Source organism: Notamacropus eugenii, chromosome X (assembly GCF_028372415.1).
Source record: "Notamacropus eugenii isolate mMacEug1 chromosome X, mMacEug1.pri_v2, whole genome shotgun sequence".
NCBI classification, from domain to species: domain Eukaryota; kingdom Metazoa; phylum Chordata; class Mammalia; order Diprotodontia; family Macropodidae; genus Notamacropus; species Notamacropus eugenii.
In genome coordinates, this window is record NC_092879.1 from 32,084,133 (window position 1) to 32,660,848 (window position 576,716).

Genomic DNA, 576,716 nt, shown 5'->3' on the forward strand with positions numbered 1-576,716 from the left:
ATAAAACATGCAAATTCTTGGACAAAATGATTTGGTCAAAAATCTTTCAGAGGCTCGTAGTTTAATCTAAATTATGAGTGCACTCTCTGGATTTTTGGTTGTGTGAATAAATGGATGCTGCTAGCAAGGGAAATGTTTGTTTCTTATCTTGTTTGTGAGTTTGTGCTGATATCTGTTCAGTATGAAAGGTGCTCAGTCCATAAATTGAACTGAGGGTCATTTAAAAGATTTTCCTTCAATGATTCCAAAAACAGCATGGAAAAAGGAAAGAATTTAAAAGGAAATTAGATACAGTTTCCAATGTCATAGTGTAGACCTGAAGCTCAATTTAAAGGCAATGATAAGCTATAAGGGGCTCTCAAAAATAGGAAATGCTAAACATACAACTCTGTGTACAGTTACTACTTCATCTAGAACGCCAATGAGTGACTTCAATTCCTGATTCCCCAAAAGCAAGAAAATAGAAGAGTGATTTTTCACTTAGGGACCATGAAGGGCCCTCATTTTTGCCAGCTATCAAAATCTCTTTCAGGGGTTAACTTGGAAAAAAAAGTCATGCTTTTGGAAACTATTGTATAAAATTTTTTTTATAATACTGTAGTGTGATTACTTTGCAACATTTGGAGGTTAGGTCCTCCTTGATCAGAATTCCCTGACTGTTCCTCTGAGCAAGAATGAGTCTGCTCAATACTATCTAAAGTATTCAAATATATCTATTCTAGCATATGAAAGCATCAATTTGCATTTAGTATACTATGCTGCTAACCTTGGAAATGCTTATCAATAGAGGTTGCATTGGACTTGAAGATAACCTCAGGGACTTGAAGATATCATTCTGGGACATGACATACTGTGAAGGTTCCTCCATAAATGAGGGGCAAGCTATTCCCAGGAACTTAGGGTTCAAGAGAGTTTTAAAAAAAAAGTTCAATACGAAAATTCAGGCCATAACCAAACTGGTTTTCGTTTTATAAAGTACATGAAGCCTTTACAGAGAGATTTTCATTCTAATAATGGCTGGCCATGCAATTTAAAGAAAGGAGATCTAGGCTGGCAGGACAATTATGATTTAATTTTGTCACTGCTGTAGTACAGAATTTTGGAGGGGTTAAAAAAAGAGATGGGCCAAAAATCTGTCTTTAATAGCTCAACAATATACTTGTAAAAATCATAACTATCTCATCCAGCAGCTAGGTAATACAGCCCTAGAGTCAGGAAGACCTGAGTTCAGCTCCCACCTTTGATACACTACCTTTGACAGCTCTGAGGCATATCATTCAACCTGGGCGAATCATTCAACCTTTATTTGCCTCTGTGTCTTCATCTACAAATGGGGATAATAACAGCACCTGACTACCAAGGTTGTTGTAAGGATAAAATGAGGTGTGTGCAAAGTGCTTTGCAAACTTTAAAGCATTTTATACATGTTAGCTTTGGTTATTCTTATTTCTCCAAACACATAATTTTGGAAACTAGACCATGACCAAGAACTGGCTACTTGGTTCAGGAGATGGCTTGTAGAGTCAGGGAGACCTGAGTTCTTCCATGGATTCTTGCAAGCTGTGTGGCCCTGGTCAAATTACCTAGTTGACCTCAGCCTCAGTTTTCTTATTGGTGAAATAGCATCTACTTCACAGTGTGGTTGTGAGATTCAAGTGCCTTGCAGATCTTAAAGTGCTCCAGAAAGGCTCACTAGTAAGTCAAAAAGAATGGCACACAGAATTTGGGGCATTTTCTTTTGTTATCATGGAAGCTGATTCCAATAAAATGACAAAATGCTATAATATCTAACATGTATACAGTGCTCTAAGGTTTGCAAAACACTTTACAAATTATCTCATTTGATCCTCACAACAACCCTGCGAGGTAGGTGCTGTTATTATCCCCATTTTACAGATGGGGATGCTGAGGCTGAGAGTGGTTTAATGACTTTCTAAGAGTCATACAGCCAGTCTGAGGTACATACTGTGTCTGAGTTAAGATTTGAAGTCAAGACTTCCTGACTCCAGACCCACAAGTCTATTTGCTGTGTAGTATGTATGTTTTTAGGATGAATTGAAATTAATCCTGCTAATAAAGTAGACTCCAAGGCAGTTGGGAATGGGAAATAGAAGGCCTTTTAGAAACAGATTACTGTTAATGCCCAAAAAGGCTGCTAAAAGTCAGGACCATCAATATCAACCTCATGTATTCCACTCTAAATAAGCCTTTGCCTTATTAAGGGCTAATAAGGGTTAATGGGTTAATAGTTTAAGATGTGTACATGGTGTAACTGCATAACTGTGACTGATTTTGTATGAATGGGAAGCAGCTCTGTTGCTCATTACCCAGTTTAGATGACAGTCATGGTGGACTAAGGAAAGGACCTCTGCCTAGGAGTGGTGTTGCAGGGTCAGGAGGAATCACAGGCCCCAGACTGTGTATTGAGCAAGGAGCAAATTTAGAAGTAGGTGACAGTTGTGTGGCTCTGGTGGGGTCTCAGTTCCAACTTCTAGCCCAATCTGAACCAGAAATCCCAAACCAAAGCAGAGTTTTCATTTCTGTCACTCTGAATTAGCAGAAGTATCCAGTTGGCTAATAGTGGTTGAGTTGAGAAGCAATCTGCTGGAACTCCAGTGAGGAGCAACTTGATATGTATGTTGCTCAGACCCAACCTCAGATCAGTAACATGCAAAGATCAGTTCAAGACAGCTGAGATCATATTTTGTCCTGGATCAGACCCCTTTGGAAGCATTGAAATTTGTAGATTTCCAGCCTAAGCTGTCTCTGACATTCTGGGATAACATTTAATTCCTCAAAAAGCAGCAGCAGCCCCAGCCCAGATATTCTTTCCAGAAGTGCATAGACCCTGACCCTAACATAATGTTTGAAGTTAGGAAGCAAGCTTGGAAAAAATGACCAAACCAAAAAAGAATCCCACCACAGTCTGTTGCCTCCTAGTGTTCTTATTGTTTTAAGACAACAGCTGTGTGGTTAAGACAACTTGACTGCACCTGACTAGCACCTGGGTGTCCTTACTGTCTGGGAGAGATGACAAAATAAACAAACTGATAGGCAAACAAAGCCGACTGGGATTGTTGGTACCTCCATTGGAAGAGAACTGAATCTTCCAGACCAACTGGGTTTGTTGGTCTCTAGAACCTTCTATAGCCTGTGAGAAGAAAAACATTTTTGGTGTGCCTATGTTTTCTTCTGTTGCTTTCTGTGTTTTGGGATGGAGAAACCAAGGGGAATCACAGATTTTGTGCCTGCTTTGTTGTGGGAAGGGTTCTGCAGTTGACTGGACAAAGCCCAGTACCATGCTCTCTGAAGAGTTGATTGGGGATTGCCATGTACTGTTTGAGAGACAGAAACTTCTCAGAGCCCCAGAGCAGATCTGAGGGACTTGTCCATTTTCTGGTTTAAGGAAACTGCTTTTCAACAAAAGAACGTAACACTTTCTCAGTGTCCTGCTAAGGGTGGTTGTGTGTTAAAAGAATCTGTCATTTTTTTTTAGCAGCAGAGAGCAGACAGAAAGTGGCTTTGCCCAGCAAGTCACTCCTGTTGCTGGCTGTTCTCTGAAAAGACCGAGGGCATCAAGACCTACCACCCAGACTTGTGAGCTGCCCTAAGCATTTGGGTTTCCTCATTCACTTACCTACCTGTTGGATTTCTCTAAGGGTAGTCATCCCCACAGACACTGCTGTATGCATTGGTGGGAGTGTTTGACTCATTTAAGCATCATACCCTCCTTGCTCTTGCTTTCTATTGAGTAAATGCTATTAAGTTATGATTATTTTTTGCTTTTGCCTTCTTAAGGGTTAATAAAGGTTACAGGGTTAGTGGTGTAAGGGCTATGTGGCATAACTGTGACTGATTTTTGTATGAATGGGAAGCAATGTATATATACACACACCCATACCCAAGGTTGGTCTGGGCTGTGACAGGATCCCTAACATCCTTGGAAACCGACCCCAGCAGGTGAGCTGAGTGAGCCAGCTCAGACAGCAAAGCGCTATGGGGGCCAAGTCCATATGGGTATGGCATAGCTATATGTGGTCTATGTGGGTGCATCACTCTAGAGCTAGAAGGGAATTCGGAGGCCACCAAGTCCAACTTCCTCATTTTACGGCAGAAGAAACTCAGGAGACCAAGTGCCTTGCCTTACCTAAGATCACACTGCTAGAAAAAGCCAAAATCCGGATTTGAACCCACACCCTCTGACTCCAGAGCCAAGGCTGGAATCTTTGTACACTGTTCATTTATTTTGCGTAATTATTTTAACCTATTACTTGTGGGGAGGGGAGAGTTAGTGAGTAGTGCTAAAGATACAAAAGAAGGGAAGAAAAGAGCAGAGACAATACATTAGCCAAACTGGAAGGTTTCCTTACCCTCCAGCTGGGGCCCCGGGATTTTGTGACGTGGCCTCTAGCTTCGCCCGGAGGTCTCCTGCAGTGAGGAAGCGCTCAGGCAGTACTGCGCACGCACCAGCTCTCACGCCGCAGTGGGCCCCGCCTCCCTGGGCTCTTAGACTTCGCGGGGCATTATGGGCATTGCAGTCCGCAGCCGTCGGGATACAGCGCACACCGGCGGCGTCGGCTCTAGGAGCGACATGAAGAGGTGAGGGCTCCCGGGGCTGGGGCCGCGGGAGCGGGGCCCGGGGCCCAGCTTCGCTTCCTCGCGTTCCAGGGGGTGACCCTTGGGCTCCCAGGTCCTTCCCGCACTGGGTCCTTCCTGCTTGTGGGAGAGGCGGCTTCCCAGGGAGCGGGGGTGGGGCGCCTGGGGATGGGGATGCGGGGAAGTGAGGGGCAGCACTAGTTCCCCTTATCCGGGCCCGACGCGGCTTATATGGGACAGCTACGAGGGTAGTAGACCTCCTGCCCCCTCTGTTTTCCGTCTTCTTTCGTTATAAAGGGAGATGGGGGGCGGAGAAAAAGGAGGCAGGTTTGAATTCCCCAATAACCTCAGATGAGAAAGGGGGGTGCCCCAGGTGCTGAAACGGAGGCGCCCCCTGTAGGCTTGCAGTGCACGCAGCCTGCCTCCGCTAAGGACTGTGGCTAGGGGCTCCCCGCTTTCATTAGCCTTCATTGGATTCCCCCCAACATCCTAGCCCCGGCACCCCACGGCCACCCCAGCCCAACCCGGCACGGGGCTGCCCATTTCCGGCTAAGTTGCATAATCGCGGCTCCGCTCGGTGAGTTGGGTATTCGGGTGAATTGCAACGGTTTCCAAATCCTCGTGGGTTTGTTGGTGGAAGAAAGACTGTCAATGAGAAGGAAAATAGCCAGAAAGCCAGGCAGGGTGGTTGGTTAGTCCTTGAAATTGGAGGGTGAAGGGGGCGGAAGGGACTCCTTGCCCTAACCATTTGCCATGGCCCCTCGGGCGACGACACTACTACTCTCACTATCTGTCCGTCCGTCTGTCTGCCCCCATGCCCAGATTGCTTGCTCCTCCCTCCCCTCTCAAACTGCCAGCTCCCCCGGAATGTACTACGCTGGCAAGGGCACGAAGTCGGCTGGCTCGCGATCGTCAATCGGTGTCTACAGTCTCTTTGCACCGATAGCTTTTGTTTTTACATTCCCCCCTGCATCTCTCCTCCTCCTTCTCTCCCTCCCCCTGAGCCATCCCTTATAACAAAGAATTTTTTTTAAAGGGGGAGGGAGGGAAAGGGCGAAGAGAAAAAGATTCGGTAAAACTGATCGAAAAAATCTGACTCGATATGTATGCTAGGGTCCACACCTGTGGCCCCCTCCCCCTTCTGCAGAGAAGAGGGGAGGGGACGTGTATTCATTCTCCTGGCTCTTCCTTGGGGCCAAGCTTGTTCTTTTCATTTCATAGCATTCATTTTCGATTATTCTGTAGAGATTCTTTCCATAAATTGTTTTCCTGGCTCTGCTGCCTTGATTCTGCATCAGCTCATCCAAGTCTTTCATGCTTCTCTGTATTCATCATGTTTGCCATTTGTTTTTTTTTTTAACAGCACAGTAGTATTCCATTACCTTCGTGTACCCCAATTTGTTTAGCCATTCTCCAGTCGATGGGCATTCACTTTGTTCTTTGCTGTCACAGACAGTGCTGTTCTAAATATTTTGGTGTATATGGAGCCCTTCTTTTTGTCTTTGACCTCCTTGGGGATATATGCCTAGCAGTTGAATCTTTGGGTCCAAGAGTATTTGATTTGCATAATTCCACATTGCTTTTCAGAATGGTTATACTAATTTCCAGCCCCATTGACAGTGCATTAGAGTGCCTCTCTTTCCACAGCCCCTCTGACTTTTTACTATTCCGATCTTTGGCCTCGGGGTTATTTTGATTTGCATTTTTCTTATTATTAGTGATTTGGAGCATTCTTTCATATAAGGTTGTTGATGGGTTTGCGATTTTTCTTTTGAGGACTGGTTTTTCATATCCTTCCGAGTCAATCTGGCAACACGAGTTTAAGTGCCTACTATGTGCCAAGCACTGTGCTAAATTTTTGGGGATAGAAAGACAAAAAATATAGGATTTTGTTCAGTATTACTAATTATTAGTAGGATTGACAGCGTGTCTACACAGTGCTTGGCTGTAGTAAGTGCTTAATAAATGTTATCATCAAATTGTTTACCATGTGCCAGTAACAGTGCTAGGAGATTTACTTCAAGGCACTTCATCTGATAGATTTAGAGCCAGAAGGGACCTCCAAAGTCATCTAACCTAACTTCCTTGTTTTATAAAGGAGGAAACTGAGGCCCAGGGAAGAGAATTGGCTTGCCCAAGATCACACTTAGGATCATACTTGTAGAGCTAGAAGGGACCTCAGAAGAAGTGGATGCTGGGTAGGGGCAATCCAAGGTAGGGCTTGACTTAAGTATGAGGGAAATATGCCATGTTGACAAGGGATTTGGGAACAAGGGGTAAAGTTGAACTTTTGGAGCCCGAGCTAGAGTGGCGGCCTGGCCTAGCACAGAGGAGCAGAGGTACAAGGGGAATGAAACATAGGGAGACAGGAAATGATAGGAGGTTATGGTCCTAGGAATTGCATACTTCTTAGTTATGGAAGTGGACCCTTGTGGGTGATGGTGAGATCACAGGTGTGACTCTTTGTGTCCCTTTGTGTTCCTGAGAAGGACTGAAAAATCTTGGTCTTAGAGAAATTTCCAAACCAAGGTATCTAAAAAGAAATTAAGTTAATGTGTTCTGTCTTGCTGCTTCTCTAACTTAAAGTCATTTGAAGTTAAATGCGATTTTTAAAAATGAAATTGAAATGTTGCATAAAATTTAAAAACAAATTCTTTGGGGATTATTTAACATTTTTCAAATATAAACCCAAATCCCTGAAAAGCTTTAGTGATTTTGCTTGCTTATGGAAAATATTTTTTCCCTAGCTTTCCTACAACCCTAATGGTAAAGGGCTATTGATGATTTCAGTTTGCTTGCTATGTTGGTTTTTTAAAAATGAATTTAAGGAAAATACTCAACCACATTAAACTCTTTTTATCTTTCCAAATTCTCTTCCACTCTTACTGTAACAGTCGTAATGAATGTACTCAGTTTAATAGTGTAATCTAGCCTGTATTTTCATTTTTCACTTAACACTATCCTGCACACACATCTTTATGCATTACTGTGGTGTACAGGGTCTATTTGAGTTCCTTCTCATTCTTATAGCAGAATTTTCTTGACCGTTTTTCCCCAGTTTGGGTTGCTTCCAGATCTTCATTTGTATACATAATACTACTGTGGACATCTTTCTACATTTTTTTAAGTTATTTCCTTTGGAGTACATCCCTTAAAGAGGAATTACTCAGTCTGAATGGTGTTCTAGCTCAGCTTACAGTTTGCCAGAATGTTCTCTAAGAAGACTGCACCAATTTTACAGTGCCACCAGCAATGTTTGCTTCCATGTTTTATGCGTATCAGGCTCTTGATAAAAGCTTGTTGAATAAATGCATGGATTTTTATGATTTTAATAAGCAAATAATGTGCATTTCTTTCATTGTCAGCAAATCTGGGTGGTGATGAATTACTGGTTATATTTTCTAAATCTCCTTTAACCATTTATTTAATGAAGTCTATGTCTTGACCTTGTATCAATTTGTGATATACTTTGGGTCATAAGCTTTTATTAATTACATTTATTATATAACAGTTTTTCCAATTCCCTTGCCTGTTAAAGCGTTGCATTTGGTTTTCCCCATGTAGTAAATCTATAGTATTCATTCAACAGCTATTTCATAGCTTTTGAGTATCTGTGCAGATAGATATAGATACATAGATATCGAATGAAACTATTCATCATGCACCAACCTCTGTACTAGTCCCAAGGGGAAGAGAGGAAGGGGAGTGGTAGAGATAAGGATAGAAGAGGAATAAAACAGAATTCATACTCTCAAGGAATTAATAGAGGGATTGAGATACATATACATATAACTATTACAGATGGCAGAATATGGCAGATGGCACAAGACAAGTACACCCCATGCTATTGGAGTTTTATGGAGGGAGAGGTCACCTTTGGTTAAAGGGATCAGGGAAAAGTGTTCATGAAATAACATAAAGATTGGGTACAATTTCAGCAGGTAGAGGTGACACTCATAGGTGGAGTGGACTACTAGACAACTAAAGATGTGGAGATTAGGAACCGTTGGACATATTGGTGGCTCACAGGTCTAGAGAGTAGGGTAAGGAGAATAATTGGAGTTTAGGCTGGCAAGTTTGACTGAGGCCAGAGCATGGAGGGCCTTGAATGCCAGGCTAAGGAATTTGGATTTAATCCATAGATAATGTTTTTGAGCATTATGAAAACATCAAAGCTGTACATTAGGAAGAATAATCTGACAGCTGTGTAGCATGAGTTAGAGAAGGAGTGAGACTAAAGATGAGACCTGTTGAGAAGCTATTGCACATATGCTAACAAAACACAATTTAATGGAAATGGATGATTACCTACAAAAATACAAAATCATAAAATGGGAAATAGAGATTGTAAACAACTCAGTCTCAGAAAGAAAAACTGAACAAACCATAAAGGAACTACCAAAGGCGAAAGGGGGACAAAACCCTAATCCAAACATGGAAATAAATTTGTGTTTAAAATAGAAGCTTTTATTAATATCTTTTTGGTATCACCAAAATTGCCACCAGTGCCCTTCCTTCTTACCCCTTCCAGAGAGCCATGCCATCTAACAAGTAACATTTTTAAAAGAAACAAATGAAAAAGAAGAGGGAAAAAATCAGCAAAACTGATCAGTGTATCAAAAAAGTCTAAAAACGTGTGCAAGGTACCATGACCATAGATACCCCCCACCTCTGCAAAGGGTTACAAAAGATACCTCTGTATTCGACTTTGCTGTTCCCCAATTAATGGGTGCATCTACTTTGTTTTCAATTCTTTGTTCTTGCAAAAAAGTGATACCATGAATATTTTGTATTTATGGGGACTTTCTTCTTATGCGTGGCCTCCTTGGAGTACATGCCTAGTAATGGAATCTCTGGGTGAAAAGATATGGACATTTTAATCACTTTGCATAATTCCAAATTGCTTTCCAAAATGGTTGTACTGTTTCACAGCTTCACGAAGATTGCGCTAGTGTGCTGATCTTTCCAGTCCCTCCAACACTATTGTCATCTTTTATCATCTTTGCCAATTTGCTGGGTATAAGGTAAAACTTCAAAGTTATTTTACATTTCTTTTATTATCCTTGGTGATTTGGGACATTCTTTTAAATATATATATATATTTATACATATATATACACATGTAAATATATACATATGTGTGTGTATATATGTATATATAGTTATTAACTGTTCACACTTCTCTTGACAATTTTTTATATCCTTGGCTCATTTATCTATTAGAGAATGACTTTTGGTCTTCTATCTTAATTGTTTATATATTTTGGATACCAAAGCCTTATCAGAGAAATTTAATACAAAGATTTTTTTCTACCTTTTTGATCACTTCCTTTCCTATCTTGGTGCATTAATTTTTTCTTGCAGAAACTTTTCAGTTTCATTTAATCACAGTTATTTGTTTTATGTTAAAATTGTTTGGTTAATCATGTTTGGTTAAAAATGCATCTCCTACCTATAGCTGTGAAAGGTAAATGAGCTGCTCTTCTAATTTTTTTTTATGGTATGATCTTTAATATTAAAGTCAGGTATCTGTTTTGAGCTTATTATGGAATATGGCATGAGGTATTGGCCTAAGCCTAAATATCTGCCAGACTGCTTTCCAGTTTTCCCAGCAGTTTTTAATAAATGGGGAATTCTGTTCTATGCCATATACATTTTCTGGTTTATTGAATATTGAGTTCTATTGTTTAATTCTCCCTTGTCTAGTTTTTTCAGTTATCTATTTCTCTGTTTTTTAACCAAGACCAGCCAGTTTTGATGACTTCTGTAGTGGACAGTGAGCTAAGCTTTGAGTCAGAAAATGGGAATTTGAATCCTCCCTCAGATACCGGGTGTCCCTTGGCAAGACACTTACCTGTTTTGTGCATTAGTTTCCTCATCTATGAAATGGAGTTCAGAATAGTACTTTCTTTACAGAGTTGTGAGGGTTGAGACAAATGTGTTAATCTGTGGAGCATTTTACAGAACTGAAATTGCACTATAAATTTACAAGTAAATTTTATCAAATATTTAAAGAGGAATTGAAACCTATTTTACCCAGATTATCCTCAGTAATCAAGAGGGGATAGACTAACTGGATAGCCAATTAGGAGGCTTTCGCAGTAGTTCAGAGGACAGATGATAAGGGCCTGAACAGGGTGATGACCATGTGAACAGAGAGAAGGGTGTGGATGGGCTCTCACCATGTTGAAATGATAGTTGTTGGCTGGGGGGGAAAGTTTGGAAAAGGGGAGATTCAAAAGTGGCCTTCAAGACTCCAGATCTGACTAATTAGAATGATGGTGATATTCTCAGCAAAAATGGGAAAATTTGGAGGCAAGGTGGGAAGATTGTAAGTTTTGTTTTCAACCTAGTAATAACTAATATTTCTGTAGTACTTTACCATTTGCACATCACTTTGTGTAAATTCTCTTTTGAACCTCACAACAACACTGTGGGATAAGTACTATTAATATTTCCAACTTAGAGATGAGACAGCTGAGACTGAGAGAGGTTAAGTGACTTTCCCAGAGTCAAATAGGTAGCAAGTGTCTGAGGCAAGATTTGAACTCAGATGTTCCAAATTCCTAAGTCTAGTTCCCTATCCACTGTGTCTAACTGCCTAGGATATGATGAATTTGAGATGTCTAAAGGACATCCATTTGGAAATGTCTAATAGATCTATCTGTCCTATGAGACTGGGACTTAGGAGAGAGTTTAGGGCTGGTATATGGATCTGGGAGTCATTTGCATAGATATCATTGAACTCAGGAATTGAGGAGTTTGCTGAGAGAGTGTAGAAAGAATAAAGAAGGTATGGGGATAGTCACACAGTTGTTCAGTTGATTTTCAGTTGTGTACAAATCTTTGCGATCCAATTTGGGGTTTTCTTGACAAAGATACTGGAGTAGACAGACAGGGATAAGTGACTTGCCCAGGGTCACACAGATAGTAAGTATCAGAGGCCAGATTTGAACCCATGAAAATGAGTCTTCCTGATTCCAAGTTCAGTGCTCTATCCACTGCAGTACCACCTAGGTGCCCTATATTCACACATAGCAGGTGGGATATGGATGATAATTTACCAGAAGAAACCGAAAAGGAGTAGATATCCAGGTGGATATGTATAATTGGAGCTTGGGGAAGGGATTAATCAAGCAACAAAATGTCTTATTCCCTTCCCTCAAAGAATTTACAATGCAGTCTTCTGCTGGAATGTGATTTGTTCATGGATAAGTAAATTGAAGCTCTCCATAAAATAAATTTATAGGAAAAAATCTATGATATATGGAAGTGATTGTGAAAAACTGAAAACAAATAAATTACTTAATTAAAAAAATTAGCTGGGCAAAGTGAGGCATCTGACTCTTGAATGAGGTACCATCCAAGCTGAGCCTTGAAGGGAACTAGAGGTTTTCAAGAAGAGAAGAGGAGGAGAGAGGGCATTCCAGGTATGGGAGACAACCTGTGTGAAGACATGTAAGTGGGAGATAAAACGTCATTGTCAAACTCTAGGAGAAGCACAGTTAGACCATTTTGTCTAGAATTAGTGAGGGGGAAGATGAGTTAGTACCAAATTAAGGAGGCTTTTAAATTCCCAACAGAAGAGGAATTTGTATTATATCCTAGACACAAAAGCACTTAAGGCAGGGCAATAACATGGTCAAATGTATGCTTTGGGAATACCAGTTTCACAAATAGGTGGAAGATGGGACATTGGAAAAACTGGAGCCAACGAGACCAGGTTGGAGGCCATTTAGCTTAGTTGGGTTGAAATGGGATGTTCGATACAGGGGACTGCAGCAGATGCTTTTGGGTAGTGCCTTGGTGATTCTTCCAAGGTGATTCTCCACTCTGCCTGCCATCTGACCAATTCATTACTCCTTGACAGTTTTTCCTCGAACAACGTACAGATTTTGGGAGTCATTTGAATTTAGCAAACATCTATTAAGCCTGGGTCCAAAGCCTTCTCATCAAGGGGATCATTGAGAAAGTGAGAATCTGAGCAAGTAGTACAGAAAGAAGAGGTTGAAGAAGGGAGCCTCAGGGGACTCTGGGAGGAAGAGGAACCAGTGAAAGGGAGAGCTGAAGAGAAGGGTAGTGTGAATTCCTGTTTCTCCACCCTAGTCCAGCCCTCCTCATGTCCTGTCTGGACTATTTCAGGATTATGGTAACTAATCTCCCAGAGTGACAGAGGGATAGAGGGACGAAGGGATGGAGAGACAGAGGGATGAAGGGACACATGGTTTCCCGGACTAATCTTCCTTCTGCATTGCATTGGGCATGACTTGGATTGGTCACTTCCTTTTCCACAAATCTTTCATGGCTTTCTGTGCTGGTGTGGAGAGAGTACTCAGAATTGGTTGAGGCTTGGGGGTGAAGTCTACCTCAGACACTCACGGCTTCTTTGTGACCCTGACCAAGACACTTAGCCTGTCTCAACCCTAGGTTTCTTCATCTAGAAAATAAGGATTATAATACCTCTATTACCTACCTCATAGTTGTGTAAGAATCAGATCTTACTAACTTGTCTGTCAAAGGTACTACCATTCTTCTGTCAACCAGGCTCCCAGTCTTTTTTTTTCCTTGGAGAGGGGAAGGCAAGGCAATTGGGGGTAAGTGACTTGCCCAACATCACATGTCAAGCGTCTGAGGCTGGATTTGCACTCAGGTCCTCCTGACTCCAGGGTTGGTGTTCTATTTACTGTGCCGCGTAGTTGCCCCAAGGCTCCCAGTCTTGAAGTCATCTTTGCCTGCTTACTCACTCTCATTCTCCACAGCCAATCAGTTGCAACATTTTGTTAGTTTTGCTTCCTCGATATAGCTTGTTATCCATTCCCTTCTTTCTCTTTATATGCCTTCTGATTCAGACCCTAATTACTTCGACTTAACTGTCAAAAGAGTCTCCTGATATTTGTTTCTGTGATCCCAGTTTCTTCACTATCCTCTCCATCTGCCACACAGTTGTCAAATTTGGTGTTCCTAAAGCATAAATCTCATCCCCACACCACTCCCTTCCTTGAAAAGTCTTTTGCCTCTAGAATAAAATACCAGCTCCCTCTCTGACCTTTACAAATCCTCAATTTGGCACTGACCTCTCTTTCCAGACTGATTTCATGATACTCCCCCTCACTCATTCTACAAGAGACCAAGGTGATCTCTTATACTTCCCCTATACCAAATTTCCTCTTCTGTCTCCATGCTATTTTTGCAAGGTTATCCCTCATGCCTGGAATAGTTTGATATGCATTGCTGCTAGGGTACCTTTCTTTCCATTTTTTCCCCATTAATTTCCCTGAGATTCTTGACCTTTTATTCCTCCAGATGAATTTCATTACCATTTTTTCTAGATCCAATAAAATAATACTTTGGTAATTTGATGGGTATGGCACTGAATAATCAAATTTGTTTGAGTAATGCCGTTTTTATTATATTGACTCAGCCTACCTATGAGCAATTAATATTTCTCCAATCATTTAAGTCTGTCTTTATTAATGTAAAGAGTATGGTTTTATAAAAAAATTTCATATAATTGCTGTGTGTGTTTTGACAGGTAGACTCCCAAGTATAAGTGGAATTTCTTTCTGGCTCTTGCTGCTAGCTTTGTTGGTAATATACAGAAATGCTGATGGATTTATGTGGATTTATTTTATATCTTGCAGTTTTGCCAAAGTTATTGGTTCAATTAATTTTTTAGTAGACTCTAGGATTCTCTAAGTAAACCATCATACGATCTGCAAAAAAGCAGTAATTTTGCTTCTTGTCTACCTATGCTTAGTCCCTCAATTTCTTTTTCTTGTCTTATTGCTATAACTAGCATTTCTAGCACTGTATCAAATAGTAGTGGTCATAATGGCCACCCTTGCATTATCCCTGATCTCGTTGGAAAGGTCCATTTGACCCTTTGTTTTCTAGCGTTTTTAGCACAAATGACTGAAAGTCCAAACTTCTTAGTTTAGCCTATGATGCCCTCTAAAATCTTCCAACAACCACGTTCTCTAACCTTATCACCTACAACTCTTGTTACATGTATACTCTGCTCAGACTGATCAGTTCATTTGAAACACTCCATGAAAATTCCCACTTCTTTGCCTTTTATGATACTGTTTTCCCTTCATACCATGCCTTATCCCTCATCTTTGATTACCATCATAATATCAAAACTCATCTCTTCTGGAAAGTCTTCCCTAATAACCTTGGCCCAAAGCATTCTCTCTCTCCTCTGATTTCTTACAGCACTTATTGTCTATACCATATGCTGTCCTATGTAGTTAATTATCTTCTTATGTGAAAATCCTGTCTCACCCACCTAGATTGTAAGCTCCTTGGAGCTTGGCAGCAGGGACGGGCTATGTCTTAAGACAACTTTCTAACCCTGCCATGCTGGAGAGATTGATAAAAGGCAGTGAGTTTACAATTATACCATCCTGAATGTCCCCATCTCATCTGATAAAATGTATAGGAAAGGACAGACCCTTTAAAGCAAGAGATTGAAGAAGGGAACAGTGCTCAGATACTGGCTCATTTCATTTTGGTATTATTTTGCTCTTTCCATCCCAGGATAAACAGCAGCCTTTCCAGTGATGACCTTATTCTGGAGGACTTGGAAACAGAAGGAGAGAGGCAGCTGAGGAGCCTCCTTCACCATCAGCTTGACACTTCTGTTTCTGTTGAGGAGTAAGTATTGATTTAGCTAACAAGGTGAGACAGCCCAGGTGGTACTGGGCAGACTCCTCTCTGGTTTCATCAGCTCTAGGTGAGCTGGTGATTCCTGGGGTCTCAACCCACTGCACTGGAGACTCAGCCTAGAAGTAGGCTATGAGATCGAGCTGAAGTGGTCGGTCCTGCTCACATCATAATGCCTAGCACCCTGTTTCTTTGTACTTTAATAAGTCATGACTTTTGTTAATTGTTTGACAGGTGTGTATCCAAGAAACAATGCTTTGCCCCTGCTGCAGTGTATAAGCCCTTTGGGGAGGAGGCAGCTGGGACTTTGAGCTTGTCCCAGTTTCAAGCACTACAGAAGAGTGATCAGGAAATCGCATCTCTGAGGGACTTGGGGCTTAATGATAGAGAGATTGTGCTGTGGAAGAACCGGGCTTCATCCAGCAGGGTCAGTGGGTTGCATTTTTCGAAATTTGGTTTTATTTTGAACTCAACAAACACTAAATAAACAAAATGGGCATTTCCATGTATGTAATAAAACAGAAAAAAGAGGCTTATGCATGCAACTGCCAATGCCTGTTACATACAGTTTACTTTTCTAAGAGGCACATTTTTCTAGAGATTAAGGAGAGAGAGAATTTTCCATTTGACATTTAGAATCTTCACATTTTTGAGCCTTCAGAAGACACATCCTTAAGTCTGAATCTTCATGTATTTCTAGGCCAGAGACATTGGTAACAAGGAAATAAAGGAGCTCCATAATTAGCTTGGATAAAATTCCTTCCTTCCTTCTTTGGGCAGCTAGATAGAATATCATACCTGAAGTCAGGAGGACTCCTCATCCTGAGTTCAAATCTGGTTTCAGACATTTACTAGTTGTGTAAATCTGGGCAAGTCACTTAACCCTGTTTGCCTCAGTTTCCTCTTCTATAAAGTATGGATAAGGGCAGCTAGGCAGTGCAGTGCATAGAGAGATGGGTCTGGAATCACGAAGACTTCAGTTCAAACCTAGCCTCAGACACTTACTAACTGTGTGACCCTGGGCAAATTACTTCACTCTGCCTCAACTCTTTATCTGTAAAATGAGCTGGAGAAGGAAATGGCAAACCACTCCACTGTCTTTGCCAAGAAAACCCAAATGGGGTCATGAAGAGTCAGATGTGACAGAAATGACTGAACAACGAACAATATCACTGCTTCTTATATATCACATCATGATGCTTCCTGTACCCTCTGTCATCACTGTCTGTAATACCCTTTCTCTGGTTTTAGGGTACAGGGCTGGGAGCAGCCCCTGAAGCAACACAGGACCGTCTTCGAGATATTGAGGAGAAGATCTCAGAGCATCAGCGAATTCTGGCCTTGCCACAGAGGTTTGCAGGGAGTAAACAGCTGAGCCGGCGAGAGATGGAAATAGAAAAGGCTTTGTTTCAGGGGAATGATCGCCATTCCTTCCTGAGGGCTCTCTATTACCAAGGTGTGTAGTCCCTGCTGATTTTGAAATGGCTTTCTACTGAGAAAATGATCAGAACATTAGAGTGAGGGTCAGGGTGTCACCAGTGAAGGAGTGAGAGATGCCAGTGATCTTATGCAGCCTATTGTGAACAAAACTGCTCTTCCATAGGTAGCTCTCCTAAGAGAGAGTAATATGAAATACATTTCATTTGTTTGTTTGTTTGTTTTTTGGTGACAATCAGGATTAAGTGACTTACCCAAGGTCACACAGCTAGTAAGTGGTAGTTATATTTCATACATATTATAAAATTAATCTTAATTGGGTTGGCTAATACAGTCTTGTTGAAAATGAAAACATACCTGCCTGTTTGCCAGGGCACTCACCTGGCATCAGAAGTGGGAATTGGGTTTCCAGTTATCACCTTTAACACAGATAACTCCTTGGTCACCATCTCCTAGCCCAGTGTCACAGTAACACTTTCCTATTCATCATCATGGCCATCAGCAGACTTTTATTGAGTACTTTTTGAGTACAGCAGACTTTTTATTGAGTATCGGTGCTGTGCTGGACTCTGGAGGCACCAGTGATAAAACATGGCCTTGCCTTAGTGGTTTTTAGAATCTTTATTTGGGGTGATAAAGACTATGCACATATAAACACATATACCCACTCACCCACTCACACACACAAACACGTATATCACAATATATGATGGCATGTTAAATGAATTATACAGAGAATCAGTGCCTTAGGAGTTTAGAGAAATGACTGATTGCTCAGGACTGAGGCAGGTGGGGAAGGATTCACAGAAGAGGCAAGATTTTAGAGGGCCCTTAAAAGGAAAAGTGGGCAGCTAGGTGGTGCTGCAGTGAATAGAGCACTGGGCCTGGAATCAAGAAGATTCATCTTCTTGAGGTCAAATCTGGCCCCAGACACTTACAAGCTGTGTGACCCTGGGCAAGTCAGTGCACCTTGTTTGCTTCAGTTTCCTCATCCATTAAATGACCTGGAGAAGGAAATGGTAAACCACTCCAGTATCTCTGCCAAGAATACCCCAAATGGGGTTAAGAAAGAGTCACCCACAACTTAAAAACAGCTGAACAATAAAGGAAAACTAGGAATTAGAAAACCAGAAAGTAACAGGAGGGTATTGTCAAGCAAGGATGATGCTGGAAGCAAAGGCCAGAGGAACATCCTCCCAATGAATAGACTAGTTGGGCTGGAGCAGAGGGTTTGCATTGACCAGAGGTTCTTAACCCTTTGTGAGTTTGTCAGGGGCCAGCCTCTTAATCCCTTCTCTGAATAACATTTTTAAATTCATCAAATAAACGACATAATATTATAAAGAAAATCAGTTTTTTCAAAATATTTTCTTAAAACTCAAGTTCGTGTACCCTAGTAAGCACTCCCAGCAGAGGAACAATAGGAGATTAAGTCAGAGAGATAGGTAAGGGCCCTATCGTGAAAGCAATCGAATGCCATGTTAAGGAAATTGAATTTTAGAGTTTATTTTATTGGTGAGGGGGGAGCCATTGAAGGATTGTGTGTAGGTTAGAGGGTTATGAATGGACAGATCCAACAACTATTTTGAAGGCAGAAAGAATAGAACGGGAGGGCTGTCACTCTTAGGTGTGCAGTTTGGTTAGAGTAGTGAGGATAGAAGCCAGATTTCAAGAGAGTAAAGAAGAAATAGAAGCAACAGGTAGAAACCCCCTCATTGGAGATCATTGAGCAGTGTAAAGAGCAATGGGTTACTGAGGAAGGGGCACTCCAAGCTATTCTCAGGCTTTGAGGTTCTTTTTTTTTTTAAAGTCTTTGTGGCCACCATGGTTTGGAGGATAGAAAGGGAAGTGTCAGGATCTTATTGAACAGATGAGATAAATTGAGGCAATTAGGCAAGGAAACTATTTTTTGACAATTAGTGTTGGACAATGGACAATTAGAACATGGAACCAAGTGCCCTGATTCCTGATAAATCTGAGAGTTGGAAGGCCCATCCAGGTCTGGACTTTTTAACCTGAGGTTCACGAACTCCTATCATGTTTGTGGATAGATTTTTGGGGGGAGGCAATCTGCATATTTGATATTACATCTTTGTTTTCACTAAAGTTCTAATAATTTCATTATTATGCAAAGGAGTTGATAGGCCTTGCCAGACTACCATAAGGGGAAGGAAAGGGAATAAGCATTTGCTAAGTGCCTACTATATTCCAGGCACTGTTCAGATAATAACCCTTTACAGATAATATTTCATAACACAAAAGAGTTTAAGAATCCCTAGATCGGCCAAACCATAGCTAAAGAAAAATTTCTCTTGAAGAGTTCTAGTGTGGAGGTGCCCATTACCTCCTGAGACAACCCATTACACTCTGGGATAGCTCAAAGGTGGTTTTTCCTTGTCAAGCCTCAGTTTGCCTGCAGGAGCCTTCCAGGCCGACCAGACAGTGCTCTGCTTTGAATTTAGAGATGCAAAAAGTAACTGCATGATAGGAGCAAATGATACCATACTGCAGATGGTCTTGTTCCTGTTTTGCAGATGAGAAAACTGAGGCTCAGAGAGGTCAAACTAGCCTAGTCCCAGGATACATTGTTGAAAGAGAACTTCGAAGTCATCTATTCCCAACCCTTCCTTTTAGAGAGGAGGAAACTAGGGCTCAGAAATGGTAAATACCTTTGCTCATGACCACACATCTAATAAGTGTCAAAGGTGGACTTTGAGCCTAGGTATTTCTGCCTCCTGAGGCTGGCATTCTTTCTGCTGTGCACTGCTACTGCTCACAGCATCCAAAGCTGCTGAGAGATCCAGGAGGAAGAGGACTGAGATAGGGCCCTTGGATTTAGCAGCTGATTATTGGATTATTGTAGATGTTCAGTTGAGTAGTAGGGTCAGAAGCCAGATTGCAAGAGACTGGGAAATGGGTGGTGAGGAAGTGAGGGAAGTTCTTTGCAAGAGTTTGACTGTGAAAGGGAAGAGAGGACAATAGCTTGAAGGGTTGGCAGAGTCAGATGAAGGCATTTTATACTCGCCATATTTGTAACTTGCAACTAGGGAGAGGTTGCAGTTGAGGGAGAGGGGGGATGAATGGTGGGCCAGGCTTCTGGAGGAGATGGAGTGGGGAGTGTGCTTGAGGGCACATTTAAAATGGTTGGTCCTAACAAGGAGAAGGGTGACTTCTCTTGAGACTAGAGTAAAGAGAGGATGGGTGAAGATATGGAGGGGAGTTTGAAGGATTGAGTAGGAGAGTTGAAGGAATTCACCATTGATGACCTTTATTTTCTCCATAAAGTAGGAGGTTGAGACATTTACTTGAGAGTAAGGGGACTGAGGAGAAGGTATTAGGCCCAAAGGAGGAACAGCTCCTTAAGGGAATGGAGTGGAGAATCAAGGAAGAAGAGTTGCTATACAGCAGTGAGGGTCCAGTTGAAATTCGATAACATGAGTTTGTAATGGACTCTGTCAGTCAGTGGGATGACTTCAATTCCATCCAGCAGCTTAGGAGTATGAGTGAATGAGGCAGGTGGTAGAGGGTGATCCAAGGTCAAGGACTGGTCAGGAGTGAATGACAATGGGATCTGGGGTCATGAGAATTCAGGGTGAAGGATGATATGTAGTTGAATGGGTTGATTGTAAGTTGGAAACTGAAGGGAAGAAAATGAGGACAGAACTAGGGTGATGGACTGGGAGGACAGAAAGGGATGGCAATAACTAGATGTTACAGGGAAGATGAAGTAGAGGTTTAGGCACAGGGAAAGATGGAAGAACAAGAGATTGTGATCAGAGAGAGGAATTTGAGAATTTGAAAACCTACAGGTAGCAAAGTTAGGGGAGATGGTGAGACGTAAGGTATGACTATACCCTTCATTGGGGTAGAGTGAAACTGTAGGCTATGGGAGTCATTGAGAAGGTTGTTGAGTTTGGAAGCCAGCGGAGTTGATAGAACACTGATATGTTTATTGAAGGCACCAGGGAGGAGGGTATGGCTTGGGCTGGAGAAACTATGAACTCCCCCAAAAAAAGAGTGAGACTGAGCTGGAGATTGACAGATGGTAACAACAAGAATCTGAATGGGATACTGTAGACAGGATGAACCTTGAAGAGCAAGAAATAGCTGAGTTATAGTAGGGTCTGAAAGTGGCAGCAGGGAGCAATGAGTACCTTGGTGCCCTCTCCTGGCTTATTGCAGGGGAGATGTGAGTCAAGATACAATCAGCACTGCCTAGGGGGACCAGGAGGATGATGATAACACATTTACCTAGGGCTTTAAAGTTTGCAGAGTGCTTATCTGCCTTATGTCATTTGATACTCACAACAACCCTGTGAGTATCCGCATTTTACTGATGAGAAAATGGAGGCATGTAGTGTTGAAGTGACTTTCCCCAGTTACACAGCTAGTTAATGTTAAAGGCAGGATTTGAGCCTAGGTCTTCTTGACTTTCAATTGATTATTCCTTGCAGTGTCTTCTGGAGAGTTGCCATGAAAGCAGGATGGATCAAGTGTGAAAAGGAGAGATCAGGGGTGAAAGGGACATTTGCTATGATCCAAGTGCGGTTTCCAGAGGGATTAAGGAATTATGGCATAGCTTGGGAAGGTTTTTGTTGTGTTGTTTTTTCGTCTCAGGAGACAGTCATTATGAATCACTGGGATTAGGGAATCAAGAGGAACAAATTTACTAGTCATTATACTGTGGAAGTACCAATTGATTGATGTATTTACTTTCCAGAGTCTTGTGAGGATGGAAGGTAGTGTTGGTACATGTGCTCTCTTTATAGATACTGGAGAGCTGGGGCAGGAATTTGGGGCTAGATGTTTGGGTCCATAGAGACTGGCCTGAAATCACATGTGACATGAGCTCATCAGTTACATTCCAAGATGGCAGAAAATGAGACATATCTGGACACTGTATCTACCATGGACTGACCATTCCTTGGCAGTGATACTTTTGACATTTAGTCTGATGTGGTACAAATCAATCAATAAACATTTATTAAAGTGTCAGGCATTGTGCCAAAGGCTAGGGATACAAGAAGAGGCAAAAGACAGTCTCTGCCCTTAAAGAGCTTATAATCTGAGGGGGGAGATAACATGCAGATAACTTATACAAAGCAAGCTCCATACAGGATAAATAGGAGATAATTAATAGAAGGAAGGCACTGGAATGAGGAGGGGTTGGGGAAAGCTCCCTGTAGAAGGTGGGCTTTTAGTTGGGACTTAAAGGAAGCCAGAGAGGTCAGTAGTCAGATGAGAGGAGGGAGAGCATTCCAGGGATAGGGGACAGCTGGAGAAAATGCCTGGAGGAAAGATGGAGTGCCCTGTTGTTGGAAGAGCCAGGTTAGCCATAGGCTTTCACCTGAAGTCCCAGGCATGACCAGGCTTGAGATCTCAGGTGGGACAGTTCTAGCCTAGTAAGCTGCTGGTCCCTATCTTTAAACTTTTCAACAAAACATAAAGAATATTTTAAAGTTATATTTTACTGGACTTGGAGAGAGAAAACTTGGGTTCAAATTTTGACTTTGCGCACTACTTGGACAAGTAATGCAACCTCTCTGAGCCTCAAATCCTTCATCTACAAAATGGGGATGATGAAATATCTGTTACAACACTCATAAGGTTATTGAGGAAATCAAATGAGATACTGTAAGTAAAGTGCTTTATGTCCCCAAAGTACTATATATATATTTGTAAACCGCTATTGTTTTGTGAGAAAATAATCACTTTTCCTTTAAATATTTCTTCAAATACTTGAATGACCCCATGATCTAATTAAGGTAGGTACTTCTTCCACTGGATTAGATTATAACCCATCTACACTTTCTCATCTCAAGCAACTCCCACCTATGTCCTCCTGATACAGAGTAGCTACTTGTGTAGCCAATGGGCTAATCATTGGTCAGGCCAAGCTTTTGCCCCATGCCAGCCTACTTCCTTTTTGGGTCATCCATTCATCTCTTTGGTTAGATCTTCTTATGATACTCCCTAGCACAGTTTGTTGTTCATAATATTCTTTTAAAGCATGTGCCTTCCAAATATTTTAAATTAGAATTAAATGAAAGTTTCTTTAAACATTTTGAATTTTGACTGCATTGCTAATGCTAATTGCTACTATTATCTTGGGGCCATCATTTTTTCTTGAGGAACATACTTCCCATTATATAATCCTAAATAAGTAGAAAAATAGAATTTGTATATATATATATCTCTTGACTTAAATCTACTCTAGCCAAATCATCTATAAAGTAAATATATACATATGTATTGTCAAATGACAAGATATATGGAAGAAGTGCTTTGCCAACCTTAAAGCAATATATAAATCTTAGTTGTTATTATTACACGTGTGTTTATCCGTGCACTTGCACATAGGGGGAGAAGGGAGGAGGTGTCCCAAAAGTCTTAGTGCAATGGTAAGTTTTGATAGGTTGAAACTGCACTAAGACTTTTGGGACATCCTGTATCTATCCTTAATTTCCTGCTGACTTCCATTTTGAAAAAAATGATGGGATGGCATGTGCCATTTGGAAGTGAAAGTCAGCGGGCAAAGGATGGTGTTCTGTCATATCCAAGAAGCTTCCATATGGAGCTGGCCAGGGGCCTGGGGCCAGGAAGCCCTGTGCCCAGCTACCTGGTTCCAGTGCTTGGGACAAGAAAGATCTCTCCCTTAGGGAGTTAAGTCAGGAAATTGCCTTATTGCCTGACATCTCAAAGTTTGACTCTAGGCCCTTTTAGGCTGAGCTTATTTTCAGTTTCATAATCTGAAATCTCACCATATGGAAAGACCCGTAAATAATTTTGCTTTAAACCTAACACATCTGTTTCGTATAGCAAAGATACTGGTATAACCAAATATGTTTTCAAAATGATGCACATAACAATTTTCCTAATTGTCTGCTAGCACCAGTTACAACAGGCTTTAAAGAGCTGCCCCTCAGCAGAACATCTCCCGAGACTCAGGGTCTGGGCTCATTGGTTGATTTTTGTCATGGGCTGTAATGGATTTTAAATAACTTTTCTTCCTCTTTGCCTTGATCCAGGTGAATCCCATAAGAGACTAGAGGCTGAGAATGACCCCATTAATAATCTGGAGACTGTTTACCAAGAGATGCTGGCCAAACCACATCCCGAAGAGGCTCTGCTTATGAGAGGTGAACCCTTTGCTTCCCCCTCACTGGACCCAGATGCCTTAGTGGACACTAGTATCACAACTAAGAACCTGTCAGTACTGCAGGATCAGGGAAACCAGGCAGCACAGGCTGAAGGGCCTAGCCTCCATGTGGTGAAAGCTATTGAATCTGAATCCCAGCAATGTCTTACGGGGCGCAAGGTGACAGAACTAGTGGAGTTTATCTCAGAAGATGAGATCAAGAGAAATCGTCTGTCAGAGGAGGACATCCGCAAAATTCCTATGTTTGCTACATACAGTCCTGGAGAGCCGAACAAGGTATAGGCCAAAGCAAGCTTGGCACACATAGGCTGCTTTCCTTTTTTCTTTACTGAAACAGGACTGTAGATTAGGCCTTGTAATGGGAAGGCAGAGTCATGAGATCATCGTGGCAACTGGGTTTGCCCTTCAGCTTGAGGAGTCATAGATTGATCTCTCTGAGAGGGCTGCAAGAGATCACCTAACCTAGCCTCCTGGTCCTGGATGAATTCCCCTTGAGCACCCCCATGAATAATAGCCTTTGCAAGAGCAGCTGGCTGCCTTAGGCTCTGTTCACCACTCATTCTTGCTCCTTGGCTTGCTTGGCATTCTCAAGTGTAACCCTCTTGATGAGAATCACTGTCTCACTCTGCGTCAGAAGCCCTGAGCTTAGGAAATGTCCCTCTGGAACAAGGGCAACCACATGATGGGCAGTTGGCTTTAAAGTGCTAGGTGAATGAGTTACTTGTACTAGAAACTATCCCATCTAGTGGCCATTGGGATGACTCTGGACATTGTCAATGTTCAGATACTGGCTAGTGCTGCCCAATGGCTCTAATCTCTTCAGCATGGCCTTAACCAAGCTTCCTGAGGATAGTGAAGCATTGCTTCTTTAGGCATCTTTGTTGCTGTCCAAGGTAGCTGACAACTTGAACTGCTAGTATTTAATAACAAGGCTATCAGCCAGTCAACCACCAAGCATTTATTAGAGCCTTCGATGTTTCGGGCACCTTGCTAGGTGCTGGGGATGCAGACAAAAGGGAAACATCTCCTGCCCCCAGAGTTTACCTTCTGTTAGAGGAGACAATATCTACACATACGAGTGGACACAAAATAAATACAAGGTAGTTGGGGAGGGGGGAGACATACTGCCTGGGGGGGATCAGGAAAGACCTCATGTAGGAGGTGCTGTTTGAATTGTACTTCGAAGGATAAAAGATTCTGAGAGGCTGAACTGAGGATACTATTACTAATCCATATCTATATTGGGCTTTAAAATGTACAAAGCATCATAGACTTTCATCACAGTAACCCTATGAAGTATGGGTAATACAAGTGTTATTTCCATTTTACAGATGAGGAAACTGAGGTTCCAAGAATTTCAGAGTTGGAAGACACCTTAGATATGCCAGCCTGTACCTGAAAAGTGGTGTCTTTATCATGCCCAATAGGTGGACATCTAGACCTTGTCTAATTAAAGATATCCAGTGCGGGAAGGATTTCCCTGCTTCCTAAGACCAACCCAGTCTATCTTTGGAGAGCTCTTAGAAATTTTTCCTAATGTCATGTCTAAATTTGTCCTTTTGCAACTTCTCCTGGTCATTCCTCATTCTGTCCTCTGGGGCCAAGCAGAGCAAGGCTAATTTCTTTTTCATATGACAGGTCTTCAGATACTTAAAGCTGTCATAGTCTTGCTAAGTCATCTGTTCTCCAGGATAAACATCCCCATCCAAATGATATGAATTCATGGACCTTTACAGTCCCAGTTGCTCTCCTCTGGATGCATTCCAGCTTATCAGTCGGTGTCCTTCCTAAAATACGGTGCCCAAGACTTTTCATGTATCCCTCTTAAATCTCTTCTTCTATTTGGCTCCATGTTTTGTTCTAACTTTCCAGACCTTATTGGATCCTGAGTGTCACCTAGTGTTTGCTAGCCCTTCCAGCTTGGTGTCATCTGCAGATTCAATAAGCATGCCATTTAGGCCTTTCTTCATGGCATGGTTAAAGGGTATAAGGCCAGCCACTGATTTCTGGGGCACTGCCCTGGAGATCTTCCTCAAAGTTAACATTACGCATGAATGAGTACAACACTCTTTGAGTTCTGCCAGTTCAGCCAGTTCCATGTCCATTTCATTGGATTCTCATCTAGCCCCCATCTCTACTAGTGATATGATTTTGCATTAATGGAGTATGACCTAAGTAGAATGGAAAGTTCTCTCTGGGCCCGTCACTCCCAAAGGTGCCCCAAGCCCCTGGAGCATGTACTTTCTGGGGTCTGATTTCACTTACACGGACAACTCAGTGATTCTGACAATCCTTGGGTATCCTAGAAGGAGCATCAGAGGTGAGGGGTATTAACACAACATTTTTTCAGTGACTTCATTTCTAAAATATTTTTGCTGTTCATTCTTGCTTATGACTTGAAGGCTTTGGGACAGATCAAAGAAGTAAAACTCAATATGGACCTTTCCTAAAGAGTAAGAACATTGGTCCAGCTTTATTCACTTCTTTTTCCTAAAAAACAAACCAACAAGCAAAAACCAGAATTATTTTGACTTAATGATGTTTCGTGCTGAGTATTTGGAAAGCTCAGATCCCTTTATTCTTCTCCAGAAACTACTTTAATTAATTCACAGGGTTACATTCTTCCTTTAAGAGCTGACCACACTTAAATCATTTCACACAAATGACTCTTGTTTCTATCAGAGAACTAGCTGGCTTAGTAGATAGAACACTGACCTTGGAATCAGGAAGGCCTGAGTTTGAATCCTGCCTTGGACACTTAGTAGCTGTGTGATCTCAGGCCAATCACTTAACCTCTCAGTTTCCTCATCTGTAAAATGGGGGTAGCAATAACACCTGCCTCACAGGGTTGTTGTGAAGCTCAAATGAGGTAACGAAGGTAAAGTGCTTAGTTGTTATTATTCGTAAAGATGTACAAATTGAGAGTACAACCTGTCACAGCATGAAACAATACTTACTTTCAGTATAGTCTTAGCTATGAATTCTTTGTTCTGCAGTGTGCTAAATTTTTTGTTTATGTGAAAAATAGAGAACCACATGAGCTGTATGCGAATCCTTTATTATACTGGAAGTCAATTTTTTGGTTACCCCAAAGCCTTCAGTTCATTTCAGCAAGCGTGTATTAATTACCGCGTGTGCTCAGAGTATTGTATTAAGCTCTGGTAATGCAAAGCAAAACATATAGTCGTTTGCCCTTCAACATTCCCCTTCGGGAGATACAACATAGATACAGATTAGGAAATGGCCACTGACAAGAGTATGCATGGAGCAGGAGTGGGGAGCAGGCTTACTTTCTATGGAAGGTGGGGAGTGGACCCTACAGTGAACCTCCAAAAGGATAGAGGTAATTCTAAGAAGCAGAGATGAGCAGGGGGTGTATTCTTGTGCGACCCTATGCAAAGGTGTGAATTAGGTTCCATTCAATAAGCATTTCTTAATTGTCTACTTTGTGTCAAACTCTATGCCAGGCACTGGAAATGCAAAGACAAATAGGTAACACTCCCTGCCCTCCAAGAGCTCATAGTTTATTGGGTGAAAACAATATGTACCTAGATGAGTAAATGCAAAATATAGAGAGAATGACTTGGGGGAGGTTGGGGAGAGCATTAACAAGCAAAGGTCAAAGGAAGGGTCTTGTGCAGAAAGTGGCATTGAGCTGAGGTTGTTATGGGCATTTTAAATGCTCCAGTGAAGAACTTTTATTTATCCTACAGGCCAAAGGAAGAAGCCACTGAAGCTTTTTGGTGAGGGGAGTGACATGGTCAGGCATGTGCTTTAACACAGTGGAGTAGCATCTTACATAGGGTGCAGTTTTCCAGGTAGTATGTATAGAGCAAAAACTGTGGTCAGAATGTTTTAAAATCCCCTAAATCATCCATAAAGTACAGTGGAGGATCTTTAAGTACTTGGAGCTACAAAGGGGCTAGGTCTCTTTTTAAAAAGACAATCTATATAAGGATATGGTTCCCTGAAAAGGCTTTACCATGGCTTGGAATTTTCCCTGTACCCAGCTAATCTGGTGATGAGGGACAGAACGGCAACTAGACTTTTACTCAAATAGAAGGAAATACAAACAGGTAAAGACTTAGCTGGTAGGAAAAGTAAGGATTAGGGAACAGTGCTCTTAAAAATACTTTGTTTATGTAGGTGTGATTATATTAAATCACATGACCTCAATTCTGTGTCTTCTGTGACAAGAGAGGAAGCATTGAAATTAAAGGAAGCACAGTAGGGGCCAGGAAGTCTGAGGAGAAATGTCTCCTTCATCCTCACCAACCTGTGCAGAATGAAGAGCCTGTGGGGCTGATGAGGAGACTCTGGAGTTGTGCTTATGCTCTGAGTACCCCACAGCAACTGAGGCCAACTGGAGGAAGAGTAGGGATGTGGATGGGGTGAGGACTAGCCTCATTGAGTGGAATAAGGAAAGGAATTGATTGTGCTATTTGAGTGATTTTATTTTTCCTTTTGATTTTGACAAAGTTAGATGCACATGTGATGGGACTCCATTGGGATTACCTTTTGATAAAAGGATTTGTAATGTGAAGTTTGGATACAGTCAAAGGGCCACAGATTCCCCTCCCTTGCCCTAGCCCCTCCATTGAACCATGAGCTCCTTGAGGGCAGATCTTGTCTTTGCCACTTTTTTTGAATCCCTATAGCTTAGCACAATGTCTGACACATAGTAAGTGCTTAATAAATACTTATTGACTTGGCTTGGGAGTCATCTGGGTAGAGGTGATAATGAAACCCCATGGGAGGTGATGTATGTGGTCACCAAGAGAGAAGACAAGAAAGAAAGAACCCTGGTCTACAGCTAGGGCTAGGGATTAGGAGTTCTATGGAGATCCTGCAAAAGAGAGACTGAAAAGAATGAGTCAGATAGGTAGGAGGAGAAATAGGAAAGAGCAGTGTCATGAAAACTCAGAGAAGAGAGAGAGGAAGTCATTTTGGGGGAAGTTAGCAGGCTAATTTAGCAGAAATGTAGTTTAAGCCTGTAATTATTAGTAGGAGCCAGACTGGGGAGGGCTTTAAAATGGCAGCTTATATTTTATCCTAGAGATAATAATAATGAGTAACCAAAGGTGTTAGAGCAGGAGAATGGGAGAGTCAGACCTGTGACTTAGAAATAGAAATTGCCAGGTGGTGCAGAGAATACTTTGGAGAGGGGAGAAACTGGAGGCAGAGACAGCAATAAGGAGGCTTGACAATAGTCCAGGTGAGGAATGATAAGGGCATGTGCCAAAGTAGTGATGATGTAAGTGAAAAAAAGAGGGAAGACATGAGAGATGTTGTAAAGGAAAAATTAACAAGACTTGACAACTGATTAGGATCCAAGTTGGCAAGCTTGGATGCCCTCAATTCAAATGAGGGAAATTGGAGGAGGAATGGGTTTAGGGGAGACACCTGAATATCATTTTGAACATGTTAAGTTTGAGATATCCATTGGACATGCAGGTAGAGATGTCTAACAGGGCAAGTGATAGTAATGGAAGTGGAGTTCAGGAGAGTGAGTGGCAAGGGCTGGATATATAGATTTGGTAGTTCTCTGCATAGAGATGACTGAGAAATGAAAGAGGGGCTTTGGAGTGTAGCTATGCTTAAGGGGACAGGAGATGAATGATGATCTAGTAAAGGGGCAGCTAGGTGGCCCAGTGGATACAGTGCCAGGCCTGGAGTCAGGAATACTAATCTTCGTGAGTTCAAATTTGGCCTCAGATACTTACTAACTGTATGACTCTGGACAAGTCACTTAACCCTATTTGTCTCAGTTTCCTCATCTGTAAAATGAGCTAGAGAAGGAAATGGCAAACCATTCCAGTATCCCTGCCAAAAAAATCCCAAATGTAGTTACGAAGAGTCGGAAACTTACCAATGACAAAAAGAGCCGTCAAGACAGGAAGAGAATCCAGAAAGAAGATGTGAAAGAAGCTACAGAGAGTTATCATGGTGACTGAGAAGTGGCCATTTGATTTTGAAGTTGAGATCTTTGGTAGCCTTGGAGAAGGCAGTTTCAAAAGAATGGTGGGGTCAGAAGCCCAGTTCCAAGAGTTTTAGAAATGAGTGGGTGCTCAGGAAGTGAAGTCACAGATGATTATCATAGATAATCATAGATGATTGATCATTTTCAGGAATTTGGCTGTGGAAGGGAGAAGAAATGCAGGACAGTTTGAAGGAAGGCCACGATCTTTAAGGATCAAGGAAACCTGTAGGCCTCAGAAAGGGCCAGTGGTTAAGGGGAGTCTCTGAAGATGAAAGAGGGAATGGTCAAGGAGGCAGTTCTAGGAGAAGATGGGAGGGAATGAGCTCAAGAACACAAGTAAGAGGGGCAAACTTGCTAAGGAGAAGGGTCACCTCTTCAAGACTAGAGCAAAGGAAGAGAAAATGAGGGATTTCCTTGATATTGTAAAGGAGAGAAGACAGGATGTGCCTTGGAGAGGCACTTTAGACAGCAGCTTTTTTAACTGGGTCACAACCCAATATGGGGTTTAGATGAGAAACAATCATTCCATCAGTTGGGGCCAAATAAAAGGTCTGTAATGTAGCTATGAGGGTCCAGTTGAAATTAGATAACATACACCTTCGTAATGGCCTCAGTTGGCATAGTTATATGACAAATTCTTTTTTCTTTATAGCTGTCTTATTGCTCTTTATTAACATCTTTTAAAAATATCACTTCCCAGCAGAACCATCTCTTGTAACAAGTACAGTCAGGCAAACAAATCGGCACATTGGTTGTGTCTGGAAACTTATGCCTATAGTTTACCACCTCTGTCAAGACATGGGAGGCATATTTCACCATCAGCTCTCCCTTTACAACCTGTCGTGTTATATGACTCTTTCCAGCTACACCCCCCCAACTAAGAATGGAGAAGAAACAATCTCAATTTCCCAGCCTTTTAAGTCTTTTTATAGCTGCTGCTCCTTTTTCTACTAGGCTCTTCTTATCAAGTTGAGCCTAGAACACTAGGAAAGATCTGGCTAGTGCTAAGTATAATGACTAAGTTACCTTGTACTTCCTTCTTGTAATATTCCTATTGAACCTGAATTTGATTTAGGTACTGTATTTGAAGAACCTCAGTCCTCGGGTGACTGAGAAGGAACTTGTCTCCTTGTTTGCCCGGTTCCAGGAGAAAAAAGGACCCCCGATTCAATTCCGAGTGTTGACTGGCCGAATGAAGGGCCAGGCCTTCATCAACTTCCCCAGTAAGTAGCTTCACTCAGTTATCACTAAGATAACCACTAAATTATAACATTTTTTTTTGTTACCAAAAACTACCTTCCACCTCTTAGTTTACTTGGAAAACCAATAGACTTTACATCGATAAAACCCATTAAACAGATCTTACAAATATTTACATTTGAATACTTGAATTTCACCATATAAAATGCCCACAACCACTACTTAGTTATCCCCTCTGAATATCCTGTACCTTCCCTTTCTGGCCATTCACTCCCACATTGCCACTTAGATGTAGTTGGCCTGTGCCTCTTCTGGTGCTTTTTCCTGCACTCCATTTACCTCCTAGCTCTCCCCAGATCTCTTTGAACAGTTTATGCAGCTATTCCCTCACTGTTCAACATTTTATTAATTCCAATTTTTGGCAGTAAAAATGATGCTATAAAAGTCTTTGAATGCACAGTTTGTTTTTTTTTAAACAAAAGATTTCAGTCCTGGTATATTTCTCAATATGGGTAAAGGAGTATGATTATTTTAGTGATTTTTAGTAAAGTTTTAGTTGAATAATATTTTAGGTTCACTGCCAGATTGCTCTCCAAAAAGATCTCACCATTTTGCAAAACCACCAGCCCAATGTCCCTGCCAGCCATGGCACAGCTTCTTTTGAACTTTTTGATGAGTATAAAGTGATGCCTCAAAGTTCTTTTAACTTTCAAGTGATTTTTTTTTCGAAAATAATTTTTGTTTCTCCTGACTGTAAATTGTTTGTATTCTTTTTAAATTTTCTTTTTCAACTTATTACTTATTTTTAATGTTCATTAAAAATTATTTTTGATTTCTAAATTCCTTCCCTTCAACCCCTCCCCCACTCATTGAGAAGGCAAGCAACATGATATCAATTGCACACGTGAAATCAGTTCATAGTCTTTGAACATTCATTGGGGATTAGCTTTTGTTCTTTGATATTATTTTTATCAGTTCTTAATAAATTTTAGAGGTTTACTTTGTCATCCTGGGCAAGTCACTTAATCTCTTAATGCCCCAGTCAACTCATAGATTTGTTTGTCATAGAGCAGGTGCTGACTTGCATTGGTAGAGAGATTGTCCTTACCTGGAAGTTCTTAATACCTAATGAAATCACAGGTCCAATAGTAACCTAATCCCCCTATATTTGCCATATTTTCTTTAGCTTTGTGGAAGTGTTTTACAGTCAGTTGCATCTACCTTGTTCCAAATACTTTCCTCTATTTAGTTAGTGGATGAAAAACATACTTCCCCATCACAAATAAGGTTAATATATTACTTAATTTTCTTCCATCATTTTTTGTTTTAAGTGACTATAATTCAGTGTTGCGGAGTGTGAACTGTGGATAGAATTTTGTTATTTTCCACATCATCTTTTTCATTTTTATACATCACTGTCACTTATAATAAATAGCTCATATGTTGACTGACAATATATGCAGCTCTCCGCCCCCATAGTCCACCACTTCTCTAGTAGAGAAGAGGGAAATATGGTTCATCGGGAATCAAGATTGGTCATTACATTAATCTATTAATGTTGTTTTCCTTTATGATCATTGTTTTATATATATATATATATATATATATATATATATATATATATATATATATATGTGTGTGTGTGTGTGTGTGTGTGTGTGTGTGTGTATATATATATATATATATATATATATATATATATATGATCACTGTATATATTGCTCTTCGATATGTTGTCTTCACATTGTATCAGTTCATTTAAGTTCCATTCTAGTTTCTCTGAATTTCTCTTATATATCATTTTTAGTTGTTCAATAATATTCCTTTCTATTTATATGTCATCATTTCTTCAGCCATTTCTCAATCGATTGACATCCACTTTGTTTCAACTTTTTTGCTATCACAAAAAGTGCTACTGTGAATATTTTGGTATATATGAAACTTTCCCTTTTTTCCTTGTCCTCCTTGAGAAGTATATCCTAATTATGGCACTTGGGTCAAAGAGTATAAATAGTTTAATCACTTTTCTCAAATAATTCCAAACTATTTTCCAGAATAGAGATGTCAATTTCTGACCATTTCCCCTTACTACATTGAATAATGAATCTTTTCCAAATTTCTTATTTGTGTATATGCATATGTATCAAGCACTAATTTTTTAATACACATTTGGATTAATATCTTGAATCTGCATTCTGTTCCATTGATCTATTTTTTGCCCATTTTTGGATGATTTTGAAGCTAACCCCTTTATAATGTTTTTTTTCCTTTTTGTTTAATGTTTATTTATTTTAGTTTTCAACATTAATTTCCACAAAATTTTGAGTTCCCGATTTTCTCCCCATCTCTCCCCTCCCCCACCCCATAACGCCATGCATTGTGATTACCCCTTCCCCCAATCTGCCCTTCCTTCTGTCACACCCCTCCCTTCCCTGATCCCCATCTTCTCTCTTTTCTTGTAGGGCAAGATAGATTTCTGTACCCCATTACCTGTATTTCTTATTTCCCAGTTGCATGCAAAAACAGTTCTCAACATTCGTTCCTAAATCTTTGAGCTCCAACTTCTCTCCCTTCCTCCCTCCCCACCCATCCCCACTGAGAAGGCAAGCAATTCAATATAGCCTATATATGTGTAGTTTTGCAAAAGACTTCCATGATAGTCATGTTGTATAAGACTTAACTATATTTCCCTCCATCCTATCCTGCCCCTCCATTTGTTCTGTTCTCTCTTTTGACCTTGTCCATCCCCAAAAGTGTTTACTTGTAATTACTCCCTTCTCCCATTTGCCCTCCCTTCTGTCATTCTCCCCACCCCACTTATCCTCTTCTCCCCTACTTTCCTGTAGCATAAAATAGATTTTCATACCAAATTGAGTGTGCATGTTATTCCCTCCTTAAGCCAAATGTGATAAGAGTTAAGTCTCACTTTTTCCCCTCTCACCTCCTCCCTTTTAACCTCCATTGAAAAAGCTTTTTCTTGCCTCTTTTATGAAAGATAATTTGCCCCATTCCATTTCTCCCTTTCTCCTCCCAATATATTTCCCTCTCATCCCTTAATTTTATTTTTTTAGATATCATCCCTTCCTATTCCACTCACCCTGTGCCCTCTGTCTATATGTGTATAATCCCTCCAACTACCCAAATACTGAGAAAAGTTTCAAGAGTTACAAATATTTTCTTTCCATGTAGAAATGTAAATAGTTCAACTTTAGTCAGTCCCTTATGATTTCTCTTTACTGTTTACCCTTTCATGTTTCTCTTGAGTCTTGTGTTTGAAAGTCAAATTTTCTATTCAGCTCTGATCTTTTCATCAAGAATGCTTGAAAGTCCTCTATTTCATTGAAAGACCATTTTTTCCCTTGAAGTATTATACTCAGTTTTTCTGGGTAGGTGATTCTTTGTTTTAATCCTAGTTCCTTTGACTTCTGGAATATCACATTCCAAGCCCTTTGATTCCTTAATGTAGAAGCTGCTAGGTCTTGTGTTATCCTGATTGTATTTCCACAATACTTGAATTGTTTCTTTCTAGCTGCTTGCAATATTTTCTCCTTGACCTGGGAACTCTGGAATTTGGCTACAATATTCCTAGGAGTTTCTCTTTTTGGATCTCTTTCAGGAGGTGATCAGTGGATTCTCCAATATTTATTTTATCCTCTGGTTCCAGAATATCAGGGCAGTTTTCCTTGATAATTTCATGAAAGATGATGTCTAGGCTCTTTTTTTGATCATGGCTCTCAGGTAGTCCTATAATTTTTAAATTATCTCTCCTGGATCTATTTTCCAGGTCAGTTGTTTTTCTAATGAGATATTTCACATTATCTTCTATTTTTTCATTCTTTTGGTTTCGTTTTATAATTTCTTAGTTTCTCATAAAGTCATTATCTTCCATCTGCTCCATTCTAATTTTTAAAGAACTATTTTCTTCAGTGAGCTTTACAACCTCCTTTTCCATTTGGCTAATTCTGTTTTTTGAAGCATTCTTCTCCTCATTGGCTTTTTGGACCTCTTTTGTCAATTGAGTTAGTCTATTTTTAAAGGTATTATTTTCTTCAGCATTTTTTTGAGTCTCCTTTAGCAAACTGTTGACTTGCTTTTCATTATTTTCTTGCATCTCATTTCTCTTCCCAATTTTTGCTCTACCTCTCTTACTTGATTTTCAAAATTCCCTTTGAGCTCTTCCATGGCCTGAGACCTTTGCATATTTATTTTGGAGGTTTTCAACGCAGAAGCCTTGACTTTTAGGTCTTCCTCTGATGGTATGCATTATTCTTCCTCATCTGAAAGGACGGAAGAAAATACCTGTTCACCAAGAAAGTAGCCTTCTATAGTCTTATTTTTTTCCCTTTTTTGGGCATTTTCCCAGCCAGTTACTTGACTTTTGAGTCCTTTGTCGAGAGGAGGGTATACTTTGGGAACCTGTAAGTTCTCAGTTCCTCCAAGGTGGCACAATCAAGGGAGGAGTTTACTCATCTCCTGGCCTGTGCTCTGGTCTGGGAGCAACCACAAGCACTCTTTTCTGCTCAGGTTCTGTGAATAGAATTCCCTCTCCAGAGCCTCCACCAGCTCCACCAGGCCAGCCACAGCTCCTTTTCACCCCAGGGCTGAGATCAAGAGCAGACGTGTGATTCCCCCAGGGGCTTTAGACTGAGGGCTCCTAAAATGGATGCTGTGCAGCAGCAACTGCTGCTGCCCTGGGGCTGTCTGGGTCAGACTACATTCCTTACTCCCATAGGTGAAAGAGCTTTCTTACTGACCTTGGAAGCTGCCTTTGGCATTTGGATTGAGGGATCTGGGAACCTGTAGCTGCTGCCAGGGATTCTGTGTGTGCTCTGAGGCCTGCTCTGGTTCTGTCCCTGCCGTGCAGCAGCCAAGGCTGGGCTGTGCTCCACTTTGTACCCGGGGCAATAGACCTTTCCTGTCGGCCTTCGGGCTGGAAATCTCTTTCACTCTGTTGTTTTGTGGCTTCTGCTGCTCTGGAATTTGTTTAGAATCATTTTTTACAGTTATTTTATGGGCTGTGGGAGAACTTCTAGAGGTGCCTCCTTCTATTCTGCCATCTTGGCTCTGCCCCCCTATAATGTTTTAAAATCTGTAAGGACAAATCTACCTTTAGCAAGTATTTTTCTCCAGAGTTCCCTTTCATATTTTAGCTTGCTTTCCCTTATTAATTTTCTTATTATTTTATCTAATTCCATAAAGAATTCTTTGGGTATCTTCATCTTCATGGGTATTACATTAAATTTGTAAACTAATTTAGGCAGTATTGACATTTTTACTAAGTTAATCTGACCCATCTGTAAACATGGAATGTCCCTCTTATTATTTAGGTCTTCTTTTGTTTTTCAGTAGTCTTCTCATGCCCTTTATAAAGGTCATGTGTATATCTAGATTAGTTAATTCCTAAGCCCTTAATTTTTGTTGTAAATTGGGCTTCTTTTTTAATGATGTTTTCTTAACTTTATTTTTAGTATATAAGGGTACAAATTATCTTTGTGGATTTATCTTGTATCCTGCTGACTTGTCTAAGTCTGTTATTGGTTCAGTTAATTTTTTGTTTGGATGATTGGCTTTTCTAGATATAGTATGATGTTGTTTGCAAATAACAATGTTTTAATCTCTTCATTGCAACGTTAATTCCCTAATATCTTTTCCTGTCTTATTGCAATTGCTGTCATTTCCTAGAATATACCAAATAGAAACAGTGGAACGTGAGCACTAGTGTTTTGTACCTGCTTTTAATGGAAATATTTCAAACATTTCTCAGTTACTAAAAGAACCAGCATTATGTACATCAGCTTCATCTTTTGTTATCATGTTGAAGAAAATACATTTTCTATTCTTATTTTAAATTTTTTTTAAAAATTGTGATTGAGTTTTGGGATGATCTCAGAAGGATTTTTCGACATTTGGTGATAAGATCACATTTTTAAAATTTTTTTTGAATGTATCAGATCAATTCTTCCGTGTATGATCTGTGATCTCATCATTGTAGATTGTACCCTGTTTTGATGCCGATCACTAGTCACCCACGCCTTCTCATTCTGGGTGGTTCTTGTCCATATTTACCCATAACTGCAGCAGAGAGGAGCCACCCTGTTTGTGGGCAGCCTTTCTCTAGATCTCTTTCCATTTTGTGAGTGCACTTGCAGCACCCCTGCTATCCATTTGCTTATCTGGAATAAATCTTGCTCTGTTACAATGAATCATTTGGAATATTTTACTACACGATGTTTGCTGATGTATTAGTTAGTTTTTTGGTATCTGTACTCATTAGGGACATTGGTCTATAAATTTTATTTTGGTTTTGGTTTTCATATTTCATATAGAAGGAATTGGGTAATCTTTCATCTCTCTCTATATTTGGAAATAGTCTACATAATAAAGGGATTATTCATTCTTTGAAGGTTCATCTAAGAACCCTTCTGAACCAGATATGTTTCTTCTGGGTAATTCATATTGCTTGCTTTGAGACTGCTCTTTTTAAGTTATAAATTTCCTGATGTGTAAGTGTTAGCAATTTATATTTTTGCAAATAATCGCCATTTCATTAAAGGTCTGTCATTTGTCAGTAGTAACTGCACAAATTTTGGTGATTTGTGCTTTCTCTCTTCTTTTTTAATTGTTTGCAAGTGGCTTGTCAGTTTTTGTTTTAGTTTTTTGATCTTAAAAAACAGCTCTTGGTTTTATTAATATCCACTTGATCTTGGGCAAGTCACTTAAATTCTCTTGGCCTCAGTTTCCTTATTTGTCAAATAAAGGGGTTAAATGAGATGACCTCCAAGATCCTTTCCAGCTCTAAATCTATTTTCTTACTGTGTTTTTCATTTTCTGTTTTATGTATTTCTGCTGAATAGTTTATTTCTAACGTCATTGAGCTCTGGGTTCTTAATTCGTATGCTTAGATATGAAGCAACACTCATTGGCCTTTAGAAGAGATCCTTCTTTTATTTTTCTTTCTGTGTTTCCCTCCTTCTCTTCCCTTCCCTTCCTTGGGTCATCCCACTATTGTGCTCCTCCTTACACACACATACACACATACACACACACACATCATCACCGCTGTGACTTCTTTCTGGCTCATTCCTCACTATCTACAAACATTGAAGTGTCACTTGAGCCTGCTGGTCCCTCTCTGTCCTTGAATTCACCTTTTAACCTCTTACAATCTGGTCTCCAATCTCATCACTTAATAGAAACTCCTCTTTTTAAAGTTACTAGTGATCTCTTGAATGCCAAATCTGATGGTCTCTTCTCAGTCCTTCTTGGCCCAGAGCTCAGCAGCATTGGATACTTTTGATCACCCCCTCCTCCTAGATATACTTGTGTCTTCTCTAGGTTTTTATGATACCACATCTCCTACTTGTCTGACCATTCTTTCTCAGACTCTTCTGCTGGATCATCATCCATATCCTATCCTTTAACTGTGGGTATAGCCTGTGTACCCTCTTCTCTCTAATTTTCTCTCTTGGTGACCTCATTGATTTCCATGGATTTAATTATCATCTCTATGCAGATGACTCCCAGATCCAGCTGATCCACCTCACCAGTTATCTGTTGGACATTTTGTACTGTGTGTCTTCTAGGTATCTCAAGCTCATTATCTTTCCTCCCAAACCCAGCCCTCTTTTGAACTCTACCCACCTTCCTCCTAGTTGCCCAGATGTGCAGCCTCATTGCTACTCTTGACTTCTTACTCCCATTCAACCCTGCATCCAGTTGTAAAGTGCTACTGATTCTGCCTCCATAATATCTGTTTTCCCCTTTGTCTTTGCTCATAATGCCACCACCCTAGTCCAGGTCCTCATTACCTCTTGCCTGGACTTTTGTAAGAACTGGCTTATTGATCTTCCTGCCTCAGGTCTCTACTCTCCCCATTCCATCCTCCTGAAGTATAGGTCTGACCACATCATTCTTCTCTGCCCCATGAGCTTGGTGGCACTCTCACCTCTGGGATCAAATGCTAACTCCTTTGGTCAGTATTGAAAGCCTTTCACAATCTGGCTTTTATATACCTATTCAGCCTTCTTATATAGCCTATGCCTCTTGGAATCCCTAGTGTCCTTCCAGGCTCAACCTAAACACCACTTCCTTCAAGAGGCCTCCACTTTCCCCTAGGACCTTGGATTCATTTGGGATATATTTAGTTTACATTTAGTTGTGTACTACATGGTGTTTCTCTCAATAGAATGTAAGCTCCTTGGGGGCAGGGACTATTTGTTTTTTGTCTCCATATCCCTTGTGCCTAGCTTAATAACTGCTTGATGGATTGATTTCTGTGTCTTTTGTTTTGTTGATTTTGATGAACGTCTATGGCTCTAAAGTCCGGTTAGCTGGGGAAGAAAGAAACACACAAAAAGCAAGGTCTTTGTGAGTGATGAGGGAATGGAAGATTACTAACAAGCTAGGTATGTGGTTGTGATGGCTGACAAAGTTTCCAGCTTCCAAGGTCCCCGTCATCCCTTCAAACCTCCTTTGGTTTGAGGAACACTCTAGGAAATGCAAATGCATGTCAGATACTTTTTTTTGGCTTTGTTGTATTTTCTTAAATAACCAGTTTCTATACAGAATTAGTTCTTAGATTTCTCCGTGAACCATCCACATCTGTTTCTTGTTCTTTTATGCTTGAATGCATCTGTGATCTCATCGATGTGGATATTCCCTCCAACAGTACAGATTGCAACCCATCTATGCCTGCCTGTCCATGTCTTTGCAGAAGTTCATTGAAGGAGGTCCATCCACTGTGTGCTGGGAGCCTTCCTCATCTCTCTTGACATTGCGAAGATGCTAATGGAACACACGGGCTGTTTGTGTTTCCTTTCACCACATGATGGGCCCATCTTTTCCTCTGATGCCTTTCTTTGACTCCTTTTGTACTGACAGAAAAATCGGAGAGGACCTCAACCTTCCAATTACATGGAGATTCTGGGGAACTTCATTATCAGAAGGGGCCAGCTAGCCTTGAGGCCTGACATTTAACCCTAAGATAAAATCCCCCAATCCAGTTCAGTTCATGGAATCAAGTTGTCAAGCCCTTGGTAAATTCATTTTTATTTTCTCTTTTAGATATGGAGATAGCCCAGCAGGCATTGCTGCTGGTGAATGGATACAACCTACTGGGGAAAACACTGGTGATAGAATTTGGAAAGAACAAAACGCAGATGTCGGGGCTTCAGTCAGCCTCTCCCATCCCATATGCAACAGATAGCATGACAGAACAGGATGGGAGCTAAAAGAGAAATGGACCAGAATCCTTATGTGTACTCGCTTGTATTTGCAACTCACTTCTAGGGTCTGTATATAAAGAACCATCTCATAGGAGAAAATGATTAGTAAGCACCTAAGACAGTCCTTTTCAAGTGTTCATTATGGGTAACTTTTGGAAACATTTCCCTCAGTGAGAGACCATATGGGATAGAGAAGATACTGAGAATAAAGTTTGCCCTTCCTCTCCCCCCTTCCTAGGGTAAGATAGAATCGTTAGCAAGTTGTCTCTGTTTGGTCTTCATATATTTCCCGCTACCTTACAGAGACTTGAAAAACTTCCTAGCCTGTCTCGTATTAATCCCAAGGGAAGGACATCAGTCTCAGTCTCGCTACGCTCCACCTCCTCTAACCCCTACCCCCACCCCACCCCCAACCAGTCATCTAGGATTGCAGGAGAGTGGCCAGCTCCAAAGCGTATTTAATTTGTGTATCTTGTCTTCCCAGCTAAACCGTATGCTCCTGGAGGGCAGGGGCCTTGTCTTCTGTTTCTTTGTCTCCCCCTTTAGTGTCTAGCATAGTGCCCTGTACATAGTAGATGGGTAATGAACATTTGTGGGTGATTGGATTGATTCCATAAAACATAAGAGGCCATTTTTGAGCATCACCCTGGAAACCTTTTCCCTTTGCAGACCTAAGCTCTTTGGGACCCTGTTCCCCAGAAGTTTCTTTCTCCTTCAGCTTTGTCCTGTGGCCTGGCTTTTCTCTTAGGTTTGCCTAGCCTGCTTGGAGGGAGTTAACTGGAGATATGGATACCCAGGGCAGATTTCTTTGATATCCTGCTGACCTGGACACAGGTCTCCCAACTGCTGTCCTTCCAGACTAGAATAACTTCTCTCCATAAGGCAGGCCTTCTTCCAGTCTGCATTCAGACAGGTTGCCTCCTTTGTTCCAAGTAAACCTTTGCTTATGATACATTCCACATCCAGGGCCTGGACTAGCAATTCTGGTCAGATTGTATCCCGTAGGCCCTTGTCCAGACCAAGATCAGCTCTCCCCACAGCAAAAGCAGATTTCAAACCAACCCTTGGGGACTAAGGAAAGGGCAAGAGTAGTGTTGGTGGCCATGGTCAGTCCAGAGAACTCTAGCAGATCAAACAGCAGATGGTCCTGCCCCGAGTCTTGCAGTTAGTTTTTGTGGGACCCATCTTTCCCTGAGATCCCACTCACTCTGTCCTCCTGCTAGAACACTTGTCCGCTTAGATGAACTAACTGTTCCTCTAGGACCAAACAGTCCCCCACACCCTAACATATCCTGTTCCCCCAAGACAACCCTAATCCAAGGATTTCTTCCTCCCTCAGTGTCCTGGGAACAGCTAATCAGGAGCCAAAATGCAAAGCACCCTGGGGAAGGTGAGAAAAGGGAATTTGTGGCCAAAAGAATTTGGGAAGCAAAGAAAATTTTCATAAATGATGGGCACAGTTGAGACCCATCAAATCATGGCTGTGTGTATACTATTTTGTGATGTACCGACACAATTTTAGTGTGGTGTGGGCAGATACCTGTTTGTGTATTAGGCTTGGTACATGATGTGAATGTGTGTCCATGAGTGTTTGTGTATCTGTGGAGGGGTGTTAGGGGGTGTGTATTTTGTTTCTTTCTTTCCCCAGCTGGGATGCAAGGGCCCCTGCTTGCTTTTCTCTTGGAAGCATCTGTGATTTAGCAGGTGCTGTTCCATGTTCAGGGGGACCCTTCCTGGAGGGGTGCTTTCTAGTGTTTCCCCATTTTCTTCTGTTCAGAGAGCAGCCCTTAGCTAGTTACTCCTCTCTTCCCTCCTTCACTGTCTCGGCAATGTCCTGTGTGTCACAGATATTAGAACATGTTAGAGAAATAGGGATATGTAGAGAAAACAGCTTGCTTGAAACTTAGTTACAATGCAAATATGGTTCAAATGATCAGTAGTTGGGTCCAACCATCAGAGGGGCCCCACCACAGTGAGCAAGATGTTGTTACCTTTGTGTTGGACTTCTGTTCTCTGACAGGCTTATGGAGATGTGACTAGACAGCAGTTCACATGAAAAAGATCTTGGCTGGATTCGTTCAGTGAGTGACCAATGGTGACAACAGAGGCCTGACAATAAAGCACACCTCCCACCTCTCTGCAGGGAGGTGGTGGCCTCTGGGTGTGGAATGAGGCGTTCGCTTGCAGACATGGCCAATATGTTGATTTGTTTTGCTTGACTGTACTTATTTGTTACAAGGGAAGGTTCCATTGGGGGGCGTGGGTGGGGGGAGTCATTGAGAAGTGACAATGATGTTAAAAAATAAAGAGCTTCAATAAAGCATTTAAAAAGAAAAAAGAACCCGATTTTGATGTTTTAGTGAGCCACAAGCTCAGTGTGAGTTGTGTGTGACATGGCTACCCAAAATGTGACTATTACCTTGGGCTCCATTGAAAGAGATGTAGTGTCACTGGGGGAAAATGATCATCCTTTTGTACCCTGCCCCAGTGAAACCATATCCAGAACAATGTCCAGTTGTGGGTGACACCCCTCAAGAAGGACAGGGACAAACTGGAGGGAGGCCACCATGCTGTACGGGGCTCAGTTGAAGAAAGTCAGGATATTGGCTTTGGTGAAGAAAAAGTTTAGGAGGGAGGGGTATGATAGTTGTGTGTTTGAAGGAGGAAGAGAATCAAGACCTCTTTCTCAAGCCCAGGGAAGGATGGAAGCTGTGGAAATGCAGATTTTTGGTTTAATATAAGGATAGTGGAGTGAGATTAAAAGGAGATTAGTTAAAAACCACCACTTTAAAAACCTCTTCAGTGTATGTCATCAGGGATGACTGAGAAGCATCACGTGTTGTGGCTAGCCAGCTGGCCTCCTGGGTTCAAACCTTGCTTCTGACATCCTGCCTGGGTGAATCTGATCAAGTCACTTAAGCCGGCTTCTTGACCTGGGGTCTGTGAGCTTGTTGAATATTTTGATGACTATATTTCAATGTAGTTGGGGTCCTTTGTGATCCGAGGTATTTTATGCATTTCCAAACATGATTCCAAAGAGAGATCCATGACACACAAAAAGGTCAAGAACCCCAGTTTCTGGGCTGTAAGTTGCAAAGGTGTTGGGTTTGCACTGGTAGAGAGTTTCCTTTTGTAAAGTTCCCTATGCTAATGAAATCACTTGTCTAGTCTCTACCCCTAGAAGAAGGGACTTCCTCCTAGCTGTTGTAAGAGGGAATCATGGAGTGAATGCCTCGGTACTAGGCCCTCTGGCGTTGGCCAGACAAGCGCGAGGCAGGCATGCTAGAGAGAGGATTCCCCCCGTTAGGGGGAATGGTGGAGCTAGGTGGTAGGTATTTGAGATCCCTTCCGGGCATGGGGCCCAGAGTTTAGGTGCCTTTCCAAATACCATGCAAATTAGGAGCAGAGGTAGAATCAGAACTTTGGCTTTCTGATGTTGCTTCGGTTTTAGAAACGACTCGAGGTGGTTCCGCTGACCTAGAAGATCGTATTCTCGACTACGAATGTACGACTGATAACTATCGAACAAACCTACTGTAGTCAGTTGGGAGGGTTTACACTATGGAGCCTGGGAGTTAGCATAAACAAATGACCACATGTGGAAGGAGTTTGGGCAATTTACTTGCTCAGCAACGACTTGCATGGAGGAGGTATCCCTGCAAAATCTTGCTCAAGTAGCTGTGGGACCGAGATTAAGTCACTTAACCTCTCTAGAGAGTACTTTACTACCTGAAAATGGGGCTTGGGTGTTGGACCTCCTGACTTCTAACAACGCGATGCCCCTCCTGAATGGGGGGGTGGGGGAAGGATTTGAACACAGTACTCTTTCCCTTGTAGCCTTCTCCCACGCCCCCGTCCCTCATTTTGGGGTGAGAAACTGAGGTTCGGAGTGGTGGGGGAGGGGAGGGATTTGGAGCTAGGGCTCACAGTATCACTTACCCCGAGTTGGCTCCTCCCTTCCCTCTCTCTCTCTCTCTCTCTCTCTCTCTCTCTCCTTCCTTCCTTCCTCCCTCCCTCCTTCCTTCCTTCCTCCCTCCCTTCTCTTCTTCCTTCCTTCCTTCCTTCCTTCCTCCTTTTTTCCAGCCTGCCTTCCTTCCATCCTTCTCTGCTCCGTTCGGGGCCCCGCAGCCCCCAGGCACACACTCAGCTGCGGGCAGCGGGGACGTGTAGCCCCGGCTGGCTCGGCCCGAGCCGAGCTCCTCCTTCCTGCCTTTCCCAGCTGGGAGCCAGAAGGAGGCAAGGCGAGGCCCCGCCCCCTGCCCCGCCCCCGACGGCCTTGGCCTTGCCCCTGAGCGCGGTAGGGGGGGGGGAGGGAAGGTTTTCAGCGGGAGGGAGGAAGGGAAAGAGAGAGAAAGAGAGAGAGAGAGGGGGAGACAGAGGGGGAGAGAGGGAGAGCGAGAGGGAGCGAGAGGCGAGCCCGGGAGGGCGGGCAGGGCGGCAGGTGGGCTCGGGCCGCCTCACGGGCACAGGTGAGCCCCGGGGACCTGCACAGCACCGCCCTCGGTCCCACGTGGCCCCCTTCGGTGCCCTCGCCAAGCTACCAGGTGAGCGCCCTGCCAGGTAGGTGAGCGAGGAGCGGGAGCCAGGGTCCCCGGCCAGGCCGGCCGGCCGCCGGGCTAGCCCAGTTCCCCCCCACCCCCAACAGCGGGCGCGGGCGCGGGCGCGGGGGCCCCGGGCGGGCCGGGGCGGGGCGGGGCGGCGCGGCGCCCGGGCCGCCTCTAGGTGTACAGGGCACTTCGGAATAGGCTGGCTGCAGGCCCGCAGACGAGGCGAGAAAAGCACATAACGGGCATAGAGCGGGCGGCAGCCCAGCGGTGCCAATGTAAACTGAAGCCTGGCGCTGGGGGAGGGAGAGCCCGACTGAGACCTGGAGAGAGAGACCGGGAGAGACGGGGGAGGGGGAGGGGCTGGGGGTGGGGGAGGAGCGGGCCGGGGGGGGGGGGGGCGGGGAGGCGGAGAGGAGCGAGGGGAGGAGGGGGCTGGGAGCAGGAAAGAGCTGGGAGCGTGGAGCGCCCAACTGTTTGAACAAGAGGCCTGGCCTGCCAGGTGAACCTGCGCAGCTCTCATGCCTGGGGGCTGGGGCCCCGAGAGGCCAGGGAGAGGGGCACGAAGGCCCAGCTCCTGGCCCTCCCCAAGCATCTTCCCGTGAAGTCAATCAACTAGCGTTTAGGAAGCGCCCACTAATAGCCAGGCCTTGGAAAGAACTCCAAAGATATAAAGAAAATAGCCTCTGCCGCCCAGGAGTTTCTGTTCTGGGGGAGGGACGACTTAAATATAGGCGAGAGCATTTATTAAGCTCCTACTGTGTGCCAGGCCCTGCCCCAAGCTCTGGATGGAAAGGCTAAAGACCGGCCTTGCTCTTGGGCAACTTCACAGTCCAATGGGACTGACAGCATGCTTAACAACTATGAACAAGCTCTAGGCAGGATCAATTAGAGAAAATAGACAGCAGTAAGAAAGCTCTAGAATTAAGGGGGACTGGGAGAGGCCTCTTGTACAAGGTGGAATTTGTAATACACATAGATCAGCACGCAAATGATAATTGTCAGGGTAAAAACAAGGTCTACAAGTAGAATATGCCATATAAGAACAAGGTGATTTGGGTGGGGCAAGGCACCAGGCAGCAGGACATGAGGAAAGACTTCCTCTAGATCAGCAATCCTTAAAGTGTGATACAAGGATGCCTGGGCATCCCTAGAACCTTTCCAGAGTAAAGGAGGTCCAAACTGTTTTCATAATTATCTAGAACGTTTTAATTTCTCATATGGTAAATGCCAATGGATATAACCACATACACAAAAGCTCTTTGGTGGTGGGGGAGATCCTTAGTCATTTTTAGGAGTCGAAAGGGGTTCTGAATCCCCCAAATTTGAGATCCACTGCTTTAGTAGGTGGCCTTGGGACTGAGAATGAATGGAAAGGAGGGATTCATAGAGGTTTAGGGTTAGGGTTGGGGGGAAAATAAGGGAAGAGTGCTCTCCACTCACAGGAGACAACCTGGGCAGTAGCTCACAGATAGGAGATGAAATGTCACATGTGAGGGATAACAAGGCCATTTTGGCCTGACTGTCAAGTATATGGAGGGAGTAATATGATGGTTCCCAAACTCCTGGGGCAGGAGTGGGGAAACTGCAGCCTCCAGGCCACATGTGGCCCCCTGGGTACTCCAGTGTGGCTCCTTGACTGAATCCTTAATAAGATTTGTTCTGTAAAAGTTGGACTCAGTCACTCCTGCCCTGGGGGGTGTGGGGGATAGGGTGGGGCTAAATGATAGTCCAAGTGCTTTGTAGTAACTATTCTATAAAAGTAAGGAATTGCCTGATTGTGTTACAAATATATCTGTACAGACACCCCCCACCCCCAGGGATCCACAACACATTTTTTTTCCTTATTGTTGAAATTGATTCAAAGGACCAAAAAAGTTCAGGATCACTGTATGATGAGGCTGAAAAGGTAGGCCAGCTTGATTCAGGTAGTGAAGGGCTGTAAACGCCAGAGGAGTCTAAATTTGATCCTGGAGGTAATAAGGAGCCCCTGAAGTTTGTTGAGGAGGGGAATAACATGGTCAGACCTGTGCTTTTTTCCTACTTTTCAATGCAGCCACTAGTGACTTAGACCCACTCTCAGGTTTTGATAGATCCTGAACATACACAGAGGTCTCAAAATTTCCTCTGCTCAAGAAACTTAAAACTCTGATTGGTTGTTCCTGTCCACAAGTGCAGTAAACTATGACATAACCAATTCCCAAATTGTGTATGTCCATTTGGAATGTATTTTTGTACTTTTCGGGTTGTCCGGTGGTCCGAGAGGTCCTATTTAAGAGGTAAGTCCTTTGTTGAAACCTGCCTTGGAAGTTATACAACACTCCGGGCTCCTCCTCCTGTTTTTGGAATAGATGACCTCACTCCTCAGATTAATGCAAGGACCAGACCTAAAAAGAGATGTGCTCTCTCTTTCTAACCTGGGTTGCTGTCTTTCTTAGGGTCAGGAGAGGCAATTAAATTTAAAGGAATGAATCTCAAACCTCCTGGCCCAGCTCCTCCTAGGCTATGAGTAGAGCTGATGATATTAACAAAGATTTTGTTTAAGCAGAAGAAACAACCATTTTCTTCTTGAAGACAAGATTCTTCTAAGGTAAAATAAACAATATAGAATTGATTGTGGCCACATTGTTTTACTTTTTCTCACCAGCATCCTTTTCCTAAAGGTGCATCAGTGAGATGGCTGAGTCAGGCAGTAAGAGGGAGAAAAAATCCAGAGGTCTTGGCCTTAGGAAAATGACTACCCCAACCCCACAATGCATTTTACAGGGAGGGAGCAGGCCTGGTGACTGCCTGGTGACTAAATGAAATGCAGAAGTGGGTTTCATAGCTGCCCTGTCACCTGACCACACACAGTCCATTCAGTCTTCTTGGGTTCTCTTGGCTGCTACCGCCTTCCCCCTTCTCTTGTCCCTCTCCACATCTGTCCTTTAGACAGCTCATTTCCCAACTTTCCATGGGCCCCAGATCGGAAGCTATGCCAGCAAATGATGAGCCACAACCTAGTTAGGGCAAAGAATAATCAAGGACTGACAAAACACAAGATGATGAAGAGGGTTAAGAGACCCACAGTGGAGAGATTAATTCAGCTGAGTTTGTCAAGTAGCACTTAGGTATCAGAAAAGAAATCTATGGAAAGAGCAAGTGAGAAGACTGCTGATAATGAAGGGACTTGAAAATCCTTGGAGTGGTGGAATAAATGAGGTCACTCAAGAACAAAGGATAGAGCAGATGAAGGAAATCAAGGCCAGGGAGCCATGAGATAAGAGTTGGCCATGATTCTTTTCTCTTAGGACAGACCTTCTTTGGTCTCTGTACCCTTTGCTTTTCAACAAACTTTCCCATACGTTCTATTCGGTATGAAATATGTCATAAAATATAAATTCTAGAGTTTCCCATGAATGTGCACTAAAATATAAAATAAACGAATTGATTAATCTCAGTGGGATAATATAACTATTTGCCCATCATTCCCCCTGTAAATACACATTCTTCCAGTTGGGAATCCCCCATCATAGAAGGAGCAAATCTTGTTCAACTGAGGGGAATACTGAATAGTAAATAGCCAGTCAATAACATTTATCAAGTGCCTGCTGTGTTCCAGGCACTGTGCTAAGCACTGGTTCAGATATCTGCTTCCTTTAGCAACCCCTGTATCCCGCATGCACCCAGTGATTTAGGCAAATGCCAGGAAGCAGTCCGAACGAATGCATGAAGGGACAGCTGAGATTGGCCTCTTGTCTCAGAGTTTCCCATCTTTTGCAGACAATGCCACAGATGCCAGGGGATCAGCTCGTATGCTCTGCATAGAAATTGAGGGGGTCGAGAATGAACTTTGACCTTTCCTGATAATGGTGGTGGAATGACACCTCAGAACTTGTACCGAATGCTCAGGTAACAAAGCATTTCTTTTCTACCTCCTCTCTTGGCATATTTATGGGTTCTGGTTGAAGCTTTAACATTTCACCCTTCTTTGTCATGTTGGAGCGGGGGTGGTAGGGTAACAGAGGAGCTGACCTCAGATTTAAAGCTGGAAGGGTCCAACCTCGCATTTTACAAAGAAAGAAAAATTGAGGCCCAGATCTAGCTGAGGGATGAGCCTTTAAGTACAAAAATAACTGGGTCAAGGGTACAAGGGGAAGGGTTGGCCTTGGTTAGGAGGAGGCCAGTTCAGCCTTTGAGACTAAATGTTCCAAGATTTTCAGAGTGCTTTCTCAATATCAAATTATTCTTTCTGGCATCCCTCTAGGATAGCTAAAGGAGAGGTATTTTGCTTGCTTTAAAAAATACTGAGAAACTAAGGTATAAAAATTAAATGATTCTCAAAAAACAAAGCACTGTTGGAGCTGAAACTAGAAACCTGTGTTCTGTCCCTGCTTCCTTTATCATAGCACCATGACTGAACTGGAAGGGCCCTCAGGCCCACCTCCTCATTTTACAGAGAAAGAAACTGAGGCACAGGGAAGAGAAGGGACTCACTCAGGGTCACACAGGTAGTGTCACAGGTAGGACTTGAGCCTAGGCCCTCCGACTCCAGAGCCAGTGGTCATTTTTGCTGTTGCACAATTATCCTTTCTCTTAGAAGCAGTAAAGCTCATTCACCAATAGACTGTTTAGAACTTGTTCCTTCCAGGGTCCATGTGACCAGTGCTGGACCTGGGGTCTGGATGTTCTGATCTCCCATCTGGCCTCAGACACTTCCTAGCTGGGTGGTCTGAGGCAAGGGTCTTTGCCTTTCAGCCTCCATTTCCTCATCTGTGAAATGGGCATGATGGTAAAAATATCACCTCCTTTACCTTACCTTAGTTGAGGATTAAATAATATTTGTAAATGCTTCATGAACCTTAAAGTGCTTCATAAATGCTAGTTTCTATTATTGTTATTAACTTGAATCCATGATGACTCTTATCACATGGGTTTGGGGCCCATTTCGAGAAGCTGTGAAGTCAATTGTCCTCAGCCCTCCCCCAGCACAGCCACATATGGATACTCTGTCAAAAAAACCAAACCAAATTGAAATAAAGTCTTGGAGGTCTCATTCCAAAAAGACATTTCTTTTTCAGCAGGCTAGTGAGTTCGGAGGGTGGGAGGTGGAGGGGGTCTGGGGAGGCCTATTCTTTAATTAGAACACTAGAAATGTTCCCTGGGACCTTGACAGGAGTAGATGAAGATGGACAGCCACCTTGCTCTCTACCTTCCGCTCAGAGCCCATACCCACCAGAGGTCGGAATAGGGTCTAGCCCCTCTGACACACTCAGGGGTGTGGGCAGTCTCATATCCTTGGCCCCCATGATGCTCTTCTGGGAGCTTGGAAAAAAATGGATTAATGCCTTTCATTTTTGAATATGTTCCCTACCTTTCCCAGACTCAGGGAGACATCCCTTATAACAAAGAATAACAAAGTTAAGAGAAAAAAACTGCCCAGTGTGGCCATTGTGTCTGATGGCGTATACAGTGTTTGGCACCCATAGGCCCCCAGCTCTGCGTAGACACAAGGGCCAGGCAGGTTCAGTCACTTGTTTGACAAGGATTGCCTGTGGACCAGATACTGTGCTGGGCCTAGGAATGCAGAGGCACTAGTGAAACAGTCTGCAAGCAGCTTCTGTTGTGAGGGAAGCCGGGGTGGGGGGAAGGGTTGGTGGGGGGAGGCCCCCTATTTTGGTGGACATCTTTCATTTGTGTTCTCATACTTATTGTGTGTATTCTCCTGGTAACTTGTAAATTTGAAAATAAAAATCAAAATGCTCACTATAACTTTTAAATAAAAATTATCTCTTTCCCCCCTCTTATCCTCCCTTTCCCCACTCTGTTTCCTTTCTCTCCCTCTCTTACTCTTTTTCTCTCCTCTTTCCCCCTTTCCCCTCTTCCTTCCCCTCCCTCTCTTTTCCCTTCCCCCCTTCTCTCTTCTTTCATCATCTTCCCCTTCCTTTCTTCCTCCCTTCTCTTCTCCCCTTCCTTCCTCTTTCCCTCTTTTCCCCATTCTTCCCCCTTTGCCCCCTCTTCCCCCATTCTTCTGCCCCCATTTCCCCCTTTCCCCTTCATTCCCCTCTCCCTTTCCTCTCTCATCCCCCTTCTCTTCCTCCTTGTTCTCTTCCCTCCTTCCCCTCTTCCTCTTCCCTTTTCCCCATGTCCCTCCTCTTTTCCTCTTCCTTGTCCCCCTTCTCTTCCTCCTCCCTCTTCCCCTCCCCCCCAATCAGGAGGCTTCAGCTACCCTGTTTCTCACAACAAACAAGGCAGGGTTCTGCCCTGCTCCTCTCAGATCCACTGGAGTGCTAGATGGAATGGGCACATACCCCCGGACCACACGCCTCCCAAGCAGAAAATCTGGGCCTAATACGAGGCTGCCTAAAGGTTATGTCTCTGGAGCTCTCAGAATCTAGGAAGACTTTTCCCTCTTCCAGCTGCTGCTTAGCTTGTCATGCCAAGGGCTCCCCTTGCTAAGTACCCTGCATGCCGTTTGCCACTTAAAAAAAAAAAAAAAAGCTTTAAATTTGGAATCTAAGCACCAAAAAGGAGCATATCTATATGCCGGGCAGCACCGCGAAAGAGGCCATCCCGTGAGACTGCGCATCTCCATTTCTTCTCGCTTGCTTTTTCCGAAAAAGGATATAATAAATTCCACACGTCACTTTCAAAACTGTCCTGCTGGTCTTTGCTTCCTTCTGAACTTCCTTCTGTTCTGTCTGTCAGTCAACAAGCATGTGTAAGCACTTGCTGGGGGCCAGCTCCCATTCTAAGGATCCAAAGAAAGGCAAAAGCCTGGGAGCCGTCCCTGAGGAGCTCACATCCCGATGGGGCACACAGCTTGCAGACAGCCCTCCACAGACCGGATGTATGTCCACGGTGCACATGGGAGGTGACCTCAGAGGGGTGGCTCTAGCAGGGTCTCCCAACAGCCCCAAGAAAGGTCTCCTGCATCAGCTGGGATTTGAGCCAAGTCCCAAGGGAGGCTGAGGTGAGGAGGGACAGTATTCCAGGCTGGGGGGATGGCCAGGGAATATGCCTGGAGTGAGTCGTTCACAGACCAGCCAGAACACCAGTGTCACAGGATCAGAGTATATGGGAGGGAGTCAGGTGGAAAGATAGGAGGGGGCCAGGTTGGGAAGAGCTGTAAATGTCAAATAGAGGATTTTCTCTTTGATCCTGGAGATAATAGGGAGCCACTAGAGTATGTTGAGTAGGAAGGATACCACGGTCAGATGTGCCCTTTATGAAGATCCCTTTGGGAGTTGAGTATAGAACATGAACTGGATTGGGGAGAGACTTGAGGCAGAGAGTTCAAAGAAGGGCACCTGCACTAGATTAGGGGCAAGGCCAGTGGAGAGAATGGGATGTCGACAGGAGGTGCCGTTAAGGTAGAAATGGGTGGCCGCAGATTGGACATGGGAGGTAAGAGAGTGTGAGGAGTCAAGGAGGATAGTGAGATGGTGAGCCCTGGCTGGCCAGGAGGATGGCGTCATGTTAGAGAACAATTGGGAGATGGTGGCGGCTATTTTAGACATGTTGAGTTTGAGATTTGTGGGGTCTGGCCATTCTTTTAGCTGAGAGATTGGGACTGGATTTAGCCATCTGAGAATCATCTGCAGAGAGATGATGTTTGGACACTTGGGAGCTCATAATATCACCAAGAGAAATGGTTTAGAGGAAGAAGAGCACCCTGGACAGCACCTTGGGGGATACCCACATTTGGTGGCTATGACCTAGACAAAGATCCAGCAATGGAGACTGAGGAGCATTTTTCTAAAACTTTCAATGGTCTTCTTTTGTTTAGCATCGCTATTGCTAACCCTCTCTGCTTCTCCCCATACCCCCTCCCCATTAAAAATTGAGAGAAAGGGGGGGAAAAAGCATCCATTAGTCAAGAAACAGAGCCAAGCAAAACAAATCCATCCATTCACTGGGTCCAAAAATAGGAGTCTGCACCTTGTGTCCATGAGCTCTGTGTCAGGAGGCTGATAAGATGTTCTTGAGAGACGTGACTGATCACCACTTCAATCCAAGTTCTTGGGTCTCTAAGAGCTGTTGTTCATTACAATGTTACTGTCCTTGTAGAAATTGTTCCCCTGGTTCCATTCGCTTTTGTGTCAGCTCATACCACCCACAGACTTTCTCAGAAAGTGTGTCTTTCATTATTCGTAATGGAGCAATATTATTCCATTATATTCACATGCCAGGCTCTGCTCCCTTGCTGGACTTCAAGATGGAGTGATCAGCCCTTCTGGCCCTGCTCTGGGCCCCCTGGTTTTTTATGCTGATTTCCACCATCTGAGGTTGACCCCCTTTGGATCATTGAGGTTCAGAGCACTAGATCTTCGACACCTTCTGTGGCATCTTAGGACTGTGCTCTTCTCCCTCTATATTATTTCTCATGGCCATCTCAGCAGCTCCCATGGATTCAATTATCTTATTATTCTCAGATCTACTTGTCCAGCCCTAACCTGTCTTCCAAGCTCAGGTCTTACATCTCCAAACACCTCGAAGACATCTCAAACTGAATGTCTGGTAGACATCTGAAACTCAACATGTCCAAAACTGAACTCAGTATCTTTCCCTACCAAACCTCCCTGCTCCCAAATGTCCCTGTTACTGTTTAGTATACCACCATCCTCCCATGTCCCAGGCTTGGGACCCAACCTATGTAGCAACCTCAATCCCTCACTCTTTCATCTCCCCATATCTAGGCTGTTGCCAAATCCTGTTGATTTTACCTTCACAACATCTTTTGAATGTATTCCCTTCTTTCCTCTGACATTGTCACCACTCTGGTATAGACCCTTATTACCCCACATACAGCTGCTAGTAAACCTGCCTTCCTCAGTCTTTCTCCTCACTCCTTCCATCTTCCATTTAGCCTCTAAAACGATCTCTAAAAGGGTCAATCTGACCATATCACCTCCCCCTATTCCAATATCCACTCAACTTCTAAAACAGTCTCTAAAAGGGCTGATCTGACCATATCACGTCCCCTCATCCCAACATCCATTCAAACTCGAATGACTCCCGTAGAATGCTGTTTGACACTCAGAGCCCTTGATGACTCAGCCCCCTCTTACCTTTCCATTCTCCTTCCACCTGACTCCCCCTACCCCACATACTCTTTTTTCCATTGACAATGGCTTCCTGGCTGATCCTTCCACATGATACTTCATCTTCTGATTCTGGGTATTTTCCCTGGTAGACCCCATGCCTGGAAAGCTCTCTCTCCTCATTCCTGCCTCCTGGCTTCCCTGGATTTCTTCAAGGCCCATCCCAAATCTCACCTCTTACAGGAAGCCCACCCCACCCCCTTTAAGTTCTAGTACCTTCCCTTTGGTGACAATTTCCACTTGATCCCCTTGTTCTGTGCACAGTTATCTGCATGCTGTCTCCCGAATCAGACCCAGAGCTCCTCTAGGGAAGGGCCTTGCTTTTCCCTTTGCATCACTAATGCTTAGCACAATGCCTGGCACATAGGAGCTTACTAACTGTCTATTGACTGCTTGGATTCTATGGTAGAAGTTGCTCACTGTAGTTTCTGATTGGATTTCTTGATCATTTTTCAGTCTTGGGTGAATCTCAGCTTTTTGCTAGAGTAGGTGTTTGGGAGTGGGTAGCCATCTTGGCCAGAAACATGATTGACCATGAAAACACTTCTCCCTCCCACCCCATGAGCAATAAGAGAACATATTATGAGGCAGTAGAAAGGGGATTGGCTTTGAACCTAAAGGACCCAGGTTCACATTCTTAACACTTGCTACTGTGTGACCCTAGGCAAGGTACTTCTCCCTGGGTCTCAGTTTCCTCCTCTGTAAAATGAGAGGGGTAGACTAGATGGCCTCTGAGGGTCTTTCCAGCTCTAGATCTAGGAGCCCATGTGTGAACTTGGACAAATCTCTTCCCCTCCTAGGGCCTCAGTTTCCCCATCTGTAAAATGAGGGGGTTGGACTAAGTAGCCTCTGAGGTTGCTTCTAGACCTAGATCCAGGATCCTATGTGTCTCCTTGAGCAGATCCCTCCCCTGGTCCTCAGTTTCCCCATATGTAAAATGAGAGGATCGGCCTCAGTGGCTTTTAGGTCCCTGCCAGCTCTAGATCTCTGAGCCAATGAGCGGTTTCTTTCTTTTTCTTTTTCTTCAGCCAAGCCCTCAGTATCACGTCCTCTTTGAAGCATCTGCAACATCTTTGCTAGTTTGTATAGCACATGTTCCCCAACTGTAGGGTGGGGGTAAAAGGTTAGAGAGGGATGACTGATGGGGGTAGAGGTTGGAGGAGGGAGGGAGAACCATCATCCTCAGGTGGTTCAGTTCCTCCATTGCTGCCATTGGGGAAATGAGAAATATTAAAAACCAGTGCCTTTTTCTCAGTAAATTTCTGGTATTTCACACACAGCAAGCACATTTATCCAGTGTTTAAGTTATTTCCTGAATATTAAATGTGTTGTCCTTCATGCACAAGAACATTTTAATAACTCTGATTTTATTTTTGGTTTAATTTTAAGTTCTAATTTATCTTTTGTTTTTATAGCACCTTCGCTGTCAAAAATATCTCTTTCTACTGGAAAACATCACTTATAATAAAAAAAAATTAAAACAGAGGAGGGAGAAAGACAATTCTATAAAACTTAACCCATATGTCAGTGGAACCTGTGTATGCAATGTTCCATGCCCATAAGTCCCCCCTTCCCCCCCCTTTGCAAAGTCTTGCATTTACTAGTATCTTCTTTGAGAACAAACTTGGCTATTGTAATCATGCCATGGTCCTCTTCTTTTTCTCTCATTTTTTTTACTATGAAGGAACCCATTTTTAACTTTGTGTCAATAGGACATACGCTTTGTGTTTCTTTTTCCAGTAGAGGGGACAGGCTAGTTGCCACCATCTCAACCTCTTGGCTGAGCCCCTCCAGACCGGGGGCATGCGTGTGTGCCAGGTGGTGGTTAGGGCTGTGGGCTCCAACCTTCACATCAAACAGAGCGCCGTCTGGTGGCTGCTTCTGGAGCATGGAAAGAATGGTCAGCTCCTTGTTAAAGGGATGCCCACGCCATGAGACCACTAGGGGGCTGAAGCAACCAGGCCATGTTCCTGAAGAACTAGCATAACTTTGACAAGCTTCTCCTCTTTCCCTAGGGAGTAGCCTATTTACTGGGAAAATTCTGAGGTGGGACAGCACTTCCTGTTCTGGCATCTGTGGCGTCAGACAAGACTGAGCCAAGCACAGGCCTTTACACATAGTAAGCGATTAATTAATAAGTCTTTGTGAAATTCCTCCTATTGGCCATCTTGATTGATGCTTTGTTTTTTGCTGAAATGCTTTTTTTTTCCTTTTCTTTCTTCTCTAGTACTTGTTACTGGGAACAGTGACTGGCTGGGTAGGTTGAGAGGGAGAGGGCAGGCCTCTGTGGGCCAAGGGTAATAAAGCTGTAAATTATGATTATATGAATTTCCCTCTAAGCTTGATAAATAGGCTGGCAGGAGCCTTTAGTCACCTTACCTGCCATAGTTATGGTGACATTCCCTGAGCAAAGGGCCTTCCATGTTTCTAGGGAGCTGATTCTCCATTTCTGTGGAAGACATTCTGGTCAGGTGCCTAAAATCAATCAACAAACATTTTTCTGATCACCTACTACCAAGAACTGGAGAGACCAAGACCAAAAGGAAATAAATGGTCTTTGTTTTCAAGAAGTTTATGTTATGGAAATAGCATGTGTTCCTATAGGTATAATACAAGGACATTTGGAGTAGAAACCTTAGGAGCTGGAGGGAGCATAGGGCCAGAGATCTAGAGCTAACAGGACCTCAGAGGCCAGCTAGTCCAACCCCCTCATTATACAGATCAGGAAACTGAGGTTCAAGAAAGATTATACAGGTTAGAAGCATTGAGGACAAATCCCTTCCCCTCCCTGGGTCTCATAAGGGAATTGGATTCTCTGACCTTTGAGGTCCCTGGCAGCTCTAGGTCTGGGAGCCTATTAGTAAAGCAATTCCCTGGTTCTGTTTCCTCCTGTGTACAGTAAGAAGGTTAGACTTGAGGTCCCTTCCAGCTTGAGAGCTAGGATCCCTAGAACCACACCTTCACAGGCACACCCTGACTGAAATGAATAATCATTACTGATAATAACAATAATTATTATTACTGATTTACAAACCAAGCAATTGAGTTAATGGACCTTAAAGATAGGGGCCCTGATGGTGGCTTAAAAAGCCTTGGCTGGATTGCCTTGTGCAGAGTTCACAGGGTTGAGAGAATCTTCTAGGAATGGGGAGGCTCTCCAGCTGCTCCCATTTTCACATGATTACACATGTTAATTGCATTAAGCCCCACCAGGCCTTAGGCCAGAAGCTGCCCTCAGTGAGATCCATGGCCACTCAAAAGAGATCGACGTGGAGAGACATAAAGGAAAAAGTCCAGTGGACGAAAAATGCAAGGTGCCCAGACTCCATCATCCAGTTAGTCCATCATTGGCATCTCTTTTGGGTTTGGATGGGATTTGTTGGAAATGTTCAGTGATCTCAACTTGCTCTGTTGTTTTTCATGCTTGTGAAGCTCTAGGGATGTGAATCGTTCAATATCTCCATCACCAAAGACTTTGAATGGTGTTTGACTCTACTTGGTGTGGAGAGGTGGGGGCAGCCAATTCCCTATGAGGAATTTTTGTAGAAAATACCTCCAAAGACATACATGACCAGGAAGGAATAATATGGACCGTAATAATTGAACTCAGGGAAACGAGTGAAGTCAGAGGACAGAAAAGAGAGGCTGGCCCAGGACACATCCTTGCATGATTCTTCATACATGATGATGGATGAGCCAGCACAGGAGGCTGAGAAGACATGGTATTATGGTACAGACCTCATAGGGGAATTAGCGTCAAGGAAAATGAGGCAGCAGAGTGGCTGGGAAAGGTGAGAGAGACCCCCATATCGGAAGCCACAGAGCATCGGGGAGGAGGTCAGGACTGAGACAAGGCTCCCCTTGAGCTCATGAAGGGTAACTGGAGAGAACACTTGTGGTGAAGTGCTGGGGTCAGAAGCCAGATCACAAGAGTGATCAGGAAGTGGGTGGGGAGGAAAGAGGCCAACAGGGGCTGTTCTTTCTAGGGGCTTAGCAGTCAAAGAGAAGACAGGCCTAGCTTGGTAGCTTGGAGGGTTGATAGCATTGAGGCAATGCTTTTGTTGAAATATAGGGAGGACCTGAGCGGATAGTCAAAGGCCCCAACCTTGCCTTCTGCTGTACCCCAAGGGAGTATAGGGTAAGGAGAAAAGGTGGGGATTTGAGCAGGGTCAGAGCCACTAATCTGGGGAGTGTGCCTGGGGACTGGGAGACAGCCACCAGCTGGAGGCCTAGAGTACATGTCAATTGTGGGTGGAAATGTTTGGGGAGGGGGAGGGGATATCCACACCTGTCATTTCCTTTGTGAGAGGCTTGGCCACCTGAAGTCTTCCACCTGCTCTGTAACTCAATGACAGCTGAAGGGACTAACCCAGAGTCACCCAGCTGGGAGGTGTGTCAGAGGCTGGACTTGAACCCAGGGCTTCATGACTCCTAGAGCACCTCTCTTGGTGTGAAAAAGGAAATCCCTTGTTTACACTTAGGTCCTCTGCCAGGAAAAAGCTTTCTGAGGTCCTTTAGGGGCAGCTTAGAACATTTGTCCTGGAGTCAGGAAGCCTCAAGTTGAAGGCTTTTACTAGCCTTGTGACCTCACTTAACTGCTGCCAGCCTCAGTTTCCTCATCTGTAAAATGGGCATCATAACAGCACCTACCTCTCAGGGTTGTTGTGAAGATCAAATGAGACAACCCGTCCAGTGCTTTGCAAACCTTAAAGCATTATAGAAGAACTAACTGTCATGATCTGCAGTGTCCATAGTGACAAGCTGAGGCAGAGAAATGTATCATAGAATCATTGCTTAAGAGCTGGAAGAGACCTTGCAGGTTGAGTTCCATCCCTTCTTTTTCTAGATCAGGAACTAGAGTAAGGTCAAGAGGTTCAAGTAACTTGCCCAGGGTTACACAACCAGTGAGTATCTGCAGCAGGATTTGAGCTGGGATCATTGGACCACAGATTCCCATTTTAATGGGAGCTCAAAGGAAGTGGCTTAGAGGCCACTGAGTCTGAGGCCTTCATTTTACAAATGAGGAAACTGAGGCCCAGAATGGTTAAATGAATTGCCCAGATAGTGCTTTTCTAAAGTAGAATTTGAACTCAAGTCATCCTGACTTCAAGGTCCAGCACTCTTCACTGTGCCACTTAGCTACCAGCAGAGAAGGGGGTATGTGTCTTGATAGGACAAGCAGACTTCTGAATAAGTGCTATTTTCTATAGGTACTTATGGGTATGAAGAAAACTCTCAATCATTTTGGACCTTGGATTTACTGCCAGTTAGTCACTGGCCTTGTGGGCAGTTTGTTGTCTCTGTGTTCCAGAGACGTTCTAATATCTCAGCTTGTCACTGACCTTGGGCTTCTGAGACAGGGTTGTCTATGTCTTTTGGTTGGCCTTGCCTGTGATCTGTCTGGGTTTGTAAAGGAAGGTGAAATCCAGGGATTAGATGTGACTTACACAGAAATGGAGGCCGTTTTGAAATGGCATTACTCACGGAAAGCAAGGGAAAATACTGTGGGCCCTCCCCCTTCTCCCCCCTCTCCCCCCCCCCCCCCCCCCATTGACTCAGCCACGTTGCACAGGCCCTAAATAATCCTGGGTCTAAACCTTTTCTTATAGCATGACTTGGCCTGGGGGTGGGGGTCTACTGCTGTTCATGAGCCTTGTGGACGGTGCAGGGGGAGGGGCCAATCAAGCACCAGTCCTGGAGGTGAGCCGTTGCTGTCTTGCTGGGTGCACCTTTTGGGTCAGGGGTGGGGAAGACTCTGGGCACAGAAAAATCCTGCTCAATTTCTAGGCTGGACTGAAGAAATCAGAAATCTGCCCTATTGATCATTCGTCCTGGTAACTTGATCATTGTCAACCCCTCACAGCAGGGCCTGGACAGCCTCTTAACTTCCCGTGAGCCTGCTGACCAGCCCCACCCTGCAACTTGAGCTGGCTTTATTCGAGCCTCTGTCAACGCTATTCCTTGAATCTTTTTCACAAATGGCTCCACAAGGCCTGAGAAACTGCCTGGCGTGGTGGTGCCAGGACCGTGAACTCTTTTGAACTTCCACCTGAAATCGATTTCCAATATTGCCTTTCCCATCCTGTGTGTGACTGGAGAAGGCCATAGGCCCCTGTCTTGGGTCTGCTTAAAATAGCTTCGTTGTCACCTCTGTTAACGCACCAGAGAGGCAGGCACCTGTCCCTGAGCTGGGTAATTATGGCCAGACCTTGAAATCCCTCTCTCTCCTCTCTCTTCTTTCTCTTTCTGTTTGCTTTTTTTCTTCAGGTTGACTCGAGCTGCCTTTGGCCAGAAACTCAGTGCTTGTTGGAAGGAGAAGGCATCCCAGAAAAATGTTCCCAACTCAGCTGCAGCCAGACCAATAGTGTGAGTCAGATGGGCCGCACCCACAGATGGGAGGGGGGAGGAGGGAGCGTGGCAGGGAAGGCTCTGGAGACCACGAGCACGCAAAATGACAGGGCGGGACTACATGACCTCTGAGTGCTTTTCAACTCTCAAATTATAATGGCCACCCAGAATCCTTTCAACTTGACTTCTTTTTTGGTCCATCAATTAACAAAGATTTATTAAGAGCCTACTATGTGCTGGGCAATATGCTAGGTGTTAGAGATGCAGAAACAAAATAGCCCTTGGCACCAAGGCCCTTGCATTCCATAGGGGGAGACATAGAAATCAACAAGCTTTTATTAATTACCTACTATGTGCCAGATACTGTGCTAGTCCCTGGGGACATGACCACATAAATGAAATGACCTCCGTCCTCAAATAACTTAATGGGGGAGACATCAATCAACAAGCATTTATTAAATGCTTACTATGTACCAGGCACTATCCTAAGTCCTAGGCATACAAAGGAGCAAGGGGCAAAATTCCTGCCCCTAGGAGGAAATGTGTGTGCATGTGCACATATGTAGACATGTACATGTACCATCAATATCTATGCTTTAGGAATGTCACTTTAGTAGCTGGGTAGAGATGGTCTGGTATGGGAAGAGAGGAATAAGCATTTATATAGCACCTACTGTGGCACTGTGCTAAGAACTTTACAAACATCATCTCATTTGATCTCTACAACAACCCTTCAAGGTAGGTGCTACTATGATCCCCATTTTACAGATGAGGAAACTGAGACAAGCAGAGGTAAAGCGACTTGCCCAGGGTCACACAGCTAGTTAGTGTCTGAGGTGAGATTTGAACTCAAATCTTCCCCAGCCTAGCAAAGCCTAGCAAAGAAAAGAGACTGGATAGCAGATTGGAGGTTACCAATGGATTGAGCTCAATCCCACCCTGGCTTGGAAGTCAAATGTAAACCCAACAGGAACTGATTGAGCTGTTTAGGTTTAAATGCCTAGTAATAGATTAAGGAATTCAGTAAATCAGGGTGGCAGAAGAGAACAGCTGAAGTTCCCAGAAGCCTCCAGGAGAGGACATTGGGAATGGGCAAGAGCAGGCATTCTGATGCACACACATATCCCAGGACCAGTAGAGGGACGCTGGTGTGTGTATGTGTGTGTGTATATATATATATATATATATATATATATATATATATATATATATATATATATATATAGGAACCTAACTGATTTTTATAATGAATGTCATTTCAAAAAAATAGACAGTTTTTTGCCCTACAACTTAGTCTTTTTAAGAAGCCAACTCTTAAAATCTACCCCGCCACCCTTCATTGCAGAGGTGGGGAACTATGCAGATACGGTTGGTGTGTCTGGCTTTGTTTAGCTTCCTTTTCTCCCTTTTTGTTTTTTGCTACGAGAGATGCTGGGCTGGATAGGGGAGAGAGGAAGGTGGTAATTGAAAATGAAGGTGATTTTAAAACAAAAGATATTAATATCATTTTAAAAAGAAAAGACATCTCTTTTGCAAAGGATGCCTATATTTCCATAGAACAATTTTTTTCCCCCTGAGGACACAGGCCCTCGAAACAGACATCACGTTTATAAGGACACTTGCCACTTCTCACCTTGTTTGAGACCTATAAGAGCCCTGTAGAGAGACCCCAGGGAAAAAATGCCAGAAGATCTCAACCTACAACTAGGACTTTATGTGGTATCCTTGGGCAAGCTATGTTTCCTGCTTGAGCCTGGCCTGTTTCCTCCTGTGTAAAATGAAGGATTTGACTTAGAGACCTTCTGAGGTCCTCCTTTATGCCTCTAAATCCTGAATCCTCCACGTAACCTAGGCCAACTGACTTTCCCACCCTGAGTCTCAGTTTCCTCCTGTGTAAAATAAAGGATTTGGACTAGAGAACTTCTGAGTTCCCCCTTTCTGCCTCTGAATCTAGGATCCTGTGACCCCATGATTTTACGACAACACTCCCATAAAACCTGAGGGGTGGATGATGTTTCTTTAAGAAAAAAGGGCTTGGCATAAGGCCTGTATTTGTGAGTGAGTGTGTGTGTGTGTGTGTGTGTGTGTGTGTGTATGTGTGTGTGTGTGTGTGTGTGTGTGTGTGTGTGTGTGTGTGTGTGTGTGTGTGTGTGTGTGTGTGGTGGGGGGAGAGAGTGGGGTGGGGGATACTGCTCTGGTGACTCCTGTAAATGTATTTTTAGCCTGGCCAAGTGTCAGGCAAATTGACACCGTGGGCCTGGGCCTTGCCGAGCTTGTCACTGCAGGGGTGGGGCGGAGGGAGCTTGGGCCGATTTGGTTCCTTCTTTGTACTTTTGGGAAATTCAGTGTGGCCTGTTTGCTTTAGGTAAGGCATTCTTGTTTCACTGACTGAAGAGCAGGGTTCTTATCTTGTCATGTTCGTATAATCCTCATGGTCTTTTTCATTATTGAAGTAGCAGAGAGCCGCTGGGTGGGAACTTGTAACCTCCTCGGGAGTGAACTGAGGCCTTTCAGAGTTGTTCACGATATGTCTGACTCTGTAATTTAGATATATTATTATATATACATTGGTAAATATATGTGTACATACTGTACTGTATATGTATATATAATATGTATTAATCTGTCACATATAAATATATGTAAATATTCATGTGGGTAAATATATATGTGTATGTGGTATGCATATATACATGTATACACACACCCACACCCCCACACACCCCCCCCACACACACACCCCCGATCAAGCTGATGGGTATAGGATGTTTTCCATACAGAGGCAAAGTCCTTTTATATGATTGGCAATAGGAAAGTAAGTTAAGGCACACAGCTGGGATGTGACTCACTCTCCCACTCCTTCACACAGTGGGGCTCCTGACCAGATCCAGGGACAGTGGGAGGAGTGTCTCAATGGATGCAGCTTCCTGACCAGGTTGATCTGTCTCGTTTACCTGAGAAGTGTTTCTCTTGCCTTAATCCCCATCCAAGGTCCAGGTAAGAACTACTCCATCATCCCACTTAGCAGCTGGCAGTGTGCTCTCTCAGCCTGCCTGCCTGCCTGCCAGTGTCTATGAACCAATCCAAAGTCTCCTGAAGCCTGCCCTTCAAGACTTTATTGTCTGCCATCTGGTTCCATTAGACCTTGTCAATCTTCTCATTACTCTTGGGGAAGAAAGTGACTTTTTACGATGCCTTTTGTCTTTCTAGTATAGTTTAGTTCCCACCCACCCCCTCTAAACCAAAAACTCCCCAGTGACAAAAAAATCAAATCAAGCCAACACTTATCTGAGAATGTATTGTAGGATCCAAGGCCTAGATCCAGAATGCATTTCAGAGACTATTAAGTCTAAACCCTTGTCCTTTTAACCGAGGAGTAAACTGAGGCCCTGAGAGGGAAAATGACTTGCTTGGGGTCACACAGCTCATCAGTGTGAGGTATGATTTGAATCCATGTCATTCTGACTCCAAGTCTAAAACAGTAGGCTGCCTGACTCCATTCTGTCTGAGAAATGCTAAGGAGCTAAGAGAATAAATAGGTCATTTCCTCATGTTGAATATTATCTGACAAGGTATACTGTATTCTGTCCTAGTGATAAGAGCTAGCATTTTCTCATCTCTCTTTGCCATAATTCTCCTTCAGTTCATACAAATCTCCCTATGTTTCTCTGAATCCTTCATCTTTCTCATTTCCCATAAGGCATAGTAATATTCTATTATATTCTTGTAGCACAATTGGATTAACCATTCTCGAATCTGATCCCAGTTCTTTGCTGCCACAAAAGGTGCTATTATAAATGTGTCGGTGTATGTGGTTCCTCTATTTCTCTCCCTGATCTCCGTGAGGTATTTGCCCAGCAGTCTGCTGGTTGGCCAAGAGGGGTTGGCCATTTTACTCACCCTTCTTAGCATAATTCCAGATTTGCTTTTCACAATGTTTGGACCACTTCCCAACTCCACCAACAGTGTGTGCCTGTCTTCCCATAGTGCCTCCAACATCAATCCTTCCCACCTTTTCTCATGAAATGTGAGGTGAAACCTTTCCTTTATTGCGCACTTATGCATCACCATTAGTGATTTGGAACATGTTTTCCTGAGGTCATTTACAGTTTACAATTCCTTTAAGAACTGTTTATATTCTTTGACAGTTTATCTACTGGAGAATTGCTCTCAGTGTTATACATTTGTGTTAATTCCCTATGTAGCGGGGGGAATCAGACTTTCAACAGTGCCATTTGATACAAATATTTTGTCCTACTCAATTACTTTCCTTTTAATCCTATCTTCATTGATTTTCATTATCCATTTTTAGACTTTGTGTAGTCAGAGCATTTCTTGTTTAGTTAAGAATTCTCTGCCAGCTCTAGTTGTAAGAGGTACCACGCGATCTCATTCTTTTCTAATACAGATCCTCTGCTCTCACCAGGTCAGTCTAACATTCCCCCACACATGACAGGATCATTTCTACTTTCACAACTTTACCTGGAATACATTCTGCTTTCTTCTGCCTATCCAAATCCCACCCACCCTCCGGGGCCCAGCTCAAGACTAGATTCCTCAGGAAAGGCTTCTCTGATGACTCCAGCTGAGATTAATCTCTTTTTTAGTCTTTCTGAAATATTTATTTCTTATATCACATATTTTAGAATTTGATCATATGCTATCTTGAATTGGTTTATGTATCTACAACTCTAAAAGAGATTATAAGCACCTTTGTGGTTGTTCAGTCATTCAGTCATGTCCGACTCTTTATGGCCCCATGCACAATAGCACCTCCTCTAGAATTCTGTCCATGGGGTTTTTTGGCAAAGATACTAGAATGGTTTCTCATTTCCTTCTCCAGCAGATCACCTCTCTTCAGAGCTCTCCACTATTACCTGTCGGTCTTGGGTAACCCTTCACAGCCTAGCTCATGGTTTAATTGAGCTGTGTAGACCTCTCTGCCATGACAAGGAAGTGCTCTAGGAGACAGGAAGCACCTTTAGAACATGGCTAACTCTTCTGCTTGTCCTCACAGTGATAGACACCCCCCAAATACTTGTTGAATGGAAATGACTCTAATTGCCTGCTTTCTATAATCCTCTGAAGCTTTATTGCAGAGCCTGAAAATAAGGGTGAAGGGTAGTAGTTTGTTTTGTTTTGTTTTGTCATTTTATTGTTTCTTTGTTTTGTGGAGAGGAAGGTATTGAAATGTTGGAAGTATTCTAGAGGAAGAATAATCTCCGTGACAAAAAAAATAGACAAATGAATCATGTTCAGTTTTAGTTTGGGAAAAACAGAGCCAAGCTAAAGGTCATCCAGAGGAGGGTGACCAGGACAATGAAATGACGAGGGACCACACCATGCAAAGATTGTTTAGAGGAGCTGGAAAAGAGATGGTTCTTGCCTGGGGAGGGAGGATTAAAGTAGGACATCATACCAGTCCTCAAATATGAAAAGAATCCTATGTGGAAAAGGGAGTTTGTTTTTTTCCATTTTTCTGGAGGACCAAGAGGACAGAACTAGGAATGAAGGGTAGAAATTGTAGAGAAGCAAGTTTTATGTAAGAAAAGTCCGCCTAATGGTTAAAGCCTAGACACCACTCATCAGGAAGGGCTTAAGAGGGATTTCTGTTCAAGTCTGGGCTGAACTGGATGACTTTGGAGAGAGAGCACTTAGAGCCCTAAGATTCTGGGATTCTATACTGTACAAGCCTTCCCCATATTATCTAAGTCATTTTCTGCTGGACTTTTTTTCCCTTCTGCTGTCATTTACCAGTATACCCTGGGGCAGCTAGGTGGTGCAGTGGATAGAGCACTAGTGCAGGAGTCAGGAGGATCTGAGTTCAAATCTCACCTCAGACACTTGACACTCACTAGCTGTGTGACCTTGGGCAACTCACTTAACCCCACTTGCCTCATCCTGGGTCCTCTCCAGTCATCCTGATGAATATCTGGTCACTGGATTCAGATGACTCTGGAGGAGAAATGAGGCTGGTGACCTGCACAGCCCTCCTTCACTCAAAACAAAGTCAAGTGCAAGTCATGTCACTATTTCTCTGATGGCATGGCCTTCTTCGGCAACAAAGGATGAACACACACCAGTATACCCCTCCCCCCACCCCATAGTGGAAGCCTTTCTTGTAGTAAAAAAGTACCATTAAGTGAACCAAACCAATTCGTTGACCATGTCTGACAGTATGTGTCTCACTGTGCTCCTGCAGTCCACTACCTCGGTTTAGAGGAGAATTGTGAGTTCATTGAAATAAAGAGCTCTCAAATAAGGAAACTCCCCTTACCAGTTTCTCTGCAGCATATAATCTTAGCTGCCTAGAGTCCTAGAGAAGAAACATTGCTTGCCTTGGGTCAGGCAATCAGTGTTGATCAGAGTCAGGACCTGAACTTGGGTCTTCCTGGCTCCAAGGTTAGCTCCCTTGCCTGTATACTATGTTGCCTTTCAGTTTAAACTTTTATCCAAGATTATTTGGATTTTTCTGTAATTCCTGTAAATTGAGTTTCCCTTATCCTAGCTGCTACATTTATTTTGTCCTTGCAAAAGCTGTTACGTACGCAGAATTTTCTCTTTTGTATCACTCATTTGGTGAAAAACTACTTTCCTTTTTTTGTTGAATTAATTAACAAAGAAACAGTTACTAGATTGTGAAGGGGAAGAATAGATTCAGAAACTAATGTGACACAGAAACAAAAGACATAAATAAAAATAAGACAAATATTTTTAAAAGCCCCTCAGACCAAAATTGTGAATGGTACACCCATTCATTTTCCTCTAATGGTTGTTTTTTAAAATAATGTGACCTTTCATATTTAGGTTGCATGTTCATTTGGCACTTTTTATGGCATAAGATGGTCATATAAACTTAATTTCTGCCAAACCACTTTACAGTTTGCCCAGCTGTGCTCAATGAGTAGGGGATCCTTCCCCTACTGGTTTATGTTCTTAGGTTTAATGAACACTAAGTTATTGTGCTCTGTTGCTTTTGGGTCTTACTTAACTGTTCCAATCTACTTTTCCATCAAATAGTTGGGATGATTACTCCTTTATAATATATTAGGCTTCCTTTATTCCTGCTTTTTCTTCATTATTTCTCTCATGATTTTTAACCATTCCCCTTAAATTAATTTTGTTGTTATTTAGTGTAGTTTTGCAAAACTAGCTGGTTATTTGGCATTGCACTAATTTTGTAGATTAATTTCACTGGTAATATTATTTTTATTATATTGGCATGGCCTAACCAAGAACAGTGAATAGCTCTCTAATTACTTAAGTGTTCCTTTATTTCTGGAGAGTGCTTTGTAGTTGTGTTTCCATGAAGCCCAAGCATGCCTTGGGACGTTAAGTCCCAGATATTTTATGGATTTTGAAGTAATTTTAAATGGAATTTCTCTCTCTCCCCCTCCTACTAGGTTTTGTTAGTAATACAGAGTCTCCCAAAATTCTTGGTGCAGTTTTAAGCTTTAATAGCTTTACTAGCTTAAAGCTACACTAAGACATTGAGGGCAACTTGTGTGTGGGAAGGCTGGTGCTTTTTGTGAGTTTATTTTCATCCTATTTTACTGAAGTTAGTCACTTTTCCCTTTTTTTTCATTGTTTCTCTAAATACACCAGCATATTGTCTGTAAATTGAGACAGTTTTATTCTTGACCTATGTTTATTCTCCAAGAGTCATTCTTCAGGCCAAGCAGTGAGCCTGGAAGGGTTTCACTCAGTTTTTGAGTCTCAGCATTACTGTCATACATGGTCCAGGAAGAACTGCCTTCCTGCCGTTTGTACTGATGTGAAATGAAGTTACTAAACTCAAGAAGCAGGAAACTGCCTCAAGGGAGGTTTGTAAAGGGTCAGCAAGGGTGAGAGGCTACAGGATTCCTGCTTTTTTTTTTTTCTTTATAGGATTTTCTTTGATCATTGAACAATTCAGTTCCAAAATGGAGATGTTTTTCCCTCTTCACATTTTCCTGGGGAACTTTACCAAGGTATCTCCTCTGATATTAAAGCCCCATGTAACAGCAAGGACCCTGGCATACACAGGAGGGTCTTCTGTACAGGTTCTTAGATCTGCTTCTCTAAAAGGAAAACAATTTTCAAGGGGTCACTTTAATCAAGCACATATATCTTTCACTTAGTTCAGGGGAAAAAGTCAGCACCCTGAACTTCAGAGAAAATATAAACAGAGAAATAAAGACCTACAGACAAATCCAACTATCTGACCATAAGCAATACATACATCTCAAATCCACAGACAGATCCAACTGTCTGAACGTTACATATGTAGTTATCAGAGAGAGAAGCACCAACTTCTGGGTTTTCAAAGGGAGTGGGGGTGCTCCATAGCAGCTGCCCAGGGTCTCATCTGGCTAAACAAACACTTCCAATGAGTAAGCCCCAAAACAAAACCTCACCTGAGAGTATATATACATTCTTCAGAGTCAGGGCATCACAAGTGAGAACCAGTGCCTCATTAGAAATGTACAAAAAGTGTGGGCCTTCCTACAAAACAAATCTCCTCTAATCAAGCTTCCTTTAATGGGCAGGCCCATTAATGGATGGGGGGAAGATCTTTAACTCTCATTAACATATTTGACTAATGCCCCCCACCCCATGGCTCGGGGTTTGATATCATGCTTTTCTGTGGCCATGTTGTATCGCCCTATCAGGAGAGTGCAAGCACCCTCTCAGGGAGCAGGGACTATATACTTTTTCATCTTCATGCCCCCAGCACCTAACATAAGGTCTCGTGCCTAGTGGACCCTTCTTCAATATTTGTTGACTTGAACTTGGCATCTCACTCTCCCCTCTTCCAAGGCTCCATGGTAAGCTAGCTTTGTTTTGAAATATCTCTATCCTCTTCCCTTTCATCCTTCACCCACCCACAAATATCTGCCTGTCTCATTGGAAATGACTGTTGTTGATCCTGATGCCTTCTTTCTGGAGAAAGATCTTAGGCTCCTATGTTTTGAGATGAAAAGGACCTTCTGAGACCATCTAATTCAACCCCCTCATTTTACAGAGGAGGAAACTGAGGCCCAAGGAGGGGAAGGGGCTTGCCACTTGCCCCTTACATGTTGTAAGTATGAGAGACAGGAGTTAAATCCAAGGGCTGTATCTTCCAAAGGAAAACTTTCTCCATTGGTAATTTCTTTCCTTCCTCTTATTTCTTACTCTAAAGAATAATGAGATACAGCTAATGAAGTTCTTAAAAATAAGAGAAAAGGCCAGAGCTGAACAACATGCAGGAAACAGTAAGCAAGTATCTGGGCTCCGTGGAGTCTGAGGCCCTCGCCTCCCACGCAACCTCTAGGAGCCGGGCCTATGTGTGTCAGTATAATCCCAGCCCCTGCCCATAGCCCCCAGTGCTTTCCCCTCCGCGAGTCCGTGGCTATTCTTCATCTCCCCAGGCCAGCACACTCTGAATGCCAAATAATCATCAAATAGTCACTTAGTGTTCCCAAGCAAAGGAAAATAAATCTGGTAAATTACAGGCATTTGAAATTTTGAAAAAACTGTCAGCACAGCATGTACAAGTATACACACTCCCCCAGCAGTCCATCAGTTCAAAGTGTTACTACTCCTGAACACTGCTAGTCCTTTGGGGAAATGGAGGCCATGACAGATGGCCTTTGCTGACCCCTGTCCTGGGGGGAAGTGTTGGTTTTACTTGGAAATGCTGCTGCCAAGGACCTTTGTTCAGGGCACCAAATAAATATCAGAGTGAAAGCCCTTAAGAATTAAATACTGATTGTGGAGAAATAGGAACATCGTATTCACTATGATGGAACTCAGGGACATGCTTCTCCAAGAGAGGGAGAATGGTCAGTCAGTCAGTCAATGAGCATTTATTAAATGCCTACTGTGTGCCAGACCCTGTGCTAAGCACTGGGGGGTACAAAGGTCAGAGATAGTCCCTGCCCTCAAAGAGCTCACAATCTAATGAGGGAATTGATATGCACACTGCTATGTACAAACAAGCCATAGACAAGATAAATTAGAAATGATTGATAGAAGGGAAGCATTAGCTTTCAGGGGATTGATGGGAAAGGCTTCTTGCAAAAGGTAAAATTCTAGCTGGGACTTGAAGGAATCCAGGGATGTCAAGAAGGGGAGGTGAGAAAAGAGAAATGCAGGCATAGGGGCCAGCCAGGGAAAATGCCCAGAATCAGAAGATTGAGTGTCCTGTGTGAGGAGCCACAGGGAGGCCAAGTATGTGGAGCAGCTGGGGGGAGGTGGTGCAAGGTGTCAGAAAACTGGAAAGGTGATAGGGGATGTTGAGGGCTTTTAAAAAAGACCAACAGAGATTTTATATTTGATCTTAGAGGGGCTAGGGAGCCACTGGAGTTTATTGATTGGAGGCAATGACATGATCAGACCTGTGCTTCAGAAGGATCACATCAAGTGGGGCTGAATGGATCAAGTGAGGATTTTTTTCCCCACTTAATAGTATTTTTTCCCAATTACATGTAAAGATAATTTTCAACCTCTGAGTTCCAAATTTTTCTTCCTCTCCCCTCCCCAAGACAGCAAGCAATCTGACATAGGTTATACATGTGCAATCATGTTAAGCATATTTCCACATGAGTCATGTTGTGAAAGAAGAATCAGAACAAAAGGGAAAAATCACAAGAAAGAAAAAAAACAAAAAAAGGGAAAATAGTCAGCTTTGTTCTGCATTCAGACTCCATACTTCTTTCTCTGTATGTGGATAGCATTTTCCATCATAAGTCTTTTGGAACTGGCTTGGGTCTTCAATCCTGGGTGACTTGGAGGATGATGATACCCTCCACAGTAACAGGTGAGTAAAGAAGAGAGGGTCCTTGTATTGCTGAGAAGAGCTAAGTGTGTCATTGATCATCATACAAATATTGCTGTTAGTGTGCAAAAAGTTCTCCTGGTTCTGCTCACTTCACTCAGTATCAGTTCTTGTAAGTCTTTCCAGGATTTTCTGAAATCTGCCTGCTCATCATTTCTTTTTTTTTTTAATTAATTTATTTAACTTTTAACTTCATTTTCACAAAATTTTGGGTTCCAAATTTTCTCCCCTTTTGTCCCCTCCCCCCACCCCAAAACACCGAGCATTCTAATTGCCCCTATCACCAATCTGCCCTATCTATCATCCCTCTTTGCCCTTGTCTCCATCTTCTCTTTTGTCCTGTAGGGCCAAATAACTTTCTATACCCCTTTACCTGTATTTCTTATTTCCTAGTAGCAAGAACAGTACTCAACAGTTGTTCCTAAAACTTTGAGTTCCAACTTCTCTTCCTCCCTCCCTCCCCACCCCTTCCCTTTGGAAGGCAAGCAATTCAATATAGGCCATATCTGTGTAGTTTTGCAAATGACTTCCATAATAGTTGTGTTGTATAAGACTAACTATATTTCCCTCCATCCTATCCTGCCCCCATTACTTCTATTCTCTCTTTTGATCCTGTCCCTCCCCATGAGTGTAAATTGCTCGCTACTCCCATGCCCTCCCTTCTGTCATCCCCCCCACCCTGCCTATCCCCTTCTCCCCCACTTTCCTGTATTGTAAGATAGGTTTTCATACCAAAATGAGTGTGCATTTTATTCCTTCCTTTAGTGGAATGTAATGAGAGTGAACTTCATGTTTTTCTCTCACCTCCCCTCTTTTCCCCTCCACTAAAAAGTCTTTTGCTTGCCTCTTTTATGAGAGATAATTTACCCCATTCCATTTCTCCCTTTCTCCTCCCAATATATTTCTCTCTCACTGCTTAATTTCATTTTTTCAAGATATGATCCCATCCTCTTCGATTCACTCTGTGCATTCTGTCTCTGTGTGTGTGTGCATGTGTGTGTGTATGTGTGTGTAATCCCACCCACTACCCAGATACTGAAAAGTTTCAAGAGCTACAAATATTGTCATTCCATGTAGGAATGTAAACAGTTCAACTTTAGTAAGTCCCTTATGACTTCTCTTTGCTGTTTACCTTTTCATGCTTCTTTTCATTCTTGTGTTTGAAAGTCAAATTTTCTTTTCAGCTCTGGTCTTTTCATCAAGAATGCTTGAAAGTCCTCTATTTCATTGAAAGACCATTTTTTCCCCTGAAGTATTATAGTCAGTTTTGCTGGGTAGGTGATTCTTGGTTTTAGTCCTAGTTCCTTTGACTTCTGGAATATCCTATTCCATGCCCTTCGATCCCTTAATGTAGAAGCTGCTAGATCTTGTGTTATCCTGATTGTGTTTCCACAATACTTGAATTGTTTCTTTCTAGCTGCTTGCAATATTTTCTCCTTGACCTGGGAACTCTGGAATTTGGCCACAATGTTCCTAGGAGTTTCTCTTTTTGGATCTCTTTCAGGAGGGGATCTGTGGATTCTTTCAATATTTATTTTGCCCTCTGGTTCTAGAATATCAGGGCAGTTTTCCTTGATAATTTCATGAAAGATAATGTCTAGGCTCTTTTTTTGATCATGGCTTTCAGGTAGACCCATAATTTTTAAATTGTCTCTCCTGGATCTATTTTCCAGGTCAGTTGTTTTTCCAATGAGATATTTCACATTATCTTCCATTTTTTCATTCTTTTGGTTTTGTTTTGTGATTTCTTGGTTTCTCATAAAGTCATTAGCCTCCATGTGTTCCATTCTAATTTTGAAAGAACTATTTTCTTCAGTGAGCTTTTGAACCTCCTTTTCCATTTGGCTAATTCTGCTTTTTAAAGCATTCTTCTCCTCATTGGCTTTTTGAACCTCTTTTGCCAATTGAGTTAGCCTATTTTTCAAGGTGTTATTTTCTTCAGCATTTTTTTTTGGGTCTCCTTTAGCAAGATGTTGACCTGCTTTTCATGCTTTTCTTGCATCTCTCTCATTTCTCTTCCCAGTTTTTCCTCCCCCTCTCTAACTTGATTTTCAAAATCCTTTTTGAGCTCTTCCATGGCCTGAGCCCATGGTATATTTATTTTGGATGTGTGGGATACAGAAGCCTTGACTTCTGTGTCTTTCCCTGATGGTAAGCCTTGTTCTTCCTCATCAGAAAGGAAGGGAGGAGATATCTGTTCACCAAGAAAGTAGTCTTCTAGTCTTATTTTTTTTTCCTTTTCTGGGCATTTTCTCAGCCAGTGACTTGACTTCTGAGTTTTCTTTCCACACCCACCTCGCCTCCAGATCTGCCCAGCAAGCACTTGGGGTCTGAAATTCAAATGCTGCTTCCCAGCCTCAGGGCTTTGGGTGGGGGCGGGGCTGCTATTCAGTGTGAGATTCAGTTCAGGTGCTCAGGTGGGAAGCAGGGCCGCCACTGGGAGCTCAGTTCCCTCAGGGGGTTTATGCAGAGACCTTCAACAATGAATCTGAGCTCCAGCCTGCTTTGGGAGCCCTTGTCTGCTGCCGCCCCCGCTGCTGCCTCCCGAGGGGGCCCAAGCCACGGGGACACCCCACTCCCCTGTTGGCCACCCAAAAAGACTCTCTCACCAACCCTTGTCACCTGTGGGTGGAGGGACCTGCGCGGCCGCTGGAGATTACGTCCCTGAAGCCTGCTTGGATCTGCTCCTCTCGGTGCCACGCGGCCAAGGCAGGGCTGGGCTGGGCTCTGGTCCGGGGCACAACGGACTTTTCGTCGGTTTTTCAAGGCTCTCTGAAACAGAAATCTCCTCTCTGTTGTTCTGTGGCTTCTGCTGCTCCGGAATTTGTTGGGAGTTCTTCTTTACAGATATTTTATGGGCTGTGGGTTTGGAGCTAGCATATGTGTGTCTTTCTACTCCGCCATCTTGGCTCCTCCCCCCTGCTCATCATTTCTTATAGCACAGTAGTATTCCGTCACAACCATGTACCACAGCTTGTTCAGCCATTCCCCAATGATGGTATCCCCTCAATATCCAATTCTTTTTCCACTACAAAAAGAGCTGCTATAAATATTTTTGTACCTGTGGGTCCCAAGTGAGGGATTTTTGAGGATAGAGGAGACCTGGGCATTTTTGTAGAAAGCAAGGAAGCAGCCAGCAGACAGGGAAAGATGGAAATTAAGAGTTAAATGCTGGGGTGGGAAGTAGTCTGCTAGAGGAGACTGAATGGAGTTGGATCACTTGTGAGGTATCTGGGTGCTATGAGATGATGAGAGAGCTCACAGCAAATGGCCTCAATTTTTTTCTATAAAATATGAGGTAGAGTTCTTGTGTGAGAGGGTGAAGGAGGAAAAGCCTTTGGAGGTTTGAAAAGATTTGGAAGAGCTGTTTTGGAAAGTGAGATAGGAAGTTGCTAAGGCAGATAGAGAAGGGTTGCCTGGCAGCAGCGAGGGCCCAGACAGGATCGCATAGCATAACTTTGTGGTGAATCCAGTCAGTGTGGTTTGGTAGATTTCCCACCCCCCAGCTTTATTTAGCAGCACATGATGGTGGGAGCGGTCCAGGACTTGGGCCTGGCAAGACAAGATTGGAAATAGAATAAAGGGGCAAGGGACAGAGAGAAGAGAACAGTGGCACTTATGAGCTGTTCCATTCTGGGCAAGTCACCTAACCTCTCTAGACCTCAGTTTCCTCCGCTGTAAATTGGCGGAGGTTGGACTAAATGGCTTCTGAGGTCTCTTGCAATTGTAGATTGAGAATCTCTTGAGAGAAATATCTATGACTTAATCCCTCTAGGCCCCTCTGGGGTTAAACTTGACTTCTGAGGTCCCTACTGGCTACAGAGCCAGGACACCTTCAAGGGTACAATGATTGGCTAATCTTCCCAAGACCTTCTCTTCCCATTGTCCACCCCAGTGCTGTGTACCTTCTTCGCCCAGCTTTGTCATTCTGTATACATCCTTCCCACCACGCTTATTCCCACAGAGATCTGCTCATTACATGTTGAGGTCATCTTCTATTTGCTCTGTCAGGGAAGGTCAAACTTGGGGGAAAGGTCAAAAGGGAACTTCCCTCTTTTACAATTAATTGCTCATCTAAGATCATGCTAATTATTATACACATAGGTAGCACATTAGATGTTCAGCCCTACTGTCTTGGCTTGAAGGTCTGGATCACAGATGGGGTACTTCTGTGGGATTGCCCCATCTTCCCTCCAGTTAATTTCTGTTTTGTTTACCTTTGTTTTCATCTTTCAAACTCTAGATCTCTGATCCTATGGGAAAGTCATAAGGAGTCCTTCCCAGCGAGTCCCCCATATTCCACCCCATCACCACACACACTTTGTCTTTGGGTATATGTGTTCAGAAAAATTGCTGTGAGTTTGTACCTTGCATATGTTCCTGTGAAACCAGCATAAAAAGTTTTATCTACATTGTCTTCCTTCAAATGAACCCCCACTGCGGATCTGCAAGGTCTGGAAGCCCTGCCCTCCTACTGTGGCAGAACTGGACAATGATTAAGAATTCTGGGTCCATTTCCTGGGTGGGAGAGCTTTGGGAGCCAATAACCAAATGAGGAGGAGGTTGGCTCTTGGTGAGCAGCTGATAAGAGTGATGACTGGGCTTGCCTGGGGTCAGTGGCCCAGCGTGTTTCACTGTGCTCTGTTTATCTTATATGGGAATGACTTGGTTGTGATTTGGCTAGCTCATCTTTTACCCCCAGCCAACAGCAGCTTCCTTTAGGAAACTGGGCCTTTCTAAACTTTGTCTCTCTTTGCCAGGTACTTAACTGCTCCACTGAAGTCCATTCCTATGCAGGCTAGAACCGAACTGGAGGACCTCAGGGAAGTGAGGGGTGATGGAGCTGGTGGCTCTCACGCACCTCTGCTTCTGGCAGAAGAACGCCCGGCTCCCTGTCTTCTCCCCAGGCCTCCGGAGCCGATGTACCTCCACTTATCCAGGTGGGTAAGAAACAATAGCCCTTCCTTTTAGCAGTCAGCAGCAGCCACCTCTATCAAGATGTGGGCTTTTGTCTGGGCTTTTGTTCTACACAAGCACAGAGCTCAGCAGGATCAGCGGCACTTTTAGCTAATAGTATGGTTTGTGTGTATGTGTCTGTATATGTATGTACATATATATGTGTCTGTATACGTGTACTATGTCTGTACATGTGTATATATGTGTGGGTGTATATGTATATGTACACATGCATGCGTGTGTGTGTGTGTACTCTGGAAGATTTTCCAAAATTTTCAATGACCTGTAATTTCATGGGTTTCTTTTCCTTTGCTTGGGAACAGTAAGAGACTGTTTGTGAATTATTATTTGGCATGGCTGATGTGTTGACACTGTACTGGCCCAGGGAGCCTCATGGATGGGAAAGCAGTGGGCAGGAGCCCGTGGGCCCTGTGGGCTGGCAGGGGCAGGGGAGGCAGGCAGTATGATGCTTTGGTTGGCACCAGACAGCCCTGGATGTTCACAGTCTTAGAGGCTTCACCACCTTACCAGTATTACCTCGTCGGCCTTCACAACAAGGTGGAGAGGAAGGAAGGGGGTTATTGAGATAGCTGTTTCAGGGATGGCCTGGGAGAAGAGCTCCATTGTCTGAAGCTTTGGAGTCAGCTTTTTCACGCACATGTGTGCAGGTGCGCACACACACATGCATACGACCATGCACATGCATGTGCATATATACACATACACACCCCTGCTTTGCTGTAGCTGCTTCTAGAGTAGTGTTGCTCTCACACATATGAAATGCCAGAGGCTTCATGGAATTGTAGGATCGTAGATTTCCAGCTGGAAGGGATCTCAGTAGCCATCTTATCCTGCTTTGTTTTACTTATTGAGTTAAATTATTTTTTTTAGTTAACAAAATCTATTTTCTCTCCCTTTTATATACCATCTACCCTATTGGAGAAAAGGAAAAAAGATCCTTGAAACATAGGCATAGTCAAACAAAACAAATCACCCCTCTGTCAGGAGGTCATCCTATTATTTTACAAAGGGGGAAACTGAGACCCAGGAAGGGTGAGGTGTTTTCCACAGGCTCATTTAATCCAGGGGAAACTAAGGCCCAGGGAAGGCAAAGGACTTTACCAAGGTCATACATAGACTTCTATGGGGCTAGAAGGGACCTTAGAGGGCCCTCAGTCCAACTTCCTCATTCTACAAAGGAGGAAACTGAGGCCTAAGGAGGGTAAGTGAGTTTAAGGGACTGGAGTGTGATTTGAACAAAGCTCTTTTCATTGCAAATCCAGTGCTCTTTCCACAGTATGATGTTACTTCCAATCACCATCAGCCTCTGAACTTTGTGTTTGTTTTCTTTTAGAAAATGATGTGCACCTGGGCACATGCTGACTTTGGTTTCCACTTTGGCTACTTACTGCCTGTGGGATACTGGGGAGTGGGGGCACTTCCTCTCCCTGGGCCTCATGTCCTGGAAAATGAGAGAGTTGGACTTGAAGGCCCTGCCACCCCTGCACTCAAGTCTGATGCTCTGTCTTTGTTATCCTCACTAGGGCTAAAAGCCATGCCTGTGTGTCCCTAAGCCTATGTGTTTGGCCACGTCTTGGATTGGAACATAATATATCACGATCATTGGTGTGGCTAATTTCTTGCTTCTTGGAACATAGACTTTCCTCCTTCCTTCCCTTTCTCTTTCACTCCTTCTTTCCTTCCTTCTATCCCTGCTCTCTTTTACTCATTCCCTTCTTTTCCTCTCCTTTCTTCCTCCTTCCCTCCTTTCTTTCTGTCCCTCCTTTCCTCTTTTCCTCCCTCCTTCATTCCATTCTTTTCCTCTCCCATTCCTCCCTTCCCTTCTTTTCTCCTTCCTTTTTTCTTCCTTATTTATTGCTTTCTTTCCTTCTCTCCTTCCCCTTTTCTTCCTTCTTTCCTTCCTTTTCTTTCTTTCCCCTCTTTTTCTTTCAGTCCTTTTGTTTTTCTTTTCTCTTTCTCTCTATCTCTCTTCTTGTGTCCTTCCTCTGTCCCTCCTTTTTTCTCTCCCTCCCTCTCTATCTTTGGCTTCTGTAACTTCTAAAGGGGAGTGTCTGGGCTCTGAGGCAAGGAGGGAATTGTGGGTATATGTGTTATAGGTGCAGTATAGCTTTTGCCAGTGGGTGGTGCACTTCAACAGTTTCTCTCTCTCTCTCTCTCTCTCTCTCTCTCTCTCTCTCTCTCTCTCTCTCTCTCTCTCTCTCTGTCTCTCTTCTCTCTCTCTGTCTCTCTCCCTCTCCCTCTCTCCCTCTCTCTCCCTCTTTCTCTCTCTGTCTCTCTCTTCTCTCTCTCTGTCTCTCTCCCTCTCCCCCTCCCTCTCTCTCTCCCTCTCTCTCTGTCTCTGTTTCTCTCTCCCTCCCTCTCTCCCCCCTTCTCCCTTTCTCTCTCTCTCCCTCTCCCTCCCCCTCTCTCTCCCTCCCCTTCCCCTCTCTCCCTTCCTCCCCTTCTCTCTCTCTCTCTCTCTCTCTCTCTCTCTCTCTCTCTCTCGTTAAACTGTTCTTTTGGATGAGCGGTCCTGCTCCAGGCGGCAGTGGGGCCTTGGCCTGTGGGGGTGGGGGTGCCCAGCCCATTCATTTGTGCCTTACAGCCTGTTGAGAACAATTGTTCTCTTCAGAAGAAGAGGTAGGTGGCCGTTGATGATAATAATTCATTCCACTCATGTTGTGTGGGCCTGCTAAATGATATCGTACCCTCGGGCTGCTGGTCTACAGGGCTCAAACCACCTCAGGGACTAGGGGGATTGTGGACCCTCCATCTTGAGGGGGTGATTTGTTTGGGCTCAGGGACTCCTTGTAAAATGGGGGCTCAGATGATGAAAACCTTTTGGTTAAGGCTGGGTGTCACTAGACCAGCAGGGTCAAACTCACATAGAAACAATCTCTGTGCTTCACAGACTGACTTAGAAAAGCACAAGTGAACATTCCCTGATGCTGTATTGTATTTGTATTTATTTTGTTAAACATTTCCCAATGACATTTGAATCCGGTTCCTGTACTCAAGAAGTCTTGTGGACTGTGTGTGACCTGTAGGCCAGGAGTGTGACACCTCTAGACTAGACCAATGAGATTCCAAAATGGTGAGTTCAGCCTGTCAGTGATAGAAACCAACCATATTGGGGAAGGGGGGCCAACCAGTGAGCAAGGCCAGCAGCCCCAGGAGTCCTAGATCACATAGCAACAAAGAAACATTTTATTGATAAGTTCAGGAGAACCAGTTACTTTGTGTTGTGGCTACGGTTTAACTGGAAGGTAACTAATTTTCTTTCAGCATAAAAAATGTATCCAGTTCTGAAAATGAATATTTGTATAGTACTTTGTTTACAAAATATGATCTCATTCAATCCTCCCAACAACTCTTCAAGATAGATGCTGTTATTATCCCCACTTTACAGACAAGGAAACCAAGGCTGCAAAAGCTTACATGACTTGCCTAGGGTCACACAGCTGGTAAGCATCAGAAACTAGATTTGAACCCAGATCTTGCTGACCCCCAGCTCCCATTTTCTATCCATTGTACCACCTGACCACCCAAGGTTAAAGTTCAAGCTTTGAGTTCAAATGACAAAGTATATTCTTAGGCTTTGATCACATTAGCCAGGAAACGACTAGGGGTAGTAGAGCAGGGGGTTTCTTTTTGGCATCCACAACTCTCCTTAAAGAAAAAACAAATTGTTGTTGAATTTTTTTGTTTCTTATATCACCATAGTAATCCCAAGAACCCCTTCTCTTCACCCTCCCTGAAAGCCATCCCGCATAACAAATAGTACTTTTGGAGGGAACAAAAAGTACCTCTGGCGTTCCTACCTCCCCAAAGGGCCAGCGTGGGGGGCAGGAGCCTCTCTCTCTCCCTCCACCCAAGTCCTACCAGAGCCCTGTAATTTGGGTACATTTCCTTCAAATTCAGGATATGTGATTGTTCTCCCCCGACATCATCCTGGGTGTTGCTTTTCCTCCACTTACCTCACCCTGCTTCGTTTTCTGTATATCTTACCAGGCTTCCCTGTATCCACCATACATGCATGATTTCTTCTAACACAAGAGTATCTCATTACACCCATGGACCACCATGTATTTAGCCAGTCCCCAATCCCTGGTTGCTTTAAAGGGAAATCATACCTTACTCATTGAGAACAATTTGTTTATTTTCTCATTCAACAAAGCTGTTGTAAGCACTTTGCTAACTTGTATGTGTGTGCATGTGTGTATGTACTCACTTACACATGTACATATGCAAAATGAGAAAACATCTGGTTCTCGAAGAGAAGATCAGCCACCTATCAGTGTTTGTGAGAAATGTTTCTCTAACTGCTGTAGGACAAATGGAAGTAAGCAGTGACCAGCACATGGAGTTTATTTAGATCTCCCCCAAAGTTATGCAATGCAAGAAAAAGCCCCCAAACCCAAACCCAAACCAAATACTTATTGAGCACCTGGTGTATGCAAGACACCATGCCAGCCACATGAGAATACCAAGATAACACAAAAAATCCTTCCCCCAGAAACTGATACCATTGCCAAGGCTCTGTACTAAAAGCTTGTATTTATTTTAAAGAGGGGCCAAAGCACTCCCCAAAGCCCCTAAGATGGTATTAGATGCAGTCACAGTCTGATTTGAACCTTACAGTCTTATGGGTTAAGTATTTGTTCTGGGCCCAGACCTCTGATTTCATTGGTTCAGGGAACCTCCAATGTGGAATCGCCCTCCAGGAATGCAAATCGACTCTGGTTCTGAACAGAGAAGTTAATTGCCTTGCCCAGGCTCTCAAAGTTCTGAGGCTTATATGAGGTGGTTACTGGAACCCATCATTCTCCAGACTTCCAACCAAACACATCTTTCCATTAGCCTATCATTAGAATTCGACCATTTTGGGGGCATTTATGATTCTCGGACACCATTTTTTTCCTTTGGATCACATAACCCATCTTCCACCCTTTGCAGTGTTTCCATAACCTTCTTAACATGTAACAATCTGACTCCTTCAGTCTCTTGCACTCTGCCAACACCTTCCTTTGTATCCTATGAAAGCTTAGAATGGCACTGAAACTTTTGGTACACCCAGTATGCCTTGGCTTTGAGCCTGCTTTCCCCTTTGAGCTGCTGTTCTGGTTTCAGATTTGTCTGGCTACCTTAATGGCCATCTTTTACCATTGTACCCAGTGTCCTCCAACGGAGATCCCTGCCACTCAAGTCCATCTCTGCCTCTGAAGTTCATGTAGATTAACTCTGAGGTCCCTTAGTGCTAAGATTTTATCAGTTTTATTTCTTTGGAAACCGAGTTCAAATGCTACCCTGTCTTCATGAAGCTTTCTCTACCCTCTTCCAAAGATTGAACACCTTCCTCTAAACTCCTGAAGGACTTACTTTGTGCCATCCAACTTTGTTTACCAGCTACAAGCATTCACTAGTGACAGGGGAGAGAATGCAGGTGGTGGAGTCAGGAAGAGCTGAGTTCAGATCCTGCCTCAGAAAGTCACTTAAGCTCTCTCAGCCTCAGTTTTATCATCTGCAAAATGGGGATAATCCTAAGTACCTCCCAAAGTTGTTGTGAGGAGCCAATAAAATGATATTTGTAAAGTGCTTTGCAAATCTTAAAGCACCATATAAATGCTTGTTATCATCATCATCATCATCATTAGTGTTCACTTCAGAACAAAACCTTGTAGGATATGCCTCAGTTTACCCTTCCTTTCAGGTTGACCCCAAACCATTGATGATTATATTTTGGATGTGGCCCTCCTGCCAGTTTTGGGACAGCGTTATTCATATCAATTCATTCCTAGTTTTTTTCACTAGGACTACGTGGGGCTGAATCCAAGGCTTTTCTGAAATTCTAATCTGGCATTTTTGTTTCTTCATAGAGATAATTGCTACCTAGGATTATGTGCCTTCCCAGATGTTTGCAGATCAGTGAGTTGGTCTGCTATCATCAATCAGCTGAGTAGCATTCATGAAATGCCTACTGTGTGCCAATCACTGTGCTAGACCCTGGAGATGACAAAGTCAAAAGTCAAATTGTCCCCACCCTCAGATACCTTAACATTCTACTGGGGAGACTAAGTTCTATAAGAGTAGGCATACTAGTCAACCAAGAAGCATTTCTTAAGTACCTACTCTGTTCCAAGCACTGCATTTGAGTACTTGGGGGGGGGGATGTAAAGACAGAAAGGAACAGTCCCCATCCCCAAAAAGCTTATTTTCAATTGAGAGAGTCCTCGACCAATCCACAGAGTTTGTGAATTTCCTATTATGTGTTTGGCAGTGTGCTAGACCTTGGATAAAAATCAAATCACATCTGCCCTCAAGGAGCTTCTATCCTGAATACACCAGCTAAGTGAACTGATCCCACATGTCAGACCTAGAAAACTGGCCAGTGAACTTGAAGATCAGCAGGGAATTGCTGAGAAGCTAAGGCTTTGGAAGGGTCTCACTGTAGGGCTCTATCCAGATGTGGCACCGATGTGGACTTTAGCCCTGTGGTGGGGGATGGAGTGGGAGGCAGTGTGGTGATTATCCATGGCCTTTGCATTCTCAGACTAGCACAGTGCCTGGCATGTTTGGGCAGGAAGTGGTTATTCATAAATGCTTGTTGATTGGTTTTCTTTTATTGGAAAGTTGGAAGTCACATTTGTAGTTTAAATTGGGGAAGGGGGCGCGAGCTAAAGGTAAGGCAGGCTGGGCATGAGTCTTGTTGCCTGATTCAGACTCATTGAGCCATCCAGGGCTAGAGATCTCCTTGCCTTCGGTGTGTGTGTGTGACAACCAAAGAGTCAAGGTCACAGCTCGATCCCCTGAGTCCTCCTGAAGGACCCAAGGAGCATGGCCTTGGTCTCAACCAGGCGGTAGTTGGCCAGCGGCTTGAATCAGCTTAGGTTGGGCTGATTTGGCTTCTTTGTTTCTGGCGAGGACCCTGTGTTTTAATTAACTTTTACAAGTGAATAATGGGTCATAGCCACAATCCAGGCGGCTGGCAAAGGGATCCAATGGTGTTCCATTGCAATATAACAACGTGTGCCTAAGACTGAAACTGGCTGGTTTTGTGACACTTTACAAAGAACAGGCTGGCTCTGCTCGCCTCCACATACCCCACCAGGCCTTTTTGTAACCTTACTTTTTTTCCATCTTCACATTAGGGGGTTGTTTTATGTGTTTATTTTTTGTTTTTTTTTCTCCCTCTCTTTGCATTTGAGAAACTTCAAAGCTGGGCTGATTTCACTGCCTGTGTCCAAAATTCCTGTAAAGGTCAGGTCGTTCCTGCCTGAGACAGGCTCCCTCTCCCTCTCCGCCCCTTCCCCAAATGTGTCTGGGCAGGCTTCTACTAAGCAAAGGGAATTGGGGGAGGGGGCTTGAATTTAGAGGGTAGAGTTGCATCCAGAAGCTCTCCCAAGCTGTGATTTGTAACTGATGAGGATTTGAATGTGGGGAATTAAAGAGCTGGGGGACAGCAGCAAAAGGTGGGCTTTCCCATAGCCTGAACTTTGGCAGGGTCCACACTAATCTCTTGCTTTTTATTCTTGCAGCAAGCACAAAATGTTCCTAGATGAGGAGCCACTGGTAAAACGGAAACGGTCCCAGAAGCCAGTGATGGCCTCTGACTCTTACAAGAGGTCAGAGTTGACTGCCCTCCGCCAAGAAATGGAGAGCAACAGAGGTGAACCTGACCTTGAGAGAGGCCTTCTCCCAGAGGCAGGCCAGAGTAGTGATGAGGCTTGGGTGGCACCTGCTGGAGACCAAGGCCCAGGCCAAGCATCCCTGGTGAGTGTCCGAGAGGACGGGATGCCCGGGAAGCACCCCGAGGAGCTCGGAAATCAGCGGTCATCCTTGATGACTGATGCGGCCAAAGGTTGGCCACCCTTGAGCCGAAGCTCTTTGGTGGCAGAGCAGAGCAGAGCGCCACCACCGGAAGTGGCCAAAGGCCCCTTTGTGGCTATGGTTGGGATCACCGAAGCCGTCATGGATGGCGGTGCTCCCATACAGCTGATTCCATTTGGTCGAGAGGAGAGAGCTGAGCACAGACGGGGGATAGAGGACCGGAGCCAGACCCGTGCCATGCCCAGCAGTGAGAAGGGGGACTCTGGGGATAATGGAGCTCTGAGTCAGCCCAGGGCCAAGGAACAGAAGACTGAGAGACGACTGGAAACCATCTTGTCAGAGAGGAATCTGCTGCAACAGAAGGTCAGGGGCGCTGGTGTTGGGAATCAAAAGTGGCGACCAAGGGGAAGGTGATGGTGGTATGGATGTTCCATATAAATGAACCTCCCAGGATCCTAGGATCCCGGGTCTAGAGTTGGAATGGACCTTAGAGGTCACTGAAGCCAGACCTCTCCTTTTTACCAATAAGGGAACTGAGGCAAGCCCAGGGAGGCTGTGACCTGCCCAAATAAGTTGACAGGTCTAGAATTTGAACCCAGCTTCTCTCCCAAGCTTGTGCCCAAGCTGGCATTGAGATACTTAATAGTAATTCATAAATGGAGTGAACCCCAGGAAGTGTCTGTACAAAATAGGCCAGGGTAGGGTCTAAGTAATGGAACAAAGTGTAGAGTGGCAGTGGAGACATGGTCTCCATATATGCTTGTGTCCCTGTTCTTTGGACCACAGGTTCAAGAGCTAGAAGAAGAGAAGAGCCATTGGCAGACCGAGTTTGAGAGAACCCAACATGAACTGATGACCCTCCGGGCTCGTGAGAGCGAGAGCTTGTACTGGAGCAAGAAGCACATGGGCTACCGCCAGGCTGAGCTGCAGGTGCTGAAGTCTGAGCTGGAGAGAAGCCTGGAGGAGAAGACGGAGCTCAAGGAGCAGCTCAAGGCCACAGAGATGCGAGTGGAGGTCCTGCGAGAGGCTCAGGGCTCCTACCAGAGCCCGGAGGGAGAAGACAGGAGGTTGTTACCAGGCTTTGTTGGTCTTTGGTGGGGAATGTGCCAGGCCCTTGGCCTAGAGTCTCCAGCTCCCATACTTGAATTCCCTCCAGCTTTTTTGGGGGAGTTGGGGTGATGCAGTAGCTAGGGAACTGACCAGGAAGACCTGGGGATAAGTCCAGCCTCCCACACACTAGGCAGGTCATTCAAGGCTCTTGGGGTCGGAGGCCACACCTTAAGATTCTGAAATTGTGCAGAAGGAGCCAACCTTCCTTGGGAAAGGAAGCTTTCCCATCTGGGAACTCCCACATCATTGTAACTACCAGTCTTTCCCCTATAGCTCACCTTCCATATTGAGTCTTTATGCACCTACATTTCCCAATATATGCTTCCTCTTATAACATAGAGGAAAAACAGAACTAGTTTGCTCAATCCTGGCACCTACAATGTGCCAGGCCCTGTGCTAAGTCTGGAGAAAGAGTAACCAAAACAAAATAGTCCTCCACTCAAGGAGCTGCAATTCTTACATTCAATCAAGTCCCACAACATATGCCCTGTTTCACACCCATAGTCCCCTACATCTGCAAAGAAGGGGGTGAGGTCCAGTCTCATATTTTTCCTTTGGTCACTAAAATTTCACAGCAAATTAAATTTCTAAATCTGGGATTGAGAGAGGAAGAGAAGAGACTCCTCTCTATTCTTCTGTAATTAGCTTGTCTCCCCTCCATAATCTCCAGCCCCACTAGTGAAGCCAGAGTCCCAGTTGGAAAAGTAGCCCCTTAGCAGTCCATGAATCACATGATGAGGGCTGGTAAGGCCTTCATTGCTGGCTCCAGAGGTAACTGGAGTAGGCGTTAGCCCCTCTGGACAGATTGGGGAAACAGACTGCTGCTAGCTCAGTGTTGTGTGGCCAGGTAGGGGTGTGACAGGTCTTGAACCCACTGTACTGAGAAGGAAGAAGGAACCAGCTCCCGGCCCATTAACTGGAATTGGCTGAACCTTTTCTTGTGCCAACTCCCTGCTGCCAGTAACTCGTGTTTGGATACCTCAGATTACCTAGTTGATTATGGTCTCATTCAAGCATAGAAAGGATCCATGAAGAACTCCTTTAAGATTGAGTTTTTTAAAACAGGGCAGCTATTGGGGGGGTGGGGTGAGCCCAGCCTTTTGGCTCCCAGAAGTTCCAGTATCTGCTGGGAAGCTTTGGGGGTGGGACTAGAGGTGGGCGGTAGGTGGTCTGTTCCTTCCTGGTTCTGCCTGGTGGAGGATGGGGGTCAGGAATTTTGAGCGAGGGGAGAGAGCCCACTTCTGACCAGCTGTTTTGATTTTCCCCTTTTGTTCCTGAACCCCTCACCATTGTCCTTTCTCTTCCTTCATCTCAGCACCCTGGAGAAGCTGAAAAGCCTCCGGGTGAATGTCAGCCGCCTGCTGGCCTCCATTCTTCCTCACCTGGAGCTGGAGGAAGTCAACTTTGAGTCTGATCAGGTGGATGAAATCCTGCAAACTGTGTTAGAGACCAACCACATCCTGGAATGATCAGCGATGGCTCCCTGGCTTTTGACTGGAAGGAGTCACCTCCCCCATGTTGGTGGCCTTCATGCCTTATATGTATAGAATCAATTAATAAACGATGGCTGGCAATCTCACTGCTTCTCTCCCTGCCTTTTGGGATAGAGAGGGTGGGGTGGGGTGAGAGGCCACTCAGTACCCTCAGAAGTCATTGCATTTCAGAGTTGGAAGGGGCTTGGGCACCATCTAATCCAGCCCACATCCCAAAAGCATGCCTCCTGCCATATACTTGACAAGCAGCCATCCCATGTCTGCTTGGAGATGTCCAGTAAGGAGATCCCAGTATGAGAGGCAGCTTACTACAGTGGAAATTGCATTGACCATGGAGTCAGAGGACCGGGGCTCAGTTCCTACTGTGAACACGCTGCTGGTGTGACCCTGGGCAAGTTACTCTTCCCTGTCAATTGAGGTATTGGACTCAAGGGCCTCTGAAGGCCTTTCTGGCTAGAGATAGAGGAACCTGTGGGTGGTCTTGGGTAAATCTCCTCGGGACTCTTTCTTCATCTGAAAAATGGTGAGCTTAGACCAGATATCTTTTGGGTCCTCTCATTCTACTTTGGGTCAGCTCTGAGTGTGAGGAAGTTTTTCCTGACAACCAACCTCAGTTTACCTCTCTGAAAATTCTTCCCATTACTTTTAATTCTGTTCTCTGGGGCAAAATGGAACAAGTCTCATCCATGTTTCAGGTGCTCAATCTTCAGGTACTTCAAGACAGTTATCCTGAGCCTACTTTCCTTCAGACTAACTAGGCCTAGTTCATTCACTTGATCCTCTTCTCTGGACACTTTCCAGCTTATCAATGCCCTCCCTAAAATGTACCCAGAACTGAGCCCAGTACTTCTAATTAAATCCAACCAGTACAGTGGGAGCATCCCTTTGTTCCTAGGCCCTAGGTGGCACTGCAGTGGATAGAGTGCTGAGCCTGGAGTCAGGAAGACCTAAGTTCAAATCTAGCCTTGGACTCTTACTAGCTATGTGACCCCGAGCAAGTCCCTTAACCTCTGTTTGCCTCAGTTTCCTTATCTGTAAAATGAGGATAATAATAGCACCTTCCTCTTAGGATTGCTGTGGGGATTAAATGAGATACTAATTGGCAAGCACTTAGCACAGTGTCTGTACATAATAAGTGCTGTATAAGAGGTAGCTGTTCACATTATCAGCTATGCCTTTTACGTTATCTAGGATTGTATTAGGTTGGCCCTTTTTTGGGTCTACTTGTCTAACCATGCCTCCCCACCATGGACTTGTGTGGTTGATTCTTTGAACTCAAGCATAAAACTTTACATTCATCCCTCCTTCCATGACATTTTATTAGATTTGTTCTGACATTCTGGCATGTTCAAATGTCTCTGGATTCTGATTCTTAGCTCTCCCTCCCAAATTTGTATCATCTGCATACTTACTAAATAAGGATGCCAACTAGACCTCTGTCTAGGCTATTGATTAGGATGTTTAATAGCACAGGCCCAAGCACAGATCCCTGGGGCACTCCATTGAAGACACTAGAAGTTGGCCAAACCATCCATGGCTTTCTTTGGATCTGGCCATCCAAACTGGTCCATACTATCTTCCAGTCTTGTGTCTACTCCATCTTTTCTAGTCCTTGAAATGGAGTCAGAGCCACAAACTGCTTCTGTATCCCAAGAATCTCTGCTAGTCCTTTTACTTTCCAAACACATTTGTTGCTCTTGGTTTAATCATCTCATAAATCTGAATTGAGCACCTGCTGCGTGCAAAGCAGCATACTAGGCCCTAGAGGGGTGGGGAAGCTGTAGTCTCGGGGCCACATGTCCTTTAGGTCCTGAAGTGCAGCCTTTTGACTGAATCCAAACTTCACAGAACAAATCCCCTTTAGGCCCTCAAGTGTGGCCTTTTTACTGAATCCCAACTTCCCAGAACAAATTCCCTCTAGGTCCTCGAGTGTGGCCGTTTGATTCCAAACTTCACAGAACATATTCCCTTAATAAAAAGATTTGTTCTGTAAAACTTGAACTCACTCAAAAAGCTACACTTGAGGACTTGGAGAGCCACATGTGACCTTGAGGCCACAGGTTCCCTGCTACTGTGGAGGCTGCAAAGAAGTATAAGACAAGTCCCTTCATGTGCATCAGACTAGTGGATAAGCACCAGATGCTACAGGAAGTTGGTATAGGTTGAGTCGGCCAAGGAAAGCATAATGGATGGATTTGAACTTGACCTTGAAGAATAGATAGGGATCATAGATTGTCAAGCTGAAAAGGGACTCCAGAGGCCATCTAGTCCAACCCCTTCATTTTACAAATAAGGAAACTGAGGCCCAAGGAGAGGAAAGGACTTACTCAAGATCCCACAAGCAGGAAGTGGTAGAGTCAGGATTTGAACCCTGGTCTTCTGACTCAGATTCCAGTGTTCTTCCCACTTCATGACACAGCCTCCAAGATGGGCATAAAGAGAGGGCATTCCAGGTTGGGTGATAGGGAATAGGCATGTACAAAGAAGGCAGAAATGGGCCAAGTGTGTTGAGATCAGGTGGCAGGGAGGGAGAGGAGTAAAGAGGCCAATCTGGCTTAAGGATGTAGCAGGTTGGGTCCAGCTTGGTGAGGGCCTATGCCAAGGTTGGAGATAAATTGAGGCTGACCCTTTGGAAGTCTTCCTATGTATCCATACCTGTCATAACCAAACACTTCCTCAACATTGGGAAACAGGTATTGTTTGGAGTGGGTACCCATCTTCCTCCCAGCCCTGCCAGTTCACATTCAGACTTCCCCAGCTTTGTTTCTTTGCTAATAACCTATCAAAAGCATGGAGGTACCTTCTCAGTTGGTGAGAGACCTCTGGAAGGAAAGGCTCTGATGACTTGCTTTATTTCCCCAGGGCAAATCATTGTGCTCGTATTCTATGATCAGTGATCCTTTATTTCATGCCTACCGTGGGCTGTTGGAAAGGATACAAAAGGAGATAAGACATGGTCCCTGACTTCTCCATTTTGGCAATGGAACACCACAGTTAAATTCCATCTTTTTAATGTAGCTACAAGCCCCCCCAAGTAGCCTCTATTCCTTCTCCCTCGCTTCTCATGGTTAATCAGTCATCAAATTGTTGGCAATGCTATGACATTCTCTCCATCTCTCTTCCACTCTTGCTGCTACCACTCTAGTTTGGGACCCCACTTAGAGCATTGCAATATTCTCCCCACATTTGGTGTTGTCCCATTCTCCACTCCCAGGTTACTCTCCCTCCTGCACAGCTGGGATCATGTAACTCTCCCACTCTACACCCTGCAATGACTCCCAATTGTGTGCTGAATAAAGCCCAGACTTCTTAGCTTGGCATTCAGGACCCTTTATAGCCTGACTCCAACTTATTTTTCCAACCTGATCTCCCATGACTCCCCTACTCAAACCTGCTTTAGTCCAACTGGACTATTTGACTTCCCTATGCCCTGTGCTTCTCACCTCTGTGTGTATTTTTGGTGTACCTTCAATTTGACACCATGCCAATGTATGTCCTTCCTTTTGGTGTGAGCTGGTGAAACCTGGACTGATTGTGATGGTGCCAGCCTTAGCCCCACAGGTTACATGTGTGCTAAACCTTAATGGACCAGGCATTACCCCCCTCTCCAGCCTCTTTCTTGCTATGGCATACCTAGATTAAGTCACACGGGTCCCTGTCCCTCATTTTTTATTCTTTATTAATTCAGAGGATACCCTGATTTCAGAACTCCATGCTCCCTCTCCCCAACTGCCTTGCCTTCGTGGTGATGAGACAGTCTCCTATTAATGCCACCTTAACTCTCTGTCTAAAACTCAATAGAAATTTGAACCCAAAGAAGCTTTGGGGGGGCCTTGCATGCTGTCATTTCTTTCTTCCTATCTAAACCATCAGCCATCCCAGGCAGCTGGAGGCCATGGAGGCCCCACATCTATGCTCTTCCCATTGGTATCTGTTCTCTCATAAAAACCATCTCTGTGTGGTAATGTCACTCTTCCAAAAGAGCTCCCTCCCCTTTTACACTGAGCCTGGAATGCCCTCTGCCCATCTCTGCCTCTTTGAAGATATGGATTATCTTCGAGGTCCCTTCATGCTAAGATTTTATCAGTTTTATTTCTTTTAAAACTGACCTCAAATGTTTCCTTCTCCATGAAGCTTTCTCTGCCCTTCCCCAACACCTTGCCAAGACATTGAACACCTTCCTCTCAACTCCTGAAGGACTTACTTTATGCCAGACAGAAGACACTTCCCACATACCCACACATGATAGTTATTTATTCATTCAATAAGCATTTCTTAAAGTGCCTTGTATTCTACAACTTCGGTGTCAGACTCAAATGAAAAGGATCCTTGCAATGCATGGTGACTTAGAAACCCACAAATCAACATTATCTATGTTGTATTGCATTTTTTATTTATTTTATCAAACATTTTTCCCAATTACATTTTAATCTGCTTTGGTTGTATTCCGGAGTTTTGAAACCACATACAGTCATGAGTTTAATGCCTATGGTCTATGGGGTATTATATAACTCAAAGCCCTTGAGGACAGGAACAATTCATTACCCTAGTAGTTACTCAGTACGTGTTCACTGAAAGAGTTCCAGTTACATTCCAAAATGACCCATACTGAATAAAGAGAGGTACAGGAGGTAGAGAGACAGAGACAGATAACTATAACCTGGGGATGGTTGGAAAGACTTTCTGGAGAAGCTGGCTTGGAGCTAAGAGGTGAAGGTAGACTTGACAGGAGAGGGGAAGAAATTTTAGGCATGCGACCTTGGAGGCCAGCTAGGCTGACTTTGAGGAGACAGTGAGGCTGACGACGTTGTGCAACTCTGCCTCAATTCAATCCAGTTCATGTGCAAGTCAAGACATCATTGGTCCTCTTCCAGAACTAAGGACAAACAGCAAACAACAACAGCACCAATCACCTCATTGTAAGTAGGAGGAAGCTGAGACCTTCAGAAGGCAAGTGACTTGTCTAAAGTCACACATAGTCTCCTAGAACTAAAGCTAGAAGGGGCCTTAGAGACCTCTAATTTAGCTCCCTCATTCTACAAGAGGAAGTAAACTGAGTCCTGATGGGCGGCAGCATGGAATTCTCAAGGGAAGAGGAGGAGACTGGCCTAATGGGAGGAGGGAAGCCTTGGTTGTATAGTGTGAGACTAAGTCTCATCGGGTTGGATCATAGAGTGTTAGGCTCTCTATCCCCAGACCTGCTGGTGCTGTTTACTCCTAGTACTCCTTAGGCCTGCCTGGAATTCCTTCTCCTTTCTTCTTCCTTTTCCTTTTTTCTTAAGAGCAAGAAAATGAAGGCCATAACTATTTACATTCTTTGATTGCTTTGTAGACCCATTTGGGAGGAAATTGCTGCCACCCATCTTCTTTTGTAAAGCACTATTGTTTGGTTCTGTGACTGTCTGTCTCACCCTCATAACCTGCATAAGAGTAGAGAATGTCCTCAGGGGCAGATCTTGGATGCAAGTTGGAGGGCATCCATCATCATTTTGTTACTTTTTAAAAAGTCTTATTGAGATTTCGGAGAGGGGGATTTGAATCAAAGTCATTCCTCAATTTACTCTTTCCCCCATAATCATAGCACCTTCCTATGTTGTTGTGAGGATCCAATGATGAGCAAAGTGTCTGGCATATAGTAGTTCATGGACATACTAACTATTATTATTAGCTATTATTTGACCCTCCTCTGTACCAAAGAAAAATAATGAAGCAAAACTCAATGACTAAACAACGAACAGAATGACTAACAAAATGACTAACATATATTCTTCACCCACAATCCCTCCACACCTTTACCAAGAGAAAAGAGATAAGTTGTATCACCTAGTCCAGGACCAAGATGGGTCATTTTTTAATTTGTTTCAATTAACAATCATTTGCTTTCTCTTCCTCACACCCCTCCTCACCCCACATTTGGTTATTGCTAATCTGAGATCTATTGCCTTTTCATTTATGTCATCATAATGATGCAAAAATTAATTATTCTTTTTAAAAGTAATTTTTTAAATGAATAAACATTTAGTTTCTAGAAATATGTTTAACATGATTGCACATGTATAGCCTATATCAGGTTGCTTGCTCTCTTGGGGAGGAGGGAGGGAAAAGAGAGAAGGAGAAAAATTTGGAACTCAAAATCTTACAAAAATGAATGTTGAAAACTATCTTTATGTGCAATTGGAAAAAATAAAATACTATTAAATATTTTTTAAAAATTTAGTTTCTCTCCCTTCGTTTCAGTTGTTTTTCAGTCATGTCCAACTCTTTGTGACCTTGTTTGGGGTTTTCTTGGCAAAGATACTGGTGTGGTTTGCCATTTTCTTCTGCAGATGAGGAAACTGAGGGAAACAGGATCTAGTGATTTGCTGAAGGTCACACAGCTAGTAAGTGTCTGAAATCAGATTTGAACTCAGGAAGATGAGTCTTCCTGATTCCAGGTGCAGTGCAGCTGTCTATTCTCCTCCCCCTCCCCCAAATGAAAAATAAAGAAAAATAAAACTCTTGTAAGAAATATGTATGGTCAAGGGAAATATTTCCGCACTGTCCATGTATGATCATTCTATATTTTGGTTTTGTTGCCCCCATCAATAGGAGGGAAATAATTTCATCATGGTTGGTCAGGAATCAGATCAGAGTTTTTCAAAATTGACAAATAACTTTTTACAATATTGTTGCTATTTTATAAATTGTTCTGATTCTGCTCACTTCACTTTGCATCAGTTCATACAAATCTTCCCGGGTTTTCCTAAAACCATCCCTTTCATGATTTCTTATAGTGCAATAGTATTCCATCATATTCATATACCACAACTTGTTCAACCATTACCCAATTGACGGGCATACTTACCCTCAGCTTCCATTTCTTTGCCCCCTCCAAAAGGGCTACTATAATTATTTTTGTAGAGATGATAGGAACTAGCATTTATATAACACTTTGAGGTTAGCAAAGTGCTATACAAATACAATCTCATTTGATCCTGACAATAGCCCTGGGAGGTAGGTGCTGTTATGATGTCCATTTTACAGATGAGGAAACTGAAGCAGATAGAGGTTAAGTGACTTGCTCAGAGTCACACAGCTAGTAAGAATCTGAGGCCTTATGAACAGGGAAATTTCAGAGGAAGAAATTAAAGCTATCTAGTCATATGAAAAAATGCTCTAAATCACTATTGATTAGAGAGATGCAAATCAGAACAACTCTGAGGTTCCACATCACACCTATCAGATTGGCTAACATGGCAGAACAGGAAGATGATAAATGTTGGAGAAGATATGGGAGAGTTGGAACACTAATTCATTGTTAGTGGAACTGCGAGCTGAGCCAACCATTCTGGAGAGCAATTTGGAACTATGCCCAAAGGGCCACAAAAACGTGCATACCCTTTGACCCAGCAATATCGCTTCTAGGACTGTATGCCAAAGAGATCATAAAAATGGGAAAGTGTCCCACATGTACAAAAATATTTATAACAGCTCTCTTTGTGGTGGCCAAAACCTGGAAATCAAGGGGATGCCCATCGATTAGGGAATGGCTGAACAAGTTGTGTTATATGAATGTAAAGGAGTACTATTGTGCTATGAGAAACGATGAACAGGAAAACTCCAGAGAATCCTGGAAAGACTTCTATGCAACATGCATAACAGGAATGTACGTGTAGAACCTATTTAAGATTGTACGCCATCTCAGAGAGGGAATGGGGAGGGAGTGGGAAAAAATCTAAGATATATGGAAGTAATTGTTGAACATTGAAAACAAATAAAATAATTCAATAAAAAATAAATAAAATTAGAAAAAAAATCTGAGACTTGATTTGAATTGGGGTCTTCCTGACTCCTGAGTGCCCTTGATCTCTCTGTCTGTCTCCATCTCTGCACTAAGTAGGCCATGTACTAGTATCTTTGAGTCAAAAGGTTTAACAGCTTTTGAGGCCTGGTTCCAAAGATGCAAATGTGGTTCTCCTGGTTCTGTTTACTTAATCAGTTCATATGCCTACCTACACTTCTCTGAATTCTTCATGATTGTTAGTTCTTACAGAATAATCAGAGTAGCTAGTGTTCATAGCGTTTAAAGTTTGCAAAGCACTTTACAGATATTATTTCTTTCTATCCTCACAACATCCCTGGGAGGTAGATGCTATTATTATCCCTATCTTACAGATGAGGAAACTGAAGCACAAGTTAAATGACTTGCTCAGGGTCACACAGATAGAAAGTGTCTAAGGCTTAATTCAAGCTTGTCTTCCTGACACCAAGTCCAGCGCTCTGACCACTGTACTCTCTAGCTATGTAACAATATTCCATTATCTTCATATGCCAGTCCCAACCAATCACTATTTTTTTTTTGAAGCTACTGCTTTTCAACTAGCCCCTAATGCAACCACTTAGGTTTGGAGGGGAAGGTCCTTCAGAAAGTATCTAAGAAATGACCACCATCCAGTTCTAAAGCTTGAAGAGAACTTAGAGGTCATTGAGTACAATTGTCTCTTTTTACAGAGAAGGAAACTGAGGACCAGGGAAGGGAAAGGGAAGTGACTTGCCCAAAGTCTCCCAGATAGTAAGAGGGAAGACTTGAACTCAGGTTCTCTGATTCCAGATCTAGTGCTCTTTTCCATCATGCCCCTGTGAAGATAGATATAAAGGGTTTGGGGGGGGGGGGTCATAGGACCTGGGTTCAATTTCTGCTTTTTACTACCAGGGAAACTTTGTACAAGTCCCTTCTCCTCCATGGGCTTCAGTTTCTTCCTCTGTAAAATGAGGGGATTGGGCTCAATGGCCTCCGAGGGCCCTTAAAACTCCATATCTAGGCTCCTATATGTGATTATCGCCTCCAATTCTGCAAGTGAAATCTTGGGGGAATTTTTTCTTGAGTTAAATCCCTAATTTCAGACATAGATTTCAATCTGGACTGAGAAATATATGTAGCCCCTTACCTCCCCAGATGGGCACATAAATAATTTGGGGTACCTTCCATTCAAGATCAGTCTTAGGCAATGGCCTTCAGCCTCTGATTAGAGCAATAAGAGGAGAGGAATGGAACTCTCACTCTGAAAGGGCCCTGAGAAGCCATGTCCAAGCCCCTCATTTTGCAGAGTGGGAAACTGAGGCCCAGGGAGAGGAAAGGACTGGATTTCAGGTAGAGCTGGATGGGCTCTCAGAGGCCATTGACTCCAACCCCCTCATTTTACAGAGGGGGAAATTGAGGCTCAGGGACGTGAGATGATGTCCCCAAGGTCACATAGGTAGTAACTGACAAAGGTGGGATTTGCCTCTTTCCACTGTCCCCCTTCTCTGGTTATGTAGCAGCCCCAAGAAAGGAAGTTCCACAATCCAGTCCAATGTTTAACCACTCTCATGGTCAGGACATTCTTCTCCTCACTTATATAACCCAAAGCCTACAGCTTGAGTGGGAGCCATTTCCTCTTGGCTGCCCTCAGGGGTGTCGTCTGGCAGCTTTCTCACCATCACAATGGTTCCCAAGACCCCATTCTCACACTCCAGGAGGTCTTGGACTCACTGGCCTCTCTGCCTGTGCCCTCCCACCTGCAGATTGCTGACTCAGGTAGCTCTCATGGGTACCAGCAAGCCAACGCCTAAGAACATGTTGGTTTATCATTACAGACAGATTAACAGTAACATTAACCATGAAAACCGTTAAACATGAAGGGCCTCTTGCATTCCCAAAGCAAGTGTGACACCCCTACACCCCCTGGCCCCAGTACTGTTGCCTTCCTCCCTCCACAGGCCAATGATGGGCTCTACTTTTCTTCTTTATTTCTCCGAGTCCAGGTCAGAATCCACAAAAGAGACACATTCCCCAAAGTTCTCCTTGGAACCTTCCTTGGTCCAACCATTCAGTGCTATGCCAGAGATGGTTCTTTTGTGTGGAAGATCTCCGAAAGAGCACAAGAAGAAATTCTGGAAGTTACAGAGTTTGTAAGGGCCTGGGGATGAGGAAAGCTAAAGCCTAAGTCTGGCTCTCCCACCAACATGCTGTGTGATCTTGGGAAAATCATTTCCCTTCACTGTTTCCTCAACCAGAAAATGTGGGTAACAGAAAAGGTGAGTGATGCACCACTTACATCACAGAGTTGTTATAAGGAAAGAACTTTGTAAAACTTAGATAAACTAGAAAAATGGAAGCTATCAATATTATCATTTTTCTCCTCATTACTAGTAATACCATCTCATTTTTTCATCTTTTTTTCAATTGAGTTTGGATGGAAACATTCTTTTATATTTAGTGTACCCTGTGAATAAAAAGATTGCTTTTAGTAACTGAATAAAAATATGGAGGGAAGCAATGAGGCCTAGTGGAGAAATCACTACATGTGGAGTCAGGAAAGGCCTGGATTTCAATCTCACTACAGATATTTACTAGCTGTTTAGCCCAAAACAAATCACTTCCCTTCACTGGGACTCACTTTTCCCCTCTGTAAAATGAAGAGGTTGGGTTTTTTAAACTTTTTCCATTCTCAAGCCCTTCAGCACTTTTTAAACCATGGGTCATGACCTCATATAGAGGTTGTGACCTCATATGGGGTCATGACCCACAGTTTAAGAAATACTGGATGGCCTCCAAGGGCCCTACCAGCTCTAAGGTGATGATCTTACTATCATTGTAAGAGCAAGATGATTTTGGCAGTGTGTCAGAACCACATCAGGTTTCTGAACAAATATTTTCTGAACAAATAACCTGTTTCTGACCACTCCCTCCTCCTTGTTTTATAGACTTCTACACTTGTATCCCTTCCCATTTCTGTGAAATAATTTTCCCCATTCTTCCTCTCCCTCCACAAGAGGAGATGTTCTTCTTTCCATTCTTATAAAACCATCAAAACATAACAGAATCAAACCCTCTATCTAATTAGATTCCCTCTCTGACCTTTGATGATATCAGAGTTCTGAGGAGCTATGTGTATCATCTCCCCATATAATAATGTAAACACTTTAACTCTATTAAGTTTTGATTGCTTTTTTACTTTTCTAATGCTTCTCTTGACTCCTGTGTTTGGGTGTCAGATTTTCTACTAGCTTTGGTCTTTTCATCAGGAATACTTGGAAGTCCTTTATTTCATTAAAGATCCATTTCTCTCCCCCCACCCCATAGGATTATCAGTCAGTTTTTTCTGGGTCAGTTATTCTCAATTGACAGCCTAGAACTTTTGGCCTGTGGAATGACACATATCAAGTACCCTCACTATGGCTCCTTGGCATTTGAATTCTTTCTTTCTGGCTTCTTGAGTATTTTTTTGACTTGGGAACTCTAGATTTTGGCTAGACTATTTCTGACTTTTCATTTTGAGGTTTCCTTCAGGAGGTAACTAGTGGATTCTTTTAATTAATGCTTTGTCCTCTGGTTCTAAGAGATCTGGGAAGTTTTGTTTTTATGATTTCTTGAAATATTATGTCTCTAGGCTCTCTTTTTTGGTTCTTTCAGATAGTCCAATGATTTTTAAATTGTCCCTCCTTGATCTGTTTTCCAAGGTTATTTTTGCAGTGGAATATCTCATATTTTCTTCTATTTTTTCAGTATTTTGATTTTGCTTTAATATTTCTTGATGCTTCAGGGAGTCATTAACTTCTATGTGGTTGATTCTGAGACCTCAAGTGAAGACTTCAATAGGCAGTTATTCAGACGTTTTCTCCCTATGTGGGCACCCAGAGTCAAATGACCTTCTCAGGAGGCTAAGGAAGGTTCAGTAAGTACCCAAGACACCCCCTGAAGCGTCCTAAGCCCCAGGCCATGCTGTAGCTGATTTGGGTACAGACAAGGTAGTTATTATCTGTCTTCATTTTGGATACAATGAATACCTATTGAGGAAAGGCTTTTAGAGATCAGAGGGTATCAGTCACCCACCAAAGATCTAGAGGACTCACCATAAGGTCAATATGGGTCAACAGAGTGAGCCAAGAAAGTTCATGCAAACTTAGGCTGCACCAAGAGAAGCGTGATATCCAGGAATAGGGAGGTGGAATAGTCCCATATTATTCTGCTCTGGTCAAATTATATCTAGAACATCACATTCAGTTCTGGACAGCACATTTTAGGAAGGGTGTGGATAAGATGGATAAGGATTGGAGCATCCAGAACAGGGCAGCCGGGATAGTGAAGAACCTTGAGTCAATGTCATAAAAGGACCAGTGGAAGGGATTGGGAATGTTTAGTCAAGGGTGACATGGGTCATCTTCAGGTGCTTTAAGGGCTCACATGTGGGAGAAGACAGAGTTTCATTCTGCTTAGGCCCAGAGAGCAGAAACAGGTACTCTAGGGGGAAGCTATATGGAGTCTAATTTCATTTGGATATCAGGGAAAAACAATTCCGAACAGTCAGAGCTTTCCAAGAGTCGAACGATACCCTTTGTAGGTAGGCTTCTTCAAGACAAGACTGGATGGCCTTTTGTCAGGTGTATTATAGAGAAGACTTTTTACAGGTGTGGTTTAGACTAGGTGGTCCCTGAGGTCCTTGGGAGACTCTGTGACTCCTCCAATAGGCCACTGTCCCTGGAACATCCATCTTGTAGTGCTTTTCAGGGCTTACTGCAAGAGGACTAGACCCCTTCCCTCAGGTTAGCCTTTGGGGCAGGGCCTTGACAGATCGTGCTTTCCTGGAGGGAAGGACAATCGGGGCTCTCTTGAAGTGGGACCTAAGAGGGCCTTAACTAATGATATCATCCCCCATTTGTCAAGGGAGTTTATGGGCCAGGGAGAGTTATTTCCTCCCATTTCATAGATGGAAAGACTGAAGCCTAGAGAAGGGAAAAGACTGACTAGATGTCCCATAATTGAAGGATGGGGAACCAGGGCTCCTTCCTCTGAGGACATAGTAGGGTAGATAGTCTCAAAGGCAGTGGGGGATTGCCAAGTGCTACCACTGGTGAGGGGGTTGGAGACAATTGTTTCCTTATCATCAGAGTCACTGTTTTATCAGTGGGCACAGCACAGCCTGGTCTGGCCACCACTTGGGGCAAAAGAAGATAACCCAGCCTACTTCTTGATCGAGTGTTTTTTTTTTCCTCTCAAGATAGCAGTTGTGTTCATTAGGAACAGCAACCACAAGAGCCAGGGGCTAGGTTGGGCTGAGGGGGAGGGGGCAGATTGGGAAAAAGAAAGGAATTGGACGGGGAAGGCTGCAACCAGCAGAGCTGGAAAGAATAGACTATTCTCAGCCTTAGGTTTCTGTGTCCTGGGGATGGCAGGCCAGGCTAACAGATGGACCGAAAAAGAGCTCAGGGCCAAAGAGGACAGGAGAATCAGAGCTTGAAGTCACCTAGGAAACCAAGCCCCTCATTTTACAGAGAAGGAAATTGAGGCGCAGGAAGGGGAAGTGATTTGTCCGAGGACACCCAGATAACAAGTATCAAAGATGAGATTTGAACCCAGACCCTCTGATTTCAGAGGAAATGCTCTTTCCATGTGGCCTTGTGGGAGCAGTCACACCCTCTGGAGGCAAAGAGGGGGTAGACAAATAGACCTGCCTTGTACAAGGGTTAGAGCAGCAAGCCTGAGCTTTGGCTCCAGACACAAAGGCCTCACTATCCCCCCAGGCCTCTCTCTTGGCCCAGCGCTAATCTAAATTACTTTATGGCACAGAGTGAACTAGAGAACTGAGAGTTATTCAACTTGGACCCAGACCTGGGAGACTTTTCTAAGAAACTGAAGGACTCTTGCTCAATGGCCAGGTGTTGGGTTCTGCCCTGGTCTGTCCAGTGTCTGGGCATCAGGTTGCCAATGAACTTGTCCTGGGGAGGGGGGCGGAGAGAAGGGGCTCTGGATCCAGGGAGAAAGCCTGCTCTCCCTCTGGCTGGCTCAGGCTCTACTTCGCTCTGTCTCTATTTCTCTGTCTCTGTCTCTATTTCCCTGTCTGTCTTTCTAACTCTCTTTCTGCCTATTTCCCTGTCTCTCTCTTTTTCTCTCTCTGTCTCTCTGTTTCTCCATTTCTGTCTCTCTCTCTATTTCTGTCTCTGTTTCCCTGTCTCTCTCTCTTTCTATTTCCCTATATCTGTCTCTCTATTTCCTTGTCTCTCTGTTTCCATCATCATTTTTCTCTCTTTATTTCCTTGTCTCTGTTTCCATATGTATTCCTCTGTCTCTCATTGTCTCTCTATTTCCCTGTCTCTGTCTCTCTGTTTCTATCTCTATTTCTCTCTGAGTCTCTGGATGCCATTGTCTCTTTGTTTCTCTGTCTCTGTGTTCCTCAGAGAGCCCTACTTCTCTCATAGGTCTGTGGCAGCCCTGCCAAAGGATGTGGGTCAGGAGATCTTGGAGGTATAGAAACAGTGTCTCCCATCTGTCTTTGTATGATCTTATCACCCTCTCCCAAATCACTACACGTAGATCATGGGACTAGGATGGCTGAGAGGCCTGAGATATGATGTTACATTGCACCTCCTCCAGGGCCGCAATTTTTGCATCTGTAAATGGGAATAAATGATGCTTACCAGATAAAGTGAGATTGTAGGGTTGTAGTTCTAGAACTCAAAGGGTCCTCAGAGGTTCTCTAGTCTAGCTATCCTCATTTTACACAGGAAGAAACTGAGGCCCAAGAGGACGTGTCTTCTAATTCCAAATCCATCACTCTTTTCATTGTATATGGGGACACACAGTCAAGGAAGCCACACTGAAATGTCCGATAATCTTATTTACTAGAGGACTTCTCATTCTCCACTGCACCCTAGCACATTCTGTCTACCACAACCTTCCACTTACACTCTCAGGAAGAAACAGTTGTGTTTTCCCTGGGGGACCTGGCATTAGGCTCAGTTGGAGACGACTCCATTTTCCATAGATAAATATTGGTGGGGTGGAGGGAGGGTGAGTGCATGGGGCAACTGTCCTGGAAAGCCCATTCTTGGAATGAGGAGGTGGTATCTGATAGATCCTTCCTAGGATGGTGGAGTTGGGCAGGGTGTCCAGATTTGTGTTTCTATTTCTCTGTCTCTGTTTCTGCCTCTGTTTCCCTCCCCTTTCTATCTCTCTCTCTATTTCTCCATCTCTGTCTCTCTCTCTCTGTCTCTATTTCCCTGTCCCTGTCTCTCTATTTTTCTGTCTGTCTTTATTTCCCTTTATATCTCTCTCTTTCTCTGTCTCTATTTCCCTGTCTCTTTTTCTATCTCTATTTCGCTATATCTGTCTCTCTGTTTCCATCTTTATTTTTCTTTCTCTTTGCCCTCTCTCTTTCCCATCTTTCCTGTCTCTGTTTCTGTCTGTATTTCTCTCCCTCTCATTGTCTCTCTGTCTCTCTTTGTTTCTGTTTGTGTGTATTTCTGTCTCTCTATTTCCCTGTCTCTGCCTCTTAGCTTCTGTCTATAATTCTCTCTGTCTCTCTGTGTCTCCGTACTTATCTCTTCCTTTCTTTCCTGCATGGGGGGGCTCTATTCTCCTCCCCAATGAGCTGAGTCAGGGCTGGTGGTCCCCTGACCTCCATGCCCAGGAGACATTCATTACTTCCAAACTTGTCCTGCTGCCTTAGCCAGCATTGGTTGGCTCAACTAATGAGTCTTCCTTTAATTGGGGATGGGGACCCCCCCAAAATCTTTAGCCTTCCCCCATACTGATGTGGGTAATGAAGGTGCCCAGACCACCAGATTATGGCCTGGGCCTGCTTACCAGAGGCAGCTAGGCCACAGACCTGGGTGTAGTATTGGGGAGAGTCAGCTGTCTGCTCCCTAGCTTGGGTGAAAAGGGTTCACACATCCCAGCTCGAGAGCCAGAAGGAACCTCAAAGGTCAAGCCCTTCATTTTACAGATGAGAAAACTGAGGCCCAGAAAATGACTTTCCTAAGATGACACAGGGAATGTGTCAGAGGCAAGACTTGAACCTAGGCCTTCTCACTCCAGTCCAGTGTTATCTATGCCGTATCACAATGGAATTGGGAGATTATCAAGCAATTAGGACCTCAGAAATCATAAGACCTCCTTTTATGGACCGTATAACAGATACCAAGAGAGGCAATGACACTTGATCAAGGTCAATGCCTGGTTTGTAACCTAGATCCTCTGAACTCCAGTTCCTTGCTCTCATGAGACTAGGTTGGGTTCAGGTCATTGCTCCATCATTAATTTTCTATGAGATTTTAGTCCCCTCATCTGGAAAATGGGAATAATCAGAAAAGACTTCAGTACTGGCTCTGACACCAGGGTGACCCTGGGAAATTTGTGTTCACTCTTTGAGCCTCAGTTTCCTTCTTTGTAAAATGGGGCAACAGTACCCTACCTCACAGTGCTACTTGAAGGTTCACATAAGGAAATGGATGGCCACGCCCCTTTGAACTCTAATCTGCCACCTCGCTGCTGTTGTCATTGTAGATTAGCCTTGATTAGAGGGCTTACTGCGTCAGGTAATGCACTATTATCATATGATTATCAGATCTGCCCTGCCTACCTCACAGGAGAGTCAGGAGGCTATGGTGCCATCACAGATAGGGAAGACCTTTGACAAGTTAAAAGTCTAAGAGGTTGTCTTTCTTAAGGGTAGATTCTCCTCTACTTTTTAGGAAATCTTGGAGATTTCAGTTAAGTAATCTCCAGAATAGAGATAGTGTGGGGTAGTGAGTGGAGCCCTGGGCTAGGAGTCAGGACGGGTGCAAATTCCAATTTAGGGACTCGCAGCTTGTGTGACAGTGTCAAGTCCCATAACCTCAGTTTCCTCATCTTTAAAATTAAGATAATAAAAACACCTGCTTCCCAGAGTCATTGTGAGGATTGAATGAGAGGATGCGTGTTAAGTTACACAAAATTGAAGTCAGGACATCACAGTGCTTCAGAGGCTATCTGAGCTGCCCCTCTCATTTGGAGAAACTGAGGCCCAGGGAGGGGAAAGGACTTGTGCAAAGTCACACAGAGGATCTTGGATCTAGAACTGAAAAGAATCTCAGAGGCCATTTGGTCCAGCAGCCCTTGTTCTACAGAACAAGGAACTGAATCCCATAAGGGGAAGTGACTCATCCAAGGTTATACAGGCAGTAAGCAGAAGCTAGTTTGGAAACAAATTTTTCATACTCCAGAACTAGTGATCTTTCTCAGTGTGTGATATTGCCACCTTAAGGCATTAAATATATATGTATATACATGTGTATAATACATGCATGCATGTGTATGTATATGTACATGTGTGTATGAATATATAGGTATATAATATATGGATGTATATGACTATGAATGTGTACATGTGTATATGCTGTGTATATGAATGTGTTTATGTTCATGTATGTACATGTATATTTGTACATATACGTGGATGTGCAATGCATACATACATGTATGTGTATATGTCATATACACATACATGTATGTGTGTGTACATGATATGGATGTGTGTGTGTGTATATTTAGAGAGAGGAGCCCAGGGTCCCACAGTCAGTATGTGTCAGAAACTAGACCAAAGCCAGTTCTCTATCTCCTAGGGGTGGGGAACCTATGACCTGGAAGCCACATGTGGCCCTCTAGGCCCTCAAGTGCAGCCCTTTGACTGAATCCAAACTTCACATAACAAATCCCCTTAATAAAAGGATTTGTTCTGTGAAACTTGGACTCAGTCCAAAGGCTGCACCCAAGGACCTAGAAGGCCACATGTGACCTCGAGGCCGCAGGTTCCTCACCCCTATAAACTAAACCATAGTCTCTCCCTCTCTATGTCTCTCTCTCTCTCATGTACACACACACACACACAGACACACACACACACACACACACACGTGCGCGCGTGCGTGCGTGCACTTCTCTGATAGTGTGTCTTAGTGGACAGAGATCTAGCCTGAAGCCAGGAAGACTTGAGTTCCACTTTCCCTTTGCACCCATACTTACTGTATGACTGAATAAGTCATTTCTCTTCTCTGCCCTCCAAGCTACATTGGTGGAGGGAGTTTGGGTTTGTTCATTTTTTTTTTGCTGGGAGTTCCCTATACCCATGAAAACACTATATAAACGTCAGCTATGGCTACTATGTACCACTCTGCCTAAGAATGGGAATTTCCCTGTTAGTCCCAAAGAACAGGCAGGCTAGGTGTGGGTCTGGCTCTCTCACAGGGAAAAAGAAATATTTACCTGTTGTCTTCCCAAGACTGCTAAGTGGTCCAGTGGGACCCCTCAATCACCACAACTCTCTGCCCTGCCTGTCCTCCAGACACCACCCCATAGGTCCATCCTCTGCCCTCCCCATTTTGTGAGGACATTCCCAAGCTGGAGACTCAAGCTGGGCTTGATCCTAAAGCCTGAGGACCTTTGAGCCCTCCCAAGACCTCAGTGGGGCTGATCAGAGGTACCAGCAGCCACCCCACTTTCTTGACTTCCTCATACCCTGAGGTACGGAGTCCCAGGGCCGGCCTCCACCCATAGAAGGCAGCTGAGCACCCAATGCCTAGCCCCTGCCATATATCTAGGCATACCCTGCTTGGTAACCATTCAATAACCAAGCAAGCAACCATTTAGTCAACTCAAAAGTCTTTATTGAGTACTCATTAAGAACCACCACTAGGCTTAGTGTGGTGGGGCAGATGGTGCAGTCTAAGGCCTGTCCACAGGGAACTTGCAGTAAAGTATGCAACCAGGGACAGAGAACTAACATTGCAAAGCGACTGGGCCATGGGGCCCAATAGTTAAGACCTCAGAGGTGAGGTGGAGAGGGACAGGGGGCCATGTGCTGGAGTGATGGAGACCAGGGCCTTACAGGAGGGACAGGCAGAGTTCTGGGGTTAGAGGGCAGGGGCCCATGTGGCAAAGCTGGGCAGGGGGCTATTGGAAAGATGTGGCTCTCGGGCTGGAGCTGGGGACTGAACGACTTGTCAGAGGCTGACCATGCTCAGAATGGGGAAGGTGCCAACAGGGCCCTCCCTACTTTGAAGTGGTGGGATGGGGTGGTGGGATAGGGTGTGAGGGGTGAGGATATTCCCAGTTCTCCCCACTGGTCTGGGCTTTCCCTAGGGGGTCACCACTGGGTATCCAGGGCTCTTAACAGTTCTCTCTTTGAGGCTTGTCTACCTGAGGCTTGTGTTACCCCCTCCCTGCAAGGGACTGGGAGCTTCCCTGGCTCTGTGAGAGAAATCTAAGAGCCTGGGGACAGCCTGCTCTAGCATAGCTCATTTCCTTTATGGACCCATAAACTGGGTCCTTGGAGGGGCTCCTTTGAGGCCTTTAAACACACTCATACACACACATGCATGCACAAGCATGCACAGCACACACATGCATACACACACACTCCTTCTTTTGGCTTGGTATTTTTATTTTTAAAATTTGACTATTTCTCATGAAGCACAGGGAGATGCCAGGGTATTCCTTAGCCCCCACACGCTGCTACCCTAGCCAAAGAGCATCTCTAGAAAAACCGGTTTCCTTTGCTCGCTTTTTCATCTAGGGTATTTGGCAGCAGGTGACCTCCAGGACGCTCAGGCTCTCAGATTCTATGCCGCTACTCTAATAGCAGAGGAAAGCTTCTCGGTGGAGGGTGGGCAATGAATTTGACCCCCTCTCAGCCAGAAGCCCCTTGGGAACTGGACCTTCCTCCTTCTTTGCTTCTAAGAATGGGAACAAAGAAGTGACTCTGGGTCCAGCACTTGACCAGTCTGGCCACTGCCTTGGGAGGAGTCTTGGGGGGACAGTTCAAGTAGTGAATCTTCAGTCCATTGAGCTGAGAAAGCTTTGGGGAAGGGTGGGGAGGCTAGGGAGTTCCCAGACCCATAAGGCAGATCTGGGCCTATAGACTGGAAAAGGGGGTCAGGATGGAGGGAGGGAGTGAGTTGCTGGCTGGGGAAGGAAGCCCGTGGGAAGGCCAGCGCCCCCCCCCCCCACCTCAGTCAGACCCAAGGGACCCCCGATGTCCATCCCATCTTCAGCATTGCCTTTTGACTTGATCAGATGGAAATGTCTCTCCCCAGTGTCAGTGGAGAGCCATGAACTGGCCCTCCCTCTGTGGCCCGCTCCCTCCCAAGCTGCTCCTTACACATACCCTGTCAGGCTGTAGGAGTTGAATTCGCTTTTGCCCTTTACGGTCTGGCCCGGCCGAGGGGAGGCCCTGGTGGCTAAGGGCTGAGCTTGGTAGCCGCTATAGTAGGCAGAGCGGTCTCCCCCCCGGGCTGGGCAGGAGAAGCAGAGGATGGTGCCAGCCACCATGGAGAAGAGGGAGGAGATGATACCAAGATAGAGGGCCTCTCCGATCTCAAACTTCATGCTGTCGGGCACAAGTGGTGAGTGGAAGTCTCGAAGGATCCCGTGGAGATTCCAGACGACAGGGATGAAACCTAGGAGGCCTCCAAGGAGGAAGAAGACTCCGCCCACCACTGCCACCCTGTCTTTGGCTGGGGAGTCCTTGCAGAAGACAGTGCACCTCATGCCCACCACAGAGATGATGCAAGCCAGGGAGGAGATGGTGCTTGAAGCTACCATCATGCCCTGAGCAGCCTGGATGTCTGCAGGCAGCCCCAGCAGGGTGCTGTAGATGTCACACTGAGTGATGCCAGTGCTTTGGGTAGCACACTCCATCCAGAGACCCTTGGAGAAGCCAACGGCTGTGACGATACTGGCCCCCACGTAAGAGCCTGTTCTCCAGCTTGGGAGCAGCATGGCTACCAAGGTGCCCACCAGCCCCATAAGGCCCAGGATGTAACCCAGTAGCTGGAGGCCGAGAGATGCCATGACGATTAGAGCCCCTTAACTGTTGCCCCGATGTTGGCTCTTATTCCCTGGGCCACTGGTTCCTAGCTCCTCATCGCAGGACTCCCTGGAAAGCAAGGCTGTCTTTGTACCCTCCTCTGGCACGTCTGAGGGTGGCTACAAGTTGGCTAGAGAAGCCACCTAGAAGACAAAAAAAAAAAAACATAAACCAGATTAAATATTGACCAGAAGCTTATGAGAAACCAGAAAATGCTGGCGCCTTTTGACCTTTGTTATCTTTAGAAACAACACACGCAAAAACTTCCCGACTAACTTTGAAAATTGAGCCAAAATGTCATCACCTCCTGCGTAGACCTAAGCCCCAGGGTGGCAGCTAGACAAAGGATGGGGGCGGGGCAAGCTGGTGGGGGGGGAAACAAAGACACATATCCCCTGTGGCAGACGCTGGTCCAGCTGTCTCTGCTTTCCTAGCCAGCAGTCTGACCCCACCTGACCATAGGAGCCGACCTGCGTCAACTATTATGGGCTGAGGGGTGTCTAGAGAAGGAGTCTGGGAGGTAGTAGCCTCAGAGGGCACGAGCTGGGACCTGAGTCAGTCACTGTGGGGCCAAAGGCCTTAGTCTGGGTATCGGGGGACAACCAAGGAATACACAGTTATCCATACTCTCTATTCAGGTACTTGGCATGCCCACGTGTGTGAATAGCTGGCTTTCCCCTCAGAGTTCCCAGTTGCCTCAGGGCATAAGTTGGCCCAGGTCCTGAGGCTGCCAGACAGGGGTAACAGCCCTGCCATGGTTAAGTACTTAGAACTTAGAAAAGGAACTCTCCAGTGTTCAAATCCCAACCAATTCTTGTGGAGGGAGGTTCACAAATAAGTTAATGACAGGCAGGTGTCCTGTGCCTGGGCCACTAGACCACATGGACTCCTTGACCACTTCAGGGGTCATCTTGTTCAAACCCTCCATTTTACAGATGAGGAAACTGAGGCTCGGGAAGGCAAAGAGTCAGATTCAAACCCAAGTCCTCTGACTCCAAAGCCACTTACTCATGCTGTTGGCCTTGGAAGGAAGGAGCAGAGGGTGGAAAGCAGTCTGCTGTAGTGGAGAGAATGCTGGATTTGGATCAGAGACCTTGAAGCCAATCCCAACTCTTCCATTTACTACTTGTGTGGCCTTGAGCAAGTCACACCCCATCCCCTCTGCCCCTCCACCCCACCCCAGGCCTCAATCTCCTCCTCTGTAAAATGGGAGAGTCATTTGATGTTGATAACCTTGAAGCCACTTACGAGTTTGAGATCTAGGTTCCTTAGGCATAGAATGCGGGATAAAAGTATAAGAGGAAGAAAGACATATATCCCATCTTTCCAATTAGAGCTAAAGCATGCTGAGGGCAGAAACATCACCTCTTCCTTCATTCCCCACTCCCCCCTCAGCAAACCTTAGGCACATCCATCCTGCCTTCAAAGAAAAAACCAGAAATCAAGGGGTGGGAGGAGGGTTCAGGTGGGACCAGAACAAGCTGAGGGAGGGGAATAGAAAGGGAAAGATTTTCCCCACCTTGGAAAATGATGACAATGATGATGGTGGAGGAATATAGGGGAGACTGGTTTAGTTTTTTTAGTATCCCAATCAATTTTTATTGTATTTTTAAAAAAATTTTAATTAATTAATGTTTTCAGTTTTCTACAATCACTTCCATAAGTCTTAGATTTTCTCCCCCTCCCTCCTCCCTCCCTCCCCAAGATGGCATGTGATTTTTTATGGGTTCTACACATACATTCTTATTAAACACATTTTCACATTAGTCATATTGCATAGAGGAATTAAAATGAATGAGAAAAACAAAACAAAATGTAACACAAAAGAAAATAGTCTGCTTCATTCTGCGTTCCAACTCCACAGTTCTTTCTCTGGATGTGGATGGAATTTTGCATCATGAGTCCTTTGGGAATGTTTTAGATCCTTGCATTGCTGTGAAGGGCTAAGTTGATCAGAAACAGTCCTTGCACCCTGTGGCTGTTGCTGTGTACAATGTTCTCCTGGTTCTGCTCCTTTCACTCAGCATCAGTTCATATAAGTCCTTCCAGGCCACTCTGAAGTCTTCCTGTTCATTATTTCTTATAGCACAGTCGTATTCCATTACATTCATATACCATAACTTGTTCAGGTATTCCTCAATTGATGGGCATTCCCTCAATTTCCAGTTCTTGGCCACCACAAAGAGAGCTGCTACAAATATTTTTGTACATATGGGACCTTTTCCCATTTTTTTGATCTCTTTGGGATACAGTCCTAGAAGCGGTATTGCTGGGTCAAAGGGTAGCCTTTTTGGGCATAGTTCCAAATTGCTCTCCAGAATGGCTGGATCAGCTCATAGCTCCACCAACAATGAATTAGTGTTCCAACTCTCCCACATCTTCTCCAATATTTGTCATCTCCCTGTTTCGTCATGTTAGCCAATCTAACAACCTCAGGGTTGTTTTGATTTGCATCTCTCTAATCAATAGTGATATAGAGCATTTTTTCATATGACTATAGGTAGCTTTAATTTCTTCCTCTGAGAACTGCCTGTTCATATCCTTTGACCACTTATCAATTGGGGAGGGAGACTGGTTTTGCTGGTGTCCCCAACTTGCTGCACACTAGTTAAGCTTTCTGTTGGAGTGGAAGTTCTCCCCAAGTGTGATAGGGACAGAGTATCTGCTGGAGAAGCAGATCCTGACAGAATGCAAAGAGAGAGGCCAGCCCTGTCCTCTGCCCTAAGCAGACCACATGCTGGCTTCACATCTGGGTGGCACAGTCCAAGCTATGGAACATCCAGAGGAAAGAAGCTAGGATAGCAATGTGTAGTATTCCACAAAGATACATTGAAGGAAGCAAGACTGTAGAACCCTGAGAAGAAAAACTGGGGGAGAGGAGAATGCGTGAGCTGTGTTCAAGAACTGAAAAAGCCAATGAGCAGGATGGCTTCAGAAAAACCTGGAAAGACTTACATGAACTGATGCAAAGTGAAGCGAGCAGGACCAAAAGAACACTGTACACAGTAAGAGAAATGTTGCACGATGATCCATTTTGATAGACTTATCTGCAACACAATAGTCCAAGACAATTCCAAAAGACTCATGATGATGAAAAATACCATCCACCTCCAGAGAGGGAACTGACAGCGTCTGAATGCAGATCAAAGCAGCCTTTTTTTATTTCATTTTTTCCATCGGTTTTAGTTTTGATCTGTTTTCTTTCATAATATGACTAATATAGAAAAATGTTTTGCATGATTTCTCTTGTATAACTGATATCAAATTGTTTGCCTTCTCAATGAGTGAAGGAGGGAATTTGAAACTCTAAATTTTAAAGAATGAATGTTAAAAATGGTTTTTACATGTAATTGGGAAAAACATTATTAAAAAAAGAAGAATTGGAAGGGCTGTCATGTGGTGGACATATTAGGTTTGTTCTGTTAGTCCAGAGGGCAGAACGGGGAACCATGGGGAGAAGGTTCAAAGAGATTGATTTAGGCTTGATGACAGGAAACAGAAGTTCATACCAATTAGAGGTGGGATGGGCTGCCTAGGAAGGGAGTGGATTCCACCTCACTGAAGATCTTAAAGCAAAGGCTGGTCGACTACTGGTTGGGGGTACCTTTAGGAAGGGACAAGGATGAGAGGGGGTGGCATGGTGAGGAAGGCAGTGAATTTGGAATCAAAGAACCTGGGTTCAAACACTGGCTCTGTGACTTACTACACATCTAATCTGAGGCTGACCGGAGTAGAATGGGCTGCTTTGGGAGGAGGTGGGTTGCCTTTATTTGGAGGAATTCAAGGACAGGTTGGATGACCCCTTGTCAGGTATGTGACAGCAAGGTGGACAGAGCAGGTGGCCACTAAACTCCATTCCAACTCTCTGATTCTGTAATGTCCTCTGTAAAATAGGACTGGATGATTCCTTCATGTCCCTTTTAAGCCCACAATCCTATGAGGAGTGGAGAGAGAGGCAGGACCTGGAAGGTTTGTGGCAGAGTAGAAGGGGTTTGGGCAGAGTTCCCTCCTCTTCTCTCCTCTTCCTCCTATCACTCCAATGCCTTCTGTCTCTATCTCCTTCTTCACCCTCAGTCCTGACCAAACCAAACCTCTCCACCTGCACAATCAATCCCATTCCATCCTCTTGCCCCCAACAGATTGACCCCTCTGTCATAAGTTTTTGGGATACCATTCTCTTGTGGTTCTCCTCCTACCTATCAGACCATTCTTCCTCTGCCTCCTTCCCTGGATTCTCTCCAGATCACACCCTCTAACCATAGCTATTCCATAGGGTTCTATCCTGGGGCCTCTTCTCTTCTCCCTCTATACCACTTCACTTGGGGATTTTATCAGCTCCCATGGCTTTAATGACTATCTCACATCTACCTCTCCTGTCCCAATTTCTCTGCTGACCTCCAGTCTCACATCTCTGATTGCCTTCCCAACACCTCCAACTGGATGTCCAAAACTGAACTCATCTTTCCCCCTAAACCAAAGGTGGGGAACCTGTGACCTTGAGGCCACATATGACTCTCTTGGTCCTTGAGTGCAGCCCTTTAACTGAATCCAAACTTCACAAAACAAATCCATAATAAAAAGATTTGGTCTGCCAAACTTGAGCTCCATCGAAAGGGCACACCCAAGGACCTAGAAGGCCACATGTGGCCTCAAGGCTGCAGGGTCCCCACCCCTGCCTAAACCCTCCCCACCTCTGAACTTCTCTATTACTGTACAGGGTACTACCATCCTCCCAGTCCCTCAGACTCCTGAACCTAGACGTCATCCTGGACTCCTCTTTTTCTCTCACCAAGCTGTTGCCAAGGCCTGCCAATGTCACCTTTGTACCACCCCCCCCAACATGCCACCTTCTCTCCTCTGACCCTGCACCCACCCTGGTGCAGGCCCTCATCACCTCCCTTCTGGCCTACTGCAATAGCTGCTGGTAGGTCTGCCAGCCACAAGGCTCTCCCCTCTCCAGTCTGTCCTCCATTCAGCCACCAAAGTGATGAAAAGTGATTTTCCTAAAGTGCAGGTCCAATCATGTCTCCTCCCCCTTACCCCCTACTCAGTCAACTCAGTGGCTCCTTATCACCTCCAGAACCAAACACAAAATTCTCAATTTGGCATTCAAAGCTCTTTATAATCTAGTCCTCCACCCCTACCTTTCAAGTCTTCTTATTCCCTGCCATGTACTCTTCGATCCAGTGACTCTAGCCTCCTGGCTATCCCAAGAACAAAATGCTTAATCAGGGACAGTGAATCTGCTTTGAAGGTGCAGAGAAGGCTGAACTCAGCTAGTTCAGTCAGCTGTGGCTTCCCCACCTCCTACCTCAGGCTCCTAAGGCCTCCCACGTTGACCACACCATTAGAGTTGGGGAGCAGGGCCAGGCAAGAGTGGTAGCTTCTTTCCTATCCTTTAACAGAGAGTCTGGCTCCTTTTTGTGGGGGAAGGAGTCAGGGACTCATTTGTCAGCCAGGGGTTGGACCTAGGCCCAAGGAAGGACTCTTGGGTGACAGCTGTTGGAGCGGTCAGGAGGAGGCTGCTATGGATGGATAGGGGCCTCACAGGCCATCTAGTCTAACCATCTCATTTTACAAAGAGGGAAACTGAGGTCCAGGGAGGGAAGGGACTTGGCTGAGCTCACATATGGGCACCTAGATTTTAAAGTCCCTAGAAGGGACTTTAGAGGTCATATAGTCCAACCTCCTTCATTTTAAAGATGGGGAAACTGAGGCCTAGAAAGTTAAGCAACTTTTTCAAGGTCACACATAGGAACATAGACATAAAGTTGGAATGAACTTCAAAGGCCATCCAGTCTTACCTTCTCATTTTTACAGAGGAGGAAACAGACCCAGAGAAATAAAGTGACTTTTCCAAGGTCATACAGCTAAGTGATGGTCAGAGCTTGAACCCAAACCCCCGATTTGATACGGCCCTTTTTCTATTATTCCATTCTGCCTCCCAAATGAAATGATAATAATTTTTATTATATATAGATATAACATTACTAATCAATAAATAATAAATATAAAATATAATTATATACTATATAATAATGATAATGATAACTAATATTAATAATAAAAACTGAGGCCCAGAGAGTAGGCCTAAAGTCCCTTTTAGATTAAGATCCCCTGTGTGAGCTTAGATAAGTCACTAAAGTGACTTGACCAAGGCTACATAAGTAGTAAGTAGCAGATCTGGATTTGAACTCAGGTCCTCTGACTCTAAGGTCAGCTGCACCCTCTTCATTCCCTGTGAAGGGCCCTGTGGAGGCTACAAAAAGGACCCTCAACAAGCTGATATTCTAGTAGGGGAGATCAGAAAGCTATAGGAACAAAAAGATGAAAGAGTAAGTGACCCAGGCATGAGAAAGGGCCAGGAGGGAGTCCAGCTCCACCACTTCCCTCAAAAGCAAATCTTGGGCAAGTCACCTAGACTCTCTTTAATCTTAGTTTTCTCTTCCAGAAAATGAGAATAACCTTTGCCCTCTCTTCTAGGGCCATGGCAAAGAAAGCATTTTCAAGCCTGGGAACTAGATTATTCCAAGGAAAGAGATCTCATGCTTGGCTAAGGTCAATGGGGAAGGAACATTTGAGCTGGGCCTTGAAGGATGGGCAGCATCTCAACCCATTGAGACCTTGAAGAGGCAATTCTAAGGCATGAGCCTTGGAGATGACAGGAACAAATGCACAGAGGTAGGAGAATGGGTTTGGGGAATGGTGAGTGGTCCAATTTTAAAGCAAAGATTGCCAGGAGACTGACTGTGGGTAACTTTTCAGGAAGTCTGAAAATTTTGTCTCTAAAGCCCTGGGTCTTCATGGGTCTCTCCCAGCCTCCTAAGGGGCTGCCCTGGTCTCCAACTCTCCCCCCACCCCAATCACATAGATCTCAGTCAGCTTTCCTTGGAATCTCTGAGAACCATAGACCATAGATCATCAAAGGTGGAAGGGCCTCCAGAGGTCCTCACCTCCTTTATTAGTCATTTTTAACTCTTCTCTTTCCCCCAAACCCCACAGTCAATAATTTTCTAAATCCTATTCATTTTCTCCTATGTGCCCTCATCATGTCCTCTCCACAAGTTTTCTTGGAACAGTAAATAAAACCTTTAGACTTTGAAGCAAGAGATTTGGGTTCAAATCCTGCCTCAGACACTTAGTAGCTGTATGACCTCTATGCCCCAATTTTCTTCTCTGTAAAATGAAGGATTGGATTTGATGACTCCCCCACTTAGTTCAGGCTGTCATCACTCTTGGTCTGTACTATTATAGTAACTTCTTTTTCTTGTTTTCCCCTCTCTATTACATGTAAACACAATTTTAAACATTCATTTAATATTTTTTTGAGTTCCAAATTCCCTTCCTGAGGCAATAAACAATTTGATATGAGTTATACATGTGTGATCATGCAAAACATTTCCATATTAGTCATGTTGTGAAAGAAAACACAGATTAAAAAAAAACAAGAAAAAATATAGTAAAAAAAAAAGAGTCTGCCCCAATTTACATTCAGATTCCATCAGTTCTTTCTCTGGAGGTGGATAACATTTTTCATCATGAATCCATTGGAACTGTCTTGGATCCTTGCATTGCTGGGGATAGTTAAGTCATTCACAATCGATTATCATGCAATATTTGTAGTAACTTCTTAATTGGTCTCTCTGGTTACTCCAGTCCATTCTCTAATCAGTTGGGTACAGTTCTGACCAGGTCACTCCTGTGCTCAATAACATGCAATGGCTCCCTATTCCATCCAGGATCAAATATAAACTCCTGCATTAGACACTTAGAGCCTTTCATGACCTGGCTCCAACCTACTTTTCCAGGCTTATTATATATGTTATTTCCCTCCCACAGTCAAACTGGACTTTTTGTTGCTCCTCACATATGACATGTCATCCCCCATCTCTGGGTCTTTGCACAAGCTGTACCTCCTGTCTAGAACATACTCCCTTCTCTGTCTTGAATATCTAGTTTGCTTCAAAGTTCAGCTCTAGCATCATGAAACATAAAATAATATGAGGTTTTTTTCTGATTCCCTCTCTTCTCTATACACTCACAGACACACAGACACAGACACAGACACACAGACACACACACATACATACACACACAAACATTCCCCAGTGCCTTCCTTCAACTATTTCTGGAGGGTAGGCATGGAAATTAGGCCTATGACTTGTGATTGTACTTAGAAAAGCATCACAGTATCGTGGATACTTGGGAGGTACCTGGGGTTTTGATAATCATGGTTTAAATCCCACTTAATACATGTCCTGTTTATGTGACCTTGAACCTCTTCCCCTTTCTGGGCCTCAGTTTCCTCATCTGTAAAATGAGTGGTGGGACTTGATGCCTTCTATGGTCCCTCTTAGCTCTAATTCTATGATCCAGTGATCCCATTTTATTGTTATAGGAATCCCCAGTGAGGAAACTTTGTTCACCAATGTAGATCATGACCAGTTCCAGAAATCACACATAGTCTTGGAGTTACCTTGGGCACTGAGACGTTAATACTCACTCCTTCAGGATAGAGAATGTTGCCGTTTGTGTGTGTGTCCCAGGGGACTAGTACAGCGCTGGTCGCATAGGAAGAATTTACTAGATACTTGTTGATTCATTGACAGAGGAAGAAATTAAGTCCTAGAGAGGATATGGTCACATAGCAAGTTAATGTCAGAGCTAGGAGGAGATCCCTGGGCTCCTGAGCACAGGCCAGAGCTCTTTCTTTCCAGTGTCCCTAGGTGCCCCCATCTCCCAGGTGCAAACACACAATGTGAGGCATTCCAGCAGCATCTACCTTCCTAACCACCTGCTCTGCCTAGGAACTACCAGTGTTCTCAATCTAGAGCTGGAGATGTCCTCCAAGACCTTTTAGAACAAACCCTCCTGAGGAGAATGAAGACCAGAGTGGGCAAGACAGTTGCCTAAGGTAACAGAGCCAGTAAACAGTGAAGCCAGGACTCCAGTCCAGCTTTGAGGATTCCAAATCCTATGCACCGAACTGGCTCCCTAAGGGTCTTTAAGGCCCAAATCACTTGGGTCTGTTCTCTGGGTCTCTCTGCAAAGTCAATACTCCCAGTCTGAACCACTAGATATCCCCCATGCTCCCAGATGGCTTCTAGCCACACTTCAATGGAGAAGGAAAGTGAAAGGGAAGGGGAAGAGAAGGAGGAAAGGGAAGGGGAGGTGAAGGGAAGAGAGGAATAAAAGAAGAAAGTAATGAAGGGAGGGAAGGAGAAAGAGAGAAGGAAAAAGGAGTAAGAAAAGGAAGAAAGATAAGAAAAATAGAGTCTTCTCTGAAAGGGAATGGGAAAGAAAGGAAGAAAGGAGAGAAGGAAGGAAGGAGGAAGGGAATTATGGAAAGAAGGAAGGAGGGAGGGAAGGAAGGAAGAAAAGAAGGAAAGAGGAAAGGAAAAGGGAAAGAAAAAAGAAGAAAGAAAAGGAGAAGACTTGTAAAGTCAAAAATATACAGAATTTAGAGATATCAGGGAGGGAAGGAAGGGAGAGAGAGAGGGAAAGAAGGAAGGGAGAGGAAATAAAAGAGGGAGGAAAGGAGATAGGAAGCGAGACAGAAGGTCAGCTCTGAAGGAAGGAGGTCAGCCAGGGCCCAGGGAGCCCGCTCAGAGGAGGGCCAGGCTAGGGGTACTTACTGAGCTGGCCCAGGGTAGTTGTGGGGCCCAGTTGGCCGGGGAGGCTTCCTCAAGTTCCTGAGGTGTTCTTTGGGCTTCCTGCTCCTCAGAGGAAGGGGCCAGAGCTGGGATGTGAGATTTCCAAATGTTAGCCAAAGCTCTGCAAATGCGTGTGTTAATCTTCACCTTGGGTCAGAGACTTGTTCCACCTCCGAATTAAAGCCCAGGGGGCCGGGCCAAGTTGGGGCATTTAGCCAACTTCCCCAAACAATGAGGTTTTGGGGAAGGTTAGTTGGTTAGGAAAGTTCCAGCGGGACTTTTGTTTGGCGAGGAGGGAGTTGGAGGAGAGGCAGGGTCATGGGGACCAAACTGGGAATGTTCTCACTTTGGGGGGCAGTGGGAAGCTGAAGATGATCCAGGTTGCAGCCAAGGGTGGGGTGCCTACTCTGGAGCCCATGGAGGGACCAGGTGTCCAGGGGTCCCTCTCCCATGCCTTAGCCTTCTATCCTTGGAGGCGATGCACACAAGGAAAAGGGCATTGACTACAAGGAACAGGTATTTATTAAGTACCCACTGTGTGCCAGACACTGGGCCTTAGTCCAGTGAGGATACAAATAAAAGCAAAAAGCAAGCCAGTCCCTGCCCTCAAGGACCTTATATTTTAATGGGGGAACATCATACATAAAAGGGGCCTGAAAAGGAGGGGGCATGGTAGTGAAATCAGGAGTCAGAAGCACAAATAGGAGAATGATGAGTGACCTAGACTTCTCCTCCAAATGGAGCCCCATTTCTCCCCCCAAGGAACTCACCAGTTACATAGTGGATAGAGCTATGGGCCTGGAGTCAGGAAGGCCTGAATTCAAATCCTGCTGCAGACTAGGTGACCTTGATCGGTTCACTTAACTTCTCTGTCTGCCTCGGTTTCCTCAACTATAAAATGGGAATAATAGCACCTACCTCCCAGGTTTGTTGTGACAATCAAATGAGGTATTTGTAAAGCACTTAGCACACAGTGCCTGTCACATAGTAGGAGTTTAAAAACTACTTGTTGCCTAAAAGCAATATAGCCAACATTAGAAAGAAAGCAGAAAACTGGGGAAAACATTTTAAATAGTTTTTTGGATAAAGGCTTTGAGTCAAATTTATAACAATACAAGTCATTCTCCGTTAAATAGCTGTTCAAAGGATGTGAACAGGCAGTTTTCAGATGAAGAAATCAAAGCTATTTATAGTCACATGAAAAAATGCTTTAAATCATCATTGATTATCTGAGATATCATTTTACACCTATCAGATTGGCTAAAATGATAGGAGAAAATAACACATATTAGAGGGATGTGGAAAAATTGGGATACTACTGGAATTATGAAATGATCCAACCATTTTGGAGAACAACCTGGAATTATGCCCAAAGAGTTATAAAAAGAGTTAGGTTGGTTTCCCAAGGTGATCAGGGAAAAAGGAAAAGAACCTACATAGGCTAAAGCAGGGCTTCTTAAACTTTTTCCATTCATGACCCCTTCAGTGCTTATTAATAGCAGCTCTTTTGGTGGTGACAAAGAACTGGAAATTAAGGGGATGCTTGTTAATTGGGGAATGACTAAACAAATTGTGGTATATGATCAAGATAGAATACTATTGTGCTATAAGAAATGATGAGCTCAGTAATTTTAGAAAAACATGGAAAGACTTGGATGAAATAATAAGTGAAATGAGCTGAGCCAAGAGAATGTTGTATGCAGCAACAGCAATATTGTTCTAAGAATAACTGTGAACAATTAAGTTATTCTGAATATTAGAAATACTCAAATCAACTACAAAAGACCTATGAAGGAAGATGCCATCCACCTCCAGGGAAAGAGCTGATAAATAGAAGTATATATAGTATGGTTTTACATACATGTGTATATGTACATATACATACACACATATGTGTGTGTGTTAAATTGTGGCCTTCTCTAGTGAGGGGTGGGAAGGGAGAGAGAGAGAGAGAGAGAGAGAGTTCAGAATTTAAAATGTAACAAAAAAATCAAATAAAAATAAACAAATATTTGTTGCCTCCTTCCTTCTTCTCCGTCAGGTTTCCTGTAAAAGGAAGGGTTTGGACTGGATAGCTTCTGAGATTTCTCCCAACTCTAGAGCCTTTGTGTGACCTGGGGTGAGTCACTTCCCAATCCTGAACCTCAGTTTCCTCCTTTGTCAAATGAATGCATTGGACTGGGGGGCCTCTCAGGTCCCTTGTGGCTCTAGATGAATGAACGAATGAATGAATGAATGAATTAAAAAGCAGTTATTACATGCCTGCTATGTGTCAGACCCAGTGCTAAGTGCTGGGGACACAATTACAAACATGAGACAATCCTTGTTCTTGGAGAACTTACATTCTCCAAGAAATAGTAAGAGGTAGTACAGTAAGAGATAGTACACACAAGGAAAGCAGGTCTAGGGAAGGACATTACAGTTGGGAAGTTACCAAAAGGCTCTCCAGAGCCATAGGAAAAGCTGACTTTTCCAAAAGCAATGAGACTGTCATTTGATTCCTGTGTGTAGAGCCGGAAGCAGAAAGCTTTGGTAGGGAGAACACTTGAGGGGAGGGGCATTACAGGTTTTCATGGCTGTACGACATCTGAAGAATGGTCTTTGACCAGCTCTATATCTGTGTCTGTGTCTGTGTCTGTGTCTATGTCTATCTAACCATCTATAGGCTTAGGTGAGTTTGTACTCCAGTCCAGTCATTTTTTCAGTCATGTCCAACTCTTAGTGACTCCATTTGGCGTTTTCTTGGCAAAGATATTGGACTGGTTTGCCATTTCCTTCTCCAGCTCATTTGACAGATGAGGAAACTGAGACAAACAGGATGAAGTGACTTGCCCAGGGTCACACAGCTACTAAGTGTCTGGATTTGAACTCAGGTCTTTCTGACTCCAGGCCCACCACCTAGCTTTCCTGAGTTTGTATTCTTTCCCTCATCAATCAAGGCAGCCCAGCCTCAGTATTTAAGGGCCATTCTAGGCATCAAATGAACTCTGAGGCTAGTAACTGATAGCTAAACAAGGTGCTACTCTGGCATTTGGGGCCCCAGAGGACCTGGGTTGGAGTCCCAGCTGTTTGACTTCTGGGAAGACCCCATTCCTGGGTTTCTTGCTCTGTCATAGGAAAAGGGGAAGGGATTGGGTTAGATGGTTACCAGGGTCCTTCTCTCTTCAGAAAAAGTCACAGGCAGGATCATAGACCGAGAGCTAGGAGGTATCTTAAAGGTCATCAAGACCAGGCCTCACCTTTCTCAGAAGAGGAAACTGAAGCACAGAGAGATGAATTGACTTGCCCAGGGTCAAATTGCTAGTAAGCATCTGAGGTAGGATTTGAACCCAGATCTTCCTGCCTCTCAAATCTAAGCTGAATGGCCCCAATCAATAGTCAGAGTGAGTTCAGGTCGTCTCCTGGGATCTGACAGGGCTATGGCTCAGGAGTTAGCCTCTTAGAGAGAGCAGAGTTCATTGGTAGGTTGGGAAGAATTGAAAGGGCTGCCCAGACTAACACAGTCAGCTGAGGGGAACCTTTGGGTTTGGAGTTGTACAGGAGGAGATAGGCAAGATCTGGGCCTACTGCCAGCTCCTACCTAGCTATGTGACCTCCAGGGAGTCATTTCCCTTCCCTCCCCAAGCCCCAGTTTATTTATCAGCCCTACCCACCTACTTGCTGAGCTATTGAGAGGCTCAAATGAGATAAGGGACCTGAAAAGAGCTTTGACAAGTAGGAAGGAATGAGAAGTGTTAGCATTCGAAGCAGCCTCCAGATTGCCAGAACAGACCATCACCCCTCACTGACCCCGTGCACTTTAGACTAGGAAAAGGCAGAATCCTAGCGGGAAGTGCCAGGACGGATGAGGGCATTGCGTTGGCAGGATGTGATTACCAAGGTTTGGCAAGTCTTCAAGATCTGGACTTTATCCTGTGGGTCGGCACTGTCAGATCCTGGTGCTAGAAGGCCAAGGCTTCCCAGCTTTGCACTTGGATGGTTCATTCACCCTGAGAACCTCCCAAATGAACCTTCTCCAACACAGGGACCAAGGAGAACCTAGAGATGGGCAGATGGAGGAGAGGACAACAAACCCCTCTGAGACCTTCTTGGAACATCTTATCCAGTCTGAGAAATGGGCTGTGGTGGGGGAAGGGGGGAGAGAAATGGAAAGCTGGGAAGTGAGAAAAATCTCTGAGAATAATAGATTGTCTAAAGCCCTTCCCCCACCCCTTAAGTTGAGGGAAGCCAAAGAATATTGTCATTCCATCTTCTACACTCTCTCTATTTCCTCCCCTACCTCCATGCTCTTAGTTGTACCAAGGCCATGGTGGTAAATTTTGCAGGCATCCCTCTGCTCCATTCCCAGGGTTCGACCAGACTCTAGAAAACACTCCCTCAAAGTAATATCTTGTCTTCACCTTGAAATTCACTGTAGTTCTTATGGAATGAGGAAGACCTCCATCATGCTGGATGAACTCTCTGGGGTGAACTTATGGGAATGACTGGACTAGAGTTGGGAGCAGTACAGGATAGAAAGAGATGAATAGATTGAGATCTGCATCATTGGAAGGAACATCTGCATTGATGATATCAGAGATCAGAGATCCGTTGGGATGTGAGCATTTGAATATTGAGGGGTCTAGGGTACTCAGCTTGTGTAAAGAATGGACATGATTGAACTTTAGGGTACTTGTGAGTTGAAATGACTCCAATTTTGAGGGGATGGAACTAGTCTATTTCTATGTTTGTATTTTTGGGTTTACCCCATGGGGCAATGGGAAGTTAGATTTCTGCTTGACTTTGTTGTTATTCTTGTTCATTCATTTCACTCATGTCCAACTCTCTGTGACCCCATCTGGGGTTTTCTTGGCAGAGATACTAGAGTGGCTTGCTATTTCCTTTTTCAGCTCATTTTGTAGACGAGGAACTGAGGCGAACAGGGTGACTTGTGGAGGGTCACATGGCTAGGAAGTGTCTGAGGCCAGATTTGAACTCAGTAAGATGAGTTTTCCTGATTCCAAGCCCAGCGAACCACTAGTCTGCTTGACTAATTCCTTAGTATTATGAGATCGTCATCAAAGAAATTCCCTATTGGCTGAGAGATAGCCAGGATTGGAAAAATGAACCAATGAACTTGGTTCAGAGAGCCAGGTTGATGAATTTCAAATTGAATTTGTATGCGTTGGGAATGGAGAGACCTCATTCTTGATAGAGTTGACTACCATTCTGGCCCAGGGGGAACTGAGATGGTCAGGCTAGGCTGGGGACTCTTTAGGTGAGTTTAGGAAGTTTAGACCGGATATATTTCTCTGGATATAAATAATTTAAAGACTTTCCTAGGGTATGATATTGGGTATGATATTTCTGAATTTGTAGATTCTCCTTTTTCTTTTTAATTCACTCTAGAAAATTTACCGTTGTGGTCTGTAGTGTGCGAAGACAAAGAAGAGAGAAATGGGTGCTAGGAAAGGGTCCTTTGAGATATAACGATGGAATAGGAGGTGAGGGAGAAGAAGGAAGGCAAGAGCCTGGGATGAATTGTTCCAAGTAACTATGGAAGCCTAGTGCTGATTTCTGCCTTTTAAAAAAACTCAAATATTCAAATAGATCTGTGATCATATCAATTTGGGAATTTCCTCCAATTATTCCTTTTTGGAAGGAATTTTTAAACATCGTTTTTTAAATTAAAAAAATTATAACAGAATTTGATGGAGGGAAAAAAACCCCAACATGAATGGGAACTCTTCAGCTTGCAAATAGGGATTGAGGACAGCCACAGTCTATTGGATTTTCAGCCACGGATTGAAGTTATGTTGCCCAGACCCAAACCTGGATCAGAAGCTTACAAAGCTAGACCAGGAAGTCAGCGATCATACTTTACCCTAGATTAGACTTCTTAGGACATTGAAAGTCTGTAGGTCACCAGCCTGCTTCTGAGATCCTTGAGGAACATAGCACTTAGTGCTTAAAGAAAGTAGCAGAACTCCAGAGAATAAAAAGCAGTACTAATCAAAGTACAGACATCCTTCCCAAAGTGTGCAGAGTCTGCCCTTAACACAAAGTCTCAATTTGGGAAATGAGGCTGGCATAATGAGAACAAAAAAGCTCACAATAAAGAGCTATTATGGTGCCAAGGATACCCAAGACAGAAGCCCAGAAGAATAGAATAACCCCAAAATTTCTACAAGCAAATTCCCAAAGAAAAGCACAGTTTTGGAACACGGAAAATTAGAATTCCTAAAAGAAATGAAGCAAGAGTTGAAAAAGATGTCATAAGTAAAATGAGAAAGCTAGAGAAAAGAATTGGACAATAAATGAAAATTTTGGAGGAAACAGAGAATGAACAGTTTGGTAAAGGTGCAAAGCCAAGTAAAAGACTCCTTGAATATTAGAATGGACCAAAAAGGAAGTTAATGCTCCCTGGGACAACAAGCAATATTAAAACAAAGTCAAAAGACTGAAAAATAGAAGAAAATGCAACATGTTTTACATCAAAATATCAAACATATTTTATATAAAAAACGACTGACCAGGAAAATAGATCAAGGAGACAGAATTTAAGAATCAATGGACTACTTGAAAATTGTGATCAATAAAAAGATACTGGCTATCCTATTTCAAGAAATCATGAAAGAACTCTGTCCAAATCTGTAGGAACAAGAAGAGAAAGTGAAAATTAAAAGAATTTACTCATCACTTCCTGAAAGAAACCCCAAAACGAAAGCTCCTAGGATCATCATAATAAAAATCCAGAGCTCCTATGTCAAAAAAGAATATATGTATTAGCCACAAAAAAAGAGTTCAGGAACTAAGGAGCCACAGTCAGGATCACACTTGGTTTACTAGCTACAACTTTAAAGGAGCAAAGAGTTTGGAATACAATTTTCCAAGAAACAAAAGATACAGCACGTGAGTCAAAAGGACAAAGTGAGTCTGCAGAATTTTTCTGGCTGCCTAAATGAGTGGGGCTGTCATGGCCATAGTCTATGAAAGCTAAAAGAGCATTATTCCTTTTTTTTTTTTTTTTTTTTTGAATTCTTTTTTTTTTTTTATTAAATTTATTTATTTAACTTTTAACATTCATTTTCACAAAATTTTGGGTTACAAATTTTCTCCCCTTTTGTCCCCTCCCCCCCCAAACACCAAGCATTCTAATAGCCCCTATGACCAATCTGCTCTCTCTTCTATCATCCCTCTCTGCCCTTGTCTCCATCTTCTCTTTTGTCCTGTAGGGCCAGATAGCTTTCTATACCCCTTTACCTGTTTTTCTTATTTCCTAGTGGCAAGAACATTACTCGACAGTTGATCCTAACACTTTGAGTTCCAACTTCTCTTCCTCCCTCCCTCCCCACCCCTTCCCTTTGGAAGGCAAGCAATTCAATATAGGCCATATCTGTGTAGTTTTGCAAATGACTTCCATAATAGTTGTGTTGTATAGGACTAACTATATTTCCCTCCATCCTGTCCTGTCCCCCATTACTTCTATTCTCTTTTGATCCTATCCCTCCCCATGAGTGTCGACCTCGAATTGCACTCTCCTCCTCATGCCCTCCCTTCTATCATCCCCCCCACCCTGCTTGTCCCCTTAACCCCCACTTTCCTGTATTGTGAGATAGGTTTTCCTACCAAAATGAGTGTGCACTTTATTCTTTTCTTTAGTGGAATGTGATGAGAGTAGACTTCATGTTTTTCTCTCACCTCCCCTCTTTATCCCTCCACTAATGAGTCTTTTGATTGCCTCTTTTATGAGAGATAACCTGCCCCATTCAATTTCTCCCTTTCTCCTCCCAATATATTTCTCTCTCACTGCTTGATTTCATTTTGTTTTAAAGATATGATCCCATCCTATTCAATTCACTCTGTGCACTCTGTCTCTATGTATGTGAGCGTGTGTGCATGTGTAATCCCACCCAGTACCCAGATACTGAAATGTTTCAAGAGTTACAAATATTGTCTTTCCATGTAGGAATGTAAACAGTTCAGCTTTAGTAAGTCCCTTATGACTTCACTTTGCTGTTCACCTTTTCATGGTTCTCTTCATTCTTGTGTTTGAAAGTCAAATTTTCTTTTCAGCTCTGGTCTTTTCATCAAGAATACTTGAAAATCCTCTATTTCATTGAAAGACCATTTTTTCCCCTGAAGTATTATAGTCAGTTTTGCTGGGTAGGTGATTCTTGGTTTTAGTCCTAGTTCCTTTGACTTCTGGAATATACTGTTCCATGCCCTTCGATCCCTTAATGTAGAGGCTGCTAGATCTTGTGTTATCCTGATTGTATTTCCACAATACTTGAATTGTTTCTTTCTAGCTGCCTGCAGTATTTTCTCCTTGACCTGGGAACTCTGGAATTTGGCCACAATGTTCCTAGGAGTTTCTCTTTTTGGATCTCTTTCAGGCGGTGTTCTGTGGATTCCTTGAATATTTATTTTGCCCTCTGGTTCTAGAATCTCAGGGCAGTTTTCCTTGATAATTTCATGAAAGATGGTGTCTAGGCTCTTCTTTTGATCATGGCTTTCAGGTAGTCCCATAATTTTTAAATTGTCTCTCCTGGATCTATTTTCCAGGTCTGTTGTTTTTCCAATGAGATATTTCACATTATCTTCCATTTTTCCGTTCTTCTCTCTTTGTTCTGTGATTTCTTGGTTTTGCGTAAAGTCATTAGCTTCCATCTGTGCCATTCTAATTTTGAAAGAACTATTTTCTTCAGTGAGCTTTTGAATCTCCTTTTCCATCTGGCTAATTCTGCTTTTGAAAGCATTCTTCTCCTCATTGGCTTTTTGAACCTCTTTTGCCAATTGAGTTAGGCTAGTTTTCAAGGTGTTAATTTCTTCAACACTTTTTTGGGTCTCCCTTAGCAGGGAGCTGATCTGCTGTTCATGCTTTGACTTCATGTCTCTCATTTCTCTTCCCAGCTTTTCCTCCACCTCTCTAACTTGATTTTCAAAATTCTTTTTGAGCTCTTCCATGGCCTGAGCCCATTGGGTGGGCTGGGACACAGAAGCCTTGATTTCTGTGTCTTTGCCTGATGGTAAGCATTGTTCTTCCTCATCAGAAAGGAAGGGAGGAAATGCCTGTTCGCCAAGAAAGTAACCTTCTATAGTCTTATTTCTTTTCCCTTTTCTGGGCATTTTCCCAGCCAGTGACTTGACCTCTGAATATTTTCCTCACACCCACCTCACCTCCTGATCCTCCCAGCCCGTGTTTGTGGTCTGAGATTCAAATGCTGCTTCCAGCCTCAGGGCTTTTGGCGGGGGCAGGGCTGCTATTCAGTATGAGATTATGTTCTGGTGCTGAGGTCGGGGCAGGGCCACCTCTCAGGCTCAGTTCCCTCAGGGGGTTTATGCACAGACCTTCCGCAATGGATTCGGGCTCCCGCCCGCTTGGGGAGCCCCTGTCTGCAGCCGCCTCTCAGCTTCTACCTCCCGGGGGGGGGCCTGAATTATGGGGGCACCCCACTCCCCTCTCGACCCGCCAAAGAGACTCTCTCACCCACCCCTGTCACCTGTGGGTGGAGGGACTTGTGCGGCCGCTGGAGATCCCGTCCCTGAAGCCTGCTCGGATCTGTTTCTCTCGGTGCCACAGCTGTGGCCGCAGCAGGTCTGGGCTGGGTTTTGTGTCTGCAGCGCGACGGACCTTTTGCGAGAGGTTTGCAGATCCCTCTGTGGGTGGAGGGACCCGCGTGGCCGCTGGAGATCCTGTCTGTGAAGCCTGCTCGGATCTTTTCCTCTCGGTGCCGCGGCCGCGCCAGGGCTGCACTCAGCTCCCAGTCCTGGCGCCCAGTCCGCAGCGCGAAGGACCCCACCGCGAGAGGTTTGCAGGTCTCTCTGGAACAGAAATCTCCCACGCTCCAATGTTCCGTGGCCTCTGGGTGCGGAATTCGCCGTGAGTTACTTCCCTGTAGCCATTCTATGGGTTGTGGGTTCAGAGCTATGTGTATGTGCGTCTTTCTACTCCGCCATCTTGGCTCCGCCCCCATTATTCCTTTTTTTTAAAACAACAGAGAGGCTTATTAAACACAGCATCCCAGAGTATAGTAGTAGTAAGCCCAAAGAAGTTGAAAAGCTAAAGATCAGCAGATGGTAACAGAGAGCAGCCCAGCAAATATAAGATAAGACAAAAAAACACTATGGAGAAATCCAAGGGTGGGGAATCTGTGGCCTAGAGGCCACATTGAGGCCATAGGTTCCCCACTCCTGCGCTACACCCAGCAGGGAGGAAGAAGTTGTGTGGTATGGTGGAAAGAAAACTATCTTTGGAGTTAGAGGATCTGGATTCAAATCCTGTCTCTACATACTGCCTGTGAGACCTAGGGCAAATCATCTAACCCCTCTGGATGTCAGTTTCTTTATTTGTAAAATGAGGACATTGGAATAGATGGCCTCTAAAGTCTTTTCCATCCCTTAGTTTATAGTCTGAGACCAACAGAATAGCACAATGACATTACCAGAGGATACTGGTGGTTCTGTAGCATCAGAAGTCTAAGTTGTCCCAGTCATACATAGTCCACACATATATATTTCCTGATCACATGTACTTTTTGAATATGTTACCTGTGCAAGAGTGTATGCCTATGGGTATAGTGGGATCTTTTCTTTTTCACTTGCAACTCTTGTTGATTAAGTATCTTTTCCTTGATAATTTCTTGAAATATGCTGTCCAGGTCTTCCTTTTGATTATGACTTTCAGGTAGTCCAATGATTCTGATATTGTCTCTCCTGGCTCTATTTTCCAGGTCAGTTGTTTTTCCTATGAGGTATTTTTCATTTTCTTCCATTTTTTCATTCTTTTGAATTTGTTTCATTGATTCTTGATGTCTCATAGTCATTAGTTTCCACTTGTCCAATTCTAACTTTTAAGGTGCTGTTTATCAGTTAGCTTTTGTACTTTCTTTTCCATCTGGCCAATTGTACCCTTTAAGGAGTTGTTTTCTTCAGTAGATTTTTGTATCTCCTTTTCCATTTGGTCAATTCTACTTTTTAAGCAGTTCTCCAAGCTATTGAGTCTTTTTTTCATAATTCTCTTGCATCACTCCCATTTCTTTTGCCGGTTTTTCTTCTATCTCTCTTCTATGATTTTTAAGCTCCTTTTTGAGCTCTTCTATGAGTTCTTTCTGGGCTTGAGACCACTTCCTGTTTTTCTTTGGGGTTTTGCCCATAAGTATTTTTACATTGTTGTCCTCTTCTGAGTTTATGTCTTGGTCTTCTTCCCTGTCACCATTATAATTTTCTATGATCAGATTCTTTTTTTGATGTTTTTGCTTATCTTTTTTTGGCCTTTTTGTTTTCTTTTAAATTTGATCTTTGCTCCCAGGCTGGAAGGGGCTCTGTCTCAGGTTTCTTGTACCAGTGACTACAGGCTCTGGTTGTTTACCTGGTGCTGTGTTGATGTTGCCCTGAAGCTCCCAAGGGATGTTTGTGTCCGGTGCTGGGTTGACAGGGTGGGGTGGGGGGTGGCTGGCACTGCTGGAGGCTGTAGGGGTCTGGCAGCTTACCTGTTGCTGACCTGGTGTCTAGCATGTGCTGAGGCCAGGTGGGGTTTTTCTGAATTTCCTTGGGCTACACTGAAGCATTTGGAGATCTGCTGGAGAATGCCCTGCTCCAAATGGTGGTGCACCATGCATGTGGAGGTCCAGCCACCACAGGACACCTGTCTGTCCATTGCTGCACCAAAGCACATCACGGTTCTCAGAGCTGGGAGTCTGCTGGTTCCCCTGGCTATGCTAAGGTACATGAGGAGCCCTGGTGCTGGCATTTGCCTGCTCCACCACACTGGGGCTCAGAATCTCCCACTGACTTGCTAAGGTGGGACTTGCTGTTGGCTTGCAGAAATGCTTCCTGTCTTGAAATGTGCTCCTCTTTTAACTGAATGAGATGGACCTTTCTTGCTGATCCTTCAAGTCTCCTGGGTTAAAAGACTGCTCCACCCTGTCTTTCCTCTGGCTCTCCTGTTCCAGGATTTGATCTAGGGAGCTATTTTATGGTTGTTTGGTTGTTAGAAGGTGAATATGGGAGAGCTACAGCAATTTACTGCTTAGTCTGCCATCTTGGCTCCTGGAAGTAATGAAATATCTTTTGCTTCATAGTGATGTACCTTTTCTTATTGGCTTAGTTAAAATAAACACATCAGTAGGGGCTTATGAGTCACAGTCTTGCATCATATTGACCCACAGAGTACCCCAAACCTATGATACTTTTCTAGGGGCCCATACTTCCTACAAAGTATATCTACTTTTAGCCTTTTATGGTACTTTTGCAAAAAGTAATCATGTACTAAAAATTATAAATAACTTACAGGAAGACAATATTAAAAACATCTTTACAGACCATAATGCAATAAACACCATAATCAATAAGCAAAATATGAAGGAAGGGCATAGACTTCACAACAGAACTACAGAATTTTAGATAAGAACATGCCTGAAAGAGCATTTCTTCTACAAGATACCCAACAAATGGTCATTCTTGAAGCCTTTGCTGTAAGACTTCCAATAAGGGGAAACAGACCACTTCCTCAGGCAGCCCACTACACTTTGGACCAGCCTGTTCTCAGGGATCTTACAGTTTAGTTGAGGCACTAACAGATGACAGTTGCCAAAGACACAGGACGTAGTGTAGAGAGAGAGCTAACCTCTGAGCCAAGAAGATTTGATTCAAGGTAGTGATCTGTACTGTATGTACTGTACTGTAAGTTTCCTTACTTGGACTTCCCCATAACCAGTGAAATCTTTGGTCTGATTAAATTTGTATGTGTACATGTTTTCTTAATATTTTCTGGAAAATTTTCTGGACATTAAACCTAAAGTTGCCTCTTCTTGATTTCCACCATAAGACAAGTATTTGGACTTATATATAAGTATAAGGACGCTTCAAATACTTGAAGACAGCTATCACCCCTGACTGTTCTCCAGGTTAAACATCCCCATCAACCTTTGAACCATCCTCAATATAGCAGAGTCATGAGGCCATTCATTCTGACTGCTTTCACCAATACTGGATATTTTCTAGCTGATCACTCACTGTCCTTGTTAAAATGTGGAGCTGATAATAAACAACAACTGCTGGTTTCTGTAGCACTTTAAGTTTGAAAAAGTGTGCATTTCTGTAGCACGCTAAGATTTGTAAAAATCTTAAAGCCTCAGAACAATCCTGCAAGATGAGAACTCCAACAGTAACCTTGTGTAGAAAGATCCCAATGCTCCTGCGGTGCTGTGACCACCACGGAAGAGTACAAGGGGATAATTGTCTCCTTCATTTTGAAGGATGTGCTTTTCTTTATGCATCCCAACTTTTTGGACTGCTCTATGATCCAAAGGCATTGCTGGCTGGCCAGATTTCCCCTATCTTGCACTTGTGAAGGTGATTTTTTCAAGCTAAATGTAAAATTTTATGGTTATATCTATTCAATTTAATCTTCTTCCACTTAGCCTAACCTTATTGAGATCCTTTTGGATCTTGCCTCTATCATCCTATATATTTGCCCCTCCCCATCCTACTATCCACACTCCCACACCCAGCCTTGTGTCATTTTTAGATTTGGCATGATATTGTGGGGTAGATGGGCTTCATCAGGAGAGCCTGATTAACTGGATGTGGTCATGGAGAGATGCCCTTTGTTACATCTGGCCTTATACTTCCCCATGGAGGGTGTGAATATTGCCAATTAACACCTCCCTGAGAGGACTAGGCACTTGACAACCCATCATAGGGAATGAATGAAAAATCTTCCAATTAGGGGATTTGTTTAGGCTCTTGAGGTCTAGAGCCATTCTTTTGTACTGAGCCAGTACATGGGCCATGCCAGTCGTTGGGAGAGAAAAAGAATATATGATCCCACAGCTGGAGGAGCAGAAAGAGACTTTTGCTCTACTGCTGCCATATGTCATTAGGCAGTGTTCATCCAGTGGGAAAAGGGCATCACTTTTCTAGTCACCTCAATTTAATTTCCTTTCCAAAAGAAGTTCAAATCTTTAGGGTAATGCTATAAAGTTAGAGATCTGTATAGGTCCCTGTGATGGAAGGTGGGAATCACCAAAAAGGGAAGAAGAATTATATTAATTGTTAATGGACTCTCATGATTTCTTTGTATTGGTTTTGCATTTTCCCTGGGAGCAAAATAAAGGCTGTCCTATGTGTGAAATGAATTCTTACCTTGAGTGCTTACATTGGAACTGGGGACATCTTAGAGAGATGAATATATTTTCAAGTTCCCAGAAGAATCTCTGGATGGGAGCAAAACCTGCCAAAGAGATATGATTTGGGGAGCAACCCGCAAAATTGAAATGGTGGGTGTAAGCCAAGAACTTGGGGTGCTGTTCCATAAGGTATGGCTAAAAATGTTAACCAGATACTGATCTAAATAAGACTAGTGTCTTATTTCCAAGCTGACGTGTCATTGTTAAGGACTGCTCTTTGGTTTGGATCATTCAATCAGTTCCAAATTCCCCTAAATGTACAATTGTCTAGCCCAGTGGTGTCAAACTCAAGTAGAAATAGGGCCACTAAACCGGAATAAGGATCCCTGTGGACTGCATATTAACATTATCTGTATTCTATTGTAGTTTTATTTATTTTGTCAAATATTTCCCAGTAACATTTTAATCTGGTTCAGTTGCACTTGGGAATAGTGTGAGTCACATGCTGCCCTCCGGCTTTGACGTTTCTGATCTAGCCCACACTTTTGTTTCTTGTTCGCCAGAATAACATGAAAGGCTTTATAGAAACTTGGTTAGAATCTAGTTATGAGATCTCATCTCTGGACAGATGAGTTCTCACTCTCTCAGACAGTCCTTGACTAGAGAAGGCCTCTCCTGATGAAGCATCCAACCTGAACACCAGCTTGCCCATCTCTGGGGCAACAGTCAGCTTTGGAGTAGATAGGATTCAAGATCAGGCATCACCCAAGCCAGTGCTCAGGGGCTGAATGACTTCCTGGGCTCAGAGAGAAGCTGAATTTTTATATATCTTCTGAAGGTCAGGGTAACACCTGCTTGATCCTTACAAACAGTGTGTTTGATCCATTTGTTGACACAACTCTGCCTGTTAATAGTCTTATCTACTCAAAGTCAATCAGCCAGCAGAGCGAGCTCCCGGAGTGGGGCCCTGGCCAATAAATGGGGGATGAGGTCCAGTGGTGGGGGAGGGAACGGAATGCTCAAATAGAGATTTCCTATTGACAAAGCCAAACGTTTAAATGTTATAAGCAATGTTACAAGTACTCCATCAGTAGAATGTATGGGATTAACGTTGAGTATATTTCAAGGAAATCAGTGTAATACTGTGGATAGAGTAGTGGACCTGGAGTCAAGAAAGGCTGTTTGCAAAATCTGCCTTAGATACATACATTCTGTGTGACTGTAGTCAAGTCTTTTGACCTGCGCAGACACACTTTTAATCTTCCTCACTTTCTTAAGTTTAGAGATCAATTGAACAATAAATCAAACGCTGATTTGAAGTGGTTGCCATTTTCTGTGGTGTAAATGCTCACTCTGATAATTTAATAATTGGTTCACCCCCAGCCAATTTGAACTGGCTCCAGCACACCCCTGCCTTTAACCTCTCTGAGCCTTAGTCTCTCCATTGGTAAAACAAAGAGATTGTTGTTGTTCAGTTGTTTTCAGTCCCGTCCCACTCTCTGTGACCCCATTTTGGGGGTTTTCTTGGCAAAGATACTGGAGTGGTTCATTGCTTACTTCTTCAGCTCATGTTACAGATGAGGAAACTGAGGCAGACAGGGTGAAGTGACTTGCCTAGGGTTACCCAACTAGTAAGATGATTCTTCCTGATTCCAGACTCAGTGCTCTAGCCACCTAGCTGCCCTAAATGAAGGAATTATGGTCACTCCATGACCTCTAAGATCTCGTCTAGCTTTAAATCTACTTTTGCCTGCCCTGTACAAGGATTAAAGAAACCTCTTTAAATGATGAACAAGAAGACTTCAGAGAGGCCTGGAAGGACTTATATGAACTGAATGCATGATGCTGAATGAAATGAAATGAGCAGAACCAGGAGGACATTGTACACAGTAACAGCCACAGTGTGTGAGGACTGTTTCTGACAGACTTAGCCCTTCACAGCAATTCAAGGACCTAAAACATTCCCAAAGGACTCTTGAGGCAAAAAGCCATCCACATCCAGAGAAAGATCTATGGAATCCGAGCACAGAATGAAGCGGACTATTTTTTCTTGTGTTGTGGTTTGGTTTGGTTTGGTTTCTGTCATGGTTTCTCTCATTCTTTTTAATTCTTCTACACAACATGACTAATGTGAAAATGTGTTTAATAAGAATGTATGTGTAGAGCCCATATAAGATTGCATGCTGTCTCAGGGAGGGAGGTGGGAGGGAGGGGGAGAAAATTTAAGACTTATGGAAGTGACTGTAGAAAACTGAAAGGAAATAAATTAATTTACTAAAAAAAAAGAGAAAGAAACCTCTTTAGTATTCATAGGCTCAGACGCAAGTTCTTTCAGTAACCTTTATTATGTAAATAAAACCTGCTCTTTTGAAAATAAACTAAAATCAAGATAAACAGTGTCTCCAAATATTGGCCTCATCTACAAATCTAGTTACCTGCTTGGAAAAAGGAAATGGGATTAGTCTGGCATGACGTCTTGATGAAGCCAGGCTGGTTCTTTGTAATCACCACTTCCCGTTCTCGACTTTTCCTAGTCATTCCTTTCATAATAAATCCGAGAATTTTTGCCAGGAGAAACCAAGCTCACTGGCCTAGAGGTTGCAGACTCCCTTTGGGGGGAACAGGAATATTTGCCCTGCTCCAGCCCTTGCCCCAAATCCTTCGAACCTCATTTCCCATGGCTCAACAAAGCACACACATCTGCCTATTTTTTCAGCTTGCAATTCTGTTATTTCCGAATTATGTAGGTATTCATTTGGGTTCCAGGACTTGAACTGGGCAAGAGAGGTAGGCATGCTCTGACTTATCCTTATCTCGATTACGTTGTCCTTATTAACCACTCCTGTTTTGTCCATTTCGGCCCCAAAATCATTCTTGGCAGAGACTCAGAAACAAAATGATTTGGGCCATTCTGTTAGCAGCTTCTGAGAGGTAGCATGATGTAGGAGAGAGAATGTTAGATTTGGGGGCCTCTTTGAATCCTAACTCCTAGGTATCCTTTCATTTCTCTGGGCCTCAGTTTCTCCTTCTGTAAAATGAGGGGTTTGGACTGAATGACCTCTAAGGACCCTCACAGCACTTGATGCTAGGATCATCATCTCATCTGTTCAAGGCAATGGTTCTATCCCTTCTTTGATCCTTCTCCAATGTAGCCAAAACCAAAAGGCACATCTTCGTCCTTGTCTTTAGCTTTCTGGCCTCCCTCAGCTCATCTTTAGTACTACTGACACCATTTTTACAAGATTGTGCCATGCTCTATTTATCCTTACCTGCCCTTGTTTCCCTCTTCCATACATTTCTTGGCTACTGATCCTTTCAGTTCATCTGAAGAAGAAATTTCTGACTTATATACTCATACTACTATCATAATGGCAGCTGTTTTTTTTTATGTTGATGGACTTGAAAATGCTTTATTTAAAACACTCTACAGAATCACTCATAATTTGAAAAATGCTTGTACAATCTACTTATCAACAGAGAAAAGACTAAACTTCATGGGTAGACATTTGGACATTACATGTGAAGTTTACAATCATTTTTGATTTTCCCTAAATGATCTAGAGAAACTCAGAGATGGCAAAATGAAATTTATTGTAGAGCCAACTGAAGCGACTTGTTTGTGAACACAAACGTTGGAACTCTGGAAGATTATTGCTACACCAATAAGTTGATCTCTCATGTGAACAAGGCAGAAAACATTGCCATAAGTCAGTTTCCTACAGTTCTTTCTATACTGTATTTTCAATAAAATCAAAATTTACCGAAAAAGAAAAAGACAAAAAGAAAATCTGAATTGGTTAGTAAGTTTCTTGTACAACCACATAGGTCTTTAGAGACTTCCTTGTTTTCCTTCTAGTTGAAATTGGTTTTCTTTGTAACCTTAGAAGTTCATTCCTGAGGGCTCCATCTCTCCTAGGTTGACTTCCTGTAGATTTGTAGCTCATTGTAATCTACTGGTCCTTTCTATGAACCCTGAAAACTCTTATTTCCAAACTTAAGCTACATATTTTTGTGACTGGCTTTCGCCTCTTCTATCACAGATTTTCTGATGGTGTGGTCACTTTCTGTCCAAGTTCCCATCGTTCCCACCAACCTATCTTTTTCTTGATCTGAGAATCACCTCTCAAGGAAAATCTCACTACGAGGTTAAATTTGCCTCTGTGGGTTAGGTCCTCTCCTTACTGCATTGTGCCTGCACTTTGAGCATGTGATAAACACATTTGGAGAAGTGTCTACCTTGCCCTGCCATTGCCTGACAGCCAGATATGTTACATTTCCTCCTTCCTCCAGGGTACTCCAGTACCCTTAAAGGGTTGGGGGAAGGGAATAGGGTTGCTCTATTCTCTGCCATTGACTTAAGCCTCCATTGATTATATTTCCCCAACTTTAAAGCATCCCCAACAGCCCAGTTCCATTTAACCATTTAACAATCAAGTTAGCTTTACAAAGGAATATTTACTTCAATATAGCCAGAACATTCCATCCCAACATCTGGAGGGCATAATCTCCCCTATACCATCTCAATCGGGGGAGTAGTTAGGATCAGCTTTAGACTCAGCTCCTATATTCCTATACAGTCCCACCAAGTTTCAAAGTCCAAAACCCACCTTGAGTTCCAGGTACCCTGACTTCTCAGAAATTCCCTGACAGGCTGGTAGCATGATCTGACCTGGAATCGTGACTCCAAGGTTATCATAGCTCAAGCTCCCAAGTCTAGAGACTCCACTGACTGAACCTAGAACTGAAAAGGACAAATGAAACAGTCCAACACCCCAAGTCCATTTCTTGGAGCCACAGAGTCTACAGAGAGAGGGGGAAGGTAGCCTTTTCTCACCTAGCTTAGGGCATGATGCCCATGCCTTAGGTGAACACGACCGTAAATTCTTGGTAGTTTTAAAGACACAGCCAGTTTTGACTATGGAGCCAATGGAAAGAGAATGCTCCCATCATATGATTGGGGCACACAGAATGTCTTCAGCCAGAAGCAGGCCCCAGCATCTTCCATATGGGCGCCTTCATCTTGGATGATCTGGGCTTGAACAAAGCCCCATGATGCATTTAAGGCCTTGAATTTTATTTACTATTTTCTCTTTTCTTAGGTTCTGCCTCCTATAAACTTCTGGATATCTCAACTGCCTTTGTACACTGTAGGTACTCCTCTCTCTTCATCTCCTTCAAAAAGAATTCTCCAAATTCCCTTCACCTTTCTTCTGAGGAGAGAGGAAAGCCGGCACTTGGAGCATCACTATTATTCATGATGACTCTTTGGTTTGGGCCAGGGGTGGGGAACTTGCAGCCTCAAAGCCACATATGACCCTCTAGGTCCTCAAGTGTGGCCCTTTGACTGAATCCAAACTTCACAAAACAAATCCCCTTAACAAAAGAATTTGTTCCGTAAAATCTGAACTCAGTCGAAAGGCCGTACCCTGGTTTGGGCCATTCAACCAGTTCTGAATCTATTTAGTTATCCCATCAGTCAACCCACTTCTCTCCATCTTTTTCAAAAATGGCTTTCTCCAACAATCCGGGCAAAACATATTGGCAGCCTTCTCTATCCTACCAGCTTCCTTATGCTGTAAAGGGAAATGAGATGAATCTGGCCCAAGTTGTTCTTAAGGAAGCCATGTTGGCTCTTCGTGAGCTCAGCTACCTTTTCTACACACCCACTAACTATCTCATTAGTGATCCATTCTAGATTTTCTCAGGAACTGAAGCCCCACTCACTAGCTGCTATGTGGTCTATACACTCGAATCTCTTCCCTTCTTTGAGACAATGGTTGCTCTTTCTCAGTTCTCTCCTGTTCTCTGTGAGTTTTCAGATATCAGATGCACCACTCTGTCAGGTTGTTCAGGACCCAAGGATGCTGTGCATCTGGTAACTTGAATTCACCAAGAGAATCTAGGTACTGTCTTATTCTTCTCTTTATTTATCTTGGGGATCAACTCTTAGGTAGTCAATTCTATTCTGTCCTTTCCAACCCAAAGGTCAATCTCCTTGGAAGAAAACAAAAACAACTTTGCCTTGTCTGGCTTGTCAGTTCTTTCCCCAAGAGCCAACCTGTCTCCATTTTGATCTTCTCTACTCCAACATAATTTTAAAAGAAAACAAAACCAACTTCTTTTTAAGCTGTCCTTAGCTTTCTTTACTAGTCTGAGTTCATTCTGAGGTAAAGCACTTCTTTCACTTTTCTTTTGGTACCCACTGATGGTGAATATGGGTGAAATGAAGGGCTGATTGTATGAGCCTCAGGCAGTTTCTAGTTGGCTGACCACCTCCATGGCTGGGCTCAGGGTTGCCTCTTTCAGTCATTGCCCCCTCATTTCAATCATTTCAATCAGGCAGGGTGGTGCTAAGATGGAGGTGGGGAACCTGCAGCCTCAAGAACTTCTGTGAAGTTTTGTTTCAATCAGAGGGAAGCAGTTGAGGACCTAGAGGGTCACATGTTGTCTTGAGGCCACAGGTTCCCCACCTTTGGGCTAAGATTTGCCCACTCACACTGGCTTTAAGACAATTCTGGTCTGGGCAGGGAGTGTCATGCTCAGAAGCTGGTGGGCACTTCTAAGGTGTCCAAGGTCAAAGCAAAGTGAACCTGATATCAACATCAGATGATCTAGCTCCAGGTCAACAGCTGCTCAGGCTACTCCCCTGCCTGAGAGACCAGGTGGGATTGGGGGCTACTCTGTTATCTTGTTCCATGATGAGCCTCGGACCATGCCAACCCTGTAGACCTCTGAGTAGCCTCTTGAGCCCCAAACATCTTTCTAAGACAGTACTTCTCAAAATATTGGGGCCCAATTTTGCCCGTTGAGCCACAAATTGTAGGGAACATACACGTGCACAAATTTTCCAACTCTTCTGTAATGATGCCAGGGCCTTCAGTGTGCCCTGATTCCTTGTGGCAAGAATAGTACTATGTTGTAAGAGAAAAAAAGGTTGATTGGCTTATAGTTATAGTCAGGGAACCTCACAGTGCTCCTGAACCTAGAACCAACCTCCCAGCCCAGTGGCTTATGGGGGTTCAGATGATGGGGGATGGGTACTAGTAAGCCTTTTGTTGCCTAAGGGGACAGTAAGGCTAGGACAGCTAAGGATATAAACTTTGATAAGAAGGACAGCAAATTGAAGAGGGACCTCTCAATCACCTCCAAGGATGGGGTCTTGGATTGGGTATCTGGAAACTGGGCTGCCTATACAATGAATAGGAGTATGAGGGGTGATGATGAGGGACCGGAATTGGGACAGAGGGAAGTGATCAGAGCTCAGGTAGGAGGTGAGGACCTGTGGCTGCAGCATTGTCTTTGCTGAGTGCCAAGTTGCTCCAAAGCCCCCACTCTTTAAAAAAGTCCTACTAATAAGTTAACATTGCTGGAAATATGTTTTACAAGATATCACATGTAATAATGGGTATCATATGGCTTGCCTTCTCAAAAGGTGGGGAAGGGAGAGAATTTGGAACTCAAAAACCAGATGTTAAAACAAAATAAGAAATAAAAACAAAAGGAAGAAAGTTAACATGGAATGACATGTCACAGTTCCAAAGAACTCATGTTGAAACATGCTATCCACCTCCAGTTAATGAACTGGGCGACTCAGAGTTCAGACGGAAGCATATTTTCTTCTCTTTCTTTCTCTTGCTTTTTGTTTTTTGTAGAACACAGTTAATGCAGAAATTTGTTTTGCATGACGATCCATATTTGTAACAGGGTTCATTGTTTTCAATGGGTGGAGAAGGGAAAGGGAGAGAATTTGAAACTGAAATTTTTACAAAATTAAATAAAAAGGAAAAAACCCAGACAGTTCATCTCCAACGTCAATATATAAAACTAAACTTGCTTGGTAACTCTTTGCATTTACTTTTTTGGACCTTCCCCTCTAAGTCTCCAACAGGATTCTTTACTCATTCCTTCTCATTCATTTTCCTTTATATTCTGTGATCCTAGTTGGCATAGATCTCATTCTCCTGACTCTGCTTTTTCCATCTTGCATTATGTCTTAAGGTCTTTCCTGATCTCCTTGTCTTTTCTCAGACTTGACATTTTCAAGTGAACCTCTGGATTCCTTTAAGAATCAGCTCAGCGCCCAGAGCCTATCCTGGTGCTAGCTGCACACCCTTCCCAAACTAGGAAGAAAGGAAGGAAACAAACGTTTATTAAATGCCTACTATGTGCCATGCACTGGACTAAGCTAAGGATATTTTTATTTTTGTAATTTTAACTGAACTGTTAGACTACTCCATAAAGATCCTACAAGCTTGTAATCTACCAGCACTGAATAGTGTACCTGTTTCTCCACAACCCCACCAGCATTGTACTGCTTTATTCTGTTTGCCAATTGTTATTTTTCTTTTCTAAAAGTTTCAATTTGTGTATCTTTGATTATTAGTGAGGCTGAACATTTTTCAACTGTTTATTAATAATTACTTACTTTGAAAGTTGTCTTTTAACTGGGTACACTTGTTATCCCTGCTACTGGAGGAAGACCAAGGAGGGTGGACTGCCTGAATTTGGGAGTTCTGAGCTGCTGGCAAATAATATGATGAGCCTTTAGGAGTTTAGGGCCCCCTACAGCAGGCTGTTCAAGGAAGGGGCAAACTAGTCCAAGTTGGAAAAATGGAGTGAATTACAGTTTCCGAACTGATCAGCAGTGAGGTCAAGTCTGTGAGTGGCCACTGTACTTCCAGCCTGACTAAGATAAAGAAGACATCTCAAAATTTAAAAAAAAAAGGTTTTTGTTCATATACTTTGATCATTTTTCTGTTGTAGACTTGGAGTTACTACTGTTACTTTTTAAGCAATTCTTTGTTAAATTTTTAGCAACTTTTTGAATGTCAGGTTTTTATGTTTGCCATAAATATTTCCCCAGTTTATTACTTTTCTATTGTGCAGAAGTTTTTTTCCTAAATGTAATCGAGCCCTTCTTTTCCCACCAATTCCTTCCATTTGTTGGACTGAAAAAATTATCTCCCTTCTGCAGTTGAAATAAATATGTCAATCAATCACATAACCAATAATGAAACATTTATTAAGCACTATAGGTGCTGGGCACACACACATATAGACAGATCTATAGATAGACAGATATAGATATATAGATACGAAATAAATTTAGAAATAACAAAGACAAAAATGAAAATCATTGCTCTAAAGAAACATATTCTATCAGAGGATATTCTGTTACATTCTATTAATATAAACGAATTATATACAAAATATATACTAAATAAATGCAAGATAATTTTTTTCTTTTGTGAGGGAAGTCGCATGTAGGAGGCGCTGTTTAAGCTGAACTCTGAAGGAGAGGTGAGAGAGGGGTGCACTCTTGATAGACAGGGCAGACAATGAAAAAGCATCAAGGCGGGGGATGGAAGGTCTCCTGGAAGGTCTCATGACAAGACTACGTCGTTTGTTCTAGCCCATCTCCTATCCCCATCCTTGAAAAGAAAAAGATGAGAGTAACTGGGGAGACAGAGACAGAGAGAAGCAGACAGAGATAGAAAGATAAAGAAAAAAGAATGAGTTCCCACTTATAATTATGCTTATTTGTAATAACTACCCATATGTAGACACATACACATAATATACATGCATACATATACATATACACGTATACATATAGAGATGTATACATACAGAGACAGAAATAGATAAACAGAGACAGAGACAGAAAGATAGAGAAACAGAGTGAGTTCCCACTTATAATTATGCTTATTTGTAATAACTACCCATATGTAGACACATACACATAATATACATGCATACATATACATATACACGTATACATATAGAGATGTATACATACAGAGACAGAAATAGATAAACAGAGACAGAGACAGAAAGACAGAGAAACAGAGTGAGTTCCCACTTATAATTATGCTTATTTTCAATAATTGCCCCAGGGGTGGTAAATTATATGTATACATGATATACATACACACATATGTATACATACACACATGTGTATACATATGCATACATGCATATATACATCTATACTACCTATACTTGTCATGTACACACATATGTATTGTAAGTGTGTGTGTGTGTGTGTGTGTGTGTGTGACCTCAATGGTTTCTTTTGCTAGTCTAGACTAGTCAAATTCAAATAGAAACACAAGGATCCCTGTGGGAAGCAGCTAGGGGGCATCATAGTGCCAAGAACACTGGCCAAGAGTCAGGAAGACCTGCATTCAAATATGGTCTCAGATACTATGTGACCCTGGCCAAGTCACTTCACTGCTGTCTGAGCACCTACCTCCCATAATTGTCATGAGGGTTGAATGAGATAATATTTGTAAAGCACTTAGCATAGTGCTTGACATGTACATAGTAAGCACCATATAAATATTACACATAATTATTATTTAGTTCTAAAATATAATGTTACTCATGTTTAATTGTATTTTTATTTATTGTGTTAAATATTTCACAATTACATTTTTAATTTGATTTAGGCTGCACTCAGGAGTGTTGTGGGCTGCATGTGGTCCAGGCTGAATGTTTGCTACCTTCTAGGGGATGAGCATTGGCTCTATTGGGGGGATGTAGGGGTCTCCTCCACATCCCCATTTTGGCTCATGCTGATAAAGACAAGCATCTCTTGCTTCTCCCTCTTCCACCTTAGGTCTGCCTCTCTTAGGCTCTCTCCATTGTCATCATTAATCATACAAATTAGGGTTGGTGGCCATTATGTTTCCATTTATATTATCATGGATGGAAAATAAATTTATAAATAACAAACAAGCCCAGTAAACAATTGAAAGAAAAGCTGCTTGCTTGATTTGCTTCTCCCAAATTACTTCTCCCTTCCTGCAGGGAACTGGAAAATCCTTTGAGAGTTGGGGGATGGGAGTTTGGAGTTAAGCCCCCTCCAACAGGCAAGACTCCCATCATGCTCTTCTGTAGTCTCACCCTAGCATTTTCAGCAGTTCTCAGTAGGGAAGTCACTCCTCAGCATCCAGTCATAGTCATTCACAGAACAGCCTGTAATAGTTCCAGAGAGAGGCAGGAGAGGGGGCCCCAGCCTGCTACCTCCTCTTCATGGCTTGCCAAGATGAATTCACTTTCTTTCTCTTTCCTAGAGTTCTCAACTCCAAGTTCAAGTGTTACTGTTTCTGTGACCTTAGGGTTAAAGTCTGCTGCTTACACACATATATGTATACATAGGGTTAAAGCCATAGGTACTTATGGCATCTGTAGTTCTCTCCGGCAAACTGGGACGCAAAGGGCTATACACTTTTAAAAAATGTGATGCAATAAATTCTGAATCGTAAAATAACCTAAAAGAGAAAAATCCTTCAGAAGTACAAGCTGAAATATCAGTGAGTGGGAAAGAAGAAATTCCAAATGATAAATTAAGTCAGATAATAAATATATTAAAGGAATTAAATGGAGGCAACAAATCAGTAAAATGATGGCAATGACACAGAGACACATACAAAAAGAAATGAAAGAACAATTAATAAAACTATAAAGGATTAAAAACATAAATGGAAGTAGCAAATCACAGAATAAAGAAAATTGAGCAAAGATCAATAGATAATAAAAACAAAATTGAAAATGTGTCCAGGCTATAAAGAATAATTGAAAAAGCAACTAATGGATATGTAGAACAAAGTACTAAATTTGGAAGATAAAGCAGGACATCTTAAATAGCAGATTAATTGGGATCCCAGGAAACACTAAAAAAGAACAGAAAGGTTAGGCGTTGTATTCAAAGATGATCAGAGAAAACTTTCCAGAGTGGAAAAGCACAGAGGATGCTCCAAAGTGGGGTGAAACTATGGAAGATGTCAGCACAACAGAATCTGAAGTTTGATTCACTATGATATGTAGTTGTAAGACTAAGATGTGTAGTTATAGACAAAAATTTTTCAAAACATATAAAGAAATCACCTTTAAAAATACTATTTAGCATAACATCAGACAAAAAAAATAACATCTGAAAAATAAAACCTTACAAAAACATTTTGTTATTTAGTTGTTTTCAGTTGTGTCCAACTCTTTGAGACCCCATTTGGGATTTCCTTGGCAAAGATACTGGAGTGATCTGCCATTTCTTTCTCCAACTCATTTTACAGATGAGGAAACTGAGGGAAACAGGGTGCAGTGATTTGCCATGGTCCCATAGCCAGTAAGCATCTGAGGCTGGATTTGAACTCATGAAAATGAGTCTTCCTGACTTCAGGCATGATGCTCGATCCACTTCAGCACCACCTATTTGCTCTCTCATATACTTACTAGCTGTATATCTTGGGCAAGTCACCTCCTCTCTATGCAAAATGAGGAGGTTGGACTCAGTGGCCTTTGAGGTCCTTTCCTACTCTAGATTTAGGATTCTATGGTGACCTTGGGAAAATCACTTCATTACCCTGGACTTCAGTTTCCTCTAATGTAAAATGAGGGGCTTAGACAAGATGGTGTCTGAGGTCTCTCTCAGCTCCAGAGCCAGAACTCTATGGTTTGCCTTCCTCTGGATACTCTGGACACTTGTCATTGTCCTCAGATCCTCATAAGGACTTGATAATTCCTAGTTTCTGAGGATCAATATGTGTATTTGGGGTGAGAGTAGTGGGGAGGGAATCTCTTCCCAGAAGCCCTGAACAACTGGGCCTGTGAAGTCTGAGGGAGTCAACAGCCTCCCTCGCATCCCTAAGCCTTTGTGGCTTGGTTGCCATGACTTTTCTTTATATTTCCAAGTCTTCCCCAAATAATAGGTTTGCCCTGAGAACTCTCCCAGAGGACAAGACTCCCTGCCACCATGCTCCATTCCACAGAGGTCAGTGTGGTTGGGGGAGTGGGGAGAAGAGGAGGAGTAGAGGACCTGTAGTCATGGCATGGCACAGGAAAGGCGCATTCTCATTGGCTGCACTTTGGCCTAGCAGGGAGCAGATTAATGCAGTTGCCCTTTTGATTATGCAGAATGAGCTTGTCCAAAACCATCTGAGTGGAGAGGGATTTAGGAATGTTAGTTTCTTTCATGGACTCACAGAATGTCAGAGTTGGAAGGGGGCCTCGCTGGCCAGCTAGTGAAATTCATACCTGAAAAAGAAACCCCACGACCATGCAATCAATCATTAAACCCAAAAGTATTTACCTGCTACCAAACACTGTGCTAGGCACAGAGAAACAAAAAAAAAAGAAAAGAAAAGACACTCTGCTGCCAGGGAATTTACATTTCATCAAGGGAAGAAGAATATATAAATAATATACAAAAGGTAATTCTGAGGAGCAGAGGACTAAGTTAGAAGGACCTGGAAAATTCATGTGGAAGATGGCACTGAGGGAGCTGTGAAGGAAAGTAGAGATTCTGAGAGACAGAGATGAGGAGGGAGAGCATTCCAGGCATGGGAGACAGGAGGTGGGAGAGAGACGGTAGAATGTCATGTTCAAGGAACAGCAAGGAGACCAATTCTGTTTGGCCTGGAGTGCACAGAAAGTAGAATGATGTATAATAAGGCTGGAGAGATAGATCAGAGCCAGATTGTGACTTTTAATGCTAAGCAGAGGTTTGCTTTCGATCCTAGAAATAAAAGGGAGTCAGAGGAGTTTATAGAACAGGGTAGGGATGCAGACAGGTCTTTGGCTGCTGTGTGCATGGAAGATGGACTGGAGAAGGGAAAGGGTGGGTGCAGGAGGACCAATTAGGAGGCTATGCCCTTAGTCCAGGTGAGAGGTAATGAGCTAGGGTGGGGACCATGTGAGTGAGGGGGACAAAGATGCTATGAAGGTAGAGTTGATAAGACTTGTCAACTGATTATATACTGAGGGGTGGAATGGTGAATGAGGGATCGAGGATGACTCCAAGGCTGGCAGATTTGGGTGAAGGATGAGTGGAGGTGGGGGATGAATAATGAGTTCTGTTTCAGGTATGTTGAGTTTGAGATGCTGTAATGTTAATATAATGTTAATGGTGGTGGTGGTGGGGAAGAGTTAAAGATCTTTCCTGCCCATTAATAGCCCCCAGATACCTTTTGTCAATTTCTAATGAGATACAAGTCATGAGAGGTAGTGCCCTCTGACTCTGAAAAGAATATATGTACTCTGAGGTGAGGTTTTGCTTTGGGTCTTTATTTTGGGACAAGGTCCATGTGCCAGACTAGACTCTGGGCGGCCCTTTTAAGAAGCCCCCAGCTTTGAAACCCCAGATATTAGTGCTCCTCTCTCTGGTAATGATGTATATATTGTTTATGGTCAGACAGTTGGAAGCCCTGTCTGTTGGTCTTTTTGTTTGTAATTTCTGTTTGTATTTTCTCTGAAGCTCAAAATGCTAACCTTTTCCCCTGAAATAAGTGATACATGTACTTGATTAAAGTAGATTGTTGACCCCTCAAAAGTTGCTTCCTTTTAAGAAAAGCAGATCTAAGAACCTGTACAGCAGACCTTCCTGTGTATGCCGAGGTCCTTGCTGTTACAGATGCCTATGCGATATCCAGCTTGAAATGTGTGATAAGAAGTTGGTGATGAGGTACTGGACTTCAGGAGAGGGATTAAGGATAGATCTATAGATCTGGGAGCCATGTGTGGAGAGAAGATGATTGAACTTAAGGGAGATGATGCAGTCACCGAGAGAGTATACAGGCACCTTGGAGGACCCCCACAGTGAAGGGGAGCACTATAGCTGAGAAATCATTAAAGGAGACCAAGAAGGAAAAGTCAATGAGGCAGAAAGAGACCCCTGATGAGAACACTGGGGCAGAGAGTGTTCAGGAGGTGCTCAGCAGCGTCCAATGCGGGGGGTGGGGTGTCAAGCAATCCTTCACCTGCTATTTGAAGACCTCCAAAGAGGGAAGGTCTGAAGGGGGGAAATCCCACAACCTCTCCACGTGACTCCACTTTTGGATAGTTTTTCTCATCAGGAGGTTTTTCCTGACTTGACCTCCAACCTCTACTTACCTTCCTGCTCCTCCCACCCCATGATCTGGTTCTGCCCTCTGGCTCTAAACAGGACAAGTGTGATCCCTTCTCCATATGACAGACAGCCTTTCAGATACTTGAAGACAGCTACCACATCTCCCATTAGTCTTGTTCTGCCAGTTCCTTCAGCTGATGCTTATATGGCCTTTTATGAGAAGCAACCTAGCCTAAGTTCTTGGAGTCGAGAAGACCTAGGTTTGAAACCTACCTTAGATACCTATCAGCTGTGTGACCCTGGGTAAGTCACTTCACCTTGATGGGCCTCAGTTTCATCCTCTGTAAAGAGGGAGGAGGGTTGGACTCGGTGACCTCTAAGGTTTCTTCCAGCTTTAGAGGTATGGCTCTTCTTTGCTGGATATTCTCCCATGACCTTCCTAGACTGCAGCACCCAACACTGAATACTATATTCCAGAAGAAGTCTGACCAGGACAGAGACTTTGGGACCCCTGTGTCTCTCTTACCATGACCCTAAATCACATTAGGTCTTTTGGTGGACATTCTACCGTATTGAACTAGCAGTCCACTAAGACTCACCCAACTCCCAGATCTTTTTCAGACAAACTGCTAACCATGCCTTTTCCAGTGTTGAAAGAAAGGTCAGCACAAACATTCTCATGGCACAAATAGTGGAGACAAAGACAGAAAGCAACCGTCTCAAGGTCCACTAGTGATAGAGCCGGGATTATATTCAGCAGCTCCTAAATACCTTGTCTGCTGTCAAGCTCCATTGGGCAGCATCCTAGAGATGTTCTAGCTGGGCTGTCCTGGAATGTCCTCATGGATTAGGGAGATTATACACAGAGTCCAAGTTCCTAAAGGGAGCTGACTCACAAATGCCTAGTTACCCAAGGGACCTGCCCAGAGGAGGAGGCTGTGATCTGTGCCAGGCCTGTCGTTTAAAGGCCTGGAGCTAAGAAAATTCCACAGCACAAGGAGAGACCTATAAAGAGTGGAGTCTGAGGATCTTGGTTCACCTACTGCTTTGGGTAAGTTGTTTTAGCCTTCTCAGCCTGTTGCCTTAACTGTAAAATTAAAATGAAAACCTTAGTTTCCTTCTAGTTCTGAAGTTAGGACCTTAAAAGTCACCTCCCTGGGGGCAGGGACATATGGTCTGGACCCAGATCCGTCACTTTGGACCCCACTGAATCTTTTTGAACATGTGGTTCCCCACATTCCTCCAGTAATCTGCCACCTTCTAGATACTGGCCACCATTGTGGTATGATCTTCTCTGGTCACTGTCTCCAGGGAGCCGGTTACTGTAACTGACGGTCCAAAACCCTGCATTTCATTTCATCCTAAGAGCTTGGATTAGTCATTCCATAAAAGCAGCTGCCCACATCCGCACTCACATTGGCCCCATTTCTGCCCATTTGGACAGACTTGAAAGTGAGCCCTGCAGTCAGCCTATCCTAACAACTTGGCTTTATTCCCCAGTAACCTGGGCCAAAGTATTTCTTCTCACAATGTCTCCATTTTTCCCTATGGATATATTTGTTGTTGTTTTTCAGTCTTTTCAGTCATGTTCGACTCTTCGTGACCCCATTGGGGGTTTTCTTGGCAAAAGTACTGGAGTGGTTTGCCATTTCCCTCTCCAGTTCATTTTACAGATGAGGAAACCAAGGCAAACAGGGCGAAGTGACTTGCCCAGGGTCACCCAGCTAGTATATGAGGCTGAATTTGAACTCAGATCTTCCTGACTCTAGGCCTGGTGCTTTATCCATCGCAGTGTCATCTACCTGCCCCATGGATATATTAGGGATGCTTACATTTGACTATTTTTCCCCCCTGTGAGCACTGAGAATCTTCTGATCTGCCTCTGCTGTCTGCTTTCTACCCTTTGAAACATATTCACAACCATGATCTCAGTGGCTCCTCCAAATGCCTCAGCAGCATGACAGATGAGGAAACTGAGGTCAGAAAAAGAAAGTAAATTGCTCAAAGTCACGCAATGAATTAGTAGCAAAGTCAGGTTACAATTTTTATTAAGAGTCTCCAATTCTGGGCTAGCTCCAAAGGGTCCTCACCGAGGTTCCTCTCCCAAGCTCAATGTCCTTTCTTTTGCTGAGATGACCGAGATCTCATTGATGGAAAAAGTACAAGTTAGGGAAATCTACATACATATGACACAAACTAGGATAAGACCCCTAAGACAACCATGCCTGCAAAACGCAGGCCTCCTTTGAGTATGACTGCTCCTTTTAGGGCATGTTGAGCTCAGGCTCACTCAGCTCTACTGAGAAGGAAGCCTGCTGCATGGTCACTGGAATGATGAACTCTGAATTCTAGTATCAAGGCCCAGCTAAACTTCTCACTTGTTGGGTCATCATGGCAAACAAAGGGTAAGTGTGATATTAATATTAAGCCCTCACTCAAGTTATACATCCCAGTAGCAAGTGAGAGGGCCTCCAAGGTGGTATAAATGTGCACCATCCCCATCCCGAAACCATGGGCCTCCAGGTTCCCCCCTGGAACCACAGTGATGTAGGGCAGCAGAAAGAGCACTATATTTGGAGTCCAAAGACCTGGGTCTCAATCCCTACTTCTGTTCTTGACTCCTGGTATGACTTTGGGCAAATCATATCACCTCTTATGGCCTCAATTTCCCTAAAACTGTAAAATGATTATTAAATTCTATGACCAGAATTTTATTTCCACCTTTATTCTTTTGCTTTGACCTCTGATTTCACTGGTATAGGAACTCCCAGTGAGGGAACTCCTTCTATCAGTGTAGATTGTTACTGTTCTTTCAATTTATAGTCTTGGAGAGTTGCCTAAGGCACTGAGAGTAGAATGACTTGCCCAAGGTAACACAGTCTGAATGAGTCATAGGCCACCTTTGGTTCCAAGGCCAGACCACACTGCCTCATATCCCTATGTGCTTTATTAAGCTAAGCACACACTTGCCCTGAGTCTCACAGGCTCAGCAGGATTCCAAGATAGGGCTGGACAAAGGATCTAAGATCAACAGCTAGAAAGAACCTTACAGCACATCTAATCCAATCTCCTCATTTTACAGAGGAGGAAAATGAGGCCCAGGGAGAGGGGAATAGCCCAAGGTCATACATAGTCTCCTAGATCTAGAGCTGGCAGGGTCTTCAGAGGCCAGCTAAGGCCTGAGAGTAAGAAAAATGTGAGTTCAAGTCCCACTTTTGACACATGCTGGGAAGCATCTCAGAGTCCATCTAGTTCAACTCCCTCATTTGCAGATGGGGAAACTGAGGCTCAGGGAGGGAAGGGACTTAATCAAAGTCTTTCTCTCTCTCAAACACACACACACATATGCACACACATTAAGCTCCTAGATCTAGAGCTGGGAGGCATCTCAGAGCTCCTCTAGTCCAGCCCCCTCATTTACTGATGGGGAAACTGAGGCCTGGGAAGGAATAGTGACTCACAGGGTCACTAGGTTCCTAGATCTAGAGCTGAAAGGGACCTTAGAGGCCATCCAGTCTAGTCCCCTCATTTTACAGAGGAGGAAACTCAGGTCCTGAGAGGGGAAGGAACTTGGCCAAAGTCTCTCTCTCTCTCTCTCTCTCTCTCTCTCTCTCTCTCTCTCACTCACACACACACACACACACACACACACACACACACACACAGCTCCTAGATCTAGAGGTGCAGTAACTGTCAGAAACCCTCTAGTCCAGCTCCCTTCTTGGGTTACCATGGCAACCTGAGGGTGCATGTGGCATTAATACTGAGCCTTAAGCCAAGGTACACATCCCAGTAACAAGTGGGAAGGCCTCCAAAGGTAATATAACAGGGCACCAGATCCAACCCTGGTCCCTCTGCTGCGTTCCAGTCCCACATCGCCAATTGCCTTCTAGAGATCTTAAGCTAGTTGTCCTGTAGGCATCTCAAACTCAACAAGTCTGAAACAGAACTCATTACCTTTCCGCTATAACCTTCCTCTTTTCCTAACTTGCCTCTTACTCAGACTTATACTCTTGGTGTTCTCCTTGGCTCCTCACTATCTCTCACCACCCATCCTCCATTTCTAATCTGTTGCCAAATCTTGTAATTTTTTTCTCCATATTTGTTCCATATGTTCCCTCCTCTACACATACAACCACAACCCTAGTGTAGGCCCTCACTGCCTGCTTGGACAATTGTAATAGCCTCCAGGTTGGTATCTGTGACTCAAGTCTCTCCCTACTCCAACCCAAAGTGATTTTCTGAAAGTGTAGTTCTGTTCATGTTACCCTTGCCTCCCTACCCTCCTACCAAATAAGCTCCAATTGCTCCTCATTACCTCCAGGATCAAACACAAAGTCCTCTGTTTGGCGTTTGAAGTTCTTCACAACCTGAACCTTCTTACCTTTTCAGTCTTCTTTGACTCCCCTCTAGGCATTAATTCACATGATACAATTTGTTTTACCATTCCCCAAATGGACACTTACTTTGCTTGTTTTTTTTGATATCACAAATAGTGCTGCAATGACTGTTTTGATGTATGTGGGGTTTTTCTTTCTGTTTTTGACCTTGATGTATACATCTAGTAGTGGGATCAAAGGTCTAGACCTTTTAATTCCAAATTGCTTTCTAAAAGGGTTGGACTAACTCACAGTTCCACCAAACAATTAGTGTGCCTGTCTTTCCACAGCCCCTCCAACATTGACTATTCTTATCTTTTATTATCTTTGCCAGTTTGCTAGGTATGAGGTGAAACCTTGTTGTTTTGATTTGCCTTGTTCTTATTGATTTGGAACACTTTGATGTGGTTGTCAAACTTCGCAATACTTTTGAGAACTGTTTGCATATGTCCTTTGATCACTTATCCTCTGGGGAATTGTGTTGGTAATTAATAATTGCTTTATAATTTGAGATTTGGAAGTGCTATTCCCCTGTCATTCCTGCTTTTTTCATTATTTCCCTTGATATCCTTGACCTTTCATTCTTCCAAATGAATTTTGTTATTACTTTGTCTAGCTCTATGAAGCAGGGGTTGGTAAACTAGGGCTCTAGGGTAAAATTCAGCTCACTACTGGTTTACATATGGTCAGAGCTAAGAATGGTTTTTACATTTTAAGTATAATAAAACTTTTTAAAAAAATATAACAACCATTTTTAGCTTGTGGGCTGAATAAAAACAAGCAGAGGCCAGATTTGGCCCATGGACTGGAGTTTGCTGATCCCTGCTAGGACATGCTTGGTAACTTGACTGATAAAATATCAAATCCATAAATTAATTTGTTGTAGGTAATATTTTTATTATAATGGTTAGACTCAACTCAACTGTTCAGCTACTGAACTTATTCCTCAAAGAATATTTTGTAATTGTATTTATATCATTCTTGAGTGTCTTGTTGAATGAGATCTCAGATATTTTATGCATTTTGTAGCGATTTTGAAAGAGGTTTCCTTTTTTGTTATTTCCTCCTGGGTTTTATTGATATATAGAAGTGCTAATATTTTTGTCAATTTATTTCATACTCTGCTAGTTTACTGAAGCTAGTAGCTATCCCAGTTTCTTTGCTGATTTATTATTCTAAGCAAACCATTATGCTATCCTCTTCCCTACCTTTACATCACTCACCACTCCTATATAGCTTATCCCATCTCTGATTCCACCTACCACCCTGGGTGCTGGTTGCCCTTGGAGACTCATAGATGCTCTCTCCTGAGATGAGGTGTAGTCCTAAAAAAGACTTTCCTAGAAGAAGGTAGTGTCCTACTATCCAAGTTCCTTCTTGACCAAAACCTATTATAATCCTGTACCTTAATATAGATATGAAACTCCTCCCCTCCTTCACTATGGGAACATTCTTTAGTAGCATCCTTTTCATCCCCCCTCCACTCCTCATCTGAGTCCCTCCCCTCCATTGCTTTCATTCTAGTCTTCCCACAGCACTGTTTCCCACCCCCTCCCTTGTTGTTGAGAGATTAAATTACTATCTCTTCTCTTAGCTATGGCTTGGGGTAGGGGTACATCTCTAGTTCCCTTCTCTTTCATCTCTCTTCTCTCTTTTTGTGTAGTTTCCCACTGTTATCCCTCCTACACAAGATTTTGATTCCAGAAGACTGGCTACTTTAGTGTACTACCAAGGGGATCGATTGCAACAACTGATCCCATGCAGGATCTGGTTTCTGCCACAGAGGGACCCCTGTAAATACCTGGCCCATAACTTTGACTGAGTGAGGATCCCATTGCAAACCATGGGATGGGAGTATGAGCTAGTGGGTACTGGGGATTAGGAGGAGGAATGCTGTGGGCAGAGCAGCATCCCAGGCACAAGAATCTGTAATAGAAAAGTTGGATAACCATAACTGGAAATACAAGTACCAGTCTCAAAGCGTAAATCTTTTACATTAGATCCTCAAAGGACCTAAGATGTCCCTGATAGACACATGTGGTGAGTGTTCCCGCAAATACCTCACATAAATCCAGTGTTGGGTAGTTCTTCGGGAATGGTCTTTAACCTTCAAAAGGATCAATAAAATTATATTCAGATGAAAAGCTGAATAATTTGAGAACTAAACAAAGAATACAGGATAAAAGATTGAGGAACTGGGATTACCTAGACAGAATGATGTGAAAATAATTTAAACCAATGAAATGGTGGAAATGGTTGTAGCTCCACACCACTGAAATCCAAACACACATTTACACAAGAGTAGAAAATGAGTTTCTTACGTATTCAATAGGAAAGTATGCGTAGATCCTATATAGAATTGTACGCTGTCTTGGGGAGGGAGGGGGGTGGTGGGGGGTAGGTATGGGGAAAAAAATCTAAGTTTTATGGTAGTTATTGTAGAGCATTAAAAATAAAAATAAAAAAATGAGTTTCTTAAAAGACCCTCTTAATTCTTAAAGCAGTCCTATTTCAATCTACAGTAATGAAAGGGAAGACAAAATAATGATCAGGGGAATGGGAAGGAGGAGATCAAGAGTAGGGAACTTCACTTCTCACTTCTCCCCCGATTTCCACTGCAGGTCTATGATCCAACCTAGCTCTTCACTAGAGCATCAGCCAAATCCAGAAAGAGAAAGAGATGACTTAGCCTCCAGGCATTATGTATCACCTGCAAATTATGAGCACAAAGGAAAGCAGGCAATCACCACCAAATATCACTGGGAGAGTCCTTCCTTTTCTGGGGCAATGGTGAGGGGAAATGTCTTACCCTAATGAAATTGGGAAATTTGGGACTCGATTAAGCATTTAACCTAGAGGGGAAGTAGTTGCTAAAATCCTGGGTAATCAAAAATGATCTGCAAAAGCTGTTAGTCTAGCCTGCCTCCTTTTCTGAGTTTGTATAACATCTCTTGGGCAATTCTAAAGTTGGTAATACGTCGCAATGCTTTTCATACCTGCCTTGTCATGACAGCAAGTATTTCAAAGATTCTCACTTGGAAGAGGAATTAGGCATGTTCTGCTTTGCCACAGCAGGCAAAGTGAACAATCAGAAATTGCGAAGAGACAGATTTAAGCTTGATATAAGGAAAAACTTTGTAACAATGAACCACCCTAAGTTGAAATGAAAAGTAATAGACTCTTCCTCACTCTCAGGTACCCTAGAGGGCCTTCATCAAAGAGTAGATGACCCCGCACAGGTTGGACCACATGGTCCATGAGATCTCTTCCAAATCTAAGAGTCTGTGATTCTGAAAACTGATGTTAAAAACAAAAGGAAACAAAACCTACTTACACCCTGATCACAGGGTCATGGATTTAGAGTTGGAAGGGGCCTCTAAGGCCACCTAGTTCAACTCCCTCATTTTAGAGGAGGAAATTTAGATCCATAGTGCTCTATTAGTCTTTTAAAGGCCTCCATACCTTGATCCCCTTCCTAGATTTCCAATCTTCCTATCCTTTTCTCCCTCCAGATAATCCATGATGTGGTGACATTCATTGGTCCCTGTTGTTCTTCACACATGACACTACTTCTCAACTCTATGCTCTCTCTCTTCATCTCTGCCTCTCAGATTCCATGGTGTCTTTCAAGTCTCAGTTCAAATCCCACCTGCAGGTGACTTTTCCTGGTTCCTATCCTTCCCTCACTCCCTTCCAAACTGCCTTCTCTCAGAGACTGTTATTGTTGTTCAGCTGTGTCCGACTCTTTGTGACTTTATTTGGGGTTTTCTTGGCAGAGATACTGGAGTGGTTTACCATTTTGTTCGCCAACTCATTTTATGGATGAGGAAACTGAGGCAAACAGGGTGATGTGACTTGTCCAGGGTCACACAGATAGGAAGTATCTGAGGCCTGATTGGAAATCAGGAAGATGAGTCATCCTGATTCCAGGTCCAGCACTCTATACACTGCACCACCACCTAGCTACCCTGCTCTTTCTGAGATTACCTTCCATCTACTCTTTATACAAGGTGTTACCCAAATCTACTAAAGCTTAAAACTGCACTAAGACTCTTGGGACACCCTATATAGCTTCTATGTATAAAATTATTTGCCTGTGGTCTCCCTCATTAGAATGTGAGTCCTTGATGGAGTGGAGCCAAGATGGCAGAGAAAAGGCAGGTATTTACCTGACCTCTCCCAAATTATCCTCCAAACAACTTTAAATAATGCCTCAAAACAAATTCTGGAGCAGCAGAACCCACAAAAGGATGAGGTAAAACAATTTTTCTGCCCAAGACAATTTAGAAGGTTGGTAGGAAAGGTCTGTTGCACTGTGGTAAAAGCAGAGTGTGATCCAGTGCAGGCTGTGACAGCTCAGACTAGGCCCCAATAAACTAGCAGTAGGTCTTGGGGATGACTGAGTGGTGACACAGCTTCCAGAGCTCTCAGCCCATAGATGGTAAGGGGGTCAGAGATTACAGGGATCCCTTTGCTGGCACTGGGGGGGCAGGCCTCTGTTGTACTGCCCATATGCTGATAAAGGTAGCATCTTGAATTGCAGTTCTGAGTTGCAGTCCCAGGATATTTAGGGTATATGGGGAGGAGCACTGGCATACCAGAGCTTTTGGTCACAGAAGGGGAGTGGGGACCCTGGTCAGGTTCCACGTTCCAGGGTGGAAAAGAGCACTTGTAGTCACTCACAGACCAGAAGAGCAGTGACTATACCTGTCCTTAGATGATATCATCTTGGAAGAACAGAAAAGAAACTGAAAAGAAACAGAAAAGAGCTGCACAAAAAGCCTGAAGCTTGGTATAGCACCCCCTCCACCCCAGGAGCAGACTCTAAATTCAATATAAAGTTAAAAGTCAAGAAATGGGCTAGAAAACGAGCAAACAACAACAAAAGAAACTGACCATAAAAAATAGCTATGATGAGGGGGAAGATCAAGACACAGACTCAGAAGATGACAACGTGAAAACAGCTACAAGCAAAGTCTCAAAGAAAAAATGTGAAGTCTAACACTAATAATTCCTGGAAGAGCTCAAAAAGGATTTTGAAAACAAAATAAGAGAGGTAGAGGAAAAATTGGGCAAATAAATTAGTATGACACATGAAAGTCACATAAAAAGAGTCAACAGCTTGGTAAAGCAGGTACAAAAAAAATCCTAAAGAAAACAAAGACTAGTCAAATGATAAAAAGGCACAAATATCCAAGGAAGAGAACTATTTAAAAAGCAGAACTGGCCAAATGGAAAAGGAGATACAAAAGCTCACTGAAGAAAGTAATTTGTAAAAATTAGAGTTGGGCAAGTGGAAGCTAATGACTCCATGAGAAATCAAGAAACAATCAAACAAAATGAAAAGAATGAAAAAAATATGAGAAAATGTGAACTATCTCAGCAGGAAAACAACTGACCTGGAAAATAGATCTAGGACAGGCAATTTAAGAATTACTGAACTACCTGAAAGCCATGATCAAAGAGTCTAGACATCATCTTTCAAGAAGTTATCAAGTAAAACTGCCCTAATAATCTAGAATCAGAGGACAAAATAGAAATTGAAGGAATCTACCAATCACCTCCTGAAAGAGATTCCAATAAGAAAACTCCCAGGAATATGATAGCCAAATTCCAGGGCTCCCAGGTCAAGGAGAAAATATTGCAGGCAAGAAAGAAACAATTCAAAAATCATGGAGCCAGAGTTAAGATCAGAGGGCAAAGGAGCTAAAGTTACGACCAAGAATTATCTACTCAGCAAAACTGAGTATACTCCTCCTTTAGGGGAAAAAATGGACATTCAATGAAATAGAGAACTTTCAAGCATTCCTGATGAAAAGAGACCAGAACTGAATAGAAAATTTGACTTCCAAATACAAGACTCAAGCATAAAAGCATAAACAGGAAAGAGAAACCATGAGGGATTCAATAAGGTTAAACTGTTTACATTCCTACATGGGAAGATGATACTTGTAATTCCTAAAACTTTCTTATTAGGGCACTTAGAAAGACTATGCATAGAGGGCACAGGATGGAGGAAAATACATAGTAATCATAACTGTGAAAAAAATTTTTATAGCAAGTTTCTCTGATAAAGGCCTCATTTCTCAAATACATAGAGAACTGGGTCAAATTTATAAAAATAAGAGCCATTTCCCAACTGATAGATGGTCAAAGAGATAACCAGGCAAATTTCAGATGAAGTAACCAAAGGTATCTATAGTCATATGAAAAAGTGTTCTAAATTACCATAGATTAGAGAAATGAAAATTAAAACAACTGAGGTACCAACTCACACCTATCAGATTGGCTAATATGACAGAAAATGAAAATGACAAACGTTGGAGGAGATGTGGGAAAATTGAGACACTAAGGCATTGTTGGTGGAGTTGTGAACCAATTCAACCATTCTAGAGAGCAATTTGAAACTATGCCCAAAGGGCAATCAAACTTTTAAGAAATGAATGTTAAAAATTGTTTTGACATGTACCTGGGGAAAAAGTTAAATATTAATTTTTCTTTAAAAAAACAAGAAATATGAAATGAAGATATATGGTTTCACATAGAATTCTCTTTCTGTGTTCTGCTGTGTACATTGAAATGCTGTTTTTGGTGTTTAAACTCAGAATTTTACAAAGAAATAAATGACGTATTTTTCTGTTTAAAAAGAACTCTATGGGACAGTGGCAATGAGGATTGAAAGAGCAGGGAAAAAGAAAAACAAAACAATTGAAATCTAAAGGGGTGCCTTAGATCAGCATTTCACAACCCACAGTTTAAGAAGCGCTGAAAGGGTCGCAAGTGGAAAAAGTTGAAGAAGCCCTGCCTTAGGTTGCCTCTTAGACAATCGCAAAATGGCTGAACAAACTGCGGCATGTGGACATAACAATGTTATTACACCTTAAGAAATGATGAAGGAGACAGTTGCAGAGAATTTTGGGAAGTAAGAACTGAAGCAAAGTGAAGTGAGCTGAATGAGGATAATTTACATGATAAAAACAACATTATGAAGACACATAACTTTAAAAGACTTTAGAACTCCAAACACTGAAATGGCAAATCATGGTTCCAGAGAAACCCAAAAGGAAGCCAAAGGGGTAATTGACTTAAAATGCAAAATAACATATATGTTTCTGGGAAGGAGGATGGGATTTGGAGATCTAGACTTGAACACCCTGATTGCCCATGCCTCCAGTTCCAAAGTTTGCAGAAAGACAGAGGAAGATGACGGCAGAGAGCACAGAAGGTCACACTGGAATGACACCACTAGGATGCTCACTGAACTTGCCACCGCAGGGTAGATGCAGACAAGTATGATTTCAGAAACCTTCCGATGTTCAAGGAATAGAAGGATCACTTGAGGAAGAAACATACAAATACTGAGTGACGAAAGCGTCTCCTACCACTGGGCTTTGGGACTCAGGTATATACAGTTTTATATTTAGATAAAAACAAAAAATCCGTGGAGAGAGGATGAGAGGTGCCAAGATCTACGTTTTTGGACTTCGACTAGGTGGATTGTTTTGCATGATTCTTCTAATTTGGTATGAAATTTTTCTTTCTCTAGGTTTTTAATTGGGAGAGATTCCAAGGGGAGTCAGCAAAACTGATGAGGAAAAAAAGAGGGTCATTGAAACATTTAGAATTAATGGAAGGAAAATCAGAAGGAAGCACAGACAAGGAGGACAGTTCTGAAAGCAATTATGAAGAATTAATCTTATACTTAAAAAAAAATAATATGTCCTTGATGGCAGTGACATTGTTTTTACCTCTCTTTGTATTCCTAGTGTTAACACAGGGCTTTTTGCATAGTAGGTGCTTCATTAAGGCTTGTTGATTTCAGGCTTCTATATATTGACTTTGGAAGAAAGTCATTGATTGACCCATCTCTTTTCCCTCTCCAGGTGAGGCCCTGAGAAAACTGATGTTAAAAAAAAACAAAACCAAACAATCTGCATACTAATCATAGGATCATGGATAGGCTGGAAGGAGCCTCCAAGGCTCTCTAATTCATCCCACTCATTTTAAATGAGGAAACTGAGGGCCAGGGAGGGGAAATGACTTGGCTAACACTACACAGGTAATAAGCATCAGAGGTAAGATTCAAACTCAGTTCCTCTAACTCTAGACCCAATGCTCTTTTTACTGTACCCAAACTAAAAATTATATATAATGTGTACACATACCCAGTGACCACAGGGAAGAACACCATTTTTTCTGTTTTTAAATTGCTTAAGAGTCAGTGCATATCGAGTCTAATAAAGACAGCTAATGGCATTTTAAATAATGTATTTAATAAGGTTTTCTGCATAAGTTTAGTTTTGATGCTCCAAGTTTCCCCTATGGCATTTTGTTCAACATATTTCTCACACAAACTCCAAAAATATATCACTTGTCCCTTAAACTTGTATTTATAATCTCTTCCCTCCTAGAATATCTTCAAGTATTCAATTCCAAAGAATCTAGGCTAAAAGATAATACACAGCAATCTTTCATAAGGCTTATCATCATAACAACTCTGAATAGATGCTCTTTTAGCTTTGGATTTTTTGTTTGTTTGTTTTTACAAAGACAATTAACAAAAAAAATCACTGAAGATGTATACAGTCGGGCCTAGTATGTCACAGATACCTACAGCACTGTGGGAATCAGACAAGGCCAGTTTTACACCCATTGTGAAATCCTGGGTAAGGATTCTGAAAATCGGGAATGTTTCAACAAACCTTACTTGTGCAAGAAGGCAAAGCCAGTTGTACCCTGATCGCTTGTCTCTAAGCTGCAAAACTGCTTTGGTAAACCAGTGTTGAGTGTGTTTGAAAGGTGGTACCACAGGGAGTGTTCTTTCAAATTAAACTAAGAGGATTTTCAGTAGACCAGATACTTATTCTAGAGTTCAATCAAGAATAAGTAGGTCTGAATGCTACTTATTCAGAAATTAAACCTTCATGAAAAGGAGTCATTTTACCATTAAAAAAGATTCTAGATTTAAGGCCCCATGCACTGAGAGTTGACTTGACCCACACCTAATTAGACTCTAATTAGAAAACCATATATGGTGGTAGATGACATAGTGGACTGCACACTGGGATAGGGGGGAAGACCCACGTGACCATGGGGGCAAATCTCTGAGTCTCAATCTTGTCATCTGAAAAATGGGGATGATACCTGCAATACCAGCCTTCCAGAGATTCTTCTGAGGTCTAACTAAAAACATCTACAGAAAGCATTTGGCAAACCTTAAAGCACTATAGAAATACCAGTTATTATAAGTAGCATTTTTTTTTTTTACCCTTTGAATGTGTGAAATGGCTAAGACCAAAGCTCTTCAAGGAGAAATCATTCTAATGACTGATTAGGAACGAATGAGTCTGGTCAGAATCAAGAAGCGAGGAAGACAGGATGAACATAGCTTTGATCTTTCAAATTTCAAAGGGTTTTCATTCTCCTAACTCGAAGCAGCCTAATCTAAGGCTGTCTTAAGTTCATCTGGTAAGAATTCAATGTTTGAAGTGGATGCTAATAATTTTGTATACAAACTAGCTATTTTATGTGGATTCATTTTGTGGAACGGTTTTTTTCTTTATTATAAGGGATGGCTCTTTCTGAGGGGAGAGGCAAGTCATCAGGAAATGTAGAGGAAGTAAAAAGAAAACGCAGAAAACACAATTTGTGGGGGAAAAAGGAAATTCTTCATCTTCATTAGCAGCAGAGAGAGAATTCTAGAATCTCAGAGCTCAAAGGGCCTATAAAAATAATTTAGTCCAATTCCTTTACTGTATGGAAAAGGCAACAAAGGGAAGATAAGAGACTTGCCCAAAGTCACACAGCTAATGTGGTCGATCTTGGTTTAGAGAACTGATGTGGAAGATCATATGTCCCATTAGATAACATCTGTTGATAACTTTTGTTCCCTGGTGTACATAAAAGCAGGAAAATAAAACTCTTACAAGCTCCCCTTTATAATCAGCGAAGTATAGACTCTTCTAAGGGGCTGCACGCACAGATGCTTTCCGAGACAACCTTAGATCAGCTCTTAGATCAAAGAAACCAGTCTCTTCCTCCTCTGGATTTCATCCTGCTAATGGGAAATTAATGCTGGGCTTTAAGATCTGAAGCAGACTGTGAGGGAAGGGGCACGGGACAGGGACTGTACCTGTTATTTCCCTGGTACAGGTAACTCCCAAACAAGGAAAAGCCCTCTGCCAATGAAGGTCAGCATCTCCACTGCATCTTAGAGACTTAGAGCTACCTAGAACACTGAGGGGTTAAGTAACTTGTCCAGGGTCACACAGCCAGTATGTGTCTGAGGAAGACTTGAACCCAGGTCTTCCTGGCTCCTAGGCCATCATGTCATTATGTCCATTATGCCACATGGCTGTAAGGGAGGAGAAGGATGCAGAAAGGGAGATGGCTTCTGTACCTGGACTGATGTTGGAAGTCCCTCCAGGGCCAATCATTAGAAGATAATATTGAAGACATAATAAACTAAAGAAGATAATAAACTTAAAAAAAATGAATTAATTGTAGTCACTTATTTAAGACTTGAACACAAAACCTCCAAATGGCAATACTCCTTGGACAATTAAGGCTCAAAAGGCTCTATTCTCTAAAGCTTTAACATCTACACAAGACTGAGGCACAAACACATATAGAATTCAAAATAAGGAGCTGTCAGTTTGACAAAGCAGCATTACTGGTATCCAAACACAACAGCAAACTTGAAGATTCCAACACTATTTCATAGGTAACTACTAGTAAGTCATTTTCTTTTAAAACTGAGTGGTTTGGTAGTGCCCTCTAGGGGCGACATGAACAAGGTTTCTTAAGATAGTGCAGATGAAATAAAATGTTATATAAAAAGTGCTTGTCATCATGAATATTAAAAGTTAAGACTATTATAAAGAAGATGGAATTGTGCTTTGGGGTTCCTTGGTTTCCTTCAAATAGCTCTGTGCCACAGAAAGCTAAATCCCTGAGGTTTGCTCCCAGGGATCATAAGGAATGAGCTAAATGGACCCTGGTAAACTTCAGGCAATCCTTGGTAAAAGTGGATTCCATGCTGGTAAATTACATCCTGGTTCTAGAACTCAGCTGGGAGGCTTTTGCATCTGCTAACTTGGCTTGGACATCTACTGGTTTTTCAAAAAACCTCACTATGACAGGCTCATTTAACAACGATGCAAGAATCTGCTCAAAAGCAAAAGACCACTGGTGTTCCTCTTTGAGTGGGGAGGGCTCCTTTGCTGCCTCAGTGGTCTGAGAGGTGGCGCTGTTAGCAGGGTCCGCTGTGGTGGCGGAGCCACTGGCCTTCTCTCTGGCAGGTGACATTGTGCCATGCAACCTTCTCCCCACTTCTTCCATCCGCAGCAAGAGGTTGGTCACCACTGCAATGGCCTGGTATAACTCTTCCTCTTCAGGATGCCCATGGAACAAGTTGTAAAAGGTCTTCGACAACTGAATGAATTGTACCTAGGAGACACAAAATAGACATGACAACAGAATATCCCACCCTTATTTGGTAAAGTGCATTTATGATAAATGAACTTTGTAAAACATGGATCTCTACTCCAGCACAACTGTGGATCTAGACATGTCTCATCATCATGGCAAAAATGGAAATAAATAATAGTAACATGAGCACTAAACAAGCAGTCAGTTTTGGATTAATTGCAACCATCAATCTTGGTTTTGGAGAACAGATGGCCAAACCCATTTCCCTACTCTTGGTAGGGAGGTAAGAGAACACAGATGTGGATTACAGTATATACACTGTCAGACAGACTTATTTAGGTGGTTGGTTTTAATGACTTTTCTTTATTATAAAGGAGGCCTTGAATTGGGAAGGGAGTGGTGGTGTATGTTGAGAAACGATGATGGTGTCAAAAACACCTGAGTCACACAAATCAGGCTAGACAATTTCAGAAAAGTCTATCCACTAAGGGGCAGAAATTTCTATCTCTCAGATACTTTCCTACCACTACCCCATGGCTAGTTATCAGCTGGTTCTTCTGATCTGGCATACTTATGAAATAGCAGACATGTTGGGTACTGCTCTAGGCACAGGAGATACAAAGACAAAAATGAAATGGTCTCCACCCACAAGGAGCTAATATTCAGGGGGGAAGGGGAGAAGTACATTAGGTCCAACCACTACTCATCAATGAAACTACCTACTACATACCACTTTGTGAGACTCCATGGAAATCATCAGGTAACAGCTAGCAAAAGGACAAAATTCTTTCTCTGACTTCCCCAAATGCCCAGCCCAGACATGCTGTGATCAACCAGCATGTTTAAAAGAATAAATGACTTTATGAACCACCACTCTTAAAAATGTTGTGTTTAATCAACTTAGCAATAAAAAAAATACCTCTAAATGTTCACAACAGCAACTTATCAGTAACTAACACTTCAACCTCCACCCCAGCCTTCTGCTTGTAAATCCGAATACATGTATACAAGTTTACAGCCTCTGCATAGTTTCACTGGGCGTGTTCTGCTCTTTTCAGGCCACAATATTTTTGTATAGACATTTCCAGATGTCTTTACCCTCTGTGCATTTGTTATTGTTCGTGATGATATAGTCTCCATAGCAGTGACGTGCCAGAGTTGGCTTGGCCTTTCCCCAGTGGGGGGGTGTTGGGCTTTCTTCCAATTTCTCCCTATTCCATATAGCTATAAATACCTTTGCGCAAATAAGCACCCTTTTTATGAAGGTTGTGGGTGGAGTGTAATAAAGTTGAGACATTAGGAGGCATGAAGAAAGGAGATGAGCTGTAGGCACTTTTATACCATTTGTGAATGTTAACTAATGATTCTAATCAGAGAATTTCTGCAGAAGTTTATTTGTCAAAAGGCAACTCATAAAACTACCCTAATGAATTTGGGGTAAAAAAAAAAAGGCAACTGTTTCCTTAAGAGCTCCCACTTGTCTTACTCTGTGGTGTTTCCCATTCAGAACGTGGCAATGATTACAGAATGTAACAAGACTCTCCCAACACTTGTCCAAATATAGAACTACTACCCACTTCTGGTGAGTCTTGTGGGTACAAATGGCCACTTTTCAGAAGACGTCAAGGCTTTTGCCGCAGGGGTATTTTCTGTACTACTACTTACTGAAGGCATAGGCAAGAAGGGAAAAAAAAAACATATTTGGAAAGGGAACAATTGGTTTGGAAGGCAGTGTCTTGAGAATGGAGCCAGGGCAACATAGGCATGACAGGCTCCTGGTTAGAAGGATCAGGCTGGTAAGAATGTATTTTCTACCCTGGAAAAGCTTGGATGAACTGAGGCAGTCAAGTGAATACAACCAGGAGGACACGTTACACAATAACACCACCACTAAAAAAAATGGAAAGACTGAAGAACTCTGATCAAAGTAATGACCAATCAGATTCTGGGGGCCCAATGATGAGACATGCTACTCACTCCCTGGGTACAGAATGAGACATACATTTTTGGCCACGGCCAATGTGGAAATGTGTTTTGCCTGACTATGCCTATTTGTTACAGGGATTGTGTTTTTTTCTTTTTTTATTTGAGGACAGGGTTGGGAGGAAGAAATCACTAGTAATAACACTGTTGCCAAAAAAAAAAAAAAAAAGAGGGCCACTGAGGCATCTTAAAAATGGACAGAAAAGGAGAAAAAAGTTGAGGGGGAAACACAGATAAGCAGAGAAGTTCTGAAAGTAATACATTTATTATCTGCTTTAAAAAAAAGCAAGTTGTGATAGATTCATGGCTTCATATATAATCCTCTTTTTCTATTTCATTTTGTATGTGGAAAGTTCACGGGCTTTTTTTTGTATTTATTTAATTCAGAATTTAAAAAAATGTTTAAAAAAAAGAATGCATTTGTCTGGAGTCTTACAAAATCTACTCAAATGGGATTTAAACTACAAAGAAAGAAGGAGGGAGAAGAGTGTCTGCATCCACCCACTAAGCCAAAAATACTGGAGGGTTTGCAATCCTTGTGTCCTCAAGAGCCACAGCTCCTGAGGACTCCAGAAAGCAGGTTCTGGGTGACATCAAATGGAAGCCGACTGGGTTTGTAATCAATGGAAATGGCACAAAAGATATATCACCATCTGCTTCACTGCTGCACAGTAAGGGGCCTTGGGCCTTGCCACCTGTACTGCAGCTGCTTCCTCCTTTGTGTGTTGGCCCCTCCAATTAGGCCATAAGCTCCTTGGGATCAGAGACTGTTTTGCATTTCTATTTGTGGCCTCAGCACTTGGCACTGAGTATGTAATGAAATCATTGCTTTTCTCATTGGTTCATTTATGCAAGGTAGGAAAAAGAAAAGTTGGTGAGACATCCAGAAATTTATAGGAGACAAATCCAAGAAAGAAACAAGTAATTAAACCCAAGGTCCAGATTGCCTTTAGACAAAGGCCTCAAGTACAGCAACAAACAAGAGCAACTCAAGTGGACTAAACCAAAGAGGCATATCTGACCTCGGAGCTGACACCAAGACTTGGTGAGATGAAAACCATGACTAGACCATGGCTCAGGAAAGGTATGCCCAATACAGAAATTACAGGGTAGGGAAAGGGCCAGTGGGTACTATATGTGTATACTCATATGAAACTCCTCTATCAATGAGGGTTGGCACCTTTTCTACAACTTAGAGACCTGCCTAGGGTACTGAGAACTTAAGTGACTTAACCAGGGCCATACAGTCAGTGTGTGTCAGAGATAAGGCAGGATTCCTATCCATTACACCACACGGTCTTGTATATGTGCATATCAATCAATCAAATAGCATTTCGTCAGGCACTGTGCTAAGTGCTGGGGATAAAAAAAGGCAAAAACAGTCTCTGCTTTCAAGGAACTCACATCCTAATGGAGGAGATCAATGTAAATAACTACATATGCATATGTGTACATACACACATAAAATGAGAAGTTTTATTTTGATATCAATCATTCTGCCCCAGGAGGAGGGATGGAAGTTGCAAAAATGCAAATTTAGGCTCTATGTAAAGAAAGCCCTCCTAATAATTAGCACCATTCAAAAAGGGAATGACTGTATTAGGAGGCAGTGGGTTTCCCCTCACTGTGGAAAAAGCTTACAAAAAGTTGGCAAAAGCTTGCCATGTTTGTTATAGATGGCATGGCCTTCTTCAGCAACGAAGGACAAACACAAGAAGGAACTGCTTTTCAGTACTAGATAGATAAAGTCTTCCCATTCTGACATTGTGTGACTCTGGGCCATCAGACACATGGGGTTTGGTTCCTCTCAAAGCACACAGATCAGGCTTCAAATCACCTGACCTGGAGGAAAGAACTCAAAATTCGACGACCCTCCATATTTTGGTGAAAGTTGAACTGTCCCCATGTAGAGCTGCCAGATTTTAGTTTAGTTTGCAGAAAATGGTAATGCTACTCATGTATATGTGAAGGGGAGGCTTCAGAACCATATCTAGCATGACAGTCATCAATACAGTAAGACCAGAATTAAACACATGAGCTTGACACATCTGAAAACAGAAGAAGGTGCTGAGACATCTATGACTAAGAGCTAACACGCTACCACCATCACCATTTTGCTGCCATAACAAATCACTGAGAGACACTATCTGAAAGTTAATATGACCAACTTGTAATTGAGTCTAATATTTGGAAAGATGACCACCAACTAAGTATGTCATAAATGGTGCCTGAGAGGAACACCTAGGGTCGAGGCAACAGTCTAGAACCTAGCAACAGTTTGAATTTGTTCGACCAGTAATCTAGGAGAAAATTCCATTTCTAGACACAGCTGAGTGTCTAGAGATGAAATCATTGGCAAAACTCATCAGCTCCCACTCCTTTAGCCTCATTTGGTGTTTGTGGAAACATAATACACAGCATGTTATATACGTTTATAACTCAGGCTAACACACACCCACACTCACACAAAAATAAGGGTTTTGAAACTACTCTACCTGATTCATTCTGGGTAAATCCTTAATGTTTTCTTCTTTTTTGAGAAGTTCATCTTGCCATTGTTTTAGATACTCTTGAACATCGAGTTTCCCCCTCCCTGAAAGAGAACAGAAATACTTCATTAGCAACAACCTACCACTACACATTTGCCCAAGTAAGACAAAGAACTACCGTTGCTACTGCTACAGTTTAAAATCATCTATCGCTGAACCAGGTCCCTGAGTTTTCATTTTTCTTTAGAATTTGAAAAGTGCATTGCCAATATCTTCAACCAAGTCATTGATAAAGAGCTTGACCAAAATAGGGTAAAAAACCTGTGGTACTCCACTACAGACCTTGCTCCAAGCCCATATTGATTCGCTAAGTAACCCTCTTTGTGTCTGTTCAATGAGTTCTAAAGCTACCTAATATTAAGGTCATATTTCTCCATCTTGTCTACCAGGACATCAGTAAAACCATCCAAATTGTCAAATGGTGTGTTCAAATTCAGACGCATTATATCTACAGCACTGTTGATCTACCAGGCTAGAAATCTTATCAAAGAAAGAAATTGCATTCTTGGTGAACTCATGCTGGCTCACAGGAAATACTACTTTGATTTCAGAGAGTTGGCAAAGTTTTGTAATACTTAGTTATAAAGCTTGGGGTGTGATTAAAGTCAAGTTTGCTGGTAGTTTGCAGAATTTCCCTTCTTCCCCTTTTTAAGAATTGGGATGAGAGCCCTGTGTTCTTCAGAAAACCACAAAGATGATCAATAATGGTTTCATATCTACATGCTCCTTCAGCATTTGTGGGGACACTTTTTCTAGGCCAGGGGGCCTGACCTCAATGACACTTGGTAGGTACTCTCCTATTGGCTCTGATTCCCTCAGCCCTTTCCAGCTTGCAGATTAATCTCCTTGACAAGAGGAATTGGAGGCAAAGAGCAGTTGCATAGCTCTCCTTTCTCTTCATTGTCCATCATCCCCTCTACTTCGAGGAGTGGACCTCCTTCTTCCTTGTCCTTCCTTCTGTAAAGGGAGACTGGCCAACGAGGGTTCAGTCCTGGGAGAATGTACATTTGGTGGAAGGGCCCAGCGTTTCACTTCAGAACATATGTGATTATTCTGTGGTTGTTTCCAGTTCATTAACCATGTAGCGAAGAAACAGTCATTTGATTGGCTTCTGAGACAGAACTGAACATGTATTTAAAAGGTACGAACCAGTCAAAGCAAACTCTCTTCTCCTTTTCTGCCTGGCTTCATTCTAGTAAGGAGGCAAGGATTGTTGTAAGTCTCCAGGTGGGATGGAGGGAGAGAGGGAGGAAGAGAAAAGGAGGAAGAGAAAGGGGGAGAGAGATGAGAGGGGAGGGAAGGAGATAGGAAGGAGAGGAGAGGGGAGGAGAGTAGAGGGAGGAGAAAGGAGAAGGGAGGGGAGGGGAAGGAGAAGAAAAGAGAGGAGAGGGGAAGGAAGGGGAAGGGAAGAAGAGGAGAGGGGAGAAGGAGAAGAAAGGAGAAGAGAGTAGAGAGGAGGGGAAGGAAAGGGAAGAGGAGGAGAAGAGGAGAGGAATGAGAGGAGACAGGTGAACAATGTCTTACTCTCCACATTCAGGTCACCATCAAGTCATGGGCATGTAGCCTGGCCATTGCTTCTACCCCCGACATTTTTCTTCTTTCCTACCTTAGTTGAAAGAATATTGGACCCCATATGGACTAGTATACAACCCTATGAGCTTCAAAAGGTCAGAAGAGGAAACTCTGAGGACACTGACAGGAGTACATTCTAGAGGATTCAGATAGTCAAACCTGGTAAGCAAAGCCCTGAGCAGCTTATGAGAGTCAGGCTCAGCAATGACTTGAATGCAGCAGCTAAGATACTGATTTCTAGATCAACTTTGTTGACTATGGTGCATTTGGAAGTCATCTTGGTGAGGAAAATTCTTCGTAGCAAATGCTTTCAGTTTGAGCCTACTCTACTCAGGGACGAGTAGAGGGGAGAATGTGGTCCCCCCCCACTTAGGGAAGGGGTTGTTGTACTTCTGGTTTCTGCCATATCTTCTCATTAAATATCTCTTTGGAAAAGCTAATTAATGTTAACTGGGTAAATGATACTGGGCCACTAATGATTGAGGTCAATCAATGATATAAAAGAGATACTAAATGTAAGTGGTCACTGATATTAGGGAAAACACACTGGAATGGGGCTCAAACCAATAGCATTTGAAGACCCCTACTAACCTCATGGAGATTTCCCTAGAAACCTGAGAGGGAGGTAGCCAGCAATCTTGCTCTGGGGGAACAGACATGAGTGGGAGTGAGAGTCGTGATAAGGCCCTCCAGAGCTTAAAAAAAAAAGCTACTCATCTTTCCCAGAATATAATGAAGCATAAAACCCCCCAAAACAGAAGACCTGATTTGACTGGCCCTGGCATGGTTTAAAGCCTTTAGCTTACTTCCTAACAGGTCTAGCCATTCTTTTGCAGTCATGAGTTTTTAATTGCTGCTTCCATTAGTCATGTCTATCCCTTTTGAACTGAAGGTTTTAAGAAAGGGACCTGTGACAGACTTTAGTCAAGCATCATGTTTCTAATATCATATCTCTCAGGTTTGGACAGCTAGATTTTCTTTTGTTGAGACTTGGGCATCTTCACTGGCAGAGAATCTGTCCAATGGGATCTTAGAGATCTTTTCTCTGAATTTTCAAATAATCTCCTTATTCTTGGCTACTAAGCTGATTTCACTCATTTCATTAAAGTCAATAAGCAATTAATTAATATCTACTATGTGCAAGGAATTCTGCTGGGTGATATAGATACCAAGAAAAAAATAACCTTCCCTCAAGGAGTTTATATTCTCCCAGGGGATAAGAGATGTTCTGAAATAAGCACATGGTGGGACCACAGTACTTGAATGCAATGGAAGATCGTCCGATAAGACAAAATGACAAGTATGAGTATTGCAGGGAAACACAGGAGAACTCATTTGAACTGAGATAGTGAAGGGGACAGAAGCAGATGAACAAAACAAGGACAATAACAACAACATTGATGAAAAGATCAGTAAAAGGAGTAACTAAAAAACTAATCATGATTCTAGGGAACAGAAAACGAAATATACCTTTTTCCTCTCAGCAGAGAGGTGGAAGAATACTAGGACAGAGTTCTGTACACAACTCAGATGTCAAACAAACAGCCCATAGATCACACAACTCTACATGTATTATTGATATAACTGGAAATATTTAACAAAACAAACAAAAAGATAATACAACATAGATAACATTACATTTTAAACTAAATCAGGGATCTTTATGTACTAATTAGTGGGCCTCATTTCTACTCAAGTGGGACATCTCTGGGTTAGAACATCAGATGAGTTCATAATATTGAGTATTTTTCCTTAAATATTTTTGTTCATTACAAGGGAGGGTTCAATCCCGTGGGAGGCTGGGGGAGCCATTTTCACAAATGAATGTGATGTAAAAACAAACAGTAACCAGACTGCAAGGGATTGAGAAATAAGTAGGAGGAGAAGTGAAGAAAAGAGTTTTACTACAAGTTTCATTGGTAAAGGTAAGAACAGCATAGGAGAAACCTTATCATTTTAACTACTTTTCCTAACTAGGTACTAGCTAGGCATGCATGCTACCTAGGAGGGCAGGTTGGGGATGGAAGGATCAACTTCTTTTTCTACCCACCTGACTCTCTCCTCTATCATCACCATTCCTGTCAGTATGCTCTTATGACCCTGGGCACCCACCTTTTCCTCTTTATGGCGATAGATGGTGTTGGCATGGTGATATATGTGTGTGTATGTGTGTGTGCATGTGCGTGCGTGAACTATGAGAGCCAAATGTAGATTCTCCCCTACCCCAGTGCCTGTACACAGCTCCAGGCACCTAGCTCCTCCTGCTGGCCTTAGGGAAGTCTATCTACCAGGAGAATGGACTTGTACCCATGGGGAAGGCACTCTTTGACAAATCATGTCAAACAGAGGAGCTCAAAGCATTGGCTGTCCTATCCTTTCCTCCCATTTCATCCCCTCAAGCCTCATAATCATTCTGCTCTAGCCACTTCTGATATCAATTTGACAGTCTCTAAAATTAGTCATGCCTGGATAAAGTTCCATCTGTCCTAGCCTAGGTATGGTTTTGGGTGGGAACAAGATTGTGCAGGACCTGATGTAAGAAGTTTGTATTTTAATCCTAGAAGCAATAGGGAACCTATGAGAAGGGGATGACATGCACAGAGCTATATCTTAGGAAGGTTCTTTTGGCAACTGTGGATGGGATGGAGGGAGATCAGAAAGGCTAGAAACAGGCAGATTAGTTGGGAGACTATTATCATATAGAGCCTAAACTAGGCTGGTATTCATGTGATCTGAGAGAGGTTGCAATCTGACTACATAAGAGGGATAGACAACACTGGGGTCCAAACTTGGATGACTAGGGAGTGGTAGTGTCCTCCATGGAAATAGGACAGTCAGTGAAAGGAGCAGGTTTAGTGGGGGAAGCTCTCAAGTTCCATTTTGCTCAGACTGAGCTTGAGATGTTTACAGGACAACATCTAGAAGGAAGTATCCAGACATTAATAGATTAGATGAGGCTGAAGTTTAGAAGTTAAGAATTGAGAAGTTAGGGTTGGGATATCTAATGTCTGGAGTCATTTGCAAAGAAAAAGACACTTTGAATTTGAGCTGCTCAGATTGCCAAGAGAGTATGGAGACAGAAGAGAAAAAAACTCCAGACAAAGGTCTGAGGTGGGTAGGAGGTGAATGATGATGCAGCAAAGGGGATTACGAAGAGCACACAAGGAGAAGAATGAGGAGACAAAAGTATCACTGAATCCAAGTGTAGCAGACACAATATTTGCCATAGAGGATAGGTCTGTTATTCTTTAAAAGGTACTGAAAATCTCCAGACTTAGTTGGTTCAGCAGACTCATGCTTGGCCACCCATTGTGGTTGACTGCCACTGGCCTAGGTCCAGGAACCAGGTTGTGAGGAGTCAGTCCTCCCTGGGGCTTTTGACCACAAGACCAGCATGGCCAACACAGAAGCAAGGAAGCTGTGCTCAGCTGAAGTGATGATGTGTCCTTCAGTTTTCTTTTTATGTTATGGCTACATAAACCTTTTTTTGTTGCTAATTGTTAGATAGTTTACGAGTCTCATTTCATTTCAGTTCTAAAACATAAAGCACCAGACTGGCCCAAATCAGTCTTGGCTATAACATTGAGTGTGGAAAACAAAGGAAAGTTTTATTTCCACAAGGTCCAAATTTCCAGTGGGGAAAGATAATCTGTGACCTAACAGAGTCAGAGTCAGGTGAAGAAGGTCAGAAACTTGTGCACAAGATTGACAAGATGTTTAAGACAAGCCTATCAGAAAGGAGAAAATCCAACTGTACTTGTTAATGACATACAGTGGGCCTGTCAAAAGATTGTAACCCAAAAGAGGACAGACCAATCTGTTCTCTGATGGGAGGATATGCCCTGCACGAACTTTATAAAATGTCCTCACTTCTGTATTTCACTCTCCCTCTCTCTCTCTTCCATTCTGAAGAAGGATGGAGTTCATCTTGGCCAAGGCATTCAATTCCTCTGAACTCTATTTTAATAAATTTTCCTTGATACCTTTTTGTGTGTCGAGCTTGTCTCTTAACAATTTGGCGCCCAATGTGGGGCTTGACTTGCTAACTTGGGAGAGTGAGATAAAACACAGGAGGAGTGCTCCTGTAAAAAAAATTGTTTTACAATCCTTGTAAGTCAAATCTACTCTGTCAAACATTCAACTTCAAACTATATTTTGGGGAGTTCAAAGGAATTGGGGGAAGAAACTTGCCAGCTGACCAGGTAAGTCGATTAATTGTGTGAAGATCAGGCCACCCTAGGAATTTGCATTCTGGGTCAGTTGGAGTGAAGTTTGGTGTGGTAATCTCTTTGTTGGTCATATCCCTGTCCAGGAGTTTCCTGGTTGGCCCTAAGTTAACAAGTGAACTTGTACAGAGTCTCGGGAATTCAAGCAATAGGGGGAAGGAATTCTAAACTTAATCTCCAAGAAAACCTACCTCCAGAGAGCCCACTGGGGAACTTGCTAACATATTGGGAGTATGTTCCTAGGATCAAAGGAAAGATAAGGAAAAGATGATAGAATATTATTGTCAGGAGTGGACCAAAGAACCTATCCTAACACCTTCAGTATTTTGACCAAAATTTGGATCAGATGAGAACTGGATCTGCCAGTTATTGAATTTACAAGTAAACAACTGAAAGGAGGCATCAGAAGAAGAAAAGGACCATGTTGGTTGCTGGGACGTAGGGACTTTAGTCTCAGCAGTGGCCAGCATTTTCCTAAGTTGAACAAGAAGGAAGAATCCCCCAAAATTTTTAGAAAGGAGGAGAGAAAGTTTTGGGAAATACTCCGGATTAGATCTGCAAGAACCCCTTGCAGAAGGAATGTTTAAGGCACACTTTGTGACCAATTCCTGGACCGATACAAACCAGAAACTCCAAAAATTAGAACAATGGAGTACTAAATCTCTACAGGAGTTATTGAGAGAAGTCCAAAAAGTATATGCCAGAAGGGAAGATGAGAAACAAAAGCAGAAGACCAGGATCATGGTTCAGACTGTTAAAGAAGTGGTAAAATCAGAAGGGACTAAGAAGGAACCAAGATGGGGAGAGAGACACCAAAGAGAGAGGAGAAGAAAGGCTAACAAGAATGGAGGGAAAAGTTGGCTAGGACAAAAGATATGCTTTTAATGTGGAAAGTCAGGACATTTCAGGGGAGACTACCCTGAAGGGAAAAAGGAGGAGTGAATGGCACTCCTCATGAGGCATCACTTGAAGAAGATAGGGATTAGGGAGGAATTTAAGCCTTAAAATTGGCTAGAAACCACAAGTTTTTGACCTTTCTAAATTCAAATTCAAAATTTATGTGCACTCTATAATGCTTTGTTAAATGTCTTGTCTGTGTGTATTTGTAAAGTGTTTCACAATGGTGTTAATAGAAAGCTGAAAATCTTTTTAAAAAATCTTTCTTTCAACATTCTAAACTCTAGCCAAGTTTTTGAATGTGAAAAGAACAATAAAAGAAGGGAATATCTCTTTCCCTCAGATTGTTCTTTGCAGAGTATTCAACTTAAAAAAATGTGGCTCTCTTGATATGTGAATTGTTAAACTTTTAACTTCTAAAGTTTCTTTTTTTTGAAGGAGCAGGGAAGGCTGGAAGAGATTGGCGAGTATTTGGTTTATTTGAAATGTAAAGGGTGGGACAGCAGAGAGTCCACGTGCTTGGCCCTTGTGCATGGGGTGGGAGTGGGTAAAGTTGCTCCCTTCCTCCTCCCCCCAATGGTGAGCCTCAGAGGGGAGGAGGGTAGATGGAAAATTGTGTTTCAGCTCTTTAAAAAGCTATTCAGAGCTGAGAATGGCCACCACGTGTTCCTTCAAGGGATTAATTATGTGAAGTTATGAATAAAGTTTTCTTTTAAGTAGCAAGAGTATTTGACTTTAAGGAAAAAGGAAGGATAAATGTTTATGATTAGTGATTATAAATCCAGTTTTGATATCATTCAAGTCAAAATCTCTCCTGAAGGAAAAAAGAACAGCATCTGAAAGTGCTCTTCCTGTCAGGATTTAGCAGAAAAGATATTGTTATTTGACATTTATGATTGTAAAGTGCTTGACACAAGGATGAGCATATGTTAGATGCAACATTAATCTAATGTAACTGTTACACGATTTTTAAATTTGGATTTTGTTATACATAGATTAGAGTTTTAAAAGGATGTGACAGAAATTGGATAATCTGAAATTTATATTTGGTTATAAATAAGCAGTGAAAATGTTGATGTTTGCTGTATAATGGTAGATTTTCCATTTGAAATCTTAGCTGAAAAGATTTAATTTCTGAAGTATCTTATTCTTCCACTGAGTATAATTAGGGCAGAATGAACAAGCTTGTGAAACATTAGCCTATAAGGTTAGCCATTAACCGCTTTGCTTTTTAAAGCTGGAATAGGATTCTAGTACAGAAGGTTGTTAGTATCTTGCCTTACGGTTGGAATGTAAAGGAAAGCTGGATAATCTGAGTAATGGGATTGAGAGAATTGGAAAGTTAAATAAGGATTTGGTTGAAAATATGAAAGGTAGATAGGAAGGTTGGAATAATTGTTCTAGATGTGTCAGTTTTGGATGGTTTTAGTAAGTCGAGAAGGTATGAGGAAGTATTTTAAGACAGAAAATTATCAGGTGGTAGTGTGTGCCCACGTGGTGGTAAGGAGATGAATTTCTGTGCAAGGTGATGTGGAAATGCATTCACCTGAATGGATAATGGGTTGCTTCAAGTTTTAAATATATATTGTATGTTGTCAAAAAAGTAATTTATCTAAATGTTGTTGTATTAGGAATTGCATTAATGATGAATTGGTTAAGAAACTGTTATGAATTCTCTGTAAATTTCTGTGTTGTAGAATTCCTATTGAGAAAATGAGAATCCCTGAAAATATGTGTGTGATTTTCAAGCCTATTTCATCTAAGGATGCATTAATTTAATTTAATTTAATTATTAATTAAAAAGTTTATTTCTGCTATTAAGAAGAAAGTTTTAGCTAAAATTGTTTTTGCTATAAATCAAGCATTTACAAAAGCATGTTTGTGAAAGGAAACTTGGTAATTATGCAAAGACCTTGGTTTTAGATCTTTTCTTGTAATTTTTGTCAGTTAGGTTCAAGAATATTTTGTGATAAATTGTAAACTGTTTTTAAGAGAGGAAAATATTTGGTGTATGAAGAATTGTTTTGTAAAATCTTTTGTATGATTTTTGGAAGGCCTACCAAATTTATATTTGTAAGTTGATTTATTATATAAAGGTTTTATGGGAGTTGGAAGAAAACGGACAAGATAAAGGAGACTAGGAATTTTATGGGTCCAGGAAGCTCTGTGATAAATTTAAGATAGCCTCATGGTGGTCTCCTCATTCACCTTTAAAGTCCAGTCATTATTGCAGAAGGACTCTTAAGATCTAATCTGAACTCAGAGCTGCTCAGAGAAAAGATGTTAACTCTCCTATTGACAAAGGAAAGGAGGGGTACCAGCCCCACACTGGACCTCTAAGGCTGGAAAAGCCTGAAAGCATCACCCAAGTGGCTATGGTATCTGAGCCTAGCAAGCAGTGGTGCCTCAGATTCCGGTGAACTCTCTTTGTACTTGTTTTTGTGATAAATGATCTGTAGTGATTGGCTTTCAGGACAAATTTAAGATCGAAGATGTAAGTCCTGGTAAAATTTTTGATTAGTGAAACCTGCCATCTGATGTGAAAAACTCTGGGACCATTACTAATTGTGTTCTTCTACTCAGAGAAGAATGTGACTGTTACAGGCAGAAGTTGGCCTCAGGGGACAATCCTGTCCTCAGCCTGGGATGGGATCCTTCTGGCTCAGTTTCCCCATTGTGTTCCTCTGAAAAGGAATGTTTTCCCACTTGACTATTTCTGAGTCTGGCTATAAGGTGGAGATGATATGTAATTAAGGCCTTGCTTTTTATCTTCATGGCATCTTCCAATAATCAAAGTAGATAGTTTAAGATGTAAGCACAATGAAAATGGTGGAATCTTGTTGTTTTCAATTAATTGGGTAAATGAGTACTCTGGTATAGTCTTGTGAAAATAAAATCCCTGAAATAGAACATTCTTTCTGAATATTATGGGAATAATTAAAGGAAACCAAAGTATAAATGTGATGTTGAATCATTGTTCCACAGAACAAGACTGGGATTTAAAGTTAACTGTAATGGTATGGAATTGTTGAGATTAGGGGTGTTTGGAACCCAAAAATAGTGACACGCTGGGTCCTGCTCAAATGAATTCAACCTAAGCCTTCTTTCAGCTAAAGGTCAAAGTTTGTTAAGGTTTCTCAATATTGGGTGCGCTTTTAGGGAATCTGAGCATGTGTGGCTAATGTAAGTGGGCTGGATGGAGTCTGAGCATGTTAATGGATCTGATTTACAGGAGGACTGGGGAAGGAGTTTGGGGGTGACCTCAGGTGGTCTAGGGGTTCCAAGGATGGTCTGGATGGGAGTGGCTAGTAACTTGGAGAATTGGATTGATATGGCATGGTGATAGGGAAAAGCTTACGGGCCTCAGGAGAGCCGGCTCAAGTGAGGAAATCCAAGGAGCTTTCAAGGGCCCTGTTAGACAAATGGAACTAAAATTCTTTTGGGGTAAGGGACAAAGGTCCTGACTTGGAATAAGGTCTTTACATGTTACAAAGACCAATTGGGTAAATACAATTGACTGAATCAAATTACTGAGACTAAATCAGAGACATCTTCAGTTTGGGAAAAATAAGAATTTCAGGTTAGTTTCTTAGAGACAGGTAATCTCTGGTAATATTTTGCATTGATGGAAGAGTTAAATGTTTCTGTTTTGATTTGACTTCATTTCATGAACATAAGTTGAAGTTAGTGTTCGAACTTATATGTATAACTCATTCTTTTAGACTGAGCATGGTTAGAAAGGGATAGAGAGGCTTGGGAAGCAGATGTGAATCTATTAGAATAAGAACTTATGGTTTTAATGGTAAATTTGATTTTATGATTATTATTTAATCAGGAATTAGAACAAGTATAGAAAGGCATGCAAGCTACTTAAGACTTGCTTTAGATGTGCCTTAGCCAATGTGAAATTATAGTCATATCTGAAACTGATTATAGGAGCTTGCTATGTTAAGATTTTATTAACTGACTGTTCTTCTGAGTCTAACTCCAGGGGTAGATAATAATAAAGGCTGTCTGAGCCACTGATCAATGTTGCCAGTGAACCTGTGAGATACTGGTATGAACTGCAAAAAGGTGATCTCATGGGAAGGTTGGGAGAACTACTTGTCCACCTGAGTTGAGGTAGGATTCTCCTGATTCAATTTCCTCACTGACACCTGGAAGACTTTAAACTTGGCTAAATGCCAGTTGACAATCTACTCCTGCCTTGGAATTGACATGAAGTTAGGGAGATGTTGTTTCCCTGAAACGTCCCTACTCTTAAAGGCAATTTCCTATAATCAAAAGTTTTGTAAGCATAATACCAGATCTATTAAATAATAGACTTGGTAGGGGAACATCTGAGGTTAGGTCCAAAAGTTAAGCTATTAGGTTTAGAATTTTAGACCAACAACAATAAGTTAGGGTCCTTTAATTCTTAGTAATAGCATGGAGACAGATCGAGGGCCTGTGAGGTTAGTATACTTAGTTAATATTATTTTGGTCTCAGTTGGTTAATGTTAAAAGAATAATGGTATGTGGTCTATCTTGTAAAATGCTTTAAAAGAAGCATCACATGACCATAATTGAAATTGTTTTATGACATGATATGTACTGCGTTAAAAAAGATTATATACTGTATTTATGTATGTACTGGAGCCTCTTATTAATTCCTAAGTGAAAATCTCATCCTCCTGATGGAGGAAATGAATAGTGAATTAATGTAAAATGTAAAAACTGGGTTCTAATGTGAATTTCTTAAACATAACAATTGGTCAAAGTTCCAATTTTTATTTTGTAAGAGTGATAAGAGTAAGGTCAGTTTTGTAGGAAAGAGGACATCTGGATTTCTACAAGAAGATATAGGAAAGAAGGTGCCGAGATGCAGTGCTGAAGACAGCTTGAATGAACATCCAGAACAAAAAACTGCATCAGATGATATTCCTCCCCAGACTGCTGTATGAGACGGAACTTCCAAAAGGACAATTTGCTGATTTGCCTTTTTCTTCTGAGTCTCTGTATCTGTACTTATGAAAGGGGACTGCCCCCTTGTAATTTGTTAATGTGTTGGCCAACTTTGCTCCCTTCCCATATTCATATAAAGGGGAAACAGATGAAGGGAAGAATTCATAGGAGAAAGAAAGTGAGGAAGTATTGACTGTATTTAGGTGTGGAAACAGAAATTTAAAAAAAAGTGGAAGGAGTTTGTGGGAAACAAAGGAAAGTTTCATTTCCACAAGATCAAAACTTCCAGTTGGGAAAGTTAATCTGTGACCTAGCAGAGTCAGGTGAAGAAGGTCAGAAACTTGTGTTCAGGACTGACAAACAGAAAGGAGAAAACCCAACTGCGCTTGTTAATGACATGCAGTGGGTGTGTCAAAGATTGTGACCCGAAAGAGAACATCAATCTGTTCTCTGATGGGATGATCTGTCCCACACGGACTTTATAAAATGCCCTCACTAGGGGGCAGAGCCAAGATGGAGGAGTAGAAGGACAGATCTTGTCTAGCTCCGCCCCCCCCACAGGCCATAAAATACCTATTAAAATGACTATAAACAAATTCTAGAGCAGCAGAAGCCAAAAACCATCAGAGTGAAAGAGATTTCCAGCACAAGACAGCCTAGAAGGCCAACAGGAAAGGTCTATTGCACTGGGCTCAGGGCAGACCACGGCCCAGCCTTGGCTGCAGCACTGCATGGACAGGACAGGAGCAGGTTTCAGAGTGCAGAATCACAGGTAGCACCTGTGTTTCCCGGATTTCTCTACCCATAAATGCCAAAGACAGCTTCAAAGGTCAGCAAGAAAGCTCTTTCACCTGGGTGAGAGGGGAGCACAGTCCAGCCCCACCCCTGGCTCCAGGGTGGCAGCAGCATCTAATTTTGTAGTGCTCGGCCTAAAGACCCTGGGATAATCAAGCAGCTGATCTGGGTCTCAGTCCTGAGTGGCAGTCCTGGAGTGAGGAAGAGCACTGACATGGTGAAGCTGGTGCCACCACCAGCTGTGGAGAGGGAATCCTGCTCGCAGTTCCAGGGCAGAAAAGAGTGCTTGTGGTTGCTCACAAACCAGAGCACAGGCCAGGAGAGGAGTAAACTCCTCTCCCCTGATTGTGCCACTTTGGAGGAACTGAGAACTTACAGGTCCCTAGAGTATATCCTTCCTCCACTTAACAAAGGACTCAAAAGTCAGGTAACTGGCACGGAAAATGCCCCCCAAAAGGGAAAAAAATAATAATGATAGAAACAAAGCATATGATCAGAGGAAGACATAAAAGTCAAGACTTCTACATCCAAAACCTCCAAAATAAATATGCAAAGATCTCAGGACATGGAAGAGCTCAAAAAAGATTTTGAAAATCAAGTAAGAGAGGTGGAGGAAAAAGTGGGAAGAGAAATGAGAGTGATTGAAGAAAATCATGAAAAGCGAGTCAACAGCTTGCTAAAGGAGACCCCAAAAAATGCTGAAGAAAATAACACCTTTAAAAATAGGCTAACCCAAATGGCAAAAGAGGTCCAAAAAGCCAATGAGGAGAAGAATGCTTTGAAAAGCAGAATTTGTCAAATGGAAAAAGAGGTTCAAAAGCTCACTGAAGAAAACAGTTCTTTAAAAATTAGAATGGAGCAGATGGAAGCTAATGACTTTATGAGAAACCAAGAAATTATAAAACAAAACAAAAGGAATGAAAAAATAGAGGACAATGGGAAATATCTCACTGGAAAAACAAATGACCTGGAAAACAGATCCAAGAGAGACAATTTAAATTATTGGTTTATGTGTAAACCATGATCAAAAAAAGAGCCAGCCATCACCTTCCAAGAAATTATCAAAGAAAACTGTCCTGACATTCTAGACCAGAGGGTAAAATAGAAATGGAAAGTATTCACTGATCACCTCCTGAAAGAAATCTCCAAAGGAAAACTCCTAGGAATATTGTAGCCAAATTCCAGAGTTCCCAGCTCAAGGAGAAAATATTACAAGTAGCCAGAAAGATACAATTCAAGTACTATGAAAATACAATCAGGATAACACAGGATTTAGCAGCTTCTACACTAAGGGACTGAAGGGCTTTGAATATGATATTCCAGAGGTCAAAGGGGATAGGATTAAAACCAAGAATCATCTACCCAGCAAAACTGAGTATAATACTTCAGGGGAAAAATGAAATTTCAGTGAAATAGAGCACTTCCAAGCATTCTTGTTGAAAAGACCAGAGTTGAATAGAAAATTTGACTTTCAAATACAAGAATCAAGAGAAACATGAAAAGGTAAACAGGAAAGAGAAGTCTTAAGGAACTCATTAAAGTTGAACTGTTTACATTCCTATATGGAAAGATGTTATTTGTAACTCATGAGACCTTTTTCAGTATTAGGGTAGTTAGAGGGAATATATATATATATATTTATACGTAGGTGTGTATGAGTATGTATGTATGTATATATTATATATGTGTAGGTATGCATATGTACATGGGTGTATGTATGTATATATGTGTGAGTGTATACACACACACACACACACACACACACACACACACACTCGGACAGAGGGCATAGGGTGACCAGAATTTGAAGGGAGAATACCTAAAAGAAATAAAATTTACTGTTGAATGGAACGTACTAGGAGTAAGAGAAAGGGAGAGGTAGAATGTAGCAAATCATCTTACATAAAAGAAGGAAGAAAGAGCTTTCACAATGGAGGGGAAGAGGGGGAAATGAAAGGATATAATTGAGCCTTACTCTCATGGAATATGGCTTAAGGAGGAAATAACACACACTCCATTGGATATGGAAATCTATTTCACCCTGCAGGAAGGCAAGAGGGAATGGGATAGGAGAGGGAGGATAATAGAAGGGGCAGCAAATTGGGGAAAGAGATAATCAGAAGCAAACACTACTGTGGGAGGACAGGTCAAGGGAAAGAATGGAAAAAATGGAGGGCAGGATAGGACAGAGAGAAATGTGGTTAGTCTTTTATAACATAACTATTATGGAAGTGCTCTGTATTGTTACATATGTATGACCTATATGGAATTGCTTGTTTTCTCAATTAGGATGGATGGGGAGGGAGGGAGAGAATATGGAACTCAAAGCTTTAAGAATGAATGTTAAAAACTGTTTTAGCATGCAACTGGAAATTAAGATATATAGGCAATGGAGTATAGAAATCTATTATGCCCTACAAGAAAATAGAGGAGAAGGGGGATAGAAGAAGTGTGGGTAACAGAAGGGAGGACAGACTGGAGGAAGGGGTGGATGGGGTGCATGCTGTCCTAGGGTAGGAAGAGATGGGGAGAAAATTATTAATTCAAATTCTTGAAGTGAATGTTGAGAACTGAAAAATAAATAAATTATATATATATAAAAATAAAATGCCATCACTTCAGTATTTAGCTCTCTCTCCCCTTGTGAAGAAGGGTGGAGTTCACCTTGGCCAAGACATTCAATTCCTCTGAACTCTACTTTAACAAATTTTCCTTGATACCTTTTTGTGTGTCAAGCCCGTCTCTAATATTGAGGGAGAAGAGAGTGCCTAGTGAAGGCGATGATCAACAGTATCTAAACTGAAAAAGAAATCAAAGAGAAAGACTGAGAAAAGAGCACAGGATTTGGTGTTCAAGAGATAACCTTGGAGAGAATTGTTCCAAGTTGAGGGGTGGGACTGGAAGCCAATGATTGCAAAGGGGTGGAGAAATGAGTGGGCAGTGAGGAAGGAGAGGCAGTGAGTATAGACAATCTTTCTAGAAGTCTGGGAGTGACAAGGTGGAAAAAGAAAGAGCATGAGAGGGAGAGCAGGGGTAAGTGCAGGTGCAGTTCCAGGCTGCCTCCCTCTGTAGCCCTTCCTCTATTTCAATTCAGACCAACTCTGGGGTATGAGAGAGATGAAACTGACAGTGATACATGCCTGCTTCATGACAAGTTGTTTCATGCAAAATTTCTCCAGATGTTTTCAATACACAAACATTACAGTGGCCTAGAGTGCTTTACCAAATACAGTGCAATGCATTTGCTCTTAAAATAGATTGATCAGGATATTACTTGTGTGAATTTAATAACAAATATTCAGATTCTTTTAGGCAAGTGAGTAAGAAGTCCAAGATGCATTTCAGAAATCTGTAAGACTTAAATAACCCCCACCACTTTATTATTACTTGGCCAGAAAACACCCAGAATTTGCATTTTAAAATAATGTGGGTCTCCATATATTTTCTCCCACCAAGAAACTCTAATATTTAAGCAAAGCAGTCAAATAAAGCAAAATATATACAAGAAGTTCTAGAATTTAAGGACTGTCTGAAAACAAATGAGCAGCATTGACTTTTTTCTTGCATGTCCATGAAATACCAAAAGGGCAAGAAGATGACTTGTAGCTTGTATAAGAGACTGCAGAGGCTAGTTAGTTCAATTCCATCATTCTGTGGCTGAGAAAATGGAAGCCGAAGAAGGGGAAACGCTTTGTCCCAGGTCATCTAGAGGGCAAGTATCAGAGGTAAGATCTGACCCTCCATCCCAGGCCTCCCTTATCAATATATTCTCTCCACGGAAACGGAGAAGTCTTGCATAAAGAGATAACATGGAGGGATTATAGTCTGTGCCAGTTGATTGAGGCCCCGCATTGACTAGTAACAGATGCACTGGAATAGGTGGTAGTGGTTGTTGCTGCTGTGACTTCTGGACACAGCATCATAACTAAGTGAACACCAAAGACTTGTTTGTTACCTTTCTCTGGGCTGCCTCTCGCTGATCCTACTTCCTGTCCACGTGCAGATAAGGAAACTAGAGGAAGAGAACACATGACATCCTTCAAACTCCTTGGTTTAACCAAATCCTTTTGGAAGGAACCCCAGCTGTGTCGCATGCAAAGCAATCAGCATGGCTCACTTCCTTCCACTGGTGGTCCAATCTTAGCTGAAATGGCCTGATATTGTGACAGAAAAACCATGCCAAAGCTTTGGCATTTCATTGTAATGTCATTGGTTAACTGGGTCTACAGCCCCATCTCACTGGGTGCCTAGATTTTGGGAGAGTAAACCAAAGGAGAAGGTGAAAAGTTTCTATCAGTGTTTAATTAAAAAGCAAACCAAAAAGTCCAGACTTTAAGGGGACTCCTGGGGCCATGACATATTCAGTGCAGTCTCATCTACCATTTTATTTTGGATCAGACTTGGGATCTCATTAGTGTAGGGAACTACCAGGAAGGAAATCCCCTCCATCACTTCAGATGCGGTACCTGCTCTTAAGAGTTTCCTGGGAAGCTCAGAAGTGAGGTAAATTTCCCAGGGTCACAAAGCCAGGATGTGGCTGAGAATGGACTAGAACCTGGGTCTTCTAGGCTTCAAGGCCAGAACTCTTATCCACTCCACTATGCTGCCTTTTCAATCAGTACAATGAAAATTCAGATTCACAATGACCTATCTGAGACACACAAAGATGAGATGGTGAGCTCCTTGAGGGCAGAGAGACTGTCTTTTTACTTTTCATTCTATCCTTAGCCCTTAGTACAGTGCCTGGCACAGAGGTGCTTAATAAATGTTTGTTGACTAACTGATCCTCGAACATTCCATGTCCTAGATAGTCTACTAAAATTGAAAAAGGCAACAGACACATTTTTAAAATAATTTTTTTTCAATTAACCAAAGTCTACCTTCTCTCTGCTTGGTCACTGAAAATGAAAGAAAAACGAAACCCTTACAACAAGTATGTACAGTCAAGCCAAACAAATGATAAATGTGTTTTTACAAAAAGCATTTTCGGCCTAATCTTCCACAGAAGTCAGTTTACCAGACAAAGCCTTGTATTTCAGGAAACCAGTCAAAGATTTAGTGAGTACTCAGGTGCCTAGAACTGTGGGCTACGTATGAAACAGAAGATCACTGATAACAAAGGTTGCTCCCCCAGGGGTAGAGCACGGGAGCTGAGATGGCTTCCGAGCCTGATGGACTGCCATTAGCAGGAATAAACTTTGGAATACCCATTTACCATGGAACTGGCTGAATCGGAGAAGCTCATCCTTGGAAAGTTGGTCTCCTTTTGAAGGGCTCACAGACTCCACTTCAGTAAAAGCTGGAAAGACACAACCCAAGTCATACGAGATTCATGTTGCGAAGCAGAAGCAGAATCAGAATCAGAATCAGAAGGCTGGGAGTATGAGAGGAGAGAGCTAATGCTCTACACCTGGGGGGCAAATAAAGGCTCCCAGCTCTAGAGCTGGAAGGAAGGATCTCCGAGGTCAGTTGGTCCAGCCTCCTCCTCAAATGGAGGAGGAGACTCAGCCTCAGGGAAGGGAAATTACAGAGGATTCTAGGTGGATCTAGAACTGAAAAGGTCCTCATAGGCTGACCTGTCCAACCCCCTCCTGTTACAGAGAAGGAAAATGGAGCCCAGAGAGAGGAAATCACCTATAGGATCCTAGATCAATCCAGAGCTATAAGGGACCAGTTTTACACAGGAGAAATCCAGAGATGTGGTGATTTGTCCATATTTACTCACAGAATCCTTGATCTAGAAGTGAGAGAGACCTTGGGAGGTCATCTGGTCCAGCTTCCCCCTATACAGGCAAAGAAACTGAGGCCCAGAGAAGATCAGGCCACTTGCCCAAGGTCATTACCACTACCACTCGTCTCTGCCAAGGCAATGGCAGAGCTAGTTCATTTTAGAAGGAAAAAAGAGATATCATGAGGAAATGCAGAAGTGCCCAAATGCCAGTAGGAACCAGGTTACATTCAGTCTCACAGAGCCCAAAGCAAAGCAGGGACTGTCGTTGCAAGTGCCCATGAAATAGCACCAGCTGAAGTACATGACAAATATGGTGTTTCAATGGAGGTCTCTGAAAACACCACCTTAGACGAAGTCACTCACAAAGTCTCCCTCAATAACTAAACTGAGGAACACAATATTGGCCTAATATTGAAAAAGAAAAGCATTACAGCGGGCAGAGTGGAATCTGAGGTGGCTGCTATTGTTCAGTCGTTTTTCAGTCCTGTCCAACTCTTTGTGACCACATTTGGAGTTTTGTTGGCAGAGATACTGGAGTGGTTTGCCATTTCCTTCTTCAGTTCATTTTCCAGATGAGGAAACTGAGGCAAACAGGGTGAAGTGACTTGGCCAAGGTCACACAGTCTGAGGCCAGATTTGAACTCAGGAAGATGACTCTTCCTGACTTCAGGCCTGGCACTCTATCCCCTGCAGTGCCACCTTGCTGCCCAGAGTCAGAGGACCTGGGTTCAAATTCTATTTCTAATATTTATATAGCTGGATAACCTTGGATAAGTCCCTTCCCCTCCCTGGGCCTCAGTTCCCTTCTCTAAAATGAGAGGGTTTCTCTAGATGGCTTCTGGGATCAATTCTAGCTCTAGATCTAGGATCCTCTTGGTGAGTCCCTTCCCCTTGCCAGGCCTAGGTTTTCCCTTATCTGTAAAATGCCTTGGTTCCATTAGATGGCCTCCACAGTCCCTTCTGACACTCTATCAATGGCTCTTCTGAAATAAAGCTGAGTAAAGTAAGCCTCTGAAAGTGACAATGAATGCTGAGAGTATTCAGGCTGCGCCTTTACACAGCAGGTCTTTTTATATAAAAAGAAAAGATTGGGAAGTATAACCATACCACCAGGCACTAAGGTTAAGAAAACTAATTATCCAGATGGAAGCTTTTTGGAAGTGGTTTGTCAGGAGGCTGGAGTTTCTAGGGGGCACTGTTTTTGATCACTCCCACAAAAGTCCATCACCGAGGTTGTGAGCACCATGGGACACAGAGGGGGCTTTCTTCTTTTGGATTTGTTCAAGTGTTTTCAAAGAGCACCTAACATGGCACTGAGTGTCTCACACAATGCTGTTCATAAACCCAGCATGCCAAATGGATATCATCTTCTGTTCTGGTTGAATTCCAATGCAACTCAGTGTTCAAATTAAGAGATGACTAAAATGGGTTGGGTTTGGTTTTGTTTAAATGCTGGTGTGGGTAGTAGAGTTAAAAAGGCCTAAATTCATATCGTGGCTCCACTGCTTGCTGGTTGTATGACCTTAGACCGAACCATTAACTTTTTCAAGCCTCAGTTGGTTCATCTGTACAATGGGGACAATAACCACACTTCCCTGCCAGGGCTGTCTCAGAGATCAACTGCAATAACATACATGTATAGGGCTATATGAATACAAGCTATTATTATTCAACAGAATTCACAGTATTGATAATATCAGCAAAACAGTGTTAATGTGAACTTTAAGCCACTAGATGGAAATAGCTTTTTTATATTCAACTGCTCATTCTAATGGTACCTATTCAAACTGAACTTTTCCTGTAAGCATCAAGAGACAATGTGGCCTTAGAGGCAGGAAGCCCTGTATTCAGATCCTCCACATGAGATATTAGCTATCTGATCTCAGGTCTTCCCTGGGTTTTCATTTGCTCCTCTGAAAATAAGGACAATTAGACCAAATAGATGGATGGCCTCAGAGATCCCTTCCAGCTCTCCATCTATGTGTGTGTGCCCTTGGGCAAGTCACTGAACTTCCTCTGGCCTCAGTTTCCTCCTCCATGAAATGAGGGGCTTGGATCAGAAGACCCTAATATTCTTTCCAGCTTGGATCTATAGCCCTAGGATCTCAGTGTCCCAGGCAACTCTCTCAAAGACTCCAGGTCACTGGCATTGGAGGAGAGCATTTCCACTGAGGAGTGCCCCCTACTGAGTGCCCCAAATTGTGAAAATGGGATCAGTCCTACTCCCACAGCACTTGGCATTATCCAAGTCTTACCTGGTGGAACATGCAACTTGAAAAGCAGCTTAAGCTTCTCAGTAAAACTTCCATTATACAGGATATCTGTCAAATAAAAAAAAAATACAAAAAGGAGCAATTAAAAAGGCCTGAAGCATTCACTTCAATGGCACGTGCCCCCAGAAAACAATTCGCCAATGCTAATAGCCCAGAAAATTAATTAAAATTCAAATATTAGCCAGTAGCCATAATTCAGAAGTGCTGAAGCTAAGAAATAAACTCTCTGTGAGTTTCCTCAGACTCTCTTAGCTTCCCTCCCCAAACTGGATTTCATTAGAGCAAGGCCTTATACCGTGTTAAAAAGGAGAACTGCCCTCTGAGAGCCTGCCCAGTCCCTGGCAGAGAGCTACCACAGCAGGGCAGTACAGCAAGGGCCCAGCACAGTGAGAGATGAGCAGGTAGCCTGTGCAACCATTTTCTGCCCCTCTCTCCACTTGTTCGGTTTATGCAGTTTCTAAGCAGGTCACTGAAATGCAACAGTACATGTCACTATGGGAATATGGTAAAAGTCTCTTCCCCCGCAAGCATACAAGTCATGGTACATAAATGAGACGGAACACTACTGTGCTGAACTCTTATCAGTGTAATGACCAACCATGATGCCAGAGGACTCGAGATGAAATTGATCTTCCACCTCCTGGTAGAGAGGTGAAGGACTCAGCAGCACAGAATGAGATGAAGTATTTGTGGACATGGCCAACATAAAAAGTCACTTTGATAGACTATATGTGTGTGTAGTGGGTTTTGTTTTACTTATGTTCTCGATGGAAGGCAATGAGGAGGGAATGTGGATCTTGGTTGATCAAAATAAGTAAAATATTTATTTTTTAAAAGTAGTTCATTGTGTATCTCCCCCTACAGGAAAGTAGGAAGGGAAGAGGATAAGAGAAGGGGAGAAGTGGTGATAGAAACGAGGGCAGATTGGGGGAGGGGGTAGTCAGAAGCAAAACACTTTTGAGGAAGGACAAAATGAAAGAAAAGAGAACAGAATAAACCACCAGGGTGGGGAGGAATAGGATGGAGGGAAATATAGTTAGTGATAGTAACTGTGAAAAAAAAATTTTGAAGTAAGTTTCTTTGATAAAGGCCTCATTTCTCAAACATATAGAGAACTGAGTCAAATTTATAAAAATAAGAGCCACTCCTCAATTGGTAAATGATTGAAAGATATGATCAGTTTTCAGATGAAGTAATCAAAGCTATCTACAGCCATATTAAAAAAAAATACTCTAAGTCACTACTGAGTGAAGAAATGAAAATTAAAACAATCCTGAGGTACTACCTCATGCCTATTAGACTAGCGAACAGGACAGAAGAGGCAAATTACAAACATTAGAGGGGATGTGGAAAAAGGAGACATTAATGTATTGTTGGTGGAGTTGTAAACTGATTCAACTATTCTGTAGAGCAATTTGGAACTGCCCAAAAGGCTATAAAACCATGTATACCCTTTGACCTAGCAATACCACTACTAGGTCTGTATCCCAAAAGAGAGAAAAAAACAAAAAGGAAAAGGATCTATATGCACAAAAATGTTTACAGCAACTCTTTTCTGGGGGCAAAGAATGAGAAATTGAGGGGATGCTCATCAACTGGGGAATGACTGAACAAGTTGTGGTATGTGAGATGAGCAGGATGCTCTCAGAGAAACCTGGAAAGACTTGCAAGGGCTGATACAAAATGAAATGTACTACGTACAAAGTAACTGCATTATTGTAAGATGTTCAGTTATGAATGACTTAGCTCTTCTCAGCAATACAAAATCCAAGACGGTTCTGAAGGACTTAGGGTGAAAAATGCTATCTATTGCCAGAGAAACAACTGATGGTGACTGATTGAAACTTACCTTTTTTTACTTTCTTTTTCTTGAGTTTTTTTGGTCTATGTTTTCCTTCACAACATGACTATTATGGAAGTGTTTTGCATGACTACACATATAGAATCTATAACGAATTGCTTGCCTTGTCAATGGGGGTGGAGTGGGGAGGGAGGGAGAGAAGTTGGAACTCAAGCTTTAAAAATGAATGTTAAAAACTGTTTTTACATGTAATTGGGGAAAAATAAAATACTAAAATTTTTTTAAAACGTAGTTCATAAAAAAGACCTCAGGGTTTTAGTGGATTGTAGTTATTTTAAGAAGAAAAGTTGTCAATTGTGTGTATGTGTGTGTGTGTGTGTGTGTGTGTGTAATCTTTGCTTCAAAAGATGTTTAGGGAACTGACACAAATATATGCACATATATATTACTTACATATACATACACACATACACACATACACACACAGAGACATTAGATATCTAAATGGTCAATTAACGTATGAAAAAATGCTTAAAATCACTAATAAGTGAAATAGCAAATGAAAACAACTGAGATTTCACCTTACATCTATCAAATTGGTAAAGTCATAAAAGATGGAATGATGAAATCCCATAAGGATAAATGTGAAGTATTAAGTTTGCTCCTCCAAAATCAACTTTCCAAGTACAGATAAGCTGAGGCAGACATAGCTAGACAAAAAATTCATCTGAAAAAGATCCGGAGGTCGTAGTGGCCAGCAAGCTCAATGTAAGTAAGTGGTGTGAGGCAGTAGCTAATATGATCTTGGGCAGCATAGAGAGGCAGAGGTCTTCAGTTAAGGAAGGATGCTGATAAGTTGGGGAGTGTCCAGAGGAGGGCAACCAGACTAGGGAAGGGCCTGGAATCTATGCCATATGAGGATCATATGATAGAAGTAGAGACGTTTAACACAGGGGAGAAGAGACTCAGAAGGGACATGAAGGGCTTTCTTTAAGTATTTGAAAGTTTGTCATGGAAGATGGATTAGATTTTTTTTTTTCTGTTTGGCCCTAGAGTGAAAAACTAGTAGTGGATGAACATTAGAGGGAAGCAGATTTCAGCTCAATCTAAGGAAGAGCTTTCTAATAATTAGTTACCTTCAAAATAGAATGGGTTTTCCCAAGAAAAAGTGAGTTACTCATCAATAAGTCTTCAAGTAGTGGCTGTGTAACTACTTGTTGGGATTTATGCTTTGGGCAGGGATTGGACTATGTAATTATCGCCTGAGGCATCACCTCCCAACTCTAGGTGAACACTGAGGACCTTCCAACCCTGGGACTCTATGGCTTCTAAATGTGGCTCTGAGAATCCAGAAGCAATAGTCAAGAGATATTAAAACTGGAAGGAATGTAGCCACAGTGTTCAGATCAAATGAAACTTTCGTAAAGCACTTTGCCAACCTTGGGGCCCTAGAGACACGTTAGCTATGATTACTATGGTTATTGTCGTCGTCGTCGTCGTCGTCATCATCATCATCATCATCATCAGTTGCCAGGGCTAGCCTACAAATCTAGGATTCATTTAGTTTTTTCTATAGAAAGAGAATCAGCTTTGATGTTCTCCTACCAAATGCACAGGAGAATTCTTTGAAGTTGATAAGGCAGTCGGAGTTTTCATCCAGCAATCTGAAGGTCCAGAGTGCCAAGCAGTCCCGGTTGGCAGAATATGCCCAGGGGCTCAAGAGATGATACAGTATTCGGAACTGCTGGCAGTCAATCTGATACTGTTCCAAGTATGGCAGGCTGGGGTCGTGGTGTCTCAGAGAAGTGCTGGTCAAATTCCAATAACAAGACAAAAAGTGCTCTCTCTGTCAAGACAATGGAAGGTATTAAAGCAGAAAACATGGTGAGTAAACTCGATCTTATTAAAAATATCATATTAAAGCAGATACAACTTGTGACATTGATAAAATTTGCCTAAGAGAGCATTAGTTTTCAATGAGAGAGCTAACATTACCTTGAAGATGTCATAAAGCTCTTCTAATTCACGAAGGCCTAATTTGACATCCTGTGATACAACCCGGAGCTTAAAAGAGATGGAGGTAAATTAGTGACGAAGGAGGCCAGCAGCTCAGAAGCCAGTGGTGCTGGTTACTGGCAACACGTACTTCTCTCTTACAAACAGTGGCCATTTTTAAAGTCATCAAGGAGGCCTGTCATCAAACACTTCAAAGGCCATAGGAGATCTGGGCTGGCAAACAGAACCTTCCAGGAAGCAGGTTAGAAACGGTGTAATTGTATCTTACTTCATGAAGGCTAGGGGGCACAAAGCTAATGGAGTCAGTGAATTATTTATCTGTATGTTGAGCCTGGGACCTGTGGAAATGTGCCCTAATGTCTCTAGGGACTCAGTCTTGAAGCAAGTTAAGTCTTGGCAATAGCATAAACTGACCCTATCTTCAGAACATTTTTTCTTGATTTTAAATTATTAAATGGAGAATAAAGGATACATTTAAAAATACTTGACCATAAGGCCCCTTCTCATCAGTATGGCAGAGTGAACAGAGGCCCAGACTGGGAGTTAGGGACATCTGGGTTCAAATTCTGCCCTGGGCAAGACAACTTCTCTGAGCCTTGGTTTTCTCGTTGGTAAAAATGGGGATATGACAACACCTGTAGCACTGACATCTCTAGGTTTGATGGGAGGCCCAAAGGAAACCATAGAGGAAAAGTATTTTACTAACTTTAAGGCACTATCTATAGGTCAGTTAGTAGGAGGAGTTGCACCACCAAGAAAAACTACTGTTGCTTTCTCTTCTCTTTTTGGTGTGGGTTTAATTAACTAATGATTTTAAAAGAAAAACTTTTATTGTTATCTTTTTTTAATATCACATATATTTCCAACGTATCTCTCTTCCCACCTCCTCCTAGAAAAGCATCTCTTATTAAGAGTAAAAAAGGAGGGAAAAATGGTTTCTCAAAACTAACCAACATTCTGAAAAAGTCTGACATTATATGCAGTGTTCATTGGTCCTCTTTAAAAATGAAGGGCGAACCACCACCACCACCACCACCATACCCTCAGTCTCCTACTTCTCCTATCTCTTCTTTGGGGTCAAGTCTGGTCATTATAATTTCAAAGCATTTAGGGGTTTTTTTTGGTTGTTGTTGTGTGGTTGTTTTTTAAAGAATGGGTCTCCCCTAACTGGTCCAGGCTGGAAGTATAGTGGGTACTTATGGGCCTGATTCCACTACTGATTAGCATCAGAACTTTGACATTCTGTATTTCCAACCTGCCATGACTCACCTCTACTTAGGCAATCCGGTCCGCCTCCTCCTTCCACCCTGGGGCTCACCATATTGATGCCAGACTGGCTACCAGATTGGCTTAGTCCACTGCCGCCTTGTGTGCTCCACCATGCCCAGCTCACCACGTTGAATTCTGAGACAATGGCATTTCTTTTCCAGCAAGACTAAGTCAGGATCTCACTGAAGAGCCCACCATACAAATGTCATCCCTGAATGCTTACATTATAGCATTCCTGAGCTCCAGCTATGCTGGCCAGATCATACACAAAGGGTTGCTAATAACCTGTGCTATATCCAGATGGGGACAAATAGTTCATTTTCTCTAAAATCATTTCTTAAGACAGTTTCTGAAGCCCCAGTAAGTCTCTGGGCTCTTCTTGTCTTTTTCATTTTTCCTCCCACAGAATGACTGTCTTCAAAAGATGCCCAAAGAGAAAGAGCCACATTATGTGGCTTCATTTCCTCCACCCACTTACCACATTCTGCTTTGTGGTTTCTTCAAGCACCTGGATCACATAGAGCCGACTTCTCCGCCGCATGCTATACACATCTTCGTAGCGAATGTCACCGTATTTCTGTAAGGAGAATGGCATCATTTCTATGAGCAGCCTTTTACAAAGGACTGAATATCAAGATAAATGGTTTTGAAGCCTTAGCTCAAGTCCTGAAGAAGTTTCAACTTCCCCAGGTTCCAGTATTCTCTCCAGAGCATAGCTTAACTAGGAATTCTGGTACCTGGGGCAGGTGACAGAGCAAGAGGAGGCCAAACTGGAGTGTTGAGGTATGAGCTCTCGTGTAAGGTTGAGGCAGACTGCAGTTGTGGAGTTGTGGAGGTTAAGGAAATGGGAGATCAGGAACCAGAGGGAGAATGACCTCAGGAGCCAGAGATGGCAGCAACATGGATCTGGAGAGACTAGAATGAGCTTTAAAGGACAGGTGGCTACAGAGTAATGGAGCTGGAAGAGGCCATGGGGACCAAAGGGTATGCTAATGGCTCCTCCTGGTCCTGTGAGTCAGGAGCGACAGAGGAGGATGGTACCATGAAAGGTGATGTCACTGGGAGAAAGTCAGGTTTCAAAGAGCACCAAAAGATGGCAGGAATGTGAGAAGAACTGATCCAGGGTCACAGATTGGGAGCTGGAAGGGGCCCTTAGAGGGCACCCCTTCAGACCCCCTCCACTCAAATGGGTGGCTCGACCTCACACAGGTGGGAAGTGGCAGAGCCAAGGGCTGCATTAGGTTCCTCTGCCTCAAAATCCAGTGAGGAAGCACAGAGGGAAGGACATTCTAGAAGGGGAGGTTTTCTTCCTTTTTGTGTGTCCTGGTCCCCTTTGGCAGTAGCTGGTGAAGCCTCTGGATGGACTCTCCCTCCAGAACAATATTTTTAAGTGCATAAAATAAACTAAATAGGATTATAAAGGAAACCAATTCTATTAAAAAAGTTATTAAATTAGTTTTTAAAAACACAAGTTAATGGGCTCTGGGTTAAGAACGCCTCATCTACAGGGTATGCTGTAGAAAGAGAGGGAGGGCGAAAGGCTTTGACTACTACTTAGATGGGAGGCTTGTGCAACTGATCCCAGGCATACAAGGGCCTATGACCAAGGGAATGGGGTGTGTATACTCCTTTCCATGGGTGTTTACCCCAGGAGAGAGAGCAGTGGATTTTGATATATGGCCTGGGTCAGGGGGAAGTCTAGTGAACAGACCTGTAAGGTAGGTGGTGCTGGGGAGCTGCAAGAGGCATGTGGAAAGCATGTTCCTGGGATATTGCCATGTAGGGGCACATCCCTGGCTTCTCATTTCTAGTTCTTGCTTTGCTGCATATAATTACTGGTGAGAATTCTGCTTATTACTCATCTAAAATTAAGTATAAGGATATTTATGAAATGCATGGAGTCTCTTAGAAGAAAGGTGTAATTTATTACCTACTTTTACAGTAACTTAATATGGTTTAAATGCATTAACTTAATTGACTTTGTACAAAAAGAAATAGATAAATAACTTCATTTTAAAGAAAAGGGAACTTCATCAGAGGGATAATAGGACCTGCTCCTAGTTTGTCGAGATCATTTTTAAAAATGAAATTGGGTTGGAAATGTTCTCCATCATTGTATTATGATTTTCCTTACCTGGCCTCTGGGCTAGCCACCATGATTACCAGGCACCATTTAGTTAACGAAAAAGGGAATAAACTGTATAAATGCTGTCACCATGTGAGAACTTGCCTCATTTGCTTCTCTAATCAAATCTGTAATGTCCACTTTAGCCTGATGGCTTTTGGCATCACTTGCAGATGAGCCCTGTTGAACAGTCGAAGGCAACGGGCTGTCCTTGTTAGTGACATTGTCGAAGAACCTGGTCAAAAGGAACATCAGTGTCAAAGTTTATGGGACCACAAATTATTAGAATAGAGCAAATGGTACCTGGTTGTTGCCCTCTTCTGGGACAGCTTTGTCCTGCTTGCAGTTGACCTTCATGGAGAATGGATGTTCTTTCTTACCTATAGGACATTGCTTGAGTTGTTGTTCTTGCCTGGGGTGCTCTATGCTCTCTTCTCGGCCTCTACATGTACTCCTCATTCTTCAAAACCCAGCTTAAGGCCTATCTTATCCAGGACATCTTCCCTGGCCACTCTAACCCACACTATTCCTCCTTGTCTCCAAGTCTGCATTCTGCTGCTAGTATGTACCACTCAATTTTAGGTCAACATGGGTTTACGAAGTCCCACCTAGGGGCCAGGCACCTGGCTAAAGGCTGGGGATACAAAGAAAGGCAAAAATCAGGGGGAGACAACATGCAAACAACTCTGCCCAAACAAGCTATAGATTAAACTGGAGCCAATCTCAAAGAAAAGGCATGAAGATGAAGAAGGACCAGGAAAGGCTTCTTACAGAAGGTGAGAGACTTGAAGGAAAGCAGGGAAGTCAGAAGGCAGAGACCTGGAGGGCTTCAGGCATAGGAGATCATCAGTGAAAATGTCCAGAGTTTAGAGATGGAGTGTCTTATGGGAAGAACAGTGAGGAGGTCAGTGTCATTAGATCTGAGTACCAACGGAGAGGAGTAAGACATAAGACTGGAAAGAGGCTGGGAGTAGGGATGGGGGGGAGGCAGATGATGAAGGGCTTTAAAAGTAGCAATTATTTGTTGTTCTTGTTGTTGTTGAGTTGTTTTCAGTCATGTTCACCTCTTTGTGACCCCGTTTGGGGTTTTCTTGGCAGAGGTACTGGATTGGTTTTCCCTTACCTTCCTGAATTTATTTTACAGATGAGGAAACTGAGGCAAATGGAGTGAAGTGACTTGCCCAGGGTTCACACAACTAGGAAGTAACTGAGGCAATGGGATTTGAACTCAGGAAAATGAGTCAGACTCCAGGAACAGCACTCTATGCACTATGGCGCCATCTAGCTGCAACAGTAACAATAACATCAACTATTTCTTCTATTACAAGCTCCCAGAGAACAGGATCTGTGTCTTCTGTCAACATCATCCGGGAAAGTGTTGAGCATATTATAGTAAGTGTGTCATCAATACTTAAGACGATCCCAATGACTTTGGAGGCAAGTGGTAGAGTTGTACCTGGAGGCAGGAAGACCTGAGCTCAAATTCAACCTCTGATACTAATTAGGCATGTGACCCTGGACAAGCCACTTAATCTCTCTTTGGTTCAGTTTCCTCAACTGTAAAATGGGGATAATAATAGCACTTATTTCCTAGGGTTTTGTGAAAGTTAAAGAAGATACTATTTGTAAAGTGCTTTGTAAACCTTTAAGCACTACAGAAATGCTGGTTCTTATTGTTTAAAATAAGGGAGTTGGGCTAGATGATTTCACAGATTCCTAGAGAGCCTTGACAATTCCAGCAGTACCTGTTTAACACTGTGACAGCTTCAGCATCATCTTTACAGGTTAGCAATTGTTCCATGTTATAGTCAAGCACCGCCAATCCCAGCTGTAAGATGGCCTTTATCCCGTCGTAGAAGAAACAGTCCACAACATTCACGGCACTTTCGATAGGAAGAACACTGATAAAGAGGGTAAGGAACCATGAGAGGGAGATTGAGGAAAAGAAGGTCATGTCAGTCATGTGACCCGTCAGCTGAGGGAGGTGCTCTCTGATCAGTTCCTCAAAGACTGCCTGATCCACCAAGGCACCTGTGGAGGAACCAAGAGATTTCAGCCTGAGTGCTGTTGGTATTTATAAGACTTTCTTTCCTTCATTTGACACAAGGATTATCGAAGTGTTCTACATGATCCCAGGAGCCACAGTGAGACCTTAAGACCCTCTCAGCTTTCTTCTGATCTGTTACTAGATATGGGACTACCTTGTCTCTCCCCATGGATTTTAAGCTTCTTGAGGTCAAGGTTCAGTAAAACCCAACAAGAGCAAACAAGTACAACGCCACACACACTTAATAGAGATGGACCATCCATGAATAATTTAAGCAAAGAAATAGATCTTCCTCTTTGTTTTGACTACTATAGGCTGACCATCTTTTGGGAAAAAGTATTGCCAAACAATGATCATTTTCAAAAGACACTTATGGATATCTACACAGTTCCACTTAAATATGGGATTTTTGAGTTCACTGATTATAAGCACTCCCCATACTCCCTCCAAAAAAATAAAAGAAAATTCCCAACAGCTCTGAAAATTTCATGTTGATGCTGCACTAGACAGCTGGGAATGGGCTTAGGACTTCCATTTTATTAAGAAACAGATCAGGTTAGCGCTTTTTAAAATTAAGGCAATATATTAAAGAAAAGATAAAATGAACACTAAAAGTCTCTCTCCTGAAAAGTCTAGTTCATGTGGTATTTTAAAACTGTTTGATTTTCTTTTCCATCTTCCGCAATTTAAGTCAGTAGTTTTATTTCCCTGGTCATTTGGTCTGAGTTTATTACTTGAGAAGAGGCAGATATTCACTCTAAACATGTTTTTACCAATAATTCGGTGATTAAAATAATCAGGCAGCATCCGTTCACACACAGCAACCAGAAGCCAAAAAGCTGCTTCTTCTTTTGCATACAGAAGCAACACCGAGGTCAAAATGTTCATTGCCTAAAATTGAAGAAAAAATATATATGAAAACCAACAGTTTCAAGTTATATTCCCAGCAATGTAATGACTGGATCAGGGGTGGACAGTGGGGGCATTTGATTGTTTTTATATCTCTGACATCACGTTGCTGGATTGAGTTCCAAAAAGATTTGATTAGTTTACAATTTTAGTAGCAATGAATGTGTGTAACCTGTTTTTCTACAACTTCACCAGCAATGGGTTTAATGAACAGGGCCAATTTGATAAGTGCAAAGGAACATCTCAAAGTTGTTTTAATTTATATAAACAGTAAGAAATGAGATACAAGGAATTCAGAGAAACATGGGAAGATTATTAGCGAGTTTGGACATTTTCTCAAGGTTTTTGTTCTGTTTAGTTTTTTACAGTTTGTGTTTCAATCCTATGAAAACAAAAATTTAAAGATAGAAAACAAAGTCAGGTAGATCTGGAAAGGAAAACAAAAATAATTTTTGCATTTAATAAACACAATTCATTCCAGTTTCCTCTTCTGTAAAATGTCTGTTCAAATCCTCTGGACATGTTGTAGCACAGGCAGGTAGAGATGCCCAGCAGGCAGATGTTGGTGGGGGACTGGAGTACAGGGAAGAGATAAGGGCTAGATCTATAGATAGGGAAGTCATTTGCATAGCCAATGTAGATGAAAATTCCTTGGGGGTGAGCTGGCAAGCAGGGAAAACAATTCAATAACCCAGTAGAAAAAGTAGAGAAAAAGTTCAATAAACAGCTGATGATTCATGCTCAAGTTCTCCTTTAAGAGAGCTATTAATGAATAGCTAGGACTAATTCATTTCATAGGAAAAGAAGCTGGGGATCAGAGCTAAAATATCTCCTCTTTGGATGCCTAAGTACACTTCTCTCCTGAAGTATGGCCCCTATAACACAACCTTCCAACATGCACTATTAACTCCTACCTGGCTCCCATCCACCAATTTCAGATTAATGGAGTTGGATTGAATGAGGTTTAATCTTTCAGAATATTAACAGAGTTGGTCTCTCTTTGTGGCCCTACCTGGCAGTAGCCAATTCTTGGGTTGCGGTATGCATATGCAGTGAGTACCCGCCTCAATGCAGATATGCCAGTGTCACTCTGAAAGGCTGGGTGCTCAGGTAGGGAGCGACGTAAATCACGTTCGATTTCATCGGTAGCTACCGTATAAGTCCCTAAGGATCGCTCGACCATGTCAGCATAATAACCAGGATTGGCAGCCATATCATTAATAGCACCTGGGAAAAATTATTATATTAGCATACAGAAGAAGAAGATAATAAAGTTTCTTTCTTTCTTTTTTTCAAATTAAACACAAAGAACTGAATTTCATCAACTTAAGTTTCTCTTTTGTAAGCAAGTAATTTTTCTTTTAGTGGGGATGGGGGGAAAGGTTTGGACTCAAGGAGTTCTCACGTAACAGGATTCCCTCCACCAATTCAGATCAGCAACTGATCTGCAGTGTAGAGTCTTACAGAGTTACCTGGGGTCCTGAGAGTCAAGTGACCCAAAAAAGGCCCGCAAAACCAATACAGGTCAGAGGCAAGACTTGAACCCAGCTCTTCCGCCCTCATAAAATGGTGTCTCTCCCTCCCCCCTCCCCCAGAATGTAAACTTTTTAAATGATGGGATTATTTCATTCATTGCTTCTGTATCGCTGATTAACTGATTGCCCCAGACTCCAAGGCCAGCTCTTTAGCAGTAATATTTAAGCAATGGAGTAGCAACAACAGAAAACAACCCATGGGTTTATTTTGTTTGAGGGGTATGGACTTCAACCAATAAGATGATGTTTCCATGAAATGGACCTGACTTGCTTTGGACACTAAAGGTATTTTTATTTAGTTGCTACATATTCTACCTACAATATTAACTTGCTCAGGAATTGGCAAAGGATGTGTGGATGTGTGTGTGTGGGTGTGTGTGTGTATGGGTGTGTGTGTGTGTATGTGATACCTGAAAAAAGCAACCACAGTTCTCCTCTTAAAGTCTCAGGAATACCCCTTACAACCAAGTCTCGAGTCTTTTTTGTCCGGAACATGCTAACGCCACGGCCATATTCCACAAAGAGTATATTCCATGATTGTTCCTTCATCTTTTCTTTCAGCTATAAGAGAAAACTCAAAGCAACTCACCATGACAAGGAAGAGACAGCCCAAGCACCTTTACTGTACTCCTCGACGTTAAACTGTGATTAAAACCTTGGATGGAGCAAGGTCAGTGTAAGACCTCCTCTTAGCAAAGGTCAAAGACTCACTGGAAACAAATTCACTGGGTCTGATCTTGCCTCCCTGATGTATTCTTTGTTCCTTGGGTAGGTCATTAAGAAACAAATGAATGGGGAAAGCATGCTATGAAGTGATATAAAAATGCAATTACTATTATTTGATTTAGGCAAAACACATCCTGAATCCTTTGGTTCTCCCTTATCATCTCAACCACTAGGCAGATAACTATTCATTTCTGTGGGTGAGCAGTTATTATTCCACAGCTGGCTTTCATTGCTATTCCTCAGTACCTCGGTCAGATAGGAGGGAATTTTAGCTCTCCAAAGGAAGACTTTTTTCTATTGTGTATCAGCTTTCTCTTCATTTTCAGACAACTATCTCTACTCTTAGATTTTCAAGGTCTGTTCTCTTACCATTTTGGAATCAAGATTCTCCAGATCTTGAGGGTGAAATTCTGTCATTAAAGCTTGTGTGTTCACAGTCTTGCTGCAATCTTTCTGTCCCATCAGAGAGGGCCCTTTAGAAGACCGCCCTGAGCTCTCAGGGTCAGGACTGGGGATGGGCTACAAAGGAGAGTTCAAATGTTACCAGGATGACCTGAGTGCATTCCAATCTCTATGAGAGAAACGCTTCTCAAAATTCAAGTGTCGACTGCAAACCACAATACACAAAATATCTTTCTAATAATAAATAAGCTATAATCAGAGATTGTCTCCTCCTCCTCTGGGCTATCAGGCCATGATGGTATCTATCTAATTAATTTCAGGGCACAGTGAAATTTAATTAGCAAACAGGCTTTTTACCAGCTGAGAGGCTCAGGACCAAACAAAAGTCACTTCGGTATTAGGAAGTGTTACGTTTCCTAGCAGCAGGCAGGGGGGGTCTGCTGGGACAAAGCAGAATGCAAGATGAGGCAGAAAGGACAATTCTAACCAAAAGCTAGATATGTCGCTAAGTTTGTGACACTGTCATAAAGATCAGTGAGGAAAAGCTAAGCTGGTTGATTTTTTAAAATGTTTCATGGATGTCAGCGGTGGGAGACCCTTTTCCTCACCCCAGAGTGAAACCTTCCTCACGACAAAGAAAACCATTCAAGCCATGGTGTAACAACATATACACCATCCTGCCCTGGGAGCTCCCCATCTCTCAGCCATGGATTTCATTGACTCTCCTCTGGGACTCACACTGGTTTTTCACTTATTCCGAGTTTAGCTTCCTTGTAGAGATCTTTTCAATTACATTGCTGTAATTGCTGAGTATATTATGCCTTAGGCTCTGGGTATCTCCCTCTGCATCAGTTTGTACAGACTTTCTCATATCCCTCCAAATTCCTCAAATTCATAATTTCTTACTACAGAATCATACTGTTACATTTTTATTAACCATAGAGTTGGGTTTTTTAAGTTATTTCTCAATGGATGTGCACCCACTTTCTTTGGGAGAAGAGTGATATCCCTCTCTAGCTGTTCTCTGCTTCTGTCTCTGATTTCCCCCTAGGATAAATCATGCAGTGGGATTGCAAAGTAAAGGGTATAACATGATTTAATCACATTTCTTGCATGATTCCAAAATGCCATTCATACCCAGTTTATTTTTTTTTAACATATCACTCGGTAACAATTATCAACTTAACTGGTAAATGGTGTTAAAGTCTAGTTATTTTAGCATGGAATACTACTTTTGTAAATAAGAGCCAAAAATTCAAGGTTGTCATCCAGCTTTTAGCCAAAACATACGACTTCCTTAGCATGTGGGCCACCTGGGGGCAGTGTTTCCTAAATGGAGAAATTATGGTAGGGCACCCCCAGTTTTCCCAAGTGCTGTCCTGAAATTGCAAACCTAAATTAAATTGAACTCAACAAACATTTCACCAAAGGTTTTGGTGCCTGACTCAGTTCCTCCTTCTTTATTTCTTGCCCTCAAACTAAGGGACTTCAGCATTCATATGAATGCCCCCTCAGATGCTCCAACTCCAGTTTTCTCATTATTCATATTTCCTCTGACCTACTCCTCAACTACCCTGAGAGCAGGCCACATCCTAGATCCTTGCCACCAACTATAAGTGGTCCATTCCCATGCTCATCAACTCTGAAGTTCCTTAATCTTTTATTAGTCCATCTTTTTGCTAGGGCTTACAATGTGTAATCCTGTTCTTCAGTCTCACAGTGACCTCTGTTCCTCCAACCCTAGATTCTTTACCAGGCCACATCACCCCTGGGACTGGCTAGTCTGTCCTCCCTTCCCTATCTTGACCCCTGCACCCCAAGTAAACCAACTCAGCTCTGGACCACCCTCCACCCATGACTCCTTTGTCCTCTCACTGTCCATGTCTTGACAAGTTCCTGTCCTGAATTATTCCCACATCTGCCACCTTTGCTCCTATTCATGTGTTGCTGAACAGAGATGGAGAAAAATCACGACACTGGATTGACTGTGTCCACTCCAAATTATGTCATACTGTCATCTCAACTGGAATCTTGCTTTAATAAGGCAAATACCCGATTCCTCCCTGATTTGCTATCCCATTCTCTACAGCAGCTATTCCAAATCTTGTCTCTTGTCCAGGCCTTGTCAAGCTTCTGGACTTCTCAGCTGAAGACCTCATTTCATATTTCACTGAAAAAATTCAGCCTATTTGCTGAGAGCTCCCTCCTCTCCCCTCTTCATTTCACATTAAATCTAACATCTCCCTCCACTATCTGCTCCACTCCAGTCTCAAATGAAGATGAAGTTCTTCCTTTCCAAGAAAAGCGCACTGAGTGCCATCCACTCCCAGCTTCTCCAGCAAATTGCCCCCCTCCTTTCATCTCCATTCTTTCTTTTAACTTCCATTCCTCCCAGTCTATTGGCCCTTCAAATGCTGCCTGTAGACATGCCTAAGTCAAGTCAACAAGCACTTAGTAAGTTCCTACTACAATAATAATGATGATGATGATGATAAATATTTATATAATATTGTTCACAGTGTGCCAGGTGCCGGAGAGTCAAATACAAGCAGAAATAAAGCCAATCCCTGCTCTCAAGGAACTTATATTTCAAAGGAGGGAAACATCACATAAAAAGGAGCTGAAGGAGGTAAACAAGTCAGCAGTGCAGCCTGTAGAGGGACCAATACGTGGTTGGCCTGGGCCTTCTCCTTAAATTGGAGGATTGGGGAGGAACCAACCAACCAGAGAAAGAGGCCTCAGGGCTGGAGGGTACTGCCAATGTCAGACTTAGTCCTGGGGTGGGAATGAGCTTCCAGGGTGCAAAGGTTTCTATGGCATGGCAGAAAATGTTCTGTGGTGGTGAACAAACCGTGCATCCAGGAGAGGAATGTTCCTTGCTTGGTCCAAATGTGCCCACTAGCTATCATCCTATTTCTTTCCTCCCCTTCCTGGATAAACATCTTGAGTTTAAAATTGGTGCTGCTGCTTTCTTTCCTCTCACTCCCCTCTAAACCCTCCCCGGTCTGGCTTTTGCTCAAACTTCTTATCACTCCACTCAAACAGCTCTCTCTGAAGTTCCCAGCACCAAATCTCAAGTTGTCCAATCCAGTGGCCTTTTCTCCATCGTCATCCTTCTTGCCCTCTCCATAGCCTTTGATGCTGCTGCTTTCTTTCTCCTGATTCTTCTGACTGCTCCTTCACAGTATCATCTGCTTGTTCCTCATCCAGGTCAAGCCATCTAATTGTGGGCACCCCCAAGGCTCTGGCCTTGGCCCTCTTCTTTTCTACCAGGGGCTCCATCTTTTCTGGGTCACGGACAGTCTGGTGAAGCCTATTCTCAGAATAATGTTTTTAAATGAATCGAATAAAATATATTAAGTTACAAAAGAAAACCAATTATACTGAACACGGCTATCAAATGATTCAAAAACCAACACAAGTTCACAGATCCCAGGTGAAAAATCATTGCTCTGTATTATCTCCGTCAGTGATCTCATTGGCTCCCATGGGTTCCATTATCATCTCTATGAAGATGATACAGGATTGGCACAGAGATTCATATATCTGTCCCTAGACCCTCTGCTGAGATATAGCTGTGTTTTCTCTAAGAAAACTGAATGTCCTATAGACATCTCAAACTCAGCATGTGAAAAACAGAATTCATTATCTCTGCTCCCTCCCTGTCCCCTTTCCCCCATCCCTTCTATCTTCTGGACTTCCCAATTCCTTGACAGAATTGGTGGAGAGAATGGCAGGAAGCTAGCTGTAGAACTTCTAGTCCTATGTGTGGACCCCCTGGGGAAGGATGGAGCCCAGAAGAAGAGCAGCCCAGGATGGGAAGGGCATACAAGATTTTTTTTAACTATCTTTATATATCTGGAAAGTTCCTAGCACATAGTAGATGCCTAATATGTGTTTTGGTGACTGATTATGTGCTAGGCACTTTGCAAGGTTCCAGAGATATAAAGACTTCTACCATTACCACCAGCACTTCCACCACTACCACTTCTACTACCACTACCACCACCACCACCACCACCATCATCATTACTTTTGGAAGGATGAAATACCATCCAACAGAGCCCTGAGAAGGATGATAGTTGCCATGTCATTACCTCTGTGCTAACTTCCTGCTGCGGAATGGAAGCTGCTCCACATATAAGTTTCAGTCTTGCCACAAGCTGCTCAAAGTCTCTGACGTCAGAGAATCGAAAGGCTTTCTTTCCTTTGATGCTAATGACGACTGATTGGCTAGAGTCATCCACCTTGTCTACAGCAAGTACCTGAAGAGAAAAGGACAAACATGAGGCATTTTTCTGCCCCCTTATTTTCCATACAAAGCCTCGTAAGGAGTGGTCTCCTGGGCCCTGGCACTGAAACCTCAATACTGATTCATATAACCTTGGGCCAAGCCATTTTATTTCTTGAGGAGGAATTTTTCCTGGTCTACAGAATATGGTGACAAAAGATGTCATTTGGAGGGATCCCTGAATTCACTTCCTCCTTCCCTCTGTCTCTTAGAGCCTGCTGGGGGCTTCCCTCTCCAACTGTCTCTTCTACATACACTTGTATGGGGACATGTTCCCCTCTGAAAGAATGAACTTCCTGAAATCATTAATTGCTTCATTTTTTGAGTCACTATGTCCCCATGCCTAGCACAGTGCCCAAGACTTCAGAAATGCTTGGAGACTGATTTTGGCAAGACTCACCAAGATCTGCTTTTCTGTTCTAGACTCCCTCTCCTTGAATTGCACAAACCAGGTAGGATAGTGACTTGTGGCTGCTGGGCACTGGGCCTGCCTCTTGCCATCCAGAGTGTCTAAATACGTGATCAGGCTGGCCCAAGCTCACAACTTGGACTAGTCAATCTCAGGACCTCACCTTTCTCACTATGGAGGTTCTTGTTGCAGTACACAGGGAAGGGAATAAACATGAATTGAGCACCTATTATGTGCCAGGCATTAGGCTAAATGCTTTACAAATATAATCTCAAGTCATTGAATTTCTAATTGGTAAACAGAGTTATTCTGCAGCACAATGATGAACTTAAACACAGAAATTAGGGTAGAAAGGGAAGCTATTCCCCAATTTTGAACAAAAAGAAAAAACATTTGTTGGTCCATAAAAGGCCTCTATTATCTTACCTCTCTTAGTGGAAGGACTACACTGCAAAGACTGATATCCTGACTGGCAAAGCAGATGTAGTTTTCAAAAACACACATTCTCCCATGAGCACTCAAGTGGCTAGATGGTACCCGTAAGAAACATTCGTGCACTTCTTTCAGGTTCTCTTCTTTAGGGAGTCTAAAAAATGAACTAAACTGCTCACTGCGTGCCAGGTTCTCCATCGTTCTGTGGGAAAAGAATAAAGGGTGGGCAGGGATTCAGCAGATGGGAGATGGGTGAGGATGGACTCAAAAGCAGCTCAGTGGAGAAAGCGCTGGGTCTGGAGTTAGGCAAGCCTGAGTTCAAATCCAGCCTCACATGCTTCCTTTGTAAACTTGGGCAAGTCACATCACTGCTGTCTGTCTCAGTTTCCTCAGCTGTAAAATGGGGATAATAACAGCACCTATCTCCCAGGGTTGTTGTGAAGATCAAATGAGATAATAATTGCAAAGCTCCGAGCACAGTGCCTGGCACTTAGTAGGTGCTTAATAAAGGCTAGCAATTATTATTACTTTAAAAAAACAGAGAACAGAGTGAATAAAGGTGTGAAAAACGTGGAATGGCTAAGGAATGGGGGGAGAGAAGCAAGCTGATCTCAAAGGGTTAGCTATGCAGGTTGACAGGAATGGCTCGTGCAGGGTTTCTGATGCTCTGTTTACATGGTCTTCATCCAAAAAGAACTTATCCAGCCCCACTCCGCTTGGACCACTGAATGACACACGAAAAGAGCTTTCAGTGCAAGAGACTACACTTGCAGGAAACAGTAAGATAGCAAAGGGCTGCATTATAAGAGTTAGGATCACAGAACTCCAAAGGTAGAAAGTCCCTTAGAAGCCATCAAATCTATCCCTTCATTCAATAGAGGGGGAAATTGAGGTCCAGCTAAAAGTAAAGGACCTACCTAAGGGCATGTAGTCATGTTAGTGTCAGAGTCAGAAGTAGAACTCAGCTCTAATAAACCTCAGTTTATTAATGTTTAGTCATAGAGAGTAAAAAGTGATGGCTTAGGAACAAAAAATAAAATAAAGAATAGCTAGCATTATTGTTGCTACTGTAAAGTCGTTTTCAGTCATGTCCAACTCTTCAAGACCCCATTTAGGGCTTTCTTTGCAGAGATACTAGAGTGCCATTTCCTTCTCCATTCAGCTCATTTTACAGATGAGGAAACTGAGGCAAACAGGGGTTAAGTGACTCGCCCAAGGTCACACAGCTGGTAAGCGTCTGAGGCCAACATTTGATCTCAGGTCTTTGTGATTCCAGGTCCAGTGCTCTGTACACTGTGGCACTCCCTATATGCCAATAAAGAAATACTTCTTTCAGGGAAGAAGTGTTAATAGGGATAAGAATTGTCTTAACAATGAATTCTATATTCACTAAGTGCCTAACCAAAAGTAACATGGTGTAGAGGATAGGACATAGGATGCTACAGTTGGAGTCAGAAGGACTTAGGTTTGAACTCAGTTTCTCTGGCATTACTCCTGACTCTGGCAGACTGTGGCAGGGGAAGGATCAGGGAACAACTACCCACATTAAGAAGAAAACATATTAAAAACCAGAATGGCCTATTCTTCCCTTGGTCTGGCTCATGCTTCCTTCCAACAAAATCTCTCCCCATTGTAGCTCACAGAGGAAACATTTCAAAAGTGTTATATATGTGTGTGTATATATGTATATATACACGTGTGTATATATATATATATATATATATGTGTGTGTGTGTATGTGTGGATATATGTGTATATGTGTGGATATATGTGTATGTATATGTGTGTATGCGTGTGTGTGTATGTGTGTGTGTGTGTGTGTGTGTGTGTGTGTGTGTGTGTGTGTATGGTTGGGTTTGTTTTGAAACCTGTTAAGGGGTGAATTATTAGAAGTCTATATTCCTTTGCTTAAAGACATGATCTTCACTGAACATTTTAACACTCACTTTTACATTACTACAAATACTTTATAATAAAAAAAATCAGCTGTTATAAAAGGGGGACATTTTTCTGGATTTATCATCATATAGTTTAAGCAAAAGAATATGATATCTAAATATGAAAGTCATTCTCCAAGTATTAAAGCAGAATACTTATGGACTCATAGAAGTCTATACTCCTAATATGGGAATATGGCCCAACGTACCTTCTAAACAGTATTTTTTATTTTTGGCTATCAAAAATCTTTCACATCTGCTTATCAAAAATTGAAGGTAAAACCTAATATATACAAAAGAGAATGCATTCTTGAAGGAGGAACAGGTGCTCAATAAACACGGTCATTTGATTAATTTATAAAGAGCTCTACAAACAAGGTGAAAAACAAATGGTTGCTTCGGGGCCCCTGGAAACCTGGCAAACAGCAATACCATTTAGGTGGGGTAGTATGGATATGAAACAATGACTCATACTTGCATGGGGGAGCTATGTCAGAACAACAAAAAGGCCAGTTTTAGGGTCAGAGCCGTAAAGACCAGGGTTGGAGCCTTCTGGCTGGAACAGTCTAGGCTTGGTATTTCATTTCTCATCATCCCCAGGCAATTAAGACTCCAACGCGGCAGATACAATGCCAGTCAGCAGCGGTATCACTGAACTCGTAGGCCCGACAAACAGACAGAATACACACTTAGTGAAGTAAAGGCTAAACTCCCTTTTTCCTTTCTCATCTTCCTGGCACAAGTAGAGAAAGAATTTGATAAGATGTTCCAAAAGTATACCGATGCACATTAAGAAGAAATTATATTAATTTTTACCTTCATTTGAAATGTCATTTGGGTATGTCTTTTCAATAAGTTTGCATTCTCATAAATGAACTTAAAAGCATGTAATTTTGAAAAGACGATCTTGAGAAATTATGCAGAGCAAAAAACTCATTTGCTACATTCCTTTTAAACAAAGACTAAGGAGCTAAGTAAATTTCTGACAGATTCCTTTTGAAATGGAAAAAAGGAAAAGAAAGAACCGAAGAAGACCTTGAAGAGTACCTTTTAACGGCTAAACAAGACATAAGTAGTGAAGAAGACAACAGTCAAATGGAAAGCAAACACAAATAGAGATTTCAATTCCCCCACTTGGGGTACAGCACTTACCTCTTATTAACAAGCATGCAACACTAATGTTTGTGTACGGTACAAAATGTCTCATCCCCATGACTAATTCTTTAAAGGCATATAGAAAATTAACACAGGTAGGTTCACAATTAAATTCTATGCCGCATTTCAGGCCTATCTTAGCAGTGAGAGAAAAGGGCAAATGTACCAAGCCTAGTCTATGCTGAGCCACAGACTACTGAGATCATTTGTTCTGGCCTAGCCAGCACTGTCAAGCAGCGGGCTACTTACTGCTTGTGTGATTTTGGACAAGTCACTCCCTCTCCCTCAGCCTCAGTTTCTTACTCTGTAAAATAAGAGGCTTTGACTAAATGGTTTCTGAGGTTCCTTCCAGACTATGAACAACATTGATCAAGTGCCTTCCCCTCTCTGGGCCTCAGTTTCCTCCTCTGTAAAATGAGAAGGTTTGACTATATAGCCTCTGGGATCTCTTCTAGTTTTAAAACTCTGATATTGAGTACCTTGGACAGGTCCCTTCCCCTCCCTGGCCCTCAGTTTTCCTCCTAGGCAAGATGAGCCTTTCAAGGTTCTTTCTATCTCTCCTCCTCCTTTCATATGTACAACCTTCACCTTTCACCTTCATTGTAAGAAGTTCCTTCCAACAGCTACTTCTGGCTGTTTTTCTCTCCTTCCTGCGTAATCAAGCTAGATGTTAAGCCTTGGAATAAGCCAAAGTTGGAGGACGAGATGGACAGCCCGGATAAAATCCACTTGAAAAGGTACAATCCACACATATTTCAAGAATGAATTGCAGATTTAGCCAAGTTAAATATGCAAAGCCTCTTGGGAGAAAACCTCTAAGTAACTGCAGCTAAAAGTCATGCAGTGATAAATAACCAACAGCTGCCCAAATGCCTATAAGGTGTTGGAGGGCAGATCCTGTCTCAATCTACAGAGAGATCCTTCCCTAGCCATAGTGTTTCAGAAATCTTATCTAACCACAGTGGCATTTCAAGAGAAAAATTATCCAAGAATAAAGACACAACTCTGATAGAAGTATACATGAATAAGCATGTCAATGTATACTGGTGAAATGAAGCCAACAGTGAACACTGGTACCATAATAGCACAAACCAGTTAACTTGTGTCAGTCAGTGCCAGAGAAGGCAGTGTGGCACAATGGCTAGAATGCAGAATCAGAAGGGCAAAATGACCTGGATTTGTATTTCATAAGGGACACACATTCCATCATTATGAGCAAGTCACTTAAGAAATGTGCCCAAGCTTCAGAATGATAAGGTCTCTAGCCATTTATTTACCACATAGGATGGTTATAAAAACCAAATCACATCAGTTATTATTGGAGTTGAGAGGGATTTTAGGGGTCACCTACCCTAACCCACTCACACTGAAGATGAGGTAACTCAGACCTAGAGAGGATAAACCCAGGGGCACACACAAATCCCACAGAGGTGAGACCTGAACCCACTTCAAAAGGCGCAGACAAAAAGGCAACCAATCGCCATGGGACTGTTACTACCTTTTGGTGATTTTAAGAGGATCGTTGAGGACTAGGTCATTTTCAAATGTCTCCTTGTCAAAAAGTCTTCTTACTGCATAGTTGGCCAGCTGCTCCATGAGAAGGAATGTTTCATTAATGTGCAAAAACATTGAAAAGTAGTAATCTTCCCCCCGGGAACACACATGGATACTCTCGGTGAGAAGGACATTGGATGTTTTTTCAAGTTTGGAGATGGCATCCCAGGAGATAACAAGTTTGACTGCAAAGATGAGTTAAGCAAAGATGTGATTAATTTCTCACAATTCACTTATATTTATTAGTTAATCAAATTTTTCAGGATAGCCATTAGCTGTGTAGAGAAAATGCTGCTTAGATTCGCGGATGTAACATTAGTTAAAACATTATAAATACATCATCAGGGTAATCAGAGAAAAATGGAAATAGAACCTTAAAAACATGTGTATATAGCCATCTGTTTTGTTATTTAGCCTCTAACAGAATTTTTTTCTCATTAATTTTTATCTTATTTATAAGTAGCACCTGCTGCTGTGAGGGAGCATGAAGCTGAGGAATGGGAGACAGCCTTTTAGTCAGAGTCTGAGTTGGGAAGACCTTGGTTCAAGTCCTATCTCTGATATCGTCTCAGGGCAATGCCCTCAGACCAGCCCTTGGCGAGTAGATACAGATTTGCAATGGGCTTTTTTACTCTGGCTCTTACACACTGGCCAAAAATAGGTCCCAGCCCAAGCCTCACTTGCTCATGGTTTGGTTACTGATAACTGTGAATGTAAATAGCAACTGTTTCTGTTTGGGCCAGGGACCCTTCTCAGATAGATTCCTTTTTTTAAAATTAATTTATTTATTTTCAGTTTTCTACAATCACTTTCGTAAGTCTTAGATTTTCTTCCCCCCCCTCCCCATTCTCTCCCTGAGATGGCATGTAATCTTATATTGGTACACATACATTCTTATTACGCACATTTTCACATTAATCATGTTGCATAGAAGAATTAAAATGAATGGGGGAAGCCATAAGAAAAAACAAACCAAAACAAAACATAAGAAGAGAAAATATTCTGCTTCATTCTGTGTTCCAATTCCATAGTTCTTTCTCTGGATGTGGATGGCATTTTGCCTCAAGAGTCCTTTGGGAATGTTTTAAGTCCTTGCATTCCTGCAAAGGGCTCAAAACCAGGTGAACACTGTACACAGTAACAACCACAGCATGTGAAGAATTTTTTCTGCCAGACAGATTCTTTTGTGAAGGCAAACAGTCTTCTTTTGTCTCAATTCTTACCTAGCCTTTAACTTCTGAGTGGGTGTTGCCTCAGTCAGACTGAGACCTGGGAAAGATCTTAGCTTAAAAAGACCAAAGTCTCCCTCTTTATCCAAGGCATCGCCAGTCATCCTGACCTATGTCTTGCCACTGGACCCTGATGACTCTGGAGGAGAGAGCAAGGTCGATGACTCTGAAGAGCCCAGTCTCACTTAAATCCAATTCACTTGTAAGTCAAGACATCACCCACCTAATGTCATTGATCCCCTTCAAGAATGGAGGTTCAACAACAACTGATCTGTAATGGCTGCTTGGCATAGTAGGGAAATAACCAGATTAGAGAGTTGGGAAGATCCAAGCTTGAATCCCACCTCCTCAGTCACTTCTTAGCTGTGTGACCCTGGAGGAGTCACATTTCTCAAATGGGAATAATAATAGCACATCCCTTACAGGATTAGTGTGAGGATCAAAAGAGACAGTATATGGCAACAGCTTGACAAATCTTAAAGCACTATAGAAATAGCAGCCATTAACAACAACATCATCATCATCATCATCATCATCATCATCATCATCATCATCATCATCATCATCATCATCATCATCATTGTTGGCAAAGGGAGTTTCTTCACCAGGAGTTCCCTATACTGAGGAAATCACTGGTCTGCACCAAAAACAATCCTACTCTATAACACTTTCCTGTCTTGTTTCTCTGAGGCTGTAAGACGTGAAGCTGTTGGACTAAGTGGGCTGGTGACATTATCTTTGCAAAACAGGCATAGCCAGCTTGTAATTTTAGAGCCTCTACAGACTAATATGCTGGCCTCGAGCATCATCCTGCTAATATTTACCAAATCCCCTGCAAGGTTCAGGCCACTCTCTGAGTCTGTGTAAGCCTTGAGTGCTAGTGCTTTAGGCTTGGTGCTGGCCAAGCTCTACCTTTGTACTTCTTCACTTGTCTTTCCCCTGGTTACTTCTCAGCTGCCCCACTGTCAACCAACTAATCAAGAAGCCAGCCAGCATTTATTAAGCACCTACTTCTGCTACTAAGCCTACAGACTATTTATGTCCCATGCCTGAGAATGCAGCTCCTCTACCATATCTTTGTGTCTTGTAGACCCCTGGCTCCCTTCCAGGATCAATTCGTGTGCTGCCTCTAGATCTTTCCAGCTGTTAGTGCTCTCTCCCACCTTAAACCAACATGCATTTCCTCATCTGTGCATATGCTGCATTCCCCCAGAAGAAGGTAAGAATGTGGAAGCCTGGAATAGTTGTTTACTTTTGGCTTTGTGTACCTAGAAGCCAGTGATGTCATACATATAGTAGGTGCTTCATAAATGTCGCCTGGACTGGATGCAATCCAAATTGCCTATCTGATCTTTTATCTCTATCCCCTGATTAAGAATTCTCCCTAAATCAGAGACCTGAAAGGTTCTTCCTTCTGTTCTCAAAGTTTCAATGATGTGACCTTTTATAAAGTTTAAAAATCTTTAAGCACATCATTTACATAGTTTTTCTAGGCAGCTAGGTGGTGCAATGAATGGATGGAGCACTGGGCCAGGAGTCAGGCAAAACTGAGTTCAAATCCAACCACAGATACTTATTGGCTGTGTGATACTGAGCAAGTCACTTAACCTCTGCCTGCCTCAGTTTCCTCAATCATAAAATGGGGATATTAATAGCAACTACTCCCAGGGTTGTTGTTAAGATCAAATGAGAGGTCTGTAAAAGCACTTAGTGTAGTGTTTGGCACATAGTAGCTACTTGATAAATGCTTATTCTCTTCTCCCCTTCCCTTCATATTGAACTTAGGAAGTGGTGAAAAAACTATGGAAACAAAATGGCGATGTTTTCTTTAGTAATTTGTTATCATTACCTTTAAGCCAGTTACCCACACAGACTGATCCAATTGCCTTGCACACATATTAAAAAAACCCAAGGAGTCTATCAGTCCCAAAGCCCAAAGTCATGGTAGAGAACCAAAAAACCACTTACTTTCTGATCCCAACAAAAAAGAATAAAAACTGAGAAAGTTGGAGCTAAGATAGAGCCAGCCCTGGCAAGGAACCCGTCCTCTCCAATAACTGCATGAATAGTAGGTCACCAACTTCTCTTGTTTGGCTAAACCAAAGCATTTCTCAAATTTCATGAGAGCTTCTCGAAATTTCTCTGGATCGTCACCTTTTACAAGAGAATCTTTTCCCTCTTCGGCAATCAGGCCCTAAAGGAAAGAAAAAGAGCTTCTGAAAATGCATTTAATCTAATTGCTTCCTGGAAGGTAATAAATAAAGCTACAGTTTTACTGTATTTTCTCCCTTGGCAAGTGTATTATTCACTTTCACAGCCCCATGGAGAAAGCCTCCCAAAGCCAGCCCTGACCTCTCTTCTAAGCTCTAGACACGGTCACTTCCACGCCCCACAACGGAGCAGCAGAGGATCATGGACCACCAAACTTCTCAGTTTTCCCTCTTAAAACTGCTTCTTCTCCCACCTTCCTTATTTCCAACAGCATTAACATCATCCACCCAATTTCCCACGTTCAAAATCCTGGTGTTTGTCAGCACTGACTTTGTTGGGTATAATCAGTCAGCAAATCATGGGACTGTTCCAGCTCTCATATCTAATCTCTACCTCCTTATTCCCAGAGAATATTACCTCATTCCCACCCACCTGGACTGTGGCAAGAGTCTCCTAACAAGTCCTCTCCTCTGATCCATCTTTCATACAAGCGCTGAGCTAATTTCTCCTACCTACCATGATCTCTGGTCACATCACCTCTCTGCTCAAAAATTGTTTGGGTTCCCTCTTCCCCACTTAATCAATTTTTAACTCCTTTGTCTGGAGTTGAAGGATCCCTACAATCTGATGCTTCCCTTTCTTCCAGCTTTATGTCATCATTCCCTCTTCATCCCCCATAGCCCAGTTACTTGTGTCCTGAACATGACTTAAGCACTTCATGTTTTCATTAGCTCATACCTACACCTGAAATACCCCCCCTCCCCTGCTGAATTCCTACCTTCACTCACACTTGTTCAGGAAGTTTTTCCAGATCCCCTTCAGTCTATAATGCATTACATTCCCTCTCTGTGACTTCACCCAGTAATCAGTTTGCACCTTCTTATATATACTTGTGCATTATAGCAGAGTGTTTTGGGTATGTGTTAGAGTTTCCTACCACACTTTCATAAATGCAGGGACCAGGTTTTATCTAAACTTTGCATCTTCATTAATGCCTACCACTGTGTTTTGCACACAGTAGGGTCTTAAAAAATGTTTGCCTGGACAGGTGGTTGGCAATCTTACCAAAGTGGTGTTCCAAGTCATCAGTAGTTGAGAGTCTGAATAATTTAATGATCTCACCACTATCTTTACTAGTCCAGAGCAAAAACGGTTTGTACTGTTTCATCCCATACAATAAAGAGACAGCAGCATTTGACAAACAATGACTTTTGTGTGAGAAGCATTGTAAAGGATATCACTGAGGGCATACATGATTAGAAAAGGAGGTAGTAAGAGATGGACACCATAAATAATGTCCACAAAATATCATGAGAAGAGTGGAAGATCCCTAGAGCACTGAGTGGATATTTCATGGATGATTTATTGGAAAACATGAACAAGAAGTCACAAGAGTCCTCTTTTAAAATAAAAATACTCCTCAGAAGGGTCAAGTTCTGGTGTTCACACATGTCTCTTTGCAACCTATTAATAATGAGTTGACCCATTATTTATCATCCCATTAACATTAAGCACCTACTGTGTGCAACAAATGATGTCAGGCACTGGAATACAAAAGTATGTAACACAGGCTCTGCTCTGAAGAAGGTGACAGTTTGATAGTGGGGAAAATATATGCAAAGAACTAGAACACAAGGTAGAGTGAGATAGGTACACCAGGGAGAACCAGACAAAGCACTACAAGATATTTGAAGAGGGAAAAGGGGGTGATCACTTTTACACATGGAGGTGGGATATATCTGTGTGTGTACACATGCATGTGCACATTGTTCAAGAGGGAAGTGGTTTGGCTACAGCATCAGGTGTGTGAAGATGAGATTGGAGTAGGAGGCTGGAACAAACCCAGGAGTTGCCTGGGACAACAGGACTGGGAGTGAACACTTTATCAAGGGGTAAATGGGTTTGTGAGTAGAGGAATAACATGACCAAGGTTGTGGGTTAGGAAGATTTCTTGGGCACTGTTGAGAAGGACGGCTGCAAGGCAGGAACAGACCAATGACAATGGTCTAGACAGGAAAGAAGTGGAGAGAAAGGGTATAGGTATGGGTATGGGTGTGTGTGTGTGTGTGTGTGTGTGCGTGCGTGCGTGTGTGTGTGTGTGTATGACAGAAACAGAGAGAGAAATAGAGACAGAAAAACAGACAGACAGAGACAGAGACAGAGAGAAAGATCATGAAAACACAATGAACAAAACTTAGCCACTGAAGGAGGTGCCTTGAAAAATCATAGTCAAGGCTACCTGGAAACCCCATTCAGCACTAGGATTGTAGCCTTTCTGCTATTAGAAGGATTCCACGGCACTTACTCTTATCTTTCCATGCACAAAACTAGTAATATCTTCATTTGAGTCAAACACAGATAAGGTCTTCATGACATTTTGTTCCAACCATTCCCAGTGCTTGTAGATTTCTTCTCTGCTGGCTCCTGATTGAAAACACGAGAGAGTGACAAAGACATAAAACCCCACATCATTATTCCTTTACACTTTTGCCATATAGTGCATAGTGTTTGACTGCATCCAGCTGAATTCTGATTACCTTTAAGTACCTTCAAAAGGTGACAGTAACAATAAGCATGGAAGGTTAAGAGTACCCAGCTTAGCATCCATTCCATCTGGGTGCATATGCAGGTGGTTTTTACCATCATCAATACTTTTCTAGTAGAAATATAAAGTACTATAGTATGGAAAAGCAAAAAAAAAAAAATCAAGAGTTTGTAAGCAAGACTATTAGAAAATTCTGGGGGCGGAGCCAAGATGGCGGAGTAGAAAGACGCACATACACATAGCTCCGAATCCACAACCCATAAAACATCTACAAAAAAGTAACTCACGGCGAATTCTGCACCCAGAGGCCACAGAACATTGGAGTGAGGGAGATTTCTGTTCCAGAGAGACCTGCAAACCTCTTGCAAAAGGTCCTTCACGCCGCGGACTGGGCGCCGGGACTGGGAGCTGAGTACAGCCCTGCCGCGGCCGCGGCACCAAGAGGAAAAGATCCGAGCAGGCTTCAGGGACGGGATCTCCAGCAGCCACGCGGGTCCCTCCACCCACAGGTGACAGGGGTCAGTGAGAGGGTCTCTTTGGCGGGTCGAGAGGGGAGTGGGGTGCCCCCATAACTCAGGCCCCCTCGGGAGGCAACAGCGGAGACGGGAGCAGACCGGGGCTCCCCAAGCAGGCAGGAGCCTGGATCCATTGTTGAAGGTCTCTGCATAAACCCCCTGAGGGACCTGAGCCTGTGAGGCAGCCCTGCCCCCACCTGAGCACCTGAACTTAATCTCACACTGAATAGCAGCCCTGCCCCCACCAAAAGCCCTGAGGCTGGAAGCAGCATTTGAATCTAAAACCCCAAGCTGTGGCTGGGAGGATCCAGAGGCGAAGTGGGTGTGAAGAGAATATTCAGAAGTCAAATCACTGGCTGGGAAAATGCCCAGAAAAGGGAAAAGAAATAAGACTATAGAAGGTTACTTTCTTGGGGAACAGGCATTTCCTCCCTTCCTTTCTGATGAGGAAGAACAATGCTTACCATCAGGCAAAGACACAGAAGTCAAGGCCTCTATATCCCAGCCCACTCAATGGGCTCAGGCCATAGAAGGGCTCATAGAAAATCAAGTTAGAGAGGTGGAAGAAAAGCTGGGAAGAGAAATGAGAGACATGCAGTCAAAGCATGAACAGCAGATCAGCTCCCTGCTAAAGGAGACCCAAAAAAATGCTGACGAAAATAACACCTTGAAAAATAGGCTAACTCAATTGGCAAAAGAGGTTCAAGAAGCCAATGAGGAGAAGAATGCTTTCAAAAGCAGAATTAGCCAGATGGAAAAGGAGATTCAAAAGCTCACTGAAGAAAATAATTCTCTCAAAATTAGAATGGAACAGATGGAGGCTAATGACTTTATGAGAAACCAAGAAATCACAAAACAAAACCAAAAGAATGAAAAAATGGAAGATAATGTGAAATATCTCATTGGAAAAACAACTGACCTGGAGAATAGATCCAGGAGAGACAATTTAAAATTATGGGCCTACCTGAAAGCCAGGATCAAAAAAAGAGCCTAGACATCATCTTTCATGAAATTATCAAGGAAAACTGCCCTGAGATTAGAACCAGAGGGCAAAATAAGTATTCAAAGAATCCACAGATCACCGCCTGAAAGAGATCCAAAAAGAGAAACTCCTAGGAACATTGTGGCCAAATTCCAGAGTTCCCAGGTCAAGGAGAAAATATTGCAAACAGCTAGAAAGAAACAATTCAAGTATTGTGGAAATACAATCAGGATAACACAAGATCTAGCAGCTTCCACATTAAGGGATCGAAGGGCGTGGAACAGGATATTCCAGAAGTCAAAGGAACTAGGACTAAAACCAAGAATCACCTACCCAGCAAAACTGAGTATAATACTTCAGGGGAAATATTGGTCTTTCAATGAAATAGAGGACTTTCAAGCATTCTTGATGAAAAGACCAGAGCTGAAAAGAAAATTTGACTTTCAAACACAAGAATGAAGAGAAGCATGAAAAAGTAAATAGCAAAAAGTCATAAGGGACTTTACAAAAGTTGAACTGTTTACATTCCTACATGGAAAGACAATATTTGTAACTCTTGAAACTATTCAGCATCTGGGTACAGGGTGGGATAACACACACACACACATGCACACGCACACGCATACACACATAGAGACAGAGTGCATAGAGTGAACTGAAGAGGAGAGGATCATATCTTTAAAAAAAAATGAAATCAAGCAGTGAGAGAGAAATATTGGGAGGAGAAAGGGAGAAAGGGAATGGGGTAAACTATGTCTCATAAAAGAGGCAAGCAAAAGACTTTTTAGTGAAGGGAAAAAGAGGGGAGGTGAGAGAAAAACATGAAGTTTACTCTCATCACATTCTACTAAAGGAAGGAATAAGGATAAGGGGATAAGCAGGGTGGGGGGTATGATGGAAGGAGAGCATGGGGAGGAGGGAGCAATTTGAGGTCAACACTCATGGGGAGGGTCAGGATCAAAAGAGAGAACAGAAGTAATGGGGGACAGGATAGGATGGAGGGAAATATAATTAGTTCTTACACAACACTACTATTATGGAAGTCATTTGCAAAACTACACAGATCTGGCCTATATTGAATTGCTTGCCTTCCAAAGGGAAGGGGTGGGGAGGGAGGGAGGGCAGATTGGCAGACAGGGGCAATTAGAATGCTCGGTGTTTTGGGGTGGGGGGAGGGGACAACAGGGGAGAAAATGTGGAACCCAAAATTTTGTGAAAATGAATGTTAAAAGTTAAATAAATTAATAAAAAAAAAGAAAATTCTGGAAATCATAATGTCAGTGGTAATAATAATGAGAGCTAGCATTTATAAAGCACATTAAGGTTTGCCATATGCTTTACAGATTTTATCTCATTTCATCTTCACAACAACCCTGGGAGATAGGTGCTATTATCCCCATTTTACAGTTGAGGAAACCAAGGCAAACAGTTCGCCCAGGGTCAGTTTGTTTGAGGTTGCACTGAAATTCAGAACTTCCTGACTCCAGACCTGATGCTCCTTGGGATTCAGTACCTACTATCATTAGTATCTATTTTAGGGAGTTGTTGTGTTTGTCCTTCATTGCCAAAGAAGACTGTGCCATCAGAGAAATAATGACATGACTTGCACTTGACTTTGTTTTGAGTGAGGGACAGCTGTGCAGGTCACCAGCCTCACTTCTCCTCCAAAGCCATCTGAATCCAGTGACCAGATATTCATCAGGATGACTGGAGATGACCCAGGATGAGGCAGTTGGGGTTAAGTGACTTGCCCAAGGTCACACAGCTAGTGAGTGTCAAGTGTCTGAGGTGAGATTTGAACTCTGGTCCTTCTGACTCCTGCACTGGTGCTCTATCCACTGCACCACCTAGCTACCCCATTTTAGGGAGTGAGAAGGAGGTCAGGACACAAATACATATTACTATCCTTTATTTTCAAAGATAACATTACTTGAACTGATTCAAATTGAAGGGAGCAGAACTAGAAGAACATCGTCCATAGTAACAGCAATATTGTACGACAATCAATGGGGAATGACTTAGCTATTCTCAGCAACACAATGATCCAAGATTATTCCAATGGACCCATCATGAAAAATCCCATCTGCCTCCAAAGAAAGAACTAATGAAGTCTGAATATAGATTGAAGCATATTTTTTTTTCACTTTCTATGGGGTTTGTTGGTCAATGTTTTCTTTCACAACGTGACTAAAACGGAAGTATATTTTGTATGATTGCACATGTCTAATCTATATCAAATTGCTTGCCTTCTCAATTTGGGGGGGAAGAGGGAGAAAATTTGGATATCTAAATTTAAAAAAAGAATGTTAAAAATTGTTTTCATATGTAATTGGAAAAATGAGGTATTTTAAACAGATAACATTACTAATAATGTATTCTAATGCCTCATTAGAAAATAAATTCCTGTTTCATTCTCTCTTGGTATTCTCAGCACCTTACATAGTGCCTGGTGCCAGTTATCCTGATGAGTATCTGGCCACTGGACCCAAATGGCTCAGGAGAAGAAAGTGAGGCTGGTGACCTTGCACAGCCTTCCCTCACTCAAATCAAAGTCAACTGCAAGTCATGTCATCATCATCTTGATGTCATGGTCGTCTTCGAGAATGAAGGACAAACACAGCAACGACATAGTACCTGGTATATAGTAGGCACTTAATAAATGCTTGTTGATTCATAATGGCTATGTGTGCTAAGGTGGGGAAAAGATCAATACAATCAACAGTGAATACTTGGGCACTTTAAAAAAAATGTGCAGTGGTGGGTGGTCTGCAAATTTTAAGAACCTACTAATCTTTGCAACCCCTGGAATCTTAGAGCCAGAGGGACCTCAGAGGCGGCCCAGTTCACTTTTGGATAGCTGTTGTGGGTAGGAAGTTCTTTATGCTGAGTGGCCATTGGGTTGATGCTAATTGTTTCCATTAGTCTGCCCTCTAGAGACTCTCCCACCGGACAGTCTTTCTAGTACTAGAAAGGAGTTGCTAAGCCCCACTTGATCTCCTCTCCAGTCTAACCCTCTCCGGTCCCTTTATTCAGGCCTCAGAGGGTAATGGCCTTTCGTCCTCACTGGCTGCCCTGTTCTGAGCACGCTCTACTTCGTCTATACCTTTTCTAAGGTGTACAATCTAGAACTGAACATGGTACTCCCAGATAGAGTCCAGCCAAGGGAAAAGAAAGTGAAACTGGTGCCCCTCTCATTTGGGGCACTATGCTGCTTTTAATGTAGACCAGGAGAGCATCAGCACCATCTCTGGCTAAAAGTACAATGCCAAGGGTGAACTCCTGAAGTTTTCCATCAGAGACCACCTTCCAAGAAGCCATCAACCCATTAGTGATTATTCTTTGGGTCTGGCCATCCAACCAGTTTCAAATACACCCTGTCCATAAGCATTGAACAACAGGCTGTCAAACATTTTGCCGAAATCCAGAAACTCTAGGAATTCTCTATTTAAAGAGTTCCCTTGACCTATGAGCTCAAAAAAGAAAGGAGATTTAGTCTAGCATGACTTGCTCTTGATGAACCCAGGAGGATTTTTAGTAATGACAGCTTCCTTTTCTAAATGCTCACAACCAGCCATTAATAAGACATTTTAGAGTTTCATCAGGAACTGAAGCTCACTAGCCTGTAGCCTGTAGGCCCCTCTTCTGAAAATCAGGACACTTACCTATCTCAAATGCTAAGGCACCTCTCCCATTTCCTTCCATCTTTTAAAGATCAGTAAGAATAACAGGGATCATGTGTCAGTTCTTTGAGTATCAGAGGACTTTCTATCAAGGCCTACATACCCTTTAATCACGGCCAAATCAATCAGAATATTATTGGAGAGAAGAGTGATGTAATCAATGACACAGGGGGAGATAGTAACTGAGTCTTTCCACTGTGGGTCAAAGGTCAGGCCCAGTGTAAAGGGTGACAGGTTTGGAGGACGTGGGGATATTGGGGGAAGAGAGAAAGGAAAAGTATTCAGTCCCATGGTTCTCAAGAATCTTCCCAGCTCTGGTTGAATGAGGTTTCTTTTCTTTTTCAGAAAGAGTGTTTTTTTTTAAAAAAAGTGTTTTTCCTCCCATCCCTCATCTTGGTTCTTTAAGGGGGGTTGGGAGGGAGGAGGTGTGGCTGTCATCATTTCTAAAGCCATGGGTGGTAACTGTTACAGGAATCAATGTGCTCCCTCCAGACAGACAGAGAGAGAGATTTAATGCAGTGCAAAGCACAGGCAAGAGTCATTATCAGTCTCAGCACCCAGACTGCCTCAGAGTAGCTCTGGTGGGAGCATGATACTTTGGGAGTACACAGGAGCCAGATGGAATCCTCTTGGAAGATGATGGCTCCTGCAAGCCATCTCTCCAGGATGCAGACACCCCTGACTTTAACGTGGGGTTTAGTTCTAATTGTTTTTCTGATGCTTGTGGTTTAGAGCTGGGGGTTGTTTTTGGTTTGTTTTTGGCTGATAGAGCCATACTAAATTTTCACAGGCATAAAATCCATAGGAAGTCCTATCTACCCACAAAAGGGAAAATTATTAGACACAGCTGTCCCTCTGAGTCTGGAGAAAGCTTCCTGCCTCCTAAAAGATAATCCTGAAAGGCCCTGGAGATGAGTTGATGCTGTCCAGAGTCCCTTCCTTGGTATCTTCAGATTCAGATGTGATATTGGGGTGAGGGGAGAACAAGGAGGAAGGAAAACGTAAGGGGATGACTCGGGTGGGACAGGGTGAGCCAGTAACAGCCCAACATGCACATTCCAGCTAGTGTCCACAGGTCACCTCCAGTTCCACCTGGGCTGAAGGCCAGAGGGACACTCACTGCAGGGCTGAGATCACTCAGACTAGGGTCCCTGCCCCTGACCACTAGGGTAGGGGGCACTGGTGTAGGCTCAGTACTCAATGATCCAGGCAACTTGATCTCATGGAGAGGACTCTTAGCATCTCCCCATTTATCTCCTGTTTTAACTCCTTATTAACCATTTTTATCCCATCCTTCCCAAACAGCTGTTCTGCTAAAACCTGGATGCATAGAAAAGCGTGCCTAACTTCCTTGCCTTTTCTACCATGAAATTTGGCCCCCTAATGTACCTGTTATTTCTACTCCAACAAACATTCCCTCCATATTGGTCTACTTGAGCTCAGAAAAGCTATTCCTCCTTGACACAACTTGGACTTTTAAAGGACAAAAGCATCCATCATTAAATCATGAATTTACTAGATACTGTGCTTTGGACAGGAGAGTTCCAGCAGATGTCCCCATTACTGCAGCATCATGCCTTCATATCAGAGTTGTGAGGTTGTGAGTCTCAAATGCCTTGTGTAATTCTGCCTTCTTTTCACGTGGTCTACTGTCTACCATGAACATCTTGTTCCTATTCTCTTCACTTTCTGATCCCACCCAAGTCCCCTCTACCTTGTTCTCTTTCAGCTTGGGTTCCTGGACCCCTCACATGAATCTATCTCCTCACAACACCACCTTCCTCCCCATTACCCATTCTGCTCGTTTTGGATGAAGCATACCCTTCCAGAAGGTACCTTAGAGGCATGGCACAATGGACAGAGAACTGGCCTTGGAGTCAGTTAGACCCAGACCCAGCCATGTCCCACCTCCTACATCCCCATCCTGATGGTGTGACCCTGGCCAAGTCATTTAACCTCCAAGCAGCTCTTTCAGACAACAGGGGGCAGAGAAGGTACCAGTTTGCACTGGTAGAGAGGGTTCTCTCACCTGGGAGTTCCCTAGGCCAATGAAGTCATGCATCCAGCCCCTATCCCTCTCCCCTTCCAGAGTCCTATTTCCAAACCATGAGTCTCACCAAGTCTCAATGACACAAATCAAGTCAAAGGTGCTTCCTTGCATTGAACTTTCTAGTTCTTCCTGGTTATTGCCCATACTTTGCATATCTGTACATAGACATATGAAGCCACAGGTTTTATTACCAATATATAGTGGCAGTTTTCTTCCTCCCCTTTCCTTTTCAGTTGAAAACCTTCTCAATCAGATTCACGAGACTCTAGGCATATTGGCTTTTAATAAGCCTTTGCAAAGTATACTCTATCTGCCTGGCCAAGAGCCTATCATACCTTTATTTTAGGTTGTGGTCCAGAAACCTTAATCTAATTCTCAGACACCTTCACTTGCCAAATCTGCTTCTCCCTTCTGACTCCCTTCCCTTCAATCAGCAGTAGGAATGAAAACACTATCTGTCCCCTATGGTCTTCAATTTGGTGCCCAGCACGCTGTAAACCTTTGCAAGGCTTTTTTGGTTCCTTCTCACTTGAACATTTGTTCCCATATGAATCGCCCAGAGTGGGGAGCTGTCATCGGGTTCGAATTCTGCCTACATTAGTCAGCCTCTGCTCAGAGAGTCACCCCTTCCCTTACCAGAAAATGTGGAAAGCAGAGGATGAATTGGAAAAGGGAGAGAGCTCTGGAGGATGATTTTCAGAAGCATTGGCTGAATCTGTTTCATTTTTTCAAAAATTAAGAAACTGTATTTCAGTTACTATTGACAAGGAAAGGCATTCACATAAGAAATTAAGAACAAGAGAAAAGAAAAAGAAAAACCTACAAAAAAGAAAGTTCTAAATGATTAGAAAAGCTTTTACAGAGTAGCGCAGGGGCTACGAAACTGGCCTTGACTCACCTCGGAGGCCCCTGGGAAGGCTGCCTTCTTCCTACCACCTCCCCTACCCACCCAGGTGCTAGGGCCCTTCCCCATTACTTTGTATACCTCATGTATTGACTTTTCTGTATTCATGTTGTCTGCATCCCCTCCCCTCTTCCTCTCAACTTCTTACCCTTCAGGAGAATGGAAGCTCAAATTACACAGACTATCTTGGATTTGTCCTGCTGTGGACCTAGTGCCTAGTGCAAGAACTTAACAAATTCCTGAGTTAAAAAAAAAAGAGGAGGAGGAAGAGGGAGAGAGGGAAGGAAGAAAGGAAGGAAAAGAAAGGAATTAGGGAGAGGATGGAAGGAGGGAGGAAGGAATAAAGAGAAAGAAATGAAAGGAAAGGAGGGAAGAAGAAAGAAAGAAAAAGAAAAAAAGGAAGAGAGGGAGGGAAGGAGAGGGAGAGGGGAAGAGAAAGAGGAAGAGAAAGGAAGGAGGAAGGAAAAAAGGAAGGAAGGAAGACTGATTGGCTTTGTAGTCAGGAAGACCTGGGTCTGAACCCTGCTACTGTCCCATATACTGGCTGGAGGAAGCTGTACAAGTTATTTAATTTCTCAGTGCTCTCTACGACTCTACAATTATAAACTGCAGCCAGCTGCTGATCTGCCCTTGTGTCTAAGATTTCCTTGCGGGTACAGTGAAATCACAGGCCTGGCCACCTCTTACTACCACCCCTCCCAAATCCCTATACCTAAAATTCTCCTTTATTTACAGATGATTCACACAAAACAGAGTGAAACCATGCTGCATCTGTACTGCTCCAATCGGATGAGGTGTTATTTGTCACATGATGGCTGAGCAGTAGATGGGTGCTTCGATTTTCACATGGAGTTCTGGGTTCAAATTCCATATATGACATATAATCTACAGCATGGCTTCATCAAGGACAAGGGATTCCTTTTTTGACAGGTACTGGACTGATAGGTCTGGGGAATACCACACCTATAGTTTAACTGGACTTCAGCAATGTATTATCCAGTCCCTTGATCAGTAAGCATTTAACAGGTGCTGACTAGATGCCAAGCACTGGGCAAAGTACTAGGGGTTCAGAGACAAAAGCGAAATAATTCTTGCCTCAGAGAGCATACATTCCAATGGAAGAGACAATAGCTCTTTCAGGCTATCCTTGTGGTAAGGAGAGATATGGGCTAGACTAGAGCTCCTTAAACTTTTTCCACTCATGACCTCTTCAGGCACTTCTTAAACTGGGTTGCGACTCACAGCAGACCATGGTATAATTTAAGCTGATTCATTAGGGCTAGCCTTTGCAAGGAAGAAGAGTTGTGAGGTGGGCAGAGGAGTGTCACCCTCAGGCCTCTTATCATAGTGCCTATGTTCAGTCAAGCCTCAGCCTTGGATTCACTCCCACCATTCGCTGCCTTCACTTTTACACCTATGCTGCTGAATGAAGAAAATCACACAACCCTTCTGATTGACTTCACTACCAATTTACGTTACACAACCTCAACTGGGCTCTCACTGCTGCTAGGCAATCCTACTCTATCTCCCATATCACCTCATTCCTTCCAAACCATCTCATCCCTCCTCAAACCTCCCATGGCTCACCCAACTCTCTCAGCTGAGAACCTTGTCTCATATTTTACTGATAAAATTGAGGCCCTTCAGCTATGAGCCCCCTCTTTTTCCCTATTCCTCATCTCCTATCACTCAGGTACCTTCTGCCCCTCTCTCCTCCTTCACCCAACTCACATGATGAAGTGACCTTATTCCTTACCAAAGCCCCTCTACTTGTTCAAGTGATCCCATTCCATTCTATCTCCTCCAGCAGATTGCCCCCTCTGTCATCCCCACTCTCACTTATCCTCAATCTCTCCTTCTCTACTGGCTCATTTCCTACTGTCTATCTGCTCCTTCCATCCTCACTCTCGTCCTATATCTCTTCTGCCCTTTGTAGCTAAACTCCTCAAGAAAATTGTCTACAATAGGAACCTCCACTTTCTCTCCTCTCACTCTTTTCTTAACCCCTTAAACTCAGCTTCCAATATTACCACTCCACCAAAACTGCTCTCTCCAAAGTTACTAATGATCTCTTAGTTGCCAAATGCAATGGACTTGGATTCTCCTTGACCTCTCTGCAGCCTTGGACACTGTGGCTCACTTTCTCCTCCTAGGCACTCACTTCCCTCTTCCCCCTCTTCTGGTTTTTTTTTTTACTACCTATCTGGGTGCTCCTTCTCTTCTTTCCTTTATTGAATACTCTTTCAGATCATACCTTCTAACTATAGATGTCCCTCAGGATTCTATCTTGGGTCCTCTTCTCCCTCTATACTACTTCATTTGGTGAACTCATCAGCTCCTATAGATTTAATTACTATCTCTATGCTGACGATTCTCAATCCTACCTATCCTGCCCCAAACTCTCTGCTGACCTCCAATCTCACACCTCCAAATGCATTGCAGACAGCCCCAACTGGATGTCCAGAAGATATCTTAAGCTTAATATGTCCAAAACTGAACTCATCTTTTCCCCTAGACTCTCCCCCAACTCCAACCTTCCCTATTACTTTAAAGGGCAACCCCATCCTCCCAGTCCCTCAGCTGTGCAATCTAAGAGTTTTCCTTGATTCTCCACTATCTCTTACCTCTCATACCTAAGCTCTGTAACACCTCTCAGATACACTTCCTTCTCTATTCTGACACTGCCCCTATCCTGGTGCTGGCCTTCATTGCAGTAGCCTGTTTTGGCGCAGGGGGCTGCCTGCCTCAAGTCTCTCCCTGACCCAATCCATCCTCTATTCAGTCACCAAAATTATTTTTTACAGCTCGGGTCTGATCAGTCACCCTCCCCCCAACTCAGTAAACTCCAGTGGCTCCCTTTTACTCCAGTGTCAAATACAAAATGCTGTTTGGTATTCAAAGCCCTTCAAAACTTGTCTCCCTCTTCCATTCCAGTCTTTTTACTTCTTACTCCTCACCATGTACTCTTTGATCCAGGGGCACTGGTCTCTTGGCAGCTCCACAAACAGCTCTGAGTATTCTCTCTGGCTGTTTCCCATACCTGGAATACTCTCCCTCCTCCATTCTGACTACTGATCTCTGTCAGTTATTTCCTATTTATCCAGTATATAGCTTGTTTGTATATATCTGCTTTTGTAGTCTCTCCCATTAAATTGTAAGCTCTTTGAGGGCAGGGGCTATCTTTTGCCTCTTTTGTATACCTAGAGCTTAGCACAATACTTGGCACAGAGGTTAATAAATGTTTATTGATTGACTGACCCAAACAATAGTCATTAATGACTCAGTCAACTTGGAAAGAGATTTCTAGTCCCAGGGATGAGCCCTTGGCCCTAGGTATTAAACTATTTTTACTGACGACTTTGATGGAGGCATAGATGGCATAAAGCTGGGAGGGATAGCCAACACAGTGGAAGAGAGTCAGACTCCAAAATAATTTCAACAAGTGAAAGCTGAGCAAAATCTAGGATGTCATCACACAGAAAGTTCGACCTTTGGGTTAAAAAAATTAGCTTCATCCACACAAGAAAGGGACAGCACGGCTCTAGGGTGGTGGTTCTTATTTCAGTATTCTTTGTCATGAGGAAGAGCAGCACGGTGAACACTTGAATTTCAGCACTATGGGAAGAGTTAGGAGATGCATGCCTCCAAAAACAGCACCTGGTTTTGTGGAGTTCTTCATGAGTGTGAGATTGAACATGTTTGGAGTTAGGAAAATTGTGCTTATTTTGGCAATACTATACCTAATGCAGTGCAGCATATGCTAGGTAAGTAATATTGATATTAAACAATTGGCAAGTTTTCTTTTATTCGCAAAAACATCCAAAATGTCATGCAGCAATAGCAATTAATTAGGGGTTTTAGAGGATGGTAAGCTGAATGCGTGAACCATGTGATAGAGTACCTGCAAAAACGAATACAACTTTAGGATGTATTAAGACAAGGCATGGTGCTCAGGCGTAGAAAGGCCAGGAAAAGAAAATCGTACTGCATCCTGCCCTGCTCAGGACACACCTGAAGGACTGTGGGCAGTTCTGGACACCAGACTTTAGGAGGGACACTAACAAGCTGGAGAATTCCAGAGGAAAACAACCAGTATCTTTAAAAAGGAAATAAACTTATTCATTCATTTTACATGCATTTAAAATGTCACTCCTACTCCCACCCCAAAAGAACAAAAAAAACCCTCATTATGAACATGCAGAGTCCTGCAAAACAAATCCCATACTGACTATAGTAAAAAAAAATGTATGTTACTCTCTGCATTTTACATTTATCACCTCTCTGGCGAGAGACATGTTTCTTTAGTCTTCTGGATGTTATCTCTGCAGTGATCAGAAGCCTAAAGCCTTTCTTTTTAAATAAGATTTTATTTTTCCCCAATTAAACATAAAAACAATTTTTAGCATTCATTTTCAAAAATTCTGAGTCCAAATTCTCTTCCTCCCTCTCCTCCTCTTTCCCTGAGAAAGTAAGCAATTTGACACGGGTTATATATGTGCAATCATGCAAAACATATTTCTACACTAGTCATGTTGTAAAAGAAAACACAGGCCAAAAAAGAAACATGAAAAAGCTAAAGAAAGTGAAAAATAGTTTACTTCGATCTGCATTCAGATTCCATCAGTTCTTTCTCTGGAGGCAGACAGCATTTTTCATCCTAAGTCTTTCAGAATTGTCTTGGATCATTGCATTGCTGAGAGTAGCTAATTCATTCAGAGCTGAGCATCATACAATAGTGCTATTACTGGGTATAATGTTCTCCTGGCTATGCTCACTTCATTTTGCATCAGTTCATATACATCTTTCTAGGTGTTTCTGAAATCATCCTGCTCATCATTTCTTATGGCGCAACAGTATTCCATTACAATCATGTATCACAATATGTTCAGCCACTCCCCAATGGATGGGCACCCCCTCAATTTCCACAGAATCCTAAAATCTTTCAAAGTCAACAAGATCTTAAGGGGCTTTGAGACCAGGCCATGTGATGACCTGTTGAATGAGCTAGTGACTTTTAACTGTCAGAAGAGATAATGGGAAGGGGAAGGAGGATCATAATAATCTTCAAGCACCTGAAAGGTTGCCACATGGAAGAGGAATGTATTAAACTACAGAGAGATACAGGGATTAAACTTTAGGAAGAAGTTGTAAAGAGGTTTAATGTAAGGAAAGTCTTCTTAGAGCTCTGCAAAGTGGAATAGGCTGCCTCAGAGGCAGGTTCCCCGACTTGGAGTTTTCAAGGGAAGGCCAGACAATTACTTCCTGGTGTATTCTTGGTCAAGTAGGGGTTGGTTCTCAAGTAGATTCAATTAACATTATGAAGCATCTACTACAGCATAAAGCACTCTGGTGCTCAGGATATAAAAGACAAAACTGAAACACGTTGCTCTCAAGGAGCTAACAACTACTTAGGGATACAATATCTATGCAGATAAGTCAATGGAGATAATTTGGAGAGAGCACAAAAAACTGACAAAATTTGGGGAAAATGATAATAGCTAGCATTTATAAAATACTCAAAGGGATTTATAAGTATTATCTCATTTTATCCTCACAACAAGTCTGTTAGGTAGGTTCTATTATTATTCTCATTCTATAGATGTGGAAACTGAGGTAGAAGTTTAGTGACTTGCCCAGGATCACACAAGTTAGTCTAAGGCTAGATTTGAATTCAGGACTTGCTGATTCCAAGTCCAGGATCTATCCACTGTACTACTTGTGAAAACTTCAGAGGAGATGGTACCTGGGACTTAAGTGAGACCTTTAAAAGAAGAAAAGGACTCTGGCAGTGGGACTAAGAAGGAATGCACTCCAGGTATGGGGGGCAGCTTATACAAAAACACAGAGATGGGAAATGGAATACTAAATTTAGGGTCCCTTCCCTGTCCAAGATTGCTACTGTTTGATCTGACTTGTTAGGATTTGCATTTCTCTGAGTAACTGACACTGATAGAAGCAACAGGTAGAAGGTACAGGGGAGGAGTTATCAATTAAGTATATGGAAAAACTTCCTAAGAATTAAGGGCTGTTCCAAAGTGGAGAGAGCTGCCTCAAGAGTTAGTGGGCTACTTCTCAGTGGAGGCCATCCAGGAAAGACTTGACTACATGTCAGAGTGAGGTGGGAAGGAGAGAAGGGGAGAGAGAGAGAATTCTTGTTTGTTTAGCTATAGGTTGGGCTAGGTGGCTGTAAGGTTCTTATGATTATTAGAGAATTTGAATCATGTGGTTACTGATAACTTTTCCTCTTTTGAGAACTGTCTGTTCTTATCTTTTGGTCATTGATGTATTAGAGAATGTTTTGTATTTTTATATACTTGAGTCAATTACTTACAGATTTCAGTTGTTAGGCTTTCTAAAGTGACATCACTGCAAAGATTTTTTTCCCTACTCTATTTCTTTCCTTTTTACTCTGGTTGCATTTCTTTTTGTTGCATAGAAGCTTAATTTTATGCAACTCAATTCATCTCTTTTCCTGTATAATTCACTCTAAATCATAAATGTCTATTTTTTAACTTCTCCACAGTTAAAAGGTATAACATTCCATTATCCTGTCATTTTAAGATGATTTCTTAAACATTGAAATCATGGAGCTATTTAAAATTTATTATGGGGTACGAGATGTGGGTCTACTTCTATTTTTGCCAAACTGTTTTCCTATGTTGCCACTAGGTTTTGTCAAATCACATTTCATTTCCCAGTGTTTTGCGACCTTAGCTAAACGCTAAAACGCTAGTCCATTGTGTATATTTGGTTCTTGATCATGATTACCCCATCTGTTCCACTGATGTTTTTAAAAATTCTTACCCTGTACAACAGTTTTTGTGATTACTGATTTGTAAATAATTTGAGAGATCAGTACCAGTTCCTCTTCCTTTTCCTCCCTCAACTTCCCCTGACAGTCTTGTCCTTTTGCTCTTCTCCCATGAGCTTTATTATCTTTTCTAATGCTATAACTTATCTAAATACCAATGTATTGTGACTGACAGGGCATGAAATCATTTATTTGGGAGAGTTGTCATCTTTATTATATTAACAACCATTCACTTCAGATCTCTCTCTGAGTCTTCCCTCTCCCCATGCTTCTCCAAACTCCATTCATTTGTTAAGTCCTTTTGGAGCAATAACATTCCAGCCATGGCGCATAATTTGTTTAGGAATTCTCCCTTAATGGGCACACATTTTGTTTCTAGATCTTTATTACCTAGAGTATGAAATGATACAAAGGGATTTCAGCAGAAACAGGAAAACAATGTACACAATGACTATGACTATATAAACATATAAACAAAAAGAACAAAAAATGAGTACCAGGCTATTAAAATGACAAATCTTGCCTCAGGAGAAGAGGGAATGAATGCACCTGCCTCCTTTCAAGGACAGGAAGAGGACGGGGCTGTGAATGTTGTTGAATGTGCTTTCAGACACCTCACTCTGCATGGGGGTTGGCTTAATTGTTTTCCCCCCTTTTATAAAGGGGGACTCATCTGGATTCAAATCCTGCTTCTGACACCACCTGTGTAACCCTGGGCAAGTCATTTAAACTCTCTAAACCTCAGCCTCTACATGTGTAAAACAAGGGGCTTGGATTAGATGGTTTTTAAGGCCCTTCCAGCTCCAAATCAGGATTTTCTGTGTGGTTTGAAGTAAGTCCCTTCCCTTCTCTGAGCCTCAGTTTCCTCCCCAATAAAATGAAGAGGTTGGACTTGATGACTCCCAATCCTAGATCTATTGTCTTACATGTAGGTTAAAACAACAGTAATATAAGGCAGCTAGTTGACACAGTAGGATTCAGGAAAACCTGAGTTCAAATCCTGATGCAGATACTTTTTTAAAAAAATTACTAAAAGCTGTTTGGCCCTGGGAAAGTCACTTAACTTCTCACAACCTGAGTTTCTTCAACTAAAAAATGGGGATAATAATGGCTAGCTATGTGTGATCATGAGTAAGTCCCTTCAGCTCCCTAGGTCTCAGTTTCCTTCAGTAGGAGGAGGGGGTTAGACTGCACAGATAACCCTGTCATCTATGAATCTGGAATCCTAGGAATTATGTCACCCTAGTCCCTTTAGCTCCCTGGCCTCCATCTCCTCCCTCATAACAGGAGGTTGGATTCCACAGTCTCTGATGACCTTGTAGGTTATGGATCCAGGAGCCTATGGGTAATCTCCTATCGGTCCCTTCAACTCACTAGCCCTCCTTTTTCTCCTCGGTAACAGGAGGGGATGGATTCCAGGGCCTTTAAGGGCCCAGCTACTTCAAATTCTGGGTACCTAAGAGGGAATCTCACAGCAATCAACTAGGCTTCAGTAATAGGAAGGGGAATGGGTTTAGATGGCACAGTCTTTGAGGGCTTCCTTCTCAGTTATGAATCTAGGGGCCTATAGGAGATCTCACACCAGCCCCTTCAGTCAACTCTCTGGCTTCTCTCACCTCCCCAGGAACAGGAGGAGGCTAGATTCCACAGTCTCTGATGGCCTTGTAGGTTATGAATCTAGAAGCCTATAAGTAATCTCAAATCAGTTGCTTCAGATCTCTAAGCCTCAGTTCCCTCATTTGTAAAATTAGGTGGTTGGATCTGATGACCATTAAGGTCCCTTCTAGGTCTAAATGTACAATCTATGACTCGTTTCAGCAAGAGAGAGAGTAAGAGTAGTGAGAGAAGGAAAAACTCTTGAGCAGGGCAATGGATATTTCAACAAGAGTGAACAAGGGCTCTATGAACTTATTGTGACAATAAGGAAGTTGTTACAATATCGCTATACATATACATAAGTGTGTGCCTAGGTGTCAGTTCATTTACAACGTGCTTATGTGTGCCTCTGTATTTATAATGCAAACATGTGCATCTAGTCATGTCAACAATCATTTATGAAGCACCTATTATGCGTCAGGACTGTGCTAAGCACTAGGAATACCAAAAAAAAGGCCCAAATCAGTCCTTGCCCTCAAGAAGCTCACAGTCTGATGTGTGCTTGGCCTTAGGGGGACTCTTTCCAGGGTGTCAGACTACTGGATATTGCTGGAAAGGGGGAAGGGGAACTTGTGCAATGGCAAGGAAACTACTGTGTGTGAGCACAAGGGTGTGTATATTTACAACATGCCTATGTGTGTACTTAGAATGTACACATTTTAAGTGTGCCACACCTCATTCACTTAATGTTCTCATCAGCTCCCATGGATGTAATTATCATCTCAAGGCAGATGATTCTCAAATCTAGTTATCCAGCCCCTAACTTCTCTGTTGACCTCCAGTCTCCCATCTCCAACTACCTTTATGGGCATTTTGACCTGGATGTCCTTTAAACTCAAAATGTCAAAAACTGAACTCGGTATCTTTCTCCACAGACCTATTCCTCTTCCTAACTTCTTTATTACCATCAGGCCTCCATCCTCCCAGTCTCCCAACCTAGGTGTCACCTTTGACCCCTTCTTCTCTTGCATGCCCCACCCCCATATCCAATCTATTGCCAAGTTCCATCAATTCACCTTCACATCATCTTTTGAATATGCCTCCTTCTCTTCTGTGACACTGCCACTACCTGGTATAAGTCTCATGTTTGTACTATTACAATAGCCTGCTGGCTGGTCTCCCTTTCTCAAGTCTCTCCCCACTCCAGTCCATCCCTCATTCAGCTACCAAAGTGATCTTCCTAAAGCACAGATGTGATCATGTCACTTTCTCCCCTACTCAATCCAGGATCAAATATAAAAATTCTCTTTTTTAAAGTCCTTTATAACTTGGTCCCTTCCTTGGTCCCTTTCCAGGAACCTAGGACCTAGTAAAACTGGCCTCCTTGTTGATCACAGCACAAAACACTCTGTTGCCCTACTCCATGCATTTTCAATGGCTGTCTTCCATGTCTGGAATGCTCTCGGTCTTTGTCTCTGGTTCCTAGCCTCCCTAGCTTCCTTCAAGTCTCAGCCCTTCCCTGTCCTTTTTAGTGCTAGCTGCTGCCCTCTGTGATTATCCCATTTATCCTGTCTATATCTTGTTTATATATAATTGTTTGCATGTTATCTTCTCCATGAGGCTGGGAGCTCTTTGAGGGTAGGGATTGTTTTTGCCTTTCTTTGTAGTCCCATGCTCAGAACATGCCTGGTACATAGTAAATAAGCTGGCTGATCGACTGCACAAGTAGGTACATATTTGTTGCTGTTTAGTTGTTTTCAGTCGTGTCTAACTCTTCGTGACTCCATTTGGGGTTTTCTTGGCAGAGATACTGGAGTGATTTGTCATTTCCTTCTTCAGCTCATTTTACAGATGAGAAAACAGAGGCAAACAGGGTGAAATGACTTGCCCAGGGTCACACAGCTAGGAAGTGTCTGAGACCACATTTGAACTCAGGAAGAGTCTTTCTGACTCCAGGCCCAGCACTCTATCCACGAGCAGCACCACTTAGTTGCTCCCCATAGGTATATATTTACAATGTGCCTATGAGTGCCTACGTATTTAAAACATCCACAAGTTAGTTTGTATGTTTAAATATGCACAAGTATGCCCATGTGCTTATTTACATGCATAAGTGTGCCTGTATATTTCCACTATTCCTATATTCCCATATGTTTACAACATACCTATGTATACCCACATTTATAACACACCCAAGTGAGCCCATAAGCTTATAGCATGTACAAGTGTGCCTGTATGTTCACAATGTACACAAATATATATACATATATACATACACACACATATATGTCAATGTCTATGTAAGTGTGTGCGCAAATTTACACTATGTTATATGTGCCTATATATTTACAATATGCCCATGTGTGTGCATTTACAATATGCCTGTGGATCTGTACATTTATAACATGACTGTGTGTGTCTATTTATAATGGTGCCTGAGTGTGTACATATTTACAATATGCATAAGATACACACTTCATATATCTCTGAGACATGCTATCTCTTAAAGTAAGCTAGGTACCTGGATAGAATAGGTTAATCCGGCATGTTCATACAGCAACTTTAACATACACCCACACACCCAGCCTCCCACACACCCACCCACAGCCAAACACATGGTTTCTACCTAATACAGCTGCCAAGCTCTGATGTCCCTATTATATTTTCGAAAAGCAATTACTGGAGTCTTGTATAGCTCAGCTCCTTGATGGCAAGGGTTTGGTTGGGTTTGTTTTTTCCTCTCTGCTAAGTAGGTGTCTTTGGATGAAACAGTTTCTCAGGCAGAAGTGGGAGAGCAGTGAGAGCTGGAGATCTGAACAAAACAAGGGGGGGGGGGACTGTGAAGCACTCCCTCCCTAAGAAGTCTGTGTTTATTATGAAAGGGAAAGCATCAAATGTAGCTACATCAACTGAGAATGTCAGCTCACATTTCTAATGTGAGTAGTAACTGATCAGAAGTAATATTTGGGGGAAGGCTTCTTCCTCTATCGATTCCAGATTAGAGCTATGCAAACATAGACTTCTTCAAAGAACAGTGAAAATGTGGCAAACAATAATAGCTGTATGCAATTTGATGAGATAGTTGTTTCTTATGCTGACACGAGGTCTGTCTCCCCACAGATGGAGGGGATTCCTGTTTGCATTACTCAACGGTGGGAAAGGGACCCATGATACACACACACAAACAGGAACCAGCTGTTGCAATCAGATTCTAAATAAAGCTGTCCATTAAGCAACAAGGCCTATCTATCACCTTTCTCCATCAGTATAGTGCTATAGCCCCTGGTTCTCCTAGTCCAGTTTTTGAGCATTTTGACGCATTTGGAAATCAATCTTGGCAAGTATCATTTTTTTTCCTTAACGAATCTTGCATTTTTGAAATGGGTTGAGTACACACATAATAGAGATCCATAAAAAGCACTTCCCAAACCTGTTAGGACAGTCTGTTATGGGTGTCATTTAAAAGCTGAAAGGGGCTTCCTGTACATGTTCATTTCTGGCTCTTTAGAAAGAAGGATAATACCGCTCAGCCAATGGGCCCTATTCCTCTTTGACTCCAGTTTATTCAGAGTAGGTAATGTACATGTTTCTTTTTCAGAAAAAATGGACAAAGAAGATAGATTTCTATATGGACAGATGCTAAACTTTTGTTACCATTCATCCATTAGGCTGGAAATGACACGCACCCTTCACGTCAGCAGGCTCGTGACCACAGAGGCCAGATGCAGTATTGGGTTTAAAAGAGTCAGAAAGGAAGCAATCTGCTAGTCACACTGAAGAATATAACAGCAGGCCCCAAAGCAAGGGGCATATTTGTCTCTATGTAACTTATACATTCTTTATCTGCATATATGAACTGCAGAAATTCATAGGTCATGTACAGATTGAGAAAGAACACCTACTCACAAAAGAAAACAAAGGAATCTCACGTTCAGTTTTTAAAAGGGAAGGTAGAAATCTCAGAATCTAATTAGGCCAATATTACAATGGCATAAAAAACTAAGCAACAAGCAGTCATTGTGGTTTGAATTTCAAAGAAAACTTCTGAATACTGTTCGCTAAAAACCTTGGTGAACATTTTCCCCTGCTATACAGTTCATCACATATCTCCAGGGCATCTCACATTCACACACGTGCGCACACGCACACTCACTCACTCACTCACACACTCTAAAGTTAAGTGAGCATGTAAAAGAGGTTCATCTGGCAGGTTCACACGTTAACTGAAATTCCAGCACCTTCCTTCTACTGATTACTTCTTATTGATCCTGTATATAGCCTGTTTGTACAGAATTTGTTTGCTTGTTGTCTCTACCATTAGATTGAGAGCACCTTGAGGGTAGGAACTGTCTTTTGCCTTTTTTTATATCCCCAGTGCTCAGCACATGGCCTGCCACACAGTGGGTGTTTAATAAAGGTTTACTGACTGATAGAGTCAATGTTGGATTGTCAGTGTGTAGATTACTGGGGCGGGGAAGGAGGAAGAACTTCTGGGTTAGGATCTTTGTCTGCAGGGCTACACCCAGAAAGGTACAGAAGGATGAGCAGCAGGAAGTAATAAGGGCAGTAGGACTGACTTCCCTGGTTCCCTGCAAGTCCCAAGTAAAATCCCACCTTTTACAGAAAGCTTTTCCAACCCCTCTTCATTATTTCCTATCTCTCCTATCTATAGCTTATTTGTACGTAGTTGTTTGCACGTGGTCTCCCTTATTAGACTGGGTGCTCCTTCAGGACAGGCACTGTCTTTTGCCTCTTTTTGTATCCCCGGTGCTTAGTACAATATCTGACATATAGAAGGGGCTTAATAATGAGTAATAGTAAGTTACTAGGTTTGAAAGAGGGGCTAGCATGGCATGGCTAGAATCTATACTGCTAATGGACTGCCCTCCACACCAGATGGGAATTTGGGGTGAGGGGTAAAAAAAGAGAAAAGTATTATGTCATTTTTGTCAAAAATACAATAACAGAAAATCTTACTATTCTATCCCAGCATGGTAACAGATGGGTTTTCATAGCATGAGCCAGACAACTAGAAGACAGAAATGATGGGCCCAAACAGACAAATTCTTAGTCTTCTTCATTTAAAATGGAAAAATAGATTCTCAAAGCCCCACTTACCACATGCGATGGACCAATAAACCTGAGAACCTGGTGTCTGATGGAGGATGCGAAATGGAGCCACTTTAGCAGATGAGTCTAACACTGAATCAAGTGTCCCAACCAGAAGGCCTGTGGCAATGGAAAGATGAGTGAAATTAGGATTTATAAAAAGTGGATAAAATAAAAATCACTTCCTATGAGAAGAACGAGAGAAGCCACGTGGAATAGATGATAGAGAGCCGGCCTCTGAGGCAGACAGATCAGGACTCTGCTATCCACTAGTTGTGTGACTCTGGACAGCTTTTCTAAGACTAAAATGTACAGGCCAGGTGATGGATGATCTCTGAGGTCAGAGGGGGCCTCCCCAGACCAATAAAATCATAGGTAGAGTCTAAAAAACAAAACAAAAACAAAAAATGTAACAATGTCATTTTTAAGTCAAGCATTTCCATTTCAAGCCCAGAGAGTCCTCATCAAAAGAAATCAAGTCTACTACATTTCTACTATAATACCATAGTAGTATTATGAGTGGAGCTCTTGAGGAAATCACATTTCAGCAGGAGTAACTCAGGCTCAATTACCCAAATCTCACAATATCATACCAGTTACAAGCTTATTTTGTAATCACTGACACACCTAAGTGATTGTCTAAAGGTGGTAAAATCTTGACTAAGAAGAATGGTACAGAATTGGGGGCATGAAGAGAGGGGAGTCTGTTTAACAGTTAAGTCCCAATTCCTCAGCCAAGAATCCAAGACTCTCAGTCCACTGGCTCAGCCCTACCAATACAATCTTATCTTCTATCCAACAAAAATAAACTATGCTAGTATGCTAGTCAGGCTAGTCTCTTTGATAATCACTAACATAACTCCCAGGTTATGCCTGCCTTTTTCCTCAGTGGATTGGTTTTTTTTCATATTATGATCAAGCTCAAATCTCCCCAGACCCCACACCATCCAAATCTTATGCTTTTTTTCCAATGCCACCTTCCCTCTGAACACCCATATGATTCTAACAATCTGAAATCCAGAGCTTGAAGGGACCTTAGAGGTCATCTCACTCAACCAACCCATTTTACAGAGAAGGAGTGACTTGCCCCAGGGCATCTCATCCATCAGAAACAGGCTTTGAATGCAGCTCCAGATTCAGAATTCTTTGCCCACTTCATCAATAAGATGATGCAAATCCAACAAGGCTAGACAAATGTATCCTTTTCTGCTGGCATTTTTTGAGTGTTTTACTTTGTTGGGTCCAAGCTCTTCACTCAGAGTAGGCATTCTAGACCAAACTTTACAAGAGTAATCCATTTTAAAGCAGGTTTTTCACAGGTTTTCAATTTTCACCTACCAAAGAGGTTTCTTGGAAAAAGTGATATTTCAAGCAAGCTTTGAAAAAGGATAAAGACAACAGCTGAGAGATTATAGTAGGGAACAGGAACAAACAAAGAACAAGGGAACTGATGTCAAATGTGAGTGGCAATCTCACTTACCTGTCCATTACATAAAAAAATCCACCATATTATTGATACCTTGCATTTTTAACATCAGGGTCATTTTGGGATATGTGCCGCCCTCGCCACCCTGGGGACTGAATCTTCCCTTATAACAAAGAAAAGGAGATAAACTAAGACAACTGATACTGTGACTATGTCTGATAACGTTATGTGCATGCGACATTCTGCCCTTGAAGTCTCAGCCTCGCTCTTCAAAGGAAGGTAATAGGTTTCATTATCTGTTCTCTGGGACCATTATTGGCTTTTCAATTACTCCCAGGCCAGCTTCCTTTGGGGGCTCTTTTCATTCCTACTGTTGGAGTGATTGTAGATATTGTTCTTCTCGACAACTTGGCAGGAAGTCTCCAGAAGAATTCTCTAAGGAGCCATGTTTGACCTTGGGCTAATGTTTAAATACTTTGAACAGTGACTTGAATCAAGGCATTGATGGCATACTCATTAATGGTGGAGATCAGAGGATCATAGATATCAATCTGAAAGAGACCTTAGAAGTCCACGTCCACTGAATCCAATACTTCTTATTTTATGAATGAGGAAACTGAAGCCTAGAGAGAAGAAATGACTTATCCAAGACCACAAGGAGTGGCAATGTGAGGATTTGAACTCAGGTTCCCTAACTCTGAATTCAGAGCTCTAACCACTGCACCATACAGCTAATACAATGGATGACAAAGTCAGGATCCAAAATGGATCCTGACAGGCTAGAGCATTAGGCTAAATCTACTTGGGTGAAATTCAATAGGGATAAACATGGTCTTTTTGTTGTTGTTGTTGTTGAGTCATTTTTCAGTCATGTCCAACTCTTAGTGATTCCATTTGGAGTTTTCTTGACCACTGAAGTGGCTGTCATTTTCTTCTCCAGTTCATTTTACAGATGAGGAAACTGAGGTAAACAGAATGAAATGACTTGCCCAGGGTCACACAGCTACGAAATATCGGAGGCCAGATTTGAACTTACAAAGATGAGTCTTACTGACTCTAGGCCCAGAACTCTATCCATATGCCACCTAGTTGCTTATAAAGTCTTATGCTTGGGTTAAAAAAATTCAATTTTGCAAGAATCAGACAAGGGAAGACAATCTGTACAATAATTTTTCTGAAAAAGATCTGGGGGGGTTAGTAGACTAAAAATATGAACCAGTAGTGTGATGTGGCAGCCCAAAATGCAAAGGTAAACTTGGGCTGCATTAAGAAGTATAGCCTCCGGGAATAAGGACTGGGTATATATACCTTATATAAGGTATAGGAATAAGATATAGCTTCCAGGAATAATTCCTCTATACTTGACCCTGATCAGACCATATGTGGAGTACTGTGAGCACCCCAATTTAACACAGACATTGGTAAGCTGGAGCACTTACCAATCAGAGGAGAGCAACCAAGATGGTGAGGGGGCCTTGAATCCATGTCATATGAGGATCAGCGAAAGGCACTAGAAATGTTTAAAATGGAAGAAGAGGAAACAGAGCCAGGATGGTGAAGCAGCAGTAAGAAAGTGAGCTCCCCCCAAAAAATCACCCTCTTCTTAACAGATCTAGGAAACACATTAGACTAAATCTTGATCAAGAAATCAAATTAAAGATCACAGTGAGTCATTCTTCCAACACAGGTGGGCATAGGAACACAGTCAGAGATCATGGGGGACAGTGTCTGGCCAAGAAGATGCACTCAGGGACTGAAAGACAACGGAGGTTGTGCACTGAGACAAAATGGGTCCTACACTCATGCAGGAGCACCATGACCTCATGCAGGCTGTGAAGACCAGTGCTAAATGGACATCTTTGTTACTCATTGATCAGTTCCAGGTCACAGATCCAGGGAGGTCTGAGGAAGGAAACGCTGCCTAGGGGTGGCATTTTAGGGTAAGGAGTGGTCATAAGCCCTACTCTATGTAGTGAGTGAGTGAGAGGAGCAAGTTCAGAAGCGAGAAGACTCAAATGCCCAGGAGCAAAGGAAGGTCTCAGTTCCAATTCAGTTCTAGCCCAGGCTGAAGCTTGCAGAGGAATAACCAGAGCAGTAATCCCAGACCAAAGGGGAGCCTGTAGATCTTTCTGGATCAGCAGAGCTTTCCCACTGGCTGATAGGGGCTGAGTCCAACCTACTGAAACTCCAAAGGTGACAAACCCACAGGTCTGTTGCTCAGACTCAAATCCAGGTCAAGAACTTGAACAGCTCAGACCAAAGAGGCAGCCATCAAATTATGCTCTGGATCAGACCACTCTGGGAGCATATCAGTCTGAACTGTCCCTAAAAGCCGGGAATAATCTAACACTCAATACCCCAAGAAAACAGCAGCAGAACTAACCTAGTCATTCCCTCCAGAAGTTCCTGCAGGCAGTAGGCAAAAGAAAGAATAATACTGTAAAAAAATACACTATTATGGTGACATAGAAGCTTAAGACACAAACCCAGAAGAAGAAAATAATTCGAAAATAGCTACAAGCAAACTCTCAAAGAAAAACACAGTTTGGGCACAAATTCACAGAATTCCTAGAAGATGTGAAACAAGAGGGCTTTTTTTAAAAAGTTAAAAAATGTGTTCATAGCACAAAAGGGGAAAAAATGGAAAAGAAAAGAGAAATATGAAAGAAAGAACTGAAATGAGAAGTAATAGCTTGGCACAAGACATAAAAAACTTTGCCCAAGCAAAACTCCCTAAAAATCTAATGGACCAAATAGATGCCACACTCCATGAGATAACCCAAAATATATTAAAACAGGATCAAAAGACTGAATTTAAAGTAGAATTTAAAATAAAAATAGGATAAGAAAATAAAAATAGAAAATGTAAGGTAGCATAGCAAAAACAGCTGATATGGAAAACACATCAAGGAGAGACTATCTAGAGATCATTTGACTACCTGAAAGTCATGACCAAAAAAAGGACCTAGACATCATATTTCAAAAAATTATTAAAGAAAACTGCCTAACTATCTTAGAAACGGAGGGTGAAAGAGAAATAGAAAGAATCTATCAGTCATCTTCTGAAAGACACCCCAATGAAAACCCTCTGGAACATTACAGACAAAATCCAGAGTACCCAGGTAAAAGAAAAAAAATATTGCAAGCAAAAGTAAAGAAAGAATTCAAGTACTGAGGAACCACAATAAGCACCATACATGATTTAGCAGCTACCACCCTACCTATAGGTGCCAAGAGTTTGGAAAACATTTCAGAAGGCAAAGAATATGGAGTTATAACCAAGAATAACTTACTGACAACAAATTAAAGCAACCCTGAGGTTCCACCTCATTGTCAGGCTGGCAAAGCTGACCAAAAAAAAGACCATTGCCAGAGAGGCTACAGGAAAATGGGCACAGGAATGCATTGTTGGTGGAGTTATGAATATAGCCATTTAAAAAAAAACAAAAAATATGCCCCCAAAGTTACTAAACTGTGTGTATCCTTTGATCTGGTGATGGCGGTGGTGATGATGATGATGATGATGGTGGTGGTGGTGGTGGTGATAGTGATAAAACAGTAACAGCAGCAACTACTACTACCACTACCACTACCACTACCACTACTACTACTACTACTACTACTACTACTACTACTACTACTACTACTACTACTACTACTACTACTACTATGACCACCACTACTACTAGGCCTTACCCCAAAAACATCAAAGAAAGAAGAAAAGGACCCATATGTACAAAAATCGTACCAGCACATTTTCTTTTTTATAGTGGCAAAGAACTGGAAAATGAGGAGATGCCTATCACTTCGGGAATGGCTGAAAAAATTATGGTATATGAATGTATAGAACACTATTCTATTGTAAGCAATGATGAAAGGGATGGTTTAAAAGAAATCTGGGAAGACTTGTATGAATTTATGCAAAGTGAAGTGCACAAAAAAACGAGAGAATAATTTATATAATAAGAGGGACATTGTAAAGACAAACAACTTTGATCAATGTAATGACCAACCAAAGGACCCATGATGAAACATACTGCTTACCGCATGACAGAGAAGTGGTGGACTCAAGGTGCACATTGAGATATATGTCTGGACATAGCCAGTGCAGGATTTTATTTCCCTTCACTCGATATTTTTGTTACTTGACTAGGTATTTTTTGTTACCATTTTTTTTTCCAATGAGAGGAGAGGGAGAGTAAAAAGATTTTTGTTAATTGGAAAAAAAATTTAACTGTTTTTAAAAGGAAAGAGAGGAAAGCTAGGAGGAAAATAACAAGCTCTGCATTTGAAATGCCTATGGGACATCCAGTTTGAGATGTGCAAAAGGGTAAAAATTAGTAATGAGAGACTAGAGCTCAGGAGAGATGAGGGATGCCAACAGAGATCTGGGAATCATTTGAATAGACATGGCTGAAGCAACAGGAGCTGAGGAGGACACCAAAGAGAGTAGTATAGAGGGAAAAGAGAAGAGAATCCAAGACAGAGCCTTGGGGTATATCCACAGTTAGAGTCTATGACCTCGAGGAAGATTCAACAAAAAGACTAAGGAGTAGTCAAACAGGTAGGAGGAGAAATAGAAAGAAAATGTCACGATAATTTAGTGAGGAGACTAATGGATAGTAATGGAGTAGTGTCAAAGAGAAGATAGTAATGGATAGCATAAAATCTTGCAAAGAAATCAAGAAGAATGAAGAATGAGAAAAGGTCATCAGATTTGGCAGTTAAGTGATCAGTGCTAACATTAGGAAGAGTAGTTTTAGTTGAATGATGAGGTCAAAAGCCAAACTGTAGAGGTTTTAGAAGTGAGAAAATAGAAAGTGCAGGTGTCTAGTGCAGAAGTCTGTCTTAAGAAGTTCAGATGAAAAAAGGATGAGAGATATAAGTTGATAGCTAGCAGAGATGGAAGGATGAAGTGATGGTTTTGTGAAGATGGGGGACACATGGGCATATTTGAAGGTATTGGGGAAACAGCTAGCAGATAGATTAGAAAGAGAGTGAGGATGACAGAGAGGCTGATCTGTTGCAAAAGGTAGAATGGAATGGAATCAAGGATGCATGTAGAGGGGTTGGCCTTAGCAAAGAGAAAGCCTATCTCTTCATGTGAGACAGGAGTGAAAGAAGAGATAGTGGAAGAAGATGACATTATGAGGAAGAGAAAAGAAGGAATTAATGAATGGACCCAATTTTTTCAATGAAGGTCCTCAGCTGGGGGGTGAGGGGTGGGAGAGTAGAGCAGTGCCATGGTAGGCTTGAGTGAGGACCCAGTTGAGAGTCAAGTAAATTGAAAGTGGACCCATGTTCAGCAGCATGTGGTAAATGGTGGGAATAATCTAAAATTGGGGTTTAATGGATGGTGGATGTGGTGAATGGTGAAAGTAATGCAAGGCATAATCAGGGAAAGGACAAGGGGGCAAAGGATTTGAGTATGGATGACAGCATTTGTTGTTGTGTTTCTCCTTTGTTTTTGAAGAAGACCATGACATCGGGGAAATGATGACATGACTTGCAGTTGACTGTGATTAGAGTGAGAGAGGACTGTGCAAGGTCACCAGCCTCACTTTCTCCTCCAGAGTCATCTGGGTCCAGTGGCCAGATATTCATCAGAACAACTGGAGACAGCCCAGGATGCACTGGCCCTTTTAGGCTAAGGCCTTTTCAGGTTTTCACTTTGAGTGAGGTAACACCCATTCAGTGAACAGACCTCTTAAAGAAGTGAGTCAAGGGATGGCCCCTTTACTTAAAAAAAATCAAACTGGGAGGGGAAGACCCTCAGGGTTGCTGGTCAAGAATCACCAAGGAGTCAGTATAGGGAAGGGAGGTGAGTGTAGCCAGTACAGACGTGACTGCCTTTGAAAAAAATAAAGAGATAGAGGGGGTTGGAGGTTGTAAGGCAGAGGGAAAGATGGAATGATAAAAGATTATACTGAGTTAAAAAAATTCATAGTCAAGAGTGTGATGCGGCAGCCAAAAAAAAGCAAATGGGAATTGTGGGTTATGTTAAGGAAGAACAACATCCTGAAAGATGGGGGTAGTCATCTTGACTGCCCAGACCTGGCCATGTCCTATCTAATTCTTGGCATCACATCCTAAGAGGAACAGTGACAAACTAGAGCATGTCCATTGGAGGGCATGTAGGGAAAGGAATCTCATTCTCCCTCTCCCTCCCATTTCCCTACCATGGCATATGCACAACGGCTAAAAGAACTTATGATGTTTAGCCCAGAGAAGAGAAAGCTTTCAGAAAAAGGGTAGAATAGCTTGCCTCTTTATAATCGCCTGTAAAAACAAAGTATCAAAAATAAGGGAAATAATTTTTAAATTACTAAGAAAAATTGAAATTTATCCTCTCAAGAGGAAATGAATAAACCAAAAAAAGAGCTGATAATTTTTTAAAATTCAAGAGTCAACTGAAGCAAATGCCAAAAGCAGCAGTAGTAATGCAGAAAGAAAAGGGAACAGTGCAAGCTATCCCAAAGGACATTCTCAAATGGATAAATGACATGCTTCAATAATTCAAGGAAGAATTAACACTGAGAAGATCATGAAAGGTAATAGAAGAACTTGGAACAATAAAAAATTCTCAGGGGAGGAACTGAAGCTATATGAATGAAATTTTTTAAAAAGAGAAAAATAATGAAAAAAAATGCAAGATGGAGAATAGAAAAGAGAACCTGAAAGGCACTGTTAATACACTGTTAGTGGAGATCTGAATTTGTGCAGTAGTTAGGGAAAACACTTTGAAATTAGGGCAACTGTTCACACACTTTGACCCAATGATACCACCAAGAGGCATAATTCTCCAAAGAGGTCTTAGGCAAAAGGAAAGGCCCCATATATGCTTACTAAAATACTCACAGCAGCTCTTTTTGTACAATCACAAAACAGGAAAGCAAGTGGGTGCTTATCCATGGGAGGACAGCTGAATGAATTCTGGTTTATGGATGGAATGGAAGAGATAAGTGCTTAGAATAATACATATACCTTTAAACTAAAATAAACTTAATCTAAGTACAGTATTGGATAAATCATCTAAGATAAATAGAGAAAAAAAAGAATGCAGAAGTTGGGGAGTGGGGAAATAAGGTGAACTAAAAGTGAAGCTCCTATTTTTATTAAATGGCAGGAGAGGGGAAGGGGTAAAATTAGAAAAAACAAATTGTTAATAGAATAAAATATATGAATCTTTAGTATTGTCATTTCTTTTAATGACAAGCAATAAAAGTTTGTTTTTCCTTCTGAAAAAATAAATAATAATTCAAGAAAAGAACTGAAGGAAGAAAACAAAGTTAACCATAATAACACTAAGTATAAATGGCCTTAACTCCAAATACAAGAGTGGCAATGATAATGACAAACAGATGGTCAATGTTGGAGGGGCTGTGGGAAGATAGGTACACTAATACACTGTTGGTGGAGCTCAGAGTTGGTCCAACTATTCTGGAAATCAATTTGGAATTATGCAAGAAAAGTCATTAAGCTGTTCATACCCTTTTAACCCAGCAGTACCTCTACTGGGTATTGATCGGCATAGATCTACAATGCCACCTCTGCAGTCACAGTCAAATCTGCCATAAGAAGACTGAAAGAATTGAAAGACTAGTAAAATCTTCTTATCAAATATCTGTAGCTCATAGTCCAACAATAAATGGGTTAATTTATGGAATAAAAATTTTTAAAAAAAGAAAGAAAGAAAACTCTACTTTTCAGAAAGTGTCTCCTTCCATCCGCCTCTCTGTAATGTCTACCTATTGTTCCCAGTTCTGCCCACTGGGCTCAAGCAGAACAGTCAAATTCCTCTTCTGTATGCTAGTCCTTCAAATGCTTGAAGACAGTTATCATATCTCCCTCTAACTCTTCATGTTCATTTGACCATCATCCCCAGTTCCCTTACCCAATCCTCATTCAACACAGAAAACACTGACACAGATTTCAGCTGAGATTAGTTGTTGTTAGTGTGCTGTTTCCATCAGATCCGATTCTTTGTGACCCCATTTGGGGTTTTTTTGGCAGAAGCACTGGTTTACCATTTCCTTCTCCAGGTCATTTCCCAGATGAGGAAACTGAGGCAAACAGGGTGAAGTGACTTACCCAGTATCACACAGGGAGTACCTGAGGTTGGATTTGAACTCAGGAAGATGAGTCTTTCTGATTCCAGGCCCAGTGCTCTATCTACTGTGCCACCTAGCAGCCTAAGAGACTAGAGCCAGGGGTGGGGAACCTGTGGTCTTGAGGTCACACGTGGCCCTCTAGTCCTCAAGTGCAGCCCTTTCACTGAATCCAAACTTCACAAGCAAATCCCCTTAATAAAAAGATTTGTTCTGTAAAACTTGGACTCAATCAAAAGGCCACACCCAAGGACCTAGAGGGCCACATGTGGCCCTGGGGATCAAAATGTATAAAGCTTTCTCAAGAAAAGAAAAAGCAATATTTGAGGAGCTTAGGATGAATGAAATGAATGAACAAATAAATAAATAATTTGCTGAGTGCCAGAAACTGTGTTATGTACTGGGGACACAAATACAAAAAGTGAGACAGTTCTTGCCCCTAAGTGAATGACAGGGAAAAACAGGGAAGTCCAAGGGAGGGGTGTTCTAAACTGGAAAGTCACATGGGTGTTTAATGGAGCCATAGGGCAAATGATTGATGCATCTTTTCAAGAAATGGTAGTGTTGATATGATTACTGGTTTCAAAGCTATAAAATGAGGGGGAGGGAGAGAGAATAGGAAAGGTACCCGCCCCAGGATGTGGCATGAAGTTGGCCAAAGAACAGCAGTGTGGTAGTCCAGACAGTGAAAATGGAATTCAAACCCGAAAGTATTAACAGGCATAAATAAGGAAATTGTGCTTAAAAGGTAGTATTCAAAAGGAGAGCATAATCATTTTAAAATATTCATTCCCCAAATAATGAAGCAATGAAATTTATAAAGGAAGAGTTCAAAATCTTGTAAGAGATAGAAAATTAATAACAGTAGGAAATTTGAATATTCCTACTTGAATAAATTTTAACAAAAAGACAGACAAGAATGAAGGAACAATGCTGAATACATCAAATGTATTCATGACAAAAATGAATGGGGAAAGCAAAGAATATGCTTTATTCCTCCCAAATACACACAGCATATACACCAAAATCTACTGTGTCCTAGATCACAGAACAGTGAAGGGTCAATTTGTCGAAATCAATGGAAAATACACATTTTGGGACATAGCCTATGTAGCAAGGATAAGAAAAACACAAATCTCCATTGGTGACTGGTACTTAGAGCAAAAGGTACCCACTTTAGCCCATATGAAAAACAATCTACGCTAAAGGTACGAGATGTCAATCCAGACAGTTTCCCAAAGATTTTGATAGGCTAGAAGAGTGGGCCAGATGAAATAACATGAAATGTAACTGGGCTAAATGACAGATCTTAAAGTTGGCTTCAAAAAAGTCAACCTCACAAGAGTAGAGAGGAAGTACAACTAGATAGTTGTGCATCTGAAAACAATCTTAAGACTTTAAGATTGTTAACTTAAATCCCAAAATGAGTCAACAGGGTGATCATGCAGCCCAGAACACCAATGTCATCTTATATTGCATCAAGAAAAGCATAGCTTCCAGGACCTATGCTAGAAAGCCTTCAAGGGCAGTAAGAACAACAGACCAATGTTGATTTCCAAGGCCTGCTCAAGCTTAGTATGGAGGGAAGCTCATCACTAGTAGGCTAGCTACATGGTGGTTAATTCTTTGGCCAGAGCAACTGAGGAAATTTTTAAAAAATGCAAAAATGACCCTCCCCTTCTGTTCCTGCATTGACAGTTTCAAGAAAGGGGGTGGAGGATATTAAGAATTACACGGTTTTTAGACTATCTGGATTTTGGTACTCCAAATGTAAGATTCTTGTCCAATGACCAAGCAGATGTGCTACTGGAGGAAACAAATCATATGAATCTCAACATTCTTGCCATAAACAAAACCATTAAAGAGAAGAAAGTAGAAGCTAAATGGAGAATGGCACACAGGTTCTCTCTGAAGAGGCAAAGGAAGAAACTGGAGAAATTGATTTTGCTGCAGGTCTAAAGGCAACAAGAAGTACCTTTTATGGGATATTTGGCTAGTTTGAATTGCAATACTTGTGATAAGGATTTGAGAAAATACCATCATGGAAATGATTGCATCTTATGTATCCACACTGGGTACAGAGCACGAAGAGGTAGAGTAATTCCAGGAAGAACTCAGTAAGACTCTTGAAACTAAACCAGTCTATTCTTTGATACTTGATGACTTCATTGCAAAGGTGGGAACAGGTGAGGATGGTGAGAAAAATTTCAAAAACCAAGTGTCAGAAGAAGTGATGAGGGAGGTCAAAGACTTGTAGACTATACGGAAGATTCATGCCTTTACATTATGAATATTTTGAGAAAAGAATTGGAAGATGCTGGACACCAATAGCACCACGTAACATCACACAAAATGAAATTGATTATATAGTCAGTTCTGCCACAACACAACTTTCCAAAATGCAAACTTCGAGTTTATTAGTATGTGATTTCTTCAACAAGAAACAGTTTGAATGCAAACAACCATCCCACTTCACAAGAACTCATGAGTCACAACCCTTCCGGCACCCACTTCCGAAAGCAAACTTCTGGTCTTTGTCAAGGTGAGGTGTCATATTTATTGTATATCTTCTGGTTCAATAGGAACAGTGGATGGAGAAGCTATGCCAGCGCTTCTTAAACTGTGGGTCATGATCCCATATGGGGTTGCATAACTGAATGTGGGGGGGGGGGGGTTGCGAAAAATTTGGCAATAGTAAAAAGACTTCTGAACACACAACAACCAAAACTTAATTCAGAATCAAACGCATAATGAATCTGAGATGTTTCTGGTAGTGCTTGTCTATGCTGCATCGCATGACTTCATTGCAGACTTGGTTCTGAACACACAACATACACACTTTGTACTGCACATGCTGTCACATCACACAAAGCTTAGAAACACTGCAAAAAAAAATCTTGGCTCTGATTCAAGACTATTGTACATTATGAATTGCAGTGTTTTTATTGTACATACAAAATTTTCTGCTCTTACAGAAACATAATAGTTTAATTATGGAAAATAAAGACTTTTAGTATTTTCCTACTATCATTCCTCAGTATGTATCAAATTATTTTATCTTTGGATTATATTGTGTTGGAATGTTTGATTTTTAAAATTGCTGTTATCTCCTTTTATAGAAACGTAACTGTTTAATTGCAGCAAGACAAAAGCCCTTTAATAATATTTCTCCACTATCCCCACTATATGTGTATGTAAGTGTGAATATCAGTTTCTTAAATTACGCACAAATGTAATTTCATAAACTAAAGCCAGTACTCATTTGAGAAATTATTAGCAATATTTATTTATATTTTAGGACAAATTTTTTTTTTATGGATAAGTGGCTAAATTTAGACAGAAGAGGTAAAAATACTGATGATAATGTGGCAGAGTCTTTGCTACCATTGACAAATTGACAAGAAAAAGAAAATATATCTAATTGTTTTTGCAATATAGATTTATTTTTAATAATGATGATGGTATGAGAAAACCTCTTTGCTTAATTTGTAATGAAGTTTTGGCTGCAGAGAGCATGAAACCAGCCAAACTAAAATGACATCTTTTTTTAATTTAATATTTTATTTTCCCCTGATTACAAGTGAAAACAATTTTTAACATCCATTTTTAAAAAACTGAGTTCCAAATTCTTTTCCTCCTTCCCTTAAAATGACGTCTTAATACCAAGCATGCAGCGTACTGCAATAAACCAAAGGAGTATTTTGAATGACTTAAAATCTTCAAATAAAGAAAAACAATGTTTTGAGAAATTTGTTACTGTCAACGCAAAGTACTTACTTGCATCTTATGAAACTTCTTATTTAACTGAAAAAACTAAAAAGCCCTACATGATAGGAGAAGATCTTGTGTCACCACCTGCTATTAAAATGTCAGAAATAATTCATGGGAAAAAATATGGGGATGAAATTTGTAAAATTTCTTTATCAAATGATACTGTTTCCAAAAAAATTTCTGAAATTAGTAATGACCAATTCCAGCAGCTTATTACCAGGCTTAAGGACAGCCCAAAGTTTGCAATTCAGTTAGATAAAATAACTGATATTTCTAATATGGCACAGTTGTAACTTTATGTAAGATATGTTTATGAAGGAAGAATACGTGAGGAATTATTATTCTGTCACCTTTTGGAAGGGCACACAAGAGGGGGATATCTTAAATATCTTAAAGTCAATGAATTTTTCACAAATGAAACTTTACAATGGAAAAACTGTGTTGGAGTCTGGACAGACAGTGCTGGATCAATAATGGGCAGGGATGTTGGATTTGTAGCAAAAGTTAAAGCTAATGACAACGAACGTATCACTTTTACTCACTGCATGATCCATCATAGCCAAAAAAATATCACTAGAGTTAGATACTGTGATTTGTGGTGCTGTCAAAATAATTAACTTCATTAAAAGCTGTGCCCTTAGGAGTCCTTTATTTTCAAACCTTTGGAAAGACATAGATTCCTGTTACAAAAGCATGCAAAGGTAAGGTGGCTCTCAAGAGAGTGAAGTTTAAACAGATTACTGAAATTGAAACATGAAGTTGTTATAATTTTGACTGAGTAGAAATTCAATTTTGTTAATGTTCTCCATAATGACTTATCACTTTCAAAACTGTTATTTGTTGGATATTTTTGAAAAACTTAATGATTTAAACATGTTGCTTCAAGGAAAAAATTGTAACATTTATGTTAAAAGATAAAATTGAAAGTTTTACTAAAAAGTTAACATGTGGAAAAACAGGGTAGAAAATGGTTCTTTAGAAATATTTACAGCTACAGATGACTTTATAATTGAAAATAACCTTCCCAAAGTTTTAATTGTAAGAGTTATAATTGATCACCTGAAGTACCTGGAGACAGAGATTCAGAAATACTTCCCTTCAAATTTTGATTCTAAAAAACCAAGTTGGGTTCATAAACCACACTCAAATATTCAAATAAAAAACATCAGTCATCTACCATTAAAAGTTGAAGAAGAACTTGCCATGTTATCAAGTGACACAGGTTTAAAACTTGAGTTTCCTAAAAAAAAATCATTAAATGAAGTCTGGCTTGGGATCTGGACAGAATTTCCAACAATTTCTGAAAAGGCCCTAAACATACATCTGCCATTTTGTACTACGTATTTACGCAAAGTGACCTTCTCAGAACTGACAATTAGAAAATCAAAAAAACTGACCAATTCTGAAAAATATTGAAGATGTTCTATGTTAAGCAGTATCAAATACTCTGCCAAGATTTAATTCTTTATATAAAAATACACAAGCACATCCATGTAATTTGTATGAAATGTGCTTTGCCTTTAATAAATGGTAAAATTATATATACATAAAACATATACTTATGTATATATACCAAATATATATTATGAATAATATTTTATATTATGAATATATATATCAAAGAAGTGTTTTAAAATAAATTTCTTTATGATTTATTATCAGCAAATGTTTGATTTGTATACCTATTTTATATATCTATATACCTGAGTTTGTGTAAAAATTTCTTGGGTGTAAAAAGGGTCACGAATGGAAAAAGTTTAAGAAGCCATGGTCTATATCCCTCCACCCCTTTCAGCATGGCCTCCCCGCTACCCAATCAGGCCCAGAGCTGTAGGTTGTCTGATTTGCCTGAGACTCTGCAAGCTGCCCTATGGGAACAGGGTGCGGGCTGAGCAGCAGCCCAAGACCATGGATATGACCACTATTTATCGTAGTATGTACGTATTTCTTAAACATTTAGCATGTATAAATCTGTGCTACCATTTTTATTAGGTTCCTGTCTTTTTTTTAACATGTCACTGACAAAAGTTTTTGACCACTGTGCCCTACATAATTACGTTGCCCCCAGCACAGATGTCCTATGTGCATGCTCAGTCCAATCTGACTGCTTTTCCTATCTTTGTTCCTTTTAGTATCACTTAGTACCTATGGACATCAGCACATCTAACCTCATTTTCCGTATGAGCTTCATGGTTTTTACTGTAGGACTTTTTGCGTAGTACAGTGCTTTTGAGGAATACATATTAATTATTGTGTTATAGTAGAACCGTATGTTAACATACTAGAAAAGACTGTTATGCACAAGTGCATAGGCCTCTACAAACCACAGTGAAGCCTAAATCCCTCCCCCTCCTATGTCACTTCTGTTCCCACCAAAATTTGAATTTCCCACCAAAAAAAACCCTGCCAAGTGGATCTGCCATTCTGATCGTTATATCACATGACTGGACGGGACTTGGCATGGCTTGAATAAATGGCCCTGTAAGAGCAACTGAGATGGGATCATTCCTGAATCAGTCTTTGTACAGCAAGATATCAAACTTGTTAGAGCAAAGATCAGAATTAGTACAAAGCAAGAAGAAAGAATAGCTATGTTTGAAAAAGGACATGACCCACAACTGAACTCAGTCCTGACATATTTACACAAACTACTGGACAACAGAAATAACAAAAGTCAAGAAGTTAAACCAATATAGACTAATTGCTCTAACAAAGAGCCCAAAAGTGTCTAAATAAGAAACACCTTAGCTGTAAAATACAAGAGATGGCAGCCAAAGGCAATGTTAATTTAGATGGTCAACTTGTCTGTAAAATCTCACAAAGAAGGATGATGAAAGATTATGTGCAGTATAGCTTCATCAAGCTTATAAAGATGAATCAGAGGGCAAAGCAACTTAAAGAAAGCTTGACAAGAGCCCCAACTATGCAAAGGTATCCCAAAGTCATTTAAGGATGAAAATGAAAAGACAACAACAAACCAAAGAAAAATAGAAGGTATTTGCAAAGTTTTTCATTACAGACTATTTTCACCTTCAAAAACAGTGGCCATCCAAAGAACTGGAAACTGAGGGGATGCCCATTAATTGGGGAATGGCTGAACAAGTTGTGGCATATGAATGTAATGGAGTGCTATTGTGCTATAAGAAATGATGAGCAGGCAGACTTCAGAAAAACCTGGAAAGACCTACATGAACTCATGCTGAGTGAAGGGAGCAGAACCAGGAGAATGTTGTGCACAGTAACAGCCATACTGAGTAATGACAGACTTTGAAAGACTTAGTTCTTCTCAGCAATGCAATGATCCAAGACAATTCCAAAAGACTCATGATTGGAAAATGCTATTCACATTCAGAGAAAGAACTTTGGAGTCTGAATGCAGAGTGAAGCATACTATTTGCTCTCCTTTTCTTTTGTTGTTTTGTTTTGTTTCTTTTTTGTGGTTCCTCCTATTAGTTCTACTTCTTCTTTACATCATAACTAATGTGAAAATATGTTTAATATGAACATATTTGTAGAGCCTATATCAGATTGCATGCCATCTTGAGGAGGGGGGAGGAGAGGGAGGCAGAGAAAATTTAAAACTCAAAATCTTATGGAAGTGAATGTTGAAAACTAAAAATAATTATAATTTAAAAAAAGAAAAAAGAACAGTGGCCATCACATTTGGACTGTAGCACCACAGCCTCCAGATGTGCCAATATCCATAGGTACTAAAGAGAATGAAAATAAGAAATGTAGAGAAGACCAAGTGTGTACAGAGAATATCTGGGATGGAGGCAACATAATTGTGTGAGCATTGAAGGATCAATTTACAAGATCCCTGAAGGAAAGGAAGATAACAAAGGTGTGAGAAAAATCTCAGACTTTATAAACTACACAAAAGGCAACTCTTCTATCTTTACAAAATTTCTATTAGAATCATCTACATGTATTTTGAGGGCATCCTGGATAAGGGACAACAAACAGGCAGGGTTTCACAAACAATATTCCACAGGAGATACCTTTGCCATTAAGCAACTGGCTAAAAGACTGGAGGAGGAGTTGGCCCCCAAGCTAAGAATGGCTCTGATACTGTTAAATAAAACAAAACTTTATTTTTAAATGTAAAAACTATTCTTAGCTCATAGGCCATGCTGGGTTTGACCTATGACTGATGTACAGAGTATAAGGTCCTACTATATTTGTTTATTGATTATTTGAATTGATAGAGAAAGAAGCTGCCCCTGAAGACTCTCTTCTAACAGATTGTTTCCCATCCCTACATCAAAATAATTTAAGATTCCTTGAAAGATATTATACCCAAAATCTTGTTTAATGATCCTATACTCATAAGCAGGCAATACTTAAAACAGGTTGATGCATGCTTGCCAAAGATGTTCACCACTGTAATAGAGGAAATCTAGCACAGAGTCTTAGTTGAAAGAGTTTTCCTTTGTGGCTAGTGAGGTCTTCCAGATGCTACTGTTTGCAGATGGCATCATGCTGGTCACATCAATCCCCAGAATATTGAAGAGTCTCTTGGAAATGATCCATAATCACTCAAGGGAGTCTGGCCTGACCATCCACACAGGAAAGACCCAGCAGATACAAAATGTCTATTGCCCAGATTATGACATGCAGTCGGATGGAAAATTTATAGTCTGTCCATCAGTGTGAGAGTCCACATGGGAGTGAAAGTCCAAATGAAAAAGTTGGGCCTAGAATTAAAACAGAGGGAAAAGAGTGGGCTAGATTGCCTTTGTGAAATTGCAAAGCTCCTTTAATAACCTCAAACTTCTCCCAGAAACAAGGGTCTATCTTTTTAACACCAAGTCTACAATTTTTGTCATATAGTTACAAGATATGGAATACAACAGTCTATGAAGAATTAAAAATTTCTTACCTTCTCGATATGTAGGAAGAGAGAAGTTGGAACTGAAGATAAAATTGAATTCAAACAAGAAAAAAAAACTACAAGTAAGTCACACAGAGGGCGATACAGGCACAGATAGTGAATATGAGCAGGATATAATATATACCAAATGAGGAACTTCAAAGAATACAACTAAGCGATGTCATTGGGCCAATATGCTGAAAAAGAGAAGATAGGCTGGTCACATGGGATGATAGTCTGAATGCCCCATTGGGATCTTTGTGGTACCAAAAGAAAGGAAGGAAGGCAGGCCTCTAGCACAGTGGAGGGGCCCCTCATGGTCAACTTATAGAAGGTAACAGGCAAGAAGCACCTGGGATGAGTAGGCATGGATGGGTTGTGATGTATATCACACTGAGGCAGGTAGGTTGAAAAGGTCTGAGTTCAAATGCAGTCCCAGACACTTACTAGCTGTGTAACCTTGGGCAAGTCACTCAAATTCTGTCTGCCTCAGTTTCCTCACTTGTAAAATGGGGATCATAATAGCACTCATCTTCCAGGGTTATAGTGAGAATCAAATGAGGTAATACTTGTAAAGCGCTTAGTACAATGCAGGGTACACAATAGGAACCACACAAATGCTTATTCCCTTTCTTTCCCCAAACATTGCTGGAGGGAACATGCAAATCAGATCTGAGATCCCAAAGGTATTAGAGAGTACCCAAGAATAAGGCAGTACTGCTGTCCTCTACCCTAGTCAGACCACAAGTGGAGTTTGGGGCTCAGTTCTGGGTGCCACTTCTCAAGAAGGTTACAATAAATCTGGGGAGCCTTATGAGGATTTATTAGAGAAACTGGATATGTTTAGCCCAGAAAAAAAGAAGACTCAGGAGAACATGTGGTAAAAGCAAGCACCCTTACACATCCAGGAGGGCCTGCTGCACAGGTTCTTAGATCTGCTTTTCTAAAAGGAAAGGCAACTTTGGAGGGGTCAACAATCACTTTAAGCAAGCACATGTATCATTCACTTAGTTCAGGAGAAAAAGTCAGCACCCTGAACTTCAGAGCAAATACAGAGAAATCAAAATCAACAGACAAGGTCTCCAACTGTCTGACAGTAAGCAATACATACATCACTGATCAACAGACAGATGCAACTGCCTGACCATACATACATAGTTACCAGAAAGAATCACCAACATCTGGGTTTTCAAAGCCCAGGGACTCCTTAGCTGCTGCTCAGTCTCCTCTGGACAAACAAACATTTCCAATGAGTAAGTCCCGAAGTAAAACCTCACCTCAGAGTATTTATGCATTTTTCAGAGCCAGGGGGCAGCACAACCCTTGAGAACCAGTGCCTCATTAGAAAATTAACAAAAGGTATGGGTCTCCCTTAAACAAGCTTCCCTTAATGGGCAGACCCATTAAAGGACGGGGAAGATCTTTAACTCTCATAGTTACCATTACACATGTCAACTCCCACCAAATATTTAAAGGGCAAGTCATGCGGAAGAAGGGTTGACTCGACAATCAGCTTTAGAGACCGAAAGGACTTTAGGTGAAAGTGAGGAAAGAAAGGACCTGGGGGGAAGTGAAGGCCAAAGCCTGAGGCCTGTGGCCCAATGGTTAAGTGCAATGGCTTGACACACATGGAAGCATCAGAGAAGGCTTCAAACTCCCCTGGCTCCAAATCCAGTCCTCTGTCCACTGGAGACACATTCCATTAGCCACTGAGGGGCAAACCCAGGCTTCCTGACAATTAGAACCACCCAAAGTAGAAATGGCTGCCTTGCAAGCAGATTCCCCCTCAATGAAGGTCTTAAAGCAAAGACTAAGTAATCATTTGTACAGTATACTGTAGAATCAGTCAATCAATAGGCATGTTTTAAGTATGTACTTCCTACGTGCCTGGCACTGTGCTAAGTGCTGGACACACAAATACAAGTAGGAAAAAAATGACAGCCTCTGACTTCAAAAAGCTTATGGAGGAAGACAATACATAAAAGAAAGGGGAATTCTTCTTCTGCTATGCAGATCCTTGCCCTTCCCACACTGAAATTTGATGATTCTGTGCTTTAGTAAAGGAAAATATGTATATACATATATTCCTTGTATCTTGAATACAAAATATTCCTTCCATATCTTGACTTTCCCCATTGCAGTTTTGATATATTACAGATCAGCATAAGAAATAACATAGGAATTTTTCTGGAGTTTTGCAGAAGTTGCATATAACAAAGAAAAAGTTTAGAAACTCAGAAATGCATTTCATATATGTATATGCAGAAATGCATTTTATAATATTGTATAATATCAAGAAAAAAGAGTAGGAAATCTGCAAAGCTGGAAGGCTTCTTCTCTAGTACAAAGGGAGGGCCAAAAAATTGTATATGGATTTTCCAGATTGCAGAGGGTGCCATGCTCCTGACCCCCACGATGTGGAAGGGATAACTGTACTACATATATGGTTCATAGTACAATAAAATTAGATGTAAATAAAGACACTATAGTAAAAGATGCAGGTTCCAATGGCGACCAAAACTGACTAAAGGCTTGGTGAAAGAAGAAATTCTAGCCCAGGGGAGAGGTGATGACAGCCTGAGCTAGGGTGGTAGCCACATGAGTGGCAAGAAAGGTAGTAAAATCAACAAAGTTTACCAAAGCTCACCTCATAAATTGGGGACTTCCATTTCCCACACAAGCTGTTTGCTTGTGCTATAAGTGGTGCAGGAAAGAGCCTAATAGCAGGGAGGATATACTAGGTGGTTTCTAAAGTTTTTCCCAACTCTAAATTCTATCATCCTCCATCTCTGTCTAACCAGTTGGTTTTCAGTAGTAAGCAGTAGTCATTTTCCTAAGATCATAATCTTGGAAGTAGATGGATCCTCAGAAGCTAGTACCTAGTTCAACCCCCTCATTTTACAGATGAAGAAACTAATGCCCCAGGAGGGGAAGTGACTTGCCCCAGGTCACACAAAGGATCCTAGGTCTAAAGCTAGAAGGGATTTCAGAGACCATCAATCCAATGCCATCATTTTACACTTGGCTCTGAAAGGTAAAGTGTCTTGTTAAAGGTCACATGGGTAGTAAGTGGCAGGAGTTGAACCTGGCTCTTCTGGCTCCAGAATCAATGCTCTTTCCATCATGCCAATGGACTTCTTATTTGTTCTTTATTACCTCATTATATCATTTAATTGAATGCATTACACACAATTGATCCAGTGAATTTCCTCAAAGAGCAGACCTCTGCTGTATGGCCATACTTATTAATTACCTAATATCTTAGAGTATGTGTTGAATTGTAGGCATCATGGTATCAGATTTGGGGTCAGAAGACTTGGGTTCAAGTCCTGTCTCCTCTACTTACCATCTGTGGGACCACAGGCAAGTCATTTAATCTCTCTGGGCCTCAATTTCCTCAACTATAAAAGGAGAGTGTTAGATCAGTTAGCCTTGAAGGTACCTTCCATATCTAAATCTATGATGCTAATTTCCTTCTCTGTGTAGCTACACAACATCTCTTGCCTATGTCCCCTTCTCTCCACTCACATCATTAGGGTAGATGAGCCCTTCTATTGATATGGACTGCCACCTAAGAAGTCCTTATAAGCTGTGCTGTGACTGTATCACCTAATGTTATCATCCCAGCACTTAGCCCTGTGCCTAGCAGGTGTCAGGTGCTTAATAAATGTTTGTTTACTAATAGCCAGCCCTGGCTCTGATGAGTCTCTCTAACCTTAGCTCAAACCAGGAGCTGAAGTCTTTCTAACATGGTAGGACATGGTAAAAGTTACACTCCACTGGCACAGACTTCAAGAAACATCTATTATATGAGGCAATGAAAAGATTGATTTGGAATCAGAGGACCCAAGTTCAAATCCTGGTTCTTCCACTTACTCTGTGCCCTTGGGCAAGTCCCTTCCCTTCCTTGGGCCTCAGTTTCCTCCTCTATAAAAGGAAAGTGTTCTTCGGTCCCTTCCAGCCCTGGATCCTATATAGGATTTTAGTGGAAGAAGGAAAGTAACAGGAAAACAAATCCTAATAGTCTTCATTAATGTGACTGCCTATGAAATTATTAGAGAAAAATTAAGGTTAGGGAAAGTATTCTATTAAATTGGACCTGTATATAAAATTATGATCAGCTATATTTGAATTACATTTATTGCTGTTTTTATTAGTTCAGTATTATGATTTCAGCTGCATGAGGATCTACCACTGAGGAAATTTCCTCCACTGTGCAGAAGTTTAAGAATTTATAGTCTTAGCACTGCCTAGGACATTCAAAAGTTTTATTCATGGTCACACAAGTGGTAGATGTCAGACGAAGAATCAGAACCCAAGCCTTCCTGACCTTCAAGATGCATCTCCATCCATTGTATCAGGCTGCCCTTGTTACCAGGGGCAGCTAGGTGGCGCTGCAGTGGATAAAGTGCTGAGCCTGGAGTCAGGAAGACCTGAGTTCAAATCTAACCTCAGACACTAGCTGTGTGACTCTGGGCAAGTCACTTCACCCTGTTTTCCTCAGTTTCCTCATCTGAAATATGAGCTGGAGAAGGAAATGGCAAACCACTCCAGTAACTCTACCAAGAAAACCCCAAATGGGCTCACAACTAAATCAATTGAACAACAACAAAAGCCCCTGTTACTAACACAAACTGGGCAGTGAATATGTTTTACAAAACTCAGAGTTATCATTTTGAAAGCTATCAGCTTCACAGTGAAAACTCTGGAAAGTATTCTAACAAAAAGTAATTCTGCTTTTAGTTTGTTTTTCTTCTTATAATTTTTAAGAAGGATATTTACATGAAAATAGGATCCTTGTAGGCATTCATTTCCTTACCTAACTAAAAGGATGGGCCACCTTAGAATCTAGTATTTTTCTAGAGACCTAATTGATGTCAGAAAGGATAGATTAGGTTTTCACATGGAAAACAGATAAAGACAGGCACAGCTAAGTAGCACAGTGGATAGAGCACTGACCTTAAAATCAGGAAGATCCAAGTTCAAATCCAGTCTCAGGTACTTACTATGTGTGACTGAGCAAGTCACTTAACTCTGACTCCCTCAAGAAAAAACCAAAAAAAACATAAGGACAAATGAATTCTTCACCAAATAAGTTATGTTTTTATGGACACCACTATGTTTCTGAGGAATAGGACATGTAAGAATATATGAGAATTGTTTTCTACACTGAAATAATATATAATTATAATATATATCACAATAAACTATCATCTCGAGAAAATCAATCTTGAAAATTCTTAGGCCAGAGCTAGAACAAAAAGTAAGGCTGAATCAGGGCTAGGGATGAGGCAGGAGGGGGGAATATAATTGTTTTTCCCCTTCACTTGGTAGTAAATGCTTTCTAAAGGAATGATTTCATGTTAAGTCAGTGGACACACCAGAAAGATAAAATAAAATCTTGTGACAAAATTTATAAAACTTACATCTGAAGCCAAATTTCTTAGAATGGAACCTGGAGATACAGTTGGTTGATTTCTTGGTGTCAACAGATAAAGAACAAGGCAAATAATTGAGGCCTGGGTACTTTTCATTCAGGCATGCTCTACCAGGTCTATGATATCTCTGGCTTTGCATCTGTTAGTGAACCCATTGGTGTAACTGTCAACAGTTAGGACACAGGCATACAAAGGAAACAGGCCCAGGGTGGGGCTTTTGGCACTTCTTTCTATACAAAAAAGGGTCTCATTTCTTCACATGGACTATGATACTTCTCAGCTCTTCCCCCGTCAGTTTGATTTATACCACCTGTATGATTGTAATAGCCATCTAGCTGATCTCTCAGCTATCCTATTCATCTTCCATATAGATCCCAAAGTAATATTCCTAAAGAATAGTTCTGATTATGTCACTCATCTGCTCAAGATGCTCCAGAGGCTCTCTACTACCTCTAGGATTCAATACAAACTCTTCCATGTGTTACTTTAAATCTTTTGTGGCCTGGCTTCAACTTCCCTTCCCAGTCTCACTATACAGTCCCTCCCCTTTATGCACTCTACAATTCAGGCAAACTGGTCTTCTTGCTGTTCTCATATACAATACTCGATCTCCTATCTTTATATAGATACAACTATCGTGTTTTCTTATTCTAATACATCTAGTTTCCTAGCTAAAATCACAAAACTTGTAAAGTATATACAAGCAGTGAGCGTATTAGAAATTCTTTGGCACCATACTTCAGGATTCTATCACTCAATGTGTGGTGATGGCTCTTGCCAATACTCAACAGGATGGGAGAAAAAAAAGAAAAGAGTTCATTCTTAACCAAACTCACATTCTCTCTCTCTCTCTCTCTCTCTCTCTCTCTCTCTCTCTCTCTCTCTCTGTATATATACACACACACACATATATATACGTACATATGTATGTATATATGTGTGTATATGTATGGATATATGTATATACATGTAGGTATATACACATACATATGTGTCTATATATACACATACATAGAAAGACATACACACCACTACTGATTTATAAAGAGGAAAAAAAAAACTATCTGCCTTCACTCTACGCCTCTCTAGTTTTTTGCTGTTGTTTTCAGTGAGAGGGAGCAAACTTTGGACTTTATCCAAGGACTGCCCTTCAGTGGCCTCACCCTCCAATAACTTCCGTAAAAGTGAGAAAGCTAACACAGAATTCTATAGAGGAAAGGAAATACTTGCTCATTTGCACAAGCGTTTCAATAGTTTGGTTTGTTGGAGGAAACAATATCTAGCAATAAATATCTGCCATGACATATGCATGTCTCTACAGATTTTAAGAAAAGGGATGATTGCAACAGGAAGAGCTCTAACTATTGGCAATTTTCTTTGAAGAGGAGGTAGGAATGCTGAGAGCTTACAGCTGGAAAAAGAATTGTGAATCTGGGAAGCATAAGAAACTAAACTTCTCCAACCTAAGGTCATACAAAATCAACTGACACAGGGTTTGTTTGAGGGTCTCCTCCATTCTGAAGCCTTGTATCCACAAGATGGACCAGCAGGAAGGTAAGAGATGGCTAACAAGACTAGTAGAGGCAAAGAGCCTTCAAAGAGAAAGAAAAAGAGAGGCCTGACACAAGGCCATCAGATTGAGCACTTCCGATTTTTCCTCGTTACAAGTTTGGAAGAGGGTTAGCATTGAGAAATGAGTAGTTGAGCAGAGACTGTATTTTTCCATTTAGTTAGGAGATAAAGGACAGCAGGGATGACAGGATCAAGTAAAGGTTTATTAGGAAGGGGGTGGGCCTAAGCATATCAAAAAGACAGGTAGGGATTAAAGAGAGAGAAAGAGTGATTGGATAGGGCAAACTTTGGGAGAAGACAGCAGGGGTGCTGTCAAAGGCCCAAAGAGGTGAGCCTGAGTTAAGAAAGGGCTTTTCTCTCTTTCTCTTCCTCCTCTTCCTTGGAGATTGGAATAGAGGTGGAAAAGATGGAGGAAGGTCAGGTGATCAAGTAGTGCAATTCCTAAGATGTGAAGAATACCCTATGGATGGCTTGGATTTCCTCATTAAAGTAGGAGGTGAGGACATCTGGTAGGGGGCCGAGAGGGTGGGGGCGAAAATGTATTGGGAGCTAGAGGGAAAAAGGTTTTGGAACAGCTGCCGAGATGACTGGGATAGCATCAATCAAGGAAGACCAAAACCCTGACTTTTTGGAGAGAAATGCAAAAATGAAAAATAAAAGAGGGAGTGGAGGAGGGAGAAAGAAGAGAAGTAGGGAACCAGAGGCAGGTGCATCTATTTCTGTGGCCATCAGAAAGTCAGCTCAGAGGAGCAAACTTCAGGAAGCAGGCCTCAGGGTCAGGAAAATCTGGGTTCAAGTAGTACCTTGGACCCTCTTTGGTTGTGCGACCCTGGGTAAAGTCATTATCTCTCAGTGTCCCCAAGCTGACCAGGTTAAGATGGATAAAGAGAATCCCCTCCACTGGAGTTTGCCAAACTAATGTGCTTACTGTGTTGGGAAGATGCACTCAGAAATTGAGGGACTACCAGTCAAGAAGAAAAAACCTGAACTCAGGACTTCTGGCCTCCAAGACCAGCCATCAATTACTCAACATATTCTGACATGGAAAACTGAATAAGAATTAACCCGTGGAGACAACATTTCTGTCAATATACAAATGGGGACACTGAGGCTCACAGGGGGCAAGGGCTTCTCCATTATAGTAAATGGCAGAACCTAGATTCAATTCCCATCATCTAAGTCCAAGTTAATTTTAAGTAAACGTCTTTTTTTTTTAGTTCTGCTTTACACAACCCAAAATCTACTAATGTGAAGTAGTAGTACTAATTGAAATGCAATAGACATTTCAAAAGAATAAAACAATTCTGAGAAGCCATAAAGATATATGCTCAATAAACTACCCAAACTAAGTTGTCATGACTGGCAGGTTTCCCTTTAATTCCCATGAACAAAAGTTTTCAAGAGAAAACAGTCCTATCCATTCCCCAAGTGTGGTAGCTTCCATCTGCCATGCATTGCAAATTGTAGCCATTTGCATAATTTGAGGGAACATGCATAATATCTTTAAATTATGTAAAATTAGACTCTAAACCAATCAATCTATGAAGGTGCTATATTTAGGTGAGAGAGAAAAATTACCCTGATCAGCCAAAAGGAGCAAAGGCTAAAAGCAAATAACCTCAAAATTTCTAAGTACTAATTACTCTGCCAAATCAAGGAAAATCACTTCTAACATTTCAAAAATCTTTAACCTAAAAACAATAAGGAAAATAGTGGGCTGGATTGTAAGTTAGTTAGAGAAACTAGGTTTAAATTTCTACTCTATGATCTGGGCAAGTTACTTAGAGGATCCTAGATACAGATCTGGAAGAGATTCTGGACTCCTCCTAGTTCATCCCCATTCTACCCTGTCATTTTCCAGAAAAGGAAACTGAGGTCCAGGGAGAAGTGACTTACTCAAGGTCACAGAGACAATAAAAGTGTCAGAGGTAGGATTTGTATCCAGATCCTCTGGCTTCAGAGTAAGTGACCTTTACAATGTATGACCCTTCTTCTCTGCTTGAGCCTCAGTTTCTTCCTCTGTAAAGAAAAGGGTTTAGCCTCTGAGGGCCCTTCTAGCTCTGGATCTAGAATTCCATGTGTGACCTTGGGCAAGTCCCTTCTTCTCCCTAGGCCTCATTTTTCTCCTCTGTAAAATGAAAGGAGTTTGACTGGATGGCATCCAAGAGCCCTTCTAGGTCTAAATCCCACAAATGATATCCCCAACAGCAAGGTAAATTAAAACAATACCAAAAGGTAGCCAGATTCCAAGATATTTGGTTGTTTTTCAGTTGTGTTCAACTCTGTGACCCCATTTGGGGTTTCCTTGGCAAAGACACTGGAGTGGTTTGCTGTGTCCTTCTCCGGCTCATTTTACTGAGACAAATGGGGTTAAGTGATTTGCCCAGGTCACACAGCTAGGAAGTGTCTGAAGCCAGATTTGAACTCAGGAAGATAAGTCTTCCTGACTCCAGGGCCAGCACTCTATCCACTGTAGCGCCACCTAGCTGCCATCTCCATATGAAAGAAGGGAAGATTTGATTCAACAGGTGTCCCTCCACTTGGTAGGAGAGAGGGGTGGGGAAAGAGACTGTGGCTGCAGAGAACAATTGAACTACAGTCCCTGGATCTGTGTAGGCTCACCTTGATTTACTGTTCTTTCTAAGAAATGGGGAGGTGGGAGCAGAGCTGTATGAAAAACTTTGAACAGATAAACAGAAACAATGGTGAAATCTTCTAGGACACATTCCACAATATTAAAAGCATCCTGAGAATCAGTAAAAAACATAATAAGGGTCCACAACAACCCAAATGTTTCAAATTATTTTCACAATATCCTAGGAATGACGGACCACTTACAAAAATAGTCCTGAGAAAAAAGTCTCACATTGGGGAAAGATCTCAAAATTTTAACTTCTAATTGTTCTCAGACTGTAACTATCAGAGTCTACTGGACCTCCTGGCATTATTTGTTGGTGTGATATTCTTAATCAGTACTTTAAGGAGAAGAAACGTCTCCTGGCTGAGTCTATCCATCCATGCAGATGGCAGCCCCTTTTTACCTTAGTGAGGTTTAGTGAGTTGCTCCAGGCCCCAAACCAACCAAACAAAGAAAATCCACCAGCTGGTAGCCAACTCTCCAAAGATGAGAAGACCTTTCAGAGCTGGGCTCCTGGCTTCTATTACCCTTTCTATTCCCAACCTGTTTAGAAACAACAGCAAGAATGTGTGGCTATTTTGATCCCTCTCAATTCTAGTGCCTTCCCTCCAAGGATCATCTCCAATTTCTCCAGTCTATAGCTAGTTTGCACATGGTTGTTTGTGTGTCGTCACTCCCATTAGACTGAGCTCCCAGAGGACAAGGACCGTCTCTTGTCTTTCTCGGAATCCCTAGCACAATGCCTGGCACATAAGTGCTTGTTAACTGACTGTCTCAATCGTTAACATGAGCCACTATGGATGAAAAATCAGGTCAGAAGAATAAAGGTCATCATTTCCACAATGGCCCACTCACATCTAACGGAAATTTTGGTAAGTTTTTCTCAGATCTATGCTTTTCTTGTCTTACTCAAGAGATATGGAAAGTAATAAAAGACAATGAGATATATGGAGTTTCTGGGCTGACAGCAGGGACCATGTGGTTTTTAACCTTATTAAAAGACTGAGAGAAAAGCTTCCAATGTCTTTGAAGCACTACACTGGATTTATGGGAGGATGCTAGGATTTGGGGCTCTAAAAAATCTTAAGAGTTTATAGACTCATAGATCAGAGACCAAAGAGGAAACTGATGCCTGAGGAGCCAGAGGACCTGGGTTCAAGTTTTAGATCTGTACCTTAATACTTACGTGTGACTTTGACCAAATCAATTTCACCTCCCTGGGCCCCAGTTTCCACTTCTGTAAAACAAGGCGGTACAATCTGGAAGGGACATCAGAGGCCCTTAGCTCAATGCCCTAATGTTACAGAGGAGGAAACTGAGGCCCAGAAAGGGGAAGAAGTGACTTGCCCCAAATCACACATAGGCTCCCATATCTAGATCCGGAAGGAACCTCAGAGGCCATCTAGCCTACTCCTCTTCATTTTACAGAGGAGGAAACTGAGACCCAGAGAGAAAGAGTTGACTTGGTCAAGGTCCCACACAAGTATTAAGGTACAGAGCTAGTATCTGAATCCAATTCCTCTGACTCCAAATTCAGGCCTTTTTCCATTACCCAATGCTGTCTCCCATCATTCCCTTGTTTTCACACACTTCCCAGGCCAGTACTTTGCACACAGAAAACATTTAATAAATATCAGTTGAATTTTGGAGAAGATGAGGAATCATTCTGTAAACAGTGAATTCTTTTTTAATGTATTTATACTATCTCAGCTTTGCTACTTCTAGCTGGCCAAGTCTGGGCAAGTCACTTAACCTCTGGGTTTCAACTGTAAAATGAGAGGTTTGGATTACATGATTGATGTCCAAGGTTGCTTCCAGTGCTAATCTGTCATCTTATTATTATCTTATCTGTGGGCACTATTAAAACAGTAAAATAATTTTTAGGAATCACAAACATGTATTCCCAATATCATGCAAACTAAGTATTTGCAGGTTTCCTTTTAACTCCCCTGAACAAAAGTACTTAGAAGAACATGACCCTCTTCATTCCTCATAGTATGATGGCTTTCATTTATTATGCACTGCAAAGTGTAGATATTTGCATAATTTTAGTGAACATGCACACTATTTTTAAGGTATGTAAAATGAAACTCCAAACTAATCTATGAAGGGGTTATATTTCAAGTGATCTGATTTACAAAAATAGGAGTTACATTGATTTTTCAGGAAGAAAACCATCGCATGGGTTGCCCGGGCCAAAAGAATTCATTAGTGAGCATCCTACTTGTTGATGATGAGGTTTTGTGTACTTAGCAAGGTTGGTTCTTTGGTAGCAGATGCAGCTTAGTACTACTGAGTCTGTTTTAGAAGATTTTCCAGCTTGCTAGAACCTACCAGTGCTATGCCCACTTGCAGAGTCTTTGAGAACTCAGGGTTGCCTCCATGGATCAGAGGGGAACTTTTCTGGAAGCAGCCCCAGAAGTGAAATGGACAAGGAAAGAGGGCCAGATGGTATTTGGGGAACCTTGCCATGTTCTCAATAATATCAAACTGCTCCCTGATATGAAACCCCATCATTTTTTTACTAGCATTGTTCCAGCGATGTTCTGTGGCATCAATGTTACCCAATAGGCATGGTGGTTGTGACTGGAACGAGAAGTATATAACCCAGAATGCCTTGGGATAAGTGGTACGAAAGATCTCATCAAGGAAATACTGGGCTGGTCAGTAGCAAAGGTGAGGGCCAAAGGATGGCCAGCTTGAGTACAGCACTCATGAAATATTAAAAAACTCAAAGGAAAGCTTCCAGGGATCATAGGATCTTTGTAAAACTCAAAGGGATCTCAGGGGAATGTAATCCAACGTACTCTTTTTCAATGAATGAGGAAATTATGACCAGTGGAAGTTACATTATCCAAAGTTACACATAGGATTACAGATCTACAACTGGAATGGACCTCAAAGGCCAACCCTCTCATTTCGTAAAGGGGAAAAGAGGCCCAAGGAAGGGAAGAGACAAGGTCATACATCAGATCCTAGCTTGAGAGCAGGAAGGGGAATCAGAGGCCATCTAGTCCCTCATTTTACAGAGGAGGAAACTGAGGCCCAGAATGGGGAAGTGACTAGCCCAAGGTCACACATGGAATCCTTGATCAAGAGCTGGAAGGGATTTCAGGGGCCAGCTAGTGGACAACTCTTTCATTTTACAATAGAGAAAGAGGGCAAGTGACTGACCCAAGGTCACACATAGATTCCTAGCTCTGGAGCAGGAAGGGGCCTCAGAGCCCCTAGCTTGACTGTCTCATTGATGACTTAGATCTTTATGGGCGTTTTTGAGGTCCAAGGCACCTCAGACCTCATCTAGGCTAGTCCCCTATCTTACCAGATGAGGAGAAGCCAAGGTGGCCAAGCTAAGAATTCCATCTCAGGTTTGAAGCCCTCCCCTCCCCCCTCCAATATAACAAAAAGATCTTCAACCAAGAATGGCAGGAGGTTGGTATCCCCAGAGTGAAAACCCTAAGCCCTCCCACCCCCAAAGGAGGAGACACCAGCTCTCCCAACGAAAAGCTGGAAAAGGAGGGCGGCCAAGCGGGGATGCGGTGGGGGTGGGGGGTAGATGGGATGCGAGGGTGTGCGTGCGGCCAGGGGAGCGAGCGAGCCGGCGAGCAGGTACCTGCCTCCCCGGCGCAGACCGATGGCCGGACGGTCGGGGGGGTGGGGGTGGGGGCCGGAGCAGCTCACCTGTGAGCCCCCCGCTGCCGCCGCCTTCCTCCCCGTGGCCCCGGCGCCGCTGCAGCACGAAGTAGTCGTTGGCCCGTTCGAGGAGCCACAGCTTGAGCGCGTTCTTGAGCAGCACCTCCTCCGGCTTGAGCCACATCGTGGACCGTCCGGGCTGGCTCTCCCCCCAGCCACCCCCTCCTCGGCAGAGTTAGGTGCTCTGAGCCCGGCCCACAGCCCTTCCCTCCCTTCCCCGCCCGTGGGCCCTCGACTCGACTCCGGTTCCCTTGGGCTCCCGCTCCCTCGGGCTCAGGATCTCCACACCTGCTCGCACCCCGCCCTGCTCTCCCACGTCGACAGTGTCACTGCCAGCTCACGCCCACCGGGGCCAACGGTCCCGCCCTGCCGTACGGCCTCCTGGGAGCTGTAGTCTGCTTCCCGTGCTCGGGCTCGAGACTAGGAGAGTGCTTGACTATACTTCCCATAAAGCCCAGCGAAGCAAGGAAGGCGGGGCAGCTGGTGTCCCAGGGAGAGAGTTGTGGCTTCTCTCCGCGCTCAGCCTCCTGCAGCCTGTGTTAAGACTTAGGCGAGTAGAGTTGGTCAGCTAGTCCAACGCCTTCATTTTACAGAGGAGGAAACTGAGACCCAGAAAGAGGAAGGAATCTGCCAGGGTAACACCTAGGATCCTGGCTCTAGAGCTGGCGGAGACTTCAGAGGCCATCTAGACCAACGCCCTCATTTTACAGGAAAGGAAACTGAGGCCCAGGGATGGGAAGGGACTTGCTCAAGGTCACACAGACAATCGTAGACCTAGTGCTGGAAGAGACCTCAGAAGCCACTTCTGGGCTAGTGCTTTTTTTTATTGCTTAACCTGAGTTTTCTGCAATGAAGTCACAGGCCCAGCATCCCATTTCCATCTCCCCCCCCCCCCCAACACATTTAATGTAGTCACAGAAGGCTAAGAATATAATCACAAGGTATGTATGAGGTGTTAAACTAACTGTAAAAGACCGATCTTTATCCCAATCTTTCATGAGGTGGGAATACCTATGACTGAGTCAAAAAGGGGACAACTCTATTGGCTTAGAAAAAATTAGCCCTGCCTCTGGGGGTTTTAAGTAGCTACTCTCCAAGAAATTCGAAGTACTCAAAACTACCTTGTGTAGAGAGACCCCCGTAAAGCAAAGAAATAAATTTCTCTTCTCCACCCCCCCCACCCCCTATTTTGGCCATATAGCTTTAAAGCAAGGCCACTGGACTAGTAAAAGACACCATATCCGGTTGAGAGGAAAGACACACCCCCCAAACCGACCAGGATACAGAATGACAGTCTCCTGAGGGAGGAAGCCGATTCAAGGAGTGTGACACTCCCTCATCCCCTTCAGATTATGAAAAAAGGCAGACCAAGGAACCCAGAGGATAATACGATATAAAAAAGGACTTCCAAGGCCTACATTACCATGAGTTGTGAGGTGTCTGTCACATTTCTGACTCACTACTCTTATGTTCTTAGTCTAAGACCAGTCTTCCCATGGACCCTGTGTGTATTTTTGAGAGTGCGCTTCAAGATGATTGGTGAAATGTTCCATATCTACTCTTCTGGCCATACCATCTGAGTAATGCCTTTGCCAGGAGTTAGTTAAAACTTTTTTTCTTTTTAAATTCTGGACTTAATACCCCCCCCCAAAAAAATTTCATTTCCATATACATAACAACATAAAGGATGATTGTTACAAGAAACCACAAATCATGCTTCTTTCTTTTAAAAAAAGATGAAATTCCATACTTTACTTTCAAAACTGCTGTTTGTCTGCGATCCCTTCTATTTCAGGGGTGGGGAACCTGCAGCTTTTTGACTGAGTCCAAGTTTTCAGAACAAGTTTTTATTAAAGGGATTTGTTCTGTGAAGTTTGGATTCAGTCAAAGGGCTTCACTTGAAGACCTAGAGGGCCACATGTGGCCCCAAGGCCAAAGATTCCCCTGTAAAATCTCTTCTGTGCCTTAAAAAAGTTTGAATAGCCCTCTTTTTTTAGTGTCACTGTTGCTACTGACTTCTGTCTTCCAAACCTCCCCTCCCTGGTGAAAAATCAGACATGACTGGTCATTGATTTCGACGCTGATTTCCTTTAAAATGTCTTTGTATAAATTGTTCTCCTGGTTTTGCTCACTTCATTCTGTATCAGTTCCTGCTACCCAGGATTCTCTGAAATCATCTCTTTTGCCATTTCGTATAGAACAATAATATTCAATCACATTCACATACCACAATTCGTTCAGCCATTCAATTGTCCAAGAGGTTATCTAAGGTCCCCTCTTGGATTCTTTTGTCCCTCTCCACCTTTTTAACCCAACCCTTCAGGATCAGGAAGTTTGTTTAGTTTGGGACTTCCCTGGTAATATCCTTATAATATTTGAATAGGGGTAATATCCCCATAATATTCCTTCCTTGGTAATATCCCCACCCCCACTGACTTTCTTCTTCATCTTCCAGTCGAGTTTGATATATTTTCACACCAGACTCCATATGCGCACTTAATCTTTCTTTGTCTGGGTCAGATAACAGTGCGAGTCATCTGAGGTTCACTCCGCCCCTACCTTCCTCCATGTTTATATACCCTTCTTCTTATCCACCCCAATTATGAGAAATAATGAGTTTTGTTGCTTTCTTGCTCCTTTCTACATGTGTCTTCCTCCTTCTACTCATCCCTCAGTTTCTTCTCTTCAAAATCTCAGAAAAAAAGCCAATTTTGCCCTCAACCCTCACCCCAGGGTCCTCTGTTTTATTTAATGTTTTTAGCTCTTGTTTAATATCTTGTAGATATTAATGTAGTCCTGATAGAAAATTCATTTTTTTCTTTTGAGTCTCTGCTTGCAGTTGTAACATCTTCATCTAGGCTGGATTTTTGGTCATTCCTAAATCTACACTAATTTTTTATACTAGTCAATGTCCTCTACACAGCTTTAGTTCCTGAACTGGGACTTTGTGACAGGGTCAGGCTCTGCTTCCTGTTGCATTTTGGGTGTGGTGGTCAGCCTTGCTTGGCCTAACCCTGAATCACCTGGGTTCCTGTACTGACCTTCACCTCCCCGGGTTAGTTCTCCCTTTATCTTTGAGGTTAAGTACTGGATCTTCGGGGTCCTCTCTGGTGTCCTGGGACAGAGTACCAGGGACCTTAGAGCACCTGGGCACCTAGATTTCTTGGTTTAAGTGTTTCCGCCCCACACTGGTCACTAGCACTCCCTAGGGCTTCCATGATCCAGTTTCCAACCTCCCTGGGGCTTTTGGGGAGAGCTCTCCAGTCACCTGCCTTTGGACACAGAGCCCTTCAGGCTACACAGTCTCTAGCTCTCCTGGTCCTCCTGGGCTTTTGCTGGCTTGTTTGTCTGCCTTGCCTGGGGCCCCCTTTCTTGTTGCCCTTCAGCTTCCACTTGACTTTCTGTGTCGTTCTGGAGTGAAAAAAGTCTCTCTAGTTTCTCTCCAGATTGCTTGATCGTTATTCAGTCTGGCACAAATTTCAGGGTTTTGCTGGAATAGGAGTGGGAGCCCTGGGCAGCCAGAGTCTGTTTAGTCAGCCATCGCAGCCAGAAGTCCCTAGCTGATGATTAACGGGCGGAACAAGGGGTGTTGCGTGAGACCTGCAGAGAGGTAAGAATAGGCATCGCCTCCTCCAACCCTTCTCCAAAGGAGACTTTAATTCCTACCGGGAGAGGAAGCAGGAGGTTAAAGCCAGAGGCTTGGCCAGTCTGCTTTCCTTAGAGAGAGAGGATAGCTCTCTGGAATTATTGCTATCTGTTCCCTTAAATGTTAGTAGTCTAAAGGAAGTAACTTTAAGGTTCAAGTTAAACTCCTGATCGCTATTGATTAGTGGGGAAAAGACACTTTATTTTTCTCATCTTGTTTTTTGAAACATGACTAATATCGAAATATGTTTTGTATGATTTCATATGTATAATTAACATTGCCTTCTCAGTGACCAAAAGAAGGGAGAGAATTTGGAACTCAAAATTCTAAAAAAAAAAAAAAATGAATGTTAAAAACAAATAAATAATATCTTTTTAAATGTTTAGGAAAAAAGGCTACATTGTCACATGCACTGTGTAGGTTGTCTTTTGCTTAACTGTTTTTCAGTGGTACACAATGAAGTTTCAGTTCCTGGGAAATCTAGAAATGAATGTGTATGGAAACAGAAAAGCATTAATAAAAATTTATTTTTTTAAAAAGATGAGAAATTGCAGAATATGACCAATGAAGAAATATACTATCCATTATCGAGAGATAACGGATTTAGTTACAGAATGAGACACATACATTTTTGTATACAGCCATCGAGGGAATTTGTTTTGCTTAATAATGCATATTTGTTATAAGAAATTTGTTTTTGTTTTCCTTTTTTTCCCAATGGGGTAAGAAGTGGGAGAAAGAGAAAATAGATCTGTTATTTTTTTTTAAGGTGGAGGCATGTTATAGATGGGAAATGTTGCATGTGCTTTCAGATGTGATCATTATTTTGTCTTATTTAATTGTTTTAATTTGTTCAAAGAGACCTCTCATGAAGTAGAAGTAATGTGTAACTATAATGTTAAAACAAAACACATTAATAAAAAATTTTTAATTAATGGGGGGAAAAGGGAGGTACCCAAGCTTTATACCCAAAGCTTCACTTCTTTCCCAACAATGAACCAGCTCCATAATGAACACGTATAGCAAACAGCAAAGAAACCCATTTATCCAAGTTGATAGGAAAACAGGAATCGGAGAAAGTATACATATGAGAATATATACCATGCAATATAGATTGAATGAGCTCTTCCTTAAAGAGGAAAGTAACTCAGCTTAACTGAGAGAGAGAGTCCAGGATCTCACCCACAGAGGAAAAAGTCCCTGAAATCTTTAATGTTGCAAGCTGAGAATAAGGACATGATCAAAGTTCTATATATCAGCTTCTCCCCAGAGTCTTTCTTCCTTCATGTTCTTGAAGAAAAGTTGGAATGGTTCATCTTCTCTCTAAAAGCTGGAAACCAAAAGAACCTGAAGAGATTGAAGAGATCTTTCTTCTCTCCCTCTCCCACCAACTCTGGTCCACCCTTCACACAGGTGAAGGGCATTGAATAATCAGTCTCCACCAAAGAGGAGAGAGTCTTATACCAAAGGACCTTGGGTCTCAGTCGTAAGGGGTGGGGGGAACCTTGAGATTCTAAGTTATAAGTAGTACCTTCCAGGAAAGGGAGACAGTCTATGAAAAGACACGAAAACTCAAGAGTACTATGGTTTGATAGAAGGCCTGCTGGGCATGGGTGAGCAAGAGTAATGTATAGTAAGTCTGGAAATGTAAGTTGAAACCAAGATGTCCCCTGTCCTCATCAGGAAGGTTGCAGAACAGAAAAAGACTGTAAATCTAGAGTTGAAAGAGACCTCAGTTATCTCTGAGGTCAGAAGGGGAGAAATTATCTCTGACTCAGCTATCTAATGTAATCTCTTTATTTTACAAATGAGGAAACTGAGGCCCAGAGAAAGGAAGTGACTTACCCAAGGTCACACATAGGATCCCAGATCTAGAGCTGGAAGGGCCCTGAGAGGCCATCAAGTCCAACTCTTTCATTTTACCAAGGGGAAACTGAGACCCAAAAAGGAAAAGTGATTTGTCCAAAGTCACATAGGTTGTACACAGCAAAGACAGAATTTGAATTCAGGTGCTCTGACAACATAGCTTGGCAGGGTCTCTAGAGACTATCAGAGCAACAGAACCATGGTTTCCTGACTGCCATTTCATTCTGCATTGATAGCTAGAATCACCTCCCTTTACTGGAAAGGGACTAAACACTGAAACTAAATTTAAAATAACTTCTATTAAAAGGGGGAAATGATTCTGCTCTTTAATCTAAAGACATTTGATTTTAAGTGCAACATTATTCATAAAATCATAGACATAAGGAGGAACCTTGGAGACCATGGAGTTTAATCACCTCCCACATTTTACAGACAGGGAAACTGAGACCCAGAAAAAATAACTTGGCCAAAGTCACACAAGTCATTAAGTAGTAGAGCTAAGATTTGAATCCAGGTCTTAATCAAGCATCCTTTATATCATTTAAACTGCTTTTCAAAGGGGTCAGTAATTACAAGTCTCCTTAACTCTGAAATTTTGAAACCAACAAACATCGATTTTCTTCTAAAATGTTAACTATTTCAAATATCTCTATCACTCATTGGACCATAGTATCAGATCTAGAGCAGCTAGGTGGCACAGTGACCTGGAGTCCAGAAGACCTGAGTTCAAATCCAGCCTCAGATACTAGCTGTGTGACCCTGGGCAAGTCACATAACCCCTATTTGTCTCAGTCCCTTATATGTAAAATAGGGATGCACTGGAGAAGGAAATGGCAAACCACTATGGTATCTTTGCCAAGAAAACCCTAAAAGGGGACATGAAGAGTCAGAAATGGATGAGAACAACTAAACAATAACCACAGAGCTGGAAGGGACCTCAGAGGCCCTCTCTTGAAGATAACTCTCCTCATTTTGTAGAGGGGGAAACTGAGGCTTAGGGAAGTGAAATGATTTGCCCAAGGTCACAGAAATTATTCTTCCATGCTGAAGTTTTGCTATTTTCTTGGATAGTACCCTGAAGAGGTTTACGTATATACCGTATATACATAAAGAAGTATGCTCATCTGAAAAATAAAATCAAACTAGAGAGACACCTAGTTTCTAGTTTAGTCCAGGTTTGTTTTAGTTTCATTAAGTTAGAATAATATTTCTCCCTTTCTGAAACCTTTTACACACCTCTGATAATTGAGCAGGTTGTGTTTTTTTCTACTCATCACAGATATAGGCAGATCTGAAAAGATATTTTTAAACCTTGTCAGCTTTATATCATGTTGAATTCTATTTTCCCCCAGTGACATTTGATACTCTGAATTGTGAAGATGGGTTATTTTCTTTAATTTAGTTTTAAATTTTATTTTAAATTTAAATACAAAATAAGAAAAGAAAAAGAAGCATTGCCATGTGCACAGCAGAATGTAAGAGAGGATTCAAAATATACAGCAATAAATTTCTATTTCAAGAAAATGCATATAATAAATACTACACATTGTGTTGAGAACTTTCCATCTTTGCTTCCTTTTAAGTTTTTTTTGTTCTCTGCTGTACACTTTTTACTTTGTTCTTTTTTTCCCTTCCCACCCCTCCACCCCTAGTCCCAGAAGGCTACAATGAAGCAAGGATACACATCTATACACACACACATATACATACATATATATAGAGAGAGACCTCTACACACAAGCATATGTAACATACATATACACATACATGCATATATTTAGATATCTATAATCATACTCATCTGTAGACATATACATTCATATGCCTTTATACAAGACCCTACTATACTTATTTCTCCCCTGTCTCTCTGAGGGTAGATAACATCTTCTTTGATAAGCCTAAGTCTTTCCATATTTTTCTAAGTCCCCCAACTTGTCATTTCCTACACCACAGGAGTATTCCAATCTTATCCTGCCTAGTTATTTTAAATAATCTTAAATAACGTTGATTAATATGGCTGACATACAATGTAGTTTCCCTATTTTTCTCTTTTGTTTAAATCTATTTTAGCTTTAACTTGGTTTGAGATCATGATTGCTAACCCTAATTATTTTCCCTAATAAATTCTTTATTTATTTTGTGTTTCTATGTATCTTATTTCCTATTCCTCCTGACTCCTCTACTTTATTTCTATGTGCTACCTTGCCCTCCTATTGCTTAACCTACCCCCCCAAAGATCCCTCACTCTTTTCCTTTTTCCCTTCTACCTTCTACCTTTTCCCTTACCCCATTAATCTAGACACCCTTCTATACCCCCATCCTATTCCCTCACCCTCTAAGTATATATATATATATATATATATATTTTGTTCTCTCTTTAACCCAGATTTGATGTGAGGAGGGTTCCCTCTAAAAATCCCTCCCTTATCCTCTCCCCATGTTCCATCCCCTTTGCCTTCTTTCTTCTTGAATTTTATATGTATTGTTCCCTCTTTAAGGCATTCCTGATAAGAGTAGGGTTCCAGAACTACAAATCCTCCTCCCCCATCTATTTCCTCTGTGTCAATTCTTCCCCTCACACCTCATTTGTATAAGATATTTACTCTTTTTACCTTTTCCTAGACAGTATTACTTTTTAGAATCACATCATACTTAGCTCTACCCCAATCTTTTTTTTCAAACTAATCAATTATTAATTACAATCGTGGACATACAGGTTACATTTCCTCATATAAAAAGTAAACGGTCTGTGCTTATCAAGTCCCTTGTGATTAGTGTTTGATATTTATCTTATATTTCTCTTGGGTCTTGTATGTCAAATTTTCTATTAAGTTCAGGTCTTTTTGAAATAAAATCCTGAAAGTATGGCAATTCATTGAATTCCATTTTTTCATTCAGGACTCTGCTTAACTTTGCTGGGTTTGGTATTTTCAGCCACAACCCCAGTTCTTTTGCTCTTTGATATATAGTGTTCCAAGACCTGTGGTCTTTTAGTGTCACTGCTGCTAGGTCTTGTGTGGTTTTAATTGTGGCTCCACCACATTTGAATTGTTTTTTTTCCCTGTTGCTCATAATATTTTCTCCTTAAGCTGAGGGTTTTGGAATTTAGGTATGATACTCCTGTAGGGTTTCCCTGTAGGATCTTTTTCAGGTGGTGATTGATGTAATTTTTCTATTTCTGTTTTCCCCTCTTGTTCTAATGCTTCAGGACAATTTTCTTTAATTACTTCTTGTATTATTGTATCAAGATTCTTTTTTTGATCATAGCTTTGAGGTAGTTCAATTATTCTTATATTTTCTCTTCTTGATATGTTCTCCAGATCAGTTGTTTTTCTTATGAGATGTTTCACATTCTCTTCTATTTTTTCATTCTTTATATTGTGTTTTATTCTTTTTGGTCTCATAACTTCACTGGCTTCTCCTTGCCGAATTCAAATTTTCAAGAGTCATTTTCTTCCTTAAGATTCTGGATCTCCTTTTCCAGTTAGTTAACTTTATTTTCATAATCTCCTTGGATTGTTCTTTTTAAAAAAAATTTTCCTCAGTCTCTCTCATTTGATTTTTAAAGCCTTTTTTAAAGTTCTTCTATGAATTCTTTTTGGGCAGGTGACAATTTAATATTACTATTTGGGGTAGGAGAGGCTTTTTTTGCTTCAGTATCCTCCTCTGAAGATGAACTCCAGTCTTTTCTATTCCCATAGTAACTGTCTAAGGTTGGGTTTTTTCTCCTTTGCCTGCTCATTTAAAAAAATATATTTATAGCAACTTGTTGTAATTACCTAGTCTAGTTCTGAGGGGTGGGGGATGGTGCCTGTGGTCTCAGATCCTCCTTTAGTACTCTTCTCTGGCCTGGAACCAGATCCAAGAACTCCGCCCTCCTGTAAGTGTCCACAGCTAGTGGCTTCTCCGCCCCACTGCTTCTGCACTCACCAGGCATGTACTGGTTCCTTCTTGTCCAATGCCGGATCTCAGCAGCACAGCTGGGCCTGGTCCCTTATCTGCATAGGTTCTCTCAATCTTCCCCTGCTCAGACACCTCACTCTCTATACTATCTGTGAAGTAAAAATTCCTGTGGCTGGGGGCTACCTCCCAAACCAGCTTGAACCAGGGCTCTGTGCTTGCCGCTTCATGGGAACTAGCCTGGAGGTGTTTACTCTTCACCGGGACCAAACCTCAGTCCTGGGTTTTTTTCTTCTGGGATTTTTCTTCTGTCTCCTGTTTTCCCAGGAGGACCACTGTTCTCCCCCAATTCTTGTTTATTTTTATCTCTCTACATTCACCCTGGGGTGCTATTTTGTTTTGTTTGGAGGGAAATCTGGAGTGCTTGGAATTTTCTGATCTACTCCCCATTCACCCAGAATCCTATCCCAAAGATGGGTTATCTTCAATATTCTTCACCCTGGTTAAAAGAGGCTTGGATATGGAGTCAAAAGGCCTTGGTCTGAATCCTGGCTTTTCCATTTACCCATAATGACTAACATTTATATTGTGCTTGAAGGTTTGCAAAATGCTTTACAAATATTATTTTATCTTATTCTCACAACCCTGTGAGGGAGATATTATTAATTATCCCCATTTTACAGATGAGAAAACTGAGGCAGATAGAGGCTAAAGGACATATAGGACATAAAGGTCACATAGCTAATAAGTGTCTGAGGCTAGATTTGAACACGTCTTCCTGATTTCAGGCCCAGTGTCCTATCCAGTGGGCCTCCTAGCTGCACTTAGTACCTGCATGACCTTAGACAAGTCACTGAACTTCTGTCTACCTCGGTTTCCTCCTCTGTCAAATGAGAGGTTCTAACCTCCTATATGACTTCTCAGGTCCCTTCAAGCTCTAGATATGGAATTCTATATAATGCTGCTCCCCAAGGAGAAAAGAAAGTTTCAGCAATTGGAACAACACCTCAATCTCTGAAAAATAGTACCTTCCTAATTCAATTCAACAATTATTTATTAAACACTGATCTCAATTGTGGGTACTAAGACTCTAAAGGCAAAAATGAAACAGAAAATCAAAATGAAAATGCCCTCAAAGGAGCTTACACTTGATAAGGGGGAGGGATTTAAATAAAAAGCAGGCACAAGTTTAATATCAGTAACAGTTTATTAACAATACAACTGGTGAGTTCCAAAGGACACAGTGAATGGTGGGGTGGAGAGTGACAGGGATATAGGAAGAATGGAATTAACACGGGGAAGAGGAAGTGGTATCTGGGAAAAGGAGTTTGGGCCTGGATAACCAATGCCACAGAATCATAATGTAACTCCAGTTCCAAAGTCCCAAAATATGGGATTCTTTTGGTGGAGATCCATCCCCTACACCTGTCTGAGTGGTGGGGTGAACTTAGGAGAGACCACTTCTCTTTGGGCTCTGCAGTCAGTTTAGGTGCTCTGGTTTCCACCCTCAAGAGAGAAGATGGACAAAGCCCACAGTCCTTCAGATTGCTGAAGGAAAAGACTCTAAGAAGACACGAGAGGAACCGGCAGTCTCCATCATGTCCCTGTCCCTCTCTTGTTACACTTGAGACTTTGGGGAGTTTCCCGTTTGGTGAGATCTAAGATTCTCTTTCTGGGTTAAGTTGAGTTACTTCACTCTCCATAGAAGATCTCTTTCACCCTTTATTTTTGGGTATATATTCTTCTATATATACTTTGTCTGGTCCCTGTATTGCTGCTGATTTGGATAAATGGATTTTCTTGGCTAGGTTCATTGCGGAATCGGTATTTGATGGGAAAGGGGTCAAGCCTTGAATGTAAGGCTTGAGGTCCTGCTTCTCCCACTAAGAAACAGCAATCAATAGTTAGAATGAACCTGAAGATGACATTCCTTACATGAATAATATTTAAGGGAGCAGGCAGATAGATATAATTCTAGCCTTGCTTCTACCCTTGCTCTCTGGGGAGAACAGAGTGGCAGCCCCTGGCCCCAACTTACTGCTTCTCTTCCTGGCAAGAAATAAGGTATCCCTTAAAGAAGGGGGGGGGAAGAGGAGAGGAGGCTTGCTTTCAAGCCAGACAATGACACCCCCCATGGGGGATAAGCACTCACTACAAGAGGACTCCCACTGGAGCCACGGGGCAACTATTATCACACCCTTCCCTTCACAGTTGCAATGGTTATGTCAATTTATTTATGGATCCCTGAGCTAGAAATGGAAGGAAGTGGGGGGTGGGGGAGGTACACTTGTCTGATTATAGAGGAGTGAGGTATGTTTGAATCATCCTCCAATCCTCAACAAAAGTCAACTCTACTCCAAGGTTCACTCCTGTGTTGAATATATTTCCTCCCTTAGGGTGTTTATTGGGGGCTGGAGGTGAGGGGCTGTGCTCTCCGGAAAAATTTTTAATCCTAAACTGGTGGTTAGGTGTGGAGGGTTTAGGAGCAGTAGGAGCAGATAGACAGTCATCCCCCCAAGCCTGTCTTGTCTGATGATCAGGGGAGAGGTGTGGGGGTCCTAGGCCCTGGATGATTATAGAGAGGTGAGACTTCTTTGAGGCACTCACCCTTCAATCTCCAGAAAGGAGCCACAAGAGCTGGGACAGTCTGGCCAGAGGAAGAACAAAGAGTTTCTTTATAAGCTATTTCAACAAGAAAAAAAACCCCACCTAAAAACTGTTTACATTTGGAGTCTATTCCAATAGCTGCCATCACTGAGAGCGAAAAATGGAAACCTTTTCCCAAGTTGGGGACCTCATTTTCATTTTCTTATGCTTTTGTAACCTTTTGTCTTTACATGATGTGTTTATGAAAAACTTGCTTAAAAGATGAAAGGGTCCCATATATATGCAAATATTCATGGTAATGATCCACATTTCACAGGCATACAACCATGAGGTCAGCACAAGGGCTCTGTAGACTCTCAGTTTGGTAGGCAGTCTAATATTCTTCTCTCCCACTCTCCTTCAGAGCTTCCCAAACACTGAGCTAGCTCTGGCAATGTGTGCGTCAACCTCATTGTCAATGTGTACATCCCTAGAAAGTATACTGCCAAGGTAAGTGAACTTACCCACAACATTCAAAACTTCTCCATTTGCTGTAACCAGTGGTTCAATGTACAGTGCCATGCTAGGAAACTGAATTTCTTCCATTTGAATTGTTTTAGGAAGATTGTGAAGATCACTTGACAGGATAAGATACCAGACACTGCATTCAAGCATTCAAACTCTACTGCAGAGAGCACAACTATGATGGGGCCACATTGTTCAAATGCCAAAAGTACATTGCCAAAAAAGACTATTTTATGGAGAACTCACAGGGCAAGCCTTCACATGGTGGTCAGAAGAAGCGATACAAGGACACTCTCAAGGTCTCTCTTAAGAATTTTGGAATTGATTGTGTGACATGGGAGACATTGGCACAGGACCACCCAGCATGGTGTGCCCTCTACATCAGAGAAGGTGTTGTGTTCTATGCACAAAGCAGAATTGAAGTAGCTCTAAAGAAACATGAGATGTGCAAATTTAGAGAATCCACCCCAAATGTTCACATGGACTATATGTGCCTGACCTGTGGTAAAACATTCCAAGGTCATACTGGTCTGATCAGCCACAGTCAGATCCACTGTAATTTGACTTTAACATAATGATGTCATTTTGGTCCTCTTTGAGAATGAAGGACAGCAACATAGCAGTGATAGCAAAAACCTGGAAACAAAGTAGGTATCCATTGATTGGGGAATGGTTGAACCAACTGTGGTATGTGGATATGGGGGACAGATAGGAACTGGACTTAGGACTTCATTGGTATGAGGAATCCCCAGATGAGGAAACTTCCTCCACCAATGCAGGTCAGCACCTTCTCTGACACTCATAATCTTGGCAGAGTTGCCTGGGACACTGAGAGCCTGTGGCTTTTGCCCAGGGTCATGGAGCTAATATGTGTCAGATGTGCAACCAGGACTTCTTGACTCCAAAGCTAAGCTACTATCCATGGTGCTATGCTGCCTCTCATGTGAATATAATAAAGTATTATTATCATGCAAGAATTGATGACTCTGAGGACTTCAAAGAAACTTGGGAAGACTTGTATCAACTAAACCAAGATAATGACGTACACAATAACCATAGTGCAAAGGTAGAAAATACTGAGAGACATTAGAATTCTTGTGTAGTAAGAATAAGTTTTATAACCTGGACTATTACAATAGGTTGCTGCCACTCCAATCTGTCCTCCAAGCAGTCACTAGAGTTATCCTTTCCACATCTCAGGAATTGGGGGCATGGTGCCTGTGTAAATCTGGATAAATTTTGGCCCTCCCTTTGTATCAGAGTAAAAGTTTGAATTATTATGGCTCTAAAAGATAAAAATATGGAGATATTATACAATACCATACATACATTTTACGTATTTTTGAGTTTCTAAGACTTTTTGGTGTCATCTGCTGGTCTTCACATGTCATCTATGGCTTCCACAAAACTCCCCCCAAAATTCCCATTTAATTTCTTATGCCAACCCACAATATATTGAAACCATGATGGGGGAAGTTGCAATATGGAAGGGATAACTGTAAAGTGGTTTCCATAAAGTTCAGGTCTAATCATGCCACGCCCTCACTCAATAAACTTCAGTGACTCCCTATTGCCCCCAGGATCCTCTGCTTAGCATTCAAAACCCTTTGTAATCTAACTCCATTCTACCTTTCCAGTCTTCTCATACCTTATTCCTCACCAAGTACTTTTCAATCCAGTGACAACTACCTCCTGGATATTCTATGAACAAGACACTCCATCTCTCAGCTTTGGACATTTTCTCTGACTGTATCCCATGCTTGGAATATCTTCCCTCCTCATGTCTGCCTATTGGCTTCCCTGGATTCCTTTAAGTCCCAAGTAAAATTCTGTCTTCTACAGAATTCTGTCTGCCTTTCCTGCCCCTCTTAATCCTAGTGTCTTCTCTTTTTAAATGATCTCCTATTCATCTTATTTTCCTATTTATTTTGTTTGCTTGTTTAGACATATTTGTTTGCTTTTTGTCACTCTCATTAGATTGTAAGCTTCTTAAAGTAGGGACTATCTTTTGCCTCTTTTTTGTATCCCTAGCACTTAGCATAGTGCCTGACACATGGCAAGTGCTTGATGCATGTTTATTGACTGAGCACCGATGTAAGGTCGCAGGGATAGATTTGTCAACTTAGCATAACTAATTCCATTTTCTTTTAAGCCTCCATTTTATGAGCGAGTTGTTATGAACAAGTTGTTTTTCAATATGATAGGCACTTGAGTGATATATCATAAACAATATGTGTAGACCCTCTGATAGCACAGACCACCAATAGAAAAAATATCGTTATCAGTAGCTTAACAATAAAATTATGTGGTAAATTATGAACACCTCTAGCTAAAAGCTATAAGAAATCAACCAGAAGTCCCAGCCATCAGCCTGTTCCTGGGTCAAGACTAGGACAGACTCCTGAATTCTGTTCTTGGGACTCAAACTGCCCCTCTTCACTTGAGGGTGGTGCTGATTGGCAGAGACATGTCAGATAGATGACCATAGACATGTGATCTTCCTCTGGGCAGAGAAAGAACCTTGTTGTGAGCATTGGTATGGAAGATGCTTCCTGGGTCCTCAAAGACTCACAACAGTGGTTTGTTCTTAGAGGGGGCTGATGTTGGCATTGTTTTTCATGTTGTTTGTTGTTGATCATATCTCACTCTTTGTGACCCCATTTGGGGTTTTCTCAGGGAAGATATTACCATGATTTGCCATTTCCTTCTCCGTTTTACAGATGAGGAAACTGAAGCAAACAGGGTTAAATGACCTACCCAGGGTCACACAGCTAGTAAATGTGTGAAGCCACATTTGAACTCAGGTCTTCCTAACTCCAGGCCCTGCACTTTATCCACTGGGCCACCTAGTTGCTTGCATGCATGGAGATGTGTAAGTCTAATTGGCATTTTCATGGCACTAGTTAGTGTAAAATTGGTAAATTGCTACTGTAAATTGGTAAATAAAATAGGTAAATTGGTTATAAATGTGCATTGTGTGTTGCATTTCGACTGTTGCAATGACCAGAAGACTGGGGATGAAACAGACTTCCCTCTTTTCAGTAAATTATGGATGCAGAATGAGGTTGTCAAATATGTCTAATGTGTTGGTTTGTCATGACAAATCTATCAGACATCTTGAAGAAGAACAGGGGCACCTGAAGAGCAGGCCCTGGTTCAGTTGCCAACCAACATCCTCTGTAGTGGAGGACCACCAACCTCCCCCCTTCCCAATACCTTACTACCTAATGCCTCAACCCTTGTACCTCAAGCCTTATCTCCTTCTGTCAACCCCTCAAGTGAAGGAACAGCTCCTAGGTGTGGCCCAGCTCTTTCTTCAACATCCCTTGGAGACTGTGAACTTCTCTCTGCACCTACCCCTCACTATTACCCCCATGGCTCTTCTTATGTCTCTCCCTATGCCTGTAATAATTAATCAGTTGCCATTTAGGAGAAAACTACCTGCTACCCCTCCTCATGTTCTCTCATCTCCATGTCTTAGTCCAACCCTGCCTATACTTTCCACTGTGCCCTCTAGAATTCCTGTTCTATAGTGAAGAAGACTGCCATCTTGAACCATTCTCTCCTACTCTTTTTTTAAACTTAATTTAAACTTTTAAACTTTTTTAAAACTAAATCCCTTACTAAGATCTAACTCCCCCCTGAAGACATTACATCCTTGGCTATTCTCTTTGGCACTTTTTGGTACCTTTGGTATCTTCCCCTACCACACAGAAACACTGGTTCTGGAGAGAGAATCCCAATGAATACTCCTTGCTCCCACTGTCACTTCCAGGCTCTCCCTTTGCCTCTTTCACTCAGTACCCTTTCTTCTTTAGAAGTCCACTCAATTCAAACTTTCTACACAATCAAAATTATGGTAACTGTAGTATATCAACCCCCACCTTATTCTCCTTCCTTTCTCAAGGAAGTCAGTCCTTGGCTCACCATCTTCCTCTCCTCCTCAACTCCTGCCCCTATTCTTGGGCACTTTAATATCCATTTAGATGCTCCCTTAAGCTCCCTACCCTCCCAATTCCTCAACCTTCTTAAGTACCATGACCTTCCCTCTACCTCAGCCACATATAGGGATGGTCACACATTATATCTGGCAGTCGTCCACAGGTCTTTTAAAAAAAAGTTTATTTGTATTTGTATTATTTATTTGTAGTTTTACATAAAAAACATTTAAAAAAATAATCTGTCTCTTCCACCAACTCCGTTCCCCGAACTGAGCAAATAAAAAACAAGCAAACCCATAAAACAAATTCCTCCCTACACAGCGTGTGTAGCCTGGAAAACAAATTCCCACCTCAATAGTGTCCAAAAATGTAACTGTGCTTTTTCATTTTATATTTGTCACCTCTTTGGCAAGAAGTCGGTGGTATGTTTCACCTTTATCCTTTTGGACTTGTGGTTTATCGTTATAATGATCAAAGTTCTAAAGTCTTCCAAGTTGTTTTTCTCTATAAATTGTATATATTGTAAAAAAAATCACTCTCCTACCGCTATTCTGTCTGTATTCCAAAAAGATCAAAGGAAAAGGACTAATATGTACAAAAAATATTTATAGCAGCTCTTTTTTTTTGTGGTGCCAAAGAATTGAAAATTGAGGGAGTGCCCATCCATTGGGGAATGGCTGAACAAGTTGTGGTAAATGATTATGGTAGAATACTTTTGTGCTGTAAGAAATGATGAAGAGGTTGGTTTAAAAAAAAGTGAGAAGACTTATGTGAAAGGAAGCAAAGTGAAGTAAATAGAACCAGGAGAATGTTGTGTACAGTAACAGCAATACTGAGAAAGACTTAGTTACTCTGATCAATACGATGATCCAAGACAATTCCAAAGGACTCATGATGAAAACTATTATTCACCTCCAGAGAGAGGTGAGCTCTGAGTGCATAGTGAAGGATATTGTTTTTCACTTTGTCTTGTCTTTTTTTGCAACATGGCTAATCTATATAGACATATGTCTTACATGACTTCACATGTAACTGTTTCTCTTTTACCCAGGAATCCTGAGGGTCTTCCCCTCCCAGGTGGACTTCTTCAATTTTTTTTCCATCCTATGAGTAACTACTTAAAGAGGCCTATTCATTGAATGGGTGTATCTCACTCAAAGTGAGAATGCCATAAGACCTTAGCCTAAAAGGACCAGGGTCTCACATTGCATCCTGGGCCATCTCCAGCTGTCCTAATGAATATCAGGCCACTGGACCCAGATGGCTCAGGGGGAGAAAATGAGGCTGCTGACCTTGCACAGCCCTCCCTCACTCAAATCAAAGTCAACTGCAAGTCATGTCATCATCTTGATGTCATGGTCTTCTTCGAGAATGAAGGACAAACACAGCAACAACATGTATACTGGGTATCATGTTGCTTGCCTTCTCAAAGAGTTGGGAGGGGGCTGGAGGGCAGGAGAGAATTTGAAACTCAATATTTTAGATAAATGCATGTTAAAATATAATAAAAATAAGAGATTAAATAAATGTTCTAGTTCTGCTCACTTCACTCTACATTAGTTTATAGGCATCTCCCCAATTTCCTCTGAAATGATTCATTTCATCATTTCTTAGGGCACAAAACTCATCACATCATTCTTTCTCCTCCCAGCACTTGCGCCCTCATCTGATCTGCCTAAGATCCTGAGAGAGCATCATCCTAAGACCAAACTCCTATGAACATTGAGAAATCGATCTGAATTCAATACCCTTCTCCATTGCAGTGATTCTGAACCCTAGCTGTTATCGTTAAAACTTGTTCTGTCCCCCACTGCCCCATCCCTTCTGCCCATCCTCCTCAGCTCAATCTCTCAATGTCCCACTCTAAGACTACCTTCTCCTTCCACTGTGATCTCTGAAAACAAAGATGACAAACTTGCTTTCATTTTATATCTTTTTCTTTCCCACTCTTTCCATCTTCTGACTTTCACTAAGACCTGGCTACCTCCTGATGACATATCCTCCCTGGTCTCCCTTTCAAGGATTTTCACTCATTCCCTCTATTTTCTGGGCAAGGGGGAGGTATTGGAATATTCTTTACTCCCCAGCGCCACTTCCAAACTCACCCTCTACTTCCATCACTCAGTAACTTCTCCTCCCTTGAGCATCACTCAGTTCATATCAACCACCCAATAGAAATTCTGTTAACTGTTGTCTACAGTCCTCCAGGACCCTGCCCTTCTTTCCTTAATATGTTCAGTATCTGGCTCACAGTCTCTCTTCTTCTCAACTCCTGCCCTTCTGTTAGGGGATTTTGATGTACATATTGATATTCCCTCAAACACCCTAACTTCCCAGTTCCTCAACTTACTCACATCCCATGACTGACTCCTTCCATCCCACCTCAGCTATACAAAGATGGTTATACACTTAATCTTGCCACCACCCATAGTGTTCCATTTCCAAATATCCATGAATTCTGAAATTCCCTTATTTGATCACAGTTTATAGGCTTTTCATCTCTCCCTCTTCCTTGCAATCCCAAACCCTGTTCTTTGTTCATCCCATGACTTCTAATCTCTCCATCCCTCAGTCCTCTCCTAGGCCACCACCCCTGCACTGGCTCCATCTCCTCCATCTTGACCCCTTCGTGAACCAGTTCAACTCTACACTGTGCTCTTGAATCCCTTGCCCCCTTACTGTATTATTGATCTTAGGCTCCTAAGTCTCAGACTTGGATCACTCCTACTCTCTACTGCCTTGGCTTCTACATCTGTGCTGCTGAATGAAACTGGAAAAAAATCATGAAGCTTAAAAAAACACTCCAAGTTTCTTCCTGAAATGAAAGTCTATATTTTTTTATAACAATTATCTTTTTCAGTGTTATTGTATGACTATCAGGCATTAAATAATATAGTCTCCAAATAACTGAAAGTGAAAATTGCCTCAAGGGTTCATGATGGGTATGAGTAAGCTGTAACACATTACTAACAAGGAATTATGACGAAAATATCATTGAAGAAGTGTGAATGAGAAAGAAAATGGGCCTGTCATGTGGTGAGCCCAAGGAATAGGCACTGTGCAGTCTGTGTGCTCCATTGTTACCCTCAAAATGTCAAGAGAAAATGAGGAAGGGTACCAGCATGTTGGGTGGACTCCCTGTGGCAAACTTACAGAAGGACATGGACAGAAGCACCTAGCATAGGCAGGCAGGGATGGTTTGGGATCTGCATTGCTAGGGAAAAATACCCTCATTGATGAGGATGTAGCTAGATAGCTCAGCAGACAGAGCACTTGACTTGAATTCAGGAAAATGCAAATTCCAATCCTGCCTAAGATACTGTTCAACTTTGGGCAAGTTATTTCACTTCTACGGACCTCAGTTTCTTCATCTGTAAAATGAGAGGATTGGATTCGATAGCCTCTAAACTCCCTTCCAGCTCTAAATCTATGATCCAAGATCCCACCATGGTCCTAGGGGAGGACAGTTCCATTGGAACCATTGTTGAGTAACCCCATGAGATCTTGGACTCATTCAAATATTAAAGTATTAATGATCATGATGTTGAGAAGATCTGTAGTTATGCCCTATTTGAAGCAAACTAGATAGGTAAAAATGCAGCTTTATAGGAAAAAACCAAACATGGTATTATTAATAAGTTTCCAGAGTCAATTTAAACCTGTTCAGCTGTCTTAAAAATGATTGACCTATGAACACATCCACTGAGTTCATTTGTATTTGTGTAGTCAATTGTCCAAGGAGTTTCTGGCATGTCATCAAACATCACAGCTCAACAGAAACAGTTGAGAGGGGGGAAAATCACCATTGCCTCAAGATTACCAGTAACAATCTGGAAGGCTTACTTCAGCTGCCCTAATTTCTTGTGCTCTATATTCTAAAAAATATCAATTCATGATGGAGGCAATGTTAGATGGGAATGTGTCCCTACCCTTGGCCCACCTCCAGTCTATCTCTGATTCTTCATTCTTCCCAGCACTCTAAGCGCTGGCAGCTCTTGGGGACCCTCATGTTTTTGATTCTGGGATGGGATGCTCTCCTAGGAGATACAAGCTTTTCTCGGGGAATGTGGTCTCTTAAGGTGCAAATCCCCTAAACAAAACCCATTATGAGGTTCATGTCTCTTACCATAAACATATATCTAGGGTGTACAAAGAGTGTTAGGTCTGGAGTCCCTGTTCTACCACTTACTATCTGTGTGACTTTGGGTAAGTCATTTCCCCTCTGTGGGCCTCAGTTTCCTCACCTGGAAAAGGAAGGGTAGGACTAGATGGTTTCTAAAGTCCTGGCTCCAAAGCTAGGATCCCTATGTGACCTTGGGTAAGTCATTTCCTCTCCCTGGGCCTCAGTTTTCTCATTTGTAAAAGAAAGGGGTTGGACTAGATGGTTTCTGAAGTCCCAGCTCCAAAGCTATGATCACTTCTATGACCTTGAGTAAGTCCCTTTCCATCCCTGGGCCTCAATTTTCTCCACTGTTGGACTAGATGGCTTCTGAGGTCTCTTCCAAATCTTGATCTATGATTCCATTTTAAATATCTCGAAAGATTTCACTAGAGATCTAAGCCAGGCCACCATGTATCCTGGCTGGTCGATAGGGAAATCTGACTGGTTTTCCAACCCTGAGTGGTTGATATGATGAGCTTTATTACAGGATTATTCCTCTCAATGAAGGCACAAACTCTTAATATGCCATGACTTTTATTATCTTATTTACATTAGTTTCCAAGAAAGTCAATACAAATCATGAACGTATTTACAGTACTTCAATCACAATATCAAGTTAGAATGTGATGATTTCATTCATATCAAATACATCGAACAAAATACGTTAGTTGGTGAAATTCTGCAAGCGTCAGTACTGGGGTTAAAAAACAAGCGAAACATTCTAAAGTAAAAGTTAAGCCACAGAGAATAAAAATAAAGTGCATTTTAAAGTCTCACTAGTTAGCTTTGGTGGATGAAGCAAACTTTATATTAAGGCACCTGGCGTCCTCTCCATTCTCCCTCAAACTCCAAGAAAATCTATCTAACAAACATATAGCTACATTAAAGAATTTCTGTTTCAATCTCGCAGTTTCAACTCAGTGAAGTGAAACTGAATGACACCACCTCCAAAAACCACTCTCTACACAAGCCATTTTGTAGACTCATTCTTGCAGACTAAAATGAATATACCAGCTGGACTGTCATACTCTCCTACACTCGTATTTAAGATGTTGTGCCAATTTATACAGTGTGCTTTTAAAAAATCTCCTAAGTCAAGTTTGGGATGGGTATACAGTATGCGAATTGAATGCTCGTGGAATTGGATTGGATTTTTTCCTAAGGGGTATCTTTTAGTAAAATTTTGACTAGAAGATATTATGGCAAATTCTTCCGGATTCTGTTAGTGAATTCATCTGTGTCTGGAAACATATATTTCACTCGTGAATTTCTGTTTAACCTGCTTTTGAGAACCAGAAATTACTAAATGGGGATTGAACTTCAATTTGAAAGTTAATCAATTTATGCAGCTATGAATTTAATGTGGCTAAAGCAGGCGTTTCATTAAACAGCTATTTATCTAATGCTCGCATTGATTTTAAGATTAGATCAATAGGACCATTTGGAGAAAAACTGATGTCTTTACAGTCTCTGAAGGATTTTTAAAAAATTATAGTAAGGGGCTACCGTAAGCTATGTAATTTTTGCTTTTCCAGATTTAAACGCCAACTTTTTCCTAGGAAATTGTTGCTAATGCAAAAACAATTCTTTGAAAAGCTCTCCTGAACACTGAAAATCTCCATCACAAACTGTTGAGAGGAATCTTACCTATGAAGTGTTAACATGAGCTGGTGGAAAATGAGATAGTTTAATAGGTTAAATATGATGAGCCATTTAAGCGTGATCTATTAAATAATCTTAACATTTCCAGTATCCCTGCTGCTATGTTAAACCAGGTCATTAATAGCAAAATGTACTCTGGTTGGCAATTCTATCTTTAACCAAAGGTTCGAGCTTTCCACTGGTACACATTTCAGGACTTAATTGGATGGATGGGAGCCTCAAGAACGGAAGGCTCATCAGCTTCAAATGCGGGGTTGTCAAGCTGGGGAAGGACATCCACTGCCACAGAACTTGCGTCGTGGTTGACTAGACGCAGATGATCATCTTTGAAAAGAAATGAAAAGTTTAGGACCATGTCATAGTTAGATTTAGCCAAGAACTACCCCAAAGGTTAAGTATTTCCTTTGCCCAAATTCAACTCAAGTGTCGAGCAAAGCATTGCGCATAGAACCAAAAAAGGAAGCAGGCCATGCCCTCAAAGACCTTACATGGTACCTGGAGGCCATGCCCTCAAAGACCTTACATGGTACCTGGAGATTCATCCAACACTCACAGGGACAAGTCAATAGAAGGTCATTTGAGGAGAGTTCCTTAACAACTGGGGCTGAGATAGGGATCTGGGAGGGCCTCGTGGAGGAGGAGGCACCTGAGGTGAGCCTTGAAGGACATTAAAATGTATGTCTAAGAAGGGAGTGGATTCAGGCCAGAGAAAGTTTGTGGGAGAGCCCGAGGCATATCATGTTTGAGGAACAGCTAGTAGTTTAAGGGCATTTAAAGCACTTCCTAACCCGGCCCCTTCCTATACTGACTTCCCCTTCATGGACCCCAAGATCCAGCTACATCAGTCTACTTGCTGCTCCTCACACATGAAATTTGATTCCCCACCTCTGGGCATTTGCACTGATCATCCCCCACACCAGGAATGCTCTCCCTTCTCATTGCTGACTCCTAACTTCCTTGGCTTCTTTTAGAAACTCAGCTCACATCCTACCTTCTACAGGAGGCCTTTCCTGGTCCCCCTATCCCCCAGTTTCTAGAGATTTCTCTTGGAGAATACATTCCATATCCACTGTATGTACAGCATTACTTGCATCTTCTCTCCCCCATTAGAACATGAGATCCTTGAGGGCAGAGACCATGTTTTTGCCTTTTTTTGTATCCCAAGAGCTTAGCACAGTGCCTAGCACATGGTAAGTGCTTAATAAATGCTTGTTGACTGATTTAACTGACTGGAGACTGCACCAAAGTGAATAATGAATGATAAGAAATAAGACTGGAAAGATAGGTAGGAATCAGACTTAGGGATGGCTTTAGATGCCAGGCCCAGTGATTTGAATTTTATCCCAGAGACTGCCTCTGAGTAGTCCTATGCTACACTCTATCAAGGCTTTTTCATTTTTTTCTTCTCCCTTCATCTAAGCTCAAAAAGCAGATGCACTTCTAAGAAGCTTTATCTGATTAATCCTACCTTACTTTGATCATTCCCTGACTCACCGAATCCCAGTTCTAAGAGGTGGCAGTTTAAGGGGGAGTTCAAAGCCTTTACCAGTCTGAGTGGCAGTAACTACATCTGAAAGGCTAGGAGGGTGGTGGGGCAGGTGGAAGAGACCAAGATCTTGCCCCTTGGGCTTAGGATTGTCTCTTGGGCCTTTTTCCCCTCCATCTTATCTACATATTCAAATGGGTCTGCGATCGCATCATTTAGGAGTTCCCTCCAAGGATGCAGATCACAACCCATCCATGCCTGCCCATCCTCAGAGACTCCATCCACGTTCTCTCAAAAGTTCTCCACAGGGGGGTCCACCCAACGTGCCGAAGGCCTTCCTCGCTTTCTCCTCACATGGTGAGGGTACCATGAAACATCTACATGGGAGACAATAAATAGATGATAACAAATAAATGCTTGTTGATTGATGGGGGGGCTTCGAGTTAGAAAGCTGGGCAGCCAGGAACCCAGAGCTGTATGTTAATTATTAGGTTAATAGCCCTTACCAGGATAAAGAGCAGGGATAGAGCCTAGCCTTTAGAGATGAAAATCAGGAAATGTACAAAACGCTGACCAGGAGCTACACCAAAGCCCCAGCATGGGGAATTTTAATTGGAAGATAGACTTGAGCCTGAGGGTAATAGCCGCTTAGCTAGAAGTGTTTTATTCTTTGTTCTAAAGAGTTGGGTACCAGGGCTTGAGATCCCGAAAAGAAAAGAAGGTAAGAAAGGTTTGGGTTTGGTTTTTTACTTCCTCAGGACTTTTGCTGATCCAAGGCCCAGCTGGCTGCTTTCCTAAAAGAGGTCTATATAGATATATTTTTGTATTATATATATGTTACATATGTATATGTATATATATATACATATATTCATATTATATACATATATAGCCCCTAGCTTTGAATTAAGGGAGCACAGCAAAAAGAATTCTATAGTGACAAATTTCAACTGAAGTTAGAAGCATAAAAGCAACACAGCCACATGCTGGCAGAATCCAGGCAGAAGGCTATTCACTAGAGGCTACATATCCAGCAGAGACCAGGAAGAAGCAGGCCCAGCAGAAGCCCCTGGAAGATATCACCAGCCCTGAAGCACGAGAGGTCTGCGTTACCCTTCCGCCAGTGGTGAACCCCTCCGCCAGTGTACCGCTCTTCTCACTGATGGTGCATGTATTTGTGGGAAGTATGTTAGTGTTCTATTTCTTACTATGTCATTTCCTGAAGTGCCTTTGGGTTGAACTAGTTGTGTCCTCTGGCAGACTATTAGAGGTAAACACATGGGTGGGGGCTTGTGGAGATGAAGAACCTTGACCCTGGGGTAGCTGTTTCCTGGAAACCTGCACTGAAAGTAAGATGATGCCCCAGGTACAATTCAAGGAAACTCAGAGGTCATCTAGTCTGACCTGTACTTAAAAAAAGAATCCTGTTTACAAAAGTACAGAAAAAAGAACACCAGATTTGATGAAGGCCTGAATTCAAATTCTGACTCTTCTATTTATTTCTTTCTATTTACTTTATTTATTTATTAAGACAAGTGACTTCCTCTCCCTGGGCTTCAGTTTCCTCCTCTGTAAAATGAGGATGTTAGACTAGCTGGCCTCTGGGGCCCCTTCCAGCTCTAGATTTAGGATCCTATGGAACTTGGGACTTCCCCATTCCACTTTTGGACCGCTCTAAATTGTTAGCGAATTTTTCTTACATTTAGCCTAAATTTGCCTCTCTGCAACTCTCACCCAAATACTTGAAGTTTGCTATCATTACTCTCCTCCCCGCCCCCAACATAGGTCTCCTCTTTTCCAGGCTAAATGCCCCTAGTTCCTCCAATTGGTCAATATGGCATTGACTTGAGGCCCTTCACCATCCTGGTTGCCCCACTCCAGACACTCTCTACTTTCTCAATGATCTTCTCAAAATGTGATGACTAGGACTGAATCCAATGCTCCAGATGCAGTCTGATCAGGCTATAGGGCAGTGGGACTATTAATTACCTCCCCTCATCCTGAATCAGGTCCCTTTTCCTGCATTCTATGACTGCAATCAGCCTGTTGACTCGGACCACTCAATCCTCAAATCTTTTTCAGAGGAATGGCTGTATAGCCATGCCTTGCTCAACCTCGGATCAATCAATCAACAAACATTTATTAAGGGTCTACTATGTGCTAGACATTGTGCTAAGCGCTGGAGATACACATTAAAAAAAAAATGAAACAATCCCTACCCCTTTTGGAGCTTCCGTTCCAGAAGGGGAAACAACACACACATACACACACATATGTAAGTATAAACAGAATGAATATATGCAAAAAAAATACAAGGGATTTAGGTGAGGGTTGGGAAGGATCATGAAAAGCTTCAGGTAAAGGGTGGGGTATGGGATAGGTCTTGAAAGCCTAGGAGGATTCTACTAGGCAGTGTGAGGAGGTCATATGTTCCAAGCATGGGTAATGGTCATTGCATAGGCATGGACATGGGAGACAATGCCTGGAGTGAGGAACAGAGAGAAGGCTAATTTGGCTAGATCAGTGAGAGTAGGAAGGCGGAAAGCCAGGTTAGGGCCAGGTGGCAAAGGGATTTTTAAAGAACAAAATGGATGGGCAGCTAGGTGGTGCAGTGAATAGTGTGCACCAGCCCTAGAGTCAGGAGGACCCGAGTCCAAATCAGGCCTTAGACACTTGGTACTTCCTAGCTGTGTGACTTTGGGCAAGTCACTTAACCCCATTGGCCTCACCTCCCCCCTCCAAAAAAAGAAAAAAAAAACCGAAAAGGACAACTTAAGTATTTTATATTCTTGGCAATAGAGAGCCATGGGAATTCACAGGGTAAGGATGTGACCTAGTCAGATTTGTGCTTAAGAAACATCATTTTGCTAGCTGCATATTGTGCTCCTAAAGTTGTTTTGTTTTTTAAATCCAACTTTAAGAAATTTTATCTTATTCAATTTCCTGTCAAGATCCTTTTGAATTCTGACTTTCATCTAACCTTTTATCTAAGTCATTGATAAAAACACTAAAGAGCTCAGGGTTGAGCCTAGATCCCTGGGGCATTCCACTTAAGAGCTCAACTCCAAGTCCACATCAGATTAGTGATGACTACTCTTTTGGGTCTAGCCATCCAAATAATTCCAAACTCCTATCTATATCTTGTGGAAGCATACACCACTAAGGCCTCAGTTGGGTTATAAAATATTTTTGAAAATAGGATGACAGTACCCTGGATCCTTGGACTCACCTCAAAGACCCAATTAGCCTTCCTTGAATATAAGACTTCCTCAATTTCTGGGGAGGATCATAATTCCTTGAAACTAATCTTGTTTGTCTTGTGACCCCACTAAGAGTGAGAATGTCTTCTGGTTTATTCCAACTAAGAGAGGTATCATTTTGTATATCTTTGATCACACTGGAGGGGGGATCATTAGAGGGAGTAGTTAAAATAATTGGTCAGGGGACCAAAACCCTAGAATAAACGATGTACTTTTGTAATGGCATAATTTTGTATTTACATTCATGGCTACTCTAAAAGATTAGTGGCCACTGCTTGGATCAGAGGAAATTCCAACTAGCAGGGGGAAATCTACCAAACAGGGACTATATATATTGTCTCTGAGAGACATTGGCTAAAATATAGAGTACAAAATTTTTCTTCTATTCTCTTTCCATGGTGTTCATGAGAACATAATGAGACACTCTGCTAAAATCTAGGTAAATTAAGTTGATAGCAGGGGTTCCTAAGTGGGTTAATGAACTCATGGTTTTAAAAAACTATATTTTGATGACTGTATTTCAGCATAATTGGTATTCTATGCAAACCTTTGTATTTTATTCTATGCATTTTGAAACTTGATTCTAAAAAGGGGTCCATGGGTTTACCAGGCTGTTAAAGTGGTCCAGGACCCAAAAAAGTTAAGAAACCCCTGGTCCATAGCATTCCACTGACTTTCCAGTCTTATAGTAACCCTGTTAAAAAGGAAATATGGTTAGTCTTGCAAGACCTGTTCTGAATGAAGCCATCTTGGCTCTTCGTGATCATGATTTCCTTATCCGGACATTCAAAAACCATTCCTTAAATAGCACATTTTAGAACTTTGTCAGTAACCAAAAAGTCAACCTTCCTGTACTCTTACCTTTCTTCTGGAGATTGAGGCATTTGTTTTCCAGTCCTATGGTACCTGTTTGGTTCTCCATGCTCTTTCAAAGATCACTGAACCCAGGACCTCAGACAACAGATCACATCAACCAGTTCTTTCAATACTCTGGAACATGCTGGGTTCATAGCCCAGCTGTGCCACCTGTATCTCCTTGGACATGTCACTACACATCTCTTGGCTTCAGTTTCCTCATCTTTAAATTGAGGAGTTTGGCCTAAATTAGGGCTTCGTAAACTTTTTCCACTCGTGACTCCTTCAGCACTTCTTAAGAAGTCTGGTCTAAATGACTTCAAAGGTCCCTTCCAAGTCCAAATCAATAATCTGATGTTATTTATCTGGGCATGGTGACTTGAACTAATCAGTGTCCATTGGGTACTCTCACTATCTGGGTTTTAACTCAACATGCACCATCTTGTTCTGTCATGTCTAGTCTTTGTGTTCTTAGCAGAAAAAATAGAAGTAAAATCAGATTTGGGCAGTTTTGGTTTCTCTCTGCCATCACTTTGCCAATATCTCCCCTTTGCGGTTATCCGAACCCAGTGTTGATTCTCCTCATTTTTGTCCGAGAGCTTTAAAGTCTCCTCACTGTCCTCTTAGCATTTCTTGCCAGCTGAGTTCATTCTGAACTTGACTACTTCTGACACAGTTCTTACAGGTGCCAGGCTTTTGCATTCATCTTCTGTACATGCCCTTGCTTCCATATGTTGTATATGGCCTTCTCAAACTCCAAATTTAGCTAAGGAGTTCCCTGTGCATTTAGATCAGTCTCGTTGGACAGTTCCCTCCAGAACTAACTCCCTGCTGGAGCTGCTTCTCTCTATTTTCAGAATTGTATTCTTAAGAGTGGCCCATTGCTCCTGGAAGGCATGGGATCCTATCTAACTCTCCTTGAAATCTGCTGTCCCCCAAACAGGGCATATCATATAATTCCTTGCCTCCCTTTTTTTTCCTCCTCTTCCATATTTCCTTTTAGTGGTAATGCTTATGATTTACATATTACCATACACTTTTTTGTTTTTTGCTATTCTCTTATTTTGTGAATACTTTTCCACCTAGATTGTAACCTCCTAAAATCAAGGGCTGTGCGATTTTTTTTGTATTTTCTTAAGCTCACAGGAGGGCAAACACTTGTTGAATGACCATCCATGAGATCAGTAGCATATGGAAATCAGATTCTACAAACTGAGCTACCATGACAGGCATAGTTTATGTATAAGGCATTGAAACTGGAGATATAGGTCTATAGCAATTGTTTATACCAGATCTGCACCAAACATTCACCTCCCTTCCCATTTCTCTCCTCTCTCTCTGCAGCTCCTGCATGTAAATCTGGTCTTCCCTACAGGACATGGTCAAAATGAAATAACAATGCTGAAGGGAGTGATGTCAAAGCAATTCATTACCATAAGCTGTAAATAAATATCAGTTAGAGTTTTCAGTGAGAGGCAGCATGGCATAGTAGAGAGAGAGCCAACCTCAGAACCCAGGAACATGGGTTCAAGTAACTCTAGACAAGTCATTTAAGTACTCAGTGCCCTGGAAAATCTCAATGATTGTAAATTGCAGAAAGGGTGCCAACCTGCATTGGTAAAAGGAGTTACCTCATCATACATTCCTATACCAATGAAATCACAGGTCCAGTCCCAGATAGCCCCACCCTATCCCATAGTTTCAGTGAGAAAGTATTTTTTAAGAAAATATTGATTAAATAGTATTTTGAGTTTATAAGATATCAATCAATGGAACTGCCCAATCGTGCCCATTTTTCTTTCTCTGTGTCCCCACTTTTATGCCTTCCATGCCCCCAAGATGGGAAGTCAAACAATCATTGGGGGTGTGCAATTTATCTCAGTGGGCAGAACCACTTGTTTTATTAGAATTCTCCAGAACAATCAGCACAGCTTTCCTAGGTCTGGGACAGAGTCAGATGAAGTAGAAATGCTCTCTCTCCCATGGCAGTATTTCCAATGAGGTCATCAATGGATTCAAACCCAATTTCTATATGGTGCTTAGAAGAAGTCACCAATGGTCACAGAGGTGTCAAAGATTTATATTAAGGGAAACCTGATGACTTGACAACTCTTGTTGTCCATTTTGTCCCGGAATTCCAAGCTATAACCAGGTTAATTGGAATAATTCAAGGCTTTCAGTAAAAGGCCTACACCATGCACTGTTAAGGATGCAGAGGTGGGCCTAGCCTCTTGAAGGCTCTGTCAACACAGCTCAAGCTCCAGCAGGTCTTCCTGAGCTATTCAGGCTTTTAGTACAGGCCCAGTGAAGGGTCACGTTGTTTGAGGCCCAGCACATTAGAACATGCCATTCTGCCTCCCTATTAGGATGTAAGCTCTTGAAAGTAGGAACTGTTACATTCATTGTAATTACATCCCCAGCACCTAGTACAGTACCTGGCACATAGTAGGTACTTAATAAATGCTTGTTGACTGATTGACTGATTAAGGGCATGGACTGTGTCTGATTGCATTTTTGTATTTCCAGCATCAAACATAGTGCCTGGCACATAGTAGGTGCTTAGTAAATGCTTGTAAATGAACATTGAAGTATCTCTGTACAAGTTTCTCTTGCACATAGTTAATGACCTGCAAACCAACATTTGAACACATCAAAGGACAGGTCTTCTCATATAGAGGAACCTCATAACAATTCCTTTGGCATTTCAATGCAAGAGAAACAACATTCAACTTAAGAGTCAAAAGACCAGGGTTCGAGACTGCCACCGAGGAGCTGTCGGACCTAGAGCAAGTCACTTAGCTTCCCTGGGCCTCTATTGTCTCATCTTGAAAAAGGAGATAATAATCCTTGTCTCCACAGCTTTGTTATGAAGGTCCAAATGAGAGAGTGCTGTTAAAGCCTAGTTTATCACCATGGAAATAAACCTAAGCTCTTGCTGTGATGGTAGAAATACTGATTTTTCAATTGTCTTCAATTAATTTCACATATTTCTATATTGGGGTGTGTGTGTGTGTGTGTGTGTGTGTGTGTGTGTGTGTGTGTGTGTGTGTGTGTGTGTGTGTGTGTGTGTGTGTGTAGAGTGGGAGTGGGTGTTTTACATTAGGCTCACACTCCAATAAAAAAAAAAATTATGGCGTGCGCCCATAAAGCAGGGGTTAGTGGGCAGCGTATGCAGTAAAGAGTGAGTTGCTTTGAGGGGGGTGGGGCTCTCTGATGCTTGAGAAGGAACCCGAATTAATACTTGCTCTGGGACTGAGCACGCTCCTCCAGGGGTGGCTCGTCTGCACCTTGGACCGAAGCATACCCAGAAGAGGCTGTCTCGCTGTGGCTATCCTCCTCACGAGGGGAATAAGATTCTGGTGATCCATTGATGTTAGGGTTAGATCCAGCGGTTTGGAACGACACAGTTCCCGCTTCAACATCAGCCTTCGGAGAGCATGCAAACATTAAAAAAGAAAATTCAGACTTCATGTAGTTGTGCATAAATGATCACCATTAGCTTTTCTTTATTGTTCAAATGATATACTTCTAAACACACTATAATCAGCCAGAAAATTGGGTCCACAGAGGGTAAGAAAGAAATAAAATCGAATTGGATGGTAAATTAGCCAGACCAGCTAGTGAGAGAGAAATAGTTAGAACCCTGTCTCAGATCTTTCTGAAAGCTGGGTTTCCAGCATACTTGGATGCCACCAGGTTACCAGGAAAATGCTATACATTTCGACTGAACCACACATTCCCTTAGGGAGGAAAACAAGTCATCAGGGATTGTTTTCTTCACGCTTTCAAGATTTTTACATTTGCTCAAAGATCAACAATCTGAGTCTAATACTCAAGACAGGTGAGGACTAGAAAGAGTGTTTTCTTTGCAGCCCAAGTATATTTGTAGCAAATACCTTCACTTCCTTGGCATGCAAAATGTAAGATTTATTTACCTCAACCCCCAAAGCTTTGAGGATATCACATTTGCACATGGGACAAGTCCGGTGTTCCAAGAGCCAAGGGTCAATACAGGTCTTGTGGAAAAGATGGCTACATGAGAAAAAGAAATGTCTCATCATCCAATTGCCATTTGTCCGAACTCCAAAGCACTTTACTTCTACCTAGCATTAAACATCCAAACTAGCTTTCATTATCATTTTCTTTGGTGTGTGCTCCCTGCCCGCCATTTTCTCCTTTTATAATGCATTCTCTAATGCAATAACACAATCTGGGCAGCTAAGTGGTGCAGTGGATAGAGCACCAGTGCAGGAGTCAGGAGGACCTGAGTTCAAATCTCACCTCAGACACTTGACACTCACTAGCTGTGTGACCTTGGGCAAGTCACTTAACCCCAACTGCCTCATCCTGGGTCATCTCTAGTCATCCTGATGAATGTCTGGTCACCGGATTCAGATGGCTGTGGAGGAGAAGTGAGGCTGGTGACCTGCACAGCCCTCCCTCACTCAAAACAAAGTCAAGTGCAAGTCATGTCATTATTTCTCTGATGGCATGGTCTTCTTCTGCAACGAAGGACGAACATACGATACAATCTGTCATTGCGTTATTATCTACAGAGGAGTCAAAGTAAACTTGGGAAATTTCCTCTGAGTTCTGCTTACAAAAATCTCTTCCCCATAGCTTCAGATGGAGATGTTCACTCACATCTAAGCAAAAAGGCTAACCTAGGGCTACTTTGTGTGAGGTAACTGGGCCCAACATTCCCTAGTTGTAAAGTAGATCATTACCAGACCTTTTAGATAATGAAATCCTTAAGTACCTGTGTTTTTTTTGGCAACTGGACACAGTTGAAGATGGATGGAACATGATTACAAAAGCAAGCTAAAATAAACTGTCCTCAAAGCTGTCAAGAAATGTAAATCAGCACATCCAGAGAAAGAACTATGGAATTTGATTGCAGAATGAGGCAGACCATTTTCTTTTGTATTATGTTTTGTTCTGATTTGTTTTATGGTTTCTCCCATTCATTTTAATTCTTTTATGCAACATGACTAAGGTGAAAAATGTATTTAATAGGAATGTATGTGTAGAACCTATATAAAATTGTATGCTATTTCAGGGAAGGAATGAGGAGGGAAGGGGGAAGAAGGGGAAGGGAGGGAAAAAAAAATCTAAGATATATAGAAGTGATTGTAGAAAACTAAAAACAAATAAAATAATTTAATAAAAAAAAAAGTTCCCCCAAAAAAGAAATATAAATCAGGGTCTTCCTTGATAATGCAAAGTCAGTTCAGTGTATATTATATGAATAATAAAAGCTAACATTTATAGAAGTGGTTAGGTGGCGCCATAGTCACAGAGTGCTGGGCCTGCAGTCAGGAAGACTTTGGTCCAAATCCTGCCTCCAACAATTACTGGCTGTGTGAGCCTGACCAAGTCACTTTACCTGTCTGCCTCAGTTTCCTCATCTGTACAATGGGAATAATAATAGCATCTATTTCACAGGGCTGTTGTAAAGATCAAATAAGAGAACACTTGTTAAGTGCTTTGCAAACCTTAGGACACTATATAAATGCTAATATTATTATATTGACTTAGAATTTTTTTTTCTGTATGTTAGCATATTTTTCCCAGGTAGAAGTCAGGCTAAATCAAGGGTTCTTAACTTGCAGTCTGTGAACTTTAAAAAAAACTATATTTTGTGATCCAAGACAATCCCAAAAACACTCATGATGGAAAATGTTGTCCATAGCCAGAGGAAAAGTTATGGAATCTGAATGTAAATGAAGCATACTTTTTTCACTTTTCACTTTTCTTTTTTTTGCTTTTTGGGTTTTATTTTTTGTGGTTTTCCACTTTTGTTTTGTTTCTTCTTTCACAACATGACTAATGTGGAAATATGTTTAACATGATTGCACATGTATAACCTATATGAGACTACTTGTCGAGAGGAAGGAGAAAAATTTGGAACTCAAAATCTCATAAAAAATGAATGTTGAAAACTATCTTTACATGTAATTGCAAAAAATAAAATACTATTTACAAATACACACACACACACACATATATATATATATGCACACATAAGAATGGAATTTCAATATATTTAGTTTCCTTTTTAATCCTCTGTATCTTATGCATTTAAAGTCATCATTTTGATAAGGGACCCATAGACTTCCCCTAGGCTGCCAAAGGGGTTCAGGATATAAAAAGATTAAGAAACCCTGGGTAAAAGGAATATTTAAAAAAACAAAACAGAATTGTAAATGGAGGAGGGAGGCAAACTAGCCAGAGACTCTGATCTCCACTTTTGTTAAACATGATAGTCTTAGATGAATAAACCATTATAAAAGTGATAAGATGAATATAATACCATTAAATAATTTAAAATATTTACATTCAAAGAATAATATACAGTCCAAGAATCATTATCCAGGATACAAAAGAAAATCAGACTTACTTGCATGTTAATATGCGCACGATGTCATTTGGTCTAAATATTTCAATGCACACAGCACAGCTGTCTCCATCAGGTCCAGTTTCCTACAGGAAATGTATAGATATTCATTATCATTTAAAGAAAAATTTCTTTTAAAAACCATCACTATCATTTCCTAGATCCACTCCTCCCCCGAAACCCAAACAAAAAATAGCACAGTGACCATGGATGTCCTTGGAGTCTCCCTCCTCTCCAACTGGAAAGGAGAAGATTGTTTCATCATCGGGTCTCCGGGTCAACATGGGTCAGCAATCACACTGATCTGCGTTCTGATGTCTCTGTGGTTTTTCTCTCCTTTATTATGGTTACTGTATTCATTGTTCTCTGGGTTTTTCTTACTTTACTTTGCCGTTAATTCAAAGCTTCCCAAGTTTCTTTGAATTCTTCATATTTATCATTTCTTACAACACAAATACCAGAGTTTGTTAATTTATTCGCCAAACGATGAACACCCACTTTGTTTATGATACCATAAAAAGTGACAGTATGAATAATATACATGTATGTATGCATATGTGTGTACATGAAATGGGGTCTTTCCCTCTGGTTTTGTTTGGTAGGCAATTTTGGAGGTTAAGTGACTTGCCTAGGGTCACACAGATAGTAAGTATCTGAGGCTGGATTTGAACTCAAGGCCTCCTAACTCCAGGGCTACTGTGCTACCTAGTTGCCCTTTTCCCTCTTTTTTTGACCTCTTTTGGGTATAGGACTCAGCAATGTGTGAACAATTCAGTTACTTTTTTAAAATCACAGTTCCAAATTATTTTCCATTGCTTTTCTTATTATTAATGATTTGTAACATTTTTTCATACAGTGGCTGGTAGTTGGCATTTCTTCTGCTGTAAACTGTTTATTTCCTTTGAGGACTATTGGGAAAGTGATGGTGGCCTTATATATTTGCATCAATTTCCTATATATCTTGATAGTGGATTTTTATCAGAGGTTTGATGGAAAGATGTTTTCCCAACAAATAAAATGATTTTGTTTTTGCACCAGCTTTTTTGGGTGTATGGAATAAAAATTGTCTATTCTTCTTTTATGATCACCTATATATCCTTGCTTGGTTAATAATTTCTCCTGAGCCATAGTTGTGAAAGATATCTTTTAATATTTTTTACGATGTGATTTTTGATGCTCAGGTCACACATCTATTTAGAGTGTTTTGAGTTATGCTATGTGAGATGCTGATTTGACCTAATTTTTGGATAAACTGCTCTCCAGATTTTCTGGGAGTCTTTTCCCAAGTAAACTACTTGTATTTTTGGGTTTACTAGATGTTGGGTTATTGTGCTTGACAGCTTCTGGGTCTCGTTTGTCTATCATATCCACTGATCTGCATTTGTATTTCTTAATTAGTATCAAGGTCAGATAATACCAAACCTTCTTCATTCCTACTTTTTCCCATTTTTCTTCCTTAAGAATTTGGACCTTTTGTTTCTTCATTTTCTCTTATTTTCTCAAGTTCTCTGATATTTATTACGAGGACTTTGATTTTTAAAAATCCATCAAATGATATGGTAAAATCAGAATATTATCTATATAGCAGATGCAACTTCTTCTGGGAATGGGAAACACAACAGAAGAAAGTATCACCAAAGGACTATCTAATTTACAAGTTCCAACTAGACCAGTAAATTTTCTTCTTTTTTCCTTTTTCTTCTTCATTTTTAATTTTAGTTCTAAATTATTTCCCTTCCTTCACCCCTTCCCACACCTGTTGAGAAGGCATCATACATATAGATCAGTAAATTTTCAAAAGGCATGACCATTTGGCCAACCAAAGAGGTAACAACTACAGGAACATTTGGAACTGATTTTAAAACTTCTCTTGATCTTTTAGCATCAATTGTAATCCACAAAACACCCTTTATAGAAACTCTACCCAGATTTCTAATGGGGAACTTTTTTGTTAATTGATACTAGTTTAGGACTAGCTTTTCTATTTCCTGAAAAGTTGTCATTCATATTTGACCACTCAGACATCAAGGAGATGAGGATATATTTTTGTTTTGGAGTTCACAGCTGTGGTTTCATGGGTGGAGGGAACTCCTGGTATGGAAATTCCCTCTACCAATAAAGACCCATGACTCAGAGAGTAGCCAGAAGCACTGAGAAGTTAAGTTAATTAGTACATACAAGAAGAAAGCCTCAAACCTAGGTCTTCCTAACTTAAGGCTGGCTGCCCTCTATCCAGTACTCTAGGTGGCCGCTCAGGAAACACTTTGGACTTACAGAAGTCAATGTCTAGTATGCTTTGTTGGAAAACGTAACTTGTAAGGGGCAACTACATGGCGCCCTAGTGGATGGAGTACCAGCCCTGGAGTCAGGAGAACCTGAGTTCAAATATGGCCTGATACTTTGGGCAGGTCACTTAACCCAGAAAAAAATGCAACTCGCTTCAGGGTCTCAATGTTGGTGTTTTAAATAACCCTAGCAATTCAAAGCATTCCAAGTACCTTGTCTCCATGTTTCAGAGCCCGCAGCTGCAGCTTCCCAATAGCTCTTTTAGCATCTGCTTTCAGTTGTCTCTGTCATAAAACATATTAAATAAAAGTGAGGAAAATGGTATTTTTTTTCTACAGAAATGAGATATAAAAGGAATGACAAATATCGGTTAAGTCACATGAAAGAAAGTAATTTTTTTCCTTAGGTAAAAGATCTCAGTTAGCCATAGAAAGGTTTCATTTATATCTAGTACTTTTGGGAAGTGATTTTGTTTGAACCCAGTAAATTTCCCAACTAAATAAAAGACTAAAATTTATATTTTTTTCTTTTCTTTTTTTGGGGAGGTAGGTAGGGGGATTTCTTTGGTGTGGAAAGACTCCCTCTACTGCCACAGATAAACAAGTCTCCAGTATAAGAGATGTGACTTGAGGCACTCAGAGGCTAAATAACTTGTCCAGGGTTACACAGTCAGTATGTGTCATAGACTTGAATCCAGGTCTTTCTGACTCTAAGTCCAAAAACTACACCATTGTGCATCTTACTTAAATACCAAGTGTAAAAGGTGTTGGGGTTTTTTTTTTTAACCTTCTGGATGGAAATCTTTTAGAAACATGCTTCCCTCTTTTAAAATATGGTAGCTGGTTTGTTTGTTTGTTTTTTTTTCAATTTTGAGTTCAGCTACCATATTTTAAAAGAGGGAAGCATATTTGTTTTAAAATACTGTAATTAAAGGCAAAATGTTTAAACATGAATGTTAAAAATTGTTTTTACATGTAGTTGGGAAAAATAAATATTAAATTTTAAAAAAAGAAAAGAATGGTAGCTATAGCTGGAAGGTCATGTAGGGAAAGAGGGCCCTAACCTCTACTCAGTGGCAGCTTTCCTGACCTTCCCTAGTCATGTGGGGAGCCAGTACTTTCCCGATAGATCTGGCATCATTTCAACCTCATAAAGATTTTGAAGAATTTCAGTATGCCAACATGGTAGTTGCTCAAATTTGCCACCTTAAATGTGGTAGCTAGCAAATAAAATGAAATTCAGTACCCTTGAGCTAAAGTTATTTCACACAGAATCAACTTTTGATACATCTCACTAGGCAGGTTTCAGCCTACTAAAATATTATTTCTTTAAGGTTTTCTATGTAACATGAGACTAGACTGCCTTTTGACACAAAGACAAAGTTCAAACCCAGATGTTACTCCCTATAATGTCTTCATACGTGATTAACTGTCCATGTAACTCACTGAGCTGTAACAAAGTTAAATTTAAATGAGGCTACAAAGAAGAGACTTTAATAACCCACTGACATGAAATACCCCCATTTCCAAGTGAGACAAATGTGATGGCAAATATGAAGCATTACACTGTGTGCAGAATACTAAGCTTTGTGTTGAGGGAGATGCGAAAGAGATATAAAATATGGTTCATTTACTTAAAGAGATTAATGAGTCTTAGGGAGAAAAGACACCAACAGAGAGAGCTATGATACCAGATATTAAATGTTAAGTACATTATTGAGTTACGTAATCAAGTCTTATGGGAGATCTGATGGAAAGGGAAGCCTGCCATTCTAGGCTTCTGTTTTCAGGGTCTCTACTTGCCAGCCAAACTGAACTACTTGCTACTCCTCATGTGTGATATTACATCTCCCATCTCCATGCTTTTGCATTGGTTGTTCACCCTGCCTGGAACGAACTTGCCCTTTTTCCATCTCTTAGAATCCCTGGCTTCCTTCGATGCGTGGCTCAAGTACTCTGGAGGAAAGAGTGAGGTTAACTGACTTTTTCCAGTCCTGCCTCACTTAAATCCAATTCACACGCAAGTCAAGACATCACCCCATGATGTCATTGGTCCTTTTGGAAGACAAAGGATCAACCACCACCACCGCTACTATCTTCCTACTATTACGACTGTCTTTATCACCCATATGATAAAGGGGGCTCTCCCCTTGGAAAATCACTTATATATTTCACATTTACCTATGTACCTATTATTTTCTCCGTATTTGAGGTCAGGGACTTGTTTTTGACTTTGCATCCCAGTGAGTAGCATACATCTGGGCACAGTGTGGGTACTTAATAAATACTTGCAGAATGAGTGAGAGAATGAATGAAAGACCATCACCAACTAGAGGGAGGGAATCAGGGCCAAAATCCACTTCCCCTTTATTCCCCAAAGCAAGAACTGGAAAGCTAAGGGGACCTAACTGATAGAGGCAAAAAAAGGACAACAGGCTCAGGGCAGTCAGAAGACCTAGTTTCTGTGGCACTTTTATCCACTAACTCGTGACCTTGGGCAAGTTGTTTGGGGCCTATTCCCTTATTTGGCCAACTGGAGATGATCTCTAAGATCCCTTCATGTTCTGTATCTGTATGACTCAGTGATTTTTCCCATCAGTAACTTCATCTAGACCTAAAGTAATAGATTTCTCCTTACATGCCCCCTCTAGTCTCATGAGCCTCTTGGCTATAGTTATGTGGAAACAAACATCAATCTTCAGTTTAGGTACATGAAGACAAAAATGAACATGAATTTTTCCAATTACCTGAACATATGCCTTAGTGAGTTTTAAATTGTTTTATTTAGATGTCAGGAATCCAATGACAAACTTAGTCATACAAGGTAGCATGGGACCATAACCTAACAAATATAATTTGCATTTCTGTAAATTCCTTGCATTTTTGTTAGATTTTCATTACAAATCTAGAATAAGCATTGGCAATTGTAAACAGGAGAAAAATTGACACAATCCCCACGTATATCCCTTTGGACTTCAACTGTCATGTGATATGTCCAAGAGATATAAGGTGACATTAGGGTTACCAAGTTTAAGTGACGTTTGGGTAACCATCCTCCTTCTTGATTATTTTCTTCCTCAAATGCCACACAAGAGGAAAACCACAGAAGTAAGAGAAGCATTTGAAGTGGGGCATCAGAATGACTATTTATTGGGGGGGGCATTCTTGCCTAGCATAAACAACAAGAATAAAAGTGTTTCTAGCTCTAACTTCACTTTCAATAACAAATATGCTACATTTCACCGCCTTTTATATACAGGGTGGCCAAAAAGTTTTAAGGTTTGACAGATATAATAGTTTAAGACTGCACTAAGATTTCTGGGACATGCTATGTGCAAATAAATCTCAATTTTTGTGTCTAATTTAAATAATATGGAAGGATAGCAGAATACAAAAATTGCTGGACCTGGCCGCTAGAGAGATCTGCTGAAGTCTCACATCTGACAATGAGTGACCATAGGCAAGTCACCTAACTTAAACTGAGCAGCCAGCATTTCTATAGCATACTTTATATACACTATCTCATCTGACCCTGGGAGGTATGTGATATTATCATTTCTATTTTACGTATGAGTAAAATGAGGTTAAGAACAGGTATGTAAATTTGCCCAGGGTCATACAGAGTGTGTGTCTGTGTGTGTGTGTGTGTGTGTGTGTGTGTGTGTGTGTGTGTGCAGGCTTTGAACTCCTGACTCCAATCCAGTGCTCTATCCACTTCACCATAAAAGGGTATAATAATTCAATAGAACCTATTTCATAGTGTAGTGAAGATCAAATGAGAAACTGAATATCAAAGTGCTCTGGAAACTTTTTAAAAGCACCATGCACATTCATGTTGGCTAATAATTTCAAAAAGGGTCTCATGTTATTCTTGTGGAAATGATGGGTCTAGGTGAACTTAAAATCAGTTGAGAAGCTGGACCTGAAGAATTAGTCATTAATGACTTGCTGTCCAATTGGAAAAAGGTCTTTTAATAAAGGGACCCAAGGATTTGTGCTTAGTCTTGTGCTATTTAATATTTTTATCAGTGACTGACTGAGATGAAGACACACTCATTAATGGATCAGCAAGCATTTTTAAAAGACTTTCCAGGTATTAAGCCCAAACAATGCAAAGCTAAGAGGGATAGTTGACCTCTGATGGATATAATGATCCCAGACAGTTCTGAAGGACTCATGATGAAAAATTCTATCTCCAGAGAAAGAAGTGATCAACTCTTAGTGCAGATTAAAGTTTTTTATTTTTACTTTTTCTTATTTTTTTCAACATGGCTAATATGAAAATATGTTCTGCATAATTTCACATGTATAACTGCTTGGCTTGTCAATGGCTAGGTGAAGGACTGGAAGTGAGAGAATTTTGAATTCAAGTCTAAAAAAAGCTAAAAAACAAATAGTAAATTTGTTTTAAAAAATAAAAAAGAGGGATAGCTGATAAGTCAGGAGAAGAATAAAAAAATCTCCAAAGGCTAGAGCAGGGGTCATTAAATGATGACCAAAGGCCAAAAAATCCAGCCTCTTGCTTGTTTTTGTACCGCTCGTAAGCTAAGAAGAATTTTGACATTTTTAGCTACAACACAATCTTATTTTAAAATATTTTAAAAATTATTCTTAGCTTACCAGCCCCCCAGGCTAGAGTGTTGGACCAAAGTGAATAAGATGAACTTGTAAGGATTCAATAGGAAGTTTATGTTTGAGTGCAAATAAATTGACTTCCTAAGATGTACCAGTATAAGATGTGGGACCAGGATAAGATGTGGGAGGTATGGCTACATAATCAACAATTCATCTAAAAAGATGAGCTCAATGAGTCAAGACAGTGATATAGTGCCTGGCACATAGTAATAAAGAATAATAAATGCATATGGGTCCACTGATCACTGTAGTGTCTCCATTATTTCATTGGTGTGGCAGAGATCACAATCCATCAATACTTTCTCATCCCAGACAAGTCTCTCTCACCATATCTTCCCACAAATCCTCCACAGAGGCTTCACTTGACATGCTGGGGCCCTTTGTCAAAACTTCAACCTGGGGTAGATACCAATCGAGCACTGTGGGTTTTCCATTGGTTATCCCTTGCTGTCACATGACTGGGCCACCTGTTCTTTCAGTTGTACCTTGTTCTCTTACTATCTTATCACTACTTCTGCTACACCAAGGGTGGGGAATCTGCAGTCTCAAGGTCACTGGTGGCCCTCTAGGTCCTCAAGTGTGCTGCTTTGACTGAATCCAAGCTTCACAGAACAAATCCTTTTACTAAGGGGATTTGTTCTGTAAAACTCGTATTGAGTCAAAGGACTGTACTTGAGGACCTGGAGGGCCACAGGTGGCCTTGAGGCTGCATGTTCCCCACCCCTGTCTTACAGAGCTGCTAGCAAAATGCTGTAGCCTAATCATGTCCTCCATGTCCATTGCCTTTTGGGTGACCTACAATATTTGCTTCTTTGGAGACTTTCTTTTGGAGAACAAAATAGGACTTTGAAGGTTTTCTCCAACAAGGTATCTCTTTTCCCATCATGTATTATGACAGAGCCATAGGAATAATTTTATTTTACTTCCCTCCAAGGAGGAGTACCAAGTAAGGCATGAAATAAGTAGACTTACCCCAAAAAGGCTTACCACTATCATGGAAGATGGCCAGCACAGAGTCAAGATGGAAGAGGGACTCCCTACAGATGATAAGGTCCTTGGGATGTTGTTTGTGGATGATATTGTGCTGATTACATCAAGCCTTAGAATATTTCAGAGCCTTATGGAGATCTATAATAACTCATAGAAGTCTGACATAACTATCCACACAGGAAAAACCAAGTGGATAAAGAATGCTTCTTGTTCAGACTATGATATACAGTTGGTTGGAAAAGCTTACCCTAAGCTCAGAAGGGAAAAGTGAGAAAAAAGATTGGATTATATTTGGGAACCTTTTACTAACCCTACCTTTCGGCCTGAAACAAAGCTTATCATCCTAATACCAATATTCTTCCACTAGAGGCAGTTCTGTGTAATGAATTAGTTAGGCATTGAGTCAAGAAAACCTGGTTTGAAACTTCATCTCTGACACTACCTGTTTCACCCTAGGCAAGTCATTTTTTTAAATGAGAAGAAACAAAAATTAAAAAACAAAAACATATGCATCTCAAGTAACTTTCTAGGATTTAACAGAAAAATCACTATGCTGTTTCCACAGTGAGATGTTTCCATGCTAATGATATTATAGATCCTTCACAAGGAAATCCTTGTGCATTCTATCCAATGAAGACTTGGGAGAGTTATCTTCATGTATTTGGAAGGTAGTTGCATGGAGAAGGGTTTAGACTTGTTCTGCTTGGCCCTGGAGGGCAGAACTAAGAGAAGTAGCAGAAAAGTAGACTTAGGCCTGACATCAGCAGTTTTGGGGCCAGTGATCTCATCAGCACTGATGCAGAGCAGCAATTCTCCTGTAACTCAGTTGCCTAGGGCATCAAAGAAATCAAATACTAGTTCAAGATGAAAGGGGGGGGGAAGAGGAAGAGAAAGAGAGAGGGAGGGGGGAAAAGGAGAGAGAGAGGGAGAGACAGACAGAGAGAGGGAGGATAGTCTGGCTTCTGAAGTAGTGAATTCCTTCTCTCTGGAGGTCTTCACGAAAAGCGTGGATGAAAGCTCATCACGTATATGGTAGAAAGGATCCTTCTCCACATTTGAGGTTCACTTGGATGGGTTCTGACTTCCTTTGCAACTGAAATTCTGTGAAAGAGTATGCCTGAGGGCCAAGGAATGGGAGCTAACCACTTCAAAGATCAATTATCAGAGCTGATCCCATCCCTTCTTTTTTTTTTTTTCCTACTATAGCCTTCTTTGTAAAGAGGGGAGGGCAGCAAAAAAAGGAACTTTTGGATTGTCTCTTTCAATTCAGACCAGGTATTAAGTGAATCTGGTTAGTATCATTTTTAATTCTTGGTATATCAAGTTGTTCTTAATATATAAAGGAAGTAGATCTGAAAACTCAATCTTGTTCAGTAATAAGCACATACTATAATTTGTTCCAATTCCTGTCAAAACATTCCCTTCTACTATACCAGTTAAAGGTAATTTTTTATACCACTTGTCAATACTAATATAAAAGTGCTTTCTCTCTCCACCAAAAATGTCAAAATAATGCTCATCAACTCCTGAACCTTGATCATACTTTTAATAAAATTATTTGGGAAATATCACAGAATTTTAGAGTTGTAGGGGACCTCAGAGATGATAAGGCTGAACTTCTTGATTTTCTAAATCAGGAAACTGAGGCACTGAGGAAAATCACTGAAGTGATTTTCTTAAAGTTTCACAGTGATAGAGATGGGATACTGTCAGCCCAAGGCTGAATGAGTACGAGGTCATATTGTTTTAAGGCAGGATTTTTGAGGCTGACGGTCCCACTGTGCCCTAACCTTCTAGAAATCACACAGTGAGGGCTTGCTGCACCTGGGCTGTGTGCAAGGCAGGATGAACTTCTGCCAACTTGGCTGCCTAACTAAGCAGCCGGAACTTGGTTGAATTAAATGTGCAAAGGTAAAAATGTAAACAAGGAAAACATGCTTAACAACATGCAAGGGGGAGGAGACAGATTAAACTACCTGTTTGCTCATTATGTACATTTCCCAACCAGTTGGAGTTTTACCTTTAAGAGGGAGTCTGATTTCGGTTTAAGGGAAATGTGCCACCTTTCCCCCTCAGACAAGCTTGAGGGAAAATAACAGAGAAGAAAGGTTTTGTTGTTGTTTTTTAATTTTTGTTTCTTCTCTTAAAAAAAAAACCCAAATGACATTCAACATTTTTTATGGGGGAGGTGTCAGGAAATCAATTCTCACTGGAGAAAAATGAGGGCCAGATAGACTACTATTGGGAGTGGAATGTTCAAGGTTGCTACTGCTTGGTCTAAGCACCTTGGACACTTCTTAAGACTTCCGGGTACTTGGCTTTGAAAGCAGCTCGGGCTCTTTATGTAAGTTACATTCGATTTACTCAGTGGCCTCACCTATTTGTTTAAGCAGATTGTCCCAGGGCTTCTAGTACAGAACGATTAAAGTAGGTTAAGTGACTGCATTATTGGAAAGTTATGAAATTGTACTTCTTTGAAACAATTCTATGACTCCATAACAGATTTTTAAAAAAATTCCGACAATTTTCACTAATTTCAGTGGATACGCTTTTAATACAAATTAGTGACCTAGAAGCTAATGATGTCAGGAATGGGTATGTTAGTGCTCTTTCTTGGGGACACCTTTGAAGCCTGCCCACCAGAGATTAGAGCTTCATGACTCAATTTCCTAAAGCTTCTTAGTGATTTCCTTTTGCTCCCTGATGCAGCATGTCTCCAGGCAGCCCCCAAACAGAAGTCTCCCCAAATGATTTTGCTGTCCCTTGGGGGTAATTTTTTGCTTCTACAGCCAATAGATCAGGAGGTATCTGCACCTTGGTGTCCAGTGGAGCAGACTACAATTGGTTGGTTCATTTGTACAAACTACTGTAATGTGGGAGATACTGGGTAAAATCTTTACAAATGTAGCACCTGGAGTTACCCCCCATAACTCACAGAGCAGCTACTCCAGGGAATAGCTGCCACAGGTTCAAGATACTCTGAATCTGCAGTTCCAAAAAAAAATAACAAACTATAGCCAAGGATCCAGATGTATTTATTTCTAATAGTTGGCCAGAGGGTACAATGAGTTCAAAGCAAGGGCATTGAATGAAAAGGCATGGTAAGAAAGGCAGCAACAAAATATTTTCCCCATAAACCTGGGGCAGATTCTCATACAGATACAACACCAGTAGGAAGAGAGGACCCATGGATGGAATATATATGGAAAGGCACATCCACTGGGAACACGTGGCCAAGGCCCAAGAGTGGAAGGGCAAGTTGTGACGCTGACAATGTAGCCCCATGATATCATGATATGGCTCTGCTGGATGGGTCTCTGCCTCCACTGGATGGCACTTGGCAGGACAGAGCTCCTTGGGACCCTACTTGTTACACACTGCTAAACTCTCCCCTTAGGAGGAGTTTTCCTATGTTGTTCCCTCAGAATCTTGCTTCTAAAATTCCTCCTGGCCAAACAGGAGATTCTCAACCCCAGGTGCCAAACTCTTTGCAACAAAACATCAGCAAGCTAATATTGTCCTCAAGCTTAGTCTTTTCCTGGTCCAGGGTCTTGGGTCCCTCTGTCAGAACTTTCATTCTAGTTTTTTTCGTTCCATACACATCTCAATTGTTATCTCTGAGGGACACTATAAACCAGGTAATGGTTTTGCCCAATAGGTACCAAATGGTTGTAGAATTTCTGGCTCTCCAGTTTTCAAACTCTTAAGTTTCTTCTCTCTTCCTGTGTGATGAATAGATGGAATAAAGACACAGGGGCAAACAAAGACAAGGACATTGTGTTCTACCTGCCAAATCAAATGTTCCTGGTCCTTTCTAATGCAGAGACAGCCAGTCAGAAGCCTCAGGGAGATTTTAGTCAAGGTTTCTCAAAAAGATTTGGTCAATTATAGATGTATAGTATAGACATTTAAGGGTGATTTCTGGTTTCATTTTGTAGTTTAATCAAGAGCTCTTTTTTTTATATTGGTCTTGACCATTTAGAAAGGGAATCCTTTTCACCTAAGCCCCAGCTCTGATTAAAATGGCCACTTGGACCCGGATTCAGTAGCAAGCCATGGATTTTGTTGCCCCTGACATACCTGTATTTCACTTCTCAGAAGGAAGTACTTTTCCTTTACTATTTCTCTAGTCCATTGTCTCTTAAACTTTTTTTTTTTTTTTTTTGCTCAGTGTTATTCTTTTCTTTGAGGAATGGGAGGAACACCATGGAGAGACAGGAAACTGAAGCAGGAGCATACGACTGCCCATCCAAGTTCTTTACAATTTGAGGTGCACTTGACCTCTGAGGACCTGCTGCTCTACTCTATCAACTTTATCAAATCTGTCTAGTCTGGTTTGTTTTCTTGTTTCCAAGAATTCAGGGCAAGCAATATTGCCTGTGAGCCCAGCACTGATCTGCACAAATCTGAAGTAAATGGGTAAATGCTAAAAGAGATAACCTTCTTTAAATAGAGCCCAAATTATAATGCTAATAAACACAGTTAAAAAAAGAGAATATCTAAATGTGAAACTTATAGGTCTATGCCTTTTATAATAATATTTAGCCTACAGTGGAAAGGAATTGGGGTAAAAAAAATCTGTGGAGTAAAACCCTCAAAATGCCAAACAAACAAACATAAACAACTAAGAAGGGTAGAGTGAATGGAGATGGGTGGCTACATCACCTTTGTTCATGGCATGTGTCTTGGGCTCTGAAAAAAAGTAGAGACTTCAACCAATGGTCTACTTTTATCTTCACAACAAACCTGCTAAGAGAGGCAGGGTGGGCATTATCTCTATTTTTCCAGATGAGGCACACATATAGAAAGGCATAAGGATAGAGAAGAATGACTAAGTTAAGGTCATTCTAATGGAGCTGAGGCTAAGAGCCAGATGCCCTGACTCCCAAACCCCAAACTCTCTTAGCACATATTAGATACTTAAGAAATGCCACAGAAAATTATACATTCTCATTATGGTTTAAATGTCATGTCACAAAAAAAACCCAGCTTATGCTACATAAAGTTGGGCAAAGGAAGCTTTTTAAAACTTGCAGTTTTTAAGTTATTTATTACAGATGTCCCCTAGTTTTATAGAGCTCTAATCCAATTTCTTCCATGAAAAATATAATTTGGAAAACTTTCCTTATTAGATCTCACTCTTGTCAAGTAGAGAAAGAAAAGTCCCCTCAATCTCTTCCCTCCATTATTCTCTTTCCCTCTCTTTCTCTCTCTCTTTCTCCCTTCCCCATATATGTAAATATATATATATGTATGTGTGTATACAGATACATATTTATTTATATCATAAAATGTTCATAGAAACTTTCTTTGTGGTAGCAAAAAACTGGAAGCAAAATAGTGTCCCTCAATTGGGAAATGTGAACCAATTGTGAAATATGAAGGTAAAAGAATATTACTGTATCACAAGAAATAAATGTGTGTGTGTGTTGTGTTTTGGACAGACACTGTAAATGGGTACTAAGCTGTCCAAGCTGGCTGGATTGTCTTTGGGAAATTTCAAGATTCTTTAAATGATCACAAATGATGGGGCATTTAACAAATGAATTACAGAGCTTCAGAGCTGGAAGGAATTTCAACAGGCATCTAATCAAAAGGTGCATCTGAAAAAGAACGCCCAAGAGGTTATCTAGCCCCTGCTAGAACCATGCCCCCAGCTCATCTATGTTTCTGGAGAGCTCAAATTTCAACCCTCTATTTACTTCCTTCCAACTTTTACCTACTGCTTATAGTTCCGCCCTTTGGGGCCCAAGCAGAACAAAACTGATTCTTCTTCCATATAACAGCTCTCCTGATAATTGAAGGCAGCTAATATACCCTGCAAGCCTTCTCTTCTCTGGCCCAAACATCTCTGGTTCCTTTAAGCCATCCTCATGTGAGATAGACTGGAGGCCTTCTTCTGGATGCTCAAACCAATAAAGATGTTTTCTCCTCTAAAACAAAGGCCATGTAAGATCTGAGTGATAGAATATTAGTGCTAGAATGGACCTGGGAGATTATCTAGTCCAAAGGTTCTTAAACTGGGGTCCACACATCCTAAAGGGACAGAATTCAGCATGTAAACTGAAACTCTGATGGGGGGGGGGAAATGGCATCTTTACTTTCACTATTTCTAATAGAAAGTCAGAATTTCTTTCAGTTATGAATGTAGGCAACAAGACATGATTTCAAAAAGGGGCTAATAGGCTTCGCTAGCCCACACAAAGGGTTCCACAACACACACAAAAAAGACTCTGACAGAATTCAACTCCCTCATTTTCCAGATGAGGAAACTGAGGCCCTGCAAGAAGTGACAAGGTCCCACAGGCATCGGCGAGCAGAGCTAGCATCCGACTCCAAATCTTAACTTCAAATTCAGAATTCATTCCCCTATGCCATGAGTTCCTGCTTACCAATGTTTTTTTGTTCTGTAAATCCTTTTCAAAAACAACCAAAAATTGTTGCGAACCCCTGGAGAAATTTAATATACTACACATAATATTCTATAATTATTTACTACTTAAGGAGTCATTTAAGAATTTTTAGCGTGAACCTTTTGGACCACCATTGTGAACTCCTCCAGGTTCCTGAACTACTAAATGGGAGCCACTGCCATAAGTGGTCCTTCAAGAGCTTTAAAATAATGTAGGGAAGAAAATGCTTTCAAATACTAGCCAAACACCTGATGTTACCTTTAGGGGGTTAAACAAGAGCTGCTGGCTTCCATGATTTGACTAGGGAAAATAAAGTTTGCCTGCATCAACGTCAAGATTTTATGTAGTTGGCTTTAAAGACAGAGATTGGTTTTTGCCACAGTTAAATTGGTAGTGTCAGGGAACTGGCTCTGTCACAAACAGGGGCCGACACGGCCTAGGAACTAGTCTGCGACAGAGGTTCTCAACCTTGTTTTTGTGTGTTGTGAATACCCCCTTCTCGTTTGGCAGTCTGGAGAAACCTGGGGACCCCTTCTCAGAATTGGGTTTTTAAATACATAAAATACAGAGGGTTACAAAGGAAACCAGCTATATTGAAAGATAGTTCTCAAAGTATTTCTAAAAAACAAGTCCATGGACCCCCAGGTTAGGGTTAGATCTAAGGGGTCAGAAGCGTAGCGCATTTAAGAGGGAAGGACTCCCCTATCTGCTAACCATTATTATAACTAATTACCTACTGCCGGTTTTTGAATATGAGTGGAAATTCAAAGCTTCAGTGGCATGTGTATGCTCAAGAGTTCACATTTATCAGTAAAAGAATACACTGTGCCTGTTCTAACACTTGTGCTAACAATTTTCCCAGGGAACAAGACAGTAAATACTCAGGATCCCTCTTCTCAGCTTAAACACACATCATTTAGAGGTGCTAACAGCCCATGAAATATTAAGCCATCATTTAATAAAATCATTAAATCGAGAAGTCCCAAATAAGCACCATCTACATCTATGTTAATGGCTAATGGACATCAGCCAGGCGATGGATGCTCAGCCATAATGAAGACCCTTTTTTATCCATTTCTGTCTTGGCATAGAGCTTTTCTTCTATTATTTATGGGCTGAACAGATACCCAGTGCCTCTCTGGCACCAGCTCATGCACATCCAATTAGGCGCTTAGTAAAGTGGATGATGGTCAGTGATAATGAAGCTCTAAATCAGAAACTTACCTCTCTTTTAGAGAACCAGTTTCCTCATTCACAAAACAGGGCCATGACTACTTCTGCTATTGTAACAAAAATGCAAAAACCAACAACAAAATCCATAGTTCTAAGGCATCAGCTTAGGCGTGCCCCAATACCTCCCAAGCATCAATAACCCTTGGCAAAGTCAGATCAATTTATTAATTAGCTAGCTCCTGTCTGCATAATTCAGCAGATCTATTATCACACTAATGTGGGTCCTCAAACCATAAATAAGCATTTCTTAGGTGGCTACTATGTACCAAGTCCTGAGCTAGGTCCTGGGGTTACAGAGACAAAAAATAAATAGTCTCTATCTTCAAGGAACTTACATTCCTAAGGAGAGAACATGTACCTACATAATGATATGCAAAATATAAACATGAGGCCATTTTAGTTGGGATGGGGTTGAGAGGGAAATCAGGAAAGGCTTCTTTTAGGGGGTAGTGATTGATCTGTACTCTGAAGGAAATTAGGGATTCTAAGAGACAGAAGTGAGAAGAGAGTGTATTCATTCCAAGCACAGGGGTCAGACTGTACAAAGGTGAGGAGGTGGGAGATAGAACATGTGAGGAGCAGCAAGGTAGCCATTTTGGCTGTCCCAGAGTGAGCATGAAGGGGATTGATACACAGTGAGTCTGGAAAGGTAAGTTGGAATTAGACTGTAAAGGGCTTTAAATGCTAAACAGAGAAATAGACTGGTATTTGATCTTAGAGCTAGCAGGGAGCCAGTGGAGGTTATTGAGCAGGGGAGTGACATGGTCAGACCGCAGCTTCAGAAATATTACTTTGACAACCAAGAGGAAGATGAATTGGAATGAGGGGGCACTTGATACAGGAAACCAATTAGGAAGGAGGTTGGTTACAATGATATGAGTGGGGAGCAATAAGGGCCTGAACTGGCTATTCGAGTGGAATGAAGGGGATGGAAGTAAGAAATACAGTAGAAGTAGTTTCAACAAGAAACTCTTGGGAATTAATTGCATGGATACATGGGCTGAAGGAGAGTAAGAGCTGGGGGATGGGGTGCGGGGCAGGCAGGAAATGGCTTCTATTTTGTCGGCAAAGTATGAGTTGAGGTCCTCTGGCTGAGTGGGTAGAAAAAGGGCTGCTGTGGCAGGTTTGAGGAGAGCAGTAAAGGTTTGAAACATCTGTTGTGGGAAATTTGATTGAGAATTAATTAATTAGGAAGGAGAAAAAAGATTGTTTTGCTGCAGTGAGGGCCCAATTAAGATCTGCTCATTTGGAGTGGACCCAATCACCAAAGCTACGAGATTTCTTCGATTAATGCTAGACAACACTTTAATAGAAGCGGAGGCAGATGGTGAGAGTAGCCTAGGGTTTGGGTTGGCACAGTTTGGAGGGACAAAGAAGAAAGAGATTGAAGAAGAGCGGCTAGTGGCATGCTGAAATGGTTAATTCTAGGGTCAAAATGGAAATCTTTTTGCTACTAGAACAAGCGTTGTTTATGGATATTTTGGTACATTTGGGGCCTCTTGTCTTTAACCTCCATGGGGTTTATGCCCAGTAGTGGGAGTGTTTGGTCACAGGTTATTGACTTTCCTCACCCAATTCCAAAAGGTTGTCCCCACCACTGGCCCACTTCAAAGCTCTGGTATATCTCAGTAGCATGCTTGACTTCCCACTGCTCTTCTAGCACCATATTTCTGTTACCATCTTGACCAAAAATGACGCTATCTTCTTGGAATCATAACTGTAAAGCATGACACTTTACAAAATATAATTTAAAAGGTGTCCCCCAAATGATTTCCATTTATCTTTGGAATGCAGAGTCACACAATCAGTCAAGAATCCTTGCTCCAACAGTCACATTTCCACCCACACTCCGGTATAGCTTGGGACCCGAGAGGGTGGCAAGGGGAATAAATGTGAAATGAGAAAGACTCACAATGTTTTGAATAATTTGCAAATCAATAATCCACCCACATATCCCCCCAAGCACTTTTTTTTTCTTTAACCAGAACTGTGATTTCATTAGGCAGCAGCCAATGAGAGAAAATTCCCTCAACCACAGCAGGTGCTCCATAACTTAGTGCTTTAGGAAAGTTGCCTCGGGCACAGAGATGTTAGGTGACTTGCTCATGGTCACACAGTAATTATTACTATTATTATCTCAATTTTATGGATAGGGAAAGTGGACCTCTTAGAGCTTAAGTAACTTACCAATCACCACCCAGTTAATAAGTGTCTGAGGTAGGACTTTAATAAGCGTGGATCGGCCTGCGCTTCTAGGCACAGTGAATAGAGAGGCGGGCTCTCTGTTCACCATTCTATACTGGAAAGAGTACTTACTATACTCCCTAAATGAGGTCTTAGAGGATTTGGTCAAGGATTAATTTCCTTGACTACTTATGAAAAGAGGATGAGGATGGAAACTGACACGCTTAAAGCTACTATTACTTGACATAAAATGGGAGAGGTTAGCAAACAGAGCTCTAAACTTAGAGATAGGGGACGTGGATTCAAATTCTACCTTGGACCCTTTGTAGCTATGTGATGCTGGGGAGTTATTACAGCTCAGAGAAGACTGCCTTCCTCAACTATAAAGTGGGAATCATAGCACTTATACCACTACATCACAGGGTTGTCTTGCAAAATTTAGGAGGCCATGGGAATGCATGGTGTTGGCATTATCCAACCCAGAGATCACTTTATGTACCACTGAGGTATACAGTAGAGACCACAAGTACATTGAAATAGGCAATGTTCAAACTACTGATAAACAGACCAATGGAATAAAAAAGACTCAGCAAAAGACCATTACAAACCTGTTTCCGGTTTTGAGCCCTGGCATTCCTAAGTCTTCGAGCCGAATAAAAGATAAAGTAGCCCACGGTTGCAGCCGTCACGATGAAGAAGGACACAGAGACAAAGAAGATCGAATAATGATTCATCCAGGGGCCGTGTTTTTTCCCTACTTCGATGACCATGGTTACTTGTATACCTCTTTGAATAGACTGCAAAATTTTGGTACCTTTCAGATTGCCTATCATGATTGAGACAATGTCTCCTGCACCTATAAAAAGAAGAAAAACAGGACAGTTTAGATTGATAAGATGTTTACATGGAAATCTGGGTGCATAAGACCCCTTTCCAAGAAGAAAACAAAGCCTCCTGACCATGTTGAGACTGCAGAAAAGGAAGTTAATACAGCACATCCCAAAAGTCTTAGGGAAAGGTTCAATTCGAATGGCTTAACCCCGCTGTAAGGCTTTGGCCACTAAGGACTTCTTGCTATTACATAGGCTTCAAGCTATTAAAGCTTAACCCAGCACTAAAACTTTTGGGACACCCAATACTCATACGGTGTGTGATCAACCATACCCCTAGCAAGCTATAGCAAGACGGTCAGTCATTTTAGGGCACAAGGAAACAATACAGAGTACTGGAGTGGACAAAACAGGCTGTTTTACCTTATGCACTAGTATCTGGATTACAAATAACATTAAGTCAAGCATTTATTAAACTACACAGAACTGAAGAGCATTGGAGAGAGTCTGAACCGAGACCCAAGATATAACAGAGACGCTCAAATGTTCTATTTGGAGTTGAATCCCATTAGGCTTTTTTACCTTATAGGATATATAAAGCTTGATTGAGGTCAAATGCAAATTGCATACTGCCTTGATGACCAATCCAGTATGGGATAGAATTTCACATTCTATTAATGCCCTATTCAAAGACCTAGGAATTTCAGGGCTGGAAAATAGCAGAAACAGTACATAAGGTTCTCTTATGTTGTACATAAGCATATACAAGCATCTGCATATGCTATATATAGATAGCACATGCATTAAATAATATACAAGTCTAAGTTATTTAAAGCTATATGTAGCTTACAGTATATAAGGTTGCTGTAAGAACTCATAACGTCAATACATCAAGCTTTACATATCCAAATTATTCACAGGAAGAAAAAATGCCCCTAGATCCAAAGAGGGTAAATCTATATTTATTTTCAAGATAGGTCCATTTTCATACCTCTCTAAATATTCTCCAAAGGTACTAGTCAGTCTAAAGAGTCATTATTCCCCGATTGGTCATGGGCTATAAATAGGTTGTATTCAAAGGAAGAAATCTAAGCTATTAACAACCATACGAAAAAATGCTTCTGATTACTAAGGATTAAAGAAATACAAATGCAGGCAACTCAGAGGTTCCACCTTACTCACACCCTTTAGATGGCAAAGATGACGAATAAAATTACGAAAACAGGCACACTAATGCATTGTTGATGGGGCTGTGAATTGGTCCAGCCATTGTAGAAAGCAATTTGAAAATATAACCAAGAAGCCAGTAAGCTGTGCATAGTCCCTTTGTTTCAGCTATACTACCCCCAAGTCTATAACCCAAAGAGATCAAAGAAAGAGAAAATGGACCCATATGTGCGAAAGCACTTTATAGCAGTTCTTTTCACAGTAGCCAAAGCTGTAACTAAAGCAGTGTTGTCCACCTATTGGGGAATGACTAAACAAATTATGTTATACGAATATAATGGAACATTAGTGCGTGATAAGAAATGACGAAATGGACAACTTCAGAGGCAACCAGCAAGGAAGGTCTCTGCAACCGAGGTAGGGGGAAGTGAGCAGAATGAGAACAATTTATGCAATGTAACAAGAAAAACAACTTTAAAAGTCTTAAGAACTCTGATTAAGTGATTAAATCAGTAGTTCAGAGGACTGAAGATGCCATGTGCTGCTCACTTCCTGCTAGAGAAGGAGTAGATTTCAAATACAGAATGAGACATACATTTTTAGACATGGTCAATCAATCAATCAATCAGTCAGTTCCATTTATTAAGCACCTACTATTCGCCAGGAACTGTGCTAAGCACTGGAAATTTATGTTGCTGGACTATGCATAATGTGTTACGAGGCTGATTTTTTACTTTTTTATTATTCAACTGGGAAAGGCAGTAGAGAGAAATAATAAATACCTCTAAAAATAAAGTAATTTTTAAAACCAACAAAAGTCTAGCAAACTAACAAAATGGAATAAGTCAGCCCATTAATGAAGATAACCAGAGGTAGATGGGGAAAAAAAGCTGGAAGAAAAGCTCATATTCAACACCAATTAAAAAAAAAACACAAACTAGGTAGATGACAGCTATTGCTAGGACAAATCTGCCTCGCTGCTCCTTGCCCCACTGTTGGCTTAAGGGTCCAGAAGGCTAAACTTCTCTGCTTACTCTAACATTTCTAATTCAACAAAGGATATTTACCTAGCATCATCAGAGACCTCAAGGATTCCATAAGATACTGAATATATTTTATTGTATAGGTGATCTAAAAATTCTTTAGCCTGGCACTTATGACTCTCCACAACCTCTCCCCTCCCCCAACTACCCCCTCCCCACACCTACCTTATCCAGCTTTATTTGACATTAAATGTCTTTCTTTATTATTTCGGATAAATTGAACCGATAGCTATTCACCAAGAGTGATCTGTATGCCTTCACCCCTAGGCTTCCCACTGTCACACTATGGTCTATGTATCCTTAGCTGCTAATACGGGGTCTACAATAGAGTAAATATTGAAAAAAATGCTTGCTAATTGTGAGTCCTTTAGAGCTTTTTCATTTTTCTTTTTTTATATTCATACTATGGTAGTCATTGTCTGGGGCAGCTAGGTGGCGCTGGAGTGGATAGAGCACTGGGCTGGGAATCAGGAAGATTCATCTTTCTGAGTTCAAATCTGGCCTCAGAAATTTGCTAGCTGAGTGACTCTGGGCAAGTCATTTTACTCTGTCTGCCTCAGTTTCTTCATCTGTAAAATGAGCTGAAGTAGGAAATGGCAAACCATTCAAGTATCTTTACCAAGAAAACCCCAAATGGGGTCACAGAGAGTCTGACAGGACTGAAACAATTCAACAATAACAAAAGGTTATTGTTTATGTGGTTCTCTTGGTCCTGCTTACATAGTAATTCAAAGAAGTCTTCCCATGTTTTTCTTAATTCTTTATCTTTGTCACTGCATGTCAGGACAGTGTCAGAAGAGTGACATCTACCCCATGCAGACTAAGCTACTTTTCCCCCTAAAAAGCAATGCAAACATCCTCAGGACTCAATTGGACTAGGTGACTGAGGTTCAAACCACTGACATAGCTTCCTGATCACTCAAGTACAAAAGCCAGCACAGGAGGAGTTATGGGCTCCTCATACTTAATATGACACTGCTGAGCAGGGTACTGCCATGGCAAATGAGGAAGGAGGGGAGCTACACCTAACTACACCAAATTCTGGATCCTTTCTGGCTATCTTTTCTATGCTATTATGAACATAGAACCTTTTTTTAACTGTTAGTTGGCTCACAAATGTCTGATTTTGTTCCAATCCTGACCCAGAATTGTTGTACTGTCCAGAGTCAGGCATGTCCTAGAACAGGTAGAAAGAGTACTGGATTGGAAGTCAAAAGATCTGGGTTTGAATCCAGTCTGTACCATCTACGTGTCCATATCCTTAAACAAGTCACACCCTTTTGGCACCACAGTTTCTCATCTATAAAATGAGGGACTTAGCCTGGGCTTTCCCTCACAGGACAGGACACTGGATGTCCACTTGTTAGTTATATTACATTAGAGATTTGATCTCATGGTTGGACTAGATGACCAAACTGAGAAGCATTCTTGGCTCTTCCCACTCCTTCATGCTCCATTTCCATCACCTGCACATCACCATCTCCAGCATCAGTCCCCTTCTCTCTACTCACATAGCCACCAATCTAGGTCATCCTTGTATCATCTCTCTCCTGGACTATGATAGCAACATTCTATTTGGGTTCCCTTCCTCCAGTTTCTCCTTCCCTTCATCCATCCTCCACACACAATTGCCAAAATATGCTTCCTAAGGCATAAGTCTGACCAGGCCCTGCTCCCTTGCTCAAGAAGTTTCGAGGGCTCCCCATTGCCTATGGGAGACAACACACAATCCTCATCTTGTCATTTACAGCCCCTTTCCAACTGGCTCTCACCTACCTTTCTGGGCTTATTTCATACTACTCTTCCTTAAGAACTCAATATGCCAGCCAAACTTAACTACCAGCCATTCCCCTTACTCAGATATTCTACCTTCTACACACAAGCCATCCCCTACACTTGGAGTACATTCCTTCCTCTGTTCAATTTCCTTGTCTTTTGAGATCCAACTTGGCTGCTGCCTTGTCCAAGAAGCCTTCCCTGGAGCCCTCAGGCTATTAATGTGTTTTTTTCCCTGCCTCAATCTTTCTGGATTCTTGTGCATACGTCTTGCTTATGATTTGTGCATATATTTCCCCCATCAGAATGTAAGGACCTTGAGGGTATGGGCTGTTTCTTTTTTGTCTTTGTATCACCAGTGCCTGGCCTCTAATAGACATTTAATAAGTGTCTGCTGATAGAGTACTGAGAGCAATACATCTCATGGACATCTGTTTTCATTGCACTAAGTTACAATAGAACCCAATGAATCCTTGAACCTCCTGGGTGATATTCATTATATCTCAATTTCTTTCTATTGTCACTGGACCTAAAACAATGCTATCAGGAGGCAGATTAGGTGTGAACAAGAATGAAGCAAGTGGTCTTTCTTATTTCACAATCCAGTGCTCTATACATCATATCATTTAACTGCCTCACTTAAAATTATGAAAAATAATAAATTAGAGTGGAAATAAGCACAGAAAAGAAATCACTAAGACAAACAAGACAGTAGATGGTTAAGAAAATACAAGAGTGTTTTCCTGAAAATGTAAAGTCTCTGAAGAAGAAAATGATAGACTTGGAACTTAAAATACAGATGTGATAGAAGATGTAGCAAAAGCAAAAGCAAAGAATGATAACAATGGAAAAACACATAATTTGATCTACACAAGCCAAGGTTACCGACTGCGCAGATAGAATGTGGAGAGAAAATCTAAGAATCCTAGGTTTTTCCCTCCTCCCAGAAAAGCACTAAGAATTAAAAAGCCTGAATACCAAACCACAGAAAATAATAAAATTTCCCCAAAGCACTGAAAACAGAAGGCACAGAAGCGAGAATCCTCAGGTAAACAGTCCTAGTTCTTTAAAGCAGTTCTCATATGGCATAGACTCAAGGCCCATTATCATCCTTGGGTACTTCTGAGCCTGCCAGTATCTTTCCTAAACTGTAGTACCTAGAATGACCCACAAAGTGCTTTTGGTGAGGTCTAACTAGGCAAAGAACACTTTTTCTGGTGGTTCAGTTGTGTCTGACTCTTTATGACCCCATTTGGGGTTTTCTCGACAAAGATACTGAAGTGGTTTGCCATTTCCTTCTCCAGCTCATGGCAAACAGAAGTTAAGTGACTTGCCCAGGGTCACGCAGCTAGTAAATGTGTGAAATCAGATTTAAACTCAGGTCCTCTAGACTCTAGGACCAGTGCTTTAACCAATGCAGCACCACCTAGCCATCCACAAATAACACGAGGACCTCCTTATTCCTGGAAACACTGTTCTTCTTGAGGTAGCCCAAGACCATGCATTCTCTTTTTAGACTGATAGAGAATTTGTATTAAAGCCTTAGATCTTTGTTTGTATAAATCATCTCTCTGACATCCTGTACTTGTCAAATTAATTTTTTTGAACCCAAGTATACGACTTTACGTCTACCTCGAGTGAACATCTTATTAAAGTTGCCCCAATGGCAGGGGTTCTTAGGCTTTTTTTGTCTTTGACAATCAGGATTCATAATTGAAGAAATTAAATTTCAGTCAGAGGTTAGTGAAAATCAAAGATGCAATTTTTCTCCCATTCAAGTTCACCACCTCCTTAAAATCTATCTACAGATCCCATAGGAGGCCAACGACCAGAGGTTAGGAACCCCTGTACCTGTTGGATCTTTTGGGATCCTGACCTATCACTCAGTGCTTTAGCTCTCCTTTTCAGCTTTGTGTCATCTGAAAAAGTGATGAGCATGCCAATCTCTTCCTTCCAAGTCCTTGATAAGAATGATCAAATTCATAGGATCAAGGAGAGATCTCTGGAAAATATCATTGAAGACTTCCTGCCAAAATGTCATGGAACAATTAATGACCACTCTTTGGTTCTGGACATTCAGCTGCTCCTGAATCCACCTAGATCTAGTACTGTCTAGTCCACATCTCTCCATCTTTTCCACAAGAACAGTGGGACATACTTATCAAATGATTGGGTAAAATTTAGGCAAACTATGTCGACAGCATTCCTGCCATTTATTAGTGTGGTAATCCTGTGGGGAGGGGGGGAAGAGAATATGAGAATGATAACAATGGGGAACAACATACCAAGATTTGGGCAAGGTAGGGAAATCAGTTCTCAGAGGCAAATTTTCTCTTTGAAAACATGTATTAACAAAATAGAGAAAGAGAAATTTAAGGAACTGAGTATGTAACTTAAAAAATAGAATAGAAGCACATTATCAAACTGAAAAAAATACAAAAGAAAAAATCTTGAAAATTAGAAGAGAAAGTGATCAAACTGAAAACAAAAAATAGACATTCTAAACAAAACCAAAGGCTTTTCAAAAAAAGAAAACAAAATAGGCAAAATTTTAGCTAACTTGATATTTAAAGGGGAGAAAAAAGAAAATCAAATAACCAAAATAAAAAAATGAATAAGGTAAATTCCCAACAGAGCAAATTATCAGAAACAACTATACTCGAGTGCATGTCAACAAGTCAGAGAACATAAATGGAAATGAATGGTTACTCAGAAAAATATAAAATACCCAAGAGCTCTTAAACAATTCATTCTCAGAAAGACAAATTGAACAAGTAATAAATGAACTACCAAAGGAAAAAAAAATGAAACACTCCAGCCTAGGCAGATTCATAAGTAAATTCTATCAAATGCTTTAAAAGCAATATAGCAACTTACAATGCAAAAATGATTCTTAATAACTGAGGGAGGAGTCATGCTACCAAGCTCATTATAGGAGACTAATATGAAACTAATGGCCAAACCAGAAAATAGAACCATAAATCAATCTCATTAATGAATAGTGATGAAAACATTTAAAATGAAATCCTACTTAAAAAGACCATAAAAATACAGGTAAAAATCATCGACTGTGGCTGAGATGGATTTATTTCATGAATGAAAAGATGGTTCACCATTAGAGAAATAATTAGCATCATCATACAAACAATAAAAATTAAATGGTTATATTTCGAGACTGAGAAAAAGCCCGGTATAAAATGCAGCACTGATTTCCACAACTCTAAAAAGCCTGGACATGAGAGAGCCCTTGAATATAATAAATACATAAATATTCTATATAAAACCCAAATCTATCATTATTCGCAATGGAAAAATACTAGACACAAAAAAAAAAGCAACACTGAAATACAACAATATACCAAAGAGAACAGAACAAAATTCAGAGAGGGCATGATGGAGTCACTGTTTCCCATGCAATCCTCTTTCTCTTCTTTTCATATGGAAATGTTCATGTCTACTGATGACTGTGAAGTTCATAAATTTTTTAAAATTACTTTAAAATACAAAAAGAAAAAATATGGAGCTTTTCCAAGAACAGTAATAATATCAGCTGACATTTATATAGTTCCTCATCTGTATTTCCTCATTTGGTCCTTATACCACCTTGGGATGCAGGTGTTATTAGCATTTTACAGATGAGAAAGCTAAGACTCAGAAGGCTTAAGTGATTTGTCCAGGGTCATGCAGCTAGTGTCTAAAACAGGATTCAAATAATAGGTCTCCCCTAACTCCAAGCCCAGTGCTCTGTTTACTTTGTGTCCAAAACATAGGAGTAAAGCAGTGATGTCTCATTCTCCCCACTGTTATCTGACATGTTTCTATAAATGATACCAATAGCCATTAAAAGAAAGGCATAAACATCACAGAGGATATAAAGATTTCTATTGGCCAATGAAATGATGGTTTTGCTTAGTAAACGCCCAAGAGAAACAATGAAATTGAGTACCAATAGTTTCAGGCAAGTACCAAGAAGCCAAAGAGATCCATAAAAATCATCAACATATCTATATAATATTAACAATAACAACAACAAAAAACAGGGGCAAATGAGAGAGATCGGATTCAAAATACTTACAAATCACCAACTATCTTGAAGATAATCTATCAAGACAAACTCAAGAATCAAATCAATACAGTTATAAAACACCCTTTACAAAAATAAAGGAATACAAACGATTAGGCCATGGCAATACAATAGAAGTGATACTACTTAGACTAGTTTACCAATTCAGTGTAATACCAAGTTCTCGTTGAGATACAGAAAATACAGAGAACAAATTAAACAATACAAAATATACAATTAAGAACAGAATTCGTTTGGAGGAACAGAAGGTCTTGAATCTCAAGGGAAATAGCGGGCAAAGAGGAATGAAGGGGGAGTAAGATCTCTAGACCTCAAACTATGTTATAAAACAGAAATCTTTTGAACTATATGGTATTAGTTAAAAGATCAGTGGAACAGACTAAATAAACAAGACCCAGAAATAATCTTAGATAACAGCCCAGTATTCAATAAAGCCAAGAACATGAGCAACTAGGGAAAAGACTCCTGTTGGATAATAACTGATAGGACACAAATTAGGTTGAGAGCAGTATTTTATGCCATAAGCCACAATAAGTTCCAAATGGATAAGTCCAAATATCAAAGATCATATTGTTAAAAATGATTAGAAAATGGAAGTATCTTTCATAGCTGGGAGAGGGAGAGAATCTTTAACTAAACATGGGATAGAGGAGATGAAAAGAGAAACTGTCTACTACCTAATTTTCTCTCTTTTTAAACCAGTACCATAGGGTTTGGAAGATTTCTGCTTATGACCTAGTTTGATGTCTAGAGGTACAATTTCCATTTCATTCTTGCTTTAAAAAAAATCTACAAGAGAAACTATCCAAAGGGGAAAATGTTTGAGTCACACATTTCTGATAAAAGTATGATATATATGTATGTATGTATGTGTATATATATATGTGTGTGTGTGTGTGTATGTGTATATATATATATATATATATATATGTATATATATATATAACTGAGAACCATTTCCCAGTAGATAGATAAGTAGTCAAAGGGGAGTCAGAAGGAACTGAGTTCAAATTTGGACTCACTTACTAACTGTGTGACTTTGGAAAAGTCACTCAGTCTCGGTTTTCTCATCTGTAAAATGGGGTTTATGACAGCACCTACTTTCCAGGGTTGTTGTGAGGATAAAATGAGATAATATAATGATTTGTAAAGCATTTTGCAAATCTCAAAGCACTATATAAATGCTTATTATTACAGTTTCTAAAAGAACAGCAAGTTATCAATAACCATGTGAATGATTATTCTAAATCACTAATAAAAATACATACATACATACATACATACATATATACACACATACAAATTATACCAACTCTGGGGTTTGATCTCATGCCCAAACTGGCAAAGATGATATAGGATGGTAATGTCTACATTGTAGGGTCTACGGGAAGACAAGCAGACTAACATTGCTGATGGTGTGGTAAATCATTCTATCCATTTTGGAAAACAATTTATAGTCTTACCCTCCATACAGTGATTTCACTACTGATCATATCCCTCAAGAAGATCAAAGACAGAAAGAAAAGTCCTCATACATGTCAAAGAATCAGAGCAGAACTATAGTTGCAAAAATCTGGAAACGCAGTAGGTACTGATTGGGAGGTGAGTGGACAAATTGTGGTACATAAATGTAATGGAATATTATTGTGTTGTAAGAAACAATCAATGAGGAATGAGGGACTTGGTTGATCTAACCTAGAATCAAGTAGGCAGAACCCTGAGGACAGTCTACACAAACACTAAAATCATGTAAACAAAAAGAATGTTAATGACCAATCAACTGTCTTGAGGGACAAAGGGTAAAATGCATTTCTCTCCTTTCAGGGAAGAAGGTGAGGAGTAAAGGGTCTAGAATATTACATATACTGTCAGATATGGCTACTGTGTCAGTCAGTTTTGCTAAACTGGCTTTCTTTGTTAACTAACTAGCATATATCAAGCACTGTGATGGGAAATGAGGGTACAAAGACAAAAAGATGAAACAGAGCTTGCCTTCAAGGAAGTTACATCCTATAGGAGATGAACAGAAAAGTAACCATAAAGTACATAAGCAAGATGGCCCACATCCGAAGAAAGAATTCATGGAGTCTGAATGCAGAACAAGCATACTCTTTTCACTTTCTTTTTTTTCATGTTTTTTCCCTTTGGTTCTGTTTCTTCTTTCCCAACATGACTGATATGGAAATAAGTTTTACATGATTGCACATATATAACCTATATCAAATTGCTTACCCTCTTAGGAAAAAGAAAGGGGAAGGAGGGAGAAAATTTGGAATTCAAAATTTATAAAAAATGAATGTTAAAAATTATTTTTTACATGTCATTGGAAAAAATTACTATTAGAAAACTTAAAAAAAAGATAGAAAATAATTGGAGAGGGGAGACCCTAACAGCCAAGGAAAGGTCTCTTGTGAGAGTCAGTACTTGCTGTAAGGTTGAAAGGAAGCTAGGGATTTCTTAGACAGAAGCAAGGGAAAGCATTCCAGAGAAGGGAAGGGAATGAACATTTATTGTTAAGCACCAACCACATGCCAGGCACTGTACTTGACTAATACTATCTCATTTTGTCTTCACAACAACCCTAGGAGGTAAGTAGGTGCTATTATCTCCATTTTACAGTTGAGGAAACTGAGGCACAGAGGTTCAGTGACTTACCCAGGATCATATAGCTAGGGAGCATCTGAGGCTGAATTTGAACTCAAGTTTTTCTCACGCCAGGGTTGGAGTGCTACCTAACTGTCTCTGGGCAATTCTTCTAGGCATGGGGAACAGCCTATGATGCAAAGGTGGGGGAGATAGAAGGAAGACCTGGCACCATGTATAAGCGAACAACAAGTTGACCAGTTTAGAATATAAAGGAGAGTAATGTGAAATAGGGCCAGAAAGGGAAGGAGGCTCGAGCTAGACTGTTAAGGGTTTTGAGCACCAAACTAGAGTGGAGCTTTCTATTTGGTCCTAGAGGCAATAGGGAGCCATTGAGGCTTTTCTGAGTGGATGAGTGGCCTCATTGAGGCTTTTTGAGTGGATGAGTGGCTTGGTCAGACTTTTGAGTTGGAAATATCATTTTAACTGCTGCTCGAAGGATGCATTTAAGAGGGTAGAGACTACAAGCAGAGGAAGCAATTAGGAGGAGGCTAGTGCAATAGACCTAGGGGAGCATGATGAAGGCTTGTGGGAGTGAGGGTAGTGTGAGCAGGGAGAAAGGTATGGAAGTGAAAGAATTTACAAGAATTGATTATATAGCAGAGGGTGAGGGAGACTGAGGATGACTCCAAGGTTATAATGCTGGCCAATTGGAAGGATGATGGCACCCTCAATAGAAACAGATAGGTTGGAAATAGGAAATGTGTGAAGGAGGATTAGGAGCTCTGTTTGGGGCTCAAACTCAATGTGAATGTGGGATGTGTATGGCACATCCAGTTGGAAATGTCTGGCAGAAGGAGACAAGGCTTGGACATGAAACTCTGTGAGCTATTTATATAGAGGTCATTGAATCTGTAGGGGCTCGTGAGGCCTCCCAGAGAGAGTGGAGAGAGAAAACAAGGACCTGGTAAAGAGCCTTAGGTGATACCCACAATCAGGGGCAGAGGATGGATGCAAAGGAGACTTACATGGGAGGACTGCATTGGGGAGCTGGGGAGGGGTGGGGCAGGGCAGAGACACATCCTGAGGTTAAAACAAAACTTATTTGAAAAACAAATGTTTGTGCTCAAGGTTTCAGCTAAAAAAATGGAGAACGCTTTAGGATGGGTCAAATAACTGGGTGATGGAATAGATTACAGTTATTACCAAATGTCTGACTTTGCAAACATTCCTCCTCCTGCCCCCCCCAAAAAATCCAAAGTGTAATGGAAAGAGTAGGTACAAGCCATCTGCAGTATACTCCCAAGAGGGACCATGACATATGCAATATGTAGGCAAAAGCCAGTATCCAAGCGATTTCTACCTAGAAAGAGAGGTGGGCCTCTGGTAGACAAAGGCCCAAAGTGGGCAGTACACTTGAAAAAGCGAAAGGAGTCAGGACCGCTTCCAATACATTGAGGGAATGCTTTGGGTATAGGGCAGCAGTGATGTTTTGCCTGGGTCTCAAAAAATCATTTTCCAAAAACATTTCACTAAATTTTGTAATAATTACAATTTTATATATATATTATATGTAACTACATATAAACTATATGTAACTATATATATAAAACTACTTATGTATATATGTGTGAGCGTATATATACATATACATACACAAACACACATATATGAGTTCCTTTGGAATCTTATGTATTTTAATTGATGGATTTAACAAATCATTTTGAGGTGTTCTTTGGCTTCACCAGACTGCAGCCAAAGGGGTCCAGGAAAACCACAAAAAGGTGACAAACCTGTGCTCTATGGAGCATTTATATAAAGACATAGATAAGAGCTGACCAGGTTAAGCAGGCACCGAGGCATTGTGACCCACATGGCTAGCAGACCTTGACACTTCACTAGATAAGATGGGGAAGACAGACTTGAGGGACCAGGGTGGGGAGCTTTAAGTTGTGGCTTCAGAGGTCTGGGCTGTCAGAAGGACTTGCCTGGGATGAGAGGTTGGCTTAGAAGCCCAGGAAGAGAGGTGTGATGGAGGGAAAAGGTTTGTGTGAAGGCTCTGAGTACCTGGCTCTTGCTTTGAAAGAGAAAGGGTGTGTGTGTGGGGGGGTGGAGGCAGAAATCATGTGATTCTCTTTTATTTCCAGTGTGGCCATAGTGAGGGTACAGCCCTATCCTAGTTTGAGTCATCACTTCTTACTTATAGGATTTCCAGAGCCTCCTAACTGATCTCCTGGCCTCCAGTCCCCTCAAATCTCCTTTCCATCATCTGAAAAGCTACTGAAGTAATGTTATTCGTCCTTTGTTTTCAAAGAGAACCAATGATATCACAGCTGATGTCTTGCCTTGCAGTGAATTGGATTTAAGTGAGGCAAGTTGCACAGGCCTCAAACCTGTTGGTGAGTTAGGGGGATGTCTACCTCAAGCACGTTGTAGACTTTCCCTGGAGCGGGAAATGGGTGGATGAGAACAATTTGTTCCAGCAGTCATGAAGGTGGCCGAAGCAGGCACTGTGGAGCACATAAAGCTTGGTCAGACATGAAAGATGTCAAGGTCATCCACTGTGTCTTGGGCCATCACCATAATCTTGACCTTTGTCCTGCTACTGGACTTTGATGACCCAAGAAGAGAGAGTGAGGCTGATGACTTTGGACAAATATTCCTAAAGTACCGACCTGACCACATCACTCCCTGCTCCAGAAGCCTTTAATGCCGTTCTCAATTTAGCTCACCTAGCTTCTCCTAACAGTACTCTTCAGTCCAGCCTAAGTGTTCTATTTACTGTGGAGATATTCCATCTCCCACCTCAGTAACTTTGCCCAAATGATCCACCATGCCTAAAAGGTTCTTCCTTTCCCCTCTGGTCTCTCAGAATCTCTAGCTTTCTTCAAGCTCCACGATCATCTCAGGGCAGGCTCTCCCTCTCTAGAGGCAGAATGCAGCCCCTCAATACCTCATCCACTTCCTGAGTCCTTACATCCCTCCCAAAAGCACATTACTTGCTGGCCAATGAGTCACTCCAACAAAGACATAAGAGTCTGGGACTCGTCCTGACACAAACAACAAAACCTTCTAGAGGTATGCATACCTGGTCTCAGCCAACTCCCTCCCTCTTCTCCCACAGTCACTTAGTAATAGAAACTTTCAGAAAGAGAAATTTAGAGCCAATTACATCTAATCTTAGTTATGCTAACTTTGAACCACACCTCTGATAGCCTACATAACAAAACACTTTATTATTCAGTTGTAAGGTATTCTGTAAATCATCCAGTCATACAAAGTACAACAATGATACAATTATAACTCCCTGGCATTCAGATGTGGAAGATCAAGGAAGTCAATTTCTTTAGTGACCTCTTTAACCACGTCATAACGTTGTAACTTCAGTCCAGGAAAAGGGGGCTCATAAAGTCATCCAGAAGCCGTGGAGCCAGTAGAGCAGAAATGGCCTTGTCTTTGGACTCAGGAGGACCTGGTTCAAATCCTGGCCCTACTTATTACTTGTGCGATCTTAGGCAAGGCATTTTTCCTTCTCTGAGTCTCAACTTCCTCATCTGGAAAACGAGTAAAAACTGGACTGGATCTAACTTTCCATTCGGACTCACTTTCTACTATCTTGGTGCTTTGGAAAGTCTGTAAAGGTACCTGAATTGTTGCTTTGGCCTTCTGGAAACCAAGCTAACACTGTGATACCGTCTGCTATCCTGTTAAAAGTATATTGTCAGCTCTCTGGAGTTTACTTACATCTCACCTGAACAAGATCTAGGTGGGAATTTCACAATCTGTATTACTCAAACCTTTCTTCCATTAGAAAGCCTGTGACAGGTTCAAATGGATTTCTGGAGGTTTGCTCTCCCAGGGTATGGTTCTCTCAAAGGTCACAGTTGCTTAAGAACTGAGCAGGGATAACAGAGGCAGAGAGAACAAATTCTATCAGACGTTTTCATATGGAAAAAAATAAGCATTTAGATTTTGTGCAAAAGAAGAGATTATTCCATTCAAAGTCCCAGGTTACAACCTAGTCTTAAAAAAAAGATTGTTCTATTTTATTAACTACAACCATGGAAAAGTGAGTTACAAGGAAGAAGAGAATTTTCATCCTTGTATATCATGGTAAGAAATAATTATACTAATTAACTATACTCAATAAATATCCTAATTATTCTCCCCCCTCCCCCAGTCATCATCACTTCCAAACTTGCCTATTTCTGTCCAAACTGCCGCCTTTATTGCAGTCTCCCAGGTTCGTCACCTTAGCATCGTTCTGAGCTTTTCATGTTTCCTCAACCTACATATCCAGTCGATTGCCAAACAAATCTTGCCTTTTCTACCTTCCTGACATCTTCTCGCATCGAACCCTTTCTCTTCCTCTAACACCTTAGTTCAAATACTCATAGCACCTTGCCTAGATTATGGCAGTGGCCTCCTAAATGGTCTGTCTTTCTTAAATCTCTTCCCACTCCAATTCACCCTCCACACAGCTGCCAAAATGACTTTCCCTAAGTGTGGATCTGATCATGAGATTCCACCCAAAGTACTTTGTATCTAACTACTTTGCATATATTTGCATTTATTCATTTTATATCTATCTATATATATGTATATATGTATGTATATGTATACCTGTTGTTTCCCTCCTTAGAATGTGAGCTTCCTATCAGTAAGGCTTTTCAATTCATTGTCACTGTGTCCCCATCGACTAACACATGGAATCTTCCCATCCTTTGTGGCTCCAATCCATGCCCTCCACAGGCCATCCTCTCAACACACAGGGAGTCTTCCCCTAGATCTCTGGACTCTGTAGATATTACCAGAAAACAAGGGCTGCCCATTGATTATCTTTCACTCTTGCCTCAAGATCAGTCTACTTTTAATGGCCATACACTTCTTTAATAAAATCCTTTTACACCTCTTGGGCACTCCTCTGATGGTAATATGTTGCAATCACTTGCGTATACCCACGTGCCTTTGCAGTGACCTATGACTTTAATTCTTCAGAGACTGTACTGTTCTATGACTCACTGACAGCAAATAGCACAACTGGAAGAAAATTGGCGTTAAAAATATGGATTTGTGATTCAGGGAGCAGCCCTTGGAATTGAACTCTAGGTCATCTCCATTCATTTGGTTTTTCCTACATAGAGAGTAAAGTCAAAGTCTCTTGAGTAATTACAAGCTCTTACTTGGGGGCTCAAGAAGTAACTTTCCAGGGCCTGCTAAAATCAGCATTCTATCATCCACAAAGAGAATCATCGGGAGGATCTCATTTGAAATCTTGCTTCCTTTTGGACTCTGCACTGGTGATCTTCCACAACTGCAAAGCCCTTTGGCAAACATATTGTTTTCTACTGTAAGTCTCGAGCAGCGTAGCATTCGTATCAGAGGGTCACTGAACCACGTTATTCTGGCGTTACGTCTTTCAAGGAAATTCAGTGGGACAAATGCCCAGGAGATACTTTGTTGGAGAACAGTTCTTAAGTAGGGAATTCTACTCTACTAAATCAAATTCTTTTTACATAGTCAAATAATAAGCATAATGAGGCCTCATCTTCACAACATCTTTCAGTAACTGCAATTGTGAAGCTGTAACCTGCTATGGAGAATGTCAATCATAAAAACCTGTTTCTTTGTCCTGTTCTCATAGATTTATCGAGAATAGCCCCTGAAGGAGGCTTGTGGGTTATTCTCGAAGATTTTGTAGAGATGGAAAAATGGGCCAAGAGTTCATTGATTGGTTGCCTTTTAGGGGATGTAATAATAAGGCAGCTAGGTGGTACATTGGATAGTTTCAGGACTTGGAGTCAGGAGGACGAGTTCAAATCCAGTATCAGCTATTTACTGGCCTCATGACCCTGGGCAAACCACTTAACCTCTCTATATACCTTAGGATAACCACAGCACTTAGCTCACAGGGTTCTTGTGAGGACCAAAACAATATATGTCCAGCACTTTGCAAATCTTAAATGATAACATCATGATACACTTATATAAATGCTAGCTATTAATAAGGTATTGTTTTCCAAAGTCACTTAACCTTCTCTGTCTGTCTCAGCTTCTTCAGGTGTAAAATGGGATAATAATAGCACCTACCTCACAGGGTGGTTGTGAAGACCAGAGGAGATACCGTAGGTACACAGTAGGCACTTAATAAATTCGTGTTCTGCTATTCTCTCTCCCCTTCTCCAAAGTCTACCGGAAATGAACCTAAATCTAGTAAAACACTAGTGGACAGTAGCCACCCTGTTTGCTTGTGAATCAGCTTGAAAGGGTCACACGCTAACCCCAGTGATGCCTGTCTGATAGTCACATATTCATGTATTAGGTTTGCCTTAAGTTTCTTCACTTAAGTTTCCATTCCCAAGCACTGATGACAAAGACTTGTTCTCAGCTGAGAGCTTTCTCATCTTTGAGAGGGCAGGGATGTAAAACTTCACCACATCCCCACATCCCTATCTCCCCCTTCCCAAAGGTACTGCTCCAGGGAAGGCCTTCATCTTGAAACAGGGGATACGACAATCCAGACTCACAGGCTCAGCCATGTGGTAGCCTCTGTAAAAACAATCAATTAGCTGAGAAGTCATTATTAAGTGCCTACTATGGGCTAAGCTCTTTGCTGGGAGCTAGGAAGCGCACAAATACCTGGTCCACAGTAAGTACTTAAGAAATTCTTGTTGCCTGACTGGGAATACACAAAGAATGAAACAATCCCTATTCCCAAGAAGATGGTATTCTAACCCTTCTGTCTAGCCCCATGGGAGTAGAAAACCCTTCCCCATGTCATTGGGCATGGACTGATTCAGTATTTCGGGCAGAGGTTCCAACTGGTGGCCCTGCATTCCAGGCTATATATTAAAGGAACCTGCTCTGCCCCCAGTCAACAGGAACCCGGGGTCCTGGATGGTTCAGGCCACTGGCTGGCTGTCACCTGCTCCTATGTATCCCTGCAATAAACCTCGCTTTACTTCTATCTCTCTCATGTAGTCATTTCCTGTACCCTGAGTGCTGATCCATTAGGCCAACACAAATACCCTCTCAGTGTACTAATAACCCCTAAGTAGCCTTGGGTAAATCATGTTAGCCTTCTTCTGACAACAGACAACAAACAGTTCAAGGCAAATCTGTTTCCTGGCTTTTAGCTTAGCTGGTTTTAAGCTATGCTGGGGGAAAAGAGATCAAAGAAGAGAGAGGAGCCCTGCTCCGTGGCTGAGATGATATTTGATGACCAAGAGATGACACAGCTACTCCATTCCTATTTTGTTTCAGTTTTCTTTGGCAAGGAGAATGGTCACTGCCCAGGAAAGTGACAAAACAAGCAACAACAACAAAATGGCTGACAAAGAATCTGTACCCAAGGTAAGAGAATGTAAGGGAGTCCCTAGCTGCCCACAATGAATTCAAGTCACCTGGCCCATACGAACAACATCCTTGGGTACCAAGGGAACTGACAGACAAGATGGATGGCAGGGATGTCTTAAAGATCATGGAAATGGAAGAGGTACCACAGGAACAGAAAAAGGGAAATGTTCCAATTTTTTTTTAAAAAAGAGAAAGAAGCAGACTGCCATTCTAGCTCAGTGCATTTGATATCTACTCTTGGTAATATTCTAAATCAGATCATTAAAGAGATGACCAGTGCACATGTAGCAAAAGAAGCAGTGATCATAAGAGAACTAGCATGGCTTCATCAAGAACAGGTCATGACAGACTAACATTATTTCCCTTTTTGACAAGGTTACTAAACAGATTGATCAAAGGAATGCTATAGATAGAACTTACACAGATATTACCAAAGGATTTGATAAAGTAATGATTCTTGTGGAAAAGAGGGAAAGACCTGAACTAGACTAGAGGATAAAACCAGTTTAATGGCTGGACCCCCAGAATATTTGTTAACTGTTCAATGTTAGCTTGGTAGAAGGTCTCCAATGGTGTGCCTCCGCGGATTTATACTTGGCCCTGTGGTATTTAAAATAATCAGTAACTTGGGTGAAAACATAGATGGCATGCTCATCAAATATGAAGATAACACATAGATGGGAGGGGCAGCTAACACACAAGAGGTCAGAGTCTGGATCCAAAACAATCCTGATAGGTTAGATATTAGATCATCAGGCTAGGATCTAATAAGAAGAAATTGGATAAAGATAAATATAAAAACTTATACTTTATGAGCATAGACTGAGAGAGACACAATTAAACAGCAGTGGTTAGTCTGATGTGGCAATCCAATAAAGCTAATATAAACTCAGGCTGCATTAAGACAAGTGATGGCTTCCAGGATAAGGAAGTAAGAATCCCTCTGTACTCTGCCCTCATTAGTCCTCATCTGGAGTATGGGCACTACAGTTTTAAGGAGGAAATTGGCAGGCTTGAGAGTGTTCAGAGAAGGAAAATTAAGATGATGAAGGACCTTAATCCCATGGCATATGAGGGTTAACTGAAGGAAATGGGGATGTTTAGCTGAGAAGACTCATGACAGCAATGTTTAGGCACTACAAGGATTTGTCAAGACACTAGAAGGATCAGATGTGGCCCGTCTGGCCCCAGAGGGCAGAACCAGAAGCAATGGGTGCAAGGTGCAGAGTGGCCAGTTGAAACCTAATGTCAGCAAAAACTTGCTAAAAACTATCCAAGAAGGAGATGGGTTGTCTCAGGATGGGGTATACTCCCCCTCAATGGAGATCTATAAGCAGAGACTGGATGACCACCTGTTGGGTATGCTGTAATGAAGATTTTTTGGGGGGGGCAGGGGTGGAATTATGGGTTAAACTAGATGACCACTGAAATTTCCAACTCTGAAATTTTGCACCATCTGAAGTGTGTTTTCATCACATCCTACAGCCTAAAATGTATGAGAATCTATCAGCACTTTTGAAAAAAGTATAAGTTCATGGGAAAATTATTAGATTTTGAAAAATTTACTTTACAATCCATGTTTCAGGAATGTATAGATTCTATAAAGTCAAGTATACCTACGAATGATAGCCCTACTTAGCAGGATCCAATGTTCATAGCATGCCCATATTTCATAGATGTAACAAATTGAGCCAATATTACTGCTCTACAGCTAGACAATTTTAGTTAGAACTTGAGGTCAAACAACTAGGGAACAGCTACAGGACAGTACTAATGGGGACCAGTATGGGGCTTGGTTAAATCCTACTATTAAACACACATTTTAAAGACAAGCACAAAGATGGCATCATATGAAAGTGGAACTAGCCCTTGGCCAGTGGTATTCTCACATGCTGTCATCTCCTATTTCACCTAATATGGTCATTACTACTTGGCTACATTCCTAATCCAGAATTCTTGTCCAATAAGTAGTGTGGTGACAGGAGGGCCCTGGCCTAGGACACAAGGACTTGAATTCTGTGCCTTAAACATTGTCAAACTCTAGCAACCAATGTCAAGTTTTTAACATTAGATGAGAGTCTACTACTAAGTTACTACTTAAAGACAGATAGCTGGGACCTGTGAGATCACTGGTTGAGGAAATCCTACTCACTCTATCCCAGTGGGGAAAACCCCTCTATCCATGCAGATCCCCAACTATTCCCCAACTTCCTGATCCTTCTGAGAGATGCCTGGGGCAAGGAGTGTTTGGGACTTGCCCAAGGTCATATTGCCAGTGCATGTGAGAGGTAGGGCTTATTCTTATCTCTGAGGCCAGCTCTCCATACACTACTCCACATTACCTTTCAACAGGACAGATAGCCTGAGTTAAAAGGACACTTTCAACAGAAGCCGAAATCTCATTTTTCTATGCATTCTCTCTTTAGTTTACCCTCTCCAGGAGAGTAAACAAAGTACTGGAGTCAATAGCTAGAACATCATGCCCGAGGATAATGAATAGCAGTACCGCTAACCTTGCCAGGAACCCAGTGATGAAAAAGTTCCAAAAGATCAAATTTGTTATAGACACAGATGTGGTTTTGTATCATGCAGTATTTACATACATTGTTTTATAATTCATAAATAAACATGGGTAGCTGAGTATTCTGATATTTTCAAAGCTGGTTCTTTGAAAAAGATTAACGAAACTGATAAACCGTTAGCCAATCTGATTAAAAAAGATGAGAGGCATACAGTGTGAAATTTAGGTGAGGTGAAGACAAAAGATATCCATAAAACCCATTTTTTAAAACAGATTACTGGTAACTTTGGAGAGAAAAGTTTCAGGTGAGTGATGAGGATAGACTGCAATGGGAGAAAATGAAAACAATAAGATGGCTTTTTCAAGGAGTTGGACTGTGAAAGGGAAAAGAGAAATAGGACAGGAGCCTGAGGGGATGGTAGAGTCAGGTGAAAGCCTACTGGCTTTCAGGGGAGATGGAAGATTAATGAGGAAGGGAATGATCTGGAAGACAATCTGCTAGAGAAGTTAGAGGATGGGTCAAAGCTACAAGGGGAAGGTTGGCCTCAGTGGGGAGAGTAATTGCCTGTTCAATAGAGACTAACGTCAAGGAGGAGAGAATGGGAAATGTTGCCACAGGGCTATGAGATGTAGAGAAGAGGGAGCTCACAGCAAACGGTCTTATGAGGGGAGGTGTTCTTCTGAAAGGGAAAAAGAAGGAGTATTTTGGGAGACTTAGAAGAGAAGGCTTAGAAAAACAGTACCATAGGGAATGCTATGGAGAGCTAATTAGGAAGAATAAAGGGATTGCCTTACAGCAATGAACACCCATTTGATGTGCCTCTTCAGCAAGTTTGTATAACTTCTGCCAGTGCAGCTCAGCAGCATGTGAGTAGAAGTATAGACAGAGGACTGAGGCGGGAATCTAGGGCTGGGATTTAGTAAGACATGATTGATGATAGGATAAGGAAGCAGGTAAGAGATTCAGGAACAGAACAGTCAGGACGGGCAAAGGCCTGGGAAAGACCAGAAGGGTGGAAGGATTGAAGCTCATAGTGAGGAGGAATAGGTTTAAGAGAGGGTTCTTAACTTTGGTTGCTGAACTTTAAAAAAAAATCAATTTTGAGAACGTATTTCAATACAATTGATTTTTCTTTGTCATTCTCATTTTATTTTATGAATTTAAAAACATGATTCTGAGAAAGAGGTTCATAGGCTTGCCTGGACTGCCCAATGTGTCCATCTATAACTGATGATAAAGATTCAGAACCCCTATTTTAAGAGGAGTGGGGCCTAAGGGAAAGATAGAAAGATATGGTCAGACAGAAGAATTTCACAGTTCTTGGTCGTTCTTGACCAGGGTGTACCTGCCCCTGTGTGTAGTTGTGGTGGAGCGAAGGTGCAGGGCAGGATAGTCAAGGTTGAGGCTGCTTGGGTCAGTGAAAATCTCACTGTATATATTGAAGTCTCCTGTTATAAAGGCAGGCAGTAGGGTCAGAGGGGAAGACTGTTGGTCAACTTTTTGTATTTCCACAACAGGTTTGTATTTTTTAAAAATAAAAGTCAGTAAAGATTAGAAAAGGAATAAACCTACAAAACTGCAATTTGAAGCTATATCAAGGTCCCATAGGGGCAGTAAGTGGTGCTGCAGTGAATAGAATGCAGGGCCTGGAGTCAGGAAGACTGTGTGACCCTGGGCAAGTCACTTCACCCTGTTTGACTCAGTTTCCTCATCTATGAAATGAACTGGAGAAGGAAATGCCATGAAAACCTCCAATGAAGTCACCAAGAGTCAAACATAACTGAACTGACTGAACAACAAAGTTCCATGGTATGTGAAAATATACATATGACTAAAAATTTATCATCATAGTTGAATACCATCTCCCCATTAGAAAAGGGCAGGGATTTTCTTTTATACCTATAATTTACATGTAAATTAAGGATCTGAGAAGAGGTTTCCCTGGGGGAGGGAGTGGGGGTGTTGGAAGAAGAAAAAATAAGGAGGGCATCAGGTCAAGATGTGAGTTGCTCCCTTCCTACGGTCTCTATCCATCTTCCACCATTAGCAAAGTGATTTTCCCTAAGTAAAGATCTGACAACATCACAGTACTATGCAATAAATCTCTGGGTACCTTTCTGCCTCTAGAATTAGGGTTCCTAACATTTGCGGGGGGGGGGGGAAGTGCTGTGAAATTTTTTAAAAAATATTTTGGCAACTGTATTTCAATATAATTGGTTTCCTTTGTTATTTACGTATTTTATTTTATACGTTTAAAAACATGATTCGGAGAAGGGTTCCATGGGCTTCACCAGACTGCCTAAGAGGTCCATGACACAAAGAAGGTTGCTGGTCTACATGTAGCCCTTCCTAATCCTCTCAACAGCTAGTGCCCTTCCTCTCAAAAATACCTTGTATTTATTCTGTATATTCTCGTTTATGAGAGGTAGCATGGTGTAGTGGGTAAAAAGCTGGGCTGGGGCCTGGGTTCAAGCTCTTCCCTGACACAGGCTGTCTGTGTGACCCCAGACCAAGTATTTAACCTCTCAGTGCTCTGGGTAACAACACCCTAAAAGCAAATTGCAGAGATGGCATCAACTTGCATAATTACCAATTAAATCACAGCTCCAGTCTCCATCCCTCTATTTGTTGCCTCACCTAATAGAATGTGAGTTCCTTGAGGGCCGGGACTTGGCTATTTTTGCCTTTGGATCCCAAGCACTTTGGACATAGTTCCAGCACATAGTATGTGTTTAATATATGCTTGTTGACTGCCTGATCCCATGAAATGGCTGAACTTAGGGGACACTCCAGGAGAGGGGTGCCAGTCTCAGGTTCTAGACTTCTGCTTTCTGAAGGTTGGCAAGGCAGAATGCTGAAGGCTGACACAGCAGCTGCCTTGCTGGCCAAGAGAGCTAGAAATGAACCAATATCAAGGACAAAACCAGGCAGAAGGAGGTCAGAAGGAGCCATGAAGAGCAGGTCCAGCTCTCTTTAGTTGACATATGCACAGCTGACCCTTTTCATCTGTGACTGTACCCTACCTCCATCCCCACCCCTTGTATGTTTCCTCTATAGTGCTTGGTAGTAAATCCTCATTTAAATCACCTAACAGGGTAGTATGCCACTCTATGAGTGCAAATGAAGAGGTGGGAGAGGGGAGATACTGAAGTCATCTTCCTGCAAGGGAACTGGGCATGTGGGACACCCTCAAAAAAAGAGCCAGGGGAAGTGGTACCAAGACAAGAAAACCATAGACAGTGCCAGTGGGCTTGGTTGGCTAGTGAAGGAAAAAATGGAGCACAAGTCAGAGAGTATTAGAGAGATTAGAGGAAGTAACACAACCAACCCCTCACAACCCTTTCCCTGCCCAACTTGGGCAGGTAAGCAGACAGCAAGGGTGGAAACCTGACATCTCAAGCTATCCCAAAGGGCTTCCTAGTTGTTCAGGATATCTAATTTCACTGCAAAAAAAAAGCAGGGGGAATATTTTCTTGATATAATTTGATAAGACAGAAGGGAAAAAAGAAAGGGGTTTAAAGAAAAAGTGTGTGTGTTGTGTGTATGTGTGTGTGTGTGTGTGTGTGTGTGTGAGAGAGAGAGAGAGAAAGAGAGAATGACAGAGAGAAAGAGAGAGACAGAGACAGAGAATGAGAGTGACAGAGAGAAAGAAAGAGAGAGAGAAAGAGAGAGAGAAAGAGAAAGAGAGAGACAGAGAGAGAGAGAGTGAGAGAGAGAGACAGAGGCAGACAGAGAGAGACAGAGACAGAGGGAGAGAGAAACAGGTGGTGGTGGAATTAACTGCTGACATTTATACAGTATTTTTAAGGTTTTTTTGCTGAGCATTTTTCTCACAACAAATCTGAGAAGTAGGTGGTGTAAGTACTTGGGGGCAGGGCAGGAAATAGGAAGATAGATCAGAGGAAGGAGTCCCAACGCAAACTATCCCCATGAATATAGACTGGCACCTAATTAGTAACCAAGCGTTAGGAAGTCCTGGGGCACTGGACTTTTAATCAACTTGCCCATGGCCACATGGCCAGTGTGGGCAAGAGGCAGGATTTAAACTCAGGTCTTTCTGAGCCAGTGTCCACTACAAGCTTAAGTATTAGAAGTCCCATTTTATTGAAGATGGACTTTGAGCATGCAAATCCATCCTTGAATGACACAGTAAGGTAAACATTTGAGACTAGATTCAAACCCAGGTCGTCTGTTTTGCATAAACCTGGGTATATGGGGCCATTTTAGGCATTAAAACCTCAAATTTTCCTAGTTAAAACAGCATCAAGACTTTTGGGGCACAGTTGTCTAAGTATAGGTTACCTTCCCTTAGAAGGTAAGTTCCCATCATACAAAGAAAGTGACTAAAACATCCATACCTTCTGACCCAGAGATTTCACTGCTGGGCGTGTACTCCAAGGGGGACAAAGACAGAATGGTACTACATGCAACAAAATATTCAAAGCTATTTGTGTAGTAGCAAAGAATGAGAAACAAAGTAGTGGGGGAAAAATAAGTTGTAACATACAAATATAATGGCATATTACTGCACAATTTGAAATTGTGAATATGATGGATGCAGGGAAGCATGGAAAGACTTATATGAACTGATGCAAAGTGAAATAAGCAGATCCAGGAAAAGTACATACTCAGTGACTACCACAATGCAAATGGAAACTGACATTAACAAAACAATGTAAACCTAATGGTTTTGAATCATAATAACCAAGCTGGACCTTAAAGAAGATATATAAGAAAACAACTCCCCCTCTTTGGAGAAGTGTGGGATACTGCATATAATGTCAGGATTTTGGGATATGTTGTTTAGTTTCATGGAAATTTTTTCTTTTTTCTTCCTTTATTGCAAGAGGTAGAAGAGGGTAGGGAGAGGATTATGGTGAGAGGAAAGCTAGTTGATATAAAAAACAAAACTTTATTTAAGTTAAATTTAACTGCCACCCACATTCTACCAGAGGTGATAGACTTTAAAATCCAGTAAGAGACATATTTGGACTTGGTCAATCTGGGAATTTGCTTGGCGGGACTACTCATATTTATTGTGAGGATTATAAATTGTTCTATGAGGGCAGGTAGTGAGAGGGATGAATAATAAATAAAAAGTATTTTTCTAAAGGGAGAAGAATGTAAGCCACTTAAGGTCAGGACCAATTTTTCCCTGTATCTCTAGCACTTAGCACAGTGTCTGACAAAGAGCAAATGCTCAATAAATGATTGTTACTGATTTTAAAAATTATTTTTTAAAAAACTACACACTTATTTTTAAAATCTTGCTGATTGATTAATGATGGGTGTTAAGGTGAAAGGAGGTAGAAGGATGGGAAAAGAAAGAAGTCACACTTTATTGGTTGAAATTCCCCTTTCCCCATCTAGCCCAAACAGATTTCTAAAATGTGAGTTTGGTCAGCTAGGTGGCACAGTGGATAGAGCACAGGGCCTGGAGTCTGAAAGTCACATTTTCCTGAGTTCAAATCTGACTTTATACACTTACTAGCTGCATAATCCTGGGAAAGTCACATAACCCTTGTTTGCCTCAGTTTCCTCATCTGTAAAATAAGCTGGAGAAGGAAATGGCAAACCACTCCAGTATCTCTGTCAAGAAAACTCCAAATGGGGTCACAGAAAGTCAGATATGACTGAAATGACTAAACAACAAAAAACAAAGGTCTAACCAGATCTCTGCCCTGCTCCAAGATCTTCAGGGACTCCCTCCACCTCTAGGATAAAATAGAAACTCTTCAGCCTGGCATTAAAAATCCTCTGACCCCTGGCACCTATCTTCCTTTTCAGTCTTATTTCATAGAGTTGCCTCCACTCATTCTACATTCCAGCTAAAATAGACTACTCTTCCCAGAACTCAACATGCTATTTTCCATCCCTGTGTCTTTGTACAGGCTGGCCCCCATGCCTGCCATGTATTCCCTCATCTCTGTGTCCTCTTAGAATCCTTGCCTTCCTTCCAGGATCAGTTCAAAGGCCACCTCCTACAGGAAGCCTTCCCTGATGCCCCAGTTGTTAGCGCTTCTCCCCTGGTTATATTTAGGCATCTTTGAATACTATACCCACCTCCTCCCCAGCTAGGAAAATAATGATAACTAACATGTCTATAGTTTTAAGATTTACAAAGCACTTTGCAAATCCTCACAGCTTACTGAGGTAAGGGCTGTTATTGTCCTCATTTTACAGATGAGGAAACTGAGGCTTAGAGATATATCACCCAGGATCGTAGAGCTAGTAAGAACCTGAGGCTGTCTAGTAGCCCAAGCATGTCAACTCCATGGCAGTAGGGACCAGTTGAAGGCTTTTGGATTCCTAGAGTTTAGCACAGTGCCTTTTATGGAGTGGACATTATAGTTATCCCTTCTCCATTATGACCTTTTCCATCTCAGTTTTAATATATCGAGGGGTGGCATAAGAAAAGAAACGGGAATTTGGAGCGAGTTTTGCAGAAGCCATAGACAACAGAAGGCTAGAGGACAACCCAGGGCCTATGACCCCATATTTAACCCAAATTTTACAATAAGGTACTGTAAACATCCCATAAAAGAAAAAGGAAAAATTCAGACTTCTCTGGTGTGAAGAGAAGGCCAAAAAATTTCTACTTGGATTTTCCAGATGGGGGGGCAGGGCACTGTGCCCTTAACCCCTGTGATATAGAAGGGATAACTGTAATATGGATTTGTTTAATCGAATTGACAATAGCTAAATAGTCAAAACAATCTTTACTCTAGCCAGTAGTTTCTACTACCCGAAAGGCTGCCCTTCATTTATTACTTCTTTTCTTCAGAGTTCATCAATAGTACCTAAAGATTATTTTTTTCCCAGACTAAGACTTGTTCAGACATTGTCAGAGAGCATAAATCACCGGGAAACTTGCTCTTGCAATAGATCAGTTGCACTCCAACACTGTCATCCCTTGAAAAACGTCAAACTGAACAGAGTTAACTCCGAATTACTGAGTGGTACCTAATCTTAGCACTCAAGTATTAAACTAAATCTTATCAAGGTATACCATCAAACCCAGCAATTTCAAGCCAAAATTGGCCCCCAACAGCTTCACGTGGGTCATACAAGCTGCTTTCAGAAAGAGAGGCTGAGGAGGGGAGGAGTAGAATAGAATCCCCAAAGGGATCGAAAGTAGCTGGTATTAACAGCTAAGTGAGATGATTCTGGATGCCTTTGTAAAAAATCACACATACCCTCTGCCTGGTAACAAGAACAGTCCCCTAACTATGTATCAGGGATCACCATAGCAACACAGCTCCAGGGCTGTGGAGGAAAGGGCTTCCCTGGAGGATGGGGGGGAGTGAGGGGTAGGGGTGGCAGATTGAACCCTGAGGATACAAAACTCACCACTTGCCCTGTGGCATCAAAAAACTCTCTCCAGCCTTCAGTTAGTTGAGCTACCTTCCTCAAGAAAACAAGTTCTAAACGGACAGCTGTTAAATTTTATGATCACAGGGACTCAAAGAATTTTGGGTGGTGGCAGAAGTCAGTGCAGAACTTCACAATGCGTTTAAAAAAAAAAAAAAACAACCAGCACAGTTCTTTTTATGGAAGAGATCTAGGCTAAGAAAGTTTCATAGTGGAAAAAAAGTTGGATCTGGAATGAGATACTACTTCTTACCCTGATTCAGGATTGGCTGTGTGACCTTGGGCAAGCCACTTAATTTCTCTCTGAGCCTTAATTTCCTTACTTGTAAAAAGGAGAGGGCTGACCTAGACTATAAAAATGAGGGTCTCTGAGGTCCCTCTCAGCTCTGGAGCTATGAGACTTGCTCAAGTGGCTTCACCTAATGGGCCTCAGTTTTTTCTTTGCAAAATGAGGGATTGGGGCCAGATGATTTCTAAGATTTCTACAAGGTATTTTTCTAGCTATTCTGGTCTTCTTGACCATTGTAAACCTTAGACTGGTGAAAGTTGGGATAGCACTTTCTTCCAAGCACATACTTTTTGTAGTGTTGATTATAACTGTTTTTCATCCTTCATTCTCGAAGAGGATGGTGAAGCCATGACTTGCAACTGAACTGAATTTAGGTAAGGCAGGGCTAAGCAAAGTCATCAGCCTCACTCTCCTCTAAAGACATTGGGGTCCAGTGGCAAGACATAGGTCAGGATGACTGGAGATGGCCCCAGATGCCTTCTTAAGCTAAAGTCTCTCCCAGGTCTCAGACTCAAGGATCAACAAGAGGCCTAGAGGGTTATTCTTTGTATTTAAAATGATTCCAGGCAAGTTTAAAAAAAAATTTTTTTTAAGTATTCACCACACCCAAACTACCTGTACAGAAAACTTTATAGTTGAAACTCCAGAGGATTCCTTAGGTGCAGGCACCTGGAGCACTGATAGTGTGATCCATCAGTTAGAGTGTGGTCCCAAAGGTGAACTGGTGGTGGGTGACAAGGCTTGGCCAACAGGCAGACAACTCCAAAAGAGCAGCACAAAAGGTCACCAACGACTTTGCCACCAGCCACGGCCCTTAAATCATAGTGACATTAATTATTAAATGAATCCACATTTCAATTTCAGTTCCCTCTCCCTACCCTGTGATTTAGACCATCATTTTAATTCTGCAGTCATCTTATACCAGGTAAGAGATTATAAATGCAAACCTGGCAGTTTACTGTGAAGCACCATAAAGTACTTTGCAAATTGGATTATGCAAATGCTCACCAATGCCAACATTGGTGGATGAAATGCAAATTAAATTTTCCCTGGGTCAGAAAGAAGTTTCCCCAAATGTTCAATGTAGAAATGAGATTTCAAATCTCAAGTAATTGGGATCAGAGAGTCTGAGAGCTGGACAGGGTTTTTGTCATCTAGCACATCATTTTCCAAACCTTTTTTGACAGTTAAAAAACCATCAACAATAATCTTTGAACACAAACCCCAATAAATGGATACTTATTAACTTGTAATTTACATGTCTGTACCTCTGAACTATTAGGTACATTATAAAACATACACAAAAAAGAAACTGAAAAAGATGAGATCAAGATGAAATATTTTGAAAATAATATTTTATTAATGGGACAAAAACCCATTTTACTGTCACTAAAAATATTATAATGGTATTTTTAGCGAGTGCAATGTGATGGAATATGCTTCATTATTTTTTCAAAACTTGGTCTGACACTGTTGAAGGTTGGGTTCTAAGTTCTGTTTACTTAAGATCCTTGGTTTTAATGGCCTTAATAGTTACAAAAAGATAATCCACAAAAATAACTAGATCCAAGTGGAAGAAGTAAGTCCTTGCCTATACTTATTAAATGATAAGACTCATTTTTCTATCCCAATGATTCAGAAGTTTTTGCTGGAATTCGGCTAAAAATGTCTAATTATTCTTGCAAGGGCAGCTAGATGGTCCACTGGGTCTGGAGTCAGGAAGACTTGAGTTCAAACCAGGCTTCAAACATGGACTGACTGTGGACAAGTCACCTAACCCTGTTTGCCTCAGTTTCCTCAGCTGTAAAATGAGCTGGAGAAGGAAACGGCAAACCACTCCAGTATTTTTGTCGAGAAAATCTTGAAAAGGGCTTGTGAAGAGTTGAACACAACTGAAAACAACTAAATTTTATTATTGTGAACTACCTGGAAGGTGCCATCTTTTTATATTAGTACCCAATGGGTTCCAAACCAATCGAAACTCTGTTCTGAAGATGAAAAAGAATAACAGGCTAGTAAAATCTGTTTCCAAGTTGTTTTTTCAATAGGTGGTACCTGTATATCATAGGAAGTGGTCAAGGGTGTCAAAGACACTATCAGTGAGGATGAGGATTAAGAAAAGGCTGTCCACACCGCCAAGTAAGAGACTATTAGTAACTTTCAAAAGAGCAGTTTCAGTTGAATAAGAAGTCAAGGATATGAGGAGGGGGAGAACCTGGCTGACTTAGAAGGATGGAAGTATCCTTAATAGAAATAGGGGAAAAAAGTTTGGAAAAGGGGTGGATTTGGGGAAGGGGAGAAGCTAGCATAATGGGATACCCATCTCAATCCATACATGCCTATTCATCCCTATGCTAACTCATTTTTTTCCCACTACTGCCCTAAGAGCACGTATGGGCAACTGAGGCAGCTAGAAATAATCTGGAGGGTAGGGTGTGGGAAGGTTGGGGTGGGGGTACTGTGTTATTACCTGCTTAGCTACTACAGGTCATCTGACCCCAATTAGGTTCTAACAGCCCAACTTGGGGGTGTAGCTGAGGTCAGAGGGAGGCACTGTTGAGTCATACTGAGAGAAGGGGTAGTGCAGTTATGTTGGAGAAGAAGACAAGCCTTCTCATCACCCCTTTCCACCCCTTAGTGGTTGATCTCATCACCCACAGGGTCTGACCACTCCTTTCCCCTACTTCAGAGACCACAGATCTAGTAACAAAAAGTAAATGTTGGTCCAGAACTTTGAAGTCTGAAGTCACACAACTAGTGCGGCAGGGCTTGTCCTAGAACTGAGGCTCCTGATTCTTTAGTCCAAGGATCTTTCACTAGAACACAATGTCTCTTATGTGTCATACTATCTGGCTAGAAAGCCTGAGAGCAAATCATATGTATCATAATTATCAACAAGAATAGCAAGGTCTATCACCACTATTTCTTCCCCTAAAGCACCTAAAGTCTGTACTGCTTGTCACTGGATTTTAGTTAATCATTTAATAACATTTTCCCCCCAAAGTGTTATTTGTCAGTGTGAATAATAATGACAGTTTTATTCCTCCAGGGCATCTTGCTGTGGAAGCAATGGCCAAATCTCTTCCCAGTATGAAAGCCACCCAACTGACAGTTGCAGGCTATTTACAAAACTTAGAGCATACGTCTTGGTATCATATTAATTTTGACATTATTATAGCTACAGTAGTAAGAGGCATCATGATAGAGGGGAATCAGAGATCTGGCTTAGCCACCAGGATTCAAGTGCTTCCTGGACTTGGAGTGACTCTGGGCTGGTAACTCTGTTCTCTAAGTGATCGAACAGGTGCTGATCTGTATAGTGGAGGGGAATTCTTGAAACCAACGAAATCCGCAGGTCCAGTTTCATCCTGGGAAGTTAAACTTAAAAATATCAAATGCAATATTCTTTTTTGTAATATTATAATGCATTTTCAAAGGCACTAGCAGCGATGTATCAGAATGTTTCGAGTTGGAGTATTTTTCATTCCCAAATCTACTATGTGAGTGAACTTGAATAGGAAGAAACTAAGTCATATACTCTAATGGGATATTTAAATGAAGCAGGAATAACACAGACCTATGTGGAGGAGGTGAGCCTGAATTCAAGTTTGGAGTTCATCAACCTGGAGAAGTTTCAGGTACATGCCAGGTGACAGCCTACCTATCTGTTGTACAGAGGGACTCATAACCAGGTTGGCCCCAGAGAGTTGGATTTTTTCAGCAGAGCAAATCCTATAGACTGTCTACTATGTTAGAGGGGCCTGTGATCCATAAGTGAGAGTTGGAATTCAAACCCTTGGAAGAGTTCAGAAATCACTGAAAAATGCAAAGAATCATGGGAAGAACTGTATTACTTGATGCAGGGTAAAATAAGCAGTACTTGAAAAACAAGATACATAATGACAACAGCAACATAAGGGATAGAGAATGGGGAATGGATCTGAGACTTTATGGATATAGGGAACTCCCATTTCCAGTGCAAGTCAGTAACTTCTATTCTGACAGAATTTGCCTGGATCAGGGAGAGGTTGACTAGTCCAAGTTCACATAGTCTGTATGTGCCAGAAGTGGGACTTGAGCTCTGGGAAACTGAATAGATGACAAAAAGGAGGTTGAATTTGGAGTAATTAAAAAACTAGTAATGGGTGCCAGAACAGATAACGAAATACATCTCTCTCCTCTAGGGGAGGGGAGGAGGGCAAAACATGATATGAATTGCCAGACTGGGTCACTATCTTTGTTTTTGCTTAACTGATTTTCTCTATCATAAAGAAAGGTTCAATAGGGTAGAAAAGTGGAAATCTGGAAAGGACTGACTTAAAAACAAAAAAAACATATATACAGCTTTTAAGTTAGTGCAGTTTTTTTTTTGAGTTCTCTAGATGTCTTTACATTTCACATTAATTTCTAAATATATCTTCCTATCATCCATTTTGTCCATTTTCCATTTTCATCTATTCTTTTATAGTTTTTTTAAAATATTCAAGTCTCTGATGCAGGTGGAATTCAGTGGTGAGAGATGAAGGTCTAAATACTTTTTCTGCCAGATTTCAAACCAATGTTCCCAAGTACATCTGCTAAATCTTTCTTGACTTTTTATTTTCTACAGGATTATCTAACACAAAAGCTCTGGTATACACTTGGTTGATTATCTATTGTACTCATCCTATTCCACTGATTGAATGCTCTATTTTCCCCTTAGTAACAGAGTTTTGAGGATAACCACTTTATAATATCTGAAAGTCTGGGAGGACAAGACCCCATTCATGACCATTTCTTATCAATGTGTCCCAGGGTATTTTTACTCACTTGTTTTTCCATGCAAATTTCATTAATTTCATTATGATTTTGTCAATTTTTTTTCATTTTTGCTTTTTGTTTTAATAATCATAAAGATGAAAGAGATAGGGTCTGGAATGGAAATAGAGAGAAAAAAGGAAAAATATGAAACCTCATTCTATCCACCAGATTAAAAAAAAACTCCCTTACTTTTTCCAGATCTGAGCTATGGTTTTCCCCTATGTATAAACTGCTTCTTTTTCAATAACATTAACCAAATATTCTGCTGCCTAATAACCCAAATCAGATTCTAAAGAAGAGAATGCCTAATACAAAGCCCACTCTGAGTAAGGTGCTAAGCAAAAGAACCAAGTAGAATTCTCAAGTTTGCTGACTTCGAACAACCAAGCAACTAAGGAACCATGGGTCGGAAAAAGAGAGAGGAGGAAAAATCTCCTGCAGGTCAGAAGTTGTTGGCTATCTTCTTTCCACTCTATCTGATCAAAGATCAATGCCTACTCTCAGTTTAGCTGGTGAAAAGCACCAACCCGGAAGTCTAAATTATGAAAGGGCTTAGCTTACTCAGACTGGGTGATTGGGAGAGTCAGCAACAATCTGATTCCAATCATGTTCCCTGACAGCAAAAGTAGTTGATGGAATACTAGGCTTGGAGTCTGACTCCTTGGAGTCTGAAGCCTGGAGTTCAAATCCTACAACCCTAGGCATTTAATATGAGCCTCAGTTTCCTCATCTGTAATATGTGGGCTAATAATTCTTGTAGTACCTTTCTGGAAGGGTTTTGGTGAGGTTCAAATGAAGTAACATGTAAAGGGCTTTGTAAAACCTCAAAGCTCTATGCAAATGTCAGTGATTATTAAGATGACAAGACACCTAGCCTTGTAACAGAAGTACTCCACTCAGCTCTACATCTGTGGGCAGTAGGGAAGAGAGCAATAACTCAGGGTGTCCTTTCTGCCAGATCTTAAGTACAAAGGGGGGGGGGGAGAGGAAGAGAAGAAAGGAGGGGAAAAGGAGGGGGACAGAGGAAGGGGAAAGAGAAGAAGGAGGAGGCAAGAGAGCAGGGGAGAATAGATATGACAGGGGGAGAAGGTAGAAGAGAGGGAGAAGAGGAGGGAGGAGAGAGGTGGGGGGAGACAGAAAGAGAGAGGAGAAAAGTGGGAGGAGTGAAGAGGGAGAGAGAGAAGGGAGAAGAAGAGAAGGGAGAGAAGGAGGAGGGAAGAGAGAAGGCAGTGGAAAGGAGGGAGAGAGGAGAGTGGGGAGGGAGCAAAGGGGAGGGAGAAGAGGAGAGGGAGAAGAGAGAAGGGAAAGAGGAAGGAGGCAGAGGGTGGAGAAAGAAGAGGGAAGGAAAGGGGGTGAAAGAGGAGGGAGGAGAGGAGAGGGGAGAGGGAGAAGAGAGGAGGAAGGGACGGGGGGAGGGAGAGAGAAGAGGGGGAAGAGGAGAGGGGGGAGAGAGGGGAGGGGGAAGAAAAGGGGGAGGGGAGGAAAGGAGGACGGAAAAGATGAATGAGAAGGGGATCCAGGAGCCCCTACACTCACCGGGGTGGGACATGGGGAAGACGTCGTTACGAGTGCCCGCGAAGTTGTAGATGACCGCCCCAGTGGCCCCCCTGTCAAAGGCCAGGTTGATCTTGTCCGCGAACGTGCAGCCACCGCCCCGCTGGATGAGTGCCAGCCAAGGCACACCGGCGGCGGGCACGGTGAAGTTGGTGTGCGGACTGCAGGCGTTGAGCGCCCCGGGCCCGTCGGGGGGCAACACGAGGCCGGCAGCGGGCTCGAGCGGCGAGTCCTGCCCGTACACGCCCTCCTCGCTCAGCTCCCAGCCGGTGCTATTGAGCCCGGGGGCCCGTGCCCGCCACGACACGTTCAGGTAGGCGGTCCACACGGCGGCCGCCTCGGCGCCCCGGGAGGCGGGCGGTGGCGGGCCGAGAGCCAGGGCGATGGCCAGCGCCCACAGGGCCCCTGGGGGGCCGAGGCGGCGGCTGTGGCGGGGCTGGGGGGCCGGCCGGGGCCGGGCACGGGTGCGGGCGCGGGCGCGGGCGCGGAGCGGCCGCAGCATGGCGCGCGCGCTGGCTCGGCTGCCCGTCTGGCTGCCCGCTGCGAGGCTGCCCGCTGCTGCAGAGCTGCCCAGCTGCCCGCCGGCGTGCGTGCCCCTGCGCCACAGAGCGTGCGTGCGTCGCGCCCTCCTCGGCCCGCGACCCCGGCCCAGGTGAGCCCGAGCCCACAGACAGGAGAGGACAGGAGACGGGACGGGATCGTAAGAGGAGGCAGCGCTGCCTCCGCCACCCGCACCCCAACTGGTGCTCGCGCTGCCGCAGCCGCTGCCCCTGTTGCCGCCGCCGCCGCAGCCGCTGCCACCGCCACCGCCACCGCCACCGCCACCGCCACAGCCGCGGATCGGTCTCTGGGACCTGGACGCCTGGCTCCGCCCCCGGGGGCGAGGAGGTGGGGGGAGAAGCCCATGGGCCCGCCCCACGCACCCCGCCCCCTCGGCCCTGCCCCGCCCCCGAGGGCGACCCAAGGACCCAACCTGGCCCGCCCGGGGAGAAGTGACCCTTGACCAAAGCCCAAGAGGCAGGGCCTGTCCGTAGGGCAGGGGACCCAGGAGAGCAAGAACTGGGTACTAGACAGATTGGCCAGCAGATCATGGGGCCCTGGAAGGGCCCATCATGGCTGGAAGCCGGACCGACCCCGGTGTTAGTAGGAATCTATTCGCATTAGGGTTCCAGTCCATTCACTTTCATTCAAGATGCTTGCCAGTTTTCATTTAATATCACTAAAGGAACTCAGGATGAGAGGCAGTGTAGTGTAGTGGCTAGAGAGTTGGCCCAGAAAACCTGGGTTCAAGTTTCTGCTTCTGATATGTTTTGGCTGTGTGACCCTGGGCAAGCCACTTACCTTGCTCCCAGTGCTCCCGGCAACACCGAGAAGGTGCGGACCTGCATTGATAGAAAATTCCTCACCTGAGAAGTCACAAGTCCAGGCCGGATTCAAGGAATTCAAACCGATTCACATCCCTGCCGCACTTTCTCATTTGAGGAACAGACAAACTAAAAGGCCGAGAAAGGGAAGTGATTTTCTCTAGAGTACAGGTTATGCTCCTAGATCTAAAGATGGAAGGGATTTCAGAAGCCATCTCCTCCCAGAGGAGAGAAATGTTAACAGAGGAGGAAACTGTGGTCCAGAGAGATGAGGTGACTTGTCCAATATGACACACATATAGGCAAGGGCACAGCTAGAATGTGACCCCAATGCCATTGTCCTCTGATTCATAATGGTACAGTGAAAAGAAAGGCTCTGGAGTCTCCAGATGGAGTTCCACATCCAACTTCGGAAGTGGATTACCTGTGTGCCCTTGGGCGAATCCCAATCTTCCCAAACTTCTGTTTGCTCCAGATGTAAAAGGAAGAAGTTGGCTCAGAGAAACCTGCTGGGCCTCAGTTTCCTAATCTGTAAAATAAGAAGCTTGAACTAGGTGGCGTCCCTTCCAGTGTTTTATAATCCCAAGACTCCAACTTCCAAAGCCCTACTTTACCTCCTGCTTTGTCTCCTAAAACAAAAACAGAAAAACCTTCACTTTCTGCCTACCATCCCCTCTAGCTATCATTCTATATCTCCCTAATCCTCCTTTGCTCAGCCCAAAGCCTCGGAAAAATCTGTGAAATGTGTAAGTATTTTATCTCTCTCATCTCCCTTGCAATCCCACTCTCTGACTTCACTTATTCATCTGAAATCCTTCTCTCCAGGTTTACCTATGGCCAACTGGAATGACCTTTTCTTCCCTTATCCTTCATGATTTGCCCCACTTTGGTTACCTCCTCCCAGTAGACACTCTCCTCTCTGGGTTTTCCTCACCCTACTCTCTCTCTGTCTGTCTCTGTCTCTCCCTCTCTCTGTCTCTGTCTCTCTGTCTGTCTCTGTCTCTCCCTCTCTCTCTCTCTCTGTCTCTCTCTGTTTCTCTGTCTCTGTCTCTCTCTGTCTCTCTGTCTCTGTCTCTCTGTCTCTCCCTCTCTGTCTGTCTCTGTCTCTCTGTCTGTCTCTGTCTCTCTGTCTGTCTCTGTCTCTCTGTCTGTCTCTCTCTGTTTCTGTCTCTCTGTCTGTCTCTCCCTCTCTCTGTCTCTGTCTCTCTGTCTCTCTGTCTCTGTCTGTCTCTGTCTCTCTATCTGTCTCTCCCTCTCTCTGTCTCTGTCTCTCCCTCTCTCTCTCTGTCTCTCTGTCTCTGTCTCTGTCTGTCTGTCTCTCTCTGTCTCTGTCTCTCTGTCTGTCTGTTTCTCTGTCTCTCTCCTTCCTCTGTCCTTCTCCATCTCCCTCACAAGATCATGATTTCAGTCCCACCCTCTGCACGTATCACAGCCTTGTACTAGGCCTTTTTCTTTCACTGTTTTTTTGGTGATTTCATTAGTTTCTATAATTGACCAAAAGGTCCGTTATCATCTCTATGCTGACAACTCCCAGATATCTCTATCATCCCCAGTCAATTTCCTGAACTCCAGCTGCCTCTGGAAATCCCACAGACTCACTCTATGCACCAACCAGTACCTACTATGTATATTTCAGGTACTGTACTAAGCACTGTAGATACAAAAAAAAAAGGCAAAACACAGTCCCTTCTCTCAAAGAGTTCACGTTCTAATGGGGGAGACAACATGGGAACACCTATATGCCCCAAAGATGTAGACATGATAAACTCAGAGAGGAGGCACTAAGATTAAGGAGGACTGGGAAAGGTTTCTTGCAGTAGATGGGACTTTAGCTGGGACTTGAAGGAGGCCAGGGAAACCAGTAGACAGAATGAGGAAGAGAGTATTCCAGGTTTGGGAAAATGAGAAAGTGCCTAGAGCAGAAAAATGGAGTGTCTTGCTCAAGGAACAGCCATCACAAAATACTTGGAGAAGAGCAAATTGTAAAAAGACTGGAAAGATAAGAAAGGGTCAATTTATGAGAGACTTTAAAAACCAAACAGAAGATTTTATATTCGATCTTGAAGGTAATAGGGAGCCACTGGAATTGATTGAATTGGGGGAGGGTGCAGTGTCATGGTCAGATTTGTGTTTTAGGAATATCACTTTGGTGGCTGAATGGCGGATGTACTAGAGTGGGGAGAGATTTGAGATAGAGAGACCCCACTAGTGCAGGTGGAAGTCAATGAGGGTCTACACCACAGGTAAGTGGCCGTATCAGAGGAGAGACGAGGGCTGATACAATACAAGATGTTGTGAAGTATTTGATGACACATCGAGAGAGAGGGAAGAGTTGAAAATGACACCTAGCTTGTGAGCCTCTGTGGCTGGGAGAATGGTGGTACCATCTACAGTTATAGGCAAGTTAGGAAGAGGGAAGGGTTTGGAGGACAGAGAATGAGTTCAGTTTTGAATGTGTGGAGTTAAAGATGTCTCCTGAGCATTCAGTTCAAGATGTCCCCTAGGCAGTTAGAGATGCAAGACTGGAGGTCAGAAGAGAGACAGGTCTCAAACACAGTATGTCTAAAAGGGAAGTCATTATCTGTTCCAAAGGATTCCCTCCTTTCCCTAACTTCCCTATTTTTGTTCAGGCCACCACCATCCTCCTAGTCACCAAGGTTCACAGCCTCAGAATCATTCTGGACTCTTCCCTCTCCATCACCATATCCATATCCAGTTAGTTGCCAGATTTTATCAACATTATCTCCTATGGCATCTCTTTCTTCAGTCCCCTTCTCTCCACTCACATAACCATCAACCTAGTTAGTGCAGGCCTTCCCCAAGTCTCCCCTGGACAATTATAATAACCTTCTAATCAGTCTCTGCCTCAAGTCTCCCCCTACTTCAGTCTATCCTCCACACAATTGCCAAAGTGATATTTCTAAAGCATTCTTCGGACCACTTTGCTCCATTGCTTAGTAAACTCCAGGTGGCTTCCTTTTGCCTTTAGGCTAAAATGCAAATTTATCTATCTAGTTCTAATTTACCTTTTCAGGCTTATATTCCAGGTTCCAGCCTAAGGGACCTGTATTTCTCTTCCCTGCTGTGTTGAAGAGTACATACCTGAAATCCACCCCCTTCTTAGAACTCACTCATAGAAACTCTACCTTTCATAAGAGTCAGCTCAAATGCTGCTTCCTAAAGGAAGTCTATCCTGGTACCTTTCCCAGTTGCTAGAGCACCCTGCCATTACTTTGTATATATTTTACATTTAATTTTCTGTGTACATATTGTATCCTCCTAATGATACTATAGCACTTAGCATAGCACTGTGCAAATAGACACAAAACATTTGTGTTGACGAAGCCAATGCATGGATTTGTTTTGCTTGACTATGCATATCTATTACAAGTTTTTTGTTTGGTTGGTTGATTTTTTTTTCAGTAGAGAAGAGGATTTGGGAAGGAAAGGGTGATCAGCAATGCCTAAAAGGAAAAAGAAAGAGAAGAGAATTATTGTTACATTTTAAAGAAATATATAGAAGAGACGAGAAAGAGGTTCAGAAGGAGATGTAGACAAGCAAGACAGCTTTGAAACTAACATGCTGAATTTATTATGTAATAGATTCATGGTTTTATGCACAAACCTCTTTCTTTTGCTTATACAGAAATGCTCATGTTTGTCAAGTTCAGAATAACAAAAAATAAAAATTTAAATGAAACACGAAAATATGCATTGAGGTCACTTCTAACTCTAAAAGTTATTAAAAAAAAAAACAACTCTACCCAATACAATAAATTGACTCATTTTTTTGACCCAGCACAATAGCCCAGCCCTATTCTATGTTTTGCTCTTAAAGATTGCCACAGGTAGACTTTGTACCTTGGGCAAGTTCCCACTGCTCTTGCCAGAAAAACCCTAAGGAATGACTATTCAGTCAACAAACTGCTCAGTAACCTCCTTTTCTCTGTCTAGAAGGCTGACTTTTAACTTGGCATTGTCCAGGAAATCTTCTTCCTTTGTTCAGGAAGCTGGATCCTAGAATGCTCCAGGAACTCAACATGGGTCAGGAAATCCCACCTCTAAAAAGCTAAGCATACCATTCTCTCCTCTTCAGGGCCCATGTGGGCTGAAAACATGTGCAAACAGATCAGGTACTTGGGGTCTACAAAATGTTCCAGAAACTATCCTTCCTCTCTCTAGGGTGCTGGGCTTTGGAACTCTCCAGGGACACTGGCATAAGGGGCTTCGCCATTGATTCTCCCATTGGACTAAATTCTGGGCTCATCTGTTCTCTGGTCTAGGTTCAGCTCTTTCCAGGAACTCTCTGAAAAAAAATTCTTTCCGGGATCCATCTCCTATTCCTGAGGTTTCAGATGTTCATAATCCCCTCAACAAGGCAGGTCCACAGCCTCCATAGGAAGATACAACCCAAAAACTAATCTCCTAGTGAACTCAAACTGATCAGATGGTCCTGATCAACCTCCCCACCCCCTCCACCTCACAAATTAAAGGACTTACCAAGTGCCAGGCACCCAAAGACAAAACAACTCCTGAACCAAGTAGCTATACATAAACAGAAGCATCAGGGCTATCACTAGGCAAAAATTGGCAAGGAGGTGGTTTGCCTTTGTCCTCTTCACCCCCATCCCCTACCCTTTTTTTCATCCCTTCCCAACCACGAGCACCCAGGATCTTCTCTTAAAGCCCAGGTCTTACTCAGTAGCTCACCTCTTCCCTCCTGTCCTACATCTAGATCTGTCCACTGGGCAAAACTTTTACGGATGTCTGATCAACAATGCAAATGAACCTGCCAAGTTTCCTCCAGTCCTCCTGAGAGCTAATCTGTTAAACTTATCAGTGCTAAAGTGTTAACGCAGTGTTTTCCCTTCTTCCAGATATTAGGTGCCTTAATGGTACAAGCTTGAACCCAAGCAAAGAGAGTCAGTCAGAGCACCGAGAAAAGAGCGCTGAATTTGGAATCAAACCGTGTGGCTTTAAATCCCAGCTTTGATATTCCACCTTTATAACCTAGGAAAAATCACTGCCCTTCTCTGAGCCTCAGTTTTCTCCTCTCTAAATTCAGAGGGTTGGACTGGATGGCTTCTGAGATCCCTAACTCTAGAGCTAGGAGCCTTATTATGTGTGACCTCAGGCATGGCACTTAATCTCCTAGGACCTCAGTTTCCCTCTTGGTAAAATAAAGGGGGGTTGGGCTCATGGCTTCTGAGGTCCCTTTCAGTCCTAGATCTATTACCATGATATTTACACATTCACTTAACTGAAGGCATTGCCGCAGGATGGTGATTTTTCTGGAAAAACCCTTGAACTCTGCTGTTTCCCCTGCATCACATATATGGAATCACCCCATTGTAAACATTACAGAAAAGAGTTTGACCGATGCCTTGGCTACTCTGGAATTTAAGAATGCATTTCTTAATGGAGAGACTGCTGTTTCAGCACAAAGAGCTCTTGGAGAACTCTCAGAAACTGAAATGCCTACATCTCAGAATTAATGTGTCAAACCCCTGAGAAAAGTTGGCTGGGTGCTTGGGGAGGAACGCCAGTACTGAAATCCATCGCTTTCTCATTTCATACTGTATGCAGCCTTGACCTTATTTCTGAAACAATCCTCAATAAAGACATCATAAGAATTTTTTTCTTTTTTTATCACATAAACCCAAATATGTGTGTGTGTGTGTGTGTGTGTGTGTGTATGTGTGTGTGTAAAATAATCAAAAGGAAGGGATTTCCTCCAAATTGTGCACATGGTATACAAGTTTATAAGTAGAGGCACTTTTAGAAGCAGCAAAGATTCAAGGACACAATTCACTCCCACTCCCTAATCCTCCCTTCCTGCTAAATATTTTCATTAGCAATCCAGAATTGAAAGTTGCAGGGCACTATCTAATGAGAAGACAGAGAGAGAGAGAGAGAGAGAGAGAGAGAGAGAGAGAGAGAGAGAGAGAGAGAGAGACAGAGAGAGAGACAGAGAGACAGAGAGACAGAGAGACAGAGAGACAGAGAGACAGAGACAGAGAGACAGAGAAAGAGAGATCAGCAAAGTCACATCCTGAGGGTGGTTACGAGATATACAGGCCACCATTAGCAAGGCAGATCAAGTCTGAGACCACATCAAGTGCCTACAGAACAGTGGTCCTTGTTTTCAACCTTCCTTGTGGCTGCAAGACTGAAAAGCAAAGAGCTAACATTTGGCAGGAGTATATCGTGGACAGAGTAGATCTTTGAACCAGGAAGACCAACCAGTCAGATCCATGCCTTGGTCACTTACTAGCAGTGTGACTCTGGACCAGTCACTTAACTTCTGTTCCTCATCTGTCAAATGGTCTCAAAGATCCTTTCAAGCTCCAAATACACGATTTTTTGATCCTTACGAGGGCAAGGCAATATGGGCTATTTGAATGTAAGCTCCTTGAGGCAGGGGCTATCTTGTCTTTGGATACACGAATTAGTACAGTGTCTAACAAATGGCAGGCATTTAATAAATGCTTGTTGATGAGTATATTTCCTCCCTTATAGAATGTTGTCATAAGGACTATGTCATTTTTATATTTGTAGCCCCAGCACCTCAAACCATGCCTTGTACACTACTGTGTACTTAATAAATGTTGGTTGATTGGCATAGGATCACCAGAAGATTCTGCACCGCTAGTCCTCTGGCTTAAAAACAATGTTGAGGCCACCCGGCTAGGTGAGATATCCTTAGAATTAGCCATGGCCTGATGAGCTGATATAGAGACACAAGTCAAATTGGTCCAACATAAGTCATAAGGTGGCAAGGCAGTGGGTTTGAGCACTGGACTTGGACTTGGGAAGACTTGAATTCAAATCCTGCCTCAGACACTTACTTAGCTGTGTGACCCTGAGTAAGAAAATGGCAGGGAAGGGGAATAATAGCACCTACCTTCCAGAGAAACAAATGAAACAATACAGGGCTTTGAAAAACTTAAGGCACTATACAAATGCTATTATTATAAGGTCAAGTTGAAGTCTACTCTCAAAGAGTGTGGCAGCTGCAGAACCAATCTAAACCCATCACTTGGCATAGTTTTAGCATATATACATATATATACACACATACATACATACACATACACACACACCCACATATTGTATATATACATATACATATATATATATATATAAAATCATGACTGGTAAATAAATATTTGTTGGATTGGATGAGATTGACCAAGAGAGGCAGTATAACATGATGGTTAGAGGGCTGGACTTAGAGTTGGAAAAGCCTGGGGTCAAATGCTGTCTTTGACTCTAGTGGTGTCACTCTTGGCAAGTGACAAGCCCTCCGAGCCTCAGGCAACTCTCTAAGACTCAGAAATTAAGTCATAGATGGATTCTGCTTGGGAAGAGATTCCCCAAACCAATAAAAAAAAATCATAGATGCTTGACTTATTGATGTATGGACTCAAACCAGAGGGTAGTCTTCCCTTATAGATAGTGGAGAGAGGATTGCTCTAACAGTCTTTTGACTGCCAAAGTTTGGGTTTTTTCTGCCTCCTGGTTAACACAGAATTTTCTAGGCATGCACAAAGTATCCACAGAACAGCCTAGCAGGTGTTCCCTGACCTACTCCTGGGCAGCTCTTGGAATCACAGGGTTACAGAGACCTTGAGACTCCATTCAATCAAGTGATTTCTCAACGTTTTCCATTCTGCAATCCATTTGTAAATTTCTAAATTTTTGTGGCACATGTTTATATGCGTGGATAAGTTGGGTATTGGGGTTGAGGGATGGGGAGGGACAAGGCTGTCCTGTGCCCATTGATGAAAATCGATGCAGGAAGGAGATGTGTTGGAAGAGAAAGCTAGGGACTGTTGGAACTCAGGTATTCTGGTTACTCAGGGGGCCTCAGATTAGAGTCTAAAGACTGATATCAGTTACAGAACTATGTTCCAACTCAGAAGAGTAGAAAGAGGAATGTAGCTTGATGAAGAGGGAATAATGAGTGGAAAAGGATCCAGGTAATGTGCATAGAAGTGCTGTTCTTGGTAGGGATGGAGCTGGAGGTGGGATTTACTGGGCCCTACCAGTGGGAAGTTTGGATTCTGACACACCAGTAAGGACTCAGGCACACAGACTCCCAATCTCATCTGATCTCCCAGATTTTGTTTTCAAGTTTCTAGGAGAAAGAAGAGTCCAGAGAGGCAAACTCAGGACTCAAAGAAGGTGCAGATGTTCTCAAAATGTGTATGGATTATGTGTTGCAAATGTTGACATTATATATATATACATATATATATGTATGTATGTATATGTACATATATACATATATATAGTACAGATTAAATTACACAATTATATTTCAGAGAAGGTATGAACTCAAGGTGCAGAATGAGACGTATATTTTTGAATATACCTAATGCAAGAAATTGTTTTGCTTAAATATACATAGTTACGAGGGTTTTGTTTTTCTTTTTTCACTGAGAAGGTGGGGGGGGGGAGAAATACATTTTTAGTAATTAAAAAAAATAGATTAGATTAAAAATATATTGACAAAAACCCCATTGCATTCTTAATTCCAGTGTGTCATTCACCAGACTGAAATCATAGGCCCCCCCGCCCCCACCCTGCCCCGCAACCTTCATTCTTATCCTTAGATTTTTTTTCCTTGCTTGGTTTCACAACTCTGGGGAGGCTTCATGGTAGGATAGAAAAAGCAAGTCACTAGTTCTGGTGTCAGAGGTCCTGGGTACAAATCTTGTCTCTGACACTACCTAGGTGACCTCGATTAAATCACTTCACTTCCCTGGTCCTCAGTTTTCCCCCTCTATAAAATAAGGGGGATGGGTCAGGTGACTTCTGTGGTTCTTTTCAGCTCTGCTTCTAGAACCCTATGATACACATGCCCACGTCTTATAGGGATAATATTAACAATTATCCAGTCTTTTAGATCATCTCAAATTATGTTAGAAATAATCATGATAATAATCATTGTCTGGCCTTTGAACCATCTAAATTTATGCTAGGCCTAGATTGGGCAGAAAGCAGATACTTAGCTTAAAATAAAATTTTAAGAGTTTTTGGTAAGGTAAGTTGTTGGCAAGACATTTCTGTATGTGGGGTAACTCTGATTGTATTTGCTTTGAGCAAATGAAAAAGGAGCAATAGGAAGGGATAGCCCTGGTAGGGACAGATAGGATTACTTTAGAAAAAGAGCTTAACCAATGCACATTTGCCAGGCTCCTGAACGTGTTTATGGGCAATTTTTTTTAACCTCCTTCCAAAGTGGGATTCATTTGCAGTAAGAAAATGCTTTAATAATTTTAGGTGAGGTGTGCAAATATGGCATCAATGGGAGAACTCAAGGGGAAATGCATTTTGAAGCTGGGTTTCTTTGGGAACCAGGTCTAGTCCACAGGAACTGAGGTTAGCATTCCTGTAGGCACAGCCAGTCTTCCTGATCTCAGGGGCAAAGTCAAAGATGCCCAGCTGCCAGTTATGTGCATCAGGATTAGCTGTAGCTATTCGGGGTTCAACATTGATCAACAAATCAAAATAACAAGTACCCAGCTATTGGGCCAGGTGTTAGCACACAGGTGAGACAACTCAAATTAGTTGGCTTGTCGCTCCCGATTCATACTGCAGTGAAGTGCAGAATTTGATCAGTCATGACCTTCACTAGGAAGGTAGAGCCTTATATTGTTCCCGTTCAGAGATTCATTAACTGGTTGGAACAAGCCAACATTTGGCAGAGAGGAGGCTCTTTGGAAATCACTGCCTCATCTACATTGTGGTCAGCACCTCAAGGACTTGCAATTTGTCTGACACAGATGACACTCCATCTATAACTTATTGTCTTAGACAGTTGTCTGAGACTCTGAGAGACTTAAGTGACTTGCCCATGATCAAATAACTAGTAACCAGAGGCAGGATTTGAACCCAGGTCTTCCTGACTCCAAATCTAGCATTCAACCTACTAAGAAATGCAGCTTCCCTATTAAGGGACCATTCAAATCATAAATAGAAAGGACAGTAAAATTTCTTTCCTTTTTGGGCAAAGATTTTTCTTTTATCATTCTGAAATTGGCAACTATCCACAAATATGTACATTTCCATAAATGGAAAAAAGAGGATTATATAGGAAATTGAATTTTTATTACCTACAGTTTGTATTATTTTAAAAGTATATAATAAATACACATGTTAGTTTCAGAGCTGTCTTACTTATTTGTGTTTCCCTCTGAACTTAAAAAAAATGCTTCCATGACCCTCTTTTCTTTTTGGGGGGGAGGAGGGGACAGTAATATCACTAACTTTCTTCTTCCCCTAACCATTCTCCTCCCATTTAACAAAAAAAGCTCACCACCACCACGTAACAAATAAGCATGGTCAAAACCCCCCCAAATTTACCCACTGGCTTTCTCTAAAAATATATCTCTCATTTTGCATCTCTTTTTGTAAAATAGTGAATGAGTTCCTACCCTAGTGCTTGGGGTCTTTGGTTTTATTGGACACAAAACTACTCTGTCTGTTTCTCTAAACTGTGTGCCTGGTTTGTTTTAGTGATCAACTTTCCTATTTGTTAACCAATATTCAATAGTTTCTTTTGATGATTACCGCTGTATAATATTAGTTTCAAATCTAGTTTTGCTAAGCTCTTTTCCCACTTTTTAAATTATTCCTCTTGAGGTTATTAACATTTTGTTTTCCTAGATGTATCTTATTATTTTTTTCTTGATCTAGATATTAATTCTTTGTAGTTTGACTGGTATGGCACTGAAGTTAATTGAGGCAATATTGTCTTTTTTATTATATTGGCACAGTCCAACCATGAGCAATTAATATTTCTCCAATTATTTAGATCTGTATTTCTGTAAAGAGCATTTTATAGTCATATTTGCATAGCTCCTGTGTGTCTTAACAGGTGGATTATCATATGTTTTATACATTTTGTGTGTATTTTGAACAGAAGTTCTCCTTTTTATCTCTCCCTTCTGGGTTTTGTTGGTAATATATAGGAATGTTAATGGTTTATATGGATTTATTTTACATCCTAGGGCAGCTAGGTGGCACAGCAGATAGAGTGCCAGGCCTGGAGTCAGGAAAACCTGAGTTCAAATTTGACCTCAGATATTTACTAGTTATGTGACCCTGAGCAAGACACTTCACCTTGTTTGTCTCAGTTTCTTCATCTGTCAAATGAGCTAGAGAAGGAAAGGGCAAATTACTCCAGTATCTTTGCCAAGAAAACCCCAATAGGGATCAGGAAGAGTTGGACATGACTGAAAAAAACAACATTTTACATCCTGCAGTTTTGCTCAATTTATTGTTTCAATTAATTTTTAGTTGATTCTTCAGAGTTTTATAAATCATATTATTAGCAAAACTGATAATTTTGTTTCCTCTTTTCCTGTGCCTATTCCCTCAATTTCTCTTGCTTGTCTTACTGCTATAGTGAGAGTTTAGGGCAAGAAAATTTCAATTATATATGCTGAAGGAGAGCAGTGGTATGAATTAATTCAGAACTCATTTAAATTTGGCATTGAAATGAATTACATTTGAGGGGCCAGTGGCATATTTACTCTTCAGATAAATCGTCAAGGCTTTTGAGTCATCTAAAGTTATGTTAGTTCAAGGATGAACATAATCCAGTTGGCCTAAAATGAATTTCTATGACCTCTTTGTGAAATTTTCATGGACATTTTTGTAGGTGGGAACTCAGATTGAATTTCGTAGAGGGAACTCAGATTGAATATGGCTTTGGGCCAATTGAGAGGGAAGTAGGTGGGATGGGCCAGGGAACCTCTTTATTAGTCTAATATTTGTCCCCAGAAGTGTTCCTCTAGTTCTTCACAATAACATAGAGATGTTAGAGTTCTCAATGGCTGTGGTAGCAGAGCTAAAGTTTTGACATATACCATCAAGCTAAAATGACTTACGGGACAATCTATTGGCACAACAAAATTTTGAAGTCCTCATCACCTGAAGATGGGCCTCCAAGGACACACATTTTATTCAGTCATCACAATTCTGATTGAATGAGCAAAAAACTATTTATTAATTGCTTACTATGTGCTAATCTTGGTATACAAAAACAAAAGCAAAGACAGTTTCTGGTATCAAGGAACTTAGATTCTAAATGTGAGGGAAGACAACACAACATGGTGGACAGGGCTGAGGATGAACACAGTTGACTAAGGCACAGATGAACTGCAGTCTGTGGAAGGAGATGTGGTCTACAGTCAGAGAATGCATATCAGTGAAATCGTGGCTCTTTGAAAGTACTGAATATTAATGTAAGTTTCTATTTTCCAAGGATACTCCAATCAGATGATTACAGGAACCAGCTAGGAATGTGCTAGATGGCAGACAGGGCAATTTCTAGAGGAAGACCACTGGGTTGGAATCCCAACTGTGCTATTAACTAGCTGTGTGACTTTGGACGAGTTAAGTCATCTCTCTGGGCCTCAGTAAAGGAGAGGGTTAGATTTACATGGAGTCTAAGGTCCCTCAGAGCTCTGACAGACTTAAGGATATTTGACTCAGAACGGAGCCAACTAATGTATGAGCCATTAACTGCTGTTTTGAGGGGGGACACTGACGAGTTATTCAGATAAGCTAGATATTTGGAAGTGATCAGGATGGGGAAAAGGCTCCAAGATCTTTCTATAGAAAGATCAGTTGAAGGAACTGGAGACATTGAGTCTGGAGATAAGATTATTGAAGACCATATCTGAATCAAAGAATACTTAAAGAATAAGAGATTGAGAAGAGGAAAGAAAGCCCAATTGCTTTCTTCAAGTATTTGAAGGATTTTCAAGTGCCCTAGAATGTCCTTGACATTCTCCTGTTCCTGCACTGCTAATCCTCCACCCAGAGCAACCCCAACCACCTGCCTCCTCTGCTCTGCTCCACAGTTGCTGAGCATCATGGAGAAGGTCATGAAACCACTTGCTGAATATTCATGTTGCATGACTTCAGCTGGGCCCTTACTGCTGTTTCAAAACCCTTCTCTCCAACACTTGCTGATTCCCTATCATGGATGGGGAACCTTCAGCCTCGAAGTCACATGTGGCTCTCTAGGTCCTCAAGTGCAGTCCTTTGCCTGAATCCAAACTTCACAGACCAAATCCCCTTCATAAAAGGATTTATTCTGTAAAACTTGGACTGTCAAAAGGCCACACCTAACCACCCCATTCACTGACAGCTGATCACCAAGCCTCCTATATCCCTAGGGGGAGGTTAAAGCTATCCTATCCCTCAGTTCCACTCCTCAGAATTACAAGTATCATCATCCCTTCTCTCAAGTCTCCCTGATAAGGCTAATCCCTAGACCTGTACCCTTCATTTCACCCTTTCTGTCTCCTCCAGAGCTGTCTTCATCTTAGTAGATTTATCTGCTTCATAGCACCATAGAAACAAGGAACTATGCAGAAGAATCCCTGGGCTCTTCGGGTTTTCATTCTTGGAATTTATTCAGCTCTTCAAGGTGCCCGTTTTTTAATTAATCAATTAGACTGATTTTTTATTGTTATTTTATTCAGACCTATTGGGCCAACCTTGGCTAAAATAGTGTTTTCTTAAGTGGAATATTTGCCATCTGGTTTCAGAAGGCATTGGAGACAGGTCTCTAGATGCCAACATAGCAACATGTCGTTTAACTGTTTTGGAGACAAGTAAAAAAGTATTTGGGTCAGTTATCAAAATGCTACCTGAAGGTGTTGGACCTTTCATTTATAGGGATGGAACTGGATGTGCTGTGTCTATGCCATTGTACAGGAAGATACATAAATTCCCATGTAACTAAGTTTTTATGTGATGAGATAAGGCCTAAAAATAAATACAGAAGGGATTACAATGTTTTCAGTAAAATCAAGATTGGATCTCTAGGACTTGACATTCTTAACATTTAATTGATTTTGAAGGGAAGGCTAAGAAACCAATGTGACAAAAGTAGCTAAGATCGTGTTAAATGTTTAGGAATGACCATGTACTGTGTGAAGGTTATTATTAGATAATATCAGTATCTGTGTCCCTACCACCAAGTGAGTCATCTCACCATTCTCAGGAGGATCTTGATGTGGGTCTATGTCAAGCAAGTCAGAGCATAACTTGAATGAATACTATATAGTTGGATTCCCTGTAAGGGTAATTAGATGTGTCTCTTTTTAATGAGACAGTAACTATATTTTCATATGAGCATGTTGATCCCAACTTTCTTTGGCGGCTCAGTTGACCAAAAGGCCAAATATTTAGCATGTGTGCTCTCTGCAACTGCCTTCGATTGAGTCAGGTATGAGCAGCTAGGCTTGCCCAAGTACAATCCTAGAAATGACACTCCCCTGCTTCCTTTAGGTAGGCAAAAGATGGACTCATTCAGGCTGGTAGTCTACTATTTCCTTCACAAATTTCCTTCCCTCAACCACCTAGCCTAAGTACTTTATCCTCCTGATGTTGAGAAGTTCTTTCCTGATTACATCCATTAAAATCTCTCCTGGATTCCCAAACTCATTTCCACAAGTAACTAGTTAAATGACCTAATCTTATTCCAAGCTGTGTATGCCATTTGGATTGAGCAACTGCTCACTGGGACAAAATTAGAGTTGAAAACATGGTTGGTGATGAGTATGTCAGGTCTTCACATCTTTCTGATTGTTCTAAATATTAAGGGCATGAGAGTGACAAGAGTGAAAATTGTCTAATTTAATAAAATAGCATCTTTGAGTACAGGTGAAAGAAATCGATATTATCCATATTTTCATGATAAGATGATGGACCTAAAAAAAGGGTCAGTCCAAAAAGTATACATAGAATCAGGATCTGGAGCTTGAAGAGACCTTAATAGTGTTGGGTGAAATAAATAAGTTTATTAAATATGGATTATAAAACGTTTGTGAGGTGGTCTAATGTAATGGGAACCCAGGAGTTCTGCTGGTGAGGCAGCTAGGTGGTGTTGCAGTGGATAGAACACTGGGCCTGGAGTCAGGAAAACCTGAGTTCCAATCGGCCTCAGAAACTTACTAGTTTGTGACCCTGGGCAAGGCACTTAACCTCTGTTTGCTTTAGTACACTGAAGAAGGAAATGGCAAACCAGTCCAGTGTCTTTGCTAAGAAAACCCCATGGGCAGTAGGATCCACAGGATCATGAAGAGTCAGCAGTTGACTGAACAACAACAATGATGTAATAGAGAGGGGACTAGACTTGGAATTAGGAAGACTTAGGTTTGAATCCTGGCTCTGAGATACATTTGCTGTGTGACCCTGGGCAAGCCATCTAAAGTCTTGGTGACCCAGTCAACTGACTCTCTAATAAGTAAAATGCAGAGCAGGGGCCAGCCTTCATTGGCAGAGGGTTGGTAGTTTTCTGTGACAATGAAAATCACAGGTCTGGTCAATAAGTAAAGTTTATCTGACTATAAGTTTAGAATAGTGGCCTTTTTTATTTTTTAGCTGAAGAAGTCTAGAAACTCTTCCTGGGTAGAGGGGACTATGGGTATTGGACATTGCTGTCAGACTCAGTTGATATGTTGGTTGTTAACTGTGCTGACTTGCTTTTCTTTTTACTTCTTTGTTACAAGGGATGGATGCCTCTCTGGGTATGAGAGTGAAGGAGGAATATATTTGGAAATGAAGGTAATGTAAAAGCCAAAAAAATCAATAACATTAAGAATATTCTAGATTCACTCTTTAATTTAGTTGAGCCATAGTTTTTCCACCAAAATGTAACTGGGGTGGAAATGGGCAGGGTGACTTGTATTTCTTTTTCAATATGGTATCTCCAGATCTCTGGGCCTCAGTCTCCTCATCTGTAAAATGGAGCAGCCAGACTCATTGACTTCTACAAATCTTTCCAGCTCTAAATCGATTAGTCTATGATCTCACTGAAGAGAAAGGGAGACATTCTCCTAAGAAGTCATGTTAAGAAAATATTTGAAATGAATGTCAATGAGAAACCAATAAGGTTTTATATTGAGTGTCCCAAAAGTCTTAGTGCAGGTTTAAGCTTTAGTAAGCTGCACTAAGACTTTCAGGACACCCCTGTATTAAAATACAATTACGGGGCTACTGCCCAGCTTAATGGAAGCCTAATGTTGCCAGATTTATAAAGCATTACGGCCTGAGGGAGATTAGTTTTATGGGTACTTAAAGCTTTAACTACTAATATTTTAAGCTTTCATAGACTGAGGTTTAATGGATTGCAAACGTACTTGAGGAAAACATTCCCAACATATCCAGTAATTTAAACTATTTCCCCAAATGAACAATATTCTGCTGGTTTTTGCTTTTTTTTTTTTTAAAGCAGGTGCAGCAACGCCATACAATCCAACGCACGGGTACTGCTGCATACTAGACCCATGAGAATGGGGACAAATGAAATCCAGCCCCTGTCTTCCACTAGCTTACACTTTCAGAGGGGAGCTGAGATAGGAGCCAGGCTTCTAATACAACATGGTATGTGGCCCAACCCCAGGTGAGGTTCAGCCAGAGCAACCGGGCGAGCTTGTTACAGAACAGATGAAATTTATGGAAATTCATAAAAAATGGAAGGATATTCTCAGCATTGCTTGTTACTAGTCACAAACTTGAGTTGTATTCCGAACCTGTTGGTGACACCTCCCTTTCAACCTGGGGGAAACCACAGACTTCATTCATAAAAGTATCTGAATGGAGAAAAATGGCACTGAGTTCAATAGAAACTGAGTTTATCCTCTCCCTTATAAGAAAAGGTTTTCCTAAGCAAATTAATCATGCAAATAAGCCTGAAAGAGGGGTGCTCACCCTAAATAGGAGAACAAACTATCATTAAGCTGCTTAGAAGGGTTTATTTACATCTGGGCAATCGAGAGACTAAATTACAAATCATGTCTACCTCCTTTAAGCAGATTGCCTAAAGAAATCCTGCTTACACCATGTCCTATACCAGGCCTGGAATGCCCTCCCTCCTCCACTGTACCTCCTCACCTCTCTGGCTTCCTTGAAGTCTCAGCTAAAATCCTATCTTCTACAGGAAGCCTTCTCCAATCCCTCTTAATTCTGATGGCTTCCTGCTGTTAATCACTTCTGATTTATCTTGTCTACAGCTTTCTCTATACATATTTGTTTGCTTGTCTCCACCATTCGATTATGAGCTCTTTGAGGGCAGGGACTATCTTTTGCCTCTTTTTGTATCCCCAGTGTTTAGCACAGTGCCTAACACTAGTAGGTGCTTATTAAATGTTAACTGACTGATTGTCAATCTATCCACTCTCATACTCCATTCCCTGAACCCCCTCCTACACCTATTGAAATAGTTCAAAGGTCAGTATAAATGATACTTTCTGCATGAAATTTTTCCTGATTTCCCAAACTACCAGTTGGCCTTTAGTTGGCGGTGGGAAGGGCCCTCTAGTTTAGGTAATTTCTTCCTCCTGAGATCTTTGACAGTCACAGGATCCTAGATCTCAAGCCACAAGGGAGACCACCTAATCCAACCCCTAGTTTTACAGAGAAGGAAACTGCGGCCAAGGGAGAGGAAGGGACTTGCCCGGGGTCACACATAGGATTGGAGATCTAGAGGTGGAAGAGGTCTCAGAGGTCAGCTAGCTCAACTTCATTCTATAGATGAAGAAATGGAGTTCCAAAGAGGGGGTCGTGACTTGTTCAAAGTCATACAGATAGTAAGTGGTAAGAATGGGGATTGAACTCAAGTCCCATGATTCCAAATTCAGGGCACTTTCTACCACCCCACAATACCTTCCAGTGTTGCTCACACTATTGATCTGCATCACAGATTACCCTATACCTTTTTTTGGATAGTAAAAACGCAACCCTGTGATGGTCCAAGTGATCATGAGCTCTAAATGTGGTTTATATCCACTGTAGTCCACACTGGTTAGGTGTGAGTTCCCAGGGATCCATAACCTAGGTCAACAATCCAATGCAGTAAAGCTAGAAACCTGAACTTGAGGCTGATTCTTGTCAATCTCAGCCTTAGGTATGTGGATCACTAACATTATAGGCTGCTCCGGTGATGGACTGGGCTGCTTCCCATGCCAGAAGCTTCATAGAGAAATAGCCTTATAGAGGAAGTCTCAAAAGAGGCCCTGGGTTTTAATCTTGGTTTTCCTGATTCCCACCCATTTGAGTCAGTGGAATCTCTCTGGGTCTTAATTTCTTTATCTGCAAAATGAGGGCATTAGTTCAGTCTAGGAATTCTTAACCTTTCTTTTTTCATTTTTCGTTATATGGATGAACCCTTCTGGCAATCTGGTGAAACTTATGCCTCCTTCTTAGAGTATGTTTTTAAATAATTGAAGGAAATGAGAAATTTCACTCAGAGGTCAGTTAAAATAAAGATGTAATATTTTCCCATCCAACTTCATAGATCCCTTAAAATCTCTCCCCTTGGGGGTCCACCAAGTCTATAAGCATTTATTAAGCTTCTGCTATATATGTTTTAGGGACAGCTAGGTGGCACATAGTGAACAGAGTGCCATGTCTAGAGTCAGGAAGACTCAAATGTTCCTGACTTCAAATTCAACTTCAGACTTTACTAGCTGTGTGATGCTGAGCAAGTCACTTGACCCTGTTGGCCTCAGTTTCCTAATTAGTAATATGAACTGGAGAAGGAAATGACAAACCCATCTGGTATCTTTGCCAAGAAAACCCCAAATGGGGTTGGATATGACTGAAATGATTGAACGTACGTGCCAAGCACTGTGCTTGGATACAAAGAAAGGTAAAGACAAAGACAATCCCTGCACAATCTAAAAAGGGAGCCAATATGCAAAAAACTATGTACAAACAAGTTCTATACGGGATAAATTGAAAGTGTGTGTGTGTGTGTGTGTTCATCCTTTGTTGTCGAAGAAGACCATGCCATCAGAGAAACGATGAAATAATCACCAGAGAGAAGGCACTGGAATTAAGAGGGATTGGGTATGGCTTCCTGTAGAAGGTGAAACTTTAGCTGGGATTTGAAGGAAGCCTGGGACACCAAGGGTCAAAACTACAGAAGCAGAGAGTTCCAGGGCTGGGGAACAGCCAGTGAACATCTGTGAACTGGCTACCACTCCTACCACTATTTAAGAACCTCTTATCTAGATGGGTCTATGTCTTGGGGGATGAGGAAGCTGCAGGTTTGAGCTGCTTCTAACTTAAATTCTATGGTTCTTTGCTCTATGATCTAATAATCCAGCCTAGAGCTGTATTAGTTGACATGGTTTAAGGTATTACTCTTCCCAGTGGGGATTTGCACGTCATTAAGAGACTTTTTTTAAGACCCAAAAGCTGTGGAGACACAAAGGAATGGCTCTAGTGGAAGAATTTCTTGCACCATGCTAGAGAGATGCCTATGGGGTAGGCCTGCCCTTCCTGAAACCCCATATATCACACCATGCCTTACTCATATGGCTAGCCTCATAAAACTCCCAATCTTCCCTTCCTCAAGTGCATTGGGTCATTTTATTTTGAAATTAAATAAATTTATTTTTTCTAGCTAAACAATTTCTATCACATGTCCCCTTCTCTCCACTCATAGGGCCACTACCTTAGCTCAGTCCTCTATCACCTTTTCCCTGGACTACTGCAATAACCTCCTAACTGGCCTCTCTGACTCCAGTCTTTCCCCACTCCAATCTATCCTCCACTCAGCTTCCAAAATGGTTTTCCTAAAGCCCAGGTCTGACCATGTCACTCCCCCATTCAAGAAGCTTCTTCGTGCTTATAAAACAAAACCCAAACTCTTCTGTTTGGCATTTAAAGCTCTTTACAAACAAGCTCAAACTAAACGTTTCCAGGCTCAATGTACATTGTTCCCTTTCATAAACTCCACTTTTCAGGCAAACTGGCTTATTTCCTGTCCCTCGTAGGTGACGTTCCATCTCCCCTTTCCATCTATTTGCACAAGCTGTTCCACTCTCCACCCCCTTCCTAGAATGCCCTCACCTATACAGTGTAGGACCCCTAGCTTCCTTCAAAGCTCAGCTCATGGACCACCTCCTATAAGCAGCTTCTTTGCATTCCCCCCAGCTGCTAGTGCCCTCTGCCCCTACTCTGAAATTCCTTTGTGTCCACTTGGTATCAATATTGTATTTCCATTTCTGTGTATCCACTGTTTCCCCATAAAATATTAGCTTCTTGGGGCAGAGATCATTTTGGTTTTTGCCTTTGTATCTCTAGCCCTGAACACAGTGCCTGGCACATGGTAGATATTTACTAAATATTAGTTGAATGAATGAAATTAACTGAGGAAAAGGTGGGGAGGGAGAGTGAATAGTCATGACACCTCTTTGAGTACCCAGAGACACTCTGGGTTGTTGTAGAACCAGGACTGGGAAGCAATACATGACCAATTAGTTAAATTAGCAACGTAAAGTGTAAGGAAGAGATTATACTTCAACGATCTTCAAATCATCCCATTAGGAAAGCTGAGGGGAATTAACCAGAAAAGGCCAATTAACCAACACCATTGATTGAGCGCTGACTACACAGAATGCTCTACCAGGTAACATATGGGTGATGCAGAAGAAAGGAATTAGGGATAAAGTATAGAATAATAACAACTATATTTAAATAGGTTGCTTCACTTTATGTTGTGTTTTGACTCCCACAACAAAGGACTTTGGAAGATAGTGTAATGACCATTATCTCTCTTTTACAGATGGAGAAACTGAGGCTTTGAGATGATGTCCATCATCCCATGCCTAAGAGGGCTATAAACCCATGTCTCCTAACTCCAAGTTCATCCCTCCACCCTGATATTCTTACAGAACATAGAAGCGATGAGGTAAATTTCAGTGGGATACAAAAAGATCATAAAAATGGGAAAAGGACCCACATGTACAAAAATATTTATAGCAGCTTTTTTTGTGGTGGCCAAGAACTGGACATCAAGGGGATGCCCATCAATTGGGGAACGGCTTAACAGGTTGTGGCATATGAATGTAATTGTGCTACAAGAAATGATGAGCAGTTGGACTTCAGAAAAACCTAGAAAGACTTATATGAACTGATGCTGAGTGAAGTGAGCAGGACCAGGAGAACATTGTACACAGTAACAACCACAGTGTGCAATGACTGATTTTGATAGACTTGACTCTTCTCAGCAATGCAAGGACCAAAAGACTCATGATGGAAAATGTTATCCACATCCAGAGAAAGAACTATGGAGTCTGAATGCAGATTGAAGCAGACTATTTTCTTTTCTTTTCTTTTTGTTTTCTTTCTCATCATTTCTCCCATTCATTATAATTCTTCTATGCAACAAGACTAATGTAAAAATATGTTTAATAGGAATGTATATGTATATATATGTATAAATGTATATATGTGTATGTATATGTAGAGCCCATATGCTCTCTTGGGGAGGGAGAAGGGAGAGAGGGGGAGAAAATTTAAAACTTATGGAAGTAAATGTTGAAAACTAAAAATAAATTTAAAAATTTAGTAAATTTTAATAAATAAATCTAATAATTTAAATTAAAATAATTAAAATTAAAATAAAATAATTTAAATTTAATAAATCTAATAAAAATTTCAGTGGGATATAAGTTAGATTTCCCCCATGACTTGAGCCATCCCTAAATGGCATGGACTGTTCCATGGGCTAGTGAGTTCTCTGTCACTGGAGGTTGTTGAGCAGGGGCCAGATGGTCACCTATCAGGCATCCTATAAAGCAGACTCATGCTCCAAATACTGGCTCGAAGCATTTCAGAATTGTAAGGGACCTCAGTGACATTTGGTCCTACCTATACACTCCCCCCTCAAAATATCCCTACTATAACATATAACATATAACATATAGCATACTTCATAAGTGGGAATGCATCCTCTGCTTAAAGGCCTCTGGTTATAGGGAACTCACCACCTTTGAGAACTGCCCATTCTACTTTTGTTCAGCTCAAGATCTAAGACCTTCCAAAGAAGCCCATTGTACTCTGGGACAGCACTATTAGGAAGTTTTTTTCCTGACATCAAGTCTCGATTTGTCTCTTTATAACTTGTTCCCCATGGCTCCTTAAGGACCAAACAGAACAAGCCTGACCCCTCTTTCACATCACAGTCCTTCAAATACTTGAACACAACCGTTTTGTCTCCCCTGAATCTTCTCCTGTCCTGGTGTGAGGATCTCAAGTTGATATTGCTCGATGTCCTTTGAGGTCCCTTCTGACTCTCATGTCCTTTGATCCTGTTATCGTGGGGCAGCCATCACAGACACATGGGAGCCACAAGTAAAAAGACTGGTCCTGAAACCTACCCCAACTGGGTTGGTGCAAACCCGGCAGATGAGTGGTGAAAAGATGCAGAAGAAGGGAATGGCTCCTAAACAAAATGAATTGGGGCAGGTTTGCTGGAAGAGAAGGCAGCAAGGGACAGGAACTGGTGAAGGGGTGAAGTTGGAGGGCATTTGAGATGGGCCAACAGCACACATTAAGGCCTCAAGATAAGGTAAAGGGATATCAGGACAGGAGAGGTGGGAGGAAAATCATGCTGGAGGTTTTGAAAGTACAGGGTTTTGTTTTTTTTCCTCTCTCTCTCTCTCCTTTTTCTTCCCAAGGTAATAAAAAGAACAATTGTCAGCCACAGCTTGTCCTCAGGGGAGACCTTGCTGAACTGCTGGTGACTCAGCCTACAGGATGTATAAACAAGACTGAGCACAACTCCAGGGCCCTGAGCCCCTGGGGTTTTATCTCCACCCCTCGCTCTCCCAGGCTCATGGCGTTTGCATCATGCCTGAGTCTTCAAAGTTCTCTTTAGACTTGCCTGGTTGCCGGGCAGCAACAGGCACAGATAGATTCCTTGAGAAAAAAACAAAATTCAGAGGAACAAATTTAATACAGTCCTAATAATCGGAACTGTCTAACAGTACCTTCCACTTCATCACTGCAGTTCTTCAAGTACAAGTTGAACGACCTTTTGTTCAGGTCGCTCAAGTTGGGATTCATGTTCTGAGTAAGAGTTGGATAACAAGGCAAGGTAGTAATAGAAAGACCACTAACTGGATTCAGAGGGCCTATGTTCACATCTCATCTCTGATTCATGATCTCTTGGGCACAAGTGACTTGGGCAAGTTTCTTCCCCCTCTCTGGACCTCAGTTTCCCCATCTCTAAAATGAGAGTGTTAGATTGGCTGACCTCTGAGGGCTCCATCAGCTCTAGACCTAGGAACCTATGATCTCATGACTCTTAGGTACTTCCCAGTTCTGAGATGTTATAATTCTTTGACCTTCTCCAACCTTAAGTGTGGCTTTTTCCTTTTTCCTCCCAGTTGTGTGAATTTAAATTTCAAAGCCTTCTTTGTAAAATGTGTCATTTTACATCCCAATTTTTTTTCCTGCCTGATTGTTTGCAAAGAGGATTTGCCTCTGGTATTAAACAGAACCTAATTTCTTCAGCAGCAACCAATGTGGTCCCTGATTCCAGCCAACTTATGCTGTCTACATAAAGGCACCTTTCAACTGTGGCTAGGCTCTACTCCAGGCCAAAACAAGGGGATAAAAAAGGGGAATATATTAGCTGGTCAAGTGCTTGTATTCTCTAAACTCATTCATTCACCAGGCATTTATGAGAGTTCATGGTATGGACAGGTGAAGACGGAGATCAAAGGATGGCTAAGACAGGGTCCCTGAGCTCCATGACCTTACAGTCCAGTAGGGAAGATGATCTTTACAGAGGTTAACTATACAGTTTAATTTTTTCCACCACATTGACTGACTTTTTTTCATTATGCTCGTACACAGCCATTGGACCTTCTCCATTTTAAATTTTGTGGGTTTCATTTGGTTCAGTGCTATAGAAGCTTGACATCTATATGAACTAACCTTAACATCTCTCCCATTTGTCCCCTTCTCTCTATTCACTCAGCTGAACACTAGTTCAGACCATCATCACCTCTCACCTGGATGATTCCACTGGCCTCCTAAGTGGTCTCTAGGCTCTCACAATCTCCTCTGCATGGCTGCCAAGGTGATTCCCCTAAAGCACAGATCTGATTTTTATCACTGCCCTATTCAATAAATTCCAGGAATTACCAATCATCTCTCCAATCAGGAACGAAACTTTCTTTCTGGCAGTGAAAGCTCTTCACACCCTGGTTCTAACCTATCTTTCCAGGTGAAGATCTTACTTTCTTTCACACATGATGTGATTCAGCCAAACTAGCCTCCTAGGGTTCTTCACACATGACCCTCCTTTTCTACATGGTGCACAATCATTTTCAGTCCTATTCGACTCTTTATGACCCCATCTGGGAGTTTCTTGGCAAAGATATTGGAGTGATTTGCCATTTTCTTCTTCAGTTCATTTTTTGGATGAGGAAACTGAGGCAAATGGGGTTAAGTGACTTATCCAAGGTCACACAGTTAGTAAGTGTCTGAGGGTTTGAACTCATGTCTTCCTGACTCCAAGTTTGGTGCTCTATTTGCTGTGACATATAGTTTCCCTCCCCCTCAACCCTGGTCTCCTATCTCTCTGTTTTTATGCTGGTTGTCCCACAAGCCTGGAATGTACTTGCTCCTTACCTCTGCCTAATAGAATCCCTGGTTTCCTCTCCTGATCCCTCCAGTTGCTAATATCTTCCCCCATACACAAATGACCTTGCATTTAGCTAGTAGATGCTTATATGTGTACATGTTGTCTCTCTCATGTAATGAAAACTTTACTACATCCCAGGCTGTGCTGAGGATACAAAGTCATTTGCATTGGCTAGTAGGGTGCCTGGCATATAATAAGCCTTTAATAAATATTTGTTGATGGAAGAAGGAAATTGGGATCCTTGGCAACTGTAACTTTGAACTTTTACCTTCTTGATTAAGTTTCTTTTTTTCTAATTGAATATTTTCTTTTTTCTCCAATTGCATGTAAAAACAATTTAACAACTTTATTGTTTTCAAATTTTGAGTTCCAAATTGTCTCCCTCCTTGCCCCACCTCCCCCACTGAGAAAGTAAGCCTTCTGACCTATGTTATTTGATAAAGTTTCACTGAAACCTTCAATTCAAAGAGTATTTTATAGAGGTCTAGATTAAGTCAGATGGAACCTTAAGGGCATCTACTCCAACAGATGAGGAAAAAAGCTCAGAGAGAAGAGGTTCTTGAGATCACACACCAAGAAGGACCTGAGGTGGAATTCAAGCCCAAATCTTCTCAGATTTGAGTCTAGGACTTTGGCCATTAGGTCAGGTTGCTTCATGTATATACAGTCAAAACAAGACCAGGACCCAGTCTTTCCTTCCGGTTCACTACCTGTAATGTGTAACAGGAAGCCTCCATTGAAAATGGAAAGTTCCCACAGGACTGGGCAAATATCTTTCCTGTCCTTTGGCTATGGCTTCCAATCACTAATCCTAGCCAGACTCCATTGTTGTTGGAAAGTAGTTCACTTGGTGCCACTCTCGTTAGGAGGCAGCATAGGTCGGGAAAGATGAAGGCTCAAATTCTGCCTCTGGCATTAGGTAGGTGACCTGGGTACTATTCTGACTTGTCTCCAATTAGTTCTTTATCCTGATCCCCCATATCAGCAGTTTCAAACCTTCTCTTCCTTCCTCAAGTCTCATACATTTCTTCTTCTTCCCTCTCAGCTGAGGATCTCACTTCATATTTCAATGAGAAAATAGAGGTCATTTACTCTGAGTTCCTTCTTTTCCTCTTCCCTCCATTTCATAAACCCTTGCCATCATCCCCCATTCTCTCTTCCTTTAGTCTCTGTTGAAGAGGTGGGTCCCTCTATTCCTACCTTTAATCCCATCATCCCCTCTCTGGTGGAATACCTACCTCCATGCCCAGGGCTTCCTACCTTGTCCCACTACATCACCTTGGGGACTTCTGGGTCTTCCCATCTGTCTTGCATGGTAACTTTCTTTTATGTGTGGTCTCCCTTGTGCAAGCTCCTCTAAGGTAATCAAAGTCTAGACTTCTCTATTTTCATCCTTAGCACTTTACTCTGGTTTGCACTCAGTTAGTACTTAATAAATACTTTTTCATTCATTCCTTCACTCCTCTAGCATATTTCCCCTACAATCATCCCCTCTCAATAATCTTAGCCTCTTCCTATGTATTGATCTATTGATCCCTTTTCTACCATCTACAAATATGCTCCCTCATCCTTAAAGACTCTACTGTCCCCCTGAGTTACCATTTCAACTTTCTATCCTCCTAGGGGAACCCCCCACCAAAAAACAAAACACCTCTATATTTATTGTCTCCACTTTCTATTTCTCAACCCTTTGAAATCTCGCTTCCAACCTCATTGACCAAGTGAAACTTTTCTCTCCACAAAACTACTAGTGATGCCTAAAATGCCAAATCCTCAGTTCTTTCACTCTTCCTTATTCTATCTGTCCAATCAGTTGCCACATTTTTTTTGAGGCAATCAGGGTTAAGCGATTTGCCCAGGAGCACACAGATAGTCAATGTCTGAGATCAAATTTGAACTCAGGTCCTCCTGGACTTCAGGGTTGGTGCTCTTTCCACTGCAACACCACCTAGCTGCCCCTTCAGTTGCCAAATCTTGCTGTTTTGACCTATACAATACTACTTGAATGTCAACCTTTTTTTTTTCTAATCACACAACTACTACTTTAGTTCAGCCCCTTGCCACAATAATTCCAAGTCTTCTAACTGATCTCCCTGCCTTGAGTCTGTCCCTACTTTAGTTTATCCTTCACACTGCTGCCAAAGTGATTTTCCCTAAGTGCAGGTCTGACCAAGTTGCTCTCTTACTCAAGAAATTCCAATGGCTCCCTATTGCCTCTAGGGTAAAATAGGATCTCCTCAGACTAGCTTTTAAAGCCCTTTACAATCTGGTCCTAGCCAATCTCTCTAGCCTCTCCAGTGTCAGAGGCAGGATTTGAACCCTCATCTTCCCTGATAAGGGAGGGTCATCTCTCCCTCCTACACGTCCTGCACATCCAGCCAGTTAGCCTTCCTTCTGTTCTATCTCCCATCTTTGTGCCTTGGTATTAGTGGTCCTTGGTGCCTAGAATGCCTTCCTTCTTCATCTCTACCTCTGAGTCCCTCTCTTCCTTTTAAAATGCAGCTTAAGCTATAACTTTGGATCCCTCCCTTTTCTACAATTCCCCCACCCAGTGCCCTCCTCAAGTGATCTTTGTATTTATTATCTTCATAATAATTCAATATATATGTATATATATACATATACACATACATCCCTGTGTGTGTGTATATATGTTCTTGTCTTCCCTATTGGAATGTGAGCACCTTGCAATTAGAGATTGTTTTATTCAATGTATTTGAATCTCTAATTTCCTTCAAAGTGATACCACCTTCTCCATGAAACCTTGCCTCATTCCACAGCTGCTAGTCCCTCCTCCCATTATCTGGCATTTACTTTAGATATACTTCTATATTTAAGTTTTGTTTTCCCTCAAGAATCTAAGTTCATTTGGGTCAGGTACTATTTCACTTCAGGCATTGTATCTCCTGTCACCTAGTAGGTGACCTGCCTGTCACCTAGTAGGTTCTAAACAATGCCTGTTGGTTGAGCTAAATTGAATGAGTTGCAATTTAATGTGGATAAATGTCTAGAAACCATCACAAACAACCAAAATACAATAAAGGCAAATAAATACAATTATCAAGAAGAGATAACCTAATGAAATCAATTCTCTCATGTTTTTAAGCTGGTGTTTTTAAAAGACAAGAACAGAGAGGGAACATTAAAGGATAGAAAGGACCCAAGGGGCTAAAGATTTAAGGGGAATTTAAAGAATCAGGAGAAGGGAAGAAGGACAAACTGAATGAACACTCCATGGACTAAATCCTGTGATCCCCGGTAAGTGAATCAATATCTTTTGTGGGAGGGATGATCACAGTGGGAAGCCATGCATGCAAACAGGAGAGGGGAGGTTAGAGATAGAGGAGAGCTAGAGAGTCATTCATGAGCAGTTCATACGTGAACAGAAAAGTGATAGCAATGCCTCTAATTTCTCAACAAAACCTGGGACTTTGGGAGAATAGAATCACAGCAATGGATGGGAGAGACTGGGATGGGAGAGGTTAAAAAAAAAAAGAGACTCTTACCCAGCAAGGGGGAAAAAGGGTGCTACTAAGAATATTCCCACGATAGGGGACAAGGGGAGGTATATGACTGTGCTAAGAGGCAGGGAATTTATAATGGCTTTCATAGGGGGAGAGTTTATGTATTAGCAGAACACCTTTTCCAAGAAAGGGTTGTGTCTCCCAGGACTGTGTCCCAATCTGGGAAAATGACCTTATACATCCCCAAAGGTAACCAGTACCCAGAGTGGTAAGGGAGATAGAGAACCAAAGACAAAGAATGGTGAGTGATCAGCTATGGACAAGAATAAGATTAGGCCTCATGACTCAAGACACAGATTAATTTTCACCAAATGATACTCCATGAATATTTCTTGTTATGAGGCACAGAAGAAAAAAGGGAGGATGGGGTAAGATCTACAGGTGCAATAATAAAGAAATAGGATGGAGGAGGGGGTTCAAATTGGGTACTCCAGAAATCCTTATGAAATACATAGAGATAGGAGAAGGAAGAAGTAATAAGTAAGGAACATGAAGTGGAGAGGAACATTTGGAACAGACGAGCAGGGAAGAGAAATTAGAAGAAGGGAAAAGAAAAGGAGAACTTATTGGAATAGAGAATGGCAAGAGAATATGACTTAGAAATTAAGAGGATGGGAGAGAGTTGATTTTGAATCACAAATTAGTTGGTCAAGGAAAGAGAAGTGTGAAAAGAAGAAGAGAAATCGACAGAGATATCAAAAGAAAGAAGGAGAAATTAACAATTTAAGTATCATGACTTGAGATAGGACAGGTAAACCTGAGTGAGTGTTTGTGGGTCAGGACATGAATTGTACCAAAGTTAGGAACAGAGGGCTGACTTCAAAGAGGGAGGGGATAAAAATCTATACAAAAGAAATAAATGGTTGAAAGCGCAAGCTTAACAATCACAATCTTAAATGTGAGAGGATTAAATCGTCCAATAAAATGAGAGTGTCCAAATTAATAAGAAAGGTTGCTGTATAAAAGAAAAACAATGAAAAAAAAATAAGATCCACAGAATGAAAATGAGAGGTTGGGACAAAATTTGCTATACATCAAGTGATTCCAAAAAACCTGAAATTGCAACCATACTGTCAGAAAAGGCAAAAATGAAAATTTATAATGTCAAGAGAGAGTATGCAGGGAAGTTATATTATGCTTAAAAGTGCCACAGACAATAACAACAAAAACTCAATACTAAATATATATACATCAAATGGCATAGCTTCTAAATTTAAAAAGGAAAAGTTAACTTAATAGCAAAAAGACAAATAGTAACACAATAACTGAAGTAGACTTCAATGTTTATCTCTCTGAGCTAGATAAATCTAACGGAAATGTACGCAAGGATAATATAAAAGTGAACAAACTTTTGGAGAAATTAGATCATAAATACTTATGATATCTCCTGAGTGGGAACATTAAAAAATATACATATTTTTCTTAGTACCAAATGGTATCTTTACCCAAAATTGACCTTGTACTATGACACAGAGAAATTACAAATAAGTGTAAAAAAGAAGAAACATTAAACACATAATTTACAGATCATAATGGAATGTAATTAGTACTTAGTACAGGAAACACAAGCAAGAGAAAAAACCTAAAAGGAGACTTAAAGATATCCGGAATAACAAGTGGGTCCAATAACAAACCTTAGAAACAATTAATACCTATGTGAAAGAGAACAATGATGAGACAACATATCAAGATTTCTGGGATGCAGTTAAGGCAGTCCTCAGAGAAAAAAATTTATCTCTGAAAATATACATTAACAAAATAGGAAAAAGAGAAGGTTAATGAACTGAGAATGAATTTTAAAAATTTAAACAATCAAATAAGCCCCAAATATGCACACAAAAGAAAATCTTGAAGAGGAGAAATGGATAAAAAGGAAAAGAAAAAGATTGTTGAAATGACAAAACTGAAAGCTGGTTCTTTGAGGAGATGAACAAGTTGACAAACCTTAACTAGATTAAAAAGAAAATGGAAGAAAATAAAATTTCAGAAGCATAAAACATAAAATCACTTTTTGAGCATAATTCCAATTTATTTCGCAGAATGGTTAGACCAATTTATAGCTCCACCAACAGTGTATTAGTGTGCCTACAACCCCTCCAACATTTACAATTTGCTACGATATTGAACCATTAACAATGACCTGAGTGAGATGACGTATTTTCTAGATCAGGGTCCTGGAGGAGGCAAAAAGAGTGAAATGAAAGGTACAAGTCTAGGGATTAGCCTTATCAAGGAAAAGGGACACCTTTTCTGAGACTTGAGAGAAGGGGTGATGATTCTTGCAATTCTGAGGACTGGAGGAGGGGAATTGAGGGATCAGCCATTCATAGATAGTTTTAACCTCCCCCTAGGGACATAGGAAGCTTGGTGATCACCTGTCAATGAACGGAGTGGTTGGGGGCCTGAGGAGAGAGGGAAGGGTTTGGGATGGTCACAGTAGGGAATGAACTAGGGGATCAGAAAGTGTTGGAGAGAAGGGTTTTGAAACAGCAGCAAGGGTCCAGCTGAGGTCACACAGCATGAATGTGTAGTGAGTGGTTTCATGACCTTCTCCAAGATGCTCAGCAGCTGTGGAGCAGGGACAGAGGAGGCAGGTGGTTGGGGCTGCTCTAGGTGGAGGATTAGCAGTGCAGGAACAGGAGAATGTCAAGGATGTTATAGGGCAATGGTTCATGAATCACTAAAAGGACAGACCACGAGGTAGGTCAACACTGGATATGGGGGCAAATGAAACCAGAATAATGTGGAGAGACAGATCACAGGGGAGGCTTTGAGACTGAAGGGTAAAGAGTAGGTTTGGCGGAATGACGGGGAGTAGGAGAAGTGGAACGCCAGGAGGTTGGGGGAGGAGTATTTTTGAGTTGAGAGTCCTCAGGTTGGTACAATTTTGAAAGCTGGTGAGGTCTTTGGAGTAACCATACTGGTGTGTGATTGAAATGAGGTGGGGATGGAGGGGACAAACATTGATTAAGCACCTACTCTGTGTCAGGCACTGAGCTGCTTTCTAGTTATTATCTCATTTAATTGGAGCAGGAGGTAGAGGAATGGAATGAGGTTGTTGGAGGCTGTTCATACAAATGATGAGGCTGTGAAGGGTAAGGTGAGAGCAGGGATAGAGGAGAAAGGAAGACCATGTTCTAAGTTATTAGTCTCTCCCCCTCACCAACCCCTTGGTCTTCTCTTTGCTTAACTATGCTTCTTTGCTATAAGGTGAGATTCAGTTGGGAGGGGGGACCTTTGGAAAATGTCATGTTCTTTTAAAATATTGATAACAATAATATAATAAAATAGTAAAATATTTTTAAAAAGACCTCTGGGAGAGTCTCTCACCAAGCAGCCCATTCCATTTTTGGATAACTCTAATTGGATAACTTGAATCATCTATGCAAATGATTCTCAGATCCGTTTGTCCAGTCCTAACCTATCTCATGATCTTCCACTTACTCATTTCCAACTGCCTATTGGACATCTTGAACTAGATTGCTGTAGATATCTTAAACTCAACATGTCCAAAAGGAACTCTCCTCCTCTTCCTAACTTCTGTTACTGTTGAGGGCACCACTATCCTCTCACTCACTCAGGTTCACAACCTAAGTGTCATCCTCAACTCCTAAACCATCTCTCATCCCTGAAATCCAATCTGTTGTCGAGTCTTGTCATTTCTACCTTCATAGCACCTCTCCTCTATGATCCTTCTCTCCTCTGACATTGCCACCATCCTGGTGCAAACCCTTAGCTCACCCCCAGACTATTTTAATAAGCTTCTGCTTGGTCTCCTGCTCCAAGTCTCTCCCCACATCATCTTCCACTAAATTACCAAACTGATCTTCCTAAACCACAGGTCTGACCACGTCACCATCCCCTATTCTATAAACTCCAGTGACTTCCTATTACCTCCAGGACCAAATAGAAAATTTTCTATTGGCTGTGAAAGCCCTTTGTAGCCCAGACCCTTTCTATGCTTTCATTCTTCTTCCAATTTACTAATCTCAAGTACTCTGTGGTCCAGTGTACTGGCTTCCTGACTGTTCTCAAACATAACTCTCTATCTCATGACTTCAGGCATTTTCCTTGGCTGTCTGCCATATCTGAAATGCTCTCCTTCCTCTTCTCTGCCTCCTGGCTTCCCCAACTTCCTTCAAGTCTCAAAGTCTTTCTATCCTTAGGGCTTAGTACCTAGTAGGAGCTTAATACATGCTTGTTAATCGTTGACTCGACTAATTGTTAGGAAGTTTTTTTCTGACATCAAGCCTAGATTTGCCACTCTGCTAATTCTACTCATTGTTCTTATGCTCTTTGAGGACAAATAAAACATAATAATATCTTCAAATACTTGAAGCCAGTTATCATGTCACCTCTAATTTCTCCTTTCTTCAGTTCTCCTTCACCTGATCCTCCTATGACAGGACCCCAAGTCCTTCACTGTCCTCTTCTGAACACTCTCAAGCTCATCAATGCTCTTCCTCCATTGTAGTGCCCAGGATGGATCACAACACTCCTGAGGTAGGTTGCCCAGTGTATTGTGGGAGTATCCCTTCTTTATTCCTGGATGCTATGCTTTGGCTCTCTTCATGTAGCCTAACATTTACTTAGCTTCCTTGGCTGTAATGTCACACTATTGGTTCAAACAGAGTTTGCAATCAGTGCGTTAAAACCCTCCATCTTTTCTCAGATGCACTGATATCTAACTGTGCCTCTTCCATACTCTACTTGTGGCACTGATTTTTTGAAGCCAAGTACAAGGCTTTTCATTTATCCCTTTTAAATTCCATCTTATTAGATTCAGTTCCATGTTCTAGCCTGAACAACCTCCTTGCATGCTCTTATCTGGTTTGTTAGTACTGGTAGTGTGGGCACTTTTTTGTGGACTAAAGTGAGAGCCTTATGCTCTATAAATCAGTCATCAATAGAGATTTGCTTTTCTAATTGCAGCAATAAGGGCAGCTAAGTGGCCAAGTGGATGGAGTGCTGGACTTGAAGTTGGGAAGACCTGAGTTCGAATCCTACCCAAGGCACTCAGTGGCTGCCATGAAGAAAATGATGTTGGGCAAATCATTTTCCCTCTCAGCCTCAGTTTCCTCATCTGTAAAATGTAAACAAATAGCACCTAACCCACAGTATTATTGTGGTGATCAAATAAGACAAGATGTGTGTTCATCCTTCATTGCCAAAGAAGACCATGCCATCAGAGAAATAATGACATGACTTTCACTTGACTTTGTTTTGAGTGAGGGAGGGCTGTGCATGTCAGCAGCCTCACTTCTCCTCCAGAGCCATCTGAATCCAGTGACCAGATATTCATCAGGATGACTGGAGATGACCCAGGATGAGGCAACTGGGGTTAAGTGACTTGGTCACACAGCTAGTGAGTGTCAAGTGTCTGAGGTGAGATTTGAACTCAGGTCCTCCTGACTCCTGCACTGGTGCTCTATCCACTATACCACCTAGCTGCCCCCAATAAGATAAGATATATAAAATCTAAAGATATGTAATGTAATTAAAGATAAGATATGTAAAATCCCCCATAATCCTAGGTCTAGGGCTAGAAAGGACCATTCAGTCCAACCTCACTTTACCAATGAGGAAATTGAGGTCAAGAGAGGAGAAATAACTGGCCTAAGGTCATACAGAGAATATGTAGAGGCAGTATTAGAACCCAAGTCTATGACTCCAAATCCATTGCTCTCACTACTGTACCATGAGGTGTAACCATCAGACCATCTCTCTTTCATCACAGCAGACCCAATCGTATGATCTGAAATTCTAGGCTCCTAAGTAAAATATGTAGAAAGAACCTCTTTTTTTTTTATGGGGCAGCTATGGCATATAGTGAAGAAAGTGCTTCCTACCTTAGACATACCTTACTTTTCTGAGTTTCAGTTTCCTTATTTGTAGAATGAGATGGGATGGCACCTATAATTTCATTGGTCCAGGGTCTTCCTGATGAGAAAACTTCTATCCTTTTGCTTTTTTTTGGTGGGGGTAGGGAGAGAGGAAGGTAATTGGGGTCAAGTGACTTGCCCAGGGTCACACAGCTAGTAGGTGTCTAAGGCTGAATTTGAACTCAGGTCCTCTTGACCACAGGGTCAGTTTTCTATCCATTGTGCCAATCAGCTACCTCCTGTTGTTTTTTTCTTTCTTTTTCCCCTATTTTCCTTAACTTAAGATTTTAGTGAGTTGCCCAGGGACACTAAGAGAGTAAATGTTATTTTTCAGAAGTAAAATTTGAACTCAGGTCTTCCAGACTCTCTACCCACAATGCCATTCTGCCTTCTTTTCCTCATCTGTAAAATGGAGATTATAACAGGACTGACTTGACAGAACTGTTGTTGTGATCAAGTGAGATAATATTAGCATGTAAACCGCTTTGCAAACCTTAGAGAGCTATATAAAATGTTATTTTGATGTTAAATTTCAGATGAGTAAGATGTCCCCCAGAGAATGAGTATAAATGGAAGAGCCTCTCGGATAGTACTTATGAGAATAATCTGCTCTTCATAGAAATAGAATCACTGAATTTAGCCTTGGGAAGGACCTTAAAAGCCATCTAGTGGAAACTACATTAGTCCCATAGCAGGTTCCCAAATGTGGTACATCTTTCTGGCTAGAGAAGGTAGGGTAGCACTATGGACTCTATTCCAGTCTTGAAGTCCAAAGATCTTAGGGTTCAAGTCTCAGCTCCACCATTTCCTTCTGAGCCTCAGTTGTCTCATCTAAAAAATGAGGACAATGACATGTATACTCCTCACCTCCTGGGGTGGTTGTGGGGAAGATCTTTGTAAACCATAAAGTATTACAGAGATGGGACAGACTTTTCTTGGGCTACCAGCTTCTTCTTGAAAAAGACCAATGATAGATAGAACTGTGGCATGCCTTGGGCCATCTGATGTATATCCCCTAACTTCCCATGTACTTTCTAAGCCTGTGTTATTTTTTAAAAAAATTAATACAATATACAATGTATAATAATAAATGCATATATATATATCCCATATCAGATTGCTTACCATCTCAGGGAGGGAAGGATAAAATTTGGAACTCGAGATAAAAAAAATCCAGTGTTAAAAATTTTATATGTAATTGGGGAAAAAATAAAATATTATTTAAAATAAAAAATAATATAATAAAAGTAACATCATTTTAATAACAACACTCCCAACAAACCTGAATATCATGCAGTCATAATGTCCAAATTTGGTCCAGAAGAAACGATTAGAAATCATACCTCCCCCCCAGCTGCCCCCCACCCCATCTTTAAAGAGGTGGGGGACTTATGGGGTATAATACTGCATATACTGTCAGATTTCAGTTGATTTTGGTCAATTCTGCTGAACTGCTTTTCTTTTTCTCTCTTTTCTTTGTTATAGGAGGAGGGAGTTATATTAGAAAATAAGTGTGCTATAAAAATAAAATAGGCCAATAAACATTTTTTAAAGTGAGAAGAAAAACAAAAAGAAAAGTGGCTCTTTTTTGAATTGATTATGCACTTGATAAATATCAACAAACATCACCATTTCCATATATAAAGAGAATTGTGTATGAAGTTATGAACCTTCATTAAATACAGCTTGTATATATTGTAAAGTACGTACTAAATTAACACAGTAGTGTCCACACTACCTGACTTGCACTGTCTCCTTCTGAACTTTAATATTAAAATATTTTTATTCTTTTCTTCTTTGTATGTTGGCATCACTATCATTTTCTCCTCAACTTCCCCAATAACTTCTACTTCACTCCCCTAAATGAAAGCTCTCCAGTGTAACAAGTAAGTCAAATTTACACACTGATCAGGTCTGAAAGTAAGTTGGGTCAGGCCCTGCTGGTAATGGGTATTGGCCAGCTGCCTATCTTGGGGGCCTCCAGGTTAAGTCTGTTGGAGGCAGGTAGCTGGAGTTAGGTGATGCTGCAATAGATGGAGTGCTGGACCTGGAGTCAGGAAGACCTGAGTTCAATGTGGCCTCAGCAAAATGCCATCCACATCCAGAGAAAGAACTATGGAATCAGAACACACAATGAAGTAGACTCTTTTCTCTGGTGTTATATTTGGCTTTTCCTTGTGGTCTCTCCCATTCATGTTAATTCTTCTATGCAACATGACTAATGTGAAAATGTGTTTAATAAGAATGTAAGCGTAGAATCCATATAAGATTGCATGCGGTCTCGGGGAGGGAGAGAGGAGGAAGGGGGAGAAAATTTAAAACTTATGGAAGTGATTGTTGAAAACTGAAAACAAATTAATTTTTAAAAATGTGACCTTAGATACTACTTTGGGCAAGTCACTTAAACCTATTTGCCTCAGTTTCCTCATCTGTAAAATGATCTGGAGAAGGAAATGGCAAACTACTCCAGAATCTCTGCCAAGAAAACCCCAAATGAGGCCACAGAGAGTCGGACACGACTGAAAAACAAGCCTGCCAGGGTTGTTGTGAGGATCCAATGAGGATGTTGTGAGGATCCAATTGTAAAGTGCTTATCACTGTGGCATAGAGTAGGCGCTTAATAAATGCTTATACTACTCTGCAGAGAGAAATTAGAGTCTAGTCCCAATTTAACAATATATGGAGTACAAGGAGCCATGAAGACTTGGGTTTGAGTCTTAACTTCTGATATTGCAGGTGAGTTACTTCTCCATTCTCTAGACAAGTAGGAGAGAAAGTGTTGACCTGCATTGGTCGAGAGACTTCCTCAACTGGGAGTTTCATAAACCAGTGAAATCACAGTTTCTACCTCTATGCAGATTCTCTGCCCTTTAATCGCCAATACCTCGCTTCACCACTCAGTTCAGAGAATTGGGCAAATGCCCAGGCTGGGCTTTGTAGGGAAGCCTGGGCTAATCCAGCTCTAAGCAGGCTTCAAGGCTGGAGCTGGGGCCAGAAGGATGTAGGAGTTGTCTTCCCAAGTCCATGCTAAAAGAAATTTGAGGTCCAAAAGTATACATTAATGTGTCCCTCCACTTTTAGCCTTATTCCACTTTTCCCACCTTCTGATGAATCTCAAGACAGCCCTGGATGTTCATTTTAGCTTGATTGAGCCTACATCCAAATGTCTGGAAGCGCTGAGGTGCTGTTGCTGACTCCCCAATGCCCATGATGGACAGTAGGACCAACTAGGCTTTTGGGGCCTCCAATTTTCTCCAAAAGAGTGAAAAAAGAGCTTCTGTTGTATTGCTCCCAGCTCTCCTCTCCAGGCTGGGTTCATAAAGAGCTTTGGACCACCCAAAGGAACACTAATCCAGGAGGACTATCCCATGGTTTTCTATTTGTTCTCACTCTTATCTGCCCTGGCTGCCATCTTCTTTAAGAAGATTTGGTCTTAAGGGGACTCTTAGCTAAAGTTACATAGCTCCTCACAGGCTGAGCCAGGCCGGTATGCTTCTGGGCCCAGAGTTCATTCCTCTAGCACACAGAGAAGCTCAATTCTTTCAGTTTTCTGTTTAGATCCTAATTTTCAGCTCTGTAATGATTTGTGTTTGCTTACTCTGAACCCTCTCTGGCCTTTTCCACATTTATCTGAACACACAGAAGTCAGAATTTGATAAGCTGGAAGTGAGGCAGAAGAAAGGGGAGGCCTGCTTCCACGGTCATGCTTCTAACGCTGTCACGGACCTAGTGATGCACTGGGATATTCGACTCCCAAACTAAACAATATGACCCTTGATAAGTCACTCTCAGGACACCCAGGCAGCCTTCTAATCCTTTAGGCTGCCTGGAATGTTCTTTTTACACACTTATACTTGCTAAAATCCTACTGATCTTAGAACTCAAAATGTTATAAAAAATGAATGTTAAAAACTGTCTTTACATGTAACTGGAAAAAATAAAATACTATTTACAAAATAGATAGATAAAATACTACTGATCCTTCAAGGCTCACAGAACAGGTGGTCCCTTCTTTGTGAAGCCTTCCTCCCCCTTTTCTCCTTTTCACTAGAAGTGAGCTTTCCCACCCCTGAGCTTTCCATACATCTCATTCCTACCCCTTAAGTTTGTGGCTATCATATTTGCACCACCATTACTGGTGACACCTCCCTAGGAGAGTGGGAGCAGCCTGTAGACCCAGCTAACTATCAATAGTATTTCAGATTTCCTAAGGAATATCCCATTGGACCCTACTGTTTCCTTTCAAAAATATTTTAGATCATTTTCATCATGATTCGAGGCTGCCTTGCCAAGCATCTCCTATACTCAATGCTGTATTTTCTACTGGAGATACCTAAAAGACTAACACATCCATCTGTTCCCAATTCACTTGCTTAAACAAATTGTTTTCACCTGAACTCCCCTTCACTGTCAATGTCCTGGACCCTAACAAAGAAATCATTCAGTTAATCATGACAACTTTGCTTCTACTTCACATTTTAACAACGAATGTAGAAGTTTAAGGTCACCGATTGTCCATGATAAATGGCACAAGCCTCCACACATGATTTAATGAAGAAAATACATGAAGAGACTCAACTCAGATGGCTCCAAAAGTCCAAGGAGAAGTTGTGCATTTCAGTCTGTCCAATCTTTCATAAACAGGTTATTCTTAAACTGATTATTTACCAATTTCATCTGTCAAATGAGGAGATTGAACCAGCCAACCTCTGAAAACCTTTCCAGCTCTGAGTCTATGAGTCTATATGCATTCTTGGGCAAAGCACTTCATCTCCCTAGGCTTCAGTTTCCTCATTTGTGAAAAGAAGGAGTTAGATTAGATGGTCAATGAGGTTGCCCTCCAGGTCTGGGACCTAATGATTTGACCAAGATTTGGCAATAGTTCTACCTAGAACATCTGGATTGGAGAGAGTCCTTCAAACAAAGCAGGAAAAACAGAATTTCATGCATTCATCATCATAATCAAATGACATTAAATAACAGCCCCTACAATAAATCTGAAAAGAATTGTGCATATTTTTCCAATCCAGGGATTAAATGACTGAATATTTAGTACTCAGTCCCTCTTGGAAATAGGCATTCTAGACTACAGTGTTAGACAAGAAGATCTGACTTTAAATCCTGCCTCTGATCCTCCCTAGCTGTGAAATCCTGGGCAAGTCACATTTCCCCTCTTAAGGCTCATCTGCAAAATGAGGATATAATCACACCTACCTACCAAGGCTGTTGTGAGGATCAAATGAGATATCATCTGTAAAGTGCTTTGTAAACTTCAGAGTGCTCGAACAATGTTACATGTTGCTATTATTTCCAACCTTAGTATTCCTACCCTTCAATTTTATCCAATATACAGTTGAAATAGTGACACTGGGGGAAAAAAGGGAGAAATCAAGATAGAATGGAATTTTATGTCATTATCAGAATTCAAAAATCTCATTTATGTTCTTCTCAATGCAGTATTTTTCTTTGTTTTTAGAAAAGCTTATTTGGGTTTTATCACATATATTTGTCACTAACAAAAAAGAGATGGATGAAAATTTTCACTTGGGGTACAAAACAGCAATGGTCTAGACCTAGAGGAAGATAGTAAAATCACCCTACCCTGACTTGTTATTTTCTTTGCTGCTGAAAATTAGTTAATTTCACTAATTCACAGTATCTTCACTGGGGTAAATTTCAGGGAAAGAAGGAAGAGAAAGTGTAATTGACATCTATAGTGCTGGATACTTTCTTTATTCTGACTCTATTGATTCAGAAATCTGGAACCTGTAGTATGTTGGGTTGAGAGCAATCAATGGTGAAGAAGAAAATCATACTGCTGTCTGCCACCGTTTTTTGATATGGTGGAAAATGACAGTCTTGTTTTGTGATAGACTTGTCTACCAAGTTGGTGATCCTTGTCCAAACTGGAGATGAATCTAATAGATTTTTTTCTGGGCTATTCTGAGCCACTTACTTAAGCTCCTTGCCAGTCTTTCCCCCCATAGTTGACCCCTCCTTGTGTCCAGATTTACTGCAAGTATCCTTTAAGAAATCTTTGAAATTAGGTGGTAGTCCTTACTGTAGGTTCAGAGGCAACTTTGAAAACAGGTTTCTTAGCCTTATTTGTTTTTTGAAGGTCATAAAATGGAGTGGAGAGCTCAAATTTCAGTTCAATACAATTTAATACAACCAGAGCTTTTAAAGCCCCTTCTATGTATATGCTAGATGCAGAGGACACAAAATCAAAACTGAAAGAATCCCTACCTTCAGTGACTTTATTTTCTATCATCTAGATACATAATGAGACCAGTAGCTTTCAATGTCTCCAAGTAAAATATGAAGCAGGTAAACACCTCAGAACAGGAAGAAATGGATTCATTGAGATTTTATCCTGAGAACTCCCTACCTTCCTTTTAGCCCTTCAGAAACAGAAAAATTATGCAATTCAAATAATATTTATAAAGTGGATCGTAGCTCTAAAGCTGGAAGGGACCTAAAAGGCCATCTAATCCAACCTCCTCTTTTATAGATGAGGAAACTGAGGCCCACAGAAGGGTAGTGACTTGCCCAAGATCACATAAAAGAGTAGTAGTAATAATAACTTGGCTTTATAAAGCACTTTAGGATTTGCAAAGCACATTACATTTGTTTTTCATTTGATCCTCAAGATAACCCTGGGATCACAGGATCTAGATTTCCAAGTAGAAGAGATCTTAGAGGTTATTGTGTCTAACCCCTCATTTTATAGATAAGGACACAGAGGCCTACAAGGGTGAAGTCACTCGCCCCTAGTGACATAAGCGAGAAGTGGCAGAGATGGGTTTGGGGCCGATTTCCTATTCAGTCATTTTTCCATCGTACCCTGCTGCCTCCCTGTGCTTTTTGTTTGAAATAAAACCAGAATTTCTGAATTCAAAATGACTCTTGGCACTCTTCGAGTTGCATTACAAGAGGGGAAGAATGGGGATTTGGATGTGGAGAAGAGGCACTGGAGAGGGTTATTGTGTGTGAGCTCTGTGGGTACCCCTCAGACTACATTCAGAGAGGCCAGACTACTGGAAGAGCTGGCTTGGCTTGAACACATCTTGCCTTTAGTGCCTTGCCACCAATTGGGAAATCTGGCAGGTTACTCACATTTGTACTAATTAGTCTCCTTGGAAAGCCAGTTTGAGGATTTCAAACAAAACAAACAAACCCAAAGCTTTTCAAAATAATGTGTTCAGTTCCTACCAGCCTCTACCTGGCTTCAAATTATCCCAATGTCTTCTCTCTCTCTTTCCAGAAGGGTGTGCAAAAACTAGACCACACAACTCAATGGGTTTGGGTCTGAAACTCCATTTCAACAGATGCTGGGGAAGAGTAGCTTTCATCATTGTTGCAAGTTCTAAAATAAGATAAAAAAATGATTGTGGTTCTGAAAAGTCATTCTCAGATGGGACCCTAGAAGTCATCCAAATGCTAGCTGGAGTCAGGTTCCCCTTGAAAGAGATTCAGTTTGGATCCCTGCAGTGAGCAGGATCTTAATGTCTTCTGTGTGAGACCACTCCATCAAGAAGTCAACAAACATACATTAAGTGCCTGCTGTATGCCAAGCACTGTGCTAAGTGTTGGGGATACAAGGCCCAAAATGAAACAGTCTCTAGTACTGTTCAGAAGGTTGGTCCATTCTAACCTTTTACTTTTGGACAACTAAATTTGTTGGGACAATCTATATTTGGAACTCAAGTCTCCCTCTCTGCAGTTTCCAGATGTGGTTCCTCATTCTGCCTCCCACCAATCAAGAAAAAATAAGTCTCATCCCTCTACCACAGACAACTCTTCAGATTCTTGAAGGCAATTATCCTGATGTCCCTAAGTCTTTTGTTTGGGTTGAGTAGCTTTCATTTCTTCAAGCATTTCTCATGTGACATGGTTTCTATTTACTTATATCCCAGGCTAGCCACTTGCTACCTGTGTGACCTTGGGTAAGTGACTTTACCTTCCCAGGCCTCAGTTTCCTTATCTGTAAAATAAGTATACTGGACTAACTGATCTCTGGAGGAGGTCCCATCCAGCTATAGACTTATGATTCTATAACTTTAACCACTATCTTTGTCTTCAGCACATATTTCTAAAGGAAAAATTCTACTCTTTTCATTTCAGATGTGAGGGGGTTTCCTTGATTCAAATCAGCAAACATTTTTTGAGGACTTTCTCCAGTCTCTCCTTTCTGATCTAACTTCCACACAACTGCCAGCTGGTGTTCCTACAAACACAGATCTGACCACGTCGCTCCTCTGCTCAAACATCTTCAGTGGTTCCCTATTGCCCTAGGATAAAACATCAACTTACAGCCTCTTACAACCTATAGGTTCCAATCTGTCTTTCTAGATTGATTTTCTATGATTTCCCCTTATGAACTCACTACTCCAGCCAATGTGGCCTCCTTGAGATTCCCTATATATGACATATCACACCCTGTTTCTGGTCCTTGGTTGTATCCATTCAATAGAAAAGTCTCCTTGAGGGTAGACTATTTTGTTCTGTCTTTGTATTTCTAGTGCCTGCCATGTACCTTCATGTGTTTGGACCACACCTATGAATTTTATTGGTATAGGGAACTGGAATACCAATTCAGATCAGCACCTTGAGTCTTGGACTACCTTCTGGGCCTGGAGTCATGAGAACCTGAGTTCAACTCCAGTCTCAAACACTTTTTAGCTGTGTGACCTTGGACAAGTCACTTAATCTCTGTTTGCCTCAGTTTCTTCAACTGTAAAGCAGGGATAATAATAGTACCTATCTCACAGGGTTATTGTGAGGATCAAATGAGATCATATTTGTAAAGTGCTTAAAACACAATGCCTGGCACATAGTAGGCACCATAATTTTTGTGGGGGGAGAAAATCCACTGTACCACCTAGCTGCCACTGTTAGGCAGTAAATAAATGCTTACTCAATGCACCCCTCCCCTTCTCCCAGAGAGCCATCTCCTATAATAAAGAATCGTTTTTTAAAAATGAGAGAAAGAAGTTTCAGCAAAAAATGATCAATATATGGAAAAATCTGACACTGTATGCAATTTTCCACCTTTGGCCCCCCCCCCCCATTCCACCTCACCCCACCCCATCCCCATACATACCTCTGCAAAGGAGTAAGAAGTATCGTCACATTATTTCTTCTTTGGGTCCAAGATTGTTTTTTTTAAAAATAATTTTGAAACATTTATTTTCAATTATTTTGTGATCATTCTATTCATTTACATTGTTCTAGTCATTGGATATATTGTTTTATGTCTCTGCTTACTTCACTCTGCATCTGTTAATGCTTCTCTCTGTTTATCATATTCATTATTTCATATAACACAGTAATATTCCATTGCATTCATGTACCATGATTTGTTAACCATTCCCGGATCTATGGGCATCTCCTTTGTTTCCAGTTATTTGCTGCCGCAAAAAAAGCTGCTGTGAATAGTTTGATATCTATGAAACCTTTATTTCTCTCTTTCTCTTCCTTAGGTTATAAGCCTAGCAGTAGAATCTCTGGGTCAAAGGATATTGATATTTTAGCCACTTTATTTGCATAATTCCAAATTGCTTTCCAGAATGGTCGAGCTATTTCACAGCTTCCCCAACAATGTATTATTGTGTCTATCTTTCCATAGCCCCTCCAACATTGATTTATGCCAGTCTTTTTGTCATCTTTGCCAATTTGCCAGATCTGAGGTGAAGTCTCAGAGATTTTCATTGCTCTTATAATTAAGGATTTGGAGCATTCTTTAATATAAATGTTAATGGTCTGCAATTCTTCTTTCAAAAACTGTTTATATCCTTTGACCACTTGTAACAGCAACAACAACAGTAAAACTTTTATATAGCACCTACTATGTGCCAGGAACTATGCTCAGTGTTTTTCAATTATTATCTCATTCAATAGTCATAACAACTGTGGGAGGTAGGTGCTAATGTTATCCCTCTTTTACAAATGGGGAGATTGGGACAAACAGTGGTTAAGTGACTTGCCCAGGGTCACATAATTAATGTTAAGTGTCTCAGATTGGATTTGAATTCAGGTTTTCCTGACTTCAGGCCCAGTGCTCTATCCACTGTGCAACCTTGCTACCTCTATTAACTTGTCTACTAGGAAATGAATCATGGTCATATATATTTTTGTTGGTTGGCTATATATCTTGGATTCCAAATGGTGAATAGGATTTCAATGGGCAGAAATGGAGGCCTGTGGGGTAAGGATTGATTCTAAGTACAGTATAAGAAGAAAAACAGGGTGGTAAGAAAAGCAGGACTTTGGAGATCAGTGAGGAATCCTACATTATATAGAAACTTGAATGTCAAATTGAAAGGCTGGACTTTATTAATTGGGCCATGGAGAACCATTTCAAGGTAGGTGATATTACTATCCCCACTTGATTGATTAATAAACTGAGACTGAGAAAGGTCAATTGACTTGTCAAAGGTCACATAGCTGGTATGCAGCTGAGGCAGGATTTGAATTTACTTCTTCCGGATGACAGTGGGAAATGGGACTCAGCATTGATGTTACTACTAGAAATATCCACTTGGGAATAATTTGCATATATGGGAATGTGGAAGCCAAGGGATAAGATCACCAAGGGAAACAGAAAAGGGATGAGGAAGGAGCCTTAGAAGATGCCTCCATTTAGGGAGTAGGAAAAGGAAAAAAAAAACAGAAAGATATTGAAAATGAGCAAAGTAGGAATTTAATACTGCAAAAAAAAAATCAAGGGAGGAGACAGGATAAAAAATAATAAGATGAGGTGATGAAAGGTAGGAGTTTGGGGAACAGTGAGCAGAGAATAGAGGGGGTGCTAGGTAGGTGTCTCAGAATCAAGAATCAGAATCAAAGATTGGTCTACGGTGTTAAATATTGCTGAGATCAAAAAGGATCATGTCTGAGAAAAGGCCATTAGTTTGGGGGGGAGGGCAATAATGATCAGTGTCCTTAGTAAAAATAATTTTAGTTAAGTGGTGGAGAGACAAGCCTTGAATATCAACAGCTGAGGATGGATGGAGAAGGTGGATGGGAGTGGATGGAGAGACTTTAAGTGGGGACATTTGGGAGATTCCCAGCTTGAGGCATTGGTAGGAGGGTCAGGGGAAGATGCGGGCAAGGTCAAAATCAAAGGTCATCTACTTCTCACTCAGTCTAATGACTCCTTGACTTAAGGAGAGGTAGAGAGACCTGAATTCAAGCTTCTAATTTATACTAAGCAAGTCACTTAATTCCTCTGTGCCTCCAGGCAACACTCTTTAGGGCAGTAAGCTGCAAAACCAGAGCTTGTATCCATTGGTTAAGGGAATTTGTTTCCTGCACCAGTGACTGGTAGGGAAAGACACGGAAGCCATTTGCTTTGAGCTCCCCCTTCTCCTTCTCTCTTCCTCTCAAAACACCTTGACTTCATCTCCCAGTATCTCCTCCTTCCTTTTCCCCAGACTCTGATAATGAGGTGGCCTTCCTCCTAGCCAAGGCTAAGTCCTCTATATGTACCCTTGAATTCGTCTTCTCCAGCACATCACCCCTTCAATTGTCCTCTCTTTTTATTATCATCAATCTCTCCCTATCTACTGGTTCCTTCCCTGTTGCCTTCAAACATGCTCAGGTCTCCCTTACCCTTAAAATCCTGACATTAAATCCTACCATCCCCTTAAGACAACTCCTAGAAAATGCCATCTACATTTGCTGCCTCCATTTTCTGTCCTGTCACTCCTCAACCTTTTGCAATCTGACTTCCAATCTCATCGCCCAACTGAAGCTGTTATCTCTAAACTTGCCCATGATCTGATCCAATGAGATAATATTTGTAAAGCCATTAGTTTAGTGCCAGGCACAGAGTCGGCAACGCTTCTTCCTTCTCCTTTCCCCTCCCTCATCTTTTCTTGATCTCCATCCTTCTTGACATGTCTGCTGGGTTTTATATTGTTGACCACCCTTTCCTCTAGAATACTCTTTCTTCTCCGGGTTTTTGTGGCATTTCTCTCTCCTGGTTCTCCTCCTACCTGTCCTGTCTCCCCTTTTCAGTCTCTTTTGCTAACTTTTCACCCATATCACACCGAGTAACTGTGGGTTTTAGTTCATAGCTCTGTCCTAGGGCTTCTTCTCTCCCTATACACATTCTCTCGGTGGGTGACTTCCTCATCTCCCATGGATCCAATTATCATCTCTGTGCAGACAATTCCTGTATTCATATATCTATCCAGAGGCAGTCCCCTGAGCTCCTTTCTTGCTTCACCTGCTGCCCACTGGGCATTTCAAACTGGTCATCCCAGCAACATCTGAAATTCATCATTCCAAAATTGAACACACACACACACACACACACACACACACACACACACCCATCTCCTCTCCATTGAACAGCCCTATATCTGAAGAGAGTGCCACCATTTTTCCAGTCTCCCAGGTTCTTCTTCAGCCTTATTCTGGACTCCTTGTTCACCCCTGTCCCCCATATCTAATTCAATTCCGAACTTTGCCATTTCTATGTCTAAAACAACTCTCAAATATGATCCCTTCTCTCCACTCACAGCCACCACCTTAGTTCAAGCCATCAACACATCTAGCCTGGACTACTGCAATAGGTAGTCAATCCATTTTCCTCTCAGCTTCTAAAGCAATTTTCTTTAACTGCAGGTCTGACGCCCCCCCCCCCCCCATATTCCAGTAGCTTCCTATTGCCTCTAAGATAAATATAAACTTTGATGTAGCATTTAAATCCTTTTACAACACGGCCCTAAACAATGTTTCCAGCCTCATTATACATTCCTCTCCTTCCAGAACTCTATGAAACAAACTGGCCTTTTTTATGTTTTTTTTTTTTTTTAACACAGAATGCTTCATCTTGTCTTAATGCATCTCAGAATCACATTTCAGATACTACTCAAGGACCACCTTTTGCATGAAATCTTTTCTGATTCCACCCAACTGCTAATACCTTCTTTCCATAACTGCTTTGCATTCATTCTGTATGTACTTACTATATAGAGACATATATAAAGGCAGTGTAGAGTATTGGAAAATGAGCTGGCCCCAAAGCCACAAAGATCTGACCCAGACTGTCTGTGTGGCCTTTGATAAATCATTTAACCTTTTAGTACTCTAGACCAACTCTCCAAGAATTAGAATAGATGCCAAACCTGCATTGGTACAGGGACTTCCTACATTTAGAAGATCTCTCTATATCAATGAAATCACAGGACCAGTCCCTAGTCATCTCCTTTGATAGAAGGTAAACTCACTGGAGAGAACTATTTTTTTGTTTTCCCCCTCCCGTGTATTTCCCCAGCACAGTGTGTCTGGCACATAGTCCGTGCTTAATAAATGTTCGTAGACCGCTTATTGATTCGAGACAGTCGGTTTGGTGTAAGTAAACAATGACCCCACCTTCTAGTCAGGCAGACTCGGTTCTAGACCCAGCTTGGACACTGACTGGCTGAGTGACCCTGGACAAATGTCTTTACCTCTCGGTGCTTCAGGTAAGTCTTTAAGATTCTGAATTGCACCGCAGGTGCCGATCTGCATAGGTAAAGCGAGTTTCCTAACCAGGCACTCCCCACTACGTCAATGAAAACACAAGTCCATCCAGTCAAAAAAGAAATCAGAAGAATCCATTATATAATGAATTCTGCATTATAATGTTAGCAAGATATACTTTATATTATAACGCTGTTACAATATACAACGAGAGGCAGCCAGACACAGGGAACAGCAAACACGGCTGGGCGTTGCGAAAACCTGGGTCTCAGTACGGTTTCTGACTTGCACAGGCTGTGTGGGACCCTAGACAAATCATTTACGTTTCTCAGCTCTCTTAAGACAACCAGTTGCACATCGGGTGTCCATTTGCATGGGTAAAGGAGTTTTCTCACCAAGAACTCCCTACACCAAATGAAATTACAAAGTCGGGGGGTGGGGGTGGGGGTAAGAATCTAACTCTGATCTCGTATACCCTTAACAGTGGCTAAAAATGCGGAGGTGGCACCAGATTTTCACCTGAATGCTTCCGATGAGTTCCTCATCACCCTCCTCCCTAAAATAACCAAACAGTGGCTTGAAGTCTTCACTCTTTCTTGCAAACAAGGTCACTTAAATAGGTTATTTTTAGCCAGGTCAACAAATCAATTCACGCACCAACACTGTTAGCTCTTGACAGGAGCAGCTTAATCGGAGTGAAAAAAAAAATACCAAGAAATCATGAACTTAAAAAATCTGCGGGGTTTTAGAGAAATAGTGTTCTTTCATTCCTGTTTACAGGGAAAGGCACAGTTGATTTAAAAAAAAAATTATGTAATGCCATCAGAAAACCGAAACGGTCCTAGAAAAAGGGGAAATAGAACAATACCCCTTCACCAACCGCCTGTTCCATCCCGGTATCCCACTACTAATATTTATTATATTAAAAATAATAATGGGAAAAGAGCCCCCCCAAAGCCCAGGAATCTCAAGTTGGAGATGAACTCCTCCTCCCTCGCTCCCCCCCGCCTCTTGTCAGGTCCTTGGGTGGGTCCTGAGATGACCACGACATTTTGGACCTCTGGGATGCGTTTCGGATGCTGCGGGTCCCCCAGGAACCCCGTCTCAGCCTCGCCTAGGCGGCGCGGCTCCCGACTTACCGAAATTGGCCATCTGGAGGGTCTCGTTGCCCGACTCCGGGACGTTGTAGATCACCGCGGCCTCCGCCCCCCTTCGGTTGGCGTTCTGTATCTTCTCGGAGAACGTGCAGTTGCCCCGCTCGATGAGAGCGATCCAGGGCGTCTCGCTGTAGGTGAATTCCGTGTGGGGGTCACAGGCCTGGTAGTTGAAGCTCTTGGGGATGCCCACCGTGCCGCCGGCGTTGGCCACAGGAGACGCCAAGCCGTAGATCCCGCACTCGCATACCTCGGTGGTGGTGTGGTTGCTGCTCTGGTTGTAGTAGGTGACGGTGACATAGGCGTTCGTGGAGTAGGACTCCGGGGTCTGGAAGAGGACGGTGAGCAGGAGGAGAACCATCAGCCCGCACTTCTTCTGCGGCTTCATGGCTGGGGTGCAGCCGAGGCTGCCCTCTCTCCCACGTCCCCCAGAGAAGAGAAAAGAAAAGAAAAAAGAAAGGGATAGAAAGTACAAGAAAGGCCAGCGACGCGCACGGTCGCTGGGCTCAAATCGCAAGCAGCGGGATCTGCTCGCGCCTCTGCTCAAGTAGAAGTTTGAAATTTCAGTTGCTCGCAGGTAAATGATCTCCTCCACAGCCCCGGCAGCTCTGAAGGCGGCAGCTCCATTTCACAGTATTTGAGATGCCCCCTCCCCACACCCCCAGCGCAGGCCCCTCCCTCTGAGGTGAAAAGGGGAGGGGATTCTTTAGGCCACGCCTCTCCTCCCCATCTCTCTCCCTCCTCCCTCCTCTTCCCGGGCTGGGCGCTCGGAGGCTCTAGCACCCTCGCCTGGGCTTCGCGCCGAAGCTGAGCGCCAGGGGGAAGGATGCCTCACTGTTCGGGCATCGACATTTTTTCTCTCTTATTCCAACCGGTGTTCATCAAGCAGCTTGGAATGAGGAACCGGACTCCGGGGAGCCTCACGTGATGCCTGGACTGAAAGGCACCTCTCTCCTGGCCTCTGAACCACCAAACTGGTTTTCCAAGCCTGGCTGAGATGTCGTTAACCAGTTGAGACTCTTGGAGAGGTTTGATTTCTTCTCCCTTCTCTCTCTCTCTCTCTCTCTCTCTCTCTCTCTCTCTCTCTCTCTCTCTCTCTCTCTCTCTCTCTTTCTCTCTCTCTCTCTTTCACTGCTTTTTTCTGTCTGTGGAAGTGATTATTGAAAAAATGTATTTCAGAAGCCTGCCTGCTGCATGTCATCACCATTTTTCAGTCAAAACTTAAAGCAGTTAGATCATAGGACCCCAAACCTAGAAATGGCAGGAACCTCAGAGACCACCTAGTCCAACCTCCTCATTTTACAGAGGAGGAAACTGAGACCCAGGGAAGGTAAGGGACTTGCCTAGGGTGACACAGGAAGAGTCAGAGGTTGAATTTGAACCTGTCTTCTGATTCCAGATCCAGTGCTCTTTTGAAGCTACCACACTACCTCTCCAAAGAACAAGCATTATTAAATGCCTACTGTGTGCCAGGCTCTCTGTTAGACATTGAGGTACAAAGACAACCCCCCTCTCCACCTAGAGGAGTGAGGAACAGCTCTCCAGTGGGAAAAGAATCTTCCCACTCAGGGCCTTGCACACAGTAGGCACTCAAATGTCATACTGATAACTCCGAGCAACTACATTCCATACATTTTTATAGTCCCACACCCATGATATTCTAAACAAGTAGATTGCTTGTTCAAGGTTTAATTTTTAACATCTAGCATATTTTACTTTTGACATTACTAAACCCTCTTTCATTTTAAGCTCAACTTTTATCAGGAGTCAGTGCTAGGGGGTCTCTGGTACCAGTGGGAAGCTGGGTGCAAAAGAGTCCAAGGTACAGCACAAGCTAGACAAACACAGATAACGGGGAACCTGAGGTGGCCAAAGGTCAACCTCGGAGTAGACAAGCAGGCAGCAGGCTGGGAGAGAAGCAGAAAGACACTGGGACCCTAGGCCAGTCTCAAAGACAATCCAAAGTCCAAGAAAAGTGGTCCAGGCCAGGGAGTCTATAGGAATCAAAGGGAGCAGGGTCCGGGTGGTTGGGAAGCCTGAGCTAGAAAGAGGGAGACTGTACCTCTGAAGAGGCTTCCTGCATCTCCTGAAGGACCCTTGGGGGCTGGAGTCAATCTTAGGAGAGTCATACCCACAGCTCAGAGCAGGGCATTGAGGGCATTGTAGTGGGGATGGGGGAGAGAGGAGTGACACTTCCTGATGCTAAAATCTGGAGACATGCACTGTACAAATCAATCAGAAAAAAAGGTCTCCATAACAGATAACAAAGAGAGACCAAAGGATGCATTGAAACCAGGTTTTAAAGTGAAGTCCAATAAGTATCTGTTGACCTTCTCCAAGGCTCTGTCCTGGACCTTCTTCTCTTTTCCCTCTCTAGTCTTTCTCTTGGTGACCTTTTCAGTTCACCAAGGGTTAATCTGTCATCTGTGCAAATGACTCTCAGATCTCCCTCTCCAGCCTTAGTCTTTCCCTTGAGCTCCAGTCTTATCATCAACTGTATATCGGACATTTCAAACGGGATGTCCCAGAATCCTCTCAAAACTCAACACGTCTAATACAGAACTCATTATTTTCCCTCCAAACCCTCCTCTCTTCTGAACTTCCTATCTCTGTTGAGGCCAACACCATCTTCCCAGGCTCCCAGTTTCCCCAACCTAGAATGATCTTTGATTCTTCTCTCCCACAGTCCTCACATCTAGTCAGCTGCCAAATCTTGCATTTCCATCTCCGCAACATTTCTCACAACTGTCTTTTCTCTATTCACACAATCACCACCTCAGTTCTAGCCATCACCACCTCTCATCTGGACTGTGGCAATAGTCACCTAGTTGGTTTCTCTGCTTCATTTCTCTCTCCACCACAATTCAGTTTCTAGCTGGCAAAGTGATTTTTCCTTAATTCGACTTCATTATTCTTATTCTCAATCAACTCTAGTGGCTCCCTATTACTTCAAGGATCAAATGCAGACTTTGGTATTTAATGCCTAGACAATGTGACCCCAGCTTACCTTGCCAGCCTTATACATTACTCTACCATGCAGCCAAACCTCACATTCCCTCTTCTGTCTTTTTGCTTTTGCACTGACTGTGACCATGCTTGGAATATATTTCCTCCTTACCTGTACCCTACAGACCCCCTGGTTTCCTTCAAACCTTAGTTTACATCCCGCTTTCCACATGAAGTCTGATTCCTCCTGTGGCCACAACCTGCATGATGCTCCACAAAAAACCTTTCTCTGCACCCTAAGAGATGTTTATGGAAAGGCAATTTTTTCTGTTGTCTATATGTTATCACCCATGATAGAATGTAAGCACCTTGAAGGTAGAAATCATTTTGCTTTTGTCTTTGCATCTCTAGTGTCAAGAGCAGTGCCTACTATAGAATAACTTAATAAATCTTTTTCATATATTGGCTATGGTGGAAAGAAAGTTGAATTTGGAGCCTGAGGGCCTGGATTTGAATCACAGCTCAGTCACTTGGGCAAGTTGTTTACTTACCCTGTCCAGCCTCTATTTTCTCATCTTTGAAATGAGGGTGTTGGATTCCATGGCCTCTGAGGTTCCTTCCAGCTCCAGATCTAGAAGCCTATGTGTGACCGTGGACAAGTCCCTTCCCCTCTGTGGAGCTCAGTTTCTTTCTCTGCAAAATGGATTAGATGACCACTGAGGACTGTCAGCTCTTGACCTAGGGTTCTGTGATACTCTGATCCTTTGATTAGCTGAACCTTTGGACTTCTGGACCCTTCCAGTCCCAAATCTTTAGCCAGTAGAGTCAAATGAGTATGTGGGAACACCTGTTCTCAATCAAGTATCTCTGTCCTCTGGAGGGGATGGTAGCACATCCCCTCTGTTTAAGTCCCACCTACCCCCACAGTGGTCCTTTGGAACAAAGAGGGAACCCAGACACAATTAATTTATCCCGAGTTTCTTTTGAAAGGCAACCAGACTACTGAATTTGATTGCTCTACACCAGGAAATTGACAACCCAAGTGTCAACATGGACCCCATCCATGAACTCACCAATTGTTCATAGCGTTGCGAGCTGCACCAAAGACAGCAATGTGTCAGCATGTTCTTGGCCTTTGTCTAAGTCCTAGGAACTTAGGTTGGGATAAATTATGTATTATTTCCTATCTTATCTCCAAACGTACAACTAAGGTAAGGCTGCCAAGTTTATTCAGTATTCATTATAAGATGAATTTTGTAAAATAATTTCAATGAGTTGAATGTTAACCCCTGGTACACACACAATGGCACTTCTCTGACCCCACTTCTTTTTATTTTTTTATTTTTTAATGTTTAACAATCACTGCCATACAATTGAGATTTTATCCCCCCCACACCTACCCCCCACTACCCGCCTCCCTCCCCACGACTGCATACAATTCTGTATAGGTTCTACATATACTTTCCTATTGAGTATATTTTCACTATAGTCATGCTATGTAGTCAGACTAAAATAAATGAAAGAAATCATATAACAAATCAAAACATGATACACAAACACATACACATACACAAACATGATCTGCTACATTTTGTGAATGACTTCCATATTTCTTTCTCTGAGTGTGGAAGGCATTTTGCCTTGAGAACCACCTTTGGGATTTTTTTTTTTATAAGAAGTTTTTGCGTTATTACAAAATTCCAAGTCTACCAGAAAAAACTCTCGCACACTGTGGTCGTTGCTGTGCACAGAGTTCTCCTGGTTCTGCTCCTTTCACTCAGCATCAGGTCATATAAGTCCTTCCAGGCCTCTCTGAAGTCTTCTTGTTCATCATTTCTTATGGCACAATAGTACTCCATTACATTCATATACCATAATTTATTCAGCCATTCCCCAATTGATGGACATCCCCTTGACTTCCAGTTTTTGGCAACTACATAGAGTGCTGCTATAAATATTTTTGTACATGTGGGACCCTTTCCCATTTTTATGATCTCTTGGGGATATAGTCCTAGAAGCGATATTGCTGGGTCAAAGGGTATGCACATTTTTGTAGCCCTTTGGGCATAGTTCCAAATTGCTCTCCAGAATGGTTGGATGCGCTCGCAGCTCCACCAACAATGAATTAGTGTTCCAACTCTCCCACATCCTCTCCAGCATTTATCATTTTCTTGTTCTGTCATGTTTGCCAATCTTATAGGTGTGATGGGGTACCTCAGAGTTGTTTTGATTTGCATCCCTCTAATCAATAGTGATTTAGAGCATTTTTTCATATGATTATAGATATCTTTAATTTCTTCCTCTGAAAATTGCCTGTTCATATCCTTTGACCATTTATCAATTGGGGAATGACTTGTATGATTATACATATGAGTCAGTTCTCTATATATTCTAGAAATGAGGCCTTTATCCCCGAGCTTAGCTGTAAAAATTCTTTCCCAATTTACTACATCCCTCCGGATTTTGCTTGCATTGGGTTTGGTTGTGCAAAAACTTCTCAATTTAATGTAATCAAAGTTATCCATTTTGCATTTCATAGTGCTTTCTATCTCTCCTTTAGTAAAGAATTCTTCCCTTCTCCATAGATCTGATAAATACACTATTCCTTGCTTCTCCAGTTTATTCATGGTATCAATCTTTATACCTAAATCATGTACCCATTTGGACTTTATTCTTGTGTGCGGTGTCAGGTATGTGTCTATGCCTAATTTCTGCCACACTGTTATCCAGTTTTCCCAGCAATTTTTGTCAAAAAATGAGTTCTTATCCCAGAAGCTGGGGTCTGACCCCACATCTTATGAATGCAATGGGTGCATTGCTTAGCATCGGGTTAAATTGTACAGCTTTTTCTGAGAACTGCTGCTTAGGAAATAAAAGTTACTTAGAGGGGTCATCTTAGCTCTTAGAGAAGCTAAATTTTAGCTTAAATTTTAGGTTAAAAGTTAATTTTGACTTTTGGCCATTCATTTGTACTTGATTGAATCAATCTCAGGGCAAGAAACTTTGTCCGGGCTTTCTCCCATACTTGTCTGTCTCTACATTCTACATCTCCATCCATCGTGTTAGTAGTCTAGTGCTTACCTTACAGAACAGAAAGGTATCTGTTGGCTCTTTCCTGGCTGGAAATCAGTTGCTATCAATAGCTGACTTTTTTTTCCCTCTTTCCTTCCACATCTTTCAATCTGATCTCTACTTCAAAATAAATACCGCACATGAAAAACCAATAGATGAGAAAGGAGTATAAACCCTGCCCCAAATTAACTGTGTGACTCTGGGTAAGTTGCTTTCCCTCTGTGGGGGGTCTCCTCTTACAAATGAGGTGATTGGGCTGGATGAGGTATAAAGTTCCATGATTCTCTGAAAAGGTGAAGTCTGGAACATACTGCCCCATAAGAAATGAAAATGAAGAATTTGAAAGTGACTGGGAGGATTTATTTGAGCCAATGAAGTATGAGGTAAGCAGAACCAGGAAAACAATAGGCAGTGATTCTGACAACTAAATGGAAAGGGTATCCCCCTCAAAAACAAACAAACAAACAAAGGAATGAAGGAACAAATGAACAAACAAACAAAACTAAACATTATTCAATTATAATGACCAAGCTTATCTCTGAAGAAGAAGAAGGAGAAAATCTACTTCCCTCCTTTTTTAGGACTAAGTATATGGAACCTTGCAAATACTGTCCAGCTTAGGTGATGTATTGATTAGTTTTGCTGAACAGCTTTTCTTTTTCTTTTTTGTTCTCTGCCACAAGGATGGCTAGCTGGTGAGGGAAGGGGAAGGATATATCTAGAAATGAAAGTGATAGGAACCTCACCTCCCAAATATCAATGTGTTTTTGTAAAAAGTGAGAGTTGGTCCCAAGGTGTTACCTTCCTTATCAGCTACTTGTCACCCAAATTCATGATAAACATCGGAATTTACCATCCGAATCCTGAAGCTATGTTGGCAACAAAGGATGGTGGATTGATAACGGTGGGACAGATAGTAAAAGAACAAGTTCAAACTAAAATTCTTTATTGGACAAAACCTATGACGCAGAGACATTTCAAAATAACTGGAAAAAATGTACAAAGACACTTCTTCTGTGAATATTAGTGCAAATTGTTCACAGGACTTCCGGATTTTAAAAGAGGTAATGATGAAATCTCTATATTGGTGGATCTTAACCTCAGGCACTTTGTCTGATCCACTTTCCAAACTCGAACGTCTATAGTTCAGTCACTGAAACAGACAGAATCGCAGAATTTTCCATCAGAAGGGACCTCAGAGGCCATCTAATCCAGCTAAATAATCTAGTCTGTGTCTCAATAACAATAACCATTTCTAACAATGGTTATCCGGCCTCTCCTTGAAATTCTCCAGGGAAAGAGGAAACCCAGTACCAATCAAGGCAGCCCATCCCATTTTGGACAGCTCTCATTGTTAGAAAGTTTTCCCTGATCTCAAATCCAACTTCTACTTGTTCTGCCCTCTGGGGCCAAGTGGAACAAATTTCATCCTTCTTCCATGTGGCAAACCTTCAAATATTTGAAGCTATTATATACTCCCAAGTCTTATCTTCTCCAGGCAAAATACATGGAGTTCTTTCAGCTGATGACACATGGCTTCATCTCAAAGCCCTTACTCATCCAGGGTACCCAGAACTGAATGCCGTATTCCAGATGTAGTCTGATTAAGGTGGAGTACAGATGGATTATGACCTCTCTAGACTTTGCCACTATGACTCACTCAGTGCAGCCTAAGATTCCATTTGATATTCAACTGTCACGTCACAATATTGATTCATATTCACAGAGAATCACAGGATTCAGCATTGGAGGGACTTTAGTGGCTACTTTAGTTCTGGATCTGGAGTCAGGAAGATCGGAGTTCAAATCCAGACTCAGACACTTACTAGCTGTGTGCCCTTTGGCAAGTAACTGTAGACCCTCTGGCTGCCCCAGTTCCTCAACTATAAAATGAGGATCATAATAACACCTACCTCCCAGGGTTGTTGTGAAGATTAAATGAGAGTATTCTTATAAAGTGCTTAGCACTCCACCTGGCACGTAGTAGGTGCTTAATAAATGATTGCTCTTTTCCTCTCCCCCCTTATTTGGTGATTTCTACTTATTTTTTCTGAATTCTGTCCTGTGGGTTAAATCACTGTAAGTTCAATGCCTATTCCACACAATAACTCTTAAATACTTGAATACAGCCATTCCATACCCAAGTTTTCTCTTCCCCAAGCTAGACATGCACAATTCCTTTCATCACTCCCCATATGACATGGCCCCTGGGCTCTTCACCATATTATTTGCCCTCCCCAGGATGTTCTCCATCTTGTTATCCTTCCTAGAATGTTGTGGCCAGAACAGAACCAAAAAAGGGAGTTCGGTTGTGTTGCCTCTCTTAACGAAGGCTAAGATGACATTAGCTTTTATGGTGGCCACATCATGCTGCTGACTCATATTAAGCTCGCAATCCATTAACCCCCCTCCCCCCCAGATCATTTTCAGTTAAAGAAGGTAAGAGATAAGTTATCAAGGGAAGGAAAAAGGAAATTGGATGTGGTTGTCAAACTGTTAAGAGGTGACAAAGAGGTTGTCAAGATGTTAAAACAAGCAGGTTGAAAGGCAAAGACTGAGGAGCTTGTTTCTCATAAGTATGGAAAGCAGGAAGGATTTTTGCAGTGACTTCCATTTAGCATGCAATGTTTGTATCTCTGTCACAGGCAAGTGGCTGTTATCTATGCTCAAAGTGCAGGCTGGTCTCCCTCCTAGGAGATAAGGTGAAGAGGCTCCGGGAGTAACTTTTCACACTCCAGGTACTCAGGGACAATGCAATGTTCCTAAAAAAAAAAATCAAACACTTGGAGAGGGGGTTCCAATGTGTAAAAAAAGTAAAAGGGGCTTTTACTGGTGTCTTGCAGTCTAATCAAAAGAGTTTTAAATTAAAAAGGAAGGAAAGGGGAAAAAAATCTCTCTACATATTATCCATAAAGCTAGATTCCCTAGAAAATAGCTGGAATTAGAAGAATAGGAATTGAGATCACCAGACATTAACAAGTGACAAAATCCAAGAAAGGAGCTGGGAGTAAACAAAACCTATGGAGATGCTGCAGGGAATAGAGTGCTGGGTCCGGAGTCAGGAGGTCCTGAGTTCAAATACAGCTTGAGACACTTACTAGCTGTGTGATGCTGGGCAAGTCACTTAACCCTGTTTGCCTCAGTTTCCTCATCTATTAAATGAACTGGAGAAAGAAATGGCAAACCATCCCAGTATTTTTTCCAGGAAAACCTCAAGTGGTATCACACAGAGTCACACAGGACTAAAAATAACTTAACAACAAAAATATATCAAATATATAAAGTATAATAGGCAATAAGCATGATGAACTCAAGGTTTTAACATAAGGATGCCAACTTGACCTTAATGATCAATAGAGGCAGAAACTAAAGTGATTTTTTTTTCATCAGAGTATACTAGAGACTACCTGGACAGAAGAGAGAAATAGGGGAGGTAGTTGGGAAACATCACAATCCTGGGAGTAGTAATGAGTGAGGGATTTCATTTATCTAGTTATCTGCTAGCAGAAGTGGTGAACCTGTGGCCTCAAGGCCACATGTGGTCTTCTAGGTCCTCAGGTGTGGACTTTTGACTGAGTCCAAGTTTTACAGAACCAATCTTTCTAGTAAGGGGATTTGTCTTGTGAAGTTTGGATTCAGTCAAAGGGCTGCACTCAAGGACCTAGAGGGGATTTGTTCTGCACAGTTGGGATTCAGTCAAAGGGCCACACTTGAGGACCTAGAGGGTCACATGTGACCTCAAGGCCAAAGGTTCCTCACACCTCTAGCAACTAGAGTTTTCTCTTCCAAAAACAAAGCAGCTGGAGGCCCTGGCTGAGGAGCCTCGGGGACAGGACGGCTGCTGCTGAGGAGGAGACGGCGGGCCGGGTCGGGTAGGGCCCCGTTCCCCCCTTCTAACCCACCCACACACCCACCTACCATCCTCCGCGGACTAGGAGGAGTTTTTAAAATATTTAATCATTCATGAGTTGAGCTTCCTTCTTGAGTCATGGATGACAAGGCCTCTGTTGGGAAAATCAGTGTCTCCTCAGACTCGGTATCAACTCTTAACAGTGAAGATTTTGTCTTGGTTTCCAGGCAAGGGGATGAAACACCATCTACAAATAATGGTAGTGATGATGAAAAAACAGGACTGAAGATTGTAGGGAATGGAAGTGAACAGCAGCTGCAGAAAGAGCTAGAGGATGTACTGATGGACCCACCAATGGAAGATGGTGACAAGGAACACATGGAAAGAACACAGATTGACGGAGAAGGAGATGGGCCTCTTGCAAATGAACTCTCCACTTCATCTACTATTAACCCAGTGTCATTAGCAGGACTCCAGAAACCAGAGATGAGCCTGCCAGTGAAACCTGGACAAGGAGATTCTGAAGAATCCAGTCCTTTTACACCAGTGGCAGATGAGGACAGTGTGGTCTTCAGCAAACTTACTTATTTGGGCTGTGCCTCAGTGAATGCTCCGAGAAGTGAAGTAGAGGCCCTAAGGATGATGTCTATCTTACGAGGCCAGTGCCAGATCTCTCTCAATGTGACGCTTTCTGTGCCAAATGTGTCTGAAGGAACTGTAAGACTTTTGGATCCTCAAACAAATACAGAGATTGCAAACTACCCCATCTATAAAATTCTCTTCTGTGTTAGAGGGCATGATGGAACTCCAGAAAGCGACTGCTTTGCTTTCACAGAAAGTCACTACAATGCCGAACTCTTCAGAATACACGTCTTCCGGTGTGAGATACAAGAAGCTGTAAGTCTCTTAAGACAGCTGCCTCTGCAACTGAAGTCCTTTTCTCTGAGTGCAAGAATCTTAGATGACCTTCCAGAATTTCTAGAAATAATAAAATGCTCACTTATATTCAAAAAAAAAAAAAAAAAACAAAGCAGCTACTAATTTCTTGACTTGCCTTTTTAACCTCCAGGTGGTTCTCAGAGCAATTCACAGGAGAGCCTCAAACTCACCCTGGGCCTCTAGTGCATCAAGTCCCTGCTGTGCTCTCTCTAGTTACCAGACTCAGCAAACCATCTATCTCTTGGCCCCATTTCTTTGCAGGGTGGCATCCCTAGTTTACAGATATGTGAACTCAAGGGTCTTCCCTCCCCAATCAGCATTAGCTTCATGGCCCTGCCCTCTAGCTAACCTTACCTCCATTGAACATTCTATCAATGAACTCTGCTCACTTGGCCTTGGAATTATGACCTTGGTTCTCTATGGAAGGAGATACACCTGCTGAATGCCAAGTGAAGTGTTTTCCTCTTCACATAGAATCAATAAAGAAATAAACAATACTTAATGACTAGGACATAATGGATAATAAAATGTTGCAAGCTTTCTGTTCTCCTAAACTTCTTAATTCCCTTGGAGGTAGGTTCTATCTGGACCTAAGAATTCTGGGACATTCACAGTGTGAGTCCTCCCTTTAGCTAGCCTGTAATAAGGCAGTTTCTGCAAGATGCTCAATTTCCACGTCCCTCAGCACTGGTTATCAGGTACAGTTTCGGAAGCTCTGGGGTCAAGGGTTCAGCTCCTGTTGGCACACATATCCTCAGACAATCTCCTCATTCCCACATCCCCTCCTTTGCAGCTTTCTTTTGTGCATTGACTTCTGCAAAATTGTAAGTTCCTTGAGGGCAGGGAGAAGAGAAATGAGAGCAGTGCAAGAAAATCATGAAAAGTGAGTCAACAGCTTGCTAAAGGAGACCCAAAAGAATGCTGAAGAAAATAACACTTTTAAAAATAGACTAACTCAATTGGCAAAAGAGGTCCAAAAAGCCAATGAGGAGAAGAATGCTTTAAAAAGCAGAGTTAGCCAAATGGAAAAGGAGGTTCAGAAGCTCACTGAAGAAAATAGTTCTTTAAAAGTTAGAATGGAACAGATGGAAGCTAATGACTTTATGAGAAACCAAGAAATCACAAAAGAAACCCAAAAGAATGAAAAAATGGAAGATAATGTGAAATATCTCATTGAAACAACAACTGACCTGGTAAATAGATCCAGGAGAGACAATTTAAAAATTATGGGACTACCTGAAAGTCATGATCAAAAAAAGAGCGTAGACATCATCTTTCATGAAATTATCAAGGAAAACCGCCCTGATATTCTAGAACCAGGGGGCAAAATAAATATTGAAAGAATCCACAGATCACCTCCTGAAAGAGATCCAAAAAGTGAAACTCCTAGGAATATTGTAGCCAAATTCCAGAGTTCCCAGGTCAAGGAGAAAATATTGCAAGCTGCTAGAGAGAAACAATTCAAGTATTGTGGAAATACAATCAGGATAACACAAGATCTAGCATCTTCTACATTAAATTATCTAAGAGCATGGCATATGATATTCCAGAAGTCAAAGGAACTAGGATTAAAATAAAATCACCTATCAAGCAAAACTGAGTATAATACTTCAGGGGAAAAATGGTCTTTCAATGAAACAGAGGACTTTCCAGCATTCTTGATGAAACTACCAGAGCTGAACAGAAAATTTGGTTTTCAAATCCAAGAATCAAGAGAATCATGAAAAGGTCAACAGGAAAGAGAAATCATAAGGGACTTACTAAAGTTGAACTCTTTACATTCCTACATGGAAAGATAGTATTTGTAACTCTTGAAACTTTTCTCAGTATCTGGGTAATTGGAGGGACTACACACACACACACACACACACACACACACACACACACACACAGAAACAGAGAGACAGAGAGCACAGGGTGAGTTGAATAGGCAGGGGTGATATCTTAAAAAATAAAACTAAGGGGTGAGAGAGGAATATATTGGGAGGAGAAAGGGGGAAGTGGAATGGGGCAAATCATGTCTCATAGAAGAGGCAAGAAGAAGCTTTTCCAATGGAGGGGAAAAGGAAGGAGGTGAGAGGGGAAAAGTGAAGCTTACTTTCATCACTTTTGGCTCAAGGAAGGAATAACATGCACACTTAATTTGGTATGAAAATCTATCTTACACTATAGGAAAGTAGAGGAGAAGGGGGAAAGCAAAGTGGGGGGGATGATGGAAGGGAGGGCAAATGGGAGGAGGGAGCAATTAGAAATAAACACTCTTGGGGAGGGACAAGGTCAAAAGAGAGAATAGAAGAAATGGGGGGCAGGATAGGATGGAGGGAAATATAGTTAGTCTTACACAGCATGACTATTATGGAAGTCATTTGCAAAACTGCACATATATAGCCTATATTGAATTGCTTGCCTTCTCAGTGGAGATGGGTGGGGAGGGAGGAAAGGAGAGGAGTTGGAACTCAAAGTTTTATGAACAAATGCTGAGAATTGCTTTTGCATAGCACTGGGAAATAAGAAATATAGGTAATGGGGTATAGAAATTTATCTTGCCCTACAGGACAGGAGAGAAGATGGGGATAAGTGAAGGGAGGGCTGTGACAGAAGGGAGGGCAGATTGAGAGAAGGGGCAATCAGAATGCAAGGTGTTTTGGGGTGGGGGGAGGGGAGAGATGGGGAGAAAGTTTGGAACTCAAAATCTTGTGGAAATGAATGTCGAAAACTTAAATTAAATAAATAAATAATTAAAATATATTTTATGGGCTGTGGGGGAAGAACTAGAGTATGTGCCTCTTTCTACTGCACCATCTTAGCTCTGACCCAATTCTTTATTTATTGACAGAGCTAGAGCATGGGATCCAGTGGGAATTAGAACTCAGGAGGATTGGTGATTTATTCAGTTGCCAGACCATTTCTGACCACAGTCAGAGACCTACTCTATTAGAGAGCCTGGTTAGCCAGCCCAGGCTAGGATATATGATGCTATTTTCCTTACATGTCCCTATGTCCCCTCTTTCTGACCTGGGCCATCAATCTCTGCTGCCACCATATCACTTCCTTTCCTCTTTCACTTTCTAAGCCCCTAACCTCGACCCCTTTCCCTTTACTTCTCACCGTAAGAGGAGAGAAGTAGCCTAGAATGAAGAGCATTACACTTTAATGATAATTTCATTCTTCAAAAGGAGAAGAAACCAACATGGGGCAAGTATATTCTGGATCAGATTTCTACCTGGAGGGAATAACTGGTTATTGAATGAAATGCTGGCCCAGTGGGGAAGGGGTGGATTGGGGAAACTGACTGTTCCCTCCTAGACATTGTGATAGAGATGGAAACAAAAGGTGATCATAATCTCACCTGAACCCTAGATCTGAAGATACAGATTTCCGGGGGCTCAAAGGCAGACTACATAGGATCATAGAGATTAAAATCCTACAGAAGGAGTCAGACTAAATGTAAGCTCTCAGGAATAAAATTCTATGAGAAGAAAGAGAAACAAGTCCGAGATGTAGGACAAAGGAGGCTTGTCCAAAGAGACCAATATGGTCCCATAGGGAACTCACCAACCAACTCTGAGTTGAAAAAGATACATATAGAAGATGGAAATGAAGAAGCATGGCATGGTTTTGTAAGGATACTGTCAGGAATGCTAAAACTCTGAATAAGCGTAGGCTGGTAAAGAAAGCTAAGGACAACCAAAAGGGTGTTGTTGATTTGTTTTTAAAACTTTCTCAGGGGAAAAAGGAAGATCATGGAAGGGATAAGACAAAAAATGAAGGGATGGATGGAATGATAGTAGCTGATGATAGAGAGAAGGCTGAGCTTTCCAGTTCTAATTTTGCTTCATTTTCTCTGTCCCTCTGCTGTCTCTTGATCTTTGGACTAGAAAATAACAGAGCAAAATTGACTCATATAGAATTGACACCCAAGATAAGTTAAAGTGTAAATAAGGTAGTGCCTTGCTACTCTTGACTTCAAGTCTCCACGTCCTTGTAAGCTATAGCTTCGGTACCAAAAGAACTGGCAGGTGTGGCTGCTGAGTCACTGGCAATGATCTCTGAAAGATCATGGAGATCAGGAGAGGTGCTGCACAATTGGAGAAGGGCAAATGTCCTGATTTTTCATAAAAGGGAAGAGAATGGATTCTGCAAACTTACAGGCATTGATGCTTATTTCTTTTTTCCTTTTTTAAAAATTTATTTATTTATTTTTAGTTCTCAACATTTGTTTTTATAAGATTTTGAGTTCAAAACTTTCCCCCTCCCTCCACTCTCCTCTCCCCAAGATGGCATGCAGTCTCATATTGGCTATATGTGTATGGTCAAATTAAACAGATTTCCACATTACTCAGATTGTGAAAGAAGAATCAGAACAAAAGGGAAAAGCCATGAGAAAGAAACACAAAACAACAAACACAACAAAAAAGATAAAGTAGTATGCTTCAATCTGCATTCAGACTCCATAGTTCTTTCTCTGCATTGATGCTTATTTCAAATGATAATTTCACTGATGTGGCATTCACTTTTAGAGATCTAGCTTCAAAGTGAGGAGGGTCTGGATTCAAGTTCTGCCTTTGAAATGCTTCTATGTGACCCTGGGGCAATTTCCCTACTAAGTAAGCACTCAGTTCCCCTATGAGACTCTAACAGATGCCAATCTGCATCCATCCAGGGAGTTTCCTCACTGGATGTTCCTTATATCAATGAAATCAGAGATCCAAACTACCCTCCCAAACAACAACCTCCAAACCAATTTAGGTGGATCAAAGGAATGTTCTAGATTTAGTTTACCTAGAATTTAGCAAAGTATTTGATAAAGTCTCGTGTTAATTCTATTTTTTTTTAAATGAAGACGTGGACTAGAGGATGGTAAAATTAGATCTGTCCCTTGGTAGACTAGATTCTAGTCTCTCTAAATTCTCCAGGAGGGAGAGCACCCTGTATTAAAGGTCTTTGGGTACTGTTGGGTCAGAATTGTCCAACTCAGGCCTGCAGGCCATTTCTGTATGCACTTGAATTTGTCCCCAACCAGATTAAAATGTAATTGGAACTTTTAAAAATTAATTAAAAGACAACACAACATAGATGATGTGAATTTTTGGTTTTCTAAGTCAATATGTGGCCATCAGAGATGGATTGTATTTGAGTTTGACAGCACTAGTGTAGTAGATAGAAAGTCCACCTTAAAGTCACTCAGTTCTGGGTTCAGATTCTATCTTTGACCTATGCTATCTTTGTGCAAGGCATTTAACCTCTCAGTGACTTAGCCAACTCTTTTTTTTTTTTCTTTTTTAGAGGCAACTGGGGTTAAGTGACTTATCCAGGGTCACATAGCTAGTAAGTGTCTGAGGCTGGATTTGAATTTAGATCCTCCTGACTTCAGGGCCAGTTAACTTTACCACCTAGCTGCCCTTCATGTAGCCAACTTTCTAAGACTCTAACTTTCTCTCATACATATTCTCTGGTCCAGTTATACTGGTCCAACTACTGTTGTTCTTCACACATTATACTCCATCTCCCTTCTCTGTGCCTTTGTACTAGCTGTCTTCCATGCTTGCAATACTCTCTTCCCTCACTTTATACCTTTCCTCTCTTATAATCCCTAGTTTCCTCCAAGACTCAGCATCTTCAAAATACTTGATTGGTTGATTGATTTGCATTGGTGGTGTGAATTTCCTTATGTGAAATTCTCTCTACTCTCTACTCAACTAATGAAAGAAAAATCCAACCTATATAGCTTTGACAAGAAAGAAAGGGGCTCGTGTTAGGGATGTGGCCAATATCTGGAGCAGTATGGTATGATACAAGTAAAGTGACAGAATCCCTAATTCAGGAAGAGCCTTAGGGGTCATATCGCCCAACTCCCTTATTTTTGATGAGGAAACTATGGCCCAGAGGAGGCAAAGAACTGCATAACTGGATTGGGGTCTTTTGGGGGTGAAGGGAAAGGAGGAATCACATTCACTCAATTATGAAATGCACAGATTATCCATCTTAGAAGAAACCTGGAGGCAGGCGGGCAGGTGGTTGGGCTGGTGGGCAGTTCACATTTCCCCCCACGTGTCAATATGTCCTGAAGGCTGTTCAGTTTCCATGGAAAGTTAGTCCTTTGAGTGAAGGCTACCAGCAAGAGTGCTTTAGGCGGTGACTTCAGAAAAACAAATCATTTCATACGAGCCACTGAAGAAGAGTGATCAGATGCAAACTGATGAGAATTGAGTCAGTTGCTAAACAATTCAATTACCCAAGCATACATAAAAGGCCTACTCTGTGCCAGGTACTGAGCTAGAAAAATGGGTGCAAGCATCATGAAGTAGTTATAGATTCACTGTAGTTAATTATTGCACCTGGGGACAAAAACAAAAATGATCTCTACCCTCAAGGAACCTGTACTGCCTTGTGGGGATCTATTATATCATTAAAGAACCACTCATTGGAGAAAGATCCAGTTTTAATCGATAACCTGATATGGGGACTGTTATTTCCCAATGATGACTCCAAACCCCAGGTATTTGTGACAAATACAATTTACTGCCACCTTGATGGAGAACTTATGTGTCTAGCACGATGGGAAATACTCAGAACATAAAGCCACCCAATGCCTTAGGGGCTTACAGAAATTCTTCATCTCAATTGCTATGAAACAATACTTCAGCTAACAGAGTTTCTTTAACCTGATGTCCTCATTATGACTTTTCAAATATTTGGTTTTAAAATGTCATCTCCAAGTGATACAATTTCATCACTTAGCAATTTACTTTTTTTTAATGTTCTTGTTTTTAAGCAGTGTTCACTGGTTTAAAAATCGTGTTCACATGGAAGTATCAGTGTTAGCAGGGGTTATGGGAAGACAGGCACACTAATACATTGTTGTTGGAGCCGTAAATTGGTTCAACCAGCCTGGAAAGCAATGTGGAATCATGCCAAGAAAGTGACTAAAATGTCTATATGCCCCAAGGAAGTCCAAGATAGAAAGAAAGGTCTCATATATGCCAAAATATTTATGGCGATAATTGTTAGGGTAGATGCCTGTTGATTTCAGAATGGCTAAACAGATGGTGGTCCATGAATGTAATGGAATATTGTTGTGCTGCAAGAAATGATGACTATGAGGGATGTAGGGAGGCATGGGAAGACTTATATGAACTCAAAGAAAGTGAAGAATCTAGAACTAGGAAGACAATATACAGAATACACTCAGCTGACTTGCAGCAGAAACCTTACCTATTTTCTCTTCTCCAATTAGAATATTGAGAGCAAGGGCTGTCTTTCAACTCTATTTGTATCTTCAGCGATTAGTACAGTGTTTGGCACATAGTAAGTGACTAATAAATGCTTTCATTCATTCATATACAGCAATATTAATGGAAAGAAAAATGACAACAATTGAAGCCAAATGCCATGAAATTATAATGATGGGGCCCAGTCCCAAAGAAGAGAATGCATCTTGCCTTCCTTCTTTGCTGAAGTGGAGGTCTATGGTGGTGGAACATTGAATATAGTCTTGGATTTGATTGCTATGTTGGTTAGTTTTGCTGACCTGCTTCTGTCACCATCCCACCCCCTTTTTCTATTTGATTCTTTGCTATAATGGATGGGAAGGGAGAAGGTATATCTGGGAAAGGAAAGTGATATAAAAACAAAGAACATTTTTAAAAAAAGAAAATGTTGTTCAAGAAGACATACTCCAACATTAATCAAATGGCAGAGACTGAGGATATTGAAGATACATAGTCAGCCCAGATCAGTTGCAGCAGTCAATCAAAAAGCATTTATTAAATATTTCCTCTGGTGCTGGGCACTGAGAATCAATGATGTCGACAACAGACACTGAGAATGCAAAGATGTAAAAGAGAAAAACAGTTCCTTCCCTCAAGGAGCTTATATTCTGATGGGGGCAGATAACACATAAAGAACCTGAAAAGAAGGGGAAGGAGGAAAGCAGGGGCCTGATGGAGGAGTCCTGATTGCAGCCTGGTGGGAAATGGAGAGAAGGTTGTCCTGGAGCTGTCCAGAGAAAGGGACAGAGTGTACTTCCAGTATGAATTCCAGGGCAAAAATGACCTTCCAGGAAGGATAAAGAGGTTTCTGGGACATGACAGAGAAGTCCAGAGTACAACTGAATCCAGAAATAAACAAAATAAAAACATCCCAGATGACAAATATTGTACGATAATCAAATGCTCCCTTGCATTAATCTGTGTATCCTTTTCTTATGTTATCATCATTGCCATCACCATGTCCTGCCTAAAAACAGCCCGCCAAGCCCTTTCTCTTCTCTTATGGTCATTTCTAGGAATGTAGCTCCCCTGTGAGCTCTTTCTCAGTGGCTGGCTGGTGTGCAGCTTTCCTTGATCCCGGGGGTAGCATATGGCCATGTCCCTGATGAAGAGGCTTGTACCAACTGGGATCTTGTCAAGCCTGAGAAGTCACTGGGAGTTCCCATTGGGGTCTTTGATAAGTTTCTAATGTTTGCCTCTGAACCAAGCCTGATCATTGGGATGAAGCTGTGGTTGTTACTAAGGCCTGCTGCAAGCTTCCTGGTGTGCTTAACAGAGTAACTCTGGATCTGCTCCTGTCTGGAGACAGTGATAGAGTTTATGCCAAAGAGCAGGTGATGCATAATCATCTATTTTGTGTGCACTAAATAAACACAAGGGAGGTTTGGGGTGGGGGTAGGGAGTGAGTTCCATACGAAGCTAAATGTTCTTCTTTGTTGTTGTTTTCTTCATAGGAGGTGTTTTCTAATGATAATTTTGAAGGAGACCATGGATCCCTTTAAATAGAACAGGTCATAGCAATATGCATCTAATGAGAAATGGGTGAATTAAGTGTGGATATTCATTAAAGAGCAAATGGAAAGAATGAAAATTCCAACATGTATACCATTTCCTTTTCCTTTGAGTGCAATTGATTCAATTTTTAAAAATTTATTAATATTTTTATCCCTTTCTTTCCCCCTGCCTCATTTCCCAGTATCCTTCCACTGGGAATTGTCCCATGTAGCAAAGAAAAACATTCAAGCAAAAACAATTGATCAAATATATCTGTCAGTGAGCGTAATCTTCTGTACCCATAGTCCCACTTCCTCTCTAACAAAAGGAGGGGAAAAGTGCAATAGATTGCCAAACAACTTGATAAGTCAACACATTTGAAAGTCTTTTGGTCCAATGGTAATATCAGCTAAGAAAAAAACAGTGCAGTATTTAGGGGGATGCCCTTGGAGTCAGGAAGAACCTTGGTCTAGTCCTTGGTCAAATTTGTATCTGCAATTCATCTGTGACTTATAGTCTTAGGGAGGTTAAATGACTTGCCTATAGCTACGCAGCTAGTATAGTTCAGAGGCAGGACTTGACCAAGGTTCTTCCTGACACCCAAGGCCATTCCCCTAAACGTTGAACCAGATATTTTTTTTCTTAGCTGATTATTAATATCAGATTAGAAAACAGACTAGTTGTATGGCTATAGGCAAATCATTTAACCTCCCTAAGACTCTAAGCCACAGATGAGCTGCAGTTATGAATCAGTGGAGGGAGTTTTAACACTGGGAGTTCTCTATACTGATGACCAAAAAATTGCCATCAAAGCCTCAGTTAGTTTTGATTGCTGCCCCTGATGACATTTACTAATGACACCCACTAAACTTCCCAGCACTCATAATGCAACTGGGATTATTCATATTTACAAAATTCTTTTCTTTTCAAAATGGTTTACTGCAGGTTTCATTTAACCAGTGAACTTCCCTCTCATCCTTCCTTCCTTCCTTCCTCCTTCCTTCCTTCCTTCCTTCCTTCCTTCCTTCCTTCCTTCCTTCCTTCCTTCCTTCCTTCCTTCCTTCCTTCCTTCCTCCTTCCTTCCTTCCTTCCTTCCTTCCTTCCTTCCTTCCTTCCTTCCTTCCTTCCTTCCTTCCTTCCTTCCTTCCTTCCTTCCTTCCTTTCTGCCTTCCTTCCTGCCTTTCTTCCTTCCTGCCTTCCTGCCTTCCTTTGCATTTAAAATAGGGTTTGAGTTTCACTACTTCAACATGCACTCTCTTCCCTTTCAGGAAAACCTCTGTTGCATAAAGTGAGACATACTTTTCTCCACAGGACTAAAAAATTCAGGTTATTATAAGTAACCAAATTGCTGATTTTCTCATGAATGTTAAACATTTTTCAGAATCACACTGTCCTTTCGAAACATCTATCTTTGGCTAAGTTAACAATGTTTGCATGAAACTCTGGAACATAAGAGTGGTAACTGTACTGAGAGAGAACACTAGGTCCCAATCCTAGTTCTGCCCTTACCAGGAGCCATGACCTTGGACAAGTCCCCTTCCCTTCTTTGGAACTCCTCCATTTCCTTTCTGTAAATGTGATCTCCGAGGTCCTTCCCAGTACTGACATTTTTGGCATTATCTTTTTCTCATAGAGAATTTCACAGATATTTAGATACCTTCCTCTCCCTTTCCTCCTTTTCCCCATAGTCTTACTCTGGTTCAGTTGATGTGAATGAAAGGCCTTCTGTATAATCAGCAACATAATATAATAATTTCTGTGACAATCATTCCTTCTGTATGTATTTTATTCAATTTTCCAAGTCCCTAAACTTGGTTGGCATTGGATTTTTTCTCTTTAAATATCAATAGAAACATAGATGTAGACCTGGAAGTGACCTTAGAGACCATGTGATCTAACTCTCTCATTTGTATATAAAGAAACTGAGATGCAGAGAAGATCAAGTCACTAGCTTAAGGTCACACAGGTAATGAGCAGCAGAACTGGGATTTGAACTCAGGTCCTATGATTCCATATTCAGTGTTCAAAATCCAGTCTTCTTTCCATTGTGTCCCAAGACCTTTCCTTGTGCTTTGCCAATAGCATGTCACCTTCATGAGGCCTTGGTATCCCCAACACCTAGAACTTAGCACAGTGCCTGGAACATAGTAGGTGATAGATACATGCTTGTTCATTTATTACTTATCCCCAGAAGTCTGAATTAGGAGAAAGGCATGGAAGTTCCCAAGAGAGAGATTTCATTGGCTGTAAGAAAGACTTGCCAACTAGAGCTGTGAATGGACTGTTTTGGGACCCTCTCACTGGAAGTCTTCATGAAGAGGCTGGATGACCACCTGTCAGATATGTGATAGTGGATATTCCTTTCATATATGGGTTGGAGTAGACAACTCCCAGCTCTCTCCCAAATTGGAGATCCTGGGATTTCCACTGGTCCCTATTCAATTCCTTCTTGTCTTTCAACAAACATCTCTTAGAGTGCAGAGGAAGGTTCTCTGTGGAGCATCATGGAGGTAAATTTCAAAAACTCCAAGGCAAGACAATTTTTCAATATCCAGCAGATAAATGATCCTTGGCTCCCTCTCCCTAGGATCATTCTTACCCATCCTCTTTTCTATGTTGCTCCTACTCAAAAGAAGTACACCTAGAATTGCCCCCAACACAAAGTCCTATGCAAAACCCAAGCAAAAGCTGGCAGGAGGGAGATATACAGTCTTTTTTCTCTGTTAGGAACATTTTTTAATTTCCTTTAGACCAAATGCATGAGCATGTTTGGAAATAAAAGCTGTAGCTGTGATCAAAATGAACCAGCCTCCTCGGGATATCACAAATCAACAGGGCCTGCTGATGTAATTCATTAAATGCTTAATGTGGATTTTGACATGAATGAAAAAGCATTTATTATGGTTTCAAACCTTGTTTTCCTTCTCTTCTCTAGGGATGCCTGTTTTTCAGTTCCCAGACAGTAAAGTAAGTAGTTTGACTTTGCTGAATGGTGCCAGCCAGTCTTTGCATATGGCTGCCATCTTGGTATTCCATCTCTGGAAAAGTTTACTATGGTGGGGAAACAGTCTGCCAGAAGCTCTTCCTCCATATCATAGCATAGTCATTCATACCTTCTGTCAGGAAAATTCTAACAGAAGCTGAATCTGGCATCAATAGCCAATGTATACATGTGTTTGCTTTTTTTTTGTTTAACCAGACCTATGATTTCATTGGCGGATGGAACTTCTAGTGGGGAAATCCCCTCTCCAATGCGGATTGGCATCTGTACTCCAATTTATAGTCTTAAATAAGAATTGCCAGGGGACCAGCTTGCCCAGGGTTGCACAACAAGGATATATCAAAGGCAGGTCTTACGTCTAGGTCTTCCTAATTCCAAGGTGAGCCTTCTAGCCACTATGGCACACTGTTCCTATATGGATGCTATAGAATGTTCCTATATGGATCCTATAGAATGTCAGAGTTCAAAGGGAGTTCAGAGGTCACTCAATCCAACCCTCTGCCTGACCTATAATATCCCTATCCCTATCCCTATCCCCCGCATAAGATCCCTATCAAGTGTTTTTCCAACCTCTGCTCAAAGATTGTTAGTAAGGGAGAAACTCTCCTGAGACAGCTTTGGACATCTCTTCCTATTAAGTTTTTCCTTTTACTGGGATACCCACACCAACCAACCAATCAATTAACAAGTATTTATTAAACTCTTATTATGTACTAGGCACTGTGTGAAATGTGCTTCTTTGTAACATCTAACAGTTGCTCATAGGCGTCGTGCCCTCTGGGGTCAAGAATAACACTCTAATAGCAATGGAACTAATATTTTATGCAGGAGATAACACTGGTGAGCATCCAAGGTGGCGTCATTGAAAGGAATCGTGGATACCTTCCATTCCAAAACAAGGCATTCAAAGTCAACAGTTTAGCATATGGTAATTAGTAATCACATACAGTACTTTTCCATTAGTCACAGCTCACAAAACTCAGTGATTTAGGAATAATGCACACTCACAAGATGTATCATCTTTAAAATACCCACAACAAAATCCCAAGTTCAGAAAGTCAAGGAGTAAGAGCTAGAAGGAACCTCAGAGGCCACTGAATCCAACCTCTCTCACTTTATGAATGAGGAAACTGAGGCCCAGAGAAGGGACTTGCCCAAAGTCACAATAGTATCATAGCCCAAGAGCTGTAGGGGACCCCAGAGGTCATCTAGTTCACCTCTTTCATTTTACAGAGGAAGAAACTGAGGTCCAGGGAGAGGAAATGATTTGTCCAAGGTTGCCCATGTAGTAAGGGACAGAGCCAATATTGGAATCCAGAGTTCTGTGACTCCAAAGCCACTATATTGTTTCCATAAGACAATAACTAGGGCTTTTTACAAAACTATCTTAAATATGTTTTGATAAAAACAAGGAAAACGACCTCCAATCTATTTCTGTCATTTTTGTTGTTTAGTCATTTTAGTCTTGTCCGACTCTCCATGTCCGCATTTGAGGTTTTCTTGGAAAAGATACTGGAGTAGTTTCCCATTTCCTTTTCCAGTTCATTTTACAGATGAGGAACTGGGACAAACAGGGTGAAGTGACTTGCTCAAGGTCACACAGCTAGTAAGTGTCTGAATCAAATTTGAACTCAGGTCTTTCTGACTCGACGGTCAGCACTCTAGACACTGAAGCGGCCCCTAGCTGCCCATCACTGTCATAGGAAGCAGGAGTGATCTATTATCCATCAATCAATTTATTAAGCATTGACTAAGTGCTAAGCACAGGGGGATATAAGGACAAAACAAAACGCCCCAAACTGGAAACAGTATTTGTCCTCAGGGAGTTTACATCTTATTAGGGAGAAAATTATCCTCCCTCTCCCCGGCCCCCAAACGATTTCAAGCATTGTTAGGGAGATGGTTTTACAAGTGTACACAGGAAGACCTTAAAACTCTGGATGCTGAGCAGCAGGCAAACAGTCCATTGATCCAAAGAAAAATTCTCATTACTGGAATTAGGAATCCTCTTGACAGTCTCCAAAGGATTGATTGCATAGCCCTTGAAAGAGTGAATGTCCTTATAGCTATGCATTTAAAAGTAGGCAGTAATAAGATAGTATGCTAATAGGCGGCGGGGCCATTGTGACTTGAGATAATTACAGAGCCCAAAAGCAAACTGTATCTGTATCTGTGTGAGTGAAAGGGGATGGGTAGAAACATCTGTTTCTTCAGGGCGCACACCGTTTAGGCACGCCAGAACAGTTAAGTCACATCTAGGGCTACATTAAAGAGAATGTCCTCAGTGTTTGAATCCGGAGCAGAAACAATTTACTTCTTGCACTTTATTTAACCCCAAAACATTCTTTTGTTAGTCTTCAGGGATACTTAACAATTAAACCATGAGACGCATAATAAATCTGGAAAGTCATCACTGTTTACAATATTAATGAATATTTTGTTTGAAAGCAGGCAGGGAATGAGATCCTTTTTTAAAAAAAAATCCTGATATCGCTAATGTACCTCTGATGACTTTTGTTTCCATGTTTTCATTCATTTCCTGCAGATACCCAGAGCTGCCATTCATACAGAATAATAATGTATCTCTATGGAAATCATCAATCTGTGATGTTTGGGGATCACTAGGACAGAATGGAGTTAGGAATTCAACAGCTGTCCTTATCTTGGGGGTGAGGATGGCTACACAGAAAGTCAGGTTAGGTGACTTAAATCGTGTTAGTTCAGTGAGGGGCAGCATTGGACTAATTTGACCAAGGTTACTGGTTAGATACCGATATGGGCTAATTAGCTGCACATTAAGAAAATCTCTGTTGGAAAACCACAGACCAAAAAAAAAAAAAAAGCCTTTAGTACTGGTTGGCCAGACAACTTAGAAAGGCAGACCACTGATCACAGTTGGTTTCTCTACTCTCTGATTTCTTCCTGTGCGTGACTCTTTGGGATACTGAAATAATGAGGCAAGCACTGTACTTTTTGCTTTCTAATGCTCAGGTTTACTCAGGCAAGAATACACAATGAAAGTCAAGATACTCCCATGGAGGTGCTCATGGTGGCCTCTTAGCAACTGGCCGATGGGCAGCTTTTCAGTTCTTTCTCAGCCTAAGGGAGACACACAAGGCCTACCCCCAATAGAACAACTTATAGGAGGTGGGTTCTTATCAAGTCTAGGAAGACCCTCAGGGCTTCTTTCAGGGGTCTTTGATAGGTTTATATTACTTGTCCTCAAGTGAAGCCTGATTGCATGGATACAGTCTTAGTTGTTACTTGGAGCACAAATATAGAAAACAGGATCTCCCGGCAGATGTTTTCTCCAATAAACCTGTACCGGTTTCCTTAGCCTCTCCAGAACACTGTTCAATTCCATCCAAGCTGAGCTCCTTACTATCCCTTGCCCATGCTCCTTCCTTCTTCCCAGCTTTTGCTTATGCTGTTTCCCCTTCCTGAATTGTCCTCTTCTCTGCCTAGCCCAAATCCCATCCATCCTTCAAGATGCAAAAAAGTCCCACCTTCTTCAATAAGTCTTCCCTGACCACCCTGATATTTCCCTCTTATCAACTCCCCTAATACATTGGCTATATGATTCATTTAAAAAAAAATAGTAACATTTTATTTTATTTTCAGGTTCAAATTCCCTTCTTCTTGCCTCTCCCTTATTGAGATATCAGAAGAAACAACCTGTTACAAACATGCATAGTTAAGCTAAACAAATGGCCATACTGGCCATATCCAAATATACAATCTATCTCTCTATGTATCTGTATGTATGCATGTCTCTAAGTAGATATGCATACATATGAATATATATGCAGATATATGTATATAGTCTCAAAATTGAGACTGCCTTCAGGCTCCCCCCTTTTTTTTTGTTTTCATTTTTGCTTTCCCCCCCAATATATAACTAATTTATTTTTCAGTTCTTAACTTTCACTTCTACAAGAATTTGAATTCAAAATTTTCTCCCCATCTCTCCCCACCTCCCACCCCAGGACAGCATGTACCCCATCCACCCCTTCTTCCAGTCTGTCCTCCCTTCTGTTACCCACCCTTCTTCCATTCCCCTTCCCCTCTATTTTCTTGTAGGGCAAAATAGATTTCTATAGCCCATTGCTTGTATAGCTTATTTTCCAGTTGTGTGCTAAAACACTTTTTAACATTCATTCTTAAAGCTTTGAGTTCCATATTTTCTCCCTCCCTCCCCACCCACCATCATTGAGAAAACAAGCAATGCAATATAGGCCATACATGTGTAACAATGCAAAGTACTTCCATAATAGTTATGTTGTAAAAGACTAACCACATTTCCCTCTGTCCTATCCTGCCCTTCATTTATTCGATTCTCTCCTTTGACCTGTCCTCCCACAATAGTGTTTGCTTCTGATTATCTCTTTCCCCAATTTGCTGTCCCTTCTATTATCTTCCCTCTCCTATCCCATTCCCCCTTGCCTTCCTGCAGGGTAAAATACATTTCCATATCCTATGGAGTGTGTGTTATTCCCTCCTTAAGCCAAATCTCGTGAGAGTAAGGCTCAATTATTTCCTTTCATCTCCCCCTTCTTCCTCTCCATTGTAAAAACTCTTTCTTCCCTCTTTTATGTAAGATGCTTTGCTACATTCTACCTCTCTCTCTCTTACTCCTAGTACATTCCATTCAATAGTAAATTTTATTTTACTTTTTTAGGTATACTCCCTTCATATTCAGCTCACCCTATGCCTTATATATATAATATAATATATAATAATAATAATATAATATATATAATATACACATACATACATACTCATACACACACACACACACACACACACACACACACACACACACACACATATATATTCCTTCTAACTACCCTAATACCGAAAAAAATCTCATGAGTTACAAATAACACCTTTCCATATAGGAATGTAAATAGTTCAGATTTAAGGAGTTCCTTAAGGCTTCTCTTTCCTGTTTACCTTTTCATGTTTCTCTTGATTCTTGTTTTTGAAAGTCAAATTTTCTATTCAGCTCTGGTCTTTTCAGCAAGAATGCTTGGAAGTCCTCTATTTCATTGAGATTCCATTTTTTCCCCTGAAGTATTATACTCAGTTTTGCTAGGTAGGTAATTCTTGGTTTTAATCCTATCTTCTTTGACCTCTGGAATATCATATTTCCAGCCCTTCAGTCCCTTAGTGTAGAAGCTGCTAAATTCTGTGTTATCCTGATTATATTTCTACAGTACTTGAATTGTTTCTTTCTGGCTGCTTGTAATATTTTCTCCCTGACCTGGGAACTCAGGAATTTGGCTACAATATTCCTAGCAATTTTTCCCTTGGGGATCTCTTTCAGGAGGTGATCATTGAATTCGTACCATTTCTATTTTACCCTCTGGGTCTAGAACATCAGGGCAGTTTTCTTTGATAATTTCTTGGAAGATGACATCTAGACTCTTTTTTGATCATGGTTTTCAGATAGACCAATAATTTTAAAATTATCTCTCCTGGATCTATTTTCCAGGTCAGTTGTTTTCCTAGTGAGATATTTCACATTGTCTTCCATTTTTTCAGTCTCTTGGTTTTGTTTTATAACTTCTTGGTTTCTCATAAAGTCATTACCTTCCATCTGCTCCATTCTAATTTTTAAAGACCTATTTTCTTCAGTGAACTTTTGAACCTCCTTTTCCATTTGGCTAATTCTGCTTTATAAAGCATTCTTCTCCTCATTGGGTTTTTTGACCTCTTTTGCTATTTGGGCTAGTCTATTTTTAAAGGTGTTATTTTCCTCAGCATTTTTTTTCGTCTCCTTTAGCAAGCTGTTGACTTCCTTTTCATGATTTTCTTGCATTTTTCTCATTTCTCTTTCCAAATTTTCCTCCACCTCTCCTACTTGATTTTCAAAATCCTTTTTGAGCTCTTCCATGGCCTGAGACCATTGCATATTTTTTGGAGGTTTTGGATGTAGAAGTCTTGACTTTGATGTCTTCCTCTGATGGTATATTTTGTTCTTCCTCATCTGAAAGGATAGAAGAAAAGACTTTTTCACCCAGAAAGTAACCTTCTATAGTCTTATTTTTTTCCTTTTTTTGGGGCATTTCATCAGCCAATTATTTGACTTTTGAGTTCTATGTCAAGTGGAAGGTATGCTCTAGGGACCTGCATGTTCTCACTTTCTCCAAAGTGTCACAATCAAGGGAGAGGAGTTTCCTTCTCTCCTGGCCTGCACTCTGGTCTGTGAGCAACCACAAGCACTCTTCTGCCCTGGAACTGTGAGCAGGATTCCTTCTCTACAGCCACCACCAGCTCCACCATGCCAGCGCCAATGCTCCTCCTCACTCCAGGACTTCCACTCAGGGCTGAGATCCAGATTGGAAGCTCAATTCCCCCAGGGTCTTTAGGCCAAGGGCTCCAAAAGTGGATGCTGCTGCTGTAGTGACTGTCACCACCCTGGGGCTGGGGCCAGACCCACCCCTGCCTCTCACCCAGGTGAAAGAGTTTTGTTACTAACCTTTGAAGCTGTCTTTGGTGTTTGTTGGTTAAGAAATTTGGAAACAGCAACTCCTACCTGTGATTCCGTGCCCTGCAGCCTGCTCCAGTCCTGTCCCTGCTTAGCCATAAGGTCAAAGCTGGGCTATGCTCCACTCTGATAAGCCTTTCCTGTCAGCCTTCCAGGCTGTCTTGGGCTGGAAATCTCTCTTACTCTGTCATTTTGTGGCTTCTGCTTCTCTAGAATTTGTTTAGAGTCATTTTTTACAGGTATTTTATGGGCTATGTGGGGAGAGCCTCTACAGGTCCATCCTTCTACTCTGTCATCTTGGTTCTACCCCTCAGACTCCCCTTTCTTCAAGTCATCTTGTGATGTGTTGAAACACAGCTGCTGTGTTCTGCTATTCCCCAGTTGATGGGCACTCCCTCAATTTCTAATTCTTTGACACCAGAAAAAGAGTTACTATAAATATTTTCATACAAGTGAGTCCTCTCCCTTCCTTTGAGCTCTTTGGGGTGTAGACCTAGTAGTAATATCACTGGGTCAAAGGCTATGCAGAGTTTCATAATTTGGGGGGTCACAGTTCCAACAGTGCATTAATGTACCTACTTTATCTTAGCCCCTGCAATATTTGTCATTTCCTTTTTTGGGATCAAATTTGTCAATTTGATGGGTACAAGGTGGTACCTCTGAGTTGTTTTAATTTGCATGTCTCTAATAATTAGTGAATTAGAGCATTTTCCATATGACTACTGGTAGTGTGGATTTTGTCTTCTGAAAACTGCCTATTCACGTCCTTTGACCATTTCTCGATCGGGGAATGGCTCTTATTCTAATAAATTTTACTCTGTTCCCTATGCATCTTAGAAATGAGAAACTTGCTGCAAAGATTTTTCCCAAATTTCCTGTTTCTCCTAATTTTAGCTGAATTGGTTTTGCTTGTGGCCATATTTTTTAATTTCATGTGATCAAAGTTGTCCATTTTACCTTCTATGAATCTCTGTCTCTTGTTTTGTCTTGGACTCTTCCCCATTCATAAATCTGATAGATGATTTTTTTCCATGAACCTCTGGTTTATTTATAATGTCACTATTTGTGTGTTGACTCCCTGATTAGAGTGTGAACTAATTCCTTAAGAGCAGAGACTGTCTGAAGTTTATTCTTTGTAACACCCCACTTACCACAGTCCTTGGCACAAAGTATGCCATTAGTAAATGCTTTTTAATGAATTCATCTGCTCGCATGCTACTGGAAGAAACAATATACAGATAAATGAATGAAAATGTATACAAAGTAATTTTGGAGAAGAGAAAAAGCACTGGGGAAGGCGTCCCATAGGAGGTGTTACCTGAGCTGAGTTTTAAAGGAAACAAGGGATTCCATGGGGTGGAGGTGAGGCAAGAGCATTTCCAGGACTTCTTAAACTTTTTCCACTTGAGACCCCTTCAGCGCTTCTTAAACTTGAGGTCACCACCCACAGTGTAAGAAGCACAATCTATGCTTATAGAATGTGTGAGGCAGAGGAATGTGAAATCAGTCCAGGGATGGGGAGCTTGCAGCCTTGAGGCTACATGTGGCTCTCTAGGTCCTCAAGTTACCTTGAGTTTCATTAAAGGGAGGACCTAGAGGGCTACATGTGGTCTCGAGACTTCAGGTTCCCCACCCCTAGAAAAATGATTGGTGTCAAATTGTGAAAGTTCTTATTTGCCAAATGAAGAATTTGCATTTTATCCTAAAGGTAATAAGGAGCCTCTGGAGCGGAGAACTGACATAGTCAGAACCAAATTTTAGTAAGATCCTTCAGCAGCTATGCGTGGGAAGGATTGGAGAGAGGAGAGACTAAGCACAAGGTGACCTGTAATATTCCAGGAGAGAGGTGATTAGGGACCAAACAAGAGTGGTGGTTGTGGTAATAGAGACAAAGGAATGGATGCTTGACATGTCAGGGTTTGATAATCAAAAGGACTTGGCAACTGGATAGATGGGAAAGAGAGAGAGAGAAGGAAGAATCAAGCATGATCTGAGACCGTGAAGCCGGGTGACTTTAAAGATGAACAGAAAATAGCAAAGTCAGGAAGAAGAGTAGGTTGGGGAGACAGGAATATAATCAGTTCTGTTTTGACCATGTGGAATGTGAGATGTCCATGGAACAGATGCTGCTGTCCAGATACTGAGACACCTGTATCCAGAAATAGCTGTCCAGCTAACAGCCTGTGATACAGGACTGGTGCTCCAAAGATAAATGAAGGCTGGATTGGTATTTCTGAGAGTTAGCTGTACTGAGATGATCATTGAACCTGTGGAAGCTGATGAGATCACAACAAGAGAAAGTATGGGGAAAGAAGAGAAAGAAGGCCCAGGACAGAGCTTTGGGGACACACCCACAGGCAGAGGATATGACATGGATGATGAGAAAAAAGGCTGAGAGGGAGTGGTCAGATAGGTAGGAGGAGAATGGGGGGGCAGTGAAAGAGAGACAGAGACAAAGACAGAAACAGACAGAGAAAGGGAGACAGAGACAGAAGAGAAACAGAGAGAGACAGAGACAGACAGATAGATAAAGACAGAGACAGACAGAGACAGGGAGAGGAGAAAAACAGAGAGACCCATAAAAAGAGACAGAGAGACGAGAGACAGACAAAGGGTTAAACTGGGAGGGAGTACTTTAGGTGGGTGTGAAGAAGGATCAGAAGGCTTAGAGCAGATGCTGCCCAGAGCACAGTTGGTTGTCAACCAGGGAGGAGGAAAGCATTGAATACCCAGCTGAAATAAAATGGTATAAATCCATAGTAGAACCAGAAAGCTCAGTTATGTGAATTCCTCCATTGGGGTTTTGCAGTGTGCGAATATGGGCAAAGAAGGTAAATGGCAGATGGGAGGGCAGGGAGGAATCCATGATTTGGAGGGAGGGGGGAAAAGTGATTAACAATCACAGAGCAAGGGGTCAAGGGATCTGAGGTTATTAGATGGCTTAAAGTTGAAAAGTAGAGTTTTCAAAGGAAGGAAAGTGAGGCCAAAGCAGGGGTCATGGCCTTGGACAGCAGGGAGGGGAAGAGGGACTAGAGGTTGTGGTGAGGATGAAGAATGACTTTAGGAAAGGTGAAGCACAGGGAGAGAAGGAAGATTGGGAGTTTATGGTCAGAGAGGAATTTCAGAGTTCTGAATTGGGAAGGTGGAACACCTGTGGGTGATGAGGAGATCGACCAACCCTGGGTGTAGCTGAGAAGGAGGGAAGGGATAGAGTGAAGGTCATGGAAGGCCAATGGCCTTTCCTCAATCCTCATTCTTCTTTGCAGTATTTGACACTGTTAATCACTGTCTCTTCCTGGATCTCCTCTTCTCTCTTGGTTTTTCACTCTTCTGTTTTCCCTCCTACCTACCTGACTGCTCCTTTTCAGTCTCAGTCTTCTTTGCTGGCTCATCATCCATATACCATCCCCTAATTGTGGGTGTCCTCCGAGGCTTTGTCCTGGACCTTCTTCTCTTCTCTCTCTACAGTCTCTCTCCCTGACTTCATCAACTCCCATGGGTTTAATTAGCATCTCTTTGTTAATGACGCTCAGATCTATATATCCAGTCCAAATTTGTCTCCTGAGCACCTGCTTGCATTGCCAATTGCATATTAGAGATTTCTGATCAGATGTCCTGAAGGCATCTGAAACTCATCATGCCCTAAACAGAACTCATTACCTCTCTCCTCTCCCAATCTTCCCCTCTTCTGAACTTCCCTCTATCTGTCAAGGGGACCAGCATACTCCCAATGTCATCCCTTGTCTCCTGTCTCCCATCTGACAGATCTGGTTTGATCCCAGACCTTGTCATTTCTTTCTCTACAGCCTCTCTTGTGCCCATCTCCTTCTTTCCACCCATACAGTTACTGCCCTAATTTAGGCCTGTTGCTCGGACTATTGCCAACAGCCTTCAAGTTGGTCTCCTTGCCTCAAGTCTCTCCTCACTCCAGTCCATCCTTCACATCCTAAAGTGTGGCAATGTGATCACGTCCCTCCCCTACTCAATGGATGGGGGATGGGGAACCAGTAGTTCCCTATTACTTCTAAGAGCCAATAAAACTCCTGTGTTTGGCTTTGAAAATCCTTCACAATCCAGTCCCACCTACCTTTCCAACCTCATTTGCCATCTCTAACAACTGTGGAGTACTGTTCTTGCTACTAGGAAATAAGAAATACAGGTAAAGGGGTATAGAAAGTTATCTGGCCCTACAGGACAAAAGAGAAGATGGGGACAAGGGAAGGGAGGGATGTTAGAAGAGAGGGCAGATCGGTGATAGGGGCAATTAAAATGCTCAGCATTTTGGGGTGGGGGGAGGGGAGAAATGGGGAGAAAATTTGGAACCCAAAATTTTGTGAAAATGAATGTTAAAAGTTAAATAAATAAATTTAAAAAATTATTTTGTTTTTAGTTTTCAACATTCACTTCCATATGTCTTAAATCTTCTCCCCCTCCATTTTCCCTCCCTCCGCAAGACAGTATGCAATCTCATATAGGCTCTAGATATACATTCTCATTAAATATATTTTCACATTAGTCATGTTGTATAGAAGAATTAGAACGAATGGGAGGGACCATGGGAAAGAAAAAACAAAACATTAAGAGAGCACATAGTATGCTTTGATCTGCATTTAGACTCCATATTTCTCTGGATGGAATTTTTCACCATAAGTCTTTTGGAGTTGTTTTAGGTCTTTGCATTGCTGAGAAGAGCTAAATCTACCAAAATCAGTCCTTGCACACTGTGGCTGTTACTGTGTACGATGTTCTCCTGGTTCTGCTCACTTCACTCAGAATCAGTTCACATAAGTCTTTCCAGCTTTTTTGGAAGTCAGCTTGCTCATCATTTCTTATAGCACAACAGTATTCCAATATATCCATATACCACTTGTTCAGTCATTCCCCAATGGATGGGCATCCCCTCAATTTCAAATTCTTAGCCACCACAAAAAGAGCTGCTATAAATATTTTTGTACATGTGGGTCCATTTCCCATTTTTATGATCTCTTTGGGAAAACCAAATGCTGCCTCCTCCATGAAGTCTTTCCTAATTCCTCCAGCTGCCAGTGCCTTGATTCCCTGCCCCAATTAACTTGCACTTGTTTGGAAAAATAAATCCAAAGGTGGCATGGTGTAATGGATAAAGATTCAGGATCAGAACCAGAAAGACCTGGTTTCGAGTCTTACCTTTGATGCATACTGGCTGTGGGGAAGTCACTTAACCTCACAGCTCTCTTGGCAACTCTCAGACAATACATCATGGGGAAGGTCCTAAGTTGAGGGAATTTCATCAGCAGGGAGGTCCCTATAGCAATGAAATCATATACCCACTATTTTATATATAGCCACATATATACACATCATCTTTCCTAATAGAAGACAAAATTCTTGAGGACAGGAACTCTTTCCCTTCTGTCTCTGTGCCTAGCACAGGGCTTTGTATGTAGTATGTAGTAAATGATTAATAAATGTTTATTGATTGAATTATAGGAGCTGATGAAGCTGATGAACTAGGAAGCCAGGGTAATTGAGATCCCAGGATAAAGGGGTGGAGAGGAAGACTCTAAGGCAGGTAGTGAACTCTTTGAGAAAAGGAGGAGAGTGGGGGCCATTGGGATCTGGCTATCTGGCTCTAGGGAACCCCAAAAAGGAGGACAGGTTGCTGGGTAACTGTGGCAGGGGAGGAACAAAGTGTGTGCCTGCTCTTCCTTCTTCCTCAAGCTTTCTGGAAATGTGCGAAAGGGTCCCTGTAGTAGTGAGAGTGTGGCCAGCGAAGCAATCAGCTTTGCAGATCTGCAAGAAAATGAACAGAATTCACAGTTTTTGCATCAGAGAAAGTGCAGTGTAGAATAGAATGGTTTTGACCCCTTTGGAGGCTCTTGGACCCAGGGGCATAGGAATGTGGGAGGGGGGGCGGTAAGGGAGGGGAGGGAGGATGGTCCAAGGGAAGACAGATTACTCTCCTACTTGGCTAAAGAAGGAAGCCTGTAAAGCTCTAAGGACATCTGGGTTTGCTCCTTTGTGGAGGTCAATTATAAATTTGGGGGCTAGAAGGGTTCTTATTTTGTAGATTAGGAAAATGACCGTCAGAGAAGGTTGTCAGAGATAGAACAAGGGTCCCAGAGGGCATGATGGATCTTGATAGAGATGTGGGAAGAGGTAGGGCTCAGGTATATGGGTATAAAGAAGCAGAACTTGGTAATAGGGAAAAGAGCTTTCACTGAGGCAGTCTATGACTGAATTCCCATAAGAGAGGAGGAGGAAGAGGAGAAAGAGAAGGAGGAAGAGAAGGAGGAAGAGGAGGAAGAGGAGAAGGAAGAGGAATTCTTTTCTTTCATGAATAATTGAGTCAAGGGGTTAAACTGTGGCAGCTATAAATTAACTGGACTGGTCACAGTTCTGTGGGCCACTCTACACTGGAAGAATGGGCAGACTAAGAGGAAATGCAAGTGAGGGACTTGCTGGAGGTCCAGAAGATTTGCTAATCCTCTTTCCCTGCTCTCTAGCTAGCCTGTAGCAGTATCTACCACCCTCACCCTGTTAATACTCAAATGGATGCTAGTCCAGACTGGTCTTCAGCAGGCAGGGAGGGATACTTTACATGCATACTTCACAGGTACAGAATTGGTCCTAACTCTTGAGTCTACTGCAAGTTTGGGCAGGCGAGGAATTGTGTTGTTCTGCATGGTCGTGTTAATTTTGGGAAAATAGTATAACTCATAAAGTCTTACTATTTCTTTTTTTATGACAAAAATCATCCTTTACTTTTGCATTAGTTTACATTTTCAAATATATCCCTGCTCTCTTCCCCCCCAGCAAGTCATCCCTAAAACAATAATAGTAAGCATTCATATAGCTCTTTACAAATATTAACTCATAGATGAGGAAACTGAGGCAGACAGCAGTTTGGTGATTTGCTCAGGGTCACATAGCTAGCCTGGGATCAAATTTGAACTCAGGTTTTCCTGACTCCAGGTCCAGTACACTGTCCACTGTGCCACCTAGTGGCTTAAAGAAAAGAATATAAAAGAAAAAATAGCACCTTAACAAAACCAATCAACACATCCACTTGTATCCAGGGGTATGCCGAGCCAGTTCAAATGGAGAGAGTCAATTGCTAAATTTTCAGTGTGAGCATCTGTACCTTGGAAATTGGCAAGTGTTACAAGTCAGGGCCTGATTTATTGTTTTGGTGATTGTCTAGACTTCAGAAAGTGATGGAGAAAATGTTAATAGTGGAGATTAAACTGAAAAGTGTACAATGCTTACATCTTTTTTTGGGAGAAGGGGCTGGTTATTAAACATTTACAATACATTTGACAATATATACAATGTTCCATACCCATAGTTCCCCTCCCTGCAAAGGATGGAGGGAGGTGCATTTTTTCACCACTTCTTCAGGGCCAAGGAGTGGCAAAGGACCAAATCTTGTTTCTCATGGTCACATGGAACTTCAATTTGAGAAGGCCTCAACACCTCAATCTTAATCATGGTCTCTCACTGGTCTCCATGAGCAAAGGGGACACCCAAGGAGGCAAAGAGAGATGGTCAAAGTGAACTCAGGCCTTTTTGAAGTGGACTCCAGTTCCAGTTACACAGTCAATGGAAAAAAAATCATGTGATTGGCTATGTGACTAACAGACTGGCGCAAGTAACAGACCTTCTTTCCAAGTCATGATTGTCATGGCCATAGACTTCCTAGCTTCCCCACACAGGGAAGTCACATCACTTGAGCAAGCTGATGGGGGTCTGTCCATGTGTCAGACCCAGGTTGCAATGAATGAAGATAATTCAGTTTTTATGCCTTGAAGCTATTAATGTGATCACGATTTTTGTATATTGCAGACATGGGGTACTAATGGTCACTTTGCCAGAAGTAGCCAGCTTTTGGAAAAAAAAATGATTGAATGCCAGTACTTTCTGGTGCTTCAGGCTCTGTGTTATAGGAACTGGACCTCTGAAGGTGACAAAATAATTGTTTTTTTTTAAACTTCTTTGGGTCACCTTTTCTTTTCCTCTCTCACTAAGCAGGCCCCTCTTTCTTTAGGCATTTCCTTCTGTTTGTTTTCATCCCTGTTGCTCTCCTCTTATTCATTTGCCCCTCCTCTTCCTTCCTCTGTATTTCTTCTGTAAAAGGCCACATGTATTACTACTCATATTAACTTTACTTCTATACGGTTGAATTTCCACTATTACTATTTATTTTTTATTATTATGCACTGTTGAATTTCCAATATTATTGAAAAAGCAGATGAGATCATTTTACATCCCCTCCTCCCACATGCAAACAACAAACAGATCTAAAAACTTTAAATTGAGTTCCTTTTTACTTATGTGGCCTTTGACCATTTAAAAATTTAATGTGTAGAATTTGTTGCTGCTGTTTATTTCAGACAGAGAGAATCCAGGAAGAGACAGTGATTAGCAGGGTCAATTTCCTCAAAGAGGTCCAGAAGAGGTCCTCCTACTGGCCTCCATGAGCAAAGGAGTCACCTGAGGAAAGGCCATTGGTCTTCTGTGGCCTTCACCCCATCTCTTCACTCCTTCTCAGCTACACCCAGGGATGGTCGATCTCCTCATCACCCACAAGTGTTCCACCTTCCCAGTAGAGAACTCTGAAATTCCTCTCTCTCTGACCATAAACTCCCAGCTTTCCTTCTCTCCCTGTACTTCATCCATCCTAAAGTCATTCTTCACCCTCATCACAACCTCTAGTCCCTCCACCCCTCCCTGTTGTCCAAGGTCATGACCCCTGCTCTGGCCTCACTTTCCTTCCTTTGGAAATCTTAAAACATCCTATCAATGTTGGATATCGTTATTAACAGCAGTTAATAATAATTAACTCTAATCATATGAATTAATGCTAATTAACTCTAATTCCTGTGGCACCTCCCTTGGAGCTGGGTTCTACTCTGGTCCCTCACGTTTGTTGAGATTGGCTGCCATTGTCACATGATGATCTGGGAAAGGAGAGGAGAGAAATTTTCTCTTTTGCTGAGAGTCCATGGGAGGATGCAGGTTGTGCTGGATCTAACGGGAACTGTCTCACGACCAGTTGTTCAGCTTTTAATCTGAGCACTTACACTGTTCAAATGCTACATATCAGAGTTTGGTGGATTGTTTTGTTGATCGTCTAGACTTAAGAAAGGGGTAAAGTGTTAATAATGCATACCAAACTGAAAAGCATGTTGTATATATACGTTCTCCCTGTGGAGAGTTGGTTGTTAAACCTTCACCAGCAAACCCCTTGATAAGGCAATGGGAGAGTCCCAAAAGGGAATGAGAGAGCCATTTCTCCTCTGTTCCTCTCAGGCCTTTGAGTGATTGGCTCCTTGTGACTCTGGGGTTAGGTATCATTGATGCATATTTCTCTCTGCAGAGTTTTTATTAAGTCAGGAATGATCTGTCCTAGGTGAACAATGCTGCTTTTCCTTCAAAACACAGTCTTTGCCTGTCCTTTGTTACTGAGTTACATTTTTCTTTATAGGAGAGGGAGACTCTGAGTAACCCATGGTTGTCAGGCCCTCCTCAGGAGTAGGGGACACATGGACTCCTTTGCCAAACTCCCCAGTTCACACCTTTTGGTCAACAATTCCACATTATTATTGGTTCTTTCAACTCTCTTGAGTGGCTCCAGCAGTTTATCAGCAGTTATCTTTTATTCATAAATAGCAATTTATCTTTTGTCATATCAGGTTCTTCATCTGCTGGCACTACAACTTTCAGAACACCTATATTAATATTATTTCCAAAACAGTATGGGATAGCCTAGGAGTTTTTAAAAAATAGAATTTCATTGAAAATAACCATTGAGTATGATGTAGACATTATGTCATGTTATGTTGCACAGAGGAGTGCACTGGAGCTAGCTCAAACAGGCTGGAGAACGCTGATTGGTCAATTTTAAATGGAAGCATTTACCCCTCAGAAATCAGCAAATGTTACAAATCGGCTCAAGTTATTGTTTTGTTGATTGCTTAGACTTATAAAAATGATGGAGAAAATTTTAATAACCCAGATTAAACATAAACTTAAAACTGTGTCCTAGATTCATTCTCCCCTCCTCCTCCCAGAAATCCAGTTGTTAAATATTTACAGCATACCCTTGGTTACCTGTTATATGTGCTATGTTAACACTCATAGGTTAGGGCCAACATATACATAAGCGATACTTGCTATAGGACAGAACATGTCCGACTTTGAGTTAGGAGCACCTGAGTTCAAATCCTGCCTGAGATTTATTAGTTGCGACACTGAACAAGTCTTCTCTGAATATCAGGCATCTATAAGTGTGTTGCCATGGAAAGAGCTCCCACACAGATGAAATCACAGGGCTCGAAAGTATATTACAGATTTTTTTTTCGGGGGGGGTGGATGACACAACTTCAACAAAAATTACACAATTAAAAGCCTTTGAGGTGATCAAAAGGTCAGCATCTTTTAGGACAAGACATTTTAAAATGTGTTGGTGCCTTTTGTATTAACACCCTTGCTGTGTGGCCCCGTTTTAAAATCATTATTTGCAGAGAAGGTGGGGAATTTGGAAGAACCCACTGCCTATGAAAGCATCACTGTGGGGGAGGCGGGGAGAAACTCCACGCAGTCCAACGATCGAGAGAGGCATTCTGATGTAGGAGAAAGATGTGAGACTTAGGCAGGAAGACTTGGATTTCTTCTCTGATATTTATTAACTATGTGCCCTTAGATAAGAGCTACACATTTCTGAGCCTCAGGCTAAAATTCATAAGGTGCAGGTGGTAGTGATTTGCATTGATGGACGGTGTTTTTCCACTAACAAAATCACAGGTCCTGAAAATATCAGGAAAGGTCATCTCTTATCCTCATTTGGTTGGATCCCATTATCTATTATGCAGTCTAGATTTTACTATTGGTTTCTCACTTAAATTATAACGATACCTATTTTTAACAATTCTTGATGAAAAAAATGAAAATTGACCAAGGAACTTGGCTCTGGTAGAGTTGAGGAAATGGACCTCTCTCCCTTTTTTTGCTAAGCTGTAGGACTATGGGTCACAATCCAAGGGACTATAGTGAAATGTCAGGCTGGTTAGCTTTGCTGATTTTCTTTTTTACTCTTTGTTACAAGGGATGCATTAATGAGAAGGGGGGGCATAAAACATTTGGAAATAAAGGAAATCCAAGTTATCAATAAATATTTTTAAAGGATTACCTGAGTTCTCTAGAACTTTGGGTAGTATTCTTTACATGACACGGCAAAGAGATGGATACATTCTGAATCAGAAGGCTTAAGTTTCAATCTTGGCTCAGCTGTTGAGGCAAGTGTGACCCTCCACAAGTCCCTTTCTCTGGATCTCAGTTTCCCTGCTTATAAAATAAAGGTGGGGGGTGGGAGAGAACTGAAGAATATCTAAGATCCTTTACAGAACTGGCACTATATAACTATGTTTGTTCTACGTTCAAACAAATTTACAATAACCATTTCAAAATGCTTTTCCAAAGCAGCTATGTTTTTACAGTGACAGGTATGACTGCAAGGGAATGAATCAAATGAAATAGAAATGCCCACGTACTACTGGAAGGTCAGGCCTGTCAAACATATGACTTTCTTCTTCTGCAAAAACTTGCCGAGTTCCAAGAAAGCTAGGAAGGAGAAGTAGAAAATCTTGCAACCACTAGATTTGATAGCTATAAAAACCTGAAGTGAAGAAATATTCATTTCTTTTAATTCAGTTTTATTGTAACTCCTTGTTTTAAGAAAACCTGTAGGAAATGGCTGACCAAATTGTGGTATATGAATGTAATGGAATACTATTGTGCTATAAGAAATGATGAACAGGAAGACTTCAGAGAGGCCTAGAAGGACTTATATGATCTGATGCTGAGTGAAAGGAGCAGAACCAGGAGATCATTGTACATAGTAGCAACCACAATGTGCGAGGAATTTTTCTGGTAGACTTAACCCTACACAGCAATGCAAGAACCTAAAACATTCCCAAAGGACTTGAGGCAAAACACCATCCACATCCAGAGAAATAACTATGGAATTGGAATGCAGAATGAAGAAGAATATTTTCTCTTGTGTTATGTTTTGTTTTGTTTGGGTTTTTCTAATGGTTTCTCCCATTCATTTTAATTCTTCTATGCAATATGACTAATATGAAAATATGTATAATAAGAATGTATGTGTAGAACCCATATAAGATTGCATGACGTCTTGGGGAGGGAGGGGAAAGGGAAGGGAAGAAAATCTAAGACTTATGGAAGTGATTGTAGAAAATTGAAAACAAACAAATTAATAAAAAAAAGAAAACCTGTAGATTTTACCAGTTCAGACTGATTTTTTCAGGAAATCATGGACACAGGGGTACCCTTCACTGGCATAGATCATAGCCCATGCCAACTTTCCCATCTTCTGTGGTTCTTGAGGCCTTGTTCCAGGTCTTTTCACATTCCTTAGGTACAACTATAGCACTGGGCCTTCCCACTGGCCAGTGGCCAGTCTACCTTTGAGTCTAAAGGATAATGCTGATTGATCTGCTTTTCTACATGTAATACTGCTGGGTGGCACTGTAGAAGGTACTCAGTCCTTCCTGTTCTCTCCTCCTTTCTGGAAGGAGTAGAGCTGAATCAACCCAGGACATGTTTATCTCACCAGGTCTCACCAGCTCTCATCCTGCCCATATTCCTTTCTCATATCAGAGGCTGGAGATTAAATTAACCAAACCTTATTACAACAGTTAGCTTACTTATAGCCTAGGTCACGGGAGTGGGGAACTTTTGGCCTCAAGGTCACATGTGGCCCTCTAGGTCCTCAAGTGTGGCCTTTTGATTGAATCCCAACTTCACAGAACAAATCCCATTAATAAAAGTATTTGTTCTGTAAAACTTGGACTCAGTCAAAAAGCTACACCCAAGGACCTAGAAGTTCACATGTGGTCTTCAGGTTGCAGGTTCCCTACCCCTGGAAGGATCTACTTATCCAGCCCTAACCTAACCTCTCTGTTGACCTGTAGTCTCAAATCTCCAGCTACCTTTGAGACACCTTGAACTGGGTGTCCATCTTAAACTCAAAATGTCCAATACTGAACTCATGATCTTTTCCCCCACACTCTCCCTCCCATCCTACCTTCTCTGTGACTGTGGAGGGCACCCCCATCTTCCTAGCCCCCTACCCCCAGGTTCACAATGTAGGAGTCATTTTGTACTCCTCACTCTCTCTCACCCCCCAGATCCAAGTTATTGCCAAGGCTGCTTGACTTTACCTCTTGTAACACCTCCCGATTATGCCTCCTGATTCTCTCCTCTGACACCATCCCTCTTCCCCCCCGCCCATTCTGGTCCTTACCCCTCAATTTGAACCATTGCAATAGCCTGTACGTGGGTGGGTCTGCCTGCCTCAAGTCTTTCTCCACTCTAGTTCATCTTCCATTCAGCCACCAAAGTGATTTTCCTAAAGAGCCCATGGGACCATGTTACCAACATACTCAATAAACTTCAGTGTTAAAACCAAAATCCTCTCTGACATCCAAAGTACTTCATAACCTCTTTCCCCATCTTTAACATTTTTCTTACACCTTCCTCTTAGCTAGCTACTTCTTAATCCAGTCACACTGTCCTTCTTGCCGTTCTCACAGACCACTCGATCTTCCGGCTCTTGGCATTCTCCCCAATTGTCCCCCATGCCTGGAAGGCTCTTCCTCCTCATGTCCACCTCCTGGCTTCCTTCAAATCTCAGCTAAAATCCCATCTTCTACAGGAAGGTTTTCCCAAGTCCTCTTCCAATGCCTTTTCTCTGTCGATTATTTTCTATTTCTCTTGTATATAGTTTGTTTGTGCATAGTTTTTTTTTTTTTTTTGCATGTTGGCTCTACCATTAGATTATGAACTTGTATAACGATCATGTTTTCTTTCACTTTTAATTAGATTTTATTTTTTTAATCAGCAAAAATCCATTTTCTCTCCCTCCCACCCCCGCACTTTCCCCAATTGAGAAAGAAAGAAAAACAAAATGCCTTCTACAAACACATAGAGTGCAAAATGAGACTTTTTTTGGATACGTTAGATGTGGGAATTTGTTTTGTTTGACTATGAGTCTTTTACACAGAGGGGTGCTAGTGCCAGCTACTGCCCTGTTAGAAGGAACTGTCAAATTTTTTGTGTGAGCATTTACACCTCGGAAATCAACAAAAACTGCTTATCAGGGCTGGATTTATTGCTTTGTTGATTGTCTAGATGTCAGAAAGTGATGGAGTAAAATATAAATCAACTTAGGCAGTTAGATAGTGCAGTGGATAAAGGCATGGACTCAGGAAGACCTGAGGGTCAATATGACCTCAGATACTACTTATGTGACCCTAGGCAAGTGGCTTAACCTCTATTTGCCTCAGTTTCCTCATCTGTAAAAGAGGGATAACAATAACACCTACCTCTCAGGGTGTTTCGAGGATCAAATGAGATAGCATAGTGCCCATCACATAGTAAGCATTACATAAATGTTTGCTATTATTATAATTAATTCAGATTAAGCTTTAAAGTATGTCATACATTCACCTTTTTCCTACAGAGTTGCTTGCTAAACACTTACCAGCATACCATTGGTTTTCACCTCTCTCTCAGGAGGTGGGTTGCATGTTGCATCAATAGTCCTTTGGAATCATGATGGGTCATCATATTGATCAGATTTCCTCATTTTTTCAGAGTTATTTGTCTTTACCATATTGTTATTATATCCATGCTTTCTTAGTTCCATCACTTTATATCAGTTCATATAAATGATCAGTTTATATAAATCTTTACAAGTTTCTCCAAAACCATCTTTTTAATAATTTCTTACAGGAGAACAGTATTCCATCACATTTAGATACCATAACTTGTTCATCTGTCCTCCAACACTGGCTACCCCCTCAGTTTCCAATTCTTTGTCACCACAAAAAGAACTAGAAACATTTTTGTACATTCTTATTTAGTGTTGGTTTAGATTTGGACTAATCCCACTCTTAATCCTACCCTCCCTTTAGTTCCCTCTTCTTCCTTCTCCCTTTTCCTTCCTACTACCATGTTGAGTGAAGTATATTTCCATAGCCAACGCTTTTTCTGCCACTTAGAGTCCTAGAAAGGCCCCTGGAGCACAGAGAGGTTAAGGGACTTGTCCAGGGACACACAGCCACTATGCCAGAAGTAAGGTGTCTTCCTGACTCCTAAGCTGGCTCTCTTTCTCCACTGCACAACCACTGCCTCTCACCAAATCTTGCTAGTAGTAAAGCGTCTTGCTTGGAACATGTCTTTGCTTTTTAGAAACATCCACTTACATTCAGTTTAAAAAACCAAGACTCATCTACAGCTGAGTCATGGTCGATAATCAGGCTGGAGAATACTGGTTTGGGGTAAAATACAAGATGCAGCTTTCAAGTCCAAAGGCTGGTTTTCTCTGGTTCTTTTGAACAACAGCCCTCATTTGGCTAGAGCAGTTGTGGCATATTGTTTAAAAAGCAATCTCATGGCTTTATAGTCAGCCCTTGTACGTCAACAACGTCTTCTGGCTTCTTCCAAAGCCTGTTGAGGCTAAAAGGTAGGAGCATTATTTCTGAAAGCAGGTAACTATTTATTCCCCACTACTCACACTGAGAACAGGAATGAATACATTTCTAGAAAATACAAATGGAAAACCATTTCCACAATTGATCATATTAATAAGGCAAACATTCACCTCTGTGGGTGAGAGAAAGCACAGGATGACAGTGGGAGGCTGAGGGTGGGGTGGGGAGGAGAAGGGCAGTCCATGTTTACCAAGCAGAGGAAGTAGAGTAAGAGAAGGAAAAACAGAAGGAAGAAGAGGAGAAGGGAAGGAAGATCAAGAAGGAAGGGAGAATAGTAACTTCTCAAGCTCAGCTGTTCAAAGGGATGAGCTGAGCTCAGAATTTTAAAAAAATTCTTCTGGAGATTTTATTTGTGCTTCAGCAGACTGATGAAGGGTCTTTGGCTGAGACTCAGGATGCTGTCCTAGTCAGTCATTTAAAATCACATCTTCTCCCTCTATTGCATTTTTGTATAATAAGAACAAAGAGTTGTGAGGCACCTTAAGGTTTGCAAAGTGCTTTCACTACATTAGCTCACTTGATCCTCACCAAGACTCTGGGAGGTAGATGCTATCATTATCCCATTTGGCAGATGAGCAAATAGAGGCTGAGAACTAGTAAGTGGTCTGCCCAGGATCATATGGAGAGTAAGACTATATGCAAGATCCAAACTGGTATCCTCTTGGTGATGACGAGTGCAGGCTTCAAGCCCCTGTGCCAGCTAGCCTCCTGAGCCCCTGTGTAATCCCATAAGCCACAGCAGGCCTGCTGAAGCCAGCAGGTGATGTCCTGTTATCCCAGCACATTTTAGAAATGAGGAAAAATGAGCATCCAGTGATTCACCCAAAGTTTCCCTTTTGGGGCAGCAGGGCTGGGCCTTGAATCCAGGCCCTCTGACCCCTGTTCTGTGTTCTGGACTGTGGCTACAATTCTGGATTTCCCTGTGAGCTGTTCTGTATTCACATCTGAGAGGAGTCCTTGCTCTTGGTTCTCGGTTCTAACAATCTAAAATTCTGCAGGGGAAGTCAGTCCAGAAGAGTTAGGAAGCCCTCAAGAATGAAATTCTGCAGACCCAAACAAACCATTGCCATGAGGAAGAAAAGGGGAGGGGAGGGAGGGCTGCCTCAAGAGCCTGGTGTGGCTGCATGCACAGGGACCTCTTTGCCAACCTCAGGGCTAAAGGGATGGTCCATGAACACAGAGAAAGGAATCAGGCATCAGCAAGGGTCAGCTTGGCTTCATCGTGGTCACACCAGGAGCCAGACTGAACAGTGAGTAGAGCTTGGGACCTGGGTCCAAATCCTACCTCACATGCTTACTAGTTGTGTGACCCTGGGCAAGTCATAGAACCTGTCTCCATTTGCCCCTTAGTACAGTGGGAGTAACACTAGCACCTCCCTCCCAGGGCTGTTTCTAGGCTCACACTGGACACTCCATGCCAAGAGCTTTGCATGCCCTGAAGTACTGTATAAACACTAGCTGTCATTATCAGGAATAACCATTTATCTAGATGTTTGCAGAGCCTTGACAAAGTCCCTCATGGTGTCCTTGGGATTGAGTTGGGGCCATAGGGGTGAGGTGTAGGCACGCTTGGGTGGACTGGGAACTGGGCTGAATGACTGGACACAGAGAGCCATTGCTGGCTCAGTGTCAGCTCTATTGAATCCCCCTCTGGGATCTGGGCTGTTCATCCAATCCCTGGATTAAATGGGCTTCCTTTGGAGTTGGCTCACTTTTCTGATTTGCAGGTGCCATAAAGCTGAGGGGACTGCTGGATGACAGTCAGTATGTGAAAGGCCTCAGTGGCCTAGAAGGAAATGAACAATTAATCAATCAACAAGCATTTATTATGAACTCACCCTCTGCCAGGGAAGGTGGTCAGCACTGTGGAGGTAAAGAAAAGCAAAGGAGGTTCAATTTAAAGGAAAGAAATATAAAGTCCTACATTAGGATTCAAGAAATCAGCACAAGTAGGGAAGCTTCGAGGGTGGGAAAAACAGGGAATTGAGCAGGTCTCCTAGTAACCCTCATAGCTCAAGTGGTCTTGACCTTTCTGGAGACCATGGGTGGTGACCCCCTCCCCCCCCTGCTCCCGGTCTGCTCAGCTCACACCTGGAACATTTTATCTGATTTGGGGAAACACATATTAGAAAGGTCATTGGCAAGGCAATCAATAAACATTGCTTAGCCCACCCTCAAGAACCTTACAATCTAATGGGTGAAGACAAAACACACAAGGAAGTTGAAGGGGGCGAATGACTCCCTTGGAGGCATGATGAAGAGGTCTGAAAGCATCCCAAAGCAGACCAGCTGGTGGGGAAGGGGAAGCTGCCTGTCCTGGGCCCGTCCTCCCATGGAGGTTTTGGAGCTCATGGCTCTGCTCTCCAACCACAGGGTTCCCAGAGGAAGGTGACCAGTATGGGAAGGGAACTGGAGACTGGGCTGTACAAGGAATGGCCGAAGGGATTAGTGTTGTGGAGCCTAGAGAAGAGTTGGGGGATCATGCTGGCAGTCACAGAGAAGGCATGTAGGACTTTGACTGAGCTCCCGTGGGCAGAATAAGAAAAATGGGTAGAAGTTGTACCGTCAGGTTACAGTTCCATGCAAGAGGGAACTTTGAAAAACTGGAATGGGATGCACATAGTGGGGGCGGGAGGAGGAGGAGGACAGGTGGAGAGGGAGGAGGAAAAGGAAGAAGGAGAAGGAAGGGGAGCTCACCTCAAGGTAAAAGAACTGGAACCTCAGGCAACGGCCTAGTGCTGAAATGAAGTTAGGCAAGAAATAATAATAGCTAACATTTATATATATAGTGCTTACGGTGTGCCAGGCATTGTGCTATGCACCTTGCAATTATCATCTCATTTGATTCTCACAACAACCCTTGGAGGTAAGTGCTGTTATTATCTCCATTTTTTAGATGAGGAAACTGAGGCAGGTAGTTTAAATGACTTGCCCAGGGCTACCCAATTAGCGTATCTGAGGCAGGATTCAGACTCAGCTCTTCCTGACTCCAGGCCTGGTGCTCTATCCACTGCCATCACCAGTTAACAGTTTAACAACCAGCTCTTCAGTAGAAAAAAAATGAACTTGTGATGTACTTCTCACTTTAATCTGCATCATCAGCATTTTCTCCATCACTTTCTTAAACCTAGACAATTAACAAAACAATAAATCAAGCCTTGATAAAAAAAAGTTAGTAGCAAAGAACTGGAAATAATGTGGAATCTCATTGACTTGGGACAGGCTAAACAAATGGTGGTAAATGAATGGAACTGGATTACTCTGACATGGAAAATAATATGATGAACATTCCCATGTTTTCCCCTTCCCCTCCACCATCTTGAGATGGTGATTCAAGATTCTTGTAATCATTTTCTCTTAGCTTTTGTTAAGTTTGTATTTCTCCCCATTTGGTTGGTTATTGGTGTTTAAAAAGAATGAGCCAACTCCGACTGCTTCTATTTCCCACTCATCCAAGGGTTGGCAATTTATTTACATTTTTTCCTTCCTTTCCCCCCACTCCAAAAAAACCCCTCACCTAAACCACCAAAAAGGTCATCTCCTTTGTTTCCCTTCTCCACTTTCCCCCAAAACCCAGACCCATAAAAATTAAATTATTTTTCCTTAAAAATATGGGGGAGAATCTAGGAAGCACTGGAAAAATTAGGGCAGCTAGGTGTGGCACACAGATTCTGGAGTCAGGAGGACCTAAGTTCAAATCCAGCCTCAGACACTTACTAGCTGTGTGACCCTGGGCGAGTCACTTAACCCAATTGTCTCCAAAAAAATAGGGGAAAGTTTTCATGACTAATATGGAAATATGTTTAACATGATTGTGCATGTATAACATATATTACATTGCTGTCTTGGTGAAGGGAGGGAGGGAGAAAAACTCGGAACTCAAAATTTTAAAAAAATGGAAGAATTATAAGTATAGATGCGGAATGAAGTAAGTAGAACCAGGAAAACAATTTATACAAGGACTATAACAATGGAAACTAAAATAAATCAGGTTTCACCCCAAAGAAAAGGTATGAGACTTTTTTTGCAGCAGTGGGGGATAACGAGTGTGACACAATTCATATAAAGTCAGACTTTTAAATGTTGGAAAGTTTTGTTGGATTTTTATCATGAGGCATGCCTTTCTGGGAGGAGTGAGGGATATACTGAGAAATGTAGTGGATGTTAAAAAAAAAGATAATGATACAAATTTGTTTTTAAAAAGAAGATTGGGAAATAGAAGGGGACCAGCTTGTAAAGGACTTTAAATACCAAATAAAGGAGTTTATGGTTGATTCTAAAGGGTGCAGGTTCCCCACCCCTGCTAGAGGTAATGGGGAGTCAATGGTGTTTCTTGAGCAGGAGAATAGCAAGGTCAGACCAATGCTTGCACAGCCCTAGTGTTCTGCCTGAAATCTCAGGTTTACCAGGAACTGTAGCAGCTAGGTGGTGCAGCAGATAAATAGTTTGGGGAAATAAAATTTGGTTGAGAGACTATTGGTAACTTTAGAGAGGGCAGTTTCAGGTGAATGATGAGGTCAGAAGCTAAATTCCAGATATTTTAGAATTGAATGAGAGGAGGAAATAGAGATGCCTTTTCAAAAAGTTTAGCCATGATGTAGAGGAGAAATAGAGGATAATAGCTAGCTCAGATAGCTGGATCAAGTGAGGGAATTTAAGATGGGAAAGACATGGATGTGTATAGGAAGGATCTAGTAGATAGGAAGAATTCAATAGATAGGGAGATATTCAAGATGATAAACTGTGGGAATGATCAGGGGTGAAATCAGTTGGAGAAAATGGGATGGGATCAAGGATGTGCACAGAGGAGTTTATCTTCTCGAGGAGAAGAGCCATCTCTTCACATGAGATGGGGTAAAGCAGAAGATAGAGGAAGAAGACATCTAAGTGATCTGATGTGAGGATTTGGGGAAAGGGAGCTCATACTGAATGGACTCAGTTTTTTGCAAAGTGTGGTCTTCAGCTGAAAGGCTGGGGAGGAGGTGTCATGGTAGACTTGAGGAAAGACAAGAAGGTTTGGAATAGCTGCTCTGAAAAGTGGAAGAGTGAATCAGTTAGGAAGGGGGAGAATGATTATCTTGATTCAACGATGGCCTACCAGATTGGCTAAAATGATTGGAGGGGAAAGTGAAAAATGTTGGAGGGGATGTGGAAAAACTGGGACACTCATTCATTGTTGGTGGAATTGTGAACTGATCTAAGAGTAGGGAAAGAAAGAAAAGAACCCATATGTTCTAAAATGTTTATTAGCAGCTCTCTTTGTGATGACAAAGAAGTGGAAACTGCAGGGATGCTCATCAATTTGGGAATGGCTGAACAAGTTGTGGTATATGAATGCAATGGAATATTATTGTGCTATGAGAAATGATGAGCTCAATGATCTTAGAAAAACATGGAAAGACTTGCATGAAATAATGCAAGAACCACAAGAACATTGTATATAGTAACAGAATATTGTTTTAAGAACGACTTTGAGCAAATTAGTTGTTTTGACTATTATAAATACCCAAATTAACTGTAAAGGACATACAAAGAATGATGCTATCTGCATCCAGAGAAAGAAGTGATAAATAGAAGTATGTATAGAATAATTTTACGTATATATTTGTGTCTAATGGTAGCCATTTCTAGGGTGGGAGGGAGAGGAAGAAAGAAAAAAAGGAATTTACATGATAACTGTGCAGTTTCATGTGCAATCATCTTTTTTTATTATACTATGTTATGGAAATGCTTTTTTATTTCATGAATAAAGAATAAAATAAATGCAAAATGAGGGGGTTGAGCTAATGGCATTTGAGGTGCCTTCCAGCTATACAACTATAACTATTGTCACGTTAAGACCCAGTGAGTGGCTTAAAGAAATGCCTGGGTAGAAAGGGGACTGAAGCCACAGAATACATTGTACATTAGAGAAGTTTAGCAGTGCCTGAAAGGAGAGAGATTTGTTCAGAATGGAATGCCACAGGTAGGGAGGGATGGAGAACATGGTGCGGGGGCAGGAGCAGAGGAGCCAGATTGAAATCTCAGTCCTATTAATAAGTGCAGTGACTACTAGGCTGTTACCCCCCCCCCCCCCATAATCTGATTTTATATCCAACGGGAGTAATTTGCTTTTTACCAGCCCTGGGTACTTATTCAAGCATTTGCTTTTATGCCTGATTTAATACAATTGAAGCCTTAATCAAACTTCTGACATTTATTTCATAAATATCCTTGAAAGCTAAGAAACATTATTAAATGATCAGCTATTTTGGGTATTATTAATCTATTATTATTATACTCTATCCAGGCACCATATTCATTGTAAGGTAAAACTAGCATCCACTGCTATGAAGTCTTATCCTATATCAAATAATCTTTTACAGGATGAAGAGTGTAGCAGGTAATTTTAATGGTGATGATTTAGTCTGAATTCCTATTTTTGTTGCTCAATTGTTTTTCAGTTGTGCCCAACTGTTTGTGACCCCATTTGGGGTGTTCTTAACAAAAATGTTGGTGTGGTTTGCCATTTTCTTCTCCAGTGCATTTGACAGATGAGAAAACCGGGGCCAACAGGATTAAGTGACTTGCCTAGGGTCACGCAGCTGGTACTATCTGAGGCTAGGTTTGAACTTAGGAAGATGAGTCTTTCTGATTCCAGGTCTGGTACTATCTACTACAGCACCACCTAGCTGCCCCAAATTCCTATTTACAATGAAGCAATTAAATGCTTCCTTTATTTCATAAATCCATTATTTCCTTTGGCTCTGTTTTATTTCCTTTAACCAGAATTGATACGTCATCTGGGTTAAAATCAAATAAAAGCAGGGTTTAGAATGAGTTGCAATGTAATGTTAGGAACTGGACATAAGATGGCCCACAAAAAGGGTCATAGCTGTATTGGTCAAAAGAGCAAGTTTGCTCTGTGTGAGCTGTCCATCCATGCTCTACCCTGGGAAGTAGTAAATATCCACAAGCTGCAATATCCCTTATCATCACTAGAGGTCACTAAAAGCTTATGCTAGGTTCCTCAATGGCACTTAACTGGTCAACAAGCATTTATTAAACACCTACTGTGTGCCAAGCACTGTGCTAGGGGCTGGGGAAAGAGCCCTTTCTCGGAATAATCTTATATCCTGTTGGTAGAGATAGCATGTACATATGTAAGTATACAATATAAACAAAATGCAAGGTAATGGTGGCGGGAGGCTCTAACAACTGGGGAGATCAAAAATAACTTCATGTAGGAGGTGGCATCTGAGCTGAATTTTAAAGGAAAATTAATGATTTTAAGATGCAGAGGTGAGGATGGAATACATTTATGAGAGTCTGACTATGGAAAGGTATGGAGATTTGAAATGTTGTATTGTGCAAAGAACAGCCAGGAGGAAAAGGGAATAATATATAATAATCTAGTAAAGTTGATTGTTATCAGGTTATGAAAAGCTTTCAGTGTCAAACAAAGGAATTTGCATTGTATCCTAGACATACTATGAAGCCAGTGGAGTTTAGTGAGCAGAAGACTGACATGTTCGGACCTGGGCTTTAGTAATATCCCCTTGGCAGTTTAGTGGAGGACAAATTGAAGGGAGGAGAGACGAGTAGGGAAACCAGTTCAGAGGCTTTTGAAATAGACAAAGTGAGAGGAGAGGAGACGATGTGAAAGGAGAGAAAGAGATGAATATAAGAGATGTTGTGGAGATGGTAATAAGACGCAGCTTAGAGAGAGTGAGAATCATGGGATAGAGATAATAGAGCATTTACTAAATCACTAGTTAATAAAAGAAATGTAAATTAAAATAAGTCTCATTAGATTGGTAAAGATGACAAAAGATGAAAATGCTAAATGTTGGAGGTTCTGTGGAAAGACTGGCACGCTAATGCACTATTGATAAAACTATGAAATGGTATTCTAGAAAACAATAACGAAACTGAGAAGTTATTCAACTGTATAAGTCCCTTGAGCTGGCAATGTCACAACTGGGTGTATATTTCAATGAGGGCAAGGATTCATATACGCAAAAATATTCATACCAGTACTTTTTTTAGATAATAAAAATAATATAGAACTTTGTGGGAATCAGTGCAATGATCAATCAGGGAATGTTTAAACAAGTTATAGTATGTGGATGAAAGGCAATATTATTATGTTACAGTAGATGATGAATTCAGAGAAGCTTGGGAAGTCTTGTATGAAATGATGCAAAGTAAAGTGAGCAGAACCAGGAAAACTATATATATACACACACACATATAATGACTAATCCTGAATTCGGACAGCTGAGAGTGAAACGAATGGCTCTTCTCTCAGAATAGAGGTGGGTTATGTTGTCAGACATGGTCAGTATGGTGATTTGTTTTGCTCAAGTATCCTTCTTTGTTTGGGGTGGAAGGAGGGTACGGTTGTGAAGTTGTTGTTGTGTTCATCCTTTGTTGCCAAAAAAGACCATACCATCAGAGAAATGATGACATGTTTTGCACTTGACTTAGTTTAGAGTGAGGGAGGGCTGTGCAAAGAAGTGATAATATAAAAGAAAGGAAAATATCAATAAGAAAAGAGATAAAGGGGGTTTTAGGCTTGGTGTTAGGAAGTTGAGGAAAATAAGATGCTACCAGCAATCTATTTTTCTAAGTAAAGAAGGAGGTAAGGAAATCTGCTGGGGAAAAGGAGATGGAAAAGGTTTTAAGGGCTTGTGAAAATAGTTTGGAATTGTTCTTGTAGAGAAGAGGAATAAGGTCAGTCCAGGAAAGATAAAAAAGATTGCCATGCAACAGTGAGGACTAAATTGAGATTGGACAACAGGAACACAAACTGTGCACTGGGATGGCCCGGTGATTTGACTTTCCTTGGTAACATTCATCAACTCAGGAAAATGAGGTGTGAAGGTGGATGGTAGAGTTGATCCAGATTTGAGTAATGGCAGCATTTGAACATTGATAGGAAAAGGGGGTAAGAGAATCAAGAGTGGAGGACAGTGTGGAGTTGAATTGATCAACTATAGGGTTAATCTCGAAGAGGAAAAGTGAGATCAGAGCAAGGACACATAGCAAGGAAAACAGAGAGAGATGAAGAGATAAGTAATTGTGAAGATGAATAAGTTTAGGAAGAGTGAGGGAGAGGAGAAATAGAAACTGTGTAGAAGAGGGAACCCCAAATAGATACTTTAGAAGCATTAATTCCCCAAAGAACTAAATAAGTATAAAGGTAATATATCAAAGGTTAAACACCTAAGAACAGACAGAAAAAGAAGACAAATAATGAAGAATATAAGAGAAAGAAAAGCTTTTTAGAAAACGGCTCAGAAAATAAAAATTTGAAAACTAATGAAAAAGAAGAGTTGAAGAGGATGAAAGAAAGGGAGGTTTTGCTTGGCTACTTAACTGAGAGGGAAAAAAGGGGGGAAGAATTAAATAATGAGATAGAAGGAAGAAATAAAAAAGAGCTAATAAGTTAAACAAAACTCCTCCAAAAACAGGAGGGAAGTTATGAGAATGAAAGAAAGAGAGCCGATAAGAATAACCTTAAAGCTGATTAAGCTAAAAATAACTGAAGAGATCAAGTCTTGTTTGTAGAGGAAGAGGGAAATAATTCTAATTGGAAAAAAATAGAGACAAGTGGAAGAAAACATAAACCCAATTCTTATAACTTTAAACGTGAATGGGTTAAGCAATCTAATGAAAAACCGTTAAATTAGATAAGAAAATAAACTCTCACTATGTATTGCTTATAAGAAATACATTTAAAAATCAAAGACATAAAAAATTCACCATGCATCAGGGGAATCCAAAAAGCAAGAGTTGCAATCATGCTATCAGACAAAGTAAAAACAAACATTCATGATAAAAAAGAGATATGTAAGAAAACTATATTATGCTGAAAGGAACTATAGAAAACAAACTAATATCAGTATTAAACTTATATGCTCTAAATGCCTTAGCACCTAATCAATAAAGGAGAAAATTGACTGAACAATAAGAAGAAGTAGACAATAATACAAGAGTAACAGGAGATTTCAATATGTCTTTCTCAGTTTTGGACAAGTCTAACAGAAGAGTCACAAAAAGAAAAATAATAGAATTGAACAAATTTATGGAGAAATGAAAGCTAAAAGATTTATGGTATTTTCTAAATGGGACTACTAAGGGAAACACATACACACATATATATGTACATATTTTATATATATATATATATATACATATATACACACATTTATATATGTTTCTCATCACTGCATGGAACTTGTACAAAAAAATTAACTACATATGGGGTCAGAGGAATAGTAAACACTTTCTCTACAGACCATAACAAAAAATAATAATAATCAGTACAGAGAACACAAACAAAAGATACAGTCTCAAATGGGACTTAACAATGAAATTCCAAATAATGAATGTATCAAAGAACAAATCATAGAAACAATGAATAATTATGTGAAAGAAAATGATAATTTTGAAACAACATACAAAAAATTTCTAGGTTGCAGCTAAAGTAGTTCTGGGGGTGGGATGGCGAAATAATATTCCCACAAACACCTTAGTAAAATAGAAAAAGAGAGCACTGATGAACTGAACATGCATTTAAAAATTAGAAAACCAACAAATAAACCTAAAATAAGCATTAAAATTATATTAAAAATTAGAGGAGAAATAGATAAAATGGAAAAAACCCTATAGAAATGATAAATGAAGTTAAAAGCTGGTTCTTTGAAAAAAAACTAATAAAATTGATAACATTTTAGCTAAACTAAGTATAAAGAAGAGGGCAAAAAATAAGAAAATAGCAAAGAAACAGCGTGAAATCACAAGATCAGAAGACATAAAAAGAATGATCAGAACCTACTGCGTTTAGCTATATGTTAACAAATTTGAGAACACAAAGGAATACTACCAAAATCAGAAAATACTTAAAGTAATAGAAGACCAAATAAAGATTTTAAATAGTCCAGTCTCAGCTGATTAAATAATAAGTCTAGCTGTAAGGCAATTACCAAAGGATAAAATAAAACCTCCTTGTCCTGATATATTCAAAGGAAAAATCTAGCAAACTTTTAAAGAATAACCAGCATTATACAAATTATTCTCAAAAATTGAGAAGAAAGAATCAATCAGATTCTTTTTGTGAGACAAATATAATTCTAATACTTGAATCAGGGAAGTATAAAGTACAGAAAGAGAACTATGGAAATGTCATTAGTGAATAGTGATTAAAATTTAAAAAATAAAATCCTGTCAAATAGACTACAGTGATTCCTCCAAGAAATCATTCATCGTGACTGGATTAGTACCAGGGACCCAAGGAGAGTTCAACATTAGAGAAACAATTAACATAATTAATCATACTAACAAAAAGATTCCCCAAATCACATGATTATCTCAATGGATGTGGAAGAAGCCTTTGATGAAGTACACCATTCATTTATGCTAATAATCCTACAAAGTATAGGCATTGGGACACTTGATTTTAGTACCATCAAAGGCATCTATGAAGCAAGAATCATATGCAGTGGGGATGACAGGGGTGGGAAACCTGTGTCCTTGAGGCCACATGTGGCCTTCTATATTATTAACCAAGCAAGAGACAGAGCAAATACAAAAGATAAAACAGATAATTTTGGTAACATGAAAGTAAAAAGCTTCTACATAAACAAGTCATTTGTCATTTATTAAGCTCTTTGGGTGTGGTCTTTTGACTGAGTCCAAGTTTTACAGAATAAATCTTGTTTTAAAAAAATTTAAAAAATTTAATCAACAAATCCTTTTATTAAGGGGATTTGTGCTGTGAAGCTTGGATTCAGTGAGAGGGCCCCACTTGAGGACCTAGAGGGTCACATGTGTCCTCAAGGCCACAGGTTCCCCAGCCCTGCACTAGAAACTTCCCCAACAAATAGAGGAGTTAAACAAGCAAGCCCACTCTTCTCACTATCATTTGATATAGAATTTGCAACAAAACAAAAGAAAGACATTAGAGGTACCAAGACAAGTAAAAAGGAGATAAAATTGTCTCTACCTGCTGATGATATGAAGATTTAGTTAGAAAATTCTAGGAAATCAGAAAAGATACCAATTGAGACAATAAATAGCTTCTGTAAAGTTGCAGGCTACAAAGTAGATCCTCAATAATAACAACAACATTTCTATATAACAAAAACAAAATCCAAGAAGGAATAGTAGATAGGGTAATCCCATTCCAAGTTAACTACAAAATGTGTATAACAACTGGGGATCAGTCTAGCAAAGTAAAGAAAATATTTCTTTAGATTTTGTCACAAAAGATTCCTTAACGAAATTTAAAACAACTTAAATAAGTGGAGGAATATTCAATGCTCATGTCTGGGCTTAACCGATACAAGAAAAATGACAACAGTCTCAAAGCTAATTTGTGTTTTTATTTCTATACCTCTCAAATTATCAAAGGAATACTATAGAAAACTGTATCAAACAATAATGAGATACATTTACAAAATAAAAGATCTATAATATCAAGGGAAATAATGAAAAGAGATAGGGATGAAGTTGGAATGGTACTTCTAGACCATTACAACTATGTTGTAATATTACATTACAACTATATTGTAAGGCAGCACTCATCAACATTACTTGGTAATAGTTACAAAAAATAGAGAGACAGATCGATGGATCAGCATGGACAACGGAGAATCAGAAGGGTGGGAGGAGAATGAACATTTTTTAAGCCAGGCACTGTGTTAAGAAGTTTACAAATATTATCTCACTTGAATCTCACAATAATCTTGGGAGGTAGCTTCTATTATGATCACCATTTGACAGTTGAAGAAACTGAGGCAGACAAAGGTTAAGTGAAAAGGAAAAGGCCTTCCTGTAGAAGATGAGATTTTCGCTGAGACTTGAAGGAAGCCAAAGAAGCTAGGAAACATATTAGTGGAGGGAGAGGATTCCGGGCATGGGGGACAGTCAGGGAACATGCTTGAAGTCGAGATGGAGAGTCTGGTGTGACGAACATCAAGGAAGACAGTGTCATTGGGGTCACTGACTACATGGAGGGGAGTAAGGTGAATGAAGACTGGCAAGGGAGGAGGGGGCCAGGTCACAAAGGACTCTAAAAACCAGAAGAGTTTATATCTGATCCTTGAGGTAACAAGGAGACACTATAGTTTGTTGGATAGTTGTGTATGTGTGTGTGTGTATGTGCATGTGTGTGTGTGTGATATAATTAGATCTGCACTTTAGGAAGATCAGTTTGACATTTGAATGGAGGATGGATTGGAGTAAGGAGAGACTTGAGTCAGGCAGTCCCACCGGCAGCTATTGCAAAATTCAGATAAGAAATGACGACAGCATGAATCAGGTTTGTGGCAGAGTCAGAGGAGTGAAGCGGGCATACGCAAGGGATATTATTAAAGCAGAAATGACTGAACTTCACACCTGAGTGGATATGGGAATATGGAAATAAGGAAGAGTAAGGAGTTGAGAATGACACCTAGGTTGGAAGTCTGGATGACTAGAAGGATGGTGATGCCCTCAACAATAATAAGGAAGTTAGGAAGAGGGAAGGGTTGGGGGTTTTTTGGGGGAGGAAGGAATATAATAAGTTCAGTTTTGGACATGTTGAGTTTAAGATGCTTACAGGATATGCAATTCAAGTTGTCAAGTAGGCAATTGGAGATTCAAGACTGGAGGTCTGTGGAGAAGTTGGGGCTGAACAAGAAGATCTGAGAGTCATCCTCATGGAGATGCCAATTAGAACCATTGGAGCTGTTTAAATCTCCAAGTGAAATAATATGGAGAGAGAAGAGAAGAAAGTCAAGGCCAGAGATTTGGGGGACACCCACCACTGGGGGAGTGACTTGAAAAATATCCAGCAGTAGAGATTGAGAGAGATAAAATTGGTAAGAGTAAAAGCAGTAAGAGTATCACTAAAACCTACAGAGAAGAGAGTATTAAGGAGAAGAGGGTGATAAATTGTGTCAGAAGTTGCTGAGAAGTCATGAAGGATAAGGATTGAGAAAAGGCCATTAGATGTGGCAGTTAAGAGATCACTGGTAACTCTGGAGAGAGTAATTTCAGTTGAATGATGAGGTAGAAAGCCAGACTAAAGAGAGTTGAAAAGAGAGTGAGAGGAAAGGAAGCAGAGGCTTCAATTGTAGAAAAGCTTTTTAAGGAGTTTAGCCATCAAAGGGAGGAGAGATATGGGGTGATAGTGGAGATGAACAGATCAAGTGAGGGTTTGGGGAGGATGGGGTAGACATGGGCAAATTTTTAGAAAGCAGGAAAGCCTCCAGGGGTACAGAGAGATTAAAGATCAGTGAGAGAGTAGGGATGAAGAGAGAGTAATCAGCTAGAGAAAACAGGATAGAATGGGATTACTGGTGAATTTAGAAGGGTTTGCCTTAGCAAGAAGAAGGTCACTTCCTCATGCAAGATGCAGTAGAGAAGGAGATAGTTGAAGGAGGTATCTGAGTGATATAAGATAAGGAAGGAAGAAGAAGGAGCTCTTGGTGAACAACCTTAATTTTTTCAGAGACATACAAGGCAAGGTTCTCAGCTGAGTGGGTGAGGGAGGGGGACCTTTGGGAAGCTTGTGGAGGAAAAGGTTTGAAAAACCTTTTGTTGGTGATGGGAACCAAGATGGCAGAGTGATTGGTAATTGCTATCTCCCTCCCCTTGCTGACCTTGAAGAGCCCAGAGAATATCTCCTCAGGAAAAATCCTGGAACAGTGGGAGCAGCACAAGGGGTAAACAGTCTCTTAGCCCATGAAGCTAGGAAAATTGATAAGGAGGGTCCCTCTTGCTGTGGTTGAAGGGGACCAGTGCAGGACCAGAGCTGTCCCAGACAGTTCCACCTCAGCAAACTGGGAGAAGATTCTGATCCCCAGGGGGGTGAAGCCCGCAACCACCAACACCAGGACTCCAGGCGTGTCTTAGCACCCCAGGGGAATCGGGAAGACACTAGCACAGACAGGATCACCAACTGCTAAGCTTGCCTGTGCTCTAGCTCAGTAGAGGAGACCTCCTGCAGCCAGACCACCCCTCCCCCACACTTCATGCAGCTAGCTCCAGGGTAACTATGGGGAAACCCCAAAAGACTTCACCTGGCCTCTGCTTTCCAGCACCATCCAACTCAGCACCAGGTAAGCTGTAGCATTTTAGCTTCTAGCTGAAAGAGCCAGAGGCCGCAACACACAAAGCCTCAAGTTTTAGGCACAAGAACTGTGGGACAGAGCCTCCTGTGCCCCAGATGCAGAGATCTACTTTAAAAGTCAGGAAAAGGGTGATCATCATGAGTAAGAAGAAAAGCAGAAAAGAAAAGACCATAGAATCTTTCTATGGAAACAAGGACCAAAACACGAATACCAAAGAGGTCAGCATTGAGACTGTTTTCCCATCTGAAACTTCAGAAGGAAATGTGAACCAGTCTGAAGCACAAAGAGCATTCTTGGAGTGCTCAGGAAAGATTTTAAAACCCAAATTAGAGAAATAGAAGAAAAACTGACCAATGATTTTAAAAATATGAAAAAAGAAATTACAGAAGAATTTAAAAGGAAAATTGGACAGATGGAAAAGGAAGTACAAAACTTAACTGGAGAAAATAACTCCTTACAAGGAACAATTGGACAGATGGAAAAGGAGATGCAAAAGTTAACCAAAGAAAATAATTTGATAAAAATTAGAATCAGGCAAGTAGAAGCTAATAACTCTATGAGACATTAAGAATCAGTCAAACAGAATCTAAAGAATGAAAAGATAGAAGAAAATGTAAAATATCTAATTGGAAAAGCAACTGACCTGGAAAATAGATCCAGGAGTTAAGGATTATTGGTCTACCAGAAAGCCATGATAAAAGAAGAGCCTGGATAATAACTTACAAGAAATCATCAAAGAAAATTGCCCAGAAGTCTTAGATCCAGAGGGCAAAATAGTCATTGAAAGAATCCAATGTTCACTTCCTGAAAGGGATCCCAAACTAAAAATACCAAGGAATATTGTTGCCAAATTCCAAAACTATCAAGTGAAGAAGAAAATACTGCAGGCATCCAGAAAGAAACAATTCAAATATTGAGGAGTTACAGTCAAAATCACACAGGACCTTGCAGCTTCTACACTAAAAGATCAGAGGGATTGGAATCCAATATTCCATAAGGCAAAGGACCTGGAACTACAACCAAGGATCAATTACCCAGCAAAGGTGAGCATAATAATTCAGGCAAGGGGATGGAAATTCAATGAAATAAGGGATTTGCAGACCTTCCTGATGAAAAGGCCAGAGCTCAATAGAAAATTCAATCTTCAAAAGCAGGTCTCAAGAGAGGCATTAAAATGTAAACAGGGGAAAAAAACTTGTTATTCAATATGGGCAAACTGTTTACATCCCTATAAGGGAAGATGATACTTATTAATCTTGAGAATTGTATATTTATTAAGATATATAAAGGGATATACATAGATAGAGGGAGTGGTATAAAGTAAAAGATGTCATGATAAAAATGTGATTTAAGAGTGCGAAGGGATTGTAATGGGAGATGTGAAATGGAGGAGTCAGAAAAAGGTAAATTACATCACAGGAAGAGGCACAAAAATATATTACAGTAGAGGGAAAAAGGGGAGGGAGATGAGCATTGTTTGAGAATTACTCTCATCTGATTGGGTTCAAGGAGGGAACATCAAACTCAGTTCATTATAGAAATACAACTAGCTCTATAGGCAGTAGGAAGGGAAGGGGGAAAGAAAAGAGAGGGGAGGCTAAAAGGGAGGGAAGAAGGACTAAGGGAAAAGGGGATTAAAAGGGAGGGGGGCAGTGGTCAAGAATTAAAAATCTATTGCGGAGTTGACATTGTGGAGTTCTCCCCTTCACTGTGCCCACTCCAGAAAAAGGTGTATCCAGCTCCAACTTCAGTAAGGTGGCCCTTCATTTGCCAACCTTGTTTCATTCAGGGATGCTATTTGGATGCAATACCTGTTGAGTTCTCTTGCAACAAGAGCAGTTCTTTTAGGTCTACTGGATTTTGTGTTTTCTATTAATGTGTACACATTTCATGTGCCAATGGTGAGTGGAATCATCTTTGCAGATGTTTTCGTACATTTTGTACATTTTTTATGTTTTGACTGCATAGTGGGATTCCCTGCCTGCTGCAGTTATGAGAGCAGGGTTGGGTAAGCAGACAATGTTTAGGGCATCATAACTGTGAATGAGAATGAGATGAACTCTCCCATAAAACAGAGACAGGTAGCAGAATGGATCAAAAACCATAATCCAACAATATGTTGTTTACAAGAAACACTTTTGAAACAGAGGCATACACACAGGGTAAAGGTAAAAGGTTGGAGGACAACATATTGTGCTTCAGCTGATGTAAAAAAAACAGGGGTAGCAATCCTAATCTCAGACAAAGAAAAAGCAGAAACAGATAAGAGGTAAGGAAGGAAACTATATCCTGCTAAAAGGCATCATACACAATGAAGCAATCTCATTACTAAATGCTCCAAGTGGTATAGCATCCAAATTCTTAGAGGAGAAGTTAAGGGAGTTACAGGAAGAAATAGACATCAAAACTATACTAGAGGGGGACCTCAACCTCTTCCTCTCTGAACTTGATAAATGTAACCTCAAAATAAACAAGACAGAAGTTAAGGAGGTGAATAAAACTCTGGATAAGGTAGATATGATAGATCCCTGAAGAAAATTGAATGGTGATGGAAAGGAATATACTTTTTCTCAGTGGCACACGGCACATATACAAAAATTGACCATGTACTAAGCCATAACAACCTCACAGTCCAGTGCAGAAAGACAGAGATAGTCAATGCATCCTTCTCAGATCATAATGCAATAAAAATTATATGTAATCAAAGGCTATGGAAATATAAACCAAAAATTAATTCGAAACTAAACAATCTAATCCTAAAGAATGAGTGGGTTAAACAACAAATTATAGAAACAATCAACAACTTCATTCAAGAGAATGACAATAATGAGACAACATACTAAAACTTATGGGATGCTGCAAAATATCAAATTATCTTTGAATGTCTACATGAATAAAATAAAGGGGAGATCAGTGAATTAGGCATACAGCTGAAAAATCTAGAAAAAGAACAAATTGAAAATCCCCAAGTAAATATCAAATTAGAAATACTGAAAACCAAAGGAGAGATTAGTAAAATTAAAATTAAGAAAACTTTTGAAGTAATAAATAAAACTGAGTTTGCTTTATGAAAAAACCAATAAAATTGATAAAACTTTAGTCAATTTGATTAAAAAAAGAAGAAAACCAAATTACCAATATAAAAAATGAAAAAGGTGAACTAACCTCCAATGAGGTGAAAATTAAAACAATAATTAGAAATTATTTCGCCCAACTGTATGCCCATAAATTCAGCAATCTAAATGAAATGGATGATTATTTTAAAAAATATAAGTTGCCCAGATTAACAAAAGAGGAAATTGAATACTTAAATAACCCCATGTCAGAAAAAGAAATTGAACAAGCCATCAATGAACTCCCTAGGAAAAAATCTCCAGGGCCAGATGGATTTACAAACATTTAAAGAACAGTTAACTCCAATACTATGTAGACTATTTGGGAGAACTGCCAAAGAAGGAGTCCTACCAAATTCTTTTTATGATACAAGTATGGTTCTGATACCTAAACCAGGAAGAGCCAAAACAGAGGAAGAAAATTATAGACCAATTTCTCTAATGAATATGGATGCAAAAATTTTAAATAAGATATTAGCAAAAAGAATACAACCATTTATCATATGAATAATACATTATTATCTGGTAGAATTTATACCAAGAATGCAGGGCTGGTTCAATATTAGGAAAACTATGAACATTATTGATCATATCAACAACAAAACTAACAGAAACCACATGATTATCTCAATAGATGCAGAAAAAGCTTTTGACAAAATATAACATTCATTCCTATTGAAAACACTGGAAAACATAGGAATAAATGGAACTTTCCATAAAATAATAAGCAATATCTACCTAAAACCATCAGCAAGCGGTATATGCAATGGGGATAAGCTAGATGCATTTCCAATAAGATCAGAGGTGAAACAAAATGTCCATTATCACCACTGTTATTCAGTATGGTATTAGAAATGTTAGCTGTAGCAATAAGAGAAGAAAAAGAAATTGAAGGAATTAGAATGGGCAAAGAAGAAAGTAAGTTGTCACTCTTTGCAGATGATATGATGATATACTTAGAGAATCCCAGAGAATCAAGTAAAAACTATTTGAAATAGTAAACAACTTTGGCAAAGTTATAGGTTACAAAATAAACTCACATAAATCATCTGCATTTCTATATTTTGCTAACAAAGCCTAATAGCAAGAGATAGAAAGAGAAATCTCATTTAAAGCTATGGTAGACACTATAAAATATCTGGGAGTCTACCTGCCAAAACAAACCCAGGGACTATATGAACACAATTACAAGACATTTTTTGCACAAATAAAGTCAGATCTACGAAAGTGGAAAAACATCAGTTGCTCGTGAGTAGGCTGAGCTAATATAATAAAAATGACAATTCTACCTAAATTAATTTACTTATTCAGTGCCATATCAAATGAACTACCAAATAATTATTTTCTAGAGCTAGAAAAAATAATGTCAAAATTCATGTGGAAGAACAAAAGGTCCAGAATATCAAGAGAACTAATGAAAGCAAATGCCAGGGAAGGTGGCCTAACCCTACCAGATCTCAAATTATATTATAAAGTGGCAATAATTAAAACCACTTGTTACTGGCTAAGAAACAGAGGGGTAGACTAGTGGAATACGTGAGGTACTCAAGACACAGTAGTCAATGAATACAGCAGTCTACTGTTTGATAAACCCAAGGACCCCAGCTTCTGGGATAAGAACTCACTGACAAAAATTGCTGGGAAACCTGGATAACAGTGTGGCAGAAACTGGGCATAGACCAATGCCTGACATCATACACAAGAATAAACTCTAAATGGATACATGATCTAGGTATAAAGATTGATACTATCAACAAATTAGGGGAGCAAAGAATAGTGTATTTTTCAGATTTATGGAGAGTGGAGAAATTTATGACCCAACAAGGGATAGAGAACATTATGAAGTGCCAAATGGATAATTTTGATTACATTAAATTGAAAAGTTTTTGCACAAACAAACCCAATGCAACCAAGATTAGGATAGAAGCAGAAAAATAGGAAAGAATTTTTGCAACTAGTGTCCATGATAAAGGGGGCCTCATTTCTAAAACATATAGAGAACTGAGTCAAAGGTACAAGAATACAAATCATTCTCCAACTAATAAATGGTCAAAGGATATGAACAGGCAGTTTTCAGAGGAAGAAATTAAAACTATCTATAATCATGTGAAAAAATGCTCTAAACTGCTATTGATTAGAGAGATGCAAATCAAAACAACTCTGAGCTACCACATCACACCTACCAGACTGGCTACCATGACAAAACAGGAAGATGATAAATGTTGGAGAAGATGTGGGAGAGTTGGAACACTAATTCATTGTTGGTGGAACTGTGAGCTAATCCAACCATTGTGGAGAACAATTTGGAACTATGCCCAAAGGGCTACAAAAATGTGCATACCCTTTGACCCAGCAATATCGCTTCTGGGACTCTATTCCAAAGAGATCATAGAAATGGGAAAGGGTCCCACATGTACAAAAATATTTATAGCAGCTCTCTTTGTGGTGGCCAAAAACTGGAAATCAAGGGGATGCCCATCAATTGTGGAATGGCTGAACAAGTTATGGTATATGAATGCAATGGAATACTATTGTGCTATGAGAAACAATGAACAGGAATACATCAGAGAGGCCTGGAAAGACTTATATGAACTGATGCTGAGTGAAAGGAGCAGAACCAGGAGATCATTGTACATAGTAACAACCACAGTGTGCGAGGAATTTTTTTTGTAGACTTAGTACTTCATCGCAATGCAAGGACTTAAAAAATTTCCAATGGACTCTTGAGGCAAAACACCTTCCACTTCCAGAAAAAGAACTATGGAATTAGATTGCAGATAGAAGCAGACCGTTTTCTTTTGTATTATGTTTTGTTTTGTTTTATGGTTTCTCCCATTCATTTTACTTCTTCCATCCAACACATACTTAATAGGAATGTATGTGTAGAACCTATATAAAATTATGTGCTGTCTCAGGGAGGGAGTGGAGAGGGAGAGAGAAATGAGGGGGAGGGAGGGGAAAAAATCTAAGATATATGGAAGTGATTGTCGAACACACAAAAAAATGAAATAATTTAATTTAAAAAAATAAAAAATTTAAAAAATAAATAAAAGCAAGGCTCAGGATTAAAAAAAAAGAAAAAGCTTTTATTGGAGAGTAGAATAGTGAGTTAATTAGGGAAGTGTACAAGACTGCCTCCAGGGAAGGCCAATTCAGATTGTATAACATAAACTTGTAGTGGACCCAGTCATCAGGTTTTCATGATTTCTTCTAATTTCATTAAGTAGTACATGAGTAGGAGCAAAGGTAGTGAATGGTGGGGGTAATGAAAAACTCAGGCTTGGCTGGGGGAACAAGGGGGTGGAGAGAAGAAGAAAGTGTAGAGTTGAACTGGTTCACTAAGGAGTCAAAATGGAGAAGGGAGGAAAGTATAACCATTGCAGTAGAGACAGCTGGGGAAAGATCTAAGCTGTGGAAGGTTTGGAGGTCGTAGGGAAGATGAAGAACAAGATGTGGAGTTGCAAGGCAGAGTGGTAAAATTACAATAGATTGGGATTGGGTAAGGAGATTTTGGAATTCATCAATAGGTAAATTGGATATTTGAGGGTCATGGTGATGACAAGATCAAGGGTATAGCCATCTTTGTGTGTAGCTGTGGTGGAGTGGAGGAGTAGGTCATGGAAAATAAGTGAGTTGAGAAATTGGGAGATTAGGGTGTTTGAGGCAGTATCAATTTTTATATTGAAGTCCCCTAATATGAGCGCAGGGGTTAGGAATGAGAGAAAGACTGTGAGCCAGGCACTGAATTCATTAAGGAAAGAAGGAAGGTATTCTAGAGGTCTATTGACAACAGTTACCATGATTGGATGATAAATATGGATTGAATGAACCTCAAAGGAGGAGTAGTTGCTGAGTAATGGTAGTAAAGGGAGAGCCTGGAAATAGCAATGGTGAGCAAGAAGTAATCCAACTCCCCCCACAATGATCAGTGAGTTGGGGGTGGGGTGTAAAAGTGAAAGTGAAACCAGTGCTGGAAAGTGTGACCAGAGAAACTGTTATCAGGAGGCAGCTAGGTCTCGGTGGCCTCAGTGACCCTTAAGATGGAGGAAATAAGAAAGAAAAAGCTTTAAGATGAAACCTAGTTTTGTTACTTATGGTGTAAGCATTCCAGAGGGCACAGTGTATGGGTTGGGTAACTTCAGAGTAGGAGCTATAGAGGATTTGATTGAAAGAGATGGACTAAGGGAGTAGTTAGTGAAAGGCAGAGAATAGGGTTTGAAAAATGATAACAAGGAGTTCAGAATCATTGGAATGGGGTAAGTATGACCAGGTGGAAGTACATTAATCATTGAGGAATGAGTTCAGGGAGGTTATCATTGTTCACAAAGGTTTTGACCTCTGGTAGAGTTGTCCCAGAGTGTTAGGCAGAAAGGGCAGAGAGCATAGAACGTACCAGAGTGAGAGTAAGACAGGTGTGTAAAGCTGTAATTGGATGGAGAGGTTACAGAATAATACAGACAAAGAACCTGAGAAGGGAAGTGATCAAATGGGGAAAACATCTTTGTATCAAATTTATCTGATACGGTCAATATAAACAATTAATAGATGTGTGTATATCTATCTGGGGCAACTAGGTGGTCCAGTAGATAGAGTTCTGGCCCTGGAATCAAAAGACTTGGTTTCAAATCTGGTCTCAGACACTTACTAGCTGTGTAACCCTGGGAAAATCATTTAAATCTGTCTGCCTAAGTTTCCTCATTTGTAAAATGAGCTGAAGAAGGGTATGACAAACCACTCCAGTATCTTGACAAGAAAAGCCCAAATGGGGTCATGAAGAGTTGGACATGACTGAAACAATTTAATAGCAACAACCTATCTATCTATCCAAAAAAATTTCCTTCCAAAATATGAATACACAGGTCAAAGAATATGAATGCACAAGTCTCAAAAGAAGAATTACAAACTATTAACTATCATTTGAAACAATGTTCCAAAGCACTAAATTAAGAGCAAACCAACCCTGAGGTTTTACCTCACACCTAACAATTTGGCAACAGTTACAAAATATGGAAGTACTCAGTCACAGAGGAGTTGTAGAAAGATAGGCATACTTGTACATTATTGGTGGAGATGTGAATCATGGTAACCATTTTGGAAAGAAACTTGAAATTATGCAGCTAAACTTACTAACATATCTCTATCCTTTGACCCAGAGATTTCACTACTAGGCTCATACCACAAGAAGATCACTGCTAAGACAAAAATCTTCATATACACCAAAGCAGCACTTTTTGTGGTAGAAAAAATTGGAAAGAAAATAGATGCATTTTATTGGGAAATGGCTAAACAAATTGTGGTACATGAATATAATGGAATATTACTGTGTTATAAGAAATAACAAATGTGAAGAATGCAAAGAATCATTGAAAGATGTACATGAACTAATGCACAGTTAAGTAAATAGAACCAAAAAAAACAATATATGGTGGCTGAGTATGTGTAAATTATTCTACTTAGCCAGGGGTATGTTGGCAAATATTTAACAACCAGCTCTCTGAAGAAAAAAAGTGCCCATGATGCACTTTTTAAAGTTAACCTGCATTATTAACATTGTCTCCATCACCTTCATAAATCTGGACAATTAACAAAACAAATCAAGCCCAGATTTGTAGCATTTGCTGATTTCCAAGGTGTAAATGCTCACCTTGAAAATTTAATAACCAGCTTGCCACCTCCAGCACATCTCTGCCCTTAGCCTCCTATAGTGACTAGCTGGCATTAAATATTAGACCACCCATCCAGGCCATGGCACAGTGGAAATTTGACCAGGTTCAAATCTTGTCTCTGCCACTTACCACCTGTGTGTGATTTTGGGCAAGTCTTTTCACTTTTCACTGTGTCTTAGTTTACTTCTCTGTAAAATGAGGGGGTCAGACTCAAAAGCTGGTAACATCTCTTCTATCTGCAGATCTAGGACACTGTGATGTTATGATATTCCTTCTGCCTTCGCAGAACAAAACACCTCTCTCTCTCCTAAATGTGGAATGTTCCCCTATTAAATCCCTCAGAGGGCAGGGATTATTTCTTTATTTCATTCATTCATCAAGGCAGATAATGTGTGTAAAGTTGGAGTTTAGGAAAGAGATTGGAATTGGAGGCATACATCTGGGAATCATCTGCTTAGAGATGATCATTAAACTCATGGAAGCTAAAGAGGCCACTTAGAGAGTACAGAGAGGCCCAAGACAGAGCCTTGGGTGTATACCCACAGTTAGCTCATGGAATAGGTAGGGTGATCCAGCAAAGAAAACTGACAAAGAATGGTCAGAAAGATAGGGGGAGAACCAGGAAAGCAGGGGCAAGAAAACTCCTGGAGAAGAGAGTGTCCAGGAGGATGGATCAATGGTGTCAAAGATTGCAGAGAGGTTAAGAAAGGTGAGCTGGGGAGAAAGACCTTTGGATACATCAACAAGAAAATCATTGGTAATTTCGGGGAATGGTTTTAGTTAAGTGGGGAGAATGAAAGTCATATTGCAGGGTTAAGAAGAGTGAGAGAAAAGGAGGTGGAGGCATTGATTATAGACAGCTTCCTCTTGGAGTTTAGCCATGAAAAGCAGCAGAGGTATAGGATGATTAATTAGTAGGGATGGAAGGGTGGAGTGAGAGGTTTTTTTGATTTTTGAGGATGAGGACAAGACATGGGCATGTTTGCAGGCCGTAGACAAGGAGAGATTGAAGGTGAGTGAGACATCAATCTGCTGGAGAAGAAGGGATGGCATGGGGGTCACTTGTAGAAGTGTTGGCCTTGGCAAGGAAAATGGTTAGTCCTTGGGGTGAAGGAGGAGACCGTGAGGGAGGGCGTGAGGGTGACGTGAGATAGGGGTGGGAGGGGAGAAAAGACAGCTCTCGGCCAAGCGCATCACTTTTTTTCAGTAAAATAGGGATTCTAGAGTCTCAGCCTGGGACTCAGCCTCTGATTCTCGGATTCTCAAACCGAAAACAGGGAATCCATTCATTTTAGCAGTATTCTTGACTTATTGGCAAACGTTCTCGGGTTAGTAGATACAGAGGTGTTCAGTTCGGCCGCCACACGGTTGCCAGGTTACCGCTTCGCCCCTTTGATTTGACTTTTCCTTCTGTGAATACTCCACCCAGGAGTCAGATTGCTCGCCTTTCACTGGACGCTGTCCGCATCTCACACTCACTGGGCAGGGTCTGGCAGCCCAGCTAGCCAATCAGCGGCGAGAAGACTGTATGGGCGTGACTGCGCCCGGAGTAAGAGTTGGAGGAGGCAGGGTGAGCCTGTGAGAGCCGGAACAGCTTCCGGGAGACTTCAACTTTACTTATTCAGAGTGCAGAGCTTGTCTCAGCCGCCCGCGCAGCCCGCCTCAAGCCCCGATCCGCTGAAGCTGCTTTCTCGCCCGGAAGCGGCAATGGCAATGTCTGTGGTAGGTCCCGGCGCAGCGTTGGGGTGGTAGGTAGTGGAGCGAGGGAAGTGCCACCTGCCCGCTGGTCCCGGTGCGGGACCTGAGGTGCGCTGGCGGTACTTTCCCGTCCCCTCTCCTCCTCCTGTCGCTGCTGTCGCCGCTGCTTCTCAGATCGGGCACTCTCCGGGCAGGCCACGTGGGCCTCTGACAGCGGGGAGGGGGCAGAGTCCGCGGGCGGGCGGGGCCGGGGTTGAGACCGGGACGGGTAGGGGGGGCACACCCACGGAGTTGTACACCGATGGGTGACTCCAGATCGGGAGTGAGAGTGTGGCCGCCGCCTCCACTTTGAACTCTCCGTTGTGTTTAATTTCGCGCTGAAAACCCGGTCCCCACCCATAGGTGGGTGTGGACGTGGGGGTGGTGTTGGGAGCTGGCCGGAATCCTGGGAGGCCCAGGGAAGTCCCTGCTCATGCTTCTGAGCCTTCTGATCACCCCTGAGGTCATCAGAGAGGAAATCGAGGCCAAGTGACCGGGAGGAGTCTCAGAAGCCGTCGAGTCTGACTCCCTCGTTTTACAAAAGGGGAAACTGAAGCCAAGAGATGGGAAATGACTTTTTCAAATTCAAACACAGATGACTTCACTGGCCTAAAGTTGTTACACTCCCTTTGTGGAGGTGAGATGAACTTGGCCCAACTTTGATAAGTATATGTGCCGATTTTTTCTTTTAGGATTTTAAAACCAACGCGGAGCAGGCATGTAGAGCTGCTGAAGAGTTTGTGAATATTTACTATGAGACCATAGATAAAAGAAGAAGGGTGAGTATTATAAGCACTTAAAAAAAAAAGAACCCTGAGACCTATTTGACTTTACTTACAGCCTCCTCAGCTACTTTGCATTAAGTGAGTGGATATTTCTTTCTTTAATATTAGTTGTTTTTCTGTCATTTAGCCATGGATTTAGAGTTGCACTCAGCCTTTAAAGCTTTCTAGCCTAATGCTCTCATTTTACAAATAAGGAAACAGAATCTCAGAAAGGTCAAATGAGGAGTAAATAACAGGCACGATTTAAACCCAGGTCCTGTGACTCCAAATTCAGAGTGCCAAAATAAGATAATACTAGTGAGCGTCCACTAGGTAACAGATGTGACATTTGATCTTATGCCACCTGATTTTCTTTCCTTCTTTCCTTCCTTCCTTCTTTCCTTCCTTCCTTCCTTCTTTCCTTCCTTCCTTCCTTCCTTCCTTCCTTCCTTCCTTCCTTCCTTCCTTCCTTCCTTCCTTCCTTCCTTCCTTCCTTCCTTCCTTCCTTCTTGATTTCCTCTTTCCCTCCCTTCCTCCTTTCTTCCCTCCCTCTGGACCGAGAATCAGAAAGACCTGAGTTCCACTGTGGGCTCACACTTTACTAGTTCTGTGACCCTAGGCAAGTCATTTAACCTCTTCTTGCCTCAGTTTCCTCAACTGTAAAAGGTATCTGCATCCCAGGGTTTTGGGTATAAAATGGGATAATACCTGAAAGTACTTTACAGGTCTTAAAGCCTGTGTAAATGCCACCTGTTATTTTCCCCCCATTATTACAAGGCATATCTGGTTACCTTAGAAAGGTATTTGATTCACAGCCCATTTGGATTGACACTATACAGTTATTATCCCCAACCTTTCCTATACCCAGTTTACATAGATTCTTTTCTTTAAAAACCTCTTCTCTTTATTCATTAGTCACTTTGTTGTTGTTGTATTTGTCCTTCCTTCTCAAAGAGGACCTTGACATCAAGATAATGACATGACTTGCAGTTGACTTTGATTTGAGGGATGGAGGGCTGTGCAAGGTCGCCAACCTCACTTTCTTCTCCTGAGTCATCTGGGTCCAGTGCCCTGCTATTCATCAGGACACCCAGGATGCAATGGGAGACCCTGGCCCTTTCAGGCTAAGGTCTCATCACATTCTCAGTGAGATACACCTATTCAATGAGTAGACTTCTTTAAGTAGTTACTCTAGAGATGACCCCTTTAACAAACAAACAAAAAAAATCAAACAGGGAGGGGAAGACCCTCAGGGCTCCTGGGTAAAAGAGAAACAATTACTATTTCGTAGTTACTTAGCCAGCAGAACTGACAACATGGAGTTGGGGAAATGAATATTAACTAAAGGTAGAAGACAAGTAGACTTGGTGTCAGAAAAAAATTACAAAGAACAGAAATCTCTGTCTTTACCTTTGCTTTAGGTACTGACTAGATTGTACCTTGATACAGCTACTTTAGTTTGGAACGGAAATGCCATATCTGGACTGAATGCTTTGAGTGAATTTTTTGAGACATTGCCTTCCAGCGAGTTTCAAATCAATGTGGTAGATTGCCAACCTGTTCATGGTAAGATCAGGGGTTTTCTCATGCAATAAATAAACATTATATTCTTAAGTGGTAATATTAGACATTAATTATTCAAAGTAGACTGTTAAAGAATTTTGTATTTGATCACTAGACAATCATAAAACCAACTCAAGAATTCTAAAACCTGGAAAAGGACCTTCTGGTTCATCTCCATCATTTGGCAAATGAGAAAATAGATCCCTGAAGGATGCTGCTCTAGAGGGCTGGAAATCTGGGATCTCTTCAAGTTTTGACCTCTGCCCCTTAACTAGTTTTCTGAACTGAAGCAAATCACAGAAGCTCATGAAAGGAGAGATATTTTAGGAGGGAATAAAACTTTAGAGTCATGCAATAATCAAGTATTTGGCCTCTAAGCTCTTCCATCTGAAAGTCTTTTTTTTTATATATCCTGGAATAGTTTCCTATTTATGGTGATTCATGGGCTTACCTGACTCATGCAATGAAATGTAAGGGTTAAATGGAACTTTGGATGCAGAGGAAGAAACTACAGAAATTCTGAAGCAAATATTTGCTACTGTGCCCTGAAAAGTCCAAATGAAAGTTACCCAGAATTGCTGAATAATGTTTTCAGATTTCTTAGAGTCCTTTAATACTTCAAAGTAATTTAAAAATTAAATTTTAAAAATTTAAAAATTAAAAAAAGTAATTTAGGCCTAGACTCAAACTGCGATAATTAATATTTCATGATCTCTTTCCCTTCTAGGCAGGCCATAAATCTTTCTTTTCTTTCTCTGCTACTATTTCTGGGTTCCCCAGCAAAAACAGCTTGCAAGGGAGCAAAGTGAATGAGGTGTGTTAAAAACATCATATGAAATGCAGCCTTCATATCCCATAAAGTCTTCAACTTTACATATTCAGTCATCCATCTAGAAGGAACGGGATTTTGATATATCTTTGAAATGTACCTGTGGCATTTAGCTTTCTGACTATGAGTCAGATAGTATAGGCAGGATATCTATATGTGATACTAGAATTTTTCTAGTTAGAGAAGATGGCAAGAAATATTTCTATTGTATGCAGGGAGTGGTGCTTGGCTCTGTGGAAGGAAGGAAGGAAGGAAGGAAGGAAGGAAGGAAGGAAGGAAGGAAAGAAGGAAGGAAGGAAAGAGAGGGGAGGGGAGGATAAGAGAGGGGGAGAAGAGTTCATTTTTGTCCTTAAGGAGCTTAAATTCTTTTGGGGGAAGAGAGAATGTTATAGAGACTTGAGATAATTGGAGTAGGGAAAGTGTACCACCACTGGGGGAAATCGGGGAAGGCCTTGTGTGGTACCTGGTCTAAAATTTGAATGAAAAGAAATATTGAGGCAGAGGTGGTAAGGAAGGGAGAATATTCCAGAATTAATATTATTACTTTTGGAGAGGAAAGGAAGATGGGAGAGATACTGCTTTGGAAGACACAGAGATGGGGAAAGAGAATGTGGGTTTACAGAATAGCAAATAGGAGAGGGTTTTAAGGGGACTCCCACAGAAACATCTCCAAAGGGAGTTTGGAGCCAGATGGTGAAGGACTTTATATGCCAACCTGAGGAGCCTGTGCTTTGCCCTAGAGGCAATAAGGAGGAAGCAGGTGGCATTTGGGCTGGCAAATGACAAGAGAGCCAACCTGTACCTTAGGAATTGGGATTGGAAAGAGGAGAGACGATTTGGGTCCTATTGTAACTAACTGAACAATCTGCTTTTATGGGTGTTGCCATTCTCTCCCTCTTCTGTGTGTAGAGCAAGCCACTCAGAGCCAAACAACCGTCCTTGTAGTTACCTGTGGAACAGTGAAATTTGATGGAAACAAACAGCGCTATTTCAACCAGAATTTCCTGTTGACTGCCCAAGTCATGCCAAACAGCACTGTGTGGAAAATTGCAAGTGACTGCTTCCGTTTCCAGGATTGGTCCAGTTAGGCCTGGCCAAAAATGGGACTCTTATATCTGGTCCAAATGCTCCAGTATTCTTTCTTTAAACCGATTGAAATTCATTTGTATTTTCCTCTTGTCCAGTTCATTTCAGAAGTGCTGTAAACCCAGGATATGCCAGAGCTGATATGTCAACTTTTGTGATCACTCTTAAAAGCAGCGGAATTGTGTTTGGCTGTAATACACCTTTTAAATACTCTCTTACTGAAATGCTGAGTGCTTACTGCTTTGTTAAAAGGGTAACTACCTCAAGATAACAAACAGCATAAACCTGATCCATCACAAAAATGGGCCCTCTCATTAGATTAGCATCACACCTTGGATGTGCAGGGTTATACAGAGTTAATAACACACAAGCACTTGCCTCCTTTCAATAAACATCAAAGTAGCCTCAACTTAGGAGCCATGTAAGTCAGGACAATCAAATCACTGCTGACTTTTACTAGCTGGATTTTCATAACTACTCAGATGTTCTGGAAATGTACTTGTGAAATGATATTCAGATCTTGATTATTAATGAATTACAAAATTAACATGAAAATCCTACAGAACCAAACTAACTTTTTGAAACTAGATATATTTGAATAAAAGAGTTTGATGCAGAAATGTCTCAATTTTGTAGTTACCACAAGTATTCAGCAGCTACTTTGCCCTTCCTCACCACTTTTCCTTTCCTATGGTTGTAATTAATATAGACTCTTTGCTCTGGTTCTTCTGTTTTCACTCTCATCTTAACAGAGGACTTTGCTTCCTTCTTTCCTGAGAACAAGACTATTTGTTGTGACCTCCCTCTTCTCCCCAATTTGACACCTCCAGTTCCCTCAACATCATTTCCATGTGTAGTGGTAAGGGAATTTGAAGATCTTCCCTGTCCCTTAATAGACCCATGTGACCTGCTTTGAGCTTTGGCCCAGCCCACAGCCTGAGTCACATAGAACCCAATGGTGGGAGGAGCTTGCTGAATAGGTGGAGCTGGAAGGGTATAGCATGAAGAGAGAATGAGGGAGAGCTGAGGTAGATCAGAGCAGCTAGTGTGAGTGAGAGAGGGAGTGATTTTGCCTAAGGGAGCTTGTTTGTGGGGAGGCCTGACAGAGGGAAGGTTTGGGGAAGGCTGTGCTCACTGCATGGATAATGGGTATAGATTTCTTTGTTACTAGGATGTATTTGGCTTTCTGGTATATGAGTAAATATTTTTATTTCATTTTTTGAGGAAGAGAGTTTATATTTTATGAATTTACCCCGTATCCATATCCATAGCGGCTGCTGTGGGTATCATATTGGTGTTACACCATGCTCTCTCCCTTTGCTCTGTCCTCCGCCTTACCAAGATCACCCCCTCGATCTGTGCCCCGTTTCCTCCCCTCCTCCTTTCTCCAGGAGCTTCTCCCTTGGATCATCCATCCCCTCTCTCTTTCCAGGCTTCAATCTCTGCTTTCCCACTGACTCCTTCTATACTACCTGCAAACATGCCCAGATCAGAATATCAATCAATCAATATTTATTAAGCTCCTATTAGATATTTAAAGTTAGAAAAAACCTTTAGAGTTATCGAGTCCACCCCACTCATCTTACAGATAAGGAAACTGAGGCCAGCAGAGGTGAAATGACTTGCCCAGAGTCACACAACTAGTATCTGAGGCAGGATTCAAACCCAGGACTTCTTGGCTTCAAGTCCAGCACTCTATTCCCTATACCATATAGGCTCAACCAGAAAAGTTGTCACTTGACCCTACCATTCTCTTGAGTGAAGGAGAAGTCCTTGGGGCTATCTAGTCCAACCTGTCCGTCCATGAAAGGATTGTCCACCATACTATGTAATAAATGGTCATCCAGTCTCTACTTAAGGACCTCCAAGGTGGGAGAACCCACCTCAACTCTCAGGGTAGCCCATCCACTTTGGGACAACTCAAATTGGGAGGAAGTTCTTCCTGACATCAAGCTGAGATGTGTTCCTTTGCCCCCCCCCGTTGTCTCCCCATTGCCTCCCCATTGCTCTTGGTTTAATCCCCTGGGCCCAAACAGAGCAAGGCTAATCTCTCTTCCACAAGGCAGTTCTTCAAATACTTGGAGTCAGCAATCCTATTCCTCCCCACCCTCTGAGTTTTCTTTTCTCCAAGCTAAACATTCCCAGTTCCTTCAACTGATTCTCAGGTGATGTGGATTCACCATCATGACTGAGGCAGTAGGTGGAACTGCAGTGGATACAGCATTGAACCTGGAGTCAGGAAGATCTGAATTCAAATCCAGCCTCTGACACTGACTTGTGTGGCCCTGAGTAAGTCACTTAACCTCTGTTTGCCTCAGTTTCCTTATGTGTAAATTGGGCGTAATAATAGCACCTATCTCCCAGAGGCGTTGTGATGATGAAATGAGATAATATTTGTAAAACCACTCAGCATAGGATCTGGCACATAGTAAGTGCTTAATAAATGCTTATTCCCTTCCCTCATTCTCCTACCCTTCTGGAACTTGCAGTTTTACAGATTGGCCTGGGGCACTGAAAACTTAAGTGACTTGCTCAGAGTCACACACAGTCAAAGGTAGGACTGGAATCCCAGGCTTTCTGACTCTGAACCTAGTTCTCTATGCCATACACTATTCTGCCTCTTGTGATACTTTATATTAGTCATCATGACCTTGGAGCCAGGATTCTACACTGGATGTTGCTACCAGTCTAGCAACAAAGCCCAGAGAAACCAATCAAGCCCAAGGGAAGGCTTTGAACTTGGACATTGTGGGATTATGCTATATAGAAAGTGAGCTAAATTGTGAACCTGATTCTCCTGTTCTCCCCAGAGACTGAGGTACTGCAGGGAAGCTTTATGCCCTCAGATGTGTGGGGGTAGAATGCCTGTACATTTGTGCCTCTTAGAGCTTTGAAGTAAACATTCCTTCATGATTGTTAAGTAGTTTTACATGGAACTAGGATGCAGGGACCCCCAAAGTTGGGGAAGCACTATCAGTGGATGCTGGAGAAATCAATTTAAGAGAGACAAGACATTTCCAAACCCCCTTAATGTTACCAGAGAACCCTGAAGGAGTGGTGACATGTAACATGTCTGGAGTTCAGGTAGAGGAGGCCCAGGTAGAAACTCTTATACTAGCTTTACAAAAGACAAAGGGAAAAATCCTAATAAAAAACAATATTTAGAGACAAAGGGAGGAAAATTTAAATTTAACATTCATAACTTTAGTTGTGAATGGATGAAATAATACAACGAAATGAAAAATGACAAACTGCATAAGAAAAGAAAATATCTGAACAGTTTGTTGCTTACAAGAAACGTACCTAAAAAAGCATAGACATACAAAGAATAAAATGTAGGTTGGAGCAAAATTTACTATTCATCCGGTGACTCCGAAAGAAGCAGGAATTGCAATTATGCTATCAATACAAGCACAAATAAAAATTCACAACATAGAGAGAAACAAGGAAACTACACGATGATGAAAGGAAGCATAGACAATAAACCAACATCAACATTAAACTTATATTTTCTTAATGTCTTAGTATCTAATTTATAAAAAAAATTAACTGAACTACAAGAAGACATAGACAGTAATATAATTATAACAGGAGCCTTCAAGGTCTCTCAGTTAAAAAAAAAATCTAACAGAAACCTAAACGAAAGGGAAACCATAGAATTGAACAAATTGCTAGAGAAACTGCAGCTCAAAGACTTATAGCCTCTCCAAAATGAGACTACTAAAGAATATCTATATATTTCTCAGCACCAGATAGAATTTTTTACAAAAATAACAATGTATTATGGCAGTAGGTGGAGCAGTAGATAGAGTACCAGGCCTAGAGTCAGGAAGACTCATCTTCCTGCATTCAAATCTGGCCTCAGACATTTACTACCTGTGTGACCCTGGGCAAGTCACTTCACCCTGTTTGCCTCAGTTTCCTCATCTGTAAAATGAGCTGGAAAAGGAAATGGCAAACGACTTCAGTATCTCTGCCAAGAAAACTCCAAACAGGGTCACAAAGAGTCAGACGTGACTAAAGCGACTGAAGTATCTGAGGCCAGATTTGAACTCAGGAAGAGGGATCTTTCTGAGTTCAGGACTGGTACTCTATCTACTATACTACTATCTATAGTGCAGCACCACCTATCTGTCTCCAATATTATTAATATCAACACGATTAAAAAAACCTATCAAATAGACTACTGTGATTTAACAAAGAAATCACTTTAAAGATGCTTTAGAGAACTTCGTAAAAGAGGAAGAATATTTAGAACAATAAAAGATCTCCAAAATCAAGAGAAACAATGAAAAAAAGGTAGAGATGAAGAAGGAATATCACTTCCAGACCTCAAACTATATTATAAAGCACAAGTCATCAAAGTCATCTGTTATTAGTTAAAAAAAAATACCCAGTGGAACAGACTAGAAAAGGGAGAAATAGAAACACTGGTAGTCAATAACTCAATGTTCAATAAATTGAAGAATATAAATTACTTAGGATAGAACTCCTTATTTGACAAAAACTGCTGAGAAAACTGGGAAGCAGTCTGGCAGAAATTAGGTTTAGAGCAACACCTTACACCATATTCCACAACACATTCTAAATGAATATGTGACCTTAACAATTATATTTGTCATTTCTTACAGTACAGCACTATTCTGCTACATAAAGATCATGCCAGAAGCAGATCATATTCCATTCACAGCTATAGGTAGGAAATGTATTATTCTTAACCTACCAAAGGATAGAAAGATATATAGAAAATAAAATAGATAAATTTGGTTATGAGAAACGGAAAAGCTTCTGCACAAACAAAATTAAGGATAAGAAGGATATCCCTACCTAGGATAAGAAGGGAAATGGTTTGATGGAAAAAACCAAACAAACCTTTGTATCAAATTTCTCTGATGAGAGTTTAGTATTCAAGATATATAAACTTTATCTTTCTCCTTCTTTCTATATTCCCCCTTTCTCCTCCCCAATATATAGATATACATGTGTATGTATATCACATATGAATATATAAACATTAATATAGAGTGTTTATTGAAAAGGGGAATCATATGGTCAGAACAGTGCTTGCATAACACTAGGCTTTTGCCTAAGTACCCAGGTTTTTCAGGAGCTGTGGCATTTGCCTGAAGTTCTAGTCCTTTTACCTTGAGGTGAGCTCCCCTTCCTTCTCCTTCTTCCTTTTCCTCCTCCCTCTCCACCTGTCCTCCTCCTCCTCCCACCCCCACTATGTGCATCCCATTCCAGTTTTTCAAAGTTCCCTCTTGCATGGAACTGTAACCTGACTGTACAACTTCTACCCATTTTTCTTATTCTGCCCACGGGAGCTCAGTCAAAGTCCTATATGCCTTCTCTGTGACTGCCAGCATGATCCCCCAACTCTTCTCTAGGCTCCACAACACTAATCCCTTCGGCCATTCCTTGTACAGCCCAGTCTCCAGTTCCCTTCCCATACTGGTCACCTTCCTCTGGGAACCCTGTGGTTGGAGAGCAGAGCCATGAGCTCCAAAACCTCCATGGGAGGACGGGCCCAGGACAGGCAGCTCCCCCTTCCCCACCAGCTGGTCTGCTTTGGGATGCTTTCAGACCTCTTCATCATGCCTCCAGGGGAGTCATTCGCCCCCTTCAACTTCCTTGTGTGTTTTGTCTTCACCCATTAGATTGTAAGGTTCTTGAGGGTGGGCTAAGCAATGTTTATTGATTGCCTTGCCAATGACCTTTCTAATATGTGTTTCCCCAAATCAGATAAAATGTTCCAGGTGTGAGCTGAGCAGACCGGGAGCAGGGGGGGGAGGGGGTCACCACCCATGGTCTCCAGAAAGGTCAAGACCACTTGAGCTATGAGGGTTACTAGGAGACCTGCTCAATTCCCTGTTTTTCCCACCCTCGAAGCTTCCCTACTTGTGCTGATTTCTTGAATCCTAATGTAGGACTTTATATTTCTTTCTTTTAAATTGAATCTCCTTTGCTTTTCTTTGCCTTCACAGTGCTGACCACCTTCCCTGGCAGAGGGTGAGTTCATAATAAATGCTTGTTGATTGATTAATTGTTCATTTCCTTCTAGGCCACTGAGGCCTTTCACATACTGACTGTCATCCAGCAGTCCCCTCAGCTTTATGGCACCTGCAAATCAGAAAAGTGAGCCAACTCCAAAGGAAGCCCATTTAATCCAGGGATTGGATGAACAGCCCAGATCCCAGAGGGGGATTCAATAGAGCTGACACTGAGCCAGGAATGGCTCTCTGTGTCCAGTCATTCAGCCCAGTTCCCAGTCCACCCAAGCGTGCCTACACCTCACCCCTATGGCCCCAACTCAATCCCAAGGACACCATGAGGGACTTTGTCAAGGTTCTGCAAACATCTGGATAAATGGTTATTCCTGATAATGACAGCTAGTGTTTATACAGTACTTCAGGGCATGCAAAGCTCTTGGCATGGAGTGTCCAGTGTGAGCCTAGAAACAGCCCTGGGAGGGAGGTGCTAGTGTTACCCCCACTGTACTAAGGGGCAAATGGAGACAGGTTCTATGACTTGCCCAGGGTCACACAACTAGTAAGCATGTGAGGTAGGATTTGGACCCAGGTCCCAAGCTCTACTCACTGTTCAGTCTGGCTCCTGGTGTGACCACGATGAAGCCAAGCTGACCCTTGCTGATGCCTGCTTCCTTTCTCTGTGTTCATGGACCATCCCTTTAGCCCTGAGGTTGGCAAAGAGGTCCCTGTGCATGCAGCCACACCAGGCTCTTGAGGCAGCCCTCCCTCCCCTCCCCTTTTCTTCCTCATGGCAATGGTTTGTTTGGGTCTGCAGAATTTCATTCTTGAGGGCTTCCTAACTCTTCTGGACTGACTTCCCCTGCAGAATTTTAGATTGTTAGAACCGAGAACCAAGAGCAAGGACTCCTCTCAGATGTGAATACAGAACAGCTCACAGGGAAATCCAGAATTGTAGCCACAGTCCAGAACACAGAACAGGGGTCAGAGGGCCTGGATTCAAGGCCCAGCCCTGCTGCCCCAAAAGGGAAACTTTGGGTGAATCACTGGATACTCATTTTTCCTCATTTCTAAAATGTTCTGGGATAACAGGACATCACCTGCTGGCTTCAGCAGGCCTGCTGTGGCTTATGGGATTACACAGGGGCTCAGGAGGCTAGCTGGCACAGGGGCTAGAAGCCTGCACTCATCATCACCAAGAGGACACCAGTTTGGATCTTGCATATAGTCTTACTCTCCATGTGATCCTGGGCAGACCACTTACTAGTTCTCAGCCTCTATTTGCTCATCTGCCAAATGGGATAATAATAGCACCTACCTCCCAGAGTCTTGGTGAGGATCAAGTGAGCTAATGTAGTGAAAGCACTTTGCAAACCTTAAGGTACCTCACAACTCTTTGTTCTTATTATACAAAAATGCAATAGAGGGAGAAGATGTGATTTTAAATGACTGACTAGGACAGCATCCTGAGTCTCAGCCAAAGACCCTTCATCAGTCTGCTGAAGCACAAATAAAATCTCCAGAAGAATTTTTTTAAAATTCTGAGCTCAGCTCATCCCTTTGAACAGCTGAGCTTGAGAAGTTACTATTCTCCCTTCCTTCTTGCTCCTCCTTCCTTTCTCTTCTTCTTCCTTCTGTTTTTCCTTCTCTTGCTCTACTTCCTCTGCTTGGTAAACATGGACTGCCCTTCTCCTCCCCACCCCACCCCACCCTCAGCCTCCCACTGTCATCCTGTGCTTTCTCTCACCCACAGAGGTGAATGTTTGCCTTATTAATATGATCAATTGTGGAAATGGTTTTCCATTTGTATTTTCTAGAGATGTATTCATTCCTGTTCTCAGTGTGAGTAGTGGGGAATAAATAGTTACCTGCTTTCAGAAATAATGCTCCTACCTTTTAGCCTCAACAGGCTTTGGAAGAAGCCAGAAGACGTTGTTGACGTACAAGGGCTGACTATAAAGCCATGAGATTGCTTTTTAAACAATATGCCACAACTGCTCTAGCCAAATGAGGGCTGTTGTTCAAAAGAACCAGAGAAAACCAGCCTTTGGACTTGAAAGCTGCATCTTGTATTTTACCCCAAACCAGTATTCTCCAGCCTGATTATCTACCATGACTCAGCTGTAGATGAGTCTTAGTTTTTTAAACTGAATGTAAGTGGATGTTTCTAAAAAGCAAAGACATGTTCCAAGCAAGATGCTTTACTACTAGCAAGATTTGGTGAGAGGCAGTGGTTGTGCAGTGGAGAGAGAGAGCCAGCTTAAGAGTCAGGAAGACACCTTACTTCTGGCATAGTGGCTGTGTGTCCCTGGACAAGTCCCTTAACCTCTCTGTGCTCCAGGGGCCTCTCTAGGCCTCTAAGTGGAAGAGAAAAGGCTGATCTATATCAGTAGATCACCTTCCTTACACAAGGGGGAAAGGAAACAAGCATAGCCAGGCATCGCACTTAGCATTCAACCAAAAAGGAAAGTGATTTAAAAGAATATGCCATAAAGTTCGAAGGGAATTTCAAAAGAGGTATTTGTTCTAAATGTGAGAAATCACAATTGCTCCATCTATGGAATGAATACATAACTTCTTAAGGTTGAGAGGGGTAGGAAATAATAATGAAGCAGATGAATTCTGGTATACTAGTTAAAAATTTCCTCTCTTAGATTGGTAAATCTGAAAGGAACTTCCAGGATGATCTAATGTATGACATTCTCACTTTATACACTCAAAAACCGAGGCTCAGGGAAGGTGGGAGTGGGAAGAGATCCGTCTAGTGACACAGCTAGCAAGTAGTAGACTTGGGACTTGAACTTGGGTCTGTGTACTCCAAGTCCATTGTTCTTTCCACTACTCCATATGATTTTCTCCTTTTACTTTATCATCATATTGTATGGCAACAATCCTTTATCAAGGTCCTACTGCATTCCAGATACTTTGCCAAGTGCTGGGGAAATAAACAGTCCAATAATGAAAGATAATCTCTGCCCTTAATGGAGGAATTCAACACACCAAAAGGACCTGGAAATGTTGGGGCAGGGGAAAAGTAAGGTACCCATGTGGGGACTTGGTTTTGAAGTCTAAAAAGTCAGGAGCAGAGTTGGGGAGAAGGCAGCTGAGGGGATGTTGGGGGGGTGTTGAGCGGTGAAAGTTGACTGACTGAAGGCCTAGAAAGAACTCACCAAAAGGCGGCCAGCCTGACAGAGGGATATTCCAGGGTGAGAAAGCCATGAGAGTAGATGGATGTTCCAAAGAGGGAAAGCTCCAGGTGCTTAGTTCCCAGATGAGATAGCAGCTAAGGCATGCTTTTGAAGTCCAGAAAGTCAGAAGAAGAGTTGGGAGGGTAAAGAAGCATGGTCAGCCTGACCCTCCCACAAGGCTGCAGAAGGAATTCACCAATGGGGGGTGCCCGCCTGATGGAGGGATATTTCAGGGTGAGAAGGCCCTAGATATTTGGTTGTTTGAGAACAAGGATGCCCCACGGGCTGAGTGAATGTCCAGGATAAGGCTGCAGCTAAGGTATGATTTGAAAGTCCTCGAGGTCAAGTACAGAACCAGGATGGAATTCTACACGGGTAGAGTTTGTCATAATAGTGGGATGCAATCTATCTTCCTGTATTTCTCTGTTCTTTTAATCCTGACTAGTAAAACAATATGAGTGATACCTCTTTGGGCCTTGAAGAAATAATTGGGTAATAATTTATAACTTTCTTCTTTATATATATTATCACCCAATTTGCAAATGACACAGAACTGGGAGGGGTAGAAAGGAATTGCTGATAAAATGGATGAATCAGGATCCAAACAGATCTGTGGACTTGAACAGTGAAAAGAATCCAATGAGGATTTAATGAAAATTAATTGCCAAGTTAGCACTTAAGATAAAACAAAACCAAGTGGAGAAATATATGTGGTGGGAAGACAGGCTAGAATCAAGTTATGTGAAAAATACAGGCTGCATTGACTGCGGGCTTTGTATGACTCAACAATGTGATGTACCTGCCTGAAAGCTCCTGCACATTTCTACTATGCAAATGGAAATATAATGTCTGAAATAAGAGAAAGGTCCCACTGGATTATTTACTTCCTGAACCACACCTGGAAGCCTATATCTCATTTTAGATACCATATTTTCTTTTCTTTTGTTTAAAAAAACAATTTTTAAAGATAATTCTGGATTTGACAAACATCAAACAGTATGATTATTTCCATTTGCAAAGTAGAATAGGAAGAGATGATTATACTTGAAACCATGGGTCTCAAATTACATAGAACTGGCTTTTCCTTTTAAGCATATAATAAATTCAGCATGTAACTTTCTTCTTTATTATTATTGTTTATTTTGTTATCACCATGTGCACAGCAGCACGTAAGAGAGGATTCAAAATATACTGCAATAAATTTCCATTTCAAGAAAGTCTATATAATAAATACGACACATTATGTTCAGAGCCGTTCGTCTTTTCTTGTAAGTTTTCTTTTGTTCTCTGCTGTTGTCTTTCTCCCCCTGCCTCCCCCCTTCCCCCAAAAGGCTACAATTAAGTGCAGATATACATACATATACACACAGACATATATACAGACATATACTTAGATATCTATGATCATACATATAGACATAAACATTCATATGTATCCATGTAAGGTGGATAATATCTTCCTTCATAAGTCCAAGTTTTTCCGCATTTTATTAAGTCCACCAACTCATCATTTTCTATACCACAGCAGTATTCCAATATTATAGTTATTTTAAAAAAGCTAAAATAATATTGATTAATATGGCTGAAATTAGTGTAGTTTCCCTATTTTTCTCTTTTGATTAAATCCATTGAGCTTTAACTTTGTCTGAGATCATGATTACTACTCCTGCTTTTCTTCCCTAATAAATTCTACTCCTGATCTTTATTTTATGTTTATGTGTCTCTTATTTCCTATCCCTCCTGACTCCTCTACTTTACTTCTACCTGCTACCTTGCCCTCCTATTCCTTAACCTACCCACCCCTCCAAGAATCCCTCCCTTATCAACTGTCCTTCCACCCTATCCCTTTGCCCTCTTATTTCTTTCTGAATATAGAAGATTTTTATACCCATATATGTGTGTGTGTGTGTGTATGTGTGTGTGTATTTCCTCTTTAACCCATTCCCAATGAGAGTAAGGTTTCAACACTATCTGCCCTCCCCACTTCTTCTGTACCAGTTTTTCCTTTTTTGTCTCATTTGTACGAGCTAATTTCTCCTTCTCTCTCCCTACACAGGTTTTTTAGAATCACCCCATCATACTCAACCCAGCCCAACCTTTTCTTTCAAACTACCCAAATAAAAAGTGCTAATCATAACAGAACTGATATTTTCATATATAAGAAGTAAATGATTTGACCTTATTGAGTCCTGTATATGTTCCTAATACTTACTTTATATTTCTCCTCAATGCTATATGTCAAATTTTTCCTTAAGTTCTGCTGTTTTTGTCATACATAACTGAAAGTCTTTCAGTTCATTAAATGTCCATTTTCTTTTTCATTCAGGATTATACTTAACTTTGCTGGATAAGGTACCCTTGGTCATGACCCTAGCTCTTTTGCTCTTCTAAATACAGTGTTCTAAAACCTACAGTCCTTCAACATACTAGCTGCTAGGTCTTATGTAATCCTTGTTGTAGCTCCATGATATTTACATTTTTTTAATTTTTGCTTCCAATATTTTCTCCATAACATGGGAACTTTCAAACTTGGCTATGATATTCCTGCAAGTTTTCCTCCTGAGATCTCTTTCAGGTGGTGACTGGTGAACTTTTTTCTTCTATAGGGCCATTTTCCTTGACAATTTCTTGTAATATTATATCAAGATTCTTCTTATATTATTTCTCCTCGTTCCATTCTCCAGATCAGCTGTTTTTCTGATGAGATGTTTCATATTCTCTTCTATTTTTTCATTCTTTTGATTTTGTTTTATGATTTATTGGTGTCTTAGAATGTCATTAGCTTCCCTTTGCCCAATTCTAGTTTTCAAGGAATTATTTTCTTCCTTAAGTTTTTGATTCTTTATTTCAACTTGGTTGACTTCCTTTTCATAATTTTCCTGATTTTCTTGGATTGCTCTTTGTTCCCCTAATTTTTTCCTTTATCTCTCTTATTTGATTTTTAAAGTCCTTTTTAAGTTCTTTCTAAGAAATCTTTTTGTGCTTGGGACCATTTAATGTTTCTTATTGAAAAGGGAGTTGCTTTTTTAGTTTCATTATGTTCCTCTGTACGTGAACTCAGATCTTCTCTATCCCCATAGTAGCTATCTATGTTGGGTTCTTTCTCCTTTGTTTGCTCTTTTTTATTATATTTCTGTTTTGTTTTATTTTTTTTGCAGCTATTAGTGTGATCAAGTTCTAGTCTCAAGGTATGGGGGAGTAATGCCCCAAGCCTCAGGTCCTTCTTACTAGTATTTTCTGAGGTCTGTCCCGGGCTCAACCTTGGGCTCTCCTCTCCACTCCTAAGCCATGGCTACAGTTCCAGGTCACAATGTCCCATAAATGATCTTACTCCCTGTGGCCCCTCTGGTGACTGCAAACTACAGCTGTCCTCTCTGCCCTGGAACTGAAAGCAGGGACTCTTCTGTCCTGCAAGTGCCCACGGCCTTCTGCTACTGCACTCACCAGGTGTGTGCTAGCCTCTACTCCTCACAACCACAACTCAGGATACATCTGATCAGCACAGCTGTGCTTGGCATCCCTTGACAGTGGAAGGTCCTTCAATTTTCTCCTTCTCAGACATCAGACCCACACACTGTGGGTGAGATGAAAGTTTCTAAGGCTGAGGCTGCCTCCCAACCCAGCTACCCTCAAGACCTGCTATTTGTTGATTCCAAAGAGTTAACCTGGAGGTGTTTGCCCTTCACTCAGGCCATACCTCTGCCCCTGGAGGTCGGGTCTTTCCTGGGGTCTTCTCATGTTGTCTTAGGAGGACAACTGCTTTACCCTGACTTTAGTTTATTTCTCTGCTCCATGTTCCCTCTAAGGGATGTTGTGTCTTTTTTTGTGGAGGAAATTTGGAGAGCAGAACATTTTCTAACCTACTCCGCCATCTTTCCAGAATCCTCTCAATATGTAACTTTCAAAACTGTTATACTTGTCTATGTTTTCTTCTAGATGCCCCTTTCGAAGAAGCACTGATAAGTTGGAGCATATATAAAGAGGAGGGTGTTGAGGATGGCACTAGGATTCAAAGCCATGTTATATGAGGACTTGTCAAAAGAATGATGATCGATGATGGTGATAATGGCAGATATGTATTTTGCACTTTAAGGGTTGCAGATGTTCAGGCTAGAGAAAAGAAGACTTTGTGGGGAAGAGGGGAGAGAGTGAATGATAATGCTTTTCCTGCAAGCTATCATTCTATTTCTCTCCTCCCTTTCACAGTCAAAAACTGTCTACTCTCATTGCTGTCCCTTCTCTTATTTCTCAATTGTTTTTAATCTGCCTTAAGACCTCACTCTTCAAGTGAAACTTTTCCTTTTTAGTCTCTTGCTGGTTCATCACTCACATCACACATTTCTGGGTGTTCCTCAAAGCTTTGTCTCAGCTCTTCTTCTATTTTCTTTCCACATTCTCTTTTCATAACAGCATCATGTCCCACAGGCTTAGATGTCATCTTTATAAAGATATCATCCATATCTATAAATCCAGGCCTAGTTCCTCTTCTGATTTCCATCTGACATCACTAACTGTCTATTTAACATTTCAATCTGAATGTTTCATAGGTATCTTAAGTTCAAAATGTCTAGAACAGAATTCCTTATCTTCCCAACCTTAGAATCATCCTGTGATCCTCATTCTCCCTGACCATACATCTAAGCAGTTACCTCATCTTTTATATCTCTATAGTATCTCTTACATTTGTTCTTCTCTAGTTCAAGCCCTCATCACCTTTCACCCGGACTTCTCAGTTATCTTGTGTAGTATGGGTGGTATCCTAACACCCCGCCACCCCGCCATTTCCGTGTAAATAAAGCTAGTTTTTCCTTAAAAAGTAGAAACTGTTCTTGAATCTGAATGATTCAGGGGCCTAGAGGCTTCAGTTTTGGGAGCCCCTCTCTGAGGTGTGGCTAGAAGACCACAATGGGCAAGTCAGAGGCAGGTGAGTAGAGTCCTCAATGCAAATTCTTGTTGAATATCCTTCCCTTGTAGTAAATCTCACTTTGTAAATGTTAGATAACCAACTGGCATATCATTTTCTTCCATTATTAAACTGAAACTACCAGGCCTGAGTCAAGCCTAGCTCAGAACATCCTGTCTCAAGTCTCTCTCCTCTCTTGAATGCAGGCCTGTACAACATATGACTGGCTCCCCAAAGCAGCCCGTGGGCATTATGTTGTGCAAACTTGTTTTACATCCTCTACATTTTGCATCCTTTAGCAGGTTGCAAGTGGTCTGTGGGCTATATGTTGTGTAGGCTTGCTCTAATCGATCCTCTACAAAGGGGCCAAGATGATTTTTTTTTCTAAAGTGAAGCAAGTTCTGCCCATGTAACTCTTCTACTCAATGAACTTCAGTGGCCCCTTATTGACTCTAGGAAGAGCCAATTTTTGGTATTTAAAATATTACACAATTAAGGCTCTGTCTTTCCAACTTTATTATATATTACTTCCCCTTAACCTCTCTACAACCTAGCCATTTGGTCTTTCATGTTATTCCTTTCCCATAATACTATCTCCCATCTCTATGCATTTGTATATGCTGGGTACCACATCTGCAATGGTCTTCCTCCTCACCTCTGTCTCACTCTCTGTCTTATTTCCTTCAAAGCTAAGCTGAAATGCCCATCTCTACATGAAGCCTTTCATTATCCCCCAGTTACCTAATACTATTCCTCCAAAATTTTCTTTTATTTAGATATTTATTTTGGCATATATTTTGTAAGCGCTTATATATGTAAGCACTTATATATTGTCTCACTTAATAGAATATAAGTTCCTTAATGGCAGAGTCTGTTTCATTTCTTTCTTTTGTATTCCTAGTTCCCAGCAGAATATGTGGCTTATAGTAGATGTCTAATAAATACTTGATTGATTCAAGTATTTGAATGGCTGTTGTATGGAGCAGGAATTAGATCAGTTGGGTTTGGCCTCAGCAGGCAGAATTAGGAACAATTGGAGGGCAGATTTTATCTCATTATAAGGAATAAATTTCTAATTCTTAGAATAATCTAAAAATGGAATGCATTGAATGCTTGTGAGGTAGTGAGTTCTCCATCATTATTGGTGTTCACATGGATACTGGATGACCAATTGTTTGGCATATTATAGAGAGGACAGGTATATTAGAAGGGGAATCAAACTATGAGTTTTCTTCTAGTATGATTCTTTGACTAGAAGTATAACTCCCAGAAAGGCAAGCACTGTAAGGGAATGGGGAAGAAAATAAGCATTTACTAACTACCTACTATGTGCCAGGCTCTGTACTAAATGCTATATAGATATTATCAGTTGTTCCTCGCAATAACCATGGGAGGAAGGTGCTATTATGATCATTTTCTAGTTGAGGAAAATGAGGCAGGCAGAGGTTAAGTGACCTATCCAGGGACACACATCTCATGTTGTGTGAACTCATGTTCAATCTGAGGCTGAATTTGAACTCAGTTTTTCCTGACTCCAGGACCTGTGCTCTAACTACTGTGCCAGCTAATGGCCTATAGCAGAAACACTGTTTCATTGGAACCAGTGGACCTGGCTTTAAATCTCAGCTCTGCCTCTTATTGCCTCTGTGACCTTAGGCATGTTACTTAATCTCTCTTTGAGACTCAGTTTACTTATCTATAAAATGAATACAGTCAGCATTATCCCTTAGACCCAAAGGGTCTACTGGCCAATGAACAGCCACGGAATATGAAAAGACCTGGAACAAGGTCTCTAGTCTATTGGGAGTTTGTAGGAAGGCATACACAAGAACCACAGAGAATGGGAAAGTGGGGATGGGCTATGATCTATGCCAGTTAAATGTATCCCGTATCCATGATTTCCTGGAATAATCAGCCTGAACTGGTAACAAAATCCATAGGTTTTCTTAAAATTAGGAGTTATAATCTGTCTGTCTGTGTTCATCCTTTGTTTTTAAAGAAGATCATGACATCAGAGAAATGATGACATGATTTGCACTTGACTTTGTTTTGAGTGAAGGAGGACTGTGCAAGGTCACCAACCTCACTTTCTCCTCCTGAGTCATCTCATGTTTCTGAATCTACTATTCAAGATCCTAAACAATTTGGAAACATCCTACCTGAAGGTCTTGTCCAACTCTAGATCTACCTCTTGACATGACTTTATATTTACTTCTCTGTGTCCTGGAAGCATGGCCCCATGGGAATAACCCTGGTTCTGGAGTCAGAAGAGCTTTCCTGGGTGTTAGGGGGTTTTTTTTGTTTTTGCTGGACCTGTGATTTCACTGGCATAGAGCCCTGCACCATTATGATTAAGGCAGTTTGGTGATCCAGTGGATGAAGGACTAGGTCTAGATTCAGGAAGACCTGAGTTCAAATCCAGCCTCAGATACTTACTAGTTGCATGACTCTTGGCAAGTCATTTCATCTCCATCCAACTCAGTTTCCTCATCTGTAAAATGGGGATCATAATACCACTTAACCTCCCAGGGTTGTTGTGAGGATCAAATGAGATATTTGTAAAAGCACTTAGCATGGTGTCTGGAACATAGTAGGTGCATACTAAATACTTGTTCTTTTCCCTTTTGCATCCTAGGCCCTACAACTGTTATAGAGAGTAGAAAGCACTGTGGAAAGGGAGCCTACTATTATCACCGTCATTACTAACTGCTGACCAATTGCCCCCAGCGAACATGTAAGCCCAAGAGCCCTGGGAGTGGCAGCACCCTCCTGACGATGGGCCCTTCTTCTAGCCCAACCCTGACTGTATCATTTTAGAAAACGAGGCTTATGGAGATGCAATCTGGCCACTGCTTCTGTGGGTGCTGAAGCCCATCACTACTGAAGACTTTGTGAAAGTGTTTAACATCAGTTAGAGGTATGATTTCATCAGTGGAAATGACATTAAAGATGATGCATCATCATGAACTCTGCTTTTGGACATGAAATCCTAAATCTAGAGCTGGAAAAGTGTTCAGAGGCCAACTAGTCCAACCTCCTCATTTTCCAGATGAGGAAACTGAAGCCCAGGGAGGAGAAAGGACTTGCTCACTTTTTTCTGCAGTTCAACTTTTTATTCTAATAAAATCAGAACATATACAGCACATGCCGTGCTAGTACTAAGCTAATACTATAAACAATCACTAAACTTACAGTGATGTGAAGTTCAGTCTTTACATTCAGCAGATTTAAATCCATTCTTGTATATGATTTTTGAATCTTTATTTATGAACTGAAAACATTGCTGGCTTATAAACCCTGTTAAAATGTTATTGCTGAATGTGCAAGTCAATGATTATGCCAGTACAATGTCTGAGGATTGTAATGTGCCAGACATTCACAGAAAACAAAACAAAACAAAAATCTCCACATAACTAAACAAAAGTCATGCAACAAACATCTGAAAATCTGGACACTTCACATTCGTGAAGTGGGACCTTTCCTTCCAACTGGCAGCTGAACCCTTATCTATGTATCCTCTAATAGAGCTTTGCATATAGTAATATTGAATAAGCACTTTTTCATTCATTGATTCACTGATAAATAGCGATTCTGTTAAATGCCAGTGGTTTGACGAACATCTGTTTAAGTGGTAATACTATTTACATGAATGGCACTTAGCATTACTCAATTTCCCCAAGTAAGGGAGATGATAATGCTGATGTACTCTGTCTTCTGCCCTGATCAGACATCATTTCAAATCTTGTGTTCAGCACTCATGAGCTGAAGAGCACGCAGAAGGCAACCAGGATGGGGAAGGAGCTTGAGTTCATATCTTAGGACTTCATGGAGGAGCTAGGAGTGTTTAAGCTGGAGAAAAGAAGACTCAGGGGGAGAAGGCCATCTTCTAATACTAAAAGGATTGTCAGAAAGAAAGATTAGGCTTGGACCCAGAGAGCAAAACATACACAGTGGATGGAAGATACTGATGGAAGAGGCAGATTCTGGCTCAATGGATAGTATGGAAGGAAAGCAAGCTATATACAGGTGTAGAGGGAATTCAGATTTTTATAATAATCAATATGATGTGTAATGAATATACTAATAGATTAGATTTTGCAGAATTGCCTTTTCCAACTTGTGAGGTAGACTCACAATGCAGTTTGAATTCATCAATCAAGCCTTAACAAGGCTCACAATCACTGGCATCCTTCTGCCTATGTACCTGAAGTGAAGCGAATCAAAGACTGTAGAACCTGTTCTCATCACAGAACTCTGGTCCTGTGATCACTAAGTAATGACCCCCAAGGGCTGGAGCAGTATTGTTCCCACAGGACTCCAGAATTGTTGTATTGTCTTCCACTTGTGGGTTTGTCATGGGAAACCACCCTGGTCCTGGGAAGGACTGCTTGTAATCCACCTTCCCCCCTCCCTTTCCACTTGTGATTTATGTATATAATCTTTATCTTCACTTCAGCAACATGGAACTCTGATCAGGAGAATTCTCGATTTGCAAATCTGTTCCTCATAATGAAACTAATTAATTAAATGGCTACCTGATTACTGGCATTTTATCTCTGGCCTGCTGTTTCATCATTCTCAGGTTAGACACTGGCTCAGTAAAATCCTGCTAATAATAGAATAACTTTCTTATAATTGGACTGGTCTCAAAGTGGAATGGGTGACTTTGGGAGGTAGTGAGCTTCTTGTTACTGGTGATCTGCAAGCTGAACCTGATTGACTTCTTCTTAAGAGTGTGGTATAGGACTTTCTCATTTAGGTATGGGCTAGACTAAGTGCTGATGCTGAATCACATAGAATCATTATATTTAGAACTGGGTAGATTCAATCGCAAACTGCTAATGTTGCAGATGAGGAAACTGAGATCCAGAGACATGAATAACAAATTAACACAGGTAGCAAATAATTGAGTTGGAATTGGAAAGCAAATCCTCTAAGCCAGAGAACTCTCTTTCCATAATTAACAGCTTAGATCAATAGGGAAGTTCACAGTTTGCAAAGCACTACTTCATAACACTCTTGTGATATGAATTCAGCTTTCTAGGAATCCATATCCTACCTGGGAATCCATAGGATTCTTTCTAGGATCTAGCTCCTCCATATATATTTATTTTTGTATAATATTATAACAATAATTTGTATGTATCAGAGTTTAAGCTGGAGAAGAGAAGACTCGGGGGGAGAAGAAAGCCATCTTCTAATACTAGAAGGATTGTCAGTAGGAAAGATTAAGCTTGGACCCAGAGAGCAGAATTAGGAACAGTGAATGAAAGATACTGATGGAAGAGGCAGATTCTGACTCAATGGATAATATGAAGGGAAAGCAAGTATACACAGGTATGGAGGGAATTCGGATTTTTAGATCTATAGCTGGAAAGGACCTCAGAGGCCAGCTAGACCAAGCTCCTCATTTTCCAGATGAGGAAACTGAGGCCCAGGGAGGGGAAGGGACTTGCTCAGAATAACACATAGGGTCATAGATTGAAAGTTGGAAAGAATTTCAGAGACCATCAAATCCAGTCCTTTCATTTTACAGATGTGGGAGCTCAGAGGCCTTAAAGGACTTGCTCAGGGTCACAGAGGTCATCAGGAACAGAGACAGGATTCGAGTCCTACTCTTTGACTCCAAATCCAAGCTCCCTTCATTCTACCACAAAAGAATCTCATTGCCAATCCCTACTTCCCCTTTCTGAAGCCCCAAAATCTACGTCCAGGAGCATTGCTATCAATTCGGTGAATCAGTCTACACTGACTCAAAGGTAAGGGGAAATGGGAAGAAGAGAGTGAGCTCATCTAGTTCTGGGAGACAAGTTGTGCCATCACTTCCCAGGGAGTGCTGTTACCCTAATCTCTACACTTCTTTTGTTGAATTCCCTTCTCACACCCCTCCACAGAGCCTAACCCTGTGCTGGACAGGCAATAGTAGCTTGACAGATGGCAGGGTTTTTTTCTAATCTGAATTGATTTGAAATCTAATAAATAAGGAACTTTTAACTTAGATTTTGTGCACAATATACTCAGCACTTCCTCAAAATTTTTGAGTCTAATAATGTCTTTCCTAATTGTTCCAACTCTTCCACATATACAAAGGTCTTTAAGATTTTTTTCTTCTCTGACTCTTGCATATAATAAATTGTTTGGCCCAGCAAGCCTTCGGCCCATGTGAGGTTTTCTTTGGCCAAAGTCATTCAATTCAGAAGTCTCTGAACATCTGTTCCCAGCCAGGTCTTGGAATGAATGTCAGAACAAAATAAATATTCTGATGAAATTCACATGAATTCTTTTGTAAGCATAGCAGAGTTACTGTCAATGTTTTCATGGGGTTTTGTGATTGGGAAACTGGCAGGAGAGGGTATAATCTTCTGTAAGCTGTTAATTGAATCAAAGGCAATTACGTTTTTATTGTATAATTTTATGTTATATTCTGATTCTACTAATTGGGTATTAATTCTAAATCTCAAAAGAAGTAAGTCTCCCAAGGACATCCAAGACCATTTCTTAAGCTGAATTAGGACTTCTTATACATAAGTTCAGCAGGGCATAAACATTATTTACAAGTGATTTCCATGATTGGACACCTTCAAGAATTTTCTATCACTGTTGGTGATGAATTGATGATTGTTTCACCAGTTGATAGAGTAACAGACTAAGCTGTTGTATAATTCTTTTGAAAATTCTCATTTTAGCTAAAGACAAAGTTTGGGTAAAATACAATACAGTATATGGAAAGGAAGTGAAAGAATTCAATTCAGGCTAACAGATATCTATTGAATGTTTACTAGGTGAGAGTTGACATTCTTTGGAAATGATTTTTCTTTTAAAATGAAAAAAAGAAGCTGATCCCCTATACTTCTAGTCTTAGTACCTCTAGAGAGATGAGAGTAACCTAAGTGAGATGAGATTATAGGAGGCAGGATGATCTAGTGGATCTGTATCCACTAATCTTTTTTTTCCCAAACTGATTTTTGAGTCAGGAAGACCTGGGTTCAAATCCTGCCCTCTAAATCTATGCCTACCCATGGATCCATTTAGGGGCTTAAGGAATGACTGGGTAGAGAGGTAACTGAGGCAAACAATATGGACTATAAATTTGAGAAGGTTGGTAGTGACTGAGAGGGATATGGCTTTGTTCAGAATGGAGCATCACAGATGAAGAGAGAGAAGAATAACATGGTATAGGTATAAGAACACTGGATTTTGGGAGTCAGAGGAGTCAGATTAGAATCACATCTTTAGTACTCACTATAAAGACTATATCTGTACACTCACTTACTGTCTGATTTTGTATCACTCAAGGTTATTATTATTTTTACTAGCCACGGGCACTTGAAAATATTCTCTTGCATGCCTGATTTAATATTCGTAAAGCCTTAGTCCAACTTCTGGTATTTATCTCATCAATTTCCTTCAAGACTAAGAATCATTATTAAAATCATCAGTCATTTTTCCTGCATTTGTTTTCTTCAGATTATGGGAAACATTAGTATTTTACTCAAAAAAATATGTGTACCATAGGGTGAAACTAGTTCAGTGCTATCTCCATTTCTATTAAATCTTGTGCTGTCAGATAGCTTTTTATAGGATTATGTGAAATAAGTAATTTTAATACTGATGACTTAGTCTCAATTCCTGATTATACTGAAGGAATGTATTACTTGCAAATTCATTATTTCATTTGACTCTGTTCTGCCTCTTTTAACCAGAATTGAGCTGTCACATTGGTTAAAGTCCAATAAAAGTAGGGTTTCTAAGAGTCAGAACAGAACAGTAGGAAATGGACATAGAATGACCAATGAAAAGTCCAATATCTGAGGGGGACACTAGGTGGTGCTCTCCTGGAGCTATTACTAAATCTATATTGTTGGTCCTTCTTTCTCCTAGATGCACTGGGAGACCTTGGGCCCTTTAGGCCAAGGTCTTTGCGGGAACACACTTAGGGTGAAATAATGGCCATTCATTGAATAGACTTGTTTAGGAAGTAGCCAGGGAGCAGAGTCAAGATAGTGGGGTAGAAGGACACACCTCTAGAAGCTCTCCTCCCACAGCCAATAAAATACTTGTAAAAAATGACTCTAAACAAATTCTAGAGCAGCAGAAGCCACAAAACGACAGAATGAAAGAGATTTCCAGCCCAAGGCAGCCTGGAAGGCTGACAGGAAAGGTCTATTGCACCAGTGCAGAGCTGAGAGCAGCACAGCATGGGCTGTGCTATGGCAAGGACAGGACTAGAGCAGTTTTTAAGGCACCATCAGCAGCAGCTGTGGGTCTCAGATTCCAGACAAACACCAGACAGTTTCAAAGGTCAGTGAGAAAGCTCTTTCACCTGGGTGAGAAGGGAACGTGGAGGTCTAGCCCCAGCAGCATCTTCCATTGTTGGAACCCTGGCTTAAAGCCCCTGAGGAAATTGAACAGCTGATCTGAATATCAGCCCTGAGTGGTGGCCCTGGGATGAGGAGGAATGCTGGCTGGTGTGGTGGAGCTGGTGGAGGCTCTGGAGAGGGAATCCTGTTCACAGATCAGAGCACAGGCCAGGAGAAGAAACTCCTCTCCATTGATTGTGCCACCATGGGGGAACTGAGAACTTAAAGGTCCCCAGAGTATACCCTCCCCTTGACAAAGAACTCAAAAGTCCAGTAACTGGCTGGAAAAATGCCAAAAAAGGGGAAAAGAATAAGACAATAGAAGGTTACTTTATTGGTGGGCAGATATTTTCTTCCATCCTTTCAGATGAGGAGGAACAATGCATACCATCAGAGGAAGTCAAGGCTTCTGTATTCAAAACCTCCAAAATAAATATGTAATGATCTCAGGCCATGGAAGAGCTCAAAAAGGATTTTGAAAATCAAGTAAGAGAGGTGGAGGAAAAATTGGGAAGAGAAATGAGAGAGATGCAAGAAAAGCATAAAAAGTGGGTCAACACCTTGCTAGAGGAGACCCAAAAAAATGCTGAAGAAAATAATACCTTTAAAAATAGACTAACTCAAATGGCAAAAGAGATCCAAAAAGTCAATGAGGAGAAGAATGCTTTAAAGAGCAGAATTAGTCAAATGAAAAAAGAGGTTCAAAACCTCACTGAAGAAAATAGTTCTTTAAAAATGAGAATGCAGCAAATGAGAAACCAAGAAATTACAAAACAAAACCAAAAGAATGAAAAAATAGAAGACAATGTGAAATATCTCATTGGAAAAATAATTGACCTGGAAAATAGATACAGGAGAGACAATTTAAAAATTATGGGACTGCCTGAAAGTCATGATCAAAAAAAGAGCCTAGACATCATCTTTCATGAAATTATCAAGGAAAACTGCCCTGATATTCTGGGACCAGACGGTAAAATAAATATTGAAAGAATTCACAGATCATCTCCTGAAAGAGATTTGAAAAGAAAAACTCCTAGAAATATTATAACCAAATTCCAGAGTTCCCAGGTCAAGGAGAAAATATTGCAAGCAGCTAGGAAGAAACAACTCGAGTATTGTGAAAATACAATCAGGATAGCACAAGATCTAGTAGCTTCTACATTAAGACATCTAAGGGCTTGGAATAGGATTTTCCAGAAGTCAAAGGAACTAGGACTAAAACCAAGAATCACCTACCCAGCAAAACTGAGTATAATACTTCAGGGGAAAAATGGTCATTCAATGAAATAGAGGACTTTCAAGCATTCTTGATGAAAATACCAGAGCTCAGAACCAGGAGAACTTTATGCACAGCAACAACCACAGTGTGTGAGAGTTTTTTCTGGTAGACTTAGATTTTTGTAATAACACAAGAACTTCTGAAAAAAAAAAAATCCCAATGGTGGACCTCAAGGCAAAATGCCTTCCACACTCAGAGAGAGAAATATGGAAGTCACTCACATAATGTAGCAGATCATGTTTGTGTATGTGTATGTGTTTGTGTATCATGTTCTGATTTGTTATACGGATTCTTTCATTTATCTTAGTCTGACTACATAGCATGACTATAGTGAAAATATACTCAATAGGAAAGTATATGTAGAATCTATACAGAATTGTATGCAGTCGTGGGGAGGGAGGGAGGTAGTGGGGGGTGGGTGGGGAGGGATAAAATCGCAATTGTATGGCAGTGATTGTTAAACATTAAAAAAATAAAAAAATTAAAAAAAAAATAAAGAAAGCAGTTTAAAAAAAAGAAAAAAAAAAAAAAAAAAGAAAATACCAGAGCTGAATAGAAAATCTGACTTTCAAACACAAGAATCAAGAGAAGCATGAAAAGGTGAACAGCAAAGAGAAGTCATAAGGGACTTACTAAAGCTGAGCTGTTTACATTCCTACATGGAAAGATATTTGTAACTCTTGAAACTTTTCTCAGTATTTGGGCAGTTGGAGGGATTATACACACACACACACACACACACACACACAGAGGGCACAGGGTGAATTGAATAGGAAGGGATGATATCTAAATAAATAAAATTAAGGGGTGAGAGAGGAACATATTGGGAGGAGAAAGGGAGAAATGGAATGGGGCAAATCATGTCTCATAGAAGAGGCAAGAAAAAGCTTTCTCAATGGAGGGGAAAAGTGGAAGGTGAGAAGGAAAAAGAGACACTCTCATCACATTTGACTTAAGGAGAGAATAACATGCATACTCAATTTGGTATGAAAATCTATCTTACACTACAGGAAAGTAGGGGAGAAGGGGATAATTGGGGTGTGGGGGGATGCCAGAAAGGAGGGCAAATGAGAGGAGGGAGGTAATTAGAAGTAAACACTTTTGGGGAGGGATAAGATCAAAAGAGAGAATAGAATAAATGGGGGGTCAAGATAGGATGGAGGGAAATATAGGTAGTCTTTCACAACATGACTGTCATGGAAGTCTTTAGCAAAACTACACATATATAGCATATATGAAATTGCTTGCCTTCTCAGTGGGGATGGGTTGGGAGGGAGGAAGTCAGAGAAGTTAGAACTCAAAGTTTTAGGAACGAATGTTGAGAATTGTTTTTGTATGTAACTGGGAAATAAGAAATACAGGTAATGGGGTACAGAAATCTATCTTGTCCTACAAGAAAAGAGAGAAGATGGCGATAAGGGAAGGAAGGGGTGCAATAGAAGGGAGGGTAGATTGGGAGAAGGGGTAATCAGAATGCACAGTGTTTTTGGGTGGGGGAGGGGAGAGATGGGGAGAAAATTTGAAACTCAAAATTTTGTGGAAATGAATGTTGAAAGCTAAAAATAAATAAATAAATTGGGAAAAAAAGAATGCACAGCCAAGAAGATACTTAGATAATATAGAATTTTCACAGTACTTCATGTCCAAATTGGCTGGAGTAGGAATTGTGAAGTCAGAGATTCATTGCAATTCAACCAGCAGTTATGAAGTTCCATATGGCGTGTAGAGCATTATACTAGTTACTGGGGAGATACAAAGTACTATCTGCCTTCACAGAACTGATAGTGTAGCAAATGGGATTGGCCTTAATGTTAGGAAGCTTTTCTTTTTCTCCTCCTACAATCTGCCTTTCAGAAACTTTCATCCAATGCCCCTGTTTCTGTCCTCTGGGGATTAGCAAAATAAGGCAATTAGGTGCTGCATTGGCTACAGTGCTGGAGTTGAAGTCAGAAAGATCTGAGTTCAAATTCTAACTGAGACACTTGCTAGTTTTGTGACTCCAGGGACATAATTTAACCTCTGCTGCTTCAGTTTCCTTAAATGTAAAATCAAAATAGTAACACCCACCTCCCAGGGTTGTTGTGAAGATAAAATGAGATAATTTTTGTAAAGTATTTTGAAAATCTTAAAGTGCTATATAAATGTTAGCCATTATATTATAATCATTGGTCCCTCTTCTAGATGACAAGTATCACCTGGGATGCTTGATGGTAGTCCCTCCTCCTCCTGCCACCTAAGTTTTCTCTTCTTCAGGTTGAACAACTCCCAGACTATTCCAATGATCTTCATATGGCATGGTTTCAAGATTCCCTGCCATTTTGGTCACTTTCTCCTGGATGTGCCGAAGCTGATCAGTGGTCACTTCCCAAATGTGCAATCTGGAAATGAATACAATACAGATGTGGTCTAGCCAGTGGAGGGAATGTGGTGTAGTAGCAAGGAAATTTGACTTGGAGTAAAGAGAAATATAGATTTAAATCTTGGTTCTGGCATTTGCTAACTATGTGACTATGAGAAAGTCTCTTTGGGTCTAAATTGTCTCATCTATATAATAAAGGAGTTGGACTGGATCACCATCAAGATGATACAACTTTAAATCTGTGATCCTGCCTCACAGGGTTTCCGTAACAATGCTATGATGTATGCAAAGTACTTTATACACCTTAAAATATTGGATGTGTCATAAATTATAATTTTATTAAGTAGGATCAATTTCCAATCTTGGATTTTTTAAAATGACTCTATCACATTGTTGATTCATAGTGAGTTCTGATGTCTACTAAGATCTTTAGGTCTAAATTCCTTAGCCCCTCTCCTTCATTCTATTCTCTTACAACTGACTTCCAAAATGCAGTTCTTTTCATTTGTATAATTAAATTCTTTATTAGATCTGAAAAAAAAGTAGCCAGGGCATGGTCCCTTTAATGAAGCTAAGAAAAAGAAAGACATCAGGCTGAGAGGGAAACAGCAACAGTTACTACTGATAATCACTCTAAAGCTAGGAGAGTCCAGAAGAGCCCTTAGGCAGGGGCCCATTGGCTTCCCAGCTTGAGAGTGCAGTATGTTTAAGGTTTTGGGAAAGGAAAAGACAGGAAAAAGAAGGGAAGGGAAAGAAAGGGAAGGGAAGGAAAAGGAATCTAGCCAGTAAAACCCAAGTCAACTGGGCATCTTTTGGCCATCGAAATTTACCTTTCTTTGGAGAGGAGAAGGAAGGGGAAGGGGAAGCAGACAGGGGAGGAGGAGCTGAGTTACCCAGCTAGCTGCAAGTCATGTCATCATTTCTCTGATTGTGGGAAGTAAGAAAGTTCTGTTGTCCACATTCCTAGGTGATAAAGGGTTGTGACCTAGCATGGACAGGTTAGAGGTCAGAAACTAATACACAGGCCCAAGGAACTGTGTGAGGAAGGGTCTATCAGAGAGGAGAACATGGAGTCACATGGCCAGGGGATGGTGTCGCAGGAAATCCAAAGTTCAGAAAAGAGTATAAGAAGCCCCATCTTCCTGCATGTGTTGTAGTCATCCTGTAACCTTACTGGGGAGGCTACCCGTCCATTCAGAGGGAATGGACATAAAGATTAATAAAGGCTTTACTGATTTCACAACAGGTATTGTTCTTTATTTAAGGTGAGCATGTTTCTCACTGTTGGGGGCTTGTTAGACTGACTCACTTCTAACACGATGACATGGTCTTCTTCGGCATTGAAGAACAAACACAATCCTTCTCCCAGAGGACCAATGACATCAGAAGGATGATGTTCTGACTTGAGAGTGAATTGCATTTAAGTGAAGCAGAACTGTGCAAAGTTATCAGCCTTACTCTCTCTTCCAGACTCATTGGAATTCAGTGGCAAGACATGAATCAAGAGGACTGGCAATGTCTGAGAATGCAGTAGGAGACCTTGGTTTTCTTAAGCTAATGTCTTTCTGAGGTCTCGGTTTGTCTGAGGCAACACCCATTCAGTGCTTAAAGACTAGGTAAGAAGTGAGGCAAAAGATGGCCTGGTTTGCCTTCCCAAAAGAATCAGTCTGGGAGGGGAAGATTCTCAGAGTTTCTGGCCAGAACAGAAACCACTGTTATTTATAATCGCTCTGAGCTGTCAAAACCCAAACAATGATCAAGTGAGGCTTGGGCTGGGACCTATTATTGGCAATCTTTAAGTAAGCGTTGACATCCCTTATAGTCCTTAGATGTCACTGAAAGTCTGTGCTATGTTCCTAAGTGGCAATTAATTGGTCAATACTTGTGCTAGACCCAGTACTAGGTGCTGGGTATACAAATACAAAAAATTAAACAGATCCTGCCCTCAAGGAATTTACAAAATACAATATAATTTGTTGTCAGGGGGAGAATCTCTCATTGCTGGGGTGGGGGCGGGGAATTGGGCAGAGACTCCTGTAAGACATGGTGTTTGAGCTGAACTTTGAAAGAAATGGAGCCTTTGAAGAGACAGAGGTGAAATTACAATGTATTGCAGGCATGTGGGAGTCTTTACAAAGGATAGAGGACAGAAAATGAAGTGTCCTATGTGAAGAACAGCAAGGAAGTCAATTTGTACTGTAGTGTAAGTGAAGGGGAATAACCTATAATAAGGTTGTAGGTTGGAGCCAGATTATGACTTGCTTTCAGTGCCAAACAGATGAATTTGTATTTGATCCTGGAGGCAATAGGGAGCCACTGATGTTTATTAAGCAAGAGACATGATCAGAACTGTGCCCTAGGAACACCCCTTTGCCAGTCAAGTGAAAGATAGATTGGAAAAAGGAGAGACTGCAGGGAGATCAATTAGATGAATACTGAAATAGTTCAGGTGAGAAGTGTGGGAATGAGAGATGAGGTTGTGAGAATAGAGAGGAGATGGGAGCAAGAAATGTGATGGTAGTAAGGAGAAGATATGGTAACCCATTGGCTATGGGGGCTTAGAGTGAGGATTATGAGATAGGACAGATAGACATACATATTAAATCTCTTTCAAATATCTTAAATTCTTAGTTTCTTAATTTACTCAATTCCCATGCTCCACACCTGCTCTCTACCTCAGCTACACGCATAGAAGTTCGTATCCTTGGTCTTCATCCTCCTGGTCCACAAGTCTTCCATTTCCATGTTCCTGACCTCTCAAATTCTTTTATGTGGACATAATGTTTGATGGTTTTATCTTTTCCTATGCCTTACTACCCCAACCCTGTTCTTGGTCCCCATCATAATCTCCATTCCTTCCACCTCTTAGTTCTTGCCCAGCTCATAATCCCTGCACTGGCTATACTCTCCTTTCTTTAAGTAGACTCCTTGGTGAACTAACTCAACTCTATGATCTCATTCTTAAAAAAAGACTCCTCTGAATGAGTGAACCTTACTCTCATTGGATTTGGTTTAAGGAGGGAATAACAGACACACTCAACTGAGTATGAAAATCTGTCTTACCCTACAGGAAAGTAGCGGGGAAGAGTATAAGAGGGGGGATGATAGAAGAGAGGGCAAATGGGAGGAGGGGGTAATCAGAAGCAAACACTTTTCAGAAAGGACAGGGTCAAAGGAGAGAATACAATAAATGGAAGGTGGGATAGGATGGAGGGAAATATAGTTGATCTTTCACAGCATTACTGTTATGGAAATGTTTTGCATGATTACACATGTATAACCTATATCAAATTGCTTGCCTTCTTAAAGAGGGTGGGTGGGGAGGGAGGAAGGGAGAGAATGTGCAACTCAAAGTTTTAAAGATAGATGTTAAAAATTGTTTTTACATGTAACTGAGAAATAAGATATACAGGAAAATAGGAGGGAAGGGGATAAAAGAATGGGGGTGATGGAAGGGAGGGCAGATTGGGGGTAGGGGTAATTAGAATGCAAGCTGTGGTGGGGGATGGGAGAGATGGAGAGAAAATTTGGAACTCAAAATCTTGTGGAAGTGAATGTTGAAAACTAAAAATATATTAATTATAATATTAATAAAATAAAATAAAGACTCCTCTGATCTTACCAACCCTGTTAGCTACTAAACTGTATCTCTTTGTGGACAAACTCCTTAAGAAAGTCATCTACACTTGGTTCTTAAACTTCTTCTCCTCTCACTTCTCTACTAAATAGTATGCAATCTGATTTAGAGCTTAATCATTCAATTGAAACTGCTCTGTTCAAGATTACTAACCATCTCTTAATTGCCAAATCTAATGGTCTCTTCTTAATCCTGACCCTCCCTTTACCTTTCTAGAGCATCTGGCTCCACTGATCACCTTTTCTTCCAGAATACACTCTCCTCTCTGGGATTTCATTACATTGCTATCTCCTGATTGGCCTCCTTTTGTTCTAACTGCTCCTTTTCAGTTTCCTTTACTGATTCTTCACATTTGTCACACACATTATCTATTGTTATCCTCAAACAACTGGCTTCCCAAAAAAGGCTGGTTCAAGCTGGCTCCAGCACACCCCTGGCCATTTCCCAATTAATGGGCAGCGCTTCATTTTCCAATTCAAGAATGGGACTGTTAGTTGGTTAGTTAGATCTCTCAATTAAGAAGCAGGCTTACAGCCAGATACTAAGGGAGAACTCAGAAGTCTAGCACCATCATCTTAAATAGAATGTCTTGAGAGATGGTAGGTTCTCTTGCCCTCTGGGCTTTGTGTGGAAGAAAGCATGGAGGTGTGTGTGGAGGGGGATGATCTCCCACTATAGGTATCTCTGATGGGGCCATTGGGGCTGGGGGAAGCTATTATTCATCTGCTCCCTGCTATAATACACTTCTGTCAGCTGCCCAAACTCCTGCCTGAATTCAGGGCCTCTGAGAATCAGAATGCTCGAATTGTAAGAGACAAGAGAACATAGAATGTCAGAGCACGAAAACACCTAGGAACACTGGTGAAGGGACCTATATAACAGAATATCAGAGGTAGGAGAGTCTTTATGTAAGGGTGGAGCTCCATTGATTGCCCCATACACAAAAGTAATTATCTTTTGTTAAGTAAGAACACTTCTTGATAGCATCAATCAATCTTCCCGTTAGCAGTCCTCCAGGGAGTGGAACTCAGACCAAGTCTATCGATATGATTCCCTATGATCTATGATTCTGCTCAGCTCAATCAATAGTACTCTCCTCTCCCTCCCTTCTCCAGAATCTGGTCCATGACAAGTAATGAGGTACACAATCCTGGAGTGAGATCCTCCCTAAGATTTTTAATTGTAAATGAATAAAATATAAAAATGCATTTTTCCCTAATTAGCTAGCCCAGGAGAGCTTAGCCTCCTGCCTGCTTGACTTGGCTCAATTAGTAATTGTATATTGTTTGTTTGTACACAGCTATTTGCAAGTTGTCTCCTCCATTAGAGTTTGAGCTCATTGAGGGCAGGAGCTATCTTTTGCCTTTCTTTGTATCCCCAGCCTTAGCATAATGCCTGGCACATAGTAGGAGTTTAAGATACTTACTGAACGAGTAACTGACTAAAGGGTTGAATCATTTTATTAATGTAAAAAGGAAAAGATCAATGAGGATTCAAACTGCATGGCTCAGATGATCATCATTGGGTCCCAGGATTCTTAACTCAAGTACAAAGTAGGTTTATCTGAACAATTGGGAGCAGGATGGGAGGTTGAGACTATTTTTAGTAGAAGATCAAGTTCAAGGTGGCCTTTGTTAACTACATCTATTATGACCTCACTAAAGGAAAAATGTAGTGTCCAGGAAAGTAACATTAGCTGGTCCAGTTCACTGGTTACCATGGCGACTGGTCCATCTCCAAGAATACCCCCAATTCTGAGTTGCTAGTTCTAATGCAACTCATTATCAGGCCTGTGTTATGATCCCCAGATAAAGGGGTGGGAGAAGGTGAGGGTTTTTTTTCCCCACTTTGCTCTGGACTACCAGGTGGATACAGACATGAATCACTCAGTTGAACAAACTAAAAGTAAACACACAGACACACAGACACACAGACGCAGACACAGACACACAGAAAGTCAGACAGAACAGGAGAGCCAGGGCCAGAGATAGAGAACATAGAACATAACTGTAGAACAGTTAGTACAAAATATATGTAACCCAACTGTAGATACAAATCAGGAGAAGGAACCAATATCATGCCACTTAAAGACTTATTGATCATCTCATGACAGTTGACAATACTGTCTGGTTTATTTAAGTCACTACAAAATGACAGCTGATAAACATGTACACATGCCTATCTATATATTGAAAGAGACAGAGAAAAAGGAATATGGAAACTGACTACAGAAGAGTATGTAAACAGGCCATTGCTGATGAGATGGGAGAATGAACAAACTTGCCATCCACCATTCTGGTCAAATACTCACTGATCACCTCTTAGCCAGATACCAATAAATCTATCCCCCTATCTCAAATACTGGGGTAGCTAGGTGGTGCTACTAGGCCTGGAGTCAGGAATACCTGAGTTCAAATCCAGCCTTGGACACTTACTAGTTGGGTGACCCTGAGCAAGTCACTTCACTCTTCATGCCTCACTTTCCTCATCTATAAAATGAGCTGGAGAAGGAAATGGCAGACTACTCCAGTATGTTTGCTAAGAAGACCCCAAACAGGGTAACAAAGATTTGGACATGACTGAAATCAGGAAGACTCATCTTCCTGAGCTCAAATCCACCCTCAAACACTAGCTGGGTGACCCTGGGCAAGTCACTTTACCCTTTAAGCCTCAGTTTGCTCATCTGTAAAATGAACAGGATAAGGAAAAGGCAAACCTCTCCAGTATCTCTGCCAAGAAAACCCTAAATGGGGTCATGAAGAGTCGGACACAACTGAACAAGCCCAAATACATGACTGAACTCTTAACTTTCCCAAGACATTCTCTAATCTTTAAGGTATGCCATGCAGAGAGCCACAATGCTTTAAGGATTACAAGGCACCTTGCACAAGCTCAGTTTGATCCCCTCAGGAGGTAGGGGGAACAAGCTTTATTATCCTCATTTTCCAGATAGAGGAAGTGTGACCCAGAGAAGGAAAATGATTTGCCTGCAAAGAGCGGGGGGGTGGGGGTAGGGGAAAGAGGTTACCAAGCTAGGGGGTGTGTTGCATTCCATCCCTATCTTACTCTATGACATTCTCCAGACCTTTGAGAGACCAGGTTCTAGGGGCTGTAATCCACTCAGTTCTGGAAATCCAGTTAGTCCAAAAGTCCACAAACTTAGAAGCACAGCTACAAGTGGAATGAAGGTTGGCTAACCTCAGTCTCTCTCCAAACTTGGGGACCCTGGGAGGAATTCACCAAAGGGAGAAGGGGGCTGGCATAAGAATGTTTACAAGTGAGAAAATTGCATGTTTCTCTACCACTTCAGTACTGTATGACTTCATCTCTCCAAGCCTCAGTCTTTTCAACTGTAAAATGGGCTAATTAAATTTGCACTACTGCCCTGCTGAAACAAAGGTATTTTGGCAGTTTTGTACTAACCCTATTGATACAGTACTGTAAATATCTATTTCTAAGAGTTTATTATGTCAGGTGAGCTGATATCAAGGATAATCACAGGGACAGCATAATATTGGAGGTTTGCGATCTATGGCACCTCACTCAAATCTGTTGGGGCTACTTCTAGAACCCAAAGAGGAGATATAGTAGCTTTCCTCTAGAGACCTGACAGGCCAATGAGAGCAAGAACTAGGAGAATAGCTCCAGAGGCTATGTTACAGACAATATATCTTATCTCATTTGATTGTCCCACATCTCTAGGAGATACTATTGTTACTATTTTACAGATGAGGAAACTGAGGCTCAGAGAGGTTACCTGACATACAAAACTATCAAGTAGCAGAGGCTGGATTTGAACTCATACTTCTTCAGGCTCTGAGTACACATCTATCATTTTTCCACCATGCTAAAGTGCTGCTTTTCTTTTCCTTTTATTATTTTTTTTAAAAAGTTTTTATACCAGTTATCTGTTGATAATTCTCTCCCCAACAGAACTGTCATTTCTAACAAAGAAAAATAGTTAAGCAGAAGTGATCCATGATAAGACCGTATCTGCAAGTGCATACAATATTTTGCACCTTCAGTATTGCCTCTTGAGAAAATGTTATGTACTGTTATGATTCAAAGATCCACTGAGGGAATGACTGCTGACATTGCAACCCCGTCACAGCTGACTGATGGTTGATGTGGCCTAAGAAATTCATCCCTCAGTGGGCAGCCTTCTGATTATGCTTTGTTAGAATGGTCAGAGAATCTTATATCTAGAACTGGAAAAGATCTCAGAGGGATCTAGCTCAACACTTCCATTCTCTAGATGAAGGAAGTGATGCCTATGAAAATTCAATGATTGCCCAAGATTACATGGATACTAAGTACGAGAGGCAGCATTGGAACTCAGGTCCTCTGACTCAACAGCAGACACTGTTCTTTCTGCTAACTCCTGAGGGGAGCTCCTACCTCCTTCCCAGTGGTTTTCTCAGAGTATATTGGAAATTGGATTCTGTTTAGGTCTCTACAAAGTATGTTTAGCAACCTTGCGAGTCATCAGGCTAATAAAATAACAGAGTGAGGAAGGATGGACTTTATTTTTACCTTGTGGAAAATGCAAAGCACAAAGGATTTGTACTTGAGCACAGTGGCACATAGTAGTTGTTGTTCATTTGTACTTCAGTCATGTTCAACTATTTGGGACCCCATTTGGGTTTTTCTTAGAAAAGATACTCGGGGCTCAGTCTCTCCCCAGACTCTGCTATGTTGGGGTTGTTGAGCCATGCTGCCACTGTCTCAGCTTCTGGCACCCTTCGGGGCCTCTGCACCTCTTCTTTGTTGCCTCAAGCCCAGACCTTGTTGAGGGCACCCTGGGCTGCACTCCAGCCTGGGACTATGGGGTCATGACATCTCCCACCCCCAAGAGCGGACCATGGTTGATGTGCAGTTCGATGAGGGGTTCCCTCTCATCCTCAATGCCCTTGAACAGCAGGACAGGGAAACTAGGCTGGTTCTGCAGGTCACCCAACATCTGGGTGAGAGCACAGTCCAGACCATTGCTATGGATGGTACTAAAGGATTGGTCAGAGGGCAGAAGGTCCTGGATTCTGGAACCCCAATCAAAATTCCTGTGGGCCCTGAGACCCTGGGAAGAATCATGAATGTGATTGGAGAGCCTATCGATGAAAGGGGTCCAATCAAAACCAAACAGTTTGCTGCTATTCATACTGAGGCTCCTGATTTCATAGAGATGAGTGTAGAGCAAGAAATCCTGGTCACTGGCATCAAAGTTGTGGATCTTTTGACCCCATATGCCAAGGGTGGCAAAATTGGTCTATTTGGTGGTGCTGGTGTGCGAAAGACAGTGGAACTAATCAACAGTGTTGCCAAGGCCCATGGTGGTTATTCTGTGTTTGCTGGTGTTGGTGACCCAAGAATGTAATGATTTGTTCCATGAGATGATTGAGTCTGGTGTCATCAATCTGAAGGATGCCACTTCCAAGGTAGCATTGGTATATGGCCAAATGAATGAACCACCTGGAGCTCGGGCTCAAGTAGCCTTGACTGGCCTCACGGTGGTTTAATACTTCAGACACCAAGAGGGTCAAGATGTACTGCTTTTCATTGATAATATCTTCTGATTCACTCAGGCTGGCTCAGAGGTATCTGCTTTACTAGGCAGATGGCCACTGATATGGGCACCATGCAGAAAGGAATTACCACAACCAAGAAAGGTTCTATCACCTCTGTGCAAGCCATCTATGTCCCTGATGATTACTTGACTGACCCTGTTCCTGCCACCACCTTTGCCCATTTGGATGCTACCACTCTGCCGTCCCAGGCTATTGCTGAGCTGGGCATTTACCCTGCAGTGGATACTCTGGCTCCACTTCCTGAATCACGAATCCCAACATTGTTGGCAATGAGCACTATGATGTTGCCCGAGGTGTGCAAAAGATTCTTCAAGACTATAAGTCCCTCCAGGACATCGTTGCTATCCTTGGAATGGATGAGTTGTCTGAAGAAGACAAATTGACAGTGTCTTGGGTCTGGAAAATCCAGCGCTTCTTGTCACAGCCATTCCAGGTTGCTAAGGTATTCACAGGACACACGGGGAAGATGGCAGTTCTGAAAGAAATCATTAAGCAACTCCAGCAAATCTTGGCAGGTCAGTATGACCATCTCTCAGAGCAGGTCTTTTATGTAATTGGACCCATTGAAGAAGCTATGACTAAAGCTGAAAAACTGACTGAAGAGAACCCATAAGGAGTCACCTGCATCTGTCACACATCCTTCAATTTCAATTTTCTGAGCAAGCTACACAAGAACTTTGGTTGGAAAATCTGTGTACTGTCTGTCTGAAGAATATTTAAACTTTTGAATAAAATGTGCATCTCACACACACACAAAAGAAAAGATACTGGACTGGTTTGCTATTTCCTTCTCTAACTCATTTTACAGTTGAAGAAACTGAAGCAAACAGTGTGAAATGACTTGCTAAGGGTTACACAGCTAGTCAGTGTCTGAGGCTGGATTTGAACTCAGGAAGGGGAGTCTTTCTCATTCCAGAGCTCTAGTCAATGAGTCATCTTTCTAGCTGGCTGGCAAATACATTTTGTTGTTGTTCGTTCTTTTTTTAATCCTGTCTCTTTGTGATCTCCTTTGGGATTTTCTTGGCACAGATACTAGAGTGGTTTTCCGTTTCCTTCTCCAGCTCATTTGACAGGTGAGGTAACTGTCAAACAGGGTGAAGTGACTTGCCCAGGGTCACACATCTAGTCAGTGTCCGAGGCTATATTTGAACTCAGGAAGAGGAATCTTCCTGACTCTAGGCCAGGTATAGCTACTCAGCACATACATTTTGTTGTTTTTCATTTATTTTTCGGTTGAATCTGACTCTTTGTAACAGCATTTGGGGTTTTCTTGGCAAAGATACTGGACTGGTTCTCGATTTCCTTCCCTAGTTCAGTTTTACAGATGAGGAAACTGAGGCAAAAAGAGTGACATGACTTGCCCAGCATCACACAGCTAGTCTCTGTCTGAGGGTGGATTTGAACTCAGGAAGATGAACCTTCCTGACTTCAGGTCCAGCATTATCCACTGAGCCACCTAGCTGGCTGGCCCAGACATTTTGTTGTTGTTCATTGGTTTTTCTCTTGTGTCTGATTTTTTTGTGACCCTATTTGGGGTTTTCTTGGCACAGATACTTGAGTGATTGGTCATTTCCTTTTCCAGCTCATTTTACAGATGAGGAAACTGAGACAAACAGGGTAAAGTGACTTGCCCAGGGTCTCACAGCTGGTCTGTGTCTAAGGGTGGATTTGAACTCAGGAGGATGAGTCTTCCTGACTCCAGGGCCCAGGGCTCTATCCACTGAGCCACTTAGCTGGCTGGCACATACATTTTGTTGTTGTTGTTGTCGACATTTCAGTTTTTTCTGACTCTTTCTGATCTTATTTGGGGTTTTCTTGGAAAAGATAATGGACTCGTTTGCTGTTTCCTTCTACAGCTCATTTTACAGATAAGGAAACGGAGTCAAACTAAATGAAGTGATTTTCCCAGGGTCATACAGCTAGTCAGTGTCTGAGGCTGGATTTGAACTCTGGAAGATGAGTCTTCCTGACTCCAGGCTTGGGCTCTATCTATTGTATCATGAAAGTCACATATTGAATGCATGTTTGATTGAGCCCATAAAGAGTTGAGATAACCCTTCTTCCCTTTCAAATGATCTTACTTCCCTAAGGACTGTGCTGGAGTTATGATCTCCCATCTAACATGGGGAAATTTCTTGTAGTCAGTAGATTACACCCCTCTTCCTCTGCTGGGCTCTACCTTCCCAAGGACTAATTTCTCCAGACTGAGGTTACCCACTTCCATGCCCTCCCAAATAATCCTTGTAGTTTTTATTTTACAGGGCTGTAGAGGGAAAAGGGCTTTGCAAACTTAAGTCTTAAGGAGATGAAGATTATTACTCATTCTCTATATGTTTCTAAAATTTCGACACAGTTCCACAGGCAAGTTTGGATATCCTTCTATTCAATGAGGCAACACTCCCCTCTAGAGGCTAAAGGGGTACACATCCCTGGGATAAGTGATGCTAACAACAGAAAATGCATTCCATTCCAATCCAATCAATCCACAACCATTTATTAACCACTTAGTATGTTTCAGGTCCCCTTCTAGGTATTGAGGATACAAATATAATGAATGAAAGATACAGTAAATATTTCTTAAATGGTTTGAGGAGTTGATGTGTCTTACCTCCAGCCCTGATAAAGCTACTCAGAAATATATTCCATCGATATCCTCACTAGAGTTTCTGCAATCTTGGGGGTCCCATCCCACTCACAGACAGAAGATAAAAGCCTTTCAATTGCAACTCCCCTCCAACACACACACACACACACACACACACACACACACACAACTTTCTTTTGTGACTGTGAAGAATAAATGTCTTTCCTTTGTTGAAGGGGTGGCTGGCAAAGTCTCTGGAGCAGGAAGGGACCCCAATACATAAGCCTCAGGCATGTGCCTAGCCATCAGCTTGTTGGAAACTGATGAGAATGTGGGTAAGGGTTGCCTGGTGAGTCCTCTAAGGATCACTGTTCTCCTCCAATGCTGACTCAGCCATATTTTACCTAGTTGGGATTCTCTCTCTCCTCCCCCCACCTCAATTCCTTTCTTTCTTTCTCCTCTCTGTGTCTCCCCTCTGTCTCCTTTCCTCTCTCTCTGCTTCTCTTTGTCTGTCTCTCTGTCTTTGTCTCTGGTTCTGTGAAATCAGCTATAATTGTTCTATATCTAGTGCATAATTCCTCTTTTCTGGACAAGTTGGGAGTTAATAGAGTCTGGAGAAAGTGTGTACTCTGATATTTTGTTGGTCCTATGACCCAGAAAGTTCCTTATGAATAAGGAATCTTTTTAAAATTTGCAAACAATATTTCAGTCACAAGTCCCACCCCACCAAGTCTCAGGGACATCTACTGTAGAAGGCCAGATGTTCCTCCTTGTATCAGCATGTTGACATCTCCCTTTCTACTACTCCCATTGTGTACACTTCTGTGTGGCCATCTCTGATCACCAACTTGATTTCTGTCTGTCTTTTTAGACAGTGGCTCTCTAGTCTTTCTCAGTTTCCTGGAATGCATCTGCTACTTGCTCTTCTATGGGGCTTGGCTGACATGTATAAGATGCTTTTCCCCTCCATTTTTAGTTTAAGACCCTCCTCGTGAGATGTGCAAGATGCCTAAGGTAAAATATATGTAACCCTTGTTACCAGTGTCTATTTCACAGGAATCATGAAGACTTGTTACTGTCCCTTGAAGACCCAGGTAAGAGTGCAGCTGTTGTTCCTAAAACTCTACAACTGTCAGACAAGTGGTCAACCAGCCTTTGCCTGAAGGCTTCCAGGGAGAGAGAAGGAACCACTCCACCCCACCCCACTCACCTCCCTGGGCAGCTTAGTCTACTTTTGGAGAGTTCAAGGGATTAGGATGATTCTCCTGACATCCAGCCTACTTGTTCCTACTTCCTTCGTACTTCTACCCTACTTATTCTAAGTTTCTTCCCTCTGGGATTCAAAAGAACACAGTTGGTCAGTCAACTAGCATTTATTAAGCACCCACTATGTGCTAGGCACAGTGATAAACACTGGGAATATGTGGAAAGGCAGTCCGTGCTCTGAAGGAACTCCCAGTCTAAAGGGGGAGAAAATAGGCAAACTCTGTAAAAACAAGACTCAGACAGAATAAATTGGAGATGATGAACAGAGGGAAAGCACTAGCATGAAAGGGCACCAGGGAAGGATTCTCAGAGAAAGTGGGATTTTACCTGGAACCTGAAGAAAGCCAAGGAAGAGACGGAAATGAGGACGCAGAGTTCTAGGCATTGGGGGTAGCTGATGAGAATGCTGGGAGTTGGGAGACGGGAGTGTTGTGTCCAAGGAACTGCAAGGAGGCCATTGTCACTGGATCTTGGAGTCGGTGAAGAAGAATAGAGCTTATTGGTAAGGTAGGAAGATGCCAGCTTATGAAGGGCTTTAAAAGCCAAACAGGATTTTATGTTTGATCCTAAAGATGACAGAGAGCCACTCGAGTTGACTGAATAAGTTGGTGATGTGATCAGACCTGACGATTTAGGAAGATGACTTTCATAGCTGAACGGAGAGAAAGACTTGAGACAAGGAGATCACCCAGCAACCTTTTGGAACAGTCCAGCAGTGAGGTGATCAGGCCTACCCAAAGAATGGTGGCAGTGTCAGAGGAGAAAAGGGGAGTATATATCACAAAGGTGCAAATGATTGGATGTGGATGAGGGGAGAGAAAGTGAAGAGTCAAGAATGACTCCTTCTAGTTTATATAGTATTGGGATTTATTGTTCTTTAAATGTTTGGTAGCATTTACTTGTAAATCCATCTGGTCCTAGAGATTTTTTCTTTGGGATTTTATGGCTTATTCACATTATTTTTCTATGATAGAGTTATTTAAATATCCTATTTCCTCTTCTGTTAATCTGGAGAGTTTATATTTTTGTAAATATTAATTCCTTTCCTTGGCTTGTCAGTTTTACTGGTATATAATTGAGCAAAATAAGACCTAATAATTGCTTTAAATTCATCTTCATTGGTGACACATTCAACATTTTCATTTTGATACAGGTAATATGGTTTTCTTGTTTCTTTTTTTTAAATAAAATTAACTACTAGTTTATTTATGTTATTGGTTTTATAAAATTCCCCCTGTGTACTGCTTTGGCTGTGTCCCAGAAATTTTGGAATATTGTCTCATGGCTGTCATTCTCTTTAATGAAATTATTGATTGTTTCTATGGTTTTTTAGCATTAGATTATTTAGAAAGGATGAAGGTACCTTGACAGTACAGTCAGGTCTCGATTAATGTACAAATTCACACTATTTTGTATTTTATTTTATTTTATTTTTTTCTGAAAATACTAGGTTTTTTTTTTTTTTTAATTTTTTTATTTTTTTAATGTTTAACAATCACTGCCATACAATTGCGATTTTATCCCTCCCCACCCACCCCCCACTACCTCCCTCCCTCCCCACGACTGCATATAATTCTGTATGGATTCTACATATACTTTCCTATTGAGTATATTTTCACTATAGTCATGCTATGTAGTCAGACTAAGATAAATGAAAGAATCCGTATAACAAATCAGAACATGATACACAAACAGATACACATACACAAACATGATCTGCTACATTATGTGAGTGACTTCCATATTTCTCTCTCTGAGTGTGGAAGGCATTTTGCCTTGAGGTCCACCATTGGGATTTTTTTTTTTTTTCAGAAGTTCTTGTGTTATTACAAAAATCTAAGTCTACCAGAAAAAGCTCTCACACACTGTGGTTGTTGCTGTGCATAAAGTTCTCCTGGTTCTGCTCCTTTCACTCAGCATCAGGTCATATAAGTCCTTCCAGGCCTCTCTGAAGTCTTCTTGTTCATCATTTCTTATGGCACAATAGTACTCCATTACATTCATATACCATAATTTATTCAGCCATTCCCCAATTGATGGACATCCCCTTGACTTCCAGTTTTTGGCCACTACATAGAGTGCTGCTATAAATATTTTTGTACATGTGGGACCCTTTCCCATTTTTATGATCTCTTGGGGATATAGTCCTAGTAGCGATATTGCTGGGTCAAAGGGTATGCACATTTTTGTAGCCCTTTGGGCATAGTTCCAAATTGCTCTCCAGAATGGTTGGATGCGCTCACAGCTCCACCAACAATGAATTAGTGTTCCAACTCTCCCACATCCTCTCCAGCATTTATCATTTTCTTGTTCTGTCATGTTTGCCAATCTTATAGGTGTGATGTGGTACCTCAGAGTTGTTTTGATTTGCATCTCTCTAACCAATAGTGATTTAGAGCATTTTTTCATATGATTATAGATAGCTTTAATTTCTTCCTCTGAAAATTGCCTGTTCATATCCTTTGACCATTTATCAATTGGGGAATGACTTGTATGATTATACATTTGGGTCAGTTCTCTATATATTCTAGAAATGAGGCCTTTATCCCCGAGCTTAGCTGTAAAAATTTTTTCCCAATTTACTACATCCCTCCGGATTTTTGTTGCATTGGGTTTGGTTGTGCAAAAACTTCTCAGTTTAATGTACTCAAAGTTATCCATTTTGCATTTCATAATGCATTCTATCTCTCCTTTAGTAAAGAATTCTTCCCTTCTCCATAGATCTGATAAATACACTATTCCTTGCTTCTCCAGTTTATTCATGGTATCAATCTTTATACCTAAATCATGTACCCATTTGGACTTTATTCTTGTGTACGGTGTCAGGTATGGGTCTATGCCTAATTTCCGCCACACTGTTATCCAGTTTTCCCAGCAATTTTTGTCAAACAATGAGTTCTTATCCCAGAAGCTGGGGTCCTTGGGTTTATCAAACAGAAGGTTGCTATATTCCTTGCCTACTGCATCTTGAGTGCCAAGTCTATTCCACTTGTCTACCTCTCTGTTTCTTAGCCAATACCAAGTGGTTTTGATAATTGCTGCTTTATAGTACAGTTTAAGGTCTGGTAGCGCTAGGCCACCTTCCCAAGCATTTCTTTTCATTAGTCCCTTTGATATTCTGGACCTTTTGTTTGAAAATACTAGGTTTTACTTACACCCCAGTGGTAAACAATAACCTTAATAGGATGACTAAGTTTCTTTGCAGATCACATTGTCACATTAAAATACAAAAATCCATAAACAAGCAGACAGTTAACGAACATTAGATGTGGTCTTACTGGAAATTCTTAACCGTATACTAGTCTCTTCTCAAATCAAATTTCAAAATGCTTTGTCTCCTAGTTAGTACAAGTCACTGCATTTCTCTAACAAAGTAATGAAGGCACAGCTAGTGCAAGCAGACTTAAACCCATTCAACCACTGGGCTGAAAAAATACTTTGGTTGGTTCTTCAGAAGGATTTCTTTTTTCTAAACCAATATTGGTCTCACATAACAGTTTGGATAATTTTCGCAGATGCAGTCTAATAGCTACATGACAAAAGGCTTCACAAGAACCAAACTATGTAGCAATGGACATGCGTTAGGGGATTCACTGCATTCTACATATCCGGCAGAAATTATCCTATTAAAATGTTAGGTAGAACGAACCTATAGTTTGAACTGGTTATTAAACGTTCATTTTTTCTTTTTTTTCCTTTTTTAACAAAAATTGTTTACTTGATTCTACCAAGAAAATACAAAACATAAGGCTGTAAAAGTAACTACTAGTTGTGTTTAGGCTGGGACAGTGCAGTAATCCTCAAGGCCACAGCACACACTGCTCACTGCTGCTTGCACTCGGCTGGGTTTGGATCTTTCTTCAGATCATATTCTGGATCATTTTCCTCATCAGCTTCTTCTTCCCCTTCCTCATCATCAGCCTCTTCATCTTCATCTTCATCATCATCATCATCATCATCATCTTCAATAGCTTCTCTTGTGAAGTATAATACTGATCTTGGGACTATGCGCTCATGTAAAAAGTGACCAATTTCAAAGTCTGCTGCAAGGATAGCTTCTGCATCATCATCCAGGTCTCCACTCTCAGGAACTTCAGGAAGAGAAAAGAAATTGAAGAATCATTGGAAACTGTTTTTGTCACAGTTTGAACAGTCCCATGTCCCTTGTGTTTCTGTTTCTTCTTAATAGTTTTCAAAGTGACATTTTCCCCTTTTTTCCAATCTACCTGACACCCTGTGCAACTCATAATTTCTGGTCCATCAAAGGAGAAGGGATCAGAATCATCTGGCTCTGACCGCATGCGATATGTCTTTGTCAACACCTCATTTGTGAAATATTCATTGGATTCAAAGTGAAATTCTAATGTAAAACCCATAGGTTGGCCAGCATCTGAGAACTTCACTTTAATATCTTTCGAATGCTTCAGAATAGGTTCATCATGTTCCTGAACCATATCACTGAGCAAATCAACATTTTTAAAAACAGTCAGCCAAAATTCAGGAATTCCTTTAGGGTCTTCTTTCTCTTCATCTTTTTTTCTCCTCTTCAAGCTTAGCCTTCTCTTTCATTTCCTCTGAAATCTCTTCATCATCATCTGGTTTCCATTCACATTCGTCCTTTGTAGGTTCATAAATTTCATTGATGATTTCACTTCTCTTATCAAAAAGTGGCTGGTAAAGAACAGCATACTTTCTTTCAAGAGCATGGACTTCCTCATAGAACTTGGCTTCTATGTGTGCACATTTCACCTGAAGGTTTTTGAGGGCATTCACACCTCCCTTAACTACTTTTGGCAAGCTCTCAGTGTATCCAGTGATGTTCCCACTAAACCATCCAATCTTTCTTGAAGAGCTGCAAGAATCTGAGGATTGTGCATCATCTGAACAGTCCACTGCCGAGCTTTGCTGTTGGCATCTTCGCCAGTTTCTTCTTCTTCCACTTCTTCTACGTCTTCCATATCTTGTTGGTCGAGTTCAGCTTCTTTATTGTCAATGTCCACCATGTTGCAAAAACTCTGAATATTTGAGATCCGCGGCTGCTGCAAGGACCAAGAGGCCGGAGCTGCACAGGCTGTGACTCAGGGCGGCAGCGGGAGGAGACAAAGGAGGCAGAGGAGGAGGAGAAGGAGGCGGCGCCCCGAGCAGATGGCGCTAAAAAAGCCTATTTTGTATTTTATGTACTTCTGTTGTTTCATAGCTCAGTCTGGGGGTCTGGATATTTTCGGTGCTTCCAAAGTGGTGTGATCTAGGGAGAGGTCTGTTCACTGCCTTCCTGGGCTACAAATTCCTGCCCTAGCTTGTATCTGTTTGCTTGTGTGTGGCTGAATTTTCATAGACTCAGGCATGCTTAGCCCACTGGGAGGTTCTGCAGGTATGAAGTGACTGAACTACTGGCTTCCCCTTGGTTTTAGTCTTTTTTCCTGGTTTATTACTTGCAGGTTTGTGTGTGAGGCTAAAGGTCAGAAGTGAATCCCCACCTGTTCTTGGGCTCAGAGCCACACTGCAATGGTTCTGGAACTTGTTCCTTTCTCCTTACCTAGGTAGGGCCTCTGCTCCCTCAAGACAGTGACTACTCCTCTCCACCTTGAACTGTGACCAGGGTAAAGAGGGACAGATCTGCCAGATGGCACCTGTTCTTGTTCTCAGTGCTGGTACAAGGTCCCCTATGATCATGCTTGGGTTTTGGGTTGCTCCTTGCTGCTGTCCTAGCCTCCACAGCCCACTGCTGCTTCCAATTTGTGGCACCACTATTGCTGAGGTGCTGTGTTCCTGGCCAAACCTGACCCCAGTGTCTGTAGACCTCTCTGTCTGTCTTCCTAAGCTATCTAGTCTGCAAAATGGTTCACTGTCACTTTTTCTTGTCTTTCTTGATCAGAATTCATTCTGGAGCGCTTTATCAGTCTTAGGGGACAGATATAACCTTGAAGGGTTGGGGAAAGGTGAGGTCTTGGCTCACAGAACGAGAGGATGTGAAGGAGCTAAGGTAAAACTGATGAATCTCACTCTACCATCTTGACTCTGCCTCCCATTGGTAACTTTAGAAAGAGCCGTTTCAGCTGAATAATTAAGTCCCAAGCTAAACTGCGGAGTTAAAAAGAGAGTGAGAGAAAAGGAAGTGAAAACATCCATTGTAGGTAGTCTTCTCAAGTTTGGTCCTAAAAGGCAAAAGAGATATGGGATGGTAACTAGCAAGAATGGACAGACCAACTGAGGGTTTTTTGGAGGATTGAGGAGACATGGTCCTTTCTGTAGGCAGAAGAGAAACAACCAGTATATAGGGAGAGATTGAAGACATAGAGAGGGGGAAATCTGCTGGAGAAGTTGGGATAGAATGAGATCACTTGTACAAGTGGTTTGCCCTGGCTTCCTTCTTCCATAAGACAGTCCTTCACGTTACAGACTGATGTAATGGCTCTCCTCAGTCTTTTCTCCAGGGTCAACATCTTTGGGTCCTTCAATTCACCTTCACATGAACTCTAACCTCCTGACCATCCAATCTGCTCTCCTCTAGAGACTGTATTGCATATCAATGTCCTCAAAAGGTGACATCCGGAATGGAATATTTTCTTTTGTGTGGTATCAAACAAAAAAATATTAATATTGTATCTTGCTGGAAATATTTTTTATTAATTGGACATTATTCTAAAATCTAAGTATTTCTAGACTGGATAGAAAAATGTCTGAACTGGCATAGTCCCACCATGCACTCAGATATTTCTCTAGACACAAGACAATCTGATGTAGCATTTCTAGCAATCTTGAATAAGGAAAATGTCATAATATGTTAAAACATAGTTTGAGGATAATATTACAGAACAGAGGTCACTTAATCTTCATCTAGCAATATTCAATTCTTTCTTTGAACACACCTCTTCAGGACTTAAAGGGTCTCCTCCATAGGAATAGTCCAGTCACTTCAGGGGAATCTCTTGGAGGGAGACATGAGTGATGGGAGACATGAGTGATGGAAAGCATGAAGGTTTACAAGGATCCCAGCAGGAGAGCTATACCGTAGTTCAAGGGGGCATCCTGGGGGCTCCACAAAAGATTCCCAGGAGTTGAGTATTACCATTTAACCACATGTGTTTGCTAAGCGTGAGGCTATTCCCCCCAGGACTCTGTATGTACTGGTGGGAGGCTGTGTCATGGAACCAGTAATGATCATGGGGGAAGCACAATGATGAGGGGTTGTGACCTATGACATCGCTTTCTCCCAACCCTTTAGGGCTAACCCTAGAACCCTGAGGGGAGAAGCAGCGATGGCTCTCTGGAGACCTTAAAGGCCAGTGAGTGGGGGTCCAGAGAGGAGCTCCAGAAACTATGCAGAAACTATGTTACACACCATATATCATTTGATTCTCTCACTTTCCTAGGAGGTATTACTATTTCTAATTTTCAGATGAGGAAACTGAGGTTCAGAGAGGTTAGTTTACTTACCCATGGTCACACAGCTAGAAAGAGGCAGAGATGGCATTTGAACTCTTGCTTCTGTAGACTCCATTATTCCTTCTATTATACCATACTACCACTTTCCTTTTACTTTTTAATTTAAAAAAGAAAAGAAAGATTTTTACATCACTCATTTGCTGATATTTCTCTCCCCAATAGAAGTCATTTCTTTTTTTTTTTTAATTTAATCATTTATTTATTTATTTAAGTTTTCAACATTCATTTCCACAAAATTTTGGGTTCCAAATTTTCTCTCCATTTCTCCCCTCCCCCACCCCTAAATGTCGAGCATTCTAATTACCCTTATCACCAATCTGTTCTCCCTTATAACATCCCTCCCTTCCCTTATCCCCATCTTCTCTTTTGTCCTGTAGGGCAAGATAACTTTCTATACCCCATTGCCTGTATTTCTTATTTCCTAGTTGCAAGAACAATACTCAACAGTTGTTCCTAAAACTTTTGAGTTCCAACTTCTCTTCATCCCTCCCTCCCCAGCCATTCCCTTTGGGAAGGCAAGCAATTCAATATAGGCCATATCTGTGCAGTTTTGCAAATGACTTCCATAAAAGTTGTGTTGTGTAAGACTAACTATATTTTCCTTCATCCTATCCTGCCCCCCATTTCTTCTAATCTCTCTTTTGATCCCCAAGAGTGCTCCCTCCTCCCACTGCCCTCCCTTCCATTATCCCTCCCACCCTGCTTATCCCTTTCTCCCCCACTATCCTGTATTGTAAGATAGGTTTTCATACCAAAATGAGTGTGCATTTTATTCCTTCCTTTAGTCCAATGTGATGAGAGTAAGCTTCATGTTTTTTCTCTCACCTTCCCCCCTTTTCCCTCCACTGAAAAGTCTTTTACTTGCCTCTTTTATGAGAGATAATTTGCCCGATTCCACTTCTCCCTTTCTCCGCCCAATATATTTCTCTCTCACTGCTTAATTTCATTATTTAAAGATATGATCCCATCCTATTCAATTCACCCTGTGCTGTGTGTGTGTGTAATCCCACCAACTACCCAGATGCTGAAAAAAGTTTCAAGAGTTACAAATATTGTCTTTCCCTGTTGAAATGTAAATAGTTCAACTTTAGTAAGTCCCTTATGACTTCTCTTTGCTGTTTACCTTTTTCATGCTTCTCTTCATTCTTGTGTTTGAAAGTCAGATTTTCTTTTCAGTTCTGGTCTCTTCATCAAGAATGCTTGAAAGCCCTCTATTTCATTGAAAGACCATTTTTTCCCCTGAAGTATTATACTCAGTTTTGCTGGGTAGGTGATTCTTGGTTTTAATCCCAGTTCCTTTGACTTCTGGAATGTCATATTCCAACCCCTTTGATCCCTTAATGTAGGAGCTGCCAGATCCTGTGTTATCCTGATTGTATTTCCACAATACTGAATTGTTTCTTTTTAGCTGCTTGCAATATTTTCTTCTTGACATGGGAACTATGAAATTTGGCCACAATATTCCTAAGAGTTTTTCTTTTTGGGTCTCTTTCAGTAGGTTATTGGTGAATTCTTTCAATATTTATTTTGCCCTCTGGTTCTAGAATATCAGGGCATTTTTCCTTGATAATTTCATGAAAGATAATGTCTAGGCTCTTTTTTTGATCATGGTTTTCAGGTAGTCCCACAATTTTAAAATTGTCTCTCCTGGATCTATTTTCCATGTCAGTTGTTTTTCCGATGAGATGTTTCACATTATCTTCTATTTTTTCAGTCTTTTGCTTTCGTTTTCTAACTTCTTGGTTTATCTCATAGTCATTAGCTTCCCTGACCTTGTTTCTCTCTTTTAAAGAACTATTTTGTTCAGTGAGCTTTTGAACTTTCTTTTCCATTTGACTAATTCTGCTTTTTAAAGCCTCCTTCTCCTCATTGGCTTTTTGGACTTCTTTTTCCAATTGAGTTAGCCTCTTTTTAAAGGTGTTATTTTCCTCAGCCTTTTTTTGGTTCTCCTTTAGCAGGTTGCTGACATGTTTTTCAAGCTCTTCTATGGCTGGAGCCCATTTCGTATTCATTTTGGAGGTATTAGAGGCAGAGGCCTTGACTTTCTCTGACAGTATGCCTTGTTCTTCCTCATCCAAAAGGATGGAAGGAGACACCTGTTCACCAAGAAAGTAACCTTCTATGGTCTTATTTTTTTTCCTTTTTTGGACATTTTCCCAGCCGGTTACTTGACTTCTGAATCCTTTGTCAAGAGGAGGGTCCTAGTGCTCCTCCTCTCCTCAGTACCATGCTCAAGGCTGAGATTCAGATCAGCTGCTCAACTCCCCCAAGGGCATTGGGTGGGGGTGGGGCTGCCACTAAGGGCTGAGGTTCAGATCAGCTGCTCAATTCCACCAGAGGCTTTAAGCTGAGCTGCCTGGACAATGGACCCAGGTTGCTGCTGCTGTCGCTGCCTAGGGCCAGTGCTGTGGGAACCCTGTTCCCCTCTTGCTCACATGGGAAAGCCCTCCCACAATGACCTTTGGAGCTTTCTTTGTCGCTTGTGGGTTGAGAGATCTGGGACCCTCCCTGCTGGGAATTCTGCCCCAGAGGTCTGGTCAGGTCTTGTTCCTCTCAGTGCCATGCGGCCAGGGCTGGGCTCAGCATCCCGTGAGATAGACTTTCCTGTTGGCCTTCTACGTTACCTTTGGCTGGAAACCTCTTTCACTCTGTTGTTCTGTGGCTTCTGCTGCTTTAGAATTTGTTGAGAGTCATTTTTTACAGATATTTTGTGGGCTGTGGGGGAAGTGCTAGAGTATATGTGTCTATCTACTCTGCCATCTTGGCTCCACCCCACCTCTGTATTCTTGAAGGAATGTTATTTACTCCATTGTGAAGAGCAATTTGGAACTATGCTCAAAGGTCTATCAAACTATGCACATCCTTTAGACCCAACAATACCTCTACTAGGTCTGTATCCCAAACAGATCAAAGAAAAAGGAAAAGGTCCTATATATAGAAAAATATTTGTAGCAGCCCTTTTTGTGGTGGCAAAGAATTGGAAACTGAGGGGATGCCCATCCATTGGGGAATGACTGAACAAGTTATGGCATATGAATGTGACTTTGTGTAAGAGGGGGATGATTTCAGAAAAATCTGGGAAGACTTATATGAACAAAATGAAGTGAGCAGAACCAGGAGATCATAGTACATAGTAATGGTAATATTATAGTGATGGTCAGGGTAGATAGGTGGCACAGTAGACAGTAGCACTGGGCTTGGAATCAGATTCATCTTCATGAGATCAGATCTGGTCTCAGACACTTAATAACTGTGTGACCCTGGGCAAGTCGTTTAACCCTGTTTGCCTCAGTTCCTCATCTGTAAAAATGAGCTGGAGAAGGAAATGGCAAACCAGTATCTTTGCCCCTCCAAAATCCCTCAAAATGGGATCACGAAGAATCAAATACAACTAAAATAACTGAACAAGAGTAATGATGATCCACTATTAAAGTTTTAGATACTCTGATCAATATAATGATCTAAGACAATTCCAAAGGACTTATGATGAAAAAATGTTCTCCCCCTCCAGAGAGAGACAGAACTGATGGACTCAGTATATATCAAAGCATATTGCATTTTGCTTTCTTTATTTTTCTTGCTTTTCTTTTTGAAACATGGTTAATACAAAAATATGTTTTGCATGATTTCACATCATAGTGCTTGCTTTAGTGGGTGTGGCAGAGGCTAGAGGCAGAGAGAGAATTTGAAACTCAAAATTAAAAGAAAAAGAATGCTAAAAATTAAAATAAATTAAATTTGAAAATGTTAAGTACTGTTATAATTTAAGGCTTCCCCACAGCTTCTAGGTCTAACCAGGCAATCCCATTACCTCTCACTGGTGGTAAATAAAATCAAAATAAAATAAACTCATAAAAATGAGTTGATGTGCCAAAGAAATTCATCTCTCTGTGGGCAACCTTCCAGCTGCACTTAGCTAGCCTGGTCAGCAGATCAAAAGCTAAATAGGACCTCAGAGGCCTCAATTCAGCCCCTTCATTCTACAGAAGAGGAAACTGAGGCACAACAAGGTTAAGTTGTTGCCCAGGATCACACAGGTACTATGAATCAGAGGCAGCACTGGAACCCAGATCTTCTGACTCAACAGCAGCCAGGGTTCTTTCCGCCATGTTTCCCAGGTAAGTTTTGCTACCAAACCAGGGGATATCAGAGTCTGGCTTTTAAATCTTCACAAAGAAAGGGTTTAAGACCATCCATGTGAGCAATCAGGCTAATAACATAATATAAGGCAGCCTTTATTTTTACCTGGTGGAAAATGCAAAGCACAAAGAACTCATATTTGATCACAGTGCCTGGTTCATACACAGCAGGCACTTAATCAATGCTTGTTTAATTGACTGAGATTATACAAAGTCAAGATAACTCTTCTTCCCTCTCTAGGGGTCTCTGTCTCCCCAGGGTCTATCCTTAGGTTGAAGTCTCTCATCTACCAAGGAAAAAGCCCCTGGGGTCAGCAGAATCCACCCCTCTCTGTCTGTTGGGGTCCACCTTCCCAAGGACTGAGATATCCATATTGAAGGTACCCACCTCCTCCCCTTCCCAAATCATCCTTGCACTCCCTATTTTACAGGGCTGTGGGGAGAAAAGCACTTTGCACACCCGAAGGCCTGGAGCAGTGAGAGCCATTGCCAGTCTTATGACTCCCCTTAGGTCTCTATGTTGGCATGATGATCCTTGGGAGCGGTTCAGTGACAAAAGTGGGACAAGCTTCCATCTGGATCCTGGGCTGCCCTCTGTTGAGTGAGGAACATTGCCATTTGGTGGCTGGAAAGCTGTTTTTCCCTACCATACCCACCCTAACAACCAGTCATGTATTCCTATGCAAGCCAACATAATCAATCCACAAGCATTTACTAGGCCCCCAGCATGAACTAGGAGCTCTTCTAGGCACTGGGGATGAGAGCAATGAAGGAAACACCCTTAGTCACAGATCCAGTGATGCCTTCCTGATGTCCAGCTCTGATAAGCCATCTCAGAAATACACAAGCCACTGGTGTGAAGCAGGGGCTGGGATGGAAAGTGGGGATGGCTCAGTGCCGCTCATCCCACAGGGTGAAGAAACAAACCAGGACCCACAGCCTCCTCCTGCCCTGGAACATTTCCCCTAGTTCCTGACCTGGTATGTTCATTCCTGCAGGGCAGCTGGGGCAAAGGAGCTGCTCAACAACTTATTTCTTGAGAAACTAAGTGCTTTGGACCCCATGGCGGGGGGTCGTGACAGAGGAAACAGTGAAACTTGTCCACAAGGCTGACCTTTGACGTGAGCAGAATAGGCATCTGTCTAATCAGTGTGATTTCAGGGGGACAGAGAGTATGCCCCTTCTCTCATCCTCAAATCTCTCTAACACTGTCCACTGAATTCCATTCCTTCACTGTGATGTAGTGAAAAGGCCTCTGGTTTTGGATGTGGAGGCAGCATGGACGGCCCCTGCCCCAGTTCTTCCCTTGTCTCCCCTTTTTTCCTCTGTAAGGTTGAATCAGAACTTCCCCTTTTGCAGTGTAGAGGGGGACCCCTAGGGTGGCCCTGGCCTCAGCCCCAGGCAGAAGGGGGCCTGCTTTCAGTCTCCCTTTCCATTTCTTCAGAGTACACTAGGTAGAACCAATGCCTGGGGCTTGTCTTAGGGGGAAGGAGGGGATGTGTGCTGGTGAGGACTCTGGAGACCTATGGGCCCCAAGCAGAAGCTCTTCTGTCAGCCTGTGGGTCCCTGGTGGCAAAGAGGAGGTTGGTAAGGGAGGGTGCTGAGTGATTGTTTTAAGGATTACTGTTCTCCAGGCCTAATTCAGCCCCATTTTACCTTGTTTGAATTCTGTCTTCTTTGTTCTGTGTAATAGGGTATAATTAATCTACATGTGGTACACAATTACTCTTTCCTAGAGGTTTTGGAAGTGAATCGGGTGGGAAGATAATCTGCCATCTTGTTGGACCCATGACCCAAAAGTTCTCCTGTTCCTTGGGAATAAGGTCTAATGTCAATCAGTCCCAGCCTGTCAAATCAGTCAATTAGTCAGACAACAAACACTTATTAAGCATTTACATGACTCAGTAGATGGAGCATTCACCCTGAAGTCAAGAAGAGGTGATAACCCAGCCTCAGAGACACTTACTAATTGTGTAACCATGGACAAGTTACTTAACACCTCTGTGCCTCAGTTTCATTATGTATAAAATGGGTATAATAATAAAACCTAACACTCATGAGTTGTTGGGAGAATTAAATGAGTTCACATGCATAGAATGCTCTGCAAACATTAAAGGATTATAAAAATGATAGCTATTACTATTATTATTATATCCTCTATCCTCAAGGAGCTTGAGGAGACAGAGGAGACAACACAGAAACAACTATGTACAAACAAGGTATGTGCTGGATAAATAGGAGGTGATCTCAGAAGGAATACACAAGAATTAAGGAGAATCCAGGAATGGTTTTTGGTACAAGATGGACTTTTAGCTAGGACTTGCAGAAAGCCCAGGCAGCCAGGAGATGGAGATGAGGAGAGAATCCCAGGTGTGGGGCAAAATCAATGAAAATGCCTAGAGTTATGGGATGCAGTATCTTGTGTGAGGAACTAAGGAGGTGGCTAGTGTCATTGAATCCTGGACTACATGGAAAGGAGCAAATTGTAAGACTAGGAAAGAAAGAAGGAGGGGACATGGTTATGAAGGGAGTAAAAAGCCAACAGAGGATTTTATATTTGTTCTTGGAGGAAACCAGGGAGCCAATTAACTTTAATGAGTAAGGGAGTAACATGGCCAGAGCTGTACTTTAGGGAGATCACTTTGGAGGATGGACTGGAAGGAGGAGAAACTGAAAGCAGAGAGACTTCTGCCCCTCAGCAGGCTATTGACATAGTCCAGGCATCAGCTGATGAGGGTTTGCACCATAATGGTTTGTCAGTTGAGCAGAGGAGGTGTATACTAGAGATGTTGGGAAAGTAGAACCAACAGGGCTTAGATTGGCCTAGAGGTTGAGGATAAGGAAGGAATCCAGGCCCCCCAACTGATTGCAAGCCTGGGAGTTTGGGAGGATGGGTGACTAGTACAGTAATATGGACTTCAGAAGAGAGAAATGAGGGAAAGCCAATAGCTTCAGTTTTGAAATGTTGATGGCCAAACAATTCAAGATGTCTGATAGAACTGGAGATGCTAGACTGGATTTCAGGAGAGATATTAGGGTTAAATCAAAAGATATGAGAATTATCTACATAGAGGTGGTAATTAAATCCATGGGAGCCAATGAGATCACAGAGTGAAATAGTATGGGAGAAGAGAAAAGGGTCAAGGGCAGATACTTAGAAAAGCAACCACTATTAGTGGGTGTGACCTGGAGGAAAATCCAATAAATGAGATAGAGTAGGAGGGGTCAGATAGGCAGGTGGAGAACCAGAGGAGAGTAGTGTCAGGAAAGCCAGGAGAATAGAGAATGGCAAAGGGAAGAAGGTGATTGTATCAGTGTCTGAGGGTCATCTACAGTATGTGGCCAAATCTACCTCCTTAGAATAGGATCCCTAGGTCACACTTTCCATTATTTTCTCTCTGGACATTTCTGTGTGGCCATCGCTGGTTATGGACTTAATTTCTACCTGTCTTCTAAGGGATGGTTTCCAGTAAATTACTGGCTCTCTAGTCCTATTCCATTTCCTGGGAAGCATCTGCTACTTGCTATATGGGGTTTGGCTGATATGTGGAATGTTTCTTCCCTCCTCTTCCCTCCATTTTTAGTTTAAGTCCCTCCTCATGAGATACAGACACTGTAACCCTTCTTAGCAACATGCTCTTACAGAAACCATGGAGACAGCTACTGTCCCTTGAAGACCCAGGTAAGAGCTCAGCTGTTGTTCCTGAAACTCTACAACTGTCAGACAAGTGGTCAACCAGCCTTTGCTTGAAGGCTTCCAGGGAGAGGGAGTGAACCGCTCCCTCCCCCTCTCCCACCTCCCTGGGCAACTTATTCTACTTTTGGGGAGTTCAAAAGGTTAGGATGAATCTGTCTCTCTGGAGTTTCCCTCATATCTCCATCCCATTTGCTCCAAGTTTCTTCCCTCTGAGGCTAAAGAGAACACAGTCAACTAACCCTTATTAAAGACCTACTGTGTGCCAGGCATTGTGTTAAATAAATGGTAGGGATAGAAAAAAGGCCAAAAGACAAATCCCTGCTCTGAAGGAGCTCACATTCTAAAGGGGGAGAAAACAAGCAAACAACTACATACAAACCAGATCTATACAGAATAAACTAGAGACAATCAACAGAGGGAAAGCACTAGCACGAAGGGAGACCAGGGAGGGCTTCCAAAATAGTGAGAAGATGGAGATGAAGAGGTTGAGAGTTCTAGACATAGGAGTCAGCCAGTGAAAATGCTGGGAGTCAGGAGATGAGTGCTGTCTTCAAGAAACTACAAGGAGGTCAGTGTAGTTGGATCTCAGAGTATGTGGGGGGCAGTCAGGTGGGAGAAGACTGCTGAGGGAAGAAGACATCAGGCTATGAAGGGCTCTAAAAGGCTAATGAGATTTTATGTTCATCCTGGAGATAATAGTCACTCAAATGAACTGAACAGGGTGCTAACATGGTTAGACCTGTTGCATGAGAAGTTCACACAAGAGCTGAGCAGAGGGTGTACTAGAGTGAGAAGACCCTGGATGCCAGGGGATTGGCCAGCAGGCCTCTGCAATAGTCCAGGCAGGAGATGGATGAGGGCCTGTACTGGGGTGGTGGTGGTGTCAGAGGAGAGAAGGGGGAGTATACCAGAGACGGTAAGAGGATAAGAGTGACAGGAGTTGGCAAATGATGGGACATGGGAGGGCAAGGTGAGAGAGTGAGGAAGCCAGGACGACACCTAGGTTGTAGCCTCAGTGACTGGGAGAGTGGAGGTACACTAGACAGTCTAGGGAGGTCCCAATTAGTGGGAATGATGGATCTCATGAAGTGGTCGCATATATTCAAGAACTTACGCTATTGGATGTTATGTAAAATATGGTCATTGGCTCCACTTCAATGGAAATACGTAGTATGAATTTAAATACTGTGATCAGTACATAGGCTTCATTATTCTCACTAATCCTAATCAGGACCTAGCTGTAATACAGAAGTTAGGAAGAGGGGACAGTTTGGGGAAAAAGCCATATTTTGATCTGAAGCCATGTTTTGAACATGTTCAGCTCATGATGTCTATGAGATATCCAGTTCAATATGTCTGACAGACAGATGGAATTGCAAGGTCAGGTGAGAGGTTAGGGATGGACAAATAAATCTGAGAATCATCTGCATAGTGTCAATAGTTCAATCCAAGGGAGCTGATGAGATCACCAAGTGAAATAGTATACAGAGAAAAAAGGGCTCTGGACAAAGCCTTGGGGCACTCCTACACTAAGCAGGCATGACCTGGAAGCAGACCAGGGAGTGGTCAGACAGGTTGGAGAGGGTGCTGTCATGAAAACTTGGAGAGAACTAGCAGTTTCAAAGGTGCAGAAGACTGAGAAAAGGCAATTTACACATTGTTAATAACTTTGGAGAGAGCATTTCTAGTTGAACGATTTGGTCTCCAGTCAACCTGCCAAAACAAGAAGGGAGTGATCAGAAAGTTAAGTGGAGACATCCATTGTAGACAGCTTTCTCAAGGAGTTTAATCCTCAAAAGGGGAAAGAGACACAGTAGCAGGGATGGATGGAAGAAGTGAAAGTTTTTTGAGGATGGGGAAGAAATGGGCATGTTTGTAGATGGTAGGGAAGCAGCCAGTGGACAGGGAGAGATTGAACATCAATGAGAGTTGGGATGATAGGGAGGGGGCAGTCTGCTGGAGAAGACTATGCATGAAGAGGGGTCTGCCTTGGCATCTGTCACAAACTGCTTTGGATTTGACTTTGCCAATCTGGGGGCAGCCTCCCTACACATCACTCCTTTTCACACACTTTATGCTCCAATCAAACTGGCCGGCTGACTGTTCCCAGTTCTGTGACTTTTCCATAGGCTCTGTGGTGTACCTGGAATATTTGCTTGCTCTCCCCACCTCTTAGAACCTACAGCTCCCTATTAAGACTCAGTTCTTCTTCAAGAAGACTTTCCTCAGTGTCAGTTTCACAACCCTCCCTACTTTAAAAATCACTTGATACATACCCTGAATTTACTTAATCTGTGAACATGAATCCTCTCAGAAGGGACAGATCCTCGCTAAGGGCAAGATTGTTTCCTTTTCATCACTGTACCTACAATGCCCAAGCACAGTGTCTGGGGTCCAGTAGGTGATTCATAAATGCTTGCTGTCTGACTTTGATGACCTAGAGACAGACTTGGTCCAGCCCTCCACCTCTATGACAGCTCAGTGGGAGAGGTGATGAATTTGGAGTTGGTGGACAAGAGTTTGAATCCCACATCTGTTACCTGTGTGACCTACTCTCTGTACCTGTTTACTCATCTGTAAAATGCTAATAACTAGATTAGATATCTTCTAAGGTCCTTCTCAATTCATTATGTCTTTGGTTCCATTGTGGGGGAAAAGGGGATTAGGAATGGAGATTAAGTGTTTGTTTGACTACAGTACTTGTGATCAGGAAGTGATTTCTCCTGTCTTTATTCACTAAAATGAGTCTTTGAAGAATGTGTATGTCCTGGTTTGAATATGGGTAGATTAATAAAAAATGGGGTCTTTGTACCTGCTACTGCTTCTTTCAATAAAGCATCATTCCTCTTCGACTGTGTAACACACCCTTTCATGTTCCAGTATTCTGTGAAAGATGTTGCACATACTTTAGTCACCCATTTCATAGTAAAGTATGTTGATAACTTCCTAGTTTTTTTTTCTATGATCTTAATGAAACACTCAGCACATGCTGGGGCAGACTGGGTCTTCTCCCCCCTATATAATTTCTATGATCAGATAGAGAAATGTGCATATACTCATGCAGAAATTATGCTCCTTAATGACCTTATTATCATAGGATGGAGGGTTGGAGAGGGCATAGGAAATTATCTAATGCCAACAGCTCACTTTACAGAGGAAGAAAAGAAGGCTCACACTGGAGGAGCAGGAACTTGCCTCAAATTACACAGATGGTACATAGTATTTGAATTGAGGTCCTTTGGTCCCACCCTAATGCTTCATCCTATTCTGAAGGCACTTAGAAAATCCCAGAGAAACTACTAGCCATGGTTTAAGAAGCTCAAGGAGAATTGAATATGGGAGCTCAAAGAGACCTTAGAGACTGTCCAAGAAAACTGCCTCATTTTATAGAATATGAAATTAAGGCCCAGAGATGGAAAGGGACTTGTCCCTCAGGTCATATAACTAAAACTAACAGGGCAGCCAATTGAGCTCAAGCTCTCTGGCTCCAAATATAACAGTTCTGTCATCACTGTAACCACCTCCAGGGGCCTACCAGTCTTGGTCCAAGGGGTCAGACATTAAGAATGGGCACAGGGATTAGAGATGACCTAGCATATCTTTATTCATTTTTTTTCAATTTTATCTTATCTTGAACTTAATAGGACAAGCATTTCTATAACACGGAATAGAAAAAAAGGTGATTGTACATGAAATTGAAAATTTATTATGTACAACTTGTTGTTTTAAAATATATAATAAAGTTAAAATGTAACTCTCTTTTCTTTCCTTCCTCCTACCCCACAGATACCTACCATTAGGACACAAATATGCATGTATTACATGTATAAAACAATTTTACATACACTTTTATATAACAGTTCTCTCCCTCCATTTCTCACTCTCTCTCGATTCTGAGTAGGACTGGAGGAAGAAGACTATGGAGTGGTTTACTTAAAGAATGGATTACAGGCTTGTTAAATATCTAGCAAGGGAAAGCCGACGTCCTAAGAGGGGGATACGGTGTGTGTAAGGCGGCCGCGGCGGCGGGACCCTGTGACCTGAAGCGAAATGAGGAACGAGGCCTCCGTTTATCTCAGGTCCAAGGGTACCGTTTCTGCTCACTCAACCTGGGAAGAAGGCCAGGTTTGCCTCCAAAAACGAGAGAACAGGTGACGAGATAGTGCAAGAAAGGACTCATTGAGTGTAAAAAAAAAAATCCCGGAAACAGAGGCCCCGGAAGTACAAACCCAGGAAGCGAAAAGTCTGGAAAGTCGAGACCCCGGAAACAGAATCCACATAGCCGATGCCCTGGAAGCGGAAGTCATGCAGAGGCGGCTCCCGGAAGTGGAAGCCAGCTACCGAGGCCCCGGAAGGAGAAGCCCGTTACCGAAGCCCCGGAAGGACAAGTCCGTTATCGAGGTCCCGGAAGTAGACGTCCGTGTTGTTCACAAGTAGGCGGTGTCTCTGACGTAAGATCCGGAGGCGGAGTTCAGGTCTTGTGGTACGTGATGGGCGGGGTCTAGCCAGGGGCGCCCTCGGATTACGTAAGGGCTGGCGGCAAAGATGATTTTAGATGGGCCTGGGGAAGGGAGGCCAAGAGGGAGCTTTGATTTCTTTATGAAGCGGCCTGCGGAAAGAATGCCCTCAGATCCCGGGATGGACCTGAATGGGGAGGCGGGAAACTCGGAACCTAACCCTACAACTTTCCTTTGATCCTTTCTGGGGCTTGGCTTTCCGTCAGCCAGAGGGACGGAGCCGAGTGGAAGCCTGGGGTGGGCGGAGAGTTTACCTTAGCACTGGGATGACCCCTCCGATGTGGATAGAAACAGTGCCCTAAGAGTTAAAATAATATTGATTGACTTTGTGAAGCCCTTGGTGCCCGAAAGGCTCCCCGTACCACCACTCCTCCTTATTCTGGAATATGAAATTCCCTGTCCCCGTCCCCCATCCTGGGGAATGGGATTTCCTTATCTTGTGTCATTCCTAGTCCTCACCCTGTTTATCTTGCAAGAATCACCGTAGGTCTCCAATCCCCATAAGAAACCTTAAAATCATCCTATATAAGTCTGGCCCTTTTCCTATACCTTTGCCTTTGTTTAGCTCCTTGCTAAATCTCAGGCCCCCTGCTTTTGTGTCAATAAAGCTCCCAATGACTACAGAGAAGGTCTAAGTAAATTCAGTCACGTTTTGAACCACCTCTCCCATCTGTCTCTTTCTTCAACATGACAGTGCTGAAACTCGGGAGTCCAAATATTAATTAGACTCCTATGATCTTCTCCTGGCCACTGGGATAAGAGGTACGGGCCCTTTTCTTTGTCCCCTTCCCCAGACCTTTCTGCTCCCACTGTCTCCCTAGCAGCAAGACCCCTGGGGTGCCCCGACACTGACAGCAGCATCTATAGTTCCACTGACTTCTGGATGGTCAGTAGGACTGTGAACTCTTGGATAAGGGGATGCCCTTACTCTGGGTTGGTCACATTTTTTTTCTCCTCTCTTCCTGGGATGTTGGGAAAAGTGGCAAGAGGCTGCTTGGAGACTGCTGGGAGGGGAATTCGGGGAGGAGATCTTAAGGAAAAGCAACTGGTGTTCCATTGTAACACAGCCTGACCTCAATGTAATCTAGAAAACTAATTTGTGAAGGGATTTTCTAAACAAAACAAGCTTAGTAACAAATTTGGTCGCCAAAGCTTGAGCAGACTTTTTACCCTGTGTTGTTCCTTCCCCTCCCCTGTGGGATGTTGGGGAGGTCGGTTGGTGGGCCTCTGAGCCTAGAAAAACTGCCTAGAAGTAAGCCTTTTCTCTCTCCCTAACCCTTTCTCTTCCTGCAGTTGGGGTCATTCTCCAAGCACTTGGGAAGGCTTGGAGGTGTCCCATTAGAGCAGACAATTACAAGACTGTCTTCCACTTGTACTGACACTCCCAGGCTCTGGATCCAGCAGTTGGAGGCCATGGACCTGGGCACACCTTCCAAAGCCCTATCTGAAAGTGTAAGTCCAATTTTTTCAATTCTCTTGCCACTAAGGAACTTGGAAAACTGTGGGAAAACCCTTCCCTCTGCACCCCAATACTCATTGTCCCCATGCCCATGCCTGCAGAATCACCCTTCTCTCCTGACCTGCTGACCACTAGATTCTTGCAGCAGGACTAACCTGAGAGTTGCTCCTAGGTTAGCAAAACAATGTGAATTTATGGATAATAATTTTGTCTTGTGTTAAAGTGTTACAGTCACCTGATTGTCAATTGGTTCTCTTTCAAGTTTTAAATACATGCTTGTGGTATGGTTATATTTCTGAATTTTCTTATATTGTATAATTTTATATTACCTATGTTCGGAAAACAATTTCTCTTATAATCTAAATGTTGTTAGATTAAGAATTATACTCTCAGATTATGAAGCTGTTAACTAAAACAAGGATTTTTGTAACCATCTAGTTATAAATTCTTATCAAGCCTATATAAACTCTTCTGTTTAGCAGAATTCCTACTGAGTAAATTTTTAAAGGACTGCTAAATTGTTATTGTGATAAGGTTAATTTGATTATATTCTTGCCTTAGGAAAAAAAAAACTGAACTTCCTCCCCAAGATAAACACCTTTTGGTACTTAGGAATTAGTGATTATTGAAAATTTTGGTCTTATGGCATTTTGGGGATTTGTGATACTTAAAAGATATTTTGCACTAACTTAACTTACATAATTCCCAGTCTTTAAGGTTTCCAACTAATTTCCTTTATGAAAGTTTAGTCATTATCCCTTTTAGCATTGGATGAATTGTGAACTTTTTTGGAAAGGGAAGTACTTTTTACAAAGAAATGCTTTGTAAAATCTTTTTTGTGTGATTCTAAAGGCCTACTAAATTTTCATTTGCAAGCTAATTTGTTCTGATAACTTAATGCTGATAACAATTATATCTAAACCTTCTGTGAGTTTTCTAAGTTTCACTCCTAGGTTGTTGTGTCTTTGGATCAGCCTTAAATACGGGCTTTTAGAGAAACAGAGTTATTGGTTTGTGCTTCAGGTATCCTAAGAAAGAGTACTCTTGTGAATGTTGATCTGAATGGTTCAGTGTCCCACTTAATTTTTAAGTGGTGAACATAAAAGGGATAAGTTAGGATCTTAGCAGATTCTGTAGGTTTTTTCATTGATCATTAAGGAATTTTGAAACTCATTAAGGAGTTTTGAAACACCTTCTTACAATCCTGGTCATTCCTTCCCCCACTCCCTTCCCTTGAGTCAAGAGGGTATCTCATTATGACTGCCACCTCTCATCCCAGATCAGATTAAGAAAAGAGAGTTTCACCCTTTTCCCTCCATGTACAAATTTACCTTCCTCCAAATGAAAAAAGAAAGGAGGGGGAAGGGGCAGCAGCTACAGCTGGAAGTATCCAGGTTCAGCACATAGCCAACAGCCCTGGGGAGAGGGTGAAAGGGGCTGGGTGAAGATAAAGAATCCAACCAATCACTGTCTGCACTCGATAGGACAGCCCATCCTTCTTTCAGTAATTTTTATATAATCTAGAAATGCAATTGATGTCATCTGAAGTTTATTCTTTGTGTTTACAGCTGAAACAATTTGGTTATCACTTATGGAAATTGTAAGTTTGCTGGTTACAGTTTTAATGCAAAAACCTAAATCTGGTACACTGATGTGTATGTATGGTGTGTATGTATGGAAAGGAGCAGTCCTCAGGCTAGTCAAAAAGTATAGCCCCAGCAGCTCTAAGGAGCTTGGTTTGAGTCATGGAGTTCCTAAACAAGGAACTTGTTTTGGTGAGAATTTGAAAATATTTAGAAATGATTTCTAGTAATTGGCTTTTGCACCAGGACAAATTTAAAATTTGAGATGTGAGTCCTGGTAAATTTTTGATTAGTGAAACTTGCCATCTGAGGTAAAAGCTCTTGGAACTATAACGAACTATGTTTTGAATTATCTGATAAATCATACAAATCCATCATAATTCAATAATCAATAATCCACCATCTGAGAGATTCCATAAGCTACTCAGAGAAAATGTGATCATTACAGCTGGAGATCTTCCTTTACAACAGCTGAGGGGACAATTCTAGCCTCTACCTAGGATGAGATCCTCTGACTCAGTTTCCGCATTGCATTCGTTTGAAAAGGAATGTTTCCCACATGAATATTCCTGAGTCTGGCTATAAGGTAGAATTGAACTACATGTCTGCAGAACCGGAGTCTGGCTATAAGGTAGAATTGAACTACATGTCTGCAGAACCGTGATATTCTATCTAGTCATGTTCTTGCTTTTCCTTTATGTGGCAAATTTCTGTAATCAAGGCAAGTGGTCAATCTGAATGGGTAGTTATTTTATACCTCAGCTGGGTAAATTAGTACTCCTGCGTAGCCATGTGAAAAATTAAATCCCTGGAATAGAGCATTCTTTCTGAATGATATGGAAATAATTGAACAAAGAGAAAAGAAGTTTGTGAAACAAAGGTACAAAGACAATGTTGAGTGATTATCCCATAGACTAAGACTGGGATATATCTGAACTACTACATTGAAGTATGTGTTTAAGATCTGGGCTATTCAGCCTAAGATTATATTCCTTTTTACATCCTTAAACAACTTAGTAAATGGGTATTTGGCCTAGTCATCTACCTGCTACTAGATAGATGTCTGTATGGAATAAGGTCCTTAAGTGTTTTGAAATGACGTTAGAATAATTGGGCATTGGTACAACTGATCAAAGGACCTACCTGCTATTCTTTAATTACTGAAACTAGATCAGAAACATCTTCAGGTTGAGGAAAAGAATTTCAGTGCAATTTTCTTAGAGGGAGATAACATGGAATATTTTTGTATTAAGGGGAAAGTCAGCTTCATTTAAAATTTGTTACTATTGTGGAAATAATACCTGTTTATACTATATGTTCTGTGTTCTATGGTACAAACATGTTTTATTATAAGCAACTTATTGATATGCACTGTTTTGGAATGAATTACTTATGGATCCTCCCAAGTCTTTTAAGGTAATTGGAGTAAATGTCAGTCTCTTATAAGTAAATTCATCAATATAACTATTGAGCTCAAGGGTAGAAAGCTTTTACCTGCAAAGTGTTGTTACTTATATTTACATGTGTAGAGTTGGATCCTCAATGCCCTCCAAAAGGAATTGGAATCAGAGTGGAAACTTTTCTTTCATGGTTGAGCTGACCTTTATTTCTTTTGTTTTTTAAAATTCTAATTTATTTATTTTTAGTTTTCAACATCATTTCCACAAGATTTTGAGTTCCAAATTTTCTCCCCATCTCTCCTCCGCCCACCCCAAGACAGCAGGCATTCTGAATATCTCTTCTCCCCCAATCTTCCCTCCCTTCTATCACACCCCTCCCTTCTCTTAATCCCATCCCCTTTATTTTCTTGGAGGATAAGATAGATTTCTATACCCCATTGCCTATATATCTTATTTCCCAGTTTCATGTAAAAACAATTTTTAACATTCCTTTTTAAAACTTTGAGTTCCGACTTCTCTCCCTTCCTCCTTCCCCACTCATCCCCACTGAGATGGCCAGCAATTCGATATATGTTGTACATGTGTAGTTATGCAAAAGACTTCCATAAAAGTAATGTTGTGAAAGACTAACTATATTCCCCTCCATCCTATCCTGACCCCCACTTCTTCTATTCTCTCTTTTGACCCTATGAGGCCTCAAAAGTATTTACTTCTAATTACACCCTCCTCCCATTTGCCCTCCTTTCTATCATCCCCCCCCACCCCTGCTTATCCACTTCTACATAACTTTCCTATAGTGTAAGATAGATTTTCATACCAAATTGAATATGCATGTTATTCCCTCCTTAAGCCAATTGTGATGAGAGTATGGTTCACTTTTTCCCTCTCACCTCCCCTCTCTTCCCTTCCATTGAAAAAGCTTTTTCTTGCCTCTTTTATGTGAGAGATAATTTGCCCCATTCTGTTTTTCCCTTTCTCCTCCCAATATATTCCTCTCTCACCCCTTAATTTTATTTTTTAGATATCATCCTTTCCTATTCAACTCACCCTGTGTCTTCTGTCTATATGTATATAATCTCTCCAACTACCCTAGTACTGAGAAAAGTCTCAAGAGTTGTAAATATTATCTTTCCATGTAGGAATGTAAACAGTTCAGCTTTTGTAAGTCCCTTATGATTTCTCTTTCCTGTTTACCTTTTCATACAATTTTTGATTCTTGTGTTTGAAAATCAAATTTTCTATTCCACTCTGGTCTTTTCATTAAGAATGCTTGAAAGTCCTCTATTTCACTGAATGACCATTTTTTCCCTGAAGTATTACACTCAATTTTGCTGGGTGGGTGATTCTTAGTTTTAATCCTAGCTCCTTTGACTTCTGGAATATCATATTCCAAGCCCTGAGATCCCTTAATGTAGAAGCTGCTGGATCTTGGGTTATCCTGATTGTATTTCTGCAATACTCAAATTGTTTCTTTCTGGCAGCTTGCAATACTTTCTCCTTGACCTGGGAGCTCTGGAATTTGGCTGCAATATTCCTAGGAGTTTTCCTTTTTGGCTCTCTTTCAGGAGATGATTGGTGAATTCTTTCAATATTTATTTTGCCCTCTGGTTGTAGAATATCAGGACAGTTTTCCTTGATAATTTCTTGAAAGATGATGTCTAAGCTCTTTTTTTTTGATCATGGCTTTCAAGTAGTCCTATAATTTTTAAATTGTCTCTCCTGGATCTGTTGTCCTGGTCAGTTGTTTTTCCAATGAGACATTTCACATTGTCTGCTACTTTTTCATTCCTTTGATTTTGTTCTATAATTTCTTGATTTTTCATAAAGTCGTTAGCTTCCATCTGCTCTGTTCTAATCCTTAAGGAATTATTTTCTTCAGTGAGCTTTTGGACCTCCTTTTCCATTGGCCAGTTCTGCTTTTTAGGGCATTCTTCTCCTCATTGGCTTTTTGGATCTCTTTTGCCATTTAGGTTAGTCTATTTTTTACAGTGTTGTTTTCTTCAGCATTTTTTGGGTCTCTTTAGCAAGTGGTTGACTCATTTTTCATGATTTTCTTGCATCACTCCCATTTCTCTTCCCAATTTTTGCTCTACTTCTCTTACTTGATTTTCAAAATCCTTTTTGAGTTCTTCCATGGCCTGAGACCAATTCATATTTTTCTTGGAGGCTTTGGATGGAGGAGCTTTGACTTTGTTGTCTTCCATTTGCATGTCTTCCTTGTCACCAAAGTAAGATTCTATAGTCTGATTCTTTTTTCAGTTTTTGCTCATTTCCCCAGCCATTTACTTGACTTGAGCTCTTTTGTCAAGGTAGATCTCTGCTTCCAGTGGGGGTGGGGGTGTACTGTCAGCTGCTCGATCCTTCACAATATGTGGACCTAGAGCTCCAGAAACAGTCACTGCCTCTGCTCCTGCTGCTGCTGTGGCTGCTGGGGGTTCCTCTGCCCCCTCCCCTCTCTGCCACCCTGGGGCTGGGGCCAGACCACTCCACTCTCCCACACTGGTGCCACAGGCTTTTTCCACTGACCTTCCAATTTGTCCTCCATGTTTCAGGGTCCTGAAGTCTGCAAACTGCCCCAGGTGTGAGAGATTCAGTCTCCCCAAGGTCTGCTCAGGTTCTGTCTATGCTGACACGGCCCACACTGGACTGTGCCTTGCCCCCAGCATGGTGTGATAGACCTTTCACAGCGATCTTCCAGGCTGTCTTGTGCTGGAGATTTGCTTCACTGTCATTCTGTGGGTTTTGCAGCTCCAGAACGTGTTTAGAGTCATTTTTTACAGCTATTTGGCTGGGCTTTGGGGCAGCACACCAGAAAGTGTGTGTTGTTACTCTGCCATCTTGACTCTGCCCCCCACACCATCCCCTACCCCCTTCCCCCCCAGTGGAAACTTTTGAGCAAATAATGATCAAAAAATCCTCTGTTCAAAGGTAAATAACAATATCATGGGGCTCTTGGTTTCTTTCTTTGTTTTTCCTCCTTTCTGACATCACTTTTAATGCTCCTTCTGTTTGGGGCCTACATATTGAACTTGACAGATTTGTGTCTCCTAGACTATGCTGTCCACCTGCAGATGGTCATGCAACAAGGATACCAGTTCTACACTCTCCTCATCCCCTGGACTCTGCTTTAGCCTCATTTTACTCTCCCCACTCCCACTCAGGCAGGGACCGTGCCTTTGTCCCTCTCCCAAAAGCATTTGGGTGGATGATGAGGCAGACAGGAGTGTTGAGGCAGAGAAGCAAGCAGGAGGCAAGATGTGAGATAAAATGCAGGGCATGACTAGCTAGAAAAGACCATGCCTTGAAGCCCTTCACCTTGGGGACTTGCCTGTGTGCTTTCTAGCTATGCTGTGTTCTGGGCCCCACCTTGAATCACTTCTGTTCTTAGCTCACTGATTCCTGATTCTCACCGTGTACCAAGGGTTCAGCCTGCTTCCTTGGAACTGGAAGTCTAATGCCTTAATTCAAATAGGGAACTCTGTGGAGTGGGCAGAGTACATGATTGCTGGGTGTGTCACCATCATGCCCAGGATACTAGCTTACTGCCCATGAGTGAAATTTTTCCTTTGAGCACTGAAAGGATATTACAGGCAGCTTCTTGGATGCATGACATCCACTCCAGCCTAGTATCTCCCCACCTCCTCTTGGGGGTCATGGTTTTTCCCTCTTCTTTCCCCTCATTGTGACCCATTTTTGGTCATTTTACTTGCTCTTATACTTGGTCTGTGCTTGTTTAAGCTCCGGGTTCAATTTGTGTCTTCTCGCTTACAGCAGCTTTTAGGATAACAATCCCTTCCCTTGATGACCCGAGTGGTTTGCCTCTCTCCACCCTGGACTCAGTTGGCACTGCATTCTGCACCCCACACTGACCCCCCCAACCTGTTCTGGCCCCTGAAGTGGAGTATTCACCCCTGTTCAGCAGGAAGCAGCTACTGAAGACAATGACCTTCACCCCTTTCCCCCCAAAAGAATTCTCCTACCTAGTGGTTGAGTGGGGAAATGATGTGGATAGAAATAGTGCCCTAAGAGTTAAAATAATATTAATTGACTTTGTGAAGCCCTTGGTGCCCTAAAGTCTCCCCTTACCACAAAACTTTCCCTTATTCTGGACCATAAAATTCCTTGTCCCCACCCCTCATCCTGGGGAATGGGATTTCTTTATCTTGTGTCATTCAGAGTCCTCACCCTGTGCCTTTATCTTGCAAGACTTACCTTAGATCTCCTGCCCCCACAAGGAAACCCTGAAACTTTCTTATATAAGTTTGACCCTTTTCCTATATCACTCACTGCCCTTGTTTAGCTCCTTGTTAAATCTCAGGCCCCCTGCTGTTGCATCAGTAAAGCTCCCAATGACTACAGAGAAGGTCTAAGTGAATTCATTCACATTTTGAATCAGCTCTCCCATCTCTCTCTTCAACACTTCTCCCTCCCCCATTCATTACCTCTAGTGATTGGGCACTGTTGGCTTCCACCAGAAGATGAGACGCTCCTGATAATTAAGGCCCCTCAACTGGTGGATAGGCTCCTGTTCAAGTGTGTGTGTGGGGGCAGTCAGTCAATAATCACTTAAGTGCCTCCTGTGTGCCAAGGACTGTGCTAAGCCCTGGGGATGCAAAGAAAGACAAAATATAATCTCTGATCTTGAGGAGCTCACAGTCTAATGGGGGAATCGAAATAACATGCAAACAAAAAGAGCCATCAGAGCATGCAAGACAGTGAGAAAAAAATGCCATCAGCTGAGAGATGGAATATTTTGTTTGAGAAATAGGAAGGAGGCTATCAGTGGATCAAAGAGTAGTACTTAGAGGAGAAGGGGATAATGTGTAATAAAACTGGAAAAGTAGGAGGTGGCTGAGCTATGACAGGTTTTGAATGCCAAACAACATTTTGAATTTGATCCTGGAGGTGATAGGGAGCCAGTGGATTTTAGAGGGGAAGAGGGAGTGACATGATTAGACCTGAGCTTTAAAGAGATCACTTTGGTGGCTGAATGGAGGATAGATTGGAATGGGGAGAGAGTGAGACAGGCAGACCCACCAGCAGCTACTGCCATAGTTCAGGAGTGAGGTGATGAGGGCCTGTACCAAGGGAGTGACATGTCAGTGGAGAGAAGGGAGTGCACATAAGAGATGTTGCAGAGGTGACATTGACAAGCCTTGGCAGTAACTTGGATATGGGGGGTGAGAGACAGTGAGGAATCAGTGGAGCTACACTCTGATCATCACTGGTCACTGTGTAGAGGAATAGATTAGAGAGGGGAAGGAACAAGCATTTAGTAAAGTGCCTACTATATGCCAAGGGGAGGCAGCTAGATGGCTCAGTGGATAGAGCACTAGGCCTAGAGTCGGGAAAAGCTGGCTTCAAATGTGGCCTCAGATGCTTTCTAACTGTGTGAACCTGGACAAGTCACTTTGCCCTGTTTGCCTTAAGCCACTAGAGAAGGAAATGACAAACCACCATAGTTTCTTTGCCAAGAAAACTCTATATGGGGTCATAAAGGGCTGAACATAACTGAACAACAGGAACAACGTGCCAGGCACCATGATGGGAGCTTTATATATAAATCTTATATGTATATCTTACAAATGCCTTATTTGATCCTCAACAATAGTTGAAACAGCAACCACTGACTTACCCAGGATCACATAAGTGTCTGATAAATACCTGAGGCTCTATTTGAACTCTTCCCTAGCTGTCAAAGATTAGAAAGAGGAGATGTTTGAGGTTGCTCTAGGTTAGGCCAGACCTTAGTATTATAGGTTCTGTACTAGAACGAAATGAGACACATGTAGGCCACTCAACCTTTAACAAAATATTTATTTAGATATAAGAGGGGAAGGATATTCAGCAGGGATGTGCATTGAACATATTGCAGATTGATCAAGGGTTGCCCATGGAGGACACTGGTAGCTAAGGCCTTATAGCTACCTGCTGCCCAGGGTGGCAGTCAGGCCCTGGCAGTGGCAGCCTAATAGTGTTCAGGTCTATTGTAACATTCTGTCCCAACATAAGGTAGAGGAGTTCAGACCCCAATAGTAGCAGTTGTCCTGTCCTGGCAAAGAAGGTATCAGTAGGACCTGGAAGATGGAGCAGGAATGGGCCTACAGCAATCCACCCCCACCCCCCAGCAGGGGTTCTCCTGGGAGCAACAGGTACATTCATGGTCCCCAGCAATAGCAGACAGTGGAGCAGCTCCCAGCAGCAGTGGGAGCCCAGTGACAGAAGAGCAGGCAGTAGTATACTCAGTGGCATAAAGCCACCCACTGTAGCCCATTGATTACTGCAGTAGACCGAAGGGTTTCTCCATTTTGCAGTTTGTACAACTTTCAACCTTTGCACAACTCCCCCAAGGGGTGGCATTGTTGGGAGGGAGTATACTTTGACAACAAGGGGGAGATGAAAGGTGATCTAATCAGCCCACACAAAATGGAGGGTGGGCATTCCTTAGATGCCTCTTATGGGACAAAAAACTTATATTTCTCCTCCCCCTCCAACTGTGGAGTTCTTAGGGAGGGAAAGATCCTGATTGGTAGGCCCAGGAACACTGTGTACGTAGTGGGAGAGGGCAGTTCTCTTTGATGAGGATCAGTGGCTATGCAGGAAGTATCATCTTTGCTGTACTGATGTTCCTGGTATCCCTTCCCAATGCAGATTAGGCTGGTTTTTCTCTAAAAATTACAAACATTCCTCAAGACTTTCTTGGCTCTCTGGACAAAGGGCTCAGACTTTTGCTGTCATTTCTTCCTAACCTGTATGCAAAAGTAACTATGGTGGTGGTGGTGGTAGAGGGGTAGTCTTCTCAGAAGTTTGTCTGGGGATTGTGCTCAAAGGGAGCTCCTCTGCTGAAGTGACTTTAGCTGTCCCTTATGGCCCATCTTTGTGGAATATCCTCTAACTATGCTTAAATAAACTACCTTTTATTAAGTGTTGAATGTCCTATGAATGTCTAATTTTCTTTCTGTTTTGAATGTTAACTACTAGGGGACTGGCCTGTGTCAGATCTAGCCCAGAACAGGGAAAAAGATAATGAATTCTTTTGGGGACATTTTGAGTTTGAGATGCCTGTGGAATATCCAATCAAAAATGTCCACTAGGCAGTTAGTGATATAAGTGATATAAGATATAGAGTCAGATGTTTTCTGTATAGATATGGGAGGTGATAGTCCCACTGGAAGCTTCCCTATTCAGAGGCCATCTGGAGGAGTGTATTTATTCTAGGTCTCATATTATTAAGATACTGATAAATTATACAGGACCTAAAGGAAAGCTAGCTGGATATTCACTGGCATTCCTGTGCCCTGTGAGGATGAGTTAGAAGGCCTGGAGAAAAGACCTAGGAGGGCAGGACCTGAGTCTGGAAATATTGACAGGCTCTGTACTGGAAGAGGGGTGAGTATGTTCTCTTGAGCCTAATAATCATTTAAGATCATTTGAGCCCCAATAAGGGCCACAGCCTGAACTAATCAGCCAGAAGCACCCTGACATAATAGACATACTTTGTTTTGTTCTCTGCTTATACCCAGAATGCCTCTTCCTGTGTCAGCAACTACAGGACCAGATGAGACTAACCAGGAGAATTCTTCCATTTGTGGCCACTAAGGACAGGATGGCTAGGACCAGACACTGTCTTGAATGGTGGGACTTTTCTTATCTTGGTATCCTATGGACATATGCTATGTAGGGGAAGCACAGATATCCTGGGATTGTCATTTCAATTGACACTTTGTCACTAATCTTATTGTATTTGCAACCTATTCAATTAAGAAAATTCCTTTCTCATGCTATTGTTAAAAACATGGGGGCTGTAATTTTTGAGTGACACAGACATCCTGAGCTGGGATTGCTCTAAATGTATAAAGGATCTTCTCATCTTGCTTATCTCTGATCACAATTATCCTCTCACTCCCATGTACATACATGTATTCTGCTAGCTTAAGGGAATAAACAATATAAATATATATTCGTACACATATAATACACACATGTACAAATATACACACTTATGTATATATACATATATGTATATGCATGTATATGTGAGTGTATGTGTATATATGTATGTATGTATACACACACACACATAAACTAGCTTGTTTGCCTCTTTTAACTAAACTTCCAAATCAACAGTTATGGTGCGCACCAAGGATGGAACTGATGGAGTAGGAGAAATAATGCTCCATGCTGATAACACTAATGGTTCAGGTACTCAGGAGTCATTTTTCCTGGAGTCTTAACTTTCACTCAGTTGGGTAAGTTCCCTCATTCCCAGCTTCCATGGAATTCCCACTACTTTGGTTGAAATCTGAAATTCCCTTTAAGCTAGCTTTTGGGGTAGGGACCAAGTCTTGTTAGATTACTCCATATTACATAGGGCCCCTCAAGGTAAGGATTGATGTAGGAAAATTAACTGAGTCGATCAGAAACAAAAATAGAAATCCAGCTAACAAGACTGCTGCCTCATATATCAAGTCATTACCAACTTGATAATCATAAGTATTGACAGCACTGGTGTCAGTTAACTAAAGATAGCCCCAAATTATGTTGGCCATGATGTAGCTCTTTTGACCAGTCAAAGTTACTTTATCTTAAAACCAAATTAAGTTTAAAGGCCAACAAAACATCTAGCCAGAAATAGGAATGTTTTCATCGTTTGTTTCTTGAGGTGGCAGAACTACTTCAGCATCACTACCTCTTTCCCCAGCAGGGTCTAATTCCCTCTACCCCACCCTCCCCTCTTGCCCAACAGCCCCAGTCTGTCTTTCTCCTCTAACCTTCACTTCTCCTCTACCCTATTCTTTTCCTCTGGGGCAGCTAGGTGGTGCAGTGGATAGAGCACCAGTGCAGGAGTCAGGAGGATCTGAGTTCAAATCTCACCTCAGACACTTGACACCCACTAGCTGTGTGACCTTGGGCAAGTTAACCCCAATTGCCTCATCCTGGGTCATCTCCAGTCATCCTGATGAATATCTGGTCACTGGATTCAGATGGCTCTGGAGGAGAAGTGAGGCTGGTGACCTGCACAGCCCTCCCTCACTCGAGACAAAGTCAAGTGCAAGTCATGTCATCCTTTCTCTGATGGTGTGGTCTTCTTTGGTAATGAAGGACGAACACACACACCTGCACATTCCTTTCCTCCTCCCTCTCTCCTTTCGCTTAAGGGTTATCCACTGTTCAGAGCTGAGCTTGCCTCCCAGCTTGCCCAGACCCTAGTAGCAGAGGCTGAGGAGGACATTAAAGCAAAAAGGAATCTTCGAATGAAAGAGGATCAGGTTTATACCATGCAGCTTCAGCAACTAACAGTTCCCATCCCAACCCAACACCCCACTCCTAACATGGTAAGGGACAGCAAACCTGGTAACTGTCACTATTGCAAGAAACTGGGGCATTGGAAATCTGAATGTAGGACTGATCTGAAGGTTATCAAAAATCAGAAACACCAGGGGAGGGGTGCCAAGACTCCCCTCAATGACCATAGAGGTGCTCTGAGCAAAAGTTGCAGGATCTGATGCCCATCTACCCCTCTCTGTCCCTTTCTCAACTAGAGGAACTGTCTGTGGTAGTGATGGAGTGCTTGGGTGCTTGTGCCCCAATTCTAAAATCACATTTCTCTCTAAAAATCACATTTCTCCCTAGCCTCAAAACACTATCCCAGGCAGTTTCCCCAGGCCAAGGACAGCCTGCCCCAGCAAAAATTGTTATCTCTCTTCCTGCTACAGTAGGCAGATGCACCTATAGAATGTATTAGTTTGAACCAGCTGTGTACTGGTGGAACTGGCTGTGTACTGGGTCATAATGACATTTACTGTTCACTGACCAATCATATGTATCCTAGACTTAGATGTACAAATACTCCCTCACATTTATCTTGTTTAACAAGACATTGATGAGAGCAGCCTGGTATTCCTTAGTCAGTCCTGAAATGATAGTTGAAAACCACACCTTCAGGTAGCACCCCATCTTGGGCTATTTCCTGATGAACTCTGTGTAAAATACCTGCTCAGTAGATACTGAAAGTTGATGTTCCTTTAAGAACTAACCACGCCTTACCCACTCCCTAATCCTGCCCTGAATTGCCTAGTCATCACATTTGGCACATGTTATACTATATAAACTTTATATATATATATATATATACTTTATAAATATACTATATAAACTTTATTTGTACCCCTCTAAGGTTGCAGGTTCCCTAAGAACTCTTGCCCGTCGAAAAGCATAATAAATCTTTATCACTTTTACCTCAACAATGCTTGAGTCCTTGAATTTTTTTTCAGACAGTCCATTCAGAGAATTCCAGTCTTGGGGTTCCTCTATTATTCCTCTATCTTTCCTGTATCTACCTCTCTAGCCCCTCCTATTGCATCCTGGGCCATCTCTAGTTGTCCTGATGAATATCAGGCCACTAGAACCAGATGGCCCAGGAGAAGAAAGTGAGGTTGGTGACTTTGCACAGCCCTCCCTCACTCAAATCAAAGTCAGCTACAAGTCATGTCATCATTTTGATGTCATGGTCCTCTTTGAGAATGAAGGACAGACTCTCCAGCCCTCATCACCCCATCTCAGCTCTTGTTGACACCAGAGCTACTCTGTCAGGTCTCGGATCCTTGCAAATTCCCCAACCCTCCTTCTTCAGAGTAATAATAGCCAATTCATGAAGGAGGATTCTAACAAGCCTCTAATTCTCTCTCTCCCTATCATTAATTGTGAGCTCTGTTTATTTGTATTTATCCTGTCAATTTGTCTGTGTGTGTCTCAGTTTCTGTATTGCTGTGACAGCATCTTACCTTCTAAGATTTAAAATACAGCCAGAGACTTCTAAGGGCTGCAGCTAGAAAAACAAACAAAGCTGTAAACGCTTTTCTTTGTGGTTCCAGGTCTGGCCAGCCTGGAGCTACTGTGAAAAGTTAGATACAACTAAAAACATCTTAGCACATTTTGGAGGTTTTGAAATTAATTATTAAGAAGTCAGAAAATTAATCATTTGGGGATTGCAGGAGAAAACTCCTGAGACTTTTTGGGGTAATTCCAGGAGCTCACCCTCCATTAAAACACCTTCACACAATCCTGATGACTCAGCATTCCCTACTCCCTCCTGGGAGCTAAAAGGGTATCTCAACATGGGGATTGTAAACAGCCCATGGGTTCTTCTTGTTAACGATCTCATTCCAGATCAGATTAAGCGAAGAGAATGCTGGAGAATTGTAGGAAAAACTTAAATCATGCTTCACCACCTGGCAAAAGGAGGGGAGGGGCAGCAATTACAGACTGGCAGTGACCCTAATTGCCCTGTGCCTCTGGGCACCTTGCGGCTCATCCCTCTAGGCAAAGCCTGGAAATATCACCCATGTTCTGTACATTCTGCCTACCCTGTCCCACCTACTACAAACTGCCCCAGGCTCAGTAAATTCTGCAGTAAATTACAGCTGTGCAGGAGGGGAGAGGTGGACAAGTAAGGCCTATAGCGAGCATTCCCTAACCCGTGCCACCAAGAATTATCTACTGGGTAGGCCCTGGCATCAGCCATCCCAGTCCCTAGGTACTGCCCTCTACCCCACCCCCCAGCACCTAGCTGCTGCCTGGGAGCCCCTGGCGGTACCTAGTGAGGTAAAAAAAACAGCCTCTGCTTTTGGTAAACCCCACACTTCTCTGTTCCAGTAGCAAAAATGCATCAGCTTTGTAATTTATGGCAAGCTATTTTATCTCTATTTGCCCTGTTTCCTAATTTGTAAAGGGAAAAATAATAATGGTTGCTATTATGGGATCAAAATGATATAATGGTTGTAAAGTGCTTAACACAATGACAGGTATATGCTAGACACAACATTATTATTATCTCTATAATTTAATGTAATTGTTCCATACCTGATAACTTTGAAGTAGTTTTTAAATACCAAAAATAATAACACCAATATATGTGATAATCTGAAAATGCAATTGATGTCATACGTTTATTGTTTGTTATTACTGTATTTTTAAATTGTATTTCTAAAACTCCCTTAGATTGTAAAATTTGAGAGACCATTGTGCGACAGAAATGGTATTAAAGCAATTTTTAATCTGGATTTTGTTGCATATGAATTAGGCCTTTTAAAAGGATGTGATAAAAAATTGATATTTGAGAACTGTTAAATATTTTAATGAGGTGTATTTTGTTATAAACAGGTAATAATAATACTGATGTTTACTATGATAGAAGATTTTTCATCTGAAGTCTTGGCTATTATGAAAATATACACGGTGGCTTAGAGTTGTAGTTTCAGCATATTAATGATAAGTTGAATGATTCTCTGTGCAAAGTGATTTGGAAGTGATTCATCTGAATTGACAATGGGTTATTTCAAGTTTTAAATGCATAATAATGTTTAGGGCATTGTTACGTTTCTAAATTGTATACTTTGGTTAAACAATTATATCAGCTAACAGTTAAAAAAAAAGAAAACAAATATAGGGGTGTGATTTTTCAAGCCTATTTCACCTAAAGTTATAAATTTATGTATGTGAATTTGGAGGTTTATGGACTACTTCATTCACTATCTATGTGAGATTCCAAGATGTATAACTAGAAAAATTTCTAGTTATATATTTTAGGACAAAGGGAAGAAAAAATACTGAGTAAAATTTTAAAGACCTGCTAAAATTTGTTATTGTGATAAGGCTAATTTAATTGGGTATGTTCTTGGCTTATAAAAAAAATTGAATCTCCTCTCCATTATAAACACCATTTATAATGGTGAACTTTGTGATACTTAGGAATTCTGTAATAACTAGGTATTTAGTTTGTTATGATAATTTGGGAATTTATGTTACTAAAGGACATTTTTACACTGACTTAGTTTTAATGAATTCCAATTTAAAAGATTTATTTTTGCTTTAAGATGGAAAAGAGAGATATCTATCATTTTAAAGGTTTCCAACTAATTTTCCTCCATAAAAGTTTAGTGATTATTCCTCTTAACATCAGGATAAATTTTAAACTATTTTAAAAGAAAGACAAATACTTTTATAAGAAATGTTTTGGGAAAAAAAGATGTCTCCTCTGTGATTTTTAGAAGGCCTACTAAATTTTCATTTTCAGGATAATTTATTGCTAAGTTAATGTAATAAGCTGTAAAGCAGAAGAGATATTGCTGTTTTGATCTGAATTTGTAGTTATTCCATGACCTAAGCGAGAGTTAAATTAGTGTTTGAACTTATAATATACATAAGATTCAAATCCTGGAGTATCTCATTCTTCCAGGGTGAGTATAATTAGAGAAGAATAAACAAGCTTGTGAAACAAAGACATAAATCCATCAATTTATGAGGTTAAAGTTAGGAACCTCTTGTTTTGTTTAAGGAATGGAATTCCAGTACAGACAGTTATTGTTAGTGAAGAGCAGTAACTTTATGACCTCTTTTGTATTATCTTAATGGGAAATCTAATATTATATTTAATCTGGAATTAGAACATGTGCAGAAATTTATGCAAATTACTTGACTCACTTTAGATGCTCCCATTGTTTAAAGGGATTCTGAGAGCAGTAGTATTTTTCTGTGATTAATATCTTACTGTTACCAATGTGAAATTAAACTCTTATTATCTAGGATATGTGATCCTTGAGAGCTAATCTCAACTGAAGCTCTGATTATTGGAACTTGCTATTTAAAACTTTATGGGACTGCAAGTTACTATTGTTTTGAGCTTTGATTACAGGGATAGGTGTCTGAGTTGTCATGAAAGTTGTCATGTCCTTAAATATTAATAGAGTGGCATGTGCTGTAGGCTGAGAACTGCTACAGGTAGATGTCTGTGCCTGGGAAGAGTTTTGAGGACAACCCTGGAAACGCACTACGTAGAATCTTCCTGACTCTATTTCCTAATTGTGCTGTTTCCTTCCTGAAAAGGAAAATTCCTCACCTGATTAATCCTGAGCCCTGCTTTTAACATCCAGTGACTACATGACTGATTGTCAGGTATGACTCATGCATGGAATCAGACAGAGCTAAGGAAGTTTGTTTTTTCTTGTTATGATATATAACATTGTCCCTCCTTTTTCTTTTATAGCAAATTTCTATGATCAAGAATTTTTGTACAAAAAGTACAATACTAAATCTATTAAATAATAAATGGAAACTGGAACATCTCTGAGTTACTCTAATAGGATGTAAGAATAAATAGTTTACAATTTTAACCTATATTCATGGCCAAATAAATATAATAGAGAGATAACATCCTCTGAAGGAGGAAATGATTAGACAAAGTAATAAGGCAAAGATGTAATGTGATAAATGTCTAACTAAAAAGGATAGCAAATTTTGAGAAAAGCGGCAGGATCAGACTAATTCCTCTAAGAATTATATACAGATGTATATGATTGGCTTCCAAAATTTATGTCATGGAAATTCAAACTTTAAACATGCATTGGTAATTAGATCTCAAATTTGGATTTTTACACAAAAATTATATAGGATAGTGGTAAAAGACCTCTCTTTTATTGAAGTATTTATCTGATAGTTTTAAAATGCAAAAGAAGTCATTTTATGGTTGGACCCTCACATTTTAAAAAGATTCTTATACCAGGTACAGGATTTAGGTAAGGACAGAAACAGCAGATGATATATATCTATATCAGTGTCGATATACATGGATATAGATATAGATAAAGTGAAATTCTCTGAAGTTTCAAAAATGGAGAACCAAATTTAAGTGATTGTACTAATTTATACTAAGTAAGAATTATCTGGGAACTTCTAGATCTAAACTAGAGAAGCAAAGCTGTCTTTTTGACCTATCCTAAGAATAAAACCTATTGTCTAAGAAAGGATATCTAGGGACCAGATAACTACATGAGACATCTGAATTTCAGAAGGTGCTGCTTAAATGGACATTGGGAATAGGTTACTGGGATACAAGGAACTTAATGTTAGTTAACATTGGTAATAATTTGTATGGTTCATGTTTAGGTTTTGTTGGTTATCTTGGTGCAGTGTAAATCTCCCTTCTCAAAACTTGTCCATTGTGCGTCCTCTAAGTAGTTTAATCTGTGCCTGGCTTAAAATTATGCAATTTTGTGAATTGTGAGAAAAACTTTATTGTTTGAGCCTAGTCCTGTGTGGCTGGGAAACTGAACCATCTCTATATGCCTTTAGCTAAGGACTTATGTTGTTTTGTTTCCTCTCAATTATCATTTCATATGTGTTCTAAGAGCTGCTATCAGGTCTGACTACTCCCATAGCTGTCAACCTATGGATATGAACTCCTGGATCCATCTGTTACATCTAAAGATTGCCCCACACTCCCCATTGAACATCTGAACCTATAGGAGACCTTGCCTTTTGATTGCAAAGGGGCAAAAGATGACATCAGATGTAGACAGCTTTCCCAAGAGTCCAGATCAGGTCTGCATGAAGAACAGCTCCCTCCCCACCTGAGCCCCTTATATCCTAAGACTGGTTACCTATATATCTTTTGGTAGCTTTAGGTTACTTTTTACTTGGTTACTCTATACTCCCATTATCCTCCTCACTCTCTCCACCTTGATCCTTCTTGCAGCCTGCTCCTTCTGCTTGTTTGCAATTGCCTTGCAGTGGCTGGCCATCTCTGGGGATGTCCAAACACAGGGAGAGAGCAACTCCTGCCATCTCCCCACTCATCCATGTGGATGCTGGACCAGGAGGCAGTCAGCTGCTAGTTGTGCATTGACCCTTAGGATGCACTTCAGTACAACCTGTCTCTGCCTCTGATTGGGGGTCTATTGAGTAAATAGCTGAGGCCTACGTCACCAAAGGGCTAGGATTCAATCTTTTGCCCAAATTTGAATAGCTTTCAGAGCCATATCTTTTCAAAGGCAGCCTGGGCCTCCACAGCCCCTCCTGCTGCTTTCTGCTATTTATCAAATCACTCCCCTGGAACCCCTGTAGGAAACCTTGACCCAGCCTGATATAACTACACAATCTAGGTTCATCCTGGTAGGCTATCCCTGCTCTTATCTTACTAGGGGCCTGACTAGGCTTAAATTTGATCCACACGTACTCCACCACCTTGGGAAACAAAATAATGCTGTTCATGGTTGTTTTCCCTCAGTCTGTGGGCCCCGCTCCAGACACAGAGATTAGTGCATCTCCCTGGTCAACAAAGGAAGGGTTATTAGAACTTCCCATCCTAGGAGGAAGAGTGAAGTTTTTTCATACCTTCCTTGGTCTACAGGCTATGCCTTCAGTTTACCTTTGACCAAAAGGAGGAAATGATAATCATTTAAGATCATTTGAGCTCCAATAAGGGCCACAGCCTGAACTAATCAGCTAGAAGAAGCACCCTGATGTAATAGACATATTTTGCTCTGCTGTCTGAGTATACCCAGAATGCTTCTTCCTGTGTCAGCAACTACAGGACCAGATGAGGCTGACCAGGAGCATTCTTCTGTATGTAACCACTAAGGACAGGATGCCTGGGACCAGATGCTGTCTTGAACAGTGGGACTTTTCTTATCTTGGTATCCTATGGACATATGCTATGTAGGGGAAGCACAGATATCCTGGGATTGTCATTTCAATTGACACTTTGTCACTAATCTTATTGTATTTGCAACCTATTCAATTAAGAAAATTCCTTTCTCATGCTATTGTTAAAAACATGGGGGCTGTAATTTTTGAGTGACACAGACATCCTGAGCTGGGATTGCTCTAAATGTATAAAGGATCTTCTCATCTTGCTTATCTCTGATTCACAATTATCCTCTCACTCCCATGTACATACATGTATTCTGCTAGCTTAAAGGAATAATGTATCACCTAGCTTGTTTGCCTGTTTTAACCAAACTTCCAGGTCGACAAGCCCCACAGGGTAGAATTCAGAGTGAGGGGTTTAGGCTTGATGGACTAAGGAAAATCATCCTAACCTTTATGTCAAGTCTGAAAAGAAATGACCAAAAAATCACAGAGGTTATGCAACTGCTGTTAACTCTAAAAATACCAAAGAGCTCACATAGGTTATCATAACCACAGTTAACTCTATAAAATAAATATATATTTATAATATATATAATTTATATATATAGCTTATATATAAATTATATATCATATAATTTATAATATATAATATAAATAAAAATAAAATAAAACCAAAGAATGATCATAAACAAAAATCTTTATTTTGTTGGAGAAAGTAAACAAAACCCATGTGCCAAGGTCCCCTCTGATACAGAGGAAACCCACTTTAGTGTGGGCAAATCTGAAGACATAGCAATCACTATGCAGTGAGCTTTATCCTTGACAGTGAGGGGTAACAAGCAACAGTGAGTCAAGTTTGATTCTTAACAAGGCCTCATGACCCAGAACCTAGGTCCTATAGGTGCTTGTCTGAGCTCAAGGACCACCTGAGGCTGGTGTGAAACAATTCTGGGATTTTGCTGTGGCTGAGATCATTCAGAGGGTGAGTGAAAAGGATTGTCGTTATGCCAAGCTCAGGGTATAGCTTGCTTGCTGGGCCTTAGCTCTGGGAAACAAGGTGTCTCCTGATAGTCAAAAGAGAAGGGTGGTCTTGGCATGGGGATCCTGACGTTTAGAACAATCCAAAGTAGAATGAGAGGCCTTGGAAGCCTTAGAAGATAGTGGGATCCTCTCACACAGGGTCTTCAAGTAAAGGCTGGTACAAGAACAATATTTGAGTTCATATCTGACTCTTAATAAAACAGTAGTAGTCTCCATACTCTGTAAAAATTGATATTCATATGCTTATCTGGAGTCTTGCAAATCTTGTTAAGAAACTTTTAAACTAAAAATGGAGGGACGACAAGGGGATAAAGAACGCACATGATTCTGCCCACTCAAGTAAGAATAAAGGTGGAGGTGGGATGGAGAGAGGAGTCTACCTCATCCCTCTGGCTGGCCCTGTATTAAGGACACTCAGGGTTGCAGAGACTTTGACAGGAATACCTATATCTACGCTTTTCTCTATTCTGCAAGAAAATGGTAGATACTGACTCAGTCCAGAACCAGAAAAAAGAAGAGCCAGGGAGAAACTTGGGGGCTGTTTGTTGACTACAAATTCAAAACCTTTCCACTACACTGCAGTGAATAAATAGAATTTCAAGGTCAGTGATAGATTTGGTAGTAGGAGATAGGGAGGGCACTTTCTTTACCCTTTAAGTCAGACTTCACAGGCATGTACTATGTGAAAAATCATCCCTGTGGACAAGCTTCACTGTTTTATGTTATGCCTCTGTTGGCAAAGCATTTGGTTTCTTGGGAAATGACTAAGTAGTTCATTAGCTCAGTCTGGACCCAACCAGTCTACAGGAATAAAACATGCCTGGCCATAGAATATATGAGAATCTTCCATTTCAGGAGCAGGCTATGGGCTGCACTTGGTATTTCCAACTGTGGGGATGGGCCACATTGAACCATCCTCATTTACCATTCCAGTCTCTGCTTTAGACCAATGGTATACTGATATTTCAAGAGATGGCTTATTAGGGCTGGAGGTCAGACCTAGCAATTTCCTGAGACACTTAAGGAATATTTATTGGATTTTGTAGACATTGTTTCATTCATTGTATTTATACATAGGGTGTGCTTAACATACTTGTTGATTAGTTGGAATTAGAATATATTTTTCTAGTTGTTAGCATAATTTATCTTAAGTATGAGCTTCCTTGTGGCCACCAGATGGCAGTGTTGTCTAACAAAACAAAAGGCAGTCCAGGTTAGCTTGTGGCGCCAGGTGGCGCAGGGAATAGTGTGCTCCCAGGGTCTGCCCTTCTATCAGGGCCTCCTCCCCTTATTCAGATCCCCTCTTTCCTCCTGCTTCCCTACAGGGTGTGTTCGGCCTTCGTTGCTGAAGAAGACCATGCCATCAGAGAAATGATGACATGACTTGCACTTAACTTTGTTTTGAGTGAGGGAGAGCTGTGCAGGTCACCAGCCTCACTTCTCCTCCAGAGTCACCTGAATCCAGAGACCTGATATTCCTCAGGATGACTGGAGATGACCCAGGATACACTGGGAGACCTTGAGCCCTTTAGGCCAACATCTTTGCAGGCACTCACTTAGGGTGAGGCAAGGCCCATTCATTGAATAGGCCTGTTTAAGAAGTAGCCAGGGCATGGCCCCTTTAATGAGGTCAAGAAAAAAAGACATCAGGCTGGGTGGGAAACAGCAACAGTTACTATTAATAATCACTCTCAAGCTAGGAGGGTCAAGAGGAAGTCTTAGGCAGGGGCCCATTGGGGTCCCAATTTCAGAGTGCAGTGGGTTTAAAGTTTTGGAAGAGGACAGGACAGGGGGAAGGGCAGGGCAGGGCAGGGCAGGGAAGGGAAGGCGCCAGTAAAATCCAAAACCCGAGGCGCCAGTAAAATCCAAAACCCGAGTCAACTGAAACTAGACAGGAGAGGAGGAGCTGAGTTACCCAGCTAGCTGGGTTCGCATTCAGGCAGCTGCATCTACTCACAGGATTGTGTTCATCCTTCGTTGCCAAAGAAGACCATGCTATCAGAGATATGATGACATGACTTGCAGTTGACTTTGTTTTGGGGGGGGGGGGGGTGCTGTGCAAGGTCACTTCTTCTCTTTCTATAGGGTAAGAGAGTTCTATAACCAACTGAGCATGCATATTATTTCCTCTTTGAGCCAACGCTGGTAAGAGTTAGGTTCAAGCATTGCCCACCACCACTACCCCCTCATCTTTCCCTTCACACTTCAGAAACCCTGACACTCAAACCTGCTTCAGAAATTTACTAGCTGTGTGACCCTGGGCAAGTCACTTAACCTCTGTTTGCCTCAGTTTCCTCACCTGCTAAATGGGGATAATAACAGCTTCCCAGGGTTCTTGTGAAGATCAAATGTGATATTTGTAAAGTACTTAGCACAGTGCCTAACACATAGATGCTTTAAGTGCTTGTTTCCATTTTCCTTCCCTCCCTTCCTTCCTTCTTTCCTCCATCCTTCTCTTCCTCCCTTCCTCCCTCCTTCCCTCCTTCCCTTCCTCCCTCCCTTTCTTCCTTCCTTCTTTCCTTCCTTCCCTCCCTTCCTTGCATCTGTTCTTCCATCTGTCCTTCCTTCCCTCCCTTCCTTCTTCCTTCCCTCCCTCCCTCCCTTCCATCCTTCCTTCCTTCCCTCCTTCCTTCCTTCTTTCCTTCCTTCCTTTTCTTCCTTCCTTCCTGTACCTTTTTGCAAACTTTGAAAGTTAAGCAGAAAATTTTTCACTTTTTATTATTTAATATTTTTATACATGTAGATTCTTTTCCCTTTCTTTTGATCCCTTTGGGATACAGACCTAGTAGTGGTATTTTGGGGTCAGAGAGTATCTACAGTTTTATAACCCTGTGGGTATAGTTCCAAACTGTTCTTCAGAATGGTTGGACCAGTTTACAAGTCCACAAATAGGACAGGAATATTACTGCATCCCCTCCAGCATTTGTTCTTTTCTGTCTTTCCAAGCAATCTGATAGATGTGAAGTGGTACTTCAAAGTTATTTTAATTTGCATTTCTCTAATCAATAGTGCCTTAGAGAATTTTTTTCATGTGACTATTGATAGCTTTGATTTCTTCTGAAAACTGTCTGTTCATGTCTTTTGACAATTTATTAACAAAGAGAAAGAAGTGGTACCTAGTGATAGGCCAAAGCTTGACTTGCTACTTGCTAAGAACAAGCAGGAGTCAAATTTTTCTAGACCTTAAAAGAACAAACCCCACCCTGAAGACAAAGAAATCTTTGTCAAATTCAACAAGTCAGTGGTACTATAAATATACCACTGATAGGCATTTAGAGAGATATAGGTGGCCTTCTCTCAAGTGGTTTGGGGAGGGAGGTGGGGAATATGTTCATGGAATCATAGGAAATCAGAGCTGGAAGGGATATTAGAATATCAAATATTAAAATAGGGGACATTGGAGGTCATCTGTTTCAAACTACCCACCCCCCATCTAACCCATGAGGAAACTGAGGCTTAGGGAGATTCCAACTCGCCCAGTGTCATAGAGAGCTAGGATTTGAACCCCAAACCTCTAGATTTTCAAGCTAGTGCTCTTTCCACTACTCTAGATGCCTCTCTCCTAATTTATCAAGCACCCTTTCATTACCCAAGCAGCAGATTCCTGCACCTATCTGTACCAATTAGCCCTTGATAGGGATGGCCCATTGAACTACTTGTTATCTCCCAACTCCATGCCTTTGCTCACATAGTCCTCCAGGCTTGGGATAGACTTCCTTTTCTCCTCTCCCTATTGACTGAACCCCCTTTTTCTCTTTCATATACCAGCTCAAGGAAGCCTTCTTTGAATCTAGCCCTGAAAATATTCTCTACTCCCCAAATTTCAAATATCTCTCCTTTGCTTCTCTGGCAGTCTAAGATCAGCTGACTTTTCTACAGGTCTTTGAAATTCACAAGGCACATTACCTGCACTTTGGTTCAAGTCTTACCTTCTATTCTATTAGTTTCTGGGCTTTGTGTCCATTCACCCCAGATTAAGGTCACTGAAGACAGTGACTTTTTTTCCACATATAAGTGTCTTAGTTTCAAACATTCAAACACACTAAGAAGAAAAAAAGGCAGGATCACATGAGAAACTCTGAACTTCTGTTACATAGGGTTTTTAAGTATATATTAAGTTAAAGAAGGTAGTTGCCAATTGTTCATTTTGTTTTTGTGCCTTCTTCTGAATTTCTTTTTGTCTTTTCTTATTTTTTTAATGTTATACTGATGTACTTATCCTTCTTTTTTTACACCTCTAGGGGACTATCACACTCTCTCCCACCTACATACATGTATCTAGACTGTGTTATTTTTCATCTTTGTATTCCTAGCAGGACGCACAGAGACCCTTGCCACACATAGTATGGATTTAGTAAATACTTACTAACTTGAATTGAAAAACTTGAGTTGGGAGTAAAAATCATAGGTTCCATAGCTGGAAGAGGTCTCAAAGATAATTTAGTACCAATTCCTTCATTTTATAGAGGACAAAGGGGGGGGGGGGGGTTCTGGAAGGAGGCCTGATTTGCCCAAAGTCACTTAGGTATCAGAGCCCACATTATAAGCCCTCTTCTCATTTCCTAACTTTCCTATTCTTGTTGAGATCATTACCATCCTAGTCATAGTCATGCAGACTTACACAATCTAGATATCATCCTTGATTCTTTGCTCTCTCTTTTCCCATACAAACTACAGAAAGGTTATAGGAATAAATGGATCTTTCCTTAATAGGATAAGTAGAATTTATATAAAACCAAAGAACCAACGTTGTATGTAATGGAAGAAAGACAGAAGCTCTTCTAGTAAGATCAGGGGTAATGTAAGGATGTGCATTATCTATACTGCCATTTGATATTGTTCTAGAAAGGCTAGCTATAGCAGTTAGACAAGAAAAAACATTGAAGGAAGAAGATGATACTATGACAACCCAGAAGACAAGTAAATAATCACCAACACAAATTTGAACGAGGTAAAAAAATCATCAGCATTTCTGTATGTTACCACCAAAACCTAACAGGAAGAGATAGAAAGAGAAATTCCGTAAAAAAGAACTACAGAGTATATAAACTATTTGGGAGTCTACATATGAAGACACAAAAGAACACAACACCAGAACTATTTATAAGAAATTTTAAAAGTTCTAAATAGTTGGAAACATGTTAATTGCTCATAGGTGAACCTCGCCAGTATAGTAAGAATGACAATCTAAATTGGTTTGCTTATTCAGTGTTTATTCATCTATATTTAACAACTATACTTCATCTATAATTTAGTTATTCAGTGCTATACCAATAAAACTACCAAAAGATTATTTTATAAGGCTAGAAAAAAATAATGAAAATAATCTAGAAGAACCAAAAGTTGAAAATCTTAAGAAAATAATGGGAAAAAGTGGAAAGGAAAGGGGTTTAGCAGTACTAGATATCTAACTATCTAATACAAAGCAGTCATCTTTAAAGCCAGCTGGTTCTGGTTAAAAAAATAAAGAAGTTGATCAGTGGAACAAATTAGGTACACAAGTTACAGAAGCAAACAAAATCGTAGTCCAGTCAGTGTTTGATAAACCCAAAGACCCCAGCTTCTGGAGTAAGGACTCAACATTCAAACATTATATTCTAATGGGGGCAGATAACATATAAAAGGGCTGAAAAGTGGAGGTGGCAGGGTGAGGAGGGAAGAAGGCATCTATTTGAGGGCAAAGTGTAGTGAGTCAGAGGCACAGCTGGAAGAGAACTGAAGCACTGCTGAGCTGGAACTGTCTCTAAAATGGAGGCCCCTGAAGAAATTCACCAATGGGATGAGCGGGTGTTACAAGGTGAGAAGGCAGCTGAATAATGGTGGCTAAGTCCAAAGAGTCAGAAGCTCAGCTAGACAGTGAATGAAGCAATGGGCCTGTCATCAAAATGGAGGCTCCCACAAATAACAGACCAATTTAGATGAGTAAGGAAGGAAATACTTTTTGCATCTTTGGATAGGTGAAGAGTTTAAGATCAAGCAAGGTTTACAGAGAGGTTCACACCGAAGATAAGATGGATAATTTTGATCACATATAATTTAAAAGTTTTTGCACAAACAAAACCAGTATTGTTCAAATTAGTTAAGTGGGAAAATTGCCACAAGTTTCTCTGATAAAGTCCCCATATATATGTTATAGAAGGATCTAATTCAAATTTATAACAATAAGAGCCATACCCCAATTCATAAATGGGCAAAGGATACAAGCTATCAACAGCCAGATGAAAAAAATGGTGCTAATTACTAATAATTAGAGAAATACAAATTACAGCAATGCTGACATTCCACCTGACACCAACCAGATTGGCAAAGTTGACAAAAAAGCAAGGTGATTGTTGGAGGGGCTCTGGGAATAAAGCATTGATGGTAGAGCTGTGAATTGGTCTAGATATTCTGCAAAACTATTTGGAACTATGTTCCAAAAGTCAGCAAATTGCCATTCTCTTTTACCTTTTACGTACCACTCGTGGTCGTCTGCCCTTAATGAGATCAAAGAGAGGAAATGGATTCATGCATACAAAAATGCTTATATCACCTTTTTTGTGGTGGCAAAGAACTAGAAGCAAAAGTAGTCCTCATTTCTTGAGGAATGACAGAGCAAATTATGGCATATTAATGCAGTATAATTATTCTATTGTATGAAATGATGAAAGGGACGGTTTCAGAAAAAAAATTCCTGGGAACACATATATGAACTGATGCAGAGTGAGGTAAACAGAACCAGAAGAACAATTTATACAGTGCCAACAATGTTGTCAAGACAAAGAACTGTGGCAGACTTAAGAGCTCTGATTAATGCAATGATCATCTATGGTCCCATACGAGGAATGTGCTACCCCTAGGGGAATTTATTTTGATTGACTATGCATATTTATTATAGGTAGTTTGTTTTTTCTTTTCTCAATTTTGGAGGATGGCAGGGTAAGAGAAAAGAAACACTTAGTAAATGAAAAAAACTAAAATCAAATACAAATATTCAAAGGAAGGCTAAATAAAATTAAATTATTGTGTCAAGCATTCTCCTCTAGGCAGAATAAATGGAATCAGATCAGCCCAGCTCTCTCAAATCTTCTCCAGAAAGGATGAAAAAGAAGACCACGCTGAGAAATGATAAGTAAATCTAAGGAGAAACTACAGTATGTACACTTTGACAGCCCAAGTCAGCACAAAGAAACAGCCAGAGGTCTGCAGGGACTAGGGAAGGGGATGAGCCAGAAAAGTTTGGGCTAGGATCATAGAGCAGGAAAGGCTTTTAGCCATATAGAGCAGGGAAGCCTATAACCTGTAGTAATGGCCAGGGAGACAAGCCCATATTAGGGTTAATCAGAAGAAGTCTTGATCCTAAAACTTTGTCACTCTAACATCCTCTGACTAGAATCTGGAGGGGGCTGCCTGGATCTGAACACTTCAGGATAGGGACAGACCAAGCCTCCTCCCTGGAGCCACTCCTGTTGCCCTTTAAGGTCAAAAGCACTCATTACCCAGGCCACAGAGAAAACGGATTCATTCCAAGGAAATCTTTAGGACCAAGCTCAAAGAGCCTGATCCTAACCTAAAGAAATATTAGAACAAAATAAAAAGACTAAGATATATCAGAAAATGAGAGGTATGTTTTATCAAAAATGACTGACCTGAAGAAAATGTTGTATAAGTAACAGGAATATTGTTCAAAAAATAACTGTGAATTACTAAACTATTCTGAGTAATATGAATATTCAAATCAACTCCAAAGAACTTATGAAGGAAGATGCTCTCTACCTCCAAAAAAAGAACTGATATATGGAAATATGTATTGCATGGTTTCACATATATATCTTTGTCAGATGTAGGTCTTCTCTTAGTGTAGGGTTGAAAGGGAGGGAGGAGATAGCTCAGAACTCAAAATATAATGAAGAAAAAAAAAGACTGATTTGGAAATCAGGAGAGATAATATAAAAAGCATCAGATTACCTAAAAACCACAACCCCAAAAAGCCCAGATACTGTGTTTCAAAATATCATGAATGAAAATGGCCCACACTTATAATCAAAAGGTAAAGTAAAAATATACTGAATACTATGGTTACCTCCTAAAAGAAAGCCAAAATGAAGATTCCTAGGAACATCATAACCAAAATTCAGAACTTTCAAATCAAAGAAGAAATATGGCTGATAGCTTTAAAAAAAGGGTGTAAATACTAAGGAGCCACGGCAGGCTCCCATAAGACCTGGCAGTTACCACAATAAAGGAGAGTTTGGAATATGTTATTACAGAAAGCAAAAGTTAAAGGCATACAACCAAAAATAATTTACTCAGCAAAGTGGAGTAGAGTATTACAGGTGAAAATAGATCTTTAATGGACTCCCAAGGATTCATGATGAATAAATCAGAACTGAGTAGATACTTTGAATCGTAAACACAGGAGTTAAGGGAAACATAGAGGGATAAATACATCTGAGCATTCTGAAGTTATTTTGTGATGACAAAGTGTTGCTTTAATAGGGGGAAAAGAAGCATGTGCCCCTTCAGAAGCCTAATATCCTCAAGAGGGGTAGAGTGAGTAATCTAGACTGGGTTTGGGGTCAGTTTTGTTATATTTTGATGATATTAAAGAGAAAAAAGAAAAGGGAAGGAGAAAAGGAAGGATTAAGGAAGAAAGAGGGAGAAAGATGGTAGAACTTGCTGTCTCATATAATCAGTGTGTGAGAAGACTATACAAACTTTGAAGAAGGAATTTTCACATGAATCTTGTTTTCATATGAACCAGAATATACACATACAAAAACATGCATGCACACAAAGTTTGGTATAGAAATGTATTACACTCAACAGAGAATCAGGTGGGACAGGGAGAGAGCAGAGGACAATTAAGGAAGAGAATAGTTTTACAGAAGGATTAGTGACTAATGTCTACTTAGTGACTAATCATTGGTCATAAGCAAAATAAAAGAGGGTTGATGGAGGACTGGAAGAGGAGTAGTGGAACAGAAACTGATTTCATCAAATATAAATGATTGTTTTTTGGAGTGTAGTCCTCTCTCAACACCCTCTTCTTTTTTTAAAAAATGGAGGAAAGAGCAAAGAGATGAAAATGTATAAAAATATAGGACTGAGAGAAATACACAGTTAAGAATCATATAACTGTTAACATTAAAGAGATGAAATCACCCACAAAATGGGTATGGGCAGAAGAAGGGATTAGAGCACAATCCAACCACATGTTGTATTCAAGAAACATTCTTGAAGCATAAAGATTCATGCAGAATTAAAATAAGGGATTTGAACAGAACTTTTGTCTTTTAGGTGAACTCAAAAAAACCGAGTATGGCAATCATGATCTTAGACAAACTAACTGTAAAAATAGAGACTTGGTTTAAAAAGATAAACAGGGAAATTATTACACTTAAAGACACCATATATATGTATATATATATATATACATATATATGTGTGTGTGTATGTATGTGTATATATTATATATGTGTATATGTTTGTGTGTATATATACATATATATACACACATATATGTATATTCAATTTGTTTATGGCTACCCCTCTATCACCTCTCAGCTGAACTCCTTGCCACTTATTTTACTAAAAAAATTAAGGCCATTCCCAGAGAGCTCCCTCTACTTCTTTCCTCCTCATCTCATATAACCCAGATGCTTCCTGCCATTGTCTTCTTCTTCATCTCTGTTTCAGATAATGAGATGACTCTTATCCTTGCCAAGACAAACTCCTATAAATGCACAAGTGATCTCATTCCATCCCATCTTCTCCAGCAGACTGCCCCCTCTCTATCATCTCCACTGTCTCAGTGATCTTCAATCCCTCGCTGTCCATTGGCTGCTTCCCGACTGCCAGCAAACATGCCCATGTCTGTCCTATCCTCAGAAAATTCATACTTGATCCATCCACCCCTACTAGGTGTATCTCTCCCCTCTTTTGTGGCTGAATTCCTTGAGAAGGCCATCTACAACAGATGCTCCCATTTTCTTTCATCATATTCTCTTTCTAGCTGTCCATGATCTATCTTCAAACATCATCATTCAAGTGAAACTGCTGTCTCCAAAATTACTAATGATGTTTTAATTGCAAAATTTAATGGCCTTTTTTTCAACTCTCATCCTTCTCGACTTCTCTGCGGTCTTTGACCCTGTTGATCACTATCTTTTCCTTGCTACTCTCATCTAGGTTTTTAGGACACTGCTCTTTTCTGATTCTCCTCCCACCTATATAATTGCTCCTTCTCCATCTCCTTACTAGATCTTTATCCAGATCACCCTTGTTAACCATAGATGTCCCTTAGAGCACTGTCTTAGGTCTTATCTTCACTATACTATTTCTATACTATACTATTTCTCACGGTTATCTCATCAGCTCCCATGGAGTCCATTATCATTCTATGCTGATCATTCCCAAATCTATTTATCCTGCCCTAACCTCTCTGCTGACCTCCAGTCTACAAATGTCTACTGAACATTTTGGAACTGAATGTCCTGTAGACATCTTAAACGTAACATGTCCAAAACTGAACTCACTATCTTTCTCCCCAAACCCTCTCCTCTTCCCACTGTTACTGCTGAGTGTGCTACCATTCTCCCAGTCACTCAGGCTCACAAGCCAGATGTCATCCTCAACTTCTCAATCTCTCTGACTCCCTATATTCAATCTATTTCCAACCCTTTGTAACATCTCTGGTCCACTCCCCCTTCTCTCCTCTGATAATGTTGCCACCCTCCTGCAGAGGCCCTCACTCCTGAATGGTTGTAGTAGCCTGCCTGTTGGTGTTCCTGCCTCAAATTTCTCCCTAACTCAGTCCATCCTCTACTTAGGCTATCAAAGTGATCTTCCTAAAGCACCAGTTAGGCCATGTTACTCCCCTACTCAATAAACTTCAGTGGCTCCCTATCAGCTCTAGGATCAAACATAAAACCCTCTGTTTGATGTCCAAAGCCCTTCATAACCCGCCTCCCCCTATGTTTCCAGTGTTCTTATACCTTACCTCTGTCCGCCTCCCCACCGACTGGTACTTTGATCTAGTGACACTGGCCCCCTGCTGTTCCTCTAACAAGATACTCTATTTCTTCACTAGTAGTTTTCACTGACTATTCCCCATACCTGGAAAGCACTCCCTCCTTTCGTCTGCTTCCTGATTTCCCTGAAGTTCCAGCTAAAATTCTCCTTCTACAAGAAGCCTTTCTTGACCTTCTTTAATGCTAGTGCCTTCTCTCTGTTTATTACCTCCTATTTATCCTGTATAGATCTTATCGTTATTTGCATGTTATTTCCCCCATTAGACTGTGAGTTTCTTGGAAGCAAGGACTATCTTTTGCCCTTCATTGTATCCAGGGCCTGGCACATAGTAGGTACTTAATATATTGACTGACACTGATTTTTAGAGGAAACTTTAGACAAGAGCCACAAACAAAATGGCCTCCAGGCTAGGAAAGGTGGGGGTAATGAGCCAGCAGATGTCAAAGTGAGGAGAGGTCAGGCTCCCTGAGAGCTGAACTTGGGCAAATGACAATGGCAGGGAAAGAACAGCCATCTGATCACATCGCCAGTCCTAGGACTTGAACCTATCCTTCTTTATCTTATTGGATTTGGCCTAGTTTTGTAGACTGTCAGCACTCTTTTGGATCCTGACTGTATCTTCCCACAGATTAACTTTCTGGGAAGGAGTGTTAGGGAGTCAGACTAGAACATGAGAATTCCTCCCTCAGCAAACACTACAAACTTGGCCTTGATTTGTGGTTTTCTTGATGATCTAGACAAAAGAAAGTGATAGCATAAATTTTTTTTTTATTAAATTATTTTATCTGTTTTCAGTGTTCTACAATCACTTGCATATACCTTGATTTTTTTCCTCTCCTTCTCCCCTCCCTCCCCATTCCCTCCCTGAGGGAGTGTACAATCTTATATAGGTTCTACACATACATTCCTATTAAATACATTTTCACCTTTGTCATGTTGCATAGAAGAATCAAAATGAATGGAAGAAACCATAAAACAAAACAAAACATAACACAAGAGAAAATGATCTGTTTCTATCCAATTCCATAGTTCTTTCTCTGGATGTGGAAGGCGTTTTGCCTCGAGTTCATTGAGAATTTTTTAAGTCCTTGCATTGCAATGAAGTACTAAGTCTACTAGAAAAATTCCTCGCAAAGATAGTGTAAATGTTAATAAAGCTGATTAGAGTGAAAAGTGTGCCTTGCTTATATTTCTTTTTCCAGAGAGCCAGTTGTTAAACATTGGCTCTCCCTTGCAGTACAGTGTCATCTGCCTACTATGATTGTAAGATATATAAGATTGAGAGTTGGAAGGATCTTAAGATAATCACTGCACTTTTTATAGGAGAGGAAAGGGAGATTCAGAGAAGGAATGCCTTGCCAAAAGTTGCACAGCTAGGAAGGAGCTGACAGTTGTTGTGTCCTAATTCTATAGGGACCTGCAAATGGAGGGACCCAGAATGGTCACCTGCCAGTGTCAAAGAGGCTCCAGGATCATGGAATGTGAAAACTGGAAGGAACTTTTGAGGCCATCTAATCTAAACCTCTCATTTTTTTTTTGGAGGGGGGAAGGCAAGGCAATTGGGTTAAGTGACTTGCCCAAGGTTACATAGCTAGTAAAACAGGCCTATTCAATGAATGGGTGTTGCCTCACCCTAGGTGACTGCCTGCAAAGACCTTGGCCTAAAGGACCGAAGGTCTCCCACTGCATCCTGGGTCATCTCCAGTCATCCTAAGGAATATCAGGTCTCTGGATTCAGATGGCTCTGGAGGAGAAGTGAGGCTGGTGACTCTCCTCTCCTCTCCTCTTGCCTCCCCTTCCCTCCCCTCGAGTCACCTTTCCTTGCCTTTCCCTTCCCTTCCCCTTCTCTCCTCTCCCTTGTCCTGTTCTCTCCCAAAACCTTAAACCTACTGCACTCTGAAACTGGGACTCCATTAACTGTTGCTGGTTCCCACCCAGCCTGATGTCTTTTGTTCTTGTTGACCTCATTAAAGGGGCCATGCCCTGGCTACTTCTTAAACAAGCCTATTCAATGAATGGGCCTTGCCTCACCCTAAGTGAGTGCCTGCAGAGACCTTGGCCTAAAGGGCCCAAGGTCTCCCAGTGCATCCTGGGTCATCTACAGTCATCCTGATGAATATCTGGTCACTGGATTCAGATGGCTCTGGAGGAGAAGTGAGGCTGGTGACCTGCACAGCCCTCCCTCACTCAAAACAAAGTCAAATGTAAGTCATGTCATCATTCCTCTGATGGCATGGTCTTCTTTGACAAGGAAGGACAAACACACAGACACAAGTCAAGTGTCTGAGGTCACATTTGAACTCAGGTCCTCCTGATTCTGGGGCTGGTGCTCCATTCATTGATCCACCTACCTGTCCCCTAAACCTCTCATTAAAAAAAAAAAAACTTAATTTATTTGTTTTCAGTTTTCAACAATCATTTCCATAAATCTTAAATTTTCTCCCTCTCATTTTAAAGGAGTTCCAGAAAGTTCACAAATAGAAAGGGCCTTGCCCAGGAATATCTGTCTGGGAAATACCATAACAAAGATTTGAATTCTGGCCCTTTGACTCCAAATACAGCAGTTTTTTTTGTTTGTTTTTTGTTTTACTGTTTGTACCTCCAGGGACCTACCAGTCCTGGGTCAAGGGGTCAGAGATTAAGAGCGGAAAGGGCCCTTAGAGAGAATTCGATTTGCCCCCTCAACTTTTTTTTTAACTTTACAGAATTAAAATATTTACTTTTTATCCTTCCCTAAAAACATATGTCTCATCTTAGTTGAGTTTAACCCTGAATAATAACTATGCCAGATAATATACAGTACAGTTTGAACTCTATAAACCTTTAGATAACTATGTGAATAACTTATTGCTTTTACAAACAAATTTTATCCAGAGTACTAATGTTTCCAAAGATAACCTCCAGACCTTTGTATATAAAAATTGGAAAAAAAAATTGTTTCAGTTACATAGTAGGGGACAACTTTCAATAGAATTACTTAATTAACATTAAAACAATGAACGAAAAGCATTTTTTTTAGAGTGTGGGAACCATTCAAAGTAACTATCCTGGGTATACAGTTTCTGTCATAAAGGTGGCTCATAGGAAAAAGATCACCATGTCAACGTGATGCAACAGGTTCTATTTGCCTAGGTAGCATTATTTCCCCATAGTGGCATATGGAATTCAGCTACTTTCTAATGCTTTTTGGGGAAAATCAAGATGTGTAGATGGAAAGGATCCATTTATAAAAACATTTATAAAAAACCCCCAAATATGTACCAATGATGCCACATGTTCTGAGACCTGTGCTCCTACAATCTCAGCATAATATGATCCAAAAATGGATCCAAAAAATTATGAAATATTGAGCAGAACCATAAATATGTAACTGGAAAGAAATTTTATCATTTTACCAACTTTTGAGCAGGAGAAAATATTGCTTTCTAGTCTACTGTACTACCTTTGTGAAGTAAGATATAGATACATGCACACACATATACGTTTCTCTCTAGTCAGCTATTTATATATTAAATGGAAAATATTTAAAATACTTCTTCAGAAATGATGAACAAATGACGCCTTTGGACTATAAAGTGTTAAAAAAATAAATATTTTACAGGACAACTTTGCCCTGCCCCCTACCACATACACAAACGCTGGTGTAATTTCTGCTCACACTTGCTGATGAGTCATTTATTGAGTCACATGACGCCCAGCCTTTTCAAGCTGTCCTTAAACTGAAGCATAGGTTTGAGCCTGTGTGTCTGAAAGTTCAACCGGCCTGGAGTTGGAACATTATTGCTACCACCTCCTCTCCATTTTACAGATGAGGAAACTGAGGCTCAGAGAGGGGAAGAAAAGTGTTGGGGCTGATACTTGAATCCAGATCCAGGCTTTACCCACTTCCACCTATCAGAGGCTGCGATTACTCGTCAGCGCCTTCCCGCCCATTATCCCCGTGTGGCGCAGAGCTTGCGCAGTTGAATGGAATCCTTTGTTACATTGTTCCATAACATCCGGGTCTTCTCTGCAGCTGCCAGACCCAGCCACACCTTTGCGGGGAGCGAGGGAGGCGGAAGTTTTTGTGGGAGTTCCCACGGGCCCCACTAAACCGCCTATCCATCCTGAGCCCAGGCCCCTGGGCCGGATCTCTCCCGCTACCTGCTGCTGAGGCCTGTGTGCTCCAGGCAAACACCAGAGAAGGCGAGAGCCATGGCCTGTTCGAAGCACCAAGGTAAGCAGGGCAGGGACCCGCCCGACGTCCGAGAAGGGGAACCGGCCCTGATCTTCTGTGGGCCTAAGATACGTAAGGGCCAGTGTTGCCAGGTGACTGTGAGAAACAAACAATTTAAGTACCTGGTCCGCTACCCAAGAAGTGGAGGGAACAGCACAGCCCCGAGGGGTGTCGTCACCGACCCGCAGGCATCTCCTGTGGAGCCCCCAGTGGCCCCAGGGCCTGAGGCAGGCCCAGAGCCTGGGCCTGCCCCAAGTGGCCCATCGACCGTGTCCCGTGGTACCAGCTGCAGCAGCAGTTCTAGCAGCAGCCCCAGTCCCAGCCGGCGCCGACGCCGCCTCAGCAGCAGCAGCAGTAGTAGCAGCAGTAGTAGCAGCAGCACCTGCGGTAGCTGCAGCAGCACTACCAGTAGCGGCAGTGACAACAATGGCGGCCACCGCAGCAGCGGTAGCTCTGGAAGCAGCAGCAGCAGCTTAGAAATCGCCGTGCCCCTTTGGACCCCTAGTGGGAGCAGTGGCGGTGAGGGCCCCAGCACTAGCAATCTGGGCCTGCAGTCCTCTGCCGTTGAAGAGGGGCACCTCTCTGTCGTTGTACTTGGGGACTGGGAATATGAATGGGTCCCCGAAGGCCGTGTACTTCGCTATTCTGCTGCCCACGTTCAGGAC

General features: G+C 41.6%; 7 protein-coding genes, 3 long non-coding RNA genes and 3 pseudogenes across 26 annotated transcripts in view; 9 read left to right on the forward strand and 4 right to left on the reverse strand.

The window, feature by feature from the left end:
- The first annotated feature begins 4,451 nt into the window (after positions 1-4,451).
- RBM41 (RNA binding motif protein 41) lies at positions 4,452-42,599 on the forward strand. The gene is made up of 7 exons (XM_072625982.1): positions 4,452-4,599; positions 15,136-15,252; positions 15,496-15,688; positions 16,513-16,717; positions 23,727-24,133; positions 30,913-31,060; positions 40,101-42,599. The coding sequence occupies exons 1-7, from the start codon at positions 4,526-4,528 to the stop codon at positions 40,265-40,267; spliced, it is 1,311 nt and encodes a 436-aa protein (XP_072482083.1). The 5' UTR covers positions 4,452-4,525; the 3' UTR covers positions 40,268-42,599.
- Positions 42,600-44,228: 1,629 nt separating this feature from the next.
- Positions 44,229-86,509, forward strand: MORC4 (MORC family CW-type zinc finger 4). Of its 4 annotated transcripts, none has more exons than XM_072626706.1 (9): positions 44,229-44,805; positions 48,568-48,696; positions 55,904-56,007; positions 60,156-60,254; positions 63,106-63,233; positions 75,798-75,977; positions 83,529-84,183; positions 84,607-84,887; positions 86,246-86,509. In XM_072626706.1, exons 5-9 carry the CDS (start codon positions 63,154-63,156, stop codon positions 86,397-86,399), a joined length of 1,350 nt encoding a protein of 449 aa, XP_072482807.1. In that variant the 5' UTR covers positions 44,229-44,805; positions 48,568-48,696; positions 55,904-56,007; positions 60,156-60,254; positions 63,106-63,153; the 3' UTR covers positions 86,400-86,509. The 4 variants fall into 4 exon arrangements, with proteins under 4 accessions (XP_072482807.1, XP_072482809.1, XP_072482810.1 ...); XM_072626707.1 differs by having other exon boundaries at positions 44,608-44,821; XM_072626708.1 differs by lacking the exon at positions 55,904-56,007.
- Positions 86,510-104,842: 18,333 nt separating this feature from the next.
- CLDN2 (claudin 2) lies at positions 104,843-116,853 on the reverse strand. 2 transcript variants are annotated; one of them, XM_072625874.1, is made up of 2 exons: positions 116,701-116,853; positions 104,843-107,208 (listed from the first exon to the last, which is right to left on the reverse strand). In XM_072625874.1, the coding sequence occupies exon 2, from the start codon at positions 107,047-107,049 to the stop codon at positions 106,354-106,356; it is 696 nt and encodes a 231-aa protein (XP_072481975.1). In that variant the 5' UTR covers positions 107,050-107,208; positions 116,701-116,853; the 3' UTR covers positions 104,843-106,353. The 2 variants fall into 2 exon arrangements, with proteins under 2 accessions (XP_072481975.1, XP_072481976.1); XM_072625875.1 differs by lacking the exon at positions 116,701-116,853 and adding an exon at positions 112,210-112,309.
- Positions 116,854-146,490: 29,637 nt separating this feature from the next.
- On the forward strand, positions 146,491-219,192 carry LOC140515655 (uncharacterized). Its single transcript, XR_011971121.1, has 3 exons — positions 146,491-146,728; positions 198,720-198,828; positions 218,978-219,192. It is a non-coding gene; the product is annotated as an uncharacterized lncRNA (long non-coding RNA).
- Positions 158,308-268,484, reverse strand: TBC1D8B (TBC1 domain family member 8B). 5 transcript variants are annotated; one of them, XM_072626477.1, is made up of 21 exons: positions 268,204-268,476; positions 236,706-236,816; positions 214,810-214,928; positions 212,262-212,487; positions 209,009-209,249; positions 204,413-204,620; positions 203,384-203,551; positions 199,254-199,403; positions 198,569-198,719; positions 197,636-197,850; positions 196,488-196,605; positions 195,413-195,698; positions 193,773-193,902; positions 192,021-192,119; positions 190,253-190,321; positions 189,863-190,103; positions 186,439-186,504; positions 183,668-183,751; positions 182,408-182,464; positions 165,965-166,062; positions 158,308-161,504 (listed from the first exon to the last, which is right to left on the reverse strand). In XM_072626477.1, exons 1-21 carry the CDS (start codon positions 268,337-268,339, stop codon positions 161,103-161,105), a joined length of 3,375 nt encoding a protein of 1,124 aa, XP_072482578.1. In that variant the 5' UTR covers positions 268,340-268,476; the 3' UTR covers positions 158,308-161,102. The 5 variants fall into 5 exon arrangements, 2 of the variants coding, with proteins under 2 accessions (XP_072482578.1, XP_072482579.1); XM_072626478.1 differs by lacking the exon at positions 182,408-182,464 and having other exon boundaries at positions 268,204-268,478; XR_011971118.1 differs by lacking the exons at positions 158,308-161,504; positions 165,965-166,062; positions 182,408-182,464; positions 183,668-183,751; positions 186,439-186,504 and having other exon boundaries at positions 190,025-190,103; positions 190,253-191,677; positions 268,204-268,484.
- A 20,874-nt stretch (positions 268,485-289,358) lies between these two features.
- Positions 289,359-406,187, reverse strand: RNF128 (ring finger protein 128). Of its 6 annotated transcripts, XM_072626553.1 has the most exons (8): positions 355,599-356,235; positions 320,850-321,097; positions 305,000-305,071; positions 302,505-302,587; positions 300,040-300,136; positions 299,350-299,530; positions 292,248-292,366; positions 289,359-290,827 (listed from the first exon to the last, which is right to left on the reverse strand). In XM_072626553.1, exons 1-7 carry the CDS (start codon positions 356,116-356,118, stop codon positions 292,281-292,283), a joined length of 1,287 nt encoding a protein of 428 aa, XP_072482654.1. In that variant the 5' UTR covers positions 356,119-356,235; the 3' UTR covers positions 289,359-290,827; positions 292,248-292,280. The 6 variants fall into 6 exon arrangements, with proteins under 6 accessions (XP_072482654.1, XP_072482656.1, XP_072482659.1 ...); XM_072626555.1 differs by lacking the exons at positions 292,248-292,366; positions 355,599-356,235 and adding an exon at positions 405,474-406,187; XM_072626558.1 differs by lacking the exons at positions 292,248-292,366; positions 355,599-356,235 and adding an exon at positions 405,474-406,144 and having other exon boundaries at positions 299,346-299,530.
- A 9,118-nt stretch (positions 406,188-415,305) lies between these two features.
- On the forward strand, positions 415,306-416,412 carry LOC140516210 (rab GTPase-activating protein 1 pseudogene; annotated as a pseudogene).
- A 59,111-nt stretch (positions 416,413-475,523) lies between these two features.
- Positions 475,524-480,587, forward strand: LOC140516074 (NTF2-related export protein 2-like). Its single transcript, XM_072627003.1, has 4 exons — positions 475,524-475,710; positions 476,418-476,504; positions 477,911-478,055; positions 479,791-480,587. Exons 1-4 carry the CDS (start codon positions 475,696-475,698, stop codon positions 479,967-479,969), a joined length of 426 nt encoding a protein of 141 aa, XP_072483104.1. The 5' UTR covers positions 475,524-475,695; the 3' UTR covers positions 479,970-480,587.
- Positions 480,588-485,938: 5,351 nt separating this feature from the next.
- On the forward strand, positions 485,939-498,598 carry LOC140516075 (uncharacterized). The gene is made up of 2 exons (XR_011971280.1): positions 485,939-485,976; positions 496,681-498,598. It is a non-coding gene; the product is annotated as an uncharacterized lncRNA (long non-coding RNA).
- Positions 498,599-514,372: 15,774 nt separating this feature from the next.
- Positions 514,373-515,875, forward strand: LOC140516294 (ATP synthase subunit beta, mitochondrial pseudogene; annotated as a pseudogene).
- A 6,421-nt stretch (positions 515,876-522,296) lies between these two features.
- Positions 522,297-524,148, reverse strand: LOC140515182 (nucleosome assembly protein 1-like 1 pseudogene; annotated as a pseudogene).
- A 14,551-nt stretch (positions 524,149-538,699) lies between these two features.
- Positions 538,700-551,311, forward strand: LOC140516240 (uncharacterized). Of its 3 annotated transcripts, none has more exons than XR_011971339.1 (3): positions 538,700-538,877; positions 540,205-540,363; positions 550,877-551,311. It is a non-coding gene; the product is annotated as an uncharacterized lncRNA (long non-coding RNA). The 3 variants fall into 3 exon arrangements; XR_011971341.1 differs by having other exon boundaries at positions 538,864-538,920; XR_011971340.1 differs by lacking the exon at positions 538,700-538,877 and adding an exon at positions 538,942-539,673.
- Positions 551,312-575,822: 24,511 nt separating this feature from the next.
- Positions 575,823-576,716, forward strand: part of LOC140516241 (mortality factor 4-like protein 1) — a 13,715-nt gene continuing 12,821 nt past the window's right edge. For both annotated transcript variants that reach the window (XR_011971342.1, XM_072627285.1), the window contains exon 1: positions 575,823-576,716. This exon is cut by the window's right edge and continues 734 nt beyond it. Coding sequence is in view for 1 of the 2 variants with exons in the window: in XM_072627285.1 (XP_072483386.1) it covers positions 576,030-576,716 (687 nt within the window). In the remaining variant the exon portion in view is untranslated.

Coding starts and splice junctions, on each gene's coding strand:
- RBM41 (XM_072625982.1), top strand. CDS start 4,526: ATGGGCATTGCAGTCCGCAGCCGTCGGGATACAGCGCACACCGGCGGC. Junction 16,718..23,726: donor GAGGGCTCTCTATTACCAAG/GTGTGTAGTCCC, acceptor GCCTTGATCCAG/GTGAATCCCATAAGAGACTA. Junction 31,061..40,100: donor GGCCTTCATCAACTTCCCCA/GTAAGTAGCTTC, acceptor TTTCTCTTTTAG/ATATGGAGATAGCCCAGCAG.
- MORC4 (XM_072626706.1), top strand. CDS start 63,154: ATGCAGCTTCCTGACCAGGTTGATCTGTCTCGTTTACCTGAGAAGTGT. Junction 63,234..75,797: donor AATCCCCATCCAAGGTCCAG/GTAAGAACTACT, acceptor TCTCTTTGCCAG/GTACTTAACTGCTCCACTGA. Junction 84,888..86,245: donor CCGGAGGGAGAAGACAGGAG/GTTGTTACCAGG, acceptor CCTTCATCTCAG/CACCCTGGAGAAGCTGAAAA.
- LOC140516074 (XM_072627003.1), top strand. Junction 476,505..477,910: donor CCATAGATAAAAGAAGAAGG/GTGAGTATTATA, acceptor CCTTTGCTTTAG/GTACTGACTAGATTGTACCT. Junction 478,056..479,790: donor AGATTGCCAACCTGTTCATG/GTAAGATCAGGG, acceptor TTCTGTGTGTAG/AGCAAGCCACTCAGAGCCAA.
- TBC1D8B (XM_072626477.1), bottom strand. CDS start 268,339: ATGTGGCTCAAGCCGGAGGAGGTGCTGCTCAAGAACGCGCTCAAGCTG. Junction 203,552..204,412: donor TAGTCCTTCCACTAAGAGAG/GTAAGATAATAG, acceptor TTTTCTCTTCAG/GTACTTGCTGTAGACAAGGT. Junction 193,903..195,412: donor GCTGTCACAGTGTTAAACAG/GTACTGCTGGAA, acceptor CCTTTTGACCAG/GTTCTTCGACAATGTCACTA.
- RNF128 (XM_072626559.1), bottom strand. CDS start 356,118: ATGCTGCGGCCGCTCCGCGCCCGCGCCCGCGCCCGCACCCGTGCCCGG. Junction 305,072..320,849: donor GGGCTCAAAACCGGAAACAG/GTTTGTAATGGT, acceptor GTTTTATGACAG/AGACAACTGAAAGCAGATGC. Junction 299,531..300,039: donor TCAAAGCTTTGGGGGTTGAG/GTAAATAAATCT, acceptor TGCTCTCCGAAG/GCTGATGTTGAAGCGGGAAC.
- CLDN2 (XM_072625874.1), bottom strand. CDS start 107,049: ATGGCATCTCTCGGCCTCCAGCTACTGGGTTACATCCTGGGCCTTATG.